At 40.8% G+C, this 564,307-nt stretch overlaps 1 protein-coding gene and 1 pseudogene across 1 annotated transcript; one reads left to right on the forward strand and one right to left on the reverse strand.

Annotated features, from left to right (window-relative positions):
* The first annotated feature begins 15,514 nt into the window (after positions 1 to 15,514).
* On the forward strand, positions 15,515 to 472,371 carry LTBP1 (latent transforming growth factor beta binding protein 1). Its single transcript, XM_052648703.1, has 34 exons — positions 15,515 to 15,981; positions 17,033 to 17,103; positions 69,773 to 70,070; positions 170,792 to 170,961; positions 201,041 to 201,208; positions 252,427 to 252,651; positions 254,045 to 254,313; positions 280,740 to 280,842; positions 284,856 to 284,927; positions 304,968 to 305,090; positions 317,591 to 317,758; positions 320,454 to 320,681; positions 322,812 to 322,834; positions 326,996 to 327,095; positions 327,917 to 328,015; positions 336,413 to 336,538; positions 338,181 to 338,306; positions 338,706 to 338,828; positions 342,641 to 342,760; positions 357,160 to 357,282; positions 363,101 to 363,223; positions 368,145 to 368,267; positions 376,123 to 376,245; positions 383,470 to 383,595; positions 413,555 to 413,680; positions 417,027 to 417,170; positions 431,812 to 431,988; positions 432,843 to 432,929; positions 433,552 to 433,680; positions 434,357 to 434,497; positions 435,472 to 435,642; positions 465,937 to 466,059; positions 470,097 to 470,246; positions 471,395 to 472,371. The coding sequence occupies exons 1-34, from the start codon at positions 15,515 to 15,517 to the stop codon at positions 471,574 to 471,576; spliced, it is 5,127 nt and encodes a 1,708-aa protein (XP_052504663.1). The 3' UTR covers positions 471,577 to 472,371.
* On the reverse strand, positions 24,313 to 24,411 carry LOC128057059 (uncharacterized; annotated as a pseudogene).
* Positions 472,372 to 564,307: the final 91,936 nt, after the last annotated feature.

Here is a 564,307-nt window from a genome sequence, read left to right on the forward strand (position 1 = left end):
TTTCTCAAGATTGCTTTGGCTATTTGAGGTTTTTTGTATTTCCATACAAATCTTGAAATTATTTGTTCTAGTTCTGTGAAAAATATGGCTGGTAGCTTGATAGGGATTGCATTGAATTTGTAAATTGCCTTGGGTAGTATACTCATTTTCACTATATTGATTCTTCTGATCCATGAACATGGTATATTTCTCCATCTATTAGTGTCCTCTTTGATTTCTTTCATCAGTGTTTTATAGTTTTCTATATATAGGTCTTTAGTTTCTTTAGGTAGATATATTCCTAAGTATTTTATTCTTTTCGTTGCAATGGTGAATGGAATTGTTTCCTTAATTTCTTTTTCTAATTTCTCATTCTTAGTGTATAGGAATGCAAGGGATTTCTGTGTGTTGATTTTATATCCTGCAACTTTACTATATTCATGGATTAGCTCTAGTAATTTTCTGGTGGAGTCTTTAGAGTTTTCTATGTAGAGGATCATGTCATCTGCAAACATTGAGAGTTTTACTTCTTCTTTTCCAATTTGGATTCCTTTTATTTCTTTTTCTGCTCTGATTGCTGTGGCCAAAACTTTAGAACTATGTTGAATAGTAGTGGTGAAAGTGGGCACCCTTGTCTTGTTCCTGACTTTAGGGGAAATGCTTTCAATTTTTCACCGTTGAGGATAATGTTTGCTGTGGGTTTGTCATATATAGCTTTTATTATGTTTTATTATGTTGTCTACTCCTGCTTTCTGGAGAGTTTTTTTTTTTTATCATAAATGGATGTTGAATTTTGTCAAAGGCCTTCTCTGCATCGATTGAGATAATCATCATATGGTTTTTATTTTTCAATTTGTTAATGTGGTGAATTACATTGATTGATTTGCGGATATTGAAGAATCATTGCATCGCAAGGGGTCTTTTAAAACTATTCAGTTAGTCTTGAATTTTCTGCAATTTCAAAATTATGTATTTTGGGGGGAATATTTTATAGGTCATAAATATTAAGATCCATGAAAATTCTTGAGTATTCTTTCTTCTCATTCCTTCTGGAAGTCTGACTAGATGAATGCTAGAACTTCTCAGTCAGATTTCATGCCTAGAGATCAAATTGCCAACATCTGCTGGATCATGGAAAAAGAAAGAGAGTTCCAGAAAAACATCGATTTCTGCTTTATTGACTATGCCAAAGCCTTTGACTGTGTGGATCACAAGAAACTGTGGAAAATTCTGAGAGAGATGGGAATACCAGACCACCTGACCTGCCTCTTGAGAAATCTGTATGCAGGTCAGGAAGCAACAGTTAGAACTGGACATGGAACAACAGACTGGTTCCAAATAGGAAAAGGAGTACATCAAGGCTGTATATTGTCACGCTGCTTATTTAACTTATACGCAGAGTACATCATGAGAAACTTTGGACTGGAAGAAACACAAGCTGGAATCAAGATTGCCAGGAGAAATATCAATAACCTTAGATATGCAGATGACACCACCCTTATGGCAGAAAGTGAGGAGCTAAAAAGCCTCTTGATGAAAGTGAAAGAGGACAGTGAAAAAGTTGGCTTAAAGCTCAACATTCAGAAAACGAAGATCATGGCATCCAGTCCCATAACTTCATGGGAAACAGATGGGCAAACAGTGGAAACAGTGTCAGACTTTATTTTTGGGGGCTTCAAAATCACTGCAGATGGTGACTGCAGCCATGAAATTAAAAGACGCTTACTCCTTGGAAGAAAAGTTATGACCAACCTAGATAGCATATTCAAAAGCAGAGATATTACTTTGCCGACTAAGGTCCAGCTAGTCAAGGCTATGGCTTTTCCTGTGGTCATGTATGGATGTGAGAGTTGGACTGTGAAGAAGGCTGAGCGCTGAAGAATTGATGCGTTTGAACTGTGGTGTTGGAGAAGAGTCTTGAGAGTCCCTTGGACTGCAAGGAGATCCAACCAGTCCATTCTGAAGGAGATCAGCCCTGAGATATCTTTGGAGGGAATGATGCTAAAGCTGAAGCTCCAGTACTTGTGCCACCTCATGCGACGAGTTGACTCATTGGAAAAGACTCTGATGCTGGGAGGGATTGGGGGCAGGAGGAGAAGGGGATGACAGAGGATGAGATGGCTGGATGGCATCATGGACTCGATGGACGTGAGTCTGAGTGAACTCCGGGAGATGGTGATAGATACGGAGGCCTGGCATGCTGTGATTCATGGGGTCGCAGAGTCAGACACGACTGAACAACTGAACTGAACTGAAGCTCTCTTTTGTATTTTCCTCTTCTGTCTCTCTGTACAAAATTCTTGGTAGTTTTGTCATATCCAAATTTCAAGTTGCTAATGATGTTTTTCAATTGTTCAAATCTGCTCATTAGCTCATATGTTGAATCCTAAGATTTCAACTAAACCTTTTACTTCCAGAAATTAAGAATCTGCCTGGATATTAATGATAGTGTTTTATTCCTTGCTCATATATTAAATTCTTTAAATATTGGAAGCATACATTAAAAACTAGAGCAAAATATGACATCCTCCTCATTTTTTAAAATAAAGGTTTATTGAAGCACAGATAAGCCTATACATATTGCTTATCTTCTTTCACTCTAGAATGGTAAAGTTGAATTTTTTTGATAGAGACTACATAGCTTGCAAAGCCTAGGATATACACTACCTGGGCCTTTATAGAAAAAGTTTGCCAAGCCCTGCTACATAGGTTGCTCTGACTCCTGAAGACCTTATGTGTCTGGTTCTGCTGCTTGATGCTTCTGCTGAATCTGTCCCATGATGTCTTGCTCTGTGAGTGGTTTTTTGATTTTTCATTGTGAGCTTATTTTGTTGTGGCCTTGTCTGGGAGAGTTTTAGGGGACTTGAGAGAATATTCACTTTATTTGTGTCAGCTTTGCTGTGTGCTTGGGAAGCTAATAATCTAGGACAATTTTAAATTAGTTTCCTTGGTTTAAAATAGTTTCAGAATGGGCAAGTAGAGTGAATTTGAACTCAGGTTTGAAGCCTGGGTTATAGTTGTTACTTCTGGTTGGTACATAGGGACTTTCTTTTTTTCTTCCAACCCAAATCAAAACCAGGACTCAATTTCTTTTCCTCTCTTCCTTTGCAGGGCAAATATTTTTTAGTCTACTCTTTCACTGAAAACTTGGGCCTTTGGGGACCTCATTCCAAAGTCTCCCTACTGACACACTTGTCATGTTCCCCCCAATACTGGCAAATGCCATAAGGGGCCCACTGCCTAAATGAGTGAGCATTTACCATGCCCATTCTGGATTTTGGCTTCTACTTCAGTTACAAACCCTGAAGGTTTACCTTAATTTCTTGCCAAGTCAGCTATTCATTTTTTATCCAGAATTTTCTAAGTGTTTTTCAGAGAGAGATTTTCATGATATGGAGTCTGTCAATGCTGGAAATAAATGTCATAAAAGTTTAAATTAAACAGTGTTAGATTAATGGAAATGGGAAAGTTTTGTAATGCCCCTACAGGCTCCAAACCTACCTAGTATTTACCTAAATCTGAATTATGAGCAGTGTCTCTGGAGTCAGACAATCTGGGTTTGGAACCAGGTACTGTGCAGAGTAGAGGGAGACAGGGAGAGTGGGCAAACTCTGAAAAAAGCTAGATGGTTAAGTATTTTCAGCTTTGCAGGCCAGGTGCAACTACTCAGCTCTTGCAACAATATCATGAATGCAGCCATGATTACATTACCATATAGAGAATGGGCATGGGGGTATTCCAATAAAACTTTACTTACAAAAACAGGCAGTGAGCTAGATTTGGTCTACAGGTTATAGTTTGCAGACCCCTGACCTTGTGCAAACTAATGAACCTCTATAACCATAAGTTTCCTAATCTCTAAAATGAGGGTAATAATACTCATATTACACATAGATTTTTATGAGCATTAAATTAGAAAATTCATGTAAATGCTGATATTAAAATGATGATGCTGGCAATGTTGATGGTGGTTTCAAACAAGTCCCGATTTTATAAGATTATCAGGTGTGTCTTTACTTCAAAACCTTCAGATACATCCAGTGCAGCAGCCGAGGACTCCTAACAGAAAGCTAACAATACTGCAGTTCATGGGGTCACAGAGTCGGGCATGACTTAGCGATTGAACAACAACAATATTTTGGCAACAAACAACCTTAAAATCCCAGTGGTTAAAGAACTCAGATATAAGTCTCGCTCACATTGGGTTCCAGTACAATTGACAGGAAACTCTCTTCACTGTGTCCCTCTGGGACCCAGGCTGATGGAGCAAACACCATCTTGAGATTGCTGGTCACCAGAGGCGAAAGGAGCCCTGAATGCTCTTGCAACAACAATTCAGTGCTTGGTTTGCAATTCCTATGCATAATTCAAGGTCAGAATAGGTCACATCTTCCCTTCCCTCCCCTCCACTGCCCCAGTTGCTGGGCATGCTGTCAGCTCCTCCAAGAGTGCCTGTGCTACAGAGCAGCCTCCCTTCCCAGGGCAGCCCACATCCAGTGACTGCTCCAGGTGAGGGTACCAAGGCCCAGCCACTCTGATCCACGTGGGACAATGCTAATGGCCATTTTAGCTTCAGAGATCCCTGTAGGTTCAGCTCAGCCTGCTGTTGGGCAGCTGGACTTCTCCCTCTGCCCAGTCCTCCTTCCTTCTCCTTCTTTCCAGAGGGTTACATCCAAGGTGGCAAGGTCTAGAAATATCCCCCAGGGAGCACCGAGGAGTACCTCACTCAATAAGGTAAGCAGAGGTAGCACACACAGGAGGGTCTAAAATCTGAGCAATGGTAATAGTTAATCTTTATTATAGAGTGTTGATCTGCTGCATGCTGTACAAAAATATGTAGCGGATTAGCTCATGTAATCCTCCTTACACCCTATGTATTAGACCAGGGGATGGGACTAGATGATTGCAAACTATGGCCTGTGGACCACATCTGCTCCTGCCCATTCCTTTCTGAACTGTCCAGGCTGCTCTCATGCTAGAATGGCAAAAGTGAGCAGTTGTAACATAGACAGTTGTTATTGTTCAGTTGCTAAATCATGTCTGACTCTCTGCGATCTCATGGACTGCAGCACTCCAGGCTTCCCCGTCCTTTACTATCTCCTGGAGTTTGCTCAAACTCATGTTCACTGAGTTGATGATGCCATCTGACTGTCTCATCCTCTGTCATCCCCTTCTTTTCCTGCCAGCATCAGGGTCTTTCCCAGTCTTTCCCAACATCAGGGTCTTTTCCAGTGAGTCAGCTCTTCACATTAATTGACCAAAGTATTGGAGCTTCAGCTTCAGCATCAGTCCTTCTAATGAATATTCAGTGTTGATTTCCTTTAGGATTGACTGTTTGATCTCCTTGCAGTCCATGAGACTCTCAAGAGTCTTCTCCAGCACCACAGTTCAAAAGCATCAATTCTTTGGCACTCAGCCTTCTTTATGGTCCAACTCTCACATCCGTACATGACTACTGGAAAAACCATAGCTTTGACTAGATGGACCTTTATCAGCAAAGTGATGTCTCTGGTTTTTAATACCCTGTCTAGATTTGTCATAGCTTTCTTTCAAGGAGCAAGTCTCTTTGGTTGCAGTCACTGTCTACAGTGGTTTTAGAGAGACAGAGACTGCATGGCATACAAAGTTGAAAGTATTTACTATCCATCCCTTCTCAAAAAAGCTTGCTAAACCTTGTGTATATTATTCCCACTTCATAGATAAGAAAATTCCCACTTTGATAGATAAGAAAATAGAAGCTTAGAGAGGTGGATGGTTTATTAAATGATGGAATGTCATTTTTTGGTTACAGAAGCACGTGTCTGTGGCATGTCCCACTTCAGTGATAGCAGGTGCAGAACCCTCCTGGGCCATTTATGGACCTTTGTAGGTGCTCAGAGAATGAATATGAATAGCTCTCTTCCCTTCCCTTCCTTCCACCATCTCCCTTTATAAAATTGAGATCTCCTCTCCTGTCTCTGCAGGCTTCCCAAGTGGCTCAGTGGTAAAGAATCCACCTGCCCAGCAGGAAACATGGGTTCGATCTCTGGGTTGGGAAAATCCCCTGGAGGAGGAACAGCAACCCAGCCCAATGTTCTTGCCTGAAAAATTCCAGGGACAGAGGAGCCTGGCAGGCCACAGTCCATGGGGTCATAAAAGAGTCAGACCTGACTGAGCACACACACACTGAAACCTTTCTCTACTGAGGGAAAAACACAAGAGACTCATTAGTTTTGTATATCTTTGACTCTGAAACTCCTGGAGGGAACTCCATTTTTCCAGAAATGACAACGGAAAGAATTAGGGCAGTAAGTGTGTAGAGACTGGGGAAACACTTCTTGATTACTAAGAAATTACTCTTATGCTGAGCCATAAAGTGATTAAAGAAAGAAAGCAAAGCAGCCTTCACACACCAAAGGCTGAGATTATCTATTTCCAACTGCCTCCAGCTGAGAAGCAGTTCCCAAGGTGGCACTGAGTAGCTCAAATACATCCCCTCATAAAAGTGATTGTTCAAGGGGGATTCAGGAGTCTAGTTCCTTAATTCCCAGTGGCTGCCTCCTAGATTCGTCAAGAACATAGCCTGAGGCATCCGAGTTTACTCCAAATTTAGAAGCAGAACATATATGTATATACACTACATATAAAATAGATATCTAATGAGAACTTAGAGTAGGCTTCTAACCTACTATACACCTATAGCATAGGGACCTCTACGTAGTTCTCTGCAGTGGTCTAAATGGGAAGGAAATGCAAAAAAGAGGGGATTTATGTATATACGTATAGCTGATTCACTTTGCTGTACGGCAGAAAATAACATTGTAAAACAACTATACACCAATAAAAAAAAAAAAAAGAACTGAGTCCAGGTTGTTTGATGCCAAAATTTGTGCTTTTAACCATGCATTCTATTCCTTCTTGGCAAGCAAATATCCAGGATTATGTACTTACATCCTACAGATGCTGTTCTAAGTGCTCATAGATTTTCTGCCAATGATTTTCTAGCAATCAGCTGCAAGAGGACTGTAGGAAAAGATTCCATCTATTTATCTGCTTATCCCATCCCTTCTAAAGAAAATGTACCCAGTTTTCAGAGAGAATCCTTACATATATTCAGGCATATTAGATCCCTTAGCAAAAATGTCTAAAATCCATTCCCCATTATTAGTTAATTAGAAAACAACTGGGGGAATTCCCTGGTGGTTCAGTGGTTAGGGCTTTGTGCTTTCACTGACAAGGGCCAGGGTTTGATCCTTGGTCAGGGAACTAAGATCCTGCAATTACATGGCATGCCCAAATCACACACACACAATTGGCTCTCAAAAATGGTTGCTGAATGAATAAATGAGTCAGCGAATCAGTCTCCAGACCCTTGACAACTTAAGGATCTTGAGCAAGGTTTTTTCTTAGGATGAATAAGAAAGATACTTGGAGATTTCTTACTGGGGACTGTTCACAGCATTTAAGTGTAGTCAGTCACTCAACTGTGCCTTCACTTACAATGAACATTTGCTATGATGTGCACACTGTGTTAGGTGCTGGGAATATGACAAACCAGGTGTGTACCCTCAGCATAGGCTTCCAGGGATGATGGAGGCAGGGAAGTCAGCATTGGTGCAGGTAGCTTCATGGGGCTGGGGAAGAAAAGCTTCATAGGGGTCGGCTGGCTACTTGTGTGTTGGGAAGAAAACATGGGGGAAAATATAAAGCCAGAAGGTGCTATTCTAAGTGAAATGAAAGTGTAACAAGCAGGTTGTGGATTGAAAGGGGTTAAGTGGAAAGTTCTGGGCTGGCAGATGTAACCTGATCCCTCTCAGCAGTAGCTTGGGCTTTAAAACCAGGAAACCTGGAGGAATCACAGACACTGGGCTGGTTTTACTGGTCTCCCCTCGCTGTACAGAAAGCCAGGCCTCTCCTTGCACAGCTGGTTTCCTTGGTGGTGTGAGTCACCTCTGTTATGTTGCTCCGTTCATCCATATTATGTAGATTTTTACTAGCTGCCTTCTCAGAGTATGTCCTGGCCTCCCGTAACAGAGTAAGTTGAGAGACCAACAAAACAGTGAGGTTATAAAAGCCTCGACTGTTTTACTGGTATTACTGGGAATGTAACAGTTCTCAAACAGAAATAAGACAAAATTCTTTCTACAGAACATTTCAAGCCATCAATTCAGAGGTAGAAAACTTTTTTTCCTACCATGGCTTGATTCAACTTAATTTAGGTTTGGGGGGAAATTTGGGCAGAACCCTGCCTTTAATGAGCTAAAGAAAAGTCACTTTGTCACTGGTCATTGTAACTAAACCTCAACTGTAATTAACCAGGACTTGCCTTAGTTCTGGTTTATCTTAATAAGACCAAGAAGAAAAAAAGGCTTTGGCTTTAAAAGGTGCTCTATGTCTCCCGCAGCGCATGTGTTCTGTGCTTAATGCCTGAGATGGATGATAAATGCTCTAAGAGGAAGTGAGAGTAAAGTTCTGTTGTTTAGTCGCTGTCATGTCCGAATCTTTGTGACCCCATAGCGCTTTAGGATGGTTCAATGACCTTCATGGGAGTAAAGGATCTTGAATTCTATTTTGAAGGAGGAGGAGGAGGATTAGCTGAAGAGATGCCAGGCTGTCAGGAGAATGATGCGAAGGGTGGTTAGAGGCAGGAATGTGGATATCCTTTCTTTGCAGACTAGGGGCTAGCTGCCTTTTTTTTTTTTTCTTTCAAAGAGAAAGAAGAAAAATGGGTAGACAAACGTAGTTGGACCAGAGGTTCATTTGGGGGAGTAACCAAGGTTAAAAGAAGGAGAAGGAGGCAATCTTTAAAGGGTCCTGGGTCTTAGAAGACCAGACAGGCTGGCTAGGAATTGATATGTAAAAACGGTACAATAACTTCCCTTGTTTTCTTCTTTTTTTCTAGGCTGCTTTATTCACTGTATGATATTTTAATCAATTTGTTGGGGGGCAGAGAGAATATTTTGTAAAAAAAATAATTAGGATCAAGTATAAACTCAGGCAGGGCTTCCCAGGTAGTACTAGTGGTAAAGAACCCACCTGCCAGTGCAGGAGACATAAGAGACACAGATTTGATCCCTGGATCAGGCAGATCCCCTGGAGAAGGGTGTGGCAACTCACTCCAGTATTCTTGCCTGGAGAATCGCATGGACAGAGGAGCCTGGCAGGCTGCAGTTCATAGGGTCGCAAAGAGTTGGACACAACTTAAGCAACTTAGAACATACACACACAGATTAAACTCAAGCAGCATTGTACACTTATGCCATTGTGTGAAAATCCTAATGTAGACAAGAGAACAACTAGTGTTCTGAAATTTACATAAAGAAGCAATTACAGCAACTCTACAACCTGGGAAGCATAGAAACTGACATGGAACATGAGGTTCCTCTTAAAATTGGATCATGATTTCTAACCAAGCTGTATTTGAGGGGAGAGAGTGTTATTCTGATCACCTACCTGGCACTAAACCAACCTTGCAGGTGTCTGGGCATCTTTGAAGTTAGATTTAAGCAGGGAATTTAAGTAACCTTCCATGGACTAATGGAAGGCCAAAGTGTTTATAATTGAGATATCAAAATGAAATGTAATTTCTTGGGGGCTATGTTGTGATCAAAAGGCAAGTGTTTCATAGAGTTGAGGTGCATGTCAGTTCAGTGTACATCCAATTATTTTCCAAGACGCAAACTCTTTGAGAGTAAGAACACATTTCCTATGTGCTCTCTTGAATGTTGTCCAGCTGATTGACCCAATGAAGTTTGGAAGTGAATGAAAAGTGTAAATAAAATTGCATTGATGACTACTTAATTATTACATGGTTTCATATTTAATGTCCAAAAATTTGAATAAATGGGTATGAAAAACCTCAATGAGAGTAAATTAACGAACAGATTTTGGTTCCCTGTAGACAGGCATTTCATTGCCTTTGGCAGCCGCCATTGTGTGATACTTACCCTTGATTATACTCAAGGTGAGCAAGAAAGGACCAAAATAATCAGAAAGGGAAATTCACCCAAAATTTACTTTTGGTGAATTTCCTTTTGGTGAATTTTCCTTTTGTGGATTGGCTCTTCAAAATTTGTGGAGTGGTAACCGATACCCTTTACCCTTTTCCTTTAATGGGTCTCATTTCCCGCACTCATTTATTCAATACTCACCACACACTTAATTATACCTCATTAGACTTCACGTGAAATCCCATGGACAGAGGAGCCTGGTAGGCTGCAGTCTGCGGGGTCGCTAAGAGTCGGACATGACTGAACGATTTCACTTTGACTTTTCACTTTCCTGCGTTGGAGAAGGAAATGGCAACCCACTCCAGTGTTCTTGCCTGGAGAATCCCAGGGACGGGGGAGCCTGGTGGGCTGCCATCTATGTGGTCGCACAGAGTTGGACACGACTGAAGCGAATGAGCAGCAGACTCCACGTGAACGGGATGTATCTTGCTATGGCTGTGCACTCAGGGTCAGCACAAAGACACTCACTGGCCCAGGGGCAACTTTGGGTTGCAGTCCAACCAGGCTTTATTTAAACTTCACCTGAAATGGAAGTTTGTTTTGATTTTGCTGTAAGAGTTATGTAGGCTATCTGAAGGCTGTAGGGTTTAGGGCCCTAAATGTTTGTTGAATGACAACTAAGGATGCTTAGATTTCAAACCTGAAGCATTAAAGGGAGGGAAAGCCTGGGGTAAACTTTGGTTCTACTTGTTGCCCAGTCCCAGGAGCACCTCATTCTTCTCTGAAAATGGGCCCTGTCTCCAACTTGCTGACACATCTCAGGAGAAACATGGATACCTTCAGTGGATGAGTCTCTGCTTTAATTCCTCACCGGAAAAGCTGTGTGACTTTTCATGGATGCTGAGTTAAATGCAGAGGAAGTCCCACATTTGTCGTCTCCTTCACCTCTGCTTTTTTTTTTGAGGCAATGGTTGGAAGAACAAGGGAGAGGACCACGAGAGTAGATGAAGCATCTTCTTGCAGGTGTCTGGAGCTGAAGCTGTGGTCTGTGGCCTCCTGCTCTCCCCCTTTGCATGTGGTGTGTGGCAGCCAGCCAGCCTCCATTCTAGCACCTCCTAAGGGCACAGGCTTAAATCTTGCCCAAACCTGGACAAGCTGATGTTCAGGTCAGAACCGGCCGAGGTTCAGAAATGGCAGGATCCTGTGAGCAACCTGAGAAGATTAGCTCACAGATGCTGGGTATAATGCTTCTCACCCGATAGTTCCTTTTTCCTTTCCCCTTCCTCCTGCCTGTTTGCCCCCACTTCTCATTCATTGATTTCTCCTTCATTTTGCACTCCAATCTGTCCTCTTCTTCCCTTCCTTCTACCCATCTCTTCTTTTCCCTCCTTCCACTGCATCCCCTCTCTTTTTGTCTTCACACTTCCTCTCTTGTTTTCCCTTTCTTTTCCATTCCTCAATCTCTCTCTCTTGCTTGCACTCTCCTTTTCTCTTTCTTTTACCTACAACTCACCGAATTCTTGTTTATCTCTTTCTCTTCTGCCTTCTCTTTCTCTTTCTAAGAATTTCTTGATGACATTAGAAGAGAACTAAGAGAGGTTCCATGAAATCCTTGGCTGGAAGAAAACCTGAGCGAAAGAAGTTCTGATCATAGGCAGCCGCTCAGTTGATTTGTAGCTGATCTTAAATATAGGAAAAGATTTCAATTACAAAACTCATAAAACAGAACATAAGGATGAGGGAAACTGGCTGCATTTTTAAATTTGACTAATGGTTTCAAAGTGCTTTAAAAGTTTGGCTTTTGCCAGCCTTCTTTTCTTCCCCTAATCTTCAAACCCATGAGTTTTTATGTGAAACATAATCCTCTTTTCTGATTCATTTACACTTAGCTCATCTGAGTATTGTTTTGTAAAAACCATCTGAAGTCCAAGAAGTTTTATGAGATCTTTAAAGACTTGTTTCTTGAACCAGGAAGTTGTGTGCTGCCAATATAAATGAACCTTGAAACCTAGGGGGCTTGGCATTAAACAGGGTCTAGACTTGGCAATGGCTGGTCCCCAAGCCTGACAGAAACTGGGCTTTCACTTTCAGAGTAACAGTGAGTTCAGTGTTTTAGATGAGTGACCATCTCATACGATAGTACATAGGCTGCACAACACATTTTTCAAGGATTATCTCGTTAGTTGTGTAGATAGCAAGAGACTGATGTGGAAAAACTGTGACTTTGCTAGAGTTTCTCGACTAGACTGCTTGCTTCTGTGTACGCATGTGTGTATGCTCAGTGGTGGCCAACTCTTTGTGACCCCATGGACTGTAGCCCACAAGGCTCCTCTGTCCATGGGATTTCCTAGGCAAGAATACTAGAGTGAGTTGCCATTTCCTTCTCCAAGGGACCTTCCTGACTCAGGGATCTAATCCGCATCTCTTGTGTACCCTGCATTGGCAGGCAGATTCTTTATCACTATGCCACCATATTATGACATTAATGGTTGTGTATAAATAAACACACATGTATACAAACGTATACGGATCATTTATGGATGAGATTAACATTTACATTAGAGATTCTTCCTGTGGATATGTTTCAGAGAAGATCTAATTGTGATGTATCCAAATATGTCATAAGGCAGGCTGTAATCAGACTGAAGATTGGGGTGAAATACTCACCTCTGTGGATCAAGAGAAAGGAAGATTGCTTTTTAAACATTTTTCTGCAGAATCACAGAGCATAGTCAATGCCATTGTTCTCCTCAAATGTGAGGACCTTGGGTGGACCCCCAGGCCCTCTGGAAATAGGCTTGTAGGTGAAATGGCTTGCTCAAGTTCCTGTGGAAAGTGAAACAGCCAGGCCGCTCCAGCCCAGCCCTTCGGTTCCATGTCCAGGCTCTGCCCTCTGCAGGCAGCTGCCTCTCATTGACCAAAATGGGCTTTGATGTCTGCTGTCCATCTGGGTCCTGGAGTGAGTCACAAGAACAGCTCACCCACCACCACAGACTAAAGTCTGGTCCTTTGGTGATGCTGTCCATCACTATTTCCTGAGCTTTCACCTGTCTGACATGCATTCTTTGCAGTCTAGACTCTTCAGAATGGAGCTGGTGCTTCTAGACATCCCCTTTCTCATCCATTTCAACTGCTGCCTACCTGAGAGATTAACTGGCTTGAACTGCAGGTAGGAAACGTTTTCCATACATGTTGCAGATTCTCCGTGAGATGATAACAAATTACAGGTTGTACTGTGACACTGGTGATGGTTTAGTTGCTAAGTCGTGTCTGACTCTTGAGACCCTGTGGACTGTAGCCCGCCAGGCTCCTCTGTCCATGGGATTCTCTAGGCAAGAATACTGGAGTGGGTTGCCATTTCCTTCTCCAGGGGATCTTCCTGACCCAGGAATCAAACCTGGGTCTCCTACATTGTAGGCAGATTCTTCACCATCTGAGCCACCAGGGAAACCCACAGTTGTATTGGCCTCTCACAAATCAAATCCTGCCTTGTGAGAGTTCTGTGACTGTTTCAAACTGTTGCTTCATTGAGTTATCTATCTTTTTAAAAAGCTTTTGTTTATTTACATTTTCTCTCTTGAATAGGATAGGAAGCTTTTCCAGAATAGAAAGGCTGTGCTTCTGATATGATGTATCTGCAAAGGGTCAGCCTCTGTTTGCCTCCAGAGTAGCACTTGGGAGATATTTATTAGCTTGCGCTGTGTCCTTTCTCCAGGATCCCAGGCTGGGAGACAGTTTCTTCACCCATCCTCCTTCCTCAATCTTCTCAGCTGGTTCCCTTTGGCCTGACTCAGAGACTGACCTCGAGTGACCTCACTTATCTTGTCCACAGGGACCCCCGATGTTCTTAGAGCCACAGACTCTTAGGGCTGGAAGGAAGTTTGAATCCAACTTCTCTGTGTTGTAGAGGAGCAAGCTGAGGTGCGGAGAGGAGAGGTGAGCTGCCTGTGGTCTTTCGGCTACTTAGCGCCAGTGTTAGGACTGAACTGAGGTCTCTCCCTCCAGCCAGATGCTGTTGATTCTGCAACTGTGGCTCTCAGAGGGTGTTCTCACATGAAACTGGGGCTCAGGCAGATGGACTGAAGCTCTCTCCTGCCAAATCAAATATCGGAGGTCTTTCCCCAATCTACAGAAAAAATAGATTAAGGGATTAAGTTTCAACTTTCTTTTCCCTTAATTCTTTTTAAACCATTGTCACCTGCTACCAACTGTCCATGAGCCAATTCAGGTTTTCTATTGCATTCATGTAATTAAAGCATGAATTCTGCTGGAGAAACTGTTTTAAATTCAAATGCTAGAAGTAAATATGATTATTTCATGGTTTCCCTGCAAAAGCACCCTGACCCCAGATCCTCTGTCCCCTGGGACGTTCTGCCTCTACCTTAATGTGATTTTGGTTTCAATAGGGGCCCAGGGAACTGATCTTTTTTTATATATATTATTTCTTTAAAAAATTATTTATTTTAATTGGAGGCTAATTACTTTACAATATTGTAGTGGTTTTTGCCATACATTGACATGAATCAGCCATGGGTGTACATGTGTTCCCCATCCTGAACCCCCCTCCCATCTCCCTCCCCCTTCCATTGATCTGACTTTAAAAAGATACTAATAACGGCTTGGCATTATTATGGATTCTAAGCCGTGTACTCCCATCCTAAAGGCCTTTTCACCGAGGGTAGAGCTATCTCCCGGATTGATTCCTGTTGCAGTTTTCCCCGTCTATATGGGCGCCCCCTGGTGCCCACCCTGGTACATGCCAAGCGAGGAGTAGGGTACCAGAAGCTACAGACCCGCGGAGTTTACAAACCTAAGGTGAACCATCTAAGCACTTTCCAATGGACATTCAGCGCACCCGGAGCAGTCCTTTCGGGGGCCGGATCTGGTATTTTAATCCAATACCCACAGCAAGTACCGGAGCAAACCACGTAAAAAAATGACTGGAGATGCCGTGCAAACAGTACGAAATGAATTTTTGGGGGCTTCTAGAAGGAAAAGACCAGTCAGTGACTTTGCCGTGTCCTTTGTCCTTTCCACGGGAGACTGGATCCTCTGCCTTTGCCGACCCACAGGAACAATCTCTGTGGATGTGGAGGGTGGCGGCGCGTATTCGGGCTCATCTCACGCTTTCCCCAATTAGGATTTACTGCCTGACGTCACGTCTGCCAGATTGGCTGTTCAGATCTGACACTCGGTTCCACGGCGAGAGAAACTTTTTAAAGACTTTGCAGCCGGGGCTGCCGCTGAGCGTCCCGCGCGCTCACACCGCCCTCGCCCACTCTCGCCGGGTCCCGGGCGGGCGCCCCTTGAGCCCGCCGCTGGGCGAGCGGACCCTCACCTTGCGCGGCCCGCGCCCCTCGCCCCTCCCCTCCGGACCCCGCGCTCCCCACCCCCACCCCGCCTCCTCCTCCCCGCCGCTTTCGGCTGGGGTCTGGGGCTGCTCAGCCGCCCGCGGAACTTCCTCTCTTGCAAACCGAGTTTTCCTCCTCCCCGCCTTTCCCGGGCTCCCGGCCGTCCTCCGGGGGATCCTGAGCGCGCGTGAGCGGCCGCACCGAGCAAGCGGCACGGCCGGGGGCGGGGGCCAGGGGCGCCGGCTGGGGCCCGCGATGGCGGGGGCCTGGCTCAGGTGGGGGCTCCTGCTGTGGGCAGGGCTGCTGGCCTCATCGGCGCACGGCCGGGTGCGGAGGATCACGTACGTGGTGCGCCCGGGCCCCGGCCTGGCGGCGGGCGCCTTGCCCCTGGGCGGGCCCCCGCGCCCGCGGACCTTCAACGTCGCGCTCAACGCCAGGTACAGCCGCAGCTCGGCCGGCGCCGGGGCCCCCTCGGAGCGGACTCGGCGCACCAGCCCGCCCGGCGGCGCGGCCCTGCAGGGGCTCCGGCCGCCACCGCCACCGCCGGAGCCGGCGCGTCCCGGGGGCCCCGGCGGGCCGCTCCACCCCAAGCCCGGCGGACACCCGGCGGCCGCCCCGTTCGCCCAACAGGGCAGGCAAGCGATGCGCTCCAAGGTGCCGCAGGAGACTCAGAGCGGCGGGGGCTCGAGGCTGCAGGTTCACCAGAAGCAGCAGCTGCAGGGGTAAGCCCATACGCCCTCTCCCTCCTTCCTCGCGCGCGCTGCCCGCGCGGGGACACGCGGGGTCCGGCCCCGCGGTGACCGCGGGTATCGTCTGCCGCGGGTCTGCTGTCTCCTCCCCGCCCGCCTCTGCCTTCCTTCCCGGGAGTGCGGCTGGAAGAGCGGAGTGCGGGGAAGCAGGGGAACTCGAAGCATAAAAACTCCGATCACATTGTTACTGAGCTGCGGGTAAACACAAAAGGCATTTCTGCCTGGGGCGTAACCTACTGTGCGCGAACCAAACTACTCCTAGAAGATGGGCGTAAACATGAAGTCACTACAGCTTAATCCCTCATCATCAGTTAAACTTCCCTTTGCAACTCAGTTTAAATTTTTCTTTTTTTTGAGCTAGTGGAAAAAAAGTTTGGAGGAGGGCTGCCTATAAAGATCCAGCCTCTGTTCTGTAACCTAGAATTTTCAGCATCCTAGTAATTGTGGGCTTGGCTTCCCTGCACCTGTGGGGTCTGCTTTCCCTGGATGGGGATGTTTTAGCATTGACAAGAATTTCAGTTCAGTGGTTTCTGTTATTGGGCTTTCCTAAACATCCTCCCTGCCCCCCTCCCCATTAATCATAGGTTGAGGGTGTGGAGGGAAACTTGTTTTGCCTTTTTTTTTTTTTTTCCCCTTCAGGGGTGGTTCCAGGCGTTGTGATCTCACCTCTGTTTGGACGCCTCTCTCTGAAACTCAGATTCAATTTAAAATGTGGGCACAGATAATATACAAAATACAATTGGGTTTACTTTACTTTTGTAAGAAAACCGTTAGTTTGGACCTTGTTCTCCTGTCTAGTTCCAGGTTGTGCAGGTTTTGATTTTCCCATCCTGCTCTGATCTCTTGTCCTTACCCTTCTACTTGCGCAGCTTTGTGTTGGGCTTCCTGAGTACCTGTTAGGACTCTCTGGAAGCTAGAGGAAGGTGGAAGCAGGAGGCTGGGCTTGCTGGAGTGCCCTGGAGGCTTGGGTTCTCTGGAAGAGAGTGTTGCTACTGCTGGACTCAGGGGTCTTGCTTTGTTTCAGGGTCAATGTCTGTGGTGGGCAGTGCTGTCATGGCTGGAGTAAGGCCCCTGGCTCCCAGAGGTGCACCAAACGTAAGTGTCCTGTTCCTAGCTACCCTGCACAGTAAGCCACGTGGGTCAGTCCACATGGGGGTGGGGATCACATAGAGGGCATCTGAAGAGGCTAATGCTGCCCTGAGGAAGTTGATATCTGCAGTGCAGTCCACCCAGTTATCTGCAGCCTCATCACCACCTAAGAACGGCTGGGCCAAAGTAATGACGGTATCCATACCAGTTCATTGGATACAACTGTGCCTTGCATCCAAGATTCCCCTGCACTCAACCTCTGTTACACCCATGGGGGGCTAGGAAGAAAATTCTCACTGGAGGTGTGCAGTATGGCAGAACCAGTACAATTAACTTAAACGTGGATATTGACCAATGAAAAACATTCTTTAAGTTGATGGCAGGAGGGAAATGGTAAGTAGGAGTTCCTGCTCTGGAATCAGTAGTGTTAAATGGCAATCAGCATCTGCCATCCTCGAGGTCGGTTCCCAGGAGGTAACCACTCTACTGTTCATCAGAACTGACAGGTGGGTTTTCCTGCAGGGCTTCTCAAACTAATACGCATGCTTAGCAGTGTTTTGAAATGTGTTACTGATGCATATAGATTTGAGAACATCAGAAACTATTTCCCCTCTGCGTTGTGAAAGTTTCAATATAGTTTGAGACTACTCTTGACAAGTTGATTCTGTCTGGTGCTAATTGGAAATAAAGAAATCTTATTTCCATTCAGAAAAAGTTAAGCATTCTTAGGTGTTTTCTGCACAGAGCTTGAACCATAAACATGTGGATTAGAATCATCCAAAATTTTAGTTGCTTACTAGTATTCAGTGTAATAAATCAAATTAAGCAATTTGTCTTGTATATGGTTTGGATTTCAAAATACTGGTGAATAAATTAAAAAATTTTTTCTATTACAGTTATTCTGGTGAACTTGTTGAAAGGTGCCTTCAGTCCCTGAAAGAAAGAGGATTTGGGCATAGTGACTTTAGTTTTGTAAAGAGTGATGTCCAGACGGGTTATGGTTTGGCTGTGATGGAGGAGTAGTGGCAGACATGAACTCACTAATCAGCCTGCTCATTATGGAACTCAGACCGCTAGATCAGAAATAGTCAGGGTTGTAGGCATTTTAGATTAACGCATAATCCTTCACTTCTTCTTATATTACACTTGACAATAGTGCACCAGTATTTTCCTGAGTTTACAATTGCTTGGGTCAAATTACACGTCCTCTCCTCCCTTCAGTAACTCTGGCTCAAAACCTGATATGATATGGTTTGCCTGTTACATGGAGACAGCCCATCCATGGCAGCACTGCTGCTGTGTAAAGTGGGGTATTGCTCGTAAGGAGTGAAAAGAGAGAGCATTCTTTTATAGGTCATGGGTGAGTGCTCCTTGACGCCTGTTAGAGAGAATATGTTAAGTCTTTCAAAGAAGTTTCCTTGGTAAGCTATTCAGCTGAGTGCCCTCTCTGAAAAGATAATAGTAACACCCCATTCTTAGGTTGTCTGGGGATTTGGTGATCCAAAGATGCTCTGGAAGGAGAGTATCCTCGTATTGAGGAATCACTTTATGCTTCCTGCTTCTCCAGATGAGGGGGCAAGGGCATGAGTTATGCCTAGGTTTAGCCAGAGGTGCCCTCTGATGACCCAGAAAAAGATAAGGCTGCAAAAGGCTACCAGTCAGAAGCTGCTGCTGCTGCTGCTAAGCCACTTCAGTCGTGTCTGACTCTGTGCAACCCCATAGATGGCAGCCCACCAGCCTTCCCCGTCCCTGGGATTCTCCAGCCGAGAACACTGGAGTGGGTTGCCATTTTCTTCTCCAATGCATGAAAGTGAAAAGTGAAAGTGAAGTCGCTCAGTCATGTCTGACTCTTAGTGACCTCATGGACTGCAGCCTACAAGGCCCCTCCATCCATGGGATTTTCCAGGCAAGAGTACTGGAGTGGGTTGCCATTACCTTCTCTGACCAGTCAGAAGAGTTAGGGTTGAATAGTTACCATCTGCAGCATTCCAGAGGATGTTACACCATTGGTTTAGTCTCATAATACCTATTACAAACGCTTCCGACTTTTGGTTCAAGTTATCCTTTCAGCTGCTAGAAGGTAGCCCTTGGACAGCACCGGGATTTAAGTAATCAGTGCAACATTAGCCTTCCAGTACTGCCCAATCTGACAAATTAATTCATGCCCCAAGGCTGGAAGCTTAAATCACAACTCCTTTCAAGAATAACTGTGTTTTTAAAAATGATGTTGTGTTAGGTCAGTGCTCACTCCAAGTACTATATCTGCTTGATGGTAAGTTTCAGTGGGGGACTTGTGTTTGTCTGGCAGAGCCAGAGATGAGGGAGCCTTTTGCCTTCACGTGGGAAAACCAGGGTTGCCACTGATGCAGTCAAACCTGTGTCCATGGCTGAACAGTGTGACACTGGGAAAGACCCCTGGCCTTGGGTTCAGGAAACTTGAGTTTAAATTCTCAAGCCTTCACTAGCTGTGTGGCCTTGGGGAATTCATTTGACCTCTGTGACCCTTATATTTTCCTGTCGTGAAAAGACTGTGCTAAAGACTTGACTATTGGGACTTCCCAGGTGGTCCAGTGGTTAAGACTCCATGTTTCCCCTGCCGAGGCTGGGGGTTTGATCCCTGGTCAGGAAACTAAAATCTCACAGGCAGTGAGGCCAAAGGAAAAAAAAAAGTTGACTATTTTGCAGGATTGTTGCTGGTATGAAGGTGAAAGAGAATTATAGGTTTGAAAGCCTTGATGAAACCAGAAGGATTGTTAGAGTTTATTATTGAATTCAAGCCAAGTAAACCTTGTCTCATTTATCTATTATTCAGTTTTCTTTTTTTCCATATGAATGTGTGTGCGTGTGTGGCAAGTTGCTTCAGTCGTATCTGAGTCTTTGTGACTCTTTGGACAGTAGCCTACCAGGCTCCTCAGTCCACGGGATTCTCTAGGCAAGAATATAGGAGTCGGGTTGCCATGCCCTCCTCCAGGGGATCTTCTTGACCCATGGCTCTTGTGTCTCCTGGATTGCAGGCGAATTCTTTATCCACTGAGCCATCAGGGAAGCCCCTTCCATATGTGTTTCCCCAGCTATTGTCGTCAACTTCTTTTCAAAGAATGTACATGTGGATCCCTTTTTATAGTGCATTTTTAAAGTAGTTTAGGGTTGGGGGAGGGGGAAATACAGAGATACTATGGTCAAGGAGTACAAAGTTTTAGTCCCTTAGATGAATAAATTCTGAAGATCTAATGTATAGCAGTGTGACTGTAGTTAACAATAGTGTATTATAAACTTGTAATTTCCTCAGAGTGTTCCCACCACACAAAAAATGTCAACTGTGAGGGTTATGTTCATTAGCTTGGTTGTGATCTTTATTTTATAGTGTGTGCATATATCAAAACATCGTCATATACCCTAAATATATACAATTTTAATTTATCAATTATACCTCAATGTAGATGAAATTAAAAAAAAGGAAGAGATGAAAAAGCCAATCACTTCCATACTGCCTGGCTTTGATTACTGATAAAAAAGAAATAAAGTAAACTGGATTGTTCTGTAGCGCAGAATGATTTATTTTATTTATTTATTTTTTCAACTTTTTGCTAGTAGTTTTATTTTGATTTTTTTAAAATTTAAATTTATTTATTTTAATTGGAGGCTAATTACTTTACAATATTGTATTGGTTTTGCCAAACATCAACATGAATCTGCCATGGGTGTACACATGTTCCCTGTCCTGAACCCCCCCTCCCACCTCCCTCCCATACCATCCCTCTGGGTCATCCCAGAGCACCAGCCCCGAGCATCCTGTCTCATGCATGGAACCTGGACTGGCGATTTGTTTCACATATGATAATTTACATGTTTCAATGCCATTCTCCCAAATCATCCCACCCTCTTCCTCTCCCACAGAGTCCGAAAGACTGTTCTATACATCTGTGTCTCTTTTGCTGTCTCTCATACTGGGTTATCGTTACTGTCTTTCTAAATTCCATGTATATGCATTAGTATACTGTATTGGTGTTGGTCTTTCTGGCTCGCTTCACTTTGTATAATAGGCTCCAGTTTCATCCACTGCATTAGAACTGATTCAAATGTATTCTTTTTAATGGCCGAGTAATATTCCACTGTGTATATGTACCACAGCTTTCTTATCCATTCGTCTGCTGATGGACATCTAGGTTGCTTCCATGTCCTGGCTTTAAAAGGAACTTTAAAAAGAACTTTAAAAGAAACTAAATATTTGATTATTTGTTATCTTGGTGTAAAGCTTGCTGTTTAGATGGGAAATACTCCCCTAGTTCAGTTCAGTTCAGTCTCTCAGTTGTATCTGACCCTTTGCGACCCCATGAATCGCAGCATGCCAGGCTTCCCTGTCCATCACCAACTCCCGGAGTTCACTCAGACTCACGTCCATCGAGTCAGTGATGCCATCCAGCCATCTCATCCTCTGTCGTCCCTTTCTCCTCCTGCCCCCAATCCCTCCCAGCATCAGAGTCTTTTCCAATGAGTCAACTCTTCGCATGAGGTGGCCAAAGTACTGGAGTTTCAGCTTTAGCATCATTTCCTCCAAAGAAGGCATTCATAAATTGAATGGAAAAAATTCTGATACCGGTTTTTGTGACTACAACTACTTTGGTAAATACTGGTGAAATTTAGGCTGCAAAAGAAATCGGTTTGTGGTCTCTTTCCCCTCTCACTTCCTTATTATGCTGAGACTGAACAAGTACACTTGGGTATGGTTTGTTACACTTACAAATACCAAAGGCAGTGGCACATCAACAGCAATTTTCCTGTTAAGATAGTAGTCATCATATAATTAACACACTGTTGTAAAATGACTATACTTCAAATAAAAAGGCGTCCTCATACAGTGTGTATACAATTTGAATGTGCACATTAACGCCGAGGATGCTAATTGTCAATTGTATTTTGAGTATAATTGAAAGGATTTAATTGAAGAATTTAAATTTGTAGAGGCTGTTTTCCAGTTGATACAAAAAAATGTTTCTGCGTACGAGATGGGATATGTTTATGTTGTTCAGTTTGCTTAATCTTGTGAGGAAAACGAGGTGCCCCTTCGAGGCAGACTGGATTGATTTTAGCTGATTGAGACTGAATTTAAACGGGCCACGGACAAATGCTTCTGCAGACTGAAGATTTAGCGAATCTGAAATTGCCAATCAGAGAGATGTGAAACAAGTAGCCGCAGACCCACACTGGCAGAGAATGGTTGTGGGTGTCCACAAGGGCGGCCCTGAGGGCTTTGCCACCCAGTCTCCATGTAGAGATGCCTTATTGCATATTAATGCTGCTCTTGCAAACACCCTTTGTGTATAGGTCTCTAGGACTTGAAATCCCAGCACGAGACATGGCATTTTAGTTATTAACATGGAGTGACTAGGGCTTCCCAGGTGGTGCTAGTGGTAAAGAACCCGCCTGCCAATGCAGGAGACATAAGACATGGCGGTCTGAGCCTTGGCTTGGGAGGATCCCCTGGAGGAGAACATGGCAACCCACTCCAGTATTCTTGCCTGGGGAATCCCCATGAAGAGAGAAGCCTGGTGGGCTACAGTCCATGGGGTCACAAAAGAGTCAGACAGGACTGAAGTGACTGAGCATGCACACGTGCATGGAGTGACTGCTAAGAGTGATGTCCATTTTGGGCAAAGAAGATGGCACTGCACCTTGTTCTTTCCAAGGGGTTCACATTTATTGGGAGGGTTTTAACAGGTTTTTTTTTTTTTTTCCTTTCCCCATTTTTGCATTTTTTTCCCCTCTGCCTAAATTGAACGCACCCCCTGCTGGTTGTTCCAATCTTTTTGTCCCCCTCTCAGTGTAGGTGCAGGCCAGAGAGAAACCCTGCCAGTGGGCTCGGCTTTAAAGAGGAGACCGGACTTGGGAACAGACAACACAAAAGAAGAAAGGCGAGATGAGAGTGAGGCCGGGTTGGCAGAAGGAGGTGGACTGAACAGGAAAGACAGCAGATCTGAATCCAAAGCTGGTGCCTGGCACAGGGCAGGCCCTGCCTAAATGCATGGATGGTTCTTTCATTTATTTAATGGGTATCTGTTGAGCTTTTACCGTGTGCCAGGGTCTATGAATAGAGGAGAAATGCAGCCAGCTGTAGGGCGCGCAGAGTCTGTTTTTACTCACTTAACTCATGGCACATCAAATGACTTGTTCTCTCCTTAGCAAGAAACAGAAAATCGATATTCCGTTGCTTTTCCACTGGCATTCAGCCCACAGTGCTTTGGAGGGAAAAAAAAAGCCAACTCTAGACATTTTCCTTAATTATATACAGAAGAGGCAGAGTCACGCATGCCCTGATGCCTGGAGCTGTGGGCATCGAGGGCATCGTCCATGAGTGTGTGGAACCACCCATGAGTGTGCAGTGTGGCTGGAGTACCAGGTGACGGAGAGGCTCCTGTGCCTCTTGGCTCGGCATTGTGCTGGCTAAGCGCGGGAGTCGGGCCTGGAGTGATCACACATTTTTCGTCAGCCTGCTATGGCCATTGACAGCTGCCTTGCCGGTAGATCTGCCGTGAGGTTTACTGTGGCAGCTGCTGGGAGGGCGGCCCCGGCCCCAGTGCAAGGAGCAGGGGCCCAAGGGTTGGCTGGAAAAATCTTGTCGTGCGGCACAGACAGCCCGGCGAAGGCAGAAGGACCCAGAGGTCAAGTTCACACTGGGTCAAATATGTGTTCTCAGCACTGGTTAAAACAAACATTTAGGAACCATAAATTCTGGGCTGCGATCATACTTAAACCTTCGTGGCGAAGCCCTGAAGCCCCCCGGGCCAGCCTGTGCACCCCGTCCCAGCCTGTGCACCCCGTCCCAGCCTGTGCACCCCGTCCCTGCCTGGCAGGCGTTAGGGAACTGTTTCTCTGTCCAGTGAACCCTGGGCCCTTCGGAAGCCTGACTTGTTGAAAGGACCTTTGGCCACCGCAGGAGTTTGCTGTTTCTGACCCTATTATTTGTTGTCTTGGATATTCCAAACAGACTCAAACATGTTTGGGAGCTCAAATTCAGTTTTCCTAAAATGCAGATTTTGCTTCCAAGTGCTTCCAAGTGATGAGCAGGGTGAAGTGCAAGGGCGGTGTTGCCACTCTGGCAACAGGGAGCAAAATCAGAGCAGAAACTGAAGATCTGCGGATGAGAGAGGGCGATTTGTGCACATTTGTGCGGTTCTTTGGAGCCTGCAGAGGGCATTCCGTTTCTTTTACTTAAAAAAAAGAAAGAAACGCTTCATGAATTTGCGTTTTATGCTTGTGCAGGGATCATCCTTATCTTTGTGTCTTTCTAGTGTTGGTATATGTGCTGCCAAGCACTGGAGAGCATTCCTTGACCTCCACACCCGTGGGGGTGTAGGCCAGGCAGGCATGATTTATTACCCCTGTTTAAGTGGGGGGCAGGGCCCAGCCCCCACCCAGCTCTATGGCTCTTGGTTTGTTGTTCTTTCTGCTGCTTCCTGGAGAGCCCGATGCTGAAACCTCTCTCCTGAGGTCTTGGTCTTGAGCTCCCGTGACAGCCCTCCCTGCCTTGGATGGACTTTCCCTGCCAGAGCTCACTGTGAATTCCCTAGCCCATAACAAAGTACCGCCAACAGGGTGGCTTAGAACAACAGGAATGAGAGCTCTGGAGGTCGGAGGTCCAAAATCAAGATGTCAGAAGGGCTGATTGCTTGTGAAGGTGTGAGGGAAGATCTGTTCCAGGCCTTTCTCCCTGGCTAGCAGAAGGCTGTCTTCTCATTGTGTTTCTTTACCTCATTTTCCTTTAGTCTATGCATGTCTATCTTGAGGTCCAAGTTGCCCCTTTTTATAAGGACACCAATCATATCAGATTAGAGCTCACCTCAATGACCTTGTTTGGATGTGATCACCTCTGTAAAGATCCTAGATCTAGATAAGGTCACAAGGAGTTGGACACTACTGAGTGATTGAGCACCACTAGATAAGGTTACATACTCAGGTACTAGGGATCAGGACTCTAGTTCTTTGTGGGGGGAATCATTCAACTCAGTTGAATCCACAGATGCTCTGCACCTGGGCTTGGGAAGTGGGCTACTTAGAGCCCTGGGCCATCCCCGAGGCACTTGGGGATTCCCTTGCAGTGACCCGAGGGTGGGTGGGTAGAGGCTCAGTTGGGACCCTCCCCCTCAGTCTGACTGTGGATCGAATGTGCCTTCTTCCCTAGTGCAGAAGCTTGGGCTGCTCCAGGGAGCAGGCAATGTAAGGAACTGGCCACTGGTGATTTTGGTTACACCTCTGGCCTTTTCCACTTGGTCTGCTTTAAAGAGATTCTGCATATAGGGTTATTACACCCAGTTTTTCTTTAGTTAGTTGAATGATAAATACATTAAAAAAATGATTTATTTTTGGCTGTGCTAGGTCTGCATTGCTGCATGCGAGGTTTCTCTAGTTGCAATGAGTGGAGGCTACTGTCTAGCTGCAGTGTGCTGGCTTCTCATCTCGGTCGCTTCTCTTGTGGCGGAGCCCAGGCTCTAGGTTCAAGAGCTTCAATAGTTGCGGTGCACGGGCTCAGCAGTTTTGGCTCATGGGCAGGCTCTAGAGCGCAGGCTCACTAGTTGTGGCACAAGGGTGTAGTTGCCATGAGCCGTGTGGGATCTTCCCGGGCCAGGAATGGAAGCCATGGCAGGCAGATTCTTAACCACTGGACCACCAGGGAAATCCCAATACATGTATTTTTATAAGAATTGGAAATTTGCAAAATTGTTAATGATAAAAAATTGTTAATGGTGGTTAAATAAAGTGGTTTTAAAAAAGATTTAAACACTTTGGAACATGTTGGGTGCTTTATTTCTACTAAGTGTTTTATTTTTAATTATAAAATATTTTAAATACACAAAAATGCAGACAATAATACATCCAGCCCTGCTCATTGGGCTCATGTTTTTAAAACCTCCCTGATGTGGTAATTAAGCACAATGATTTATGGATAAGGGAGAGACGAAGGTCTTATCTTGCCTTCACTGCATGTTTTACTAATGATGTTTCCTGTCTTCCTAGTGGAGAGAAAACAGTACATAATTTGTTGATGTGACACAAAGTGGTTGTTTTGGTACTTGTGGAAAAATACAGAGCTGTGTTTGTATACGCTTTTGTGCACCTATTTGCCTAGCTTATTATGAAGGGTGAACATTTCATGTAGGCACAGTCCATTGGGCAGTGAGCATGTGTGTGCACACTGTCATTTAGACCCAAGACAACATGAAGAAAATGCTGTGTTACTCCCCATCATACCCACCTTTTTGCCTTCCTCCTCTTTCTCTCCTTCCTAGGCCAGAGTTTTACTTGCCCTGAACTAGAGGTGGTGGAGTTCCTTGGTTACAAGTTCAGTCTTTGGAGCTAGAATATAAGGCACCTAACTTGATGTTAACACTTTGCCAACACATCCTCACTCTGATCTTGGACTTGACCTTGCCCCTCGTGGGCACCCCAGCCTTTTACACACCCCTCTTGGTGTTTCGCAGATGCCCTTTTCTTCTGGAGGCCCTGTTCTTCTGTTCTTCTTCTCTCTTCCCCTTTTCTGGAGCACTCTGATTGCACTCTTACTTCGCTCTGGGTATGGCTGGACCAGGTGGGAGAGGCATCTTCCCCCACCATCCGCGTGGACCTCCTGGGAAGCAGGATTTTTTATATCATTTTAAGTACCCAGGCTCCCTTCCTTGCTGTAGGACATATGCTAACTGAATTGAGTAGAATTGAATTGAACACGTATCTCTGATTTTGCTGTGTTGTAAATACTCTCCTCTAAATACTACATAAAGAATTCCACTGCCTTTTCCGTCTCCTCTCACCTTTGGGTGGTAATTCCCCTTTGGTTTTCTTTCCACTATATATTTCTGTGTGTTTATCCCTTGCCCGACAGACACTGCTTATTATGACAGCTTTTCAAGGGCACACCACCTTATTCCATTTCCTCCTGCTTCTCTGAAGGCTACCCTGGCATGGCCCAAACCGTAAGACAGCTTTTCCTTTCTCACTGCCAATTTTAGAATCTTTCTGCTCAACATCATCTGATAGAAATTTGGGACTAAGTATAATGAATGTTGTATGATTTTCCCTGTAATTTTAGATCCCCAAATACTGCTCTTGGCCAACTACACTAGTCCCTGTGGTTTTTTCACTCCACCACATTTGAGTAATATTGTTGGCACGGACCTAAGTAAACAGTTTGTGAAATGTTGTGTTTTGTAAATTAGGAGATGGATGGGCTGGTTTTTTAATACATGCTCTTGGTTCTGCTCAACCAGAGGAAGGATGAGTTTGGTCAGTGGATGGGAAGACAAATTGGAGGGAGGTGTTTTTAACTGAAGTTGATGTGGTTGATTTACTCATCAATTATTTAAAGGTGAGAACTAAATGGTTGAAGAGGAACCTTCAGAGGTATTTTGGTAATGAATCAAAGAAGCATCTTTACAGAGGATAGAAGATGTAACCAGCAAAAAACCGCTGGAGGAAAAGAAGATAATAAAATAAGGAAAATATAATAATAAGGACCCTTTATCTTTGTAGACTTAAAAATGTTTGTATTTCTTATAAGATTACAAAACAATTCCAATCTCCCTTTCAGTCTTGCAGGAACTTCAGTTTATTATTGTTACTGCTGCTGCTGCTGCTAAGTCGCTTCAGTCGTGTCCGACTCTGTGCAACCCGAGACGGCATCCCACCAGGCCTGCCGTCCCTGGGATTCTCCAGGCAAGAACACTGGAGTGGGTTGCCATTTTATTGTTACTATTATAAAGTAAAAGTAGAATTGCCATCCTTTCACTGATATGTGTTTTATCTTAACACCATCTCAAGTGGACAGTTAACAATTAGCATCTTCAAAATATTTCATTATAAAAGCTATTTAAATCAGCTCGGAGGTACCACCTCACCTTGATGAATCATTTGCTACAGTTGTTCAGGAGTAGGAGGGAATGATGCTGAAGCTGAAACTCCAGTACTTTGGCTACCGCATGCGAAGAGTTGACTCATTGGAAAAGACTCTGATGCTGGGAGGGATTGGGGGCAGGAGGAGAAGGGGACGACAGAGGATGAGATGGCTGGATGGCATCACGGACTCGATGGACGTGAGTCTGAGTGAACTCCGGGAGTTGGTGCTGGACAGGGAGGCATGGCATGCTGCGATTCATGGGGTCGCAAAGAGTCAGACACGACTGAGCGACGGAACTGAACTGAGGGGCACTTTTGACTCTGCCACTGACTGTGTAATTTAAAGTAGATCAGTGACCTAACTCTTCTGAGATTTTTTTCAACCTGGATGAATGAAACGAATGGGCAGAGGGATCATTCATCACCCAGCCTAATTCAGGTCATTCTTGTGAATATCAGGCATACAAATCCTGCATACAAATCCTCTTCTGTCTTACCCTTTTCCACATTGTATCACAGCTGCACGTGTGCATGTGTGGCTGTGTGCTTCTCAGCTGGAATGTGAGCTCCATCTGTGAGGGAAGGGATCATACCACAACTGTCTTTTTATCCTCAGGACCTAGTAAGTACATGGAGTTTCAGGGAAGGAAGGATGGGATGGAATGTTTGAATGAATGAATGAATGAATGAATGATTCATTTGTTATACTTTCACTCAGTCCCTGTGTGCTAGTTAATGCCTCACAGAAGGTATTAAGTACAAAGAAGGAAAAAAACTAGGGCAGTAGGTTCAAGAGTGGTGGGGGCTGGGAGAGAGGGGTGGAGTAAGGAAAGGTCTCTATAAGGAAATGACTTATGAGACCTGTGTGGTATGAAAGGGTGTGGAGGAAGGGCTTTTTCAGCCAAGAGAACAGCTAACACAAAGGCCTTGGGCTGGGAATAGGCCTGACCCTGTACAGGACTCCAGACGTGAGTTTTGCTGGGTTGTCAGTGAAAGCTAGAGTAATAGGTGGTGAGGGAGACAGGGCTGGAGCCCCAGTCAGGTCTTATGGAAAACCATAAATAGGGAAGTTACAGATAGAAGTGGATTTTATTACTAAGGAATAAACACAGTATAGGATTTGGTATTTTTCATCACTAGTTAGAAAGCATGGAAAAAGAATTTTGTTGACCTTTGTTAAAAAAAAATTGAAGTATAGTTGATTTACAATGTTGTATCAGTTCCTGGTATACAGCAAAGTGATTCAGAGATACACACATCCATTCTTTTTCATATTCATTTCCATAGTGGTTTATTCCAGGATGTCAAATATAATGCCTTGTGCTATACAATAGAACATTGTTGTTCATTTTCTCTATAGTAGTTTGTATCTGCTAATCCCAACTCCTAATTTACCCCTCCCCACCCCCTTTCCCTTTTGTTAATCATAAGTTTGTTTCCTATGTCTGTGAGTCTATTTCTGGCTTGTAAATAAGTTCATTTGTATTAACATATTTATTTCCACATATAAATAATATCATATGATACTTGTCTTTATCTGTCTGACTTTCTTCATTTAGTATGAAGTGCGGTTTCCAGGCCCATCATGCTGTTATCTACTGATGGACATTTAGGCTGTTTCTGTGTCTTGCCTATTGTAGATTGTGTTGCTTTGAACACTGGGGTTCATGTATCTTTTTGAATTATAGTTTTCTCTAGATATAGGCCCAGGAGTGGGATTGCTAGGTCATATGGCCACTCTATTTTTAGTTTTTAAAGAAACCTCCATACTGTTTTCCATGGCTGCACCAATTCACATTCCGACAACCGACAGTGGAGGATGTTTCCCTTTTCTCTTCACCCTCTCCAGCATTTGCTATTTATATACTTTTTAACGATGGACATTCTGACCAGTGTGAGGTGGTACTTCATTGTAGTTTTGATTTGCATGTCTCTAATAATTATTGATGTTGAGTATCTCTTCATGTGCCTATTGACTATCTGTATGTCTTTTTTGGAGAAATATCTACGTCTTCTGCCTATTTCTTGATTGGGTGGTGGTGGTTGTTCTGTTACTGAGTTTGTGTGAACTGTTTGTATATTTTGGAAATTAAGTCCTGGTTGGTCACATTGTTTGCAAATATTTTTTCCCATTCCATGATTGTCTTTTCATTTTGTTTACGCCGTGCAAAAGCTTGTCAGTTTAATTAGGTCCCATTTCTTTATTTTTGCTTTTATTTCTGTTGCCTTGGGAGACTGACCTAAGAAAACATTGCTAGGTCAGAGAATGTTTTACTTACGTTGTTTTCTAGGAGTTTTCATGTCGTGTCATATTTAAGCCATTTTGAATTATTTTTGTTTATGGTGTGAGGGAGTGTTCTAACTTCATTGATTAACACGTGGGTGTCCAGCTTTCCCACCACCACTTGCTGAGGAGACTGTTTTTTCTCCATTGTATATTTTTGCCTCCTTTGTTGAAGATTAATTGATGGGGTGACTGGGTGTGTGGGTTTATTTCTGGGCTGTCTTCAGTTCCATTGACTGATATGTCAGTTTGGGGCCAATATCACACAGTTTTGATTACTATAGTTTTGTAGCATTGTCTGAAGTCTGGAAGGGTTGTGCCTCCAGCTTTGTTCTCTTTCCTCAGGATTACTTTGGCAATTCTGGGTCTTTTATGGTTTCATATAAGCTGTAGGATTATTTGTTCTAGTTCTATAAAAAATGTCATGGGTATTTTATAGGAATTAATGCAATTGAATGTGTAGATTGCTTTGACATTGTGGCCATATTGATGATGTTAAATCTTCCAATCCAAGAGTATGGGATCTGTTTCCATTTCTTTAAATGATTTGAGTTTCCTTTATCAGAGTTTCATAGTTTTCAACATGCAAGTCTTTGACCTTCTTGATCACGTTTTTTTCTTAATGTGCTTTTAAAAGAGATCACTTTTTAGATTTTCCCTTTCTGATATTTTATTGTTAGTGTAAAGAAATACAGCAGATTCAATCATTAATTGAAAAATAGGGTTTTAAATAGAAATTTTAATCCCCTTTATTGCTAATCTGTATTGATGAGAAAAGCGGCGTCCGGAAGAGTGAAGTACCCAAGGTCACACCCAAATTATGGTCACAGTCCAACTGCCTGTGTTGTACCCAGATCTCCAGACCGGCCCCGTGCCGCCTGAACTTCCATGCCTCAGCCAAGCTCTGCCAGAAGATAACACGCTCACCAGAGCCATGAGGCTGAGACTTAGGATGAAAGTTTGAGTATCAAAAAAAAAAAAAAGTCTCTGGTATGTTAACTGCTGTGTTAACAATTAGGGAGATCTTCACGTGATACTAAATAAAAAATAAAATGTTAAATCCTTCAAAAAGTTTAAAGGTAAAAATCCCAATCTTGTATTGTAGGAAATTCACAGAGAGTGGTTAGGATGTATTAAAGTAAGAGTGTCAAATTTTAGCATTGCATTTGAATTCTGTTCTTCAGTGCCCCTTCTCCCCTCAATCTAACATACAGATTTTGGGGTGAAACTGAAGTAGGTACAAAGGCAACCTGGGTGATTTTGTTCCTCTTTGTAAATGAGGTTAATGGCACCCATTGGCTACATCTCCCATTTTGTAAGTGAAGATCAAATAAAATGAGGTTCATGAACATACTGCACAAAAGAGCCCTATTAGTATAAGGTGATGTTAAAATGATTTCTGTTTTGTGAACATTTTTCAATTGTTAGTGAAAATTGTTTCCTGTAATGTGTTGGTATAATTCTTGTCTTGAAAGTGAGAAGGCTTAATGTATTTCTTAAGTTTTGGGGGATCACAGAGCTTGTGTATCACGTCTTTACATTGATCATCTGTTTACCAATGATTTATAGTCTCCGGGGGCCAACTCCTAAAAGTTGGCTTGAAAACAGGCAAAAATACCTAAATCGCCACTTTACTACCCTTACCCACAACGCACAATTGATTTGCTTTATTCTCCTAAAGGTAGAGTGCAGGCAAAGACAACCCTTCTTTCACGAAAGCTCTGTTTCTTTCTTATTGTGATAATGAAAAGGTTGTGTTTTTAGTCCAAAGTTTCTCAGTAATCAGAGGTGAAATAATACAGATGATAAGTTAAATGACAGGCAGGGTCCCTATTTTTGTTTTACTTTTTATCGGTTGGGAAGTTGGCCTCCGCAGCATTTCTGCATATACAATAGACTGTCAGTTGCTTGATTAATAAGCGTTACAAGTCACATTTGTTTTGCGGCAAAGACCAGCTGAAATTCATTTAACTCAGTGGCAATTGAGATTATGTTAGTAAGCCATTCCTTTTGTTAGGAGAGAATGTATATTATAGCAAACCTCCTGGATGAGGGTTTTTAATGCCCACTGTTGAATGTTTGAGAGCCTTTCTCTGGTACAGTTGCCCCATACCTTCCTGTAATAGTCTGCCTGAATGGCACGTCACAGACCTAGTGGTTCTCAAAGCGTGGTCCCTGGATCAGGGGCAGCAGCATCACCCAGGAACTTGCTAGAAAGGCAGACTCTAACGCCCCATCCTGGACTCACTGAATTAGAAGCTCTGAGGTTGGGACCCAGCACTCTTGTTTTAATGCACACTCCAGGGGGTGCCGATATAGCTATGGTTTGAGAACCACTGCTCTGGCCAAACCCATTTCCACCTCCTCCCTTTCTGCGTCCCTGTCCCCTCCCTCCCGCACCACTCCATGGTCCTCCGTCATGCACCCTCTCCTTGATCACCTATGGTGGGGAGGAGTCCAGGGAGATTGGCTCCTGTGGGCTCCAGGCCTTGGGGACTGGAAGCTTGGGTTTTCTCCTCTGCCCAAGGGCCTGGAGACATTCCTTCATCCCAGATGGGAACCTCAGACCCGAGCAGGCGCTGCCATGCACATGGCCACACAGTCTGTTCTGCACAGTCACCGAGGAGACTTGGAAAAGCCATTTTTGCCCCTCCGTGAATATGAGTTTTGTATCTTTGGGCCTTCCTAGTTCTCTTCTTCACTGTGGATGGTATTAAAATCACACTTCATACTCTTCCTACATTTATCAGCTTTGTGGGTACACAGGCCCCCTTTGCCTCACACCCCGCTGTGGAATGTGTAAGAAATGTGGGTTGTGGGAATGACTTTTTGATGAAATAGAAACAGACTCACAGATGTAGAAAACAAGCTTATGATTACCAAAGGGAAAGGGGGTGGGGAGGGACAGATTAAGAGTTTGGGATTAGCAGATACAAACTACTGTATATAAAATAGATAAACTTTAAGGTTCCACTATATAGCATGGGGAATTATAGTCAATATCTAGTAATAAACCATAGTGGAAAAGAATATGAAAAAATATATGTTCTATATATGTTCTCTATATTATATTATACATAAGATAGATATACCTGAATCAGTTTGCTGTACACCAGAAAGGAACACCACATTGTAAATCAACTATACTCCAATAAAAAAAAAGAAATGCAGGTTGTAGGGCCCCATCCCGGACCTACCACAGTGGAGCCCCGGGGGGATCACCCGTGACTCTTGTTTTCACAGGTACCCAGCCAGCTGATCCACAGGAAGCTTGAGGACCCTGGGTTTAAAGTGGGTCTACTGAAGTAAAAGACGTCTCAGGCAAGGAATGATGTGAAAGGTTGTAAAAAATTAATAAAAGGAATAGGAGCAAATGTAACATCTTGTTTTGGAGGCAGGTACTGCTTCTCGAGTCCAAGATAATTTAAAAGTGAAATGAAGAGCAAGCTCTAGTCCAGAACATGCCCTCAGCGTTGGCAGGGACAAAGCCTTCTTGTGTGGAGATGAGGAAGTTCAGATGGAGAAGGGACAAGTCAGTGCTGCTCGGCCATTCCTTGGGGTCCTGCTGACTCATTCCTGGAAGTTGCTGGAGGAATGCATCAGATCTTTGGAATTAGCCCAGTTAAGAATTTCAGCAGTGACACACACTTTTATGAGATGTGTGTTTAGGAAAGGAATTGCCTATCATAAAACCAGGAGCTTTGGTAGAAAAAGAATGAATACGGAGTTGATTTGCTTGTCCTGTGAAATAGGGACGGTTTTCCCCATCACGTGTCTTTTTTTCCTACAAAATAGTGGATGCAAAAATACTTTATCTGTGTATGGAAGGAAAATTAGGTTTTTTAAAAAAAATATCTGTTTCTTCTCCAAGTAGAAATACTTTTTTTCTGGGGCAGGGGTGGGGTATCTTATTTAAATTATCAGTTACTATGATAATAGTTACACCTGGTTAAAAGTAAGTATTGTCTTTTCTTCCCAATGGAAACGTAGTTATTTCCAAAAACCCATATGTTGCTCTTGATTGAAGCATCCAGAAGTTTAAATGTTATGTAGACAAGGCTGCAGTACTGGAAAATGGTGCTCAAATTTTGAAAAGACCCAAATTTGAAGAATGGCTTAAAATATGGATTAAAAAAAATTAGTTCTCATTCCTTCAGTCTCAGTATGGGTAAACACTTTACAAAGAAAACAAACAAACAAAAAATAAATAAACTGCTAACATTTATGTAGCTGAGTTATCTCTTTAAATGTCCCTAAAGGCCTATACCTTACACTTGCTTAGCCTTTCATTTTAATTCACTAAACTTTTAATAAAGTACTATATAGAAGGCAATGTACAGATGGCTAAGACCCTGCTCTGTGGAGCCGACAGCCCAGTGGAGGAGGCCGAGATGATGATAACACCGGGAGTGTGGCTGCACACCGTAAGGTAGCCCCTGATGGGTGACTGCCTTGTATAATTCCCTGCTCTTGAGTGTGGGAAGAACCTGTGACTTGCTTCAGGTCAGTACAATATGTCAAAAGTGATAGAATGTCATTTCCTTGGTTACGTTATGTGTGACTCTGTCTTGGTGGGCTGGAGTGAGAGACTTCCTGCTGGCTTGGGAAAAGTGGGCTGCCCTATAGGGCTGGTGGCTTGCCTATGCAGAGGACCATGTGGCAGGAAGCTTGGGCTGTCCTTAGCTGGTAACCAGTATGAAGCTGGGGCGCTCAGTCTGACAGCCACAAGGAAATGAAGTCTGCCAACAACCTGAATGATCTTGGAAGTAGATTCTTTCCCTCTTGAACCTCAGATGAGACTGCAGCCCCACTGACACCTTGATTATAGCCTTGTGAAACCCTGAAGCAGAAGAGCTGGTTGATTTGTGCTCAGACTGCTCACTTACAGAAACTGTGAGATAATAAATGGATATGGTTCTTAGCTTTTGAAACGCTGATGCTATGTTAGGCACAATAAGGATGAATGTGCAGATGCCAGAAGAGCAGCCCAGCCCCAAGGCTCATTCATTCGTCAAAGGAGCACCAAGTGAACACGTTCTGTGTGCCATTCACTTTCCAGTACTAGAAATGCAAACATGAGTGAAGCATGGTTGTATCTTCGAGTAGCTCCCAGTCTGGAGTAGTGACGCTTTGAAGGAAGGACCTTGCTTTTCTTTGGCGAGATATTAGAATAGGAACTGTTTGAAATGGCTTTTGAGGATAGAATTTGGACTTGGGGAGTCTGGTGGGACAACTCTCATTCCATTAATGGGTGGTGCTGACTTTATAGTTTGGCTGGAAAAGGGGTTCTCCCGTTGGGAGGGTTTGGATTTGCTTTTACCGCAAGTCTTATTAAAGAGGAAGAATCTACCATTGCAGCAGATGGATAAGGCATCCTTGTAGATTAAAGGGGTAAGCTCTATGGCCAAAGTGGACAGCATTCAATGTTACTTTAAGAACAATAAAATTACAAATCATGAGGGCTCGGAAACATCCCCTGATAATCCTTTCATTCAAATCCTATGTGGATCGCAGAGTTATAAAGCTGGATTGTCAAAATAGTCCTGGGTAATTTTCTTCTAAGCCATTTGTCATATTGTGTGTTTTTTCTTATTGAGGGGGACTTGTGGGTAATGAAGACAACAGCTTACATTTGGTATGTTTTTAGCTTTTAACCGAGGACTCTCAGGTGAGGTCCTCCAAGGACCCTTTCCAGACGCTGTTTACAGAAGGTACTACCATGCTAGAAGGTGGTGTCAGTGACAGGGTGGCCTCACCCACGGCCCTGAGATCCTCAGTTCCTAGAGCACCAGTATGCATCTTTTGTCCAGTGTGTACCTGGACAAGCACAAGACTGTCAGCTTCTGCTTTTTTCCCATGATCATCTCATTCTGCTGCTGATACGATGAGTGCTTTTGGCCGTCTCTTTTCAGATCTGAATACATTTCAGGTTCCCCTTTCATCTCTCCTGATGCGTTCTCATCACTCAACTTGGTGGTAAAACACGTGGCTTTGAAGGGCTTCTCTGATCTTGTGTGACCTTGTGGAATCTTCATTCCTGATGGTTTTTTAAAACAGGGGAGCAGTTTCTCTGGCATACTTTAGCTCAGCAGCATCTGTGGAGTGGGCTTGGCAGGGGTCCTGCAGGCGGGTCTGGGGACATTGAGGGGTGAGAATCGGAATATTACGGATGGATTCGCCCTGTCTAAACCTCTAGGGGGCACATCTTTGTTTCTTCTGGAAACCACAAAGAAGATCCAAGTTATTTTTTCCACCCCTTCTTTATCTGGCTTCTGATCAGCTTTTTCCACTTCCCACACCTCTAAGCTTCTCTGTCTGTTCCTGAAGGAAGACCATGGGTCATGTGAAGCTTTCTAAGGGTGTTTCTTCTGTCAGTTGCAGGGGCTAGAAGGTTTCTTGTATCTTTCCTGTGCCTAGTACATGGTAGATACTCAAAAATATTTTTGAATGAATGAATGAATCTCTGACCCTGTTGACAGGATTAAGTTTTATAAGCATAGAAGATTGAATTTGATTCTTTCATGTTTCTTAGGGAAGTCTAGACTCTCAGCTGCCAGGGTAATGGATCATCTAGGACTTTTGGGAAGATGTTGGTGAGGATGTAAATTGACTGGAGGGTGATGCAGAGGAAGCTAGAGTCAAGTGGAGTGGGTGTCTGCAGGTACGGTGGGAGATGGGGGTGAACTTTGAGGCAGAGTTAAGCAGGACCCTGTGATTGTTAAGTGGAAGTTACATAGACTAGCTGAAGGAAGAGAGGCTGTTTTTTTTTTTTTTTTTTTTTTTTTTTAGCCAGGTAACTTGGAAGCCTAAGGTTGATGCTAATTTTAGGTCTCACTGGATCTGAGGAATTGAATGGGCATATCAAGACCAGATAAGCTACTTTATCTGCAGAGCTCAGGGCAAAATGAAAATGTGGGAACCCTTGTTAAAACACATTACCTAGGGGTAGGTTACGTGTTAGCTGTTGTTAATTTCCGAGCAAGAATAGTAATAACCAGGAGTAAGTTCTGCCCTTTACCATTTGGGGAGCTGCTTTCTGGATCCAGTGCTTACTGTGCACACTGATACTTTGTACCTCTGCAGTTTGCAAAGGTTTCAGGCCAATTAATTTATGGTCTCTTGTATCTGCTGGGAATTATCATGATCTCTGGGTGTTCTGCCAGCCTGGAGTGCTTCTAGAACTCACATTTAAATTTCAACCCAGTGATGACTATTTTTATCAGATCTATGGAGACAAAGTATAGAGGAGATTAAACATTTTTTTTTTTTTTTAGTGTAAGTTTAGTTTGAGTAACTTTTCCATAAAATTCTAATGGAGTTCCATTTAAAGAATTTCAATTAGAAACACATGGTGTGAGTTTCCCAACGCTTAACACTGTTGGTTTGGAGTCATATTATTCTTTACTATTTGCTTGTATTGTTTACATGAAGACTGGTGTCTGGGTCACTAACCACATTTTCGTGAATTTGGATGCTTTTCTTCTAGATTTCCTGAATACCTTCTTTGATGACTGTTTTATAATCTGCTAAATAAATGAATGTGTGTGGGGGAGCGATCTTCAGATTACCTCGTCTGATTCATAGCACAGTCCTGCAAAGCAGCTGTGTGGGGAGAAGTCCTACATTTCATTAGTCATTTTTATGACTCAGTTTGGTATTGGGATTCTACCTACCTGTCTGTGGAGCGTTTTCATCTGAGACAAATTAACTGAGCTTTTGGGTGCCACATAAAGGAAGGTGCGTGTCAGAGCTTTGCATGAAGAAATTAGTCACTTTAACTGTAAGGTGGTCAAGGAGCATCCTTGCTCCTGGGAAGCCCTGGCATTTGTTCGTTGCTCATGGTGGACAGTCCATCACTCACACATGAACAGTTTACTCTGAAGGATTATAATAGCTACTGCCTCTGGCTCCAAGTTGGATTGTGCAGTTAATAAAGATGGCTATAGCAGATTTCTGAGAGTGTGATGACAAAACTTTGACTTGAGAAGAAGAGAGTGCTTATTTTCTTTTGCTTGAATTTGTTCCTCATTTTGCTTTTTATCTCCCATCACAGAACTTGTTGCTTAAAGTTATAGAACAGAATATGATCTCATATTTGCTCATCTTTCTTTTTAAATATTTGCCCACATAAATACCTGTAGCTATAGAGAATTTATAGGTGGCGATAGTGGTAAAGAACCCGCCTGCCAGTGCAGGAGACGTAAGAGACTTGGGTTCGATCCCTGGGTCGGGAAGATCCCCTGGAGGAGGAAATGACAAACCACTCCAGTATTCTCACCTGGAGAATCCCACAGACAGAGGAGCAAGATAGGCTACAGTCCATAGAGTTGCAAAGAGTCAGACATGGCTGAAGTGACTTAGCACACACATAGAGAATTTAAGTCACCTTGAAGTATCTAAATATTAAGCTGGCTTTTGGTGGCTTTGGAAAGTATATAAAAGTCACACATAGATTTTCATGTTAAAAATAAGGGTTTGGGATCAGAGGATGAACTCACTGACTGCTTTGACTTGTTTTTAATTGTTGCACAACTTCAGTGACACATTGATGCTTGGCAGAATGACATGGGGTAGGGTTTCAGGAACTGTTTTAAGTTGTGGTACATAACAGAAAACGCCTGTCATCTTCAGTGGGTGTGCTGACAGCAGGAAGGGGGTGGCTGAAATCCTATTTGAAAACAATCTAGGAAATCATTTGAAAATCATCAGCCGTGTACGCTATCCCCACTCCAGTCCAGGAATCCTTCAGGCACCTCTGCCCCAGGACACTTAGCCGCTGCTTGAATCCTTCTAGAGACACGAAGCTCACTTCTTCATGACCAGCTTTTTATTTTTCTTTAACATTTATTTGTGAAAAATTAAATTGACTTTGTAGAGCTTAAATATGCTTAAATACTTTTCATTCATTTCCTAGTATCAGTAGTCTTAAATAATTTTCATTTAAATAATGAGATTTTCATTCATGTCCTAATACTGGTAGTCACTACTTGTAGGTGACAAAAGGAGTCCTCATGGGCATAAGGAGGAAGATGACGTGTGATTTCTGATTCTTGCGTTTTCTCAGCGTGCTTCTCCTTGATAGCATCTTACAACAGTTGGCCAATTCAGCAAGTATTTGTTGAGCATCAGTTATACGCGAGACCGTCTCAGTGCTAGGGTGGAAGTTGTGGGGACACAAAGATGAGTTGGTTCTTGCCACCCAAGAGTATGCTGCAGTGTAAAGTGGATCGGAAAAGCACATGGATTAGTTTAAGAGGGAAGCCAAGGGCCATGGGATCCAAAGGAGAGAGATCTGTATCAAACGCAGTGCATTCGAGAAATTGCAGAGCAGCACACGGAGGGAGGTGAGTTCGGTGGGTAGGATGCTTCTGCAGGCTGGGACTGGGAGAAGGGCATTCTTGGCAGAGAGAACAGGGGTGAGCCAAGCCTGGGGGTGGAGGCATGAGTTGTGTCCATAAGGTGGGGGTTTACTCAGTTTACAGAGTGCTTGTGGAGGAGGTTAAAAAGAAAGTGTTAGTCGCTCAGTTGTGTCTGACTCTTTGCGACCCCATGGACTGTAGCCCGCCAGGCTCCTCTGTCCATGGAATTCTCCAGGCAAGAATATTGGAGTGGGTTGTCATTTCCTTCTCCAGGGGATCTTCCCAACCCAGGGATCAAACCTGGGTCTCCTACATTGCAGGCAGATTCTTTACTGTCTGAGCCACCTGGGAAGCCCTGTGGAGGAAGGGCAGGTGGAAGGGCCACGTGGTAGGCTCTGAGAGGCGGATTCCACCCCCGCTCCCCAGTCATTTGTCCAGGAGAGCCACGGTTCCACGGGATTGGAATACAGGTGTTGTCACGGAGCCTCAGCTTCCTGGTCCGAAAGTATAGATCCATGCATATTGTAAGGATTGCAGAGTGAGTGAGTGAAAAACCCAGTGCCATCCATGACTGGCAGGAAGCAGAGGCTTGACAAACAACAGTTGTTATGTTCTTGTGTTTGATATGTTCAGAAAGCCTGGGAGGGGCAGGAGCCAATCCTGCTGTGGGGATGCAGGGCGATTTATGAAAGTGAAAGAAAGTGAAGTCGCTCAGTCGTGTCCGACTCTTTGCGATCCCATGGACTGTAGCCCACCAGGCTCTTCCGTCCATGGGATTCTCCAGGCAAGAGTACTGGAGTGGGTTGCCATTTCCTTCTCCAGGGGATCTTCCCAACCCAGGGACTGAACCCAGGTCTCCCAGATTGCAGGCAGATGCTTTAACCTCTGAGCCACCAGCTCAAATAATAGGGCGATTTATAGAGGAAAACAAACCACTTCAGAGGTGGAGCTCTAGGAAAGAAAGGAAGGTGTATATATGCCAGTGGTGGCAGTGGGAATGGAAAGAGGGCCAGGGACATTGATCAAGGAGATAGAGTTGGGTTTAATGTTTGGGGCAGGAGAGAGAGGGGAGAGAGGTCACCTTGCGTTTTGGAGGAAGGAGAGGAAATAAGGGGAGCCAGTATTGGGTGTGTGGGAGCGGGCACCCTCCAGGCAGGGCTGTGGAGGTGGGAGAGTGCTGCTAGGGGAGGTTCACTGTGGACAGGGGAGCGTGCTGGGCACGGGCAGGCGGGTGGGAGCCCAATTGCAGGGGCGCGCAAGCCAGCTTTGGATGTGCTGCAGGAGGAGCCAGAACTGAAAAGGGGCTCATTTAAAAGCAAAGAAAGGTTTGAGCTCAAGAGACACAGTGAAAGGAAGATTGACTGAGACAGCCTGACAAACGATTCCCAGTGTCTTAGTGTTCTCAGGGAAAAAAACCCAACACAATCACCAGATTGTTTTTATGTATACACTCTCACGTACACACACTCACTCACATTCATATATACAAGTACAAACCAAACACCCATCTATTATTTGGGTCTGTTTCCCCAGAAAAACCCTTCAGGAAATCCTCTGCTCACCCGGAGAATGTGTCTATATTTAGGAGACTTTCGGAGAAAGCCTATTGTTCAGTCTGAGTGTGCAGGGCAGTCGCTAAGAGTCTGCAGGAGCGTCCATCACACGTCTGTGCTGAGCGGGCAGTAGACTGCCTTTTTCGTAGTGTGGAAGACCGTGGTGAGGGAAAACCCAACCCAGGCCTTTGTGAGTGCCCCTTTCTGGCACCGTGAGCCCAGGAAACCCAAGGGGATGATGCTGGGGGCACATGGGACTGCCTGGCCTGACCCTTTGTGCAGGAGGTGAGGAAGCCAAGGCCTGGAGCGCTGTGGCCCGTCCAGAGTCACACAGCTCGGTGGAGGCAGAGCCTGCGGCTGGATGCTGGGTGTTCCTGCTGCCTGAAGGGGTGCATTCATCCCAGGCCAGGACGTCTGGGCTGCATTCACAGCGACGGCCCAGACAGAAGGGGTCTTCACCTAGGAGTACGCGTGTGTGTCATTCAGGGCGCAGCCAGCTACAGAGGTTAGAGCTGGATTGTGGGAAAGGCCAACCCGAGTGATTATTACAATGCTCTCATAGTTAGAACTTTCTAGTAAGCATCCCACAGAGGAAGGTGCTAAAGTGTGAAGCCTGAACTCCTTGTCACTGGAAGCCTTTACGGAGAAGCTAAATATCTGCCTGCTCAGGATAGCACTAGTCAGTGCTTGTTAACAAGGACAAACTCTGTGCCTGGCACAGTTTTGTGCATTTTCGGGAATAAGTCTCCTTTTGCCTTCTAAGTATCTTTATGAGATTGGGCACCATTATTATTAGGGCTTCCCTAGTGGCTCAGTGGTAGAGAATCCGCTTGCCCGACAGGAGACATGGGTTCGATTCCTGGGTCGGGAATCCCCCCTGGAGAAGGAAATGGCAACCCACTCCAGTATTCTAGCCTGGGAAATCCCATGAACAGAGAAGCTTGGTGGGCTACAAAGTCCATGGGTTGCAAAAGAGTTGAACACCGCTTAGTGCCTAAACAGCAGTGACAACAACAATCATTATTATGCTGATTTTATAGACAAGGAGACTGAAGTACCAAAGCGAGTAAGCAACCTGCCCCAGGTGTCACAGCCAGTGAGTGGTATAAGCAGGATTAAACTTATCCATTTGACTGCAGAGCCTGCACACTTATTTTTTAAAAATATACTTTGTACAATAGTTTTTTTTTATTAAGGTGTAATTTTAAAAAATAACTTAAAAATTAGAAAAAAATTAAAATTTTTTTTTTTTTTTTTGCCACGCCACATGGCATGTGGGATCCTAGTTCCCCAACCAGAGGATCAAACTCTCAGTCCCCGCATTGGAAGTGTGGAGTCTTAACCACTGGGCTGCCACAGAAGTTCCTCTGCACCCTTACTCTGTACTAGTGATTCTGAATCTCTGCTGCCTTAAGATTGAAAAAACCCTCAGTTCTCAGGATACTTCCCAAACCAGTTGAATCAGACTTTCTGGGGATTTGACTTTGCATGAGTAACTTTTTTTAAAGCCTCCAGATGATTACAACTTGGCAGGGTTCAGAACCACTGACATACTCCCTAGCTGGTGGGGTTATTGTTGGGCAGTGGTTCTCAAACTAATGTGCGTAGGAATGTTCTTGAGGTCATGTTAAAATGCAGATTCTGATCCAGAAGGTCGGGGTGGGCTTGGGATACTGCTGTCCTCCTGGTCTTTGGGTTTCCTTTATCGGCTGAAGACTAAACATCAAGGTCCCTTCCAGCTCCAAGATTTTATGGGTCTGCTGTCAGAATTGTCATATATTCATGATTTTACTGACAGTCCTGTGCTAAGTACCTTACATATATTATTTCCTTATTATGTCCTCTCAACAACCTCCAAGTGAGATATCATTTCCCCCATGTTAGAGCTTAACCAGAGTCCTAACGTGAGTCTACACCTATCTGATTAACCACCCTGCTATTTGCTTTCCTTTGTGCATGTAGGTATTGTTTAGAGCAAAGTTTCTGTGGCTTCGTCTTTCTCTTCTAACCTTGTAGGTTAGGTTTGGACCCCTGGAGACAAGGCTTCCAGGAAACCCAGCGGTAATCTGGAACTTGTCTAGTTCCACGTGGCATTCTCTTTTCCCTTAGGTTGGGCCTGGTTTATGAGAGTGTCTTACATGTGCAGGGTGGTGGCACTTTATAAAGGACATTTATGATGTTCAGCCTCTCTTTCCAGCTTGCGGTTAGTACCAGATATGTCATTGCTTTGGTAGGATGCAAATTCTAGACCTGAATGAGGTCCCTGGCCTAGAAGACCATGTGAGTCCCTTGAGAAGCTTTGTTGTTCAGTCACTAACTCGTGTCTAGCGACTGCAGTTTCTGCAGTAGAGTTAAAGACAGTTGATGTTGGAATGGCAGTTCCTCCCTTAAGCAAGCATTCGTTCCCAGCCTTCAGCATGCCACCGCATGGACTGCAGCATGCCAGGCTTCCCTGTCCTGCACTCTCTCCTGGAATTTGTGGAGCTGTAATTCTTGGGCTTCTCTCCAGGCATGGGAATCACCTGGACTAAGCCTGCTCACCTGTTTCAGAACACCCTCACGCTGTTCTAATGTACACTAATGTTTGAAAACCATGGCCTTCCTAATTCTTAGAGGGTGGTCGCTGGATCCTCAACTTGAGCTCCCCTGAGAACTTGTTAGAAATGCAAATTTTAGGGTCCCGCTCCAGGCATATTGAATTGGGAACTGTCGGGGTGGGCCCAGCCATCTGCTTTTTAACAGGCCCTCCAGATGATTCAGAAGTTTGAGAACCACGAGATCCTGGCTGCCCCAGATGTGATCCGAGCATCAGTACCCGGGAGGCTGTTGGAAACAGGCCTTGGGCCCCACCTCTACCCGCCAAATCAGAATCTTCACTGTAACAGCATCTGTGCACGTTCACATTTGCACACGTCTGCACTAGGGTGTGATAGTCTCCCCAGGCTGTGCATTTTTACCCAAGAGGTCTTTAAAAAATGTCAATGCCATGCCCCCACCCAAGGCAATTAAGGCAGAATCTGTAGGGAAGGTGGCACCTGGACGCTTTGGTTTTAACGTTCGTCATGTGATTCTAATCACGCAAACCACGTTGAGACCCGCTGCCCCAAGTGTTGGTGCTTGGATGTCAGCGATCCTGTTCTCCTGCGTTGAGACTGAAAGGAGTCCAGGCTCCAAGACATGCCCCCTTCCTGCTCCTCCAGCGTCTCAGAGAGTGGCTTGACACCTAGGCTCTAGGAGTGAAGGTTCAGGGACTAGCCAGGAGGGATGAATTCTCTTTATGTTTTCAGGTGAGAGGGTGAGAGATTGAGGGGGGTGGAGATGGACACATTGAAGGGGGTGGAGTCAGCACACCACAAGATTGTGTGTAGCCGATGCACGTGAGAACCACCTTCCATTGTAGATTCCGGGCTCTGCTCTGGAGATCCAGCCTCAATAGGTCTTGGGGAGGGCCCAGGAGTGTGCAGGGCTAACCGGCTCCTGCAGATGCTATACAAGGCTAGGCTCTATTCTGAGACAAGCATTGCTTAGTGGCTCTGAGCTGGCTGATCATCAGGGTTACCTGAAGAAAAAGATAGATCCCGAGGCCCCCCCACCCCCAGCTCTTCTAGTTCAGTAGGTCTGGTGGGGCTCCAGAAGCAGCACGTTTTGTGAGGAGCCCATGTTTTTCAACCTGTGCTCTCAGAAACCCTCAAGATTCCACTGAGGTGTATCAGGGGCTACAAAGAGGGAGAGGTGAGAGGAGAAGCAGGGGGGGAGGGAGCTTGTCAGTTTCGTATATTAAGCTTCAGTGTAAAACTGCATTTGAAGAGAAGATTTCATTGTTTGTTTTTCATAATTTTGATTTACTTATTTAGTTTTGGCTGTGCTGGGTCTTCGTTGCTTGGTGTAGGCTTTCTCTAGTTGTGGCAAGCGGGAACAAAGAATGGCTGTTTGTTGGGTCGTGCGGGCTTCTCATTGCAGTGGCTTCTCTCGCTGTGGAGCACGGACTCCAGGCATGCGGGCTTCAGTAGCAGTGGCACATGGGCGTAGCTGCCCTGAGACACATGTAATATTCTTGGACCAGGGATCGAGCTTGTGTCGCCTGTATTGGCAGTCAGCTTCCTATCCATTGTGCCACCAGGAAAGTCAGGATTTCATTTTTTATAAGATGTTGAAAACGAGTCATGGCTGTCCAGTGAGGTGTAGGATGTCCCTGAAGTTGGCAGTGTCTTACCTTTCAAGCCATACTTCAGGGCAGATCACCCATCCTTTCTGTTACTTGGACGGTTAGTCCCTGAGCTGCCCATGATGCTTATGGTCCTGAGTGACCCTGACTCCACTCATGTTATTGGACAGCCTGACTCTGCCTTTTGTCCCAAGTCCCAGACTGCTTTGCAGCTAATGAATGCTGGTCACCCCAGAAATCCCCTTTGCATAGATTCTTAGTACCTTAAGACAGTAACTCGCAAATCTGACTGTAGCTGGCAAAGTTCTTCATGCATCAGTTATCCAGAGTGCTTGTTAAAGCGCAGATTGCTGGACTCCATATGGCTGAGGCGAGACACCAGAACCTGCGTGTCTGGTAAGATCCCAGGTGATGCTGCTGATCCAGGGACCACACTTAGAACCTCTGCCTTGAGATTAAATAATGCTGATGCACCTGGGGCCTAGTTTTCCTACTAGAGAGATTTTTATCCTTCCTTGGGTGTTAGGAAGGATGGTGAGAGAAAATGTCTTGCTTGACAGGTAAATGGTACAGGGCATAACGAACTCTGAATATTCAGATTGTGGCCCAGTCCTTTGTGTTCTCAGTAGATTCTGCTGGGCTCACTTGCCAGGTTGACAACTGTTTACCACGTCGTTCTGCCGGAACCAGCTTTGTGGTATATTCCCCTTGTCACTCATCACACGGACCCTGGCGGAGGGTTGTGCCTGTGACAGGATCTGTCAGTGCTTCTTGTGGCCCAGGGCTTATCAGGCGAGAGAGTGGCAAGCCATCACCAAACACTGGTTATCAGAAAGGCAATAATTTCTCCTCCCTGAAATGTTATAGGGCAGAAGTACCCTGCATTAAATGATCTTGTAAGGGCTCCCCCCTTACTGCCCCACATTCTCGCATTAAACTGGGCATGGTGGTGAGGCAGAGAGAGATCCTCCCAGTAGCCCGGTAGACATGGGATCAAGGACCTTGCTGCCTGGCTTGGTGCTCATGACCAGTCTCTGGTCTGGTCTCTCCCTGCGATCGAACGTTTTGATCAGGCAGATGACTATCATTATTGTGACACTGAAAAATAACCCTTGAGCATTTTGACATCTAGTGGTTCACCTCTGTTGTGGAAAGTATTTCAGTTTTCAACAGTACACCTGGGTGAGTCCACCAGCTCCTTTGGAACAAGTGCAGAAGTTTAGTTGAGAAGGTAGTTGCATTTGTGCAGGGAATGGAGTGGACCTCTGTGGGGTGGTGAAAGGAAAATGTGTGTTTAATGTTCGGTGGGGTGCTGCTAAGTCGCTTCAGTCGTGTCCGACTCTGTGCAGCCCCATAGATGGCAGCCCACCAGGCTCCCCCGTCCCTGGGGTTCTCCAGGCAAGAACACTGGAGTGGGTTGCCATCTCCTTCTCCAATGCATGAAAGTGAAAAGTGAAAGTGAAGTTGCTCAGTCGTGTCCGACTCTTCGCGACCCCATGGACTGCAGCCCACCAGGCTCCTCCGTCCATGGGATTTTCCAGGCAAGAGTACCAGAGTTGGGTGCCATCGCCTTCTCCTCGGTGGGGTGGGGCCAGGCAAAAATCACTCTTCCCTTCTCTGCTTGTGAGGCTGGGTTGGGGCTGAGAATCAGCATGAGTGCTTGCAGGTGAGATGGGCAGCAGGTCCTGCAAGGGAGTCTCTTCTCCAGTGCTCTTGGAGGTGGATGTTCCAGACCTCTGTGTCCTGCCAACTGGAGGAAGTACAAATAATCAAAATCATAAAATGAGGTCCTGTCATGACATTAAAAAAAAAAAACATTCCCAGCACTGGCCCACTCTGCCTCACTCCACGCCAGCTGGGCTGACCACTTTGGAGACCTCACATTAGATTTTCTCCTTCCCTCTTGGAATTGCTGTTGTTGTTTAGTCACTAAGTTGTGACCAACTCTTTTGTGACCCCATGACTGTAGCCCGCCAGGCTTCTCTGTCCGTGGAATTTCCCAGGCAAGAATATTGGTACGTATTAGCCACTCAGTCGTGTCCAACTCTGCAACCTCATGGACTCTCTGTTCTGTTCATGGGATTCTCCAGGCAAGAATATGGGGAGTGGGTTTCCGTTTCCTTCTCCAGGGGATCTTCCTGACCCAGGGATCAAACTGGTCTCCTGCTTTGCAGGCAGACTTTTTACCATCTGAGCACCAGGCCATTTCCTTCTCCAGGGGATCTTCCCGCCCCAGGGATTGAATCCTTGTCTTCATTGGCAGGTGAATTCTTTACTGTGGAACCACCAGGGAAGCCCAGAATTGCAATATAATAATAAAAGCTAGTCGTTTTGGTGGGCTTCCTGGGTTCCAGATCCTGTTGCTGCTTGCTTAATGTTGAGGTTGGGTCTGTTCTATGAGGTTGCATCATTCATGGATTTAATGAGCTTGAATTAACTACACGTGCTTGGCAGAAGGGGCGAGAGAGTGTTTAAACAAAGAAATGGTGGCTTGTTAAATGCAGAAAGACATACTGAGAAACAGTGTATTGACCACTCTAAGTAAATTTGCAAGCGTCGTTTTTGAGTACAGGTGATTGTCATCTCAGGCCCTGACTTCAATCCCTGTCTCACTCCTTTCCAAAAATGAGACTTCTTTCCCCATTCGCATTTTACACCTGTTGAAATTGAAGCTTCTCATGGCTAGTAAGTGATGGAACGCAGATTTAAACACTAGGCGTTTTGACTCCAAAGTGCATGCTCTTTTGCGGTACCAGGAGCTGCTGTAATATACTCAGAGCTGTGCAGCTGATGATGGAGGGAGCACAGAGCTGACGTGAGGAGCTGCGGGGATGGGTAGCTTGATTCAGGAGAAGAGAAGTCACAGGCGGGATGGTGGAGCTTTCTTCAATACTGTGGAAAGGGGAGCTGATGAATGAAAGCTGTGCAGGGGCACATTTTAACACAGAAAAGCCTTTTTAAGACAGAGCTGGTCAAAGATGAGCTGGACTGTTTACCATGTGGACCGTATGGAAGCGCTGTATTGAGATTTAATTCACATACCATCTAATTCTCCCACCCACAGTATACAGTGGTTTTTTGTGTGTATGTGTTTGTATTACATTATTTTAAATATTGTGGTAAAGTATATATAACATAAAACTTGTAAAATAGTATTCAGTTGTGGCTACTGTTATCAAAGATGAGTGTTTTTCTGCACTGGTAACTTTGCCAGGAAATCATTGGAGAAAGCTGTCATTGTCTTTAATCATCTTCAGTACTTGGGAATGCACAGATGCAGAGGCCTGTGCTGGGTTTTCTCCCTTCCTCATAGGCTTCAGGAGGCTGTTAGTCACAACTATGCTCATTTTTATTTTGAAGACTTGATTACACAACCACAGATTTTAAGTGCTTAATGCAGGGTAATTTAGCATGATAGAATTAGCAGAAGCCCTGGAATGAGAGATAATGGCTCTTCTTCAGGAAGATTGTTTCTATTTCTATCTATGCCTCTGAGACAAATTATCCTAATACTCAGTGGCTTAAAACAAACACCATCATTTATTTACTCATGATTTTGCAATTTGGCAGGGCTCAGCAGGGACAGCCTGTCTCCATACCACATGGCATCAGCTGGAACACGCCCATGGCTGGCAAGATAATGCTGGCAGTTGGTTAACAACTTAGCAGGGGCTGTTGGTTGAGAGCCTCAATTCTCTTCCATGTGGGCCTCTTTGCTTGGTTGCTTGGGCTTCCCCATGACATGGCAGCTAGGTTTCAAGAGGGAGGAGGTATTGCTTGTGGGCCTTTTCAAGCCTGGGCTGGGAGGTTCTCAGTAGGGCACTTGTGCGTTTTTTGGTAGAATAGTTATAGACCCCGGCTTCCCAGGTGGCTCAGCTGCAAAGAATCCGCCTGCAATGCAGGAGACTCATGTTTGATCTCTGGCTCGGGAAGATTCCCTGGAGGAGGAAATAGCACCCCTTTCCATTATTCTTGCCTGGGAAACCCATGGACAGAGGAGCCTGGTGGGCTACAGTCCATGGGGTCACAAAGAGTCGGACTTGACTTAGTGACTGAAACAACAAGTCGTAGACCCAGCCTCATACTCAATAAGGAGAGACATAAGAGTCACCTTTTGATGGGAGAAGAAGCATGTGCTGATAGGAAGGGATTGATTTGGGACTATTTTTAGAAAGTATCTATCACCAAAAAACACTTGTAAATGTCACTGATGCCTGAGCATCACTGTGGAACACAAACATTTTCCCTTTCTCATTCTAACTCCACAGAAGCCAACCCATAATTGTGGTATGAACTGGTGGTGACAAATAATGGGAAGAAATCTAAGAAGAAAAATGGGTACTAGGAATACATGATCTTTAGGGGATTGTGGCTTGAGAATAGTGACTGTATAATCAGTCTGTTAAATGGGCAGTTGTGAGACATTCGTGATTGTGTTTTTTACACTTTGAGATTAAAATCTCTACTTCCAGAATTGTGTAAAGTTTCTTTATTTTATTTCTCTTAATATGTTTTTTCAGAATTGACTAGCAGGAAATTTAGTGATTCTATTTGTAAGAAAACAGAAACAAATACAATTACTACTAAAATAAGTAGGATATTCATGGCATATTTTGAAACATAAAAATAATTACTTGGATTAAGTCTTAGAAAACTTATTTTATTGTTTTTTAATTTATGGTTTATTTTCTTGGAAAATACAAAACATTAAGAAGTTGGGAAGAGTAACACCCTATGAACATCATCCATTATTTAACACTTTTTGCATTGTGTTTTAGATGGAAACGGTTTTTTTTTAAAGTTGACAGCTTTAACAGAAAGATCATTCTTGTTGATTTCTGTCCTAATAATTATGTAAATTTCTCTTTGTTTGCTGATTATACATTTCGGTTCTGCGATGATCAGCTGTTAAGGACGCTACTTAGAGCGATTCAGGTGAAGAAAAAACCAACAATTTAAATGCATGTGGAAGGTAGGCCCAGTATATCACTAAAAGGAGCATTTTCTATTCACATTTACTAAAATAATCGCTCTATTCTGAAGGATGTTGGAAATGAGAAATGCTATTTAAACAACTTTAATTTTGTGTATTCAAGTTTTGAGAACAGAGGTTTGCTTCTTCCTTTAAACTGCTTGCTGATGGGTCCTTGATGTCCATAGATCTATTTCAGCTTCAACTCTGAAAATGGTTGTATCACATTTCACAATAACAGAGCTAGTAGCCATAGGGCTAAGTGTTTGCAAATAGCCTCATCTGCTTTGCTGCTTCTTCCATTTAGAGGCATGGCCTGGTATTTCACAGTGAGGCGTCAACTGTTCCTCCCGTTTGGGGTTTTAGAGCCTAATTATTATGATCCCTGTAGCTGGGGCCGTGTCCACAGTCCACTGAATGTTTGTGTTCTACAGTGATGCTCAGGCATCACTGACATTTACAAGTGTTTTTATTTTAGTAAGGAGAGCCTTTGGCATGGCCTGGATTGTATCTCTTCCAGGGTGTTCCCATTCTTGGTCACATAATACTCTTAATTTACCTAAAGGAATGCTGTCAAAATAAATAGTAATTTTTAAAGGCTCTGTCTCACTCATGTAGCTATATTCTTTTTTTCAGTTAAGAAAATTTGTTTGGAAATATGAGTCTTGAGCATTGTCACAACCATGTAATATTTTATTTTAGATTGATGCTGTATCACTTTTTGCCTCCCACAGCTTTATTCTGGATGATTAAATGTGGGAAAGAAAGGGGAAAAAGGTAACTTATTATGTTTGATTCAGTGAGAAAGGCTGTCTTGAATAAATTTAAAATTCCAATGGTAGAAATAAAATTCTATCCCAGATATAGATGTGACCTGCTTTTCAAAAGCTTCCTTAAAGGCTATTTTGGGGCATGTGTGGGATGAATTTGATGCACAGAATAATAATAATAGCTGACACCTGTCAAATGCTACTCTGAAGCAGGCCCTGTCCCAGTGCTTTGTGTGTATGCGTTTAGTTGATCCATCAGAAACCCTCTTTAAAAAAAAAATCACTCCCATTTTACAGATGGGAAAACTGAGATGCAAAAAAAGGTAATGGGCGTATACTCAAGGGCACACAGCTAGCCAGTGTCTGAACTGGGCTTGGTATGGGCTGTCTGACTTTAGTGGGCTCTTTACTTCTAGCTCCCTAATCAGAGTAAAGTTCTGTTTTCTGTCTTAGTCTTTTTACCTTTATTTTAATCCAAATTTCAGATACATGATTCTCAAGTTGGCAGTCGTTTAAGCCTTATAAATCTTGGTTTTTTATTTCTCTGATTTTCAGAAAAAGCGTCTCAGCATTTTTGGTTGATGAAAATAAAAAGCTTTTCAAATAGGGTAACATGTAAATAAGAATGCGAGACGTATTAACCAATCATTACCAAGTTTGTTAAGAATAAGTTTCAAAGTAAAAATAATGTATGTTCCAGTATCGTGCAGTTAGCATAAAATCTAGTATATGGTACTCCATCTCATGTATTGTTTAGGTTGTAGGATTTATACCCCTTAAAAATTTAAGTGTGTTTAAATTAGCCATTAAGTGAATTAACATTTCTTCTTGTTAAAGTATTGATATTTGCCATGCTGTGAAGGCCATTGTAGCAAATAAGAAAGTATAATATGGTATAAGTAATCACTTATCATTTTACCACTCCAAGGATTGTAATTCATGTTAGCATTTAAATATATTTTTCTTCCAGCCTGCCTTCACGTGTTCATTCATTCTGCAGTTAGTTATTATCTTCTTTGAGTTAGACCAGGCATTAAGTTATTATCTTCTTTGAGTCAGACATTATTTTAGGTCCCAGGGAAAAAGCAGCTACCGAAATAGTCTTCTTCCTTATGGAGCTGATATTTTAGTGGGAAGCAGGGAATAGATAAATAATACAGGGTTAGGGATAAGTGCTTTGCAGAAAAATGAAGCAGACTAATCGAGGCCAATACATTGTTGTTCGGAGCAGATAGTCATAGAGAGGCTGAGTGATGTGAGAAAGGTTCAGTTCAGTTCAGTTCAGTCGCTCAGCCGTGTCCGACTCTGCGACCCCATGAATCGCAGCACGCCAGGCCTCCCTGTCCATCACCATCTCCCGGAGTTCACTCAGACTCACATCCATCGAGTGCATGATGCCATCCAGCCATCTCATCCTGGGTTGTCCCCTTCTCCTCCTGCCCCCAATCTCTCCCAGCATCAGAGTCTTTTCCAATGAGTCAACTCTTCGCATGAGGTGGCCAAAGTACTGGAGTTTCAGCTTTAGCATCATTCCTTCCAAAGAAATCCCAGGGTTGATCTCCTTCAGAATGGACTGGTTGGATCTCCTTGCAGTCCAAGGGACCCTCAAAAGTCTTCTCCAACACCACAGTTCAATCGCATCAATTCTTCGGCGCTCAGCCTTCTTCACAGTCCAACTCTCACATCCATACATGACCACAGGAAAAACCATAGCCTTGACTAGCTGGACCTTAGTCGGCAAAGTAATGTCTCTGCTTTTGAATATACTATCTAGGTTGGTCATAACTTTTCTTCCAAGGAGTAAGCGTCTTTTAATTGCAGGGCTGCAATCACCATCTGCAGTGATTTTGGAGCTCAAAAAAATAAAGTCTGACACTATTTCTACTGTTTCCCCATCTATTTGCCATGAAATGATGGGACCAGATGTCATGATCTTCATTTTCTGAATGTTAAGCTTTAAGCCAGCTTTTTCGCTCTCCTCTTTCACTTTCATCAAGAGGCTTTTTAGCTCCTCTTCACTTTCTGCCATAAGGGTGGTGTCATCTGCATATCTGAGGTTATTGATATTTCTCCCAGCCATCTTGATTCCAGCTTGTGTTTCTTCCAGTCCAGCATTTCTCATGATGTACTCTGCATAGAAGTTAAATAAGCAGGGTGACAATATACAGCCTTGATGGACTCCTTTTCCTATTTGGAACCAGTCTGTTGTTCCATGTCCAGTTCTAACTGTTGCTTCCTGGCCTGCATACAGATTTCTCAAGAGGCAGGTTAGGTGGTCTGGTATTCCCATCTCTTTCAGAATTTTCCACAGTTTCTTGTGATCCACACAGTCAAAGGCTTTGGCATAGTCAATAAAGCAGAAATAGATGTTTTTCTGGAACTCTCTTGCTTTTTCCATGATCCAGTGGATGTTGGCAATTTGATCTCTGGTTCCTCTGCCTTTTCTAAAACCAGCTTGAACATCAGGGAGTTCATGGTTCACGTATTGCTGAAGCCTGGCTTGGAGAATTTTGAGCATTACTTTCCTAGCATGTGAGATGAGTGCAATTGTGAGGTAGTTTGAGCATTCTTTGGCATTGCCTCTCTTTGGAATTGGAATGAAAACTGACCTTTTCCAGTCCTGTGGCCACTGCTGAGTTTTCCAAACTTGCTGGCATATTGTGTGCAGCACTTTCATAGCATTATCTTTCAGGATTTGAAACAGCTCAACTGGAATTCCATCACCTCCACTAGCTTTGTTCGTAGTGATGCTTTCTAAGGCCCGCTTGACTTCACGTTCCAAGATGTCTGCCTCTAGATGAGTGATCACATCATCATGATTATCTGGGTCATGAAGATCTTTTTTGTAGAGTTCTTCCGTGTATTCTTGCCCCCTCTTCTTAATATCTTCTGCTTCTGTTAGGTCCATACCATTTCTGTCCTTTATCGAGCCCATCTTTGCATGAAGTGTTCCCTTGGTATCTCTAATTTTCTTGAAGAGATCTCTAGTCTTTCCCATTCTGTTGTTTTCCTCTATTTCTTTGCATTGATCGCCGAAGAAGGCTTTCTTATCTCTTCTTGCTATTCTTTGGAATTCTGCATTCAGATGCTTATATCTTTCCTTTTCTCCTTGGCTTTTTGCCTCTCTTTATTTCATAGCTATTTGTAAGGCCTCCCCAGACAGCCATTTTGCTTTTTTGCATTTCTTTTCCATGGGGATGGTCTTGATCCCTGTCTCATGTACAATGTCACGAACCTCATTCCATAGTTCATCAGGCACTCTATCTATCAGATGTAGACCCTTAAATCTATTTCTCACTTCCACTGTATAATCATAAGGCATTTGATGTAGGTCATACCCGAATGGTCTAGTGGTTTTCCCTACTTTCTTCAATTTAAATCTGAATTTGGCAATAAGGAGTTCCTGATATGAGCCACAGTCAGCTCCTGGTCTTGTTTTTGTTGTCTGTATAGAGCTTCTCCATCTTTTGCTGCAAAGAATATAATCAATCTGATTTCAGTGTTGACCATCTGGTGATGTCCCTGTGTAGAGTCTTCTCTTGTGTTGTTGGAAGAGGGTGTTTGCTATGACCAGTGCATTTTCTTGGCAAAACTCTATTAGTCTTTGCCCTGCTTCATTCTGCATTCCAAGGCCAAATTTGCCTGTTACTCCAGGTGTTTCTTGACTTCCTACTTTTGCATTCCAGTCCCCTATAATGAAAAGGACACCTTTTTTGGGTGTTAGTTCTAAAAGGTCTTATAGGTCTTCATAAAACCGTTCAACTTCAGTTTCTTCAGCGTTACTGGTTGGGGCATAGACTTGGATAACTGTGAAAGGTAGCCCGTGAATATCTGGGGAAGCATGTTACAGGCAGATGTGAGGGCCCTGTGGTGGAAGCAGGCACTGTCTGCCCAGGGACGAGCAAGGAAGCCAGTGTGACAGGAGTATGGTGTGCAAGGTGAGGAAGTGACTGTGAAAATAAAAGCTCTGTGTTTCACTGAGTGAGATGGAAGCCTTCGGAGGGTTTGGAGCAGAGGAGGGATGTGATCTGACTTGATTCTATAGGATTCCTCTGGTTGCCCTGGTGAGAAGAGACTGCAGGGGACAAGGTGGCTGGGATAAGTGTTTGAGGGCAGGTGGTGAGAGATGCATAGAAGGAAGACTTTCGAAAACAGCTTCTAGGAGGCAGGGATGCCCAAGGCCACTAGAAGCTGGGAGAAGGCAACCAGACAGCCCTCGGAAAGGACCAGTGCCTCCAACATCTCGATTTCAGACTTCTAACAGTGACTCTCTGTTGTCTAAAACATGTAGTTTGTCGTGCTTCGTTGTAGCAGCCCTAGAAAACTAATGCACTTGGTGAGCAGCTTGGCAGATGGTGGTGCCCTTTTTTGGTTTTCTTTTGTTTTGGAGTAGTTGATTAACAATGTTGTGACAGTTTCAGGTGTACAGCAAGATGATTCAGTTGTACGTATGCATGTATCTATTCTCTTAAAAATTCTTTTCCCATTTAGATTGGTACATAATTTTTTTTTTTTTTTGATTTATTTTACGTTGGAGGAAAACAGTTTTACAGCGTTGTGTTGGTTTCTGCCATGCAACAACACAAATCAGTCATAACTATACATATATCACCTCCCTCTACGGTGGTTTCTTTGAATGAGATGAGTGCTGAGGAGGAGCTGGTTGTGCTGTATGCGTTCAGCAGAGGCGGGCAGGAATCAAGATGTGCTCAATTTGAGCATCTGTTAGACATCCACTCGGAGCTGGTGAGGTAGTTAGATGTGGAAAGCTGGAGTTCCGATGGAAGGACAGGGCCTGAGGTCTAAATTAGGGCCCAGTTTAAATGGAAATCAGAGCCACATGACTGAATGAGGTCATCAGCAGAAGGGCCCAAGGACCAAGGAAGCCCTGGGAAATGTCAACATGGAGAGATCAGAAAGGGAAAGAGGAGCTGGGGGGAGACTGTGAAGGTTGATAGTGAGGTTGGGAGAGGCTGGTGGGGTAACGTCTCAGCCAAGGGAAGAAGGTAGTGAGGGAGGAGGGATTGGTCCATCAATGCTCTTGGGAAGAAGGGAGAAGGCCATGGGACTGGCAGGCAGGAGGTTGCTAGTGACTGTGACTCAGTGGACAGGCAGAGGTGCAAGGCTGACTGGAGTATGTTCTAGAGAGAGTGGAGGGTTATTTATTTTTTTTTAATCTTGGCATACTTCATAAGCATTATCCCAAGTCATTAAGAAGTTTTTAGGACATTGTTTTTGATGACTTAGTCACATTTCATGATTTTTGTCTCTTCTTTGTTTTTACAGATAGGTTATTTCTTTTCTTTCTCTCTCTCTCTCTCTTTTTTAACCACTGTATTGATTGTAATACTGTGGTGGACACATTTGAATAGAAAATTTCCTGGATTAGTAATGATGAAATACAAATAGCATGAGTGTTCTCAGGATTTAATCTTAAATATGGTGGATTGCTTTATAGATAGTCTGTGCCGTGGACACCCTCTTGGCAGTGTAGGAGCTGGCTTGGTACAGCTATGCTAGTACTGAGTCGACCAGAGCATCCAGAACACTGTTAAGCTGCAGTGGTGACGATGGACATCAATGTTTCTGTTCCTGTTTTACAGGGTACTGTCTCTAATGTCTTTAATGCCGGTTACATTAAATCGTACTAGGTCAGCGTTCTGGACACATATATTAAAGAACATATATTAATTCCTTCCCCCTCCCCTGAACCCCATCTCTTATGCAGAGTCATTCTGGAATCAGCAGAGTCGAGTTGCATTTTGCTTCTTGATGGCTTGTGGCAGGTTTCACCACTAGCATTTGGCCCCATACTCTGCGGTTGGGCAAATGAGTTATTTATTTCTCTCACCTTTCAGATCTGTTAGTAAGTTCATGATCTCAGTGATGTCTTTCCTAGTACCCTGAATCCCCTAGGGATAGGGCCCCACTGCACAGTATTCTTCCCTTTCTGAAATGTTTGTTAGAATTATCATCACTGTTTCTGTTGGTCCGTTGGCTGACCTGTGAGTTCCTCTGGGCAGAGATAGTGTTTTCTTATCTATAGTTCTAGTCATGGGGCGTGTGATGGTGCCTGGTGCAACCTGGAGTGCAGAATTCTCACTCAGGACTTCATTGAGTGAGGGCCTGAAGCACTGGTCAGACTTGGAACTGACTCCAGGGCACCCAGCTGGGAGGCAGTTAGGGGTTCAGACTCAGGTCTGTGCAACGTTGAGTCCAGCTTCACGTCACCCCACTGGTGGCTTCCATCAGTAGGAGGATTTTACATCTCCTCAAGGGTACAAACCATTCTGAGAATTGTCTGTATCCTTTTTGATCCCTTGAATATAATTTTGAAACTATTGGTTGATTTTCCACTTGGCTTGCTTAGTTGCTTCAGTTGTGTCCAACTCTCTGCGACCCTGTGGACCATGGGCTGCCAGGCTCCTCTGTTCATGGGATTCTCCAGGCAAGAATATGGAGTGGGTTGCCATTTCCTTCTCCAGATTTCTCACTTAGGGCCCTTCATTTCTCACTTCTTCCATATCTTTATTATTCCAACATATAACTCTGGTGAAGTTTTATGTATACACACAAACACACACATATATATACTTGTCTGTCTTCCATACTGGACTCTGATCTCCATGGGAGCAGGAAATTTGTCTTCTCCATCTTTTAATCCACACTTCTTGGCACAGTGTTAGCGTGTAAGGGGGAAGGGCTCAATGTTTGAATAATGAATGGAGAAAGATATTATGGTATTAAAACAGATCAAAGATTTATTATTTAGAAATTTATGGCCTCCCTATAGTGAATTATGACACTGTCACTTATAATCACACTTCACATGTGCCTAATAGTTTAGTTTGTAAAACCCAAGATTTGTCAGGAACTTGTTTGTCATGTTCTGTGTTGTTACTCACTCAGTCGTGCCTGACTCTTTGAGACCCCATGGACTGTAGCCCGCCAGGCTCCTCTGTCCACGGGATTTCCCAGGCAAGAGGACTGGAGTGGGGTGCCATTGCCTTCTCCAGGGGGCCTTCCCAGCTCAGGGACTGAGCCCACGCCTCCTGTGTCTCTTGCATTTGCAGGTGGATTCCTTCCTGCCGAAGCCACCGGGGAAGGCCTGCGTCGGTTATGCATGTGTACTAGTATTAGTGCACAAAATAAAATGTACTGTTATCAGAGAAGATGCTTAACTAATGACTGGATAGCAAAATAACCTTGTGTTTTCAATACATTTTAATAATGACATTTAAAAACTTACAGTATCACTTTATAATTCTAATTTTGAAAGGCTATGTAATACCATCCTTTACCCAATCTATATGCTGCTTTTGCGTTTTTCATTGGTATAAATAACACTGCTGTGGACAGCTGGGTATAAGTGTGTATATAGTTATTTTCTTTTATAAACTATTTTCTTAGGGTAAATTTCTAGAAATGAAGCTACTGAAATAGCCTGAAACATATCGTTGAAGTGCTTTCGAAAGGCTTGTATCATTTTACTACCCTTTATTACATGTTGTATCAATAGTCTACATGTCTTTTTAAAAAAAAATACAAAGTAGCCATAATATTGTACCTCCTTGCTTTAGCTGGCATTTCTTTTGATGACTTCGTTAATTTAGACAGTATACCACAGGTTTACTACTAATTGTATTTTATTTTGTCTCAATTGTCTATTTCTGACCTTTTCAATTTTGGTCTTAATTTGTCAAAGACAGCTTTTGTTAATTCTTCCTATATAATACCATTTTCTGAAAATTTTCTGGTTTTACCTCATTTTTCTTTTGCTATTTTAAATTAAATATTTACATCATAAAAACTTGTAGATCTTTAACTTTGTTTTCTTTTTCACTGACTTAAAAACAACAACAACAACGAAACTTCATAAAACAGCAGTAATAAGACCAGAAACAGAACCCATAAAAATTGCTGGTGGTTCTTTCATTATGTAACTTATGACTTAATTATTATACTCTGTGAGAGATTTCACAGTTATTGATGGCATCAGGAGGAGTGTGCTTGGCCTCGGCTGACCATCTATTTTAAATTAAATCGCATGGTAACAAGCTTCCTCTGCTGAACTCAGGCTTCCAGAACCTGCACCCTCCAGAATACAGCTCTCAGGGAGTTAGGCAGACGAGGGCTCACTCCTGGACATAAAGGCAGTAAGTAAAGTCCTCGTAAAGCCCCGAGAGTCTTCACACAACCTTTGGGCCTTATATAGTCCACGTAATTTGTGCTGTGCTCAACCATCTGACTATCTGCTTGGTCAAGCTGTCACTTGAGAGTAGGTTAGAAAAGCAAACGGCGTAGAAAGGCTGGGGAGAGATCCCGACTGAAGAGCAGGGCGCTCTGAAAGCACACACACCCCTGAGGTTTTTCATAGAGCGGTTGCAAACCTGTAAGTTAGTAAACGTCTTGGCGCTTGATTCACCTATGTAGAGCATTTGATTTTGTGGAGCTCTTCATTATTCCGCAAGGCTGGATGGAAAAGGTGTTGGGGTTTATACTATTGTTTTCTGCTCCTTGGGGATTTTGGAGGAAGCTGACCCAGAGGTATTCACAAAGAAAGTGCAGCATTTTATTTAAGTTTGGCACAAGGGGCGTATGGAGTGAGAGCAGACGAAAATGTGTGACCTCATGCTGAGTCTTGTGATCTGATATCACTTAGTGTTATTGAATGACTTCAAAGGGCAGCTGGGAATTACTGTGAAGACGCACACACAGCAAAGCAGTTTCTCACCTGCTGTCTCTGATCACAGAAGACACAGTTAGACTTACATTTCTCCCTGGGACACATGCGGTCGACATGCTGTAACTTGCTTGGAGTTAGGCAAGGGGCAGAGATTCACTCTGTTTGCCCTGTGTGGGCTGGGACGGGTTTTAAATATAACTAAGAGTTACTTTTTTAGAATTAAGAGCAATAGAGCCTGAGCTTCAGGGCATGGGACACTTCCTAAAAATACAGTCGCTAAACTTTTAAAGAACATTAGGATCAGCTTGTTAAACTGGAGTAGGATTCAAATGTGGAAGAAATCTGAGAGGATTTACTGTTTGGAGCAAAAATTGAGCATTTGTTTCAAAAGATGAGTGTTTTCCTAAGACCATCTCTGTGGCCACAGTGGGGTAGGGTTTTATGTCCATTCTTCTCACCCAGGTCTTGATGTGGGTTTCCCGCAAGCCCACTGTGTGCATACTGAGTTCATTATCGTCACATTGGGCTTCCCAGGTGGCTCAGTGGTAAAGAATCCACCTGCCAAGCAGGAGATGCAAGAGACTCCGGTTTGATCCCTGGGTCAGGAAGATCCCCTGGAGTAGGAAATGGCAACCCACTCTAGTATTCTTGCCTGGAAAATTCCATGGACAGAGCAGCCTGGCGGGCTACAGTCCAGAAGGTCGCAAAGAGTCGGACACGACTGAGCATAGCTTTGTGATGTTGACAGTTTTTGCCACTTTGACCAATCTCATCCCCATGATCACCCTTTCACCCCATAATTAAGAATCAGGTTTTAACTGTCTTCAGTTCTCAATTGCCTTTTGTTGGCTTATTTTTTTAAAAAAAATTATTTTGATTTTGAAAAAATTTTGTATTCAGGAAAGTGAAAAGGATACAGTAGTTAGCACCTGTGTATCTACTACCCACAGCTAATACCTGTTGTCATATTTTCTATACATCTTTTTTTAGAAAATAATGTGGGCCAATTTTAAAGTCTTTATTGAATTTGTGACAGTATTGCTTCTATGTTATGTTTTGGTGTTTTGGCCATGAGACACGTGGGATCTTAGACCCCCGACCAGGAATTCAACCTGCATCCCCTGCACTGGAAAGCAAAGCCTTCACTGCTGGACCACCAGGGAAGTCCCCCATGTTTTTATTTTTTAAAGAAAAAAAATTCCAATAAAGCGACGTAGTTCCTTCTCTGGAATTGTTCTATATCCTTCCCTGAGGTGTCATGGTTATGAATTTAGTGGGAATCCAATACATATTTTAATGCTTTTGTTGATTTCATATGTATCCTTAAAAACAAGGAGTGGTGATTTATGTCTTTAAAAATTACATGGACAGTATTGCAGTATCATATAAAGAATAGTCCTACAAAGTAGCATTTTATAGTTACATTCTTCGGTCAACATATTTTCACAAGGTTCATCCATGTTGTTTGGCGTATAGATCTAGCTCATGATTTTAGCTGCTGTAGACAGTTCCATATATGAGTACACCACAGTCGGTCAGTGCATCTGTCAGTGTCACCATTTTCCTACTATAGTCGGTGTGTGTCTGCTGGAGCCCGTGACAGGGTAGAAGGGAAATTGCTAGGTGTTAGGGTGTGCACATCATAACCTTACTGAATGTTGCCATACTGCTTCTCACAGAGGTGAGTATCCCATACACCTCCGTGAACAGTACATGCGTTTCCATTTCCCCGTATCGTTGCTAACACTTGGTGGTAACAGACTTGCTGCCAGTCTCTTGAGTGTGGAATTGCATCTCAGTGTTGTTTTGATCTGCAGTGCTCTGATAATTGGAGAGGTTGTGTATCTTTTCAGATGTATTTTACATTTCACCATCTGTGAATAGCCAGCTCACATCCTTTGTCCATATTTTACTTTGTTTTTCTTATCTATTTTTAGGAATTCCTGCTATATCTGATTATTAGTCCTTTGTTAAATATACTGCGAGGGTCTTCTTTTTGTCACTTGTTTTGTATGGTGTCTTTTAAGTTTTAATACAGTCAAGCTCATCAATCCTTTTTGAGTTTTACTTACTGTTTCACGTTTGAGAAATTCCTCTTTACCCCAAATCATGACGATATTCTGGCACATTTTCTCTTTAAGTTTTATAGATCTAGAATGCGTGGGCTTCCCAGGTGGCGCTAGTGGTAAGGAACCCGCCTGCCAATGCAGGAGACAGAAGAACTTTGGGTTGATCCCTGGGTTGGGAAGATCTCCTGGAAGAGGGCCTGGCAATCCACTCCAGTATTCTTGCCTGGAGAATCCAATGGACAGAGGAGCCTAGCGGGCTATGGTCCATGGGGTCGCACAGAGTTGAACGCAGCTGAAGGCCTTGGAACACACCAGAATGCACACTCCTGTGCTGGGTAGGGATTTAGTTTTGGTTCTTTTAGATGGGCGGCTCTTTCTTTTTCAACACCGTTTATTTCGTCCATTTTTTTTACGGGGTTGTTATGTCTCCTCCATCATGTTTCAAGCCTCCATTTATATTTGAGTCTGTTTCTAAGCTTTCTGTTAAATTTCATTGGTCTGTTTTTCTCTCTTTGAACAAATACCACATTCTTATCTGCTATTATAGTTTGTAGAATTTCTTGATTATGTACATAACCACTTAGATAAATTGAAATAATGTCACATTGTTTCTTCATTTTAGACCTTTTATTCTTTTTCCTTGTTTTGCCATGGAACTTACAGTATAACATCAACTATAGAGGTTATTGTGGGCATTTAGACTTGTGTCCAGCTTTAATAGGGATGTTTCTACAGTTTCCACATAATATTTGCTATAGGTTTTGGTATCCTCTTTGGTATGCGGGATTTGCTGTAGGTACTGTTTACCAGAACAACGAAATCCTTTTGCATTCCTAGTTGTCTTAACAGTTTTTGTTTGTTATTATGAAAAAGTGATGAATTTCATTGGAAAATTTTTGCGTTCACTGAGACAAGTTCTCATTTAATTTTTTAATGTGGGAAATTCCATGGAAAGAGTGGCTGATATTAAAATCATCCTTATATTTCTTGAATTAATTTGGTTTGGAAATAGTGTTGTATTAGATTTACTAATTTTTTTTTTTTAGGAATTGTGCATCTATATATTCTTAACTGTGATTTGTGTGTGAATTTTCATTTTTGTATGATTCTTTGTGTCTGTGTACAATTCTTGTCTGATTTTGATATTGAGGTTTTACTTTTAAAGGGAGTTGAATTCTGGAGTCTGTACTGAATGTCCTGACTCTGGTAGGCCAGGACTGGGAATTTGCAGTGTACAGGTGCTGGCTAGCTTGTTGCACTCTATGTCTGTGCAGCTCAGTGTCAGGTGAAGACTCTAGGACTCTGCAGGTCTCTCCTGTCCAGGACTCTGCCTGGAGAGCCCAGCCACTCAGCCTTTATCACACTGTGCATGGTGATCCTTGCTGCACAGTGGTCGACTGAGTGCTTCCTGCAAGGCAGTTACAGTGATCCTAGGGCTCCCCTCTTGATGCCCTTCTCTTAGGATTCTGTCTTTTCTTGCCAGTTGTCTGGTATCTGACAACAGTTGTCTTATATCTTTCATCCAGTTTTCTAGCTGTCATAGCAAAAAGGCTTGTTTGGTAACAGTTATTCCATCATGCCCAGCTGTGGGAGTCTGTTTCTTTAATCTAAAAAAAAGTCTTTAAAAATGATTGTTCTGTGTTTGGAATGGGAGATGTGGTAGAGGTTAATTCACTGTGCTTATCTCGAGCAGAAGTCCTTTTATTGGATTATCTACTTAATAAATTGTGGGCTTCCCCCACTTCTAATTCCTTTCCAAAAAAAAGCTTTCAGAAGCTTTTTTCCTACTGCACCTGAATGTCTTAGGCTAATTCTCTTAATGCACCTTTGAACTGGAGGTTTAGTACCTTATCACAGCTCCTATCAGCCCTTTGTGATGTTCTTTTCTTGTGAGTTCATGACCAGTTTCAGAGGGTTCCTCCTGTTCATAGTTTTTCTAGAATGCATTGAATCTGAGCTTCTGTAATCGTTTAATGTACATACTGCTGAATGCCACTGCAGGCTATATATGTGAGCAAAGTATACTTAGATATTAATTTTGATTTAAAAACATCTTTGAAAGCTTGGACTTCCCTGGTGGCTCAGATGGTAAAGCATCTGTCTACAATGCAGGAGACCTGGGTTTGAGCCCTGGATTGGGAAGATCTCTTGGGGAAGGAAATGGCAATCCACTCCGCTACTATTGCCTGGAAAATCCCATGGACAGAGGAGCCTGGTAGGCTACAGTCTATGGGATTGCAAAGAGTCGGACACAACTGAACGACTTCACTTTCACTTTCACTTTGAAAGCTTGGAGACTGATTGAATAACTGATAAACCACATCCAAGGGTATAGATGTTATTATGAACCCACTTATTATCTTCCTTTTATAGATGTCCTGAAGTCCCAGCATTCTTGGAAAGAGATGGATCTACTTTGACATTGGTCAGTCAACTAAGATGAGGTTCAGGCTCCCATCCTTGGGTACAAAAAGTTCTGTCTTAGCCAATTATCTGACCTCATCGTTGACATTCTGGTTGGGAAATAAAAGAGCTTTGTTAAGAGATGATTAATATATGTGACTGTACAGGTGAGATGTGGAGTGAATGATGAAAATGGCTCAGGAGGTCAGGTTGAGTGGGCATTTGGAAAGGACTTCACAGAGAAGCAGGACGTTTCAGATGAATAAGTGCTTGAGGGGCTGGCCCATATTTCAGGACAGGGCACCCTATGTACAGAGGCAAGAAAAGGTCAGCTTTTGCAGGGATGGACCGGGGGTGGAGGGTGATGGGGTCCAGATGAGGGCCTTGAATGTATCTCCTGGGTAGCTAGAATATGTTGAAAATTTTTAAATGAAGAAGAAAAAATTCAAAGAGTGACATTTTGGGAAGATGATCAGCAAGTCTGGTAGGATTTTATTCCCTCACCGATGGTTCTTCAGTTTGGCTGTACATTGCCATCACCTAGGGAGTTAAAAAACTGAAAAACGAAAGTGACCAGTGAGCCCCTTTCCCCAGAGATTATGATTCAATCAGCCTGGAGTCACACCTGGGTTTTGAGCTCCCTGGGTGATTCTGCTGTGCTGCAAAGCCTGAGAACCACTGCCTCACCAGCTGATAAGATCTCCATAGTGTTCACTCATTGTGTGGAACCACAGCTGGGCTGGGCAAATGCAGGATGACTGATGGATAACATTTTTAAAGAATTTCTGTAAGATTTAAAATATTCCACATAGTTCAATACCTCAGTTAGAATAACAGTTTTCTCCGGAAATAGCGTCACAGAGAAGTAGTGACTACCAGAGGGGAGAGAGGAGGAGGGAGGGACAAATTAGGGGTGTGGGTTTCAGTTCAGTTCAGTCGCTCAGTCATGTCCAACTCTTTGCGACCCCATGAATCACAGCACACCTGTCCATCACCAACTCCCGGAGTTCACTCAGATTCACGTCCATCGAGTCAGTGATGCCATCCAGCCATCTCATCCTCTGTTGTCCCCTTCTCCTCCTGCCCTCAATCCCTCCCAGCATCAGAGTCTTTTCCAATGAGTCAATTCTTCGCATGAGGTGGCCAAAGTACTGGAGTTTCAGCTTTAGCATCATTCCTTCCAAAGAAATCCCAGGGCTGATCTTCAGAATGGACTGGTTGGATCTCCTTGCAGTCCAAGGGACTCTCAAGAGTCTTCTCCAACACCACAGTTCAAAAGCATCAATTCTTCAGCGCTTAGCCTTCTTCACAGTCCAACTCTCACATCCATACATGACCACAGGAAAAACCATAGCCTTGACTAGCTGGACCTTAGTCGGCAAAGTAATGTCTCTGCTTTTGAATATGCTATCTGGTTGGTCATAACTTTTCTTCCAAGGAGTAAGTGTCTTTTAATTTCATGGCTGCAGTCACCATCTGCAGTGATTTTGAAGCCCCCAAAATAAAGTCTGACACTGTTTCCACTGTTTCCGCATCTATTTGCCATGAAATGATGGGACCAGATGCCATGATCTTCGTTTTCTGAATGTTGAGCTTTAAGCCAACTTTTTCGCTCTCCTCTTTCACTTTCATCAAGAGGCTTTTTAGCTCCTCTTCACTTTCTGCCATAAGGGTGGTGTCATCTGCATATCTGAGGTTATTGATATTTCTCCCAGCCATCTTGATTCCAGCTTGTGTTTCTTCCAGTCCAGCATTTCTCATGATGTACTCTACATATTAGTTAAATAAGCAGGGTGACAATATACAGCCTTGATGTACTCCTTTTCCTATTTGGAACCAGTCTGTTGTTCCATGTCCAGTTCTAACTGTTGCTTCCTGACCTGCATACAGATTTCTCAAGAGGCAGGTCAGGTGGTCTGGTATTCCCATCTCTCTCAGAATTTTCCAGTTTATTGTGATCCACACAGTCAAAGGCTTTGGCATAGTCAATAAAGCAGAAATTGATGTTTTTCTGGAACTCTCTTGCTTTTTCCATGATCCAGCAGATTTTGGCAATTTGATCTCTGGTTCCTCTGCCTTTTCTAAAACTGGGTTAGCAGATACAAACTCGTGTGTATGAAATAGAGAAGCAACAAGGATACATTGGAGTGTAATCTGTAAACATACTATCTGTGCTGACACATTAGTTACAACTAATGTAACACTGTAAGTCAACTGTCCTTGAATTAAAAAAAATAAATGTTTTCTCATGCTGCTGCTGCTAAGTCACTTCAGTCGTGTCCGACTCTGTGACCTCTTAGACCGAAGCCCACCAGGCTCCCCAGTCCCTGGGATTCTCCAGGTGAGAACACTGGAGTGGGTTGCCATGTCCTTCTCCAATGCATGAAAGTGAAAAGTGAAAGTGAAGTCGCTCAGTCGTGTCCGACCCTCAGCGACCCCATGGACTGCAGCCTTGCAGGCTCCTCCGTCCATGGGATTTTCCAGGCGGGAGTACTGGAGTGGCGTGCCATTGCCTTCTCCGTGTTTTCTCATAAGTGCCTACAAATTTTCACACTGACCGTGAAGCAGTGACAAATGCATGAATTTTTGAAAGGGACTGATAATGAGAATTTAGTCACATGGAAAAATTTATAAATTTTTTGCATTAAAAACAGAAGGGCAACATAAAACAGACACAGCTATGAGGGTAAGAATTCAGTAAGCCACTGTAGTGTGAAAACACAAACTTGAAGTGACAAAAATGTAAATTCTCAAAAAAGGTGTTGGTGGAAGGCCGCTAGTTTGTGCATCACCTGGCAGGCAGTCAGATAGCTGGACTCTGGTTTGGGATTTAGCAGGCCAGCGGCCGGCCAAATATGCATTTCTAAAATGTTTCCAGGTGATGCTGCGGCTTGTCCAGGCATCACACATTGAGAAGTGACACGTGGGAACCACTACTGCACGAAGTCCAAATGTGGTGGGAAAAATAGCTTGCTCAAATGTGGTTGCAGGACGTTAGTTTTGCTTTTCATGTCAGGGGAGGTGCTTGTCTTGGCCACTGGGGAGTCTGTTCCCTTACCCGCTCTGCCTCCCCCACCCCCGACCCCCGCAGTGTAAGCCAGCCCTACCTATCTGCTCCAGGAGGCTACTGCTGAAGCCCAGATGTGGAAGGTAGAAGAGAAAATCGTCTAATCAGTCTCCTTATTGTCTCTTAAAACTTACTGTGAAAGGATAGTATTGTGTGTGTGTGTGTATATATATATATATATATATATATATATAAAACACTACTATTATATAAAGTGTCCTTTTTTGGTGTGAGTTTAAAGTTATCATTTTTTTTCTTTTATTACTTTTTCCCTGCTCCCCTCATCCTTCCATGTGCAAAATTTGAACAGTTAAAAAAAAAAAAGGCTACCCTTTATACTTCTAACTCCTCCTCCAGACGGCCCCTTGTTGGCTGTTCTAGGTGTTTTGGGGGAGATTTCTGTGCTTGGCCTCCACTTAGGTACCAGCTTTTGTCAGCCACTCTGTGCAGCCTTCCTGAGAGATTAGTAGACATTTGCAATACACCTTGGGAGGGAGAAGCGGAAATCATTCTCAGATGTTCAACCGAGACATGTTTCTAATTGAAAGCATGAAGAGAATGTGTACATGAAAGTGCCTGGGGGTGATCTCTGGCAGAGGCTCAGCTTTGAAAGCCCCGTCCTTTCCCACTTGAGACCACTTCTGCTGTCTCTGGGTGGAGCCCATTTCCATTCCTGTGACGGTCCATAAATAAGCGTGGCTGAGCAGGGACCTGATGACCATGTTGGCTAGGAAAGCGTGGATAAATTAGACTCCTGAACTCTCGAAGTGCATAGCGTTTTGACTTTGACTTCTAGAAGCCTAATATGGAAAGAGCCCTTGGGGACCATTTTAGAAAAGCAGCTACTGCCCTCCTCCTGCCCTGGGACTTGTGTAGGTACAGAGGCCAAGCTCAAGTAACTCACCCTAGGGTCACCTTGGGAGCTGGCTGCGTTTTTCTTTCCTTTTTTTTCCTTTTTTAAAGAATCCTTCTCAACTCTTAGGAAATTTGTTGGCCTGGTATTCTGACACTTGACAGTTATTTCTTATCATTATTTGCTATAACTAATAGGAATTATAGGAAAATAGGAAAAGTATCTTTTCTCTTTTATAGGAAATTAGGAGGTTTCAGGGTTTTTAGGTCTTGGTCATTGGTTGAGCCTCCTCTGGTATGTATTCTTCATCTACTTTGTAATTGCTTGTAGACTGAATCCTGGGTTGAATTATATGGGAGGTTTAGTATTGTGATCTGCCTCAGGACAGAGAGTTGAAGTCAAAGAGCACTGATACCAAAAGGCTGGTGTAAATAAACGGTACAAATAAAGAAGGGTCTGAAGGAATCATGTCTGTAAGCCTATGATGTTAATAAAATTTAAGTCATAAATTTTATGACATGTAACATCTAAACTCCCAGGGGACCTTGCCTGTGATAAAATCCACTCACCTTGCCCATGACCCCTAGCCCTGCTAACTTTAAAACTCTGCTTGGCCACAAGTCTGGAGACTCAAAGTACATGCATTCCTGGGACTTCCATGGCAGTCAGTGGTAAGACTTTGCCGTCCAGCGCAGGGGGTGTAGGTTTGATTCCTGATCAGGGAGCTATGATTGCACATGCTTTATGGCCCAAAATAAAAAACATAAAACAGCCACAATATTGTAACAAATTAAATAAGGACTTTAAAAATGGTCCATATTAAAAAAAAAAACAACCCAAAGTAAATGCATCCTAGCTAATAGGAGATAAACAGGTGGTTTCTTTTTGATTGCCTTTTTTTATAACATTAAGGGTGTACTGGCTTTTAAAATATATAATGCATGTATGAAAGTGTATATTAGATGACTTTCAATCTTTTTACCTTTGCTTTTTCTCTCAAAAAAAAAAAAAGTAGGTTGACTAAATTTCTGAACAGTCACTCCAAGCTTTGATAGCTTAATGCAAGCTGAAGGCCATTACCCTCTTGGGGGGTTTGGGTTTGGGACTGGGCTTCTGTTTTTTTTGCTAAGACTTACTTGGTTACCTAAAGTTTAAACTGAAGCCATGGAACACGACATCAAAAAGGACAGAGTACTTTCTTTTTCCGCCCCCTGTATTTCTGATCCATTTCTGAGCAGCAGCTATAGTTAAGTGGTCAAAAAAGATGACTTTGGAGCCAGTTCACTTGAATTCATGTCCAAGCTCTTTTATTTACTGATGATTGTGGCAAATTTTATAACCCCGTGCCTGATTTTTCATCAGTAAAATGGGGAAAATAAAACATCTCCTTAAATCAGTTGCTGGGGATGGGAGTTAAATTTGTCAGTATCTATTAGAACAGTGCCTGGCACATAGGAAACCATTAATAAATATTCGCTATCATCATCATCAACATCATCATCATCTTATTTCATTGAGGAACAGCCCAATGCTCGTGGTAAGTGTCTGGAAGAATTAGTGAAGTCTGTACTGCTCTCCTGCAAAGTGTGTCCTCTGTTGTCTTTCCACAGCAAGCTGTGTTCCACCATGTCAGAATGGAGGGATGTGTCTCCGACCTCAGCTCTGTGTGTGTAAACCAGGGACCAAGGGCAAAGCCTGTGAGACAACAGCTGCCCAGGACACCTCGTCCCCAGTCTTTGGAGGGCAGAGTACTGCGGCCGCTTCCTCCTGGGTCCCTCCTGAGCAAGCTGCAAAGCACACTTCATCTAAGAAGGCAGACATTCTACCAAGAGTCAGTCCTGTGGCCCAGATGACCTTGACCCTCAAGCCGAAGCCTTCAGTGGGACTCTCCCAGCAGATCCATTCTCAGTGAGTGTTTTGAACTTAGCTCCAGCTTGGGAGCATCTTAATGTTCTCTTGGATGCATTGCTTTAAATCACTCTTCTTTTCCAGCACAATTTGCAGAAATCACTTGGATAATAATGTCTTTCCTTCAGATTTTGCATTTTATGTTTACACATCAAGTCTCTTTAAAATAGTTGATATGTGTGTTTAGCCTCTGCAGGGAAGATTTACCATAAGCATTAAGCAAAGAAGTGGTGAGGATTAAGGGGATCAACGGTAGAAGGGAATAATATAGTTGTTTGATTATGGTGGAGTTAAAAAAATTCTTTATTTCTTTGAGGTGAGGGGTGCTTTAAAGCTTCTGAAGTCATAATGCAAAAAGAGAAGTGGTGAGTGTAATTTTATAGGTACATGGAAAAGGTAGGAACTCAGCTTTGCACAGAGAAGGGATTCAAATGAAAGTGCATCTTGGGAAAGAGAATTATTCTACCTCGGTAGCAAGTGAAGTGTATCTTCTAGTAAACACCCTGTTTACCTCCCAGTTGCTATGCAGGTCCATTTTTGGTGAATGAGCTTGTGTTTTATTTATAGGAAATTTTTTTTTTTTTAAGCATTAGAAAGTCAGTGCTATTCTGAACAAAATGAGAACTCTGTAAAGACAGGGTCCTTACACAAATCGTTTCCTTTTAATTAGCTACTCTATGTGGATAACAAGATGCAGAATTTACTATAGCTATCACTTGTCATTTGTCTAGGAATGTAAAATACAGGAAGTGCTCAACTTAAAAATGACCCAGCAGTTCATCTGTAAGTCACTTGCTTAGAATTTTGAATGCTTCCCTCCCCAGCCCCTGAGATAGCTTCCACCTGGTGATTAGTATCCCGTCAGCCCACAGTAGTGATTTAATCTGTTACTACAGATGAAATTATCCTAATTTCTACTTCCCCTGTGAATAGGCCACCTACTGTCCTTGCTGAGTGAGGTCCTGATAACTGTTTCCTTTCTCTTATTCCCTCCTCATTTCTCTTCTTTCTGGTTTTATTTTTCTCCCCTTTCATTCCTTCTTGCCTCCTACTTCAATTCTACCTTGATGAAGAGATTTGGGATGTTGCCCTGGAATCTAACCACTTTGCTACTATTTCATCTGAAAACGCATCCTGTCACCATCAGCAAGAAGGAATGGTAGTTGTAGCCCATGCTTAATAACTGCTTCCTGCTTGCCAGGTCCTGTTTCACATGCTTTGTATGTTTTATTCATTTAAAATTCACAGTGACACCCCAGCAGGTGGGTGCCTTCATTAACCCCATTTTATGTATGAGGAAACTGAGGTGCAGAGTGGTTAAACAGTGTGTTCAAGCATACACAGTTAATAAGTGAATATAAGTGTTAAGATAGAGGCTGAATAAAGAGAATATATGGACCTCCGTGGTGGCTCAGTGGTAAAGAATCTGGCTGCAGTGCAGGAGATATAGGAGACACGGGTTTGATCCCTGGGTCAGAAAGATCCCCTGGAGGAGGGTTGTGGCAGCCCAGTCCAGTATTCTTGTCTGTAGAACCCCATGCACGAGGAGCCTAGTGGGCTACAGTCCATAGGGTCGCAAAGAGTTGGACACAACAGAAGCAACTGAGCAGCAGCAAGGGGAATATGTATTAGGCTTAAATGGAGGCAGCCAGGCTCCAGCATCCACACCCGGAGGCAGAGGCAAACGTTCTCTGTAAAGGGCTGCATAGTAACTGTTTGGAGCTCCGTGGGACGTGTGGTTTCTGTGACAGTTTCTCAGTTCCTCACAAAAACAGCCAGAGACAATGTGTAAGTGGATGAGTGTGTGTGTTCCAATAAAGCTTTATTGATGGATGTTGAAATTTGAGTTTCATATAAATTTCATGGCATCCAATAATACTGTTTTATTTTTCTCAGTCATGAAAAAATGTAAAAATCATTCTTAGCTTTTTGGCCATATAGAAACAGACTGTGGGCCAGCTTTGACCCTTGAAGTGTAGTTTGCTGACCCCTTCTCCAAAGGATAGTAGCCTTTTTTGTGTGTGTCAGAACACAAATGCAACTATGCATCTTTGAAATGAAATAAAACTTTGATTATATCATAGCCAGACAGCCCTCTTCTAGCATTGTTCTGTATCTTAAAAACAAAGAACAATTCTGTGTTGAATTATGCCTTGGCGATCAGGAGTCAGATTCCTGTGCATTGCAATTATTTTTTTTTCTAGTATAAACTGTGAAGTCATTTACAAGCAACATCATTCATCTTGAATATCACCATCCCCTGTTAGAATGTGACCCTCTATGATGTGTATATGTGGATTATTACTGAGAATCATATGTCAGATGTCAGATAAAGAAGCAACCTTTCCCTCCTCCTCACTTTCTTTTTATGGTAGCAGCAGTGTAATTTAGACGAGAATGTTGTGAGTCAAAGAGGAGGCTAAGGTTTCAGCTCTAATTTGGCTTTGGGAAAATAGAAGTCATTAGATAATATGCTTTAGAGACTTCATCTGCTGAATGAAGATGCTTTTTTCATGATAATACTGTTATAGGCGTGTGTTTATGGGTGTGCCTACTACTGTGTCCTTTTGGGTGAGGAGAAGAGATGGCCCAAGATGCTAACAATTCTGATGCTTTCATAATAAACCTTTGTCAGTTGCCCTGTTATCTGGCAGGGAGTATTAAGATGTATAAGGCCCAGTTCTGTTCTTAAGGAGATTTTGAAATGCCAGATGTTATCACTTGAGAGGGGTGCCAAGGGATGGCATGGTTGACTCATGGATGAATTTAGGTAAGGACATGATCACCTGGAGTGTAAGCTGCCAAGAAGGCACATGTGGTAGGGTCACTTTGGCTACGTTTGAGAAGTGTAACCATTCTTAAGCAGCTTTTTGTTCAATTGCCTACTTTACGGTGTTTCAGGCTTTGGTTTTGTTCTTATCTAGTGAAGGGGGAAATTAAGCTCCATAAAATGCTTGTAGACAGGGATTTCCCAGGCAGCTCAGTAGTCAAGACTCTGTGCTTCTACTGCAGGGGGCACAGGTTCAATCCCTGGTCCAGGAGCTAAGATCCCTGAGAGGACCATACTGAGAGGTGTGGCCAAAAAAAAAAAAAAAAAAAAAATTCTTATAGACATAAAGACACTTAAAATATCAAAATGTGGTTAGTGTTACATCGCTAATGTGGCATGTGAGATGCTGCAGTCTTGATCATTTACTCAGGTTTTTATTGACCACATGGTATGTACTGTGCATTGTTCCAGGGGCTCAGGGTATAGCACTGAACAGCTAAATGCCATGTCTTCCTTCCTGGAGCCTATAGTCTGGACGCGGGGAGATAATGAGTGCTGCATTTAAAACATATCTTAGATTGTGGTTAGTGGTGTGGAGAAAATAAAAGTGCAAAGATGGGCAGGGAGTGTGGGGTGGGTGTGAGATGGGGAGGAGGGAGGGCTCTGGTGGCTTTAGATAGGCCGTCAGGGAAGGTTCTCTTGAGAAGGTGATATTTAAGTGAGGAGGAGGTGGGGGTGTGAATCATGGAGATGTGTGGGGCTGGGGCAGAAGCTCCAGAGGGGATATATGCCTGGCCTATTCGAGGAATGGGGACTTTAGTAAAACTGTAATGTTGAAACTACACGTTTTAGGCAGGTGAGGGTTAGATGAATTTGTTTAACCTTTGGCCACATTGGTTTTAGCTTGACTTAGAACCAGATACAAAGTTCTTTAGGAAATTGAAGGAAGGAATAATCATTTACAGATTTTGGAGCATGGAGGACGTGGAAGACATTGAAAAGATGGTTACATTTGGACACAAAGAACTGGAGAAGAGCATTTCTAGGAAAAACAATGATGTGCCACCAGAAAGACTGGTGTATTAGTTGTCTACTGATGTGTAGGCTGATGTCTACAAATGTGGCAGCCTTAAGCGATGAACATTTGTTGTCTGACGGTCTGTGGGTCAGGAATCCAGGAGGTGCTTGCTGGAAGCTCTAGCTCAGGTCTCTTATGAGTTTGCAATCAGCAGGGGTGGCTCGCCTGGGGTTGGAGAACCCACTGCCAAGGTGACCCATTGCCATGGTTGCTGGCAAGAGACTTCTTTTCCTTTCTACATGGACTCTCCACAGAGCTGCCTGAGCATCCTCACAGCATGGCCACCGGCTTCTCCCTGAGCAAGTGGACCCCGAGCCACGGGGCCGTTGCAGTCCTGTGTGACACATCCTCACTTCCACCTTATTCTACTCGTTAGAAATGAGTCACTTAGTTGAGTCCACTCTCAAAGGGACTGTAGTTAATAAGAGAGAAATAGCTTGCTTGAAGAGAGAAATAGCAAAGAATTCGTGAATGTATTTTAAAATGACCACATTTAGGATATCATTTGATTGAAACTTGATATAAATGAAGACTAGTGGTAATGAAAGTTGTTAAAGATTGGTTAAAAACCAAGTTAAAGACTACAATTTCAACAAAACAATTCTGAAAAGAGACAAAACAAATAGAAAAAGTAATGAGGGGGAACCTAAATAGCTTAAAAGAGGGTTAAGAAGCAGATTAACCAATCACAATATTTAGATTATGTCTCTCTTGATGCAAACAAGCTGCAAATGAAAGAAAAAGATAATGATGATGACTTACAGGACAATAATGAAAATGCTGACATTGACTGGAAATTTGATGCTATAAAAGAGTGTTGATTTGGAGGGCTGGGATGATGACCTTGTCATTACTTAAGGAAGGGAAATAATACTATTTACAGATGAAATTATATGATTTCTGAGCTTTGATTGAAATTACCCAGTGGGTTGAGGTATAGAGGTAACAAGTCTTGACGGGCTAATTATTGAAGCTAGATGACAGGCACACAATTATTATGCAATCCTTTTTTAAAATGTATTTTTGAAACTTTCTATAATAAAAAGTAACTAAAAAGAGAAAGATTCAAGTAGGAAGACTGCTAGGATTTTTCTTCTGCCTCAGGAGATTAATCTGGTTATAGCACATAAAATGGATGAGAACTAGTGGTAATTGGTAATTCGAGGGTGACTCTGTAACAGATGAAGAAGCACCGGTAATGTAGAGGAAGGATGTGAGCTCAGGAACTACTTAAAACTTTTTTTAAATTTATTTGACTGCGCTAGGTCTTAGTTGTGGTGTGTGGGATCTTCAGTCTTCACTGCGGCATGTAGGATCTTTAGCTGTGGCATGTGTGGTCTAGTTCCCCAACCGGGGACTGAACGTGGGCCCCCTGCTTTGGCGATGCGGAGTCTTAGCCACTGAACTACCAGGGAAGTCCCAGGAGTTATTGTTAAAGACCTCTTGTGTTAGTGTTAGTCACTCAGTCGTGTCTGACTCTTTGTGACCCCATGGACTGTAGCCTGCCAAGCTCCTCTTCTATGGGATTCTCCAGGCAAGAATACTGGAGTGGGTAGCCCTGTACTTCTTCAGGGGATCTTCCCGACCCAGGGATCAATCCCAGGTCTCCCAATTGCAGGAATTCTTTACTGTCTTTACTGTCTGAGCCACCAGGGCACCTAATTACTGGTGGGAGGCAAAGAAAACGAGAATCAGGTATTATCTGGGCTTGGGACTGTGGAAGAAAGGGAGGATGTGAAGTCTTTCTATTCTGCTGTTCTTAAAGATTTCTTGGTAATTTCATGAGTCTTCAAGATCTTTCATAGTTGATACTTGGTGAATGGATGATTTCTGACAGAGCTTTATGGCTGAATAGCCTTGGAGAAGGAAATGGCAACCCACTCCAGTATTCTTGCCTGGAGAATCCCAGGGACAGAGGAGCCTGGTGGGCTGCTGTCTATGGGGTTGCACAGAGTTGGACACGACTGAAGTGACTTAGCAGCAGCAGCAGCAGCAGCCAAGATCATCCTCTGTACCCCATCAGGGACTAAAAGCAAGTGGGTGTCAGTGGTACATACCTGGCCACTTGGTCAGGTATTGGTTTCGAAAGACCTTGGTCAGGGCATTCTGGCAGTGGTCATTGCAATAGCTGGTAATTCCGTTCATGCTTTTCATTGACGTTTACTATTACGGTGTTCTTTTTTCCAGTTTTCCAGGCCACATCTTGGACCTTCCATGAGCTAAAGAAAAGACCGAATGATGCCTCATTTTCCGGTGTATAAGTTTTGGGAGTAATTTTTCTCATTCTTTAAACTTTTGAGTCACTTTATAATCCTTCATTCCTTGGAAAGTCCATGTGAACTCTTCAGGGTACTTTCATAATTGCGTCCTATAGATGTTGTTCATATATAGCTATCCATTTACTATACATAGCTTCAGTATGTACTCAGGAATTGTCCTTGTTAGGTCACAGGTGCACCTGCAACGTCTGTCTTCAGTCCTCGATGTGGAAGGGCATTAATGCTTGTGTGTTGTGGCCAGGAACTTCACAGAGGAGGAAAAATCAAAACTGTTTCCCAGAGCTTTTTCATCACCTGTCAGTATCATTTTTTACACGTGTATTGAAGTTTCCCCCAAGAGTTTGCTTTCAGCCCTCAGTTCTGCTCAGTGAGGCTGTTTTGACTTGTGGGAAATATCTATCTGTCTTTTTCCTTGTTAATCATGATGGCTGTCACAGGCACCAACCTTGCACCTACGAGGTGAAGGTCATTAGGGGCATTCTTCAGCTGCTGATATCTTCTGGTTGTTTAGAGAACATAAGGACAAATGACCATTGCTTTGCCAAATGGGAAGCTGTTATCTGTACTGTGACAGGAGGAGGCGCTTGCACAGGACACAGAGTGCCCAGTTACCTCTCTTTGAGCTTGAGGAGGAAGTCTGGTTTTACTCAGGATACGGATGTCAAATCTATCTGAAGAGCTCACATAAATCTAGGCTTCTTTTCTTCCCTGTTGATAGCTATTTTCATCATTTTATGTCCTGATGTTTCAAAGGATGGTGGTTAGTTTCTATGGAAGAATTAGATTTGTCCTGTCTTAGACCAGGGCAGGGGGCTTGGACTTACCTAATGGCATCGATGATCCATTTTCTGTCATCTGTTTTGCAGGGTTGGGTTCTTTTAAGACAGCCATAATTCAACTGTGTTCTCTGTTTATCAAGTGAGCTTATACTACACCAGTTATTTTATAAATATAGGGAAGGCCCTTTAAAGTCCACCTTGAGATGATGGGTTCTACTTTCAAAGGTCTAAAGAAATAATACTTCACACATACAGACGGCTAATAAACACATAAAAAGATGGTCAACATCGCTCATTATTAGAGAAATGCAGATCAAAACCACAGTGAAGTATTATCTCACACCGGTCAGAGTAGCCATCATCAAAAAGTCTACAAACAATAAATGCTGGAAAGGGTGTGGAACAAAAGGAACCCTTTTACACTGTTGGTGGGAATGCCAACTGAGACAACCACTGTGGAGAACAGTGTGGAGAGTCCTTAAAAAAAAAAAAAAAAAGGACTAAAACTATGACCCAGCCAATCCCACTGCTGAGTGTACACCCTGAGGAAACCAAAACTGAAAAAGACGCACACACGCAGTGTTCATCGCAGCACTGTTTACAATAGCTCGGACATGGACGCAACCTAGATGTCCATCAGCAGACGAATAGATAAGGAAGTTGTGGTACATATACACAACGGAATATTACTCAGCTATAAAAAGGAATACATTTGAGTCAGTTCTAATGAGGTGGATGAACCTAGAGCCTATTATACTGTGTGAAGTAAATCTGAAAGAGAAAGACAAATATCGTATATCAATGCATATACATGGAATCTAGAAAGATGGTGCCAATGATCCCATGTGTAGGGCAGCAAAGGAGACACTGATGTAAAGAAAAGACTTTGGGATTCAGTGGGAGAAGGAGAGATTTGAGAGAATAGCATGGAAACATATACATTCCCATATGAAAGATAGAAAACCAGTGCAAATTTGATGTATGACCTGGGGCACCCAAAGCCAGTGCTCTGTGATAACCTGCAGGAGTAGGGTTGAGAGAGAGGCGGGAGGGGGCTCAGGATGGAGGGGACACATGTATACCTGTGGCCGATTCATACTGTTACGTGGCAAAAACCATGGCAATAGAGTAAAGTAATTATCCTCCAATTAAAATAAATAAATAACAATTTTTTAAATGGCACTTGGGAAAAGAAAAAAAAGAAATGATACTTCACATTTACCACCTGTAGGTTGATAGGAAGTAGCGTTGAGTGATGCCTGTGTCATGACGAGGGCTACACTGTCCTTTATCTCTGTCCTGTCCTTAGCTTTCTGTTGTTTGCGTCTTTAAAAAAAACAAACTACTGTATGCTATGATATCTACAAGGATGGGAGACTTTGTGGAATGCTCCTTGAAATATTCTGCTCTTCTAATTAATAGCAGCAACAGCAACGAAATATAAGGTCATTCCCTTTATTTGGACTTTCTCATACTACCCCTAAAAGAAAAAAGAAAACTCATTATAAAGCTACACTAATAGGTGAAACTTTAGGGAGAAGCTCCAAGCTTTTTGTAGCACTTAGTAGTTGAGATTGGAACCTGGTCTGAATTTATTAAAGAAGCCAAGGAAATGGTCAGTACTAGAATAGGTAGTTTCCTCAAATGATCTTGAAGACTTTGGGGGGGGCCCTTGCTTACTGTTTTCCTCCCAACTCTGCTGACCCTCCCCTTTGTACAGTCATCTGTGTATCTACATAGGTACATACAAAGGCTACAATAAACATTTAATACATTTTTGTTGAGTTTTTCTTGCAGAAAAAAATATTGATAATGTCTAAGTCCCTGTCCTAGGATTGTTGCCTAAATACTGATATTGCAGGAGTGATCTTATTCTCTTGGATACTCTGCCTTCTTTGTTATGTTTGCCCATGAAGTGTACAAGATGAAGGTTTTGAGCTTTATTTTATGATGTTGAAAAAAAGATGAAATGGTAGAAAGCTGAAGAAGAGGAACTTAGTCTGGTGATTTTAGGCATTCATGACACTTTAGGGATGCGATGGGAACTAAGACTATGAGCCAGGAACTTTTATCATTTTATGTGTGTGCTTCTAATGTTTTTAGTTTTTATTTTTTAAACATTTCTTTGGATGTGGGCCATTTTTTTGAGTCTTTATTGAATTTGTTACAATATTCCTTCTGTTTTTATATTTTGGTTTTTCGGCCACAAGGCATGTGGGATCTTAGCTCCCCAAGCAGAGATTGAAACTGTCCCCCCTCACTGGAAGGTGAAGTCTTAACCACTGAATCACCAGGGAAGTCCTATGTGTGTGTGTGTGTGTGTGTTGAAAAAGTAGAAATTAAATTGAAGCTATATACAGAAGAGTACCAGATCAAAAGTGCACATGCTTGCTGATTATCCCATACTCAATGGAAGTACCATAAACATCAGAGTAGAATGTTGCCAGAACCACAAATACCCTCTTTTTCCAGATCTGCCCTCTTTCTTCTCCCTAAAAGGAGCTGCTGTCTGGACTTCTCACACCAGAGATTGGTTCTGTCTGTTTTAACTCTATGTAAATGAATGTATGCAGGTCAGGAAGCAACAGTTAGAACTGGACATGGAACAATGGGCTGGTTCCAAATTGGAAAAGGAGTACATCAGGATGTATATTGTTACCCTGCTTATTTAGCTTATATTGCAGAGTACATCATGCAAAATGCTGGGCTGGATGAAGCACAAGCTGGAATCAAGATTTCTGGGAGAAATGTCAATAACCTCAGATATGCAGATGACACCACCCTTATGGCAGAAAGCTAAGAGGAACTAAAGAGACTCTTGATGAAGGTGGAAGAGGAGAGTGAAAAAGATGGTTTAAAATTCAACATTCAAAAAACCTAAGATCATGGCATCCAGTCGCATCACTTCATGGCAAATAGATGGGGAAACAATGGAAACAGTGACAGACTGTATTTTCTTAGACTTCAGAATCTCTGTAGATGGTGACTGCAGTCATGAAATTAACAGATGCCTGCTCCTTGGAAGAAAAGCTATGACCAACCTAGACAGCATATTAAAAAGCAGAGACATTGATTTGCCAACAAAAGTCTGTCTAGACAAAGCTATGGTTTTTCCTGTAGTCATGTATGGATGTGAGAGTTGGACTATAAAGAAAGCTGAGCGCCGAAGAATTGATGCTTTTGAACTGTGGTATTGGAGAAGACTCTTGAGAGTCCCTTGGACTGCGAGGAGGTCCAACCAGTCCATCCTAAAGGAGATCAGTCCTGGGTGTTCATTGGAACGACTGATGTTGAAGCTGAAACTCCAATACTTTGGCTACCTGAGGTGAAGAGCTGACTTATTAGAAAAGACTCTGATGCTGGGAAAGATTGAAGGCAGGAGGAGAAGGGGATGACAGAGGATGAGATGATTGGATGGTGTTACTGACTCAGTGGACTTGAGTTTGAGCAAGCTCTGGTAGATGGTGAAGGACAGGGAAGCCTGGCACGCTGTGGTCCATGGTGTTGCAAAGAGTCAAACACGACTGAGTGAACAACAACCACACACCAATAATTGAATCTCAGTGTGTATCTTTTCACTCAATGTGATGTATGAGATTCATCTACGTAATTGTGTGTGGCTGTAGTTCACACTACATTCCAAAGATGATTCCATCATATAAATATATTGCTACTTATTATTTGTTCCGCACTTGATGGATGTTTGGAACTTCTCCAGTTTTTGGCTCTTATGAAGAATGCTGTGGACATATGCAAATTCTGAGAAAAGACCTTTGTGAACTAAGTCATCAGAAAAACAAGCCCAACTCGATGTAGCAGTGTCAAGGAGAAGGAGGTCATGATCCATCACGTGAAGTTTTGATCCTGTTCGTTTCTGTTGGCCAGTGCTGTTTGGTTTTTTGAGAAAAACAGTCACATGAGGAAAGGGATGGGGTGAGAGAGTGTTTGAGGAACTGGAAGCAAAGAATCTTTTCCTCCTGAGCAGGGCTTGGCAGGAAGAGTAGACTGTGGAGTGGGGGTGGAGAGGCAGGGGAGAGTCAGGGTAGTCATTTTGTCCCACACGCTGTCTGCACACTGCGGGGCCCCATGAGGAAGCCTTGGCCAAGAATGGTTTTGAGATGGAACCAGTGAATGCCTGGGTTTATGTTTTGGTCAAAGTATATAAGAAATTTTGTGGAAACTCAAAGTTTGCAATTGAAAAGGGCAAGTGCTGGGATAGTTTGCTCTCCAGTTTAATTGCTGGAAATCAGGATAGTTTTTGGTGCAGTATAATAATAAGAGCTAATATTTATTGTTTGTCTATTCTGTGCTAGGTGGCTTTTAAAATTATTTTTTGAGTATTATCTCATTTAACCCTCTCAAAGGAATGTGAGATAGACATTATCATTATTATCTACACTTCATATGGTTGAGCAATTCAGATGCAGAAGGATGAAATAATTTGCCTAAATGTGCTCAGCTAGTAAGCATAGAGTCAGTATTCAAATTTAGGCAGTCTGTGAAGTTAGCCTCTTTATTCTGCCTCTTCCTTTAATGGCATTCTTACTAGTTTCCTAGAAGGAAATGGCAACCCACTCTGGTATTCTTGCCTGGGAAATCCCACGGACAGAGGAGCCTGGCAGGCTACAGTCCTTGGGGTTGCAAGAGTTGGATTCAGCGACTATCACCACCATCACTGCTATAACAAATGACCACAAGTTTAGGGACTTCAAATGGTGCAAATCTGTTCTCATAATTCTGAGGTTAGAAGTCTGGAATGGGTCTTACTGGACTAAAATCGCCGTGCTGGCAGGGCTACCTTCCTTCCAAAGGCCCTAGGGGAGAATCTGTTTCCTCGCCCTTTCCAGCTTCTAGAGCTTGCCTGCATTCTGTGTCTCGTGGCCCCTTCTCCATCATCAAAGCTGATAATCTTGGGCTGAGTCCATCTCACTGCCGCTCTCTGGTTCTTCCTTCTGCCTCCCTCTTCTACATTTAAGGACAATGGTAATGGCGTTGAGCCCATCAGAATAGTCCAGGACAGTTTCTCCGTCACAGGGTCAGCTGATTAGCCACCTTAATTTCATCTGCAACTTTAGTTCCCCTTTACCATGTAACCTAACATAGAGGTTCTTGGAATTGGGATGTGGACATCTACAGGGGGCTGTTATTCTGGCTGCCACAGACTTTTACCAGGGACCTGGTTTTGTTCTGGCAGTCTTCTCTGCTACTCTCGAGTGAGCCATCATCAGAGGGATAGTAGGTAATCATCACAGTATTCATTAGTGAAGAGCAGAGACAGCCCTTAGACTCGTATAATGTTCGATGGAAACATGCCACATAGATTGAAGGCCTGAATGTGGCCCCCAGTGTTCTCAGAAATCTTGGGCCCGGCACACTCAGGCATTTGTGGTAGATGAAAGGGAGAGGGGAATCAAGAGATCAAGAGCTTAGAGATGGCAGGGACCAGGAGGGGCTGTCTGTCCTCATGCTCTTAGCCTCCTGAAAGGAGAGGTTGAAAAGTCAACACCACTGTTGACATATAATGGTCCCACCCACTAGACAAAGTGGCCTGTGGACTCTGATTGCCACTTTCTTGGGGTGGGGGCAGTGAGGAAGGAGTGGGCAGATGTGGGGGAGGAGAGGGGCGAGGGGCCAGGAATACCCCTCCCTTCAGCCTTGAGCCCGAAAAAGTGTTTCCTGTGTGATTATTCTTCTGCATTGAAATAAATTTGTGCACTGAAAGTTGAATGAATTACTTGTCAGAGCACTTGCTGTGAATGGACAATGGAACTGGGATTGAAACACACACGCATCCACTGATAAGAAGTTGGAACAAAACACAGTTTGGCTCACATGTGGGATCCATGAGCGTTAGGCCTGGCCTGCGTGGTGGATGCCAAGCGTGAGAACGGTGCTCAGGGCCTGATTGTGGGTTGTGCAGATTAAAGATTCCTCTTTACATTTGGATATATTTGGCATTCCGTAGATGCTACCCGTGAATCCTTCCAAAGTGCCTCTGGGGTTGCTCTAAATCTTCTTTCCTTGTTTTTCTTGGCTTAAGTGTTTGTTTGTGTTTGAGAAAAGTGTAGACTAAATTATAAAGACTAAACTTTTGTAACATTCTCTGCCCTGGAGTTGCCTGGGATCAGGCTGAAGAACCTATAAGATGTGAGTCCTCTGTGAGGGAGGTGACAAGTACACCTCACATTATACAATGTGTGTGTGAGTTGGAAATAAAAATCTGAGTTAAATAACCTGTGTGGTAAATATGCCTCAAGTTAGTATATTTTCACTGAGGTTTTCAAAGTTGAGTATATTTTTTACCTATTTATCTGTAATCATACTAGAGGTGACCTGGCAGAAAGAGCTGATCCTAGGGTCCAAAGAAAAGAAGTTTTAAGTAGAAAGAAAGTCTACTCACACTCCATGGAGAAAAGAAAACCCTGGATTTGCTAGTCCAGAAAAAACGTCCCTCATTTTTTAGGACTGCAGTTTTTGGACAAGTTGTGTTTATCGGGGATAGCAGGAGGAACCAGAAGGACTGGGTGAAATTAAATCCCAGCCAGACTGGAGAATGTTCTTGTACCCATCAGAGTCAGGGGGCTTTTCCACAAGTGAGTGGAAAGGCTCTGACTGTCCCCTGTATGCCAGGTGCTGGGGTCTTTCCGAAGTATGAGGTCTAGTTCAGAATAGAGGGATCTTTTCAAAATGTGAGTCTTGTCTTGCCTTGCTCTGCATTCTCACTGGCTTCTCAGCGCTCTGTGGGTAAAGATTAGTTCTTTAGTGGATGGGGCTTCCCAGGTGGCTCAGTGGTAAAGAATCTGCCTTCCAATACCTGCCAATGCAGGAGATGTGGGGTTCAATCCCTGGTTTGGGAAGATCCCTTGGAGGAGGAAATGGCAACCTACTCCATTGTTCTTTCCTCGAAAACCCCATGGATAGAGGAGCCTGGTGGGCTACAGTCCACGGGGTCTCAAAAGAATCGGCCATGACTAAGTGACGGAACACACAACACGCCTAGGGGATGGGACGCCATGGTCTCGGCTTTCCCGGCCTGTCGCTGTGTTACAGGCAGCTCCCAGATTGGGCCCAGCTTCTTCCTGACGCGCTTTCTCTGGCTGCAGCCATGTGTGCACATGCATGCTCCTCCTCCTTGTTAACACCTGCTCGTTCCACTGATCTGTTTTCCCAGGGAAAGCATTCCCCGATACCTCCCTTACTCCCTGAAAGATGCTTTCCTAGCACCACGTCTTCCCATCTCCTCCCTTCGTAGCATTCATTTCTGTTTGTGTGACTTACTCTACCAGGCACAGTGCTTACTTGGCAAACAAATGAATGTAGGTGGTATTACAACTGCTCTGAATCGAAAAGTCTGATTATGCAGGAATGCAGACATTAACCCATCTTCTAAGCTGCCTCAGTTTCCTCAAAATAATCAGAAGAGATAAGTTCAATATGTCACTGATCAGAGTAGGCAGAAGTTCACTGAATCATCCCACTTACTGTTTCAGGACAGCAGTTCAGTCCTGGCGTCCTGGTCTTCTGGGCTACCTCTAGGTGATGATGGGACCCTCATCCTAACATCTCTGCATGTTACAGGAACTAGCATTGATCAGATTCCACTTAGTTATCTGGATGTTATCTTTTTGACGTTGCAATGCCAAGTCTTCTTGCTCCTTACACTTCCTGGAGTGCCTGTAATAGACATAAGGCACGTTAACAAAAGGAGAAAGTGACAGCAGAGCCCAGGCAGCCAGTCTCTTGGGGAAATTACTGAAACTGACACTATAAATCAGTCCAGTTTATGAGCTCGAAGTACTCATGAGTACTTAATTAAATATTAATTGATTTGAACCTGACTCAAGATTGGCTCAACTCTCGTAGAAAGCAAACAAGGGCATTTAGGCAGACTTCTATTTTTTTTTTTTTTTCAGGGTTCATATGGTTCCAGAGTGATGTTATTCATAGAGTTAGCTCTTAGTAAAACACAGGAGAAATACTTTATCAGTATGTTTGAATAGGATTATTCAACCTTGGGTGGAATAATTCAACTTGTCCCTTTTGAAAGTTATTTGAGCATAACAGAAAATAGAACAAGACTGTATTAGGTACAGATTTTTTTTCATCATCCACATTTTTCAACCAGCACAGACCATAAAGTTTTATTGCTTAAGGGGGCAAGAACCTTACCCAGAGTCACACAGGAAGGCGGCAGTGGCCTGTGATGTGAACCTGACCTCTTAGTCCGTGCTCTTCCTGCCCTCGTTTGTACGCCATGGTCTGACTCTGTGTGTGTGTGCTAAGTCACTTCAGTTGTGTCCAACTCTTTGTGACCCTGTGGACTGTAGCCCTAGAGGCTCCTCTGTCCGTGGGATTCTCCAGGCAGGAATACTGGAGTGGGTTGCCATTTGCTACTCCAGGGGATCTTCCTGACCCAGGGATCGAACCTGTGTCTCTTACATCTCCTGCCTTGGCAGGTGGGTTCTTGACCACTAGCGGCCACCTGGGAAGCCCATGACTCTTTTTTACCAAAATAATAAAAAACAGTAATTTTGAAGCCTGAATATAAATAGAAAGGATGGAAGAGTGGAAAATTTTAGCTGTTGCATGAAATCTCAAGCAAACTACTCTTATTGGACAAAAAGTTATTTTCAAAACAAGATTCATTTAATCAAAGTGTATTGTCTCATGAAGAAAATGTGATAGTTCCATATAGTAAGTTACCAATGTAGAAGCTGTTCCTAAATTTTAAAAAATTAGCTAGCCTGATACAGCTTCAGTGGTTATTTTTAAAAAAATTCTCATGTTAGGGCTTTCTAACTTTATTTAGGGCTTTATCACTGTTATTGCTTTAAAGCATTGCCTCTTTTTCTTTTTGCCCAATGTTGGTGTTTTGCCAAGTGCCGGTATTTGGAGATTTGATGGACAGAATCTAACGTGAGACATCATTCTTTCTTAATTTGTTCAAAGCCTCTTTATGCACCAGCTAATCCTTCCTAATTATATTTCTAGGAAGGATGTTCTTAACTCAAACAGGAAGATGACATGGGCATTTTGAGAAGATTAGGATGCACTTTACTCACAGAAAAGAAATTTGAAAGGAGGCATTCTCTCGTTCCCATTTCTCATTCCCTGGGCACAAATGACCATTTTCCTTCTTGGTCTTTTGTGGAACTTTTTTCCTCTCTGTTTCTGTTTCTCTTCCATTCCTGTGGTTCCCCTTTATCTCCCAGTTTACGTAAGCTATTTGAAGGAATAAAAAAAAGAGTCTAAGAAACTAATTTCCATAGATGAGGCAAGCATTTCACAACTTAATTGGCTTAATGTCTTGAAAGGGGAGTTGGGAATCTAAATAATTGTATAATTTAATGTGTGTATATTAGAAATATTTTGTGCAAGGTTGAGTCACTTTGCAATCTCCTTGATTAATTTCTTGCTGCCATATTTTTTTGTATTAATGTGATTTTTATGTGGAAGTGATATGTATATTTGTGATATGTATATTTGTTTCACATCCTTAATGCTTTGAACAGAGTAAGTGTGGTCATTGTCAAATAAGACTGGTAAATAAATTATAGTGTGTAAAGTCTTAGTGGTTTTGAATATTCCTATGAAGTAAATTATCACATGCTCATAGAATAATTTCAATTTTTCTTCTTAGTTTTTTAAACTGAGTTAGAACATTTCCCATATTTATTAGCCCTCTGTATTTTTATGTGAATAATCTATTTACATCCTTTACCACATTTTAAATTACATGTAATTTATATTGCATGTTCCTACAATTATATATTTTTTAATTTATAAGAGCTCTTTTCATATTAACAATCCCTTTGTTAAACATTTCAAGAACTCTCAAAGAGGGGTGGAAAGAATGCAAAGAATGTTATTAGTATTTATTGAATCTTTTTATGCCCCAATTTGGAATAAATTTCTTAAATTGGATTTTTGAAAATTCCCACTTGCACATGAGGACAAGAATATAGTCTGTGACTCATTGGGTAATTTATTTCAGAATTCTAATGTCCGATGAGAGGCTTGCCAATTAACAAAGACAGACATCTTTTGGTTCTCAAGAACCATCTATAACTTACCAAGCCTAAATAGTTCTCGAACATTTTGAACTGGTTGCCTTAAGCCAGGCTCATCTTCCTTAATGAATTTAGAAGCTTTATTCTCACTTCCACAATCCAGAACTTTAATTAACTATAGTTGATTCATTCATTCTGTAGACAAAGATTTATTGGTTGCTGACCATGTGCTCAGAGAAGGCAGTGGCACCACACTCCAGTACTCTTGCCTGGAAAATCCCATGGACGGAGGAATCTGGTGAGCTGCAGTCCATGGGGCCCTTAAGAGTCGGACATGACTGAGCAACTTCACTTTCATGCACTGGAGAAGGAAATGGCAATCCACTCCAGTGTTCTTGCCTGGAGAATCCCAGGGACGGTGGAGCCTGGTGGGCTGCAGTCCATGGGGTCGCTAAGAGTCGGACATGACTGACCGACTTCACTCTCACTTTTCACTTTCATGCATTGGAGAAGGAAATGGCAACCCACTCCAGTGTTCTTGCCTGGAGAATCCCAGGCACGGGGGAGCCTGGTGGGCTGCCGTCTATGGGGTCACACAGAGCCAGACACGACTGAAGCGACTTAGCAGCAGCAGACCATGTGCTAGGTACTATTCTAGGCACTCCAGTTGGAGGGATCACACTCAAATGCCGAACAAATGTTAATAATATAGTTAAGTAGTTACTCAGTTGACTGGTAAAGTATAAATTCAAATGAAGAATGAGGAGGTGGGCTATCAATGAGGACTGGAGTAAAGGAAAGCATACTAGAATCTGAGGGACTTAGAATAATAAAGCAGAAGCTGGCTTTTAAGTAAAGGAAAAGAACAAGATGGAAGATATGGTGGGAATGAGTCTCCTGTTTCCCAAGGAGAGGTAGAAGATTAATCTCATCAGGTGGCTGAAGAATAGCAGGCGGATTCTTGACCAACTGAGCTATCAGGGAAGCCCAGGAAATAGGATGGGATGGGCAGATCCAGATTATAGAAAGCCCTGAAAATTGGGGAGAGGATCTTTTTGTGTTGAGAAATAAGAGATATTAGTCACTAGAGAAATATAAGACCTACCTGTGGGACGTCAGATCAGGTGCGGTGCTGTGATTGTGGGAGGGGAGGCCTGTGGTTGATGGGTAGATGGTAGAAAACAGTGCCTGAAAAAGCTGAGCCTACCTACCCCTTATAGTAACTTCTTGAGAGCAAATTTGATTTTCTTTAAAACAGAAGGGATACAGACCAGAAGTCAAGAAAATAGTTCCTTTCGATCCAGGCTAAGGAATTACATGTCTGTCTCTCTCTTTCTCTCTCTCTAGATGTGTTAAATCAAATAATATATAGTTGTATCCACGTGAGCAATGGGAAAATGTGGGGCTGTCTTTGAAAAGTTCCTTCTTACTCCACTCTATCCCTGTATTCAAATTCATTCATCTGTAATCAGAACCAGATTCTATTTCCTTCTATATTGATCATGCTGACATTTCAGAACGTATTTGGTGACATTGCATCACTCTTTGTACAGAAATTGAGGTCCCTTTTTACTTTCTCAAGTGTTCATCAGACTCCTGTTCTTTTCCTTTACCTTTGTTGGCTCAGCAGCTTTGGCCATTCATGTGATCTCTGCCTCTTCCAGCATAAATCTCCGTGCAGCTTCTCTGTGGTTTTCATGCTATGCTAGGAATGATCAATTCAGCTATATGCCTCTTCTGCTGGGACTGAAATTCCACATCTTCCATGATGTCTTTGTGATGAGCTGGAAAGGAGTCTGATACATATGCACGTGTATGCACACACACGTGTGTACACACAAAGGTCTATTGATAGGCTTCAAATATCTTTCTAGGTGGGTCACATTATCTAGTTTCTAGTTGGATTGTATTATCATTAGTTATTATTTAAACTGATGTAGTAAAGGAGGGCTTCCCAGGTGATGCTAGTGGTAAAGAACCTGCCTGCCAGTGCAGGAGACATAAAAGACGTGGGTTTGATCCCTGGGTCGGGAAGATCCCCCAGAGAAAGAAATGGCAACACACTCCAGTATTTTTGCCTGGCAAATCCCATGGGCAGGAACCTGTTGAGCTATATAGTCCATGGTGACCCAAAGGGTTGGACATGACTTAGAGACTAAACGACAACTATAAAAAACTAAAGTCTGAAACAATTGTGCTATTTCTTATTCTACAGTGTTAAATAATAAATAATGCAGTTTTGTTTGACTTCACTTGTATATGCTATTTAGCTGTTGAGGCCTAGGGTTGCTAGGAAAGGTTTTATGATTTGCTTTGTAAAGTAATCAGTCCGGCAACATGCTACTGGAGAGTAGTATTTTCTTTCACAGAGTCAGAAATACTTTCCAAACCCACTGCTTCTTTCAAAAAACTTATGTATATCATCATTAGGGTTCAAATCAATTTAGGATGATCTTTTACAAAATAAAGATTTAATCAACCCATTAGGAATTCTTTAGCAAGAAACCAAAGGGAAGGATTTGTGACTTTGAATCACAAATATTTATTGAACACTTACTATTTGCCAGGTACCAGGCTAGTGGCTAAACAATTCTTAAATTTCAGTTATATCTGTTATGTTTTTCTCCTCTCTTTCTAGTATTTCTAGAATGAGAAGTTAAATTTTTATTTGTTTTTAGTGAAGAGTTATATTTTTATAGGTCAAAACATCTATAATGCCATTCCCTCTACTGATATTAAATCAAATATTTGACCTGTTCCATCAAAGTCCAGTTCTGGTGTTAAAAGCCCTGAAATTGGTTAATTAGCTGATTAGCTTGCTGTAACATCATGCCAGGCATGATTCTTACTTGTAGCCAGTACTGGGGGAAGATCTAACTAACCCCTAACTAGCCTTTCAATCTCAAACCACTGCAGGTGTGGGCAATTAAATGAGAATGAGAAAGGAGATTTTTGCCTGATTAGAAGCTTTGAGCAATGATAGTGCATGAGTTAATAGCTTCTGTAGAGTTTTTGAAGGGTAAGCCAATCACAGAAAAGAAGGGGGGCATTTTATGTGTGGGAGATTTCCCAGGAAGAGCAGAATCTGAATGCTAACTGGCTTCAGCCGGACTGGCTTCCTTTTGTATGGAGACACTGCCTCTAGTGTTTAGGAAAAAAATGCACACTGGAAAATTGTGTAACATTATGGTGCCATCTATCTTGAAAATGAATTATTTTTTATTGACTGCTTTAAAGCAGTTTCCAGATAACTAAAAAACTTTAATTATTTTGCATATGGACAAGTTCCCCAGGCAGAAGCCTGTAGAGTTATTTCAGAGGGGCCTCGAGTTATCCATGTGGTGTAATGAGACTGCTTCTTGTAGAGTTCCCAGGAGCCCCCGCGCCTGCCTGGCTTTCCGGGCACAAGGTGCGTATATGGAGGAGTCCTTGCCCTTTATCTCTCTTGGTCTGACTTGTGATGAATTTTCAGGACATCTCTTTTTCTCTCAGATGGTGTTTACCCTCTAAATTCAAAGGTTCACTTTTTTCCTAAAAGTGCTTTGTATCCGTCTTTTTTTTTTTGTCTTTATGGGATGAGAGGCCTGGATAGACAAATCTATGGAGTTTGAAGGATAAGGCAAAATTGGTAGGTTTGTCGTCTTTGTTTAAGGTGGAAAAAAGGCTAAATGGTTTTACTTCTCAGATTTTCTTAGAATAAATTCAAATGAAAAAATATTGGGAGTATTTTAACCTGTGAAATGCTTGTTGACATTAATATAATGAAGATACTTAAGAGTTTAAATGTTTAGCACTGACAAAGCAGGGGTGAAATCTTAGAGGTGGGTTTTTTCTTTTTGGTTAGTGGGGTTGCTACCTAAAACTTTATCATATAAATGTATATACACTGCAGTAAAACTGTTAATGTTTGGTTTTTAAAGTCTGTGTGGATCAGAAAATGGATTTAGTATTCCATATTCTCTAGAATGATGACAGGCCATGGAAGCCCAGGACAATGCTGGCATGTTTTCAAAGGAATTCTTCCCTGGTCTGGATACTATAATAAACACAACTGCAGTTTGGTCGACTTATTATATACACAACATGTATGATAGTTTGGAAGTTGTTTTTTTTTCTTTTGTTTTAGGTGCACCGGTTATAGCTGATTTTTGTAGAGGGTTTGAAATAGCATTTGGTTAAAAACTGGGGCTGACGTTCTTTAAAAAAAAAAAAAAGACTGGTATGAGTTAATGAATACAGACAATGCAAATATCCATACCAATCAATTCATAAAAGAGTTCAAGTCAAAACATATGAACATAAGTTGAACTTTTATGATTTTGCCATTGGGCAGCAGGTGGCAAGCTTTGCTTTTCAATGAACTTGGGTTTTATTTTTACACCAAAGGATGCCAAAATTTGAAGAGGGTGGTTTGAATCCACAGGAATACGTCATTTCTTGGCAGTGTGACCTTGAACCACCTCCTTCGCTCATCGTGCATAATTGCCTTTCTTTGGACGTTAAAGCCAGCTTTCTGAGTCCCATGTTGCAGATGGATAAGAATTAATTTATATGAGTGATACTTTATTCTTTCATAATTTTTAACAACACATTGCTAGTGGAGAAAATGAATTAGAAACAACTGAGTTTCTTAGGGCAGTCCCTGTATGATTTACGCATTTTGTTTGTATGGTTTTTTGTTTTACTTAATACTAAATCTTACATAGATAACCTTTTTTTTTTTTTTTTTAATTTTTGCTTTCACTTTAAAAAATCACTTCTTACTGGCTAGGTACCTCGATACCTAGGTGTGAAAAGTAATTAAACAGAACTGAACAGAGTTTCATGAAAGTGTTTTTGGAAAGCTGGAGAAAAATACATTTTGAAACCAGAATTGAAAACTCATATCTTCCCTTAGGCTATACTGTGTGTTTAGTTAAGATTTGAATTTTAAGTCTGGAAAAAAGATTAAGCTTCAAGATGGAAGTGATGGTGAAGTGGGGACCAAATTATAGACTGTTTGTTTATACTTTCTATAAAAATATTTCTTCTTGGATCATTTTTTTGCATTATGGAAAAATTGGAGAGAATAGAATGAAGCACATGAATCACTGTAAATATTTAATAGTCCATAAATATTCAACACCTGCTAGGTACTTAAATTGTTTTCTAGACCTTTTGTTAGAATTGAATTCATATAGACTGTATTGTATGTTCGTAATTGTTCTTAACCTTTTTCCTACTCCAGCCCTGCATTTTTACATGTTACTAATCATATTTACAAAATATAGTTCATTAACAGAGTTTATAAAAGATAATGAAAAAGCAAAATGCTCATACCCACTGTCTAACTGGGTAAAGCACTACCTTATCTTAGAGGCACTCCGTGTGGCCCTTCTCATCCCCTTACCCTCTCCTTCCAACAAAGTAATTTGTATGAATCAGTCTCTGCTTCTCCTTATAGTTTTACCTTGTACTTTGGTACTTCTGAACACTGTTACTTCAGTAGCAATTTTTTTTTTTCACTTTTAACATACGTATGTTGTTTGTCTTCTTCTGAGAGTAGCTTTTCTGCCCTTTGTAGCAGTGGCTCTCAAACTCGAGTCTACCAGATTTTACCGGGAGGCCTTTTAAAACCATGGCTTGCTGGGCCCCATTGCAGGGTGAGTAAGTCAGCAGATCTCGGGAGGAGAGTTTGCCTGGTTAACAACCTTGCAGGTGATGCTGATGCTGTTGGCCTCGGGACAGCGCTTTGAGAGCCCCTGATTTTCCTGATGCTTCGTAGTTGGGATTCATTTATTTTTCCTTCTTATATAATTCCATTATGTGAATATACCTCAGTTTTTATCTCCATTCTCCTGGTGATGGGCATTTGGGTTGCTTCCAACAGTTGAGTTAAGAGCACTTTTATATGAGTCTTGTGTCAAATATTAAGTTTTTATTGAATGAAACAAGAAAACATCCAAGTATTCCACTTGTATTTAACAGTAAGTTTTGTTTCACAAAGCTTTTTGTTTTAGGAAATTTTTTTCACATACTCTATTATATGAAATGACTTTTTCCTTTTTACAGACAAGCTCATCGCAAGAGTTTAAAACCACTCGTATGGAGTAAATTGATCAATGTCTTCTTTTATAAATTAACTTGTTTAAGAAATCCTCCCCTATCTCATTGCCCTCAGATTATTTTCTTTTCTAAAAGCTCTTCCATTCACATTTGTTTAGTGCACCTGGAATTGATATTTTGAGTATGGTGTGATTTTATATATGCTCCATATTGGTAACTTTCTGCCTTAGTGCTGTTTATTGACAAACTCCACTTCCGCCCCTATCCTTGAACTGTGATACTGTATTTGTCATATGCAGGTTTCTAAATATATGTCAGTCTGTTTCTGGATTTTCTATCCTGTTAATGATGGTTTCTATCCTGGAATCAGTACTTTAAGAATTGTAATTGTATTAATACAGTAGATCTTGGTAGGCAATTCCTCTTTGTTCAGCTGCAGTTCCATATAATTATAGAATCAACTTGTCACACCTTTAAAAAAAATCTGCCTGGAATTTTGATTATTGCATTGAATCAGTATATAATTTTGAGATGAATATGCATCTTTTTGATACTCTTCTTGTCCATAAGTATGTCCCTCTATTTATTTAGGTCTTTCATGTCTTAACACATTTTTATAACTGTCTTCATGAAGTTCTTGTGAATCTTTTGTGAGACCTATTGGCCTTATATTTCTGGTTGCTTTAGTAGTAGAATTGTCCCTAATATTTCATTTTCAAAGAGGCTTTCATAAAAAAATGAGGTTGCATGTTTTTTGTACACTGAAACTACTCAACTCACTTATTAATTCTGGTATGTTGTCTAATTCTTTTGGGTTTTCTATGGAAAATTATATTGTGGGGAGACATTATTTTTCTAACCTTCATACCTGTAAGTTTGCGCCCCTCTGCATTGCCTGGGGTCCCCAGCTCATTGTGAGACAGATTAATATTAGTAAGTTTGGTTCCTTATTTTGAGAAGAGTTTTGTCTTTATTCGCTGAGCACCACATTTGCTGTAGGTGTTTTGTAGTTAGCCTTTATCAAGTTGACTTCCCTGGTGGCTCAGACAGTAAAAAGTCTGCCTACAGTGCGGGAGACCTGGCTTCGATTCCTGGGTCTGGAAGATCCCCTGGAGAAGGCAATGGCACCCCACTCCAGTACTCTTGCCTGGAAAATCCCATGGATGGAGGAGCCTGGTAGGCTATAGTCCAAAGGGTCGCAAAGAGTCAGACACGACTGAGTGACTTCACTTTCACTTTATCAAGTTAAAGGAGATCTCCTATACTGCTTGAATGCCAAAAGTATCTTCTACATATATTGAATTGGACCATATGATTTGATCATATGGTTTCCTTTTATCTTTAATGTGGGGAGTTATAGTAAAAGATTTGCTAATGTTGGAACAAACTTGCATTCATATAATAAATGTCACTTGGCCATGATGTCTTTTTTAATCTTTCAGTTTGCATACGTATTCGTGACTGAGACTGATGCTTTCTCACACTGTTTTGTTGTGATCTTGGTATAAGGTGATGTTAGCATAATAGAATGAGATGCGAAGTGTTCCTTCTCTCCTTTCTTGAGAAAATTTTGTATAAGATTGGATGTTTGGTAGGACTCATTTATAAAATTATCTAGGTATTTTCCATGTAGGATGACTAATTTTTAATGACATTTTGTATTATTTGTACTTGATTTTTTGTTTTTGTTCTACTTTTTAGATTTAGTTTCTTTTCTGCTGTTCTTTCCTCCCTCATCACAAAGTGCTTTCGATGATATACTTCTTTGCTGTTCTTAGTGATTAGCCTAGATGTTTACCCCAAGTAAACAATATGTATTTAAATTAACAAAGGCAAAAGGTATTCAGTATTTTTACCTCCAACCAAAATAGCATAAGGCTGTAGGATGCTTACATTTGGATCACTCCCTCCAGAGGTCTGGGCTGTTATTTTTCAACATTTCAATGAAAAAAACTTTAATTCTATAAATTAAATATTATATAATTGCTTCATATAATTAATGCTTACTTAGATCTTCCCACGTATTTTTTGACCCTTTTTTGTTTTTGTTGTTCACCATTACTACTTGCATTTTAGACAATCTCTTTGGGATAATTTTTTCTTAAAGTGCCACTTCCAGAAAATCAGGTGGTGAGGGTCTCGATTTCATTGAATTTTTTTTTTTTTTTCCTGGATGTGCAGTTGTAGTTTGACAACTAATGTTTTGGCAAGCACTTGAAAGACTTTGTTCCATAGTCTTCTGACTTCCCTTGTTAATTGTTGATAAATCAGCTGATCATTGGCTTGGTTCCTGTTCCTTTATAGCTAATCTCTCTTTTCTTTTTGGATTTTAAAAATTTATCTTGCTTGGGATTTATTGGAATGGGAGGACTTACGTTCTTGCCTTTTGGAAGCTTCTTAGTCATTTTTTTTCTTGGACTGTTGCCTCTTTCCAGTGCTCATTTTATGTAAGTGTGGTTAGACGACTGTTAAACTTTCTCTCGACTTCTCTTTCATATGCTCCTCGTCTCTCTGTGTTGCACATGGGGGTAGTCTCTTCTAGTTTACTAATTCTCTATTGAGTTCTACCATACCTGCTGTCATTTTTGGGGTTACCCCTTTCAAATATTACATATTTTTATATCTAAAATTTCTGTTTTGATTTTTTTCACCTCTCCCTAGTCTTTAAGTCTTTTATCAAGTAGTCGTAATTTCAGTGTCATCATTATTTACACGCGTTCAATAGACTAGAATCGTTAAGATACAGAGTATAATGTGCAGTTGTTACTGGACTGAGACGGCAGTCTGCTTTTTGTTCTGATTGTGGCCGATGGCCTTGTACATTGTATGCTTTCAGGCTGTGAGTAAATGTTCACCAGAATTTTGCTTCTAGAATTCCTTCAGATCCAGTTTTGAAGATACGTCCCAACAGAGGCCTTTGTATTTGCTTTTAACTAGTTTCTGGGGGTACTAACAGTGCCGGCCCACCTTTAAATAGAGTTGCCATTGTTCCGGTCACTCAGGTTTTTTTCTTTCTTCCTTTTTTCAGGTATTTTTTAATTTGGCTGCTGAAACTGCCTAAAGGCGGATTTATAATTAGAAATACTCACCCCAGATTATTTTTGTTACTGTAGCTTCATGTTTACCCAGAGCCTAAGCTGACACAGCAGGCACATATCTGCATAGTCTGTCTGTCGGGTGATTTTCTGGGGCCACCTACTCACAGTGTTGCTGTTTGGTGTGACGTGGGCCCTCTTACCTCGTCTGGCTCCTGGGTTTGTCCCTGTGCCCCGTGCAGCATGTTACAACCTGTAATCTGGGCATCCAGAAATGGCAGATATCCCTTCAGGGCAAATACCCCTTGTGGTGCCAACTCATTTCCCTGGATTCACGCTCTCAGGTGTGTCTGGCTTCTCAGAATTTCCCTTAGTCCGCTGCCAGCTCACCCATAGTTGGGTATTTTGTCCAGCAGTTTTACTTGTCCGATACTGGCAGATTTTCTGTAGACATCTAACCCTCTATTCTGCCAGAAGTAGTGATCTGAGCTAATTTATTTTAAAGAGCTTTTGTTCTGAGAAATCAGAAACCTAATATTTGGAGGATAAACTTGAAGTTCCCTGTGCTACAAGCAGCTCATCTCAGTTGAATAATTAGACTCTATGTCTTCGGAGAGATCCATGCATTTTTGTCGTTGATGGCATGAAGAGTCTTATGAAAACCTCCCTCTTTTGTGTGTGGGTGGGGGGCCTCATCCAGCCAAGCAGCCGATGAGCCTGAGGGACCTGCAGGCTCCTCTGGGGCTGCTTTCCCCACGTCAGCCCCTTGGCACCCTGACAGGGACACCTGCACGCTGGGCTGTGCCTCCATTTCCTGCCCTTTGTCTTTTTGTCTCCTGCCTAGTAGTTAAGCCTTATCTCCTGTTGCTTCATTTCGCTCTGTAGTTTCATTTGGGCGTTCTTAAGCACTCACAGACGTGTACTTTTAGAGTCCTGATGAGTGTATTCCGAGGTTAAATTGGCCTTTGTGTGTTATAATCCCACTCCTCTCTTTCAGGGTTTGAAGAGAGAAAATGGAAGTGCTGTTTATTATTATACAAGGAGGAGGAGGAGAGGGCTCCTAATTTTGGAGCAGGAAAAGGGCAGGCACATAGTTGTTGCTTCTATCCCAGTGGCATCCGACAGGAGAAAAAACATCACTGCCCAATGAGAGAGTGGAAGGAGCCCCATGGATGTATACGTTACTGCCATTCCCTTCTCCAGACATACATTACTACTTCTGAATTAGCAGGGCTGTAGAGCTATAAATGAACATAATACTACATTAGTTTTGAATGTGCTGCTTCATGGGTCTAAATTCACTACTTCTTGAATCTAAATTCACAAGCTTTAGTGCTGTTTTACTCATCCCTTGCAAAGACCACCTATAGCTTGGCAGCCTGAAGGGCATGGCTGAATATACCAGGACACCAAGTAAAACATCTTTTCTAGCCAAAATTGAGATCCAGTATATTTTTGGCTGACCATTTCTAATCTCAGGCTTGTGTAAATCATTGAGAAATTGCATGTTACACTTGTGGGGGGCTATAATAATTATAATCATAGGCAATTAAATTGAGGAAGTGAATTAACTCCTCCCCCACTTTTTTTTTTTTGGTCCCAGATTATTTCTGTTTCAGGAATCTTAGTTGAAATTTGATAACCATCAGTTTAGTATGTTATTGTCAAATGTGGGGGTTATAACAGGTTTGAAAAGGCAGATCCTGGGTCGATGGAAGGCCAATAGTGGTGGCTTAAAGATGAGATTTTATGAATGAAAGCTTGGTTTTATGTGTGACTTACGTTGGGTCCGAACACAGGATGAGGAGGGAGGGTGTAGAATCTTGGAGTGTAGGCTAGGAATCAAGGCACTATCAGATCTGACGGGGCCAGTTTTGGAGACTGGGAGTGGCTGGCAAGAGCCACATGCAGCTGCAGGTAGTGCGGTGGGTAACGTGGGACCAACACTCAACAAGGCTTCATCTCCTCATACGGAAGAAAATGAGCAGGGTTACTTGCTAAGCTTTGGATTTGTGATTGTGAGGACTTATTAAAAGGAGGTAATAATCCGTGGTTAGTGAGGATCTGCAGGCAGGGGAAGGAAGCCTGTCAGAGGGAATTGACAGGGGACCTGAGGAGAGGTGTGCACCCAGGTGCTTGGAGCAGTAGGCACTGTGTGGACTTCGTCTCCAGAGAGAGCTTCCCCCAGCGTGGTGAGGACCAGAGTCCCTTCCTTGCAGTTAGGGAGCTCCGAGTTCAGTGGCAGGCGTGTGCATACAGAGAATAGTATAGCACTGTGATAAAGGTGATGGGAGAGGTTTCGCTGCAGGCGCTTTAGCAGTTGAAAGAGTGATCTACCATTTCCCACTCCATCAAACGTAAACCCATTTCAGAGTCTTCCCGTAATATGGTCCCATCTACTTTTGCTCAACCTTACTTTTCATTGCTTTCCAGCCCATGTCTCCCTCTCCTCCTGGCACAGTCTGCTCAGTTACCTCTTTCTCATCTCACCCCCATCCCTCATAATCTTTCTCTGCTTTGCTTTTGTGGTCTCTTCGTCTCTCTGTCAAAGCCCCTTGAATTGTCAGGTATGATTCAATTCCTAAGAGCCTCCCTTGCACTTTGACAATAGCCAGCATTTATTGAGAACAGTGTTTACAACTCATCTGGTGTTTTGCACGCATGATCTTCTAACAGGTGATCACATCATTGCTGTACAACGCAGGCATGGAGCAGTTAGAACATTCAGCTGTGGTGTGGGCAGACGGGGTCCCCAAGGTCACCTGCTGTCCTGAAGGTTATTCTTTTGGTGGTGAATTGTAGGGAGGTTTTGAGGAAGGTTCCTGGTGGGAAACAGCACTTTGGAGGCTCAAGACAACACCTATTTGCCATCTGCTATGGAAGAATTTCATCAGTTTTACTGTGGTAGCACTGTACTGATACCTACCAGCTGACTGTCAGACTGTCTTTCAACAACCCCATCGTTAACCTGCTCTTTTAATAGATTAGGGAAATTTGTTACAGAAGCCTCAAGTAACCTGCCAAAGTGACAGCTTGTAAGCCAGAATCAGACCTTGAACCCAAGCCTGTCTGACTGCAACCAGTGATGAAGAGCTGTTTATTACCATGCCACTGAACACAGCTGGTGGTCAGTCACCTACAGTGTGGCGTTCACCCTTCTCTCTGGCCAAGCCTGTTTCTCTAGCTGGATGGGTTTCTAAAGACAGAGACCACATCTCTTCCATGGTCTGTATTCCCAGTGCCTTGTCTGGAATGGAGCACATGGTAAATATTATTCACGCTTCTATTTATTCAGCAAACCCTTAGTGAACACTCAGGTGCCAAGCTTAGTGTTAAGACATAAGCAAAGGATAAAAAGATATATAGGACAGGATAGTTACCCTTGAAGGACTCACCATTTAATATAAGGCATGTATGTATACAGGTGTAGCTCCATCTCTGGGGTATTGGTTCCAAGACCCCCATGGATACCAAAATGGTGTAGTACAGTCAGCTCTCTGCTGATCCATCCATGGTTGGCTGAAACCATAGTTGTGGAACCCTCAGATATGGAGTGCCAACTACACACACACACACAAATGAAAGTATCTGGAAATAATTCTAGAGCACTGTGATAAATACAATGAAGGAAATATGTACCAGACACATCTATTTGAATAAGTGAAAGTGTTAGTTGCTCCAGCTCCTTGGGACTCCATGGATTTTAGCCCACTAGGCTCCTCTGTCTATGGAGTTAACTAACCAGACTCTTCTGTCCATGGGATTCTTAAGGCAAAACGACTACTGGAGTGAATTGCCTTTCCCTTCTCCAGGGGATCTTCCCAACCCAGGGATCGAACCCAGGTCTCCTGCATTTCAGGCAGATTCTTTACCATCTGAGCCTCCAGGGATAGGTGAATTGGATGAGGCCATTTGATAAGTGTATGTCTAGTTTTCCAAGAAGCTGACAGACTGTTTTCCAGTGACTCTGCTGTTTTGTTTTCCTAACAGCAGTGTGAGTTCCAGTAGATTCACATCTTCACCAGCACTTGCTAGTGTTGGTTTTTTCTTTGTGCCTTTCAAATAGACGTATAGTGGTTTCTCATTGTGGCTTTAATGTGAATTTTAATAAAGATGAAAAACGTTGAGTGTTTTTTCATATACTTACTTGCCATCCATGTATCTTCTTTGAAATGTTTGGCTCATTCACCCATGTTCTTAATTGGGCTGTTGTTTTCTTATTGTTGATATGACTGATCTCGAAGAGAACTTCCTTCTCAAGCATTCGTCAAGGTTTTCATTGCCTTTTGATGTAAACAGTTGATAAAGTACTTCAGAGAAGATGATCTAGGAGGGATTGCCAAGGAAAACTGAAAAGGACTTTGATCCTGAGTGGTGCACGAGTGGCGATGAGATTTGACGTGGCTCAGTGTGGTTTTGAAGCAGGAGGACAGAGGCAAGGAGGAGAGAGGGAAGCCAGAAAGCACAGGAGGGACTTTGATGTTCAGTCGAAAAAGGAGAACGGATTTGTTCAGTTGCCAGTGGAAACTGGGAGGATTGGAAATACCAAAGGATGGTTTACTCTGATGATAAAAGCAATTGCACAACAACAAGAAGAAATGCAGGGAGGCTGTGAAAAAAAAGCTCATTTTTTTCAGCCTGGAACGGGATAAGGCAAGACCAGTGGGAGGTCTGTATCACTGGGCAGTGACATCAAATTAGTTTTGTAACCCTCGAGTCATCTAAGCAGATATCAAATACTTCTAGGAAGGGTAAGAATGCCTTCATCTATGTCTCAATATTGACAAGATGTATGTAGTTTCAGCAGCTATGCTGGCAGTTGTTTTTCCTTTAAGAATATCAATTTATTATTTGACTTTTGTAAAAACTTCTGGGAAGGAGTCTGTACGATGATAAAAGTCTGCCTGTCAACTTCCAGGTCCTTTGATGCTGGGAAACCACCCCGGACTCCTTTTCTACTTTGGGATTCGAGGCCTCTGGGGCGTCTGATCCCCCTCTTCTTAGCACTGTCATACACTTCTGCATATGAGTATTCCTATGGGGGTCGTTACATTGCTTTCCTCAGCCTCAAAGAGCCCTCTAATCCCCAAATGGCCATGAAACACTGCCCGAGAGGGCGTGCTTGGCAAATTTCACTGTGGCGATGGCACAGCAAACGTTCCATGTCTCAGCTTGAAAACATTATGGCAGGAAGTCCTGCGTCAGATGAAATTAGGTGTACATTCAAGTAGTGGGACTGAGCCAGGAGTCTTTTCAGCTCTTGTAGAGGCAGCTTTGATTCTCTTCCCAACCCAATTAATAATTGGCCAAGAAAATGCTTTTTAACTTAATGAAAGAAGTACCCCAGATAATGTGTGTTCTTGATTATATCGCTATAATTACAGAAACTATATTTTTGTGTTTAATAAAGATTAACCCAACTTACAGGGTGAGCCTGGTTTATGTCCTGTACCATGATATATGGTATGGGCTTCCCTGGTGGCTCAGAGGTAGAGAATCCGCCTACAAATGCAGGAGACACAGGAGATGTGGGTTTGATCCCTGGTTTGGTAAGATCCCCAGAGGAGGAAATGGCAACCCTTTCCAGTCTCCATGGGATTGCAAAGAGTCGGACATGACTGAGCACGCACACACGCATGCACATGCTATTTATTGGAGGTAAAACAGTGTACAGCACAGTCTTTTTGAGAAGACATAGGGTCCACAAGCAGAACACGAAGCCTGACGGAGAGTGTTGGAAGGAAAGTGGTTTTGACTGGGTGGCAGGTTTTAGCTGTGGATGGATGGGTAGTAGCCAGGAGGTTGAAAGTGGAGGAAGTGGCATTTTAGTTGGAAGAAAATGTGTAAGCACTTGCTAAGGGGAGGGAATTTGAGGAGAAAATGGTCTGAGACTATTTCACATGGAGCATTTCTATTAAGGGAATTAGATACAAGTGAGGATTAGAATACAGCATCAGTGAGATGATATTTTGGGAAAACCTTGGTGGGGAGGGGGTGTGTGTATTGTAGAGACAGAAAGAGGGTTAGGGTCAGATGAGCTGACTCAGTATAGATTTATACCTGTTTTATGTAGAACATCTTTTTAAATGTTCAGAGGGAAAAGTGCTTTGGACGTCTTATTAAATAGCTGTTAAAGAAAAAACTTAAACCATGTGGGATAAACAAGGTAAGAGCCACAGTGGGGTTGCTGCTGCTGCTGCTAAGTCACTTCAGTCGTGTCCGACTCTGTGCGACCCCACAGACAGCAGCCCACCAGGCTCCTCCGTCCCTGGGATTCTCCAGGCAAGAACACTGGAGTGGGTTGCCATTTCCTTCTCCAAAGCATGAGAGTGAAAAGTGAAAGTGAAGTCGCTCAGTTTTGTCTGACTCTTAGCAGCCCCATGGACTGCAGCCTACCAGGCTCCTCCGTCCGTGGGGTTTTCCAGGCAAGAGTACTGGAGTGGGGTGTCATTGCCTTCTCCGATAGTGGAGTTACCTGGTGCCATTTTGGAGTGGTGTATTCTAGAGGTCGGCTGTGAAGAGAACAAAAAAGGCTATCAGGAGTTTGGAAGCTAAGGATCTCAGGTAACGAGTTGTCTTGGTGGCAGGAGACTAAGACCATTTATTCAGTACAAGGAGGTGTGACCATAATTGGTGGAAAGAGACCGAGTCCGTTTATTCAGTACAAGAAAGTGTATGACCGTAATGGAACCCATTCCTTCATGTGCGACCAAGGACTGGCAGGAAAGACAGAACTAGAACCATGATGGGATTCTGGGAGTGCAGTTCAGGAGCTCCAGATTTCTCCTGGAGGTGAGCAGTGTTGCTGGCTTCTAGGAGAGGAAAACTGGCTGGGTTAGAAGTGGTTGCAACAGTCAGGTGTTGGGCTGGCACATTGCTATCTACAGCAGCTCTTTCCAAAATGAGATGCTCATACTCTGGACCGGTGTAAGACTTTCCACTAGGATGCAGAAAAAGTGGGCATTTCAATTACACATACTTCTGTCTAAAAATAGGAATTAAACTTTACTAATGGTCAGTCAGTATATAGACTGACCTTGGTGCCTTCATGTGATATGAATTCAAGAAGGTAGGGTTTACAGCCTCAGTATTTTAAGGGAAGAGTGTACTCTGTCAACATGGGGGCTATCTTTGTTGATAAAAGTTTATCTCTGCCCAGCTGAAAAGATTTACAGGTTATACCATTTTAAATGGCCAAAAGATCTTACGTACTTCATAATGACATGGGGAGTGATCCTCATAATCTTTTGTACTATAGATAGTAACTGTAGCAAATTACTTAAAGGAGAGTGGTTGAATGTGGATTAATAATTTTTCTTGCAGAGACAGGCATTTCAAAATAGCTGGCCTTTTATGCAGTGTATGGCTATGGTATTATTGCTCTGTAAATACTTAATAGTGGAAAGAACATTTTTAAAATAAGTATGTAGAGGTATTTCCATTGTTACGTGATTTTCATTGGGAAACAGTAGTGTTTATATATAAAACTCATATCTGCGTACTTAAATCTTGGAAACAAACTCAAATCTTGCAAACAAAGATTTTCAAACTGAATTAAAACATCTTCCAATTAGTTTGCAAGATGAGTTGACTGACAGGGAAAAAGAAACTTCTTTTTTTTTTTCAAAATTTTGAGTAATTAGCATATGAGATTGAAACAGGAGAACCTTGTAAGCACATTTCTTTCTGTGTCTGTCTTTGTCAGGTATCTATTTTAGCTAAATAGATGAAGACCTTGAAGCTAAATATTGAAATACACTGAATTTAGACCTTTGAGCTACTTCATCAAAAAGTGTTAAACCAAGATTTTTAAAAAACAAATGAAACAGATGGCAGATGGTATGTATGTAAAGTGTTTTTAGAGAGAACAAAAAAAGATAAATGCAGTAAAATTATTTTTAAAATTCTTATTTCATCTTTATCTCAGCTTCCAAATTTCTGTTTGTGTAATATACATATTAATACATTAGAACATGTGTGTAATTTATAAATAACCACATATTGGGGGTTGGGCTAAGCTATTTCTAATGTGGTATATGATCATAAGAGTTGGGAGGCCATTGAAGTACAGAAGGAAATGTGCTGGGAACTTACAAAATCATCCTGGTCTGGAGAGACTGAAAATCCCTGAAACATCCCTTGGTCTTTTCCTGTGCTTGGAGAGGTGGCAGCAGTGACCAGAGAGGGGAAAGAAGAGACGGCAGCGCCCCTTTGATGGAGTGGGGCCCCTGCTTATCTGAGAGTCTGGCAGGTGTGGGCTGGGCCGTGGAGGAGCGGGGAGGGCTTTTACAGGAGTGCCTCCTTCAGGAGGCAAGACTGTGCCCTGCTGATGAGGCTCCGACAGGCAGCCGGGAGGGATGGAGGGAAAGCCTTGCAGAGGTTCTGCGTGGCTTGTTGCGCCATCTCTGGCAGCGACAGTTTTGATCGTGACTTCTGCCTTCACCACAGGACTGTCCAGTAGTAATATGATGCAAGCCATGTATGTAAGTTTGTTTCCTAGTAGTCATATTAAAAAGCAAAATGATGAAATTGTTCAGTTTACTTTGTGTAACCCCATATATCGAAAACCTTATTTCATGTCGTCAATAGAAAGTGAGATCTTATAGTGGTGGTTCTATGCTAAGTCTTGAAAACCAGTGTGTAGTTTTACACTTTCATATGGTTTGAGCTAACCTCATTTCAAGTACATGTTAGGCAGAGTTAGTGCAGCTTTAAAACAAACGCAGTCGGGAACCTTACCGTGAAGCTGAAAGTGGAAATCATCTAATCTCATGGTTTATATGTCTGACTGGCTTCAGGATCCTCTACTTCCTTCATTAAAAAAAAAATAGTTGGAGTCCTATATTTTAAAGAATATGTAATCGTTAACTGACATGTTTTGATAGCCAGCATATAGGTGAATTGTGTATTCTTTCTGGAATCAATTTTTTCCAGACAGAGAGAGACCAAGGTGCTACTACTTACTTTTTGGCAGCCACTCAGAGAATAGAAGTTATTCCATGTGTGAAAGTGACCCCATGGACTGCAGCCAGCCAGGCTCCTCTGTCCATGGATTTCTTCAGGCAGCAATGCTGGAGTGGGTAGCCATTCCCTTCTCCAGGGGATCTTTCCGACCCAGGGATCTAACCTAGGTCTCTTGTACTGCAAGCAGATTCTTTACCATCTGAGCCACCAGGGAAATTCATCTCTGTATCTGTATTGTCACCTGAATGTCCTAAAAGTGGAGTAGGAGTGTTGGTCTAGGGAAAGAGCCCTGGAACATTTGGGGTCAGGGTTCTTCTTTGCCTCATTCTAGCTTTATAATCTGGGGCTTCCCTGGTCGCTCAGATGGTAAAGAATCTGCCTACAATGTGGAAGACCCAGATTTGATCCCTGGGTTGGGAAGTTCCCCTGGAGAAGGGAATGGCAACCCACTCCAGTATTCTTGCCTGGAGAATTCCATGGACAGAGGAGGCTGGTGGGTTAAAGTCCATGGAACTGCAAAGAGTTGGACATGACTGAGTGACAAACACTGAGCAAGTTATGAGGTTTCTTCAAGTCAGAAGATGAGTGTGGTCCCTCTTACTGTGAAGTTCAGTGAGTTAAGGCAGAGAAAGTGCCATGAAAGCAGGTAGCCTTCATCCCAACTGAGGTGGTCCTGCCATTGCTGAAATGGAGACTTGTCTAGATGTACTTGTCGATATATCAGCGTTGCCTCAGAGGTAGGTTTTGTTTGTGATGGCTCACTTGCCTCTGGGGTTACTCTTGGGTTCCAGAACCCATGTTTTCAAGTTTCAGAATCTTTGTGAAGTTGCTGGGGATCTGCAGCCTTGGTGTTTCGTGGGCCTGAGGATGCTGGTGATTTCTTGTCAAAAGCTGGCTGATTTCTGCTCCCACACCTTGTTTATTCTACTAGGCTTACAGGCATCTCAGTCTGAGCAGGCCTGTCAGCTCTCCCCAGGAAATGTCGAACCATGGGCACATACGTTCATTTCCTCTTTAAATGAATACAGTCCCTTACAGTTTTATTGGAATACCAATCCATGGTTTGCACAAGCTGTTTGAATTCTAAACAGATGTGTGTGAAGCTGGGAGTCAGCTTTGCAAATGTCAGTCCAGTTTTACAGTCGTTGGCTTTTAAGGGCATAGCCTGGTTTCAGGCTGTTGCTTTGGGTGGACAGGCTCGTGTGTCATTGCATGTGATTCTCTCTCCAGAACCATGGCATTTCAGCCAGGACCTGGGCAGCGTTCTGGCTGTCTACTGGAAGGCCATGTCATTTGACTGTCACTGTGGGAAATAACCATGAGCTCTCATAATCCATATTTTGCTGATAGCTAAATATATGCACATGTGTTATTTGGAAAGCTTTAGGTGAAAACATTTTTAATGGTGGGCTGATTCTTTGAAAGAGATATCTGCTAATGTTCATTAAATTGTGAGCCACTCTTAATGTTCATATCTAGCTAAGATTGTTAGATTCTTTAGACATATTTAACCATTTTCTGTCCAAAAGTGAATGGGAAGATATTGACAAAACAAAGAAACTCCTTTATTGAAATCTAAGAGAAGTGTATTTTAAAAAATCCAAATTGTCACTGTCTAGTATCATATGTGAGTCTAGGGACCTGTTGTACTATTTTGCAACCATGCTTTTTGTTGACAATAAACTTACATTGTCTAAAAGAGAGATACCTGGAGCCAAGATTTAGCACAAGGCAGAGACTGAGATGCTAAGGGAAATAGACTTATTGAGGTGTCTTTAACAATAAATGGTTTTATTTTTCATAACTACTGTTTTAGAATTACACTTTGTCAAAATCCAACATTTTGGTTAAATTCCATGGTTTTGGGGTCTTTTTCAGTTTTAAACTCCAATCCCAATCTGAACTAAAAAAGTCCCCTTCTCTTTCAGTCTCTGTTGGGACTAGGGTTGATGGAAAGAGGAAGTGGTGCATGGACTTTTAGTCCTCTGAGGTTTGGGGTAGGATGGAGGGATGGGTAAGAAATGAGTGCCCACTGGAGATGTTTACCTTTAGTATGATACTAACCAAGAAAGCTTGAGCTATCTTTGCATTAATGAGAGTAGATCAGGTTTCACTATAATAACAAGTACAATCTCAATACCTTAACACATTCATGTAACAGTCTAGTGTGGCCCTTGTGACTCACCATGCTGACTCTTATCTAGTAGTGAATCAAGCCCAGTTGCTTCCATTATGCAACCCCTCATCCTGTAGTTCTTTGCTTCCAACTTTGAGTTCAGGAAAGAGAGCTTAAGATTCATACCCACTTTTCTTTTTTTTCCTGGTAAGATCTTTTAAAAGAGTATATTAACATGTCACACAATTCATCCATTTTAAGTGTCCAATTCATTGGGTTTAGTATATTGAATTGTCTTACCCTTGCCTATAATTGGGCTTCCCTGTAGCCTAACTGGTAAAGAATCCGCCTGCAATGCAGGAGACCCCAGTTCAATTCCTGGGTTGGGAAGATCTGCTGGAGAAGGGATAGGTTACCCATTCTAGTATTGTTGGGCCTCCCTTGTGGCTCAGCTGGTAAAGAATCCACCTGCAATGTGGGAGACCTGTATTTGATCCCTGGGTTGGGAAGATCCCCTGGAGAAGGGAATGGCTACCCACTTCAGTATTCTGGCCTGAAGAATTCCATGTATAGTCTATGGGGCCCCAAAGGGTTGGACATGACTGAACGACATTCACTTGCCTATAATTTAGAAGTAGAAAGTTCTGCTCACATGCCTATTGGGGAGGATTTACAAAGTCCTAATTTAACTTCAAGGAAGGCTGGGAAATGTAGCCCCTCTAGGGGCCCAAGGAGAAGAAAATACTGGGACAAACGCAGGATGTTGTCACTGCCCTGCTTATCTTTGGTGGTGTCTGCCCTACTCATGGGGTGCCCACTCTTCCTTGCCCTACAGTTGACGGAAGGGCAGGTCTTGAAGCTCGCGTCTCCAATCTCTGGCTTCTCCACTTTTCTCCCCTGTGCAGTCCGGCAGGGAAAGGGGCACCGATCACTCAGTGCATCGCCTAAGCCAGTGTCTGCCTAAGGCACAAACGCTAGATGCCTTGTGTTGTGGGAAATCTCATATTGCACAAGAGGTTGAATTGCCGTGTTCTCTCTTATTTGGCTTTCAGGAAGATGATTTCTGCATGAGGTCATTGACTTGACAATTTTCCGCATTCCTTTCTCAGTCCTGTCCTTTATGGTTCAGTCCTGGAGTTGAAGGTGAGGAAGTCCAAGTACCTAGTAGGTATTTCTGGCATTGAGGAGAGTTTTCCTTTATGGAAAATGGGAGGCTTTTCTTATTTTGTTATTCCACAAAATCATGAGTTACTGTGAAATAGTACTTTAAAATGGTGGGTGTATCTCTTAAAATTTTCTCTAGGGAATACCTTTGAGGTGTTAAAATGTTTATTTGCCATACTTCAAAATTCCCTGAATTATTGGCATATTTTAATGGAGTGGGTTGATATGGGATCTGAATCACCATGTAGTACATTTGACTCTAAATGTTTTTTTTAAAAACTCCATTTATTCATATTAATAACTTCAGTTTTACAGAAAAGTTGCAAGGATAATACTGGGAGTTCCCATGTAGTTTATCCTGATGTTACATTTTGTATAACGATGGTACATTTGTCAAGACTTAAAGTCACATTGGCATAGTGTTACAAGCTATAGATTTTATTCTGGTTGTGCTGGATTTTTCATGAATGTTCTCTCTCTGTTCCAGGCTCCATTCCAGGGCGACACTTCACACTCAGTTGTCGTGTCTCCTTGATCTCCTATAATGGACAGTTTTTCAGTCTTCCCAGGACACTTTTGAAACTGTTTTGTACAATGTCTCTCAATTTGGGCTTATCAGTGTTTTCTTATGATTAGACTAGGTTTATGGGTTTGGGAGAATACTACAAAGGTAAAGTGCCTTTTCCGTCGTATCATACAAGAGTGTGAAAGAAACTTGTGTTAACACTGGTGATACTTCTCTTGACCACTGGATTAAGGTATAGTCTGTCAGATTTGCCTACTGTAAAATTAATATTTCCACATTTCATACTCTGTGCTTTGGACTCAAATCACTGAAGACCATCCACACTCATGGGGAGGAGATTAAGTTCTCTCTCTGGAAGAAGGAAGCAGGGACATATCTTCATGGATCGTTTGCAATTCAAGGGTTTGTCCCTTCTTCCCCACTTACTCAATCATCTACTTAGCCTCATTTTATTCTTCTGGTTATATGATCATTATTTTGTTGAAATTATCCCACCTTTGGCCATTGGGAGCTTTTTCAGCTTGATTCCTAAGTAAAAAGTTAGAAGCCTAAAAATATTTCTGTCTTTGGATTCTAGTTACTTTGGCTTGGGTAAACTTGGACTTCTCTACTTCCTCAAGTGGTAACTGTTAAATGAGCAGTATTTTATGGTGTTTCTAAAGTTCTTGGAGACTTTGTAATAATGATTTACAAGGATGTATGTAGAAACTTGCCAGTATTTATGAAAGTAATAAGCATTTACTCATGGAGTTCTACTTAGCATTGAATGTTATTATTTCAAAGAGGTTAATGCCTGCGAAAGACCATTGATTATAGATCCTTACAGGAAATTGGAAATGAACTTAACCTACCTCAATGGATGGGAAACTAAAGCGTCCAAAGTCTCAATGACTTGCCTGAGAAAAGCCAGGACTAAAACAACTCGAATAACTTTTAAACCTAGTTCTTCCTATGCAATCGAGCATGTATTTTTTCTTTTTCAAAAGATGAATATTCTAGAATATTTTTCCAGATATAGAATTATACAAATAGCTGCTAAGTCACTTCAGTCGTGTCCGACTCTGTGCGACCCCGTAGATGGCAGCCCACCAGGCTCCCCCGTCCCTGGGATTCTCCAGGCAAGAACACTGGAGTGGGGTGCCATTTCCGTCTCCAATGCATGAAAGTGAAAAGTGAAAGGGAAGTCGCTCAGTCGTGTCTGACCCTTAGCATGGACTGTAGCCTACCAGGCTCCTCCATCCACGGGATTTTCCAGGCAAGAGTACTGGAGTGGGGTGCCATTGCCTTGCTGCTATATAGTGAATAATGCAAGAAGACCAGTTTTGAATATCTGCATTTCAAGGTGATAGCTTGCATTAATGGCACATTAAGAAGCAATTTTTACTGCATTTCATATTGTGATGTGGTTTTTAGCAAGGAAAAGTGGTGTCAAGTTTTTTGGTCATGCTTTTGTTTCAAGAAGTGGTCTAACGGGTCCTAATTCAGTTGTTCCTATTTTTGTTTTATCTTGAAAGTGTCAGTTTAGTATAAATGTCCGTGCATGCGTGTTCAGTTGCTTCAGTTCATTTGCTCAGTCATGTCCAACTCTTTGCAATCCCATAGACTGCAGCACGCCAGGCCTCCCAGTTCATCACCAACTCCTGGAGTTTACTCAAACTCACGTCCATTGAGTTGGTGATGCCATCCAACCATCTCATCCTCTGTTGTCCCCTTCTCCTCCTGCCTTCAATTTTTCCCAGCATCAGGGTTTTTTCAAATGAGTCATTTCTTCATATCAGGTGGCCAAAGTATTGGAGTTACAGCTTCAGCATCAGGCCTTCCAATAAATATTCAGGACTGATTTCCTTTAGGATGGGCTGGTTGGATTTCCTTGCTGTCCAAGGACTCTGAAGAGTCTTCTCCAACACCACAGTTCAAAAGCATCAATTATTTGGCTCTCAGCTTTCTTTATAGTCCAACTATCACATCCATACATGACTATTGGAAAAACTATACCTTTGACTACATGGACTTTGTTGGCAAAGTAATGTCTCTGCTTTTGAATATGCTATCTAGGTTGGTCATAACTTTTCTTTCAAGGAGTAAGCATCTTTTAATTACATGGCTGCAATCACCATTGCAATGATTTTGGAGCCCCCCAAAATGAAGTCTGTCACTGTTCCCATTGTTTCCCCATCTATTTGCTGTGAAGTGATGGGACCAGATGCCATGATCTTCGTTTTCTGAATGCTGAGTTTTAAGCCAGCTGTTTCACTCCTTTTTTACTTTCATCAAGAGGCTCTTTAGTTTTTCTTCACTTTCTGCCGCAAGGGTGGTGTCATCTGCATATCTGAGGTTATTGATATTTCTCCCAGGAATCTTGATTCCAGCTTGTGCTTCATCCAGCCCATCATTTCTCATGATGTACTCTGCATATAAGTTAAATAAGCAGGGTGATAATATATAGCCTTGACGTACTTCTTTCCCGATTTGGAACCAGTCTGTTGTTCCATGTCCACTTCTAACTATTGCTTCTTGACCTGCATACAGATTTCTCAGGAGGCAGGTCAGGTGGTCTGGTATTCCTATCTCTTTAAGAATTTTCCAGAGTTTGTTGTGATTCATACAGTCGAAGGCTTTGGCATAATCCACAAAGCAGAAGTAGATGTTTTTCTGGAACTCTCTTGCTTTTTTGATGATCCAGTGGATGTTGGCAATTTGATCTCTGGTTCCTCTGCCTTTTCTAAATCCAGCTTGCTGGAAATTCACAGTTCCTGTACTACTGAAGCCTTGCTTGGAGAATTTTGAGCATTACTTTGCTAGTGTGTGAGATGAGTGCAATTGTGTGATAATTTGAGCATTCTTTGGTATTGCCTTTCTTTGGGATTGGAATGAAAACTGCCCGTTTCCAGTCCTGTGGCCACTGCTGAGTTTTCCAAATGTGCTGGCATATTGAGTGCAGCACTTTCACAGCATCATCTTTTAGGATTTGAAATAGCTCAACTGGAATTCCATCACCTCCACTAGCTTTGTTCATCGTGATGCTTCCTAAGGCCCACTTGACTTCTCACTCCAGGATGTCTGGCTCTAGGTGAGTGATCATACCATTGTGATTATCTGGGTCATGAAGATCTTTTTTGTACAGTTCTTCTGTGTATTCTTGCCACCTCTTCTTAATATCTTCTGCTTCTGTTAGGTCCATACCATTTCTGTCCTTTATTGAGCCCATCTTTGCATGTAAAATTCCCTTGGTATCTCTAATTTTCTTGAAGAGATCTCTGGTCATTCCCATTCTATTGTTTTCCTCTATTTCTTTGCACTTATCACTGAAGACGGCTTTCTTATCTCTCCTTGCTATTATTTGGAACTCTGCATTCAAATGGATATATTTTTCCCTTTCGACTTTGCCTTTCACTTCTCTTCTTTTCTCAGCTATTTGTAAGACCTCCTCAGACAACCATTTTGCCTCTTTCCATTTCTTTTTCTTGGGGATGGTCTTGATCACTGCCTCCTGTACAATATCACGAACCTCTGTCCATAGTTCTTCAGGCACTCTGTCTATCAGATCTAATCCCTTGAATCTATTTGTCACTTCCACTATATAATTATAAGGGATTTGATTTAGGTCACACCTGAATGGTCTAGTGGTTTTCCATACTTTCTTCAATTTAAGTCTGAATTTGTCAATAAGAAGTTCATGATCTGAGCCACAGTCAGCTCCCGGTCTTGTTTTTGCTGACTGAATAGAGCTTCTCCAGTTTTGGCTGCAAAGAATAGAATCAAGCTGGTTTTGACCATCTGGTGATGTCCATGTGTAGAGTCTTCTGTTATGTTGTTGGAAGAGGGTGTTTGCTGTGACCAGTGCATTCTCTTGGCAAAACTCTGTTAGTTTTTGCCCTGCTTTATTCTGTACTCCAAGGCCAAATTTGCTTGTTACTCCAGGTATCTCTTGACTTCCTGCTTTTGCATTCCAGTCCCCTATAATGAAAAGGCCATCTTTTTTGGGTGTTAGCTCTAGAAGTTCTTGTAGGTCTTCATAGAACTGTTCAGCTTCTTCAGCATTACTGGTCGGGGCATAGACTCAGTTACACCAGTTGTGTCCAGCTCTTTGCAGCCCTATGGACTGTAGCAGGGGAAAAAATGCAGAAACTGACAATGATGTGTGTGCATTGAAGTGACAATGCTTTAAGGATAAATGGAAAATTGTGCCAACTTGTTACTTTTACTTGTGGTTTACATAAATGTAAGCATTTATCCTTTCACAGACGTACACATTCATGGTCAGTTGGAGTTATCCTTGTAAGTAATCATCGTTAAGTTTGCCTTTCAGCTGAAGGATGACATTGATTTCATCTTTCAAAGGCAGCATTAGGTAGCACAGTGTTTAAGAAATGTCTTGCTTGTGTCCATAACAAGCTATACCATTATGCTGATGGGTTTGCTACCTTGTGTCCTATTCAGTATAAAATGTGACCATATACTTGGATTCCAGAGTCTTTTCTGGTTTGTTGAGCACACTGGTGCTTAAGATGATTTAAATTAGTTTTAATGTATTTGGGTAACCAAGCATACAGTGCTTTGAAGCCACTAGTGGAGAGAAAGAAGAGAGCTATTTCAGCCTTCCCCAATAATGAGACCCATAAATCAAAAGAATGAACATGGGAACATCAAGCAAGTCTTGGGATCTAACTTCAAACATCTTAGAGGGACTCCTTTTTTGGTTTAGACTTGCTAGGACCATGGTGCCCAGAGTAACGGCTGAACTGAAAAATCTAGATGTAAGACAGAGAACCTCTATAGGACTAAAACAGCTGAGCCAAACACTCTCCCCCTGAGCCTTCAAATCTGAGAGATTTGTGGTTAGGAAGTCTGGGTCTAAAGAAGAGGAAAATGGACAGGGATGTATTCAGCTAGGGGTACTCACATGTTCCTGTACCAGATAGGTAAGGAAAGCATGAGATGATTTTGCAGGAGGGGAGAATGTTTTTCCTTCAGTATATAATTATAGTGGGGTTTTGAAACTGACTTTGGGGCAAGAAAATAATAGCGTAAAAGCTTTTTGACCAAGACTGAGGAAAACGTTGTGAATTTCTATAAATGAATCAATATATCCCTGAAAAACAGAATGCCTTCAGGACTTCAGATATGTCTATGGCAAATATGAAGACAGTCTATTCCTAGACTTTTGGCAGACAGACTGGCCTTTCATTCAGTTCTTTCAAAAAGAAAATAGGCAAGAGAAGCTTTTGGAAAAAAAGATTGAAGTTCTTCTAGATGTTGTTGGTTCAAGCAGTGTTAGAAATTCTTCATGGTTCCTCTCTTGCAAGCTGACTTTGGACTGTGCACATAGGCCTATTTTTAAACTGCAGGCTTTGTCTCACTCCCACATGCTTTACGCTTCTACTGTTCAAGTGCTAAAACCAGGGATTATTTAAGTTAGTTTATGGGCTGGTGCATGATGAGTTGAGAATCTGAGTTTCTGAAGTTATGAGAAGCAGGTTGAGAGGGAAGAAACGTGGAGAGAATACATGGCAATGGCCATATGGATCTCTTTTCTTTCAATTTCCCCCTTTTAAAAACCTCTAGTCGTATAACACACAGAGGTATTTAGTTCTAAAATCTGTATGAATAAATGCATTTAGAGTAGATAGACTTTAGGTAATGTGTTGCTTTTGCTTCTTATCAGGAATAATTTAAATTCAATGCATAATGGCATTTTGAATTATTTAAAAAAACTCTCCTGCAAAATCATCTTATGATTTCCTTGCCTATCTGGTGCAGGAACATGTGAGTACCCCTAGGCAAATACATCCCTGTCCTTTTTCCTCCTCTTTAGACCCCGACTGCCTATCCACAGCCCTTTCAAATCTGAAGGCTCAGGGTGAGAGTGTTCAGTTCAGCTGTTTCAGCCCTGTAGAGGGTCTCTGTCTCACATTATTTTGCCATTAAAGGTTTATATTTTAACTTGGGCTTGTGTGTAGTGATCTTGGGTGTGTGTGTGTGTGTCTATGATGTGTGTGGGGTGGGGGAGGAAGGGGAGGGAACTTAAATGCCATTGGTAACATCTGAAGTTTAGATTCACTTTTATTTGAGGGGGAGGGCAGAAACGCATTTCTGATGGATAAGACTGAAGTCTTTGTGGTCTTCAATAGCAAAGTGATCAGTGGGAAGAGTATTCTCATTTTCAACAGACAGGTCAGAAAGGCTTCTGGTTTTCAAGTTAGAGTATGATGTTTACATTTTGAAAAACTCCTGTTTTATAGCAGCTGGAATTTTATTGTGTGTGGCAGCTTTTTGGAAAAAAAAAAAAGATATTTTCATAGTTTTTTCCCTGTAATGGCTCTTGGAGACAGTTGAACAAATGAAAACTGAAAACTAACTGTAGCCATGTACTTGGTTATGTCAGACCTTATAACAATAACAGGGAGCTTTTACCTGGTACTGAGATGGAGGAACTACTAGTTTTGGTGGGTATGTTCCTTTCACTTTGATTGCTTTGCCCATAATTATTCCCCAAAGTAGCTACGAAGTATAACTTAGTCTGTTTATCTCATGGTGGGTTTTCTGCCTCGGAAGCACAGTGTTCACCCATCAATGCCTTCTGATTTTCTGATGCTTTTCATACTAAGCAGCTACATTAGCAGTGTGTTTTTACCTGTAAATGCTTTAGCACACACATCACCAAGTACAGGTCAATATTTGCTGATCATGTAAATACAAATTTTACAGGCACTGAAAAGCACAGTTCTTATGCACACCCTTTAAATTTTGAGAGATGTATATATGTTGCCCAGGAGGTCTCTTTGTGATTTTCCCACTCAATCCTACCTTTTACCCCAGAGAGAACTGTTCTTCTTTGTTTCCATGATGAGTTTTTCCTATTCTAAGACTTTGTATAAATGGAATCATGTAGTGTGTGTACCCTTCTCTTTTACTCTCTGTACTGTTTTTGAAATTCATCCATACTGTCATCTGAATAAGTAGTTTTGTTCCTTTTCACTGTTGTGTAGTATTCCTTTGTGTTAATACAGCCGTTGTTTATCCATTCATTTGTTGAACATCTGGGTTGTTTCTAGTCTTTATGTTGGTGTATGCTTTCACTTCTGTTGGGTAAAAAACTTAGGAGTGGAATTGCTGTGTTGTAAAGGTAAATGTTTGGTTAACTTGATAAGAAACCGTCAGGCCTTTTTCTAATGTGGTTTTACTATTAACCAAGAATGGATGATAGTTCCTGATTGTTCTGTATCTGTGCCAACATATGATATTGTCAGTCTTTTGAATATTTGTCTTAGGAGTGTATAATGGTATTTCACTGTGTTTGGCACTTGCATTTCCTTGATGACTAATGATTGTGAATGGTTATTAGCACACACATTGACCATCTATATATTTTCCTTAGTGGAATGTCTATTCAGGATTTTGTCCATTTGTTTATTGAGTTTTTCCTTATTGAGTTGGGTGTTTTTACATATTTTCAATATCCATCTTTTGTCACACATACATTGCATTTTTTCCTTCCCATCTGTGGCCAGTCTGTTAATTTTCAAAGTGTCTTTGAGCAGCAGTTCTTAATTTTGAAGTCTAATTAATTATTCATTTATTTTAAGAAATCTTTCCCTATCCTCAAATTAGAAAGCTACTCTGCTGTGATTTCTTCTAGGCTTCATAGTTTTAACTTCTGCATTTAGGTTTGTGATTAACTTTGAGTTGTTGTGTAATGTGAGGTAAGGATCCAGGTGTTTTTTTTTTTTCTCATACTGATGTCTAGGTTCCAACATCATTTTTAAAGAAGGCTTTTTTTCCCTTTTGGAGTACTTTTGCACCTTTTACATAAAAAATCAGTCGGCTGTATCTGTGGTGTTTTGTGGTAATTTTAGCCTGTTCTCTTCATGCGTTTGATCTTCTTATGCTAGAACCACATTCCAAATTTGTTCATTTTCAGAACTGGTTTTTGAAATTTGTAGGCCTTTTGCAGTGCCATATAAGTTATAGCATCAGCTTGCCATGTTTATTTTTTAAAAGCTCGGTGGGACTACAATTTGTATTGTCTTGAATCTCCAAACTCTGGCATTTACCAAGTTAAGACTGTGTTTGTAATACTAAAACACCATTTGCTTTCTTGCTTTCATTCTATCAGGAGCGTACTACGAGTTTCCTAGAGGCTGTGTAATATGGGATATTGTAATAATTCGATTGGGCTTCCTGGGTGGCTCAGTGCTAAAGAATCTGCCTGCAATACAGGAGACACTGGTTTGATCCCTGGGTTGGGAAGATCCCCTAGAGGAGGGCATGGCAACCCACTCCAGTATTCTTACCTGGAGGATCCTCATGGACAGAGGAGCCTGCTGGGCTCCAGGCCACAGGGTTGCAAAGAGTTGGACTCAGCAGAAGTGACTGAGCACGCATGCAGTAGACCAGATACAGGGTCAGATAGGAAAATCCAGCTGTCGTATATTCTCAATATTAAAAATATTTGCAGAAATGGAAGTTATTTTTCCATTAAAATAATAGGAAGAACCAATTTTCATAATATGGTAGCTTTTCACTTCAGTTCAGTCGCTCAGTCGTGTCTGACCCTTTGCGACCCCATGAATTGCAACACGCCAGGCCTCCCTGTCCATCACCAACTCCTGGAGTTCACTCAGACTCACATCCATCGAGTCGGTGATGCCATCCAGCCATCTCATCCTCTGTCGTCCCCTCTTCCTCCTGCCCCTAATCCCTCCCAGCATCAGAGTCTTTTCCAATGAGTCAACTCTTCGCATGAGGTGGCCAAAGTACTGGAGTTTCAGCTTTAGCATCATTCCTTCCAAAGAAATCCCAGGGCCGATCTCCTCCAGAATGGACTGGTTGGATCTCCTTGCAGTCCAAGGGACTCTCAAGACTCTTCTCCAACACCACAGTTCAAAAGCATCAATTCTTCGGTGCTCAGCCTTCTTCACAGTCCAACTGTCACATCCATACATGACCACTGGAAAAACCATAGCCTTGACTAGCTGGACCTTAGTCGGCAAAGTAATGTCTCTGCTTTTGAATATGCTATCTAAGTTGGTCATAACTTTTCTTCCAAGGAGTAAGCGTCTTTTAATTTCATGGCTGCAGTCACCATCTGCAGTGATTTTGAAGCCCCTAAAATAAAGTCTGACACTGTTTCCACTGTTTCCCCATCTATTTGCCATGAAGTGATGGGACCGGATGCCATAATCTTCGTTTTCTGAATGTTGAGCTTTAAGCCAACTTTTTCACTCTCCTCTTTCACTTTTATCAAGAGGCTTTTTAGTTCATCTTCATTTCTGCCATAAGGGTGGTGTCATCTGAGTATCTGAGGTTATTGGTATTTCTCCCGGCAATCTTGATTCCAGCTTGTGTGTCTTCCAGCCCAGCGTTTCTCATGACGTACTCCACATAGAAGTTAAATAAGCAGGGTGTCAATATACAGCCTTAACGTACTCCTTTTCCTATTTGGAACCAGTCTGTTGTTCCATGTCCAGTTCTAACTGTTGCTTCCTGACCTGCATATAGGTTTCTCAAGAGGCAGGTCAGGTGGTCTGGTATTCCCATCTCTTTCAGAATTTTCCATAGTTTATTGTGATCCACACAGTCAAAGGCTTTGGCATAGTCAATAGAGCAGAAGTAGATGTTTTTCTGGAACTCTCTTTCTTTTTCCATGATCCAGCAGATGTTGGCAATTTGATCTCTGGTTCCTCTGCCTTTTCTAAAACCAGCTTGAACATCTGGAAGTTCATAGTTCACGTATTGCTGAAGCCTGGCTTGGAGAATTTTGAGCATTACTTTACTAGCATGTGAGATAAGTGCAGTTGTGTCGTAGTTAGAGCATTCTTTGGCATTGCCTTTCTTTGGGATTGGAATGAAAACTAAAATATTATTTTCAAGTTTTTCACATGGTAAAATTTATTATATATAACCCACATAAATTGAAACTTTTGGGGGTGTTCAGTTATTTTAAAAGTGTCAAAGGAGCCCTGAGAATAGAGATAGAAAACTGTTGCTATAGATCAGTATGAATAATTGACACTTTAATAATAGTTATTCTTCCAATTCATAAGTATAGTGTATCTCTACATTATGTTTTATAAATTTCAGATAGGCATTTAAAAATATCTTTCGTTAAATGTTTTCCTAAGTGTTGTATGCTTTTGACTCTCTGAATGGAATAAACCACCCATGGTTTTCTCATTGAGGAATAATATCACCTGTGTCATAATTGTTTAGAAAGGATTTAAATATAGAACTCCAAGATCATTGCCTGGGGCATTAGTCCATAGATGGTTACCATAATAACAACCAAACTTGTTAATCAGGTGTCTGGGAATTTGTGATCTGAAACTTTGGCCGAGGCCTAGGCCATTTGCCTTCAGAAAACTATGAAACGGGCAAGGTTTCTCTATGGCATCTCTAACCAGTTTTCTGTCCATTCCCTATTGGCATCATGTCTACTCCCTCATGGGCGCAGTGGCACCCTGCTTTCTGGTCGCCTTCCTGAAATGGAAAGGGTGAGAGTCTGGTGATGACATGACCTTGCTGATGGATACGAATCCATCAGTGTAGATCAATGGCTAGTTGCCTGCTTTTGTCCTGCCTGTGAGTAGGAATGCTTTTTTCATTTAAAAGTGACTGAAACAAATCAATAATGTTTAATGAGACATGTAATGTGAAAATTAGATGCTTTTGAACTGTGGTGTTGGAGAAGACTTTTGAGAGTCCCTTGGACAGCAAGGAGATCCAACCAGTCCATCCTAAAGGAGATCAGTCCCGAGTGTTCATTGGAAGGACTGATGTTGAAGCTGGAACTCCAATACTTTGGCCACCTGATGCGAAGAGCTGACTCATTGGAAAAGACTCTGATGCTGGGAGGGATTGGAGGCAGGAGGAGAAGGGGACGACAGAGGATGAGATGGTTGGATGGCATCACCGACTCAATGGACGTGAGTTTGAGTGAACTTCGGGAGATGGTGATAGACAGGGAGGCCTGGTGTGCTGCAGTCCATGGGGTTGCAAAGAGTCGGACACGACTGAGCCACTGAACTGACTGAATGTGAAAATTTATGAAAGTCAAGTTTCACGAGTGTTGCCAGAAGTAAAGTGTTCTGGAGCTCAGCCACGCTCATTTGTTTATAGATCGTCTATAGTGGCTTTCTCGTGGCAACCGCAGTGTTGAGGAGTTGTGACAGAGGCTGGTGGAACTTCTTGTAACTTAGCACTGCCTCTCTGTGCGTTGTGAATCAGTGACTCAGGTCTCACTCAGCAGTGTTGACTGCCATGTGTATTGCTTTGCAGGGACACAGTTTTCATTTATCAGTGCATATCCTTGATATCCAAACAAGGAGAGAGGAGAAAAGTGGGCTGTGAGTGGTGTGCTTAAAGGCACGGTGTACACGTGAGGGTTACTTTGTTACTGATGAGATAGCAAAGCATCATGTTTATTTCATGATGACAGGGTAACTGCCTTGAAAGAATACACATCTCCATTGGCAGATTAAGCCCTCATTACAATATACCCAATTCACAGAAATGCAACAGTAGAAAATGGGAAAAGTTAAAACCAAGTATCTCATTACAGCAGTGTTTCTTCCCAAAAATAAAAACTGAAAATGAGGTGTAGCCAGTGAATGTTTCCAAGTGGCTTGTTTCTTAGCCAAGCCAGAAAAGCCATTTGATGGTGGGTTAATGAAACCATGTTTGATTGCAACAGCTGAAGAAATGTGCTCAGAGCGAACAAAATTGTTTAAACTATTAGCCTTGAGGAGGGAACAGTTGCTGAATGGGTTGAGGACTTTGGGCTCAATGTCAATAGTTAATTAACACAGCAGATGGTTTTGGATGGTTTTCCTGGGCTCTCGGATGAGCTCACAAGTAGTACCAGTCCAACTCACTTGCTGTTTTCTTGAGGGATCAATGTAGAGTTTGAAGTGGAAGAAAAGTTAGTCTCTTTGGATAGTCTCTATAGAACAGAAGACTGTCAAAAACAAAACAAACCAGAACTTGAATTCAGTACAGTCTGAAGTGGGATCTAAGATGGTTTAGGACTGATGGTGATACATGTAAAGCAGAAAAAGGCTTGGTTGGATAGATCTATAAAGCTTGTGGAAATGTAAGGTATTTAGAGCCTTTGGCCACTGTTATCCCCAGAACTTTGCAGACGTTTGATTTTGTCTTGTGCTGCTGAACAAGCCAATGCCCCTGAACTTCATTTGTTCCTCAGGTTAATGTTGACCCGCTCTTTGAATTTTTATCAAAAATGAAAGCTGAATGTCCTCACTTGCCTGACCACACAAATAGATGGGTGGCCTAACAGTGTGGCAAAAGTGTGTGTGTTCTTTGCAAAAAACTAGGTTCAGGACTGAAATGAAAAGTCTTAAAATGAAGAATTTTGAGCCATCATCACTGAGTAGTGAATGGCTTTTTATGTAAATTTTCACGGCAGACTTGAGAAATAACACAGGTGAAGAAACGATACTGAAGTAGTCATTTAGCCAGACAGTATTGACTGTCATCTCACTAGTAATGCCAAGCTGCTTTAGTGTTTCCTGTGCTGTCAAAAATTAAGAGATCTGTTTCTAAACAAAGTTGTGGCAAATACATTTTCTTAAACTCATATCAGTACTGCATTTCAGACCTCAGTGCAAATACAAAGGAGATTTCCAGATATCAAAATACATTTAACTGAGCAGATGAAGAACTTCCTCCTAATTTCAGTTGGAAGGGGAGAATCTGTGATTTAATGACATGCCGAAAGGAAAATATCAAGAGAAACATGTAACAGTATTTATTAAATGCTATCCCAATGATGATGAATATATTTAACTAAAACACTGTGTTCATGGATATAAGTATTTGGTATTGTCTATTACGTGTGATAAGACATTTTGAAGGTGAAATACGTAAAATTGCGTTACAGATCAGCACTGACAGATTGACATTTACACTTGATTTTGACAAGGGGCACTGGCTTTGAACCCCAATTAAGCAAATTGTTCTCCCCAGGTATCGTTCTTCACGTTAGGAGGTTTCAATAACAAACAATTACACTATATTTTTTCAAGTTTTGTTTGTGGCAGATTTTCTTCTGCTGTTTAAGTATAATATCCTTTATTATATCCTTAATCCTTCTTGGTCCAGAAGCCACAAATATTTACTTCGTGACCTTCATTTGAAAATGTTTGCTAACCTCCGATTTATATTCGTGTTCACTATTCTAACTATCTATATTCAGGGAATGAATGCTCTTGTGTTTGGTTCAAGATCTGTTTCAGAAACCAATGTGAAGGAAATTTCATTGGAGGCTGAGGTGGCTTTGCTCTAGAAGTTACTCTCACCCAAGTTTTACTCTTGTTCTTCAGTTGTGTTGAGGGCACAGCACCAAACAAGATGGTTGAGGATGGACCCGCCTCCCTGAGCTTGTTACGTGTTCCTGCTGCGCTGAGATGCTGGCCCCAGTCATGGCTGGTTTCCTGTGAGTCTGGGCTGAGGAAGGGGAGGATGCTGTGGGCCCTGTGCACGCTGCCCTCCTTCCACTCCACTGAGTGGTCTTCTTCCTGCTGTTATGGGCTCCCATCACTAGCCCCTCAGGTACCAACCTCCATGGGTCAGCAGCCATTCCTTCCGGATAACCTGTTTTGGTCTGGAGGATGACATTACCTTCTAGAAAGTCAGAGCTGCTTGCCTCAGAGTCAGGCTTCCTTGGGAATAAGAGGGATGAGGAAGCAGGTAGCAGTGACCCTGCTACCCTGGAAACCCACAGTGAAGGGCACACGCCCACATACAGACATGCAGCAGCCTGGAAATCCTGGATTGGAATTCTTCTCAAGCACTGATGTCTGCTTATGAACCAGTCTTCTCACAGAAGTTAGAGAAGGAATACAGTGCAGTTTCAGTGTTCACCTCTTAATTCTCTTTCTCGATCGCAAATTTTCATTGCCGTGACGTTTTTGGGCCGTCTGGATTTCTTTGGGTTACTGGTGGGGAGTGAGCGAGCATGGTGCTTCAGAATGTCAGATACTACCCTTCAAAGTGCTGGAAACAGCTCCCGGCCCCAAGGAACATCTTGGGGAACTTGGTGTATTGATTGTATTGAAAGGTGAGCCTAGCTCTTTGGGAAAATGACTCATCCATGTGACTTCACCCCTGCCCTCTTTTGAAACTTCTTACAGTGAAAGTGTAACCCAGTTCTGACAAAGATTTGCAGCCGGGGCCGGACCTGCCTTTGACTCGGTGACGTGTCACATTCTCTGTGCCGGAAACTTGCATTCTTGACGCCAGTCATCATGGTCCTGGCAGGAACACTTTTGGAGAGGTGTTGGTATTTGGTAGATTTATTTATTTATTTTTACAGCTGTCCACAAAAAAACAAACTCAGATATTTTTTTTCCTCTCCTCTCTGAAAAGTTTTTTTGGCATAGCTTGTCATTTCTCCGTCTGGTGTTGGTTATCGCCCTGCCAAGGATGGTTTGCTTAGGGCCATGGCAAGGTGACTGTGGCCCTAAGTGAAGGATAAAATAAACTGGGGCGGCGTGCCTTTCTGGGAAGACGGAACCTCTTAACCAGTGTTAGACGGTGGGTGACTGGCCATGGCTGGTGGCCACAGGCGTTTGCTTCAAGTGTGGCTGGGATTTGCTTAAAGAGGCCCTTTAATTGCCTGCCTGGTTCCTCACCTAAGTGGATACCTCTTCACCGTCGAGTGGGTTTATGCCAAGAGAATGCCTAGACTTGCTCGGCTGCGTTAGGAACTTCCCAGTGCCTGAGGACCACACCTAATTTACAGGAAACAGAATGTCTATTCCAGTCTACAGTTTATTCTTACACCTCATGGAAGAAACATGTTCTGACGGGCTCCTTCCTTACTAATTTACAGATTTTTTGCAAGCAGATCCTTGAAGGCGGAGTTGTGTCTTCCAGCTGTGTCTGCCTCTGCTGGTAGAGCAGACCCTGGTAGGGACGGCAGTATGGTATGGGGAGTTACACCTGCGTAGTGGTTGGGGAACCAGACCCGATCTCTGGGTTGGCCTGTAGCTGTAAGATCTTTATCTCAGTATTAGATTATTATAATTATCTGATTATTATCTGACAGTTCATTATCTGATTATTAGATTGAATGAGAGATGCTATAAAGCCATGGGTCATATTCTTGCTATGCATCGGAAACACTTGTGGACTCTTATTTAAATATATGTGATTGGACTATACATCAATGGTGGGTTCAGCAGGTCTGGGTGGAGCCTGAGGAGTGGATAATTTGCCAAAGTTCCTTATGGCAAGAATTGAGGGCCTCTGCCTAGAGTCCTACCTGCCTGTTACGAATTAATTTCAGAACTAGCTAAATAATAGGAGCAAAGACTAAGTAGTTAACATACCTTATTTTAGGTTTCCTTAACTTATCTTAAGTAGGACCTTGTGTTCAGGTTTTAAAAATACTGAAAAAGGAGAAATAAAAAAAAAAATCTTTTTTCCTTAACAGAAACATCTGAATTGGTGTCTGGACTCTGGCAGGTGGAGCATGGTGTTGAATGAAATGGAAAGACTGAGGCCAGAGGACAGGATGGGACTGCTCAGGGATAATAGCAGGAGAGGTGGCATAGGGGTGCCTGAGCTCTGGGTTGAGAGTTCTTGTCTCTTTTTTAAAGATTGAAGCCTTTTTTTTTTTTGGATTACATGGCATGTGGGATCTTAGTTCCCTGAGCAGGGATAGAACCCATGTCTCTCTTCATCGAAAGCACAGAGTATTCACCACTGGACCACCAGGGAAGTCTTGAAGGTAGTTCTTGTATTTTTGATCCTTTTGATTCTCAAAACTCCCCAGTGTTGAACACCTAGGGGAGTGTTCCTAGGCTATCTAATAAAATTCAGATACACTGTTACATCCTATTGTGGGCTGAGGTCTGTGGTAGGTTCCTGAGATTCTCAGATGAGAGACTCAAAAGAGGAAGACAGGCATATGGAAACAGTAACTATAGGCCACAACCTGCTAAGCACAGTGATAGATGAGTAGGGGAATAACTTACTCTTGGGAGTGGGAGGTTATCAGGGAAGGCTTTAGGCAAGTAAAGCCTGAGTAGTTTTTTTTTTTTTTTTAATCTTAATTGGAGCATAGTTGCTTTATTCTACCGTGTTAGTTTCCACTGTTCAGGAAAGTGGATCCACTTTACATATGTATGTCTCCCCTCTTTGCTGGATTTCCTTCCCATTTAGGTCACCACAGAGAGCTGAGTTCCCTGCGCGGTAAGTTCTTACTATTTTATACATAGTATCAATAGTGTGTGTATGTCAGTCCTAATTTCCCGAGTCATCCCATCCTCCTCTTTGTCTGTTCTGTGTCTCTGTTTGTGCTTTGTAAATAAGATCGTCTATGCAGTTTTTTTTCAGATTCCACATTTACGTTGATACACAGGATCTGTTCTCTTTCTGAGTTCCTTCTCTTTGTATGATAGTCTCTAGGTCCGTCTACATCTCCACAAACGACCCAACTTCGTTCCTTTTCATAAAGCCGGAGTAGTTTTGAAGGCAGGGTAGGAGTTCACTCAGGAGCCTGAGGCAGGTGAGTGTGTGAGGTGAGAGGAAGGCAGGGTGCAGAGATGTACAAGACCCGAAGCGTGACAGACTGAGCTGAGAGGACTACCGGTGTTCCTCATAGCTGAGTGTGAAGTTGGTGGGATGTTAGAAGACCAGGTGGCTAATCATCACAGGCTTTGGGTTCCAGACTTTGAGATGGGGTTTCATATCCCTGACCTTTGAAATATTGGTAGCAGGAGAGGGATGTAGTCAGAGCTGCTGTTCAGAGAGGTTGCAGTAACTAGTAAGACTATAAATGTGAGAGGTCAGGGTGTGGGTGCAACAGAGACATCTGGGAAAGAGGTATTGTGGTTCTGAACTAAGTTGGTAATTAGCTTGGTAATTGGATGTACAAAGTAAGGGTGAAGACAAGTTCTGGCTGATTATTAGGTTTCTGGCTGGGTGCCAAGAGAAAGGCTTGGACATCATTTGACATGTGGATTACAAGCATTAGAAAGCCGGTGAGTAGAGGAGATACCCATTGGGGAGATCAAAGAGATGTGTGGACCTTCAGGCAAAAATACCTAGTAGGCGTTTGAGTAACGAGAGAGGCATTTGGAGAAGGAGTCAGTGCTCAAAATACAGATTCAGGGGTGACCAATGTGAATTTAACAACCACAGAAAAGAATAAAATTGCTGTACTTTTAGAGAGTAGGGGAAGAAGAAATGCCTAAATCTGTGGTAGTTTTCTACCGCTCAGTTCAGTCGCTCAGTTGTGTCTCACCCTTTGTAACCCCATGGACCGCAGCATGCCAGGCCTCCCTGTCCATCTCCAACTCCCAGAGTTCACTCAAACTCATGTCCATTGAGTTGGTGATGCCATCCAGCCATCTCATCCTCTGTCGTCCCCTTCTCCTCCTGCCCCCAATCCCTCCCAGCATCAGAGTCTTTTCAAATGAGTCAGTTCCTCACATCGAGTGGCCAAAGTATTGGAGTTTCAGCTTCAGCATCAGTCCTTCCAATAAATATTCAGGACTGATTTCCTTTAAGATGGGCTGGTTGGATTTCCTTGCCGTCCAAGGGACTCTCAAGAGTCTTCTCCAACACCACAGTTGAAAAGCATCAATTGTTCAGTGCTCAGCTTTCTTTATAGTCCAACTCTCACATCCATACACGACTACTGGAAAAACCATAGCTTTGACTACACGGACCTTTATTGGTAAAGTAATGCCTCTGCTTTTTAATGTGCTGTCTAGGTTGGTCATAACTTTTCTTCCAAGGAGTAAACATCTTTTTATTTCGTGGCTGCAGTCACCATCTGCAGTGATTTTGGAGCCCCCCAAAATAAAGTCTGTCACTGATTTCATTGTTTTCCCATCTATTTGCCATGAAGTGATGGGACCAGATGCCATGATCTTCGTTTTCTGAATGTTGAGATTTAAGCCAGCTTTTTCACTCTCCTCTTTCACTTTCATCAAGAGGCTCTTTAGTTCTTCTTCACTTTCTGCCATAAGGGTAGTGTCATCTGCATACCTGAGGTTACTGATATTTCTCTCAGCAATCTTCATTCCAGCTTGTGCTTCATCCAGCTTAGCATTTCTCATGATGTATTCTGCATAAAAGTTAAATAAGCAGGGTGACAACATAAAGCATTGCTGTACTCCTTTCCCAATTTGGAAGCAATCAGTTCCATGTCCAGTTCTAACTGTTGCTTCTTGACCTGCATACAGATTTCTCAGGAGGCAGGTCAGGTGGTCTGGTATTCCCATCTCTTTCAGAATTTTCCACAGTTTATTGTGATCCACACAGTCGAACACTTTGGCATAGTCAATAAAGCAGAAATAGATGTTTTTTGGAACTCTCTTGCTTTTTTGATGATCCAACAGATGTCGGAAATTTGAACTCTGGTTCCTGTGCCTTTTCTAAATCCAGCTTAAACATATGGAAGTTCACAGTTCACATATTGTTGAAGCTTGGCTTGGAGAATTTTGGGCATTACTTTACTAGCGTGTGAGATGAGTGCGATTGTGCAGTAGTTTGAGCACTCTTTGGCATTGCCTTGCTTTGGGATTGGAATGAACACTGACCTTTTCCAGTCCTGTGGCCACTGCTGAGTTTTCCAAATGTGCTGGCATATTGAGTGCAGCACTTTCATAGCATCATCTTTCAGGATTTGAAATAGCTCAACTGGAATTCCATCACCTCCACTAGCTTTGTTCGTAGTGATGCTTCCTAAGGCCCACTTGAATTCCCATTCCAGGATGTCTGGCTCTAGGTGAGTGATCACACCATTGTGATTATCTGGGTCATGAAGATCTTTTTTGTATAGTTCTGTGTATTCTTGCTACCTCTTCTTAATATCTTCTGCTTCTGTTAGGTCCATACCATTTCTGTCCTTTATTGAGCCCATCTTTGAATGTAAAATTCCCTTGGTACCTCTAATTTTCTTGAAGAGATCTCTAGTCTTTCCTATTCTGTTGCTTCCCTCTAATTCTTTGCACTGATCACTGAGGAAGGCTTTCTTATCTCTTCTGGCTATTCTTTGGAACTCTGCATTCAAATGGGTATATCTTTCCTTTTCTCCTTTGCCTTTCACTTCTCTTCTTTTCTCAACTATTTGTAAGGGCTCCTCAGACAGCCATTTTGCCTCTTTGCATTTCTTTTTCTTGGGCATAGTCTTGATCACTGCCTCCTGTACAGTAACACAAACCTCTGTCCATAATTCTTCAGGCACTCAGTCTATCAGATCTAATCCCTTGAATCTATTTCTCACTTTCTGTAATTGTAAGGGATTTGATTCAGGTCATATCTGAATGGTCTAGTGGTTTTCCCTGCTTTCTTAAATTTAAGCCTAAATTTGGCAATAACGAATTCATGATCTGAGCCAGTCAGCTCCCAGCCTTGTTTTTGCTGACTGTATAGTTTCTCCATCTTTGGCTGCAAAGAATATAATGAATCTGGTTTTGGTATTGACCGTCTGGTGATGTCCATGTGTAGAGTCTTCTCCTGTGTTGTTGGAATAGGGTGTTTGCTATGACCAGTGCATTCTCTTGGCAAAACTGTGTTAGCCTTTACCCTGCTTCATTCTGTACTCCAAGGCCAACTTTGCCTGTTACTCCAGGTATCTCTTGACTTCCTACTTTTGCATTCCAGTCCCCTATAATGAAAAGGACATCTTTTTTGGGGTGTTAGTTCTAGAAGGTCTTGTAGGTCTTCATAGAACTGTTCAACTCCAGCTTCATCAAGGCATAGACTTGGATTACTGTGATATTGAATGGTTTGCCTTGGAAACAAACAGATCATTTCGTTGTTTTTGAGATTGCATCCAAGTACTGCATTTCAGGCTCTTTTGTTGACTGTGATGGCTACTCCATTTCTTCTAAGGGATTCTTGCCCACAATAGTAGATATAATGGTGATCTGAGTTAAATTCACCCATTCTGGTCCATTTTAGTTCATTGATTCCTAAAATGTCGATGTTCACTCCTGCCATCTCCTGTTTGACCACTACCAATCTGCCTTGATTCGTGGGCCTAACATTCCAGGTCCCTATGCAATATTGCTCTTTATAGCATTGGACCTTATTTCTATCACCAGTGACTTCCACAACTAGGTGTTGTTTTTGCTTTGGCTCCATCTCTTCATTCTTTCTGAAGTTATTTCTCCACTGATCTTCAGTAGCATATTAGGTACCTACTGACCTGGGGAGTTCATCTTTCAGTGTTTTATCTTTTTGCCTTTTCATACTGTTCATGGGGTTCTCAAGGCAAGAATATTGAAGTGGGTTGCCATTCCCCTCTCCAGTGGACCATATTTTGTCAGAACTCTCAACCATGATCCATCCGTCTTGGGTGGCCGTACGTGGCATGGCTTATAGTATAATTGAGTTAGACAAGGCTGTGGTCCTTGTGATTAGATTGGTTAGTTTCTGTGATTGTGGTTTTCATTCTGTCTGCCCTCTGATGGAGAAGGATAAGAGGCTTATGGAAGCTTCCTGATGGGAGAGACTGACTGAGGGGGAAACTAGGTCTTGATCTGATGGGCAGGGCCATGCTTGGTAAATCTTTAATCCAGCTTTCTATCGATGGGTGGGGCTGTGTTCCCTCCCTGTTCTTTGACTTGAGGCCAAACTGTGGGGGAGGTAATGAGGATAATGGTGACCTTCTTCAAAATGTTCCATGCACACACTGCTACACTCAGTGCCCCCAACCCTGCAGCAGGCTACAGCCAGCCCACACCTCTGCTGGAGACTTCTGAACACTCATGGGCAGGACTGGGTCAGTCTTTTGTGGGGTTACTGCTCCTTTCTCCTGGGTCCTGGTGCACACAAAGTTCTGTTTGTGCCTTCCAAGAGTCTGTTTTCCCAGTCCTGTGTAAGTTCTGGCAGCTCTCTGGTGGGGTTAATGGCGACCTCCTCCAAGAGGGCTTATGCCAAACCCAGGTCTGCTGCACCCAGAGCCTCTGTCCCTGCAGCAGTCCGCTGCTGACTCGTATCTCCTCAGGAGATGCTCAAACATAGTTCTGTCTCAGTCTCTGTGGGGTCCCTGGGTCCTGGTGCACACAAGGTATGTTTGAGCCCTCTGAGGGTCTCTGGCAGGTATGGGGTTTGATTCTAAATGTTATTTCACCTCTGCTACCATCTTGCTGGGGCTTCTCCTTTGCCCTTGGTTGTGGGGTATCCTTAGGTCGCTGGTTTGTTTCCAGCTCGAAGGAGGAGGCAAACATTGGGGCTTTCCTGATAGCTCAGTTGGTGAAGAATCTGCCTGCAATGCAAGAGACCGTGGTTCAATTCCTGAGTGGAGAAGATCTGCTGGAGAAGGGATAGGCTACCCACTCCAGTATTCTTGGGCTTCCCTTTTGGCTAAGCTGGTAAAGAATCTGCCTGCCATGTGGGAGACCTGGGTTTGATCCCTGGGTTAGGAAGATCCCTGGAGAAGGAAATGGCTACCCATTCCAGTATTCTGGCCTGGAGAATTCCATGGACTGTATAATCCATGGGGTCACAAAGAGTTGGATATGATTTTCACATTCTATTGCTAGGTAACAAAATTGTCCCAGATGTTCAGTTCAGTCACTCAGTCGTGTCCGACTCTTTGCAACTCCATGGACTGTAGCACACCAGGCCCGCATGTCCCAGATGATGCAGTCATTATTTAGTGACTTAAAACAATGAACATGTTATCTCTCTTTTTGTAGGTCAAGTTTCCAGGTGCAGCCTAACTGGGAACCTCTGTTTCAATCCCTTGTAAGATTATAGTCAAGCTGTTGGTTGAAACTATGGTCTCATTTGAAGGATCGACTGGAGAAGGACCAACATTTAAGGTCACTCGTGGTTTTAGATAGGTCTTGGTTCCTTGCTGACTGTTGGCTTCAGGTCTTCCTAGTTCACCACCTGAGCCTCTGGCAACAGCATCTTCCCAATTTGGTTGCTAGCTGGCTTCCCTCAGAGTGAGTAAGATAAGAGGCCTAGTCAGTATCAAAAGTGACATCATATCACTTTTGCTGTATGGCCTAGAAATGAGTCACTTAGTCTTCCCCGCTCCTAAGGGGAAAAAGCCTGAATACAGGAGGTGGGGGTCTTTGGGAGCCCCTTGGAGACTGACTAGCATAGCATTTAAGAGATGGGCTGACCAGTGGGTTTTAGAGCAGACGCAGTAACTGAAGGCAAGAGAAGAAGAGTGTGGTCCCGCAAGCTAATGGAAAAGAGGAAAGAATTCAGACATAGACTAGGTTATGATGTCACATAACTCATCTGAGGTGCTTAAAAATGAGATTTGTTTCTGGTTCATGCGAGTATTCATCTTAGGTTACTTTGGGCTCTGTGTCACATAATCATCCCTGGACCACACCCATGAAGGTAATTTAGGGACCTAAGCTGACAGTTTGGGAAACCATCACTATCTGAAACATTGCTGGTTGCCTTGGCAGAGGGGAAAGGTTAGGGAGATCCAGGCATTAGCTCTCAGAATTTCAGCCCATGTTCTTTCCTTTCACATTTCGTTGACATAAATGATGTCATGGGACCGGCCTCCCCTCAAAGGGAGTGAGGAAATGTACTCTTACTATGTGTCCGAGAGGGGCGATTCAGAGATTAGTGATCGGCACTGGGGTCAGCCCCCGAGGGAGTAGTCAGGAGTGCCCCCCCACCAGAGGGACAATGTGCCGACTAAACACGGTGTTGGAATTGGCAGTGATGTGGTCCTTGTTGTGTCAGCCAGGGCGGTGGTTGTGAACAGATGAGGTATTCCCCAATTGCAGTGGGTAAAGGAGAGAGTGGCAGACGGGAACATGCAGAGAGGCAGGAGGAAGAAGCTGGAGAGAGAGCTTCACCAGGCAGAAAAGCAGCTTGGATCGCTAGTCTTTCCTCCTCCTCCTTGATTGAATCATTGGCTGGTGTTATGGTGGTTTCCTTTTGGGTATCAGACACATCTCAACAGGTAATTCCTTAACCGTGAAGCACTGCTGTGCATTTATGCTTCCATAATCTCAGAAATAACCAGTGGGAGTTGAATCAACTTTGTGTTCCTTTGCAGTATTGCATTCAAACAAGAAATCGTTATTAGAGAAATGCAAATCAAAACCACAATGAGGTACCACTTCACACCAGTCAGAATGGCTGCGATCCAAAAATCTGCAAGCAGTAAATGCTGGAGAGGGTGTGGAGAAAAGGGAACCCTCCTACACTGTTGGTGGGAATGCAAACTAGTACAGCCACTATGGAGAACAGTGTGGAGATTCCTTAAAAAATTGCAAATAGAATTACCTTATGACCCAGCAATCCCACTGCTGGGCATACACACCGAGGAAACCAGAATTGAAAGAGACACATGTACCCCAATGTTCATCGCAGCACTGTTTATAATAGCCAGGACATGGAAACAACCTAGATGTCCATGAGCAGATGAATGGATAAGAAAGCAGTGGTACATATACACAATGGAGTATTACTCAGCCGTTAAAAAGAATTCATTTGATTCAGTTCTGATGAGATGGATGAACCTGGAGCCGATTATACAGAGTGAAGTAAGCCAGAAAGAAAAACACCAATACAGTATACTAACACGTATATATGGAATTTAGAAAGATGGCAATGACGACCCTGTATGCAAGACAGGAAAAAAGACACAGCTGTGTATAACGGACTTTTGGACTCAGAGGGAGAGGGAGAGGGTGGGATGATTTGGGAGAATGGCATTCTATCATGTATACTATCATGTAAGAATTGAATCGCCAGTCTATGTCCAATGCAGGATACAGCATGCTTGGGGCTGGTGCATGGGGATGACCCAGAGAGATGTTATGGGGAGGGAGGTGGGAGGGGGGTTCATGTTTGGGAACACATGTAAGAATTAAAGATTTTAAAATTAAAAAAAATAAAATAAAAAATAAAATAAAAGCCAAAAAAAAAATAAATTAAAAAAAAAAAGAAAAAAGAAATCGCCCATTTTTCTAAATGTTCCTGTTGTGCCAAAGTCAGGGTATTAGGAGAACTGCCAAGCTTTTTGAGGAAATGGACTTTTCATTTCTTTTTCTTTATGTTGCCTTTTTTATTAAGGACTTTTTGGAAGTTTAGAAATAATTAGATCTTATTCATTTTTCCAAATTTGCTCTGAAACATCAGTTGTCCATTTCTGCTGAGTTCAGTACTGAAGCCAGGATATGTTAAAGTACTGGGTAAGTTGTAAAGTAATAAGTTGTTGCCTCTGTTTCCATGATTTTTTGGTGCTCAGAAAGTAATGGAGTGCACATTTTGTTCCTGTAGTGAGCTAATGATCTGAAGTCAGTGCGGATGATCTGAAACTGGTGATGGGCATCAGCTGTACTTCACAGAACTTCACGAAGTCGATTTAATATGCAGTATGTTGTCCTGAACTAAACATTTAAATAAGTTGGCACTTTTCATTAACATAGAAGAATTGAACAAGAATAGTTGTGGCTTACAAATCAAGTCTATGAGTTTTTTTTTTTTTTTTTGGCTACCAATTTCTTCTCATTCATCTCCCATTTCTTTTTAGGCAGTAGAATTTCAAGTAAGTAACAGATAAGGGCTGGAGGGAGCTGACTTCTGAAATAGAAGTAAATATGAGGTATATATTTTGATTGCTTACTCATTTGCCTTGCAGTTTTTCAACTTTAAAATTTGAAATGCAGTAAAAGTTATACTAATAATGTGAGATTATCTTGAGATAACTACAAAAAACATTTGGGCCCATCAAAAAGTTGACATTATTCAGCTGTGAATGTCATACTGGAATGATGTTTATGAAAAATTCCTTCCCACCTTCTTGGCAAGATGCAAGCATGATAGACTGTAAAACTGCACCATTAAAATGGCCTGATGCGTGCTTGAACCCACATCTGACTTTGAAGTTAACCAGCTGCCTGTTACCAATTTACTGATTTTACTAGGTGTTCTGTTTTATTCAAAGGCAGTTATTAAACTTAATACTCTAAGCAAGTGATATAATCCATACTTCTTAGGATAGAATGGTATTCTGATAAAAGTCATTTCCAGGTGCTTTAAAGTGATTTGCTTTAGGAAGCAAATCCTTCTGAAGGTCTTTTTTTTTTTCTAATATACACGTGCTTATTTTGCTAGACACTGGGGCTTTTTTCACTGCCCCCCCCCCCCAATTTATTATGTAAGTTCAGTGATTAAATTATTAGTATAGTTAAGCAACCACAGCCTCTGATTTCTTGGTAATGTATTAAACCTCTTTTGAGTTGTTGAAATGATTACCAAGCAGTACCAAGGGCATGATGGAGGTTGTGTATAGTTTGACTATGAGTAGTTGGGAGAGATTTGTGTCTCTGCTCTTCCAGTGGAGATAAACTGATAGCAGTAGGGAGGTGTATTGCTACCTCTTACACAGGGAGGGCAAGCTGTCAGTCTTAAAATTGGGCAGAGTCAGCCATCACTAATTTCAGAAGATCATGAGGCTCAAGTGGATATCCCCAGTTAAGCTTCTCAAACCAACGGCCAGGTCACAGTTCTTTTTACCGCTTGGAATGGTTTCGCATGCTTTGCTTATATTCCAAAGAATTATGAAGGATGATTCAAAGTTTCTCGCATTTGCTTATCTGCTTTTAGGAAAGCATTATTATTGCTGAATTTTACTCAGAGATGATGTTTAAAAACTCTTGTTGAAACTGTAATATAGGTAATATCGATAAATTGTATCCTCTTTTCAAACCTAACTTTTGGTAGATGTGGGCAGTGAGGTGTGGTGGTGGGGCAGTTAGGGACCAGTTCACTCATAGAGAACCCAGCTGGAGGTGAAGCTGATGAATTCATTGTTGGATGTTTTGCATTTCAACTTGCCTGCAAGAGGATGTTCAAATGATGGAGATGCCTAGTATGCAGTTGCTGATACAGGGAGCTGGGAAGGTCCTGTTTAGATGTACGCATTTTGGAGACATTTATGTGTAACCAGATACTTGAGATGATTCAGTCTGCTCATTCACCATGAAATGCAATAACCCTTATTGTAACACCATGGACTTGAAATTGGTCACTTAACTGATGTTAAGTGGTGGGAACACACCCAACATTTTCTCTCAAGGAAGTTAAAAGGCTGCATTTTTAACCTCACATGTATTCTGGAGGGCAGGGTCAACAGAATTTTAGTGAAGCTGACGTTCAGTTAGCACAGGTCTACTGACCTGAATTTTGAAGCAGGTAGGTCACACTCATTTTGAATATGTGTATCTTTACTGCAAGGTAAATAATTGTGGGAATATATTTGGAGAAAAACTGTCAGAGCAGTGAATCTTTATGTAGATAATTATTTTTAATTCAAAGGAAAGCAAAATTTTTATAATATAACGAGATTTTATAGTCACAACTTAACTGAAGGTGAGTTTGAGCTAATTTTAATAAATATCTTGAATACTTACATATATATATCATCCTGTGATGCAGGAGACCTGGGTTCAATCCCTAGGTTCAAAAAGATCCTTTGGAAATAAATGGCAACCCACTCCAGTATTCTTGCCTGGGAAATTCCATGGACTGAAAAGCCTGGCGCACTTACAGTCCATGGGGTCGCAAAGAGTTGGATGCAACTGAGCAACTTAACAACAACACACACTCATATATGTAAAATTATTTGGCTGCATCGAGTCTTAGTTACAGTATGTGGGATCTTCGTTGGATCAAGCAGACTCGGTAGCCACGTGGCTGTCAGGTCTTAGTTCCCTGACCAGGTGTGGAACCCACATCTCCTGCATTGAAAGGCAGATTCTTAACCACTGGACCACCGGGGAAGTCCCTTGAATACTTTTAAAAGTAGAAATCTTCAAGTAGTTAATCATTAAGTTGGACTACGTATAGTCTGTTGAGCAAGGTTATGTTTTTAACCTTCCTGTGGTGTTGAGATAAGAAAATTACATTTTCATTTTACCTATTAATTTTGTCTTTATAGTCTAATTGTTTTAACTCTATTTATTCACTGTTAATCGAGCACTTTGTATTGGGTGCAGGAGGTATAAAGAAATAAATGAGACTGTCTTGTCCTCAGGGATGGAATATTCTAGTGGAGGAAACTAAACCTTCATAGGACACAGGATAAAAATGATCATAGTCAGTGAAATGGGAGTCCAGATATAGGATGAAGGAAGCTTTCTAGATGTTTCCAGTTACTGCACTAAAACAGTAAAACCAGCTGGTGGGAATGTGGTAATTCACTTAATTGGACTGATTATATATCTTAATCTCAGCAAATCAGGGAATTTGGAGAATTAATATAGAACAAATATTAGGAAACAGTATGTTAATAGGATGTATGAGATGAGTTATCCAGAAGCATTTCCATTGTTTCTAGGTGATAAAATCTGAACCTTTGGAGTAAAACTTGTGATAGATAAATGTACCATGTGGCATACTTCTATTACCGACTTAAAAAGGATCCGTATCTTAAAGGAACCAATTGTACTGTGCACTCCCAATTGTATAGCTATGCTGCTGTTGCTGCTGCTAAGTCGCTTCAGTCGTGTCTGACTCTGTGCGACCCCATAGACGGCAGCCCACCAGGCTCCCCGGTCCCTGGGATTCTCCAGGCAAGAACACTGGAGTGGGTTGCCATTTCCTGTAGAGCTATAATGCCTGCTAAAAGGCAACCAAGCTATCCTAGACCAATGGCGCCACCTAAGGTCTATTAGAGGGATTGCATCATCCTCAACCACCCTGTCAACCTCTCTTCTTGATCTTTAGAAACCTTGTTTTGTAATTCCTTAACTACATGCATAGCAAGTAATTCCCTGATAGACGCCTTTTAGAAAATGCTCTTCTTAATCCACACCTGATATCCTTCCTTTCTGTGTTGCAAACGTAGACCAGAAAAAACCCTAGTTATGACTAGAGATAATGAAAAGAACATAAATGTTACTGCTCTGTTAAGGCAGACCACATTTTGAACTACAAGCAATGTCCCCATTAGTTTAAGCCCTTGAAAAATTCCAGAAGTTCTATTTCAGATCTTCATGGCTTAATCTGTTTGTCCATCATCTACTTAACTCTAAGCTCTTCTTTTGATATCTGGGTTCAAAATAGACTCAAATGCATTTCTATTTTAAATATAAAATCATTTAAAAATTATACATTTATATCATATTAGTAATTATATATAAAACATATTTTCTATGAAAGTGTTCTGTTTCAAATAACTGACATAGGAATTAACTCTTGAAAGCAGTTTTATTTATCCATTTTTCTGTGTGTGTTTCTGTCTCTGTGTATGTATGTCTCTGTGTCTCTCTGTTTCTGTGTGTGTTTGTGGGGATGTGTCTGTCTCTGTGTGTGTGTATGTCAGGGGGATGTGTCTGTCTCTGTGGGTGTGTCTCTCTGTATGTCTTTCTCTGTCTCTCTGTGTACGTCTGTCTGTTTCTGTGTGTTTCTCTCTGTTTCTATGTGTGTCTCTCTGTGTGTCTTTCTCTGTCTCTCTGTGTACGTCTGTCTGTTTCTGTGTGTTTCTCTCTGTTTCTATGTGTGTCTCTCTGTGTGTCTGTATGTGTGTGTGTCTATGTGTCTCTGTCTCTGTGTGTGTCTGTCTCTGTACGTGGGTGTGTCTCTCTGTTTCTGTGTGTGTGTCCTTGTCTCTGTGTGTGTGTCTTTGCCTCTGTCTGTGTCTCTTTGTGTGTGTCTTTGTGTCTCTGTGTGTGTGTGTGTCTCCATATGTGTCTCTGTCTCTGTATGTGTGTCTCTCTCTCTGTGGGTGTGTCTGTTTCTGTGTGTGTCCTTGTCTCTGTGTGTGTGTCTGTCTCTCTGTGTGTTTCCTTGCCTTTCTCTGTGTCTGTCTCTCTGTGTGTGTCTCTGTGTCTCTGTGTGTCTGTGTGTGTGTCTCTCTCTCTGTGGGTGTGTCTGTTTCTGTGTGTGTCCTTGTTTCTGTGTGTGTGTGTCTCTGCGTGTGTGTGTCTTTGCCTTTCTCTGTATCTGTCTCTATGTGTGTGTGTCTCTCTGTGTCTCTGTGTGTGTCTGTGTGTCTGGACTCCACTTGAGAGGCAACAAGCAGGAAGCCTGAGTGACACAGGATCAGGGTTGTGCTTTGGGGCAGTGGCAAGTCTGGAAGCTGGGTTGAGTTGTGGTCCCTGCAGGCATGCGCGGTGGTCATTTCCTGTGCCTTGGTGAATTTCCCTAACAGTGCAGCACTGAGGTCTCACAGGCCTCACTCAAGGGTTTAGTTCCTGGAAATCTAAAAGAAAAGTTGTATCAGCTCTTTTCTGGATGTACCCTTAAGGCAGGGCTGTTCAGATTGCAGAATGTCACTATTTGAATGGGTAACTTCAGAGGTCAAGAACCAATCAGTTACTGAAAAAGGAAGTTCCAGAAGATCACTAAAATGAGATGTTCTTTCTCTGTGGTGACCTCTTGATGCACTGTAAAATGGAGAAAGCTTAAATTCCTAGTGGTTTTTTGACCTGTAGGACATTTGACACTCTAACAGAGGAAGTTCCTCTAAGAAGATCAGGGCCTTCCCTAAATTTGCTGACTTGAGGAGGCAGAGCCGAGTATTAATTAAATTTGTATTACAGGTGGAGGATTCTGAGGTCTAGAAATGCTTTCTCCTTTCATTCAAAGGGTGAGCTGAGCTGTGGATCTTCAAGGCAGTCTTTGTGACTCTTCAGAAAACAGCAGACAAAGAAGGCTTTTATAGGATGTAATTTAAAAACTTCTTGGTGAAACTTGATGATCCCATATTTGTGGCACATGCATGTATCAGATTTATGTGTGTGTGCCCAGATAGGTATTTATGCTTTAAAATTTGAGGCTGGGTTCAGTTACCGAGATCGTTCAGATAAGCATCTTCAGGGCAAGACAGGAGGAGGGAGGCTTTCAGAATGTGAAGGGAACTGGAGCAGGTGAGCCTGGGCGCTGGGAGGGTGCTGTGAGTGAGGGTGTCCCCAGGCTTCTGTGTGTCTCCTCATTGTTTCTCTACTGATTGGTGCAGGGTTGCTGGTAGATCCTGGGCAGTAGTAAGAACCTGCACTTAGGGAACTCGCTTGGATCTTCTGTCAGCAAGCAGGTAACTCAGGCTATTCCAAAGGATGTAATATAACAAGTAAGGGTCACAACAGTCCCACTCCTAGGCATATACCCTGAGGAAGCCAAAACTGAAGAAGACACATGTAGCCCAGTGTTCATTGCAGCACTATTTACAATAGCTAGGACAGGGAAGCAACCTAGATGTCCACTGATAGATGAGTGGCTAAAGAAGCTGTGGGACATATACACAGTGGAATATTACTCAGCCATAAAAAGGAACTCATTTGAGTCAGTTCTAATAAGGTGGACGAACCTAAGGCCTGTTATACAGAGTGAAGTAAGTTAGAAAGAGAAAGATAAATAGCGTATTCAGTTCAGTTCAGTCACTCAGTCGTGTCCGACTCTTTGTGACCCCATGAATCACAGCACGCCAGGCCTCCCTGTCCATCACCAACTCCTGGAGTTCACTCAGACTCGCATCCATCAAGTCAGTGATGCCATCCAGCCACCTCATCCTCGGTCGTCCCCTTCTCCTGCCCCCAATCCCTCCCAGCATCAGAGTCTTTTCCAATGAGTCAACTCTTCGCATGAGGTGGCCAAAGTACTGGAGTTTCAGCTTTAGCATCATTCCTTCCGAAGAAATCCCAGGGTTGATCTCCTTCAGAATGGACTGGTTGGATCTCCTTGCAGTCCAAGGGGCTCTCAAGAGTCTCCTCCAACACCACAGTTCAAAAGCATCAGTTCTTCGGCGCTCAGCCTTCTTCACAGTCCAACTCTCACATCCATACATGACTACTGGAAAAACCATAGCCTTGTCTAGATGGACCTTAGTCAGCAAAGTAATGTCTCTGCTTTTGAATATGCTATCTAGGTTGGTCCTAACTTTTCTTCCAAGGAGTAAGCATCTTTTAATTTCATGGCTGCAGTTACCATCTGCAGTGATTTTGGAGCCCCCCAAAATAAAGTTTGACACTGTTTCCACTGTTTCCCCATTTATTTCCCATGAAGCGATGGGACCGGATGCCATGATCTTCGTTTTCTGAATGTTGAGCTTTAAGCCAACTTTTTCACTCTCCTCTTTCACTTTCATCAAGAGGCTTTTTAGTTCCTCTTTGCTTTCTACCGTAAGGGTGGTGTCATCTGCATATCTGAGATTATTGATATTTTTCCCGGCAATCTTGATTCTAGCTTGTGTGTCTTCCAGTCCAGCATTTCTGATGACGTACTCTGCATATAAGTTAAATAAACAGGGTGACAATATATAGCCTTGACATACTCCAGATCAGTCCCGCTCAACATCTCCCATGACTGGAAGTATTCTACCATGTTCCATAGTTTGACCAGGGTCTCCAATCGACACTTCAGCTGTCCGTGGTTTCCAGCCTTCAGTGGGTTGAATGGTGGCTTCTGAAAGCTTAATCCATATTCTCACCTCTGGAACCAGGGAAGGTGCCCTTATTTGGCAGAAGTCTTTGCAGATGTCTTTCATGGAAGGATTTTAAGATGAGATCATTCTGGATTAACCAGGTGGCCCTAAATCCAATCACAGCTATCCTCACAAGACAGGGAGAGGAGGAGAAGGCCACCTAAAGACAGAGGCAGACTTGGGAAGGATGAAGCCAAAGACCAAGAGTTGCCTGGAGCCCCCAGAAGCTGGAGGAGGCAGGGACGAGTCCCCCTACAGTCGTTGGAGGTGGTTGTGCAGTCCTGCCAACACCTTGGATTTTTTTGGAGGGGGGGTTCTTGTGGTGTCTGTAATTGTGAGATTAGTTTCTGTTTTAAGGCCTCAGCTTGTAGTAATTCTATGGCAGTCCTAGAAAACTAGCATGCTTGTGCTCAGTCACTTCAGTTGCGTCTGACTCTGTGACCCCATGGCCTCCAGTGCGCCAGGGATTTTCAGCCCGTGGGGCTTTCCAGGTAAGAATATTGGAGTGGATTGCCATTTCCTCCTCCAGGGGATGTTCCTGACCCAGGGATTGAACCTGCATCTCCTGTGTCTCGTGCACTGCAGGCAGATTCTTTTACTCCTGAAGACCTCTCTCCGTGCTCTGAAAGATGCCACACACTCTCTCCCAAGGCACATCCATGCACACCCTCTGCTGCTGCTGCTAAGTCGCTTCGGTTGTGTCCGACTCTGTGCGACCCCAGAGACACCAGCCCACCAGGCTCCCCTCTAGAGTTCATCAATGGGGCAGGTTTCCACAAGTGGAATTCTCATTCTGAGTCCCCCTCAAATGTATCATGTGCATCGTTGTCTTAGGAATCATGTGAAAAGCAATTACTGCATTGAACACTCATCATGTGTTAAGCATTGTGTCTACACGGATAGCAACTCTTTCACGTCCTTACTGGCATCTCATTTTAAAAATGGAAAACTGCGGATTAGAGAACTAAAGTCTCTTGTGTAAGATCATAAGTAAGTAGGGGACAGGGCCTAGGTGGAAAAATAAAGCATGTTTTAAATTTGGGGTGCCATGTTGTGTGGACAAGGGCTGGCCGCTGGGTGTGGGTGGTGACTGGTTTGGTTGTAATTTCAGGAAGAAGTCTGGTCTGACAGGATGTGGGCTCCATAGGGTATGTGGTGTTGGTAAAACGACCCCATGCATGGCCCTTGATAAGGTGGTGGGGTGCCAGCAGGTGAACTGAAAATCCAGGAGTTTGAACACCAGTAATAACTTTATTATGAGCCTTTTTTTTAATATGCCAGGTGGTGTTCTAAGTGTTTAGCACGTATTAGCCCATTGTGAAGCAAGTAACAATAGCACAGAAAGGGACCGTCTGTAAGTTGTGAGGTGTAACTTCTTGGAGTTCAGGTACAGAGAAGTTCTTGAGTGAGGGGAGGGCAAGAAGCAGCTAAAGTCTGTTCAGGAGGAACTGGTGTACCAGGTAGATTACCAAGAAAGAGATGTTGGCTCAGGCTGTCAACTCAGGGTAACTGGGGTCTGCAGCCAGTGGTGAGTGTGCAACAAGAATGACTTACGCCAAGTCCAGAAGTCACTGGGGAACCCCAGGAAGAGTGGAGCAGCTGCAGGCTGATGGGAAAGAGGTAGAGCTTGGTGTTGAAACCCCCGGGTTGTGACCTGATGGTGCAGGTGACATACGTTCAGTCCAGAAGTTTTTCGAGTAAGCCCTGGGCGTTCCTAGTGGCTCAGCTGGTAAAGAATCCACCTGCAACGCAGGAGACTCTGGTTTGATTCCTAGGTTGGGAAGATCCTCTGGAGAAAGGGATAGGTTACCCACTCCAGTATTCTTGGGCTTCCCTGATGGCTCAGCTGGTAAAGAAGTGAAATGAGGTGAAAGTCATTCGGTTGTGTCCAACTCTTTGTGACCTCATGGACTATACAGTCCATGGAATTCTCCAGGCCAGTATACTGGAGTGGGTAGCCTTTCGCTTTTCCAGGGGATCTTTTGAAACCAGGTCTTCCACATTTCAGGCAGATTTTTTAACAGCTGAGCCACAAGGGAAGCCCAAGAATACTGGCGTGGGTAGCCTATTCTTTCTCCAGGGGATCTTCCTGACCCAGGAGTCGAACCAGGGTCTCCGGCATTACAGGGGGATTCTTTACCTATCAGGGGAGCCCCCAGCTGGTAAAGAATCCACCTGCAATGTGGGAGACCTGGGTTCGATCCCTGGGTTGGGAAGATCCCCTGGAGAAGGGAACAGGCTACCCTCTCCAGTATTCTGGCCTGGAGAATTCCATGGACTCTATAGTCCATTGGGTTGCAAAGAACCAGAAACGACTGAGTGACTTTCACTTGGTGTCAGTATGGTTTCTTATTTATCTTTTTATTATAACTAGGGAACATGAGGGTTCAGCCACACAACTTCTGAGCAGTACAATGTAGGCTTTCTGTGAACCTAATGATTAAGTTTGCTTAATTTTTATCTTCAGTAAAATTATCTTTATAGCATTTACTGTTGTCTTTTAATTGATTAGGAACATTTAGAAGAGTTTCTGTTGATTCAGCAGCCAGATTATTTTTACTTCCTTGTCTCACTGGGCCTTGTTCCATCTTTTGTTAACTTTTGGCAAAGAAAAATAGAAGAACATTTTTTTTTTTTGGTGGGAGAATATCCCCATCCTGTGTTGTGTTTTAGCTTCTACAGGTGTAAATGGAAACTGGCTGGGGAGTTCCTAAGGCATGTGAGAGCTTAGCTTCCCAGCCAGGGATGGAACCCATACCCCTATCATTGGAAGGTGAAGTCTTAACCACTGGATCACGAGTAAAGTCCTGCCTTAATTATTTAAGTACATTTCTGTTTGCAGGAATAGAAATGCATTTACTTGATAAGCCATACCAGTGATTAGGATTTTGGGCTCTCACTGCTATCGCCTAGGTTCAATCCCTGGTTGGAGAGCTAAGATCTTATAAGCTGTGCAGTGAGGTCAGAAAAACAAATCAAACTTGACTGGCTTGTGCACTTTCTCACAGATGTACTTCTTGAAGACTTTGGTCTCCAGCGTTGCTGTCACATTGGGTTCTGGACAGATGGGTTGCGGGATAATCTCATGTGATAACGACTTATGTTTACCCTAATATTTCACTTTTAATGCTTTCAAAGTCTTCTAAAATGATTTCATTTGATCCTTCATATCATCTTAAGGAATAGGTTATGCATTCTATTAGTATGAGCTTCCGTGGTGGCTCAGATGGTAAAGAGTTTGGTTATGCAGGAGATAATGGGTTCTATCCCTGGGTTGAGAAGCTCTCCTGGGGAGAAGGAAATATCAACCTGCTCCAGTATTCTTGCCTGGAGAATCCCATGGACAGAAGAGTCTGGCAAGCCCCAGTCCATGGGGTAGCAAAGAGTTGAACACGACTGAGTGACTAACACTTCACTTCTATTAGTATAAAGGTATGGAGGTAACATATAGTACATCAATATTAGACCCAAGGTCCGCTGCTGCTGCTAAGTCACCTCTAATTTTTTCCTGCAGATCACTTACCACCCTTCCTTCCACCCAGCCCCCAACTTCCAGCAAGGGAGGAAGCAGAATGTAAATGGTAGCATTGTCTCAAATCATCTTTAGGAAAGTTGGACACAAATCTGTCATTTTGTTTAAAATATGCCAGTGGAGTTTATCCAAACAGAATTTGGTTTGCCTTAATTGAAAAAAACAAAAAGTCCTTATTGAGTTTGTTACATTACTACTTCTGTTTTATGGTTTGGTTTTTTGGCTGCAAGACATGTGGGGTCTTAGCTCCCCAGCCAGGGATGAACCCACACCCCCTGCAACTGAAAGGTGAAGTCTTAACCATTGGATTGCCAGGGAAGTCCTGCCTTAATTATTCAAGCACATTTCAATTTGCAGAAATTGAAATGAGTTTACTTGATAAGCCATACCATCAAGTTCTGGCTGCTGTCTTAGACAATTCCAAAAATTGGATATGACTTGTGGGTAGAAGTACGGTGTAGGGGTGCAAAGTGTTTTTTGTCTGACGCATCAAAATTTACATACAGTTTCAAAGAACTAGACTTTTTGGTACTAAAATAGGAAACTTCAGTCTTCAGGCATTCACTTTGATAAAATTCCCGGATAGGACCAGGCACATAAAGGATAAACGCTTTCATAGAAAGCGGTTGAAGTAGTTGTCTTCACTGTTCAGAGTAATGAAATAGAAGCCTTTGGTTAAGTAGACAATGACTTCTTGGACTCAAGATTTTGAAGCAGAAAATACAAAAGCAAATTGTTGATTTGCCCATGCTGGTGCCTTCAATGTGTTTTGTTCAGAAACGTCTCATGGGATTGAGCTTCATGAGGGCAAGGCTGTTAGTTTTGTTCATTGGTGAATCCCTTGGCCCAGAACAGTAAAAAGTAGGGACTTAATATTATTTGTTGAGTGAGTTAATGAATGCGTGTATAAAGGCTGCAAGAAATGAAGGTACACCTTTATTAATGGACTAGTAAGTGAAACCATACGTTTAATAACAGAGGGCTTGATTATATAGAGTGAAGTAAGCCAGAAAGAAAAACACCAATACAGTATACTAACACATATATATGGAATTTAGAAAGATGGCAATGACAACCCTGTATGCAAGACAGCAAAAAAGACACAGATGTGTATAACGGACTTTTGGACTCAGAGGGAGAGGGAGAGGGTGGGATGATTTGGGAGAATGGCATTGTAACATGTATACTATCATGTAAGAATCGAATCGCCAGTCTATGTCTGATGCAGGATACAGCATGCTTGGGGCTGGTGCACGGTGATGACCCGGAGGGAGGTGGGAGGGGCGTTCATGTTTGGGAATGCATGTACACCCGTGGTGGATTCATGTCAATGTATGGCAAAACCAATACAGTATTGTAAAGTAAAATAAAGTAAAAATAAAAATTAAAAAAAAATAACAGAGGGCTTGTATGCTTCTTGAGCATGATCATAGTGATATGAATTTATTATTTAAATTTATCATTTAAGTATGTACACTGTAACTGCATGACAACATGCAAAGCTTGGGCTACAGGGCTAGAAAGTGACTTGGGGGTAGAAGTACGTGTAGGGGTGCTCTGGCCGTGTTTTTCTTTAATGGGAAAAAATATAGCTGTGAGATTGGACATATGTGTATAGAATACTTAGCATAGAACAATTTCTTCCTGTTCTCATTAGTGCTTTTTCGGACAAAACTGAGAAGGAAACTGTCATGTGTTAAGCCAGTAGTTCTCATTGAGAGTACTTTTGGGTGTTTGGCGCCGCAGGACATTTGGTAATGTCTGGAAATGTGGTGGTTTGTCAGGACCTGGGAGACTACAGCTGGCATCTCTGGTCATAAGCCAGGGCTGTGCTAAATTATCCCACAATACCCAAGACAAGCCGCTACAATAAAGAATTCTCTGATACAAAGCATCAGCAGTGCTGAGCTTGAAAAACTGTCTTAGTCAGTCATGAAAGTATGGTATTAAAGTATTGAGCAAATTAAAAAATATCACTGTGCATATCTTAAGTTGGATAAGATATTATTCTGTTGATATGTAGCCAATGAATTTTTTCAATTCTTGATACTTTGGCTCCTGACCTAAGTTAGTTTTCCTAGTTTCTGTCAATATCAGGGATTCTTTTCACCGATGTATTTATGTATGTTAAGAAATTGTTTGCTTTCTAAACAGTAGAATAAATAAATGCCTAGTGAATCGCTGAGCTCATCAAACAGTATTATTTGATACAGTTACAACTGCCTCAGAGGACTGAAAGCATTAACTTGCTAGTTTGATCAAAATACATTTGATCGGTTTACTAATGTTGATTAGCTAATGATGACATGAAATTGATGACATTATCTGCTTCATAGGCACTTAGCCTGCATTCTAAATCTGGTAAGTTCTTGATTTTTTTTAAACATTAAAATAAAATTTCTACTTCCCTGGAAGAATATTGTGGATTCCTGAGGCAGTAGAGGAGAGTTGGAAAATTTGGGTAATTCCACTGTTTCCTTTCTCATTAGACATTGGGCGGCGTATCATGTTTGAGTTAATTGTACAGAATGGAAGAGACTTTGGAGATATATTTTGTGTTTATTATTGTTGGCTTAAAAGTTGACTCTTTTCCCTGGATGTTTCATGACACATCAGTTACTCACTTGGTAGGGTAGCAGTTGTTGACTTTGGTGGTCTGATGTTTCTCCGAAGGGGCTCTGATGTCGCTCAATCCTTCACTCTTGCGATTTTGCGCTCAACTCCTGGGTGCAGTCTCAAAAATAGTTTCTTGTAGTGGACACTGATGATACTTAGTACTTGAGTTTGTTTTAGGTACACTCTAAAGGCTTTTCATGAATTACCTATTTTATCCTCATCACGATGCTGTGGGGTGTAACTATTCTTATGATTCTCCTGTTAGACAGGTCAAGTGACTTGTCTGTGGTTGTAATATGACCTAGAGGGTGGTAGGGCCAGGCCAGCTTAGTGACCTTCACTCTCTTCTGAGGAGGGAGTCTAGGTGATGGTGGTGTACCTTGAGTGGGATAATACAGAGAGAGATCTAACATGAGCCCTAAAATGCAACAGAAATAATACGTGAACTGTAGAGCACCACCATTTCTTATAGCTCTGCCGGGATAGGGAAGGCACTTACTGGTGGAAGAATTTTTTTTTTTTCCAAATGTATTTTTTTCTTTAATTTCTTTTTTTTTTTTTAAATAATTTTATTTATTTATTTTTTGGCTGTGCTCGGTCTTCATTGCTGCCCCGGCTTTTCTCTAGTTGCAGAGAACAGGGGCTACTCTCTAGCTGCTTTATGCGGGCCTCTCAGTGGCTTCTCTTATTGTGAAACACGGGCTCTAGGCAAGCGGGCTTCAGTGCCTGTGGTCCACAGGCTCAGTAGTTGCAGCACACGGGTTTAGTTGCACCGCGCATGTGAAATCTTCCTGGACCGGGAGTCAAACCTGTGTCCCCTCCATTGCCAGGTAGATTCTCATCCACTGCGCCACCAGGGAAGTCCTTTTTCTTTATTTTTAATTGGAGGATAATTGCTTTGCAGTGTTGTGTTGGCATCTTCCATACACCAACACGAATAGCCAGAAGTATATATATATATCCCCTCCCTCTGTGACTCCCTCCCACCTGCACCCCATTCCACCCCTCTAGGTTGTGGAAATAGGGTTTTAAAAGGATCACTTTGTGAAGTCAGTGTCCCTCCCTTTTGCTAAGCAGTGGGGGCAAAATGGGGAGGTACTGACTTGCAATAACTTCCACAACCTGAGAAGAAGCTGCCTGGCCTGGCTGCTTCCATTTTGACAGAGCTCTGCAGGCCACATGACCCTCCAGTTGTGCCTGATGGCTCTCTAGGATATGGCAGTATCTCTGGTTTGGAAGCACTTCTAAAGGGTTTTCATGTCTAGGAAGCATTGACTAAAATGCACGGTGTGAGAGTTGTGAGTTTTATTTGGGGCAAAATGAGGACTGCAGCGCGGGAGACAGCACCTCAGAGAACTCTGAGAAACTGCTCCAGAGAGGTAGTTGGGGGAAGGTCAATATATATTTTGGTGAAGGAGGAGTTCAATGCAATCATATGCTTACTTTACAAAAGGTTCTATGCTAGTCATGAGGAGTTGATGTCACCATGAAGGGATTTAGTGCTTTTCTAGAAAGGGAGAGATGCAAGGACTGGGATCATGAAGTCAGTTCCTGAAAATATTGAACCATCTAAAGACCTGTTCCACCCGTTTCTCTGGAGCACAGAATGCCTCGCTGTCCACCCTGAATTCCCCTCAGAGGGTGCTGAAGGTCAGCAGCTGCAAGAGCCCGGGGTTCAATCTTCCCAGAGGCAGATGGCAAATGCCCTTGTTGCTGTTCAGTAGCTGGCAGATGCTCTTGACAAGTGCCAGTTTGTAGTTGACAGAAACTGAATGAATTGAGGTTTGCACTCTGCTTCGTGTGTGTGTGTGTGTGTCTGTGTAGGACTCAAGACTCCCACTGGCCGGGATGAGGGAGGTCTGGTCTTTCCTGTGGGTGCTGGGTGCTCGGCTGCTAGAACTCGGTCTCCTGGGAGTGTAACCAGTTAATTCTGCCTAGTCCTTTTGGGTCTGTGAACTCCTTTAGGTTGGTTAATACTAGTCATAATAGAGACCCGAGGTGTTCTAGGTCCTCCGTTTGATGAGGAAATAGAGCTGTGGAGGATCAGCAGCTGCCTGGTTATGAGCCAGTAAAGGGAGGAGCTGCGATTCCTGCACAGGATGGTCTGATGTCAGCACCTGTGCCCCTTTCACCCCCTTTTCATCTTTCCTCCACTTTCTTCTCCATCTCTGGCATATGGTGGTTAATGAATGTTCGTTGGAGGAATGCATGATGCCTGAGCCCCTTCAGGTGGAGGCTAAGCATTGCTTTTACCGGAACACAGTGCAGAACTGCAGAATAAAGCAAGAGTGGGGCCCTGTGTTCTCAGGGTTTCCGCCCTCCCACGTCTCTCAGGTCTGGATTTCCCAGTCTCCAGTGCAGCTTCCGAGTCGGCTTCTGGAGCCCTTCCAGGGAAAACTTGCCAAATGTTCCTTGATGCCGTCTGGACTTTGACTTTCAGTCTGATTCTTCATTCTGACACTCCCTGGTGGTGGCGCTCCTGCCTCCCTGAAGGGAAGGCCTGCCCACCCCCAGGTCCAGGTGTGGGACCCCTCGAGCTGCGGGACTGTGGAAGAGAGGCTGCCCTTTTTACCTCTCAAGTCTCTGTAAGTGAGGGACTTGTAGGTAGTCTATTTCTAAGTCCGACCCGCTCCCTGCCACCTTTGGCCTCTTTAAGAATCTGTTAAAAACACATAATTCTGTGGGACTCAGGTTCCCCCTCACACAAAACCCATCCGTCTACCACTTATGCCATGTGAAGGATCTCTTTACTAGGTTGTCTCTATCTGTGACAGTGTACGGCATGCCACAATAACATTGCATTCTTTTTAATTAGCAGATTTATTGTGAAGATGGTTTGTATTGAGACTAGTCAAATTCATAAGCCTTTCAACCTGGGCTCTGACACAGAAGAAGATTGAGGATTTTGGTGTAGGCTCCTATCAAAGAGGTGCTGACAACTCCAGACTTTAAGACTTCTGGATTATTCCTTCTGACTTTTAACCCCATGTTCTCATCTATTATGTTATATACAAACAAAGGATGAATGTGTTTTTCTTGGAGGAGTAAATAGTGGAGCAATGTTTTGTGGATGGAGTTTTAGCCTTACGGGGAACATCAGTAATTCATCTCCAGTTTACACACTTAATGGGTGAAGCGTTGAAGAGCTCTTGGATCCCACAGAAAAAGTTGAAATCTCTCTTGGTTCCTCTTGATCTCTGCACCTAGCTGCTACCCACCAAGGGTCCCCATTCCCACGACCCTCAACACTTTGAACCTCCTCACATCCCACCTCCTTTCTTAGCCTTGTTTTTTTATGCCAGTAAATTCTGGTCTCTGTACAAATCCCACCCACCTTTCTGGGGCTGCTTCAGAGAACGGGGCTCCTTCCAATCACAGGGAAATTTTCAGTCACTTAGAATTTTATATATGTTCTTTCATGCCTGTCTTAGATGGAAGGTAAGAAACCAAAGGCATCGGAGGGAGAGACCACCTCACGGGCCTCTTCCAGCATGAGAGGCTGTGTGGTACCCACAGCGCGTACTCCTGCAGACTTTCTCTAAAGTGGAACACACCTTTCAACAGACGAGCATTTTATTCATAACGTTCTAACCAATCCCTCGTACATTTGAATCAAACCTTTGTTTCACTTGCATGTATTTTTGAAGGGAAATAAGTGAGCAAAATCAAATATTTGGTTTACAGCAGTTAAGATGGTTAAATGCAAACGTTCTTGGCTTGCCCCTTTGTCCCCCTCCTTGCTCTTGTGCCCCTGTGCTCCCCCCGAGTCGGTCAGATAGCCTGTTGCCCTCGGACTCTGATGGGGTTTTATTTACTGCCTGGTGGAAACACTTGGAAGGTGGGGTAGGGGAAGCAGTTAGAACAATAGAGGCATTTTGAAACAGTTTCTTGGATTTTTTTTTTTTTTAAATTTTTGGCAGCTGAGATAGGCCTGCTCAGAATATTTTTTTTAAAAAATGTTTTACCTTAGTGAGTTCTGTGTTTGCCAGCGTAAATGTTTCCAAATTCTTCTCTTGATTTCATTCTTTAGAACCTAGGCAACTGGTATAATGTATATACACACAAAAGTTACATCTTTTTTTTTTTTTGGTTTAAAAATGCGGTTATTGTTGAAAAATGGTAACTGAAGTTAACTATCAGAAATCAGCTAATTGAATTCCTTGCAGAGTGTTTCTATGCAGTATAATATTATCAGGTACAAGTAATGATAATGATGAACTCATGGGCTTGCCTTGGTGTTTATGAAATATTTCACAGAAACGAGAAAGTTATTAATTCTATCTTCAACACTTCAACAAATTAGAACTCAGTATCTTCTGGGTCCCCTATGGGAACTGAATCACCTGAAAAGAGATTTTAACAGGACATATGTTAGTCGCTCAGTCGTATCCGACTCTTTGCAACCCCATGGACCGTCAGGCTCCTCTGTCCATGGGATTCTCCAGGCAAGGATACGGGAGTGGGTAGCCATTTTCTTTTCTAGGGGATCTTCACAACCCAGAGGTCAAACCCAGGTTTCCTGCATTGCAGGCATATTTTTTACATCTGAGCCACCAGGGAAGCAACAGGGAACAACAAATGGTTTCTGTCAGTAAAAGGTAGCAGGTTAGTAAAGTAAGTTCATGATAAGCAACTTTCAGTGAAGCTCTTATAGTTGTTCATATTTGTGAACTGTTTGCAATATCTTTTGTTATTTTGTAAGACTTCTCTTTTGGAATAATTTTATTTTGCTGTCTTTAGTCTTTAAAGACAAAAGAAGGTTAAATGCCCAATCTTGTGAAACAGTGAGGGGGAAAAATATAGTGTTTTTGTTTCCTTAATATTTTTGTCTATTTTTTAGCTTTTATATTTAATTTTCTCCCCTCTGCATCTAGGAGAAATAGTGTGAAATACAGGAGCAAGAAGTTGGCTCCAGTCTTATTTCTGCCATTGTGGACAGTTCCTTAATTTTTTGGTCTTGAATAAGTTGCTGAATTCCTCTGGCGCTCAGTTTCCCCATCTGAGAGTGGATGTGATTGGACTAAATGATGTCCAAATCTCTTAGTTGTCTGAACCCTGCTTTTCATCAATGGAGGTGTAACTGGTCTCTCTGCAGAATGTAGATTACAAGATCTTTATCCTGTGAATTACAGAGTGTACGTGAAAGTCGCTCAGTCGTGTCCAACTCTTTGTGACCCCATGGACTATACAGTCCATAGAATTCTCCAGGCTAGAATACTGGAGTGGGTGGCCTTTCCCTTCTCCAGGGGATCTTCCCAACCCAGGGATCTAAGCCAGGTCTCCCGCAGTGCAGGCGGATTCTTTACCAGCTGAGCCACAAGGGAAGCCCGAATTACAGAGTTCGTCTGGGGAATTCTATAAAGCCTCTATTCTAATTGATTTGCCATGCTCAGTGTGTATCACCTAATGATGCTGTTTCATTGCTCAGTGAGTTAGCTCTTACAAATTCCCTAGTTGCCAAAACTGTGATGAATCTTCTGGCCTTGGCAGTTACGTGTCATGAGTTGCATAGCACATGATGATAAACCTCATGGTTTTCCGAGCTAACGTACAATGTAATGCTATCTTCCGAATGTGGGGTGGACCCTGTTTCTCTAAAGAGAACATATTTTCCCTACTTAAAAAATTTTCATTACCAAATGTAAACATGTGAATTAAGATGTGATCACTTCCAAATTTATACTATTTTTTGCTTAGTGTAACCAAATTTTGCTGTCTCATCTTTAAGGATATAAGAATATTAAATGAAATGAAAGAAGAATACATTTCTAAAATATCGCTGTGGGAACGTTCTTATTTTGGCGATGCCAATAGCACCATGCTTTTATTGGATGAACCTTGATGCAGATAACAGTTATAAACTGGGGACCAAATATAAAATCCATTATTTGAAGCCAGTGAAGAGCAACTGGTAGCTGACAGAAATCAGAGGGAAGTTGATTCTTGAGAGATGTGAATTGCACTGGGTAAAGTGAATGCTCATATGCTGTTTTGCCTGTTGGCATTCTCTGGTTTGTGCACAGTGGGATGGCTAGACATGGAGCAAAAAATGACAGTTACTGGCAGGAGAAATTAGGAGATAAATGATACTTGTGGCTGCCAGAGTGACTGGAAAGAGTGTGTGAGGAGACACATCCAGGAAGGGAGAAAGTCACAGAAGAGGAAACCCCAACTTCTGTCCATAAATTCTCTCTAAATTCTTGACTGACTCATGGAAAGACTAAAGTTCCCAGTGAAAAAAAACAGCTGGAAAGCTGAAAGAATCAAGTAGTTCCAGTCACCGTACACCATAGGGAGACAGAATTTAGAGTTTGATTCTAGCCACATAACTGTCTGATCATTATTCTTTAGAAAAAGATAGTCCCTGCAATATAATATTCATAATGCTCTCGCCATAATACCAATCACGTGAACGAAAGGGAAATGACTCACAGTCAAGAGAAGAGACAGTCACTATAAAACAACCCCAAGATGACTAAGATACTGGAATTTAATGCACAAGAACTTTAGAAGCAGCTATTATAAATACTGCAGACTTAAAATATGGTCACAATGCAACCATAGATGGGGAACTTTATTTTTTATTTTTTACTTTACAATATTATATTGGTTTTGCCATACATCAACATGAATCCACCACAGGTGCACACGTGTTTCCCATCCTGAACCCCCTCCCACCTCCCTCCCCATCCCATCCCTCTGGGTCATCCCAGTGCACCAGCCCCGAGCATCCAGTATCATGCATTGAACCTGGACTGGTGATTCATTTCACATATAATATTATACATGTTTCAATGCCATTCTCCCAAATCATCCCACCCTTGCCCTCTCCCACAGAGTCCATAAGACTATTCTATACATCTGTGTCTCTTTTGTTGTCTCTCATGCTGGGTTATTGTTACCATCTTTCTAAATTCCATATATATGCATTAGTATACTGTATTGGTGAATTTTAATAGAAAAATGGAAAACAGAAAACTCAAGAAGAAATAAGATACCTGTGTGTAACTTGCTCAGGCATGACCAACTCTTTGCTACCCTATGGACTGTAGCCCACCAGGCTCCTCTGTCCATGGAATTTCCCAGGCAAGTATACCGGAGTGAGCTTCCATTCCCTTCTCCAGGGGATCTTCCCAACATAGAGATGGAACCCAGGTCTCCTGCATGGCAGGCTCATTCTTTACCATCTGAGCCACCAAGGAAGCTTGGAAGTAAGATAATTTCAATCAACTCTCTTCAAGTTTAGTCATTCTATCTTGAACAAAGAGAAATGATTCAAGAAAAATGGAAAAGTGTCTTGGTGCTGCTCTCCTAACAGATATTATCCTAATATCAGCTGTTGGGATAATATCAAGTAGTACATATGTAATTGTAACCTCAGAAGATAAGAGAATGTGATGAGAAAGTATTTGAAAAGATAATGGCTGACCGTTTCCCAGATTAGGTGAGAAACAAAGATGAAAGCTGCTCAGCAAACCTCAAGAGGAATACACGGAAAATCACACCTAGACACTTGCTAGAAAACAGCTGAAAATCAAAGAATGTTGAAAGCAGCCAGTGTGAGAAGAAGAGTTACATACGGTAGAACGGTGATACAAATGATGGCTCACGTCTCATCGGGAAAAGGAAGGCGGTTGCAAGGTGGTGGGACATTTTTGAAATGCTAAAGAAACAAGAATCTATTTGACATTTTATGTCCAAAGAGAAATCCTTCAAAAACAAAGGTGAAATAAAAAATATTTTCAGAGAAATGAAAATGGAGACAATTTGTTGTTGATCTGTCCAACAGGAAATTCTGAAGGAAGTTCTTCAGGCTCAAGGGAAATGACACCAGATGGAGCTGAGCATAGTAGTGTGGGTTTTATAACATAAGTAGATATAAAATTCTTACATTGTAATATATATTACGAGTGCTGTAGGAATCTTAAGCATAGTGAGATCTGTGAAACCCTCTTGCAAGAAAAACAAGAATTTTATGGTGTTTTGTAGCTTTTAGTTTTTAAAAAAATATGTAGGTCATTTGTTAAATTATTGTCACAGGATTGTTTGGGAGGAAGAACCTAGATAATGGGAGAATCAGATTGTGAGAGAAAAGGAAGTAATGGTGGTAGGGGTGTAGATCAACCACATGTTGACAGGACCAGAAGTATTGACAGTTGCAGGGACAAATAAAATTTTTACAAAATTATTTTCTGTATGTTCTGAGAGATCCTTCTCTTACAGTAACTCTGATAAGGTAGATGGGTTAGGGATGGAGGAAAGAAGTGGGGAGGAAGGGGAAGAGGAAGCCGCTGATAACTCACTCTTAGTAGAAACAGTGGCCAGAATCTGGATGATCTAGAATTAGACCCCCGACAGAATCCATAGGTGACTAGGTGATTAAACCTTTCCTGAAGGAGTTTTGGTGTGAAAAAGTATCTTGCTTAAATGTATCCAACATAGTCTCCAAACTTTTGGATTGCACAACTGGTCTCAACAAAAATGTCTTAGTATATACCCTACATATGTAGCCCATGAAGTATTGAGCTAATACATTATGATGTTATAAAACAGTTTAAACAGGAGATAAAAAGGAAGAAAAGTACAAAGAAACAAAAGTATAAAAAGTTCTAATACTATTGGATCACAGTGTTATGTTTTGTATCTTTTGAGATGGTATCTAGTTTGAAGACCTCTGCAATGAGAATACAGTACTGGGCTATACTTGGAATTACTTGTTTTTGCTTATCTGTCTATATTTCTATTTATGGAATATACACAGAATTTTATACAACTGGAGTATCATGTCTTTAAAAATTATGTACAGCTGTAAAATTCAATCTTGTTTTTCAGCTTTACTATTATTCCTCCTGACTTGAAGCATGCTACATCCCTTCATGGATAACCTAATAATCTAGTGAATAAGCTACGCTATGTTTCCCATATCCATATATAGTCATTTATGAAGCTCTTTATTGCTTCATAAATAAGGACATAGTATATGAATGTTTCTGCATCTTGATTTTATAACTTAAAATAGGTTGTATAAATTCCTCCAACATAGGTAAAACTCATTTTTAGTGGTTACATAATGTTCCATGTTGTAAATGTGGTGACTTATTGAACTATTCTTCTACTGGCCATTGAGCTTATTTTCAGTATGCTTACTTTTTTTTTTGCTGTTGTAAACAATGATTCAGTAAATGTGTTAAGTATATGTACCCTTATGTGTTGGGATTTTTTTTAAAGTATAAAGGATGCGATTATTAGGTCATTGGATATCTTGAACTTGTTTTTCTAGATTGACCTCCAAAGTCCTAGAACTCATATTTCCACCAGTGATGCCAGAGAGGAGTCGTCTTCTCCCATTTTGTGTCCATGTCAGCCATAGTTCCATTTTTCCCTCTCACATTTTGGTGATTTGAAAAAGTCTTTGCAGAGTGGGTGCAAAATGCAGTTTTAAGTTTGCATTACTGGTGAGGCCGGGCATCTAATCGGTCTTCCGAATTTCCTCTTCAGGGAATTCCATGTTCATGTCCTTTGTCCATTTTCTTACTGGCTTTTGTTCCCGTTGATTTACCATTTGCTGTGCTGTTAATTTATAAGAGACCTTGCATCTCATTCCCTTATTTCTCTGTGCATTGCAGGTACCTTTTCTGATCTCTTATATAATTATTAATGTTATTTATGATGTCTCTTTATACACAGGCCAATTTCTGTTTTCTAAGGTCAACATCATTTTTCCCAAAGTTAAATCTGAATTATCTGCTTAGAAATTCCAATGCAATATATGGCAGCTGCTGTGAGAGCAGAGTTCTCCTAATGTATACAGGAGCCGAGGTGACATGGCTTTTACCGTGTTTTCTGGATCAGCCTGCCGTGCAGGGGCTTAACTTGGGCACATACCCAACCAAGGCTTGCTATGAGCCCATTGCCCTACTATGGGAACGTCCAACAGGGCAATATTTACTTGATGGCATTTTGCTGCCTCTCCTATAGTTTTGTCCTCCTTTTGCTTCAGACTTCTTGAAATAGGCTGTGTTTTTTCACTAGGTGATATTGGCTGTAGGAAAACATCATTTCCAGCAGTGTGGATCTTGCAGGTCCTGTAGGGCAGTGGATATTTTATTTCAGCTGGATCAGACTCCGAAAGAGCAATGGAACAGATGTTTGAATTTGGTTAAATGCTTTCAATATTTATTACTTAGGTGACCTAGTTTAGCAGCAATTGTAATAGAAAAAAAAGCAAGGCCATTTGGGAAAAACAGAGTTTATTGCATTCACCTTAAAAATAAAAGAAACTTTCCCCTTTTTATTTTATTTAGCTTGAATGTGGGAATAAAGCCCTGAGACTGTCTTCCCCCTTTGAAGAGATATTTATATGTATACTGCATTAAAAGTGGTTTCCCATATGAAATGTTTGTTGATATAAGCAGAGAACAGTCTTGCAGTTACAGTTCTTGCTGTGCTTATAAGCGAGTTTCAGAGCTGAGGAACTCTGAGGTCGTCTCAGAGCTTTACACCTTGTAAATGAGGGAACAGACTTAGAGGAGTTTAATCCATGGCTCTCGGAGATTCAGTGGCACAGGCAGAAGAATAATTTGAATTTCCAAAATCCGATCCAGTGTTTCTCCTTTCTCCATCTTGAGTGCTGTGGATGCCATGTCCTGGAGGAACGAGCGCTTGTATCTTTGTTCCATTATATCCATCTTTGACTCTCTAGATGCCAGTCTCAGAGCTCAGTATAAGGAAGGTTCTGGCTAGGAAGTGGAAAGATTGTGGAAGAACAGCTTGTTTGACGTGTTCCCACGACTGTTTTCATTCTTCCAGGTTTACAGGTAACGTGAAGGGAGTGTGTAGTGTTAACACCCCAACCCTTAAGCCATGAATGTCTTGTAGCTGCCACTGGGGTCCATGATGGAGAGCCAACTCAAAATTCATGTAGATACAAGAGCTCTAACAATGCTGTGGGAGAAGAATTTGGAGAATGAGCAAAGTTAGGTCTGAAAGGCTTTCCAGACAAGTGGATATTTATTTCCCACATCTGGCCTACCAGACTTTAATTCCTTGCAGTGTTGTAAGACGTGGGTCACTGGAGAATGTAACATTATGGCAGCTGAGGCTGAAATCTCATCATGTGGTATATGGAGCAGCTACCAAAGTGTAGCTACCAAAGTAAAGCAGGAGGGGAAAAAAAATTGAAGTGATAACGTGGGGGATTAGATGCATATACCTGATTATTACTGTGAATTACATCTTAAGCAGCAGGCTGAAAGGAGATGAAAACGTTTGGAATTGACCGAGATGAACAAGACTTACATTTTTATTGTCTAGAAATACTGAAGGATGGGGAATAGGGAGCATAAGAAACCTGCCTTTTTCTTACCTCTTGAACTGTTTTTTAATTTTTAAAATTTATTTTTTATTTTTGGGTTTGTCTGTAAGAAATCTGGGGTCTTTTTTTACATAGTTTTTAAAAAAATCGTGGTAAATATAACTTAATTGGCCATTTTTAACCTTTCTAAGTATACAAGTCATTGGCCTTAATTACATTCATGTTGTTGTGCAGCCAGCACCTCTGTTCTTCTAAAACTTTCATCACTGCAAACAGAAGCTCTCTACCTATTAAATTATACAGCTCCACCTTCCTCCCACTGTTTTTCGGTGACCTCTGTTCTACCATTGTCTCTCTACGTTTGCCTATTCCATGAACCTCATTTAAGTGGAATCATACAGAATTTGTCCTTTTGTATCTGACTTATTTCACTTCACATTATGTTTTCCAGGTTCTTCTAGGCTATAGCATGTATCAGAACTTCATACTTTTTTATGGTTGAGTAATATTTCATTGTGTGTATCTCACATTTTGTTTATTCTTCTGTCAAGGGACATTCTTTGGGTTGTTTCTGCCTTTTGCCTATTATGAACGGTGCTGCAGTGAACATTGGTGTGTAAGTATGTGTTTGAGTCTCTGGTTTCAGTTTGTTTTGGGCATGTACCCGGGAGTGGAATTGCTGGACCGTCTGATGAGTCTGGCTGTAGCTTTTTGAGGAACTGCCAAACTATATCCCGGAGTGGCTGTGGTGCTGGGTTCCTTCACTGTATTGGAAACTGGTGGAGGTCTCTTAGTTGTAGGTGTAACTGTACAGATAACTGACCTCAGGGGTGCTGAATGGGACTGTAAATTCCAAACTCAATATTTACATATAACCAGAGTTTTATTTATTTATTTTAATTGGAGGCTAATTACTTTACAATATTGTATTGGTTTTGCCATACATCAACATGAGTCTGCCATGGGTGTACACGTGTTCCCCATCCTGAACCCCCCTCCCTCTTCCCTCCCCATACCATCCCTCTGGGTCATCCCAGTGCACCAGCTCCAAGCATCCTGTATCCTGCATCAAACCTGGACTGGCAATTCGTTTCACATATGATATTATACATGCTTCAGTGCCATTCTCCCAAATCATCCCACCCTCTCCCTCTCCTGCAGAGTCCAAAAGACTGTTCTATATATCTGTCTCTTTTGCTGTCTCGCATACAGGGTTATCGTTACCATCTTTCTAAATTCCATATATATGTGTTAGTATACTGTATTGGTGTTTTTCTTTCTGGCTTACTTCACTCTGTATAATCGGCTCCAGTTTCATCCACCTCATTAGAACTGATTCAAATGTATTCTTTTTAATGGCTGAGTAACACTCCATTGTGTATATGTACCACAGCTTTCTTGTCCATACATCTGCTGATGGACATCTATTTTTTTAATAAACTTTTTTTTTTGAAATAAATACTGCTTTTAACTATTCATTTGAGCAGTCTCTGAATATGAATTTTACCAGAGTGGTGAAATCCAGTAGTATTTTGTTGTCCTTGCTGGTGTAGGGGAGTGAAAGAAATCTGACACCCTTGGGTGTGCATCAGGTATTGTGCTGGGTATTTTCCTACATTTATAAAGAATTCCATTTCATGTTGTCTTTCACTTCGTGAGTTAGGTATCATCCTCCTTATATTGCAGTGAGAAAATTGAGATAATTCTTCCCTTCCTTCCCTTGGCAGGTGGTAGAGTTAGAATTTGGTTCCTAGAATTTGATGAAAAAGCTGTGCAGTTGACACTTCCTCAGTAGCATAGAAGTCCTTAATTATTGTTTACATTTTGCATTTTTCTTGGATTATATTTAGTTAGATTTACTCTGGCCTCTCTTAGTTTAGATAAATAGGACATGGCTGTAATTGCTTTTAAATTTGTGTTCAGGGGGTGCTCAGTCCCAAGTAACCAAATGTAGCAGCTTATTTTTGACAAAACTAAGGATTTTGGTTATTAACAATATTTCCTTCCATGGCGACTTGCTAAATAAATCATCAAAACCTTGAACTGAATAAGTATAGTCATCTGTGCTTTTCGGAGGGTTTGAACAGTTACCTCATCCATTGTGGATAGGATATCTGCCTTATTAGTGTGTAGCTTTGATACTTAGAAGAAAAGTGGGGATGAACATTGTTGGAACTCTTTGTCTTTTTTTTTTTTTCTCTCTCTTGCTGTTTGTTTCTTTTTGTAAATACTAGGTTACATTGCTACCTAACACATAAGTAATGTTTTCAACTTTTCAACTTTTTTCTTCCAGTTTTATTGACCCCCCCCCCCTTTTCAAAGTACTTGTAAATAGATGATCTCATTTGATACAGGTTTAAAAAATTAGAGAAGATAATTTCATAGACTTGTATTTTGTAAACTCTTTGAGAATGGTTTAAACACACAGAAACAAGAGAAAACAGAATGAAACCTCAAAGGGCTATTTTATCAGTTCAGAGCTGGTTGTGTTCTTCTGTACTCTGCCTGCTTTTCTTCTTCTCCCTGATTACTTGAAGTCAATCTGTAAATATTTTTAGCATATATTTGTAAAAGATAGGGCTCTTAACGCATCCCCCCTAAGACCTTTATCCCACCAAAAGATAATCAATAAAAATTATCATTAAGAATCCAGGTAGATGTCCCTCAGTGTTTCATAAGTTTTTTTTTTTTATGGCTTATTAGTTTAGATTGGAATTTAAAAAATGTTCATTGCGATGACAGGCTATGTGTCACATATTTTGATCTGTGAGTCCCTCTTCCTCCTCTGTGTCCTTGAAATCTCTTCATTGAACTGTGATTTTGCTGACTGTGATGCTGGGAAATTAACATGTATCCTGCCCCTTGAATTTGCCGTAAGTGGTGTGTAGGTCTAGGGGCTTGATAACATTCAGGTTTGATTTTTGGTAGGGCTACTTCCTAAGTGGCAATGTGCTCGTCCATCAAGGGCCATGTTATCTCTTTTTGTGATGTCACATATTTCCGTAGGGGTAGCAAATATGGTGTTTTAATTCTGTCCTTTTTCTGCTAGAAAAACTTTGCAAACCAGCTTTCTTTTCCTCAAGTCGTTTGCTTGACGTTCAGTTTGTATAGTAAAGGTAGCAAGGTAAAAGTAAAAAAAAAAAGTAGCAACTAAAAGTATTGAGTTTCTTCAGAGGAACAAAACCAGTTGCATATGTGCATATATGAGGGTGTGTGTGTGCATGTGTGTATATACTATATATAATGAGGTTATTTTAAGAAATTGGTTCATGTTGTTTTGGAGGCTGGCAAGTCCAGATTTGAAGTGACGGCTGACAGAGACCCAGGAGAACAACGGTGCAGGTAAAGTTAGAATGTAATCTGCTTCAGAATTCCTTCTTAGTTGGAAAGGCTGGTCTTTTTGTTCTGTTCAGACATTCAGCTCATCATATGAGGTTCACCCACATGATGGAGGGCAATCTGCTTACTCAGAGTCCACCAAGATAAACGTTAGTTTCATCCGAAAATACCCTCCAAGTTGAAACATAAAATTAACCATCACGTGAAGGTATAATGCTAGTTGTTGACCAGTTTTCAAATGAGTTGATTGACATCTTACAGTGGTGACTCAGTTTTTTTTTAAATGCATGGATACATTTAAACATATTTCAAATAATTCAATCCATTCCAGTTGTTCTTTGGCTAATGGAGGCTTCTTCAGATTGCTTCATTAGATCTTTTGACCTTCTCTCTCATTTCTAATATTGGTAACTTGTCTTCTTCTCTTTTTGTTTATCAATCTAGTCAGCGGTTTGTCAGTTTTACTGATCTTCTCAAACGGCTTTTATTGACTCCTCGCACCCAATTTCATTGATTTATGCTCTGATTTTTATTTCATTTCTTTTTGTTTTGGGTTTTACTTTCATTTTTGCTGATTTCTTTATTTGGAAGTTAAGGTCATTGATTTGAGACCTCTCTTGTACTGTAGATATTTAGTACAAATTTACTCCTTAGTATAGTGGTTTAGCAGCATCCCATAAATTTGGATAGGTTGTGTTTTTGTTTTCATTCAGTTCAAAATAGTTTTTATTTCCTTTTTGATTTTGTCTTTGATCCATTGGTTATTTTGAAGTTTGGTTTGTGAAAGTCAGTTGGGTTAAGCTAGTTGGTAGAGCTGCTGTTCTGTCAATTGAAAGGTGGTGAATCCACAATTGTAACTAAAAGTTTTATCTGTTTCTCATGACCTTTTTAAAGTTTTTGCTTTGCATATTTTGAAGCTGTGTTATCAGGTTCACAACTGTTTAGGATTCTTGTGTCCTCTTGATGAATTGACCCTTATCTTTATGAAATGCTTTGTATCCTTAAAAATATTCTTTGCTCTGAAATCTACTTTGCCTGTTACTAACATTGCCACTGCACCTTTTTTTTTTTTTTCTGATTCATGTTAACGTGTTGCCTCTCTTTTTCATCCTTTTGTTTTTAATCCATTTGTGTCTTTATATTTAAAATGGAATTGTTGTAAGCAGTATGTCCAAGAACTGGGTCCTTTTATCCAGTCTGACAACCTCTGATGTATCATTGAATCTAGACCATTTCTATTTTTTAAGCACTTAACTGCAGTTCATTTCATTAAATTTTTTTAAACTGGAGAATAATTGATTTACCATTTCATTTTTAAAAAAGTCTCCCAAGTGTTATGATTATTAAACATCCTCAGAGGAGACCTTGCTCACTCTGCTTCTTGGAGTCTCTTCATTACAGCTCTTTGTTATTATGTCTCCTCTCCTCTAGGAACTTGGGATTAGAGGGTTGGAGAATTCCTTGAATGTTCTCATGTAGCAGTCAGGTCCCGAAGACTCTCCTAACCAGGGCTGTTCCAGGACACGGAACAGGCCAGCGTGCGGCATGTGCGGTCAGACGAACGGCTGCAGTGGAGAGTGTGAGGGCTGTGAGGGGAAGGGTAGCCTGGAGAGGTGGCGCTCCAGCACTGAGGCTTTATTCATCATTATCCCAGGTGATTCGTGTCTGGCCCTAGATGTGTCTGACCTTCTTGGCCTAACCAAAGCCATACAGTCGATGGGACTCACCTCCCTCAGAAAGCACTTTAGACTGTCCAGCTGTTACATGTCTTCATGGCACACCCTCATCCCAATGCCAGGCAGTTTATGAAATGGTTTTCTCCAGCCACACTCTATACTGTTCCTTTGAGGTGTTCTAATAAAACCGACTTTTTTCTTGGCCACCCCAGTGATGTTCTAGCATTCCTAACACCCAAGCCACCCCAGCAACTTGAGTATAGGGCCACCTTCCTGTCTTAATGGGGCTTTCAAAAGGCACAGGAGGAGGCTGTATATTTTTTATACATTTCTTTACTGTCAAATCTAATGTCATAGGAGAAGGCAATGGCACCCCATTCCAGTACTCTTGCCTGGAAAATCCCGTGGATGGAGGAGCCTGGTAGGCTGCAGTCCATGGGTTCGCTAAGAGTTGGACACGACTGAGCGACTTCACTTTCACTTTTCACTTTCATGCATTGGAGAAGGAAATGGCAACCCACTCCAGTGTTCTTGCCTGGAGAATCCCAGGGATGGGGGAGCCTGGTGGGCTGCCATCTCTGGGGTCGCACAGAGTTGGACACGACTAAGGCGACTTAGCAGCAGAGGCAGCTAATGTCATTAGATCGTTATGTGCCTGACGGCATCATTTCTGTGGACAGCTTCATCGCTGCCCCCAGAGGCTCTTTTTTCAGGTGTCCATTATACCTGTTTTGTCACAATAGCTCATGGTTACAGAAGTGTTTCTCAGCTTCAGACCTGTTAATATTTCTAGCCAGATAATTCTTTCTTGTGAAGGACTGTCCTGTGCACATGGTTGGATATTTAGTAGTATCCCAGGCTTCTACCCATAAGATGTAAGCAGCTTACCTCCCAGTCCTGATAATTACAGATGCCTCCTCTTGGTTGAGAGGCAGAATCACCCCCAGTTAAGAACCACCAATAAAAAGAAAATTGGTTCCACTTGGTTGCATTTACTGTGTTTATTCATGACCCCCAAAGTTCCCTTAATTTCCCTGTCTTTTCCACCCCACCTCCAATATCTACCTTCTTTCATTGTGTTTTTTCAATCTCTTTGTCTTTTTCATCTCATCTGAAATCTAAGGCTTTTCCCCAGTCTCTTCCCTGCATAGATATTTTCAGTGTAATCTTCACTCTCCTCCTGTTCTCACCACTGTGTTTGCTTGTTTCATTTTCCTTTCGCCCTGTTTGTTCTGGCATGCTCCGGCCCTCACTTACTGTTACTGGAAGTCTGTGCTGTCTGTGCAGTCTTTTAGTCTCATCAGCAGCCTTTTACCTCCTCTTTTTTTTTTTTTTTGGTTTGGATGGATAATTTCCTATGAATGGGGCTGCTGACAACAAACACTTGTCTCCTCTTAGCAATGTGTGTGTGTGAGAGAGAGAGAAGCTGCCTTGCGACCTCTTCCTAAAGGTTTATTTGTCTTTGTCCATCTCTACGTGCATATTGTCCTTGAACATTGCCAGAAAGAGCCTTTCTCCATCAAATCATAGCTCACATTTCTCATTTACTTTGTTGCTTTCCGTTCTTTGAAGAGCATTCACCCATGCTTTTGAGCAGCTTGGAACACACCCAGGGCACACATGATAGCATGAATTTTGTGACGAGAAGCAGGCGCTGAAAGACTGGAGATGACTTCTCTGTGGCAGCAGTTTCCTCTCCCAATTTTTTTTTTTCCTCTTTCATCCTGATGATAAACCTGAGTGCCTTAACCATAGGGGAAAGAGTTCACTTCTGTCAGAACCCGCCTTCTGGGAGAAACATTTTATGGCCTGTTGGAGGCTCCCTTCTGTGAGGTCCACAGCTCTTAAGTGGAAAGGGGCTTGGGCCTTGCCAGATCCTCCCACCCGCTCCACAGGTCAAATAATGGATTTAGTGGAAATATGGAAAAATTTAGTCCATTCTTAGGCCAAAAATTGCCACTATGAAGGCAGAAGTGTAAACAGTGTGTGACTAATCCTTTCTTTTAAGGAAATAAGTTTTATGTAATTGTTTCCCTGCTGTTCACAAAGATACAGAGGTTTCCACAGATTCAGGTCTTCAGATGCCCGGCTGTACCCCTAACTTCTGGCCTACTTTTTCTCCTTTTTCGAGGGTCACTAGTACAGCACCTACCAAGTAGGACCCAATGCAGTCTCACTCCTGTCACTACTGTTGATAAAATAACACTGCCGCGGGGGCTGGCGACCTGCAACCCAACGCCGGGGCCTTTTACTAATTGATTATTTCCCTGCTTTTTTTGCAGCAGTTTTCAGGTGGTTCTCTTTACTTTCCACCTAGAAACTTTCTTTCGCTTGTCATTCCTGCATCTGTGTTACTCTTGTTTTTATCTCCTGATTTTTTTCTTCCCATTTTCTCTTTATGTCCCTACCACTAAGTGTGACTATCCTCCAAGAGGGTAGTTCCATAGTTTTTCTTTCTGCCTTTGAATAAATTGGCCCCTCTTAGAACATCACTGTTCCTAAACCCATAGGCTTTTTGTATCTTCTCCCCAGAGAGCCACTCCACATTTCTATCTCCCAAACAAACATAATTCTCTTCCTTGTACATGGGCCTTTTTCCTGATCACATTGACTCTGCAGACCGCTTTGCCTTTGCGTTTCACTTGGACTTGAGCCAAAAATACCTGTCCAGTCAACCAGGCTGGAAACCTTCGTCTTCACTTGGCTGCATTTCCTTTTGTTTCTTTTCCCCACCTTAATTTAATCCTCAAGTCCTATTACTCCTTCTGGAAGTGACCTCTGGCCAGTTGGAGATTTATTCCCTTTCGATGTTGTCTAAAAACTTCTTGCCATAGGAGATAAAGAGTCAGCTTACTCATTTCACCTCTTGCCCCCCACCCTTCCTCTCAAAGGAGTTGTTTACTTTTCAGAGTTTCACTGTCTCTTGCAGCCTCTGCTTCCTCTTCTGTCATCCTTATCGCTTAAGGTTGTGAATGTTCTCTTATGACCCTACATTCGGTAAGATGAGGGCAGCGACTCTCCTAATCTTCCCTTCCCTTCTCCTCTTCTGCTTCCAGAATCTGCCAACCTCCTCCAGCTAAACATGTGCATTAATATCACCTAAGTTGGATACGTGAGTTGTTTTTTGCAATATTGTCTGTGGGTGTTCCACTCAAGGTGAAGCAGAGTATAATAGGGTGCTTAGGTTTCTCCCTCTGTATGTGTCCATTGCCAACACCTCTGTGCTTTTTGAAGGAGTGTGTTCCTGGCATCAAGTGGGCATGGATTCTGTTTCCATTCCACCAATTGCATATATATAGGATTAGGTTTCTCCAACATCTCAGTCATGTTTTCCATTCTCATAACTCCCCCTCTCCCTCCTAGGATTATTCTCCTAAAGTTCCCTGTCCTCCTGGTTGCCTGGCAACCTTCCTTTTATGGAGAAACATGGGAAACTAGTCTTGAAGCTAGGGGATCTCCAAACACCGAAATGAGAAGGCCTTACTCTGGGGGAGTAAATTTTGTGGTTTATACCACACAGTTCCACTCTTTCAGAGAAGACTCATCTTTTTCACTGATGGGGGTAGAAGCCCGACTTTGGCCGTTTCTTTGCTTGAGCTGAGGAGAACGGCTGCTTTCATATGTAGCCTTTTTAGTGAAGACACCAGTGTTCAGCCTACTTCTCCTTGTCACCCTGTGCTTTACTTGGTTTGAGTATCCAGAACCTGCCCATGGTCTCCCGGGAAGGTGGCTTCCTCTGAGCCTGTACTCATGGTGTGATTTTTAGACCAGCATCTTTAAGCTGCCCTGTGACCTGTTAGGAGTCAGGAAGTCTTGACATCAATGTAGTGGTTCAAGACGGGCATTTAAAAGAATTAGAGGATATTTGTGTCATTTGCATCATAAGGATAGATACTGTTTTATAATACTTCAGTCGCTCAGTCGTGTCTGACTTAGCTGTATTAAAAAACATATGTATGAATGTGCACTGGATCTCCATGTAAAATGTTCTTCTTACTGTCAGTTGAGATAAAAGAAGTTAAAATACTTAGGCATGGCTTCCTTCCTGCTATAACAGTCAACGTTTCTCAGTCTGCCTTGATCTCTTACAGGTTTGTGGAAATGTTTCCTGTGTGTTGAATGAATGATGTGAAACATTTTAAATATCTTTGGTCAGCACCTGTGCCACACATTAGAGAGGATGCTGGAGCCGAGACCCCAAGCTCTCTAGCTGTGTCAAATGTGAATTTCTTACTTGTGAGACTAAGTTGATATCTTGGGAAAGCCAGTGTCTTGAGGAAGGAGGAACACTGAGGGCTTGGGACAGTAGGTATTTCTTAGAACAGTATTTCAATGTTTCAGTGATGAATGTGGCTGTCCTATTGATTAATAGCCAAATGTCAACTCTGGATTTCTTGTTTTATTCCTTATCTATAACTTTCAGGGCTTTTTTTGCAGGAAGGGAAAATATATGGGTGCCCCAAATACATTTTGAACCAGAGGTCCTTTAGTTTTCATTTTAACCTAATTTCTTTAAACATTTTTGCCTTTCCCTTGAATTTTGTATAATGCTATGAGAAATCTGATTTTCATTAGTGATTGTTGAGTTTTTTTTTTTTTTTCCAATGTAAAGGGATGAGGGAAGAGAGGAGAAAACTCCCAATTGAAAGGAAATTTTTTCTTCCCAAAGCAATGGTCATACTTTGCCAACAAATGTCCGTCTAGTCAAAGCTATGTTTTTTCCAGTAGTCAAGTATGGATGTGAGAGTTGAACTATAAAGAAAGCTGAGAGCCAAAGAATTGATGCTTTTGAACTGTGGTGTTGGAGAAGACTCTTGAGAGTCCCTTGGACTGCAAGGAGATCAAACCAGTCCATCCCAAAGGAAATCAATCCTGAGTATTCATCAGAAGGACTGATGCTGAAGCTTCAGCTTCAATACTTTGGCCATCTGATGTGAAGAACTGACTCATTTGAAAACACACTGATGCTAGGAAAGATCAAAGGTGGGAAGAGAAGGGGACAGCAGAGGATGAGATGGTTGGATGGCATCACCAACTAGATGGACATGAGTTTGAGCAAGCTCTGTGAGTTGGTGATGGACAGGGAAGCCTGGCATGCTGTAGTCCATGGGGTAGCAAAAAGTTGGACATGACTGAGCAACTGAACTGAATGTGTCTGTGTGTGTATATATATATTTGGAAGGCTAAGAGATGGTCCAAAGAGGCAATAACTATGAAGGGTGAAATTAGAGGAAAAGATAGATGCCAGCTATGAAGGAGGAAATGAGGATGAGAGAGTAAAATGGTGATTTCACTTACTATCTGTTAGTGGAATGACTGAGTGGACAGTGGCCTTGACTTGCCCCCTTGTGATGTCATTTCTTGTGGCTTGGGTTCTTCATGAGGCTATGAGATGAAATGGCCTGTCTGTTCATATGTCTGTGTGTCTTTGTGAGCACAAGTATTTATTTACGTCCTCACATGGGAGGAAAGTGAAGGAGATGGAAGGTGAGGAAGCACAGGTCTATATAGTTTCATATTTGCAATGTGTTTGCCACTCACAGGATTGCTATAATGTAGTAAGATCTAATACTGTTACCAGAATATTATCCATTTCCTTTGATTAGTGGTGGCTGAGATTTGTGTTTCAAGTTCTAGACCTGGTGTAGCTGTCTTATTTGTTCATTGCCTTTCTGTTATGTTAGGGAAAAGCAGCCTCTACACACATGTGCTTTCAGCTCATTTATTGCTGCCTCTCACTTCCATGATTCAGAGGGGAGAGAAAGGGAAGACCTCACCTTAGAAGGCAGAGCCCATGGTCTCCTTGGCAGTGGTCAGAGCAGGAGTTAGTTATTCCAGCTCTAAGGTCCCTTGGAATGCTGGGCTCTCCTCCTCTGAATGGGAGTCAGGCCTAGACATCTCTCAGCAGGTCCCAGCAGTATAGTGATGAGGTTGACAGCACGGCTGGGGAGCGAGTTGCCTCTGAGATGCGAAAGAGGACTTTTCCTTTTGACAAGACCAACGGAGTTGCCTTGTGGTTCTTATCAGTCACTACCAGATGTGTCCAGCTGTTCCACTTTCTACTTCATCCCAGTCAAACATACTTAAAGTTCAAATCAACACTTACATCATCAAAACAAAAGTGTTTACAATGTTAAGCCTTAGGCTTTTAGTAACTTAAGTCATTTGTCTGGTGACAAAGGGAATGTCCTTCCATGACATTAAGTCTGGGAAAATCTAGGCACAAGATGTATTTTGCTAGGCTTTCCTGGGACTATAGGGTTGAAAGTAAGACTTAGATCACTGACTGGCTAAGAGGGAAGCACCCTTAATCCCAGCCTCTTTTGTTCCTTTGTCTCATGGATGCCTTGTCTCACAGAATAGCTCATCCATCCAAACTGCAATGAATCCAGAAGGCTGGATTTATTCAAGACTCTGCTACTGCTTTTGATGAGACACTGTGTGGGTGCTTTTGGTGGCTTGATGATTTATCATGCATACTCACTGATTGTGTCATTTCTTTGCCTTGTTCATATAATCTCTCATTAGGGCCAGTCTTTGGGCTTTTCCTGGCACTTTACTAGTTTGAGTATAACCCAGTCAACCATTTTCCCAACTTAAGGTAGTTTGGAAATATTCAGTTCAGATGGCTTTAACGTGTCACAATTGATAAAATTCAAGACCACACTAGAGAGAAGATTTCTTTCCAAAGTCTCAGTTTGCTGTTAAAATGCTCTGTCCCAACAATTTTAATAGCAAGTTTGCGTTTTCTGGAATTAACTGGTATATCTTTATATTTTCCATTGTTTGTCTTAGTGAATGATTTCAGTCCCTCATGGAATGATTAAATCTGGATGAAGGCTTAAAGTACACAGTACATGAAGCAGTAGAGAATTGTCATAGAAGACAAAAAGGTTCACCCGGGGGGGGGGGGGGGGGATGAAAATACAGTAATTGTGTTCAGGAGTCCTCAGAGGGTTGTTTTTTTTTTTATTGGAGTATAACTGCTTTACAGTGTTGTTAGTTTCTGCTTTGCTTATGCTTAGTCACTCAGTTGTGTCTGACTCTTCGTGACCCATGGATTGTGGCCCACCAGGCTCCTCTGTCCATGACATTTTCCAGGCAAGAATACTGGAGTGGCTTGCCATTTCCTTCTCTAGGGGATCTTCCCAACTCAGGGATTGAACATATGTCTGCTGCACTGACAGATGGATTCTTCCCCACTGAGCCACCTGGGAAGCCAGTTTATGCTGTTCAATGAAGTAAATCAGTTATGTGTGTGTGTGTGTGTGTGTGTGTGTGTGTGTGTATCTCCCCTTGGGGTGAGGTGTGGGAGGGAGATTCTCAGATCTTGACTTGTCATTGATAAAATTATAAGATTTTCATATATTGTTATTGGAGAAGGAAATGACAACCCCCTCCAATATTCTTCCCTGGGAAATCCCAGGGACAGCCCTAACAGGCTATAGTCCATGGGGTCGCTAAAGAGTCAGACACATTTTAGGGACTAAATGGTAGCATAAGTTGTTATTCTTACTGTTCTTAAGGACTAGTAATTATGGTGTATATTATATATTGTATTATAGTAAATATTATGTTTAACATATATGTTTAATATAGAATATACTTAACATAAATTATATTAATTTACTATGTTATATTAAATATTATATTTATAAATATATACTTACTTATTTGGCTGCACTAGGTCTTAGTTGAGGCATGTGGGATCTTTGGTTGAAGCACACAGAATCTAGTTTCCTGACTAGGGATCTAACCCAGGCACCTGCATTGGGAATTCGGAGTCTTAGCCACTGGACCACCAAGGAAGTCCTGGTAGCTGTACTTTTTAAATACTTTGATAAGCTCCGTCAGTGATGGCCTGCATGTCCTTATCCTTCTTGACTAGACAGACAGACAGGATCCCCTTTCTGCTGGAGGTCAGCGATTAGTTCTTTATGTGCCATGACTACAGTTTTGAAGAAAAAATTTAGCCTGGCATGGCATTTTTATGCCCCTTTCCAAGTTTAACTGGTTTCTTATTCCTTTGTTCTTAGTTGACTTTTAAAAGTCTCATTATTAATTTCCTTATCCTTTGGTTCTTTGCAGGATGACACCCCTTTCTTCACAGAACGTGATGATACATCATGGCCAGACCCAGGAATACATGCTCAAGCCCACGTACTTCACAGCCCAGAAGGTGATTTCCGGAGAGCAGTCCACTGAAGGTTCGTTCCCTTTAAGATTCGGGCAGGATCACGTGGCAGCACCTTTTCAGTGTGAGTATGTCCTGTGAGTCATCTCTCTAAGTTACAGTGTCACGGTTTGGAAACACTTTGCTCTGTGTAGATGGCTTTAATATGTCACAGAAGATAAAATTCGAGAATTTTTTTTGAAAAACCCATGCTGGTTCCTAAAACAATCAGACAGCAAGATAGTTGCTTTCTTCAGAGGAAAGGCAGAAAAATCTGGAGTGACCCACCTGTAAATCTGTTTCTGCAAGGTGGTTCCATTTCCATAAGATACTTACTCTAATTTTCTGTACAGTTGTATGGCTGACATGTTTACATTGATAAAATATTTTCCTTGGTGAGTTAGCCAGGATTTGTTCCTTGTGAGATGTCTGCAGTGTCCTGAGTTACTCCGAGGTTCACCTACAGTGGGTGTGTTTATGTTAGGAGGGCCACGTTTTCATTATATCAGTTAGACGGTGTGGCAGGTTTTATCGAGTCTGTAAAGAGCTAGTGTATCAGTGGCCAGCGTGGTTAATATCTCACTGTGGGGGAAGTTCAGGGACGAGCCCTGGCGCAAAGGGTGGGGAATGGATGATTTGTGGTTTAGGTATTACAGAGTGTCTGCTGGCAGCATCTGCAGAAAATGTTCAGTGAGGCGGCAGACCGTTCAAAGGGGCGAGTTGGATGCTCGCGCCTTCCAGCAGCTTCCTGCTCTGTCTCACATTGACGGATGGCCTGAGCCATAAGCAATGAAAGAGAATGCCAGTGGTGAGGTTGAAAAGGACGGTCTTTCACCACCTAGGGTAGTGTGGAGAGCTGAGAGAATTCTTGCTACTGTTTGGCACTTCAGAAGACTGTGTTTCTACAGACTTGACTCCCAAGGCCTACCCCCACCTCCCAGAACTGGTCAGTTAACAAAAAGAGTAGCTACTGTAAGGTGTGTACATTACACTTTTCATCTTTTGAGAAAATTGTGCTCTTGAGTTGAGGCTGGACCCCAGAGCAGTGGTTTGAGGTGATTTATTGGGATGATGAGGGAAGAATGGAGAAATTGTATAGTTCATCTCCTTGCCCTTTAGGCAAGATAACTTCCAAGTTATATTTGCAAAATAATAGATGCATCCATCTTGTTTTTAAAGATTCGTTGATATCAGTGCTTGATAGCTTGTTCTGTAGAGGTCTTCCTGAGTATATAATACTTTTCTAATCTCAATCTAAAAAATCAAAAAGAGATACAACTTAATTTCTTGGAGCTTTAGGTAGATTGTATTTTGTAGAGGCTCTCCAAATTAGAATGTAATGGGAAGAGGTTTTGAAAACTTACTATCAAACTGATTAAAGAATTCTGAATTTCATGAAGCTGTCAAGAAAATATGCTTTGAGAATCTCTGATATTAAGACTGGAGACCAGACTGTGGTTTGGGTTGGTTATCGATTATTACTGAAATGAAAATTCACACTGTGTGTGTGTGCGTGTGTGTTTGTGTATATTTTAAACTCTCAAACCTTTGTTGAACTATGTTTTGGGAGATGAAATTACGTGTTAGGAGAATGTTGGAGATGAAATTACATTTTAGGAGAATGTGAACTATCCATAAATGTCCCACTGATCATGTTTTTAAATGTAGTTTCTCCATAGTGGGGAGCTACTTAAGTAATCTCAAACCCATCAAAAGTTGGTGTTTAAAAAGAGGCCAAGGAACTAAATCAAACAGACAGGTATATAGGAGGGACCATGTGAGAGATGTGGCTATTTTCAGTGGAGACCAGAGCTCTACTGAGAGCTGGAGGGCTAATCAGTTTTAAAACCAGATAACTTGGCAAGACTATTAAGGACACTAAAATACCAAGATGGAGTGAGAACAACAGTAGGAAGATTAAAACTAGAATCCAGGGGGTAAAAGTTGTGTCAGGAGAAGGACCTAAAGGTATTGTTGCCCTATATCCAGCTGTTCAGTAGGCATATGGTTTGCCCCCCAGGCAAAAGGCAGAAATGTTTAATCACTGCTGAGAGAAATATCAATAACCTCAAATATGCAGATAACACCATCCTTATGGCAGAAAGTGAAGAGGAACTAAAAAGCCTCTTGATGAAAGTGAAAGTGGAGAGTGAAAAAGTTGGCTTAAAGCTCAACATTCAGAAAATGAAGATCATGGCGTCTGGTCCCATCACTTCATGGGAAATAGATGGGGAAACAGTGTCAGGCTTTATTTTTTTGGGCTCCAAAATCACTGCAGATGGTGACTGCAGCCATGAAATTAAAAGACGCTTACTCCTTGGAAGAAAAGTTATGACCAACCTAGATAGCATATTCAAAAGCAGAGACATTACTTTGCTGACTAAGGTCCATCTAGACAAGGCTATGGTTTTTCCAGTAGTCATCTATGGATGTGAGAGTTGGACTGTGAAGAAGGCTGAGCGCCGAAGAAGTGATGCTTTTGAACTGTGGTGTTGGAGAAGACTCTTGAGAGTCCCTTGGACTGCAAGGAGATCCAACCAGTCCATTCTGAAGGAGATCAGCCCTGGGATATCTTTGGAGGGAATGATGCTAAAGCTGAAACTCCAGTACTTTGGCCACCTCATGTGAAGAGTTGACTCATTGGAAAAGCCTCTGATGCTGGGAGGGATTGGGGGCAGGAGGAGAAGGGGACGACAGAGGATGAGATGGCTGGATGGCATCACTGACTCGATGGACGTGAGTCTGAGTGAACTCTGGGAGTTGATGATGGACAGGGAGGCCTGGCGTGCTGTGATTCATGGGGTAGCAAAGAGTCAGACACGACTGAGCGACTGAAGTGAACTGAACTTAATCTTTATAAAAGGGATCAAATGCAAACAGATTAGCTTATTATACTGAAGAATTTGAAGGTCCAACAGAGAGTAGATAATTCTCTAGGAAAACAGAAGGTGATACAATCTGGTGGGCATGCTGTATCTTGGGATGAAAATGAGGGGTTAGTGTGTTATAACAGTCCACTGCTAGTGCTTTTGAGAAGCAGAGAGGACTAGAGGAAACACTAAGAACAAGAACAAATGTTGTTTCCCCCTTTAAATGGGATATATATATATATTTAAAAGGTAGCCTACAGTAGCTGTTTACCACTTGGTATAACATTGATAATTTATATACAGATGTTCATAGCAGCATTCTTCATAATAGCCAAAGAGTGTGAACATTACCAAAATGTTCCTCAGCTGATAGTGGACAAACAAATGTACTACATCCTACAATTGGTTGTTCAGCCATTAAAAGGAATGTGGCCCAAGCCGCAGCAGTTGGTCAGTAAGGATGTGAACCTGGAGCTCTGAGCACTGAGTAACTTAATCAGCTTATCATACGAGGAGGCAGCAACGCTGCAAGAGCAAGTGAGTAAAGATTTGCTGTTGCCATTTGATGAGGGAGAAGGGAGTTGGTCAGAATAGCAGGGAAATGTTGAGGAGGTATGTGATCAGTTTAGTAAAGCAAGATGTGTTTTAAGTGTTAAGTGTAGCACTCACCAGGTAGAATAGCCTAGGCTGGGAAACACAGACTGTCAAGTTGCTAGGAGGAATCAATACTTTACTGGAATCTTTTAAAGTTTTGGTGATATAACTCACCATCCCTCTCCAGTGTCTGCATGTTGCTTTTTCCTATTTTGATCAAATTCATTTACCAGTTTTTCTGGGTCACTTCCTAGTAACTTTCCTTCCTGGGCTGAATGTTCTCTGGTTACTGGATATCTCTAGTGATAAATTAAAAATAGTGCTTCTCTTTATTCATTGGTCTTAATAGAGCTTAATTTGCATGAGTGTCATGTAGAGCAGAAGTCTGCAGGCTTTTTCTTAAAGGACCTGATAATATTTTAGGCATTGGGAGCTAATATGCAAATTGAGGTTGTTGTATATAAGTTCCTGGGCTTCCTTGGTGGTTCAGTGGTAAAGAATCCACCTGCCAAAGTAGGAGATGTGGGTTCCATCCCTGGATTGGGAAGATCCCCTAAGGAAGGAAATGGGAACCCACCCCAGTAGTCTTGCCTGGGAAATCCCATGGACAGAGGAACCTGGCGGGCTACATTCCATGGAGTCACAAAAAAGTCAGACACAACCTAGAGCGACTAAACAATAATATAGGTACTTATGTAGCTGTTTAAAATGTAGACATTTAAAATGTAAAAATTCTTAGCTGGTAGGTTTTCTTTTTTTTTTTTAAGTCAGGTAGCTGGCTGGATTTGGCCCATGGACTGTAGTTTGCCAAATACCATGGGGAGTGACCTTTTATGGGTAGAGTTTCTTTTGGGCTGATGGAAGTGTTCTAGAATTAAATGATTATGATGGTTGCACAAACTGTGAATTTGGTAAACCCATGGTATGTTAAAAATAACATGAAAATTCTTAGTTATTTGCAAGTAAGTAATTACAAAAGCTTCAAGAAGTGGAGGCCACTGGTTCTCTGAAAAGTGCTAAGAATGGTGTTGGGTAGAGGAGGTCTGCTTTTCCCCATACTTTCTTTGGTAATTTGTAGGACAGATTTGACTGTGTAAACCAAATTCTGTCATGGTTGATTTAGTAGAATTCATATTTTTAGTCTAGAGGGAGGAAAGTTGAAATGACATGATGATAACATTTAAAGATGATTTTATAAAAGCAGTTCAGTTTATCTCAATATCTACTGAAGTGCAACCCCAAATATCTCACACTTAAAGAGATTAGTTTGATAGAAAGCACTAGAAAAAGACCTTGAGGGTAAGGGTATTAAGTATTCACCCCAGACTATCTGCTTTTATGCTTAAAACACACACACACACACACACACACACACACACACACGCCATGGGATGCTTAATATCGAAACCAGAAAATAATATTTATATTATGGTCAATGGTGGAAGGACATTTTTTTATCTCAGGGTTAATAATGGAGAGCTTTCTAGGGTAGAATGTGGAGTTACTTATAAAAGAGTGCTTTAGGATGAGCAGAAACATCCTTTTAGCTGGAATAATTCCCTAGACTATTAATTTGTGAATTATACAAAGAGTCCTTGAACTGGGAAATTGGGGACTCTCTGATTTAAATATTTACCTGCGCAACCTTTTTCCCTTCTTACCTCAGTTTAATATTTGGAAATTTTTAGAAATGTAGACTTTTCTAATCAGGTTTCTCATTGTTTATTCCAATTGTTTTCCTATCAAGATGCTCTTAGCTTTTAAAAAGTTTACTTATATTTTAAAGTTGTCTATTGAAATTAGACCTGGTTGTTCTTTGGAAGGACTGATGCTAAAGCTGAAACTCCAATACTCTGGCCACCTCATGTGAAGAGTTGACCCATTGGAAAAGACTCTGATGCTGGGAGGGATTGAGGGCAGGAGGAGAAGGGGACGACAGAGGATGAGATGGCTGGATGGCATCACCGACTCGATAAACATGAGTCTGAGTGCACTCCAGGAGTTGGTGATGGACAGGGAGGCCTGGCGTGCTGTGATTCATGGGGTCGCAAAGAGTCAGAGACGACTGAGCTGAACTGAACTGATTGAAATTTTACTTCAGATTCAACGAAGTCAAAATCTTAAATTTCTGGAAAGGCAAGCATCATCTTTTTATATACTGCCTAAAGTTTTTAAAATTGATACAAATCAGACTCTTAAAAGAGCTATAAATACCAGGTTATCTCCTAATGTGTTGAGGGACACGTGCAAGTGCTTACTGGGATTGCAAATGTGATACTGTTCAATTATAAAAAGTTCAGGGAAGCCCACTTTTAATTTTTACTTAAATCATTAAACATAACCTTTCTGCTTAGGTAAGCAGTGTTAATGAGCAGGAAGTATGCATCAGCCCCATTAGGCTGCCTTTGACAGAAGAAAACCTTATCCTGCCTGCACTGGGACCCCCAGGAAACACCTTAGCTCTGGATCCTGTGGTCTGTGCTGACCCCTCCTAGTCTTTGCAACAAACCAGTCAGCCCAGCTTCTGTCCCCGTCAGTCATGGGCTGACTGGGATTCCTGGCTACCTGTTTTGAAGATAGGGCAGCCCCCCTCAGCAGGTCTGAGAGGGAGGCAGAGTCCAGTGGGCCACTTTGCTGCCCAGGTCCCTGCAGCCCAGTTCTTGCCAGACTGCCATCCGTGTTCCCATACTGTGAATAGCACAGTCCCTTTGGGCACATGGGCTTCCTCTTTTAGCAAAACTATGGTTGAATGTGCTAGCATTAGCTGTCAGGCTATGTTCGCACTACCACCAAGAAGCATAAGACTTGAAAGTATCTCAGGATTTGGTGACAAGTGTTGTATCTCCCCCGGAGAAAAAATTCCTGTGTCTGCAGTGAAGATTTTCTGTGGTTGCAGACTGATAGAGCAAAGATGTTACCATTAAAATTGCATCTTCCCGGTTGTCCTGAGAGAAGAGAGTAGTTCTGCAGAAGGTTAGAGGAGAACATCCAAGAATTTTGCTTTAGCAAAACAAATCTGAAGTTTAAAGGATAGGCAGGCAGTATTTGGCCTGGACGGTTGTGCCTGTGCCAGCCATTTCAAGACGGTGGCAGGAATATTCATTAAAGGCTCTAGATGCCCGGTGCCAGTTGCAGAATCTTCACGGGGTAGTCAGTGGTGAAGTTCAGAGCACCCACTGTAGATGGGAGTTGGCTTTAGAGTAAAGAAGACCCAGTTCATCCTCCATGCATTGGGCCTTTGCAAAAAAAACGGGAGAAGCTGTGGAGTGGCAGCTAGATGAAGGCAAATGTAGACATAATAAGTACAGATGAGAAGCATTGGAAGCAGATTCTTAAGGGCAGGATGAACTTGCAGTGTGGGAGACTTCTGGAGGAGGAACAGTTTGAAAATGTGAGTGAAGAAGAGTCCAGTCCTGAGAACCACCCTCACCTCATCTGGGTGTTGAAGTTTAGGATACAAACAATAGGAAGATCATCCTATCGGATGGATGGGATGATCTCCCTGGTGAAGGGAGAAAAGGGAAGGAGAAATCAAGTGTGCTGGCAGTCCCAGGTCTCTGAGATGCCCTCTCTGATAGATCCTGATTGGATGGGAGCCCCACCAGGGCAAAGCTTTGCAGATGGACAAAGTGGGCACTTTGGAGAGAGAATTCTGTAGACGTACTTTCCTCAGTGCTCGAAAGTCCTGGTCTCCTGGAAACCAGCTTTAGCTTGTCATGTGCCGCTTAGTGTGTCTCGAGGGAATAGCCCATACCAGGCCAGCCAGCGCTAAGTGACAGTGGAAGTTGTTTCAGCCGGAAATGACCTCACATGACACTGACTAGCTTACATGAAGCAAAACTAACAAGCAATTTAGCACTTAAAAGGGATATTAAGATACCTACTGCCTTGAAGAAGAAGGAATGATGGTGAAACTCTGTGCTTTTTCCCTTGTAAAATCAACAAGTTCCTGAAGCTACTTGGTCACTCACATAGTCTGTGTGGAAATCGAGAACCTTGAGTCAGTTTCCCAGCCATGTGGCAGTGTGGATCTTAGCACCGAGATGGCCAGAAGAAAAGCACCCAGTCTTCAATAATCCTGGCAATACATCCTTGTTGGCCTAAAAGCCTAGACAGCAAAGCATAAGCACACTGGGTGCAAAAAGTGCTTGAGGAAGCAGGCAGGTGCATGTGAGTGAGCACCAGGGTTTGCTGAGGTGATGTCCTTAAGAATTCAGATTCCATTAAAGGGCGGAGTATGACCTGTTGTAGAAGCAGTTTCTTGTGTGGTCTTGCTGTGTCTCAGTTGAGGGGCGAGGGTACGTGGTTTGTTTCATCCAGGAGTTGTTTGGTCACATCTCAGTCCGGGAAGGTATGTGAGCATGAACTTCTTGCCGCCTGATTACTCACGCACAGTTTAAGAGAGCGGGCGGTGGTAGACACAGATTGATTATAAACACTGCCAAGAGGCTTATCCAGCAATATGAAAACAGTGGAGGAAAACCTAGAGTGAGAGGATTATGTAACCTAAATTCCCCAGTGGGTAGCCTTCGGTGCCAGAGAAAGAGGCTCTTTAATCCCAAAGGGCCCAAGATTTCATAACAAATAAACCAATCCAAGGATATTTCTGGGTGTTGAGACTGAGTTCAAGATATTGAGAAACACTGTGTGGCTCCAGAATATTCTGTGACCAAAACTGTGATATTTCTAAGGAAAAATAAGACACAGGAATTTACGGTTTGCCTGAGGCAAACTACAAAGCAGCGTTTTGGGAGGAGAAAAGTTGCATTTGAAAAAAGCTGGTGCCTAGTCAGACTTAGGATTTATTTACCAGAAACCCAGGGCTTGCCTTGATTTTTCTTCTAAATGGGAAAATAATCTGCTATAAAATTAATCATCATTAGAGCTGAATGATACTTTTGATGCAAGAATACTGTTCATGAGATGTTATATTAATAAAAGGAATTAAAGTAGAATGCTTTGTCTTCTTGTGGGTCAGTCTCGTTATAGAAAGGTCCTCTTAGCGTTGGAATGATGGCCTTGTGGTGAATCTGTACCCACTTTGTGGAGGTAAAGAACTCAGGGCCTTTTTGCGTGTGCTTTTATATGACATTTGTTAAAGCAGTTTTTGTGTTGTAATTTTCTGTGATTTTAGTTGCGCATTAACTTTCAGTCTTGACTTAGTATTAGCCTCTTGTGAAATTGAAATGTACCTAAGCTAAAAGCCAGCTGCCCTCATTCTCCCTTGCTCCCCTCATGCAAAGGTAGTAGAACTTAATACATGGCTGAAGTAGGAGGAAAACCCTTTTCTCTAAGAGGTAACTGCAACATGGTTGTATGAGTAATTCTTCTGGCAGGCAAGCTTTCAATGATGAAATGTGTATGTGTGTGTGTGTATGTGGGTGTGTATACACAAACAGACAAATATGTTTGATCAAATATATAAATGTATATTATTTAAACATTTACTTTTTGGAGCTTCTTACATTATCTATATAGCAAGTATCCATTTAAAAAATGTTTCTTGTAGTCCTAACTGTTCTTCACATGTTTCTCCCAGGGTCCTTGGTGGCTCATTCAGTAAAGAATCTGCCTGCAATGCAGGAGACCCAGCTTCAATCTCTGGGTCAGGATGATCCCCTGGAGAAGGGAATGGCTGCCAGCTTTAGTATTCTTACCTGGAGAATCCCATGGACAGAGGAGCCTGGCGGGCAACAGTCCATGGGTCACAAACAGTTGGACACAACTGCGTGACTGTCACTTTTCAAGTGTCCATTAAAAAAAAAAAATCTTGTAGCCCTATCTGTGTTTCACAAGTTTCTCTCAAGGTACCAGCTTAACTAAATGAAAACATCTTAAGTAGGCAGTGGTTGGTCTTGGGGAAAACATCATAGTTACTTAAAAAAAAATCCCTGTATCCTAGAAACAGATTGGAAAGCTTTGCTGAAAGCAAGCAAGCAAGCTATCATCCACAGGTCTGGTGAGAGGGTGTTGGTCGTGGTTCTGGTCAATGGCCGCTGGGCTTCTTGTGTGGGATTGAGCCATGTCCCTTAATGACGTCCAGAACCACATGCAGTAGATAGCTGCCGCTGCTTGTTTTAACGATCACCATTTAACAGCTACAGGTGCATCTCATGATTGCAGCCGCCGGCCTCAGAGCCAGCAAAAACCGGAGTGCTTCCTCCCACGTGTTCAGCTGACATTCCACAGCAGGCTGCTGAAGGGGCCTCTGCTTTGGTTTTCAGCATTACAGAGTAGTCTTCCCCTAAACAAAATCTTTTCATTTTATCTTCTCCCTTTGTGATTCAGTTAGGTAGTTATTTTCTTGCCCTGAGACTTTTTTTCCCTTTGTTTTTGTTTGACGGTAAATATTTAATGAAAATGGAGAACTGTTTAAGTGTGCTTTGGTTTGTTTTTATAGTGTGAGAAGGAAGTGCATATATTTCTGTTAATGCTCTCCTGACCTTTTAAACTTTTTTCCATGACATTTTATTCATCCTGGAATGAATAAAAATATACATCTTATTTATTTCTTATATTCTTGAGTCCTCCCTCTTGCTGTAGCTTCCCAGTGGGTCTAGTGGGCCTTCCCACCCCTTGACTTTAGTCTTGGCCTTGTGACTTGCTTTGACTGATGGCGTGTGGGTAAAATGGTAAGGAGCCAGAAGAAAGACATATATCTGGTTTTCTGATGCACTCTCTCCTTTAATGTCTACCTCTTAACTTAGGTGACTTTATCAGCAGGACAGAAGACTTAATTTTTGGAATAATCTGGATAAGTCAGTTAGTCCAGTGGAGTAGACAATACTGTTTTAATCATATAGAATATATATAGATGAACAAAAGTTATTTTGGGTGACTTCATTTTCTTGCCAGAGTGGATTAGAAAAGTGAAAGGTGTTTAAGTCACGAAAAGTGATCTGAGCTGATGAGCTGCCTTAGAAGGTATCTTGGCAGAAGAGCTTCCCCCGGCAGGGATGATATTGATGAAATGAATCAGAATCTCTCTTAAGGTATATGTGAGTTACAGCTAAGCAGTACACAATTGTAACAAAAGTGTAACACCACATAGAAGCAGAAGCAGCCAGAGAGAAACTTTCTATTACATTAATGTTGGGTAGAAGAAGTTCATCAGCCTTTTCTGAAAGGAGGCAACATATAATGGGGTGCTAAAAGTGCTGTGGATTCTCACCGTCTGTACAGTTACTGAAATATGCCTAGTCTCCATGAGCGCTGGCTGTTCCTGGATCTTCTTGGGGCTTATCCCCCTTACTGCTGCACACAGCTTTACTGTACCATTCCATCACTTGACATAATGCGTACCTCCCGCAGTGTTGTGTACTTCCCTGGTGGCTCAGATGGTAAAGAATCCGCCTGCAATGCAGGAGACCTAGGTTCAGTCCCTGGGTCAGGAAGATCTCTTGGAGAAGGGAATGGCAACCCACTCCAGTATGCTTGCCTGGAGAATTCCATGGACAGAGAAGCCTGGTGTGCTACAGTCCACGGGGTTGCAAAGAGTTGGACAAGACTGAATGGCTAACACACACGCACACATTGCATTGTGGGCAGAGACTGTAGCTAACACGTGTCCTGTCTATACTCTTCCCTCTAACACTGCATGTCTTGACATTTCAGAGCATCAGATGTTGCTGTTTACAGAGGAAACACCAGCCGATTTATATTTCTTCACTCTATTTTTTAGCTCTTTTTCCTGTCCACCCCCTTACTTCTAAGAAAACTTGGGGTGGGCTGGCAGTGGACAGAAGTGTGGACGGGTCAGTTCCATTATTTCCTCAAGACTATTGAAACATGTAAAGAATTGTTTTGCCTGGCCTGGTTTCAGTAAGACCTGCTGTTTTACCACATTTATGTCTGAGCAGCCATTAGGATTTTTGTTTTCAGAATTCTTGCTCACATGGAATGGAGAATGTCCAGGTTAGAGTTCGTTAGTGAGTGTGGATAGGAACACTTTCAGTAAGACTTCTGAAACGCCATTATACCTTTCATTCATTCATCACTGTGTTTGGTATGGGTTTTCAGGCAACCACGGTGCTTGGTGGAGAGTGTGTATAAATTCACATCAGATGCACTCTGCCATGTCTTGAACCTGGAAATACGGCAAAAGTAGATACTTTTTTAAGAAGGAGTTTTAAAAATACTCTTAGTGGAGAAAGTGATTCATAATGTTTCTTGTCAGGGATCCCACTTTCCAAACCACACCTTAATATACCTCAGGAACATAAAAAATATATTTAAAAAACCTGCTCTTGACGTTGTAAGTTATATTCATGTCTCCGAAGGTCAGCTAATTAGGAAATTTGGATGTAGGCTCATTTGTCTTCCCAAAAGACAGTATGTGGATTACATCCTTGTCTTTCTCCTTACCTATTTAGCGCTTACTATTTGCATCCACTGTACTAAGTGCTTCATATGCATTCATTCAGTGTGTTACATTGTATCAGTAGTAGTCATACATTATTTGACTATGTAAGCCATCACCTTACACATTACACATGTATTTGGTAGAAACCAAAAATACAGTAAGTTGGAAACTGTCAGAACAAGTAGTGTTTATTGAAAAGATTGCCACTTTAGCTCTTTGTGTGAGTCACTTCTGTTCTTATTCAGTCGCCCAGTCACGCCTGACTCTTTGCGACCCCATGGACTGCAGCACCCCAGGCCTCCCTGTCCATCACCATCTCCCAGAGTTTGCCCAAGTTCATGTCCATTGCATTGTGATGCCATCCAGCCGTCTCATCTTCTGACACCCTCTTCTCCTTCTGCCCTCAGTGTTTCCCAGAATCAGGGACTTTTCCAATGAGTCAGCTATTCAAATCAGATGACCAGAATACTGGAGCTTTAGCTTCAGCATCAGTCCTTCCAATGAGTATTCAGTATTTCCTTTTCAGATTGACTGGTTTTATCTGCTTGCTGTCCGAGGGATTCTCAGGTGTCTTCTGCAGCACCACAGTTTGAAGGCATCAATTCTTTGGTGCTCTGCCTTCTTTATGGTTCAGCTCTCAAAACCGTACGTGACCACTGGGAAGACCACAGCCTTGACTATACGGACTTTTGTTGGCACAGTGATGTCTGTGCTTTCAACACACTGTCTGGGTTTTCATACTTTCCTACCAAGAAGCAATCATCTTCTGATTTCATGACTTCAGTCACCATCCGTAGTGATTTTAGAGCCAAAGAAGAAAAAATCTGTCATTGCTTCCACCTTTTCCCCTTCTGTTTGCTATGAACAAATGGGCTGGATGCTATGATCTTAGTTTTTTAATTTTTTAATGTTTAGTTTTAAACTGGCTTTTCCACTCTCCTACTTCACCCACTTCAACAGGTTCTTTTAGTTTCTCTTTGCTTTCTGCCATTAGAGTGGTATCATCTGCATATCTGAAGTAGTTGATGTTTCTCGCATCTATCTTAATTCCAGCTTGTAACTGATCCAGCCCAGCATGTCTCATGATGTGCTCTGCATATGTTAAATAAACAGGGTGGCCGCAGACAGCCCTGTCATACTCCTTTCTCAATCCTGAACCAATCCTCAATCCTGAACCAGTTGTGCTATACAGGGTTCTAACTGTTGCTTCTTGGCCTGCATACAGGATTCTCGGGAGACAAGTAAAATGGTCTGGTATTCCCATCTCTTTAAGAACTTTCCATAGTTTGTTATGATCCACACAGTCAAAAGCTTTAGCATAGTCAATGAAACAGAGGTAGATGTTTTTTTCTGGAATCCCTTTGCTTTCTCTATGATCCCAGCAAATTTTGGCAATTTGATCTTTGGTTCCTCTGTCTTTTCTAAACCCAACTTGGACATCTGGAAGTTCTTGGTTCACATAATGCTGAAGCCTAGCATGGAAGACTTTAAGCATGGCCTTACTAGCATAGGAGATGAGGTCAATTGTCCGATGGTTTGAACATTCTTTAACACTGCCCTTCTTGGGAATTGGGTTGCGGATTGACCTTTCCAGTCCTGTGGGGCCTGGGGTCTTCCAGATTTGTTGACATATCGAGTGCAAGACTTTGATGGCATCATTTTTCAGAGTTTTCAGTAGCTCTACTGGAATTCCATCACATCTACTAGCTTTATTGACAACAGTGCTTCCTAAGCCCCACTTAACTTCACATTCCAGAATGTCTGACTCTGGGTGACTGACCACATGATTGTGGTTATCTAGTTCATTAAGAGGAGAAGGCAATGGCACCCCACTCCAGTACTCTTGCCTGGAAAGTCCCATGGGTGGAGGAGCCTGGTAGGCTGCAGTCCATGGGGTCGCTAAGAGTCAGACACGACTGAGCGACTTCACTTTCACTTTTCACTTTCATGCATTGGAGAAGGAAATGGCAACCCACTCCAGTGTTCTTGCCTGGAGAATCCCAGGGATGGGGGAGCCTGGTGGGTTGCCGTCTCTGGGGTCACACAGAGTCGGACACAACTGAAGTGACTTAGCAGCAGCAGTTCATTAAGATCTATTTTGTACAATTCTTCCATGTATTCTTTCCATCTCTTCTTGATGTCTTCTGCTGCTTCTAGGTCTTTATGATTTCTGTCCTTTATTGTACCCATCTTTGGGTGAAATGTTCCCTTGATGTTTCCAATTTTCCTGAAGAGATCTCTAGTCTTTCCCTCTCTGTTTTTTTCCTCTGTTTTTATGTATGGTTCATTGAAGAAGGCCTTCTTGTCTCTCCTTGCTATTCTTTGGAACTCTGCATTTAGTTTGGTGTACCTTTCCCTTTCTCCCTTGCTTTTGGCCTCTCTTCTTTCCTCAGCTATTTGTAAAGCCTCCTCAGATAACTACTTTGCCTTCCTGCTTTTCGTTTTCTCTGGGATGGTTTTGTTCGCTGCCTCCTGTACAGTTTTACAGACCTCCATCCATAGTTCTTCAGGCATACTGTTTTCTAGATCTAATCCCTTGAATCTATTTGTCACCCCACTGCATATTCATAGGGGATTTGATTTAAGTCATACCTGGCTGGTATGTATGTATGTGAGAGTTGAACTATAAAAAAAAGCTGAGTGCCAAAAAACTGATGCTTTTGAACTGTGGTGCTGGAGAAGACTCTTGAGAGTCCCTTGGACTGCAAGGAGATCAAACCAGTCCATCCTAAAGGAGATCAGTCCTGGGTGTTCATTGGAAGGACTGATGCTGAAGCTGAGACTCCAATATTCTGGCCACCTCATGTGAAGAACTGACTCATTTGAAAAGACCCTGATGCTGGGAAGGATTGAGGGCAGGAGGAGAAGGGGACAACAGAGGATGAGATGGTTGGATGGCATCACTGACTCAATGGACATGGGTTTGGGTGGACTCTGGGAGTTGGTGATGGACAGCGAAGCCTGGCGTGCTGCGGTTCATGGGATTGCAAAGAGTTGGACACGACTGAGCCATGAAATTAAAAGACGCTTACTCCTTGGAAGAAAAGTTATGACCAACCTAGATAGCATATTCAAAAGCAGAGACATTACTTAGCCAACAAAGGTCCGTCTAGTCAAGGCTATGGTTTTTCCTGTGGTCATGTATGGATGTGAGGGTTGGACTGTGAAGAAGGCTGAGCGCCGAAGAAGTGATGCTTTTGAACTATGGTGTTGGAGAAGACTCTTGAGGGTCCCTTGGACTGCAAGGAGATCCAACCAGTCCATTCTGAAGGAGATCAGCCCTGGGATATCTTTGGAAGGACTGATGCTAAAGCTGAAACTCCAGTACTTTGGCCACCTCATGTGAAGAGTTGGAAATGACTCATTGGAAAAGCCTCTGATGCTGGGAGGGATTGGGGGCAGGAGGAGAAGGGGACGACCGAGGATGAGATGGCTGGATGGTATCACTGACTTGATGGACATGAGTCTGAGTGAACTCTGGGAGTTGGTGATGGACAGGGAGGCCTGGCGTGCTTCGATTCATGGGGTTACAAAGAGTCGGACACGACTGAGCGACTGAACTGGACTGAATTGAACTGAACTGGCTGGCCTAGTGGTTTCCCCTGCTTTCTTTAGTTTAAGCCTGAGTATTGCTATGAGAAGCTGATGATCTGAGCCACTGTTAGCTGCAGGTCTTGTTTTTGCTGACTGTATACAGTTTCTCCATCTTCGACTACAAAGAATATAATCAGTTTCATTTTGGTATTGACCATTTGGTGATGTCCATGTATAAAGTCATCTCTTGTGTTGTTGAAAAAGGGTGTTTGCTATGAGCAGTGTATTCTCTTGGCAGAATTCAGTTAGCCTACATTACTTTTAGGTGAGTCCAAAGTCAAAATTTGACTATATTAAAAAATTTTCAACTTTATTATATGTAGGACTTTAATGATGATGACACTTTTAAGAAATTACCTGGGAACTTGGCTGGTGGGCACCATCCAATGCACAGGGTGGGGGTTGGATCCCTGTTCAGGGACCTACGATCCCATATGCTTCTTGGTGAAAAAACCAAAAACCACAACAGAAACCAGAAACAATATTGTAACAAATTTAGTAAAGACTTTACAAAAATTATTTAAATATAGAGTTCCTGTCTATTTTTTAAAATTGATTTTTGGCTGTGCCGTGTCTTTGTTGCTGAGCATGGCTTTTCTCTGGTTGTGGTGAGTGGAGCCTGCTCTCTAGTTGAGATGCGTGGGGTTCTCATTGCAGAGGCTTCTCGTTGTGGAGAGCCCATGCTGCAGGCGTGTGGGCGCTAGTAGCTGAGGTGTGCAGGCTCAGTAGCTGTGGTGCTAGGGCTTAGTTGCCTGTGGCGTGTGGAATCTTCCCAGGCCAGGGATCGAACCTGTGGTCCCTGCATTGGCAGCCGGATTCTTAACCACCAGACCACCAGGGAAGTCCTGGCAGGATTTTTTTTAACTAAAATAATCCATACGCAAAATAAACCTTTCTAATAATCAGTGAGTTCCTACTGCTGTTTTGATCCATTTTGAGATCCGTTTTGATACCTCTCAGACAAAGTAAAGCAATCAGATCTTACCTGAAAATTGTGTACAGAGCAAAGTTGATAGTAGAATTTTACTTTATTATAGAGTTTTTAGTAATCATTATGATCATGAAAGCAAACATTTTGGGATGAAAATTTCCCATGTTTACAAGCTCTTTGGTGTTTTGCTCCATAATATATAACATCATGGGGAAAGTGTTGCTGGTCATTTGAGTTTTCCCCCTAAGAGCTGACCGCATGTAATGATAACCTCTTGAATTTGCATATTTAACAGCGTATGAATCATATCCATACAAATTATTTCATATGGCCTCTGCCACAATCTTGTGTGGTAGATGAGCTGAATCGCATTATTGTGCATGTCTTTTTTCTACTCTTGTTTGAAAGATTTGGAGGGTGGAGCTAGTGAGGGGTTTCACTGTGTCCTATCTTGCTGAACTTCTGTTAGTTTCTTGGTGTGGGAGAGGGAGAGGGTGGTATGATTTGGGAGAATGGCATTGAAACATGTATAATATCATATATGAAATGAATCACCAGTCCAGGTTCGATGCATGATACTGAATGCTTGGGGCTGGTGCACTCAGACGAACCAGAGGGATGGTGCAGGGAAGGAAGAGGGAGGGGATTCAGGATGGGTAACACATGTATACCTGTGGCGGATTCAGGTTGATGTATGGCAAAACCAATACAGTATTGTAAAGTAATTAACCTCCAATTAAAATAAATAAATTTATATTTAAAAAAAAATTTAACACTTATTCCATAAGACTGTTGTAAGAATGAGCTGAGAGGAAGGACACAACACTGAACGTTCTGCCAAATACACTGTTTGTGCTCCATTCTATGTTAATTTCCCTCCTTCATCCTGTCCTTCCCTTATGTGCTCCATCTTGATTTTTCTCCTTCATTCCAACCTTTCCAAGCACTTAGTGTCATGTAATTTTCATAGTACTGCTCATTAAAAGTGTAGGAGAAGCATTGGGATTTTGAGGAAAGAATGGGGCTTGCACTGAACCCAGTTTCTATCATTTCCTAACAAAATGAATTTAGTCAAATTTCTGATGAATGTCTTTGTAGTTTCCTAGTCTGTGAAATGGCTACGAGTTTGTTACTTTCATGGTTGTGGTGTGTATATGAACTTTGTAGCTTAGTAAGTGCTCAGTACGTTTCATGCTGACAAAGGTCCGTATAGTCAAAACTGTGGTTTTTCCAGTGTCAGTTTGGATATGAGAGTAGGGCCATAAAGAGGGCTGAGTGCCGAAGAATGAATGCTTTTGAACTGTGGTGTTGGACAAGACTCTTGAGAGTCCCTTGGACTGCAAGGAGATCCAACCAGTCAATCCTAAAAGAAATGAACCCTGAATATTCATTGGAAGGACTGATGCTGAAGCTCCAGCACTTTGGCCAACTGATGTGAAGAGCCAACTCATTAGAAAAGACCCTGATGCTGGGAAAGATTGAAGGCAGGAGGAGAAGGGGGTGGCAGAGGATAAGATGGTTGGATGGCATCACCAATTCAATGCACAAAGGTTTGAGCAAGCTCTGGGAGATGGTGAAGGATAGTGAAGCCTGGTGTGCTGCAATCCATCGGGTCGCAAAAAGTCAGACATGACTGAGCAACTGAACAACATGTTTCTTGAGTTCATCAATCATGCAGACAGTCCTCTGTACATTTAGAAAGGTCCATACATATTGTTTCTATGTTCTCAGAACTATGCAAAAGGAAAAGAGAAGAAGAAGGGGTGTGTGTGTGTGTTTATATTATCTATTGTTGGGTAACAGATCATTCCAAATCTTAGTGGTTTAAAGCTACAAACATTATCTTATGGTTTCTGTGGGTTAGGAATCGGGAATCAACTTAGCTGATTGGTTCTGGCTCAGGTCCTTCTCTAGGGGAAATGTAGCAGTCATCTGAAGGCTTGTCTGAGGCCGGAAGATGTGCTTTCAGGATTGCTCAATCACATGGGGGTTGGCAGGAGGCTTATTTTTTGTCACATGGGCCTCTCTGTAGAATCCTCGAGTATTCTCACAGCCTGGGAGTTGGCTTCCCTCAGAATGAGCGATCCAAGAAAGAGAGCAAGACAGAAGCTGCAGTGCGGTGCCTTTTATGATCTGGTCTCTGAAGTCACGTACTATCTTTTCTGCTTTATTCTGTTCTTTAGACATGAGTTGCTCAGACCAGTCCAGGCTCAAGGGGAGAGGAGTTGGACATCATCTCTTGAAGAAAGACATAAAAGAATTTGCAGACACATTTTAAAACTATCCATGTTCAATGGGAGAGGCATTATCTTGAAGAGAGTCAAAAGGAAAAAGTTGAAAATGAGTAACCTAAAAAGAATTAGCTGACAGCTGAAAAACTTACGATGTGTAGTTACACATCAGTAATTCATTTTTTATTGGCAACTAATCAGTTTTCAATTTTATTTATCACATGATACTAGAGCATAGTTAGATATAATATGACGACTTTGAGAAAAGGGATGTTTAGGCTGAAATCTTGCCTAATGATGAGCTATATTGAATTTGGCAGTAATCCCTTGGGGAGAGTAGCTGGGGCCATTTGATGGAGTCATTTAAAAACTGAGCCAGAGGGAAATTTGTGCTGGGGAAAGAAGAAATGACAGAATTGGTGTTCTGCAAGCTTGAATATCCGTGATTCAATAGTTCAGAATTACTTGAGAGATTTAAAAAATGCTAGTTTTCTTCCATATAACTAATGTCTTCAATAGTTTTTTTCTTTCAGTTGAATCCATCAAACTTTGGAGGAGTTTTGATAGTTAACAAAAGTATTCATATGTTCAACTTCCTTAGTACTTCTCAAATGGTGTTCTAATATATAATATTTATTTCCAGTGGGTTCTCATTACCTACATAAAAGCATTGCGATCTATCAGAGGCACATCAAGGTGTCTACTCCTGGCCTGGCAACTCCAGTGATTCAGAATGCCTGTCCAGGGTACAATAGGTTTTGACTTCCTTCTTTGCCATATCTTTTGACTTTTTCTTTCAAGCAAAGTTAGCTTTTGTAAAGTGTAGCGGGTCGTTACCTTCTGTGTGTCTGCCTTTAATATAAGAGGGAAATGTCCAAGTGCCCTTGTGGAAATAATAGAACCTTGATGGCATTCAACTCCATTAATGTCTTGGGAATTCCAGCTATTAGTTACTTGAGTAAAAGTCACTTCTCTGCCCTTTCCATTGTCTTTCTTCCCCTGTCTTCTCAGCCTGAGTTCATTTCCTTCCCCTGCATTCTTTCCCCTGTCGCTCCCCTCTCGCCACATACTCTTTCCCATCCCCAAAAAGGGAGAATCACCAGGTGGGACGTATGTTAAAAATAGCAGGGGAGGATGAGAATACAAACTGTTTTCTTTGGCTTGATTGTGGCCAAGGGAAGGCTGGAGGAGAGAAACATACATAAATAGAAGTATGTGCAAAGAGCCAAGAAAAAGTCGAAGGTTGGAATGTTTGGTCGTGCCTAGTTTGGTGAGAATCATGAACGGGGGTGAAAGAATGAAGGGTGGACAGAAAGGAGGAAAGGTTTTCTGGGGGCGGGGAGGGAAGAGGAAGCCAAATGAGAAGGAAGCAGGTGTGTGAGTGAGGATGGTGGGACGGTCCTGCCTGCCTGATGTCTTGGCTATACGTGGTTGCTGAAGCTGAGGGAGATCGAATGTGGATGGGAAGGAGTCTTCATTTCCTTTGAAGGAGTTTGATTTTGTTGGGAATATATATATTTTTAACAATTGCTCAGACTATGTGGAATCCTAATTCTCCAAGTAGATAGTAGAGACCATTGGAGATTCTCATGAGGAATGTCCCCCACTTGATCAGGCTTGTGAACAAGCCATGAGATTTGTTCCTTGGTAAACATGCAGCCCAGTAGATATGTATCCTTTTAGTCAGACTTGATTCTCATGTGCAAAACAAGCAGATGCTATTTATGGAAATGGTGAGTGATAGACCGATAACAAATGCCCTCATTGACTTCTCTTTGGAAAAACAACAAATGTGGGGATAAATAAAACCTAATTCTGTTCTAAAATTAAGGGACAGAAAATTTGAATCATGTAAAGCGTGTCTAGCCCCCTGCTTCTGTAAGGAGCCCACACGAACTAGCCAGATCGAATGAGAGCTAGGGGTAGAAGACAGGTAAGCGTTTACTGCCCTGCAGCTTGTTCTTTTGATTCGGGGACAGTGGAGAAGTCCTCTTAAGCCTCTTTCACTGCCTTCGTCAGTGTGGAATCTAGAGAGTCGTGCTGCTGTGAAGGCTGATGTAGGCTGTTTGAGAGAAGTGGAGACTTTTCACATGAAAAAGTACGTCTCTTCAATCGTATTTATCCCTCAGGAGATAACTCTTGAACATCTTGAACCACGATGCCAAAGAACTAAAAATCCCTAGGCAGACGCACGTGACCCTCACTAAGGGTGGTTGCCCTGATTGTCAGGATTCTAGCTAGATCCAGGCAGAGAGAGGCACCCTCAATTCAGGATTGAGAAAGTGGGTCTACTGTGCTCCTCCCAGTATTCTTTATCACTTTGAAAGTTATGAACTTAAGTCTTGTGTTTCTTCAACTCTGCAGTCACCGCATCTCAAATACCGCAGTTCATTCTGGAGGGGCTGGTTCTCTGGTATTAAGGATTAGGAGCAGAGGAGAGATTCCCACATGTTCTAGACAGGGTTTTTCAAGCCATGTTGAAGAAGGCACCATGGAATGATGGCCTGCTGCAGCTGTAGGACCCCAGAAATGAGGAGGGCACCCCATGACGGATGGCTGGTCAGTTGCTTGAATCCTCTCAGGGCCTATGATGTTAAACATATTTTACAGAAAAGATCAGAAAATGAAAATATCAGAGAGCCTTTGTTTTGCTAGTTCTCTACTTTAATTGCCAACTATATTTTCTTTTCCCAAATATGCTTGATAAGATTCTGCTGGGTGAGTAAACTACTTGTTGGGTAAAACTGAGTCTTTTTGACTATAAAATATATTGTGCCTTCAAACATTCTGGATTTTGTTTCAGGGATGAAAATAGACCTTTTATTGTATTTCTAGAGAAGAGAACTTAGGTTTGTTATTTATTTATTTATTTTTTTAAAATGAATTTATTTTTTTATTGTGATAACTCTATTTATTTGTGTCTCTTTTTTTTTTAAATTTATTTATTTATATATATTTTTTTAATTTTAAAATCTTTAATTCTTACATGTGTTCCCAAACATGAACCCCCCTCCCACCTCCCTCCCCATAACATCTCTCTGGGTCATCCCCATGCACCAGCCCCAAGCATGCTGTATCCTGCGTCAGAATTGAATCGCCAGTCTAGGTTTGTTATTTAAGAAGGGAGAACTCCAAGGAGAAAAAGGAAAGATTATTAAAACAATCCTGAAGATTCAAGGTGTGCCTTTTAAATTCTTGCTGGGGATAGTGGAGTCTGGCTGGCAAAGCAAGATTGAAGTTGAGAAAATGTATGATTCTAGGTGAAAGTCTTGGTCCTTAAATCTCAAGTCAAGCTAAAACAAAGCTTAAATGAGTGAAATGGTGAATGAGACCCAACTCCTAAAATAAGTGGAAATTTGGGATGAAATCTACCATGTTTATTGCTGGATCTCTGCTTAGTTCCTCTGCCAGTCTCCCTGAACTGTGAACCAAAGTGTATTTCTCTTTCTGGGTGGATTTTATGGCTTAATGAAAATTCACATCTGTCTTGAAGAATCTGAGTAGAAGTGTTTCTAATTTCCTAGTTGTTCTTAGTCTAACAAAGAGAATGAATGCTAAGTAAATCAGAAATATATTCAAAAACGAAACTCCTTAGACATCGTCTTAAATTTTATTTATAAAATTAGTGGAAATTTCCATTATGTGTCATGTTGATTTTTGCATAATATGTTGTGAAATTTTGGGAGCAAGTAATTGTCTGTTTTTCCTTTGAAAAGGTTCTTGAGAAATTTCTATTTCCTGTTTGTTCAGTTATTTGGTCATTGGCATGTTTAATTGAAATTTTTTACTTTATGTCATTGACCATTTTGGGGTAATGTTTTAATGATTTTGGGAAAAGTTTTTTTGTAATTATTGCAGGGTTTCCTGAATAACAACTGTGATTTCCCTTAATCTGAAACTTTTATGACTAAAATATTTTTCTCTGACAAATACAGCATTAAATAAATATTTTGAGGCCAAAGGTTTCATAGAAGTTTCTTTATTTTTTTAAATAAAATTACTGACAATTATCCCTTAGATAAATATTATTTCCTTCCTTCTCTGTCAGTGAAGTTTATTCATTTTGATAATTCTTGAGCATTTGCTATGAGACACATGTTCAGTATTTAGTAGTGACCAGACACATTCCCGCCCTCATGGAGTCTGTGTTTAATGACAGTAGTGAAATACCAAATCTATAAAGTGTCTTTAGAATAAATAGGAAATGTACAACAAGGCACAGAAAGAATCAGTAGTGTGGGGTGGGGGTGGTGTTGCAGTTTTATGCCAGGTAGTTGGGGAAAATCTTCTGGTCATGTGATGTTCTGGAGCAGTCCTGAAGGGGAGGAAGACACTGTGTATCTCTGGGGAAGCGTAATCTAAACCGGGGGAATAAGAAGTTCCCTGAGACAGGAATGTGCACAGTATTTGAAGAATAGCACAGAGGCTAGAGTGAGTGGATTGGGAACAGGGGTAAGAGACATGGTCGGGTGTAGGGTGCTCACAGCTTGTGGAGAGCCCAGCAGGCCCTTGTGAGGTCTTTTGACTTATATCCTGAATGAGATAGGAGGTCACTAAAGTGAGGAGTGCCATGATTTGACTGCCAAACATTTAAAGATGCTCCGAATGCTGTGTGGGTAAAAGCTGTAGGAAGGCAGAGTCTCCCAGAGTCAAGCTGGGAGACGTGAAATAATCCAGACAGAAGGTGATAGTGAATTGCACCAAAGTGTTTGCCATGAAGGTGGTGAGAACTTACTCCCCTGGACATAGAGCTAACAGGACTTGCATGTCGTACTGTATCTCACATAACCGAAAAAGGATCAAGAATAGATTTGCCATTTTCAGAGATAGGGGAAGACTTGAAGAGGAACAGATTAGATTGTGGGTACAGGAAAGAACCAGAGCTTAATTTTGAACGTTTGCTTGAGATGACCACTAAACTTTAGACACCTGCCTGGCAGAATCCTGGAAGCAGCTGTACAGTTGGGTACTTGGATATATACATAAACACACACATCTCCAGTTCCTATATGCACATATACAAGATTGAGGGGTCCAGGCCAGAGTTAAACATTCTCTATCCAGAAATCTGTATAAGGCATCTAAATCCATGAGGTAGGATGATGGCATCTGGCAAGTCAATATAGGAGGGAAAGGGCTATAGAGATTGAGCTCTGGAGCCTTCCCCTGAACAGAATCAGGAAGAGCAGGAGCCAGCGAGGTAGGAGAGAACCATAAGAGGACAGGGTAACCTAGAAGCCAAGTAAAGAAAGTGTATCATGAACCAGAGTGGTTCTTCTGTGTCAGACAGGCTGAAGGTTTGACTCATAAGGAGCTAGAGGATTTACTGTTGGATTTGAAGGCCAGTGGTGACCTTCACTGGAGCAGCTTTGAAGTGTTGACAGCAGGAGCTTGGCTCTGGCATGTTCAAGAGAGAATGGGAGGGGAGGTGGTGGAGGCAACCAGCAGAGCCTCTCTTCAGAGGGGTTTGGCTGTAAGGAGAGTGGGGAGACAGAGTGGTACCTGCCAGGGAATGGAATGGGGACGATGAGAGGAGACGTGTTCTTGACAGATGGTACGTGGTACAGCAGGTTTGCCTGCTAATGGGAACAAACAGGGAGGAAGTCTTTGGGCAAGAGGGGAAGGGGATCCATTGCTTTAATGGACAGTTGGTCTTAGGAAGGTCCACCTCCTTTATTGGGAGAAAGGCAGGATTCCTGTCGATTCAGGAAAGTTGGTAGCCTAGCTTTGTAGCTTCTCTTTTCTCCATGAAATAATAAGTGAAGTCACACTTGAGCACAACTAGTTAATTAGCTGCAGCATTTCTGCCAAATGAATATTTTGGGAACTGTATTTACATTTTTAAACATGGCATGTTTAGTACCTGCTTTATGAGAAATAAGCCATTCTTCAAGAAACTCAGAATATATCCAGAAATGTATTCTTAAATGATTTAATATACTTGCTTCCTTTGCCTCTTTATATATCTGTCTTCTTACATGTTTAAAAATGTAAGGAAATCATAGAGGCCTCTGTAAGAGGTGAGGAACTGATACAGTTTCCTTTAGTGAATATTAAGGGAGCGTTGAAAGGAGGGGGCAGATGTTTTAGTTTATATTACCTGTGTAGCAACTATATCTCCCTTCATTCAGTTAGTTCTCTGTGGAAGAACTCCAAGAGATGGTGCTGGACTGTAACCCTAGATTCTCATCTGAGAAAGTGCCCACAGCAGAACTGCTGCTACTGCTGCTAAGTCGCTTCAGTCATGTCCGACTCTTGCGACCCCATAGACGGCAGCCCACCAGGCTCCCTCGTCCCTGGGATTCTCTAGGCAAGAACACTGGAGTGGGGTGCCATTTCCTTCTCCAATGCATGAAGGTGAAAAGTCAAAGTGAAGTCGCTCAGTCATGTCCGACTCTTCGCGACCTCATGGACTGCAGCCCACCAGGCTCCTCCGTCCATGGGATTTTCCAGGCAAGAATACTGGAGTGGGGTGCCATTGCCTTCTCTGCACAGCAGAACTAGTTACCTCTATTTCCCTCTTGAAGAATTTTCCAAGACTGGGGCAACCTGATGAAGTAATAGATTTGATACATATCTGTTTACATAGCACCCCTTTCTTGAGAACGGCTTACTCTATTGGCATTATTTTAGTAGTCCAGGAGGAGTTAAGCAAGGCGGAAGAGCTGAACAATCAAGTCCTGTTATTCTAAGCATTATTTAATGTGTTTATGATTTGTCCTTCAAAGAATCCTTGGCCTGGGGGCAGGCAGTGGGTTGCAAAGCTGGAGAATGAGCTTTTCACTTCATTTCTTTCCCACATGACCTGGGTATTGAATCAGCTCCTCAGTCTCTTTAAATAGGCCCCCGACCCCCAGGCAGGATGGTGCCTTGTCCCCATGGAGACAATGCTTCTCCTTCCGAGGATGTTGCTGGTGCTGTTTGGCCCCTCTTGTTGACGTTGGGTGAGGGCTGAGTCACAGCATTCTGGTTGGATGCGAGGAGACACACTTGTTCATGACCTCTGATGTGAGTCTTGAACTTGTTATATTTATTTCTTTGGCTGCCTTTGCTTTTGGTCACATCCTAGTTTAATGACTGAAAGATGGCAGCTGTGCTTTTTTCTAGACTGAAGTCCATTTGTCAAGGACAGTGTTCGCATTTTTAAGTTTTGCTCTGTTGCTAGGATTGGGAAGCAGAAATGAAAGGTTTTTGTACTGGGGAGGGTATCGGCCTTGCTTCCACCCTATTTGTCTTTCAGTCTGAATGTCTGTGGTTTGTTTTAACCCATGTGCCAGCACCTCTTCTTGGTGGTGTGAATGCACACAGGGTCTGGCAGGATCTGTGAATGGGATGTTGACTCTCGAGTGTCTTGATTAACTGACTCGGAGGCTCAGTGGAGGTGCTATGTTGCTTTGGGCAATCTGTTTCTAGCCAAGGACTCTAAAACCCAAAGCGCCTGGTCAAGATTTCTGGGGCTGATTTACCTACGAGGATCTACAGATTACATGTTTTTGCCAGAGGGACTAGGCATGAAAGCTGTGCCAGCAGTTGCCCTATTAACTTTCTGACTGGGCTGACTTTGGCTTCAGAGATTTGAAATACTTCAGTCAGCCAATGGGTGCAGCTAGGGATGGTCGTCTTCCACTGATCTGAACCGTGGGCTTCACTTTTCATCACTCGTAAACCCAGTGGTGGACCAGAGAGACCTGTGAGCCCCTGGTCTCTGTGGGGTGGTTTAGTCATCCTTTGAGTCACTTTGTTTGCTCCACATTTAGTGGGTTACCTACTTTATTCCCTTGTGGCTCAGCTGGTAAAGAATCTTCCTGCAGTGTGGGAGACCTGGGTTCTATCCCCGGGCTGGGAAGATCCCCTGGAGAAGGGAAAGGCTACCCACTCCAGTATTCTGGCCTGCAGAATCCCATGGACTTATAGTCCTTGGGGTCGCAAAGAGTCGGACACAACTGAGCGACTTTCACTTTGTCTTTCACAGGACCCTTGGTTATTAAGTTATTCAAGGCATTTGAGGGAGATGCCTCTTAAAGACCAAATGAATTCCCACTGAACTCTTGAGAGATGAGTAAATTCAGCTCATCACATGCCAAGAATTTCAAACTCAGTACTGTATCATAGTTGTGTGTACTGTGAAACTTACTCTTCACATGATACCCTAGATATGATGAAATAATTTTAAAGAAGTGGAAATGATTTGAAAGGAGTGAACATAGGTAAGACTATTTTCTAATGCATTTAGTGTCTACAGAGATCCTCAGAGAGCTCTGGATGACAAAATGTCAAACAGTTGAGTTTTTCAGTATTGATTTTGAGATTGATGTGGAAAACTAAAACTAATTATAGTGAAGAAATATTATAAATGTTTTCTGTAGACACAGGATCCACTGAGAATACAAATGTCTGTTTTAGAATTAGATTACTTATAGCAGAATAGTTATGAAACACAAGGGGGGAAATATATATCTTCTGCTTCCAAGAAGTTGTGAGTGTTAAAAACTCAGAATTAAGTCATGTGAAACTGTCTCTGTCTTTTGAAAATACAGATAATTCTAGGCCAAAAAGATTTTTTTTGGCAAAGAAACATACTAAAAACAATAGGCCTAGAGAATCTCAAGTGCCTATAAAGTGACTACTGTAGCTGGAAGGTAAAATGGGAATAATGATGAAGGGCTTGCTTTCTTTGGATGTCTGAGTTCACCTAAGTGAGCATAATTTAGGTAATGCTATGGGCATCTGCATGGCAGCTGCTGGTACTACGAGTTAATGCCAGAGAAGACAAAATATTTGGCACACCATTTTCATCTTCATTATTGTACTAGGCGCCAGAAAAAATAGAAGTTTATATTCTTTTGAAGTGGGACGATGTTGTCTCTTTTTTTCCCCCTGGGCTTCACACACTTAGACACACAAAGTATTCTCAAGATATTTGTAAGCGTGGTCTGACAACTTAAGCTGATTTTTTTTTTTCCTTCTACTGTAAAAAAAAAAAAAAAAAATCAAACTAGGTGAGTTTTGTCTGTTTTAGAATCAGCATTCCATTGTAGTTTTGAAAATGTATGAGGTGGCTCAGATGGTAAAGAATCCTGCAATGCAGGAGACCAGGGTTAGATCCCTGAGTTGGGACAATCCCCTGAAGAAGGGCATGGCAACACACATTCTTGCCTGGAGAATTGAATGGACAGAGGAGCCTGGTGGGCTATAGTCCATAGGGTTGCAAAGAGTCGACATGACTGAGCGACTAACACACTTTCACTTTCACTTTCAATGCCCAAATTTTAAATATCCTGAAAGCATGTAATGCACTGGTTTGAATACTGTTTCTTTAAATAAAGTTTTATTGGAACATAGCCACACTCATTCATTGACAAACAGTTTTTCGCAGTCTGCTTTCCTGCTATCGCAGCAGAGTTGAATGGTTGCAGCAGAGTCCTGTAGGCCTACGACTCTAAAATATTCACTGTGTAGCTATTTGTAGAAAAAGTTTCTGGGTGCCTTCTTGGAAGGGGCTGGAAGACCTGGTAGGCCACTAAGATACCTCCCCACCCCAGAGTATGTATCCTGATCTTCTGTGTTAGAACCACTGGTGAATGAGAAACAGTCTTAGAAAAACATTTGAAAAGAATTGACGGTATTTCTGCTCCAGAAGAATCGTTTTCGTTTCAGTGAGAGGGCCAACCCAAGCAGATCTTCTCAGATCCCTTGTAACGTCAGCCTTCTTGGCTTCTGATGTAATATCTTTGACGAGTTGAAGGGCTGCCATGTGGAAGAGGCATTAGATCGTGAGGGGAGGTGAACTAGAATTAATGAGTATAGCCGACTCTGAGGATATAACTTCAACTTAAGAATAGCATTTGTGAGAAACAGCTCATGACTAGAATGTGCCATCTTATGGGTAATGAGCTCCCTGTTCCTACAGATGTTCAAATAAAAGAAGTCAGAATATATCTGAAGCCCCATTCTAACCTTGAAATTCTGATGGCTCCTTTGGTTTAATGTTTTTGTTTCCAAGCTCAGATTTGACCACGTTTTGTTGAGGGCCTATGGAGGCTTCTTGGGTGATTGTCTGAAAATACAATCCTTGTCAAACCAAAGCAGTGTAAAGGGGGAAGAATCTCTTCTGTTGGGCAGGGGATAGCAGGAGATAGGCTGACCCAAAGGCAGGCTTTTCCTATGGCAACAGCAGTAACACAGTGACACCAGGAAGAGCACTGCTTCCAACCAGCCTTAAAGCTTCAGAGAAGAATAACCTCTCTTCCACTTTCTTGAGCTGCTGCTACCATCTTTGTTTTCTGCCTAGGCCCCTGGGAAGTGAAAGAACCTGGCTGGGGACATTTCACAAATGTGGATATCCAAATAGGGTTTCTGTATTGTGCTTTGCCAGAGTTTAAACTGGGGCTTGGCTGCAAGTGGCAGTTCTGGATGAAGTCATCTCTTCTCTGTGCAGCTCTGTTACCACACATAAGCAGCTGTAAATACAGAAATGCATGAGTGGCTGTGTTCCAATAAAACTTTATTTACAAAAACAGACAGTGGGCCAGATTTGATCCCAGGGCCATAGCTTGCTGACCCCTGATAAACAGGGCAAGTTAAAACTGGCTGGAAAATATCAGTTCTAGTTCTCTCAAATTTTGGAGAAAGGGTGAGATGACAGGTCCAAGATCACAGGACGGTAGAGCCAGGATTACCACGCAGAATCTGACTTGAAGATGAGTGCCAATTCTATGATGTTGTGCTGCCCCTGCCTTATAACAGGTGATAGCACCTGGTGTGTTTTTTTTTTTTTTAAAGGGCTGTATGAGTGAAAGAAATACCTGCTTTAGGTGGCATGTGAAGAGCCATAGTGAGAGCCCTGGGATGGCATTTTAACAGAGGCCAACCTTTTAGCCCCAGGGACTTGGCCTCCCTTTTTTTTTAGATGGGCCTTGTTCACAGTAAAACAAAATATAAGTTGAAAAATTTTCTATGGAGAAAGAGTGCCCCAGAGTTGTGAAAAAGCACTGGGCTCCTGCAGCTGCGTCACAGGATTTGATCACTTCAGCTGGGAGTGCCAGGAGATTTGAGACAGATGTTTTCAGACATGCCGCATGCCTAAAACATTTCCAGGGGTCGGGCTGCAAATAGTGACTTAATAAGTGGAGGAACAGGGAAAGTATGCAAGTCGAGGACACAGGAGTTTATTCAGCACTAGGTGCACGGCCAACCTCTGTGCGTTACATCTGCCTGTCAGGGCTGGCTCTTTCATCTGTCGTGCCCTCCGTACTGCTCTTTGTCTGCCCGTGAATAAAGTGCAGCATTGTGGTTAGTAATCCCACTCCAGTGACTCGACTTCAAATGTGGTTTTGGAGTGCATCCCAGAGTTCTGTTTGCTAAGCTTCCTACTCCTGTTTCAGAGACACCACTGGATACAGAGCAGCGAGCACTGAAGGCTTCCCTCTTTCCTTAAACCTGTCGGGTTGTGGGCTCTCTCTTTCCCCTTCTCCCTCCTTTCCTTTCTCTTTTTCCTTTTTTTTTTTAAACCTTCCAAGGCAAGTTCATGGATACTAAGCTGATGTGTTTGTTGTTCTTTTTCTCTCTGCCTCCACTCCTAGTGAGTAACCACACTGGCCGCATCAAGGTGGTCTTTACTCCGAGCATCTGTAAAGTGACCTGCACCAAGGGCAGCTGTCAGAACAGCTGTGAGAAGGGGAACACCACCACTCTCATTAGTGAGAATGGTCACGCTGCCGACACCCTGACAGCCACGAACTTCCGAGTGGGTGAGTTCCTCCACGGTCCCTAACTGTCCTGACCGACTAGAGTTTTATGAGATCGTAGCATTTAGACACCCCCTCCATTCACACTGCTCTCTGCTTGAATGGGTTTCTGTCTACCAGTACGAATATGCTGCCTTCACAAGATCTTTTAAATTACTTTCGGAATCATTTTTAACTTGGTTTTTGGTTTCTGAGAGAGATGGCAAGGAGAGTATTACCCTTGGTTACTTATCATGGACACAGCCTGTGGTGATGGGGAGGTATCGGGGGACAGGAGGAAAGAGACTTTAAGTTAAGACCTCAATGTACAGCTTGCATTGATCCATTTCAAATTTTATCTGCTCGGTGATAAGTCGAATTTATGTTAGATTTGACTCGTGAGGAAATTTGGATGGTGGTGATGAAACTTTTATAAATAGCCAGGTTCTAAAAAATTTCTTAAAATTGTCAAATATGTGTGTTTCAGTTGTAGAAAGGGACACAGACTTGCATCTTTTGCCACGTTTCTGCTGTGTATCAAAAGGCAAAATTATAAGTTTGATGTATGACATGGATTTGGGGGAAGATATGCTCCTGGATTGCTTTCAGCACTTAAAATCTTTTAATCTTTCATAATCTAAATATGAACTATGGTAGTTACTGCAAAAAGGCTTTTCCTTTTACATTCTTGTTTCTTTTTACTACTTTGTAAATGGAGAAAGTATTGCGGTCCACTGAATGCTGTCACACTGCCATGTTGTCATTCAATACGGTATTTTTGTCACGGAAAAATGTCTTTTATTATTTTTTGACCAATTATGGTTTGCCATGTGTACTCAAATAATCACAGACACCCACGTTACTTTATGAGTTACTCACAAGAATAACCCAAATGTCAGACAGATAATAACACTGGCTAGATCTGGTCTTTTTATGGAATATTGCTGTTTAGTCTTGGGAGCATGTGTCTAGGGGGTGGGGGGGGGAATGTCTATTTCAAACTGATTTCCATCAAGACAAAATACTAGGAGGCAGTTTAAGTCCTCATTAGCTCTTTGATTATCCTGCTGCTTTATTGTGACTCGGGTTTCTTTGGAGGTTGAAGCACTGTTCTTGATAGTCTATACTTGGAAAAAACATGTGCCCATAGATACTATTTAAAGGGGTACTGTTAATTTCCTGGTGATGATAGGGCTACTTCGGACATATTTTTAAGAAGAATTTAGCTGCTGGGTGCCAAATGGCATATTATGCTTTAGCAGGGCAGAGAGCTGAGTCTAATGGGAAGTGTGTTTAAACTGATGATCGGGAAAATTGGATTTTAATCCTGGTGCTGCTGCTAACTAGCTAATCCATGGGATGTGACAGTTAATATTTCTGGACCTTAGTTTCTCTCGCCCATAAAATAAATGGTTTATATTTAGTGGCGTCTAAAATTCAGTCCATCTTTAAAACCTTAGGACTTCTTCTTTATCAGTAATAAGCAAAGCTGTTTTTTTGGCTTTTTTGGAGGGCTATAGACAAGGGTGGGGAAAAGAAATTCCCAATTAGGTTATTATGAGCTGAATGGCTTTTTTCCATTTTTACTTTCCTTGAGTGCCTTGCTTATTCTCATTGCTTTTCTTCCTTTTCCATCATCGATAACGTCTGCTTCCCTTCCTTTTGTCTCTTTTCATAAACCTTTACAGTAGAAATGACAGAGTAATTGTGTGGGTGGTCATTTTTCGGCTTATGGTGCATTCAGTTCGAAACTAAGTATTTGAAGGCTTTGAGAAGCAGAGGAAGTCTGCTTGTTAAAACACGCTGCACGCTTTCCTCTCTGGCATTTAAGCAGATGTGTAGGAACAGGATACACACAGGCTGTTCAAAATACAAAACGGAGCACAGCTATTTACTGAAAAATCTCAGAACCAAAACTCAACTCTGCCACAAAAGGATTGACAAAGTAGTTTGATTTTTAAGAAGGAATAATAAAAGGGAGAGGGCAGAGTAATGAATAGTTTCATGTCAGAAATCATGGGAAATGTTTCATTTATACCCTGAGCTGTTTCTCTTCTCTACTTTAATTCCAGGACAGGGTGATTTGACGGACAAGTTTTTTAAAATTATTTTGTTCAAGATGGTAATTTTGTAGAATTTGGAGATTATGATTTGCTAGAAGTAGAGAATTTCAGACATTCATTTTTAGGCATCTAAGATATCTTCTTGAGATTTACTTGTTCAAGATGATTTTATTGTAGAAAGTGGTTTTCTAATTGGTTTTCCTCACTCTATATATGAACTATATATATCTATATCTATATATATATACACACAGTGTGTGAAATCTTTTGACAAATAAGATGTGTTACATGGAAAATAGTGGTTTGAGGAAAATTCAAAATGTAATTTGTCAGCTACTTTTTGGCCTCTGATGTTTAAGGCTACTGCAGTGTGGGGCCAGAGAATAAATATTTTAGACTTTGCAGCCCACACAGTGTGTGTCACACTCTGTCCTATGTGGTCTGGTGACAACAGCCGTAGATGGTAGGTATGGGAATGGGCGTGGCTGCCTTGTACAAGCCTTCGATGGGCTGAATTTGACTCTAGTGCCAGCATTTGCTGACTCCTGCCCCCAAAGAGTAAAAAAAAAAAAAAAATATATATATATATGGGGAAAACAATATAGATTTTGTAATTAAGGTACCTTAATTAAATAATCCATTTTGATGGTCAGAATAGCAGAAACAAGTTTTAACATTTCCATGGTGACGTCCAGGTAGAACAGACATTGGTGTCACCATATTTTTGGACAAGGAAGCTGAGGCACATTGGCTTCAGTGAGTCTCCCTTCAGTACGCAAGTCAGCCAGCTGGGGCTAGAGCCCAGGCCTCCTCGTGTCTGCTTTACTTCCCTGGCGTCTGACTGTAGGAGGGATAAAGTAAAGGAAGAACCGAGGGAGTTAGGTTTTCTGAGAAGGCTGGATGCTACAACAGAGAATAAGCAACCGGTATTTAAGAGCCCTGGATTTGAACACTGGCTTCTTCGTGTCCTTTGGTCGTGCTCATCTGGCTCTCGGTCCTTTCCTGGTCCAGGTCACTCGTCCACACAATGCAGGCGACAGTGGGTAGGTTGAGGGTTATAGCAGGCACAGGGGTGACATTGGTTCCTTCTTTTTGTTGAGAGGGGAATGCACCCTATGACATGTGGAATCTTAGTTCCCCACCAGGGATCAAACCCACACCCCCTGCAACAGAAGCGCAGAGTCTTAACCATTTGACCGCCAGGGCAGTCCCCTCCTTCTTTCGTTTTTGGTGCTGCTTCTGCGTTGTCTTTCTGGTCTGTGGTGACCGGCAGTCTGGGCTGCTCAGATATGAGAGGCAGGTGCTTTTCTCGTGACCATTAAGTATATAGTCTCTTTTCCTGGTAATTCAGTGGGAGAGATAACTATAACTTCTACTTAATTTGACTCTAAAAGTGAAGCCTGAATGAAGATGATGTCCACAAGAAATACTCTGAGATTCTAGGATAAACTCTATTTTGTGAATGTGATGTTGACATGATATAACAGAATACTTGCATTAAGTGGAATCCCCTGTGAAGCAAACTCTAAATATGACTCTTTTTTGGAGGCACACTTCCTTGCACTTTCCTGCCTTTACCTTGCTCTCTCTCTCTCTCTCTCTCTCTTTTTTTTTTTTTGATAAAAACAATCCCACAGCATTTTTTGTCATCTGGTAATAACATGTTGTTGCTGCTGAGTCGCAGAGAGTCCTGTTTGACTCTTTGTGACCCTATGGACTATAGCCCACCAGGCTCCTCTCTCCATGGGGATTCTCCAGGCAAGAATACTGCAGTGGGTTGCCATGCCCTCCTCCAGAGGGTAATAACACGAGAGTGAGCTAAACAATATGAATACATGTTTTAGAACATGTCTAACGAAGGATCCCTGAAAAACACACCATATTGCCAAGTGATCTGTCACTCCACTGATCATTCCTAGTTGGAGACACTGCGGTGCAGAGTAATGTTTCTCTCCTTTTAGCATGATCTGACCCAGTTTTCTTGAGTTTTAGAATGAATCTCTTCTTTATCATCTAATGTGAGTTCATATGCTCATCAAAACCAATGATACAGCCCTCTATATGCTTGTTCACTTGCTCGCAAAGCTACACCTGAATCTGGGATCTATTTGCAAGAGTCTGAAGATGACATCGATGGACTGCGCCGTCATCTTTTTCACCATCTGGCCCTGGGCCTGGTGTGCCATGGCGGAAGCTCTCAGAAACCACACAGCCCTGCACACTATCTCAAAAAGCAGCTTTGGAATAGAAAGTGCCTTTGCCTTTTTTCCAACATGAAAGCATATCCCAAATTGGGTGGGCCAGCAGGTTAACTGTTGTTTGTTTTAATGGATTCTTTGCATTTCATGGGGATGTAATGAAGATGACCTCCAGGGACTTTTAAGTTGTTGTTTATAGTTAAAAGTTCTTCTAATAAGAAGAATATAGAAACTCTATGTTGTCACAACCAGAATATTTCAAATAAAATAATACTGTTGTCTGGCATAACTTACTTGCAGAGAGAGAGAGTGAAAGGCAATCATGATTGCTAAACTAGCACATGTGGTTTCTGTGATGCTGTTTTCTCTAAGGAGAACATGAGGGACTCATGTTCTGTTAGCATCAATTGAATACTGACAAAAAGTATTTGATAATGTATGGGTTGGCCAAAAAGTTTGTTCGGGTTAATGGACAAACCCAAATGAACTTTTTGGCTAACCTAATAAGAACTATGATCCCATGTTATTTCGTTTGGTTCCTGTTTCCCCTGAGAGAGATAAACATCCATATTTTGTAGATATGAGTTCCAAGGCTTTAGTGGTTTGGTAAAAGATGTCTTTAAGTCAGGTTTTCTTATTCCAGAGTCTAAAAGCCTCTTATCCTCCTGTGGTGCCTCCTATGTTAAGGAATCAGGTAGACAACACTGTGCTAGAATTTCCAGAACAAAAAAAAATCATAAAGCTGCCCTCTAAAAGCTTATGCTTTGAGGCAGTGATGAGGAATGTGTGTAAATAACCCCCGTTTAAGGTAGAAAATGCATAGCAGGACCCCAAAGGAGGAGATACCACTTCTAGCTGAGGAAGAATACTTTGAGAGAGAAGGGATGGCATGCGACTTTTCTGTTTAGTTTTTCATGGTCTCCTTAGCTGCTAAACCTGTTGGCTTCTAGGAGGAGCTGGGTAAATGCTTGTTGTCTGATGCTAGACTGATGGGGATGATGCAGCTTGACATGGTGATACATCCCCAAATAAGGATGGATGGGAAGGAAGAATGAACCCTTTAGACTGAGACCTGGAAACAAGAGGTCACAGGTGGTATATGGAAATTGAGAGGAGTTACATATAAACTCAAAAGTTGGTAATATACTAGATGACAGGGCTGGCAAGGTAGACTGGAGCAAGGCCATGGAGCACCTTGAATTTCAAGCTTAAGCATTTGGATTTTAGTCTTTCAGAACTAAGAGAGTTCTCTGAAAAGGTTATCATTTTGAAGAAGAGAGAGGGAAAGTTTCTCACTTTTTTATGCAGGAAACTAGTGGTCTAATTATCTAAGCTCTGAACAGCCCATAATAATGACAACAGCCTCTAGCCACTTTCACCTGTTTTGAGGTTGGTTTGCTGCCCTACACTGGGGATCTCCCCATGTATGGCACAAAGCCATCTCAACACTATAGTGTTGTGGGGTGGAAAGGAAGCCTCCATGATGATACACTCATGTAGGTTCTCCTCATAAGGATGGAAGGAAATTCACTCTTAATGAGGCATTAAATAAACCAGCATCACTGCTTAGGATGGAGAAGCATTGAGACTTTTGGGGGAGCAGCTTAGTTCAGACCCTCAGTCCTTCACCTTCTTGTCGTTGTTCAGATCCCTTGACAGTCATCCAGCACAGAAACCAGGGGAAAGCAACATGTCGCTCTTTGAACTGGCACATATATTTGCTCCTTAATGCATTATACAGACTTTATGTTTTTGAAAGATGAGCCAATATAATACTAAGAAAATGGCTGCTTTCATTTGGACAATTTAGAGTGGTTATGAACTTGTCCAACTACTCTGAAATATATTTGGCATATTATCTTCTAATACTGAGCAAATATCATAATACAGAGCATTTCCTTTATTTAAACTGTGAAGCATCCATAAAAGGCTTTGCACTGGGGACATTAATTTATCTCATATATACTTATTGAACACCCACTGTGTGCCAGGGACTGGTTTAGGCCTTAGGAATATAGCAATGAACAAGATAGGCGAAGTCCTTGCTCTCCTGCTACAGTAAAAATATGTTGCAATACAACGTATGAACCTTAGGACATTATGCTGAGTGAAATGAGCTAGTCATGAGAAGACAAATATCATGATTCCACTTATGAAATGCTTAGAATAATCAGATTCTTAGAGTAGTAGTAGTTGTTGCTGGCGTTGGTGAAAACGGGGAAATAAGGAATTATTTCATGAGTACCAACTTTCTGTTTGAAGGTAACAATCAAGAGGTTATATGAATATACTTACCACTACTGAACTGTACACTTAGAAATGGTGAAGATAGTAAATTTTATGTCACATATATTCAAGCTAAATTTAAAAAACTACAAACTAGTGAGTGTACTCTCCAAGAGGGTATTGCAAATCCTAAAAGATGATGCAGTTAAAATGCTGCATTTAATATGCCAGCAAATTTGGAAAACTCAGCAGTGGCCACAGGACTGGAAAAGGTGAGTTTTCATTCTAATCCCAAAGAAAGGCAATGCCAAAAAATATTCAAACTACCACACAATTGCACTCATTTCACACTCCAGCAAAGTAATGCTCAAAATTCTCCAAGCCAGGTTTCAACAGTATGTGAACCAAGAACTTCCACATTTTCCAGAACTTCCAGTTCAAGCTGGATTTAGGAAAGGCAGAGGAACCAGATATCAAATTGCCGACATCCGCTGGATCATCAAAAAAGCAAGAGAATTCCCGAAAACCATCTACTTCTGCTTTATTGACTATGTCAAAGCCTTTGACTGTGTGGATCACAACAAACTGGAAAATTCTTCAAGAGATGGGAATACCAGATGGGAATATACCTTACCTGCCTCCTGAGAAATCTGTGTGCAGGTCAAGAAGCAACAGTTAGAACTGGACATGGAATAACAGACTGGTTCCAAATTGGGAAAGGAGTAAATTAAGGCTGTATATTGTCACCCTGTTTATTTAACTTATATGCAAAGTACATCATGAGAAATGCAGGGCTGGATGAAGCACAGGCTGGAATCAAGATTGCTGGGAGAAATATCAATAACCTCAGATATGCAGGTGACCCCACCTTCATGGCAGAAAGTGAAGAAGAACTAAAGAGCCTCTTGATGAAAGTGAAAGAGGAGAGTGAAAAAGCTGGCTTAAAACTCAACATTCAGAAAACTAAGATCATGGCATCCAGTCCAATCACTTCATGGCAAATTGGTGGGGAAACAATGGAAACAGTGAGAGACTTTATTTTCAGGGGGCTCCAAAATCACTGCAGATGGTGACTGCAGCCATGAAATTAAGAGACACTTGCTCCTTGCAAGAAAAGCCATGAAAAATGTAGATAGCATACTAAAAAGCAGAAACATCACTTTGCCAACAAAGGTCTATCTAGTCAAAGCTATGGTTTTTCTAAGTCGTCATGTATGGATATGAGAATTGGACCATAAAGAAAGCTGACTACAGAATTGATGCTTTTGAATTGTGGTGTTGGAGAAGACTCTGAAGTGTCCCTTGGATTGCAAAGAGATCCAACCAGTCAACCTCAAAGGAAATCAGTCCTGAATATTCATTGGAAGGACTGATGCTGAAGCTGAAGCTCCAATACTTTGACCACCTGATGCGAAGAACTGATTCATTGGAATGGGCCAGATTGAAAGCAAGAGGAGAAGGGAAAGACAGAGGATAAGATGGTTGGATGGCTTCACTGACTTGATGGACATGACTCTGAGCAAACTCTGGGTGTTGGTGATGGACAGGGAAGCCTGGCATGCTACAGTCCGTGGGGTCACAAAGAGTTGGACACGACTGAGCAGTTGAACTGAACTGAGTGAGTGCATACTACTATCAAATGTATACTACTAAAAGTATTCTGCCAGAAACATTATTTATGATTTAATGTCATGTAGTGATAGACACTGTGATGAAACATTGAGAGGGGGAGAGGCTTGGGAGTGTTGGTGGAAGGCCTGGATCACTACTTCAAGTATGTCAGGAAGGATTCTCTGAGACGCTATTGAAGCAAAGACTTCAGTGAAGCTAGTGATGAGCTCTTGGAGGGAACATCACAAACTTATTAATCTAACTCTGTGACTGTGTTTGTTGCTTTATTTAAGCTGTAGCGCCTCTCCAAAGGCTGGTGTGAGAAGCATTTATTCAGACTTTTCCAAATGTCATTTTGGGTTAGGTTTTAGCAATGTGTATTATATCAGGAAGTCATTTAATAGTACCTGTAGATAAAGAGCCTTATCTACAGAGGATAGAGGCAAGTAAGTCTTGTCCTCTGGGTGAAAAAATGGTCCTGGAATTTTTGCAAAAGGAGTCTTATTTATCGCAACAAGGATAGGGTCTTAGATGTAGAATCAAGTTACCAGAAAAGCTGTCACTTCTTCAACATTATTTTGTATTAGACAGGTGACATGATTTTTGGCATGGCGCTTTTAAGTAAGGGAAATAAAATTAGTTCTCTTTATCAGGGCAGGTGTGTGTGTGTGTTGGGGGAGGGTAGTAGATGGAAGGGGGCTTCATGGAAAGGTGGATCAGGGCAGGGGTGTGTGTGTGTGTGTGTGTGTGTGTGTGTGTGTGTGTGTGTGTGTGTGTGTGTGTGTGTGTGTTGGGGGAGGGTAATGAATGGAAGGGGGCTTCATGGAATGGTGGTTCAACCAAAGAGGGCCAATAGGTTAACACTAAAAGCCAAAATTGGGAGAAAATGAGATGCTGTTTGACTGAAGGTGAAGATTCCTGAAGCTGGGAAAGTGCGGGACATCAGAGTGGGTAGTATAGAATGTATGTCTGTAGTTGGGACAGTTTGAAAAAAAGCCTTAGGTAAAAGAGGGTTCAGCAGTCTGTGAGGCTGTGAGAAAGGCATGTGTGATCGATTGTTCCTTTTAAGCCATGTCTGGCCTATATCATGGGGGTGGATGGAACTTCTTAAAGGAGTCTAGGCTAGCCTAGGATAAATGACCTTTCAAAATTCCTTGGAGTCTGCAACACAGTGTCGCAAAGTGTGTGTTCTTTCCTCATCTGTCAGCTTGAGCGTGTGGAATGATCTTTGGAAAACTCTAAACCGCTCAGCTCATGAAACTCTCTTTGCTGCTAAACTGAGCCTCTGGAGGTACTGAGGTCCCACAGTGCTCCACGTCCTCAGTGCCTCTGTTCACACTGCTGCCTCTGCTGGGATTGGGGGTGGTGCATTCCCCTACCTGCTCTGCCCAGGCATCACCCACTGCCTTTGCAGGAGTCAGCCAAGCGCCACTCTGGCTCCAGGGCCCCACTTTCCTTATCGGTAGCCATGCCCGTTTCTTCCACTGAGCCCTGAACCGCCTGCGAACAGGGCCCTGTTTCTTGTTGGCATCCGCAGTGCTGGGGCGGTACTGCAGTTGGGAGATGCTTCACGCATGCTGGTGGACAGAGTACATCGTCTCTGCAGGAGCCCATTGAGGGTGGTATGCACACACCTACCCAGCACAGCCTCCTTGTGACTTCTTGGGCAACTGAAATCACAGGAGTGGAATAATCATCTGAGAAGTCTCTATAGGGTTTGGGGTCCTAGGGAAGAATGCAGTCCAGTGTCTGGAAGATGCATGAAAAAGGGTACGTTTGTAACACTTTGCCTGAAGTTTGGATTTTACATTAAAAATTTTATTCACTTATTTTTTACTGTATTGGCTCTTTGTTGCTGCAAGGATTTTTCTCTAGTCGAGTTGAACAGGGGTTGCTCTCCAGTGTGGTGCGCAGGCTTCTCATTGTGCTGCTTTCTGTTGTTGGGGAGCACAGGCTGTAGTGCATGCAGGCTTCAGTAGCTGCAGTTCCCAGGCTTTAGAATGCAGGCTCAGTAATTGTGGCACACAGGCTTAGTTGCCCCTTGGCATGTGGGATCTTCCTGGACCAGGGATCGAACCTGTGTCTCCTGCATTTCCAGGCAGATTCTTTACCACTGAGCCACCAGAGAAGTCCTGGATTTTACACTTTTAATACTGACTGCAGTGTACTGGCTACGCAGGGTGAAATGCAGTTAAATTTCTAGACCTTTAGTATAACTTCCCACTACGTGGAATTCCTGCTCCCTATTTCTGCATTTGTCTAAATCCTGACACTTTTTTTAAGGAACAACCTCAAGTTCCATTTCAGATATTTCCACCTGTGATGCCTTTTTGCCTTTTTCTTTTCCTATTTCACCTCTAGTCATTACCATGTTAGTGGACACTCAGTGATCTAAGTCAGGTGGACTGCTGACCAAGGCCCCTGGGCTGGTGATTTGAACCTCTTTGATTCCACACTAGTCGAATGAATCCCATATTGCCTTGACCCTTCTTGTAGAGCTGTTCTGAGGCTCATGAGAAGAAACAGGCTGGAGGTTTATGTGGGTTCCTTGAAGATCTTTCTCTACTTCCAAATATAACAAATCCTATTGTTTAGCAAACCCTACCTCCTGTGTACTGAGGGAGAGTACTGCCTTCTCTTGGAGCTTGGGGAGGATTTGCTGCCGTGTCCCATGGAGAGGGACATACTGATAGCACAGTAGCATTAAGACCCAAGAGTATGTATCCAGTACTCCTTCATGTTAGTACTCTGTTAGAACCAACTCTCCTAGTGCACGGAAGGCTCTTTTCCTTACATTTAGGCTTGCTCTGGGTGAGTTAGACTACCCTCAAAGAATTGTCAGTTAGCATCGTCATATGGCAGAGACAGCCTGCTAGTACTGTGCCCCTCTCTGCCTTGGATCATGCACCACCTCTCTGAGAGGGGTCTATCCCAGAAGCTCTTGCATTTTATGAGCTGGCAAGGGCTGAGAGCGTTTGAATCATGTAGTATACTTTAGAACCCAAAGCTATGGTCAGGAGGATAAGTAATCATCCTGAATAGATGGGACATCACCAGTGGTGTGTGATTCTAACATTTGATCCTTCTTTGGTTTCTTCACTTGGCGGTCGTCTGTGTCCTTTACCTCTGGGCTCCTAGGTTGGAGTCAATTTAAAAACACAGCCGGACTTAAAATAGACACTGAAGTCATATTTATGTGATACAGTATATACCTGCAGCATTTATTGGCTTATGAATTGGGAACAATTTTGTGTCTATTGTCTAAAAGTTGAACATTTGTATCAGCTTTTGATATTCAGGTATATACACTTCTTCCAAGTGGAGGAGGAATAATGAATTTGTGTATTGTTGGAAAAACCTCTTGGAACTAACATTACAGATGATGTGAAAATGTTTCTGAGGGCAGCCACACAGTCCTCTTTGGCCTGTGCAGTCCAGGAAAATAAAATAACTACCAAATGGAGAAGGAGTAAGTGAGTGAGTAAGTTTGTTTGCGATTTATTTCCCAAAGTTATATCAGAAAGAAAATGAGACGAACCAGATGCCCTTCCATTGCCAATTTAATGTAATGCTGTCACTGATGCACTTATTAAAACTCGATTTTCTCTTTTGTTGAAGGGCATGGTTTGAGGAATGGCTTACTGCTTGACTCCATTATCTTGAATTTAGACTCATGCAATAATTACTAAGAAACTGGCATGACTGCAGTCTTGGCTTTTTGTAAGATTTGGTGGAAAAAAGAAAGAACTTTATGTAGTAATGAGAGATTTCTTTGCTCTGAGACCAAACTTCAGATGCCCATCAGAGTCAATAAAAATTTCTTCTGGATTATGGAGACTTTCTAAGCTTTCCTAGTACAAAAACTCAGCCTAATTTTCATCAGATTTTCCCTAGAAGAGGTAAAAGGGCAACTTGGCATTAAAATTCTTCGCTGTGAGAAAAGCACACCACTGCTCTGTCCCTGGCAAATCAGGTAAGTGCACTAGAACATTCTTAAGACTATTTAGCAAGATTAAAATATGTCACTTTTTGCCACTGCATTGTCCCTTTCTAAAGAAAGGGTGATTTATGAGTCTTTTGGATCTTCTCATGGTATTAATAATATCTCGAGCCAGCTGTTTTATTGGGTGTATACAGAGGGTAATTAGAAACATCTGAGAGTCCTGTAATGTGCCTAGAAAACCATCATGTGGTATGGAAAAGAAAAAAAAGGTAATGTGCATGCCAAAGTTGTGTACTTGATAAATAGATACTTAGCATTAAACAAAATTTACTCCGTTATACCATTTTTTGAAAAAGAGGCTAGGCTCTTCAGGCTGAAAATATCCTTTTATTGAAATACACTCACTGCAGAAATCATAACCTTATTTGGTAAGACTCCTGACTGTGCTGTTCATACAGTAATTATCATTTCCCTTCTGTCAGACTTCATCGTATTATAGACCATTTTCTGCCAGAAGAAGTATTTCTTCCTTTTACCTGGCAGTTGCTTAAAAACCTTAGAATTCTGAGGGATCTCATTTAAGGAAATTAACTCTTAGAAACAAACTGCCAATTTGCCTAGTAGTCTATCCTAGAAATTGGGTTGGGATTCATGAGTTCTGGGCTCTATTTTAGCTGATGATTTGAAATTTGATCTGCCCCAATGGTGGCGGAGTTTGACCATTTGGGTCTGCAGCAGTCACAGTGGCTGTCAGGGTCTGATTTAAATCAGGTCCTGTTCACTCTTCTCTCAGGACAAAATCTAGACAAGAAAACCTAACATTTGGTGTTGACTGGTGAATGGTTCTTTTCATTTTCATTCACAAATAACAAGCCTTTTATGAGAAGTTGGTACTGAGTCAAACTGACATATCCCAGGCAGCTGTGGATGGGGCTCAAGTTGGAGGCCTCTGGTGTCTTTACAACCTGTCTTGCTCTGCATGTCCCCACTGGGTGTGTCATTTTTGTTCCTTTTGATCATTTTGAATGGGAGCCCTGATCGCTCTCAAAAGCAGAATTGTAGCCAATTGGATGATTTGTTAGAGGTTGCTGCTGCTGCTAAGTCGCTTCAGTCGTGTCCGACTCTGTGTGACCCCATAGACAGCAGCCCACCAGGCTCCCCTGTCCCTGGGATTCTCCAGGCAAGAACACTGGACTGGGTTGCCATTTCCTTCTCCAGTGCATGAAAGTGAAAAGTGAAAGGGAAGTCGCTTAGTCGTGTCCGACTCTTAGCGACCCCATGGACTACAGCCCGCCAGGCTCCTCCACCCATGGGATTTTCCAGGCAAGAGTACTGGAGTGGGTTGCCATTGCCTTCTCCATTGTAAGAGGTTGGTGGTGACTTAATGAAGCCTTTGGAAGGAGAAGAGGGGTTCACCTGTGTGAAAATGCTTGCTATGGGGAGATGGGACAGTCATTAAGAACTCTTGGTGAACTCTGGCTTCAAATGCCTGCCTTCTCCAACCATTAAATCAGTGGTCTTGGTCCTCAGGATACAACAGAATGTCCTGTAGGACTTGGAAGATACGGATGGCCAGTCCATGCTCTGGCTTCCTAAATCAGAATTTCTGGGTATGTTTTGGGGGTGTGTGTAGTTTGACAGCAAACGATGCAGGTGATTGTTGTGGTCGAAGCTAGTGCTCATCACCCTTTCCTATTCATAGGAATCACTTTGATTCTTGATAAGATACAGATTCTGTTTCAGTAGATCTGGAGTGGGACGTGATATTCTGTATATTTAATAAGTTTCCAGGGGGATGAGGTACTGCTTGGCCCCAGGATCACCCTTTTCATAGCAAAGGTTTTAAGGTGTCATTAGTTTATAATAAATAGTGGTTTTCAGAAAGATAAAGTATCAGGAATGAATGATACCTATTTATTTTGTTCCTGTATGAGTCTCAGACTATATTAGGAAACAACTTACACATGCCAGAGAAGATGCAACCATGTAATCAAGATATGTTAACCTTCTGCAGATCTCCTGTCTCAGTTTCCCGCTTAAAGCTGAGATTTCCTCACCCTTCCAGGAATCCTCTTGGCAGGGTTCCACTAAGATTGCATCCTTGCTGTGTGAAATCTGAGGCACAAACTACCTTCTCTCTTTACCCTACGTTTCTGTCTCCTCTAGTCTGCCTCCTACCTACAGAATTTTCCAGGAGACAGTGATAAAGTCTCTCTGTTCATTGCTGCTGCTGCTGCTGCTGCTGCTGAGTTGCTTCAGTTGTGTCCGACTCTGTGCGACCCCATAGATGGCAGCCCACCAGGCTCCCCCGTCCCTGGGATTCTCCAGGCAAGAACACTGGAGTGGGTTGCCATTTCCTTCTCCAATGCATGAAAGTGAAAAGTGAAAGTGAAGTCACTCAGCCGTGTCCGACTCTCAGCGACCCCATGGACTGCAGCCTACCAGGCTCCTCTGTCCATGGGATTTTCCAGGCAAGAGTACTGGAGTGGGGTGCCATTGCCTTCTCCGTATCTGCCTTGAATTCCAAAGGAAATGTGGTCAGGCTCTCTAAAGACTTTTTACCTTCTTTTCTCCAGTGCAACAAGCTGGTTTCTGCAGTGTAGACAGCATTCCAGGAAGTGAGATGATGGTTACTGGCCTTTGTCCTCAGCTTTGGGATGTAGCCCAAATCCATTATCAGAAGTTCCATTCCATGATCTGTACAACTATATGCAAGGATGATAGTCTTGGCTTCCTATTACTAGGGCATAGATTTATTTTCTCAGGAGCAGTGGACAGGAAGATATATTTGCACAGATCTATTCTTATTCTAGGTAAGTCTTACTTGCAATTAATGTTAAGTATTTTGAAAGCATTTGAGGGTAGTCTTTAAGAGAAGATACACTTGAATGATACCATGTTTTCTGAACCTGTCATACAGTCATCATCCTGACTTTCTGGTAACATACAGTCTTCACCCTAAACTTTCCTACTGATGGTGCCTGGATTTTAACTTAGGATCATGGTGCTTGAGAGCACTTTCTTCCATGCAGAGAAGTTAAATTAATAGACAGCTGCTGCTGCTGCTGCTGCTGCTGCTAAGTCGCTTCAGTTGTGTCTGACTCTGTGCGACCCCATAGACGGCAGCCCACCAGGCTTCCCTGTGGAAGCATTCTCCAGGCAAGAGTACGGGAGGGGGTTGCCATTTCCTTTTCAAATTAATGGACAGCAGTCAACATGAATTTATTAAATGGGGTAGCAGAGTTGAAACTCCCCTCTGTGCCTTCAAAAGTCCACCATATTTCCTTCACCTCAGTCTGGCCTCCTCTTCCTCCAGTGTCATCTACTGATACCTGGGTTCCACGTCTTAATCTTTGTCTCTGAGGTACTCTTATTTTACCCATATCCAGTGGGCATATCCTTACCTGGATGCTCACCCAGCTTCCTCTCTTCCTCTGAAATATCTGGTTCATACCGTTAATGTAGGTGGAAAGGGAAAATATTGAATTTGTCTAATGGTTCTCAACCAGGAGAGGTTTGGCTTCCCAGGAGAGAGATTTGGTGGTGCCAGGATAAGTTTTTGGTTGTGCATGCTGGGGGAGATGGGAGAGAGGTGTCCTGGCATGTAATGTGTAGAGGCCAAGAATGCTACTTCCTAGCCTGTAGCACACACGACAGTCCCCACAATGAAGAATTATTGGTCCAAAATGTCAATAGTGCAACCTTTTCCTCCCATTGGCCAACCTCTTGAACATGCACTGGTATTTTGTTCGGGTCCCTGGAGAATCTTCCCTCTTAAATCTCCAGCTTGTTCTCTAGGTAAAATTTCCAACATTTTGTCACAAGTGTGTTCGTGATGGTGCTGTGGCTCTGACAGCCCTTGTCACATGTGTGTTCCCTAAAAAACTGGAGAGTGGCTCCTGTAGGCTCGATTTGCATTTGATTGCTTTTATGAGATCTCATTGGCTTTCAGAGGGTGTGAGGATTGAGGTGATTTGGGATGACTCAGGATGACTCAACAAGTAGGATTGATGTGCCTTTATTATGAGGATTCTTTAGACACTAAAGAAATAACAAATGGAAAAGCAGCACAGGAGGCGTGTTGTTTTGTTTTTTTTTTAAAGCACACATCTCAGAAATGATTGTACAATAGAAACCACTTTTCAACACTAACCATTGCTACTGTGGATACTCATTTGAAAAGTGTCTGTGCTGTGGCTGTCGGGAAAGGAAAGAAGGCCAAGTGTGTTTGTTTGAATGATAGCATCATCACATGTTCAAATAAACATAGCATCTTGGGAGGGGACAGGTTTGTTATTTCCAACCCAAATGTCTTTACACATGCCTTTTGAAGGGTTTTATTGCCAAGTTTGGAGGAAGAAACGATCCAAGCATTAAAAGTCTGATATGTCATTTAACTTCTTAAAAAAAGAAACATTTCTGTGGCCAAAACACTCTGGGTTAGCTGGACAGTGATGTATATATCATGGTTTTTGGATGAGAAAGAGCCCAAGAGAGCAAGTAAAGACATTGCCTTCACCTGTCTATAACCTCTTATGGCAGTTTTCCGTTATGTTTTGGTCATCTTGCCCAGGAAACTTGGAATTTGCACAGTTGATACTTTGGTGCTTTTTTACTTGAATGGAATGCCTGTTCTTAATTCCACCAATATAGCAGTGATTTATTTCTTAAGAACCCAAACATAATTTGAGCGGCTGATTTCTTTTTTCTGTTGTGTCTTTTCTTTAGTTGTAGTAAAATATAACATTTACCATTATCATCATTTTTAAATGTCTACTCCAGAAACATTGAGTACATTGGCAGTGATGTATAGCTATGACCACTATCCATTTCCAGAACTTTTCATTGTCCCAAACTCAATACCCATTCAACAGTAACTCCCTATCCCTCTCCCTCCCTGGTCTCTGATAACCTCCCTTCTACTTTCTGTCTGTGTAAATTTGCCTAGTCTAGGTATTTCATGTCAGTGGAATCCTACAGCATTTGTCTTTTTGTGTCTGGCTTATTTCACTTCGCATAATGTTTTCAAGATTCTTCTGTGTTGGAGCATGTGTCAAAATTTCTTTTTTGAGTGCTGGATAATTCTTCATTTATGTACATGCTACCTTTTGTTTATTCATTCATCTCTTGATGGACATTAGAGTTGTTCCCATCTACTGTGAAAAAGACAGCCATGAACTTGTGTGTACCAGTGGCTGCAGGAAGCTCAGCTTTCATTTCTTTGAGGTTTATATCTGGAAATGGAGTTGCTGGATCATATGGTAGTTCTGTTTAACTTTCAGAGGAATTGTCACACTTTTCATCAGTGGTAACAACAGTGCTGCTGCTGCTGCTGCTGAGTCGCTTCAGTCATGTCTGACTCTGTGCGACCCCATAGACGGCAGCCCACCGTGCTCCCCTGTCCCTGGGATTCTCCAGGCAAGAACGCTGGAGTGGGTTGCCATTTCCTTCTCCAACAGTACACTAGGGTTCTAATTTCTCCATGCCCTCGCCAATGCTTGTTACTTTCCTTTCCTTTTTTCTTTCTTTTTTTTTTTTTTTGTCCCTCGGGTAATAGTGATCCTAGTGGGCGTGAAGTAGTATCTATGTCCTTGTGGTTTTGATGTATGGTTCTGTAACTACTAATGATGTTGAATCTCTTTTCATTGACTTATCACCCTTTTGTATATCTTCTTTGCAGAAACGCTTATTCTAATCCTTTGCCCAGTTTTGAGTTAGCTTGCTGTGGTGGATTTTTTAAAAGCTGGGATTCCACTTACCAAGTTAGGCATTTAATTACAGTGTTATCTATAGCTGATACTAATTGTGAATCTTCTGGAAGGCCCAGGTTCTAGTCCTGGTCTTGTCATTTGGATGAGAGTGATTTTGAAGTCCTAGTATTTTAATTTGGCAACAGAGGAGCTTAAAGAGTAGATGTTCAAGATCTCTTGCAGGCCTGAAATGCTATTATTCTGTCTGATACAACGCCTGTTTTAGGAGAATGATTTTAGGAGTGTCAGTGGAATGAGGCTATCTTTAGTACGTTTTATTCTGAAAATACTTACTATGACTTCCAAATATGTACAGTGTGTTCCCTTCTGTACTTTTTTGGCTCCACTTTCCACTTTAAATAAAAGGATGATTTTATACAAGTTTAGTAATATATTTTGTGGTGATGTGTCATCAGCCTGACAAGCTTGATCAGAGTACTAGAGGCCTGAAACATTTGACAAACTTACAAATAACTGTATTTTTCTTGCCTAGTCATTGAGATCAAAGTGCTCAGAAGAGTTTGGCCAGAAACAGAATGACTCCATGGTGGCCTGAAGGAAGCACAGCTTGTATGGAGTGAGATGAAAGGATGAAGTTGAGTTGGGCTGAACCAGTTTGTAGCGAGCTTTTTTTTTTTTGGTGGAGAACACTGAAATGAAGGCTTGCATGCTTTAGAATGAGCCTGGGCCCCTACTACACACTGTAACAAATGTGTGGTTTAGGATTAAAAATCAGAGTTCTAAGGGTTTAAATCACCTCACAGAGAGGATAAAGTCAAAACCAATTTTAAACTTGAGGAACGTAGTTTTTATTGTAATTGAAGAGGTACCTTTTCCATCTGATACATGTTTGAGCTCATTTATCTCTTGCCAGTTCCCTGGGTTATCTTAATTTACTTGGATTAACAGTGCCTTGAATTTTTTTCTTCTTGTGAAATTAAAGAAAAGGCCAGATGCATGAGCATTCTGCAGCAGTCACAGTACAGAGTTCAACAGTGCCTGTGCTGGAAATCCAGCGTGCTCTGCTTCCCTCTGGGGGCAACAGGGAGCTCCCTTTTCCTTCAGAAGATTGGGGGTAGATGGAAAGAGAGGTGGGGATATCAGTTCAAAGCCAGGTCCTTACTTCTGCACTGGCTGGATACTTTTCTCACTGTGGTTTGTTCCAGAACTCAGCAAAGTTCCTGGATACCTATGTCAAGAGTCTTTTTATTAGACTGACTTCCATTTTCCCCATTTTAATGTGCCTCTTTGTCCTGATTATCTTTTGACTCATACTAAAATTACTTAAAAGACCTGATGGCAGATTTTTTTAGATGGTAAATTTGTATGGCGCCTACTTAAGAAAATGTATAATTAGCTTTTTTTGATTATGTGACACATGGTACAAAATTTTAAAAGACACAAGAAAGCCTACTCTAGAGTGAAAACAAAGCCTTTGTTCCTTCTTTGACTTCTTTATGTCCAGTTCTCTTTTATAGGGGCAAATATTCTTACCCACTTCTTGAGTATTTTTCTTTCATTTGAATGGAGCCTTGAAGCTGCTAGAATATTTTATTTACTGTATTTCACTACGCTTTGTTCATCTAGCAATTCATATTAGTACCAACAAATCTGTCTTGTTATTTTTGATGGCTGTATAATATTCCATCCTGGCATATACTATAATATATTTAACTAGACCATATTATTCAACATTTGCCGTTGCAACTTTTGCTGTTATCATCCAAACTGCAGTGAATAATGAATTTTTAGTACACATGTGTGATTATCTGAGGATAAATTCTTAGAAACAAAAATTACTACATCAGAGGGTATGTTCTGATTTAATTTTAACAGATATTTACCTGCTATAAAAGCTGGTTTAAAAAAAAAGCTATAAAATCATCTGCTATAAAAGCTGAATCATTTATACTCACAATACTGAGAAACTCAATTAGGATTTAGAATCCTAATTTCCATCTCCCAATAGAGAGATACTTTGCTTCATCATACTGTTTGCAAAATAGACGATTAAGCATTTTGAACTCTGCAACTCTGATAAGAACTCTCATTTGTACTTTACTTGTGCATAAGAATAAGTCTCCTCATGTGTCTAAAATATGGCTTCTCAGCCTCAGCATTTTCCCACTGAGGCTGGGTAATTCTTTGTTTCAGGGGCTGTCTTGTACCCTGTAGACTGTTTAGCAGCATCTTGATCACTACTCACTAGATTCAAGTAGCACTCCCCACTCCTACCGTGTATTGAGTTGTGACAACTAAAAATGTGTCCAGCTGTTGGCAAACGCTTCTGGGGGCAATGTCACCACTGTTTGAGAACCCACTTGTCTAAATGTTTTTCTTGTTTTCCAGTTTGTCTTTTCCATTGGATTGTTGGTGTTTTAACTTGGCTTCTGGTAGGTTTTTTTTTTTTTTTTTTTTGGTCCATGCAGAAATTTTGAATTTTTATATAATCAGACTCACAAGTCTGCTGTTTACCACTTAGAATTGATAAATCTGTTTTTGTAAAATTAAGTCAAATTGAGGTACCTAATTCATCTTCTTTTGATCTGCAGAGACACCTCTGAGAGGGACACCTAGGTAAGCCTTGAATTTTGTTGAGTGGCATATAAATATGTTGAATGGATTAGAAAGCTTCACCTAACACTTATTTGAGTGCTTTCTGCATGCGCAGCCCTGTGTTGGTCACTTTCCATGTTTTAGTACATTTTAATCTGAAAGAGATGGGAATATCAGATCACCTGACCTGCCTCTTGAGAAATCTGTATGCAGGTCAGGAAGCAACAGTTAGGACTGGACATGGAACAACAGACTGGTTCCAAATAGGAAAAGGAGTACGTCAAGGCTGTATATTGTCACCCTGCTTATTTAACTTCTATGCAGAGTATATCATGAGAAACGCTGGACTGGAAGAAACACAAGCTGGAATCAAGATTGCCAGGAGAAATATCAATAACCTCAGATATGGAGATGACACCACCCTTATGGCAGAAAATGAAGAGGAACTAAAAAGCCTCTTGATGAAAGTGAAAGAGGAGAGTGAAAAAGTTGGTTTAAAGCTCAACATTCAGAAAACGAAGATCATGGCATCCGGTCCCATCACTTCATGGCAAATAGATGGGGAAACAGTGTCAGACTTTATTTTGGGGGGCTCCAAAATCACTGCAGATGGTGATTGCAGACATGAAATTAAAAGACGCTTACTCCTTGGAAGAAAAGTTATGACCAACCTAGATAGCATATTCAAAAGCAGAGACATTACTTAGCCAACAAAGGTCCGTCTAGTCAAGGCTATGGTTTTTCCTGTGGTCATGTATGGATATGAGAGACGGACTGTGAAGAAGGCTGAGCACCGAAGAATTGATGCTTTTAAACTGTGGTGTTGGAGAAGACTCTTGAGAGTCCCTTGGACTGCAAGGAGATCCAACCAGTCCATTCTAAAGGAGATCAGCCCTGGGATTTCTTTGGAAGGAATGATGCTAAAGCTGAAACTCCAGTACTTTGGCCGCCTCATGCAAAGAGTTGACTCATTGGAAAAGCCTCTGATGCTGGGAGGGATTGGGGGCAGGAGGAGAGGGGGACGACAGAGGATGAGATGGCTGGATGGCATCACGGACTCAATGGACGTGAGTCTGAGTGAACTCCGGGAGTTGGTGATGGACAGGGAGGCCTGGCATGCTGTGATTCATGGGGTCGCAAAGAGTCAGACACGACTGAGCGACTGAACTGAACTGAACCTTAAAGCAGCTTGAGTCAGCAGGTTTTTATTATGAGTTTGTAGTTGAGGAAACTCTGAAACAAAGAGGTTAAGTCACTTGCCCACGGTCTAAGAGCAAGCAAGTAGCAGAGCTAGACTGGAGGCCCAGGCCTCTGCTCCACCCTGCATGGAGATGTCTCATGGTCACCTCTCTGTGCCAGGGTTGCCATGAAACCTCAAGGGAGTTTGGGGCAGCAGGGGAAGAGTTCATCTGATGTGTTTGTGAGATCCATTGTCTTTCTCCTGGGCTTGGATAGGTCCACAGTGTACTTTGATCCATTGCATCTGACTCAAGTCATACATTGAATCTTCACTTATGGCCCAAGCTCTGTCACATCCGTATGTACACCCAACTTTCCTCATCTGTAGAATGGGAGGGATTAATACCCACCTCATGGAGCTGTTGTCATGGTTAAATATGAAGCATGGCTTATGTAAAAAAAAATTTTTTTATGATCAGAATAGTGTCCATATTATCATGTTATGTTTCTTATTAATTGCTTGATTATGACAATCATAATTTGATTACATCAAAATGCAATTCATTAAATCACAGCACTGAACATATTTAAACATACTATCAAATGTAAGAGAATGGCATTAACTGACGTTACCAATATACATTGAGTTGCTTGTGTACATTAAAATTTACCAAATATCACAAATTGATAGCCCAGTACTTTGGTCTTACATCATTTAGCTACAGTTTCAAGTCTGACACCAAGAAATTATCTTCTCCTATTCATAGCTTTAATTTTAGGAGAATCTAAAGAATTTTGTTTCATTAATTTACTATTTGCAGTTTTCATAAAAAATTTAAACACTTCACAGTTCTGCAAATGACAGATTTTTACACAGATCACTCCATAGGTGACTAAAGAGCAGAATTTTAAAAATTTAGAGTTAGGGAGTGCATGGGAAACACATGCTGATTTCCCTCCTTTTTGAAGTACTTGAGTTTTGAGACACATACGGTAATGTTAAAATTATAGATGCTGAAAAATAAGTCAAAGAGACTTGTCATTGTTTGGGATTGTTTAAGATGTTGTTAGTGCAAATAGAATTATTATGTGACTAATACATGTGTGGAAATGAGCTGTGAGGATGGTAAACAATCAAGGAAAGTGACATTTCACAGGTGTTATTTACTGCTATAAATATCAGTGTGTTTCTGATAAGTCAAAAGCTATGATCATAGTGAGTAAAAGTTGCTCAGTTGTGTCTGAATATATAGTCCATGGAATTCTCCAGGCCAGAGAACTGGAGTGGGTAGCCTTTCCCTTCTCCAGGGGATCTTCCTAACCCAAGGATCGAACCCAGGTCTCCCGCATTGCAGGCAGATTCTTTACCAGTTGAACCACAAGGGAAGCCCACAAATACTGAAGTGGGTAGCCTATCCCTTCTCCAGCGGATCCTGACCCATGAATTGCATTGCAGGTGGATTCTTTACCAACGGAACTATCAGGGAAACCCTATGATCCTATGATTATACCAAATAATCTTGTACGTATGAGGAGACATCATTTCTTGAACATATGTGTGGATTTGTTTCATGAAGTGAATGCAAGACTCTTCACACTGAGAGTGGCTAAGAGAACTTGTATCATTAGCTCACCCTTTTCATTTTACACACCAAAAAATTGAGGCCCAGAGAGGAAAGGGATGACCTTAAGGTCACAGCTAGTTGCAAGACTCAGATTCAGACTCTGCTTTGTGATTCTCATTGCATTGCCAATTAGATTGTTTTCGTAAGATTATTATATCTGGAGATTTTGTACAGTGGCCTTCTGGTGGACAATGCTACTGTGTGGTGATCTCTAATGCAGTTTACATATATTAATACAGGAATGAAGAATCTTTGAGAGATTCTGCTCCAACCATTCCCTACTGCCCCCATTCCCATGCAAATAAGGCGAGGATGAGTCCCTGGGTAACTGAACAAGAATAGACCGACCGTACTCCAACATAAGTATCCTATTCCCCAATCACTTTGAACCTCAACTAAAGAATAAGTGGATTATGCTGTGTAAACTTTAGATAGAGAGTGATGTGTAGAATGCCTAACCCAGATATCCAGGGATTAAGAACTAAAAAGACAATTAATCATGCCAAAAGAGTATGCTGGGGCATTGGCGGATGGGTCCTTCTGTCCCAGCCACAGAGGGTCTCTCCCTGCCCACTGCACCTTCCGCAGGGCTGCATCAAGACTGGATGTCCCAGTTGTACACCATTTTTCTGAAATTAACCCAAAGAAGAAATTGAGAGAAGACATTTCAGATGAACTCAGGTCAGGGAGACTCACTCTTCCCTAGCTAATTCCTAGAAGGGTCCTGAGTAACATTTTAGCTCATTTAGAGGAAGTCGAGTAATAAAGCAGCTATGATTCATGGACATTGTGGTTGTCAAAGGAGTCACCTTCTAGCCAAGAAATGGAATATTTCTTTCCAATGATTCACATGTATTACCCAGAACACTTTGGCTTCCTGGAATTTAAAATATAAACTGAGGTATCCTGGCAACAACTCTTGAACACCAGAAATCAATGAATATTCCCTTCCTGTCTCCTTCTCTTCCCTCCCCGCTACCCTATAACCCTACTCTTCAAATGCATCATAAGGTACCTAAGTTGGAGACAAAGAACGATTGATTTTCAAAATGGCAGAAACATAGCATGCACCTCTTCTCTTTTCTGCAGACCTGATGACACATTCTTAGTCTAGCACATCATATACTGAGACAGGAATTACGTTTCTGTGGAGAGCTCATTGAAGGTGAGATGAAAATGTCTATTGTGCTGCTTTGTCTCATGGCCAGACAGAATGCAATAAGATGGGAATGTAGGGGGCTTAGGGTCTGCTTAATCCTGGCCCTGAGAGTGCCTTTGTGAGTGAGGGAACAAAAGCTGCAGCCTGGTGAGCTGTGGTTGTAGCAGCAACAGCTGCACTTCACTTGGTTCCTTCCCCTTAGCCCTGACGGAACCCTGCTAGTCACAGAAAGGAGCAGCCGGCTGCCTCTGTGGCCTTGTGACTCGAGGGCTTCCCATCACAAATAATGAAAAATATGGGTCCCTCCAGGCTGCAGCTAAATTAATGACAATAGTCCCTCCAAACCTTGAGTGCTTGCTAAAGAGTCAAATCTCAGCCAGTTCAGCAGCCGCTTAACCAAGTCATTCGAGTTATCAAAACCCCACCACAGCCATCCCTTCCTATCTAGCACCTTGTAAATGTAACCTCACTACTGCTACCACTAGAGAAAGAATTTCTGTTCCTTATCTGTTTCTTATTCTTTATGTACGATGATTCAACTCTTTGAATGATACTTTACATTATAGGAACACCAGTGGTTCTGCTTGTTTGAAGACACCTACTGATGCTCTTGGAGAAGGAAATGGCAACCCACTCCAGTATTCTTGCCTGGAGAATCCCATGGACAGAGGAGCCTGGCGGGCTACAGTCCATAGGATCGCAAGAGTCGGACATGACTTAGCAACTGAACCACCACCACCACTGATGCTCCTTACCGACTCTGCCTCTTGGGTCTATGGGTTGGTCTGGTTTAGGTAGTTTTAGCTTCCTGTGTGATAACTGGATGGATTATTAAAGAAAAGTTCCCAGAGTAAAACAGTTAGGAAAGATCTTGTCCAGAGCTGGAAGGAAAGGAAAGCTAATGTTCATTGAGTACCTTCTCTGTATCCATCATAGTCATTGTTTAGTCACTAAGTCATGTCCAACTCTTTGAGACCCTATGGATTGCAGCACGCCAGACTTCCCTGTCCTTTGCTATCTCCTGATGTTTGCTCAAACTCATGTCTATTGACCACACAATTTCCCTGGTGGCTCAGACAGTAAAGTGTCTGCTTATAATGCGGGAGACCTGGGTTCCCTGGGTTAGGAAGATCCCCCGGAGAAGGAAATGGCAACCCACTCCAGTACTCTTGCCTGGAAAATCCCATGGACAGAGGAGCCTGGTAGGTTACAGTCCATGGGGTCGCAAAGAGTCTGACACAACTGAGTGACTTCACTTTCTTTCTTTTCTTTCATATCTATTGAGTCAGTGATGCTATTCAACCATCTCATTCTCTGTTGCCCCCTTCTCCTCCTGCCCTCAATCCTTCCCAGCATCAGGGTCTTTTTCAATGAGTCAGCTCTTCACATCAGGTGGCCAAATTATTGGAACTTCAGCATCAGTCCTCCTAATGAATATTCAGGGTTGATTTCCTTTAGGATTGACTGATTTGATCTCCTTGCAATCCAAGGAACTCTCAAGAGTCTTTTCCAACACCACAGTCTGAAAGCATCAATTCTTAGGTGCTCAACTTCCTGGTGGTTCAGATGGTAAAGCATCTGCCTACAATGGGGAGACCCAGGTTCAATCCCTGGGTCGGGAAGATCTCCTGGAGAAGGAAATGGCAACCCACTCCAGTATTCTTGCCTGGAAAATCCCGTGGATGGAGAAGCCTGGTAGGCTACAGTCCATGGGGTTGCAAAGAGCTGGACACGACTGAGCAACTTCACTTTCACTTTCAGCTTTCTTTATGGTCCAACACTGACATCCATACATGACTACTGGAAAAACCATAGCTTTGACCTTTGTGGGCAAAGTGTATAAGACCTTTGTGGGCAAAGTGATGTCTAGGTTTGTCATAGGAGCAAGCATTTTTTAATTTTATGGCTGCAGTCACTGTCCGAAGTGATTTGGGAGCCCAAGAAAGTGAAATCTGTCACCCTTTCTGTTGTTTCCCCATCTATTTGCCATGAAGTGATGGAACTTGATGCTATGAGTTTAGTTTTTTGAATGAGTTTTAAGCCAGCCTTTTCACTCTCTTCTTTCACCTTCATCAAGAGGCTCCTTAGTTTCTCTTCATTTTCTGCCATTAGGGTGGTATTGTCCGCATATTTGAGTTGTTGCTATTTCTTCTGACAATCTTGGTTCCAGCTGGTGAGTCATCCAGCAGGCATTTCTCATGATGTTCTCTGCATATTAGTTAAATAAGCAGGGTGACAATATGCAGCCTTGGTGTACTCTTTTCCCAGTTTTGAGCCAGTCCATTGTTCGTGTCCAGTTCTAACTGTTGCTTCTTGAGCTGCATACAAGTTTCTCAGCAGGCAGCTAAGGTGGTTCGGTATTCCCATATGTTTAAGAATTCCACAGTTTGTTGTGATCCAGACAGTAGCATCATAGTTTTAGGTATTTTCACATAGAATTTCTCTTCATCCTGAGAATGATGGGTATCATTTCCATTTACTGATTAGAATATAGAGGCCTAATAGATTTGGGTAAAGCCCTCAATCGAGAAAACTGTTAACATAGCCACATAGGGAAAATTTATTAGGGTCTTGAGGAGATTGGTCCTTTTTAATTGTTGGTAGATGAATAGCAAAGTTGAAGTTAATGGAATCCAAGTGCTTTGGAATTGTGTTTGAGCGGGTCATTCATGTGGTTAGGGCAGTGCTGCTTCCAAGGGAATATTTTGATTGATTGTGTCAGCGTCCTTGTGTGGCCCGCCCAAGAGCCTGAATGCCTATAGCAGTTTGGTTTCCTCTAGCTAGCTTTTAAGCTTTTACAGATGAGGCACCAATCTTCTCTTTATGTTGTTTCAATAATAATGATTAGTAAAATAAATGGAAAAGTATGGGAATTCAGTGCAGTGAGTTGACCTACTGTAGAAATAGGCTTTTTTCAGTGCTGTTGAGAATAACTCTGTATTGTAAACAGGCATACTATCAACTAGCTGTTTGGCTCTTGTGACTAGTAGCAACTATTCTGTTTCATGATTGATGATTGCAGTTCTTCAGGATGAAAAGTAGATTTTACCCACCAAGTCTGCCTGTGACTGACCAGTGTAGTGTGTTGAGAAGGATTCAGTATCTCTAGGCCCAGCAAGAGCTGTGATAGACAAGTATTTTTTGTTAAAGATAGAGGAGGAGAGGGGAGTTTGGGGGAGAATGGATATGTGCATATGTATATGGCTGACTCCTTTTACTGTCCTCCTGAAGCTGCCACAACATTGTTTAATTGACTTTCAGTTCAGTTTAGTCGCTCAGTTGTGACCCCATGAATCACAGCATGCCAGGCCTCTCTGTCCATCACCAACTTCCAGAGTTTACTCAAACACATGTCCATTGAGTCAGTGATGCCATCCAGCCATCTCATCCTCTGTCGTCCCCTTCTCCTCCTCCCCTCCAATCCCTCCCAGCATCAGGGTCTTTTCCAGTGAGTCAGTTCTTCTCATGAGGTGGCCGAAGTATTGAAGTTTCAGCTTCAGCATCAGTCCTTCCAATGAACACCCAGGACTGATCTCCTTTAGGATGGACTGGTTGGATCTATTGACTTTAGCCTAATATAAAATAAAAAATTAATTAAAAAAAAGAGAGTATAGCATCTATCTTGTGGCTGCTGCTTCCATGGGTGTTTGCACCAGCCACTTGTCATAGTGATAATGACTGGGCTTTCTATCCCCTCCTGGCCTCTCTAAACTCTGCTAGCACATTTTGGGGACAGTGTGGTAGACTTTGAATATTGATTCTGCCATTTATTAATGAGGAACTTTGGGAAGAAAGCTAAATGTCTCAGTCTGTTAATTCTATAAGTTGGTATAAAATTATGTCATTCACAGAGTTCTTTGAAGAAGTAGCTGGGATAGTAACTCTAATAAAAGAGTAAGAGTCCAGCAATTGGTAGTACCTTTCCTTTGTGTAGAGGCCATATAACCATTTCCTTATGGAAATTTTATTGTCCTTGCCTTCTGAAAACAATTTTTTTTATACGGGTAAATAATGTCAGGAGTAATATGAAAGCATTTTCAGATAGCTATGTCATTTCCATCCCTTTTATATACTAAATATATTAGCTGAAAAGGGGTAATATATTTTAATTATTAACAAAGCAAGAGGAAACTTTTCAACAGGTTTATGGTGGGTGTATTAAAGAAATTTCATCTTGGAATAAACATTCAGTTGATAACTTTACTGATCAGTTTTATAAATTTTTGATCATTTGGTTGGTAAATAATCTCTTCTGTCCTTTCAGACAGTTCTTATTGAACTTTGCTGTTGCTGTTATTCTGTATCTTTCATGGCTTTTTGATCGCTTCTGTCAGATGGGAATGGAGTGACTTGGCAAAAGTCAGAGCGTGCTTGCTGGCATTCCTTGATAGTCTTATAGGAGCCTGAAAGACACATGGTGAGCAACTTACTTGTTAGACTCAGTCATTTTTTGTACAGTGTGACAGTCATTTATAAATAACTTGTTTGACTCAGAAGTGCAGATTTGGAGGGAGACAGTGTCTTTCTGACCTACCTTTTGTGGCTATAGTGTTCAATGTAAGGTACTAGAAATAGAGGGTGACATTTATCAATTGTGAATGTTTAGTAGACTTGTGTTTGTGTGTCAGTAGATTTGTACATAATAAGTGAGCATATATAAAGGCAGTGGCCAGATAACCTCTTAAAAATCAAAATGAGTTGTTCTTCTTGGCTTTAGGAATTCTGACTGGATATCATGATCATATATCTAATACTTACTTGGAAAACTCTATCAGTCTCTGGTTTTTCCTTTTTCCCTGGGGTACTGGGCTATGAAAACCTGAATTTTCCATTTTAATAGTAAGAACTCTATGGTTTTATGCTAATGGTGAAAGCAGAAATTCTTTTCTTGCCTTTGAATCAAGTTTAAGCTTTCTTAATCTAGACCACATTGATTGCATATTGTTTTGACAAGTAGGATTCAGTATTTTCCTCTGCTTGGCTGTTGATCAGCTTGCTAACAGCTGGAAGATCTAATCATAAATCACTTATGCAGATAATGAATAAGCTGTAAGTTAATCCACATGTATAGCCTTTCTCTTCTAGTGATAGATGCTTTGTATTTGAAAATGAAATATTAATGAAATTGTGTTGTAGTTTTCTTTTTTTTTTAAAAAAAAGAACAGCAAAGCAAGCTAAAATTAATTGAGTTTTATAAAAAGAGAGGCCCGCCAGATATAGACAAAGGAAAAGGGCTTTGGTAAAGAGAGTGAGAGAATGTTCATTTTAGACCTAAGAAATAGGAAACTCTAAGAGCCTTTTGATCATCACTTGATGTTGGAAATATGCCAGTATGTTAAAGATGATGGAAAGAATACAAAATATGGCTTTTAAAGTATTTTTTGGATATAATATTAAAAGTTTTAAGACTGTTTGAGGGCTGTGTCTAAAGTAGCAGAAGTTAAATCTTTCCTGGATTGATGCTACCTCTTGGGTTGGCCAAGAAGTTCAGTCGGGTTTTTCCCTAAGTTGTTACAGAAAAATTCAAATGAACTTTTTGGCCAACCCAATATTTAGTGGAAAAAACATTGGAAGCAATCTGAAACATTATGGAATACTAGCCAAAAACTATCATTTCACTTCAAACATTACATATTTTGGAGTTATTTGGAATAAAAAGGGACATGCAAAGATGTCCTAGAAAAAGCCATTCTTAATTGGTCCACGTATAAACCCAGAGCAATTAACTTGGGGTCTTCTGGCTTTGGTCAGAAGGCTGAAGAGTTGGCTCCGCTGAGGTTCATTCAAATCACTGATGTTTATTGGGTACCTACTGAGGGCGCACCAGGTGCAGAGAACGCAAAAGCACCTGGGCCTCAGGGAGGGTCACTGGGGGCCAGGGGAGGGCAGGGAGAGGCTGGGGCTCAGGAAGTGAAGAAGGGGGAGTGGAATTCTTCCAGAATGTAGCCTGAGGCATGACATGTGGCTTGGATGTGGGGGCGGGGGGTGGGGAGAGTGGTATGTTTCAGGAATCGCAGGTAGATCGGTTCTGTGGTCTAGAATGCCTGAGGTGTTGAAGGTTTAGAATTACCTCTGTGGCAGCATCTGGCATTTAGTGCACAGCCAGGCCTTTAATGCTCACCACAGACCCCATGAGGCAGCCCATGGACTTGTTACATTCCATTGAGAAAACAGGTTTGTTTGTTTGCTTTTTTTTCCTTTAGGTGACAACTATAGATAAATCATGTAGGGAAATGGGCTGATTTAGCATACATGTCAAAAAGTACTTTCTAGCTAGGATATGCAGAGGACATACTGGAGAAAAGTAAGAAGGCAGGTGGGGAGGCTATCAGAACAGCTTTGTCATACTGTGTGCAGGATACTGGAGCCTGAACTGGGACAAAGGCATTGGGGTGGAAAGGAAGAAATAAATACTGAAGAGAGAAATGGTAGAATTTGGTTATAGTTGATGTGTGTGTGATGGGCTGGTGAAGAAACCAGGTGCCAATGTTTGTGGCTTCTAAGCAGTGTTCTTTCGTATTTAATAGAGTATAGGACCAAAAAAAATTTATGTATCAGTTAAATCTATTGTTTTACCTACTAGAAAAACACTGAACTGCTGAGGGTTGTTTAGCTGTGTAATGTAGACCTACAAAGTGGAACTCAGGTCACTGGTCTCCCAGTACATGGACCTTCTGACACGCTAGACTTGAAACTTGGATCACATCCAGGAAGAAGTATTATTATTATTTATTGCTTGGGTCTCTTTCCTGATAAAAATAATGGACTGGAAAATGTGAATCATGTGGTAAAGTTGATGAAATACATTGGTTCCACAAAGAGAGTTAATAGAATTTTAGAAGTGAAGTAGAGAACATGCTGTGCTCCAAATGGCTTGTGAAAATAGATGTTTGAAGTTGCTGGGGTTCAAGCTCCCATGGAATTGAATGTATTAGTAGGTGTAAAAGGTGTAAAATGCTTCCTTCTTTCCTCTTCTGTAGCTTTTTCAAGTTGCCAGTTCAGTTGTGGCAGTTGCCTTTTCCAGAACAGCATTAACTCAGAAAGTAGATGCATATCTCTCTAAGTAATGTATAGACTTTTCTAATTGTTTAGGTCAAATCTGTGATAAATTCTACCACTTCATGTTGAAATCAATTTAGTAAAATGTTTTAGTTTGTGAAAATGACAGAGAAGTGATTGTTGTTTATTAAAGTACCTTGTTTTTTTTTTATCAGTAGCAATCATTGTATGGCGCATTATAATTCTGAATTAAAATATCCTTATATAGTTTCCTTAACTTCAGTGTCTGACTGGCCATAAAAGGAAAGGAGAATGAAACAGGAGGAATACTAGGGAAGAGTTTCTGAAATTCTTTGTATGCCCAAGTAGTTTCCCTGATGATACTTGGTTTATTTAGGAACATTGCCAGGAGAATTTGGAAATTTTTCTAGTCCTGATTAATGATGGTGGTTTTAATTTACTTTGTCTTCCATGTCTCTGATTCTTATCCTGTGCAAAATCTAGACCTCTGATTGTTTTATTGTGGTAACTGAGTAGTAGAATATAGACTAGGATGTTTCAAAAGTCAACTTAGTCTGAGTCTGAGCTACATCTCAAGAGAATTAATTAGAAACATATTCACGGGCCAATACTGGGGATTAAAAGGAATTATCTTCAGGAAGTCAGTTTTGATACACATTGTCTTGATTTAATGGAATGTTCCAGATTCAGGAAGTATATATGGAGCCCCGAGGAATGAATAGGCATATTTTAATAACCTGAACTTGACATATCAAGTTATTTAAGTTAAATGGAAGAAGACATCTTGGCTCATCTCACAGTCAGTAATGAATCACGTGGCTTTGAATAGCTTTAGCATTTGACTCTGGAAAGTTCTGCTGTGTGTGATTTTAAGCTGTCGGCAGTAGACGCTTTCTAAAACGATATCCACGTAGCTGAATTTGCAAATTAACCAATTCCCTCCATTCCTCTTTAAAAATACACTGACTGATGCCCACGGCGTGCTGAATATTCCTAGCTCTTAGTTCTTCCCACACATTATACCTCCCGTGTCTGAATTATATGGCTTCCAAGGGTCAGTTCTTTTTTTTTTTTCTAACTGGAAATAACATCATTCAATTAAATGGTTTGTAAACTGATCAAAAAAGGGTTCTTTTTGTGAAAATTCAGTGAATAATTCAGAAATCAAAGCACTAATTTAGCCTGTCAGTTTAGGGTCAGGTAAGAAAACATTAAGAAATTGGAAAGGAAACTATAAGCTGGAATTCGGCATTCAGCTGCCTCCACAATTGTTTTGTAAGAAGCCTCATTTGTTCGTTGAAAAAGCACTTACTAGGTACCCACCCACAGGGAGGCCTGGCGTGATGCAGTCCATGGGGTCGCAAAGAGTTGGACACAACTTAGTGGCTGAACAACAACAAGTTACCCACCTTGTAACTAGCATCTTGTTAAGCTCTAGGGCTGGACAGCTAAAACAGTCAAGATCCCAGAGACAAGGTTTCTTCCCTCCCAGGCGCTCATGACCTTTTGGAGAAGTCAGACATGCACTCAGTTATAGTGGAATGCTGTCTGCGCTGGGCTGGCTGTGCACATGAATACATTGCTTTGAGAGTATGTGGCAGAAGTGGGAGCTATCAGTTTTTCTCCAGGGTCATCAGGAAAGGCCTTAGTGATGAGGTAAAGCTTAGGCAAATGCTTGGGTTGACATGGTAGGATTGGGGTGGTGAGTTGGGAGGAGGAAAGAGCCTGTATAGAACCACATGTGTGTGAGGAAGCATGGCCTGCTTAGAACAGACCAAGGGTTGGGTATGACTGGAATTGAAGGGAACATGACCTCAGTGGAGGGGACACCACTAGACACACATGGACGCGTGTGGTGGGGACACCACAGAGGCTGGGCAGCTAATGGGAACTAGATCAAGAAAAAGCCTCCTGTCATGACTTGGTTTCGATGTCTTCCATCTCTGAGATTGTGAAGCAGGAGATTCATGCATTTGGCTTTTAGCCCAAATGAACCCAAATATCAGATGGAATAATCTAGTAAAAACTGTTGGGGAACCTCTTCACTACCACCCTACTGTGTGATGATATCTATAAATCACCTTCTCATGCTTGTTAGGCATTTCATTCTTCTCTGCCCCGAGGTAAGAGAACCAAAACTGGGCTGCCGTGTCAGGAGAAATCTGAGGTAGAATTTTCTTTTATTCTAACAGGTTGTAGGATTGCAACTTGTGATACAGCTTTATAAATTTTTAGTACTGAGTGCTTGTAAAAGGCTCCTCTTTTCCCTCTAACTTCAGTTCTTTCACTAAGGCCTTATAAGTCTAAAAGGCAAAGAAGTGAAAAATCAGTTCTCACTAACTGAAGCAGAACCTGTTACCTCATCAGGACAGCAGTTGGCAGGTGGTTGTTAAACTGGTTTTGATGGTTGAGTTTATGCAGTCTCTTCCTATACCTGTGTGTGTATTCTGTCACCTACATGTAAAATTTTGAAATTCATCCGTGTTTGGGATAGTTTACCCACCAGCATAGAGGGGCTTCTCAACTGCTTTTCCCTGTGTGTTTTTGTGTTACACAGAGGTTAAAGGTCACAATCTGTCTGTACTCTTAAGTATGTAAAAAAGGCATTAGGAGTCTGTTTCTCTAAGAATTTTCTAGTTTGGGTATCTAGAAACATACGTGGCTGCCTTTTTCAACTGCGCGTTCCTTTGGTGGCCACACGGGATATTCTGTAGCCTTTGTGTTGGGCACTCCCAGTCATGGCGTTTGAGATGCCTTGCATTGCACCCCAGTGTCCTCTGTGCTCCTTGGTGATAGCTTACTATCGGGAAGAAAACACTGTGAGGGATCCCCTCTCTTTAAAAGAAAGTAAAAGACCAGGATAAAGAAATACGCTCTCCTGGGGTGGCGTAGTTAGGTGGGAGCCACGGGAAAGTAATGATCCATGGAGGGAGGGAATAAAAGGAAGCTTAGACGGACCATGCAGATTTTTGGTTATAGCTGTGGTTCCCAAACATTGTCTACTCAGAATTGATCCCTTTTGGCATCCAGCTGAATTTTACAGACCCCCATTTCGTTTTATTACCCAGTGAGTTTCTTCTTTCACGTCTCTCAGGGAGTGTCTCTCTGCTTTTGTGTTAGTCCTGGGCCTCCACTCTGTTATCCTGCATTCTCCTCCCACCCTCCCATCCTTGACTCCACCCTAAACTGCCCTTCCTCCCTTTCCTTTTTTTCTACCACATTATGTCTTACCCCCTTTGAAGACTTCCATTCAAAATAACTTAGCTTTAAAAAAAATAGGGAAAAGAAGTTGTATTAATAACTAATGGTAAGCTATTTAGATTGCAGTTTGAAGCAAAGTGAGTGATAACCCATATTTATACCGTGGGTAAAAGCTCCAGATGGAACAAGTTAAATAAGCCAGAAAGAGATGAAAATCATCTGAAGAGCTGGTATGAAATAGATTATGGCACACAGTTAGAGGGGTAGCAGCTTTTAAAGGAATGAAACAGAACATTATAGAGAAAAGAAGCTATAAACTTAATTACATGGAATTAGTAAAATATCTGTATCCAAAGAAACTAAAATGAATAGGAAATACATTTACAAAGATATCTTCATCATTAAGACAAAATCTTAAATCTATTATCTATAGAAACCATCATTAAAGTAATTTTAAAAATCATTAAGATTTTATGGGATAGGTAAAATATAAAGATAGTTAAAACAGTAAAAAAAAAAAACTACAGGAAGTGTTAGAAATCTTTAGTAAATAGTTGTGTGCAGAATCAACATTGTGATAATGTAACCTGATGGCATGTAGAATATTATGGCTTAGGATTTATTCTGAAACTGTTAAACTGGTGCTACTATTAAAGAACAAAATCCAGTTTTGACAAGATGTGAATTTGGATATATGTTCATATATTGCTATTGATGTTAATAATTGATAAACTCTTATTTAGAGGATTCATTTATTGATGCACTCAGCAGTTCTGTGTCTCCTCATTGAATACTAGGAGTAGAGTAGTGAATGAAATAACATGCAGTATATTGCATGATCTGACTGGTTATAAGGATATGCACACCCCTTCCTCGCTTGTTGTATGGGTTTGGTTTCTCCTTTTATTAAAAAAATTTTTTTTGGCTTTGCTGCATGCAGGCTTTCTTTAGTTGCAGCAAGTGGGGGCCACTCTTGATTGAGATTCAAGGACTTCTCATTGCAGTGGCTTCTCTTGCAGAGTGTGGGCTCTAGGTGTGCAGTCTTCAGTAGTTCCTGTGTGTGGGCTCAGTAGTTGTGGCACATGGGTTCAGTTGCTCCGAAGCATGTGAGATCCTCCAAGCCCAGGGATTGAACCAGTGTCTCTTGGATTGCAAGGTGGATTCTTATTTACTGGACCACTAGGGAAGCCCCTGCTTTCCCCTTTTATGTTCCCATTATATCCTAATCAGGGAGTTAATGCTGATGGCTAATCTTTGCTGTGTACTTACTCTGTGCTGAGTACTTTGAATATATGACTTCATTCAAGACACACAACAACCATATGAACTGGGTTCAGTTTTTATGCTGATTTTATAGGTGAAGAAAGGAGGGGCAGAGAAATGCTAAATAACTTGCCTATGGTCATATCACTAAGAAATGGTGAAACTGGCATCCACACCCCCTTGAGATCTAATTCCAGGCCCTTGTTCTTACTGCTTGTGTTCCTTGTCCTCCCTGTGATAAGATGGTTCAGTTCAGTTCAGTTCAGTCGCTCAGTCGTGTCCGACTCTTTGCGACCCCATGAATCGCAGCACGCCAGACCTCCCTGTCCATCACCATCTCCCGGAGTTCACTCAGACTCATGTCCATCGAGTCAGTGATGCATCCAGCCATCTCATCCTCCGTCGTCCCCTTCTCCTCCTGCCCCCAATCCTTCCCAGCATCAGAGTCTTTTCCAATGAGTCAACTCTTCGCATGAGGTGGCCAAAGTACTGGAGTTTCAGCTTCAGCATCATTCCTTCCAAAGAAATCCCAGGGGTTATCTCCTTCAGAATGGACTGGTTGGATCTCCTTGCAGTCCAAGGGACTCTCAAGAGTCTTCTCCAACACCACAGTTCAAAAGCATCAATTCTTGGGCATTCAGCCTTCTTCACAGTCCAACTCTCACATCCATATATAAGATGGTTACATTGGTTTAATTGGTTCATATGTTTTTCTTGTTGATGATATCACCTAGCACATTACTTTTTACCTACTAAGTGGTTGCTCAATATTAGTTGAATGCATAAGGAAAGAATTACTAAGAAAGGAAACTATGTGCTTGAGGATGTCCCTTGCCGCTTTATCTGTAATAGTTAAAAAGAAATTCAGACAATCTAAACAAATAAAAAAGGAATGGGTATGTAATTTACCATCTGTCAGATTAAGGAGCTATTTTGTAGCTCTTTAGGCTCTATATCAGTTTATAACTTGGGACAGTATCTTGGCTATATAGGGACAAAAGAATATAAATGCGAGATGTGGTGATCCACACCATAACCTGGATGTCCCTCTAGGCATCAGCTTATGGTATATAGATAATATAATGATGATAATAAACACGTTATGCTAGCTCTAGACCCTTGCCTGCTTACACAGACACTTCATCCCAACGGCAACTCTTGGGAAAATACCTAAGGATCACCAAGGGTTCTCCCTCCTCCCCACCCAGTGCTGGTGAGCTGCACATCACAAACCATATGCCCAGATCTTTCTTTCCAGACCCTTCAAGGCCCACTGCAGATGAAGCCCCAAGAGAGAGAGTCCTCACCCCACACTGTGGAAGGTCGCTCCCCAGAACACCCAGTGCAGTGCCCTGCCTGACCTCACTTCACGCTCAGAGAGAGGTGGTTGATAACCTGTAGAACTGGGAGAATAACCCTTCCTCTAACCCTGTCCTGCTCCTGGGCCCTGAACCAAGATTCTCCTATGCCCATAGTCTCGCAAAGATGATGATACGACAGAAGGGACGAGCCTGTGAGGGCAGAGATTTTGGTTTGCTTGGTTTGTTGACATTTGCCATGGGCTTAGAACAGTACTTGCTATGGCAGACGTAGAGTAAAACTTCACTGAATGAGCCGACACCACTTTTTGAGCTTCAGGCCTGCCTTTTCTCACCTCACGGGAACGGAGGGGGACAGTGATGGGTCAGCAGAGTGCAGGAGCACTTTCTGCACTCGTGGAAGGGTTCTTTGTGCTGTCCACAAGCACTGTTCGATTCTTTATTCATTCCATTGTTTTTGACTTTGTTCTGATTCTTCCTCTGATGTCTGTACATCCTTCTTTCTTTAAAAAAAGAAGCCCTGATATGTTTCAGCTCATGTATTTCGACCCCTGGAGGATTTCCTGAGTGTGCCTCATCTATAGCTGGCCAGATCGCCATCTAAGTTAGGTTTTGCCCCAGTTGCACATCTGGTGACCAGTTATGAAAACTGTTTCTGTGGAAGAAGGAAGGGAAGACTTGGGACAAGACCATGTGGTGAGACTCGAAGGATACCTCTTAGTCTTTCCATCATAAGATCTATGTGGAAAAGAGCACTGGATCAGGGTTTAGGGAACATGGGCTCAATCTCATGTCTGTCACAATCTGGTCCTGGAACCTAAGCACACAATCTCTGTAGCTCACTTTTTGGTGAATAAGTTGATTGAATTAGGTTAGTTAACAGGTCCTTTTTAGCACCTTTAGCACTGTAACGCTTTATGGAACATAGTTTGAAAACTACTGCTTTAGTATAAAAGGCCCCCAATTTACAGGGGTTCAGCTTACCTGATGATGGTTCAGAAGCCATGTGGATTTGGTTGAAACAGTACTTTGAATTTTGATCTTTTTCCTGGGCTAATGGTAAGTGCTGGGATCCTCTCTCATGAGGCTGGGCAGTGGCAGCCACTGCATTCCCAGGAGTCTCACCATCATGAGTGTAAAACACCAACATACAATAACCCTCTTCTGTACACATGCAACCATTCTGTTTTTCACTTTCAGTACAGTATTTAATCAGTATATGAGATAGTCAACACTTTATTGTAAAATAGGCTTGTTAGATGATGTTGCCCAACTATAAGTGTTCTGAGAGCGTTTAAGGTAGACAAAGCTCAGTTAGGATGGTTGCTAGGTTAGATGTATTAAATGCATTGTTGACTTTTGATATTATAGATGGGTTTATTGGGACATAACCACATTGTAAGCTGAAGAAGTCCTTTGTATGCTTAAGTTAAACAGCATCAGAAAGAAATGAGGAGTGTTACAAGAGATAAATGCTGCATTTTTTTCCTGTCTTGAATTTTTAGGGAATTAATGGCAACATTTTTTCATGTTGAGTTTTTGTCTGCAAAATGCTGTGCTATGAAATATGGGAGCAGTACAAAGAAGAAAAAGCATTATGGCCTCTTTCCTTCTATATTTAAAATCCAGTAGGAGGAAGAGAAAAATAATTATAATACAAGGCAGATTGATAAATGACATAGAAATTATTAAATATTAGATGCCCCCTCTGTGTTTGCAAGTGCTTCTAGGCTTCTTTCTATTCAGTATCTCCCTTTCTTTGGAGGAAAGTTTCTTTATTGGAGGCCATATTTAGACCAGACTTGAAAGGGCTGCAAGAATTAGGATGTGCTGTGAAGTCAGGAGGTTGAGTGCCATTAGATATGTGCTCTCAAATTAGATATGTTTGTCGAGCTTTTTTTTTTTTTAATTACTCTTTTAAAAAATACTTATTTATTTGGCTGTACCAGGTCTTATTTGCAGTATGCGGGCTCTTTAGTTGCAGCATGTGAACTTATTGTGGCATGTAGGATCTAGTTCCCTGACCAGGGATGGAATCCCGGGCCCCTTGCATTGGAGTGTGGCAGAGTCTTAGCCACTGGACCACCAGGGAAGTCTCTATGTCAAGGTTTTGACTCAAATATTTTAAAATTATAAATTTAGATTAATCTCTAATCCTATCCTGTGAAGAAAGCTGAGCACCGAAGAATTTATGCTCTTGAACTGTGGTGTTGGAGAAGACTCTTGAGAGTCCTTGGACTGCAAGGAGATCCAACCAGTCCATTCTAAAGGAGGTCAGCCCTGGGATTTCTTTGGAAGGATTGATGCTAAAGCTGAAACTCCAGTACTTTGGCCACCACATGCGAAGAGTTAACTCATTGGAAAAGACTCTGATACTGGTAGGGACTGGGGGCAGGAGGAGAAGGGGACGACAGAGGATGAGATGGCTGGATGGCATCACTGACTCGATGGATGTGAGTCTGAGTGAACTCCGGGAGTTGGTGATGGACAGGGAGGCCTAGCATGCTGTGATTCATGGGGTCGCAAAGAGTCGGACATGACTGAGCGACTGAACTGAACTAATCCTATCCTGATGGCTCAAGAATAAATAAATAACAAGCAGATAATAATTAATGAGAGTATGAACTTGGTTCTCCAGACCAAGTTTGCAAATTATAGTGGTGCAGTACATTTTTTTAAACTTATTTTTAATATCATATATAACTTAAGTGGTATTTTTTTTGAGAAAGCATTTTGCAATGATATTAAAGAAAATGCCCTGCTACAATAGCTAAAATGACTTTGTTTCTCTGAAGATAGTTACAGTGATACCACTGTAAAAGGTATAGTCTTTAGGGATGAAGCATGGCATCGTTTTTATAGAACCTATCTCCCTGTCCATTAGTCTAAAGCTCTATCACTTCCCCCATTATGTTTACATAATGCTTTCAAGTGAGGTCAGCTTTTCCTAAACATTTGGGCATTTTATAAACTGCTTTGTCGCTAAGTAGGCAACTATGTTTGAATCAGTGTCTGACTATACATTAAAATAAAAAGAAAGCACATCATGTGGCAAATTAACCCCAGCCTCTTCTACATAAATTACAAGTGACTGAATATGTATTTGTTCCTTTTAAAAAATTTATATTGTGTCAGTCACATTAGGTGAGATGAGGAAATCTGAATTTCACTCTACTACCTTGGGTTTTGAGAACCATAATTACAGAAATGGGAAAGAACCTGTGGATTATGTCATTGGACCACCCCCCCTTTTGCAGAGGCAGGCACAGTCATCCACCAAAGTGAAATGACTTGCCTCAGTCCCCCAAGGTGTATGGGATTGATTACTCTGCAACCTGAAGATGTTGTTGTGTTATTCCTAAAGGCCAAAGAGCCCTAGGTTTGGGAGTTACTGAGAGCAAGCCTCTATGGATGAAGGGTATAAAGTGGAATTTTATGATTTGCTTGATACGGAAAGCTCCCTGAAAGAAAGGATTAGTTGCTCAGTTGTGTCTGATTCTTCGTGACCCCGTGGACTCTAGCCAGCCAGGCTACTCTGTCCATGGGATTTCCTAGGCAAGAATACTGGAGTGGGTAGCCATTTCCTTCTCCAGATCTTTCCAACCTGGGGATTGAACCCAGGTCTACCCACATTGCAAGCAGATTCTTTACTGTCTGGATCCACCTGGGAACCCCAGAAAGCTCCCTAGGTTATGCAAAATATAAAACTGGATCAAATGAGAGAGCCCACAGCTATGGTGAGGTTGATGATCCGTGAACAGAAAGCCATAAACAAAGTGGAGATGATGAATGACTTCATCCCAAATTGGAAGCTCTGGTGAGCGTGTGGGTGGCAGGGCTTCCTATCGCCCCTATTATAAACAGAACGTACTATCCAAGCATTTGCTAATGCACACCAGCAGTAAAAATTAGAATCGTGGGGTTTTTGTTTGTATTAAGGTTTGCATTTGTTGAAATGTGCATTTCCTTTCATTCTAGTCCAGTGTAGTATTTGATAGATGGGGATGGGATGAAAATGGTCATCTTAATTTACAGAGCAAGTAAAACATAGATTGTGGTGGGTGCGTTTTTAGCTTTTAGGAAAGCATTCTTCCCTTGCCCCAAGACTTCTCTGGACTCTTTTTTCCCCTTTTACGTGTACTATGAAAAACATTAGTCTCATGTCTCACAAATTAAGGAAACAATCCTCTTACTGAAAACAGTTGAGATGTATTCTCCCATAGCTCTGGGGACCAGAAAGTCAAAATCAAGGTGTAGAGGGCCACCCTCCACCTGGAGGCTTAGGAGGAGAGTCCCTTTCTTGACTCTTCCCAATCCTCACGGCTGTCAGTGCTCCCTGACTTCTGGCTGGATCATTTCCATCTCTGCCTCTGTCATATTGCTTCTTCCTCTTTGGCCAAATGGCACTGGACCTCATTCTTCAAAGGACCTTTTCATTGAAATGAGAGGTCACTTGGATAAGTCAGGTTAAGTGCCTCCTCTCAGAAATTCATTAGATTTGTTTTACTCATCTGCCACCTGAAGTAATATTCACAGATTCTGGGTGTTCACAGGACATGGGCATATCTTTTGGGAGACCACCATACAGCCCACTGTGATTATCACGTGCATAGATAATCAATAAAAATAATTTTTTAAGTCATCTTACTATATAGAGTCTTAAATTAAGACGATTTGAGTCTTAAATTAAGAATTTAACTTCAGTCTGGCTAAATAGTTATTCAGAAATTTAAAATGAGGTCCAGGAACTCAAAGCCTAGTTTACAGTGCACATTTCACGTACATACAATAGGTGATTCTGTTTAACCTTACTTATCTTTGTCCTCTCTCTTCCTCTGGTTCTGTCTTTTGTATGTCTTAATCTATCCTGGTCCTGAGTTTTAACTTATGATTTTCCTGTTTTAATGGTGCCTGCTATTATGTGTGTTAAGTCGCTTCAGTGATGTCCGACTCTCTACAACCCTATGGACTGTTGCCTGTGAGGCTCTTCTGTCTATGAGGATTCTCCAGGTGAGAATACTAGAATGGGTTGCCATGCCTTCCTCCAGGGATCTTCCCGACTCAGGGATTGAACCCATGTCTCCTGCGGCTCCTGCATTGCAGGTGGACTTTTACTGCTGGGAAAGCTTTAGAGGCGGCCCTATATTTTCCTGGGCTCCAAAATCACTGCAGATGGTGACTGCAGCCATGAAATTAAAAGACGTTTGCTCCTTGGAAGAAAGCTATGACAAACCTAGACACTAGATTAAAAAGCAGAGATGTTACTTTACCAACAAAGGTCTATATCATCAAAACTATGGTTTTTCTGGTCACATACGGATATGAGAGTTGACTATAAAGAGAGTTGAGCACCGAAGAATTGATGCTTTTGAACTGTGGTGTTAGACAAGACTCTTGAGAGTCCCTTGGACTGCAAGGAGATCAAACCAGTCAATTGTAAAGGAAATCTATCCTGAATATTCATTGGCAGGACTGATGCTGAAGCTGAAGCTCCAATACTTTGGCCACCTGATGCGAAGTGCTGACTAATTAGAAAAGACCCTGATGCTGGGAAAGATTAAAGGCAGAGGAGAAGGAGATGACAGAGGTTGAGATGGTTGGATGGCATCACTGACTCAATGAACATGAGTTTGAGCAAAACCTGGGAGATGGTGAAGGACAGGGAATCCTGGCATGCTGCAGTCCATGGGGTCGCTAAGAGTCAGACACAACTGAGCAACAACAGCAAATATCCTTGTGGAAAGAAAGAGGAGTCTACCCCTGCTCTGTCTCTCCAGCCAGCTTTCCTCACTTTCTCTTTTCCCTTGACATTCCCACCACATCTGCCTCCTTCAGTTTCTGGGCCCTTCTAAACCTTGTCTCACCTTAAGATCTTACCTCCTATTATTTCTTCTTCTGCAAACACCCTCCTGCCAGTGTTCACATCACTAGATTCTTCTCCTTTCAGGTTTAGGCACAATGTCACCTCCTTGGACAGGTTGTTCCAGACAGCCTGGATCACAGATGTTTTGTTGGTTCCGTCTGGGACTCTGCTTAAGTTATCAGACAGATAATCAAGAATAGACTCTAAGCAATTTTGGAGCACAGCAATGGTAAATCTCTGTATTCAAAACAACAACAACAACAACAAAATCAAACTTAGATTTTAGTAAATGCCTACTAATCTCTGTACTTCCTTTCTTGGCTCATGTGTAGGACAGCTCCTCTGTCTTCGCTCCAAAGAGATGTGACCTCTCCATCTTGGCTTTCAGCTTTATTTATTTATTTATTTTATTTTTTGATGCAGTGGGGGTAGGAGGTGGGGTGATGCATACTGAATTAAATGGGAAGCATGCAGGTTTTTAAGAAGAGGGATAGGTTCTTAAAATAAGCAATGGTTTTATTTGCAGGGCAGGGATAGTGACACAGACATAGAGAACAGTCTATGCCCTGTGGATACAGTGGGACAGTTGAGAGAGTAGCACAGAAACATATACATTCACTTTAGTTTAGTTGCTCAGTCGTGTCTGACTCTTTGCTACCCCATGAGTTGCAGCACGCCAGGCCTCCCTGTCCGTCACCAACTCCCGGAGTTCACTCAAACTCACATCCATCGAGTCGGTGATGCCATCCAGCCATCTCATCCTCTGTCGTCCCCTTCTCCTCCTGCCCCCAATCCCTCCCAGCATCAGAGTCTTTTCCAATGTGTCAACTGTTCGCATGAGGTGGCCAAAGTATTGGAGTTTCAGCTTTAGCATCAGTTCTTCCAGTGAACACCAAGGACTGATCTCCTTTAGGATGGACTGGTTGGATCTCCCTGCAGTCCAAGGGACTCTCAAGAGTCTTCTCCAACACCATAGTTCAAAGGCATCAATTCTTCAATGCTCAGGTTTCTTCACAGTCCAACTCTCACATCCATACATGACCACAGGAAAAACCATAGCCTTGACTAGACGGACCTTTGTTGACAAAGTAATATCTCTGCTTTTCAATATGCTATGTAGGTTGGTCATAACTTTCCTTCCAAGGAGTAAACGTCTTTTAATTTCATGCCTGCAGTCACCATCTGCAGTGATTTTGGAGCCCCAAAAAATAAAGTCTGACACTGTTTCCACTGTCTCCCCATCTAATTCCCATGAAATGATGGGACCAGATGCCATGATGTTCGTTTTCTGAATGTTGAGCTTTAAGCCAACTTTTTCGCTCTCTCTTTTTTCACTTTCATCAAGAGGCTTTTTAGTTCCTCTTCACTTTCTGCCATAAGGGTGGTGTCATCTGCATATCTGAGGTTACTGATATTTCTCCCGGCAATCCTGATTCCAGCTTGTGCTTCTTCCAGCCCAGCATTTCTCATGATGGCTTCCCTGGTGGCTCAGACGGTAAAGCGTCTGCCTACAATGCAGGAGACCCGGGTTCAATCCCTGGATCGGGAAGATTCCCTGGAGAAGGAAATGGCAATCCTCTCTAGTATTCTTGCCTGGAAAATCCCACGGACAGAGGAGTCTTGTAGGCTATAGTCCCTGGAGTCACAAAGAGTCGGACACGACTGAGTGACTTCACTTCACTTCACTCTGCATATAAGTTAAATAAGCAGGGTGACAATATGCAGCCTTGACGTACTCCTTTTCCTATTTGGAACCAGTCTGTTGTTCCATGTCCACTTCTAACTGTTGCTTCCTGAGAGAGTGGCACAGAAACATATACATTACCATATGTTAAACAGACAGATAGTGGAAAGGGAGGTCAACCTGGTGCTCTGTGACAACCTAGAAGGGTGGGAGGTTCAAGAAGGGGGGTACTGATTCACATTGTTGTATGGCAGAAACCAACACGACATTGTAAAGCAATTATCCTCCAATTAAAAATAAATTTTAAAAAATGAGCAATGGTTTGCTGCAATGTTTATTATCTGACATATTTGTTATCTGAAAGCTTTAAATGGCTACATTATTAACCTACTTTCTGGCTGAATAGAATCTATGAGTATCCTTTAAAAGAGAGCAAGATAGGTATATTTAGGGGAGAGATAAAGTGATAACTTGCACTTTCTAAAAATATTATTACTTTTCTTTTCACCTTGCAAGGGACGGCAACCAAAACGTTGAACGCCTTTAAGGGAACATTATTCTCCTAATAAGAGACAAGTGGGAAAGTGGAAGTAGCTCTTCAAATCAAAATCATGTGTGTGTCTCTTCTACAAAACGACAGATGTCGGTTTTCCTTCAGATGGGAGTTTGTTTGCTCTGCTCTGCCTTAACCACAATAACTTGAAGCAGTCTGCTGGCAAACAAAGCCAGGGGGTGGGTAGAGGGGCCAGGGTGTTGCTGGGAGTTGCCTTAGGAAAGTCAAGTACATTCTTAGAGCGCCTTTTGGGGACAAGCAGCTGAAATATTTTTATAGTCAGCTAAGATAACAGGGAAGAATGAGAGTCTAGCTTTTTATAGCCCCAGTGTGTAGAAAATTCAGTTTGCCCATATTTGTATACAGATCAGTACCTATTCATTTAAACTAAGTTCCAGTTGTGGTGTAGACTGTGAATATTATCCTCTGAGCCTCATTTGTTGAGGCCTGCTAGTTGTTTTATAGACCACCGTGAATGGTGGAATGTACTGAAACGCTGGGCATATTTAAATCCTCCAAGTTTTTCTTCCAGCCTGGATCCTTTTGCTCATTGCGACCTTTTATAGTCGTACCATGAGATGCTTGGAGTGGTTGTCATGAAATTACACTCTTTGGAATAACAGGCTAAAGGCACACATACCTCTTGTTATTTGTGGTAGGTCCCAGGTGACTGTAAGATGCAATGAAGTGAAGTATGGTGATGGCCAACAAGATGTCGAGCTCGCAAGGTTATGAAATTTCTCAGCCAGCATTCTATATTACACCTTCCAGTTATGTGTTCTAAAATATATGTGCCATAGGTAGACTTACAACTAGCATACCACAGGCTTCTCAAGGCAGCCTTAAAGATAACTTACTCTTTTTCCTCTTCATGTGTTGAGAAAGTTTTATAGAACAGTGGCACCCCAGACTATATATCACCAGGCAATGTTTTGAGAGTGGCATGAACTTTTGAAACAGAAAGAAACTATTCATAGTCAAATCCTTAACTTTTGTAGGGTGATTTTAAATTTGTTTTCTTTGACATAAAAGACTATTTAGCTTTAAAAAGATCAACCTGCTACAAAGGACTCAATGCACAGTGAGTGAATTGAGGCAAAGAATTTTAGATTATAATTTAGATTTTTGTGAAAATGCTGGAACAGGAAAATACGTATTTTATTTCTCATTCATAAATGGTTATAAACAGTGGCCAGTTACTGGTTGAAATAAGTCAGCAGAAGTGGTTTCCTTTATGACCAGAGAGACACAGGGTTGCTGGAGTTCTATTCTGGGATTATTGCTGTATCCACTTAGACTGGTACTGTTTTTGAAATGTTTGTGTGGAAGCTATCTCCAAGGTTTAAAAACAGATTTAAACAAAGCTAATTAAATTTTAGATTTCAAAATCTACTATTGATACTAGAAATAAATATCAGCTTTGTTAAAAAAAAAAATAAAGATGGTATTTTAGTAAAGGTGATAGGTAGACCTCTTTGCACCAGCACCATAAAAATGACCATGGAAGCTGTAAGTGTGCAAAACAATCTTAATAATCAATGGGGAAATTACTAGTTCCATCGCGTTAAATTTTTTTTTTTTTGGTCAAAACATTAAAATTCTTTTACTGTAGGTGATGTATGTATAGGGAAAGGGGAAAAAATAGTAGAGGCAATATTTATGAAGTGCCCTATGATTTAAAGTGTTAGAAACACTGAGAATTAAAGTGTTTTATTTCTTTGAGTAGAACTTGAGAGTCTCCTGAGTATTTTCACTTTCTTCTCATATACTGTATGATGTGGAGTGAGTATCTTTTCTTTGCCTTAGTGAACCTGTTAGTGAACCTTTCTAAGTTTGAATCAGGTTTCAACAACTCACCTTTGTGCTTTCGAAGTTGTGGGATATCTGAGTTCCTTTAATGTCATTTCCTTGGGACCATCTTTATCCTACATCACAACCACTTTCCAGTTTCATTTCCAGTGTTACCATTTTCTGTTTCTTCGCTGTGCCTATTTTTTTTTTTTTTTTGGCCATTTTGAATATACACTTCTGTAAAATGTCATGTGAGTTTGTCCTTGTGAAGTGATGAGGCAACTCAACTACCTGCTTTCCTGTCTGTGTATGAGGGAGGTTCAAGAGAGAGGGGATATATGAACTGAATAACAGATATGCCAGGATCAGTTGCCAACAGACTCTGAAGGGAGTGATATGATTGGTTATTGGCTGTGATACACATCTGTTATTTATGTAGTGATCTGTGGACCAAGGAGAGAGCAGTGAAGTTACCTAGTTAATACTGTGGCAAATGAAGTTCAGACCATGGTTTTGGGAGATTGGTATTATTTAATTAAACTGTATTAACTGAAATTCATGCATATTGTGCCAAGTCACTTCAGTCATGTCCCACTGTTTGTGACCCCATGGACTGTAGTCTGCCAGGCTTCTCTGTCCATGGGATTCTCCAGGTGAGAATATTGGAATGGGTTGCCATGCTCTCCTCCAGGGGATCTTCCTGACCCAGGGATTGACCATACAAAATAAAGTGTGCTTCTGTTCCAGTGATAAACCGTTTGAGATGCTTGCTCCTTGGAAGAAAAGCTATGACTAACCTAGACAGCATATTAAAAAGCAGAGACATTACCAACCAAGGTCTGCTATTCAAAGCTATGGTTTTTCCAATAGTCATGTATGGAGGAGAGAGTTGGATTATAAAGAAAGCTGAGTGCCAAAAAATTGGTGCTTTTGAACTGTGGTGTTGGAGAACACCCTTGAGAGTCCCTTGGACTGCAAGGAGATCCAACCAGTCCATTCTAAAGGAGATCAGTCCTGAATATTCACTGGGAGAACTGATGCTGAAGCTGAAACTCCAGTACTTTGGCCACCTGATGCAAAGAACTGACTAATTGGAAAAGACCTTGATGCTGGGAAAGATTGAAGGCGGGAGGAGAAGGGGGCAACAGAGGGTGAGATGGTTGGGTGACATCACCAACGTGATGGGCATGGGTTTGAGTAGGCTCCAGTGGACAGGGAAGGACAAGGAAGCCTGGCGTGCTGCAGTTCATGATGTTGTGAAGAGTTGAATACAACTGAGCAACTGAACTGAACTGACTGAAACTCTTGGCTACGCATAAACATTAAACTCATCCAGCAACAAGCTGTTGTTTAGTAGAAGTTCAATTTAGAATTGAACTGGGAATTATGAAGTCTTTGAGTCAACCTCAGAGTCAGCTTTGACTCTTCTTACTCAGCACCTCAGTGTAGATTAGACACTTGAGGAAGCATATTCCAGACCCTAGATTGCATGAGCAGTTTTGACTTTATCTGCCCCATAGTCAGACCCTGGACATAGTTCTTGGCAGTCACCTTGGTCATTTTTTTCCAGTTCTTTTCTTTCTCCTTCAGTGTCTTAACTCTTCCTTCGCCTTCTGTTTACTTCCTGTGTCCCATCTGCACGTTTTACTGATTGCCTGTCTATCATAATATTATATTACTTCATGTTTCTATCAGTTCTTTTTGCCATAATCCTAATCCATGGGTTTTTCAAGTTGTCTTTCAGTTATTTTAATATTCTCTTATCTGACTTCTCTACTTGGTCACTCTCCTTTCCAGCTAATGCTGCATGCCATCACAAGAGTAATCTTCCTGGAAAATTCTCTCCTTGAAGTCTCCAAAATGATTTATTAATTACAGAATAAAAGCCAAACTCTTTATCAGACCTGTAGCCATTCTCTGAGTTAAGTCTATATCTCCTAGTTTATCACCTGACCCCTTTCCCCAAGGAATCTGGGGTTTCAACAACACAGGCTTTCTCATTATCTTCCAAATTTGCCTGCCTCTGGCCTTTTCACATACCATCCTTCTGGGATGCAGTCCTTTCTGTTTTTCTGAATCCCCAGCTTCAAAGACTTATTTCAAGTGAGCTCTTCTGAAAAGTCTATTTTGACTTCCCAGAAGTGACTTTTCTCTGAATTTCTATAGAATTTGCATTTTATATTTTCCAGTGTTACTTATTTGTTGATGCATATTTTTAGTTATCATGTATTACCTAACAGCTCCAGTTAGCTTTTACTTTCTTCTATAGTACCTAGAATGGTATTTGACAAAATAGTAGCCATAAATCTGTTCATTCTTTCATCTAGTAAATTTTTTTGAGCTGCAGCATTTTTTTCTAAAAGCTGAGCTACATGTTAGGGGTAAAGCACTGAAGTCCCTGACCTCACAGAGCTCTAGTTGAATGGGACATACAGAAACGAAGTCAGAGGATTATAATGCAGTAAGCCAAGGGGCATGATGAACAATGAATGAGAGCCCATGGAAGCACAGAGGAGAGGCCCAGACCTAGATGAGGGGCAACTGGAAATGCTTCCAGGAAGTGAGGTTTAAGCAGAGTCTAAAAGGTGAGTAGGAGTTAGGTGGACAAGCGGGGAGGATGTTGGGAAGCAAATGGAAAGAGTGTTCCAGGCCAAGGATGCAGGGTAGATAAAACATGAGGAGGGGTGAGAGAACCCTGTCCACTCAGGAATCAAATTCAAAGTAGCTGAATTGTAGGAAATGAGGTTTCAGAGAAAACAGGATCTCTATGATGAGAAAGGTGTGGGCATATTTGATGAATGTTTAGAAGGCAGGACCTGGCGAACTGGATATTTGAGTGGTTTGAGAGGACCCTCAGATTTCTGTTAAGCATGCCTCAGTGAATGGGAGATGTTAGGGGGAAGATGATCCTGTTCCAAGTGGGACATCTGAGATGTCTATAGAAGGTCTACAGGATGTAGGCAGTGTGGAGTGCAGCAGAAAGCTTTGGCTCAGAAATGTGGTTTTGAGTGACATCATCATATGATAGGATGAAATCAGAATGTGTAGGGCTAGTGGAGCAGATTTTAAGATCAAATCTTGAAGCACATCTGTGTTTAAAGGATAAGGAAAGAATGGAGTCTGCAAAGAATAGCAAGAGAGAGGACAAAGAGGAAAGAGCAAACTAGGCGGGTGAGATGTCACAGAAGCTAAGGGAAGACTGAAATCCAACCAATGGAGTTAGCAATGCGGAGACCATTAGTGACCTGAGTAAGAGGAGTTTCAGTGTAGGAGAGGGATGGGAAAGGGAACAGACACAAAGAAGGGAATACAACTTGGTGCTGGCTAGCTAGTAGTGGGCAGATAATTCTTTTGGAAAGTTTGGTCATGGAGGAGAGGATTGAAGCAGAGTAGAAGCTGAAAGAGGATGGAGTTGAGAGACTTATTTTTTAAGCTGCGGAAATACAATCAGTTTAAAGGCTGATGGGAAGAATTCATTAGTTGTAAAGAGGTTGGCCATAAGCTGAATTTAGCCAGAATTTAAAACTCTTCATAAAATTCTTCACCCAAACACATCCTTTTACCTTTTGGTATTCTCAATAAATTCCCAACTATTAATCACTCTGCTACGTCTAGGTTTCACTGTGGTCTTGTTATCCTAGTGGGATATCAAATTCCTGTAAAGCAGGATTCAAACTATTCTACTCCCTTATTCTGGGTAGCACTTAGTTCAGTTCCTTATGTAGAGAAGATTCTCAACAGATATTATTTTTAGCACTCTCATTTGTTTATTCTTGGAAGAAATATTTAATGTCCACTATGAACTGGACATTATTTTAGTTGCTGAGGATATAAAGTTCATTAAACCAAGCATTCCTTTCCCCAAGGAGTTTATAATCTAGAAAGACAGTAAATAAACTAGTAATAGGAAAACAAAGTAAGTACAGAATGTAAGAGATATCCTGAGTAATATGTATATTTACATATATGTATTTTTTTTTCCCCATGAATTCTTTCCAGCATTGTGGATGAACAACCACAGGCAATTGGAGAACTAAATGACTTACTTAAGGTGGAAAGAAAAAGATAGTTAAAAAAAAAAGGAAATATTTTTGTCCCAGTGTAGGTTCTCCTCTGTTTTCCATTTCTAAAGTCATTGGTAATATGATGGCTGTGCTTTGGGGGTGTTACATTGGTTGATTGTTACTTAGATTTTGAGAAACTAACCAACTCTTCACACTTTCTCTTTCCCGTTACAGTAATTTGCCATCTTCCATGTATGAATGGAGGCCAGTGCAGTTCGAGGGACAAATGCCAGTGCCCTCCAAACTTCACAGGGAAGCTCTGTCAGATCCCAGTCCACGGGGCCAGCCTGCCTAAAGTGTATCAGCATTCCCAGCAGTCAGGCAAGGCGTTGGGAACACATGTCGTCCACTCAACACATACTTTGCCTCTGACCATGACCAGCCAGCAAGGAGTAAAAGGTAGGCTGACTGTTTTGATTTTGCCTATTCGTCAGAACTCTGTTAACACGCCGAACCTATATATACAGAAGCCAAATGCCTGCGGGGTTGGCACTGGAACAGAATATGGGCCCAGTTATATGGTGACAGTGCTTTCTCGGCTACAGAGAATGGTACCTAGGAAATGAGAAAATGGAGCCCATCTTTCTCGGGTGACACAGGACCAAGAGCTGATAAACGTACACGGTGCTCTTCTGGCAGGACCTGGGAAAGGGAAAGATGAACAAGATGGTGTTCTGACTCTTATGATCATTAATCATCTAGTAGATCACACGGTACCTGCTGTTGAATACCAAATCTATTTTGTAGTCAAACAGCACTTGGTTTTAGTTCTAGACAATCTGTAACCTGCCTGGGCTTCAGTTTAGTCATCTGTAGAGGAAGATAAACTAGGTCACTTGGAGCTCAAATTCTATGACTAATTCATTCTTTTCAACCTGGCACCTCTCACACATGCACAATTTTTAAAAAAGGGATCAGAGAAGTGTTACTGGCCCTTGTTCTTTAAAACCTGAATCTTAGCATCAGAAGATAAAATTCTGTGTGAAACCTGCAGAGAAAGAAAATACTGATATAAAATGTCACACTTAAATATTTTGTGTGTGTGAAAAGAAGCACAAAAGTATGTACACACCAGGTTTAAGGGTAAGAGAACTATGTTTTTTGAAATTGTGTTATAAATCCTACAGTCTCTCTGATGGAAACTTTGTGAGAAATTAGAAAATAATCTAACTTTTGAGTCTTAATTACTTTTGTTTGATAAAATGTATGACCACAAGTAGCACAAATTTCATAGTTTTTTGGCTCTTCTGAAAAAAATGTTTCATGAATCCATTATTCTGAGAGGTTTAAATTTTGCTTTGTAGAAGTAGTTTTATTCTTTAAAGGATATAAATTCAGATTAATTTTTGAGTGTCCCCTTTTACTCTCAAGAGTTTTAATGGCTGTGCAGCAAAACTAGATCTATACTATAAATCTTTTATTTATCCTATGTATAATATATATGTGGGCTTTCCTGGTGGCTTAGCAGTAAAGAGAATCTGCCTGCAATGCAGGAGACATGGGTTTGATTCTTGGGATGGGAAGATCCCCTGGAGAAGGGAATGGCTACTCACTCCAGTATTCTTGCCTGGGAAATCCCATGGACAGACAACCTGGTGGGCTACAGTCCATGGGGTCACAAAAGAGTTTGGCATGACTTAAACAACAAAACAACAGCATAATATATATGTACTTAAGTATATTTGTATGTATAGAATTTATTTTCATGCTGATGGGCATGAAAATTTACTTTCATCGTGACGTGCATGTTAATTATTTACAGCTGATAAGTTTTCCTCCCGATCTGTTTTAGTGAAATTTCCTCCTAACATAGTCAATATCCATGTGAAGCACCCTCCTGAGGCCTCGGTCCAGATACATCAGGTTTCAAGAGTTGATGGCCCAACAGGTCAGAAGGTTAAAGAAGCTCAACCGGGCCAGTCCCAAGTCCCTTACCAAGGCCTTCCTGTCCAGAAGACCCAGACGGTCCATTCCTCATACCAGCAAGTCATTCCTCACGTGTATCCGGTGGCTGCTAAGACCCAGCTGGGCCGGTGCTTCCAGGAAACCATTGGGTCACAGGTGAGCAACACTGCCCAGCCCATTTTAGTGATGTGTTCTAGATAGTCTCTTTTAATAGGAAAGACAGCCTTGATGAAATGAGGTTTTCGTAGAAGGAATTGGCAACCTGTGGGCCTGTTACTATAAATAAAGATTTATTGGATACGGCCTGATTCATCATTTACATACTGTCTATGTCTGCTTTCATAGACATATAATCCTACTGACAGAAGGATTATATACTTTCAATGAGGTCATATGATCTGAAATGCCTAAAATATGCTCTGCAAAGACCTGTACAGAAAGAGTTGCCAACCTTTGATATATAAGATACTATAAGCATTGTAAGATGTTTGGAAGTATCCATAAGATAATAGTATGTATTGAACTTCCAGAAATGCTGCAAGATGTCCATGATTGCCTGTTGGTAGTTTTTCAGTTACAGTGATCTATATTTAAAGCATGTGTCAAGCATGAGATACGGTACATGAGATATATTCTACAGAGATGTTTGAAAATTTTCATGCCTTTTTGCAATAGTTTGCTGGTTAGTGGATATAGTCAAGTTTTGGATCCATCAGACAATAATAATTTGTCATCTTTTATTTTCTTATAAAACTATATAACTAGAATAGCAGTGTATAAGTTATTTGAAGTGTATTTTAAATATTGTATTTATGTGTAACTGTAGGTCTGTATATCATTAAGTGAGAGAGAAGTTGAATTTTCTTTAAAACTCATCATTGAATGTGCATAGTAAAAGCAACAGAAAATTACTGGTTCCTCTACCACAGTCACTTGGTGCTTCCTGGAATTATGTGATAATGACATAGCTTTGTTCTGTAGTTCTTCTCCTGTCACTTGATTATGGTTTTAACCGCTTGTGAGAAAATCTGTTTATCTACTGTTACCTGAACATTCAAAAAATTATGTGTGTCTGTGTGTGTGATATATGTTGATAGTAAAATCAATCATTCTTGCTTTTGAACCTGGAGAACACTTTCAGGTGCTGGGCAAGTCTATGGTTAGGTCATCTCCTTTCTGCTAGTTGTTTGGTTGCTATTGCGTCCAACTCTTTTGCGACCCCATGGACTGTAGCCTACTAAGCTCCTCTGTCCATGGGATTTCTCAAGCAAGAATATTGAGGTAGGCTGTCATTTTCTTCTCCAAGGGATCTTCCTGACCCAGGGATTGAACCTGTGTCTCCTGCATTGGCAGGGTTTCTTTACCACTGAGCCACTAGGGAAACCCTTTCTCCTAGAGGAAGAAGCAAAATTGGTTTGTAGACCAGAATGGAAAGAAGAGCCATGTAGAGTTATAAAACATTGGTTTGAGCCATGGGCTCAGCACTTGGTGGCAAGGAACCAGCTTCCTTATTTGTAAAGTGGAGACAGGAGTATGGAGCTTGGTCAAGATTAGACTAGGCAAAATGACATGCTCTGCAAGTGTTACAGAACTATAAAAATACTAGCTTAGAAAATGCTTACCTATTGAGAGAGTCAAGCGTAAAAATAGAGCAGGTGATTGCTTTTGTCATGTAACTTCACTAAGGCAGGGAAGGTTTAATCTCCCACTCAACACTGGTCTGCCTGTAGAGCCTGAAATGCCTACTGAAAGGGGGGCCTTTTCTTCCTCAGTTGAAGACCAGGTTTAAACATGCCTTTTGCAGAAGGAATATCATCAAGTTACATTTAGCTTAGAAGTAAAGACTGGATTACTGTGTTAAAGGCAAGTTTTTACAGGGGCAGTGGGTCTGAAGTAAGCCTCATGCACTGCACAATTTGCCCCAGAAAAGCCTTGGAGGAGGAGGATGAATTTGGTGTCACTTGCATTGTGTAGTCATTTCAGCTTAGGTTGATCACGGGAAAAAGCAGGTCCTTTTAAAATTCTGACTCTGTGGGAGAGGGAGAGGGTGGGATGATTTGGGAGAATGGCATTGAAACATGTATACTATCATGTAAGAAATGAATCTCTAGTCTAGGTTTGATACAGGATACAGGATGCTTGGGGCTGGTACACTGGGATGACCCAGAGAGATGAAAGGTGGAGGCTGATGGGAGGTGGCTTCAGGGTTGGGAACTCATGTACACCTGTGGTGGATTCATGTCAATGTGTGGCAAAACCAATACAGTATTGTAGAGTAAAAAAAATAAGATTTAAAAGATAAAAATAAAATTCTGTGCCCAGTATCTTTCTCCTTAGTTTCCAAATTGGAACACAGATGGTAAAAAGCAAGAAAATGAGATGTCAACAGACTTTATTATTCTTGTACATGTAATTGTAGGCAGATACTTGCTCACTGGAAAGAATATAAACAAATTATTTACTTTTAGGCCTAAGGTGGATTATACAATTCACATGAATTGAATACTTGGTGGAATTATCCAAATAATTCAGACTCATTGGAATACATTTTTGCCTTATCTGGATATTTCCCTGACTTCTGATCTAAATGATCCCAACAGGGATCTCAATGCTTAATTCATTTTGCATGTGTAGTCAGTAATACACAGCTTCAAAATATTCTCAGAACACATTTTTTTCCTATTGGTGAGACATGTTGAATGCCTATGATTGTCCAGTTTGTGCAATTAGGATGATCCAGGCATTAAAAAATTACTGACAAAATAGTCAATAGTATATAAGATGTATCCTACAAAGGTGTTTGGAAATATTTGTGCTTTCTTGCTATGGCTGTTTTGCAAATACAGCTATAGAGGGAGGTATAAGTGGATTTTAAATGAATGGCAGAAAACCCTAACGAGTACTTAAAATTTTATTTATTATTTATTTTAAATAAATACTAATGTTTTGCTCAGTAGCAAGATTCTTATTCACTGTAGGTTACACCTACTGAGAACTTAATGTCATAATCAGTAAGCACCTATGTTTATGTATTGCCATTAGAGTTCATATGCAAAATTTAGTAAAAATACTCTTGTTTCTGTAGCACATTCTAAAAATGAAGCAGTAAACTTGAGGTTGAAAATACAACATGAATTGTGATCAGTGTATTCAAATGCATGGGACTTTCACAGAATAGAATTTCAGGGCCTGCTTGGATGGTGGAGGAAAATGGATAATTGGTTAGGAAACTAAGCTCACAGAGAAGAGGGGAGAAATTAAATAGAGGAGAGAGAACACTGTAAGAAACAGGTAAGGAAGAAGCATCAGAAGAGACCAGAGAAGTAAACCAGAGTAGAGTTCCTGGCAGATGTTGGCACAGATATGAAGTCTTTTAAACCTTAGGTATAAGGCAAAATAAATGACTTGGTGTCAAATTAAAACTAGCATGATGCCCCTTTGATCAAGTGATCAAATTCAGAATCATTAAAAGCAGGACAAGCAACATTATGTGCCTCCTAATGGGCTACAGTATGAAATGTACAGCAACACCTTAAAAGGATTCTTGCCAGAAATATATAGCAGAATCTAGTTGAGCCTTTACACCTAACCTCCAGCTTATAGGGAATACTGAAGGTGAAAAAACAAGCCGAAACTATCACATCAGAAAGATTGATAAATTGTTGCTTGGTTTATTTGAAACATTCATATCATTAAACATACACACATATTCATATCGTTAAACACACTCACACACTTTGAAACATTCATATCATTAAACACACACACACCCACCCACCCACCCTCCCACCTTCATAGGGAATACTGAAGGTGAAGAAACAAGCCAAAGCTATCACATCAGGAAGACTGATTAATTGTTGCTTGGTTTCTTTAAAACATTCATATCATTAAAACCACACACAAACATTTCCCCAGAAAGACACACACATACACACACACACACTGACTTCCCCAGAAAGAGACTAGAGAGATAACAGCACATCTAATGTATAAACCTTAATCATATCTTCGTTTAAAAAAAAAATCAACACTCAGCTCTGAAAGACATTTAAAGAACAATTGAAGGTGTTTAAATATGGACTGGATATTAGATGGTATTTTGGAACTATTCTTTTCTTAGCTGTGATAATGGTATTAGAGGTATGTAGGGCAGTGTCCTTATTCTAGAGTGAGGAATGCCATAATGTCTGTAATTTACCTTCAAATGCCTTTTATACACAAATATAGCAAAATTATAACAGCTATTGACTCAAAGGTAGAAATACAAGTGATTACTGTTTTTATTCTTTGAATTATCTCTGCATATTTGAAAATTCCTTATAAGAAAAAGAAAGAAAATGTGAACATTTTCTTGACTTATAGATAGAATAATATAATTTTAAGATGACTTTAAAAGCCCTATGTTTAGTACATTTAATGAATATCTAGAAAATTTTAAAAGTTACAACTTTTGAATGAGATGGAAGTGGATATGGACATGGTAGACATGAGGAATTCAGGGAGGAGAAGTTGGCCTTGGTTCAGTTGTGAAATGATCAGGGTCTAATCTAAGAAGTCAACTTGAAAATGAAGAGTTGAATGCAGAGGCTTTTGTGAAGGATCCAGCATCAGGATTTGATTATGGGCTGTTGTAAAGAAAAACATGGTGATGAGCTGGACTATTCTGAACTTCCTGGCTTCAGAAATCAGATAAATGTGCTGTCTGATTAATTAATTGACCCTTGCAGGGGAGGACTATGAGGTAAAGATGAGTAGCTACATCTTTGTTTTAACCAGTTCCGTCTTTGATTGATGTCAAGAATCAGGTATTCTTGAATATCAGTCAGGGAATCCAATGCTGTTTTATTTTTTATTTACTTGTTTATTTTTAATAGAAAGTTTTTTAAAATATAAATTTATTTATTTTAATTGGAGGTTACTTTATAATATTGTATAATATAATATTGTATTGTACTGTATGAATCCACCACGGATGTACATGTGTTCCCCATCCTGAACCCTTCTCCCACCTCCCTCCCCATACCATCCCTCTGGGTCATCCCAGTGCACCAGCCCCAACATCCTGTATCCTGCATCAAACCTGGACTGGTGATTTGTTTCATATACATGTTTCAATGCCATTCTCCCAAATCATCCCACCCTCTTCCTCTCCCACAGAGTCCAAAAGACTGTTCTATACATCTGTGTCTCTTTCGCTGTCTCACATACAGGGTTATTGTTACCATCTTTCTAAATCCCATATATATGCATTAGTGTACTGTACTTCACTGTGTATAATCGGCTCCAGTTTCATCTACCTCATTAGAACTGATTCAAATGCATTCTTTTTAATGGCTGAGTAATACTCTATTTTATATATGTACCACAAGAGATGAAGAGAGAGAGGATTAATGGAGAAAATTCAGTGGTTAACGAATAGATCTAGTGATGACAGATAAATAATACAGATTTTTTTGGACTTGTCTTAATATCATAAAGTGGAAAGAATAGGAATAATGTGATTAGAAGTATCTAAAATGTTTTTTACCTTGATGGAAAGTATCAAGATAAAGGGGAAAATACCTTTCGATTGTGATGTTTCTTCTTTCAGAGTCCTAAAAAATAATTTATTCTTAAAGATTATATAGACTGTTGATTTCTATGTGAATCACGCTGGGTACAGGAATCACTAAATTCACCTTAAAGTATTAAGAGAACAGAAATTAATAGAATATATAGGGTGATCAGGGCTTCCCCAGTAGCTCAGCTGGTAAAGAATCCACCTGCAATGCAGGAAACCCTGTTCAATTCTTGGGTTGGGAAGATCCCCGGGGGAAGGGATAGGCTACCCATTCCAGTATTCTTGGGCTTCCCTGGTGGCTCAGACAGTAAAGAATCTGTCTGCAATGTGGGAGACCTGGGTTTGATCCCTGGGTTGGGAAGATCCCCTGAAGAAGTGCATGGCAACCCACTCCAGTATTCTTGCCTGGAGAATCCCCATGGACAGAGGTGCCTGGCAGGCTGCAGTTAGTGGGGTTGCGAAGAGTCGGATACGACTGAGCAACTAAGCACAGGATGGCCAAGAGGAATTGGTTTCTTGAATGTAAATCAAGTTTGAACTATACTACAAGAAATAAAAGATAACTAATGATAACCTACTGTATTGCACAGGGAGCTTTATTCAGTGTTCTATAATGAACCTATATGGGAATGGAGTCTGGAAGAGAGTGGATGTATGTATATGTATGGATGATTTCCTTTTCTGTACAGCAGAAACTAACACAGTATTGAAAATCAGTTATACTCCAATAAAAAATTAAATCAAGTTTGAAATAGTTGAAAAGTCATAATTTTGGCAAAGATAGGTATCTGTGTTACCTACAGTAAGCACTGGTATTCCATAAATGTTTGAAAATATTTCTAATATTTTGCTCAATGTATAGATCAAATTAGAATTACATTTCTAGTGGTGATAGTTATTTCAACATTTCCATCAAGTTTTCATCTCTAATGTGTGCTTACACTCAGTTGTGTCCGACTCTTTGCGACCCCATGGACTGTAGCCTGCTAGGCTCTTCTGTTCATGGAGATTCTCCAGGCAAGAATACTGGAGAAGCCAAATTTCACAAAATACCCCTCAAATCTATTTTTGCACCATAAGGTCATTGAATGGGCACACTTTTTCCATTATTCAAGGGTGTCCTTTAGTCTAAACGGATTTTCTGAACAGTGACCCAAGTTGGAGACTTATTTGGCATCCAGAGTCTTTGGTTGTTTCAAACACGTTTTATGTATTGCCCAATTACTGGAAATAAACATTTACAGCAACCTAATGATGCCAGATGGTATGACAAGACCTTGTGAGAGATGGAGGGTTGGGAGTCCAGCTTCCATGTTGGGTGTGCCACTGCCACTTTGTGAAACCATGTGTTTTCTGTTCATTGTGGGAACATGCCCCTTAATTAGACAGTCGTACAAGATGAGACAAAAATTCAAGTGCCTCAAGACTTTCCTATTGCAGGTGCCAAAAGAGCAGCACATTGCACATATGAATGCTTGCGTTAATGAGAACAGAAATACTAGAAAACCTGAAGTAGATGTAAACAGAAGAGAGAGGATATTTTTAGTACAGCACTCTAGCACAGATAATCAAATAATGCTCAAACTCACTTTCATAGTTGGCAACCATAAAATCTCCATATTTTGGGGGAAAAAAGCTTCATAGGTACAAGATGTACAAACTATAAGGTATAAAATAAGTTATAAGGATATGTTGTACAGCATGGTGAATGTAGCCAATATTTTACAATAATTATAAACGGAGCATAAACTTGAAAAATTGTGAATCACTATATGATATACTTGTAACTTACATAATATTGTATAGCAACTGTACTTCAATTAAAAAAAGTAAGGAAAGTTTAATTTTAAAAACCGTAAGAAACACTCTAAATTCTGTAATATATATTCTATTGAAGAAAGTAAGCTTTTATGTTTGTTGGGAAGAGAAGGACCACTTCTTGATGTGAAATCCTGGTATCACTGAAAAAAATCTTTCTTTCCTTTAATTACTGGTCATATAAATAATAAGCCCTTGGGCAAAAATTAAACAGTTTGTGATCCCCTTAGAGGTTCTAGAAGTTGGACAGGAAAATAGAAACAATGGGCCTTTGGAGAAAGAGATTCTTTAACTGAAGATTGGTCTTTTTGGCAGATAAATTCAATAACATCCTCATGCTCGAAACCACAACACTGGGACACACACACACTTCTGAAGGACCAAACAGATTCACTTTCTTTTGTTAGAAGAGAAAGCTCTTTTTTTAAAAAAAGAAAAGCATCATAGTGAAACTAGCATGATGTGAGCTCACTGAAGTATATTAACTTCATGGCTGAAAGTACTTTTTTAAAGTCTCAGGACTTTGAAGAAAAATATTTCCTGGTTTCTACCACATAAAAGTCAGTGAAAAAATAGAGCTGTCTGTTGACTCTACACAGCAGAAAAAGCAGAGATGGGTAAGTAGTGATGTATTGGGTTGGCCAAAAAGCTTGTTTGGGTTTTTCCATAAGCCTCTTAGGTGGCATGAGTGGTAAAGAACCTGCCTGTCAATGCAAGAGATATAAAAGACACGGGTTCAATCCCTGGGTTGGAAAGATCCCCTGGAGGAAGGCATAGCAACCCACTCCAGTATTTTTGCCTGCAGAATCCCATGGACAGAGGAGCCCAGTGGGATACAGGCTATAGGGTCACAAAGAGTCAGACATGACTGAAGCAACTTAGCACAGCACATATAAGATGTTAAGGAAAAAACTCGAACAAATTTTTGGCCAGCCCAGCAGATGTAGTGATGGGCTTCAGACTTCTCATCATTGATGAGAAAGGAATTTAGTGCTCAATTAAGGGATCTAGGACACGAAATTCTGCTTAGAAACCTCTTTGATTTCTTCAGACTCTCCTCTGCACTAATGATGAGCATTACTGGGGTGAGGCCTGAAGTGAGGATGAAATACTAATTTTCTCCTGATGGGAGGATAATGCCAGAATGGTTGTAATGCTTTCACACTGGTTAATTCCATAATTGGGTCCATAACTTACATAAATAGATGAGAAGTTTCAAGAAGGAACAACTATGAATATAAAGCATCTTACTGTAGACTCTCGGCCTCTCGCTTCTGTGTTATCCCTTATGTGGTGAGGTGGACTGACTTAGGCAGGCTGGGTCAACAGTAGGGGCAGGCGTGTATGTGGTGCTCTTCCCCACTTCCCTAGGCAACGTGCTTTTGGGGTCAGGGGTCTCCTGGGTGAACTTGACCTTCTTGCAGAGGTGCTGCTGGGCAATGATGAGGGAAGGTAGGGCCAGAGTTACCAAATATCTCTGCCTTCTCCGGAAGCAGAGAGCCCCATGAGGGTGTGTTGATTGCATTTACTGCAGTTTGGCCTCCTTCAGATGGAATAAAGCATAGCCACCAGACACTTTCTATGCCATCTGAGATTTGCTTCAGTGTCCGACTCAAATAGCCTTTTGGCATAATCTAAGCAATGCTTAACTGACTGGTAGAGAGTCTGGTTGTCCCCAGTGGCTCTGAAATGCTCATCTTTGCCAAACCTCACCTGTGTCAACAGCAGAGTGTCACCAAAGGTGTCATACACACGACACCTTGCTTGAGAGGTCCTGGACTTTGCAGGGTCACCTGCTCTTGCTCTAGCCAGCTCTGCCAGATGGACTTCAGGCAGGGGCCCTCTGCTTGGAGTCAAAAAGATCAATAGAGCCAGGGATACGATGCAAAGGGGAAACACACACTACATGTGAAAGAGAACATGTCTGCATGTCACTGGGCTTCTGCCAGCGGCAGGAGGAACTGCTGGTTTTACTTGGATTGAGAATGTAGGACTGAGACATTAGGATAATCAAAATATAGATTCTTGGAACTGAAGTAGAGTGATTCAGAGAATGGGTGATGACCCAGACGTTACCTTTCTTACTGCCTAACGTCCTGTCTTTACCCTGGCCAATGCCTTCTCGGCACCGAAAGGGCTGTCAGTTTTGAATGTTCACTCACCCTGACCTGTTTAATAGACAAGCATGTTTATGCTTCTTCAGTCCACTCAGGTGTTTTTCATTTTATTGGCAGTGAAAATGCCTTTATCATGACATGGAATATCAGATTTCCATATTTTATATCTCTAGGGCTCACTGAAATAATATACCTATTTTAATTAGACTCTTGTTTTTGCAGAGGAGTAGGCATTGAAAATAATCATGGGGCAGTTCCGAGTAGATGCGTGTTATTTCACTTCTGATATCAGCAAAGTGGCAAGGTTCTGTGGTCATTTGAAGACGACAATTCTGAGCATATTGGAAGTGGTTTTAAGAGATCATGGCTTGAACTGATGGCTGGTTTAGGCTCTTGTACCTTACAAAAATGTTTGAAGAGTCACAGCTGGCACGTCTAGGGTCTGATGCTGTTTCTTCGCTTTGTCTGCATTGACCCCTTGGAATGGAGATATGCTGAAATGAAGTGGAATCATCTGACTTACTGCAAGCACAAACATAAGCAACAACCCAGTCCTTCAGAACCTGATTCATAAATTTTAGTGAAAAAAAACAAAACAAAAACAGCATTACCCTTTGTTGAAAGATATCAAAAGGATTCCCTGACTTCGCTCTGCACCTTCCCCCACAATAATGGTAACATTGTTTTCTTATCCTTCTAGTTTTTCTCTTTTCATATATAAAAGAATTTATGTATGAAATTGGATGTTGTTTCAATGAGCTCATTCTTTGAGACTGTGCAATTTACTGTAGTAACACTGCTGTTTGCAGTTAGGAAATTGGTTTTGAAGGAAGTGTTTCAGAACGCGTTAATGAGCTGCACATGAAAATATGTCTGTTTTTCTGTCCACCCATTTACTGTATTCTCAGTGAATTCAAAAGTGTCCAGTGCTCTCAGGTCAGCCCCTTGGTGAACAGGGATTTGCCACCATTGAGGGTATTTCAAATAATGTAACACCAGCCCTGCATTTTGAAATCCAGACAGAGGGTTCTAAGTATTTTGAACAAACAGCACTGCTTTCAAGATGGTACTTTGAAGAGAACTGCTTTAGAGTGTGCAAGCTTTGACGGAGTTAAGAAAATGGTCTAATGGTCTGTGGCTTTGGGGCAGGCATTTTAATGAGGCAGTGTAGTTTTATAAAATATTTGATAGAGAGCATTCACATTTATGGCCTTAGTTGACCTTCAAAACAACTTCAAAACAAGGAGAAGTAGGTATTCTTGTCTCCCATTTACTTAAATGAACCTTGAGGCTCAGAGAGGTGAGGGGACTAGCTTATATTTGTATTTCCAAGACAATCCTCTTTTTCCATTTTGGCAAATTCACCATGTCCCTGGCCCTCGGTTTCTTTATTTTTCAAATAACTGGTTTGGCTGAGAAGACTACCAAGGCTCTTTTTAGCCATGCAGTGCTCTTACTGTGATGATTTTGACGTCTTTCTTCTTTTCCATAACTTTAGATGCCACTTATACTTACTCATAGTATCAGTGGACAAAGCAAACTGTACAAACATCAAACATAGTACCTAGAATGATCTTTCTTTTTTAACCTTTTTTTAAAGTTATTATTTTTTAAATTTTACTTTATTTTACTTTACAGTACTGTATTCGTTTTGCCATATATCAACATGAATCTGCCATGGGTATACATGTGTTCCCAATCCTGAACCCCCCTCCCACCTCCCTCCCCATACCATCCCTCTGGGTCATCCCAGTGCACCAGCCCCAAGCATCCTGTATCCTGCATCAAGCCTAGACTGGCGATTTGTTTCTTATATGACATTATACATGTTTCAATGCCATTCTCCCAAATCATCCCACCCTCGCCCTCTCCCACAGAGTCCAAAAGACTGTTCTATACATCTGTGTCTCTTTTGCTGTCTCACATACAGGGTTATCATTACCATCTCTCTAAATTCCATATATATGTGTTAGTGTACTGTATTTGTGTTTTTCTCTCTGGCTTACTTCACTCTGTATAATCGGCTCCAGTTTCATCCACCTCATTAGAACTGATTCAAATGTATTCTTTTTAATGGCTGAGTAATACTCCATTGTGTATATGTACCACAGCTTTCTTATCCATTCATCTGCTGATGGACATCTAGGTTGTTTCCATGTCCTGGCTATTATAAACAGTGCTGCGATGAACAGTGGGGTACACGTGTCTCTTTCAATTCTGGTTTCCTCGGTGTGTATGCCCAACAGTGGGATTGCTGGGTCATAAGGCAGTCCTATTTCCAGTTTTTCAAGGAATCTCCACACTGTTCTCCATAGTGGCTGAACTAGTTTGCATTCCCACCAGCAATGTAAGAGGGTTCCCTTTTCTCCACACCCTCTCCAGCATTTATTGCTTGTAGACTTTTGGATCACAGCCATTCTGACTGGCATGAAATGGTACCTCACTCATTGTGGTTTTGATTTGCATTTCTCTGATAATGAGTGATGTTGAGCATCTTTTCATGTGTTTGTTAGCCATCCGTATGTCTTCTTTGGAGAAATGTCTGTTTAGTTCTTTGGCCCGTTTTTTGATTGGGTCGTTTATTTTTCTGGTATTGAGCTGCATAAGTTGCTTGTACATTTTTGAGATTAGTTGTTTGTCAGTTGCTTCATTTGCTATTATTTTCTCCCATTCTGAAGGCTGTCTTTCACCTTGCTTATAATTTCCTTTGTTGTGCAGAAGCTTTTAATTTTAATTAGATCCCATTTGTTTATTTTTGCTTTTATTTCCAGTATTCTGGGAGGTGAGTCATAGAGTATCCTGCTGTGATGTATGTCGGAGAGTGTTTTGCCTATGTTCTCCTTTAGGAGTTTTATAGTTTCTGGTCTTACGTTTAGATCTTTAATCCATTTTGAGTTTATTTTTGCATATGATGTTAGGAAGTGTTCTAGTTTCATTCTTTTACAAGTGGTTGACCAGTTTTCCCAGCACCACTTGTTAAAGAGATTGTCTTTAATCCATTGTATATTCTTGCCTCCTTTGTCGAAGATACAGTGTCCATAGGTGTGTGGATTTATCTCTGGGCTTTCTATTTTGTTCCATTGATCTATATTTCTGTCTTTGTGCCAGTACCATATTGTCTTGATGACTCTGGCTTTGTATCAGAGCCTGAAGTCAGGCAGAATGATCTTTCAAATCTACCCTCACTTGAGAGACTCAAGTGTTGGCTCCTCCAAAAAGCCTTTCAGTCCTCCTTCAATGCACATTGATCCCTCCTCCCTAACCTTTTACTGCATGTAAAATCCAGACCATTTCAAAGTTAATTGTCCTAAAGTTGATTTTTGTGCCTTCCTCTCTCCCCCACAGGCTTGTGCTTTTCATGAGGACAGGGCCACTTAGGAACTGAGCTCATTACTAGGCACACGTGAGTCATCAGCAGATATATTAGTATTAGAGTAGGCAAGGTTTACTGTAGTCATAAATCCTGCGAAAGCTTACACTTTACACACTCGATGTCTCACAGGTGAGCCGGGGACTCCGGCCGATGGTGCTCTCCACGGCTCTGCTGCTGTGCTGTGTGGAATATGCGGCCTCTCACTTCCTGCGACAAGGAAGACTCGTAGGTTGGAGTCTTAACCCCCCAGTGTGCCTGTAATTGGAGATAGCCTGTAAGGAAGTAATTAAGAGTAAATGAGGTCATAATGGTGAGGCCCTGATACAACAGGATTAGTGTTTTTGTAACCAGAGAGCTCCGTCTCTTTGCCAGGTGAGGGCATGGCAGGATGGCAGCCTCCTGCAAGCCAGAGAGAGAGTTCTCACCAGAACTAGCCATGTTGGCACCTTGATCTTGACCCTCTGGAACTCAGAGGGAAAATGAATGTCTGTTGTTGAAGCCACCCAGTCTCTGGAATTTCGTTATGGCAGTCCACACTGACTAATAAGGGTTAGGAACCGGAACATGTGGGGAGGCAAGTGGTTCTTTGGTGAGCAGCAAATGTTCCCACCACAAGTGGCAGAGCAGTGGTCAAGACAGACATGGTTCCCTGCTCACAGGGAATTAAACCTATTACTATGACTTGTGGCATTCACTTTTTCTATACTACTTGCAACCAAACCACAGGTAGTTACTAGTTTTGAGTTCTGTGTACTTGGATGAGATACAGAAAAACTGAAAGCTTAACCAAGTGAGGCACGTGTTACAGTTTACATAGTGTTATAAGGCCTCAAACAGTTTTATGTTCCTTTCAGTATCTTTCCTTGTAAACAAAAAGGAAACTGACAGGCAATGAAGCTTCATGGAAAGAATTTCTCTCAATACAGTTCTGGAAATAAGCTTTGGGCAGAATAGGCCTTTATGTTCATCATTTGGGAGAGATCTGATTACTGTAGTAATAACCATGCCATGCATATCTGCCTGTCTTAATTTCCATCCTCATCTTGGGTCTGTCTTTATAAAGGAAGTATCCTTGGTAGTGGAGTTAGGATAAATTTCATCTTTGTATCATCTAGTACTAGGATTTATGATGTTGTTTATGTTTTGCTGCAAGGGGAGGTTAAGGGAATTATGATATTGGAATATAATCGTGACAAAGCATTATTATTCTTTTTGCAATTTAAGAATAGCAAGACATACATATCATAGCCTGCTAGACTTGACTATTGAAATCCTCAAATCATTGTAGAGGTGGAGAAAATAGGCAGCCCAAATTTGATCGTTTATTTAGAAAAGATGTCAAGTAGAATCATAAGTTTCGTGCTTAAGAATTTTTTCCCCTTTTATGTTACTTTAAAGCCATTTTTTGCCTTAGTATAACTTTAAAAATACCGTTTCATAAAACTAAAGTAGTTGTCTGGAATTCCTTGAAGCCCATGGTTTGGCTTCAGCAGGCTTTAAACAAATACACTGTCAGAAATCAATGTGGATACATTTACAACAGTTAATGCCCTAGTCACAGTAGATACTTTGTAAAATCAATACCCTGAAATATCAGAGGATTATGGTTGTATCAGATACCCCAAATACCTAACATTGTTTTAATTACTCTAATAAAAGAAAGCTGGGTGAACTTTAAAAAAAAAAAAACAACAACCTTTCCTATAAAGAATGTTCTACTCAAGCCAAAGCAAATTTTTTACAAGTTCTTTTAGAAAATCTGGAAGTATTTAAGCGTTTTCCTCTTCTTCTTATGAGACAATGCCTGTTACCCTGCCAGTGCTCCATCGAACAATATTCCCCTTTATGACAACAGGCCTTTAGAACAAGTTGATCAAATATGTTGCGTTAGTGATAGGGTTCAGAGATTTGGACGCATTTTCTTATTGGCACATAGACATAAACATATTTAATGTTCTGGTACATGGATGCTGAAGAGCTCTCATGAGGTTTTCTAGTTTGATTTGGAGCCATAGTTGGTCCACAGGCTCAAGGAGGATTGTTTTGCTCAGAAGATGGGCAGAAGTCATTTTGCCAGAGTGGAGATGTGTTTATATCATAGTGAAAAGATTAATAGAAACAAAGAAGAGCTGTGACAGGAGTTTGGATTAATGGTTACATTACTTGCAGGGAGAGCTCTTCCCATGAGGGTCCTCATTCTGGTTTTTATGAGACATCCCAGAGTTTTTTTTTTTTTTTTTTTTAATAAGTGGGTTTAATAAGTGGTATTCATGTTCCTCAACCAGATTCATAGAACTGAGGGTGTAGTTTCTTCTTGCCAGAATACCTTGAGGCTTTTTGCCAGAACATTGGAATAAGGTACTTCTGGGTGTGGTAGAGGTGAGTGTGGCAGTTTCACACATGGAATAATTCATGGGACACCTGTGCAGTGTGGGTTGATCAACCATAATGGGACTTTGTAATGAGTCATACCTCAAGGCCTGGAGAGTCTGCATCTCCATGCCTATCTTGAATAATTTATTTCACTTATTGGTAATTATCTATTTATTATAATTCTTATAGTTTAGAAAGGAGCCATTGAAAAGCCACAACTGTTTTTAGAAAGAACTGTGTTTTGTTTTTTGTTTTTTTTTTGGTGGGGGGGAGTAGTGCCGACTAGCAAGAAAAGGGGAGGACATGAAACAGGGTCCAGAAGAGGAAGCCCATTCTGGTTATCACTGATCGAGTTGGTCTAGGTCAGGATATGATGTTAGGATGTGGAAACACATGGCAGCAGAGGATCTAGTGTATTAGCCTGACAGGCAGGGGACATTCAATGAACATGGACCTTCACAGGTTACCCTCACCCCTGTATTAGAGTCTTCATAAAATCATAGACTCTAGGTGCATCAATGAATATTCACTGTTAGTCTGTCCTTAACATTTGATTGGTGAGGAAGCTGAAGTCCAGAGAGAAATAAACTTGCTTCATGTCTTGTTTTGAGTTGTAAGGACTAAAACTGAGGCTTTCTGGGTCTTACTCCAGTATAGTTTCTGCTATTCCATGCAGGCTCTTAGGTAATTTCTTTTGGAGGATTTACAAGAACCATTGCTCTCTGTATAAGTTGGCTTGGGCTGCCATCACAAATATTGGGTTGGCCAAAAAAGTTTGTTCAGGTTTCTGTAAGATCATATGGAAGAACCCAAATGAACTTCCGGCCAACCCAATGCTATAGACTGGGTAGCAGAAATGACCAAAATTTATTTTCTCCCAGTTCTGGAGATTGGAAGTGTAAGATCAAGATGTTGAGAGATTTAATTCCTGGTAGGGCTCCCTTCAGGCTTCCCTGATAGCTCAGTTGGTAAAGAATCCGCCTGCAATGCAGGAGACCCCAGTTCGATTCCTGGGTCAGGAAGATCCTCTGGAGAAGGGATAGGCTACCCACTCCAGTGTTCTTGGGCTTCCCCTGTGGCTCAGCTGGTAAAGAATCCGTGTGCAGTGCAGGAGACCTGGGTTTGATCCCTGGGTTGGGAAGATTCCCTGGAGAAGGGAAAGGCTACCCACTCCAGTATTCTGGCCTGGAGAGTTCCATGGACTGTGTAGTCCATGGGGTCACAGAGTTGGACGTGACTGAGCGACTTTCACTTCACTTCAGGGCTGTCTTCCTGGTTTGTTGATGGCCACCTTCTCACTGTCTTCATAGGGCAGAAAAAGAGCTCTAGTCTGTCTCTCTTCATAAGGACCCTAATCCTATCACAAGGGCCCACCCTCATGACCTCATCTAAATCTAATTATGTCCCAAAGGCCACACCTCCTAATGTCATGCTGTTAGGGGTCAGATGTGAATATGCACAGAGAGGCACAACAATATTCAGTCCATGATACTAGCTGAACCGGAAATAACAGACACATTCTCTGGGACCTGTCTCAGGGAGTCCATGTTCTGCAGTGTCTTTGTGCTAGGGCCATGATGCTTGGGAGTGGATGCAGAGTAGTAGGCTCCATTATTGTGGTTTCATGGTATTGGTCCTCTTTCACCAAGACATGGCGTATGACAAGAAGAATCTTGATGTCTCCAAAGTGAAGTCATCTGTTGCTTAAACACTGATATTAACTGGTTAACTCACTGTGATTCAGTGATACCATGTTGTCCTTATTGAGTAGAATTAAAATGAAATCACAAACTCTCCACAGCATTAACCCCCTGACCTTTATTTTTAAAAAAATTGGTCAGAGAACTTTAGCGAAAACCTAAACGTTTTTAGCAAAATCTTAAGAATACCTTGTTTGGGGACTTAACCTGTGGTCCAGTGGTTAAGATGCCACACTTTCACTGCAGGGGACATTGGTTCGATTCCTGGCGAGGGAACAAAGATCTCCTTGCTGTGCAGTACAGCTTAAAAAATATATATATATATATATATATCTTTTTCTTTCTAAATTTCTCTGTTTTAGTCACTCGGTCATTTCTGACCCTTTGCAGTCCCATGGCCTGTAGCCCACCAGGCTCCTCTGTCCATGGAATACAGTCCATGCAATTCTCTAGGCCAGAATACTGGAGTGAGTAGCTTTTCCCTTCTTCAGGGAATCTTCCCAACCCAGGGATCGAACCCAGGTCTCCTGCACCGCACATGGATTATTTACCAGCTGAGCCACAAGGGAAGCCCAAGAGTAATGGAGTGGGTGGCCTATCCTTTCTCTAGCGGATCTTTCCAACCCAGAAATTGAATCGGGGTTTCCTGCATTGCAGGCGGATTCTTTACCAACTGAGCTATCAGGGAAGCCCTTTAAATTTCTAGATCTAACTTATTTTAATGCAGCTCTTCTCTGTAAGTTGGGACACTGCATTATATTGAGTAACTATTAGATTACTTGGTCATTTGTTAAATAAGCCCAGGTTTTTAAACAAGTGACCCAGAGGAAGGGGTCTAATATTGATTCTGAGCCAAGCATGTCTGGACACATGGCTGTCTCATGTAGAATCTGCCTCCATGGATTGTTTAAGTTTTGAGAGCTCGGTGGAAATGGACATTTTTAGTTCCATTTTAAAGAAGAAATAGGCAGAGAGAGTTTGAGAGTTTTGCCTGTGACCATGTAGGTGGTGATGGGTAAAGTGAGGATTTTGACACATTGATCCAACTTCAAAAGCTATACTTTTGTCCTTCATTGAGTTCTGGGTTATCTTTACACAACTTTTCACTGGTCCCACATCCAGGAATAGGATTGTGTGGGTAGGGTCAGTTTCACAATCATAATGCATTAATTCTGCCAAACATGGAGATGCCTGGGGGTTTGTATTGGGATGTCTCTTGCTGGGGACAGCATTTGTTGGGAAAGAGATCTTTTGTAGTGAACTTAAAAGCTCCCTTCTGTTAGTTCTTTGAGAAGTACAGCCAACACTTCTTTAATAATTTAATAATTACCCAGTTTTGTTATGGGCCTCTGATTACTGATCATATTGATCAATAATTTCTTCCATTTTTCCCCATGAATGATGTACTCTATCCTAATAATTCATACTCACTTTTGAGGGGAAGTATCAGATGTAGACTGGAGGAGGGCATGGCCACCCACTCCAATATTCTTGCCCGGAGAATCCCATGGACAGAGGAGCCTGGTGGGCCACAGTCCATGGGGTTGCAAGGAGTCTGACACAACTGAAGTGACTTAGCATGCTTACACAAACCAGATGTACAGCACTATACTTTTATAAAACACTTAATCTTTTCTTTTTCTACCTCCTCCTCTTGATCAGTATTTCTGTTTGCCATGCTGCTTCACAGATGCCAGATATTTCACTGCAAGCAATCCAGAACTCTTTTGCTTTGACCTTTCCTTTTTCCTGCCTCCTGATTAATTTTTATATCCAGCTACAATCTGATTGGGACAATGCTCCATGCCTTAGCTCCATTTCATTCTCTGACTTGCCCCATCGGCTCGCGGTTCCTTTGCATTTGGCCTGCCTTCCTCTGTCCTTCGCCTACTCCTGCCCTGGGGTCCCTTCCAGTTGGTGTTAGGTATTGGGCGTAGCTAAAGCTGCTCCATCCCTTTGGAATCTTTTTCCCCAGTCCAGCCGTTGAGTCACTGCCTTGTTTCAGTTCTTGCCTAAACACTGCTCTGCATACTCTTACAAGAAAGAGAGTTGCAGTGAACCAGCCTGTCTCTTCTTTCATGTTTTACTTTGGTACAATCTCTAGGAGCATTTTATAAATCTATATTACTTTATTATTATTTTTTAATAGTTTTTTATTTTTATTTTTTAATTTAAATTTATTTAATTGGAGGCTAATTACTTTACAATATTGTATTAGTTTTGCCATACATCAACATGAATCTGCCACGGGTGTACACGTACGTGTTCCCAATCCTGAACCCCCCTCCCACCTCCCTTCCCATACCATCCCTCTGGGTCATCCCAGTGCACCAGCCCCAAGCATCCTGTATCCTGCATCAAACCTGGACTGGTGATTCATTTCTTACATGACATTATACATGTTTCAATGCCATTCTCCCAAATCATCCCACCCTCGCCCTCTCCCACAGAGTCCAAAAGACTGTTCTATACATCTGTGTCTCTTTTGCTGTCTTGCATACAGGGTTATCATTACCATCTTTCTAAATTCCATATATATATGTTAGAATACTGTATTTGTGTTTTTCTTTCTGGCTTACTTCACTCTGTATAATTGGCTCCAGTTTCATCCACCTCATTAGAACTGATTCAAATATATTCTTTTTAATGGCTGAGTAATACTCCATTTAGATCTTTAATCAATTTTGAGTTTATTTTTGTGTATGGTGTTAGAAAGTGTTCTAGTTTCCTTCTTTTACAAGTGATTGACCAGTTTTCCCAGCACCACTTGTTAAAGAGATTGTTTTACTCCATTGTATATTCTTGCTTCCTTTATCAAAGATAAGTTGTCCATAGGTGTGTGGATTTATCTCTGGACTTTCTATTTTGTTCCATTGATCTATATTTCTGTCTTTGTGCCAGTACCATACTGTCTAGATGACTGTGGCTTTGTAGTAGAGCCTGAAGTCAGGCAGGTTGATTCCTCCAGTTCCACTCTTCTTTCTCAAGATCGCTTTGGCTATTTGAGGTTTTTTGTATTTCCATACAAATCTTGAAATTATTTGTTCTAGCTCTGTGAAAAATACCATCAGTAGCTTGATAGGGATTGCATTGAATCTATAGATTGCTTTGGGTAGTATACTCATTTTCACTATATTGATTCTTCTGATCGATGAACATGGTGCATTTCTCCATCTATTAGTGTCCTCTTTGATTTCTTTCATCAGTGTTTTATAGTTTTCTATATATAGGTCTTTAGTTTCTTTAGGTAGATATATTCCTAAATATTTTACTCTTTTCATTGCAATGGTAAATGGGATTGTTTCCTTACTTTCTCTATTTTCTCATTATTAGTGTATAGGAATGCAAGGGATTTCTGTGTGTTTATTTTATATCCTGCAACTTTAGTATATTCATTGATTAGCTCTAATAATTTTCTGGTGGAGTCTTTAGGGTTTCCTATGTAGAGGATCATGTCATCTGCAAACAGTGAGAGTTTTACTTCTTCTTTTCCAATTTGGATTCCTTTTATTTCTTTTTCTGCTCTGATTGCTGTGGCCAAAACTTTCAAAACTATGTTGAATAGTAGTGGTGAAAGTGGGTACCCTTGTCTTGTTCCTGACTCTAGGGGAAATGCTTTCAATTTTTCACCATTGAGGATAATGTTTGCTGTGGGTTTGTCATTTATAGCTTTTATTATGTTGAGGTATGTTCCTTCTATTCCTGCTTTCTGGAGGATTTTTATCATAAAGGGATGTTGAATTTTGTCAAAGGCTTTCTCTGCATCTATTGAGATAATCATATGGCTTTTATTTTTCAATTTGTTAATGTGGTGTATTACACTGATTGATATGCGGATATTGAAGAATCCATGCATCCCTGGGATAAAGCCCACTTGGTCATGGTGTATGATCTTTTTAATGTGTTGTTGGATTCTGATTGCTGGAATTTTGCTAAGGATTTTTGCATCCGTGGTCATCGGTGATATTGGCCTGTACTTTTCTTTTTTTGTGGCATCTTTGTCAGGTTTTGGTATTAGGGTGATGGTGGCCTCATAGAATGGGTTTGGAAGTTTACCTTCCTCTGCAATTTTCTGGAAGAGTTTGAGTAGGATGGGTGTTAGCTCTTCTCTGCATTTTTGGTAGAATTCAGCTGTGAAGCCATCTGGACCTGGGCTTTTGTTTGCTGGAGGATTTCTCATTATAGTTTCAATTTCCAAGCTTGTGATGGGTCTGTTAAGATTTTCTATTTCTTCCTGGTTCAGTTTTGGAAAGTTGTACTTTTCTAAGAATTTGTCCATAAAAATCTATATTACTTTAATATTTTAGTTTTTCTGTGTTGCTTTGGTTCCAGTGTCTTAATCTCATTGAGAAAAATGTTCTTTATTCAAACTCAGAGTCTTTAATACTTCAGTATATAATAGTTCCTGATAGCAAAATAAAGTGAGTTACATACACATGATAAGATAATTTGTAAGAGTATTTCAGTATTAACATTTTCAAATGTCTTCAGTTGTGGGTCCTTGTCATGGTGGCCATCTTCATAGAGCAGCTCTTTTACTCATAAAATACCTGAACTCTTTTAAGAAATGTATCCCGAGAGCCTAACAAATTGGCCAGCACTATAACACTCGGTAGGTTGTACCCACACAAGATATAAGCTGAGGAGGATGATGCAGATCCAGCCAGCCCATGCTCTGCTTACCAAGCACTATGTTCTGGTGCAGAACACATCCCAGAAGATCACTGTCTACCAGTCCCTGCACAGGGGCTGGCGGGATATGGTCAGCCATGCTTGGACATGCATTGTTGAATCTCACCACTGTCCTTTGTAGTTGGGATTACCATCCCTTTGTCTGAGAACTAGTCTGGAGATGCTGAATGGTCTGAATGGTCCCTAATAAGATCTTATTAGGGAGACTTGGGGTTTAGGTCCAGGTGTAATGATTCCACACCAGTGTTCCTTTCTTTTCCCCACAGCTGAATCTTTCCTGGGGAAGATCCACTGGCCTGGTGCAGCAAACGTTCTTGAAATGAGGATATTATAGGTACTAGTCATTTTAAGGTGTGAATACTGAATCTCTTGAAACCATACTCCAATATTTATCACACTCTCTTCAAGTGATTGTTCATCTGTGAAGCAATTCCATTGGCAAGTTTTTAATAGGCAAAAGTTATAAGCCATTAAATTTAAATCTTAATGCTCATATATTTATCAGTTCAGTTCAGTCGCTCAGTTGTACCCGACTCTTTGCAACCCCATGAATTGCAGCACGCCAGGCCTCCCTGTGCATCACCAACTCCTGGAGTTCACTCAAACTCACGTCCATCGAGTTGATGCCATCCAGCCATCTCATCCTCTGTCGTCCCCTTTTCGTCCAGGAATTTCTAAAACCAGCTGTCATCACAGCTTTATTTTGAGTGGCAGGAAAGTGTTATGATATTTTAAAAGTGAGGGTTTGCAGGTAAGTGCTGCAGATAAGTCTACAGATAAGTGTTCTCAAATCAGGTCAACATTTAGAAGAGTTCATGATTTTGCAAGCTCAATTCTTAACAATGGTTAACAAAGGCTTTTACATCATTGCTTGTAATAACTTTTTTGCTGTAAAAGTAGTACCATGAACATTCATGGAGTAATTGTGATGCTTTCTAAATAGTCTTACCTTCTGATGTATGGTGCTAGTCCAGATATGCAGATAGTAATGGTTGATGAGTTATTTTCATGCAGCCAGTCTTCCAAGAATCATGGTGATTAGGGCTGGGAGGGATCCTATTTGTTTTCCTCTTTTTCTGTCTAGTTTGCATAGGTCCTTTAGGAGTAAGGTCAGACTGGTGTGAGCATCCCTGGCGGTGTTGATTTGAGTGATGAGGTAAAGCACAGAAGCTGGGTAGGAGTATATCTGCCCAAACACTGTCCTGTTAGAGACAGGAGAGCAACATAAGTACTTGGGGTTGGCTCTAGTATTTCCCTTGTCAGTAATGTGACCTGTCAGTGTATATTGAACGTGGAGCCCTAGATCTGACAGACGCCCTAAGAGCCATCTGCTTCTTACCCTGGGCATTCCTGCGAGATGATCCTTCAGCCTTCAGCATCAGGGAAGATGTTGACCTCTTCCATTGTTGAGAATCATTCACTGTTGAAAAGGTCTCCTGCTTAATGAGTAGAATCCTCTTTTCTTGTGATCTGGAGTCTGTAGTCCTGCTGATACCTTCACCATGCAGATAACTTCAAGCAACAAGTTTGTTGAACATGTCTGAACTCTGCTGTCTCTTATTATCTCTACTTTTTTCAGCTGATAGTCACTGAACCTGGTAGCCTGAACCTTTACTGTTCTGTTTGGACCACTCTAGGTGGGCCATGCATTTGATGAATCCTGGCATGGACGTGTGGAGTCCAAGAGTCCCCTAATGGGCAGCCCGGAGTTGTGTGAACTTTTTGATCTTTATCGCATTGCTCAATGGACAGTATAGGTTTTCCTTTCTGGCTTGAACTAACTAAATATTGTGTTATACAGTTAGCACATTTCTCCTGGATTTCTAATAAGATATGCCTTGAAATGAGAGACAGGCTTTCTCTGAAAATGTGGTGAGTGATTCACACAAGAGAAATTCCATTTGTGTTTTTAACTTGTAAAAAATCACTTTAGTCTGGGAATAAAAAATGTAGCTCAGTAGCATCAGCCTATGTCCATGTGATTATGTCTTATTGAGAAGTAGACTCCTCCAGGCTGACAGAAGGGCATTCGAGATTCTAATGTCTTTTTCAATGTCATTGTCTCCTGTGTGGACTTTTGGTATGGAGCGGAGATCCTTCCTTTACCTTCTTTTGTTCTAGATGCTTCCAGCATCCAGATCATACCAGGTGCTGAGGAACTTCTTGTATGAGAGAAAGTCCTGCATCTGGCTGCAAAGATCTCAGGTGGAGTTTCTTGCTGCACTTTGCAATTTCTGCATAGGTAATTAACTGAAGGGGCGCCCATGAAACCTCATGCCTTGCTGCAAACCTGACTTTATCTCTGGCAGTCTGTCCTCATACTGTGCAGACCCAGTTTTGAGAGGAACACACAGCGTTGTGGTACCACCTACCCTGCCATTTATTTAATCGACTTGGATGGCTTATGCTGCTCTTGGCTGTGGACCCGCAAAAACAAAGCCGTAGGATAAAGCAGCCTGAATCCTGTAATGAAAACCTTGTACCTTTTTTTTTAGGCCCAGTCGGGAGAAATGATTTATTTTTGCCCTCCCAAATCAAACATTCTAGGAATCCAAGGTGAAAATTGGATTTTAACTGCTACCAGCATTTGGAGCATATAAAATCGGCAAGTGTTGAGAGTTTTGCTTGATGAAGAGAAGAACCTAGAGGGGCTGGGATGAGAATGGTCTACATGTGATGTGCACTGGTGTCTGACATAAATCTGACTGATCATACTGGAAGTAAACCACAAGCACGCTTTGGCAGCTGATTGCAACCGTGGAGACCTCTGTGTTCTTCACATATCATTATGTTTCCAGTCTTAACGCCTGGAGCGTTGTTCCGTCTTCCTTCTTCCTTGCTTCATATTTCAGGTTTAAGCCTTCTGTTATTAAGCTGAAGGAGTCTGGGAACTACCTGAATGCAGCCAGTATGTGTTGTTCCTCCCCGAGGTTCTCCATTTGTACATGTGTTCACTCTCTTCCCCCATTGCCCCCCTCCGCTCCTCGTGCTCATCATACACTATTTTTGGAGAGAATACGACATCCTGTTGAAATCTTGAAAACCCACAAAAACCTGAGGACTTCAAAGCTATGATGTAACTCCAACTTCATTAGCTGAGCTCTGCCTTCTCTGGTTTTGTTTTACAAGTCGGACATGTAGTCATAGCCTTGTTGGGAATGCATGGGTGGACCTGGAGGGAAGGCAGTGCAGTCCCTGGAGGCCTGCCAGACAACTGGTATCCACTATCTGCTGCCCTTCTACAAGTCACCACCTGTCCCAACTTTCTGCCCCTGAGTTCTGCTCACCAGCCTGGGCTAGTTTGCTAATTCCCATTGTTTTCCTCAGGACCATTGCTTGCTTGAATGGACTGAAACTAGTTTGTTCTTTAGTTTCTTCTGAGTGTTTGCTCCTTCCTTCCCTTAACATTTACTGAGTGTTTATTTGCAACTTGTACTATACATTGGGATTTAAAGATGAATAAAATACATCTGTGTTTGATTAAAGTATATGGTGGAGGCAGCAGAACTGTATAGAAAGTGTCATGGAGTAAAGGGGATGGTTGGAGGAACTCGCTGAAATTGAGGAGACAGGAGGTTTCATGGTGAGGGTTCTTTGGGCCTGTTAAGGATCAGGAGTCCTTGAGTGTGCCTGAAGGATGGATGTAGAGTCGTGGGAGGGGACAGAGAGAGATTGTCCGAGGTGAGAACTAGAAGGTCACACTTATCGTGTCAGTGAGGTTGCAGTCTTCATACAGGGGAGAGTCGCTGAAGGTTTTCATTCCGAGTAATGTGATCAGATTTGTCTTGTGAAAGTGAAAGTCGCTCAGTCGTGTCTGACTCTTTGCGGCCCCATGGACGACCCCATGGACTATACAGTCCTTGGAATTCTTCAGGCCAGAATACTGGGGTGGGTAGCTTTTCCATTCTCCAGAGGATCTTCCCAACCCAGGGATCGAACCCAGGTCTCCCACCTTGCAGGTGGATTCTTTACCAGCTGAGCCACAAGGAAAGCCAAGGTGACTCTGAAGGCCATTTGGAGAATCTTGTAGAGGCGAGGCAGAGGAAGGCAGAGAGTAGCCCCTTAGATCTGGGCTTTGCCTGCATATTAGGAATAAGGAGCCAGGGGGCCCTTCCTGCACCACTGGCCTCAAAATCGGTACGCAGAGCAGAGTCTGACATGCTAAAGTCTTGTCAGTGCTGCTAAGCAGGTCTAACTTCAGGATTCTGCTGCTTGGCCTCTTCTGACCTTGGCTGACTGGAACATGAGATGGATCCTTGCATTTGTCATCTCCGTGGTGCTCAGGTGACCCCAAACTTGGGCTCCTCTGCCTGCTGGCCTGATTCAAACCTGCCAGAACCTTCCCAGCGTGGCTGACTTCCCTGGGTCAGGCTGCATGGATGTGTGGAGTGTTTGTCTCACCCAGGGCTGGTCTGGCTCAGCCGGTGGTCATACCTTGTCCCTGCCCAGGCCTTGATGTTACAGGAGGACCCATGGCCTCTTGTAGGTGGGATCTGTGCTGTATGCCCAAGGTCTTCGTGCATGCCTCACCCTTACAGCCCTTTCTCTGAGTGTCCACTGCAGACATCTCAGTAGACAGTTAAAATTCAAATGTAAAATGTTCGAAGTATCTTTTAAGTTCCTTCTTACTAAGCGAAAAAAAAAATGCAAAAAAAGGCATTGGAAGGTTAAGTTTTATAAAGTGCTCTGAACAGTGACAGGGTGTATGAAGACTCTAAAAATCCCAAGAAGCTCTTGGAAATATGCTTGTTTGCTTGAGTGTCCTACCGATTGTGTACTGATGTTTCATTCTGAGGTTTTAGAGCCCCCACTCCCAACATCCCCCTACCCAGGATCTGTGTCAACAACAAGGGAACTGTTTTATAATGTGGCTGTGAAGCACACCAGTGCTCTGGAGCTGGGCATCCTGCATTCAATTAACCTTGCTATTTCACACCTCATCATTGCAGTGTGGCAAAGCTCTCCCTGGCCTTTCAAAGCAGGAGGACTGCTGTGGAACTGTGGGCACCTCCTGGGGCTTTCACAAATGCCAGAAATGCCCCAAGAAGCCATGTAAGTGACATTTCATCATTCTTTTACAGGTTAATGTAGCATGTCTGTTTTCTTATGATGACTGTTTTAATGATGAGACATTAGACTTCAAAGAAATCGCATTGAATTGTAGAACATAGTACAATAATTTACATTCCAGAAACCTTGCAAGTCTGAGAAAGCTTTCATATTGATTTCTGTTTTTTAATAAACATAGTTATCGGTTGCCTTTTGTTCAGCTGGATTACTTTAAAGAAAAAATCTTTTAAAAGGGGATGTGCTATATGTAGGCTCTATTTTCTAACATGAAAGAAAAATAAGATCTCTTTTAAAATGATAATGAAATGATAATTAAATGCTGCTATAAAAAATCAGCAGTTGTTGTTACATTCCTTTAATGTTTATTAATATCCACAGCTTCTCTTGTAGTTTTTATTACGCTATAGGTTTTCAAATTTCACAGAAAAGAAAAGCTAAAATAGAGAAATGAATGACTGCTGATTTGTGAAAGAGAGGCTTAGTCAGAAGGACACAGTGCTTTCTCCCTTTTCCTCTTAGTCTCTGCTGTTAAACTATCACATTTTTCAAGACATAAATCTCTACTGACATCTACATGCATTGATTAGTCTATAAAATTTGTTTTCCAGAACCTGTTGATGTGAATAAATCCAGATTTACATCTTTCTGTTACTTTCTCCCCATTTTTGAATATAGTGTCCACTCTGGATAATTGATTGCTAGTACTTTTTAGAAAGACAGAGGTAGCTGGGTTTAAGTGGAGCTTTCCCTCTTCTTATTTGTCATGTTTTTGCCAAGAAAGCAAGTGATATTTTTCTATGTTGTCATCTTTTTTTTAATAGTTATTTTTAATAGTTTATGCTGCAAGGAGTTTCTCATTTGCTTCCATTGGATAATTTTTATTTATCCTTTGTTAAACATCTGTTGATTTGAATGGTATTCTCAACTGCCTTTTAAAACCTATTCAGTCTAGAAACTGCCCCTAAGAATCTCCTTTGGTCTGTCTTATATGCTATCCTTCCATCATCATAAATGATTCTTATCTCTCAAATTTGTTCTCTAAATCTTTTGATATATAAGGTTAATTTACTTTTACTTTTTTTCCTTGATAATTGCTCCTATCTTCCTTTAGAAGAATAATTTTTGGAAACACCTACTGAAGTTTCTGATAATTAATAAATTATTCATATAGAGGGGAAAAAAATGGAGAAGGAAATGGCAACCCACTCCAGTATTCTTGCCTGGAGAATCCCAGGGATGGAGGAGCCTGGTGGGCTGCTGTCTGTGGGGTCGCACAGTCGGACACGACTGATGCGACTTAGCAGCAGCAGCAGCAGCAGCTGGGGAAAAAAACTCCACATAAATAAGGACATTCAGTACTGAGACATTGTCCCCAGGAAATTTTCTCTGGGTTTCAATAATGATTAGCAATGTTATTTCTAGGAGTGGGTTGAGTGTGATGGTCCCACCTCACTAAAAGATCTAGCTACATAAAATTACCCTGACAAGCTGACCAAAGGGACATCTAGGGGATGTTTTGTATGATTTGAAACCATGGAGTTTAGGGTTAGGTAGACTTGAGTTTGACTCCCAGCTCTGTCATTTGCTGTGAAGTCTTACGGACCATGAAACAAATCTGTATCTAAAATGTTGAAGAAGCATTGCCTTTCAGAAAATGTCTCCCCATCATTTGAGGGGTAAGTTTAGAATACTGTGACGGTGAGTATGTTTTCCACTGCTGAGTCTAAGGACTGAGAAAAGAGAAGTCCAATTCTTATAGCTTGGTTTTGAGGCTAAGTTTATGTTCTCTAGTATTTTTTTCATTTTATCTCTTATTTTTCTTTTCCGTTTTTTCCCTTCTCTGTGTATCGTTTGCTTATTTAGCTTCTCTTTCCTCTTATTTCCAAAGTCCGAAGTTGCAAGACAGGGACAGAAGTGAAGAGTCAAGGCAATCACAGTGTTATGTCATTTTCTATCTAGAATTGTATCATCTGGGGATAAATTCAATACTTTATATGGTTTTGTTAGCTCTATATTTTAATGTTGATAATTTAAGTAGAAAATAAAAGTACAAAGTTGCTATCACTTTTAACTAATGCAAATAAGGTCTGTATGGGTTGATCTAATGTATAAATTGAAGAGCAACATGGATTATGAATGAAGTAAGCTATTGACATCTTGACTTTTACTCCATTTGTGCCATCCTACCGTGTAGCCCACTCCCAAGAAATACGACACTCAGAGTCATATTCTTCCTGTGTCATTTAAAAAACTTTCTTTGTTTATTTTAAAATCACACTCATTTTGGAAGAGAGCAGACTTTTCTTGGCTTTAGAGGCTAGGGTTTTGTGCGCCATGCTTTTTTTTTTTCCCACTCAGAGTAGTTTTCAAGTGGCTCTTATTTAATGTTTTGAAGTTTTTGTTTAGCCACATACAGAAAGACCTTTCATTGTTGATCAGTTCTTACTGTGAAAACTTAATTTTAAATCTGCAAATGATTTCATTAAAGAGTATGTAATCTATTAAAAATGTACTTGGTATGTACAAATTGCTTGTCCTTTAAACATTTTTCGAAGAAAATTAGCATCAAATTCTAAGCAGAGGAAGACTTTAAGATCATCTGGTCTGGCTTTCTGCCTTGAAGTAGATGACTTAATTTTTAAATGAGATATTAATCTCTTTTGCTTTTGAACAATTCACTGACAGAGATCTCACAGTCTCTGTAAGTAATGTGTTACAGGGTGGCCTCGTTACATGGGACAAAACTAGACATGTGGCCAACGGGCTGAATGGGTGACTCCCCACATACCAGTTTTTTCCTTTTAACCCACTATTTCCAGATTCCTCACCTTAACCATTTCTAGCAGAGGAAATAAGGCAAAGAAAGGCAGTAACCGAGGAGAGGAATGTGAGTAGTAAATACTTACATGCTATTCCTTAGTGGTGAGAATAAAGACCATGTGTTAGGGGCAAAATAATTTCATTTTTCAAAGGAAAATTTCCATTTTACTTGGAACTTTTTTGTTTCACTGCTTGTTTAGGTCTTCTAAGTGGCTTACCCATTCAGCCTATTTTCACGACAGTCCATTATTATAATAAAAGAATACCTTATTGCAGGAAACGGTGATACCTGTGCATACTTTTGTCAGGCCTGACAGTGGGCATTTTGTATAAAGTATCTCTATACTCCGCAACAGCCCTGACTTACTCAGCAGTTGGGAATACTCCCATTGTACAGAATTCCATTTGGAACCCAGAAAGCTTGTTTTCCAAGGCAGCAGAGCTGTCAATAGGCAGAGCCAAGATTTGAACCTAGGTCAAACTGGTTCTGGCACTTATGCCAAGAACTCTCTCAGGTATCACAGTAGGATGTCAAAATTTCAGTGGCTAGGGTTTTGTTGGTAAATTGGTGGCTTCAACATTTGACTGGTTGAGTTTTCTGAGTGCTGAATCAGACAGTGTATCAGAGCAGCTCTTTACATCTCCTAGCTTCCTTTAACACCTGTTGTTCTCAGCTTCATGGTAGAGAGAATCAGCTTAAACTAGAATATGTGAGCCTATAATTAAAGTGAGCATATAGTTTATTATCTAAACTGAGGAACTTTTCAGAGTGAAGTGGAATGCTGTTAATGAACCTTGATGGAGCCACAGGTATCATCAAGGACTGTCCTAGGCAGACCAGGATGTTTAACCACCTTCTCTGAATGTATAAGAAAATTCAACTGCCAGTAGTTAATCATTGGCGAGGAATTGAATTTTTTGGTAAGAGTCACTAATTAGAAGAAAATGTAGAACAGTTTTATGGTTTTTGAATGAACATAAAGATTGATAACTAATTGAGATTTATGTCTGTTGCAAAACATGAGATATACTGAAAAACAAAAGAAAATGGATATACATTGGATTGATATCTTAGAAGTAAGATCACTGATGCTTTATATCACTTTGCTTATCACATACAGTAGTTTAGGGTTGTAAGAATTTAAGCATGTAACAGATTTGTTTCTTTTTTACAGCTTATCATGGATATAATCAAATGATGGAATGTCTACAAGGTTATAAACGGGTTAACAACACCTTTTGTCAAGGTAAGATCAACTGTGAATTCACTGGTGTATGAGCTCAACAGTTGTTTTGCTTTTAAAAACTTGAGTTGTTTTGCCATGATTTGCTCTTTAACCCAGCTTGTGAAGGTCACACAGAGAACCACCTCTTGCTCACTCCATTTAGAAAAAAGAAGTTTAGTGTATGGTTACTAGAATTACATCACTACCGTTTAAACTTTATGGAACTTCCCCCCGCCCCCTATCTATTTGTGTTGAAATCCATGGCAGATTGGATTACATTATGGAGTGCACTATCCACATGTGAGTGTGTGCACACGTGAGCACATGCATGTTCCTAGAAATATTACTTCTTTACTGACATGATTGGGCCACAGAGTTCCCTTTCTTCTCTCATCAGACTGTTTTCTGGCTACTCAAACTATTAAGGTATCAAATATCAGAGCAAACACATTTCTTTTTTAAAAATTTTTTAGTTGAAGGATAATTGCTTTTGTTCAATCTATATAGAAACATACAAGCAGTGGGACCTTCAAAAATCCTTTAGTTCAGTGTCTATGCTTTACGAGTGGGGACATTCAAGTCCAGACTGGTTAAGTGACTTTTCTGTGGCCAAATAGATCTGAGGTTATAATTCAGGTTTACCAGTGCCTAGCTTATAGTACCCGTATATGATAGTAAATTTCACTTCATTTACTTTGGGAGATGTGCAATCAGTGCTCCTAATTTCCCGGTACATGTCTAGGATGAAGGTGGTGGTAGTAACTTGGAAATATGTGTGCTTTGCAGTAAACAGAGAAAGAGCTTTCAAGAGTCTTATTGAACCAAAATCCATATCAAAACACAGCACATGCCCTCTGACTTGTGGTCTGAGACTCTCTATCCTTGACCAGTATGTGTTTATAGGGACAGAGCAGATTAATGTAGTGTTAACAAGATATAGGTTAATCCCTATCAAAATGGTTCAAGTCAAAGGAATATCTTAATTATCTGAGAATTTTCTCAAGTGAATTGTCTCTTCAATATTGCATCTGTATAACTTTTGTGATTTAAAGAGCTTTTGCTGACTTCAAAAGAATCTTCTTTTGAAATGCACATAGGTATACCATGTCTTTAAAACGTTTTCCTTCAAATATTTTAAGCCCTCATTGTAGGTCAAAGAATGTTGGCAAAGGAGAGAGTGCTCAAGATGCTTTTTGAGAAACATCTGCAAACTTGTAATACTGCTAGGGATGTAGGAGTAGTGGATTAATCAACATTATGTAAGAATCAGTAGAATGTCAGATATCATTAAAAGTTCATACTCTATGGATAGAAGGTTGAATTAAATGGGTGGAAGAATGAATAGATGGCTAAATGTATATTCTACCATATAAACCAAGTTGTTTGACTGAAGAGAAATATAGTGGCTACCTTAGAAATATGCCTTTAAATGTTTAATCAACTGTCCTACATGACTTATAAATTACTTCAAAAGCTAAAGTCAATAGCCTGGAGTTATGAGGAGGCATATTTGTAACAACTACATGCAAACCTTTTCTGTGGATTAGAATTCCCCATCATTGTAATGAAATGCTTGTGGAAGAACTGAGTTTCCGGCACTTAGGAGTGATCCAACAGATCCCTCATAGCTGATGGCCCAGGATGCTACAGCGGGGCCTTTCCTGTGCAGTACGTAGTGTTAAATGACTTTATTCTAGTGCTCTGAGAGAAGTGTTATTCTGTCACCTGGGATAGAGGTTGTGCATGAGAAGAAAGAAATGACTGGTCTGTCACACAAATTTTAGACCCTAGACATGTAGTTTCCTGAAGTGTTCCTTTGATGAGGTATATCTGGTCACTCCATTAAGCTGTAGAAAGAGGAGGATCCATATTTATACCTCAGCATTCTAAGTCTGCATGACTACTTGTTAGAAACTCGCCAGAAATGTCAGATGCTCCTAATTTCTCTGAATGTCAAATGATGAGTATACTCATTTTCTTGGGGTGGGATAGGATTTGGACATTATTAATCCCAATTACGGAGAAGGAAATGGCATCCCACTCCAGTACTCTTGCCTGGAAAATCCAATGGAGAGAGGAGCCTGGTGGGCTGCAGTCCATGGGGTTGCAAAGAGTCAGATACGACTGAGCGACTTCACTTTCACTTTTCTGCATTGGAGAAGGAAATGGCAACCCACTCCAATGTTCTTGCCTGGAGAATCCCAGGGATGGGGTTGCACAGAGTTGGACATGACTGAAGCGACTTGGCAGCAGCAATCCCAATTAGGAACTAAAAGAGAGTACCCAAGATCACAGAGATGATGAGGAGGCCCAGCCAGGATTAAATTCCCAAGCCGTCTCTGTTTCTGTGTGCAGCATGGCCTCTTTTACCAATTTTGTATGTATCTGTCGTCGTCGTGAAGTGGCTCAGTTGCTCAGTTGTGTCCGACTCTTTGCGACCCCGTGGACTGTAGCCTGCCAGCTTCCTCCCTCCACGGGATTCTCCAGGCAAGAGTACTCGAGTGCATTGCCATAGATCTGTAAAGTATTACTAATGTAAATATGATATACTACCTGTTTTGAGAACTAATAGAAGTCAACAAAATTAATATTTGATTTAAAAAGAAAGGATAGTTATCTAATATATTCCTTCTACTGGCTAGTTCAAGGTTCTAACAGTTCATATTCATAAAAATGCCGCTATAGAAGTGGAAGTGAAAACTTGCAAGTAATCATTTGTCATCTCATTTAGCAAAATAAAGTGGAGAAGCTTTCAAGTAATTCTCTGAGGATTTTAATCTTTTCCTTTTCTGGTTTGGCTGGTATGGAGTGACCTTCAACAAGTTTTGTTCATACTGAGGATATCAAATGGTTCCACCTCAGTCACACTGATGTTCAGTAATGCCAAATCCTGGCTTATGTTTGTCTTAGGAGAATATTTGCAAAACAGTGTTTTACTTTTTGGCATGAATTCTGGAGTGAAATATCACAGAAAATTCTATTTCACGGTGCCTCAAGAAGGCACTGCTAAATTACACTACAGAGTAGATTGACTCATAACATCATATGATTTCATTCATCATAATCTATTACATTACTTTTGAGCAAAGGGCTTAATTTCATTCCCTTTGTGGTATTATTGGCCACTAAACTTAGTTAGAACTTTCTCACATTACATATGTACACTTGGATTTTCCTAGAGCCTTGAAGCTCTTTATTCTGAAGTTTTTCAAAAGAAGCCTGTTAACCATCTAATTACTTGTGCGTTCCACATTGTTCTTAGAGTTTAATGTCTTCTCAGTTTACAAAGCACATTTAAAATTAAAGTGATTAATAACTAAAATTGCATTATTTCCTTTACCTAAGTGAATTAATGCCTGAAACAACTTTTCATAAAGTGTACTCTGTAACAAAGAGCCAACTGTGCACAAGTTAATTTGAGGAGCTTTCAAATAATTGCCCTAAAAGTTGGGTTTTCCCCTCCTTTCTAGTGGTGCTGCAATTATGTTTTCAAAGGAATGATTTATTGCATATACACACATGGAGCTCTAAAACCTGCCCTCACTACCCTCAACATTTATGGAATTGTTATAATTTGCTTCATTTATAAAAACAAATAATTCACTTACATTTTCTGGTGGATATCTAGAGCAGCATTTGTCATTTCATTATTATGCTGAAGGTTTGATGTAGAATTAGAATTAAATGAAGAAATACCTCATGGCAGCGATCATAGGAACTCCTGTTTCATGGTCTTCCTTGGTGGCTCGGATGGTAAAGAATCTGCCTGCAATACAGTAGACCCAGGTTCAGTCCCTGGGTCGGGAAGATCCCCTGGAGAAGGAAATGGCTACCCACTCCAGTATGCTTGCCTGGAGAATTCCATGGACAGAGGAGCCTGGTGGGCTACAGTCCATGGGGTCACAAAGAGTTGGGCATGACTGAACACTTGACTATCACTTTGCCATGAAATAAATGTGTTCTTGAAAATTAGGTGTAAATCTCACTTCTAGAATTGGGTTCTGAAATTACTTGGGGACCAGTCTATTCAATGAAATCTTTTATTTAAAGCAAATATTTCTTTTAATATGCTAAAATCACCTGCCTCTTTCATTAGTTTATAGTTCTGAAATCAGTCTAGTGTTTTCTACCTTTTTAGCATGTGCTGAGGTGCTATGGGCAATGCCAAAATACATAGCTAGACAGTGCCTGTGCTTTTAGAATCCAGTGTATGTATATTTCTTTTTCATGAATCTTGAAATCTTTAAAAAATATCCCATAGCCCGTAAACATGAGTTGGCGGGACACTCCTGAACTACAGACTGAGGATATGTGGTGAATGATGAATAAGATATCAGTCTTGGCCTTTGGATTTAGTGTAATTAAATCAGCAGGATGTAATTTGCTTTGTTCAGTCATCCAACGAGCTGAATTTCAGCTCACTCAAGATGAGCCCATTAAAGCAAATATAAAAGAGCTGTCCACATAACTTTCTTATGGCTTGATTTTATTACACTGGTTGTTCTGCTCTAATAAAATAAAATTACAAAACAGATACACTAAGACACAATAGTACCCTACTAAAACTTTCACTGCAGGACTTCTTTTTGCTAGAAAGTGCCCCAAGGTACATCTGAAATTGAATTGTATTCGGACCATAGAAAAGATAATGCACCCCCACCCTCACCCCCGCCAAGGGGCATACCTCTGTCATTAAATGAAACTGACCAATCTTGATTAATAATCCATATAAGGAAGGTGTACATGGAACTTCTTGGTTATAAAGAGGTAGTCTGGACTGTAGCTGACATTTCAGACCTCTTAAGTGAACATAAAAAAATTGCTGTAACTGCACTATGGTGAATATGTAGAGGAAGACTGGTCTTTGAGTACTTTGAGGAGGCTAGAAAGTACAGGAAAGACCCTCAGGTAAACTGACTTGGCTGGAGAAAAGAATTGGCCTGTGGTATACTGCTGGGTTAAAACAGACAGGTAGGGTGAGATACAGTGATACTTAATTTTAAGACCAGTTTCTTATTTTTCTTATGATTAATTGCATGCATCATTTGTAATATAATGGACTTGTGGTACTGGATTTACACTTCTTTTAATGTAGAGATGTCCAAAGGCCATTATGTCAACAGCTTGCATATTTAAAAGAAAATGGATTTGTGATAACTTTCTTTTTTTTTTTTGAGTTGGAAAATTATTCTTTTAAAATTATGGTTTTCATGTAATTTTTATTTATTTATTTATTTATTTAATTTTTTTTACTTTACAATACTGTATTGGTTTTGCCATACATTGACATGAATCCACCACGAGTGTACATGCGTTCCCAAACATGAACCCCCCTGCCACCACCCTCCCCATATCATCTCTCTGGGTCATCCCAGTGCACCAGCCCCAAGCATCCTGTATCCTGTATCGAACCTAGACTAGTGATTCATTTCTTACATGATAGTATACATGCTTCAATGCCATTCTCCCAAATCATCCCACCCTCTCCCTCTCCCACAGAGTCTAAAAGTCTGTTTTATACATCTGTCTCTTTTGCTGTCTCGCATACAGGGTTATCATTACCATCTTTCTAAATTCCATATATATGCGTTAGTATACTGTATTGGTGTTTTTCTTTCTGGCTTACTTCACTCTGTATAATCGGCTCCAGTTTCATCCACCTCATTAGAACTGATTCAAATGTATTCTTTTTAATGGCTGAGTAATACTCCATTGTGTATATGTACCACAGCTTTCTTATCCATTCATCTGCTGATGGACATCTAGGTTGCTTCCATGTCCTGGCTATTATAAACAATGCTGCGATGAACATTGGGGTACACGTGTCTCTTTCAATTCTGGTTTCCTCGGTGTGTATGCCCAACAGTGGGATTGCTGGGTCATATGGCAGTTCTATTTCCAGTTTTTTAAGGAATCTCCACACTGTTCTCTATAGTGGCTGAACTAGTTTGCATTCCCACCAATAGTGTAAGAGGGTGTGATAACTTTCTTAGAAAAGAGATGATCATTTTAGAACTATTTTCAAAGGTATAGTTAATGGAAACAACTTTTTTCATATGGTTAATAGTTAAATGAGTTTACTGAGATGGTATCGGTTTTTTTCACTCAGCGTTGTTTCTTGTATCCTTGCTTTCTGGGTTCATGCTTTCTTTTGTGATCAGATTGTCAGATAAAATGTAGGCTGCCCAGTTAAATTTGAATGCCAGGTAAGTAGCAAATAATTTGGGACATAAATTTTTAAAGTATTAGCTTACATGAAATTCAAGCTTAACTGGGTATCCTATATTTTTATTTGCTAATTTATATTTTGAGATCACAGCCTTTAACAGTTCTTTAAGTGAAGATCACTAAGAAGTATATACTTTACGTGTCTGAGAATATCTTTATTTTGAACTCATTCTGTAATGAGAGTAATCAGGTATCCAATTTTAGGAGAACAGTTATTTTCCAGCAGTACTTTGGACCTACAGAATACCACTGTATTTCTGACTTCTCTTTGATACTGTTTTCCTTAGTAGAGAATGGTTCTGTCTTTGGAGATCATCTCTTAATTCTTTATGTTCTGTAGTTTTACCATGATGTGTCTATATGTGGATTTATCTTGATTTTACTCAGTAGGCAGAGTTTGTTGTCCATCTGAAGACTCCAGTCTTTCCTCCTATTTGAAAAATGATCAGATGTTATCTCTTCAGATATTGCTTCTCCACTGTGCTCTCCAGCTGTAACTCCTTTTAGACAAGTGTTGGAGACTCTATTTTCAATGTCTCTCATAACACGTCCTTTGTCCTTTTATCCTCTTGTCTCTTTTGCTGCTTTATGCATGAATACCTTAGTTCTGTCTTCCAGTTTTCTAATTGCTGCTGTATTAAGCCTATCTAGATTCTTACTCTATCTGTTACACTTTTCATTATAAGATTATTTTTCATTTTTGAAATCTCATTGTTTGTCATAGCTTATCTATTCTTATTTCATTTTTAAAAATGTATTTATTCAACATTTTAAGCATGCTGAGAAGTTTAGCTGGATTTCAGCTGCTGAGGAAGGAGTGTTTTCATAGATACATTTAATTTGTTACCCTCAGTTGATAATATCCTGGCTTCCCTTGCTGCATTCTAGACAGTAGACCCAGAGTTTCAGTGGCTGCCCTGTATCATGTATTAATATTTCAGTTATTGTTATATATTTAGAAATAGGGGTGAGTGCCAAAGCATGAACTTACTGTGCTACTTAAAAAAAAAAAAAAAAGTGTCCATATCAGGATTGAGGTTTTCAATTTTTTTATTTAAAGAAATCAATATCAGAATTGGTATCTAACATATATATAATAAATTGTTTTTCTTTGTGAGTATAGAAAAGCTTTTCAGAGGACTTCAAATTATATAATTAACAGTTATCCTCAGTCTTTTTTTATCTGTTGTAATTATGCAGCCGATCAACACAAGTTTGTTCACCATCTGGCATTCATGCATTCCTTTGTTTCATGGATATTTAATGACAATTTAAGTGGGAGCACTCTGAGAAATATATTAACACTCAGTTCATACCCTTAAAAAAAAATCACTGTTCTCACAAATAATTAAAAGGCATCACGTCAGTCTGTAACATCAAGGCAGCATGTAGTAAGGACTGTAAGAAATGAACCAAATACTACGCAATGTCAGAGGAAATTTCCCATTGAGTTGGAAAATCAAAGATGGCATTTACACCCGTGGGGATGGGTGAGACTTGTCAAGGTATTTGGGGGTGGAGGCAGGCTAAATTCAAAATTGGTCTGGTACAGTGCCTCAGGCTAGTGAGTGTCAGCTTCTTTCAAGGTTTTTATTTTAAATGCATGGGAAGCTGATATATTTTGTGAATTTACTTTTAACTTTTTTGATTCCCCCATTGATGCTTTTGGTTTCCTTCAAAGAGTTTGGATTGTGACCAAATTTTCATGGATGTCTTCAGAAACATAAATGTTTCTGAAAAGTTAAATGTCTTCAGATTAGTACAGTTGCCCTTCGGATCTGTGGGTTCTGCATGGAGATAAGGGAGGCTGACTGTTTTATGTCCTTTGATGTCAGGGACTTGGGCATCTGCAGATTTGGGGATCTGCACGAAGAGAAGGGGTCCTGCAGCCAATCCCCCAGGGATACTGGGGGACGACTGTGATGAGTGCTCTGGATTCTTCCTCCCCTTTCCCCACTTACCCATCTTCCTCAATCTTCCTTCCCTCTCTCTTCCCTACTCCCTCTTTCAAGGCCCACTCAACTTGTTCTGGACCTTATTGCAGTGATGGTGTCAAGGAACAAAGTAGACAGTGAAGAACTGTAGACGTAATTATGCTCTTAGTGACAGTGATCCTGAAACATCTAGTACTAAAAGTGTGCTAAGTTCACTAGCACTCCAACCCAGCTTAACCTTTTTATTAAAAATAAATAAACCTTTATATTGGAGTGTAACTGATTAACAGTGTTGTGATGGTTTGAGGTGGATAACAACGCAATTCAGCCATACATATACATGTAACCATTCTCCCCAAAACTCCCCTCCCATCCAGGCTACCACATGACACTGAGCAGAGATCCCTGTGCTGCACAGTACATCCTTGTTGCCAGCTTAACCCTTAACCCAAGTTCTTCCTCTGGTAATCCCAGGTCCTCACCCAGCTTTTCCCCAGACTTTTACCAGAGGTGAACTAGCTGGGCCACTTGCTGCCGTAATAACTGTTGATTTTATTTATGTGATGTTTTTCTGCTTATGCTAACTCTTGCATAAAAAAAATTTGATAACTTTCTGTTTACTGAAAGTGAAGTCTCTCAGTTGTGTCCGACTCTGTGTGGCTCCATGGACTGTAGCCCATCAGGCTCATAATAATCAATTTCCTTTTTGGTTATTATTGCCTACACATTTTTTCTCTCTATGTATTTTGCTAGTGTTTATTGAATGCCTGTTTAGTGGAGTTGTTGGGCTGGGTGCTCAGCTGTCACCATTCTCACAGTAACCCGGTAAGATAGTGCTGTTTTTCTTTAAACTTGCAGTGAAACTGAGCCCTGAGTCTCAAAGAAACTAGTAACGGAAGATGGCATACCTGAAGAGTACTAGGATCTACCTTGGATGCCTGGGCTCCCCACTTTGGGCGACTAACATTTATATAGTAGTTTGTAGTAATTCTTAATTCCTGACAACAACTGCATTTGCTTGTCACAGTTAGAAAACCACGGCTTAAAGCCTTGATCAATAAACAGCAGTGCTGGGAGGGATAGTAATGCTCTCTGATTCTTTTAGTCTTTAGGTTGTACTAGCCTGTTACATGCTTTCAGTAGTTTGGCTTAGAAATCAGAGTTCTCCACACTTCATTGTTTATTTTCATAGCAAATTTTCTGGTTTTCAGTGTGTCTGCTTTGTAGGTAAAGTATTTTTCTCTTGCCTTATTAGCACTGTACCTTAGTTTTATCCTGAAGTCCTTAACTAGCAGAATATTGATGATCTAGAGGCTATTTGTTTAACCTCAAATTCCGCTCTAGCACTCCTCCTGAGTCTCTCCCCTTCCCTGCAAGTTAACAGTTACTTTGCTAAAACAGTCGTGTGTTTCTCACACTGCTGGGGACAGCTGGACCGTTCTGCTGACCCAGGCAGGCTGTGGATGATCTCAGCCAGGCTCCATCTAGGGTCTGTGATCCGCTGATGGTTGCCTTATCCTGGATGGCCCAGGATGGCTTCAGTGGGGATGGCTCAGCTTTCTTCTCATCTAAAACTTCTCAGGCCTAGATTTGGAATTTGCACAGTGCCACTTCAGCTGTTTTCTAGTGGCTGAAGGAAGTCATAAGGCCAACGTGCATTCAGGGAGTGGGGGAAAGACTCTACTTCTTTCTGGGAGAAACTACAAAGTCATGTAGACAAGGTCATGGATACGAAGGGAGGTAGAGAATTGGGCCTATTTTAGAAATCATTCTGTAACACGTTGATGGTTTATGTCTTGCTTGAGAAAAAAGGAAATGAAGATCTTTGTTTGTATTACTGGGAGGTTGTGCGTGCATGCTCAATCGCTTCAGTTGTGTCTGACTCTGTGCGACCCTTTGGAGTATAGCCTGTCAGGCTCCTCTGTCCATGCGACTTTGCAGGCAAGAATACAGGAGTCGGTTGCTATGTCCTGCTCCAGGGGATCTTCCCGACCCAGGGATCGAATCCCAGTCTCTTACATCTACCTGCTTTGGCAGGCATGTTCTTTACCACTAGTGCCACCTGGGAGGTCATTTTATGTTTAAACTTAAGAGGCCATGTTATTGGTGAAAAAAGTCTGATATTAGAAATTATGTAGTTTATTATATATTTAATTTTTGTTAGTAGCGTAACCAATGTATAGAACAGTAAAAATCCCCATCAGTGAATATCACAAAATGAACATAACTGTGTACTCATTACTCAAATCAAGAAATAGAAGATCCCCTGCACCCTAAAATCTTCCCTCTGTTTCTTCTCAATATTTACCCTATCCCCTTTTTTCAGAAGTGGTCACTGTGCCAACTCTTATAAGCATAGATGTGTTATCTTTTTTATGAATTTTCAAATTATCCAGTATGTTTCGTGACTTCGTTCACTTAACAGGTATGGCCAATACTACGTTTTTCTTAATATTCAGAATGCTGACTAGTGAAGTGATAATATCCATCAATGTTCTCATGTAAAAGCTTTTCAGTGCCGTTTCCTCTCATTCTTCTGTGATTTTGCAGTTGATGCAACATTCGCTACAGTTAGTGTTTTCCCTATAGTTCTCTTTAGTTCCTTTATCATAAGGGAATTGATTGTTGTGATGTTTCTTTCTTTCTCGGAGGAAATAAGCAATATGTAGAGGAGAGTAGTGTGGGTGAAAAAATGAAACTTAGAATCCATTGTTGTTGCTATGTATTCGGGAAATTATAGTAGAAAATAATAGGTATGAACTAAAAAGGCTGGAGTCAACCTGATAATTAAATTACTGAGTACTTAAAATGTTTAAAATTCTTTTAACTTACCTATCAGATTCATCACAGAGCTGTGCTGTATTTAGTGATTTAATGCTAGAAATTGTGGGGGTACTTAATGTGATGTTGAATCATGTTTTGCAGTAGTGATGACCAAAGCAATTGATATGTTTTACTGATTTGAAGGTGCTATTTTACTGTCCTAGACATTCTCTTGGAACTCCTGCTGCTCTTTGTAGTCTAAATAGGTACAGTATTTTGGGTAAGAATTTAAACAGTTTTGATCCAGGCCTGAGTATCATTTTAGCATTTAAAATCAATTCGGGACCCATTCCCATCCATTGTAGAATCATTTTCCATTGTGTCCTCTTACTATGCCTCTATCACTGGGATAGGATTCAAAAAGGAAATGTCTGTTTATTTTATTCACTTTTCTTCAGGAAAGACAGTGGTGAAGTGAGTCATTAGCACATTGTATTTTCCAATAGCTCTCTTTGACCTTAATCTCTGGAGCTATAAACTCAATGGGAAGATGCCTGTTGAATCACGAGTGATGAGGAAAGCCCATGATAGATACGTTACTATGAATGTTTCAAGGAGAAATTAATGTAGTGTCTATAGATTATAGTCAGAAATCCAAGACCAGCAGAGATGCGCATCTTCCATGTGTAGCACACATGTATTGAGAAATAAATGCAAACTGTTTTCTGGGCTCTAACAGTTCTTTTTATCATGTTACTCTGCAGACAGAAGGACTGGGAGGCAGGGAATTGTTCCACAGTAGTTTGCTTCCTTTGGATGAGTCCAGTGACTGAATCCATCCCATGATAGATGATTTCAGTTTTTTTAATGTAATTAATTATTTTTTGGCCGTGCTGGGTCTTCGTTGCTGCATGGGCTTTTCTCTTTTGTGGCAAGCAGGAGCTACTCTGCAGTTGCGGTGCACGGACTTCTCGTTGTGGTAGATTCTCTTGTGGGGTACAGGCTCTAGGGTGTGTGGGTTTCAGTAGTTTTGGTTCATGAACTCTAGAGGACAGGTTCAGTAGCTGTGATGCACGGGCTTAGTTACTCCACTGCATGTGGGATCTTCGTGGATCAGGAATTGAACCTGTGTCTCCTGCACTGGCAGGTGGGTTCTTTACCACTGAGCCACTAGGGAAGCCTGGTGATTGTTTTAGAAACAGCTGCATCAGGGCCCAGGTTGAAACAAAGACAGCCACAAGGAGACCCATATAATAGTTTGTGGGGCTGACCCAAGAGAGCAGCATTTTACACAATTTGCTCCACAAACCACCAGTTCAGCTGGATGTTAATAGATGGTGTGTGAAAAAAGAGCCCACAGCCAAATGTGTGGAGAACCCCAGATTAAACAGAGAAAGCCAAGAGTCCTCGCCAGAGAACATCTCAAGGTCTTTAATGTGCTAATTATACAGAATATGTCACGTTTCTCAATCATATTCGACCACAAAACCCTTCTTTGGGCAGAAGTCTCATAGAACTTGTGTTTTATATATATAAAACACCTTGGGTAAAATTGCTCTAGAATGTTGATCTTCAAATATTTTTTTGTTGCCTTGTCTCCTCAATTTTGAAAAATTTAGATGTTCACACATTTTTAACCTGATATCTACATTTTTTAAATCAAAAATTAAATGGGCAGAGTAGATTCATTTTTGACATTGATATTAGATATGGACTTTAAACACTTTCACCAAAACTTTGGAGCAGCGGAATTGGCTTACTTAATTTATAAATAATGTCTGTCATCTAACATAATTGGTAAAACCAGATCTTCTTATGAAAGAGAGCAGGCTTATCCCTTGTCCTGGGACTCTCCTTCAGGAGAGAGATTTGTGAATTGTTCATTTGTTTGATGTCTGATCATTTTACATTGTAGGACAGTGTATCTAGAGAGAGTCCAGATGAGTAAGAAGTGTGCCTTGGAGGGAAAGTAAACACTGAGTAAAGGAGAGAAAGGAAACGAGATTGGCCTATGTGGTTTTAGAGCACTTCTAGACAAGGAAATGGCAACCCACTCCAGTATTCTTGCCTGGAAAATTCCGTAGACAGAGGAGCCTGGCAGGGTACAGTCCATGGGGGTGGCAAAGAGACATGCCTGAGTGACTGAGCACAAAGAAGGAAACGTGTGAAGGCTTAAGATCTAGAAATTGATTCATTAAATAAAAGTATTCAAGCACATGTGTCCCCTGTCACTTGCCTTCAGGGGTATGTGAAGCTGCTTCTGAGAAGGAAGAGGGGCAAGGAAGGATTAAAAATTACATATGTGCTCTTAAGAGAATGAACTCCTCCTTTCTCTAAAGTAAGTGATCCCTCTTGAATAGCCAGATGGTCTGTCTGGCTAAGAAAAGTATTTACCTCAAGAGGTGGTTTTTTTTTTTTTTTTTCTTTCTGCTTTCAACGGGAAGTCAGATTGCTAAATTGTGATGGAATTTCTGCTCATCAGCAAAAATTGAGTAGACACAGCAGAATCTCCGCAGTGCTTTGTGTTTTCACACAGTGCAAAGATCTGCATGTACTCTTCTCACCTGTGCCTAATTCCTGTTGGTTACTGGACATGCCTCATTTCCTGGATAAACATGCGTCACTAAAAAGGCAGTAAATTAGTACTCGGTTAAAGATACATACTTTCCTGTAGGAGCATGGATACATAAAAATGTGTTTATTTCCCACAGGGTACTTATACTAGTCATGATATATATTCTGCAGTAAATGTCATACTTTATTCCTTGGCATTTTTAACTTCAGCAACTGGCAGATTGTTGTGAAGTCAGGATATTTAAGCTGGAAGCAACCGTGGGGATTATCTGTGTTGTGAGAGAGGAAAGTGAGCTCGAGAGAAAATAAATGACTTGCTCTCAGTGACATAGTTTAAGATCCTAGTTACCAGACTAGGTCACACTGAGATACTTCTCCTGTTAGATTTCCCCATTCTCCCTTAACCCTTTAAAAAAAAATAAATAAATAAGAGCTTGGACCGAGTTGTCTCTATAAGCTGGAAATAACTGTTATGTTGCTCTTGGTCCAAAATGGTTCCAAAGTTCCACTGAGAGAAGGTGTGCTGTACAGATACAAAGATGATGATGGTGATCCTTGCTTCATTGTACTGGGTTATTGTATCATTCTCGGGTGCTGAAATGCTGAGGCTGTGTTATATTTGGTTGTTTAAACAGTCTCTTGTCATGCATACCACCCAATAGGCAATGCTGCCAATGTTCAACTCTTTTAGATTTATAAGAAGAGCAGTTTTGTATTAGTGAACTTGATAAGTGGCCAGAGGTTCCTAGTAGGCTGTACTGGGCAGAGAACGCTATAAATGTTCTAAGTGAATGGAGAAGTATGTAAATCATACGAGCTGTACCCCCTCCCTTGGTTTTGCCTTCTCTGAAGGTGCACACTGGGCTGGAAGAGTTTCTACCTTCCTTTTTGCATCTGTAAGCATCTAGACTGCCCACCACTGCAGCTCAGATGGAGATATGGGGGTGGGTGATGGCTCTGAGTGCCAGCTCCTTCAGCCATTCATTTTGACCTTCATTCTTGAACTCAGTAAACTGTGTTTTTTTTTGCAAGCGGTTACACCATTCTTTCAAAGAATGGAAGCCCACAGTTGTCCAGAGAAATTTGGTGGTCCACAGAGGAAAACAATGACCAAATTCATTTGTTTACCATTGTTTTGTTTTTTTAAACTAAGCACTACAGTACTTTCAATTAGAACACATTAAAGGAAATTGGCTATTCCTATAGAATATGACACTTCTGAAGCTGTTATATTTGTCAGAACACCTTAAAGGAAATTGGCTATTCCTATAGAATATGACACTTCTGAAGCAGTTATATTTGTCAAATGTAAGTAATTTATAGATGTTATAATCCAGTTAGAAGTTTTTATTTAATTTTAAATAAGAAAATAGCCCAAGGAATTGTAGTCTAAATAGAATTATAATTCATAATGGGTCAGTTACATTCCATATAATGGTTAAACTTTGACCTGGTAATGCCTTCTCTCAGTATAATCCTTAAACCACTCACATACAGATAGTTCACTTTCAATTTTATTCTTAATGCATTTGTGAATCTTTACTTTCCTTCAGCTTATTTAGAACTGGGAGGCCTGGCCTTCTGCAGTCCACAGGGTTGCAAAGAGTTGGACACTACTGAGTGACTGAACTAAAGAGCTTGAGTACCTCAGAAAGTCATTTAGATAATTGCCCATGTTTCATATTAATCCTGGAGTTCTAAATTAAAAACAATGGGGTATAAGTTTTTTGTCCTTTTTTTCCTTTTAGACACAAAGGGTATACCCTATCTAGCTACCCACAGTCCTCTCGAGAACAAAGCAGGGGATAGGAGAATCAAGTGGCAAAGATAAGAGAATTTCTATCCAATTTTTAGATGTGAAATTTGGCATATTAGGAATGAACAATATATGAATGGAGTACTTTTTAAACTTTTATTTGTGAGTTGTTGAAACCAGAATGTGATTTTTCACAGAAATAATGTCAGTGACGTTCAAATTTTCTTGACAAATACCAACTTAGAAGTTCAGTTTTTGAAGCAGATGTAAAGGAACTGTCTTGCTTAAAAGAGGTAGGCAGGATGCCCAGGCTCCTGGGATGGGTCTGCAGATCGCAGTTAAATCTGATGAACTTACCTTAGAGCCCTAGTCAGACATGGTGATGCTAGGACTCTGGTCTTGCAGATCACAAAGCACACAGCCCCCGACTGAGCAATCTGGGGAACCTAGTCTGTTTCGCTTCTTGCTCAGGCTGGAGAACCTCCGCAGAGATAGTAGGAAACCATCCAGATGTAGACAGTATAGATGCTGAGTTGAGCGAATGAAACCCTCCAAATCGTGTCATGGAACCACCACTTGCCTCCAGCCCATCATTCCTCAAACAACCTCACTTCAAAATGGTCCTTTCTGTGCTTATAAGCTCATATTTTCATCCCCTCTTTGTGTGTTTTTCAGTGAAGGCATTATTGACAATTTTGGCAGAACAGTTGTTTGTCAAGGGGGACTAACCACAGTTTGTTTAGCTTAGTGTCCACCCAGTGAGTGCTTCCCAGCCCTTGGAACAAGCATCTCCTCCTCTGAGAATCAACTGATTCTCCCTGAGCACTAAGAGGGAAGCTGTCTTAACTGACCTACAACATTCCTATAGGTATTTACATTCTAGAAGAGATTGTTTTTAGATCTAAATGGCTAATTAATATATGAAAAGGAAATGCAGGTCTAAGCCACAGTGAGATAACACTACACACTCTCTCGATGACTAAAATGAGAAAACCAACAATAACTTGAGGATGTGGAGCAGTTAGTACTGGAAATGGAACTTGGCATAATTGCTTTGGGCAACTGTTTGACAGTATTTACTAAAGTAAACATGAGCCTTGTTTAGTGACTCAGAAATTATACTCCTAGATATGTTCCCAAGAGAAATGAGTACCTGAGCCTATCAAAAGATATATATATATATATATGTATGTATGTGTGTGTATGTATATATATATGTTCACAGGTGCATGGTTAGAAATAACCCTCCAAATGTCTGTCAACAGTAGAATGGTAAATTAACTTTGTGCTCAGATAATAAAATATAACAGCAATTAAAAATGAACGGCATGCAGCAACATTAATGAATCTCATAAGCATAATAATTAAAAGTCAGACAAAAGAATATTAGTGATATTTACTCTGTATGAAGTTTAAGAACAGGCAAGAGTAATAAATAACAATGGAAATCAGAATAGTAGTTACCTGTTGGGGCAAACAGAAGGGCCATGAGGGAGCCTCTGAGGAGTGAAATGTGCTAAGTAATGATGTTGATGGTGGTTACACAGTATTTGCACACACACATATACACATATCCAGTTGTATGTATACATGCAAAGAACTCATGTAGCTGTATACTTAAGATTGATATACTTAGCTTTATATTACTTTAGAAAGAAAAAATCTTGGAAATTTAATTTCATTTATGGTATTTTAGAGAATATGATAAAAATAAATTGGAACAGCTTAGGGAAACAGGATTTTTTCTGGGAGCTATTAGCATGTGTCCATGTTTTTGAGTTTCTGGAGCCAAAATTAGGGGAAGTGGTGTTGCTAGTGCTGGTGGCACAAGCTGATTAGAATAGAGATGGTAAGAAAAGGAAAAGTTTTACATGGTTCCTCTTCTTCATTCTATTTCTTCCTGTCTGTAGCCATAGCGTTTTTGATTATGTCCTAACTTGTGTCCTCCATTCCTCTGGCATCATGGTCGAAGTGGTGGAAAGCGTTGAGAGTCAAATAGGGGACATTGGAAGAGGGTACAAGGCAGTGGTTGTGTATCAGGTATCTATGTCTTGGGGTGGGGAGGGCGGGAAACACTACTTTAACCTGCAGGGAGGTTGGCCAGCAGGGAGGCCTGACGGGACTGTCATAGAAACTTCCAGGTAAGGGGAGATCCTGGGTCCTAAGAGGTAAACACGGATGGTGTAATGGTGCAACCAATGATTAGGAGTCAAGTCCACTCTGAGAAAGAGGAAGGCTGATGATCACACCATAGTGTGAGGGGAAACAGAGATTTTTGTCCAGGCTTTTTGACCCAATTGACTGGTTACCCAGATTTGAGCTTTAAGTGGGGATGTACGATACAGGCTTTGCTTGTACCAGGCACACCTCAACTTGACACTCTTCCTGCTTCTTTATGATGTTTCTCTTAAGGAGAATGAGTTACAGGGGAATGTTTTCAATTACGTGGTGTGCGTAAATGTGCTTTATAGTAAAACACAGACTCTGATCAAGAAAAAGATGGGCAGGTGCTCGACCATATGCTGGGCAAGGTGTCATCTAGCTGTACCAGCTTCCAGCTGGATGCAAACCTGGAATGCTGTAGAATTTATACAACAAATATGGGTTGTCATTTGAATGTTGTTGAAAATGTCATATTGTCACTGAAGTTAAAAATTGCATATGTTGGGTACAATACATCCATATACATGTTTTTGGCTACTTTGAATTTGAAATATAAGCAAATAATGATTTATTTCAGGTTGTATCTGCCTTTTATGTGATGATTCTATTAGTAACTGTTTACTACCATGGTGTTCAGTTTTAATGTAGAAAATTAGCATTTTAAGATCCTTAGTAGAACTTTTATTAGAATTAGTTATTGCAAGAAGTAAGTATCATTTGAAATGGAGACACTAAGAGTCAAGTTTGTTAGGTATTAAGCTTCATAAGTCACACTGAATAAAATAGATGACTTCTAATTTTTTAAAAAATTTTTAACTTGTCACATTGTTTATTTTTAATTATCTTTGTAAATGACTCCATAATCTTTTTTTTTTTTTAAATCTGCCACATTTTTGTCTGTCCTCTTCTAAATCATTTTGATGTCCCCTTGGGTCACTGTCTTAGTCCATTTGGGCTGCTATAATAAAATACCACCGACTGGCTAGCTTAAAAACAGCAGGTATTTATTGCTCACACTTCTGGAGGCAGGGAAGTCCAAGATCAAGACACCAGCATGGTTGCCTTCTGGTGAGGGTCCTCTTTTGATTATAGGTGTCTGTGTTGCATCCTCAAAATAGTGGAAGGGACTAGGGGTCTCCCTGAAGCCCCTTTTATAAGGCAATGATCTTGCCAATGGGCTTAGTTGCTCTGCGACATGTGGGATCTTCCTGGACCAGGGATCAAACCTGTGTCTCTTGCATTGACAGGCGGATTCGTCACTGCTGAGCCACCAGGGAAGCTCGAGCACTGTCACCTTTGGGGAGGGTTAGGATTCCAACAGATTCGGTGGGTGGGGCACAAAACATTGAGACCATAGCAGTCAGCCTATGTAGACGATCTTAAGTCTCTATTTGCAGCCGTGATTCCTTTCACCTTATTGTTAAATCTGCGGCTGCAGCTGGATAATTATACTTGAGTATCCCCGTGTGACCTTGTAGTGTCAAACTTATCTCTTCATCTGCCTCTTTCCTTCACAGAACTTTGCACAAAACCAACAATGTCTTTTCCTCTTTGCTCAGATTAGAAGCCTTGCAGGCATCTTTGACCCTCTTCCTGTCCAATGCTGTGTTGGCTAGTCAAGTACCGAACGCCATGCATTGTCAGTTGTTCCTTCCAAAGATACAAAAAATACTTCATTCCTTCTCTTCCTGATTATTCTCACTGTCACCAACCTGGCTTGTCACCAGTCTCATACTTGGATTATTCCTTCAGCGATCGAACTTTAAATCTCATCTCACCAAGCCATGTGCTGGCCAGATGCATTCCCTACAGCCTGCCGTTGATTACATCTTCCTCCTGCTCACAAGCCTGTAGTATATTTCTCTGTTTTCAGTAAAAATTGAATCCAAACCTAGCCTGGCTTTAACTAGCTCTTTTTCCAGCTATTCACCTTCCTAAAACTTGTTTTCCAGCTGATGATTTGACTCACGATTTCCTGATCCCCCTTCTTTCTCCAGTCTCTTTGCTCATGTTTGTGTCCACCCATGCAGATCATTCACCCTTTCCTACCCATCCATGTGGCTTCTCCCCAGGTTCACTATCTGATGAAGTCTTACCTCCTTTGCCATGCTGCCGTCTCCCTTACCTGCACCTTCCCCTCATAGCTCTTACTTGTCTAGATAGGCAGTCTCATGGTATAACTTCTTCAGGGTTATGGCCTTTCTTCTGATGGTGATAGCTTGACTGATTTTCAGTTCTTTAATTTTTACATAGTTATATATACAGCTAGACTGTAAAAATCTCCAGGGCAAGGGTCTTTGCCTTACCTGTATGCTCTATAGTACTTAACAACACACACTAAAATAGAAGATTTGTGAAGGCTGGGATCTTTTGTCACTTTTATTCAGTGGTAAGGCTCTCGTATCTAGGATAGAACCAGGTACCTGATAGGCTTATAGTAAATATTTGCTAAATTGTAGATGCTCAGTAAATGTTTGATTTAATTAAACTGCGAATGCATTAAAAGTTGCTAGCGTCTCATACTTACTGTGACTGAGAGATATTATAGTGGGGAAAAAAAAAAGAGAGAGGGTATGCATTTTACAGCCAGAATCTGTTCAACAGTGCTTGACATCTCCTTCTAAAAGAGTTGTTTTCCTGCAGATATTAATGAATGCCAACTACAGGGTGTGTGCCCTAATGGTGAGTGTTTGAATACCATGGGCAGCTACAGATGTACCTGCAAAATGGGATTTGGGCCGGATCCTACCTTTTCAAGTTGTGTTCGTAAGTAATGATCACTTTTTATTCCTATTTTGGATCAGGTTTTTTGTTTTGTTTTGTTTTGCTTTGAGAGATTGTGGGAGGAGAATCTAAAAGAAGGTAACAGCTTGGTGGTTCAACCGAATATTGAAAATATGCAGGAAGATGTCATTAAAATAATAAAGGGGATGAGGTGGCCTGATACACTGGAGTAAATCTATGTTATGAAGCCTTTTCATTTTTATTGTGTTCAGAAGGAAATGAAAGCTAAAACTCAAGAAAAAGAGCAGGCATACAGAGGAAAGATACTTTAATGCAAAGAAAGCAGTTGATTAAAATTAGCATACCTAAGAGATGAAAACAGATTTTTCTTTCATGAGTATTTTAAGCATTATTTAGGAGTTAAACTTTGTTCCAGCTTCTGTCTTTAATTAGTCCAAATTCTGAGTCACTTGTGCTTGATTTAATGAGGTTTCACTGTACTTTCTTGGTTGGAAGAGTCTGGGAAATAGTTACCAAGGCCCTGTGTTTCAAACGTTTTATTTGGTTCTAATTTCAAATATTCTATTCTGTTGTCCTTAAAAACCACCAAAATGTGTCCCTAAACTATTTTGCTTTATGAATCTATCTCTACGATTTTTCTTCTGGGTAAGGATAAAGATCCTCCATCAAACCTTCTGTACGTTCTAATACTGGTATAGAAAATGTAGTTTCTCCAAAAAGACACTCTTGCCAGAAAACCAGTGTAATCATTACAGATCACCTGACGATTAGAGATGCATGCATTTTAGATGTAAAGTGCTCAAACACAGAGTTTTTTTTAAGACTACCTTATTTATTAAGGTGAAAAGTGAAAGTGAATGTCACTCAGTCGTGTCCGACTCTGTGACGCCATGGACTATAGCCGACCAGTCTCCTCTATCCATGGAAGTGCTAGGCAAGAATACTTGAGTGGGTTGCCATTTCCTTCTCCAGGGGATCATCGCCACCCAGGTATCAAATCCTGGTCTCCTGCATTGCAGGCAATTCTTTACCATCTGAGCCACCAGGGAAGCCAAATTTTTAAGGTATTTGTGCCCATTATTACAAAGTAGGTAAACACAACAGATTTTTCAAAGTCATATACAATTAAATATTAAACATTTTAAACTGATGCATGGCAGAAAGTTGTCAAGATAATATTATGAGCAACTCATTAATTTTTGTCTTGCTGGATTTCTATTTTTATTTAACTTTTTTTTTTTTTAATGTGGCTCCAGTATTTGTTATTTGGTATCTTTCTGATCCCCAGTTTTAAATTTGCTGTGTCTTCAAGACATGTTTTTTTCATGAAGGTACTATCATTTGTTTTTAACTGTGCATCTCTTAACTCTGTGCCCTAAGCTGATGGATAGACATGGTGAAGTAAAGACAGATATAGTAAAATAAAATGACAACTTCATTCATTACTTTTAGATGAGTTTATTGAGGGTTTTGGAACATTGTTACTAATTACTATTATTTTCCTTTAAAACCTGTCAAATGCAGATTAGGAAATTTTGCACATAAATTCTTTCCTCCATGTCCTTTCACGGACAGTTCTGATCACACAGCAGACAGACACCTGCTAATTATAGGGCTTTTTTGATGGGTGGAGAAATCAGACTGTAAAATTACACTTGCATACACGGTACATTTGCAAATTGATGCAAGGATTTGGAAATTTCATGCCAAAAAACATCGTTGAAAATATCCAGATAATTTAGGGATAATTTCTGGCTGACTGGAATTACATGAGTAAGTATTATAAATATATTTTTATAATTTAAGCATAAAAGATTTTTAGAGTTTGGGTATAGAGTTGTGAATATTGTTTTCCCGTTAAATTGATTTGTAGTCTGGTTAAAATGGCTATGTTGAACGTTGTAGATTAGGTAAACTTGGAGGACTGGTCACAAAGTGTTTTATTTGACTAGATCTGATGTCTAGAGCTAAGGGCAGACATCCAGGTTTTAATGAGATTGCAGGAACCTGCCAATGAGATTTTGAAACACTTACACATTTCCTTAGCATTTATTTTCCTTGTCATTGGCCAGATAATACTGAACATATTAAACAGCCATCCGCTCATATTTGAAAAATAAATAATTCAATTTTATGGTTCAGCTACAACAGCTGAAATGATAAGTATTAGGAGATGTATGTTGCTAGTTAAGTGTTCCAGTTTAGAGTTTGAAGTTAAAACTTGGGCTCTTACCAGCGTTGAGTGGGCAGATTTATTTCTTTTTCCTCTGAATTTACCACATGTAATATCACAGAAATATGTAGAGTCCTTTAGAATTTGTGACTTGGTTCAATCTAGTCCGATTTGTGGGTGAACTATACTTTGAACAAGTTGATGGGGGAAGTCCGAAGAGAAAGAATGTCTTGAGAAAGAAGGAGGGGAGAAGGTGATACTTAACAACGTGTATGTGTATTAGTTGCTCAGCCGTGTCCAACTCTTTGTGACCCCATGGACTGTAGCCCACCAGGCTCCTCTGACCATGGGATTCTCCAGGCAAGAATACTGGAGTGAGATATTTCAAATACAGGGGTGAAAAATACTGGCAGGATGGTGGTACCTTTGAGAGTCATGGAGGAAATAGTAGGAGGAGGCTGGGGGCCACACATGCACACTGATGCACAAGGGCACTGGGCAGAGCTATTTATCCTTTGAAATAAATGCTCTTGCAAGACAGAAAAACAGCCTTGGATAGATGGTGGAAGCAGATGGAGGTGACTGGCCGCTTTTGCTCAGGCAGCATGAATTTAGGGCATATCCAGGCCATAAAAGGTGTGGCTGACTCTGTGAACTCAAAGAAACGGACTTGGCAGTGGCTGAAGAGCAGTGGGAAGCTCTCCCTGTTCTCGAATACACTGAGGTGAACACCCTCAGAATTCCTTGACTTCAGCCAAAGGTTGCAACCACTTCACTTTCTCTCCTTGCCCGCTCCCTGTGCTTGACATAGCCAAGCTGGAAGAGGAAGGTAGGAGGGGTCTGGCCTTGGCCGCCTCCGACCTCTGCATCTGTGGATCAGGGCTCTGCTGCAATAGCATTCTCTAGACCTGCTTCACCTATCTGTGGGGAAGGCTGAAACCCAAGATCTCTCAGAGCACATCCAAGAAAAGTGTAATAACCTGTGAAGAGTGAGTAGGGAAGCTTTATGACTTTTTAAATGGCAATTAATTTTCTTCAGACACTTGAGACCTCTTAGGATGAATGCTGGGAAGGGTGTACCCACAGGTTCAAAGTGAATGAAAATCACCCAGTTGTGTCTGACTGTTTGCGACCCCATGGACTGTATCCTGCCAGACTCCTCTGTCCATAGAATTCTCCAGGCAAGAATACTGGAGTGGGTTGCCATTTCTTTCTCCAGGGGATCTTCCTGACCCAAGGATCGAACCCTGGTCTCCTGCATCACAGGTAGACTCTTTAGCATCTGAATTCTGAGCCTGCATGTTTGCTGTTCCGTTATATCCTTGGCCAGTATAAAGGGTTAGAGAGAAGATGGGCTCCTACCCTAACTCCAGAAATCACGAGATGTCGAACATATACCTTCAAAAAGCCAGTTATATTCATGAACACTGTTTCTTTTTAGTTTCTTCAGCTTCCTTGAAGAGATAAGAATTATTTCACACAATAGGAAACTGAAGCCAGGAGAGTTTAAGTAACTTTTCAAGATCATGTAGCTCATCCTTGACATTTGAGATTATAGAATTGGGTTTTGTGCCTTTAATTTAGGGTTCTAGATCAGGAATTGGCAAATAACAGCCCATGAGCCAAATATGCCCCATTGTCTGTAATTGTAAATAGTTTTATTGAAACACATCCTGTCCATTCATTTACATACTATCCACGGCTGTGAAATAGCCGTTGGCAGAGCTGAGAAGTTGCAATAGAGACCATATGGACCACAGAGCCTAAAAAGTTTGTCTTGTCTTTCACAGGGAAAGATTTCTGACTTTTGGGCTAAATCAGTGCTATCCAATAGAACTTTCTGTGATGATGGAAATGTTCCATATCTGCCTTGTCTGAGGTGACAGATGCTAGTCATAGGTGGCTGGTATGCCAAAGAGATTGAATTTTTAATTGTATCTGTCTTCAGTTTTTTTAACTTTTTATTTTATATCGGAGTATAGCTAATTAACAATGTTGTGATAGTTTCAGGTCAACAGCGAAGGGACTCAGCCATACATATATACATGTATCCATTCTCATCTAAACTCTTCTCCCATTCACAGGCTGCCACATAACACTGAGCAGTATCTCATTTAAATTTTATCAAAGGAGCAGTATGTGGGCAGGGGCTAATGAATTGGATCTCATAGTTCTAGATGCGTTTTTGTAAAACTGATTGGGTAAATGACCAACAAGATCTCTCTGGCAGAGAGAGCAAAATGGGCTTTCTTTCCTGACCTGGTGGTTTTGTCCATGGTAAGATTATTCTTCCCTAGAAGTGAGACTGGGAGCCTCTTTGTCACCCCTGACTCTCTCATCTCCTTTGGTCTTCAAGAAAGTCATTAAATCTTCATAATCTGTTTTATGCTTTTTCCTTTCCTCCAGCTTCTGCTGTGGCTATCTCAGCTTAGACCCCTAGTTTTCCTCACTTAGTGACCACATAGCATCACGGCCTTAAGATTACACAGATCTGTGCCCGTGTTTGCTCCCAGATAAAAGCAGTAACAACTCAAACTGTGACACTAGTGTAGGAATCTTCACTGTGTACTTACCAAGTGCCAGGCACTGTGATGAGTACTTTGTATGGATTACCAAATATCATAGTTACAGGATCTCTGGGAGGCTTGTATTGTTGTTCTTCCTATTTGGGAAATGAAAAGATTGAGGCACAGAGAGGGTAAGGATCTTTCCAAAAGTAACACAGCCTATAAGTGGTAGAGCCCAAATTTGAAACTCTGTCTCACACCACTAGCTGAGCCTTTAATCAGGAAGAGGAAACTAGTCTAAATTGATAGGAGCAAATCATATATTCAAGTGGAGCCACTATTTAGTCTCACTGTGTAATAGCTAGTCTGATTCTGCAGTGGCCTCAGGGTCATTTTTAAAAATTTTATTCTCCCAGAATTGATTTTTAATAGCCCATTTCCTGAAAAGGCTCTTACCCAGTGGCTCTTACTTCCTTAGTAAGTCATCTGTTGGGCTCCTCCTAACAGTGTTACCTGATTCCCACACCTGCATCCCAACACTCATTCCACTGGGACCCTAAGCTTTAAAGACATGAAAGTCTGATGTGGAATTTCCTCCAAGAAGTGAGTAAGGATACTGGGTGGTTGGGATGGGGGAGGAGTAAAAACGAACTAGGAGAGACTAGCTATCTTCTCAGTCTGTTCTAGTTTTCAGCTTCTTCCAAGTACCAGATGCATTTATGTCTGTTAAATAATGTTTGAATTGATCAGAGCAGCATGCCTTTGAGAGTGTCACAGAGTTGGTTGTACAACCCTATAATTAACTCATAAGTTGTTTAATGTATAATTGGGGAGCTTAGCTGTGAGAACCATAGTGTCATACCTTCTTACTGTGGTTTGTAATGGAATCACCATCAGCATTGAATATATGGTGATGATTCAATACTACACTTGGGTTTAGAGCTGTATGTTTATTACTTTGGAAGATTTTTCCCATGTCTGTTGCCAAGAGCAAAAGACTTGTTTTCTTGACTTGACTGATTGTGGTATTTGCGGTAGGATTTATGCTTCTGAAATGTTTTCCCCTCTATACAGAGTACCTGAATCTGTGTACCCTAGTCTTAGCAACATGCCCTGCAAAAAAATAGAATCTGCAAAACCCATATTTAAGATTTCCTACATATATGAACTGTGTTTAGTGTTTCCTGTGGAAGTATGGGTTGGCAGCAGTCTGCTGCAGGGACAAGGGCTCTGCGTGTGGGTATGGCATAAGTCCTCTTGGAGGAGGTCGCCATTAACCCCACCATAGAGCTGCCAGAACTTACATAGGACTGGGAAATAGACTCTTGGAGGGCACAACAGAACCTTATGCACCAGGACCCAGGGGAAAGGAAGAGTGACCCCACAGGAGACTTGCCTGTGGGTGTCTGGGAGTCTCTGGTGAAGTCATGGGTCAGTGGTGGCCTGCTGCAGGGTTGGGAGCATAGACTGTAACAGTACATGCATTTCATCTTTTGAGGGAGGTCACCATTATCTTCATTACCTCCACCATAGTTTGGCCCCAGGTAAATAGCAGGGAGGAAACAGAGTTCCACCCAGCAACAGAAAAATGGATTAAGGATTTACTGAGCCTGGCCCCACCCATCAGAACAAGACCCAGTATCCCCCTCAGTCTATCTCCTCAGGAAGCTTTCATAAGCCTCTTATCCTTCTCCATCAGAGGGCAGACAACTGAAAACCACAATCACAGAATACTAACCAAAAAAAGCAAGAGAGTTTCAGAAAAAGATCTATTTCTGCTTGATTGACTATGCCAAAGCCTTTGACTGTGTGGATCACAATAAACTGTGGAAAATTCTGAAAGAGATGGGAATACCAGACCACCTGACTTGCCTCTTGAGAAACCTGTATGCAGGTCAGGAAGCAATAGTTAGAACTGGACGTGGAACAACAGACTGGTTCCAAATAGGAAAAGGAGTACATCAAGGCTGTATATTGTCACCCTGCTTATTTAACTTCTATGCAGAGTACATCATGAGAAACACTGGGCTGGAAGAAGCACAAGCTGGAATCAAGATTGGCAGGAGAATTATCAATAACCTCAGATATGCAGATGACACCACCCTTATGGCAGAAAGTGAAGAGGAACTAAAAAGCCTCTTGATGAAAGTGAAGGAGAAGAGTGAAAAAGTTGGCTTAAAACTCAGCATTTAGAAAATGAAGATCATGGCATGTGGTCCCATCACTTCATGGCAAATAGATGGGGAAACAGTGGAAACAGTGACAGACTTTATTTTGGGGGGCTCCAATCACTGCAGATGGTGATTGCAGCCATGAAATAAAAAGATGTTTGCTCCTTGGAAGAAAGTAAAGACTAACCTAGACAGCATATTCAAAAGCAGAGACATTACTTTGCCAACAAAGATCCGTCTAGTCAAGGCTATGGTTTTTCCAGTAGTCACGTATGGATGTGAGAGTTGGACTATAAAGAAAGCTGAGTGCAGAAGAATTGATGCTTTTGAATTGTAGTGTTGGAGAAGACTCTTGAGAGTCCCTTGGACTGCAGAGAGATCCAACCAGTCCATCCTAAAGGAAATCAGTCCTGAATGTTCACTGGAAAGACTGATGCTGAAGCTGAAATTCCTGTTTCAATACTTTGGCCACCTGACGCGAAGAACTGACTTATTTGGAAAGACCCTGATGCTGGGAAAGAGTGAAGACGAGATGAGAAGGGGATGACAGAGGATGAGATGGTTGGATGGCGTCACTGACTCAATGGATGTGAGTTTGAGTTTACTCTAGGAGATGGTGATGGACAGAGAGGCCTGGTGTGCTGCAATCTGTGGGGTCGCAAAGAGTGGGACACGACTGAGCGACTGAACTGACTGACTGACATATATGAACCCATCAGCATGCTTTGTAATCCCTCCTCAGTGTTCTTTCCCATTTCCACCAGTCCTTTAGCAATCTTTGGGAAATACGCATTTTATTTTATTTTTTTTTGAGTATAGTGTAAATCCTTATGATGCAATAGAATGTTTAATCCTGTTTATCATATTTTAAATAATAAATGTAGTATACTAACATTAATGAATTATCCTTTACAACCAGGCTTCCCATCTATGATTAAAGAGAGTACTCAGACAATAGAAACACCAGTGTTGCATCATTCTAGGTAGTGTATTGTTCCTGGGTTTATAGAAGTGTTTAATGTAATAAGTGAAATTGCCACTAAGTCATTTAAAATGATAAAAGACTAACAGATGACTTAGGTATTACAATAGAGGCCATTTTAAATATCACATCCTATTAGAAATCTGAGGGAGGCATATATTAATACTTTTGAAAATTTGAATCATAGGAACATCAGTAAAATTTAGGTATGTAACCCAAGGCTTTTCACTGGCTTCCTCCTGGGTTTTCTTCCATCTTCAAAGGAGCAGATTTTTTATTAGTCAGTAGCTTGTGTGCACTTGGGATGAGGCAAAATGTTTGGTTGCAACATGGTCTGATGTTCCAACACACCAACAGTTGAGTTTTAAGTGTAAATAGAATTTTTTAATAAAAAATGAAGTACATTTAGAACACCTCAAAATGATTAGTTAAAAAAAATCTTTATAAAAATAAGTACAGCAGTTGAGTTTTGATGACTTTGGAAGCCAATGATTCGTATTCCCTTAAAGACCGCCCCCTAACTTGAAGTGCTTTGGAAGCTGTTGTGGAAAAAGAACGCCAGTACCCCAGCACTTATAGAAAATCTTGGTGCTAGGAAATGAGGGAAGAACAAAAACCTATAAAAGAGACCTTTCAGGAGAAGATACCTAGGAATTAGCTATTCTTCATAGGATAAAATGCCTGAAAGTTTACTTACTTGTGTATGCCGTGCCTGGGAGTCTCAGCTAGAGGCTCGCTTGAATGAACCAGCCATCTCTTATCATTCACTTACACACCAGTATACATACTAATCCCTTGGAAACTGAATTGCTGGTTGGGAGTTTGGGCAGCAGGCCCAATGTGCTACTTCAAAGTAGAGGCCTTGGCTAGGAGACCAGGGTGAGCATAAGGGGAATGGTACCTGAGATAGTGTCACCGCCCTGGATATGCCGTTGAGTGGACACAGGGAGTGAACATGGATAAGTCAGTGCAAGCGGCCAGTGTCACCATTTCCCAGTGTCCAGGGTTTGGAGAAACTCTGCTCTGCTTTAAATGGCCCTTGTTCTTGGGATCTAGAACTTAATGCTATCAGTGTTATCATTAAGCCCTGCCACATGTGAAATGGCTTCTCTGTTGGCTCAGAGGGTAAAAAAGAATCCAGCTGCAATGCAGGAGACCCAGGGTTCAATCCCTGGGTCGGGAAGATCCCCTGGGAAAGGGAAAGGCTATCCACTCCGGTATTCTTGCCTGGAGAATCCCATGGACAGAGGAGCCTGGCGGGCTATAGTCCATCGGGTTGCAAAAAGTCAAACATGACTGGGTGACTAAGCACATAGCACGTGTGTAAAATAGGCTCTTGTGAGTCGACCTGACACTGTTTCTATGGAAATATGTGTTGTGAATTCCAAACACTTTGGAGGAGAAATTTTGGAGCAAAATCCTCAGTGAGCTGACTATATTAGAACTATGTATATGTTTTTAAGATTATACAACCTACTTATAGAAACAGACAGACACACACACATATATGTGCTGTATAAGTGATGGTCATTCATTTCAGAAATTTACTATCCATTTGGAGGTAATCATTATTCTCTTACATTTTGTTTTACTTCTGTGACCTTTGATTTTTCACAGCTGACTGGCACAGACTCCAGAAAGTGAGTAGGAAAAGGAAGAGAAAAGACTTAAACGTCTCCCTTTTACCACATTTTGAGTAGTTTTGGGCAAACTTGGCTTTACTAGAGGAGCTAAGTTTTGAAGGCTTAGGAAGGTGTCCTCGGCTCCCCTCAGTCCACTGCTCCCATCTTCCTGTTCACTCATATCTTTCTTTCCAAATATTTTTGGTTGGTTGAAATTCTGTGACTAAATAGTGATCAAGATGTGTTCAAATGCCCTTAAGAGGATGGAGATACCTGGTTTTATTAATAAGGGAGGCTGACATGTGTTTTGAGTCTACTCTGAACCAAATGTTTAGCATATGATAAAGCTAGTCTATACATTGAACTTGTTACTTATAAGTCAGGGGGTTGTTGAAGCTCAGCTGCTGTATTAACATTCTCTCCAGAGGTATGGAGCCAGCAGGGTGGGTGGATGGGAAGGGATTTTGAAGGAATTGGCTCACATGATTGTGGAAGTTCAGTCGCTCAGCCATGTCTGACTCTCTGCGACCCCATGAACCACAGCACGCCAGGCCTCCCTGTCCATCACCAACTCCCAGAGTCTACCCAAACTCATGTCCATTGAGTTGGTGATGCCATCCAACCATCTCATCCTCTGTCATCCCCTTATCCTCCTGCTCTCAATCTTTCCCAGCATCAGGGCCTTTTCAAATGAGTCACCTCTTTGCATCAGGTGGCCAAAGTATTGGAGTCTCAGCTTCAACGTCAGTCCTTCCAATTAACACCCAGGACTGATCTCCTTTAGGATGGACTGATTGGATCTCCTTGCAGTCCAGGGGACTCGCAAGAGTCTTCTCCAACACCACAGTTCAAAAGCATCAATTCTTCAGCACTCAGCTTTCTTTATAGTCCAACTCTCACATCCATACATGACCACTGGAAAAACCATAGCCTTGACTTGACAGACCTTTGTTGACAAAGTTTTGTCTCTGCTTTTTAATATGCTGTCTAGGTTGGTCATAACTTTCCTTCCAAGGAGTAAGTTCAGTTCAGTCAGTGTAGGCTGGCAGGGAAGTGGAGTCCCAGGGAAGGATGAATGTTGCAGCCAGAGTTTGAAGGTCATCTGCTGGCAAAATGTCTTCTAACTCTGAGGAGATCAGTCTTTTCTCCTAAGGACTTCAACTGCTTGGATAAGGACACCCCACATTCTAGAGTCATCCGCTTGATTCAAAATCTATTGACTTAAATGTTAATCTCATATGCAGAATACTTTCACATCAACATTGAGACCTGTCTTTGACCCGATATCTGGGTTACCATGGCCCAGTCAATTTGGCACACACAAACCATTGCAGTTAGTCAAAGTCACTTTCCTGGGTTATGCTGCTGGCAAGTGGTAGACCTACTATGTGAACCCAGGTCTGTCTGGCTCTCAAAACCCTTGCTCTCTTCACTGTGCTGTAGTACCTTCATAGAGTGAGGTTGTTTCTTGTAGCAGAGATGTCAGTCCTTTTGTGAGAATGAATATACAACTTTGAGGGAAAAGGGAAGTTGATTTGGAAGCTCCAAGTGCTAGAGCAATTGGGTAAGGGAAAGGCAAATTGGGAAAACCTCATTTGGCCAATAGTGCAATAGAGAAGAGCTCATCTTTATGTAGCAGAAAGAACTGAGAGGTGACCATCAAGCTTGGTGTATACAACAGTGTTGACTTGGCCTGGAATTGGCCCTGTAAAAACATTCTCCATTCACATTTACTTTAGAAAGTGATCTTTGTGAAGACAGGGATGTGTCTTTCTCTCTCATATTCACCTCATTTGCCCCATAGCTGTTACATTTAATGAAGTCTCATCTACATTTATAGAAGAATCCAAATTAGGACTTAGATGTTGGATGGATATGGGCTGATGTGCTTTTTAAGATGTTTTCTGAGGTGTGAGGATGTCATTTGTTCCTTCTCTGGCGTGCTTTCTGGCTGGACAGGGGGCCTTGTGTGGCAGTGCCAGTCAGAAGCTGCTCTCGGCCTCTGATTTCTGGTCGCTGGTCTAGAATGAGACTGGATGAGGCCCTGTAGGCTCTCACTGTCCTGCAAGTGAGAAGAGTAACAGTTGACTTGTATCAATTATGTTCAACTCCTTATTTTCCATGGTACTTGGCTATTCAATAGATGCTATCCTAAAATAACCTCTGTGTGTGTATAAAAGTCGCTTAGTCGTGTCTGACTCTTTGCAACCCCATGGACTATACAGTCCTTGGAATTCCACAGGCCAGAATACTGGAATGGGTAGCTGTTCCCTTCTCCAGGGGATCTTCCCAACCCAGGGATTGAACCCAGGCCTCCTGCACTACAGGTGGATTCTTTACCAGCTGAGCTACCAGGGAAGCCCAAAATAAACTCTGTTATGGCTAATTACAAAACAGCAAATGAAATCGTAATTTTGACAGTTAGATTTATTTAGTCAGGTTTATTTTGGTTGCAATGATTTATTTTCATTCATGCACACATAACTGATATTTTTAAATTTTAAGTTCTAATTAAAGGATCATATACCTGATTTTTAACACTAGCTAAAATGGAAGAAGGAGCCAGACAACGACAGGGACGTTTGATATCCTGACTCCTAAGACTCAATAGGTCAGCTGACCCTAAATCAGGTAGGGTAATGCCCTACATCTAGATAGATTTATCTTGAAGTATGGCTTCTAATCGGAGAAGGCAATGGCACCCCACTCCAGTACTCTTGCCTGGAAAATCCCATGGATGGAGGAGCCTGGTAGGCTGCAGTCCATGGGGTCGCTAAGAGTCGGACACGACTGAGCGACTTCACTTTCACTTTTCACTTTCAGGCATTGGAGAAGGACATGGCAACCCACTCCAGTACTCTTGCCTGGAGAATCCCAGGGATGCGGGAGCCTGGCGGGCTGCTGTCTATGGGGTCGCACAGAGTCAGACACGATTGAAGCGACTTAGCAGCAGCAGCAGCATGGCTTCTAATACAAACTTTAAGGGTCCTTTTAGTATTTATGTGAAATGTCGAACTGGTTTTTGTCATTTCTTGGGTGACATCAGGCCTTATCTCTCTGCTTCAGCGGACACCCCTGTGATCTCGGAAGAGAAAGGGCCGTGTTACCGACTTGTCAGTTCCGGAAGGCAGTGTATGCACCCTCTGTCTGTGCACCTCACCAAGCAGCTCTGCTGTTGTAGTGTGGGCAAGGCCTGGGGCCCACACTGTGAGAAATGTCCCCTTCCAGGCACAGGTAAGACGTGCCCCGGGATGTGCTTATTCATTCCCGGCCACACAGGATGATTTGGACAGCATGGGTTCTTTGTGGTTTCTGACTTTAAATCACTTATTAGTAATACAATGTGTTTTTATCCTTTTGAACAGACCATGAATGTACGAGGTTGAATCAGTGGAAAAAATTACATGCAAAGAGCTTTTCCCATTTGTGTGTAACATTAGACTTCCTTTTGGATGTTAAGAAAAGCCATTGCTTTTTATCCCTAGTTGCTGTCCCTAGTTTCTGCTGTTTAAAAGTGCGGAGACACCGGAAGGCCGTGTGGGGCTTGCACTTTTCTGATGAGTGGCTGTTCACTGCCTGCATGGTCACTAGACCTGATGTAGGTTAACTCTTTTAACTCATGTATTGAATGGGTGCCTGTCAGGTTCTATCAAGAACATCATGCTTGATTTCTCCAGGTGGAAATGGAGAAAATGATATTCACAATTGAATTTATGCTATGAAAATTCATAACTCAAGGGCAGGTCCTCCTATGAACTTCTGGATGGGAACTGAATATAAGAAGTGATGATTCTTTATCCTTCAGCTGAGTACATAATTGCCTAATGCTCTGAAAGCATAAATTTATCTAAGTGCCTTACGTATCTCAAGGCATCACCAACTTCTCGTGCAGGATCAAGTAGAGTTAAATGGAAGAGAAAGAAACATACCTGCAAATACTGGGCATAATATTATATATATATATAGAGTGGTGTACCTATTTCACTGACATGAGGTGGGCATAAGACGTCTACTTGATTTCTTGTTTGATAAGGTGGTTTCCATCTATGGAAGTGCGTTCACTCTCACAGAGACATTTAATGTCTTATGCTTATAACTTGCACTGTTGCAGACAAGTGTTAAATATAAATGTAATTATCATAAGCCACTTTGGTTGTTGCCTAGGATCAGAAAGAACTGGTGAGGCAGAGATAGTATAATGTTGATGATGTTTTGGTATACTGTGTGACTTGAGAGATTTCCAGAAGGCCCTAGTAGCCTCCTGAGGAGTCTGATCTGCTCAGTATTAAAAAGTAATAATCAGTGAAATTAATGATCTTGATAATTCATAGACCCATTTCTCTTTAAGTTCCATTTTGATAGCTTTTGTAGCCCTTACGTGAAGCATAAATCAAGAAAGGGAATGTAACACAGGAAGATTTTCCCATAAAGTAGAGTCACTAAGTTTGAAAATAATATTAAAAATAAAATTTGGATACTTAACCAGTTTTTTATTATAAGATGATTTTCACGAAAGTAATGTTTAGTTATTTCATATACCTCAAGTATTTGATAGAAAAACTTTTTCTAGAAACTTCTGTTCTTTCACATGAAAATTGTGTTTCATAGTTGAACGTAAAAATGAGCTTCTACCATTTAATGTGTGATCCTTAGAAAAACAGTATTTTAGCATGCTTTAAGGAGTATTTTAGAGTTTTATTTTTACTGAGAACTAATTTTAGGTCCAGAACATTCATAGGAGATCTCTTGTTCAGTGGAAGTGAAAAGTGACTTATTTTACTTTCAGTTTTAAAGGTAGAAATGAAGGAGTTGACTGTAAGCCCCTTGCTGTCTGCATTTGGTAACTTGCCTCCAATACCAACACCAAAGAGATGAGGTGGATTTTTCCTCCTCAGGCCACACATGGCCTTGCCTCCCTTGTCTTCCCCCTTGACTTATTCCTGGTGATTATGCAATGAAGGTTAGGAAATCACATGTGCCCGGCTGATATTTTTTAAGTGTACAAAACCACTTTCCTGGCAGGAATAGCAGTTAAGGATGCAGAATATCTCCTTGTCCTCACAATAATTTGACCAGTTGGTTGTGGTCTGGCTTTTGCTCACTTGTCACCCCTCCCCTTGAAAATAACTACATTCTAACTTGATGTTTTTCCCTTCATTTCTACCTGTCATCCTTTTAATATGTGTCTTTGACTGGCTTCGTTTTCACCATCCTGAGAATATTTCTTCAAAACCACTTGCCCTTTTCAATTCTTCTTAACCAACCTCTGCATATCAGCTGATACTCCCCACCCTGGTTTCCTCATCTTTGGTTTCTTCAATGGGAATCAAATTAGGATGATTTCAACACCTCATTTCACTCAATAGTGACTGCTTTTTCTTTTTTAACCTTCTTGCTAGTCATTTAATTTAGATGTTACTGAGTTCCCGGTTAACAGTTAATGAAATTAGACCAAAGCAAGAGTGAAAAGTCTGATTTCTACTGATGTTATACCCTCCTCTGAGATATATATATATAATCTATATAGTATGTTCTGTACCTAAAAATCGCATGTATTACATATATTTTATGTGTAATACATAGTGTGATAAAGAATATTAAATATAAAATATATGTATACTATCTCTTAATTTGTTGCTAATATATATAATTTGATATATAGAATATGTGCTCTCTCTATATATAAGATTCTGATTGTGTAAGATAAGGAATTAACAGATGGAGAAATGTTAACTAGAAGAATTGAGTTTTTTCCTGTAAATATGCAAGTTTGAGAGAAATTCGAGCATTTTGCATCTGTTCTTTAAGTTTTTAAATGTAGCTATAAATTAGTGATGATTTATTAAGCAATATTCATCATGCTGTTTTCCTCTGTATAAGTTTGCACTTTTAGATTTTTAAAAGGAATATTTTCCCATCCCAAATCTAGCTGCTTTTAAGGAAATCTGTCCTGGTGGAATGGGTTATACGGTTTCTGGCGTTCATAGACGCAGGCCAATCCATCACCATGTAGGTAAAGGACCTGTATTTGTCAAGCCAAAGAACACTCAACCTGTTGCTAAAAGTACTCATCCTCCACCTCTCCCAGCCAAGGAAGAAGCAGTGGAGGCCCTGACCTTCTCCCGGGAACAGGGGCCAGGAGCGGTGGAGCCAGAAGGTGAGAGTGGAAGTGGATCGTGGAGCTAGTTGTCTATCTTGTGTGTCTTTGATTTCCCCGTATGTAACTTCTACAGTAGGGCCTTCAGCCTCGGCACTACTGACACTTTGGGGTGGATAATTCTTTGATATGAGGGGCTCTTCTGGGCATTACAGGATGTTTAGCAACATCCCTGACTTCTAACCTCTACCGCCAGTAGCACCCTCCCCCTCCTGGTTGTTACAACCAAAAAGATGTCCAAGTATCACTAAATGTCCCCTGGGGGAACAATTACCCCTGATTGAGACCCACTGCTCCAGAACAATTGTGACAGTATGCCATGATAATCTAATGACATTGTCTTTTGTTTGGGGGCTACTTTTTCTTGCTGTTTACTCCTCGATAGTGCTTTAGATTTTTCAGGGAATAGCCAGAACTCGCTTCTGTATCTAGAGAGCTGTTTAATAAATATATGTTTACTTTAAAAAGTGGAATCCACAGGCTTGAAGCATCAACTGAGCTTCCATGAAATAGAAGGGAAGTCAGGGATAATGGGCAGCAAAATGAAGGAAGATAGGGTCCTTGAAAGGGATTTTGGAGAGAGTTCACCTAGTGAAGTCCTTTGATTTGCATTTTGAGAACTGGAGACATAGAGCAACTGACTTGCAAATGTCATACAAAGAGTATGTGATAGAACCGAGAACACATCTTTCCCAGGAGGTGGTTAAGGCCTTCTTCTCCAGAAGGAGACTAGAGACAATTGGTTCCGTTTCAGAAAGGACTGTTTATCTTTGTCTCTTCATAGAAGCCAGCATGTCCAATACTTTGAATATCTTTTTCACCACACAAGTGCTCACCCCAGATAGGATGAACAAAAATCTTAAGTTTGTGTGGGATAGGTATTGGCTTTAATAAAGCTTCTGTTGGTCTTTCACACTTGGATCCTGGATGGGAACTCAGGGTGTGCATTTATGGATTTTGTGAGGAGAGAAGGGACTCAAGTTAGATGAGGCATTGGGAGCGTGGCAAGGAAGAGAGGTCTCTCTTCAGGGCTCTGAACCTTCATGTGTTGTAGCCCAGTTAAGCCCACTCTTTGACTTGCTGCACTTCTCCTTGGTTAGGCAGATAAGGTAGGACCTCGCCTAAGATAGACAGTGCTGGCCAGCTGATTCCTGGACGGTTGGCCAGGTGTTTGCACTTCCTCCTCCTCTTCATAAGCGGGAGAAAATGGGCTGTGGTCCAGATTCTGCCTCAAGAGTTTCTTGGTGGTGGATTAGACAGGACAGAAGGTTTATTGACTTTTTCTAACCACAAGAATGTTGCAGCAGCGGTAGCAATCTGGTACCCTGATTGCGTTTAGGAGTAATGCATCTACCATATCTTATACTCATGTTTATGGAGATGTTGACTCATGAGCAGAATCCCTGTGATTATTGACCTAAGATTTGAGGACTAATTCTACAACTGATTTTTGAAGTGTTTCAAAATGGAAAGGCATAATCACTACCACCACCACCCTATAATAATGTTGGTGATTGTGTAATCTGTGATTTGTTCAACATAGTGATGTTAATTGCTCATTGAATCTTGCTCGCTTGTGATTTGATTTTTTTTTTTTTTGTAATCTTGTTAGAATATCTTTCTGAAAACACTCATAGGGCTTCATTACAGATCAGTGTTCACCAAGAATGTAGCACCCTTTCTTAGGTCTCTTATTGAAACAGGGGCATTTTTTTTTTAACATTGATATCAGAAAGCATTTCAAACATTGTTTATTATGTTAAGGATAACTGTAATGAAAATGTTCCTTTTCTAAGGCACGGGAAGTGCTCCAAAATTGTGAGTAGGCATGAGACAATGTATCAGGAAGTGGTGCCTCCTGTAACTTTAATAGTTAGTGAGTTGGAAAGAACTCCACCCCATCTACTGCCTGATTTCCTGCAATTGAGGAATGACATACAGTGTTCCCCTGTCAGCCATGTGTAAAATGCTCCAAAGTGGTAGTTGACTATAATTCTGCACTTGATTTAGTTTGATTCTTAATCCTTTTGGAGACTGAACTTTTGTTACTTTTTAAAAATTGAACTATTATATAGTAGACTATCTTGAGTTGTACTAATGTCCTTCTTTTTTTTTTTTTTTTGGTTTTAGTGGCAACTGTACCTCCTGAGAAGGTAATTTATTCATTGTTTGCAAGTCTTCTTTTGTACCTTCATAGTGATTCTCTTCTAGATTATGTGTGATTTTTTAAGACTTAAATAGAGTAACATGTCTATTATACATCATTTCACTTAAGGAAATACATTGAATAACAGCCATTCATTCAGTAAACATTTATTAAGTGCCTGCTATATGACTGGCACTATGCTGAATATTAGGGAAATAGTAGAGACCAAATCAGATGAATCTGCTTGTTGTCATGGAACTTAAATCTGGGGAGATGAAAATGATGGGCCTGATGGGAATCAGGGAGTTAAGTGAAATTCAGAGAGTTGGTTTAGGGCCTGGAACATCGATGGAAAGAAAGGTTCTGACATGTTTATGTAATTGTGTTATTCTCAGAGTTCATTTATATACTGAATGATGTACTTCTCACTTCAACTAAAATTTGATATGCATGTTTGACTTAAACTGGAGTATGAGCAGAACTTATCCTTGAAATTGATAATCAAGTACTGGGATATTGCTTCCTTAAAATTTTAGAGAAATTTTAATCTTTCATTTTGGGGGGCCATGAAATGGGACACCGAATTGTGAGATTTGTTAGTAGAAAATGTTGGCATTTGCTGAAGCTCTGTCCTGTTTATATAATATTGTTCCTTGTCTGAAGATTTATTGGTAACATGAAAATTAGGTAATTATTGTATGTTTACACATTTGTGTAGTGTTCATTCTCTCATAAGAATGCAGTATTAGGCTTTAGGTGGGGACATAGACCTCTGTAAAATATTATAAATGGTTTTAAAAATCTTTGGTTTATAAGTATGGGGATAGAATAACACAAACATTAAAAGTGCTGACAGAATCCAGAAAAGAAGGAATGATTTTAGAGTGATAGCAGCCAGTAAGGAAAAATGTTTTTATACTGACCCCCAAAAGAAGTACAAGAGATTTGCATATTTTACATGGGTAATTTGCTGCTCTTGGAGAGCATCTCTAAAGATCAGTGACGTACGGTAGTTTGCAATTTTGTTGATTTTGAATTTAGTTCTGGTTTATAAGTGAGAGGAATCCTTTAGCACATGAGTGGTCCAGCCAGCTCCCTGACAACCTCATCTTATCTGATTTTCTTCCCCTCTGTTTATGGTTGAGCTTGTGAAACTTTCATAAAGACTCTGAAAGAGGGCCTGAAATTTTTCTTGTGTATGTTCAGAGAGGAGGCAGTGGGGAAAATGCAGCCGTGGACTTCGTGGTCTTGACTTTCTGTGGAGATCTCATGTTCTTAAAGATCAGTGAAGAAAAAGCAGGGTGATCCACTGATGAGAAATTATGTGCACAAAGGTGCAGTGGAGGGGGGGGACAGCACAAGGTCATTGAGGGGAGCAGGAAAGACTCAGAGAACTTGGGAGGTGCTTTGGAAGGCTTGGAATACCAAACTGCAGTTATAATCAGTGGGGAAATACTGGCCTCCTCTGCTGGACCCACTTGTCAAGTGGAGAAGTGGCATGGACCAGGAAGAAGGAAGTCCACTGCCCCACGCTCCTGGGTAATGCGGGAGGGAGGGCACAAGTCTGGGATCCTGTCTGTAAGCTGCAGGAGTTGATTGACACCTGGTTATGGTCCACTCCTTGGTAGCATTGACCTTGGGCTGCAGGGGATGGGGTGTAGTTGAGCCTGATTGGGATCACCTTTCAATGGGTAATAGGAAAGCTAGTCTATATTCTTAAGAAGAAGGGGAAATGTGAGGGGGAAAGTAGTAAGTGCTCTGTGTTTCTAGAAGATGCAACACACTAGGATTAACTGAGGTGGGGAAGAGGAAGCTTGAGAGGCCGATTAGACGACTACAGTGAACTGAGAATGAGAGCGAGTGCAGATGAAGGTAGTAGGGGGCTGTGGATGTGGAAAAAGATGAACCAATATAAGGAATAGTGGAAATAGTCAGGGCTTGGAATGAGGAATGAAAAGTGACTTTAAACCTGGAGAGATCAATGACTGTGGCATTCACAGAGATGAAGAAGTTGGAATCAGAGCCTGGATATTTTCAGGAAGGGATGGGTTTGAGGGATTTGTAGAATATCTAAATGGAGTTACCCTGTAAGCACTCATGCTTTCAAAATTGGGTCTTTGAGATACTCAGGCAGGATATCTATTTTATTAAGAGCAGAAAAGGTGATAAGTAAAGAAAGCTAGGAGAGAAGGTTTTTCTTTAACATCTTACAGAAAAATTTGAACGAACTTTTTGGCCAACCCAGTAAAAGTTAGAACTGGACATGGAACAACAGACTGGTTCCAAATAGGAAAAGGAGTACGTCAAAGCTGTATATTGTCACCCTGCTTATTTAATTTATATGCAGAGTACATCATGAGAAACGCTGGGTTGGAAGAAGCACAAGCCGGAATCAAGATTGTCAGGAGAACTATCAATAACCTCAGATATGCAGATGACCCCACGCTTATGGTAGAAAGTGAAGAAGAACTAAAGAGCCTCTTGATAAAAGTGAAAGAGGAGAGTGAAAAAGTTGGCTTAAAGCTCAACATTCAGAAAGCAAAGATCATGGCATGTGGTCCCATCACTTCATGGCAGATAGATGGGGAAACAGTGGAAACAGTGGCAGACTAATTTTGGGGCTCCAAAATCACTGCAGATGGTGACTGCAGCCATGAAATTAAAAGACGCTTATTCCTTGGAAGGAGAGTTATGACCAACCTAGACGGCATATTCAAAAGCAGAGACATTACTTTGCCAACAGAGGTCCATCTAGTCAAGGCTTTGGTTTTTCCAGTGGTCATGTATGGATGTGAGAGTTGGACTATAAAGCAAGCTGAGCACCGAAGAATTGATGCTTTTGAACTATGGTGTTGGAGAAGACTCTTGAGAGTCCCTTGGACTGCAAGGAGATCCAACCAGTCCATCCTAAAGAACTGAGTGTTCATTGGAAGGACTGATGTTGAAGCTGAAACTCCAATACTTTGGCCACCTGATGTGAAGAGCTGACTCATTGGAAAAGACCCTGATGCTGGGAAAGATTGAAGGCGGGAGGAGAAGGGGACAACAGAGGATGAGATGGTTAGATGGAATCACCGACTCATTGGACAGGAGTTTGTGTAGACTCTGGAATTTGGTGATAGACAGGGAGTCCTGGCATGCTGCAGTCCATGGGGTCACAAAGAGTCAGACATGACTGAGCAACTGAACTGAACTGAATTAAAGGGAGAGGCCAGGGGAGTGAGTTTTCTGGAAGATGACAGTGATTAAAGTGAGGGAAGGAGTGTGTAGGATAACCTGATGAATGCTTTTATAGGAGTGGTAGCGTGAGTGCTCTGGCCCCACACCGCTGTGGGCAAGGTCATAGACCTTTACCTAGCCTGATATTCAGTCTGCAGGAATGCTGACAGGAGCTGTAACTGGAAACTGAGTCCTAGGTGCAAGTCTGTGGTTCAGGAGATAAGAGTGGGTAAAAGGATATGTGGGGAAATCCCTGCTAAGCTGCTAAGTCACTTCAGTCGTGCCCGACTCTTAGTGACCCCATGGACTGCAGCCTACCAGGCTCCTCCATCCATGGGATTTTCCAGACAAGAGTGCTGGAGTGAGGTGCCATTGCCTTCTCCGGGGAAATCCCTGGTCTCCTCCAAATCCCTATTTTTCTGTTGCTGTTCAACTACCAGCATTCTGAGAGGTGGAGATGGAAAGTAATTGGCAGACTTAACATACTTCAGTGTCTCGTGTGTTCTTTCTTGTGACATACCTGTATCCATTTTTAATCTGCAGGATGTGGCGGGTCATTTTATTTGGGCAGAAGCCACATGTGAATGCAGTGACGGCTTATTTTAGTTCTTCTCTGGGATTAGTTTTGCCTTGTTCCAGACCAAACATGGGCCTCTGAGCCAAGGCATTTGTTTAAAATGTCTAAGAAACCCTTTGCTTTGAGCCTCTGGGAAATGGGTTGAGGGTGTGAGCGTGGATCAGCACTGCTAGGAAAACTCAAGGGCTCAGTATAGTAGCGCAGCAATAGTATGTTTAAAAAAGTTTTTTTACACAGTTGCACAAGTTGTGTAATATCCTATGATATTTGTTGCCTAAGAGAAGAACTAATGAAATAAAAATAGTAATATGTAGAAACTAAAAATTCCTACTCTCAGTTTTCTTTTTCCCCCCTTTTAATACAACCATCCAGGAAATACCTTCATTGGATCAAGAGAAAACCAAACTTGAGCCTGGTCAACCCCAGCTCTCTCCAGGCATTTCAACCATTCATCTGCATCCACAGTTTCCAGGTAGCTGTGTTGATTTGTGCTGTTTGTAAGAGTACTCTGAATAAGAGAGTAAGATGAAGATTATTGTGTGTCTCTGGTTTTAAAGTTTTAGTCATGAGAATTCCTAAGTGAGTGAAATATGAAATACACTTGTGTGTATTAATATCCTCATATAATGTTAGTGTAAGTATGGTACAGTCGATCCTTCTTTATCCGTGGTTTTACTTTCTGCGGTCAGCTACAGCCCAAAAATATTAAATGGAAAATTCCAGGAGTAAACAATTCATACGTTTTAAATTGTGCATTGTTCTGAGTAGCATGATGAAATCTTGCGCCGTCCTGTTCCATCCTGCCCAGGACGTGAATCATCCTTTTGTCCAGTATCCCATGTTCTATATGCCTCCTGCCCATTAGTGTAGGAAAAACACAGTATATTTAGGATTTGATACTCTCTGCAGTTTGAGACATCCACTGGGGGTCTTAGAACATATGCTCCATGGATAAAGGGAGACTGCTGTATTATAAGTGTTATAATGATAAATTTCTTTCACTATTTTCTGTGGTCAGGAGTAGTATATATTATTAGAACATTATTGAGGGTTCATCATTTGATGAAGGGTCATTTTTATTGACTTCCAAATTGCTCTTAGATATTGTCACTAAATGTGGAAAGCAGGGCTATAGGTTAATATTATGACCTTTAGGGAACTATAGTTGTTCTTAATATCCAAGAATTAACCATGGTATGTTGTTAGACTAAATTTTGCTTACATTTTGAAATGGGATCTCAATGCATATAACAGCCTTTGATTTTCATTTTTATTCTCTCCCTCCTCATATAGTAGTGATTGAAAAAACATCACCTCCTATGCCTGTGGAAGTAGCTCCTGAAGCTTCAACATCAAGCGCCAGCCAAGTCATTGCACCTACTCAAGTAACAGGTAGGCGCAGTATTGATATTGCAGAGTCTGTGGAGGAGACAGGGATGTGAACGTTTTAAATGTAAAGTCAAAATTGTATCACATGTATAAGATCGCTCATGGCAGAGTTAGTCATAAGAGCAAATATTTGGAAATAATCTAAATATTTTTTGAAGGAGGAATATGTTTAAATAAATTATGGCACATATGCAGTGGAATATCACACAGCTGTTAATGTTTTAAAAGTAATGTCATGAGCGACGTTGTTCCGAGAAGGCAATGGCACCCCACTCCAGTACTCTTGCCTGAAAAATCCCATGGACGGAGGAGTCTGGTAGGCTGCAGTCCATGGGGTCGCTAACAGTCGGATATGACTGAAAAAAAAAAAAAGTAATGTCATGAGGAGATGCTTATAGGATGATATTAAATACAGAACACAGTGATTTCAATTTTATCTTTTAAATGTTTATAAACACAGAAAAAGAAAGTTCATCGAAGCGTTTAATCATCCTCAGTTAATAGGATCATGGATAAGCTTTCTGCTCAATATATTTTTATATATTTTCAAAATTCTGTTTAATAAACATGTTATTTCAGCCATTAGTGAGAAATTATAAAGATTTATCATAATTTATAACCAACAGCTTAAAAGTTAATATCCTTAATGTATAGTGAGGGCTTATAAATCAGCAATAAGAATACTAATAGAAAAATGAAATTAATATCGTCAGATAATTCATAGGTAACATACCAAGAAACATGTATGTAATAGGAAATTTCAACTTTACTAGTACTCAAAGTAATGCAGATTAAAGTAAGAATTCTTTATTCTTATCAATGTAATATTTCATTTTTACTAGAGTGAAGTCAAGGCTCTCACACAATTATGGAAAGGAATGTAAAGTAGTTCAACTTTTCTGGAAAGCACAAACTGGCCATATGTATCAAGAACTTTAAAAATGTTCAGGACTTTTAACTCAGTAATCCTACATCAAGATAACTAGTATAAGGAAATAATGTCTCCCCAACACTGTTGTAATGGTTTGTATAAACGGGCACTTACCACAGCACTGTGTATAATAGAGAAAAAAATAGAAAAACCTAAATATTTAACTATAGGGAAATAGATAATTATATCTACATTGAAACATTATGCTACCACCAATTACTACAGTATTTTTGAGAATTTGTAAAAATATACCAGAAAATGGTCACAAGATATTGCTAAATACAAGACAAAGTATGTAAAAATGAAGGATATAGAGTATTAAACCACTTATATAAAAAAAGACATACATTGAGAAAATGCTAGAAGAAAATACACGAGATCAGCAGTGGTTATTTTGGAAGTAGGGTCTGAGGGGTTTGAATGTTGTTTCATTGTGAAATTGTTTGTGTATTCCACATATTCTGATGTGGAAAAATATTTTTGTAATCAGACAAAGTATCACTAAGGTGCATCATAACAGCATAAGTTCATGACATCATTGCAGGATGAGGTTGGCAGTGTATACAGGAGAAGCTAATAGAGGACTGTGCAGCCTCTCTCAGAGTTTTGCCTCTTAAGAAACATGACATTGCATCATTTCACACAGAAACATGCTTGGTTAGATGTATTAATTAGTTGGATCGTGGTGATCATTTCACAGTGTATAGATATTAAAACGTCAAGTTGTATGCCGTTAAGTACATAACAGTTTTTATATGTTTTAAAAACCAAAGCTTTGACCTATTTTCTCAAAATTGTGGATGCACTTTCTCTTAGACACTTGTTTTGATGCAGCAGACAGAAAGCGTTTTTAAACCACTCCCCTGTCCTGAGCTGAAGTGCAGTTAAGTAGGGCAGAGTCACGTCATGCACCCAGCAGTGTGTTCTCACCTGCTTCAGCGATGCCTCAAGGCGCAGCTGCACCCAGAGTTGTGGCCTTCCCATATGAATGCAAAGCAACTGCTCTTTGGTTTTACTGTAAACAGTGAGCAGAGTGATATAGAAATGTTAACTATTCTAAGTAGTGGGTTGACTCACATGAATTTTCTGGCCAAACCCTGTGTTTCTAGTGATAGAGTGAAATGCTAGTGATTTTTGTTTGTTTTTAATGGCTGTAGCTAAAATTGTTTTTCTCTGTTCTGAAGTCACAGCAGTATCTACTTATTTCATTAAACCCATTTATGAAAGACTGGGCTTCTCTGGTGGCTCAGATGGTAAAAAATCCACCAGCAATGAGAGAGACCTGGGTTTGATCCCTGGGTTGGGAAAGATTCCCTGGAGGAGGGCATGGCGACCCACTCCAGTATTCTTGCCTGGAGAAAGCCCATGGACAGAGGAGCCTGGCGGACTGCAGTCCGTGGGGTCGCAGAGTCAGACATGATTGAGCGACAAAGCACGGCACATGAAAGGCTACTGTGCAAGGCATACAAACATATAATGCACCATCTTGGTCAGCAAGTCTTCTCATTGTTTACATCTGCGTTAAAAAAGAAAATTGCAGTCTGTCAATGTGCTAGCTCTTTAAAGTACTCTATTTCCATTTTCCAGTGTGAAGGCTCTGTCGTTTTGTGCCTTTTAAACAATGGCTGACTTAACAGACTTCTTGCAGTTTAGCTTTGTAGAAGTTTGGCTAGATAAACGCAGTTTGATCATTTAAATGCAGCCCTGTGAGGAATAACAAATTGCAGTTACTCAGCTTCAACTGAACTGTGGAACTGATTGAAAAAATGAAAGTAGTTGTGCTATATGAAGTTGTTAGAAGACAGCTTAATTTGAGTTTGGCAGAGATACAGGGCTAACATCTGCTATCACATGTTTGAAGCACAAATATTTCCTTCCAGGAAACAAGTGACATTGAAATTTCATTTTCACACAGCATTTATAGGTGCTCTGACTTCCTATAGTAGAAGAATCTTTCTGAACCAATCCATGGGGAGAACATTTTAGATAGTTTTTGAATTTAAATAATTTGCAGTTTTGGAGCCATACTATGATCTGTAATCTACCCTAGAACAAGAGGAATGTTTTGTATCAAATTTAATTGAAATAAAAATATAAATGTTCTCATTGATTTTGATGAGAGAGCCAGATATGTAGATTGAAAGAGCAATCTGATCGAGTCTCTCTGGAACATTAGGCAGAGTTTTTTGTTTTTTGTTTGTTTTTTTCTTGGAACACAAAGGAGGTAGATGGTTGTTAGTTTCTTACATGAATTGAAGAAAGGAATAGAATAATAAGTAGGCGTCTAAAATAACCAAAATCAGCCTCACATTGCTCAGCAATGATATCTTTATGATGGTGAAATTGGAAGTAGCCTTTGTAGATTTCGTCAGACTCACTTTGACTTGCAATAATTATAAAGGGAGCCACATATTTGGAGGGAATAAGGGTGATATTTTCCACTCTGAGCAGCTGAGTTGGTGGCTTGCAATATTATTGGCACACTGTTTCCAAAGAAATGATACATTTCAGCATATAAATTCTTGATTTAGCATAGTGTCTTAGTAGCTCAAGGATAGGTTGGAAAATCAAACCTTTATTTCTCTGGCGAGTATTTACAAAGTGGAAACATCTGCTTCAATTGTTGTGGGACAATTTATGCTCTTTGTGGGGCAGTTAGGAAGCCAGGGCATTTTTGTAAACCTTTCCATGAGTTGACATTTGATACCTTCCTCTGCCAGCTCTTCCTAAACTTTCTCCATGGCCCTTGCAGACCAGCCAGAAATTATTCTGACTTTCATGACTGCTTTATGTAAACCTTTGTAATCATCATGGCCCAAACGTTGTAAAAACTATTTTGCTCATCAGATCTTTTCCAGAACTCATCAGTGACCCCTTTATAAAAACCTTTGTCCCTGAAGCATATTACCAGTGTCATGACAGCCTCAATAAACTATGTAGGCTCATGGAAGATGAACTTTGTTGCATGTAAAATCATCATGCTTTAATATTTCCAGCTCTGTTTATTTATTTATTTTGAGTAATCACATGAGCAGGAAAAAAGCAAAAGGTCAGCGTATTCATTTTCATATCTTGCCAAAAGCTTTCTTTTTCATTTAATTCTTAAAGACACCAGACTCTTAAATCTATCTCTGGCCGTCTTTCTGGGACAAATAGACCATTTGGTTTTCCATTGGCTTTTGGTCATGACTCTTTTTTCCAAATTCTAAATGGACTCCCGGGAAAGATACAATGAAGTCCTTGGCCTGATGTAGGTGAAGCTGTTTCAGGGGCCGCATGTGTAAGGGCGGTCCTGCACCCTAGGGGAAATATGATGGGCATTATGAAGGGGGACGCTTCCAAGAGTCCAGTGGGAACAGTCTCTTGTCTCTGGGAAGCCAAACATGCTTCAGAAGAGAAGATGTGATCATTAACCTGAGTGCCCCAGAGACCAATCATTACTGCTTTCTGTGCAAGGCTTTACCGTATTCCCAGAGCCTGTGTCGGTGCCATCAGCACATATGGAGAAATGTATATTTTGACCTGAACTGATCCTTTCTGTGGGAACAGGCTAGCGTGGCTCTGTGTGAGTGACGTCTTAGAAAAATGTAAAGCATAAGGTCTTTGCCCCCCAGAATGCAGAGAAAGCCAGAAGCTTTTTTCTAAGCCTGAAGTTTAATTTTTTCAGTTTTAAGACAATACTATCAGGACTGCCTTTCTGTGTAACTTATAATCAAGAATGAAAGTGTAACAGTCAAAGAAGGGAAGTGTAGGAAGAGATGGTGTGAAACACCTTCTGAAAGTTTTAAGAGTATCAATAATTTTTTTTAAACTTTAAAATGGTGTTGATCAATTTTGTTGTTTTTTGTTTGTTTGTTTTTTGAGATGTGGTTGACATATAACATTGCATAAGTTTAAGGTATACAATGTGCTGCTTTGATACATTCGTGTATTGCACTATGATTACTACAAAAGAATTCGCTAACACCTCTATCAAGTCACAAGCTTTCTTGTGTGTTAAGGAAAGTTAAGATTTAGTGTTGTTGATTATAATCTGGTAAATTTTTTGATGAATGGTAAAGAGGAAGCAGAGGTATTTTGAAGTTGTTAATTTTTCTTTTTGAACTTAGAAGGGTGGGATAGCAAGTAAATAAATGGGATCTCTGAGGATAAATGATACAATTTATCATGTGTATAAAAAATGGGATAAACTATAGAAATCTACAATGTTAGTAAATATCCCCTCACACTGATGTATCTCTTAGTACCCTCTAGTGGTGTTGGAGTAGCATTTTCTTACATACCTTAGCGCCAGTTGGGATCAAGGTTTTCAAACTGCAGTTTTATATACATAATCTATGAGGTAATCAGCTAAGAATTCTCAAGCTTTCCTCATAAATATTTCAACCTCATAGCTTCTATTTAAGATACTAAATTGGAAGGAAAGGCCGTTATTGTTCATTTCTTAAGACAAAAGATACTGGATGCTTGGGGCTGGTGCACTGAGACAACCCAGAGGGATGGTACAGGGAGGGAAGAGGGAGGGGGGTTCAGGATGGGGAACACGTGCATACCTGTGGTGGATTCATGTTGATGTATGGCAAAACCAATACAATACTGTACATAATTAAGCTCCAATTAAAATAAATAAATTTATATTTTTAAAAAATGAAAAAAGACAAAAGAGTTAAAATTCTTAATCATTTCTTCTATCTTAGAGTTGACTTAAGAAGAAATTATCTAAATATTGGCACACTGGCATAGGAAAGTATCTCATCTGAATTAAGCATCACATATTTTTGAAGACTTTATTTACATGTGTAAACATTCCATTCTAAAGCTGTGCCTGAAAAAGAACAGATAAATATTTGGTAATCAATAAATTGGTGTGTGTGGGAGTGGGGGCAATGAGTACCCATCAAGCATTTCCTGAAAACCCCAGATGTACAATCTTTTAATTAATTCTGACTACTTCTTCCTAGTATATTGTCATCTTCTAATTTTTCTTTTTGCAAATTTGATCAATATGTCTTCTCTGATTTAAGCAAATGGCAGAGAAGAACATAAAATAATTTCAAAGAAAATCAAGAAATCTAAATGCCATTAATTTTTAAAGGAGGCATCTGCTTACATTAAGAATAGATGGTTAAGAACTGCTTCTCACACTGTTCTACTAAAGAATTCTTATAAACAGAGAAGAGAATTCTTACCTGAGGGTCTAGAAGTAGAACCTGGAGAAGATTACGTTTTTTACCTTCAGATTTTTGCAGCACATGGAAATGATAATTTTTTAAGAAAGACTTTTCTGATTATAGAAGTAATAACACTTGTTCATTGTAGAAATTTTGGAAGATGCAGAAAAATATAGACAGTACTAATCTCCATAATTGTAACACTTAGATTTATTTTCTTCCAATCTGCTTTTCTGTGTAAAAATAATTTAAATCATATCCTATATTATAATTTGTACCTGACTATATTTTCTTAAAAAATAAGCATTTTCCTATCCTGCTAAAGATTATTATATAATCTATATTGTGTATGTCCCATAATTCATTATTTTATATGGTTATAATCAGTCATTTAAGCAGTCATGGTAATTACCTATGTCTTTAGTCTTTTGAATTTTTTTTCCTGTAACTTGACATTATACTGACTATAAACTATTTTTCTGATAGTGAATTAGCATAAATAGGTTCACTAAAGATATAAATAATTTTAAATGTGCGCTTTTATCATAATCCAAGTGATTTTATGCAAAATACTGCAGCTCTGTAGTCATATGCTTTCTTTTAAAGCCTAACAACTTTTCAAATAACTTGCACCAGTTGTCTTAAAATCACAGCACAGTGAATAACACTTGATGAAAAATGAATGTGGTTTGGGTTTTGGAGAGTAACCTCAACCCCAATTTAGGTCATTTCCATAGTGAATTTTTGTTAAAGCACTGTTTTCCACATTTTTCTTCAGAATTCACAGTGGGTTATTGATGACAGTAGCATGCCTGTTTTTCTTTTCATTCAAACCATAGACCCCATTAACAAAGGTGTGTTTTAGCTTGTCACACTTGAGCCCCTGGTCTTCCTCCACTGGGCCATTTGGGCGTATCCATGATGTCATCTGTTTTAAGTGTTGTTTACTGCATGATGGCAGTGAGATAATAGATAGTAGTATCATTTGTGTGCTATTTCTTTGTTGTATATTCTTTTCTCCAAATTATGTATTTATTATTGTGCTGGATCTTTATTGCTGTGCCTGAGCTTTCTCCAGCTACGTCACGCAGGGGCTGCTCTCTAGTTGTGCTGTTCAGGCCTCTCATTTCTGCGGCTCCTCTTGTTGCAGAGCTCAGGTTTTAGGGACATGAGCTTCAGTAGTTGCAGCTCATGGACTCTAGATCTAAGGCTCTGTAGCTGTGGTGTGTGGGTTTAGTTGCCCTGTGGTGTATGGAGTCTTCCTGGACCAGGGAATGAACTCGTGTCCCCTGCCTCGCAGAGCAGATTCTTAACTACTGGACCACTGGGAAAGTGAGGCTTAGATTGTTTAAGTAATTTGTGCTCTGTTACAGAGCAAAGAAGGGGCAGCAAGGTTGGTACCTGTACTCTCGTCTCAAGCCTGGGCTCTGACCGCCAGCTGTACTGCCCACTCCCTACTATACTATTATACATACTTACAAAGATCGTTGAAATCAACAGACTACCTTGGAGTAATTCATCTCAGAAAATCACCTTTGAGTTTTCAGGTCATTTTGGTGATAAAGCATGTTGTGATGGCCTTCACCCACTGGCAACTCCCCTCCCCTTGCCTTGACCACAGCCTGTGTCTATGTGTGGAACAAGGACTTCATAGAAGAAGCCAGTCTTGTGCAGGAATCAGGAGGAAAGGAAGGGAGGAACTAAGCAGAGAAGATCTGGAATAAGATTCTATATTCTACTAGTATAAATAAAATATGCTCCTGTTGAAATTGGCAAATTAAGAATAAGTTGCATCCAGAAGTTCTGCTTTGATTAGAAGTGGTAAATCTTTCTGGAGAATTAATGAGAAATTTTGGAGGAGGTTGAGTATGTTTTTTGGAACTTGAATTTGGCCTGCTAACAAATAGTAGAAAGTTGCCACCTATTTCTTATCAGAAGGAATCATGTGATTCAGTCCATCATCCAAAATGAACTGGAGAGGATAGAAACTCACTGATGGGCTATCTTGAAAGTTCAGAATTGATGATAACGTCCAGGATGGCCTCTTTCTAAATTTCCACCTACTCCAGTTCATCTTAGAAGTTGTCTCTTTCAGAATTTTTGGTGGCTTTGGCTGTGACTAACTGATCAATTATAATGTAATCAGATGAGTTTACACTTGATTTTAGAGTGTGAAATTTTGTTTTCTGAATGCATAACTGGCGATAAGGTATTCAGGAGAAACAAAGTTATTGTTTGCAAGGTGCAATGAAATCTTTGTTTATATCCGTTTTGTCCCACGTTTTCTTATTTTTAAAGAAATCAATGAATGTTCTGTGAACCCTGACATCTGTGGAGCGGGACACTGCATTAACCTGCCAGTGAGGTATACCTGTATATGCTACGATGGCTACAAGTTCAATGAGCAACAGAGGAAATGTGTTGGTAAGAAGACACTTGTGGTTGATGAGATTATTAAATATTGAATGTTTGCACATTAAGAACATAATCACGGGGAAAATACTGTTTAATTAAAAAAAATTTTTCTCCCTAAGCTAAAGGTGCTTAAAAAAGAGGCTTGCTTAACTCCTAGAAGGCTCTTACCTCTTGGTTCAATGCTGCCTGCTTTGCCAAGAGGAATACAGTTACATCAAGGTAGAATAATTTCCCAAAGTTTTTCAGGTAAAGAGTATAGACAATAATTAAGAGCTCTAGACATAGCTATCTATGAACATATTTAGCAAAAATTAATATATCCTGCAATAAAAATGTTTATATAAATTTATAAAATTTGATTTTTAACAGGAATTTCTATTCAGTTCAGTTCAGTCACTCATTCAGGTCTGATTCTTTGGGACCCCATGGATTGCAGCATGCCAGGTTTCCCTGTCCATCACCAACTCCTGGAGCTTGCTCAAACTCATGTCAATTGAATTGATGATGCCATCCAACCATCTCATCCTCTGTCATTCCCTTCTCTTCCTGCCTTCAATCTTTCCCAGCATCAGGGTCTTTTCCAATGAGTCAGTTCTTCCCCTCAGGTGGCTGAAGAATTGGAGCGTCAGCCTCAGCATCAGTCTTTCCAGTGATATTCAGGGCTGATTTCCTTTAGGATAGGCTGGCTGGATCTCCTTGCAGTTAAAGGGACTCTCAAGAGTCTTTTTCAACACCACAGTTCAAAAGCATCAATTCTTCAGTGCTCAGTTTTCTTTATGGTCCAACTCTCACATCCATACATGACTGGTGGAAAAACCATAGCTTTGACTCTATGTACCTTTGTTGGAATTACTATACTGAAAATCAGTATATGCTGGCGAGAGACTATTAATGGATTTATAATGTAGGGAGCTCATATATGCTTCTTTGGGGAAAAAATGTATCTCACAAAGGGGTGTAAATGTGTTAAGTCATTTTAATGTGTTAACACTAAATTTAATATCCTTTTTAGAAAAAGGAAGTTCAATAAGAGTTATAAGGCAAATATGGAGCTGCAAAGGGATATACCTAATTAAACCCACTTTATGCTGAATTCCATTGAGCAAATATGATTTTTGCTGTTCGGTTCTGCATGTATATATGGAGTGAGGTGTGAGGGGGACATCCACTTGCTCTGTAGTATGACTGTTTCTCATGAATTTGCGTACATGAGATGTATTATGTTTAGAATCGCAAGCGTAAAGTTGCAAAGGGCAGTCAGTCGAGATGATTCAGTCTCGCTTTACCCACGTGCACTGTGAAAGAGAGTGCCTGTCATGACATTGCTCACTGCCTCTGCTGAGCTGGCCTGGGATTTGCACGGTGAATTCCAGCACTTACATGACTCCAGTTATCAGGCAGGTCGTTTTGTGTTGACCTGAAATCTTTCTTTCGAAACACCAATATCATAGCTGTAGCTTGAACTTTCAAAGCAGTATGCCATACGTGTATTCCCTCTTTGCAATAGCAGCTCTTCAGGTATTCAGGGAAACTGAGTGTATTCCTTTTACTGTTTTCCTCACTTATAAGGTGGGACAGAGGAGACAGAATGCTAGTATTTCATGAGAATTTCATGCCACGCTAATCCTTTTGTATGTCTTTTTGTTAACAGATATTGATGAATGCACTCAGGATCTACACCTTTGCTCCCAGGGACGCTGTGAAAACACTGAGGGAAGTTTCTTGTGTATTTGCCCAGCAGGATTCATGGCCAGTGAGGAGGGTACTAACTGCATAGGTAATAGTAGTGTTCTTTCTGATGCATAAATTCCCTCATGTGGGTTTCTAGCTCCCCCGATTCCATCAGTCCAGGGCCCATTCAGACAACCCAGAATTTATTATTAAACCCGTTACAACACAGTAATCTGCTAGATTCTGGAAGATTAACAAATGAAATTTCTTCCCTCAACACTTTTGAATGAAGAATATCAAATGTGTGCAAAGACCAGTGGTGTTAAATATTTCTTTTGGATTCAAGTAAATCCAAGCCACTCAATTTTTGGGAACAAATCAAAGAGATAATAGATAGTAGGGATCAGTTACTTCATTCTTAAATTTGAACTAACCTGGGAGATGGGAGAGGTTTGAAATTAGGTTTTGGGAAATAACACTCGACAATGTTTTCTGCTTTGCTTAGATGTCGATGAGTGTCTGAGGCCAGACGTCTGTGGGGAAGGCCACTGTGTCAATACCATGGGGGCCTTCCGATGTGAATACTGCGATAGCGGGTACCACATGACCCCAGGAGGCCACTGCGAGGGTGAGTCAGCTGAGAGGATGGGGAGACCACAGCCCTTTGGAGTGTGGAGCACACATGTCCATGAAATGCAGGGCTAGCTCCAGAACTTGAGGCTTGTAGGCACCTGGCCTGGTACGAGTTTTCCTCCACTGCCAATCCATGCAGGACAGCAGCTCGCCCAGGCTCTGGCTACCTCCCAGAATCAAAGCCTCTTTGCCTCCCTTCAGTAACTCTGTCCGGGTCTTTTCCTGTCTTCTTCCTCTCGCTATTACTCTTTCAATATCTGCCTTCCCTGGTAGGTGGAGTGACATCACTTTGTAACAGTGAACTGCAGAGGATGTTAGTAGAAACCCAGACTTAATCACAGTGTCTGTCTGCATCATTCACCTGGGGACATGGTCCAGGTGTCACCTGTGTGAACTTTTTGTTTTCAACCTTTCATCTTGGTCCATTCCTGTGTCTCAGCTTCTTACTTTCGCCTGTGTTCCGGGACTTGCTTGCAGACTTTCTACAAAAATGTTGTCTGACCAACTACAGGTCAGACTCCAGCTGTGTCAGATAAAATTTCTTTAATGCTGACCCCAGCAACGGATTTGCTCTCATTGCAAAAATGTCTTGAAGAGTTTTGAACATTTCAAAGTTAAGATGATTAACCATTGAATATTTCTATTTGTGTACGTGTCCCAAGTCACATGGGTTCTTTTTGAAAGCACCATGGTACACTTTGAATAATTATTTTTGTGAAGAAATACACTGAACCTCTGCTTCAGTCTTCATGGAAACGTGAACAAGACGAAAGAACAGGGGCCTTTGGACATGTTCTAAGGAGCCTGGGTGTGGGGTTGGTGCTGGCTCCGCATGTTCACTGCCTGGCTACCTGACATTTAGCCTGTTTTTGGACATGGCTGGGCCTCCAGAGCTTGGGAGGGATAGGCTGGTTGGGGAAGGCTGCTCTCTGCTGTTTCTTGGCTCCAATATGTTGGGTTTTTTTCACAGTTCTAATGACCAGGCCTGGAGGGAGAGCTCATTAGACATTTTTTTGGCAGCCTGCACCTGCCTTACTTGCTGGCCTCTTGCCTCAGCCCCTGAGTTATCTGGAGAGAAGTGGGGAGCATTTTATGTTACTGCATCAGCTCCCATCAGAACAGAGATATGAACTCTTCCCCTGATGGCTGAGGGCCTTGGGAAAGTGCAGGTGTGAAGTGTTCCGCTCTTCTCTTACGGGGGACTGTCTCTCTGCTCTGGAGGCCACTTGAGGACAGGTAGGATGGAGACAATGGCTTTTCAGCTCATAATCCCCACACTCAGTAACTGTCTAGCTTGGGGCCAGTTATGTAGGCCCTTCAAAACTTAGTTCTTCATCTGTGAAATGGGAACCATGCAGTTAACTTTCAGGCTCATGCAGGTAAATGGGTGTTGCAGTATGTCACATGGTGCCTGTCACCTTGTTCGCTCTCAAGAAGTACTAGTTTCCCTAAACTTCCCCTTTCCCTGACTCCTTTTGTTTTTCCATAGATATTTTCAGAATATCTATAATTGTGGGAGTTTTTTAGATGAAATGGGCCTTGGATTTATATGACAAGCACTTATATGAAATATAGATCCTCAGGTTCTACACACAGATGCAGGACGAGAAGATAAAATATTTAAGGAATTACTACAGGTTAAGGATGCACAATAGAGAGGAGTAGAAAAGAAAGTTGAGGATTAGTAAGTAAATGGAAAGACGGAGACTCTTCAGTAATATTCAGTGCATGGAAATTATTTAACAGAAATCTCACCAGCATCCCCTGAGTTAATAATTATATAATTCTATTCCCATGAAAAAGCTTGAAATGAAGGAGCCAAATAACGTGGCTGTTTTCTAATTTCACCATGGACCAGAACCAAAGGTCCCTGGGCTTCTGGCTCACTGAAGATTTTCTCAGCTGTCACTGACAAAGTTGCTTTCAAACAGCGCCAGTCTCCAAGGAGTCTACTGTAGCTTACAGACATTATCTCATGCACCCTTAGTTTATTCTCTGAAGGTATTACCAGGCAGGTAGTCCCTCATTTATAGATGAGGGAACAAGCAAACATGTGAGAGCAGCAGGAAATCCAGGGATGTTACTGTCTTATGCTGCTCAGCATTATACCTTATTTATCAGACCAGCCTATCTCAATGACCTTTTCTGACTTAGCAGTTGTAGTTCCATTTTTTTTTTTTTAAATCCCATCCAGAGAAGAATGTAATGCTGTTTGGAAAATTAAACTGGCAAGCATCATCTTTTTGTAGAACAAGAAGTCCCAGAACATCTGACCTAACAAAAAAAACCACTGTGTGTCATTGTCTATTGGCAAGGATTTTTTGCTGATAGGAAAAAAAAGTTGCAACACTGACCTGGTGCTGATTCTATTAATAACATCTTTTACTTTAAGCATCTTTTCATACATCCCTAAGATACATAATGGGAGGTGATTTTTGATGATGACATCAAATACCCATGCATGTTCAGTGTATTCATTATATATTTCTTTCACTTTTTTTTTCCCTGAAAAATCTTGTTTAAATTTTAAGTGTGATTAGAGGTCCTATATACATCTTATATCATGATGCTTAGACACTGAATCCACTCACTTGGAGAATACCTGTTTCAGTTGGGACTGGTACCCAGGTGATAGTGCTCATTTTAAATGGTTGAAAAGTTACGTTTTCATTTCATTAAATGGTTGAAAGGTACCTCTGTCACTTTTCCCCCCATTTTATTGTTTTACCATTCTTTTTTTTTAATTGGAGGTTAATTGCTTTATAATGTTGTGTTTGTTTCTGCTGTACAACAACTCAAATCGATCAGAACTGTGTGTGTGTGTGTGTGTGTGTGTGTGTGTATGTGTATGTGTATCCCCTTCCTCTTGAGCCTCCCTCCCATCTCCTGCCCCCATCCCAACCCTCTATGTTGTCAGTAGGACGCAAGGTTGGGCTCCCTGAGTTATATGGCAGCCTCCTTCTAGCTATCACTTTTACACATTGTAGTGTATGTATGTCAATGATGCTTTCTCAATTTGTTCCATCCTCTCCTTCCCTAGCTGTGTCTACAAGTCTTTTTTCTATATCCACATCTCCAATTGTTTGACCATTTGAAGCTATTGTATCTCTGCCACAGTTCTGTCCATATTTAAGGTGATTTTATTTTCTTCTCACATTGAAAAGAACAATGATGAATAACTTTAGTTAGCCATGAATGTGAAAAGCAAGGTGTATTTTAAACCAGAATATATTACCCTATGACTATTCACCATAGTTTCTGGAAAATCTTGGAAGTATTTGATGAGTTCATTCTCTCCTAATGTTCTTTTTTGACCTCCAGGGAATTCCTATCACGTGAAAAGTTTTAAATTATTCAAATGTCGGATGTTTTGGGGACCATGAAGCCAAAGCAAGGGTTTCCTTAGAGTACCCCATTGTCTGCAGAGAGAACCTCTAGCCAGGTGGATAAATGGCTTCCTCGCTGTTGTGTTCATTTCTTTCATTTCTTTCTGGCAAACCAGACTATTACTTGAAAGATGTTCATGTCCAAAAAGTGGTCCTAGAGAACTGCCAACTCACAGAGTGGAGAGACGTGGGCCTGCCAGTTGGAGAACTGGGGCCAAGTTCTTCCTTGAAACATATGTACATATTTCAATCAAGTTATACCTGGCCATGCATTCTCACTGAGTGTTTAAGTGCATACCCAGTGCTTTACTTTTCCAGTTATTGTTTTCCCCACCAATCTTTTCCCCCTTTATCACACAAGTCAGTTCGTGCTTTAGTGTTCTGATAAAATGTCTGTGACTTAGATTTTTGATTTTTTCAGATGTTGATGAATGTTTGACTCCAAGTACTTGTCCAGATGAGCAGTGTGTGAATTCTCCTGGATCTTACCAGTGTGTTCCCTGCACAGAAGGGTTTCGAGGCTGGAACGGGCAGTGTCTTGGTAAGTACTAGAGTATACTTATCGTAGTTGTGTGTCTTCTGTCTGGCTGGTTTGTCTTTCAAAACAGAAAAAGGTGAGAGAAAAAAAGGAATGTAACAAACTCATGTCGTTCAGAGAAAAGTTCTAAGTAACTTTTAACCATGAAGAAAATAAGAAATTTAGTGGACGTGAAGATTTTACATGAAACATAATTCTGATTGAAACAAATTGTTATCCCTGATGTGATTAATGCTCAAAACCAAATAAAATATTGATAATAAGTGCCACAAAGAGGAGAGAGGTGGAGAGAAAAATGCTTAAAAAGAGAAGGTATGAGACGGAGCTACCACAGGCTTATAGAATCAAGAAATATACACAAACTTGCAGCCGAAGTAGCAAATATAGAAAGAGAAATCTGAGCTGATTGCCCATTGATGCTTTTGAACTGTGGTACTGGAGAAGACTCTGGAGAGTTCCTTTGATTGCAAGGAGGTCAAACCAGTCCACCCTAAAGGAAATCAACCCTGAATATTCATTGGAGGAATTGATGGTGAAGCTGAAGCTCCAATACTTTGGCCACCTGATGCGAAGAGCTGACTCACTGGACAAGACTCTGATACTGCGAAGGATTGAGGGCAGGAGGAGAAGGAGATGACAGAGAATGACATGGTTGGATGGCATCACCGACTCAATGGACAAGAATCTGAGCAAACTCCAGGATATGGTGGAGGACAGAGGAGCCTGGTATGCTGCAGTCCATGGGGTGGCAAAGAGTCGGGCATGACTGAACAACAGCAACCCCTATATTTGTTCATTCATTCATTCATTCACTCAAGTATTTAATGAATACTGAGTACCTCCTCCTCGAGGCACTGAGGAAGATAATGACTCTGCTTTGCTCCTGATTATTTGTGCTCTAGTCAGCTTTCCCCCTTAATGGTTTGCCTTTGTGTTTCTGTTTACTGTGTGATCTTTTTCGCAAAAGCTGAACTCTTTCCCACCCCATGCCACATTCTGACAGTGTGAGTTAAACTTTTCCATCCTTCCTCTCGTCTTTCTTTTCTTCTCAAATACAGTATAATTTACTGTCTATACACGGAGTGGTGAGATTCCCCTGATAGCTCAGTTGGTGAAGAATCTGCCTGCAGTACAGGAGACCCGGGTTCGATCCCTGGGTTGGAAAGATTCCCTGGAGAAGGGAAAGGCTACCCACTCCAGTGTTCTGGCCTGGAGAATTCCATGGACTATAAAGTCCATGGGGTTGCAAAGAGTTGGGCATGACTGAGCGACTTTCACTTTACTTACATACAGAGTGGTACTCAGTGCTGGGATACACTGAGGGACCAACCAAAGTACCTTCTTCTTTTGTTTGTTAACAGTCTTTTGGACTCTGTGGAGAGGGAGAGGGTGGGATGATTTGGGAGAATGGCATTGAAACATGTATAATATCATATATGAAATGAATTGCCAGTCCAGGTTCAATGCATGATACTTTGGGGCGCTGAGATGACCCAGAGGGGTGGTATGGGGAGGGAGGAGGGAGAGGGAAAAAAAAAAAGAAAACATATCAAGTGCTGTGTAAATGTTATTCTATAAAAAAAAAAAATTAATTTATTTTAATTGGAGGATAATTGCTTTACAATAATGTGATGGTTTTTGCCATATATCAACATGAATCAGCCAGAGGTACACACGTATCCCCCTCTGCTTCCTGAATCCTCCTCCTGCCTCCCTCCTCATGCTGTCCCTTTATGTTGTCCCAGAGCAGCAGCTTTGCATGTCCTGCTTCATGTGTCGAACTTGCACTGGTCATCTGTTTTACATATGGTAAAGTATATGTTTCAGTGCTATTCTCTCAAATCATCCCATTGTCTCCTTCTCCCACTGGGTGCAAAAGTCTGTTCTTTATGTCTGTGTCTCCTCTGCTTCCTTGCATTTAGGATTGTCAGTACCATCTTTCTAAATTCTATATATATGAATTAATATACAGTATTTGTCTTTCTCTTTCTTACTTACTCTACTCTGTAAAATAGGCTCCAGGTTCACCACCTCGTTAGAACTGACTCAAAAGCATTCCTTTTTATGTGTTTGGTCATTCCGTTGTGTCCAACTCTTTGTGACCACGTGGACTGTAGCCCACCAGGCTCCTCTCTCCATGGGGTTTCTTTCTCCAGGCAAGATTCCTTTTTATAGCTGAGTAATATTCCACGGGGTGTATGTACCACAACTTCCTTCTCCATTCATCTGCTGATGGACATCTAGGTTGCTTCTGTGTCCTAGCTTTGTAAATAGTGCTGCAATGAACATGGGGTACATGTGTCTTTTTCAGTTCTGGTTTCCTCAGAGTGTATGCCCAGCAGTGAGATTGCTGGGTTGTATGGCAGTTGTATTTCCAGTCTTTCAAGGGGTCTCCACACTGTTCTCCATAGTGGCTGTACTAGTTTGTATCCCTAACAGTGTAAAAGGGTTCCCTTTTCTCCATACCCTCTCCAACATTTATTGTTTGTAGACTTTCTGATGATGGCCATTCCAACCAGTGTGAGATGATACCTCATTGTGGTTTTGATTTGCTTTTCTGTAATAATGAGTGATATTGAGCATCTTTTCATGTGTTTATTGGCCATCTGTATGTTTTCTTTGGAGAAATGTCCATTTAGGTCTTTTGCCCACTGTTTGATTGGGTTGTTTGTTTTACTGATATTGAGCTGTATGTTTTGGAGACTAATTCTCTGTTAGTTGTTTCATTTGCTGTTGTTTTCTCCCATTCTGAGGGTTGTCTTTTCACCTTGTTTATAGTTTCTTTCGTTGTGCAAAAGAGACATGTGTTAGGAAAGAGGGTGCTTTGATGTTACAAGAGCATATGATAGAATGAGTTGCCTCAAGGAGAATTCTTGAGTTGAGGTTTAACCAGGGCTTTGTCTGGGGAAGGGGATGGAAGGAAGATCATTTTGGACATTTGGTATGTGCAAGGGGCTCATGGAAGGAGGAAACAGATCATGTTCTAGAGGCTGAAGAGCTAGTGTGGTTGTAAGACAGAGTACAAGGGAAGATTTGCTGCAGGGTGAAGACCATGAGGGGAAAGACCATGCCAGACCCTCTTGGTCCTATTAAAAATGTTGGTCTTTATTCATACATCTCTGAGGAGATGTGTGGTGTGTTAGAGGAGATGGGATAGGTAGATTTGGCAGAAGCACTTGCAGTTTCAACGGTTTGGACTCCTCACAAGGCAGCATGAGCTGAGCCCCTGTACCAGATGCAGGAGGCCCTCTGCCTTGAATCTTATGCCCATTCCCAAGGGTCTCTATCAGTAGAGTTGTGAGGTGTTGATCTTTGGGAAGAAGTTTTTTTTTTGTTTGTTTATTAGTTGCCTATTCGATAAGCTTTTGTTTATATAATCAATGCTGGTCAGAAAGTGCATGTGGTTTTAATTTTTCCCATTTGGCATAAATTTCACAGTTGCCTATCAAGGTTCCATTCTTATACTCATTTTCACATACCAATGCATATTATAATCCAAAAGTAGAGCCTGAACTTTACCTTGACTAACTAAAATTCACAACCATGGCATAAACACAGCCCTGATTCATGAATTTACTAATGGAACATGACTGACCAAATTGGCAAGTGATTGCTCTTCAGTGTAAATGCATGGATCCAGGTTGGGGAATAATAATATATGAGTTCTTACACCTAGATGTGTGCAATCAATCTGATCGTGACCACGCTGCTCCAGTTGAGTGACAGAAACAAAGCACCTCATTTAACAGCAATTTCACTTTGCCAACCAGATTAGCAGAATCATAAGCAAAAGCTATTAGGTCACCGTGTTACTCACCCCAAGTTACACACTTGGCCACTTGGCCAAGCATTTTTGCATTGCTAACTAAAGTCACACATTTCCCATTACAAATAGGTCATGTCCTTTTTTTCCTTCTGCTTTGGGTAGAGTTTTAGGTTCTGTGTCATCTATTGATCAAGCTTCTTGTCTGTGACGTAATTGCAGTGCCATCCATTGCTGATTTTGAACTTGCAGTTTTGGTAAATTTCTCCTATGGGCTTTTGCAGATTATACCAAAATGGATTTTTCCATCTTATTATTTTACGGCAGTTGAGCTTTCAAACGTGAAAGTTGAATGTGACAAAAGCATATATTGCAGAATACCTTTCTGTTCAGATTGAGCCAATGAATGCATTGGATTTTTCCACAGCGCTTTGACAATGCTCATGAATACCCCATCATATCTTTTTGGCTTTTTTCCTTTATTCATTTTATTTCTCATCTTTGTAATTCTGGTACTCTAAACTTTTCAGGGGGTGTAGTCCTACCTAAGTTTGTCTTTGAGTTGAGCTCATCCATAACACAACCTGACCTATATTTATTTCTCTATTTGCCACTTTCATCATTGAATTCTGTATTCCTACTATGAGTCAGGTATTTTGTTTTAGACCCTGGGGATTGAGAGTGGACAGAATAAATTTCTTCCCTTCATTGCACTTAGACTCTAGAGCTCACAAGGAAAAAAGTAGAGTATAGGGTATGTCAGGGGTGATGAGTCCCATTAAGGAAAAAAGCAGCCTAAGGGATTAGAGAGTGTTAGAGCTTTAATGGAGGTCAGGGAAAGCATCAGATGATAAATGATTTACCAAGTGTTCCTTGCTGTTCAACTGTTCTTATGTCTAACTGTTAAATGTGACCAGTTTGAGGCTTCCTCTGTCCTTTTAGTACAGACACCTTAGAGTACATTGTGAGACTTTTTCCTTAATTTTTAATATATGAGAACATGAAAGACTTAAAAAAAAAATTCCTAAATCTCATTGTTTGGAGAAAAGTCCTACACAGGGCATTTGTTAGTTTTCATCTGGAGAGATGACAGTCTCTACCTTGCAGGGTTGTTGTGTAGATCTTAGTAACCTTCTTTTTCTACCACTCTCCTCTCTCAGCATATTTTTAAGTTATTATAATTAAACCTAGACATTGTTGTACAGAGTAATATGTTCTTTGGCATTATGCTTTTATATATATATATATATATATTTAAAACTCATTGATCTTGATGTCCATTTGGCTCTTTTTTCTGTTAAACAGTTTCATTAAGAATTAAGAATGACCATTTTGACCCTTCTATTCTACGGGGATTTAATGCCAGTTAGACTTTCTTTTGCTTTTGCTAACTAAATGGTGAACTTACTTAATGGCCTTTTTGTATTCATGCCATGTATACTGTATCTTACTATTTGATGCTGCTCCTTGATTTATGAATTAGAGCAGGAGTTTGGTGCAGAAACAGGTAAAATGTTAGCAAGTGTTGTCTGAGGGTTCATCCTTTTTCCCAGCATGAACCCCCAGGCAACACCTGCTATGTTTAGTTCAGGGCATGTGATCCTTCATTCTCAATAGTTCATTGTGCACTTTCAAAATATCTGTCCCTCAGTGCTTTTTTGGCAACCTTTGTTGGCTCCTCTGTTAATGAAGCTGCTTCTTTCAAGTTGTGGATTTTGGTGCTCTCTTGAGAGCCACTTTCATCATTTAGCACTGTGTTCATTGGACCTCACATTCAGCCCGGAGCTATTGCCCATGCGATCCCCACCTCTTAGAATTATTTCATCACCTTGAGTTCTGGCCAGTTCTCTCTGGCTGCCTTCAATCAGACTCTTTCTTGAAAGAAGCCAATGTGTCAAGTCCTCAATTTACATGTTTTGCTGTCTCAGGAAAGTTAAACTAGCCTGATTCAAACCTGCCTAGAGCCATCTCCCGAAGGAAATTTCTCTAACATTTGTTTAAAGGTATATTCAGTAACTCTGATATGTAGATCATGTTTTCCTGAATTTGAGCAGATTTGGCCTATATGACCTTTCTGAAGCTTAGTTTTAGTATCTGTAAAATGGGAATTGAAGTACTTTCTTCATAGGGTTTATTATCATAATTAAATGTAATATGGGGCTTCCCTGGTGCCTCAGATAGTAAAGAATCTGCCTGCAATGTGGGAGACCTGGGTTCAGTCCTTGGGTTGGGAAGATCCCCTGGACAAGGGAATGACTATCCACTCCAGCTGTATTCTTACCTGGAGAATTCTATGGACAGAGGAGCCCAGCGGGCTACACTCGCTGGAGTCACAAAAAACTGGACATGACTGAACGACTAACATGAGAAATGTTATCATTCTTCTTCCCCAACCCTGTTACCTCTGTTTTATTTCCATTGCCCTGAAAGAGAGGGAATGGAATAATAACTGATATCTGTTAAAGTAAATTGTATGTCAGAGTTCTGTGGATAATTGTCTTTTCTTTGGATTTCTTTAAGCTCATCTCATAGAATTTCTAACTCTCTGTTGTAGAAGCTTTCTCTTATACATTTAATTCATCTTAGTTTTCTTTCAACTTCTGAACATTTTTGTTTTGCTGAAATATACTTCTTGAGAATCACAAGATTTCTCTGCAGAGAGATTGATCATTCCTAACAAATGTTTCCACTTCTGCAGTACTGACATCTTTCTTTGGCTTCATTTTCTTTGCTCACCTTCACAAAATACAATATCTATCACCTAGTAGATGTGTCAGCTAGCCTTTTGTGAGTTTATTACCTTGCTTTATAGTTGAGCTTGTGACAAACCATGTGTGACCCAGGAACACAAAGTTCTGAGATTTTAATCAAAGTAATCCTTCTTAGTCGGCCATAATTAAGTTGATGATGACTTTATGACTCCCATTTGAGTTTTGTAAATGTAGCAGGTCTTCAGCATTTGAAGAACTTCATAGCATTCAAACCACTTGACAACTGGCTAGCCTCAATCTTAACCAAAACCAGGTATAGAAAACTTGCAGGATAGATAGGGAGAGCTCCTTGTTCTAGGAGTTCTTTTCATCCTAGGATTTCTTTTCAGATTTTAGGAGTCACTGTTAACCTTTATGGAATATATGAATAGTCATAGACCTAAATGAAATTGAAGACTTTAGTCCTACATTTATTCTTATATCAGATGGCAGCTGAGCTCAAGGTCTACCTTTTGTAGATAATGTGCAAGGATTAGTCTTATCCCTGAATCATTATGTGCTAAAGGAATCTTCTAATCATTCAATAAATAGTTGAGTAGAGCACCTACCTTCATATGGGCTTCCCAAGTGGCTCAGTGATAAGGAGCCTGCCTGCCAATGCATGTGATGTGGGTTCGATTCCTGTCAGGAAGATCCCCTGGAGAAGGAAATGGCAGCCCACTTCCCTTGCCTGGAAAATCCCATGGATAGAGGAGCCTAGCAGGCTATAGTCCATAGGGTCACAAAGAGTTGGGACATGACTGACCACAGAGCACACACTGCCTACAAGATCTGTTCGATGCCAGAGAAGATGTGAAGTTGTAGAGAAGCAAAACACAGCAAGATAAGATGGTGGTTATAAGGACATGAGGGTAGAGGAGTTGTGTTATTAAAGGGTACGGACTTACAACTAGTAGGTAAGCCCTGGAAATGGAATGCATAGCTTAGTGATTATAATCAACAGTACTGAATTAGAAATCTCAAAGTTGCTGAGAGACTAGAACTTAATTGTCTTCATCAGGAAAGAAATGATAATTGTGTGACATGATAGAAGTGTTAGTAATACTCCAATAGATGTTAATAATTTTGAGATAGGATGTCAAATCATCCCTTAAGGTTGCACAGTATTGTCTTTTATTGAAGTATAGTTGATTCACGGCTTCCCTTGTGGCTCAGCTGGTAAAGAATCTGCCTGCAGTGCAGGAGACCTGGGTTCCATCCCTGGGTTGGGAAGATCCCCTGGAGAAGGGAAAGGCTACCCACTTCAGTATTCTGGCCTGGAGAATTCCACAGACTCTATAGTCCATAGGGTCACAAAGAGTTGGACACGACTAAGTGACTTTCACTTCACTTTGACTTCACTTCATAGTTGATTCACAGTATTATATTAGTTTCATATGACAACATAATGATTTAGTATTTTTAAAGATTATCCTCCATTTAAAGGTTTTATGAAATAATGGCTGTATTTCCCTATGTTTCCCATTATATCCTTGGTGCTTAACTTACATATTGTTTTAATGTCAGTTATATCTCAATAGAAAACCCCCAAAACTACTTTTGAAGGCAGCAAATATGCCTGTGTGGGAATCTTAGTTATTGTAATAATTTCTGTATATGTTATTATAATTTATGTATATTGTAATAACTGTGTATGTTAATAGTTTACAGTTACCTGTGGTACAGAAATTGATTCTCAAATAGGTTAATGGGATAGTTCCCCATCATAGGTAATAAATGGCAGAGCTAGGACATGATCCCCCATCTTTTAGCATCAAAGCTAATATTGTTTTGTTTTATGTAGTAGCTCATACACCTCTCATGTACACCTAAGAAAATCAGAGGACAATGCAATACGATTAAGATAGTAAGGAAAATTAAAGTCCATAGGAAAGATCCATGTGAACTGGAATTGTCACTTGCAGGCAGCAGTAGTTTTGGCTCGAGAGTCTGAGATGGCAGACTTGGCCAAGGTAGTCCATATGAGTTTTTCTGGAAAACAAAATGATCTTTTGTAAAGCTGAGGTAGGAAGCCAGTGATTTGCTGAGATTAGTGGATTGATTTTCTGAGATCTTTGGGTCTTCATCTGGCATGTACACAGCATTGGCTGTTTTCCAGTTCCAAAAAAGCAGTGATGAGTCTTTGAGGAACAGACAGTATATTTTCATTGACAGCTTTGTTACTGCACATTTTAAAATTTGGTCAGAATTGACAGAGGGTGAGATCCTAAGGACTTACAATATACCTAAAGTGCAAGGGAGGGGAGGATGTGATTGTACTGGCCTAACCAGAGTCTGTCTTTCATTTTTACCATGCTTGCTTTTCTGTCAAATGTTCCCTCATCATCTTTAGTATAAAGATGATGTGTGAAGAATAGTTGAGGGATAATTGAAGTAATGTTTGCCTTGGGAATAATCCTGTATTTTCATATAGTTGTGGTGATGGAATAAGACTTTTCATCCCATATCAAATGGTGCTCACTCATGGAAGTCTCTTGGTCATTAAGGAATTAAATGAGGCTGAATGGTCTCAGAAAAATGACTGGTTCACCTTGTCAATCTTTGAAGTAAATCTTTCCTTTACTCATTGAAAGTAAATGAAGCAATGCAGGTAAACTCTTGCCCTGGACCCAGTTCTGACCAACCTCAAGGAACTGATAGGTGGAGTGAAAGGGGGCAGCATGGCCATGGGCTGACTCATGGGAAGGTGGCCCCTGGATGTTCTCAGCACCTTACAGGTCCTGCCCGCCAGGGAGGGGCTTCAGGCAGACTGGCATGTTCCCAGGATACTAGAAAGGGAAATTTCAAAAGGCTTCCTGACCCAGATGAACTACCTCTCAAGGCAATGAGAGAATTTGCAGGTGGGATTGCCGGCCAGCTGGGAATCATCTTTGTGAAACTGTGGAGGATGGAAAGTTGCCAGGAAGCTAGAGAGAGATTAATGTCCTCATTTCCCCCAAAGAAGAAAGAAGGTGGAGTTCAGGAACTAATGACCACTGAACTTCATGTTGATCTTGACAAAGAAATGTAGACTGCAGGATTTCAATGATGAAGTGAAACATTTTTTAAAGGATGTGATGATCATAAGAATTAGCCAGGGTTCCCTAAGGACGCAAATTATGCCAGACTGTCCTGACTGCCTCTTCTAATAGGGTTATTAGGAAAGGAGATCAGAAAATCCTGTACTCATGGAATATCTAGTTTTCAGCAGGCATATTTGAGAGACATATGAAGGTATTGTAGACAAGAAGGATCAATTCAGAGTGGATGATAGTATAGTGAGGTGGATTCATAGCTCCTGGGAACTTCCTTGCTGTGGGAAGTTTAATTAATTTATTGAATGGCAAGAGCCAGATTATGTCCCCAAGTCCCATTGGAAAATTGGTTTTTTGAATTTGTAACCCAGTTTTCTATGGACAGTTTCCTTTTTGAACTCATCATGTATTTGTGTAAGAAGTTGGGTGATATGACTCTTCTATAGGACTGTAATGCTAGAATGAGTTTTGAGCTCCAATATAGAAAACAAAGATACAACCATCTTCCTCTGATGTGGGGTAAGAGGTGGATGATCAGTGACGGACTGTAGGGTGGATATGACCACCTTGTTTCCCATGGCGTTGTTTCCCCCAAGGATTAGAGGTAGGAACTATGGGAACCTGACCTTCTCTTGGTACCACTCAGAGCCCCACAAGTTTGTATCCTTGACTAAATTGAGGAACACTGGAAACTATTGAAAGTTTTTAAAGTAGAGGAACAACATCATTGGCCAGATTTGTGTTTTAGAAAGATTGCTCTGGCTGCAGGCTGGATAATGGCTTTGATAGGGCAAGACTTTAAATAGGGAGATAAAAGATGATGCCAGTAACCCATATGAGAGAATGGGAGTGGCAAAAAATGAAGTAAAGTTGGGTGTACTGGGGAGAGATTTGGGTAGTAGAATTTATGTGACTTTGTAGTAAATTGAATGTGGGGAAAGAAAGAGAGGAAGGAATCTAGAAAAGATGACTCCCAAGTTTCTGATTTGTGTGTTTAAATGGATAGGGGTAAATTAAAAGACGGTTACTCCTTGGAAGAAAAGTTATGACCAACCTAGATAGCATATTCAAAAGCAGAGACATTACTTTGCTGACTAAGGTCCGTCTAGTCAAGGCTGTGATTTTTCCAGTGATCATGTATGGATGTGAGAGTTGGACTGTGAAGAAGGCTGAGTGCCGAAGAATTGATGCTTTTGAACTGTGGTGTTGGAGAAGACTCTTGAGAGTCCCTTGGACTGCAAGGACATCCAACCAATCCATTCTGAAGGAGATCAGCCCTGGGATTTCTTTGGAAGGAATGATGCTAAAGCTGAAATTTTAGTACTTTGGCCACCTCATGCGAAGAGTTGACTCATTGGAAAAGACCTTAATGCTGGGAGGGATTGGGGGCAGGAGGAGAAGGGGCCGACAGAGGATGAGATGGCTGGATGGCATCACCGACTCGATGGATGTGAGTCTGAGTGAACTCCAGGAGTTGGTGATGGACAGGGAGGCCTGGCGTGCTGCGATTCATGGGGTCGCAAAGAGTCGGACACGACTGAGTGACTGAACTGAACTAAACCTATATTGACCCAGGAGACAGCATAGAGAGAAGGCAAGAGAAAGATGTTTCGGCTATGAGGACTCAGAGGTGCCTGAGTGACATCAAATAGAGATGTCCCAGTGGACTAACCAACAAAGTGTGGGGATGAGCAGTTAAGGAGAGAGGTCTGGCTAAAGATACAAAACTGAGTTTATTCATTTCTTTTGCATCCACCAAATGAGGCTCCATTTTAGATACCTTCCTTCTATATATTCTTTTTTTAAGATTGAGGTATAATTGAGAGAAAGTGTTATATGTCAGGTGTACAAAATGAGTCAATATTTGTATACATTGCAAAGTGATCACCATAATGTGTAGTTAATATCCATCGCCATACATAGTTTCTTTTTTTAATTTTTTGTGATGAGGACTTTTAAGACCCACAGTTGACCCTTGAACAATGTGGGCATTAGGGGCACCAACCCTCTGTGCAGCTGAAAATCTGCACGTAACTTATAGTTCACCTTTTGCATCCATGGTTGCTCCCAACTTGTATAGTAATGTAGTATTTTCTGCTGAAAAAAAAAAAAAAGGCCGTGTGCAAGTGGACTCATGTAATTCAAACCCATGTTCTTCGAGGGCCAACTGTATTCTTTTGGCAGCTTTCAAGTGTGCAGTTCAGTGTTGTTAACTATGGCCACCATGCTGAACGTTACATCCCCATGACTGACTTATTTTATAGCTGGAGATATCTGCCTTTTGATTCTAAATCAAAGAATTTTTAATGATATTTTACTATATAACATTTGTTTCCTTAAGAGCCTAAGTGCCAGTAAGCTTATGCTATGCTATGCTAAGTCACTTCAGTCGTGTCCAACTCTGTGCGACCCCATAGACAGCTCGCCCGTCCCTGGGATTCTCCAGGCAAGAACACTGGAGTGGGTTGCCATTTCCTTCTCCAATGCATGGAAGTGAAAAGTGAAAGTGAAGTCGCTCAGTTGTATCCGACCCTCAGCGACCCCATGGACTGCAGCCTACCAGGGTCCTCTGTCCATGGGATTTTCCAGGCAAGAGTACTGGAGTGGGGTGCCATTGCCTTCTCCACAGTAAGCTTATATACTTATTCAATTCAAACTATTCAAACTATTCTATCTACAGGATTCTGGTTCCATGCAGTTATGACTGTGGTAAGTAAAGAAGGAAATAAACATATCAAGCTCTCCTAGATATTTCAAAGCATTCTGGTTCATCGTTAATCGTGGTAGTAGCCTGGAAAAATAGAATTTATTCAAGTATCTCATGAATGGTAATCTGCAGTGCCTGTTAATTTGCTTCAAGAGAAAATATGGCCTTAGAAATTAATTTCACTCTTATATTCTGCAGTCTTTGGTGCATGTATGATTAAAGAGAGCAGTTCATACAATTTTCAACTTAACATATTTGAAACCAAGCCAGAACCTAGACATGACATTTTCACATTGCTGTTGGAATTTCCATGCCTACTATCTAAGTTCATTCTGTCCCTTTATTTATTTTGGCCCCCAATCTTTGGCTTCTTCTTTCAAGTAGTTTGCTTTCAGTGTTTGCGAGAGTGGACTCCCACAGCCAGAGAAAGGGTGGATAATTGATCAGTTTGAAAGTGATATTTCCGTTTGTTGTGGAGTTAGGCTCACTTTACCATGACTAGTGATGTTGTGGAAGTGCAGTAGAATACCTAGGCAGTGTCAGCCACTTGGCTGTTTTCAGTGTGCATATGGTGCACACATACAAGACGTCCCTGTGCATTCATTCATGATAATTATTGATAATACTCTATTTCTGAATTCCATAATAAGAAAGATTTCATTTTAATGAATTACAATGCAAATGAATGGTTGCTGACCTAAAACTAGGTCTCTGTTAATGTGTTCATGATTCTCTGTTAATACTGAAGTGGAAAGCTGTTATTGCTTTTGTGGTGAGCATTGTGAAATGAAATGGATATAATCAGGAGCCTTTCCCTCTCTACTGTTTTCTGCCTTGATTAAGTTATAGACCATTGTGAAGTGTTGGTCACTCAGTTGTGTCTGACTCTCTGTGACCCCATGGATTGTAGCCCACCAGGCTCTTCTATTGATGGAATTCTCTGGGCGAGAATACTGGAGTGAGTTGCCGTTCCTTTCTCCAGGCCATTGTAAAATTAAGCATAAATTTTGATGCTTTGTGTATTTTGGGTACTTTTTGTAGTTAAAAATTTTCTTTAAATTTTTGGTTATTTATGCTCATTATATGCCTTTTTACTGCAATATACAGTGGACTTACCCTGGGGCATTCAGATGGGGCATAGAACTCAGATTTTCCTCTTGAATTAACAGTATTCTAGTTCGGAGCTTAACGAATGTTTGTTGAATGAGATCAGTAAATGATTAGATAATGATTATTGATATAATGCTGTGTTAGCGAATAATAAAAACAAAGTCATACTTTCTCTCTTCCACTGGTTCCATCTCTAGATTTAACTTTGCCTATGCCAGAACCTTATAGTCAGGTTTAAAAGATGGTCTTTGGGGTTAGGCTGACTGGGTTCAAATCTGAGCCATCAATTTCTAACTATGTGACCTTGGACAAGCTTTGAACTTCTCTAAATCTCAGGTCCTTCCTCTGTGAATGGTTAGCCCATGTGGATTTTGTTAGCATTAAGTGAGAGAATATATGTAAAGCCTGCACTGACTTTAGACAGTCAGTGCTTGATAAACATTAGCTACTATTGCTTTATCTGCCTCTTCTGCCTGTACTCCACCTTCAGGCTACCTAGTAGTCTTATTTTGTTTGTCTCCTAGATTTTTTTTTAAATCAGATTCAATGCCATCTTAGAATTTTTGAAAGTTTTTTTTTAACATGTTACAGATTTTCCCACAGTTTCCCAGAGTCATAAGTCATGTATCTTGCTTCAGTGATGCCTCACATTCTACTGAAATTCATCAGTTCCCTAACTAGACCTCCACACATCTGTGATTCTTCGGAATATTTTATGTTGTGGGGGATGCTGCTCTACAGCTATCCTCTCCTCCTCCCTCTCTTCCACAATAAGTCTTCAACTGAATTTATTCATAGAGCATGTTTGCTTCCTTTTTAGAGTTATTTTGCAGAAAGTAAATAAAGCCACAAAACCATTATACGTGCACCTCATACCAGAGCTTCTTTTCCTCATAAAGAGCTAATTTGAAAGCTTATCTTAAAGAATCTGCCCCTCTTTTGAAGACCCACTGTTTCCATTTCTAACCACATTCAAATTTATTCATGTTTTATTTCTTTTTTCTCCCCCTCTTTTCCATTATGCCACGTTCTTTAAGATGTGGATGAATGCCTGGAACCAAAGATCTGCACAAACGGTACTTGCTCCAACCTTGAAGGATCCTACATGTGTTCATGCCATAAGGGCTACAGCCCAGCTCCAGACCACAAGCACTGTAAAGGTAAATACTGTGATCAGATTTCTCGTTTTATTTGAACTACACTTAAAAACATGTTAGCGTAACTAGCCTTAAGAAAGGAAACCATACTACTTGTCATTTATTTAACTGAGCTTCCTAGAGCACATGTTGGTTGGCCTCTGAAAGTGAATCCTCATGGTGGTTAAATTCCTATTTATTTACATAGAGAAACAGTGAATTTTTTGAGAACATCTATAAACCACAGATCTATTTAGTTTTTTCTAGTTGTAAGAACAGTTCTACAACTCTGTGAATATACTGAAAACTATTGTACACTTTAAATAGATAAATTATGTGATATATAATTTTTTATTTCAATAACATTGCTATTAAAAATGCATTTCCTATAGAAAATGTAGCAAATGCAGAAAGGTAAAACAGATAATCTCTCAGCCTCATTTGTGGATATTCATATCTCAAGGATGTTTTGTGTCATTAAGATTATGTACTGTGTCCTGTTTTCAGTCTTGCTTTTTGTTATTTAATAGTATATCATGAGCATCTTTCATTAATAACTCATTTCAGACATTAGTTTTAAAAGCAGTGTAATATTCCAGTGTATTGCTGTTTTTGCATTTTCATTCTGTTCTTCAGATTTTGTAAAGGTGGAATAATTGGGCAAAGTGCTCTGTTTATTTAATAGAACAAACACTACTTTCTAACTTTAAAATGTGTGAACACTTACTATTACATACTTAATCATGTGTTTGTTAAGCATTTGTATTTCCTCTTTTGTATATTTGTTAATATGTTTTACCATTAGTCAAGTTTTTAAGTCAGTGTAAATGAACACTTTATATATAAGATAGATACGTGTGTGTGTGTGTGTGTGTGTGTGTGTGTATTTTACATACACACTTTCCTCTAGAATATTAGTGTAATTTGTCCATGGTTTCTCTAATTTTTTCAGTAATTTTAAAGAAGTTTTCATCTTCTCTGTGGTTAATTTGTTTGCTTTCTGCTGTCTTCCATCACTTTTATACTTAAAAGGATGCTCTTTCAAAGGAAGAAAGAGGAAATAAGTAAACCTTTTTCTTTTCTTTGCTGTCTCTATGAAAGTGAAGGGTCTAGGGTGGTAATTAATTTATCACTGGTAGGGAAGCAGTAAACAGATACCCTACTATAGACCTGTAAGAACTGAAGCATCTTCCACTGGCAATAGGGAGTTCATAGACATTTGAATTTTTGGTGCCTTGTTCCTTTCAGACAGCAGAGTACTAGCCACTCCCAGGACAGCATAGACAGCGAGCGCAGCTCCTTTTTCTCCTGGTCCTTTCCCACATCCACAGCTTGCCTTCTGACTACTTAAGCCAAGCATCTCCTCAAAAAAAGTTAAACTTGAGAATCCCTTGAAAGGTACTCTGGGTGTTTGATGGAAGAAAAACTTCCTCATATACAGGGCTAATGGTGACTAAAGGTCTCAGTGTTAGAAGCCATTATTTGCCATTATTAATCTTTATTTGATTAACAGTATCTGGTTTATTGCCATATCCTGTCATGTTACTTTCTCTTCGTGATCTACCGGTTCCTTTTCATCTTACTCATAGAAATGCTTCTAATCTGTGCCCACTTCATATTCTACATTTGTTACCACTACTTTCTTCAATTTGCATTCTCTGACCCATGGCCCATCCAAATTGATGTCACAACTGCCTTAAGAGTGTTCTGTGCTTATTTTGACCCATGATTATCCTGCCCAGCACACCCATCTTTTTACGCACTACTGACCTAAATCCTGGCTCTTCCAGTGATCCACTGTACAACCTTGGAAAAACAATCTCAGGTTTCCCAAAATCATGCCATCTCTAAAATTCAGGAATTAGATGCTGTAGAGGGAAAATGCAGAGTTAATACATGTTGAATGAATAACTCATGACCACCTTCTTCCTCCTGGCATTGCCATACCAAATGAGCCTGCTCCTCTCTCATTTGTCACCCTACCACCCCAGAATTCACACCGTCAATTGATATCAGCCCCTAGGAAAACTTGTATTTTCCAGTCTCTGGGATACCATGCTGGGCTGCTGCTTCTATTCATCCTTTCTGTCAAGTGTATCAAGGAACCAGTGCCTTCCAGGCACTGCATATATTACCAAGAGACTGTAATCTCTCAAAAGATGTATTATTCATTGAAAGAGATGCATAGCTGCAACAGCTAATTAGAGTTCATAAAGTACTAAGTGATGAAAGTGAAGTCATCAGTGATGTCATGTATTCCTGACATTATGTGAGGACCAGGACAGTTTACCTTCTTGCTGTTCTTCCAAAAAACTCTTAATGCAGTCTTAATCATGAGAAACACATGAGGCAAGTCCAAATTGGGGATGTACTATGGATTTCTGGCCCATATCCTCAAGGCAATTAAGATTGTTAAAACGAAGAAGGACTGGGAGATGAGACACCTGAATATGATGTGGTCCCCAGGATAGGATCCTGGAATAGAAAGAGGACCTGAATGGAAAAACTGGTGAAATCCAAATAAGTTTGGAGTTTAGTTTTTGGATTTTTTTAAAGGCAGTATATCATATTCTAGTTTGGATAGTCTGGATCTGTGTGAGCATGGATAAGTAATCTCATTTCACCAAGCCTTACTTGCTGATCTGCAGGAAGGTAGCAGTAATGGCACCTAGGAGGGTTGATGTGAAGATTGTATGAGATAATAGGGTAACAAGATATTGGAGAAATATGGAGATAATACATGGAGGATGAGGGAAAGCAGAGGCAGAGCATGACATTCTGTGGCGGATGTTGTTATTCACCAAATAATAGGCATGTGCAAAGTTCTGTTGCAGCCAGGAACTGTGTGACTAATTCTACTTGCATGCTTCTGAGAAGGCTTGGCAGAGGTATTGCTATTTGAACTTGGTTTTAAAATATTGAGTGCAGAGGGGAGAACCTTAGTAGACAGAGGAAGCAGCGCGTATCAAAGCTTGGAGGTGGGAAAGAACTGTTTTCTCCACTTGCCACTTAAGCGTGCCCTCTACTCTCATTTGCCTGGTGTCTTTCCATTACAACCTGGGATAAGATCAGGCAAGGTCCCCATCACCTGCTTGAGAAACCTGCATATTCACTAGCTGTGTTTCTTACTCCCCAAAGTCCTTCCTTTTCACAATAATACATTGTATGACATCCTTTCTCTTTATTTTCTAATCTTTCCTAAACGACATCAATGTACAGATGCCAGATTCTACTCAGAACATAAATCTGTTTTCCAGCACTGCAGGAAATGCCAGTTTCACTCTGTTGATAGTCCTAACTATTATCAGTGTCTTCACCTCCCTAACTCTTTTCAGGTTGTAAATATTAGTACATTATCTAATGTACTGGATTGGCCGACATATTCATTTGGATTTTCCGGAGATGTTACAGAAAAATCTGAACAAACTTTTTAGCCAAGCCAGTATTAATCCATTACTTGTTTGAATCTTTTTGTATCTCTGCATCTCTTTGTGCACTTTACTGGTATATGTCCTAAATGTATAAATAACTAGAGATAGCCTCTATTTTAACTCCTATCAGGATTTATCATAGTAATATGTGCAAAAAGTCCTTCAAAGAAAAAATACCTTTTATGAAATATAATATTCTCTATTCATCCCTTGGCACAAGAGAGAGAAGACATTTGTCCCACATGCCTATCTTATTGGAAAGTGTTCTTTTGTATAGAAATTTTATATCTCAATCAATAAAGAAAAAGATGCTTATTTTGTTTGTTTCTTAAATGCATAGAATTATGCTGCCTTTGTTCCCCTTGGTCCTTTTAAAGACCCAGAGATCACCTTATTCACGATAACAGAGTTGCCTGGAGTTATTCCAAATGTGTATATCATTACTTATAATGAATTACTTCTGACAGTCTTCCCAACATAAATGAGTAACTTATGTAGGATGTCTGGTGTATCCTGACAGTTCTTGGAATGGAGGGTATGTTCTTGCGGCAGACATCTTCACATGGGAATGCTTAGTTTGTCATCCTCTTTGAGAAAATCAGAAAGAGGCCAAAGCACTAAAAATGTTGTCAGACATTACATGAGATCCAACCAGCTACATGAGCTTTTGTTGGTCTTAAATTCTTGAACTGATGTCTCAAGTATTTTATAAAATGTGCTGAAAGAAAATATGATGTGGGCTCCTCTTCGCTGACGACCACTGGAAAAGCTAGTATACTGAGAGTTTTGGAAAGGTGTTGAATCATTCACAAGACAAAATTCTTACTTAATTTTTCTGTTGGTAGTCAATGGTTGACAGCTAGGAATTATATACAAAAGAAGGGACTGATTGCACAAGAAGTGACACAGAAGTTTCTAGTAAACTAATTGCTAGAAGAAATTAAATCAGAAACAAATTCCTGAACTCTGAATACATTAATAGTCAATGTGAGCTTTTTCAGGTTATGTGGGATAACCTGACTTACCTTGCTTGTATCAGGGTAAAATTCAAAAGGTTAGTAATGCCTCACTGGTGGTTAAATGCAACTTTGCTTAGGAAGCAGATAATTGTCAGTGATATTTAAGGGAACAGACTGTGCAGTTGGTTGAGTTCTCCTGGCAAAAACTTGTAGATGCATTTTGTTAAATAATAGGATATTTTCAGAAGGAAGCAATAGTTAGACATTAATCTTTGGGACCTGGTTTCCTTAAAACAGTGCTCTTTTTAGACTAGGACTTCTTTCTCCCACTCTGAGTATAGGGCTGGTGTGTTTTCATCCGTTCTCTCCAGTAATTCTCACAACAAACCTGCAGTGCAGGTGGTGAAGTTCAATACTACCACATTTTAATCATCATAAACTCTCACAAACTGAGTAACTACTCAGCAGGACATTCTGAGGCTTTATCTGCATAGAGAAGACAAGAGAGAGTTACCTGGTTAAGTTGGATCAACCTCATGTCCAAACAAAAACATTTAGGAAATAAGTGCTGCTTCAGCCTCAAGTGTTCAAGTTACTGATGAGCCCAGTCTTTTCTTCATTTATGTAAATTCATTTCCATGATTAGAACACTTACAAATAATTACATTTTTTCTCAGTCAATAGCTTTTTGTTTACGCAAGGTATTTTGAAAACTCCTCACTCATCACTTTCTCTTTGACTTTCCAACATCTGTCATCAAAACAGGATCATTTCTCTTGGCTTTCCTTGTTACTTTGAAAATGAGCTCAGTGTCCTTTAACACAACTGTTTGATCTTACACTTTTCCAACTTCTAATATAGTAGAAGTATCTATTTCCCTCCACAACTGCCTCCATTCTGGTTTTATTTCTAAAGTTCTTGGGAGAGCTTTAATTCTGCTTTCTTTCTTAAAACTTCATAGGTCAGCAAGCTGCTTCATAGTCATTATTTTGTGCTTGAGATTCTTTATCAACTGTAAAATATTTCATATTATATTTGTGTTATATCCAGAGTGTGGGAGAGAGACATGGCAAAGAGCTTGATGTTGTATTGAACACACTTTTATTTCATCATAAATTTATCATCTATTTGTAATTATTTGTTTTCTACAGTCCAGCACACTGAAGTTGATATGAAGAACATAGGTGGGCTGATTCAAATTAAAATGTATAGTACCTCACATAGCAGAAGTACTATTATTTTTGCAGTAATAACCCCAGAATGCATTATAGGGGGCAGAATTTTTTTTTAAATGTTTACTGAAAATTTTCTGTTGTTTTGGGTCATGCCATAAAAGTCCACCCTGGAAATGGAAGGCGTAGAGGGCAGCAGCTTGGATTAGGGTCTCAAACTTGAGCTAATGGGTGTCTAGATGTAAGACTTAATGTAAAGCAATTGTCACTGTGTTTACAGATATTGATGAATGTCAGCAAGGGACCATGTGCATGAATGGGCAGTGCAAAAACACCGACGGCTCCTTCAGGTGTACCTGTGGGCAAGGCTACCAGCTATCAGCAGCCAAAGACCAATGTGAAGGTAGGTGTGTGGCAACATGAACTCCTGTGATTTCAGTTTAAGGCACCTGCCTTAAAAAAATGTGCACTCAGTAAAGCAGGTGTGTGAATGTGTTCTGAGAAACTACCCAGATGATTGTTTGTGCCAGAAAGCAAGGGACTTATACTTAAGTCAGGAAAATAAATGAAACAGGATTTAAAAAGGCTGAATTTGAAAAATATGGTATTAGTGATCAGTGGCTGGCATTACTATTGAAAAGAAAAATGGTTGCTCCCTGTGTAATTCCTTATTTGCAGAAAATCAATTCTATTTAAATTACATGAAAGTTTCACACAATAGGATTAACATTTACTTAAGGGAATTATGTCTGCCTGGTATTACGTTGTGGAATATTAATGATTTAGTTCTTGTGTGCATTGAGCTTTTAAAATCCTTCTTTAAAAAAAAATCACTAAAGACTTTAGGCAGACTGAAATAGTGTCTGCCTTGTACTCAGGGATAAAGTCTGTGCAGTGTGCTCTGTTCCTACAGGTGACAGTGAGGATTCTGGACCTTGCTGGGGTTGACCTTAGACTTTAAAAAGTTAGTTTGTTTCATTGAACTTCATACAGAATTACAAGTTGACCCTTCAACAACACATGTTTGAACTTCATGAGTCCATTTATATGGAGATTTTTTGGTAAATACTTGGAGTATTACACCATCTGCGATTGGTTGAGTCCTCAGATATAGAAATGTGGATACAGAAGACAAGCTGTCAGGTTAAATGTAGACATTTGACTGTGTGGTGGTCAGTATCTGCATTATTCAAGGGTTAACTGTACTTTACTTCTCAGTAAGAGGATATGTTTCCTGAGTTTAAAGATGCTGTGGTATTGCCTGTGACAAGCACAGATATCCAGAATTCTTGAAAAGAAATGTCATTTAAGAACAGAATACACACTGTACATAATCAGTTGTTTTATTATAAGGAAACAATTTCTATCCGTGTCTGTATGTAAACTTAGATATTTAATGAGTAGAAAGGTTTCTTGAGGTGGATTATAAAAGAGACAAGGTATAATGATACTATAAAGGGATCTACCAATAGTATCATAACCTTCTTCTATTATCCCTTTCTAGAATATAGAGAATCATTACAGTACCTAACCTAACGGTGAAGACTGATCAGACGCGTACAAGCACACTCATGTACACAGATTAATTAGGTGATTTGGTCTTAATTCTAGTCCCTCTCAAAGTTCTTTATTTTATGAATACTGAACTGTACAGATGAATGTGTGGTAAGAGTAGAGGCCCATACATAATATAATAAGGCTATTGTGCTCAAAGGCCTTTCTTTTGAAGAGCCTGTGATGTCACTCCAAGAGATAAATCAGACATGGGAGAATCACTCACCAGGTTAGCAATAGGGTCACACCAAAATTTGAAAGAAAACAAAAAACATGTACTCCACTGTTCATTGCAGCACTGTTTACAATAGCTAGGACATGGAAGCAACCTAGATATCCATTGACAGGTGACTGGATAAAGAAACTGTGGTACCCACTTCACACCAGTCAGAATGTCTGCGATCCAAAAGTCTGCAAGCAATAAATGCTGGAGAGGGTGTGGAGAAAAGGGAACCCTCCTACACTGTTGGTGGGAATGCAAACTAGTACAGCCACTATGGAGAACAGTGTGGAGATTCCTTAAAAAACCAGCAATGGAACTGCCTTATGACCCAGCAATCCCACTGCTGGGCATACACACCGAGGAGACCAGAATTGAAAGAGACACATGTACCCCAATGTTCATCGCAGCACTGTTTATAATAGCCAGGACATGGAAACAACCTAGATGTCCATGAGCAGATGAATGGATAAGAAAGCAGTGGTACATATACACAATGGAGTATTACTAAGCCATTAAAAAGAATACATTTGAATCAGTTCTAATGAGATAGATGAAACTGGAGCCGATTATACAGAGTGAAGTAAGCCAGAAAGAAAAACACCAATACAGTATACTAACACATATATATGGAATTTAGAAAGATGGCAATGATGACCCTGTATGCGAGACAGCAAAAGAGACACAGATGTGTAGAGTGGACTTTTGGACTCTGAGGGAGAGGGAGAGGGTGGGATTATTTGGGAGAATGGCATTGAAACATGTATACTATCATGTAAGAAACGAATCGCCAGTCTATGTCTGATGCAGGATACAGGATGCTTGGGGCTGGTGCACGGGGATGACCCAGAGAGATGTTATGGGGAGGGAGGTGGGAGGGGGGTTCATGTTTGGGAACGCAAGTACACTCGTGGTGGATTCATGTCCATGTATGGCAAAACCAATACAGTACTGTAAAGTAAAATAAAGTAAAAATAAAAATTTAAAATCTTAAAAAAAAAAAACCTGTGGTACATATATACAATGGAATATTACTTAGCTATAAAAGGAACACATTTTAGTCAGTTCTAATGACGTGGATAAACCTAGAATCTATTATGCAGAGTGAAGTAAGTCATAAAGAGAAAAACAAATATCGTATATTAACGCATATTTGAAATTTAGAAAGATGGTACTGATGAACCTATTTGTGGGGCAGCAGTGGAGGTGCAGACATAGAGCACAGACTTACGGACATGGGAGGATGGGGGGAAGGAGAGAGTGGGATGAATGGAGAGAGTAGCATGGAAACATACACTACCATATGTAAAATAGATAGCCAATGGGAATTTGCTGTATGACTTGGGGAACTCAAACTGGGGCTCTGTAACAACCTAGAGGGGTGGGAAGAGGTGGGAGGGGTGTTCAAGATGGAGGGGCATATGTATACCATGACTGACTCATGTTGATGTATGGCAGAAACCAATGCAATATTGTAAAGCAATTATTCTTCAGTTAAAAATAAATAAAGAATCACATTGCCAGATGTAGGCCCATATATGTAAATATAATCAACAAAGTTTATCAGCAACCTACATGAATTAAGTGCCTGCTGATTGGTAAAATACTAGGTCATCTGAAGAGCAGTGAAGAGTGTGGTAGACATGGGCTCTGCCTCAAGAAACTTAAAATCTAATGGTTAAAGTAAGTGATGAAATATATGAAATACATTTATTTGCCTTTTGTATGTGGATATGATGCAGGCATGTGTGTGAGTCTGAGCTCAGGGTGTGGTTACAGAACAAATAATGTCTAGCAGAAGATGTGAGCATCGAGGAAGAAAGATTCATAGGAAACACAGGTATCAGATAGGCTAAGAGCAGGGAAGGACCATTGTGTGGTGCTGTTTTCCAATAAAACTTTATTAACAGTAATAGGCAATGGTAGGCTATAGCTTACTGATCCCTGCTTTAGGCTATCATAGGCCATAGTGCTTTTAAACTCAGAGTTGAATCTATACTTGAATCTATAGAAGGAATTCTAAGAAGCTTTATTGTGATTCCCAGATTACAGCCAAGTATTTGCCCCTCATCAGTGCCCAGTGGATACATGTGTACAGGTTCTTAGCTCATTTCTCATCGGGTTTTCCCTACTGAAATATTAATGAGTGACCTTTTTACTAGAGCTCAGTCTGAGTCACATGATAAAAATTCTAAATTAATTAGAAATCAGAAGGTTTTCTGAATGGGAGAAAATAATAGCAAATGAAGCAACTGACAAACAACTAATCTCAAAAATATACAAGCAACTTATGCAGCTCAACTCCAGAAAAATAAACGACCCAATCAAAAAATGGGCCAAAGAACTAAATAGACATTTCTCCAAAGAAGACATACGGATGGCTAACAAACACATGAAAAGATGCTCAACATCACTCATTATTAGAGAAACGCAAATCAAAACCACGATGAGGTACCACTTCACACCAGTCAGAATGGCTGCGATCCAAAAATCTGCAAGCAATAAATGCTGGAGAGGGTGTGGAGAAAAGGGAACCCTCCTACACTGTTGGTGGGAATGCAAACTAGTACAGCCACTATGGAGAACAGTGTGGAGATTCCTTAAAAAATTGCAAATAGAACTACCGTATGACCCAGCAATCCCACTGCTGGGCATACACACCGAGGAAACCAGAATTGAAAGAGACACATGTACCCCAATGTTCATCGCAGCACTGTTTATAATAGCCAGGACATGGAAACAACCTAGATGTCCATGAGCAGATGAATGGATAAGAAAGCAGTGGTACATATACACAATGGAGTATTACTCAGCTGTTAAAAAGAATTCATTTGAATCAGTTCTGATGAGATGGATGAAACTGGAGCCGATTATACAGAGTGAAGTAAGCCAGAAAGAAAAACACCAATACAGTATACTAACACATATATTTGGAATTTAGAAAGATGGCAATGACGACCCTGTATGCAAGACAGGAAAAAAGACACAGATGTGTAGAGTGGACTTTTGGACTCTGAGGGAGAGGGAGAGGGTGGGATGATTTGGGAGAATGGCATTGAAACATGTATACTATCATGTAAGAATTGAATCGCCAGTCTATGTCTGACGCGGGATACAGCATGCTTGGGGCTGGTGCACGGGGATGACCCACAGAGATGTTATGGGGAGGGAGGTGGGAGGGGGGTTCATGTTTGGGAACGCATGTTAAGAATTAAAGATTTTAAAATTAAAAAAATAAACTAAAAAAAAAAAAAAAGAAATCAGAAGGTTTACAGATCTTTACATGAATGATTAAAAACTCACTTTTAGGGATTTCCATGTGGTCCAATGGTTAGGAATCTGCCTTCTAATACAGGGAATGTAGGTTTGATCCCCGGTTGGGGAACTAAGATCCCACATGCTGCAGGGCAACTGGACCTGTACACCATAGCGACAGAGAAGCCTGCATGCGGCAACAAAGATCCCATCTGACACAGGCAAATAAATATTTTTTAAAAACCTCCCTTTTAAAGCACCGCTTTTAAGTTTCCTTTTACTCTCTTGCTCACAGATATTGATGAATGCCAGCACCATCATCTCTGCAGTAATGGGCAGTGCAGGAACACGGAGGGCTCCTTCCTCTGTGTTTGTGACCACGGTTACAGAGCATCCGCCCTTGGAGACCACTGTGAAGGTGAGAGTTACTCTTGGTTACAGAATCATAAAATGCCAGAATCAGGATCAGGGAAATCTGAACATCATCCTGGCTTCTGTCCTCAACCCCATACTTTTGACTTCAGGGTTGAGGATTTTTAATCCCTGCGAGATATTTTCCCCAAGGTCACACAAATAGTGCAAAGAAATGTGAGGATCCAAGTTTTCTTTGCCCTGCTGGGAGCAGTTTTTTAGAAAAGTTATGCCAGCTAAGTGCATAAAGAAGCAGTGTAACTTTTCTCAGCTACGGATAGTTTATCCTGAGTATCTCATTCTGTATAGCATCCCTGGGGTGCAGGACCAATGGTCCCAATGGTCCAAGTAAGCTAAGATGAGTTAATTTTCCAGATAACCGTAAAATTTTAAAAGCCAGACTTTAATTTCAAGCTTTTCATATGAAATATTTCTAAAAGATATCCCACTGTGAGTCTTTAGCCACTTTCAGTATCTGCCTCGGCTCAGAGCCCCTCTTAGGTGGTCGGGGTTGTAGCCACCTGTCACCAGCCTGGTGCTTGTGAATTCTCTGGGTTCACTGTCCACCCAAGTAATGGCATTTTTTCCAGTTTATCTACTGATTTGCTATTGTTAGATCCTATCAGTTGTGAAACAAGGAGTGTGAACACAACAGAGTTTGCTTCACACGGTAAGGTAGAGTATGCGTGAGGTTCTGAACCCCACATTTTATAGACAAGAATGAGCTTGTTTTGTGACACATACTTCAGTGGCTCCAAATACTTCCCAGTTCCTTGGGTTGGGAAAGATCAACTGTTTTATATAGCATCCTTCTCCTCTGGCCAGAGAACTTGACACACACAGTCAGAACTTGTCTGGAGGGCAAGTGGGGGCAGTTTCCGAGGTGTTAAAATGTACGTTATTGTTGAATCAGTGAATCATCTTCTAGGATTTTATCCTAAGGTGGTAATGTTCTTTGAAGAGTTAATATAACCAGTGAAAAGTGGTAATCAACGTACCTACTAAAAAAGTAGGCAGATGATCAAGGGATAAGTCGAAAGAGTAAGAATTGATTTTCTGAATTCTGTGAATGGGGAAACTACAATATCTGGGTAAATGTTGATGATTCGACGTAATGGCATTCCAGGATGGAAGAGGCAGTCGTATTCCCAGGAAACAGTCATGGAGGGTCTATTTTGGAAGTGGGTAGGTGGCAGGGCACATGCCAAGGCCCTGAAAACCAGCACTGATCCCAGTAAGTGTTCTTACCTCTTTCCTGGCCTAGCCGAGAGGATAACCAGCTCATTCACTAAATCTTGGGCAATACGTCCTTGTTATAGGATATATTCCTCTTATTTTGGCTGTTTTAATGTGTAACCATTTCACCAGGAGGCTAATATTTTTTATTCTAAAACCATTATATGAAGAGCCAAATAAAACCTTTTACTCGGCTTGCTTGTCATTATTAGTATATATGTTCCATAAGAAAGCTTCTTTTCAGAAAAAGAAAAATTTGAGAGGTACAAAAGAGAAAAGTAGAAATTGATTAAAGAAAAAACTACATAATAAAACAGACCAATTTCGTGTAAATCTCAGAAGAAAGAAAAAAAATTAGAAATCCAAAAGGATTTGAACAGTATAGAGCAAATTAAAACATGAAAAGACAGTAGTACATTTGTATCTGAAATAGATTGGATCAAATCATTGAAATGGGTACTTTTTAAAAGAAAATTTAAATCATCAAATTCAACCCAAGAAGAAAAACATCCGAAATAACCCATATCCCTACAAGAAATTGGAAAATATATTGAAAGATTATCTTCAAAAGATAGAAAGAAACCTTCTTTTTAAGCATATCATCAGACCCTTTTCAAGTCAGGGCTAATTTCTCTACTGTTCTGGATTATAAATAGGACTGAAGTCCATTCAACATTTCAGAGCTCCCTTTGAAACGATAATAGGACTTCAGCCCGCTAATGCCCAACAAGCACTGTTTCCAGCCCTTCCTAATCGTACTCAGCTGTAATTAACTGAGCTGTGACTGTTCACATGCCTCTCGCAGCTGTAAGAGGAAGAGCCATCTTGTTGGCGTTTATATTTACATGTGTAATATTCTTCTAATAACTCTGGCAGGGACTGTGTTTTCTTATACTGTCATCCTGCAGTCCTGCTGGACTGCTCATGGAGTCAGAATCCTGAGTATTGCGCTAATCTCCGCATGCTGTTTACTCCAGCACACTCAGTAGCCACTCAGTTTGTGATGCTGTGTGGCCTCAGTTGTCCTGGTTATTAGAGGTGTTTGGCATCTCAGTCCTCAAAGGCTCTGCCTCTGACTTGTCTTCCTCCAGGCACAGTCTCAGCTCCTGTGCACCTTGGCACCTTCTTCAGTAACTTGTGGTTGCTGTATGCTAGTCCCTTGCAAAGCCTGAGAAAAAGATTCATACTGTGTCTTCCTTGTAGCCCTTCTCTCTGTTGGTCATTTCTTTGCAGACCAAGTCAAAACGGGGAAGTGCTGGTATTTCTTACCTTCTGACATTTCTTTCCAAGTCAAAGTCATCCATTTATTCTTTTATGCATTTATTCAGCAAATATTTGGGACTTCCCTGGTGGTTGAGTGGCTAACACTCCACGCACCCAGTGCTAGGGGCTTCGGTTCGATCCCTGATCAAGAAACTAGATCTTGCCTGCCACAGCTAAAGATCCCACATACTGCAACTAAGACCTGGCACAGAGAAATAAATAAACTAAGTAAGTTTTTAAAAACAACAGCAACAACAAAAACAAACAAAAACCCAAATATTTGAGTGACAAGGATGTGCCAGGCACTCTTCTAGGTGCAGGATATACAGCAGTAAACTAGACAAGAATAAAAGTCTTGCTCTTGTGTAGCTTACATTTCATTTGTGACACATGATAAATAAGTAAACTATATAGTTTGTTAAATAGCAATAAATGTTAAGGGGAAAATTAAAGTAGGGTACATGAGGAGTGGTGAGGGAAGGAGGGAAAGTTTTAAATAAGTAGGCAAGCAGCAGCTAGTCTGAGATGATGACATTTGATTATGGGGTGAGTGTTCCGTGAAAAGCCTTTGTGGAGGGAATTAGGAACTTGGTCGTTTTAAGTTTGCAATGCCTATGATGAATATGCAAATGAAGATATCTGAAAGGCAATTGGATTTACGTGTTTGGAATTCAGTAGTAAGTTCCGAGCTGGGATTCATCAGCATGTAGACAGTGTTTAAAGCCATGAAGTTGGATGGGATCACCATGGGAGTGCATGTAGCTAAGAGAGAAGTGGTCCAAAGACTGTCATGGTCCCTCATTTAGAAGTGAAGAGGTGATAGGAACCAGCAAAGAGGATTGAGAAGTGGCAAGTAAAGGAGGAAGACCAGAATTCAAGAGATGAAAGTATTTCAAAGAGGGAGTAATGAACCTGTGTCAAACATTGCTGCTAGGCAAGATGAGGACCAAAAGTTGATGGAATTTAGCAAAGTGGAGGTCATTGGCGACTGCCAGCATTCTCAGTGGAGAGGTGACCACAACTGACTGGTGCTTTCTTTAAAGCCTGATGGCCAGCTCCTACAGGAAATCTTTTCTTTCCTAGAAGAAGTCTCTCTTTCATATTACCCTTGGCAGTGGTGCTGGACAATCCCACATTGGGCTCTCTTAATATTCCAGCTACTCTTTTTTTTTTTTCTGCTTTCTAAGATAGAGGTCTTGCAAAAATATGTAAACTAAACCAGATTCTAATGTAATGAACTGTTTTAAAATCTGTCCAATTGTTTTTGAACTTTTTAAAATGCTTTCATTTCTTCACATACATTATTTCTCCTAGACTTTGGAAAGTGAAAGAAAATTATTTTAGGGAGAGGTGAACAAAAGTGATAGATTTCCATGATGCTAGGGCATACTAGGTAATGGAGTGTTGTTCCTTAAATTCATATCCTTGGTATTCTACTTGCTGTATTTTGATTTGAAATTTTTCACATAATGCTAATGGTCAGAGATGCTGTTTCTTATTTTGTCTCAGTTTCCTAAAGAGCAAAGAAAGAAAGGTAAATCTAAATGTGGATCTCTTACTCAACACCCAATTAGGGTGGCTGGGAAGCTAGTAGAATAAATATGGAACAGTTGGAACTCTCCTACCTTGCTGGTGGGATTGTAAAATGATGCAACCGCATTAGAAAACTTCAGAAGTTAATTCTACTGTGTGGCCCAGCCATTCTACCCCTCAGAATCTACTCAAGGAAAAGCATATGTTAACACAAAGATTTGCATATGAATAAAAATGTCAGTCACAATAGTAAAACTGTAAGCAATCCAAGTACTCAGCGCAGGTGAAGGGTAAACAAATCAGGAGACATTCACACAATAGAACACTACTCAGCAATGATGAGGGGAGAGCTATTGATACAGGTGACAAACCTGGATGACTCAAAAACACTACGCTGACCAGAAGCAGCCATACAGAAAAGGGGTACAAGGAAACCTTTGGGGGCATTGGAAATGCCTGTACATTTTTTGGTAATGGTTGGTCCAAATTTTCCTTTAATACATGTTTTATGGTGAAGATCCACCAACAGTAGACTAGAATATTCCCATTTGTCTCAACTATTTCAAAAATCATGAAATTAGCAGAAAGTTTGATCTTAAGAATTATTTTCACAGAATTTATATCTAAGAGCATTTTCTCAGTTAAATTTGGTTTTAGGAATCTTGATATTCCCAAGGTCAGTTAACCAGTGAATAGACCAGTTGTTGGTGCATTCAGGCTTTGTAAGAGACACTTAGTCCTCCCTGCTATTATCTTTCTTAATTGTGCATATTTCCTTTACTGACTCTTTGATGGCAATTAAAACACCCAAGGCACAAGGTTAACAGGAATGGCGATTAGACAAAAAGACAAAGGAAAATGTCTCTAGACTTTATGTTTGTCACTACAGAATGACATTCTTAGAAAGGTGTTTCATTCATTCCTTTAAAAAATGTTGCATTTGCAATGGTGAAAAGACTCTGATGCTGGGAGGGATTGAGGGCAGGAGGAAAAGGGGATGACAGAGGATGAGATGGCTGGATGGCATCGCCGACTCGATGGATGTGAGTCTGAGTGAACTCCGGGAGATGGTGATGGACAGGGAGGCCTGGCATGCTGCAATTCATGGGGTCACAAAGAGTCGGACATGACTGAGCGACTGAACTGAACTGAAGAATCCAACCTAAGAGATATAAATTGATACAGAAATGCCTGTGCCTTGGTTGTGATGGTGGTTACAAGAATGTGTTTACATTTGTCAGAGCTCATTGAATTGGACTCTCAGATGCATTTGTAATATGTAAATTACACTTAAATGAAGTTGGAGAAACACTAAAAATGTGGTAAACTATTTTAGTTGTGACAGTCACATCAGCTGTGGTTTACATTTTAGGATCAGTATTCAGAAACACTGAAAATGGGTGAGCTTCATAATAATTTCTTTCGATAGAGTGAAATTATAAGGTGCTTCTCTTTTAGCTACCCCATGAATGGTACAGAGGGCAGTTAATTACTTGTTTGGATTCTATGAGAAATACTGAATTCCACATTTTCAACCAGACAGCAAGGAGAATAGACTGCAATAGTCTTCACATTCAGTTCTGGACACTTTCATGTATTTTAGTTGTTGTTCAGTCGCTAAGTCATGTCCGATTCTTTGCGACCCCGTGGACTGTAGCACACCAGGTTTCCCTGTCCTTCAGCATCTCCCGGAATTTGTTCAAACTCATGTCCATGGAGTCAGTGATGCCATCCAACCATCTCGTCCTCTGTCGTCCCCTTCTCCTCCTGCCTTCAGTCTTTCCCAACATCAGGTTCTTTTCCAATGAGTCTGTTCTTCATATCAGGTACCAAAGTACTGAAGCTTCAGTATCGGTCCTTCCAATGAATATTCAAGGTTGATCTCCTTTAGGATTGACTGGTTTGATCTCCTTGCAGTCCAAGGGACTCTCAAGAGTCTCCTCCAGCACTTAAAGTCCAGCACCGTTTGAAAGCATCAATTCTTGGGTTCTCAGCCTTCTTTATGATCCCACTCTCATATCCATAGTTGACTATGGAAAAGCAATAGCTTTGACCTTTGTCAGCAAAGTGATGTCTCTGCTTTTTAATATACTGTCTAGGTTTGTCATATCTTTTCCTCCAAAGAGCAAGAGTCATTTAATTTCATGGTTGCAGTCACCATCCACAGTGATTTTGGAGCCCAAGAAAATAAAGTCTGTTACTGTTTCCATTTTTTCCCCTTCTGTTTGCCATGAAGTGATGGAACCAGATGCTATGATCTTAGTTTTTTGAATGTTGAGTTTTAAACCAGTTTCATCAGTCTGCCCTTTTACCTTCATAAAAAGGAGCTTTAATTCCTCTTCACTTTCTCCCATTAGGGTGGTACCATCTGCATATCTGAGGTTATTGATATTTCTCCTGGAAATTTTGATTCCAGCTTGTGATTCATCTAGCCTGGCATTTCACATGATGTATTCTGCATAGACGTTAAATAAGCACGGTGACAGTATACAGCCTTGATGTACTCCTTCCCCAGTTTTGAACCAGTCGGTTGTTCCTTGTTCCGTGTCTGGTTCTTACTGTTGCTTCTTAATCTGTATACAGGTTTCACAGGAGGCAGTTAAGGTGGTCTGGTATTCCCATCTCTTGAAGAGTTTTCCAAAGTTTGTTGTGATCCACACAGTCAAAGGCTTTAGTGTAGTCAATGAAAGCAGAAGTAGATGTTTTTCCAGAATTCTCTTGCTTTTTGTATGATCCAATGGATGTTGGCAATTTGATGTCTGGTTCCTTTGCCTTTTCTAAATTTAGCTAATTCATTGGAAGTTCTTGGTTCACAAACTGTTGAAGCCTAGTTTGAAGGATTTTGAGCATTACCTTGCTAGCATGTAAAATGAGTGCAGTTGTATTTTAGTAGCAATCTTATTTGCAAGAAATACCATAACATACCAAATTCTGAGCAAACAAGGAAGGTTTTGTCCTTTAGGTTTCTTCAGTGCTAATAGTTTGAATCGTATACATACAACAGAATCAAGATTCATGGCGTGTGTTAGGAATAATGAACTTTGATAGGAGTAATTGAGGTTATAAACAACCCTTGTGAAAGATCTGCCTCAAGTTCATGCAGTGAGCAGGGTCATTAATTGTCTTACATGCTCACAAGTCAAGACCCATTAGTGCTTACATAAACCATTTTTAGTTGGACATATGTTACAAGTATATACATTTTTTAAGAAGTCTGGACAGCATTATACCTGTTTGTGATAACTTCTGAGTAAGTGACTTCTGATTTTGCTCAATCCTTTGCCTTCCCAAAACTCCTCTTATTACCCCTCTGCTACTGTTCACCCTGTTGTCAAGGCTTTAAGTAAGTTCCTTCTGTTACACAAGCTACCTTTAATCTTTACAGTATCTCTCCTCTAAATTCATGTGACTCTGGAAGTTGGTACTATTCTTGTGACATATATCTTTGACAATTCTTAAATTATTTTGAACTTATAAATCAACTCAATATTTTTGTGTTTACTTTTATAATACAATTTGGGGATTCTTTTTTTGTACAATCATTTTTCTTTGGAGGTAGGGAGCATGCCAGATATGTTAAAATCTTTTCTATGATGTGTAATACAGGATCTTGTATAGCATCTATTTATACTGTACAAATTTTAAAAGCTAAAGTCCTTTCAAAATGTCTCATTTTTAATAACTCTAAAAGGTAAACAGTCATTCATTTAAAATCATGCATTACTAGAGATGTAAAATAATGTTCATTTATACGAGTCTAGTGTGTAAAGATAAGGGATATGTTTTTCTTAATACAGTTTGTCTTATACATCTTGTAAATTGACTTGTAGATATCAATGAATGCTTGGAGGACAAGAGTGTTTGCCAGGGAGGAGATTGCATTAATACTAAAGGGTCCTATGAATGTACTTGTCCAGACGGATTCCAGCTAAATGACAATAAAGGATGTCAAGGTAAACTTCTTTCTCTGCTTTTTAAATTATAATTTACATAATTACTCAGTTCTGTGTTGCTTCTTGATAATAGTTTACAGTTTTACCACTGTATATATAAATGAGCTATGCAAATTTTTAATGGTTTTATTTATAAGTATTATTATATTTATTTATAAGTATTATTATATTTATTTATAAGTATTATTATATTTATTTATAAGTATTATTATATTTATTTATAAGTATTATTATAATTTTTTGACTCTACATCAAATACAGGAAGTTCCTGCTTTGCACTGCACCAAACTGACTAAAGCTCATGCATTTTGGAACTGTGTCCTAGCTTTACGTGGTTCTGTGGTTAAGTATGATCACCTGTACTTTGCTGTACTTTCCTTCCATTGCCCAACCTTGGTATTTGATTCTAAGTTACCTTTTCATTTTTACATATCCTTCATGCGCCTGTTTCATTTTGTCCCATAACATGTTTCTGCTTTTTTGTTTTTCCTGATCCCTGTTTTTACTCAGTATCTAGCTTTTCCTCTCCCCCAAAAAGCCTGATTAATAATTTGGGCATAATTACAGAGGACAGAATTTTCTGTTTTTTCGAAGTGCTATCACATTTGATCTCCCGAACAGCTGTCCTCCTCCCCTTATCTGCTGTTTCACTTTTTGCAGTTTGTTACCTGCGGTCAGCTGTGGTCTGAAAATATATGGAAAATTCCAGAAACAATTCACTAATTTTAAATTGCTTGCTGTTCTAACTAGTATATGAAATCTCATGCTATCCCATTTCATCCTGCTCTGGATGTGAATCATCCTTTTGTCCAGCACATCTCATCTGTTAGTCACTTAGTAGCCATCTCTACCGTCATCAGATCCGCTGTTGATGTACATAGTGCCTGTGTACCAGCAACTCTTATCTTACCTGATAATGGTTCCAGGAAACAAGGGTAGTGATGCAAACCATTTGGATATACCAAAAAGAAGCCATAAGAGTATTTTTTTTTTTTTAAATGAAGAAGGGAAAGTTCTTGACTTACTAAGGAAAGAAAAAAAAATCCTATTTTAAGGTTGCTAAGATCAATGGCAACAAAAGAACAAATCTTTTATCTGTGATACTGTGAAGAGAGAAGAAGAAATTCATTCTGTTTTTGTTGTTGACCCTCAAACTGCAAAAGTCATGGCCACAGTGCATGCTAAGTCCTTATAAGATGAAAAAGGCATTAAACTTGCACAGTAAGATAATTGGAAAGAGAGAGATATTGTGTTTACATAACTTTTATTTTGGTATACTGTTCTCATCCTATTTTATTATTAGTTGTTAATCTCTTGCTGTGCCTTATTTATCCATTAAAATTTATTATATGTATATATAAGAAAAAAGTAGTGTATACATGGTTTGGTACTATCCATAATTTCAAGTATCCAACCGGGGGTCTTATAATGTCTTCTCTGAGGATAAAGGAGGACTGACTGTACAGTGGACACAAGTACTATTAAGAACATAGCACCGATCACAACACAGTTTTAACTAAATGCCTGTTGTGTGCCAGTTACTGTATTACCTCACTTAATTTGTAGAGAATTGAGGAGGAAACTTTTATCCATTTTGTGATTGAGTAATGGAAGCTCAGAGATGTTAATTAGCATGCTCCTCACTAAGAAGTAGTTGAACTGAGATTTGAACCCAAGATCTTTCCCCTTTATTTTCTCTACATTGCCATGCCAGTTATTGTTACATGTATAGCCAAAGGAAAGAAGACAGATTCAGTGATCTTTCCCCCCAAGTATAATGCATAGAGTTATTTTTTATGTTGTGATTAAAAAGTCACATTTGTTCCAAAATTTTTAGCTACACCTAATTACCCCACAAATTTTCCTGTAATTATTAGCCTTAATAAACCCATGCCTTTTTCCATTGAAAACTCACACTTACTGTTCTCTTATTTATTTCTAATACTGGATAAATTTTCTTATTGTTCCTCCATCATTATGGAACTCTGTCAGTCAGTTAGTTCAGTCAGTTCAGTCACTCAGTCGTGTCCGACTCTTTGCGACCCCATGAATTGCAGCACACCAGGCCTCCCTGTCCACCACCAACTCCTGGAGTTCACCCAAACCCACGTCCATCGAGTCCGTGATGCCATCCAGCCATCTCATCCTCTGTCGGCCCCTTCTCCTCCTGCCCCCAATCCCTCCCAGCATCAGAGTCTTTTCTAGTGAGTCAACTCTTCACATGAGGTGGCCAAAGTACTGGAGTTTCACGTTTAGCATCATTCCTTCCAAAGAACATCCAGGGCTGATCTCCATATAGCCCAAATTACATATAAATAAAAGTTTGTTAGAGTCATTTTTATCTGTTGTTCCTGGACACGTGTGACTTTTAAAATCCTGGTTTGTCATAGTTTATATTCCTCTCACATGTCCCAAATCACAGTACTCTTAAAAAAGGGAATATGGTGTCTACTGTCTTAGTTGTGGTTCTAGAATATTTACCCGATGTATCTTATCTGCATTCAGCTCTGTGTCCCTGAGATATAAAATACATGGACCTTTGCCTCAAGATCTTTTAAAATTAATGCCCTTACTGATCCCAGGGTGTAAATATTCTGCAGCATGTGCCTTAGAGAGTGTATATTTATTTATCTTCAAGGTAAACTTAAAGTTTTCAGTGTTCCCAATACAGAAACTAAATGGGTTTGGACTTAATACAATTGAGAAGAAAGATTTGAATTGTAAATTTATGACAGTATTTCATTTGGGAGACTTTTAAATCTTATTAGAATCTTGATTTATATAAAAATGCCAAGAGATACCCCTAAACCCCTGAATCCTGTTTTTATTACAGACATTTGGGCTTAGGAATAGTTTTTTTTTGTTCGTTTGTTTCTTCTTGTCATAGAGTTTTGACCAAATAGAAGTAAAACCAAGTCTTGTATAAATGGACTATGAGTTCATATTGTAAAGTTTATGTACTTCTAGAGTTAAATTATAAGAAACCAATTTAGTCATCTGATTAATTAATTATACTGTCTTCTCTCAGTATATTAAATTTGTGTTTGAGATTTTTTAGGAGCCCAAATGTGGCTGCTTCAAACATATGATGTTTTATTGACTGTAAATCATTATTAAATTGACTTTATTCTCAGTTACATTGGTGACTCCCAATTTCCAGAATAAACTAATATGTCTACTTGAAAAACGTATATCCAAATTAATGACAAATATTCCTGCAGTGGGATATAGTACCATTTAAAAAATAGTGTCTATGAATTTGCTCCATCACCCACCTACCCTGATTAGAGGCTGTTTATAATGTCTTGTGCACTGACCTTGTTTTGAGTCATCTCTCTTTGCCATATCACTGGAGGCAGGTTTATGATCCTTCACTCTGCCTGAAGTTAGTAGCCTACTTCTATTTAATCCCATGATCATGTCAGCATTCTGTATGTGGGTATAGATTTCAGTTTGTTTTAATGCTGAAAACATAATTTATGACAGTGTGAATAACCATGGAACGTATTTGAAAAATAATGTGTGATAGGTATAAAGTTTAAATCTTACCTAATAATCTGAAGATAGGTCCATATTCAGGAAGGCATTTTCAATTGAAAGTGTAAGAATCTCTTCCCTCAGGACAATTAATTATGATACACAGACAGCAGGGAAATTCTATGTTAACAGTCTCTAGGAATGTGGCAGCATACATTTGAGCTTCAGAATATACTCAGTTTCACATTTTGACTTACACATGCCAAATTGTGAATTTCTGTGGAATCTCGGACCCATGAAAGAAACCCAACTTAAATATAGTCTGACTTTCAGCTGAGTTACTAGCAGCATAGTTTAGAAATGCCTCAATAAGTACAACCCAAATTGAATGCATATGTTTCTCTGGTTCCAGATATTCATGTTGTTCTTTCTTGGTGGTTTCCTGGAAAAAAGTCTGGGAATTCGTCTACAGTTCCTGTCATCAGACTTTTTAGACAATTATTTGTTAATCAGTGACTTCTCTTGAAGCAAAAATATTTATGCGCACGATTCCCTTTGCACAGTTGCAAAGTCTGACAGTTTTTAAAAGGTCACATTGAGTCATAGATAAAATAAGAAGGTGGTCTTAGATAACCTCTAAGGCTCTACAAGATGGACAGCGACCCTGGACTTGATCCCCAGGCCAGTGGAACTTTATGGCACCTTGTTGCCCATGTGGGAGGCAGCAGGTTCCAGGCAGCAGGTTGGAAAGAATAGTGCTAACGGGTAAAAGAAGGTCAGAGTTCAGGAATGATTACAATCTGAGGTATTTTCAGTAGATAGCAAACAGAGGATACCAGAGAATTTACAAAAGAAGGGAAGGATTTCACAGAGTGGAATCATATTAAGAAATAGTAAAGTAGAAAATGATTCATTGTTCTTTCTTGAAATATTTTAAAATTAGTGACAATAACCAGAATGGGAGAGTTGTTAAGAAAATGAGTAATTCCTGCTTGATTTCTTAGTTAGGTTCAGCAGAAGATAAAGCCAACTGGCCTGAAATGTATGGCAGATGGAAGGGTAAAGAGTTCAAGCTTAATATTCAGATAGCTAAATCGGTAATATTGCCAGAATTCCCGTTACACGGTGAGAGGAACAGACATGAAGAGCCTTGGGAGACCCTGGATACAGGGAAAGGAGTGACCCTCTGGAGGAGGGGAGCTGCCAGCTTGGGGGCTAAGCGTGTTCTCTAGGTCACTGTAAAGGCCCCTCATCTGTATGTTTTCCATGCTCCCATTCAACTTTAGAGTATTTGTCTTGGTTTCTGCCTCCCCTATAATACTGTGAGCTTCAATAGTGTGAGTAGGCCCCTGCCTACTCAACCATCTTTTAGGAAACCATCAGTAAAAGTTTTTAATTGAATTGAAGATGGACTTCGGAGGAGGCAATGGCAACCCACTCCAGTCCTCTTGCCTGGAAAATCCCATGGACAGAGGAGCCTGGTAGGCTGCAGTCCATAGGGTCGCTAGGAGTCAGACACGACTGAGTGACTTCACTTTCACTTTTCACTTTCATGCATTGGAGAAGGAAATGGCAACCCACTCCAGTGTTCTTGCCTGGAGAATCCCAGGCACGGGGGAGCCTGGTGGGCTGCGTCTCTGCGGTTGCAGAGTTGGACACAACTGAAGCGACTTAGCAGCAGCAGCAAGATGGACCTGAAATTTTTTTTTTTTAAATTTTACATAGGGGTATAGCTGATTAACAAATAATATTGTGATGGTTTCAGATGAATTCTGAAGGGACTCAGCCATACATATACCTGTATTCATTCTCCTCCAAACTCCCCTCCCATCCAGGCTGCCATATAACATTGAGCAGAGTTCCATGTGCTATACAGTAGGTCCTTGTTGATTATCCATTTTAAATATTTTAAATATAACAGTGTGTACACGTCCATCCCCGACTCCCTAACTATCCCTTCCCCGCATCCTTCCCCTGGCCACCATAAGAACATTCTTGAAGTCTGTGAGTCTGTTTCTGTTTGGTAAGTAAGTTCATTTGTATCCTTTCTTTTTAGATTTCACATAAAAGAGATGGCATATGATATTTCTCCTCTTCTGCCTGACTTTCTTCACTCTGCGTGACATTCTCTAGGTCCACTCACGTTGCTGCAAATGGCATTATTCAGTCTATTTTAATGGCTGAGTACTATTCCATTGTATGTATGTACCGCATTAAAGATGGACTTTTAAGATGATGTGTTGAGGGTCTATTTGTTGTTTAGTTGCTAAGTCATATCTGACTCTTCTGCAACCCCATGGACTGTAGCTGCCAGGCTTCTTTATCCATGGGATTTCCCAGGCAAGAATACTGGAGTGGGTTGCCATTGCCTTCTCCAGGGGATCTTCCTGACCCAAGGATCAAACCCACGTCTCCTGCCATAGCAAGTGGATTCTTTACCACTGAGCCACCAGGGAAGCCCGAGGACCTCGTTAGTAAGAAATGACTTCAGAAAGACAGGAAAATGACCTTAGTAGGGCTGCTTCTTGGGTGGTGCCTAGGACATGTGATACCTTTATGACTCCAGTTGATTAAGAGAAACTTAATCACTGTTCAGTTAGAACAGGATGAACAAAACTGAGAGTTTTTGGTGAACACGTATTTATAATACACTTCGCTTGCTATACTGGGAGATGGACTCAGAGTTAAAGTATGAAGTTCCCTTGAAGAAGCAGTCAGTGTAAGAGGGACACAGAGGAGACAAACAGTAGTTAAAATGCAGTGCACGCAGGCAGTCTTGTGTGTCAGCAGCATCGTGACTAGGTGAGCCATTCTCCATGATTCCTTACATTGTCCCCTTCAGGTGCTCTTAGCCAGCATCATTAGGACTGCCTTTAAAGATCATTGCATGGATACCAAACAATTTCTGCATTATTAGCATTTAGAAGTACATCGTCACCCTGGCTGCAGGGAGCATAATCTTTCTTCATTGAGGACAAGCAGAGTATGAGATGGTCAATACACACTAGTCAACACAACTACAGCATGATTTGTACATGAGTCTTAGTAATAATCATTACCACTTTTCTGACTCTTGATGGTATTGAGTACTGCACTAAGCACTGGATGCTCATCCACTAAATTCATCATCACAAAGCTGTGCAAATATTACAGGCCACATTTTTCTTGTACTTTATTTCTTGTATCCATTTTCAGTGAAACAGATTGGAGTCAATTTCCTTTGTATATTCAGACATTGGAGAAGTGACATTTTTGAGTTAAACACCGTTAGACATGTCCAACCTTGCCCTTAAGTTCACTTCCCAGGGATGGATAGGCATGGACTTGAGAAGACATACAGGCCGCAGGAGAGCTGTTTTCATGGTGGTGAAAGAAGACAAAGGAGAACACAGTATTCCCACTGAAGAATATTTCACAAAAGACTTAATTTATTAGATACCCTCAAGGCTCATATATATATATATATATATATATATATTAAAGGGTACCCTTGATTTGAACCTATGAACTTGCTTTTTTTAGGATAAAAATGGTGAACATTGGTTATTTCCTATGATTCAACCCAAGTAATTTCTCTCTCCTGACAGTCCAGCTTGTCTTGTGGTCTGGTGTGTATACAAATGGTATAGTGTGCCACCAAATACACGTCTGGCCATTTTGTAATAGATTTTGCTTCCTGTCTTATCTGATATCATCAGAAAGCAAAACAGGTTTTTTTCAAGTATGTGGAACTCTTCTTGATTCCAGATATTAATGAATGTGAACAACCCGGACTCTGTGGTCCTCATGGAGAATGTCTAAACACAGACAGTTCTTTTCACTGCATCTGCGAACAGGGTTTCTCAATCTCTGCAGATGGACGTACATGTGAAGGTAAGATGAACAATAAGACCTCATGTAATTATTGCATGATAAAGCAGAAAGGAGATGCATTTCTATTTTAATTGGCACAGGCTCTGAGACACTGACAAGCACTCATGATTTAAGGCCTTGGAGCACATATACACCGAGGGAACCCCTCCCTGAAATGCAGCTCAAGGTGGCTAGGATTTACAGACAGGATAAACTATTATAACGGTGAAAATACTCACAGGTGATTCCATGACTGGTACTGAATTAATGAGTCAAAATGTACGGGAGGTGATTTCAGGTGCATGTGGGAGACAGAAAGGGAAATGGAGCAACATCCCTGATGTAACCCAAGACTCTGTTGATTTTGATTATGTTTCATATAGATCATCTGTATCATTCTGTATATAAACATGCCTTGCTTGATTTTTCTCTGTACCATTGTCAGCAGAGATTTTCCAGAGTTATTCCTTTAAGATCCTTTGCTCTGAACCAGTATATTTTCCTACCTTTCAGTATTTATTATATCCTAGGAGCAAATTAAGTTGTAAGACATTACGATAACATATTGGCTTCCTATTGGCAACCTCTTCATGTTTGCAGGGCTGCAGCACTAGTTATATACATAAGATTTATATTCTTGATGACTTATGATAGTTTGATAAATTGAAGAATAATTCATCTGAACCTTTATAAAAGTAAACTGAGAAGAGTCCTATAATCATAATTTTTCATCCATCCCTTTGAGAATCTAGGTTATCAAAACCCAGCTCTGTTTTAAAGAAGTATGAAAGTTCTGTTCTGGGCCTGTGATAGGACTTAGGGTCTTTGCTTTTAAAAAGGAGTGGAGCAGGAAGTGTGTTCTCTCCTTACTCACACCACAGTGGAATCAGGCCGAGGACCGGCAACCAGGTTCATCTGAAATGAATTATTTTATTGAGAAGAATAAACTGATCTTATAAAAAGCAGGAGATTATTGAAATTGCTTTCCTGCTGAGTAGACAAAACATGAATGCCAGATTTGGCTTCAAGTGAAAGAGAGATAGTGCAGGGTAGGGTTTAAAGATTATGGGGGGTTTGGAAGTGATCAAATGTGGGGAAATGGAGAAAAACATCATAAAGAAGATGCCCATGAGAGGTTTACTCCATGTTTCAGTGGTTTGAGTTTTAATTAATTTTATATTTAGAGCTCTGAGACTGATAAGAAAGAGCATGCATGCAGGCCTTCTGGGGGGATCACAGAATTCCCTGGTAGAGAGGATGGGGTGCTAGCCGACTTGAGTGACTGAAGACATGAAATTTGCAGAATGTTCATTTCCCTGCCTTCTAGAAGGGTGCAGATTTGCTTCTTCAGCTAGCTGTAAATCATGGCTAGTAAGGTCTTCCTTAACTGAGAAATGGTCCAAGTTATAGATACCAGTAGCTGTGCCATGCAAAAACTGTATTTTAAAAAAAATGTATAAGTCATTTCAAGTGCTCACCAGTCAAAGCCGTATACCAGTATAAACATACTCAGGTCTGTTTTTTCTTTCGTACTTTTTCTTTAAATCTGTGTCTTTTAAAATCTTTATTTCTGCAGCTCAAGAGTTATATAATCACTGTAACTTAGTTGCAGTTCTAATTTGTTTAGGCATTTACTTGGCGGGGATTTGAATTTTAAACTGTGTTTTAAGAAAACTTCTAGGGCTTTGTAAATTCCTGTACTTTAGTATACGGTCTTTGACCCTTGTTCCATATTTTTTACTCCAGAATCTGGACAATTTTTACAAAAGTATCAAAGCAGATACTTTAGAACATTGTGCTGATACCTGGCAGTATAACTAGAAAGCCCCCTCATTATTAGGCATGTTAATCTCTTTCTTGAATAAGCTTTGCAAGATTTTCATTTTTTATGGTCTTAATCCAGTAGACTAAACTGGCTCAAATTTTCTTTCATTGGACTTAGTTTGAAACTTGTGCCAGTAGCAATATGTCTTGATTCTACCCCTGGCAGTGGTGTAGGACGAAGCCAGTCCATGTGATTGGGATTTAGCTATGGAGCTGATGTGTATGGGATTTGAATTAACACCGAGAAGTGGCTGGCACTCTTGCTTCATGCCCATCCATCAGCTTATCTCCTAACTTCTAATTAAAGCAGCTGAAGCCACATGGACACGAGGGCTGGCATACCTTGCTTCAAGCAGGGCTGAAGGAATCCCGCCCAGCTGAAGGGAGGAGGGCCCTTCCCTAATCCCCCATGACTTGGAGAGTTGTCCGCATCTGTTCACAGATATTGAACCACAATGAAGAGGCAGTCTGTCAATACCAACTGTCTCAGGTATCAAGGAGCAGGATCGAATCTTTGAAAATAAAAACACCACCACTGGCTCCATCCTTTCTCTTATGCTGCTTTGGGAGCATGTATGCAGGAGAGGATGGAGAAGTATCTTGTTTTTCCCACATGAGGTAAAGAACAAGTGTCAGTTGAACCTGGAATAGGAAGTAAGTGGTGGGTGTGCAGCTATTTGTTTATTAATTTGCTCAGTGACAGAGCGCCTATCTCGTCCCAGGCACTGTTGGTGTTCTGAGGGCAAAATACACCCTGTTCTTGTCCACGTGGAACCTACATTCCAGGAAGAGATTTGGGGATAAATAAGTAAATAGTGCATGTTGAAATTTATGTTTTTGTGTTTAAATAATATAGCATGGTTCTATTTTAAGGATATAAAAAAGTACAGGGTACGGCATGTCATATACAATCTATAACTCGCAGAGTCGTTTTTTTCCCCAAGTCCTACATGTGAATGTCAGGAAAGTACAGGGAATCAAGGCCTTTTTGATTTACTTCCACTTCCGTAATTCTTTCTTTTATTCTCATAACTGTGGTTCTCCTCCTCCTGCCACCCCCCTTTACACCCTCTAGCCAGAGATTGTGTAGGAGAGCAAAGGAGACTTTTGACTTCTTTCATTCAGCTCACTGTTTTATATCTTAAATTGGCTTATCCATTTGTTTTAAAAGGTCCCAATTCTTTGGTTCCTTTATTTTCCCCTACTTTTTAAATTACAGAATTCAAATTTGCTTGAAAATGATATATCAGTGTAGGTTCATAGGAAAAATATGTATCCTCCCATTTGTAACCTGACTCAGAGTTTCATTTCTTCATCAGCAACAGGATGTGAGTGAGTGGGAAGACAACTGGGGAAACTTGTGACAGTCAGAATCCTCAGTGTCACCATGTCCGTGCCCTGGCTCCCCTGGAGAAATGCCTCCTGGCCTCTGACTTGGCATCACTCTGTTCACGTGCCTCTGGGAGGGCTACTCTTGGCTAGGAATGGCTGTGCTCTCCCAGTTGGATGTCCGTGTCAATTGAGGCCTTGTATGACAACAGGTGAAACTGGGGACATCAGGCATCTCTAGACTCCACTGTGGTTTCTGTTCGCATAATACACTGGCCACACTGGTCTAGCAGGGACCTCAGAGGAGCCTAGAGGCACAGAGGGAATATCAGTGACTTATGGAACCTGGTTAATCATGACGAATTAGGCCTCTAAACTATGACCGAAATCACTTCCTAAAATCATATCCTTTAGAAAGCATCCTCGTTCATTCATCCATTTGACAAATATTTATTGCATGTCTACTATATACTGGCCACTTCTAGGAACCAGGGTGATGTCTCTGAACAAAGAATAGCTCCACTTTCTTGGAGACAGTAAACTAATGTCAGCTATGTAATATGCTATAAAGTGGTAAACCCCCTGAAAGAGAGCAGAGTAATGGGGGTCTGAGGGCTAGAGCAAAGAACAGAAGTTACCAACTAGGGTAGTCACAACTGGCCATTCTGCTTCTATAATGTAGATTAATGAAAGTAATGCCAAAATTGTGTCTGAGTAACAGATGGAGCCATGTTAAGTGCTTTTCTTTTTCAAAGTGGTCATCGACTGGCTAAGTGATAATAGCCTGTCAATAAACAGTCAGGAGGACATAAGACACTCTGCTAAAGGCCTCTTTCCAGTTGCCAACATGTAAGTTCTGTTGTCCAGATGGGAATAAAAGATCAGAGTATAATACCAAGAACAAGCCTGAGGTGAGTTGTGGGCTTTGCTTGATACTGATGCATCAGTATAGGTTCATCAGTCATAGCAAATGTACCACTCTTGTGGGGGTGGTTGACAGTGGGAGAAGCTAGGGGAGGGGACGGTTTTGGGAAAACAAGGGGAATAAGGAAACTTCCTGTTAAATTTTACTGTGACCCTAAAACTGCTCTTTAAAGTCTGCTTTTAAAAATCAGACATTCCTGAAATTAACCTGAAAAAAATTAATTATTTTTATCAAAAAAAATGTTTAAGTTCAATTCTGTATTTGACTGCTATCTTTTTCTCCTCTGAATGTTGTTGCTTGTTTCTTACTTTTCAAAAAAAGCACCCCAGATGGAGTATGTGATCAGGAACTTCTGCTCTCACATTCAAAGCATCTCTGATATTGATTTAAAAATTGAAAACTGTAGGATTGGAAGGGGACTTTTGGAACATTGAACTTAACTCTGAAACCCAAAGCACTCAAAGAATCAAATCTTACTGTTGAACGGCTATAGTCTCTAATCCTGTAATCTGTTCAGATACTTACCATAAACCGCTTCTTACTAACTCATTCATTTGGGTGGAAAAACACAACAAATGCAAGTGATAAGGATGGCTGGCTTCATGAAGTTCACTGAGAACAGTGGTATCAGAAAGATTAAAAGAAGTTGGGTCCAAAATCTTAGATCAATTTTGTGTGCGTTGGGAACCAGAAAATACACTAAGGACAACCTTTGCCAAATCAAAGAAAGAAAAATGAACTGGGAGTGAGTGTGGTTTTGTTTTCAGACTTTGAGGTACATTTTCCACGAGGCAGTGTAGAAAGAAAGTATAAAACCATGTTGACAGCACTCCAGGGCAGTTGGTGGTTTTGTGGCATGGAGATAGAACTTTATGTCTATCACCAAAGAGAAAATATTTTTGAAAATGACTTAGCCAAGTAGGACATTGAAGTACCCTGACACAATAATATATTACATCTGGCTACTTGGCCCAAAGATTCTCAGGTATTTTAGTACTTTAAGGCTTGGAAAGTGAAAAAAAAAAAAAAAAAATCCAGTAAGAGAATACAACCAGAGTATTTCTTTTCTAAAGATGGGGAATTTAACGTAACAACAGGATCCTTTCCCTCCCTTGTGTGAAAAGGGATCAGACAGCATTCCAGGTAAGGAAAGGAAGTGGCCTCTTGCTATAAAGGCTACTGTTCTTCACACTCACTCCTCCTGTGAATGTACTTCTGCAGAAGTGAATGAAATGGATGTTTAAATCATTAGGGAGAGAGCTGAGGAAATCTTGCTGGAATAAACTGCTTTTGGACCTGGAATACATATTTTCCATGCGTTGCTTGATTGTCCTCCATATATCAACATTTTTATAAAGAAATTCACAATGGTGGCACAAAATTTGAGAGCTCTTCCTAAGCCTTTTTATCACTACTGACCTTTTCATACCCCAGAGCTATGGAAAATCATTTGTTCATAGAAGAAGTAAACACTTTTTCTTTCAGCCAAAAAACAGACATGAAGCTTCCAGAAAGGGCAGTCTGTGAACAGGCAGGCTGCCCCTCACACCTTATGCTGTGTTCCCCAGCTCATGTGTGGGCGCCGAGAGCTTCTTGCATCTATTTTGATGAATCTTTGGATGTCATCAGTAACCCAAGTTCTCATGGAAAAACTGTACCATGGAACATTGTTGTCAATCATACTTCTGTACTTTAGACCTAAATTTTAATGCTTAATATATTGAGTCCAGAATCAGTTACTTTGTAGGCATCTAACAGAAAGTATGATGTGATTGTCTTGGACACCCTGTATGAGTGTACTGGAGAAACTTCACATATCTGATTTCATGACTTAATATTAAAACAAAAGTAGTAATGGTAATAACCAGCATTCACTGGGTTCTTGTTAGGAGCCAGGCACATATGCTAACTGTATTGTACCTATTTTCTCTTTTAATTTTCACAACAAACATATAGGTAGGTAGGTTAAATATTAATTTGTTTGCTTTGGTTATAATGAGCAGATTAAACTAAGGAAATTTATTATACTAACAAGAAGTACATTGATTGTTACCTCTCATCCACTATAGGTCTTTATTTAATGTCACTTTCTCAGGTCATTTTTTTTTTCATTTTTTTGAAGTATGGTTGATATACACAATAATGTGTTAATTATTGCTGTACAGCTGTATAGCAATAATTAACACATGTAATATTCGGTATCAATGTTGAATATTATTCATATTCAATATCTTGTGATAAACTATAATGGGAAAGAATATGAAAGATCTTTTTCATAGTTCCATGTGCTGTACATAGGACCTGGTTGTTTATTCGTTCTATATATACCAGTTTGTGTCTGCTAATCCCAAACTCCCAGTCCATCCCCTCTCACTCTCTCCCTTCAGTTCAGTTCAGTCGCGTCTGACTCTCTGCGACCCCTTGAATCGCAGCACGCCAGGCCTCCCTATCCATCACCATCTCCCGGAGTTCACTCAGACTCATCACTCAGACTCACTGATGCCATCCAGCCATCTCATCCTCTGTCGTCCCCTTCTCCTCCTGCCCCCAATCCCTCCCAGCATCAGAGTCTTTTCCAATGAGTCAACTCTTCGCATGAGGTGGCCAAAGTACTGGAGTTTCAGCTTTAGCATCATTCCCTCCAAAGATATCCCAGGGCTGATCTCCTTCAGAATGGACTGGTTGGATCTCCTTGCAGTCCAAGGGACTCTCAAGAGTCTTCTCCAACACCACAGTTCAAAAGCATCACTTCTTCGGCGCTCAGCCTTCTTCACAGTCCAACTCTCACATCCATACATGACTACTGGAAAAACCATAGCCTTGTCTAGACGGACCTTAGTCGGCAAAGTAATGTCTCTGCTTTTGAATATGCTATCTAGGTTGGTCATAACTTTGCTTCCAAGGAGTAAGCGTCTTTTAATTTCATAGCTGCAGTCACCATCTGCAGTGATTTTGGAGCCCAAAAAATAAAGTCTGACACTGTTTCCACTGTTTCCCCATCTATTTCCCATGGAGTGATGGGACCGGATGCCATGATCTTCATTTTCTGAATGTTGAGCTTTAAGCCAACTTTTTCACTCTCCTCTTTTACTTTCATCAAGAGGCTTTTGAGTTCCTCTTCACTTTCTGCCATAAGGGTGATGTCATCTGCATATCTGAGGTTATTGATATTTCTCCCGGAAATCTTGATTCCAGCTTGTATTTCTTCCAGTCCAGCGTTTCTCATGACGTACTCTGCATATAAGTTAAATAAGCAGGGTGACAATATACAGCCTCAACGTACTCCTTTTCCTATTTGGAACCAGTCTGTTGTTCCATGTCCAGTTCTAACTGTTGCTTCCTGGCCTGCATACACATTTCTCAAGAGGCAGGTTAGGTGGTCTGGTATTCCCATCTCCTTCAGAATTTTCCACAGCTTATTGATATCCACACAGTCAAAGGCTTTGGCATAGTCAGTAAAGCAGAAATAGATATTTTTCTGGAACTCTTGCTTTTTCCATGATCCAGCGGATGTTGGCAGTTTGATCTCTGGTTCCTCTGCCTTTTCTAAAACCAGCTTGAACATCAGGAATTTCATGGTTCACGTATTGCTGAAGCTTGGCTTGGAGAATTTTGAGCATTACTTTACTAGCGTGTGAGATGAGTGCAATTGTGCGGTAGTTTGAGCATTCTTTGGCATTGCCTTTCTTTGGGATTGGAATGAAAACTGACCTTTTCCAGTCCTGTGGCCACTGCTGAGTTTTCCAAATGTGCTGTGCTGTACATAGGGCCTGGTTGTTTATTCGTTCTATATATACCAGTTTGTGTCTGCTAATCCCAAACTCCCAGTCCATCCCCTCTCACTCTCTCCCTTGCCAACCAGCAATCTATCCTCTATGTCCCTGGTTCTTTCATAGATAGGTTCACTTGTGTAATGTATTTGATTCCACATGTGAGTGATATCATATGGTATTTGCCTTTCTCTTTGACTTACACTTAGTGTGATGATCTCTTGTGTCCATGTTGCTGCAGATGGCATTATTTCATTCTTTTTTATGGTCAAGTAGTATTCTATTGTATATATGTATCACATCCTCTTTATTCATCTGTCAGTGAACCTTTCTCTAATTGTCCTTTTCTCACCTTTACCCACTCCCCACATTTCTGTTTTCTCTCTCTTTTTTAAACTACCTTGTTCTACTTCTTTGTCTTATTTATTGTCCAATCTTTCTGCTAGACACTAAGGCTCATAAGACGTGAATCTTTGTCTGTTTTGTTCATAATTTTGTGCTTTTGAGAATGTTAGGTAGGGCCAGTAAAAAATCGGAATGGCCTAAAGAGTCATTTGGTTAGTGAATGTGTTCAATAAAGTTCTTAGTGCAAATGAAAAATATGTCTTATTTTTACTTAAAATCAAAGAAACTTTTTGGCCAACCCAGGACTTCATGAGTGAATGAAGGGACTTAGTGAAAAGCCTTCCCTATTTTTTGAAAATCTGACTCCTAAAAGCACACTCCCTAAAGCACACTCTACTTGGTAACTGGGTGCAGCAGTGGCTAAAAAGCTGGGCTGTGGAATTTGAATACACGGGCTTGAAGTCTTGCTCCAGCACTTTCAAGTTGTGTGGACTTGACTCACATGAGTCATATATCTCAGTTCTGCATTGCATAATAAGCATAAAATACAGCACCTACATTTTTTTGTAGGAGTTTTTGGAAGAATTAAGTATGTCGATGGGTGTTGGCAAGTATTAACACACACTTGGAATGGAGTTTGGTCCCTAGAATATGCTCGATGGATCTGAATTATTGTTAGTATTTTAGCACTTCTTTTCGTGACACCCTAGTTATTGCCATGTGTTTCCCTTCATATGTGGGTACCTAAAAGGAAGGGAGCATTTAAAACCTGTTTATTTTTATTTGATCTGTGCTCAGAAAATATGCAACAAACAATTGTGTATTTGTGAATTAAATAGTCTGGCAATTCAAAGTCCAAGTCTAGACATAAATTAATTACTACTATATTTTTTCTACATTAAAATCCCAATTTACTAAAGTCATGTAGAATATGGTACAGTAACTCATTTATACATAATTTGCTTTAATTCCTCACCTTTTGTTTTCCCTAAGCACTCCATATGACTGACTTTCTCTGTTTACTCCCCAAGTATTTCAAGTTTTTAAGTGTGTGATATGTCAGTTGCCAATAAACTGATCGTTCATGCTAACACTTGTTTGTATTTAAGTGTCAGCATTGTTATTTCTAGAGGTACTCTTTTCTGTGGTTTCAAAACTCATCTTTCTTGGCATCTTGTATGAATATAGAAAGAAAAATTATAATAGTAAAAAAATGGGAATTTTTTTGGCTGCTCTTATATTGCCTCTGGGGCCTAAGTGTCAGAAAGATGAATCTGGGGTTTGATGTGTTTGGCCGGTGGTTAGGGTTTTCTCCCAGTCTCACTGGCAGCACCTCTTAGTGTAAGAAATACTATATGAAAAGAGAAAATGCACAGCCATGGTTCTGAAGTTAGAATAAGATATTATAAATATTTTTAGAACAGCTCAGGTGTAAAAATGTAAAACCATTAAATGAATGCAAAGATAATCCAAATGGTTGTAAATAATATGTTAAAACAAAATTGTTGTCATTTAAAAAACTGAAACCATGTGAAAATGCACGATGTGTATTTCACACATAGTATCTTTTTCATGTAATTGTGGTAGAAGAAATAAGCAATTAAAATTTGGGGAACTTTTTCTGAATGGCCTTGGATTTATTTGGAGAATTTATTAAAATACCCCACTTATGTGATATTCTGTTCAGTTCAGTTCAGTCATTCAGTTGTGTCCGACTCTTTGTGACCCCATGAATCGCAGCATGCCAGGCCTCCCTGTCCATCACCAACTCCTGGAGTTCACTCAGACTCACATCCATCGAGTCGGTGATGCCATCCAGCCATCTCATCCTCTGTCGGCCCCTTCTCCTCCTGCCCCCGATCCCTCCCAGCATCAGAGTCTTTTCCATTGAGTCAACTCTTCGCATGAGGTGGCCAAAGTACTGTTCAGCTTTAGCATCATTCCTTCCAGAGAAATCCCAGGACTGATCTCCTTCAGAATGGACTGGTTGGATCTCCTTGCAGTCCAAGGGACTCTCAAGAGTCTTCTCCAACACCGCAGTTCAAAAGCATCAATTCTTCAGCGCTCAGCCTTCTTCACAGTCCAACTCTCACCTCCATACATGACCACAGGAAAAATCATAGCCTTGACTAGACGGACCTTAGTCGGCAAAGTAATGTCTCTGCTATGCTATGAATATGCTATCTAGGTTGGTCATAACTTTTCTTCCAAGGAGTAAGTGTCTTTTAATTTCATGGCTGCAGTCACCATCTGCAGTGATTTTGGAACCCCCCAAAATAAAGTCTGACACTGTTTCCACATCTATTTCCCATGAAGTGATGGGACCAGAAGCCATGATCTTCGTTTTCTGAATGTTGAGCTTACATGACAGTAAATTAGAGTTATTGTTTACCTTTGGGAGTAGGAAATTTTTTTTTTTAAAGCTTTCTTCTCATTTCTTCTCTATAAATTTTTAGAAATTGTGTGTGTGTGTCAAATTCAAATACTTCTTAAATTTCTGCTTTTATGTAACATTCTGTCAGCCTATCATAGGAAGAAATAAGAAGAAAATGGCTTTTTAAGTTCAGAAATCACTTTGCTTCTTTTTCTCTGAAAAGAAACACGGGTGATTTATTGCATTTTTAGCTTTTGCTTTTCTAAAAGGAAAAAGTGCTCGGTGTCTGATTAAAAATATACTACTCTTCAACTTGGAATTTTTCCTTAAATGTCACAGATACTCAGTTTGGGATTTGCACCTATAGTACTGAGGTTTTATCACAATTGAACAAACATCTGGCCTTTGTAATGGTTTCCTCAGGCAGCACCTCTCTGCTCCACTCATGTCCTGTTCTCTGAGGGGGAGGATCTGAACCCAGTGCAAACTGGAGGCTTTCAGGATGTTTAACGACACAGATGCCCTTTCCAGCTGCAGAACCTGAGCTTTGTGGGCTCCCTCGATGAGGAGAAGTGGCCACAGATCCCTGTCCCCGTTTCCTTAGTCTTTCACCGCAGGAGCTTGATAATATGGTTCAAACTGTAAAAGCCAAACTACGCTTCTTCAGTTTTGTTTTGTTTTTTAAGCAGTTGATTTAAAATGATTTCATTCATGAGGATTTCATCCTTGGCCTTAGTCTGAATGATAGAGATAATCATCTTCTGAACATTTATTCCACTTCCTTGTTTTCAAAAGCCATATGGAAATGAGAACAAGGGACATAATGTAAATATTTGAAAAGTTCTTAAGACATTTTTAGATCTTCAGAAAAAACCCACAAATTTTAAAAGCTCATTAATTTTGTATTTTATCCTCATGCAGAAAGACATTTACTAACTGTAGTAATTTTAAACTTATGAAAGGCCATGCAAGCTGCAGAAAGAGAAGAGAACTAGGAACCTACACTCAGCAGTTCAGATGAGCTTGCGAGAGAGTGTTGCCAGTGAGGGCCTAGGGAGCTGGGCTGACCTAGTGTCTCGTCATTAATGCTTAGTAGTTAAATATGGCCTCCCTTTCACACATCACATGTATCGGTCTTCCATTTTCTGTTGCCTGTTTAAATATTCATAATTTCTAAAACTATATGTCCTAGAACATTAGGATTTCAGTCCGTTCTGAACATATATCAATGCTGTTGTAATTCTAAAGAAGTGATTAAAAAATTTGTTCCATAGTAACGCTCAAACACCTTCTACAAGACAAAAAATAGTAGCATAGTGTGGACAGTATTCAATTGATTCCCTTGACTTATAGTGAATCACATAGAAATGGTAAAATTTTAAGAAAATATGTATTGTTACATTGGTTCTTATTTTCACCTGTATGAAAAACAATTGACTTCATTTGCATATGGAGGAAATTGAAGTTTCAGAGAATTTCAATGGCTTACAATGGACAGACAGGAAGTGGCGACCAGGATTACTACTCAGTCCCTTAATATTTTAGTCTAGTAAGTCTTACCAAGGGGAAAGAAATAGAACAAGCTTTTGAATGGTTAAGATTGTCTTTAACCAGGAAATATAGCAGTGTGGGGAGAAGGCAGTGGCACCCCACTCCAGTACTCTTGCCTGGAAAATCCCATGGACAGAGGACCCTGGTAGGCTGTAGTCCATGGGGTTGCGAAGAGTCGGACACGACTGAGCGACTTCACTTTGACTTTTCTTTTCTTTATTTTATTTTATTATTATTATTATTATTATTATTTTTTAATCACTGTGACTTTTCACTTTCATGCATTGAAGAAGGAAATGGCAACCCACTCCAGTGTTCTTGCCTGGACAATCCCAGGGACAGGGGAGCCTGGTGGGCTGCCGTCTATGGGGTCGCACAGGGTCGAACATGACTGAAATGACGTAGCAGCTTAGCATAGCGGTGTGGACTGGCTTTTTTTCTTTCCAGTAGCATTTTAAATTGCTTAAAATATATAAAGAAAAATGAATCAGTCATAGGGCACTTTTGGTAAACTTTCAGAGTGAGCACACTTGGTAGCAAGCCTCCTGAACCCTCTCTCAAGCTTCTTTCCAATTATTACCCATCCCCTCCTCAATACCCGCACACAGCAGTACCCACAGTTTTGTCTGCATTACCAGGGCTTTGTTGTGCTTGTTTTTGAACATTATATTCATAGAGTCATGTAGTAGTTACTCATTTGTCTCTGGCTTATTTTGTGCAACAGTATGCTTGTAAACTTCACCTGTGTTACATGTAGCAGTACTTCATCGTCACATATTTCTTTGTATGAATATACTACAATTATGTAGCCATTCTATTGTTGATGGGCATTTGGATTACTTTGGGACTGTTGTAAATAGAGCTTTAGTGACTAATCTTGAGCATGCCTTTCGATTGACATAATCACTCATTTCTGTTGGATGTTACCTGGTTGTGTACTCCAGTATTCTTGCCTGGAGAATCCCATGGACAGAGGGGCCTGGAGGGCTACAGTCTGTAAGGTCACAGAGAGCTGGACATGGCTGAAATGACCTAGTATGCACACATGTAATTTATAGGTCATAGATCATATGTATGTCTCATTTTCATAGCCAGTTTTTCAGAGTATTAATTTACACTGCTAGCAGCTGAGTGTGAGACTTCCAGTGCCACATCTTTATCAAAAGTTGGAATGGTTAGTCCTTTTAACGATTAGTCACGCTAAGTAATGGGCTCTCGTCATGGTGTCCATGTGCATTTCTCTTGTGAGGATTGCTGTAGAACAAGTTTTCATACCTTTATATTGGCTCTTTCAGTATTGTTTCATTTGTCTGCTTCTGTATAACACATCCCTTCCAAAGAACATGCTAAATACAACAAGCTTGTCAATGGTAACTTCAGATGAACTTAATTTTAATGAAGTTTCTATTATTTTGATTATTTTGAGATCAGTACTTTTTGTGTTTGTAATCTTTGATATTCTTTTGTATTTTCTTCTGAAAGCTGTATTTTATATTCTACATTTGGAACTGTCCTTGCCCTGAAATTGATCTTTGCATATGTTATGAAATAGAGGTCAGGATTTACTTCTTTTCTTAAATGGATTCCCATTTGGGCCATCACTGTTTGAGAAGTATATCCCTTTCCCGCTGATCTACAGTGGTAACTCTGTCATGAAACGTGTGTTCAAATGTAGACTGGCCTATTTCCTCCTTCTTCATTATCCATAGGTTTATTTATCTACCCTTGCACCAGTAGCATACTGTCTTAATTATAGTAAATGTATATATAAATTTATAGTATAGCTTTATATATATAGCTTTATAATAAATTTAAATATATGGTGCTGTAAATTCTAAATTATAGTATTTTGTTCTTCACTGAGATTGTCAGGCCTATTCTTGGCCCTTTGCATTTCTGTGTAAGTTTTATAATTAGCTTATTGATTTTCACCAAAAAACAGACAAACAAAAAACCAAAACTCTAGGGATTTGGATTGGCATTGCATTGACTCAACAGGTTAATCTGGGAAGTTTCATATTTTACAATACTGAGTCTTCCAGTCCACAAAAAAGACATATCCTTCAGTTTGTTTAGATTTTCTTTCATTTACTGTGGTGTTTTGTTGCAGCTTTTGTGTGTATAGTCTTGCACAATGTATTTAGACTTATGCTGAGGTTTTTAATATTTTTTATTCTGTTGTAAATGGTATTTAAAGTGGTTTTTAACCCTTATAATTGTTTACCAGTGTATAGAGCTACATTTGATTTTTGTACATTGACCTTGTATCCATGACATTACTGAATTTACTTATTTGTAGTAGCTTACCTTCAGATTCTTTGGGATTTTGTACGTAAATCACTATATTTTAGCTGAAAAAGTGTTATTTCAGCTATTTTAAAGTTAGTCTTATTTTTTTTTCAATAATTACACCTTTTCTTCCCTGATATTTTCTAGTACCTCTACTAAGGTACTAGTAGAAGTGGTAATAAATTGTAAATGTTGTTGCTCATATCATCTATAACTCCATTGTTTTTTGTCTGCCTATTACATAATTTACTGAGGGATTATTTTATAATCTCCATTGTTATGGAGATGTATCTGTTTCTGATTTTAGTTTGCTGGATTTTGTTTTATATATTTTCTGGCAGTCTAATTAGATATAGAATTTTTGTATTTTCCTGGTGGATCGAACCTTTCATCTCTTTGAAGTATCACTTTTTCTATCAATGCATCTTACCTTTAAATCTATTGACCTTTAAATCTACTGTATCTTTCATGTGCTTTCTTTCAATTAGATTTTACACAATGTATCTTTTCCTGTATTTCTGTATTCTTATAGTTAAAGGTTCTTTCTCATATAAAAAGGATATACCAGTTCTTTTCTAATTCATGTATACAATTCAGTTTGTATACATTTAACTAGTGGTATTTGGAGGATTCAGATCTGTCTCAACCTCTGTATTCCATTTGTCTCATCTCTTTGTTCCTTTTCCTTTCTTTCCTACCTCTACATTTTAGAGTATTTTTTATTATATCATTCCCAACCCTGTTTTTTAAATATGTTTTTGAAAGAATGCTTTCCTATGATTTTTTAACTGAATAATGAATGAAAGGAAAATACAATGCACCAAAAGTTGTTTGGGATCTAAAACATATTGGCCTAAGTTCTACTTTCACATAATGAAAAGTGAAATTCTATACAGTACTTATCTGTATACAGTAGAAAAGTAAAATCTCCAGAGAGAAAATATTTATAGCTGGCAGTTTACCATTTATATTTGAGGAAGGGATTGGCTCCAAAGTGTTTATTTTTCATTCAACAGAATCTCTGAATTCATGTACAGAAGACTGTACTTATGGCAGGGTCTCCAGAGATTTTGAAAGGAAACAAATATAGCTTTGTATGCCAAAAAAAAAAAAAAAAGAAAAACAAACTTTTTTAGATTAAAAAGTACCTAAAGATTTTTTTGTTTGCTGCATTGTTTTCAATTGCAGCTGCAGTTGTTGAAAACTGCTATGGTTTTCTAACTTAAAATATTTCCTAACTTAATAATGATCAGCAGCATTTTCTCTTAAGTAATTTTTTTTTAATCATTTCAAGCAAAACAGTTTATTTTAAAATTCAACAGTTTATTTTAAAATTCAACATTCAGTTTCTTAATTGTCAACTGGAAGAATTATTTAAACATTACAAGTTTTTCAATATTTTAGAATATTTATGAATGTCTATTCTACTTTTGCACAGTTTTACTTCGCTCATTGCTGTTAGAATGTAGAATATACTAAGATACATATTCAAGTAGAATATTTTTTGCTTTCATATCTTCAGATAGTTGATTGCAAACAAATAAGAGTAATATGTGTTTATTCTGAAAAACTTAGAAAATGATAAAAAGTGAAAAAGAAAAACATTTGTCAACCAACCAGTTACTATTTGGTCTATTTCTTTTTTATAGTTTTCAGTATTTAAATGTTATAGTAAGATCATATGCTTTTTATCTTTATTTTTCTGATATTCATATCTTCTTAATTTTTGCATAGTTCCATCGTATGAGTACACTCTATATTTTTAAATATATGCTCCGAATTATGGAGATATAAACTCTGTCCTTTGTTGTTGTTGCTGCTGTTTAATGCTTTATGAAGAAACTTAAATATTTCTTTTCATCAATTATCCTGTCCCTGGAGTAGATTCTAAGACATTTAATTACAAGATTAAAGAATATTAGCAGCTTTATGGGTCTTAACAACATATGTGAGCTCCTTGCTTTCCAGAAGTGTACCAGTTTCTGCTTCCACTAGAACCCAGTGAGATCTCCTATCTTCTAACACTCTCTCCAAAAAGAAACTCACATTCGTATTTTCCTCTGTTAATTTGATAAGAAAATAATATCTCATTTAATTTGCTTCCCTGGTGGCTCAGAGGTTAAAGCATCTGCCTCCAATGCGGGAGACCTGGATTCAATCCCTGGGTTGGGAAGATGCCCTGGAGAAGGAAATGGCAACCCACTCCAGTATTTTTGCCTGGAGAATCTCATGGTTGGAGGAGCCTGGTAGGCTACCGTCCACGGGGCCGCCAAGAATTGGACACAACTGAGTGACTTCACTTTCACTTTCTTTTCACTTTAACTTCTTTTATATTTATCTCCTTTTTTTCTGTGAGGTTTTTTTTTTTTTTACCTACCTGAGGTGTTTTTCTGATTTATATGTACTAAGGATAATAATCATTTATCTGTTTTACAAATGTTTTTCTCATTCGTTAACTTGCCTTTTAATTTTACAATGCTGTTATTTCTTTCGTTGCTTTCTACTTGGTCATTTTCCCTGTCCTGTTGTGAACAACTGTATATTTATATTTCTTATAGTATTTTAATCTTTGTGGGCTTTTTTTAAAAATTTAAATCTTTCATATATCTGAGATATGAAAATGAATGTTTTCTTGCCCATCAGTTTGTCCTTTTATCTTCATTCTAGAAGAGCATTTTAAGTTGGCATTTGAAAATATAACATACAAATTCTTACATTATAAATTCTGCTTTTTAAACTGTCTTCAGGGCAGCTTTAATTTGACTGTTGTTCTCCGATGGCATGGGAAATGGCTAGGTCATTAGTGGTTTTTCTAGCTCAGCCCTGTTGTGTCTGTGGTTTTTTCTCCTATGCTGTGGCCTTGAGTGCTCAGCCTTGCGTTTTGTTACTAATGTCATCACTTAAGATCTTCCTAAGTGTTTAGTGAGGGGCAGGAAGAGCCTGTGTGTAGATACATTTTTTGACTTAAGGTTGGGTCAAAATGCCCCCAAGAAGGTCCAGCTGAGTCTAGAAGAGCTTGGAGGGCAAAGGAAGATTATCTGGATGAAAAATAGGGCCTGAGAGCTGCAGGGGGAAAGGGAGAGGAGTGTGTCTTGGCAGAAAAATGCCATGAGCAAAGACTTGGAAGACATGAAATACCGTATGGGTTTTGGGACCTAGTAAGTCCTCTCAGTTGCATGTGTGAGATGGGGGATAAAGTGATGCATAAGATATAGCTGAAGAGGTCAGCAAAGGCTAGATTGTGAAAGGCTTGCTTGCTTTTGTATTCAATGGTATTATGTTTAATGTTGCCATTACACACCTACTATGTGCCAGACTTTGTTCAAGGATATGGACACACAGTAATTAGCAAAACAGACACGGTCTCTGCCCTCTAGGAAATGCATGCGCAGGACGCAAGCAGTAAATACTCAAATAAGTGTTTCAAAAAACATATGACCACATATCATTAAGCTGCTGCAAGGGAAAGAATAGTCTAGACAATGAGAGGAGAGAGGAGGGAAAGCTCATTCATTTCACCTGAAGGTCTCTTAAGACAGGGCATTTGAGCTGAGCCCTGAGGATTGAGTTACCTGTGGAAGAGTGAGGTTGGTTGGAGTTGTAGGAAGGGCAAAGGCTCCGAGGCAGGAAAGTACTAGGAGCTTTCAGGGAAATGAGAATGACCAAAGCCTGGTGCTTGGAGGGAGGCATAGTGAGGGATAGACTGAAGGGTCAGGGACGGAATGTATAAAGCCTCACAGGAAACATTATGAGTTTGAATATCATTCTAAGAATAACTGAAACATACTAGCAGATTTTAAGCGGGACTGTGATAATATTCCATAATTTCTAAGATGTGTATTTTTTTCACATTTTAATATAGGAATGTTTCTTTCAGTTGATGTGATTTGTTTAAAAATAAACACTAGGAAATAATTGAATTTGCAGAGCTCTTTTCTTTTTTGGTGATATATAAAATAAACTCTTAGGTTTGATGTTATTCAATACTCTATATTTTTAAACTGTATGTTGCCCGGGGTACTGTTTGGAAATGGGATTAAAAGGGCAAGAGAAAAGTAAGGGCATATTCTTAGATGTTGTTCAGACCAGACATATTGGTAGATCAGACTGGAGCAGTAACAGTGATATGGAAAGAAATGAATGTATCAAATGTTTTGGAGATAGACCCTGGTACTGGATTAGAACACAGTGTTGGCTTGGATGGAGGGGAAGGAGGAAATGGAATATTGAGAATAGATCCCTGGTTCTAGAAGTAACAAGTAGATATTTGGTGGCACTATTTCTTTACATGGTGAAAGATGAAGGAAAAATTTTAAGATCGACAGTATCATTTGGGTGTACTGAATTAGAGTTGCCCTTGAGATATCCATATGGGTGTGACAGTCAGGCAACTGGATCAAGTTAGATCTGATGTTTAGAAAAGAAGGTCTTTGCTGGAGATTCAAATTGAAATCCTCAGATATAGATGGTGTTTGAAGCTAGTAGAATGGATGAGGCCATCAAGAGAGACCATGGAATGAGAAGAAAAGAACGAAGGCATAGGACTAAGTCCTGAGAAACATATTTAGGGTCAAGTAAAAGAGAAAGACTGTGGAAATGTGGCCAGAGAAAACCCAGGAGCATATAGGACCGTGGAATCTAATGGAAGAGAGTACTTTAAGAAGAGGAGAGTTGTCAAGTGCATTAAATACCACTGAGTGTGATGTTTTTTGCCATACATCAACATGAATCAGCCACAGGTATACATGTGTCCCTCCATTCTGAACCCCTCCTCCCACATCCGTCTCCCCCCATACTCCTCTGGGTTGTCCCAGAGTACGGACTTTGAGTGCCCTGCTTCATGCATCAAACTTGCACTGGTCATCTGGTTATGTATGGTAATGTATATGTTTCAATGCTGTTCTCTCAAATCATCCCACCCTTGCCTTCTCCCACTGAGTCCAAAAGTCTGTGTTTTACATCTGTGTCTCCTTTGCTGCCCTGCATGTAGGATCGTCATTACCATCTTTCGCAAGTCCATCAGTTCAGTTCAGTTCAGTTCAGTTCAGTCACTGGGTCATATCCGACTCTTTGCAACCCCATGAATTGCACATGCCAGGCCTCCCTGTCCATCACCAACTCCTGGAATTCACTCAAACTCATGTCCATTGAGTTGGTGATGCCATCCAGCCATCTCATCCTCTGTCATCCCCTTCTCCTCCTTCCCCCAATCCCTCACATCATCAGAGTCTTTTCCAATGAGTCAACTCTTTGCATGAGGTGGCCAAAGTATTGGAGTTTCAGCCTCAGCATCAGTCTTTCCAAAGAACACCCAGGACTGATCTCCTTTAGAATGGACTGATTAGATCTCCTTGCATATATATGTGTTAATATATAATATTTGTCTTTCTCTTTCTGACTTATTTCACTCTATATAATGGGCTCTAGTTTCATCCACCTCATAGAACTGATTCAAATGCATTCCTTTTTATAGCTAAGTAATACACCCTTGTGTATATGTACCACAACTTCCTTATCCATTCATTTGCCAAAGGACATCTAGGTTGCTTCCATGTCCTAGCTTTGTAAACATTGCTGCAGTGAACATTGGGGTACACATGTCTCTTTCAGTTCTGATTTACTTGGGGTTTATGCCCAGCAGTGTGATTGCCGGCTCATAATGGCAGTTCTATTCCTAGTTTTTAAAGGAATCTCCACACTTCTCCATAGTGGCTGTACCAGTTTGCATTCCCACCAACAGTATAAGAAGGTTACCTTTTCTCCATACCCTCTCCAGCGTTTATTGTTTGTAGACTTTTTGATGATGACCATTCTGACCTGTGTGAGATGATACTTTGTTGTGGTTTTGATTGGCATATCTCTAATAATGAGTGACACTGAGCATCTTTTCATGTGTTTATTAGCCATCTGTATGTTTTCTTTGGAGAAATGTCTGTTTGGGTCACTTGCCCACTTTTTGATTGGGTTGCTTGTTTTTCTAGTATTGAGCTGCATGAGCTACTTGCATATTTTGGAGACTAATTCTCTGTTAGTTGTTTCATTTGCTATTATTTTCTCCCATTCTGAGGGTTGTCTTTTTACCTTACTTATAGTTTCCTTCATTGTGCAAAAGCTTTAAGTTTAATTAGGCCTCATTTGTTTATTTTTGTTTTTATTTCCATTACTCTGGGAGGTGGATCATAGAGGATCTTGCTGTGATTTATGTCACAGACTGTTCTGCCTATGTTTTCCTCTCTGAGTTTATAGTTTCTGGTCTTATATTTAGATCTTTAATTCATTTTGAGTTTATTTTTGTGTATGGTGTTAGAAAGTGTTGTAGTTTATTCTTTTACATGTAATTGACCAGTTTTCCCAGCACCACTTGTTGAAGAAGCTGTCTTTTCTCTATTGTGTATTTTTGCCTCTTTTGTCAAAGATAAGGTATCCATAGGTGTGTGGATTTATCTCTGGACACTCTATTTTGTTCCATTGATCTATAAAGACCTGTATATAGAAAACTATAAAACACTGATTAAATAAATCAAAGATGACACAAATAGATGGAGAAATATACCATGTTCTTGGATTGGAAGAATCAATATAGGGAAAATGAGTATACTACCCAAAGCAATCTATAGATTCAGTGCAATCCCTATCAAACTACCAATGGTATTTTTCACAGAACTGGAACAAATAATTTCACAACGTGTATGGAAACACAAAGACCTCATATAGCCAAAATAATCTTTAGAAAAAGAATGGAACTGGAAGAATCAACCTTCTGACTTCAGACTCTACTACAAAGCTACAGTCATCAAGACATTATGGTACTGGCACAAATTCCTTTGGATTTTGCAAAATGATGACCTTATCAAGGGCCATTTTGGTGGAGTCCTAAATACTGGAGGCACCCAAGAGCAAATGAGAACTAGCAGAGTAGTCCAGAATCTTGGCTGTTTAAAAGGAGTGAGAAATGTGGCTCTAGCTGAAGGGATTGTGTGTGACCTGAGGCCATGTTTAGGATAATAGCATGAAATTTTATTAATAGACCCTGAGGGAATGATCCAGTAGACAGGGAGAGAGGGCAGTAAAAGATACAGGAGCAGAGGGGTCAGCTAGAAAAGCAAATAAACTGAGAGTTGAATACGGATGAGTTCCAGAGGCCATATGGCAAGGGCCTTTGTACTGTTATCCCTGGAGAAAACCTGAAGGGGCTTTAAAAGTGAAAGTGAAAGTCACTCAGTTGTGTCTGACTCTTCATGACCTCATAGACTATACAGGCTCCAAAATCACTGCAGATGGTGATTACAGCCATGAAATAAAAAAGACGCTTACTCCTTGGAAGAAAAGTTATGACCAACCTAGACAGCATATTAAAAAGCAGAGACAATACTTTGCCAACAAAGGTCCATCTAGTCAAGGCTATGGTTTTTCTAGTAGTCACGTGTAGATGTGAGAGTTGGACTATAAAGAAAGCTGAATGCTAAAGAATTGATGCTTTTCAACTGTGGTGTTGGAGAAGACTCTTGAGAGTCCCTTGAACTGCAAGGAGATCCAACCAGTCCATCCTAAAGGAGATCAGTCCTGAATGTTCATTGGAAGGACTGATGTTGAAGCTGAAACTCCGATAGTTTGGCCACCTGATGTGAAGAGCTGATTCATTTGAAAAGACCCTGATGCTGGGAAAGATTGAGGGCAGAAGGAGAAGGGGACGACAGAGGATGAGATGGCAGATGAGAAGGGGATGACAGAGGATGAGGTTGGATGGCATCACTGACTCAATGGACATGAGTTTGAGTAAACTCCGGGAGTTGGTGATGAACAGGAGGCCTGGTGTGCTGCAGTCTTTGCTGTTGCAAAGAGTCGGACACAACAGTGACTGAACTGAACTGGGACTATACCGTCCATGGAATTATCCAGGCCCAAATACTGGAGTGGGTAACCTTTCCCTCTCCAGGGGATCTTCCCAACCCAGGGATTGAACCCAGGTCTCCTGCATTGTAGGCAGATTCTTTACCAGCTGAGCCACAAAGGCTGCTGGAGTGGCTAGCCTATCCCTTCTCCAGCAGATCTTCCCAACCCAGGAATTGAACTGGTATCTCCTGCATTGCGGGTGGATTCTTTACCAACTGGGCCATTTCAATAGGTTAATCATTCTCTCATTTTGGAGGATAGGTTTGGAGTTGTAGTGAGTGGCTGAGGGCACAAACCCCATTGGAATGCCTTTGCAAGATTTCAAATGATAGTGAGGAGGCCCTGAGTAAGATTGGAGAAGAGGGGAGAGCTTGGAGATGAACAGAAGAGAAAATCAGAGGAGCTCAATGCTTGTACGTTGGGAGGTGATCGAGGATGAATCTTATGTCATTGGATATGTTGACTGGGATGGTGATGATTGTGATTTTTAAGGTGGTTTTCCATTAGTCTATCTTTAACTCTGACTGGTTAATCTGTTATCCATGTATTGATTGATTAAAATCAGAGCAAATTTTTGGTTTTGTTTCTTGGGAATTTCTAGCTATTCTCAGAAATCAGTTGGGAGGCTGCTCTGGGTAATTTTAAAAGAATGACTTAAGTGAATCTGTTTTAAAGTAATGCATTTGAAGGCTGGGAAAAAAAAAATTGACCTCTCATTGGCCAGCCTTGTTTTCCAGAATTTGGGGGCTAGAAAGTTGGATTTGAAATAACTTTCTCTACTTCTGTCATTTCTCATTGCTGACCTTTAGGCTGCTGGCTTTCAAAACATGCTTGTGACCATCACAGTCCTCTGGTTTTCTCCCCCACTCATCTGTCCTGCAGCAGCATGGCAGGCACACTCTGCACAAAGATGCCGTCTGCTGTTTTCTGGCTCATCCCCATTTCCCAGAACAAAGTAATTTTCCATAACACATAAGGCCCATATTCTTCAGCCTTGTTGATGCTGCCAGACCTCAGTGGACCTTTTTTTAAAAAGGCGCTTTCCATATCCTATTGTGTTGTCTGGATCATCTCCAAATCCAGTTTTTAATTTCCTATTGGCTAAATTGTATTTTTTTTCTTTCAGCCTGCGCTCATCTTCCGTTTAATCCTGGCTTCTCTCCTCTGCTGTGAGGGAGACCTTAATCTCTTTTGGGCCATCAGCCATGCCATTTAAAAATTCCTTTGGGCATCTGTTCAGCTGGTTTAACATTGTTCAGTCCCACTTCTTGGCTGGGGTTTACTGTCTCCTTGCCTGCTTCTGTTCCTTTCAGTAAAGAGTATGATGGCTCCTCATGGGGGGATCCATGCACTCCCTTCCAGTGTAAGCCCCCTTTCTGTGGCTCTGTTCTAATATTCTAGTGCCAAATATTTAACCCATTCAGTTGGTCAGGAATCCTTGGGCTGAAACACTGGGTCATTCCATCTTACAGAGAGATCCAGAGAGCACCAGTGCTAGACATGGCCCTGGGACATTCTGTGGCTTGCACACCCTTGGTGCTTGACAGGTCTTTCTTTGCAAGGGTAGCCTAGAAAAATAGCATCTTCAGCACCTACAGTACCTCAGATCTTTAGATTTCAGGTATGATGATACTGGACGTTAAGGCCTTGTTAAAGAACAAGAGGAGGGTACTTGATTAAACTGCAAGTCAGTAAGTGGTAAGTCAAGGAGTGTGTTTTCTGACTTGCATCTTTGAAGTGCATATGTCCCAGGGTACTTGATGGGCTCACATTTGAGTTAATTCTGTTCATTCTCTCAGATGACCTTCAATAACCATCACCATGGTGGGAGATAAGATGTGGCAGGTACAGGCACAAACTTAGATTCAGAAGATTGTTCCTGCACTAGGCATTGCTTCTTTGTCAGCTCTAACACTGATTGACTGGGTAACTTTGAGGCAAGTTACTTCTCCTTTGTAGGTTTCAGCTTTCTGGTTCTTAAAATGAAGAAATTGAACCAGGTAATCATCAAAGCCTCTTCAAATTGAGATGAACCTTTTCATTAATCTAAAAATACTCTGATGACAGGAAGGCTTCTTCTTTCCAACCATACAAAGGCTGTGGAGATTTTCCTGTGAGTCGTCCTTTACCAAAAATGACACCCCATTCCCGTCATCCCCCTCTCTCAAGAGCCCTGGCAGCAGAAAGAAGGCTTGTCAGAGAGCTCCTTCCTTGAATAGGTGGATATGTCCTACTTGGAATAAGAAAAAGGAAAATCAACAAAGCAAAGGTAGGAGATGTTAAGAAAATGAGAAAAAGACTTGCTTTAATTCAAAACAAAAAATGGAAGAGTATATCTGAAACAAAGAAAGCCACATCATTTTATTGACCGAATATACACAAATACCCCTTATCCCCATGTACTTAGACTGTTGTGCCTATAATACAAAATATTTGATGGATCATTGATGTCTTATGTATTTTATTGTTCAGGTCTTTAAACACAGTTGTAATTTCTTTATTAGTAAATAAGAGTTACCTGACTTCAGCCCCTTTTAGAAAATCATGTCTCCTCTCTGTACTTTTACCTTATTTCATAGCTCATTTTACCTAAGTGAGAGTTGAGGGACAGTAAAAGGTTGGAGTTCTCCTCTGCTGTGTAGAATCCCTAGTAACAATCAGTAGGTTTTGAAAAGCCTTTGGTCCATTGAGAAAATGGACTAAGTAGAGACGGATGGGATGCAGTGGGAGAGAGTGGGTGGGAGGCTCATGAGGAGGGGGCAGGTGTATGTATACATATAGCTGATTCACTTTGATATAAAGCAGAAATTAACACAACATTGTAAAGCAATTATACACCAAAAAAAAAAAAAAAAAAAAAAGCATACAGACAAGGATCACTGGTCTACCAAGTAGTGCAATGGTTAAGATCCTCAAAGTGTATGATTGTGTGGGTCACTGGCAACACTGCTCCTTTAAAAATAAGCCCCTGGCAGTTGCACTTGCCCAGGATTATGCTCTGTTTCACTTTCTGACCTTTGTGTAATCTTGTTATTGGAGAATTCACATCAATGATCTGCTTTCTTTGGTCTGCACAATTCTTTTCTTGAATTCATTTTTCATTGAAATGGTAATGTTTATATCTGCCTTGCTTAGTAAAATATAAATAGCAAAAATGTGCATGAGAAATCAGTGCTTACACTGATGTATCAGCTTCATCTGGGTTGTCAGCTGAGAGATCACTGAACAGTTACTCCTGTATCGCTTGCTGGGTAGACAGTGTAGCTGGTGATAGACAATATCATATATGACTTTTACAGACGCCTAAGCAGAATTCTTTTAGTAACTTACTAGAGTCATCCTTCATTAAGCAAAAAGAAAACCTGTGATATTTGAATCATTCAAAATTTAGTTTCATATTCAAAGTTCAGTTTCAGCAGAAGCAGACTAAAGTATGCATCTTGGTCAGGCTTTTATTCTAGTATAATACATTTTCTTAACCTTTAGCCTTAGAGTTAATCTTCAATGTGGCGGTTCTTATGAATCTGTTTATAGATAGGACTAACAGTGGAAAAATATCTTGTCATCAAAGAAAATTCTAATGAAATAATGGGGCTTTTAAATATAGATCATTAGTCGGAGACATGAAACAAACATCCTCTTATTAAGCTATTAGCTCACCTCATAGTTGAAAGCATGGAACTGCAGAGAGCTAGAGTATATCATTTTCATGAAACAGTTGTTGAAGAGCTGGCCTCCAAGCATTTTAGGTCATTTTTTTCCTATTCATTGAAGTCCAAAATATTGCTCATCTGTTAGTCACTATTACAGTAAATCTGAGACTGCAAGACGCCCAGTAATTCATCACCAATGCAGAACTTGTTCACCTTAAGGTCAGTTATTCAGTCCTTGAGCTGACTGTCATTAACAAGAAATCATCATCTTGAATGAATAAAAGAAATCATAAAAAGGAAAGCAAGAGAGTTTACTTCAAGAATCTGGACTGAAAAGCCACCAGGTTTCTAGACACCATTTCCCCTTCCTCCTCCTTTACTGTCCACTGTCCCATTTTAGAAGGGAATAAGCTGCTGGCGAGGTTGAGTTGAAGGTTCCCTACCCCCAGAAGTAGCCCTGTTAAGCACTATAGTGTCCCCACATACTCTGGGAGCACAAAGGATGGGCCCTGAAATCTACCACAGAAGAGGGCCAGGGAGAGTTTCTGAACAAAGTGGGCAGAGGGGAGAATTTCTAGTGGAGAAACGTGTGAGCACAAAGTCAGTGAGAAATTGAAGACTATAGCGTTTCCAAAGAACTCTAGTACTTATGCTCATAGGGCTGAAGCATGAATTAGGAAAGAGGTTAGCTAAGAACTGTGGCCAAATGTGTAGCCAGACGCCCGATGATGAACGGTACTCTGTTATAGATAGTGGTCCGTATTCTCTAGCCTCAAAATGATATAGAACTTTCTGAGTGAGGGAATATCCCTGGCAGGTTTGCAGTTTGGTGGAGAATGGATTTTTTCAAGTTAATTTAATTAATTAATTTGGTTGTGTTAATTAAATTAATTAATTTTGGTCTTAGCTGTGGCAGGCAGGATCTTTAGTTGTGGCATGTGAGCTCTTAGTTACTGCATGTGGGATATAGTTCCCTGATCAGGGATCAAACCCAGGCTCCCTGCATTGGAAGAGCAGAGTCTTAGCCACTGGACTACCAGGGAAATCCCTGGAGAATGGATTTGAGGGAGGCAGACAAAACTGGAGATAAAGAAACCAATTAGGGGGATGAGAAATACCAGGAAACATAAGAGGGTAGGATTCGGAAGGGAAAAGGAATAGGAGAGAAGGAAGAATTGACACTAAGGTTCCTGGCTGGGGTGACAGCTTGGGCTCTCAGGAGACAGGAATACAGGAGAAATGGAGGTGAGCTGAGGGGAGAGCAGTAGGGAGTTCATTTACTATGACTGTGTCCAATAGATATTAGATAAAGGGTTCTGAAGGACAGACCCTTGAGAGAGATTGGGAAACCATCAGCATGCAAATGGTAATTAAAGCACTTCTGAGTTTCTTTCCAGCCCTTAAATCCTGTGGTTCAATGAATAACGGAATCTCTTCAACAAATGCCCACTTCAGGAAGTCTAAAATGAGCAGTGGCCGGTGTGAAGTGACTTGATGACACACTGCAGTTCCGTCTCTCGTGGTTATGACTAGTAAATCAATTGTGATCCCAGCCTGATGCTGGCATTGAAAATCCATCAGGACAGATTTAATAAGTGTCTTCTTTGTGTTAGATGCTGCAAGGAAGATTCACTTTTTTTTTTTTTTTTTTTAAGATGTGAAATCATTTCGTTGAGTTTTTCCATTCAAGTTGGGGTAAGATGTAGAGGTTTAAAAAAAAGGGTAGAGGTCAGAGAGATTGCTCAGGAAAGTCCGGAAGTGGGGTTTAGAAGGAAGACAGTGAATAGTGAATTTGAGATGATAACAGAAGATGAAATGGGAATGATCAAGAATAAGAAGGATCTTGGCCAGAGACCAGGACTGAATTCATGCCACGTGACGTCTGTGGAGAGGGTGGAGAGCAGAGGAGAAGGGAGTTTTGGGGAATAAAGCAGGTCACAGGGAGGGCCGGCCTGAGCCCTGGCAGGCACCTCCTTCAGGCTGAGAAAGGGTGAGGCTCAGTGAGCCTGGGAGGCTAAAGGTAGAACGAGAATAATCTTCTATCAGGGGTCCTGAAAAGGGAGTTTAAGGAGAAAGGTGACCAGATGTGATGATGCCTGACTAGAAAATGATCACTGAATTTCATGATAGGTTGCCTGCTGGTGGTTTTTCTCAAAGGATAGAGTTAGAAAGACAGAGTGTAGGTCAGTAAGGGAAGAGTAAGAAAAGGAGTGATAATTATAAGGGTAATAGTAACGTGTACACTTCCTAAGTTATATGGTAGGCAGTGTTTTATGCACCTTGTGCATTTTAATTTTGTAAATCATCATAGTAATTCTAGAAACATACTAGTGTTATTAATGTTACTAGTATTGTGACTGCTTCCTTTTTACTGATGAGGTATACTAGGAGATAAAAGCAGTGAGCATAGTAGTTCTTTTGATACATTTTGCAAGGATAGAAGAGATGGAAAAAGCACAGTAGGGGACATTGTGGTTAAATGAAAGCTTTTCTAAGAGATTGTGACATTTTTGAAAGCAGTGAGGGAAGGAGCCTGGGAGGAATCATTGAAGATGGAGGAGAAGGATGAGCAGGTGGGACCAGAGGAAGAGGTGACAGGTAGGCATGGAGAGAGGGCCCAACCTTAAGAAGGGACACCATTTTGAGAAAATTAAGAAAGTTTTATAGTCACTCGTATTTCACAGTTCAAAAGTGAGACTGTTTCTGAAGTTACGCTTGATAGTGTTGGACAGTTAGGAAGAGACGTGAGGGAGCTGCTGAATATCATTGTGTGCGTCTTCTTTTCTTGAAAAATTTCTGACTCGGTGTTTGAACTTTTAGAAAAACTTAACTTTATCTGTATGAACTTGCCCAAACTGAATTCTGTCGAGTGTGATTTCACTTGTCATGTTCTTTATCATTTGTTACCTCGTTTTGTTATTTGGACATAAACATGAAATCTTGTTCACATGTATTTGGATGCAATAATTGCATATTCTCTTGATTGTTTCTCAAACAAACAAACAAACTGTATTTGGTACCTATTTGGTCAAGAGGCAGAGAGGACAGAGAGCCTGGCAGTTACAATGTGCAGTGTGGCCGTAAACAAGGAGAACGAAAGTGCTGGGGATGGGAGACTGGAGAGGGCAGTGAGCAGCGCAGCTGAGGATAAAGAACTGTATTGAAAAGTCCATTTGTGACTTTAAAACTGAGACTTCACTTTTACGAGAACACTTTTATTAACGGGAGATAGAAAGCACAGGACCACTATCATCAAGTTTATAGAGGACGAAGTGAACTTACAAGTTGGCCACTGGTTAATCAGTTGGAGCAGCAGTGACATTTAGGATATCTGAGTGGCTATAAATTGGTGACAGGAAATGGTTCCCTGTGAATAAAGTCTTTCCTCTAGAGTAACGGGGACTGGCTGGCTACACTGCTGAACTGATCAGATTCTCCCTGTCTCCCTCCCTCTACCCCTGCCCCCTTCCCTTCATGGGAATGCTGTTTAAACTTCACCAAGTGTTTGTGCTCAGTTGCTGAGTCGTATCCAACTCTTTGTGGCCCGCTAGGTTCCTCTGCCCATTCATTATCTCTAGAACCGAATAAATCATCGCTCAAGCAGTAAATAAATCATCGCTCAATTATTTCAGCTGCCAATTTACCAGATAGAACTATTAGTATTTACAGCAATCAAAAAAAAGTGACAATACTTGCACATGTTTCCACTGCGGAATATCCTCTCCTTGGAAATGAAGAAATCGAAAATATTTAGAAAACACGGACTGTGGCAAGTGTAGCAGTCCTTTCAGTTTCAAAACATTTCCTGAGGAAAAGTAAATGTTTTCTTTCTCATAGAACCCAATATTTTGTCTGTTGAGATATGTTCATCAAAACATTTTATTTATATATAAAATGTTTTAGAAGTTCATCCTGTGTAAACATGATCATCTCATACTAATTGGGGTGTGTTGAGCACCTCTGTCTCTCCATTAATAGCTAGTGTTTGTCTGTGTTTTGTGTCTCACGGTCAATGTCTTTTTTGCAGATATTGATGAATGTGTAAACAACACTATTTGTGACAGTCACGGGTTTTGTGACAATACGGCTGGCTCCTTCCGCTGCCTCTGTTATCAGGGCTTTCAGGCCCCACAGGATGGGCAAGGGTGTGTGGGTGAGTTCTTAGATTTTTTTTTCTCCCGACATCTCTCTATCAAGAGGAAATCAAAATCATCAACCACAAGAGAGATGGAAGCAAGGTAACTGGGCAGAATGACATCATAATCTGATCTCGTCGATGGTTTGGAGAGGTGCACAGTGACCCCGCGGCTTCTGAAATGGTTAGGGATGTTAAGAAATAGAGAAGCATAACTTTGGATTTAAATGTATATTGAAAAGAGCATCTGTTTAAACTCTTAGCTGGGTATGCGGAACACTCCAGTCCCTCCTGAATAGGAAATAGAGTCTGGTGTGTGGTAGAGCTTGTCTGTCTTCAAAATGTACCTCCCTTAGGCAGTGCGTTTAAGGAAACGTGTTGGCAGGAGTTTCTGTTTCCAGGAATGACACCCGTAAAAGGATGCTTTGGCTTGTGCAAGCATAGTTCTTCCATCTGTTCTGAGATTGTCAGAGCTGGAAGGAATCTTGAGTATCATCAGATGTCCTAGAATATGGTCCATCACATGCTCACATGAAAGGAGCCACTTCCTAGGTCATGTTCTGACCAGCCATGATTTTTTTAAGTCAAATTCATCATGAGGCATACTTGCTATTAGAGCAAGTAAATGGGAAAGAAGTTATTTAATTCAGCACTTCAAAGAGAACAAGGCTTTTTCTTTACTCTTAATTAAGAAAAATTGCCTCTGGTCGTTACATGGCAGATGACACTTGAGGATGAGTCAGCAATGTTTTAGTTTGGAAATTTGCACTGAAAGCAGCAGTTCATTTCCCATCCAGATTGAACTGGGAAAACAAAGTCGGTTTGGAAATTTAACAATAAAATCACTTGAATAGTAACCACCTTTAAGGTAACACTGTTGTAATCACTTGTTCCAATTCCTGCTGTAGTTTCCTATGCACTAAATTACAGTGGTAAAAACCATCTGCCATTCACTAAATATGTCGACTTAATAGGTCCTGTGGTCTGGCCCTCACATTCTCAGGCTCACCGCCTGCTTCCTCACCAGTTATGTTCCTGCAGCATAAAACTGCTTATGATTGTTCATGTAGCTGGGAAGTGATTAGGCTGTTGTTTGCTCCGTTTGCTGAGAATAACCTCCTGGCCTCCCCTTCCCTGAGCCTCAATCCATCCCATTCATTCCTGAAGCCAGAAGTTCAGTGTCATCTCCTCCCAGGTAACATTCCTGTTCCACTTCTCACCCTCCAGCTGAGCTATGATCCTTCCTTCCGCTTCCCAAATACCTTGAGCAAATTCTATTGTAATACTTAAATCCTTTTGTGCAATAAATCAATCATGTATGTGCTGCCTGCAGCTGCTTTTTCCAAGCTCCATGTGATTGGGAACATTGTCTGTCTGTCTCTCCTGATGGGGCCTAATGTTTGGCCCACTGTAGGTGCTCAGTAAATGTTAACTGTTACCTATTGTGGTATCAGATGTCAAACCACTGACTCCACTTAGCTTCTGAGCCCTTGGTTAAGGTTCATTTCTAACCAGGCAGATGAGCGCACCAAATCCATGTATATGTTTCATTTCGACCCACAACATACCACCCTTAGAGAAGGAATATCTGTTGTCTTGTTAATAGACTTACATGTGTTGTTATATTTGTCTGTTTGTTCTCTTTGAAAAATATTAACCGAGCACCTCTTACATGTACCTCACCACATTGGGTATTCTTCGGGGTTTAAGAGATGAATCAGCCCTCTGGGACCATACTTTGGCCACTCTGTTCCCACTGCTTGGACCCTGGCTGCTTACCCTTCTTATCTACTCATCCTTCAGATGGAGCTTGGTTCCAGTATTACTTCCTTAACCCACCACTGCACTTAAGGTCCACTGTTCATGCTGTCGTAGTGCTCTGCGCTTTCATTCCTAGCACTTATCCTGGCCTGTATGACTTGACATTAAGCTCTATGAAGGCAGGAGTTGGCAGGAGCTCCCTGAAGGCTTCCTATGTCATCATTGTCTCTCCAGTCTGAACCATAGAAGTAAACTAGAAAATATTTTTTGACTGAATGAATACCATCTGGTAGGAAAGATTTAAATAGCTATGGAAATAATACAAGTTAGAAAGTAGAAAATTCCACTTGACAGTTACCTAAAATTGATAAATGCAAACTGGCAAATTTCTGAAGTCAATTTTTCTGGTCTAAATTATGACTGTCCAGGTTGATTAAACATACCTACTCTCTGCTTTACTTTGTCATAATATCTTTTCATAGCAAAACTCAGCTTATTGGATTTATATCTGTTTATATACAAAGTGAAATGGAAAACTGAGGTAATTATCCAAATAAGTCAAGAGAGATAAACTTTTTGTCCAATTAACCGGGTATCTCAGGTGAAAGTAGTATTTTTCCCCTGAATGATTTGGATAATTGCTCAAATTTTTAACTTTCTATAAACCATCTTAGAATGTGCTCATGAAAGCTGATGTTTGTACACATCTAATCATGTTTAATACATAAAATACATGAATGTTTCAGATGTCAAGTCAGGTACATTGTTTACTGGGCACTCATTAATAATATTTCTTAGATAAAAAGTAGTATTTGACAAGGGCAAACATAAAAATAGCCTTTTTTTATATCTATGTACTTGCCTACTGTTGAATAAAATGGACTCATCTGTGAATTTGTAGTGTTTTAGGTAAGTATATTTAAGTAAAAATAAAAATATCTAGCAGAAATAGAAATTACACTGTGGAACACCAACAGAAATTTTAAAGGGATGGTAATATCAGTGAGAAGTTACTGGACCAATTTGCTTCCTGCCAATGATTAATGTAACCCAATAACTACTTACAGGGGATTTTCCTTCATTTCCCAAAGAGATACCCAACCTGAATTCTGGTTGTCAAGTTATGAACATTTTGGCTGCTAGGGAACTTTTTAGACATGTGAGTGGATTGTAAACAATTTTAAAAATGCATTTCAAGAAGTCGGCAGTTTCTGAAGTGCCAGTGCTGCTAATTTTTCTTGAATTAAAAACTGAGACAGAAGTACCCGGTTATTTAAGACCTCATTATGTCAAAAAGTCAGGGAAGTGAAAATTAAACAAAGTGTACATACAGTGCTTGCTGTACAGTTTTGAATTGTTCCTTAAAACCGGAATAGGAGTTTGCAAGCCTTGCTTTGTGTTTTCATTGTTCTGTCACACAAACCAAAGCTTGCAGCCCTGCCTCTGGGAGCCCCTTCCCCCCAAAGCTGCAGGGTTTGATTGTTCCTGGGGTGGGGGGAGTCACCTTGCTCCAGCAGACACCACTAGTCATGGCACAGCTGGTAAAACAAGCGTGGTCAGGAGTGAGGAACACGTCTGACTTGATCTGTGCTCCCTTTTCCAGATGTGAACGAATGTGAGCTGCTCAGTGGCGTGTGTGGTGAAGCCTTCTGTGAAAATGTAGAAGGGTCCTTCCTGTGTGTGTGCGCTGACGAAAGCCAGGAGTACAGCCCCATGACCGGGCAGTGCCGCTCCCGGCTCTCCATGGGTAAGTGACGCTGTCTGGACGGAGGCCTTCTCTCCAGGGACCTGTACCTACACAGGTCTGGGCCAAAGACTCTGGGAGTGAGGAAGAAATGACCAAATATTTTGTCACCCTGCTGGAAGCGTTCATGCTGTTTCCAGGCCTGCCTTATCAGTGGACTTTAGACGTGGGTGATGACTGTTGGAGCTAGATGACCTCTAATGTGCTTTCCAACCCAGAGACGCCGTGGGGAGGGTGAAGGATCCAAAATGATGAGAACATTGGCTGGGAATTGCCTAAAACTGAGAGCCATCAGCTCAGAGCTTAATATGGCAACATCTCATTCAGTTGCATAATTCTTCTCTCTTGGCCCTTGGAGAAACGTATTTTGACACTACTCTAAATTAAAAGCAACATATAGGTCCCTCAGGATCTACAAAGACTTCCTTACACTTGGAATTTTTAAGGTTCCCCCCCGCACCCCCTAGAATTTGGCCAAGAGAATGGCTGTGATTATGTTTGTTTAAAATTTGATTTAGACTGTGTCATCATGGCATACACTGAAATGGAGAGCTGATGCTTTTCCAGATAAATCAGTCAATTTCCAGATCACCCTTTTAGTTTGTGCCATGTGGCTATAATATGATTGTGTTCTGAGGCAAGTAGGAGCCTAAATGGTCCTTTGAGACCCAAATAAAATGAAACATAGACTGTGTTACTATCTTGCTCAATCCCAGTTGATTTTATCCATGCTTCTAAGAAAGCTTTGGCTCTTCCTCAATAGGGTACACTTGTCCTGTGTGAGACAATTATCTTTGCAAGCAGTAGGGAACAAAATGTAAAAATATTTTCATTCACACATGTTTTCTTTTTAATGATTAAATACAGAAAGGTTATGGGTGCAGAATTAAATGTAGAGACAGTAATTCTAAAACACTGTGACAGGGAAAAAAATATTTCTGGAGGAAGGGGTTGCTCTTCCTTCAATGACCATCCCTGCAACTTATGAGCCATAAAGAAGAGACTTTTTGTCTTAACTATACTTGTAATGGGGAAAAAAAAAAAAGGTATCAAAAACCTGGCTGGCCAATAATAGGATTGGTGAAGTAACTACCTTTTTATTTGTCTTTGGTTCTATAGAGTAGCACCATCCCCCATAGTTTTATTGTGACTGGAATAATTCATACAGTATTGTGCAGTCAATAAGTCATCTGTATGAAGGTTAGTAGTCATGTTAAGTGCCTGTGATACAATGTCAAGTGAAAAAATGAAAAGATAGTCCAGTGATCGCAGTCTGTGGAGAAGGGGGATGGAAAGAAGACATAAAAAGATAATTATTGGAATTAATGGAAATTTTAATTCTTTCCTTTATTTTCCACACTTTTTTTGAATACTTAAATTGGAATGACCAGGTTCTGATCTGAGAACTGTTTTCTGGCTATGCAAGCTTGGGCATAGTATTCAACATCTATGATTTTCTCACCTGTAAAATAAAGGCTATATTTGCCTCATAGAGCTTTATGGGTTTTTGAAAAAATTATATACATAAAAGTTATTTGTTAATAATGAAGTGCTATGTGAAGTATTAAAATCCAAACACATAAGGGTTATGTACTTCTCTTCCTTTCATGATCTCTTTGGAGATGGTAGATTTTTTTAACTGCAAATATTTTTTTGCTAGAGTGCTTTAGTAATGTCAAGAAGGGGTTTGTTTAGTTCACCTAGCTTCAGTTAAGGTAGATGTCTGCGATCCTAAAGTTTGCTCACTTCATTTTTAGAGATTAATAGTGCCTTAAGAAGATCATGAGACCATCTGAGCCATTTTCCATGAACTGGATTAGCTCACTGTACAGTGTGAAAGTGGAAGTGTCATTACTCTGTTGTGTCCAACTGTGTGCGACCCAATGGACTGTAGCCTGCTAGGCTCCTCTGTTTGTGGAATTCTCAAGACAGGAATACTGGAGTGGGTCACCATTCCCTTCTCCAGGGATCTCTCCAGGGATCAAACCCAGAGTGTTACAGGCAGATTCTTTACCGTCTGAGCCACCAGGGAACCCAAGCTCACTGTAAACTACTTAAAACTTCATAGTAACTCTTCTTGTAAGCCTTATTCCTCATCTTCTACTTTTTAAGTTTTTCTGTAATCAAGTCCCTATCACCTGCCTTGCCTCTTTGCTCCCTTTATCTCCTTGTTCTCTCACTGACTGACTCTTTCTGGAAAATTCTTCCAGAGTTCCCTAAGTACTTTCCTGCTTCTGCAAAGAACAGCATTTTGAGTACTCAGCTTCATAAAGCTTGTCTGCCAATGCACGCATAGTTTCTCTTTCCTCTTAACATTATATCTGATCCTTTAATTTCTGAGTTTCTTGCCTACTTTCCCCACAGTTCTCTGGCTTCTGCCAAATATTGTACAGACTCGGTTGTTTTATTGGTCCATGTCAGTATAATCTGCCTTAGTAACTGGTGAAGCTTATTAATTTGTATCGTCCCTGGCAACTCTGACTTCTGCCATATCTCAATTTGTATGGTTCTTGGCAAACTTGAACTGATTTTATGTTTATTCCTGGATCTCTGAAGAAGAGCTGAGATCTGTCTTTGAGTAGAAATCCATTTGTATTCTGTATGGCTTGTCTTGCATAAACCACATCTATTATGTGTTATCTACACTACCCACTTCAGAGGGAGTGAGAATTTAAAGGCCTTTTGCTAAGTAAATAAGTGCAAAGTCACTTTAGGTTTTCACAGTTTTTCTCAATTTTCTATGGTTGTCTTACCCACTTCTAATTTGATAACTTTTTTTTACCTTAATCTTTCTAAAAGCTTTAAACTTGTTCTAGAAACAACTCTTCTACTCACTCATATTTGAATAGTTTATATGCAATTTACTTATGTAATTACAATAATCATTACATTGGCACAGAGTGTTTGAGAATAAGCATAGCTGAGTCACAGTTGGCGTCCTGCTAACACATTAGAACAGAAGTGTGTGGACCCACCTGAGAACAGCCAACTGGCTATGAGCCCTCCACTTGCTTGTGGACATTAGCCAGGATGTTTTTCAGAGGACAGGAGAACATTTGGTCATCTAACAAGTTGGTTGAGTTAAAAGAGTGTGTATCATTTTCCAGTCAAAGAACCTGCTGTTACCTAGAACAAAACATGCTGTACCATATTTAAGTTAAAGTTTTTATCAAGGATTCAAACTAATTTCATTCTTTACATGATAGACTAAAAGCTTAGATCTCATCCTTCCTGGGAAATAATTAGGAAAAAAAAGATACATTTGCTTTGTAGGCCATAATATTTTTACTTGGCTCTAAATGTCCCCAGGGCAACAGACATTCCAATAAGGTGCAGGAGCATCTTTATCTGAAGTGATACATTACTGAGGACAGAACTGGGGCTGAAGAGTGGATGCCAGAAAGACAGATTTCAGATCAGTATGCAGGAGAACTTCCCAATAGCTAGAGCTGGTCACAATTTCTTGTGAATTTGTGGGTCCAAGAACAGGTGGGACACCTACTGGCTGGCAGAAGGACTCTTACCTTCAGTAGGGCATCGTCCCAGGTGGCTTTTGACCTTTAATGTCCCAGGATTTTTGTTTCTAAACTACTAGGCTCCCACCTAATTTGGGGAGTCTGGGTTGAATGTTTTCACTGCTTGGGCCTTTGGCCACTAATTTACATTGCTGTACATTGCCTAAAAGCACCTGAAACAGAAATACCTTAAAAAGGCCCATAGCAGACCACTCACCACCTGTAAGGATATGGCTATGAAATATAGCCTGATGTTTTTATTTCCTCAGTGCCTGTGATAATTGCTCAGTAAGAACTTTATGTCCTTGGGCACTCTAAAGGAAGCAATAAATATTTTGTGTGGGCAAATGAAGCCATACCCACAAAATGCTTGATTGGTGCACGGAGGATACTCTGGGGGGAAACTGAATTTTATTTTTAGAAAGGAAAGTATAATGAAAAGAACACAAAGATATATGTTATAATTAATACAGGTGTTCTTTGCTTTAAGAAAAGAAAATGAACAAGATCAGACATTCTAAAACATAAATTGGGCTTGTTATTTGCATAAGGTAATAATTGTTCCTCATTTAAGAAAAGCACATAGGCAAGGTCAGAAATTATAAGATCTATAAATTGGAGTTATAATTGGGATTATAAAACAAGTGTTCTAATACAATTCATGATAGGGTTTCCTTAAACAGTAGAGCTTATTCTCATGTAACAAGCTGACAGTCCTAGACGTCTACATCTAGAAAAACCTTAATGTTTTTCCAGCCCAGCAGCTTTATTTACAGATAAAGAAGCTTAAATTGAAGAAAGTAGGGAAAATCACTAGACCATTCAGGTATGACCTAAATCAAATCCCTTATGATTATACAGTGGAAGTGACAAATAGATTCAAGGGATTAGATCTGATAGACAGGGTGCCTGAAGAACTATGGATGGAGGTTTGTGACATTGTACAGGAGGCAGGGATCAAGACTATGCCCAAGAAAAAGAAATGCAAAAAGGCAAAATGGTTGTCTGAGGAGGCATTACAAATAGCTGAGAAAAGAAGAGAAACTAAAGGCAAAGGAGGAAAGGAAAGATATACCCATTTGAATGTAGAGTTCCAAGGAACAGCAAGGAGAGATAAGAAAGCCTTCCTCAGTGATCAATGCAAAGATATAGGGGGAAACAGTAGAATGGAAAAGATTAGAGATCTCTTCAAGGGAACATTTCATGCAAAGATGGGCTCAGTAAAGGACAGAAATGGTATGGACCTAACAGAAGCAGAAGATATTAAGAAGAGGTGGCAAGAATACACGGAAGAACTGTACAAAAAAGATCTTCATGACCCAGATAATCACAGTGGTGTGATCACTCACCTAGAGCCAGACATCCTGGAATGAGAAGTCAAGTGGGCCTTAGGAAGCATCACTACAAACAAAGCTAGTGGAGGTGATGGAATTCCAGTTGAGCTATTTCAAATCCTGAAAGATGATGCTGTGAAAGTGCTGCACTCAATATACCAGCAAATTTGGAAAACTCAGCAGTGGCCGCAGGACTGGAAGAGGTCAGTTTTCATTCCAGTCCCAAAGAAAGGCAATGCCAAAGAATGCTCAAACTACTGCACAATTGCACTCATCTCACACGCTAGTAAAGTAATGCTCAAAATTCTCCAAGCCAGGCTTCAACAGTACGTGAACCAAGAACTTCCAGATGTTCAAGCTGGATTCAGAAAAGGCAGAGGAACCAGAGATCAAATTGCCAACATCCGTTGGATCATCAAAAAAGCAAGAGAATTCCAGAAAAACATCTACTTCTGCTTTATTGACTATGCCCAAGCCTTTGACTGTGTGCATCACAATAAACTGTGGAAAATCCTGAAAGAGATGGGAATACCAGACCACCTGACCTGCCTCTTGAGAAATCTATATGAAGGTCAAGAAGCAACAGTTAGAACTGGACATGGAAAAACAGACTGGTTCCAAATAGGAAAAGGAGTACGTCAAGGCTATATATTGTCACCCTGCTTATTTAACTTCTATGCAGAGTACATCATGAGAAACACTGGGCTGGATGAAGCACAAGCTGGAATCAAGATTGCCGGGAGAAATATCAATAACCTCAGATATGCAGAGGACACCACCCTTATGGCAGAAAGTGAAGAGGAACTAAAAAGCCCCTTGATGAAAGTGAAAGAGGAGAGTGAAAAAGCTGGCTTAAAGCTCAACATTCAGAAAACTAAGATCATGGCATTGGGTCCAATCACTTCATGGCAAATAGATGGCAAACAGTGGAAACAGTGGCTGACTTTATTTTTTGGTCTCCAAAATCACTGCAGATGGTGACTGCAGCCACAGAATTAAAAGACACTTGCTCCTTGGAAGAAAAGTTATGACCAACCTAGATAGCATGTTAAAAAGCAGAGACATTACTTTGCCAACAAAGGTCCATCTAGTCAAAGCTATGGTTTTCCAATAATCATGTATGGATGTGAGAGTTGGACTATAAAGAAAGATGAGTGCTGAAGAATTGATGCTTTTGAACTGTGGTGTTCGAGAAGACTCTTGAGAGTCCCTTGGACTGCAAGGAGATCCAACCAGTCCATCCTAAAGGAGATCAGTCCTGGGTGTTCATTGGAAGAACTGATGTTGAAGCTGAAACTTCAATCCTTTGGCCATCTAATGTGAAGAACTGACTCATTTGAAAAGACCCTGATGCTGGGAAAGATTGAAGGCAGGAGGAGAAGGGGATTACAGAGGATGAAATGGTTGGATGGCATCACTGACTCAATGGACATGAGTTTGAGTAAACTCTGGGAGTTGGTAATGGACAGGGAGGCTTGGCGTGCTGCAGTCCATGGGGTCACAAAGAATTGGACACGACTGAGTTACTGAACTGAACTGAAGGAAGGCAAGGCCTATAGAGAATTTCTAAATCTTATCTTTAGGGTCATATAGCTAATATTTGGCAGAATGGCCCAGGAACCCAATTCCAGGATCTTTCCACTTAATTCTGCTTCTCCAGGCCAAAGACCCCATGATACCTCATTCTTCTAAAAATCTGCTTCCTTTTTACTTTATTTCTTTGTTTTGTTCTCATTTTAAAACAATGCATATTCTCAGAAAATTTGCAAATATAAAAATACATCAATAAAGAAAATGCCCCTGCTGTGTTACCATCCAGGAATAATTTCTGGCACCATGTTGACCTCCAAATCCTTGTCTTCCAGTTCATCCTCAGTGCACTGAGATCAGGCACTCAGACCCTTCATCTGGGTGAAACTCCTTCTTCTATGAGTTTCTCATCTTCCCTCCTGCTTTTCCCTTTGATTGATTTCAGGACATTCCTCTTCCCCGTATCCTCCTACCATTTACATTGGTCTTTTTCTGTCTCCTTCTGGACTCTTTCTATTGCCATTCCTTAAATAATAATGTCCCAGAGAGCTCTGCGTATTTTCCCCTCTTTTTACTCTCTGTTCTTCTCCTGGGATGTTGTACCTGTTCTCCGAGTCAACTATTGCCACTTGGTGTGGACAGCCAAAATTAATATGTTTGCCTCCACCCCTCTCCCGTGTGCCACACTCCTCTGTTTCCAGCCACTTGTTATTGGACCTTCTTCCTGGCGTGTCTTATAAGCATTTCTCTCTAAAACTATCCAAAACCAAACTAATTATGCTTCCCTCTCCAACTTGTTACTTTTCCTGTGTATACTCATTAATTGCCAAACATCTATACTGGAAATCCTGAGGTCGTACCCCCATTCATCCAAGCCATTGTAACATCCTGCCAACTCTTCCTCAACAGTATCCTTCAAATCTCTCTGCTACTCTGTTACCCCTGCCCCAGGCCAGTCCTTCAGCATCTCTCACCTGGACTGCGGCACTTGCCTTCTCCTCATTTCTCTCACCGTTTCTCCCATCGGTTCCTGTTCCACACTGCTGCCAATTCTTATTTTCAAAACACAAATCTGGTTTTAAACCCTTAAAACTTTCAGCTGCTTATTCCTGCCTGCAGCAGGAACCTCACATCCACCAGCAGGGTAACAAGACCTTTTTATGCTGTGTCCTTCTTCTCTGCATAGGCTGCCACCCAGCTCACTGCTTACATAGTGCCTGCCCTATGGCAGACACTCAGTACCTGCTGAATAATAGGTTTCTCCACATTCAAGAATGTTCTTTCTCTCCCCCATCATCTCATTCCTAGTTCTGTAGAATAAAAATTATTCATTTCATCAAAGATATAATGGACCACACTTAACTGAGGAATAGTCTGTCCGCACTTCTAGGTAGCAGGGACAGTACCCGTATGTGCTTTTGTTAAATTACAAGTAGAACAAAAGAAAAAGCGAGCAGGTCCCTGCTTCGTGCAGATCATCCTGTGGTTCTGACAAGTGAACCCAAACAGCGTTCTTGTTCTCTCTTCTGGAGAGGTCTACTGCAGGCTTTGTGTATGTACGTATTTTTTTTTAAAGGCAGGAGACCACGTATAATATCACTCAACTGTTATAGTTGGCAGAGTGAGTTTTTTAAAATGTATTTAGCTAACCTGTAAAATAAATTAACTTTGGAAGAATTTTTTTTAAATAATTTCTGATTGGAAAAAAAGACCTTTGGTAGGAAAAAAAAATTAAAGACTGAAACCACAGTATTTAGAATGCAAACATTGTAAAATGCCATAAAACTCCTGAGGTCTTATTGTGTATTTGTAGTGGATCTATACCATAAATGTAGGTAAGACTGAGGAAAATATGCTCACTTGTTATTAAAAAAAAGATTGGGTCAAGTTTCTTTCCACCTCCAAAAACCAGAGCAAGAGGAGTTTACTACCAAATTGTGCTTTTATTTTCATGAAGATTTCTGCTTGCTGTATATAGTATCTCAAATGAATTTTTAATAAGGAGGTGTTGATATTTGAATGAACTGACATACCAGTTGAGTAAACCATATATATATATATATATATATATATATATATATATATATATAAACCATTTTATCTTAATACAAGTGACACCCACACTGTTGCATTAGAAATACATTTTAGATCCTAGTGTTCGTTGCTCAGTTGTGTCTGACTCTTTGCTACCCCATGGACTGTAGCCCTCCAGGCTCTTCTATCTATGGATTCTCCAGGCAAGAATACTGGAGTAGGTTGCCAATTTCTTCTCCAGGGGATCTTCCCCACCCAGGGATCGAACCCAGTCTGCATTGCAAGCAGATTCTTTACCACTGAGCCACCAAGGAAGCCCTTGGTTCTTAGAACTTGCTACAAACGGGACCTGGAGAGGAATGGTTTCTACGATTCCTTTTAAACATTTCCAGACACCTTGCATGTCACTGCAGATGTGGTTTTATTCTTGAGGTCACCCTTGCTAGGCCCCACCGTGCACGTGTTCCGGTGTTGTGCTGGGGCTGCGCTGCGGTGACGTCGTCTGCTTGCCTTCTGTGTTGCTGGCTGCACGTTGCCCCTATGTGTGTCTCTTGGTTCTTTCTCCACGGCTCTTTATTCTGCTTTCAGGAGTCTCTTCTTTCACCCAGATCTGCCTGCTTTTCTTCTCCTGACTTCTCCAGTTTCTAGTAATAGCTCCATCAATGAGCCTTTGTAAGAAATAATATTTATTTATTTGGCTGTGCCACGGCTCAGTTGTGGCATGTGGATGTTAGATTTTTACTGGAGCACGTGAGACTTCCAGTTGTGGCATGTGGGATCTAGTTCCCCGACCAGGGGTCTAACCCAGGCCCCCTGCATCAGAAGCACAAAGTCTTAGCTACTGGGCCACCAGGGAAGCCCCTCCATCCATGAGACTTTCTCTTCTCACCCTCTCCCCAGCCTGTTTCTCTCCCAGGCTTGCTCCTCTCAGTATCTTCTAACTTCTTCATCACTAAGAAAGCAAAATTAAAAAACCTCTGTTCCAGGAGAGGTTGGTATTGTCCTCTGCCTTAGCACCTGAGTGACAAAGGCACCTGTTCTTATTCACGTGTTAGTGTGTCCCTGCCTGGTTCTCAGGCTCCTCTGCCTCCTTCCGCAGCCCACCACTCCCTGCCTGCTCTACCCACACAGACCTAAGTACAGTTGTACTTTTTTATTCCTCCTCACCTGTCACACCTTAGTTTCTGGCCAAATTTTTTAAAGTTTATTTTTCAAGGACTTGATTTGAAAATATCAGCTGCTCTAGGCAGCCTTCTAGGATAGCCTTGCCCCGAGTCCTCTACGGTGTGGCTTACGTGCCCAGCACTTGCTATCCTTGCATTGTTGTGGCCTGACTCCCCACCTGATTGACCTCTTTAAGGATGGCAACTGTGTGGAAGAGTCTGCTTTGAAAGTATTTTTGCTCTTGTACTTCATTTCTTAACCTTTACTTTTTATTTCCTCCATGTCTTTTACTATCTGAAGTTACCCCCTTTCTACATTCTTCCTTTTTATTTGCATCCCTTTGTGTTTGGCCCATTCGTATTGTCAGTGCCTGTTTTCTGAAACGTACCAATGGCTTTCTTCTAAATTCCACTTGAAACATACACACACACTTCTTATTTTCCAAGTCTTTGAATGAAAAAACTAGGGGGGAGGGGCGGGGAATGAATTTCCAAGTTCTCTTTTACTCTTGGAATATTACATTAAAATTCTTCTTCTCATAGAAGTATGAGTTGGTATAAAACATTAGTGCCTGTGATGATTTTAATATAAAGAGAATAAAAGCTTTCTGAATAATTTCATTGAAAAGCAGTTTGCTGAGCATTATCACTGTCACAGTTTTATAAATGGATGTCTTTTCAGGATTAGGGGGCATTGTTTACTCACACATACTTATAATGTGACTCTGGTTGCTGTCATCATCCTGTCTCAGAGGGGCATGGAGGGGATTGGCATCTAAAGGCCTTCCGAACATATTGCAAATGAAATGTCTGCTGTAACCAAGGAAATGTTCCAGATCTCCTCACCCCAGCAGCAAACCTAAGATTAGGCCTACTTGGGGAAAGACTAAAGCAGGAAACAGTCACATAAGTGAACAGACACGTTCTCTTTCTGATGAAACAGGAGAGGAGAGCTTCTAGAAAGGGCAATTCACCAGTGGTACCTACTGCTCAAACTCGCTCCTTCCTATTCAGAGTAACAGAAGACCATCACACTGTACGTGGGCTTAACACTGAACTCCAGGCCAGCAGGAATTAGCTCCTGCCCCCTGGGCAAAGGCAAAGCTAAATAAACTCATGTTGATTGAGATCCTAGGAAGCTGAGCCCCATAGAAGAGGTTTGGGGAAGCATTAGGCACAGGACGTTGGATCCAAGCTAAATGCTCTCCTCCAGAAAATGAAGATGCTGTTTAATCTGTACTGTTTATCTCATGGAGAGTTAAATACTTTGCTCATTGCATGAAAAGACATTTGTGATAATTTCTTCAAAAAAAGCACCCAAGTAGGAAAGTCCAAAACCTCATTTTTATCACCAGCCACACCCCCAGGATTAAAACACATACATTGCTTTTTATACACAGATGTTAAGCCAGCCTCTTAATACATATTGAAAAATCAAATATGAAAATACTGGAGGTGAAGTAATATATTTCCTAGAAGTCTATGCATTGAAATATGAAGTACGGCTAACATTATTAGTAAAATCTTTAAGAAAAATAGAATCAATTCTTTTTCGAGCTTGGCACCTTCTACATCATTTGATTTGATCTTTCAAAATTATTTTGTGATAGAAAAATTCCTCCCCTGGCAGCAGTGATGTAAACTCGTAGAGTTTTTTGTTTTTTGTTTTTTTTTAAGAAATAACATTACATGTATTTATTGAGCAGATTGTTGCCCCAGTGGAAAAATGCTCTAGAAAGTTAATTATTTAAAGGTTAAGAAGATAGGGAAAGTGTAGCTTTTCACAGAATGACCTTTATGGACCAGTTTTTTTTTTTTTTTCTTTAAAGGAATTTGCATCTCTTTCCAAACACGGATGAGGGCCTGACTAATCCTCAATTTCAGCTGTGTAAACACTGAACTTTCAAACTGCTTGGAAAGAAAATAAGAGCAGAACTTGTAATAACCAATGTAAAACCTGAATAATACAGTGATATTGATTATTTCTCTTATGCAATCACCTTAGAGTTTCCTTCCAAAGAAAAAAGAAATTTTATTTCTGTGAGTGTAAAGAACATGGTAGAAATAGTGTTTAAGTGCATATGAAGTTTTTGACTCAGAAGCCTGTGGTCTCTAATTACCTATGAATGCAGCAGGCTTCATTGAGGTGTTACTGTACAATATTCCATCTTGTCATAGAAACCACCACTTCGTACAAAGAGAAAAACAATTATTCAATTGAGCATTCTTTTAACAGACTGTTAATTTGATTGGCAAAGCTCTAGTTCTGTTGCTGAGTTATTTATATTTCTAAAGGCATTCATTCATTAATAAGTAGTTGCATTTTTAGCAAATTGAATATAATGAGTGAAATTGTTCATAGTAATAGGCTGCCAACTTATTTGCACATCTTGGGAGAAAGTTTATAAAATTTTTATAGGGCTCATGATTGATTTAATATTAATTAAAAATGCCCTTAATTTTCCCCAGTGATACTCAATGGGAGAGCCTGGGGCCCATCTTGAAGAGGATGGAATGGTGGTGGTGATCCATTCCCTGAGATCCAGCAAAGCACTCTGTCCTCAGCCCTCTAGAACAGCTAGTTGACACACACAGGGGATGTGACAGGTTTTATCCAATTTCACATACAAGGAAATGATTTAAAACCACTTCATAAACTGCATAGGAATCAGCATTTCAGTTTTTTGCTAGATACTTATTCTAGGTTTGAATATGATATCAGCTGTTAAGACTTAAAGTAGAGTCCAAGCTGAATTCTGTCAAACATAGAATAACCTGAGAATTAGCCAGAGTCACGGGTGAGAGGGATCCTTTACATTCTCACTGATACTCTGCATTCTGGAAATAATATACACGTCAAAGCTTTGTTTGCTATTTTGCTTGTTTTTACTGCCATAAGGGAAAAGGAAGGGTAGTAACTCTGCTGATAGAATTTTATGAAGTTACTCATCAAGGACATCTTTGTTATGTGATATATTCATCAGGTTTCTGCAATCAATTTGACCCTGCCAAAATAAATATATAGGAAACTGTTATGAAAATAACTCATTAAACTTTCCTAATAGTATAATGATCTATCAACTTTTTAAAAAATGTAGGTATTGAGATTAAAGTCTTACCCTCACTGGCAAGTGTTATGCCTTTGTTCCTATAGTTTCTTCCGGTTAAGAATCTGTAGATAGCAATTCTAATGAAAATATTTCATTAGTATTAACCTAAGTAATTGTGATGGCAATTGTTATTGTTGAGTTGCTCAGTCGTGTCTGACTCTTTGTGACCCAAGGGATTGCAGCACACCAGGTTTCCCTGTCCTTCACTATCTCTCGGAGTTGGTCAAACTCATGTCCTTTGAGTCGGTGATGCCATCCAACCATCTCATCCTCTGTTGCCCACTTCTCCTCCTGCCCTCAATCTTTCCCAACATCAGGGTCTTTTCCAATGAGTCGGCTCTTCGCATCAGGTGGGCAAAATATTGGAGCTTCAGCATCAGTCCTTCCAATGAATATTCAGCGTTGATTTCCTTTAGGATTGACTGGTTTGATCTTGCTGCCTGAGGGACTCTCAAGAGTCTTCTTCAGCATCACAGTTCAAAAGCATCAATTCTTCAGGGCTCAGCCTTCTCTATGGCCCAACTCTCACATCCGCACTTGACTACTGGAAAAACCATAGCTTTGACTAGACGGACCTTTGTCAACAAAATGATGTCTCCGCTTTTTAATACGCTGTCTAGGTTTGTCACAGCTTTTCTTCTAAGGAGCAAGTGTGTTTTAATTTCATGTCTTCAGTCATCATCTGCAGTGAATTTGGAGCCCCCCAAAATAAAATCTGTCACTGTTTCCATTTTTTCCCCATCAATTTGCCATGAAATGATGGGATTGGGTACCATGATCTCAAGTGTTTTGAATGTTGAGTTTTAAGCCAGCTTTTTCACTGTCTTCCTTCACCTTCATCAAAAGGCTCTTTAGTTCTCCTTTACTTTCTACCATTAGGGTGGTGTCATCTGCATATCTGAGGTTATTGATATTTCTCCCAGCAGTGTTGATTACAGCAACTTTTTATTTGACATAGCATAAAACTAAAACTTAATAAATTCTAACTGGATGAGGCAGTAATTTGAACTCTATAGCACTTCCTGATAATAGATTTTTAAATCGTTTTTTAAAAGTACAAACTTACTCATAGATTTCAAGTCTGATGGGATTAAGTCATTAGTATTGTCTGAAACTAGGTGGAGTTGTTTGTTTGTTTGCCAAACTGTGCAGCTTGTGGAATCTTACCTTAGTTCCCCAATCAGGTGTTGAACCTGTGCCCTCATCAATGAAAGTACAGAGTCCTCACCACTAGACCACAAGGGAATTCACTGGAGGTCTTCATCATTTGTGTTCTATCATATCACCTTGTCTTTTAGACAGAAAGTTAAATGGACTCTGTTGGAATAGATACTCTTTAGGACACACTTGCGCTGGGACTAGAACCTGGGCTTGAAATGCTATCCTGAAGCTTAGCCGGCTCTCACTGTTTCATTCAAAGTCATACAGTTGCAGCAGTTTGAGTAGTTAGATTATTTTATAGACTCAGGTTACTGCAGTGTTTTTCTGGTTGCCTTCCTCTGCTTTGCACTGTTCAGGAAAGATTGGGGGAGCACGGTTAACTCAATAACTATCTAAGGGTTAAATATTATGAGTGGCCTCACATCTCTGGTTCAGTGTCAGGGAAAATGTTCATTGATTTAATTAGGTGTTATAGCTCAGTAAAGAATGGCCCTATGTTTGGCAAGAAAGCAGATATAGAAACTGTACTCACAGCCAAATTCACATGAATATAGTAATTGGTTAACGTCAAAGGAAATGATTTTGACAGATTTACACGTTGGGGTGGGTTAGAAATCCATGAAAATTCAGGATTCAAGTGCATTTTTATCTTGAAGTGGAAGAATCTGATACAGAATAGAAAGCAGCCTTCTGTAAATGAAGTGCCATTGGCATATCCATCCATTGTGTTTTGACTCCATTGCAATACAGATAGATTTGATGTATCCTGTCAACACTCTTTTTTGCTTTCTCTTTAGACTCAGAAGTAGATCAACCCAGAGAAGAAAAGAAAGAATGCTACTATAATCTGAACGACGCCAGTCTGTGTGACAACGTGCTGGCTCCCAATGTCACCAAGCAGGAGTGCTGCTGCACCTCCGGTGCTGGGTGGGGAGACAACTGTGAGATCTTCCCCTGCCCGGTCCTGGGGACTGGTAAGAATCAGCTGAGTGCCGTGTTTACACTGGTATTTGCTGTTCATGGGTCTTGGAATGTTCTCATTTGGGTTATTGAAGCCTCAAAGTGCTAACAGCTACTGGTACCTGCTGTAGTCAAATTGAGGTAAGATACCTTCTAGTGGGTTTCTAGAAGGCTAGAAACCAAACCCTGTCCTGCCTCAATATAAATTCTTGAACTTCTGTTTATCACAGAATATGCTGTTATGGTGACATTCCATATGATATTTTGTCAGAAAGATAATTCAGTTTTATTCCATTTTTAATATAAAAGCAATGACTTTTTCTAACACCGACACAGCGTTGTTCCTAATTAGAGCTTGTATATTTAAGCCAAGGTTTTCCTTGATGGATTCTTATTAGAAATTTAAAATACTAGTGCTCAGGTCGCTTCATTCGTGTCTGACTCTTTGCGACCCTATGGACTGTCACCCACCAGGCTCCTCTGTTCATGGGATTCTCCAGGCAAGAATATTGGAGTGGGTTGCCATGCCCTCCTCCAGATAAAATACTGGAAACCATAGTAATGGTAAAATAAGCCATAAAACTCCATAGCACTTATAAGTAAAACATGGATAAAAAAGTGAACTATCAAGTATTTTTTTAATTATAAGTAAACTTATGAAGTCATTAGGTTTATTTGCACCTACTTTATAATTTAGAGATTGTACTGAATTTATTTGTCTGAATTAGATGGCAAGGTTTGCCTTTAAGTTACTGAATTTGAGAAAGCAAAACTGAATGTAAAACATACTCGTGGGGGAAAAAAATCATGGAAGTTTTTTTTTCTTTTTTTCAACTTTTTTTTTTTTCCTTGTCTCTTCTGAAATCAGCTGAATTCACTGAAATGTGTCCTAGAGGGAAAGGTTTTGTCCCCTCGGAAGAATCTTCTTATGGTGTTGATGGTGAAAACTACAAAGGTCAGTTTCAAGCAGAAACTAATTTGCAATGAGTGTTCATATCTGACATTCAAGTAGAAGCATGGCTTCCGTTCGAATTCTGCCCAGTAGTCTCTGGGTAGAAGTGTGGCTTGGGAAGGAGAACATGTAAGACTGTATGACGGTGGGACTTTGCTTAAGATTCTGAGTTTCCATCTCTGAAATGATGTTTCAAAGACTGTCATGAGGGTAAAATAAGGTAACATATGTAAAAGTACTTAATGCAAAATTCTGTACTTTAATAGATTTATTCTTTTATTCCAGGACAATATTAAAAATTGTACATTAGGACCAATATAGATTTGATCATTATGTTGGCCTTTAATGGTTATCAACAAAGCAAAGATTTTTGCTTTTTTAGAAAGCATCCTACTTTGCTAGGACCTTTTTTACTAATGGCCATAGATTAGTGATAAAGAATGGAAAAGAAGAAAACAAAAGTCGATATGCTTTATACATTTCATATTATTAGCCTGTAATTCTAAAATAAATTCCAGATTTTTCACTTTGGTGAAATTTAAATTACACATATGAGTATTTCCTTATTAACCACTCTCTTTAACATCTCAATGATAGAGATATTATGACCACTTTTTCCCCATAGATGCAGATGAATGCCTACTTTTTGGACAGGAGATCTGCAAAAATGGCTTCTGTATGAACACTCAGCCTGGTTATGAATGCTACTGTAAGCAAGGAACATACTATGATCCTGTCAAATTGCAGTGCTTTGGTAAGTTTTAAGAGGATATTTTGTGATGTCCTGTGAAAACAGATGGGAAAAAAATAGTAATGTTTTGTATAAAAAGTTTATTAGAATCTAAATCTCATGTTGAAAAGATCTGTAAATGTTTTATGAATCCTTTTCTTGAGCAATATTTAAGAAAATAAAAATTTTTCAAACTACTGTTTGAATAGATTTTGAAGAGTTAATATTCAGTGTGGAATTATAATTCAGGTCACTGGTATAACTGAAGTGTTCTTTTGGTCTGGGGAGCCTCCTGTTTCATCACTCATACCATACACTGAAAGTCATTTTTAAATACGGACCCAAACTTTAATGCCTAAGCAGAAAACCATATATACTATGCAGAAAAACATAGCAGAAGGAAATAATTTTAAAACTGTCATAAAGAGGCATTTTATCTTAAATTTCTAAGTATATCCTGTTCTTAAATGTTTTCTTTCCTTATTTAATGTCAGCAGCTGTAGGGAAATGTTATTTTTCCAATCAATACAGCTTAACATTTTTATAGTCAGAGCTGTTCTCTTTTGGATGATGATGTGTAGCTAATTAAAATGTGGCAGACCTTGAAATCTGGACTAAATTTAGTGGTGTATTAAGTTTGGTTAAGTGTATGAGGTGCAACTGATTGCTGATTTTCTTTCACTTATTTTTTTCTCTGAAGATATAGACGAGTGTCAAGACCCCAGCAGTTGCATTGATGGCCAGTGCATTAATACAGAAGGCTCTTATAACTGCTTCTGTACCCACCCAATGGTCCTGGATGCTTCGGAAAAAAGATGTGTCCGACCAACTGAATCACATGGTATGTTTGGATGTGAGAAGCAAGTCTGTGTCCAAATAAATGTCATAAGGTTTTCCTTTTGACTGAAATGTGAGCTGTCGGAAAATAGAAAAACGGATTCCTTGGGTATTTTGAAAAAATTAAAATGAGATGCTAAGAGAAAGAATAAGCGTCGTATCATCAATATGCAGATTTAACACCCTGTACATACTGACTTAATGGACACCAGGACAAGGAGTGACTGAGCAGATGGCAGAGCCCTTCCATACTTGAGGAAGAGCTTAACCCTCAAAGGCAACTGAGGAAGATGTAAGTTGAAGGGAAAATAATTAGGTTTGCTTGACTGAATAGAGGACACAGATGAGACTGGGCAGAACAGAGGGTGGAATTCATCGGCGGTGGAGGGCTCTGGAGTCCATTGGTAGGAGCCCCCGTTCATGCCTGAAGGTGATGTGCTCCTAATAATTGACTTAATTGATCAATGCATCAGCACATTCAGGAGACTGCTTTGGTTGAAAGCTATTGAAAAGTAGAAAGGTTAGAATTAAGAACCCTAGGATGAAATGTCACTCGTTCAGGGCTTTGGCAGATGAAATGGATGAAAAAGGCTGAATCCCCAAAATTTTGTGTAGAAGGAAAAGGTAGGATTTGACAGAGGAGTAAATGTGAAAAATCAGCTATTGGAAGAAGAAGAAGCCCATCAGGATTATGAAGTATAGGCAAGATCATGGAGGGTTTTACATAATGTGGAAGCTACAGAGAGAAGGATTTAATTGGAACATGATGGGCAGGTTGAATTTCAGCTGATGGAATGACACCCAGTTGGAGATGACAGAGGTCTGATCCATGGAAAGACCAGGCTGGCTTCAGACTTGCACTTGGAAGTCACGCTTAGAAATCAGGATGGAAACTTTGAGACTCGCTGGCTTCTACCACAGTGTCTCTGAAATCAGAATAGCAGTGTAATTGTCATGGAACCGTGTCTTCCCTTTCAGAACAAATTGAAGAAACCGATGTCTACCAAGATCTGTGCTGGGAACATCTGAGTGACGAGTATGTGTGTAGCCGGCCTCTTGTCGGCAAGCAGACGACGTACACGGAGTGCTGCTGTTTGTACGGAGAGGCCTGGGGCATGCAGTGCGCCCTCTGTCCCATGAAGGATTCAGGTGAGCCCTTACCAAGTCCTTCTGCTGGAGGTGTTTGGAAACCAGTTCTTCTTACCTCCTTTGGAAACTGATAATTCTCTTTTACTTAAATACCTTCACTCCTGATGTCTTACTTTCATCAGAGGGGTATGTGTGTGCACACACATTACGGGAGCAGATTACATAACATCTGACTCATGGTTTGCCTCCAATCCAGACGTTGTCATTAATTTTTGAAACCCTCACTTTATTTCCCTCCAAAGAATGATAAATGACCCAAAGAAATGTAATGCATCTTAGCAGTTGGTGGCATAGGTCTTGAGAATTTATATTTCCTGATATTTCTTTTTTTCCTACAGTCCTTCTCACTTCTGACAGTTTCTGCTTAGAGCAAAAAGTGTCAGGGCCTAGACACTCTTCATAGGTCAAAGCTCAAGTTTTTATGTCAACCTTTTTGTGGGAGAGAAGGGTTCCCCGTCTCCACAGAAGGGTTAGAACCATGAAGGAAAACAGTATAAAGTAAGTGAAATGTATTTGAACAAATCTTCCTGACTTTCAAGGTGTAGTATGTGCATGCCAAGTCACTCCAGTTTTGTCTGACTCTTTGCAACTATGGACTGTAGCCTGCCAGGCTCCTCTGTCTTGCTCCAGGCAAGAATACTGGAGTGGGTTGCTGTGCCCTCTTCCAGGGCATCTTCCAGCTCCAAGGGTCAAACCCATGTCTCCTGTGGCTCCTGCATTGCAGGCGCATTCTTTGCTGCTGAGCCACTGGCGAAGGCCTTCAAGTTTTCAACCTGGGGTCAAACGGAAAAAATGGGATCAGCGAAGCTCTCAGTTTCCTCCCTTCTCTTCATCTGGGAGGAGGGCTTGAAGGTACCAACTCAGGGCTCCAGGCTGGACTGCTTGGTGACTGTTGGGGTCTGTGCTGATCACCTATATCTCTTCTTACCACTACAGCTTCTTATTGCCTGTTAAAGGAAAGCACTTGAAAGTCTTTGGTATAGCATTTTTGTCTTTGACTATAGAATTGGTTGTTAAAGCCAGAAAAATACTGTGTGGGTATAAATTAAAGTGCAGGAGTTCATAATGAACAAGTTATCAGAATGGCAAAGAGGGAAAGAATTGCTTGGAAAGAGGAAATGCTCTAATTTTTAGTTAGAATGTAATTTTCCAATCATTTAATAAATTAGCTTTTTAGCTTGGAAATAACTTAAAACCAAGGTAGCATAAAAAGCAAGTAATTTGAAATGCTGTAAAAGGAAAAGGAATAGCAGAGCGGGAAGAACAAACACATAAAGATATAGATGGTAATGCTAGCAGCCCAGAAACGGAAAGAGGGTGGGTTCTGGGGCCAGAAAACCTGGGTCTGGAATTCAGAGCTGCCCATGGCAGCGGCATAAACGGGGCTAAAAGAACCTCACCCAGTGCAGCTCATTTATAAAGTGAAGGCATCACTCTTGTGTTGTTGTGAGAACTAGGAGGATTTAGGTGGGGCAGAATAACCAGGAGTGTGGCACATTATTAGCATCACTGTTGCCTCTGTTCCTGGCAGATGCCACAAAGAGAGGAAGATGAAATCTGAGGAAGTGAATATAATATACATGACTTTAGTCATCTTCTCATGATGCTTGGATAGCTCAGCTCTTTCTACTTAGAAAGTGTTTTTATTGTTTACTTTAAAAAAAAAATATATATATATATATATACTTCAAAAAAATTAAGAGGCTACGTCCCCTTCTACCTACCCCATCACAACTGACTCCTCCTTGAAAATGTTCACTCTTTTTCTTAAATTGAAGTATAGTGTTGATGTAGCATAGAAGTTACAGGTGTACAATATAATGATGTGCAATTTTTAAAAGTTATACTCCGTTTATAGTTATTGTGAAAAATTGGCGATATTCCCCATGTTGTACAGTATATGCTTATCACTTATTTTATACCTAATAGCTTGTACCTCTGAAGGTGTTCACTCTTAACAGTTGGTGTTTTCATCATCCAAGTCTTTAATTCTATGTATCGATTATTTCTCAAGTTTTGTATTAGTTATTATACATTTATATTTAAGAGAATATTTAAAACTGAATTCTGTGTCATTGATTTTAGGCCCATGTTGTTTTTTGGTTTACTCTTCAGCATCCCTGAAATTGGGGGTATTGTATAACTGGCATCTATTAATGGCTACAAGCTATTTTTTCACATCTTAATGTCTATTATATCAGGATGTATTTTACAATCTAGGGTGTCATAGAACTGGTGAAAGATGGTAACTTTTAAATGGATATGCAGGCTTTGTTTTATGTATGTACAGGCATCTGTTCAGTCGCTCAATCATGTCCGACTCTGTGACCCCACAGACTGCAACATGCCAGGCTTCCCTGTCCATCACCAACTCCCAGAGCTTGCTCAAACGCATATCCATCAAGTTGGTGATGCCATCCAACCATCTCATTCTCTGTCGTCCCCTTCTTATTCTGCCTTCAATCTTTTCCAGCACCAGGGTCTTTTCCAATGAGTCAATTCTTTGCATCACATGGCCAAAGTATTGGAATTCCAGCTTCAGCATCAGTCCTTCCAATGAATAGTCAGGACTGATTTCCTTTAGGATTGACTGGTTGGATCTCCTTGCAGTCCAAGGGACTCTCAAGAGTCTTCTCCAGCACCACAGTTCAGAAGCATCAATTCCTTGGTGGTCAACTTTCCTTATAGTCCAACTCTCACATCTACACATGACTACTGGAAAAACCACAGTTTTGACTAGATGGGCCTTTATTGGCAAAGTAATGTCTCTGCTTTTTAATACACTGTTTAGGTTGGTCATAGCTTTTCTTGCAAGGAGCAAGCGTCTTTTATTTCATGGCTGCAGTCACCGTTTGCAGTGATTTTGGAGCCTAGGAAAATAAAGTCTGTCACTGTTCCCACTATTTTCCCAGCTATTTGCCATGAAGTGATGGGACCGGATGCCATGATCTTAGTTTTTTGAATGTTAAGTTTTAAGCCAACTTTTTTTCACTCTTATCTTTCAGTTTCATCAAGAGGCTCTTCGGTTCCTCTTCACTTTCTGCCATAAGGGTGGTGTCATCTGTGTATCTGAGGTTATTGATACTTCTCCCGGCAATCTGGATTCCAGCTTGTGCTTCATTCAGCCTAGCGTTTCTTATGATGTTCTCTGCATATAAGTTAAATAAGCAGGGTGACAAATGAGCAAGGTGACAGCCCTGACATACTCCTTTCCCAGTTTGGAACCAGTCTGTTGTTCCATGTCCAGTTCTAACTGTTGCTTCTTGACCTGCATACAAATTTCTTAGGAGGCAGGTCAAGTGGTCTGGTATTCCTATCTCTTGAAGAATTTTCCACAGTTTGTTGTGATCTACACAGTCAAAGGCTTTGGTGTTGTCAATAAATCAGAAGTAGATGTTTTTCTGGATTTCTCTTGCTTTTTCTATGATCCAGTGGATGTTGGCAGTCTGTATAGGCATATCTTGGAGATATTATGGATTCAGTTCCAGACCACCACAATAAAGCGAACATTGCAATAAAGCAAGTCACCTGAACTTTCTGGTTTCCCAGAGCACATAAAACTTAAATTTACATTGTAAAGTATTTATGTCTATTAAGTGTACTTTAAAAAAAGTGCATGCCTTAATTAAGAACACTGTATTGCTAGAACATGTTAACCATCATCTAAGCCTTCAGCAAGTTATCTTTTTGCTGGTTGAGGGTCTTGCCTTGATATTGATGATCACTGACTGATGAGGGGATGGTTGCTGGAGACGGGGGTGACTGTGGCAATTTCTTAAAAAAATACAACAGTGAAGTTTCCCATCTCAACTGATTCTCTCTTTACAAATGATTTCTTTGAGTATGCAATGCTGTTTAATGGCATTTTACCTAATGTTGAAATTACTTCAAAATTGAAGTCAATCCTGTCAAGCCCCCTGCTGTTTTCTCAACTAGTTTTATGTGATATTCCAAGCCCTTTGTCTCAACATTCAGTTAAGTTTGCTGTCTCAGATGGGTGGGGTTTGTGGCAGCCTACAGCAATTACAACGGTAACACTGAAGATCTCCCTAATAAATATAGTAAATAATAATGTTCTTATAAAGTACACAACTACCTAATAGCATCTGGACATGAATTAAGGATAGACAAATGCAGAAATAATATCCTCATATAAAACTTTCTCTTCCAGACTACTGCTTCATCCACATTAATGGGCATGCCAACTACATGACAGTCTTATTTTTAAAAAAGACAGATTCTAGTTTCTAGCTGGAGGGGAGGTGGCCAGGATTCTACATTCTTAAGTCCCAAGGCAATGCAGCTGCTACTGGTCCTTGGACCACACTAGCAAGGTTCTTGAGACACCTGCAGCATTCAACTTGATTTTGTTAAAACTGCCTTTAATGCTGTTATCAATTTTTCAGAGAGGAAGCAGAGAGTGTGTGAATTTTAAAACTGATTTGCTTGTTCTGCTGCTGAACCTTTTAAATGATGCTGTTGAGGGATATATGATAGTTGAGAAAGGACCACGTTGTCTATCCGTTAATAAAAGCCCTGGGTGAATCCCAGCCTGTCACTGAGCCTTCCAGTTTCCCAAGGAGTGCAGCACTGCTTTAGGGAACAATTAGTTACTGATGGAAACAGTGCTGGAGGAATTCAAGGAATAAATCGCAGTGCTTGTCATCAACTTTGAGCATTAAAGTGCAGTGCAAAGTAAAGCCTTGGCTCCAGAACAGGCTTTCACACTTCTGGTCCAATAGGTCATGGGCACTAATTCTTGCTAAGGCAGCAACTGCATCTGAGGATTCTGGTAGTTAGGGGAGATGGGAGTGGCTCCCTAAATAGTGTTCTCTGAAGTTCGATGGCAATGTGTGGATTGGTACCATATGCAGACTGGTACCACCTGCAGAGGGAGGGAGTGGAGGTTGATGGGTTGTGTCAGGGTACCTTTACATGAGATTTGCCTTGTTGTACCATTCAGTGCATTTCTGGGGCTGCTTGGGGTCCCCTTTTATGTCTCAGCTCCAGTCTGGGAGGCCAAACACCAGGCCTGAGGAAAAGGTTTCAGAGGGCTGAGAGCGGCACCACGGTGAGTTTGCTGAAGTGGTTGTGTACGGACAGCCTCCCCTTCCTCAGTTCTGGAATTTCTCTTATTCTTGCCCTGGGGTCCTCTTTGTCTCCTTCCCCTCTCAGTAACCTCTAATCCTGACTGTTCTTAAAATGTTTTTTGGGTTTTTTTGTCTTGACTGGGGAGGGAAGTGCTGCACTGCTTTGGGAGGACCATCACATCTGGACTCCTTATCATGCTATCACAGCCAGCCTCCAAGAGAAAGAGCTATTTGGAAAACCGAGTCAGGAAAGATGAACCGTTGTATCCATGTTATGAACGACAGAGGGTGCCCATTGTTCGATCTTTCTGTAAACTTTCAGTGTCATGCTAGAAGGAAGTCATGAACTCTGACATCTGGAGTTTGTTGGCATATGAGTTTTATATAGCTTGGTTTTTCTGGGTCTCCATCTCAATAAAAAACGATGGTAGCTTACATGTATTGCTCAATGCCAGGCACGTTCAGGATGCTTATCATCAATTAAGATACTTAATTATCCCAGCCATCCTGTGAGATAGGTATATAATTACTTCCTTTTGAGGAGAGAGGAACTGAGGCACAGATTATATTAACTGCCGTGGTCAGATACCAGGAGATGGCAGATTCAAATCCAGGCATTGGCATCCGTGCTTTCAACCACAATCTGTGCTCCTAGCGTTACTCCAGTTCCTGCTGCCCGAAGGTCTCACAGCTCATCACAGATAAACCGTATCACTTAGAATATAAAAGTGATAATGAAAAATAAAAAGCTGGGATTTTTTTCCATCTCCTCACCCTGCTGTGTGCTAAGAGAGAAAATCTATGAGCTTTAGAGCCAGACAGTGAGCTTAGCCAAGTTAGACTCTGTATCAGAGTTAAGCACATAGATATGATGAATTAATGGATTAAAATGAGTCAGTAATTCTCAGTGAATTAAACTATTGATGCCTAGCACTTATCTAAATAAACCTTTAATGTTTTTATTTACTGCTACTCTTAAAAATATAAACTGAAATTTTCTGAGAAAATGTGCATTATATATAGGTTGCTGTTATCCTATGGAAATAAAAACCAATTGACCTGCAAATGAAAGAAAATGAGACACACATTGGAACACTGGAATCTCAAGTGGTCAGAGATCCCAGTGCCTGTGGTTATCTTGTTAAAATAATTAGACTTCTGTTAAGGAAATTGTTAAAATAATTAGACTTACTGTGAGAAAACTGAACATAAAGAGTTGATAAAGTCTTGATAGAAGTCCAATCTAAAATTTAGAAGTTAAGAAATTTTGAGGGGAGACTTAGTGTGTTGAGAGAGCGCCACCTATTGGTTGATACAGTGTACTGCGCCACCGGTGTTTTAACTGTTTACTCAGTCGTTTTGGACTCTGCGACCTCATGGCCTGCAGCACTCCAGGCTTCCCTGTCCTTTACCATCTCCCAGAGTTTGCTCAAACTCATGTCAATTGAGTACATGATGCCATCCAACCATCTCATTCTCTGTTGTCCCCTTCTTCCACCTTCAATCTTGCCCAGCATCAGACTCTTTTCCAGTGAGTCAGTTCTTCGCATCAGATGTGTAGCTTCAGCTTCTGTCCTTCCAGTGAATATTCAGGACTGATTTCCTTTAGGATTGACTGGTTTGATCTCCTTGCTGTCCAAGGGACACTCAAGAATCTTCTCCAGCACCACAGTTTAAAGGCATCAATTCTTTAGTGCTCAGCCTTCTTTATTGTCCAGCTCTTACTTCCTTATATGACTACTGGAAAAACCATAGCTTTGACTACACGGATCTTTGTAGGCAAAATAATGTCTCTGCTTTTTAATACACTGTCTAGGTTTGTCATTGCTTTTCTTCCAAGGAGCAAGCATCTCTTAATTTCATATCTGCAGTCACTGTCCACAATGATTTGGGAACCCAAGCCAAGCCCTCTTTCACCTTCATCAAAAGGCTCTTTAATTCCTCCTCATTTTCTGCTATAAGGGTGGTGTCATCTCTGAAGTAATAACTTAATGCATGTCAGGCATAGAAAGGTGACAGTGGGGTTTAAAAAAAATCTCCAAGGAAACTGAAGTACCACAAAAGAAATTGACAAAGGCTTTGAAAAATAACTGCTATTAATAGAAATGCAGAGGCATGGATCCTCTGTTTTGCTTGGAGAGCTGTTTAAAGATACAGATATATAGGTTAGATTTGATTTGAAAATTCTCGTTGCAGGAATACAGATTATTACATTGCCCACCATGGTCAGATACCTGGGAGTGATGGAGTCACATCCAGGCATCAGCGTCCATGCTCTCAACCACTTCAGGGCCAGGAAGAAAAATATAATCATTACAGCATAAGAAAGATTTGAAATCAGTTCTGTCAATAGAGAATTCTGTAGATTTTAATATGGATTTGTGTCTAATTCTTTCTTTTTAAAAACTCAACATGTTTAGGGAACTATTATATGCAGAGTGCAGTTACTAAGAACCATGTCTGAAATGCAGTCTAAATTATTTATAGTTATCTGTTTTCAGCTTCAGTTAAATTATTTACATATTCCCTCATTTCATTATTTGCTTGAACACCCTAGGCCATAAATTTTAGAACAGATATACAGTTGTATTTACAGGAAGTGTAAAATTCTATAGAACTGACAAAGTTATGTTGTATTGCTAAATTAGAAGTTCATTCCTTAGTATTGCTCATTTAAATGCACAGGTGACATCCCTTTTTAATAAATCCATCATTTCCTATGCCACACTATTTTTCATACTTCCTAATAACTTCTCTACCCCCAATTTTTTTTATATGGTTTTGCAGGAGTGAAGTTAGCTGGAATCTCTCTTTGAACAATCGAGCTAGTGATTTCTTCCATATCCGTGCCTGGCTCTTACATGTTCCCAAAGATCTTAGTGTAACAAGTTTCATAATACCCTTGGAGGTGTGAAGGAAGACAAGGATTTGACTCACGGACTAAACTTGAAAAAATATTGTAATTGGGCAGTGGTTGCAAAAGGCCTTTCAGCAGTCACGGTTTAAAGGCTTTTCCAAGAACTATGTTTCCAAAGAATGTTAATAATAACTTTGGAACATCCTACAAGTGAGGCACAGTGCGTAGTCACCGCCTTTGGTTTGGGCAGTCCAGGGATCTCGTTCTGCTTTTGGCACTGCTTCTGTCAATTGCACTGGACGAGTTACTTCGGTTTCCTTTATCCCAAGTTGAGAACTCTTTTGAGGTTACAGTAATTAATACTCTGTAAGTATGAGAGCATTTATCATTGTGATCATAGATCCTGCTTATGATGATTAAAGAAAGTTTAGCTGTTAATAAACTATAGTGGAGAATTTAAATCAAACTGGAAACAGACAAAAGATCTCCTCAATCGAGTGGCTGCCGTATGTATACACTCTATGTGTATAGAGTATACATACTCTCAGCAGTAAGTGGTCCACTTTTTTTGAGACAAAATTCTTGGTATCTATGGAACTAGATTAAATTGAATACGGTATGGAATGGCAGATAAGCAATTTATATTGCTTCTTCTTGAAGATGCTTTACATTTATTTAGAAGGCTTTTCCTTACTTTCCTGAAAAGAGCGAAAATACTTTTCTTACTAGAAAGGCTTAATACAAAATAAAATTTAGTAGTGAATTATGCACATAGAACCCTGGTGCTTAATGTGATCCTTACATTAGTTTCCTTGTTTTTGTAAAATAACAGTCCAACATCTGCCTCAGGATTGAATGAGGGATAAAAATGTGATCATGCATTGTGAGATGTTTGACATGGAAGAAATGCTTTGCAGGTGTTAGCAATGATTATAAATCAAATCTTGTTCCAGGAAGTGAGTTGAGCTAAAGATTATTCCCCATTGTCACCTTGCTATACAGTGCTAGAAATCTCTTTGAAAGTAGGCAAGAGTCAAAGACGATGCGGGGGCAGGAGTGCGTTTGGGGACTGACACAGAGCCAGACACCTCAGCAGCCTCCGAAAGAAGCTGCTGCTGCTTCTATGTCCCTTGAGGCTCCTGAGCTGCCAGTGTGGTTAGGATGTCTGAGAGAGGCCTGGAAAAGACTGGTCAAGGTTGAGGTTTTTGTTGGGCCTCATCTTTTAGTTGTGGCACGTGGGATCTTTTTTTTTTTTTTTTTAACTTGGCGACATGTGCACCCTTCAGTTGCAGCATTGGAACTCTTGGTTGCAGCATGCAGGATCTAGTTCCCTGAGCAGGGATCAAACCCCACACCCACCTCCCCCACCCCCACCCCCCACCCCGGCCTTGGGAACACAGAGTCCTAGCCACTGGGCCACCAGGGAAGTCTGCAAAGTGGAATTCAGTATATTCAATTGATCAGCGTTAAAATCTAGACTTACCTAAGACTTTAAGTTCGACTTAAATATTTTGTCCTTCTGTTTATAAATCTAGTATTTTTATATAAAGTAAGATCCATTTTTATTTTGTGATGTTTATATATCTCAAGGAACAGATTAAACTTTCCTTGAGAGTTATTTCTATATCAAAATTCTTGTTAATTAAATCTCTTAACACTTTGGCCTCTAATGTATAAACTTTATGTATTTGATTTTCTCTCAAGCACTTTATAGAGCTGAAAGGGCAGCCTATAATCCTAACAAGCATTTTCTTCTTAAGTATTTAAGCAGCTCTTATAAAGCTAATAAACCAAACTTAAAATGCAACAAATTGAATTCCCTAATGAATTTAGATAGTGTTTACTGACCTAATAGAGTTCTGTTAATTCTCAAGCAACATAAAAATCCTGCATATTTCAAATTGAGGTCATAGGCCTGTCAGATTATCTAGTATATGGTTTTCTTAAACATTCTAGACATATTAAATAGCAACAACAACAAAAAAACCCTTACTCTCAAACCTTAACGGTAAAGTATTAATATTCTAGACTTAATGTATGTCATTATCTTCGTGGCAGCGTTACCATCTTAGGGCAACTGAGGACGCTGGGAAGGAAAATTCATGACAGTGATTGTCAGTTATTAGAGAATTAAGACCAGGACATGAGATGTGTGTATTCGCAGTTTGAGTCTAAGTAGCCGTGTACGTGATACACAAGGCACGTTCTGGGTTTCCAGGTTAACAGGGGATCCCGAGTATTCCTAATGTGCATTGTTTTTATAAGCAATATCTTCCACTGCAGTGACTTTCGAGGGAATAATAGAGAAGATAGCATTAATAAAAGCTTTTCTATACCTACACGTGGAAGTGAAAGTTGCTCAGTCATGTCTGACTATTTGCGACCCCATGGACTGTAGTATATGGAATTCTCCAGGCCAGAATACTGGAGTGAGTAGCCTTTCCCTTCTCCAAGGGATCAGTCCAACCCAGGGATTAAAACTCCTGTTAAGAATTAGGTACCTTCTGCTGAAGGTATGTGCTCACCTTATTGAGACTGCCTACCGCAAAGATGACAAACTTCCCCTATCCCAATAAGGACAGCTTGGTGGTGTAGTCTGGGTTCTCCAGAAAAGCAGAACCAATGGGAGAGAGTGAGATTGAGATTGACTGACTGACTGCTAAATTCATTCCTTTTAAGGAATTGGCTCACATGATTGTCAGTCAATTCAGTCACTCAGTCATGTCTGACTCTTTGCGACCCCATGAACTGCAGCACGCCAGGCTTCCATCACCAACTCCTGGGGCTTGATCAAACTCATGTCCTTTGAGTCAGTGATGCCATCCAACCGTCTCAACCTCTGTTGTCCCCTTCTCCTCCTGCCCTCAATCTTTCCCAGCATCAAGGGTCTTTTCCAATGAGTCAGTTCTTCACATCAGGTGGCCAAACTATTGGAGCTCCAGCATCAGTCCTTCCAATGAATATTCAGGACTGATTTCTTTTAGGACTGACTGATTTGATCTCCTTGCAGACCAAGGGACTCTCAAGAGTCTTCTCCAACACCACAGTTCAAAACCATCAGTTATTCAGTGCTCAGCTTTCTTTATGGTCCAACTCTCACATCCATACATGACTACTGGAAAAACTATAGCTTTGACTCTGTGGACCTTTGTCTGCAAAGTAATGTCTCTACTTTTTAATACGCTGTCTAGGTTGGTCATAGCTTTTCTTCCAAGGAGCAAGCGTCTTTTAATTTCATGGCTGCAGTCACCATCAGCCACTGATGTCACTGTTTCTGTTGTTTCCCCATCTGTTTACCATGAAGTGATGGGACCAGATGTCATGATCTTAGTTTTCTGAATGTTGAGCTTTAAGCCAACTTTTTCACTCTCCTCTTGCACTTTCATCAAAAGGCTCTTTAGTTCCTCACTCTCTGCCATAAGGGTGGTGTCATCTGCATATCTGAGGTTATTGATCTTTCTCCTGGCAATCTTGATTACTGCTTGTGCTTCATCCTGCCCAGCATTTTGCATGATATACTCTGTATATAAGTTAAATAAGCAGGGTGACTATATGTATCCTTGATGTACTCCTTTCCCAATTTGGAACCAGTCCATTGTACTATGTCTGGTTCCAACTGTTGCTTCTTGACCTGCATACAGATTTCTCAGGAGGCAGGTCAGGTGGTCTGGTATTCCCATCTCTTGAAGAATTTCCCACAGTTTGTTGTGATCCACACAGTCAAAGACTTTAGCATAGTCAATGAAGCAGATGTTTTTCTGGAATTCTCTTGCTTTTTCTATGATGCAGCAGATGTTGCCAATTTGATCTCTGGTTCCTCTACCTTTTCTAAATCCAGCTTCAACATCTGGAAGTTCATGGTTCATGTATTGCTGAAGCCTAGCTTAGAGAATTTTGAGCATTACTTTGCTAGCATGTGAAATGAGTGCAACTGTGTAGTAGTTTGAACATTCTTTGGCGTGATTATAGAAGCTGGTAAATCCAAAATCTATAGAGTGGCCTGATGCTGTGGAGGCCCAAGGGGAGCTGAAGTTCCAGGTCAGAAGCCATCAGGAAGAGCTGGTTTTGTAGAAGGAGCCCAAAGTGCAGAGGTGGTTGGGCAGTGGAATTCTTCTCAGAGGAGGGCCAGTCTTTCTGTTTTAATTAAGCCATCAACTCATTGAAAGAGGCCTACCCACTTTATGGAGGGTAATTTGCTTTACTCAAACACACCAATGTCAGTGTTGATCCCATTCCAGCAACACCCCAAAACATGATTTTTAAAAAATATTTATTTTTATCTTATTGCTGCATGGCCTTTTCTCTAGTTGTGGCACGTGGGGGTTACTCTCTAGCTAGGCTGTGCGGGCTTCTCATTGTGGTGGCTCCTCTTGTTGTGGAGCATGGGCTTAGCTGCCCCACAGCATGTGGGATCTTCCCCGACCAGGGATTGAACCTTCATCCTCCTGCATTAGCAGGTGGGTTCCTTACGACTGAGCCACCAGGGACACCTCAAAATAATGTTTGAACAGTGACATCCAGGCACTCCATGGCCTGGCTGATTTAACACGTAATATTAGCCTCAGACAGTAAAAGCATCTGCCTACAATGTGGGAGACCCGGCTTCGATCCCTGGGTCGGCAAGATCCCCTGGAGAAGGAAATGGCACCCCACTCCAGGACTCTTGCCTGGAAAATCCCATGGACGGAGGAGCCTGGTCGGCTGCAGTCCATGGGGTCACAAAGAGTTGGACAGGACTGAGCGACTTCACTTTCTTTCTTTCATTAGCCATCACAACTGGGATTGAAGAAAAGATTGAGAACCAGCTAAAGAAAATATCTGCCTTTTGTAGACCTTCTGCAGTTCCCATTACCATCCTGTACAAACACATCCTTAAGCAAGGGCCTCTATTTTCAGTTTGGAGCGAAGCGTGGTTCCTCCTTCTTCCCTAGATGTATGCTGGAGAAGCGCAGGGAGGAGGTGGGACAGTAAACACTCCACCAGGAAAGAGACACTGGACTTGTGAAAGGGAGAGAATAAACAGGATGAATGACACAAAGGCCAGGCACAAAAATAGGGACTGTGCATGAGAAGAACACTAGAAATGAAGCCAAAATATGGGTTTTTTGAAACAACTTTGTCTTAGGCAGGTGCATTAGAGAACGCCATGAGCAAGTAAGTCACATTCAGGTTATGATCGCATCGCAGTCGTTGATACTAGCAAAGGAAACAGGGTTTGTCTCAGAGCAAGGAAAGTTAAAAGGTGGAGGTGGGGTGGACCCCTTATAAAGGGGGAAAAATTACTCCATTTCCTGCTACACTGTTGGCGAATGAACTTGGGAGGAGTGTCCTGGAAGTGGACTGCAAGCCCAGTTCCCTGGAGCGGGAGTGAGTCAGCAGGGGTTCCGGACGCCAGCTGAGGAGGACCAGCAGGCTGAAGCTGTGGTCTCAGTGGCCTCAACAATATAGGACAGTTAAATGCGGGGGGCATTTGATGGACAGATGGAAAGTTGATAATAAGAACACGTCTGAAATTTTAGTTTGTGTATGATTTGAACTTTGAAGTATCCATTTTATTCAAAGCTTATTTTCTTAAGAGCTATATACTACATTGTAGTGGTAAGAAGGTATTTGGCCATGCTTTGTTACTGAAAATATTCTGACTGGAGGATAGCTTGCATTATGAATATAATTGCACTGATCTATTAGGATCTTCATAATGTAGAGCTAAAGTAGAGAAAATAAGACATGCACATAAAAGGAACAGTGAAAGTGAGTCGCTCAGTTGTGTCTGACTCTTTGCAACCCCATGGACTGCAGCCTGCTAGGCTCCTCTGTCCATGGAATTCTCCAGGCCAGAATACTGGAGTGGGTAGCCATTCTGTTCTCCAGGGGATCTTCCTGACCCAGGGATCAAACCAAATCTGATTACAAAAAGCAACACTTTTATTTTTCATTAACAAGCAGTCTAACTGATCTCAAATCAAATTTTTAGCCAGTTAAAATGAATAGGCATTCAATTTTCTAGAAATACCTTTTTGGTGTTACCCTGAATGAGTTGATTTGCTCTTTAGTGAAAGCTTTACTTTCATTTATTTTAAATAAACTTTGCAGATAGCATTTCTCTCTCTTCACTAGTAGTTGAAAGGTATTGTAAGAAAATGAACTGTGCTGAGTGGGACTATGAGAACAATCACTGTATGTAACTGCTTAAAGCCCGATTCTTTGTTTGAGGTTTTGAAGTCAAATAATGATGTGTTTACTTTGACCCTTTCCTAATTGACCTTGTAAGACAACTATGGCTGGAATAAAGCCACGGGCTGCCCATGCCTTTTATGTGCTCAGCTCATGACCAGAGCAGGCATGCCTGGCAGAGGAAGGATAAGGGAAAGCCTGTCTCCTCCCCCTTCATGCAGACAGACTGTACCTCTTACTGACTGGGAGGAAAGCATCAGGAAGTGCTTAGGAAGTGAGTTGGCATAAATCTGCAAGGAGCAGAAACTAGGATGATCATAGTTTTGCTCAGCATCAGTAACCCAGTGTCTTAAGCAAGAAATTACAAAACATGAGCTCATGGGGAGGCTTGAGGGCACAAGAAGGCTTTCCTTTATGCTTCTGTCTGAGCTTTGGGTCTCAGTGGCTGTTGTGGACAGTTACGCTGGTTGTACACTGTTCAACCCTAGAAGTTACCATTCACAACATAATTACAGTGCCCACCATAGTAGCCAAATAAGTCACGGACAGAAGGAAGAGCTACTGGGACTGTATCTGGTTCTGAATCAGAGGGGTAGGTAAGAAGAGTCGCTTCAGATGAAGATAAATGCAATATAAGAGCAAGTTATAAGCCAAGAGTTACAGCGCTTAAAATAGTTCAGTTTTGATTTGCAGGTTTATTGCGTTTCCTGTAAGTAAGTGAAATACATATCTATTCCACTTACTATGTTTGTGTGTGTGCTCAGTGTCCGATTCTTCTCAACCCAGTGGAGTGTAACCCGCCAGGCTCCTCTAGGGGTACTTTCACATTACATTAGTTACCTAGACAGTGTTCTTCAGATGATGATTCAGCAGTATATATATATTTCATAACCTTGAGATCTATACTTCTGGATATTAATCAAGAGACTTTCGAACGGTTCCAAAACGTAAAGCTCAATTATTTTTACCCTTAGAATTTAATAATTTAGTTTTATTTTTAAAAAAGCTTAATATTTTGAAATTTTATCCTGATTTGACTTTTGGAATATTGTTACATTTCTCTGGACCTCAGTTTCCTCAGCAGGAAAATGAATGAGGTTAGACTGTCCATGTTTACCGACAGTGCAATCAATTTCATGATTGTCAGTCGTCATCTGGAAACACCCATGTGAGCACCACATGCAGGCAGCAGTGCCCTCTGGTGGTGATTACCTCATATTACAGCCACAAGTTTCAAAGACAGATTTCAACTCAGTTCAGTTGCTTGTATCTGACTCTTTGTGACTCCGTGGACTGCAGGACGCCAGGCTTCCTTGTCCATAACCAGCTCCCAGAGCGTGCTCAAACTCCTGTCCATTGAGTCAGTGATGCCATCCAACCATGTCATCCCGTCTTCCCCTTCTCTTCCTGCCTTCAGTCTTGTTCATTCCAGTGAGTCAGTTCTTCACATCAGATGGCCAAAGTATTGGAATTTCAGCTTCAGCATCAGTCCTTCCAGTGAATATTCAGGACTGATTTCCTTTAGGATGGACTGGTTGGATCTAATTGCAGTCCAAGGGACTCTCAAGAGTTTTCTCCAATACCACAATTCAAACGCATCAATTTTTCAGTGCTCAGCTTTCTTTATGGTCCACCTCTCACATCCATACATGACTACTGGAAAACCCATAGCTTTGACTAGGTTCGCTTTGTCAGCAAAGTAATGTCTCTGCTTTTCAGTGCGCTGTCTGGGTTGGTCATAGCTTTTCTTCCAAGGAGCAAGTGTCTTTTAATTTCATGGCTGCAATCACCATCTGCAGTGATTTTTGGAGCCCCCCAAAATAAAGTCTGTCATTATTTCTATTGTTTCCCCATCTGTTTACCATGAAGTAATGGGTCTGGATGCCATGATCTTAGTTTTCTGAATGTTGAGTTTTAAGCCAGCTTTTTCACTCTCCTCTTTCACTTTCAAGAGGCTCTTTAGTTATTCATCGCTTTCTGCTATAAGGGTGGTGTCATCTGCATATCTGAGGTTATTGATCTTTCTCCTGGCAATCTTGATTCCTGCTTATGCTTCATCCAGCCCAGCATTTTACATGATATACTCTGCATATAAGTTAAATAAGCAGGGTGACAATACACAGCCTTGAGGTACTCCTTTCCTGATTTGGTACCAGTCCATTGTTTCATTACTGGTTCTAATTGTCGCTTCTTGACCTGCATACAGATTTCTCAGGAGGTAGGTCAGGTGGTCTGGTATTCCCATCTCTTTCAGAATTTTCCACAGTTTGTTGTGATCCACACAGTCAAAGGTTTTGGCTTCAATAAAGCAGAAATAGATGTTTATAGATATTTTTCTCTGGAATTCTCTTGCTTTTTCTATGATCCAACGGATTTTGGCAATTTGATCTCTGGCTCCTCTACCTTTTCTAAAACCAGCTTGAACATCAGGAAGTTCATGGTTCATGTATTGTTGAAGCCTGGCTTGGAGAATTTTGAGCATTACTTTACTAGCGTGTGAGATGAGTGCAATTGTGCGGTAGTTTGAGCACTCTTCGGCATTGCGTTTCTTTGGAATTGGAATGAAAACTGACCTTTTCCAGTCCTGTGGCCACTGCTGAGTGTTCCAAATTTGCTGGCATACTGAGCGCAACACTTTCACAGCATCATCTTTTACAATTTGAAATAGTGCAACTGGAATTCCATCACCTCCACTAGCTTTGTTTTTAGTGATATGATGCTTCCTAAGGCCCACTTGACTTCACATTCCAGGATGTCTGGCTTTAGGTGAGTGATCACACCATCATGGTTATCTGGGTCATGATGATCTTTTTTGTATAGTTTTTCTGTGTACTCGTGCCACCTCTTCTTAATATCTTCTGCTAGGTCCAGACCATTTCTGTCCTTTATCGAGCCCGTCTTTGCATGAAATGTTCCCTTGGCATCTCTAATTTTCTTGAAGAGATCTCTAGTCTTTCCCATTCTGTTGTCTTCCTCTATTTCTTTGCATTGATCACTGAGGAAGGCTTTCTTATTTCTCCTTGCTATTCTTTGGAACTCTGTATTCAAATGGGTATGCAGAGTTTTCTTCTTTGCCTTCTTCTTTTCTTCTTTGCCTTTAGCTTCTCTTCTTTTTGTAGCTATTTGTAAGGTCTCCTCAGACAACCATTTTGCCTTTCTTTTTCTTGGAGATGGTCTTGGGGATGGCCTCCTATATAATTGTCTTCCCATTATTTTGCAGTCTAATAGAAAAAATTTTCTGCTTAGAATTGTAGAATACGTAAGCTGAAAAGGACCTTAGAGATTAACTAATCTTCTTTTCTCATTTTACCAATTAAAGTAGAAAAGTTAGATGAATACTGAACTTTAAAGAAAAAAATTTTTTTCTTATTTTTTTAGTTGGGGTTAAATGCACATGATGTGTTTTATAGTGAATAATTCAGTGGCATTTAGTATATTCCCTATGCTGTGTAACCTCCCCTTTTTTAAAAAATATGTTATTTATTTTGGCTGCACTGGGTCTTAGTTGGGACACAAGGGATCTGCAGTCTTCGTTGAGGCATTCTAAGTCCTAGAGCAGCACATGCGATGTAGTTCCCTGACCAGGCATTGAACCTGGGCCGCCTGCATTGGGAGTGCGGAGACTTAGCTACTGGATCACCAGGGAAGTTTCTACCCTTTATTCTTAAGCAGACACATAGCTCAAATTTTAAAAATAATTCTTACTTGGTTAATGTGAAAAAAAATAGAAAAAATGTATTCCTTCCATATAATGTTTGTTTTTCCTAATTGTTGACTTCTCAGATTGTCACTTCAGAGTGGTACTTAATAAGGAAGGAGGAGATGAAACGGTTCATATGTCCTTCCAGTTGGAAAAATATGAAATAGATCAGCTTAGAAAAATTAGCATGTTGAACTTGTCTCCCGTTTGCCTGTTGATTGTATTGTCCAGGCTTATCTCTTATCAAATTTTAGAAGTTATGTCATTGCTCATATTTCTTGAGATTTCTTGAGATTGTCTCAATGCAAGATTTAGTGTTTTATTTCCAAAGTCCTATTTACTTAGAAATGGGGGAAACCTTTCATGCAGGCCTTCATAAGAAATTCATAAGTTATCAATCATTATTTTAAGGTATTTATGTGTGGCATAATTTAATGCTATTACAAGTCTATAAATGTTGGATCCAGGTTTTAGAAATTATTTCTAAACGGAACCTCCATTTTTTTCACATTCATACCCAACAAATCTCTGTCTCCAGTTAGAGTCTGGCTACATAAACAGCAATGTGATGGAAAACGCTGAGAGTGACTCCACTTGGAAGGCGCAGCACTAGGTGAAGGTTGGGGGTGGAAGAACTTGATTGGTCTAAGGCCTGTGAGTTTCCTTAGAGCCTTAACATTCACAGGAGTCCCGCAGAATACAAACCCTGCCAAGACTTTAGACTTCATTACTTCCCTGTCCTCGACAAGTACAGTTTAATTGAACATTAAGCAATTTGATCTCTTTCACCTAATAAATCGAGCAAATTCAATAAACATAAATCCTGCTAATGATAAAGTTGACTCTGGTGGGGCTGAGCTCATCAGCATTCATGGTTATTACTCTCCCTGGAATTATAGTCACAGATGCTTATTACCAAACTGAGTACTCACCTGATGCTTACAGTCTTAGGAATGTATTTAATAATTTTCTTCTCAGGGTTTCAGAAGGGCAGCTGTGGAACAGAAAGATCATGGTTTTGCAGACAGACTAAGAGTCAAATCCTTCAACTAAGCTAGGACAGTTTTGCTGTAAACCTTAGCTTTTTTATTGGAAACAAAGGAGCTAATTACAGTTATTGCATAAGATTCTGAGATTTAAAGGGAAAAGTGTGTGATTCTGCTTCTCTGGCAGTCCAATGGTTAGGATTCCATGCTTCCGCTGCAAGTGGTATGGGTTCAATCTCTGGTCATGGAACTGAGATCCTATATGCTATGCAGTGTGACAAAAAAAATAAAAATAAAAATAAAGGCTAAAGTGTGTGCAAAAGTATATAGCACCTGGCACACCAGTGCTAAAATAATAGTGCACATTAACTCCCCCCCACCCTTTTTTTTTTTGACTGTCCTTTAGCAGAGGTCTGTAGCAGGCAGTGTTTACATAGTCTTTTCATTTTCCCGAGGCTTTCTTATCCACTTTATATGCCTGGGACTCTGAGGTACCATCCCTCCTCTTCTTCACCTGGCTGACCCAGTTCCTGTAGATACTCACCTCCAAGGTAAAACCTTCCCCAGCTCTTCCTGACTGAGTCTAGGCACTGCCCCTTCTTCATGCATTATTGCATACGTCAGAGTCCTGTCATATTATCCTTCCTGTTCCTCCCAAACCCCATTCCGCCTGATAATATTCTCAGCCTCTGGTTGGATGAGTGAGTGAGTCAGTCACTGAATGGAACAATAAGTTTCCTTTAATGCTGCTAAGGCAGAGGACCATAGTCTATGCTCAGCAGATAAAGCTCAGAGAAAGGTTTCCAGTCCCAACAACAGGAAGCAGTAGGACTAGAACTCAGGGCTTTTGACTCCGGGTCCTTCCTCTTTTTAGGTTACCCAGTGTTCTCTCCCAGCTCAGCAGGCTTTGACATCAGAAGAGCAGGGTTGCTGCCTGTTCCACAGGCACTGTTGGTAAGCGTTTACTCTCTGAGAATGAGCATGAGCAGGCAGATGTCTTAACTCCACAAGGTGTGGCACTGCCAGGATAATCCTCTTTGATGTTCCTTCCTCTGTCCTCAGTATTGGACAGTATGTTCTGTAAATGGTCAACATTTATCTAATTCCATAGCTCTTACTAATTTCAAAGAAAAATGCCTGCTGTACAGCTGGCTCAGCAGCCATTAGGATAAATCTTCATTCTCCCCATCTCCTTCCTCCACATCCTGGTGTGTGTGTTCCAAACACCATCAATTAATAACATGTGGAGGCATGTAGGAAAAACACCTGGTCTAGAAATATACGACCCATTTTCCTTTATGAATATGGGTTGGCCCTTCAGTTCACTTCCGTCACTCAGTCGTGTCCGACTCTTTGCGACCCCATGAATTGCAGGACGCCAGGCCTCCCTGTCCATCGCCAACTCCCGGAGTTTACCCAAACTCATGTCCATCGAGTTGGTGATGCCATCCAACCATCTCATCCTCTGTTGTCCCCTTCTTCTCCTGCCTTCAATCTTTCCCAGCATCAAGGTCTTTTCAAAAGTCAGCTCTTCGCATCAGGTGGCCAAAGTATTGGAGTTTCACCTTCAACATCAGTCTTTCCAATAAACACCCAGGACTGATCTCCTTTAGGATGGACTGGTTGGATCTCCTTGCAGTCCAAAGGACTCTCAAGAGTCTTCTCCAGCACCACAGTTCAAAAGCATCAATTCTTAAGCGCTCAGCTTTTTTCATAGTCCAACACTCACATCCACTGGAAAAACCATAGCCTTGACTAGATGTACCTTTGTTGACCAAGTAATGTCTCTGCTTTTTAATATGCTGTCTAGGTGGGTCATAACTTTCCTTCCAAGGAGTAAGCATCTTTTAATTTCATGGCTGCAGTTACCATCTGCACTGATTTTGGAGCCCCAAAAAATAAAGGCAGCCACTGTTTCCACTGTTTCCCCATCTATTTCCCATGAAGTGATGGGACCAGATGCCATGATCTTTGTTTTCTGAATGTTGAGCTTTAAGCCAACTTTTTCACTCTCCTCTTTCACTTTCATCAAGAGGCTCTTTAGTTCCTCTTCACTTTCTGCCATACGGGTGGTGTCATCTGCATATCTGAGGTTATTGATATTTCTCCTGGCAATCTTGATTCCAGCTTGTGCTTGATCCAGCCCAGCGTTTCTTATGATGTACTCTGCATATAAGTTAAATAAGCAGGGTGACAATATACAGCCTTGACGCACTCCTTTTCCTATTTGGAACCAGTCTGTTGTTCCATGTCCAGTTCTAACTGTTGCTTCCTGACTTGCATACAGATTTCTCAAGAGGCAGGTCAGGTTCTCTGGTATTCCCATCTCTTGAAGAATTTTCCACAGTTTATTGTGATCCACACAGTCAAAGGCTTTGGCATAGTCAATAAAGCAGAAATAGATGTTTTCTGGAACTCTCTTGCTTTTTCCATGATCCAGCAGATGTTGGCAATTTGATCTCTGGTTCCTCTGCCTTTTCTAAAACCAGCTTGAACATCAGGGAGTTCACGGTTCACGTACTGCTGAAGCCTGGCTTGGAGAATTTTGAGCATTACTTTACTAGTTTGTGAGATGAGTGCAATTGTGCAGTAGTTTGAGCATTCTTTGGCATTGCCTTGCTTTGGGATTGGAATGAAAACTGACCTTTTCCAGTCCTGTGGCCACTGCTGAGTTTTCCAAATGTGCTGGCATATTGAGTGCAGCACTTTCACAGCATCATCTTTCAGGATTTGAAATAGCTCAACTGGAATTCCATCACCTCCACTAGCTTTGTTCGTAGTGATTCTTCCTAAGGCCCACTTGACTTCACATTCCAGGATGTCTGGCTCTAGGTGAGTGATCACACCATTGTGATTATTTGGGTCGTGAAGATCTTTTTTGTACAGTTCTTCCGTGTATTCTTGCCACGTCTTCTTAATATCTTCTGCTTCTGTTGGTTCCATACCATTTCTGTCCTTTATTGAGTCCATCTTTGCATGAAATGTTCCCTTGGTATCTCTAATTTTCTTGAAGAGATATCTAGTCTTTCCCATTCTGTTGTTTTCCTCTGTTTCTCTGCATTGATCGCTAAGGAAGGCTTTCTTATTTCTCCTTGCTATTCTGTGGAACTCTGCATTCAAATGGGTATATCTTTCCTTTTCTCCTTTGCTTTTCGCTTCTCTTCTTTTCACAGCTATTTGTAAGGCCTCCCCAGACAGCCATTTTGCCTTTTTGCATTCTTTTTCTTGGGGATGGTCTTGCTCCCTGTCTCTTGTACAATGTCACAAACCTCCATCCATAGTTCATCAGGCACTCTGTCTATCAGATCTAGTCCCTTAAATCTATTTCTCACTTCCACTGTATAATCATAAGGGATTTTATTTAGGTGATACCTGAATGGTCTAGTGGTTTTCCCTACATTCTTCAATTTAAGTATGAATTTGGCAATAAGGAGTTCATGATCTGAGCCACAGTCAGCTCCTGGTCTTGTTTTTGCTGACCATATAGAACTTCTCCATCTTTGGCTGCAAAGAATATAATCAATCTGATTTTGGTGTTGACCATCTGGGGATGTCCGTGTGTAGAGTCTTCTCTTGTGTTGTTGGAAGAGGGTGTTTGCTATGACCAGTATGTTCTCTTGCCAAAACTCTATTAGCCTTTGCCCTACTTCATTCTGTACTCCAAGGCCAAATTTGCCTGTTACTCCAGGTGTTTCTTGACTTCCTACTTTTGCGTTCTAGTCCCCTATAATGAAAAGGACTTCTTTTGGGGTGTTAGTTCTAAAAGGTCTTGTAGATCTTCATAGAACCTTTCAACTTCAGCTTCTTCAGCGTTGCTGGTCAGGGCATAGACTTGGAACCATGATATTGAATGGTTTGCCTTGGAAATGAACAGAGATCATTCTGTCGTTTTTGAGATTGCATCCAAGTACTGCATTTCAGACTCTTTGTTGACTATGATGGCTACTCCATTTCTTCTAAGGGCTTCCTGCCCGCAGTAGTAGAAATAATGGTCATCTGAGTTAAATTCACCCATTCCAGTCCATCTTAGTTCGCTGATTCCCAGAATGTCAAGATTCACTCTTGCCATCTTCTGTGTGACCACTTCCAATTTGCCTTGATTCATGGACCTAACATTCCAGGTTCCTATGCAATATTGCTCTTTACAGCATCGGACCTTGCTTCTATCACCAGTCACATCCACAACTGGGTGGTGGTTTTGTTTTGGTGCTGTCTCTGTACTCTTTCTGGAGTTATTTCTCCACTGATCTCCAGTAGCATATTGGGCATCTACCGACCTGGGGAGTTTCTCATTCAGTGTCCCATCTTTTTGCCTTTTCATACTGTTCATGGTGTTCTCAAGGCAAGAATACTGAAGTGGTTTGCCATTCCCTTCTCCAGTGGACCACATTCTGTCAGACCTCTTCCACCATAACCCATCTGTCTTGGGTGGCCCCACACTGCTTAGTTTCATTGAGTTAGACAAGCTATGGCCCATGTGATCCATTGGCTTGTTGTCTGTGATTGTGGTTTCAGTCTGTCTGCCCTCTGATGCCCTCTCAGCGCCTACCATCTTCCTTGGGTTTCTCTTACCTTGGACATGGGTTATCTCTTCACACCCTCCAGCAAAGCGCAGCCGCTGCTCCTTACCTTGGACGCAGGGTATCTCCTCTTGACTGCCACCCCTGAGCTTAGGCATGGGGTAGCTCCTCTCGGCTGCGCTCCTAACCTTGCATGTGGGGTAGCTCCTCTTGGCTGCTGCTGCACCGCACAGCCATTGTGCCTTCAGTTCAGCCGCTCAGTCGTGTCCGACTCTTTGTGACCCCATGAATCGCAGCATGCCAGGCTTCCCTGTCCATCACCAACTCCTGGAGTTCACTCAGACTCGCATCCATCAAGTCAGTGATGCCATCCAGCCATCTCATCCTCTGTCGTCCCCTTCTCCTGCCCTCAATCCCTCCCAGCATCAGAGTCTTTTCCAGTGAGTCAAATCTTCGCATGAGGTGGCCAAAGTACTGGAGTGTCAGCTTCAGCATCATTCCTTCCAAAGAAATCCCAGGGCTGATCTCCTTCAGAATGGACTGGTTGGATCTCCTTGCAGTCCAAGGGACTCTCAAGAGTCTTCTCCAACACCACAGTTCAAAAGCATCACTTCTTCAGCACTCAGCTTTCTTCACAGTCCAACTCTCACATCCATACATGACCACTGGAAAAACCATAGCCTTGACTAGACAGACCTTTGTTGGCAAAGTAATGTCTCTGCTTTTGAATATGCTGTCTAGGTTGGTCATAACTTTTCTTCCAAGGACTTCACCTTTATTTGAAAATGATGCACTTGAAACTTCAGAGCACTCGGTTTTCGGCCTTGATGTGTGAAGAACAAAATACAGCTTCTTCATCATTTTTAATAGCAGCTGAATTTAATCTGCCTCAGTCAAGAGACTTCACCTCCCAGTGTCCTCACATGCCAGAGTGGCATTGTGACATGTGACTGTCCAGACCAGCCCTGCAGATGTGTCTGTCAAAAGTAACGGAGATTTCCTGCCAGGATATGTGCTTGCTATTGCTGCAGACAGTGGGGGCTTCAGATCTCCTGGCTCTAGGGGGCAATTTTTTAAGTTTTCTTTTTCCAATTTAAAATTAAAGCGGCACCATGTGTCATATGAATCTGCCATGCCAGGGAAATGAGTGTGAGCCATGGCCTGGATCTTGTTTAGGCCATGTAGGGGGTGGTGGCCCACACCATCCCATGTGTGTCACTCAAAGCTCTGATCAAGAGCTTAACAGCTGTGCCTACTGAGGTGAGGAGTGCAATGAGTGGGGCTTTGCTGCTGCTGCTGCTGCTTAGTCACTTCAGTCGTGTCCGACTCTGTGCGACCCCATAGACGGCAGCCCACCAGGCTCCCCTGTCCCTGGAATTCTCCAGGCAAGAACACTGGAGTGGGTTGCCATTTCCTTCTCCAATGCATGAAAGTGAAAAGTGAAAGTGAAGTTGCTCAGTCATGTCCGACTCTGTGCAACCCCATGGACTGCAGCCTACCGGGCTCCTCCACCCATGGGATTTTCCAGGTAAGAGTACTGGAGTGGGGTGTCATTGCCTTCTCCGGAGTGAGGCTTTGAGGTGTGACTATTTCCACTTCTCCTCCTTTTCACATTCATGTGCGGCTAGATCCTGGACGGACAGGTATAGTGTCCCCAAAACGGCATTTGCAAAAAAAAAAAAGAAATCCTTACCATCACAGTTAGGGAATTCAAGGTTAAGGTTTATTTTGTTAAATCTTTACAAATAATTGTCTATTTGTCTAAAAATGATTTTCAAAAAACAGCCTGCTTTCTTTACTTTGGAGGTCTTATTTCAATGAGACCTCCATAGGTACAGATTGATTTTTTTTCTCTTTTTAATCTGTCTTGTATCAATTTAATTATTAGACCAGTCAAAAGAATTCAAGAGGGGCAGTAGGAAAATTTTCCCTTCCCCAGCAATGGCTTTTTACCATAAATTTTTTAATTGAAATGTATAAAATGAACAAGGTTATTCTTTAAAAGTAGAGAGTAAACAAAGCAATCCAGATCATAATGTGACTCTCTAGAGATGGTACATTGACTTTTCATAAAGTAGTGGAATAAAATTTTGCTTGTGTTCATCATAATAAAAAAGAAATGAGTTTTCCCTTAGAAAGTACACGCTCGCCCTTTGCATTTAGCCCCAGACAACTAGATGGTGCTTAACTAGGTGCTTAATTTGTTGTTGTTTTTCAAATCTGCATTTATGTGGCTGTGCTGGGTCTTAGTTGCATCATGCAATATCTTCAATCTTTGTTGCACCATATGAACTCTTAAGTAAGGCGTACTCTTAAGTACCCTGCTTAAGTAAGGAATATCTTGCAGACGGAAAAAGACTTTAGGGATGAAAAAAATCTGTTCATTTTTACATGTTGAACTGGATGAAATGGCAGCCAAGAGATTCTCATGGGTTCCCATCAGGAGTTGTGGAAATCAGAGATCTGCTGTTCCTGGGCTCCATGCCCTCAGCCAACCACAACTCACTGCCTCCCCAAACTGGACTGTAGCCATGACCCAACCCTAGGGATGAACAAGGCGAAGTACCTCCAAGCTCGATGGGTTCTGGTTGTGGCTTGGGATGCTCAGGGACCCAGCATATGTTAGAAAGGTGCATGTGCCCAGATCTTGAAGGCGATGCCTTACCCAGGACTTGCTGATATTCCAGTTGGTCCCTTAGAAGATAATGAGAAACCTGCTGGCTACTCGAGGCATTCCTGAAAGGTTCAGGCATATACTAACAACTGCTGAACATCAGTTTGCCTCCTGTATTATGTGTTCTATTGGTCTGGTGTTAAAATGTGCTGTTGTTCATACCTTATCACTGTCTGACCAAGTGATTAAAATTTCCCAAGCAGTCATTAGTTTTTGAGATGAAATGCATGAGGACGTCTTTCTCTGTTTACTGAGTTGGAGTTTCCCTGCATCTATTTAAGAATTCTTGATCTTGAAACAATATCTAAAAACAGCTAGAGGCGGTGCTTTCATTGCTCTTAATTTCTTGTGCAATTCTTAGACCATTGACAACTACCTTTAAAGTTTTGCTGACACTAAAATTTCTATCAATCATTCTGTCATTGAAAATCCTCATTTACTTCCAGATGTTCAGCAGGGCCTCGAGTGATTTTTACCTAAAGAGAAAAACCCGTAACCTCCATTTTCTTGGTTCTTCAGAATTCAAGAACAATTATGTAACATCTCACTTTTTAAAATACCTGTTTTTTGTTTGGCTGCACTGGGTCTTAGCTGTGGCCCGTGAGGTCTTTGACCTTCCTTGTGGCATACGGGCCCTTTTAGTTCTGGTAGGCAGGATCTTTAGTTGTGCCATGTGAACTCTCAGTTTCAGCGTGTGGGATGTAGTTCCCTGGCCAGGGATGTAATCCACACCTCCTGCATTGGGAGTGTGGAGTCTTAGCCACCAGACTACCAGGGAAGTCCCTCATCTCATTTTTAACACAGAAGCAAATAGGAATTATCCCCATGTGACAGATGTGGAAACTGAGACTCACTGCGTTGCTTTCCAACTGCTAAGCTGGAAAGTGAAGTAGCATAATCAGAACTTGAGCTCCTGCTTCTGCCTTGGAAGCCCATGTTCTTTCCATTACCCCCTGTTCATGTCAACCTTGACCCTGGCCAAGAATGTGTGCAATGGGAGGGGCAGCATGGATGGATTAGAACAGACCCATTCATGCTCCCAGAAAAATAACTCAAAGTGCATGCCCCAGTGTTGATGGGACTGCAGCTCATCTTCAAATACAAAAGAGTACGTCTAACACAGAAGTGATGTTTTGAAAACTGACCAGAACTACCTTGACATCTGGCTTGTTAACGTGTTAGAGAAAGTAAAGCAGCAAAGGACAGTAAGTTCTAGAAAGCTGAGAGAAAAACACGTGTCCAGCAATGGAGGGAAGGAGGATGCAGCAAACACCAAAGGTCGCCCCACCCACATTACCATCCTCTGCTTCCCTTTGCAGCCTGGGTCACATTCAGAACCCTTCTTATGGACCACTTGGTGGTCCCCAAACACAGCTCACAGGTTGCTTTTGTGATGCCTTTGGGTTTTTGTTGTTGTTCATTTGCTAAGTTGGGTCTGACTCTCTGCAGCCCCATGGACTGCAGCACACCAGGCTTCACTGTCCTTTACCATCTTCCGAGTTTGCTCAGATTCATGTCCCTTGTGTTGGTGGTACTATCTAACCATCTCATCCTCTGCCACCCCCTTCTCCTTTGGCCTTTAGTCTTTCCAGCATCAAGGTCTCTTCCACTGAGTTGGCTCTTCTCAGGTTGCCAAAGTATTTAGAGCTTCAGCATCAGTCCTTCCAATGAATATTCAGGATTGATTTCCTTTAGGATTGACTGGTTGGATCTCCTTGCAGTCCAAAGGACTCTCAAGAGTCTTCTCCAGCACCACAATTCCAAAGCATTAATTCTTCAGCACTCACCCTTCTTTATGTCCAACTCTCACATCCATACATGACTACTGGAAAAAATAGTGTCGACTATATGGACCTTTGTTGGCAAAATGAAGTCTTTTGAATACGCTGTCTAGGTTTGTCATAGCTTTTCTTCCAAGGAGCAAGCATCTTTTAATCTTGTGCCTGTAGCTACCATCTGGAGTGATTTTGGAGCCCAAGAAAATACAATCTGCCACTCTTTTCATTTTTCCCCATCTATTTGCCATGAAGTGATGGGACCAGATGCCATGACCTTAGTTCTCTGAATGTTGAGTGTCAAGCCAGCTTTTTCACTCTCCTATTTTACCTTCATCAAGAGACTCTTTAGTTCCTCTTCCCTGCCTTTGGGTAAGTGCTTTTTAAAATCCCAGATAGCTTCTATGAAGTAAATCCTGCTCATAAAGTACTACCTTTCCCAGGATGCTGTTCCTAAACATCCCATAGGAACAGAAGTCTGTTCCCCCTCCACTCCTCCCCCCATTTGATCCCTTCCTTTCGTGATGTTAGATGGTGAGAGCTTGGAGGGTGGAGGCTGCATGGTCCAGGGGAAAAGCCACAGGCTCCAGACCTGACCGCCAGGTGCTGGAGAGGAGTGTGCTGCTCAGCCATCTCTGGACTAGGTTTACAAAATATGAACGTGAATTAATTTTAATATCTACTCTTGATCACAGCTATTGCCTGCATATAAAATCTTGAGTCTCCCTTTCAGATGTACAACAAATGTATATAAAAAGACATGAGAGAACAGGAATGACCTCAGCGTGTCAAACTTGTAAACATTTCTGCGATCTTGCCCTCACAGGGAAATCCTTTATTCTTCCCTTTCAGACTTTAAGCAGAACTGACAACCATTTGTGTTCTCTTTGTTTGAAGCTTTATTTTTGCGAGTCAAGGGTCTTTTTCCAGGTTTAGCTTTCTCCTTAATAAAATTAACACTTCTCATGAAATGATTTCATGGAAGAGCGCATGGAAAGTCATGGTGGGGCTGCGGGGAGGGGGCGTTGTTCCCGGAATGCTTCCCACCAGGAGAGTTTGTAAGAAGGGACAACCATAATCCTGCCATCTCTGATGGTTCAGGGTCTTTTCTGGCTTTACACTCCCTTCTTTCACTTTAGGAGAGAATGTGTAGGTGTGTACACGTATGCATGCATGTGCACACACACCCACACACCTCTGACCCCTTTAAGGAGGGGTGATGGAAGAAAGCCTTGAGAATTCACCCTCTTGCCTCAGTGCTTTTCTTTAGTTTTGTTACAGAAGGAAGCAAAATAGAGGAAAACTCCTTCAATCTGTGATCTAGGCAAGTGTGGCGGCTGCCTTATGTGGCTGCCTTAAGAGTGTCCAGCCAGTGCTGGGGCTGGCTGAGGTGCAGCTCTCAGTTCTGGTAGAGCTGTTGATGTCTGGGGAGCCTCGGAATTCTCACCAACTGCTAGATGAGTCCTCAGGCAGTATAGTTTTTGTAAAAAGTGCATTCAGAAGATGAGGCTGTCTCTTCCAAAGCCTTCCTTTCTAGATCTTCTGAATAATTCTGCTCCAACATACAGGAAAGAGCCTGGGACCACAAAATGCAGTGAAAACGTGATCACCTCATGACAAATGGAGGACCGAGATCCCATGTGCTGGGTGGGCCATGGAGGAGGGAAAATGGCCTCAAGGAGTGGTGACTGCAGATGAATTTAGCTAAGGTGCAGAAAAGGCAAGGTCAGGGGTTACAGAGGAAGAAATGTTACGCTATTGGTTAACTCACTGCTGGACTGAGCTCAAGTATGGTTCTGCCTCATACCAGCTGTCATTTGACCACTCCGTGCTTCTATTTCCTATCGGTAAAATGTGGATAATAGTTTTTCATAGGGTGGTGTAAATACTTTAATGAATTAATGTTTTAAGTGCTTAAAACAGTAGCTGGCACAGAGCCAACATTATACAACTATTAGCTGTTACTACTAGAGCCATTACTTCATTATCACTGTTATAATGCTCACTATTATGATTAAGGACCAGGTCTTGAGAAGAGAAGTATAATCATAGCCACTAAATTCAAATGGTACTTAGTAGCATCCTTGCTTGGTTGTGTCTCATTTTTAGATCACCAGAAATGCATTTTTTTTCCTGTTTCCAGTGAGTGGGAAAATGTGTATTTGTAAGAATGACTGCTTTATACATTTAAAATGTTTTGATGAAAACACCTGATGGGTTCAGATAAAGCCATTCTTCCAAAGGCTTGCTGCACTCTCTGATGGTTCGATTTTTCAGTTCTTTCTCTCCTGGGATGCATTCTACGGACTGTTCAGCGACTAATGGCATCTACTGTTCAGAATCTTAATTGTGCTGAAGAGTATGAGTCGTATGTGGGTGTGCAGAGCACCCATGAAGGATACTGAGATGGCCCAGGGTCGGGGGTGTGCATGGGAGGCAGGGGCACACGGCGGGTGAACGCACCCTCGTGTGAGCAAACAGTGATGGTGTGCCACGGTTGTTGTCGTGTCCTTCGCAGACGACTATGCCCAGCTGTGTAACATCCCCGTCACGGGACGCCGGCGGCCGTATGGACGGGATGCCTTGGTTGACTTCAGTGCACAGTATGCTCCCGAAGCTGATCCCTACTTCGTCCAGGACCGTAAGCAACAATTTTTTTAGTTACTCTGAAACTAAACTGTGCTTTTGAAGTTTGGTCAGTGGTTCTCAAAATGCAGTGCCTGGGAACTTGTAAGAAATGCAGGTCCGTGGGTGATGCTGTAGGACCTGAATCAGGAACTAGGGTGAGACCCACCCTCTGAGTCATCCTTATGGACGCCCAAGTTTGAGAACCACCGGATCATATTGAGAGTCTCACTGCTAGGAACACTGTATGTTTATTTTCTTTACAGAAAATCATCTTATAATTTCCACGACAAAGTCATTTCTTTACCCATGACGTGGTGGCCTAGCTTAAGGGGCACAGTTTACAAGCATTTAAATGGGAAATAAAACAGTTGCTCTCTCCTGGTCAGAGATGAATTTTTAGAATTCATTTGTGAGGGGGTTTACTAAGCAAGAAATGATGATGTGTGATGGCTTTTCCTGGATTTGTGAGCAGAGTTTAAATGTGAGGTGGGATGTGTATGTGTGAACCCTGTTCCCATTTAGAAAGTAAATGCCTGAAGGTACCACCAGAGTGTCCTGGAGAGGGGAACCACACAAGCTAAACGTGTCTGTGGGAGAGACTAGAGCTTGCAAATAACAGATGAGTTATGTGAAGTCTGACAAATGGGATGGTAAAAACTGCAGTATCAGTAGACAGGAGGTGGTCTGCCTTCCCGAAGGGGACGATGGCAGTACACTCCAGGTGCCTGGCCCACACCCTGCAGCCCAGAGTGCTGACACTATAAAATACGATGAGGCCGCTCTTTCTTATCACCTGTGCGCATGGCAGACTAGCCAGGATCTGTGTCCTGAGCAGCAGTACAAGCTTCATGGCTGCCTATGGAGCTGCTTCTGTTCCTAGTCCAAAAGTGTTTCCCTCCCTCCTTTCTTTCCTTTTGTTTTTTGAAAGGTGCAGTATGTTGATCCCTCAGCTGACCTAAAACTGCTTTAAAATTTCCATTCAAACAGCATGCTATTAAACCAGTGCGGTTGGGTCTTCTAGATCTGAGTGAGTCTAGAGCATTGGCAGCATGCAGAGGGCCTCTGGTGCCCTTGCCCAGCTCTCCTCTCCGGGTAACCACTATCCTGCCTTCTAACACCTTAGATTATTTCTTTTAATCAACCACGTCCTCCTTCAAGAAATATGCTTAAATACATTGACGGCTCTAAGACTGGGCACTTATGACTTCTACATTTCTGTGTATATGTTATAGGTCAGTAAACATTTACTTTAAAAAAGAAAGGGAGAATAAATATTAAAATTGAAAGAAAGTACAGTTTTGCCTGCCTGATAAATCCAAAATAACAGGGTAAATCTGTATGTAACTGACACAATCTCATGCTTCTGTGTGTAGCCTCTAATACCTTACAGTTCAGATGCCACGAATTTTAATGTTGAAATGTTCTGCCTTAGGTATTGGCTTATGTACCTTTTTTTAAAAATAAATGCTGTCATTGCTTTAAAACATAAAAACAAAATCCATTACAAATGTTAGAAAATAAACATAGTGGTATCAGATCAATTTTCTGTTTAGCAACATAGGAAACTACGATGCAGTTCCAGGACCCCAGCTTTAACTATGTAATGGCCTTTAAAGTTCTTATGAATTACAGAGAAACAGCTCCTCTTTCTCAGCCCAGGATCACAGGTTGTTTGCCCCTGCTGAAGACAGGGTAGGTAGTAAAAGAGAGGCTGAGATTTCTACCAACCTTGTGATCCACCCTGTCCTGTCTTTCTGTTTAAAGTTGAGCGAATGACTGGTGTTAAGTTAGAGACCAGCTTTCCTTCTAGCTGACCAGACAGTAAAGTGGTGGGCTTTGCATACTATCTAGTCTCTTTTGCGGCTGATGAATATATTCAACTCTGCTCTATTAGGAAAGCAGCCACAGACAGGTATTAGTGAACAGCTGAGGCTGTCTGTGTTCCGGTAAAATTTTGTTTATAAAAATAGGTAGCAAGCACGATCTAGAGCAGGGGCTGTGTGCTTTGCTGGTGTTTCGGAGTCCTGTACAAGTATTTTGGGGAGTCTGTTTAATGTGTGTGTAGGAGTTTCAAATTTTAATTTCATGTTTTAATTTCTGGAATAAAAATATTTTTTACTAAAGTTAAAATGATTTTGCTCTGATACCTGCACTTTGAAGTATTTCCATAGGTTGACTTTCCTGTCAGTATTTCTCAAATTGGCTTTCAGGATCTGCTGACAGTCTTGATGGCTAGCTGTATTTCTTCTCACTTTAATTTTTAAAATGCAATGTCATAGATGTATTACTCAGTTTTTTTCATAATCTTTCTTAAAAGTTAACTTGTGCATTATAGGAAACCAAAAAACAAAGTCATCCTTAGTCACAAGCAGTTTACTGTTTGTGTCCTTTCAAGTCTCATTTGTGTGTTTATACAACTAAGCATCCATTTTTAAGTAATTAAAATCATAGTTATGTATCATGCTTTTATACACGCATGAATATTTATCAATGTCCCAAAGCTATGAGTAGTTTGATACACTATACCAACTCAATCTGGAAAGAAATATATATATATAAAATCTTGGTACTCTTGGTAAAAATTTCAGAAAAGACAAAAATGGCAATAAGTTTCTAACTAATGATATTGGCAGAGGTATGAATAAAATCCTGCTTTCCCTTAATGTTCAATTAAAGACAAGATAAAACAACAAGGTACACAAAGTATTAATATTAATGCTTCTAAAATGATTCATTATCCAATCTAAACTAAACTATTAAAGTATTAGCAAGGGGATATACTTCCATTGAATTAATGACAATGTAGTCTTACAGTATAGCCAAGACATGCACACACATACATCCCTCCCTTTATACTTCCTTCTGCCCCTATGCTGCCACTCCAGTGAACAAGTCCTGATGTACATTTCTGAGACAGTTTAATAATTCCATGTCCAAGATGCTGCTTTTTTGAAATCAATTACAATGAAATTATATACTGGCTAACTCACTAGCTCTACTTTTTATCCCACATTGTTATCTCAGGACACATAAAAGGGCATGTCAATGTATGGCAAAAAACCACCACAATATTGTAATTAGCCGTCAATTAAATTAATTAAAAGCCTATACTGTAAAATGTTAGACCTTACAGCTGCATAAGCAATGATGTTTTGCTGCCCCCTGCAGTTCCACTGGAGAATTACTTCAAAGGCCAATTAGTTCCGGCTTTAGGGAGATTTTTTTTCTTCCCCCTGAAAGTTAATCCACGGCAGTAGCTTCAGGAGCAGGGGAGAGGATGAAAGGCCACACACGTTTCGGGGTCATCATAAATTTATATTTACAACTTTCCTCTCTATAAAGAGAACTAAAATATTCTTAACGCCTGGTTACATTGCTTTTGTATTGCTAAACTGGCTCCTTCTCTCTTTAAACTGATTCAGAACTAAACAAGAGCGTCTTTGTTTTCTTAAAGTTTTTGGGTTTTCTAAATAGAAGTATGATGTATTTTTCTATCAGGATGTTTGGAGTCCCTTTAACTCACTTTAGCCTTTGATCCCCCAAGGGCCCTTTTGTAAGGCTCCTTCTAAAGCCAGGGCAAACAAACAGACCTTATTAGGGCAAGGCCAGCCTGGCTTTTCTCTGCTCTTGGAACACGGAATCAAACAGCACTGCCTCCAATGCTCGTGCCTCTTAGCAAATACCTACGCTGATCATGAATTCCATTGGTTCCATCCTGAAAGATGTTTTGACGTTTGCCCTACTGAGAACTTGGGAGACTTGAAATCTTAGACAAGATGTTAACTAAAGGCAAAAAAAAAAAAAAACCCTACTTGCTGTATTATGTGATTTTGATTCAGAACATCAGAATTCAAAATGTGGGGCTAATCTGTACAACATACAAAGTTTGTAACACTTTAAATGCTTAATATCATGTACAAATATTTCAATGCTATCTTTAAGGTACTGGAAATATGTATGATGAACCATAACCTTAAAATCACGTTGTTTTTAAAAATGGTGTTAAGAGGATGAAGATTTGTTCCTTGCCTCCTGTTTGTTCCCTTCCAGGTTTTTTAAATAGCTTTGAGGAGTTGCAGGCTGAAGAATGTGGCATCCTCAATGGATGTGAAAATGGCCGCTGTGTCAGGGTGCAGGAAGGTTATACCTGCGATTGCTTTGATGGGTATCACTTGGATATGGCCAAGATGACCTGTGTTGGTAAGAACCATATGTATCTGACGGGAAATTATCCTTTTCCTGAGATGCCCTGTGGCTGGACATCATATAGTCTAGTACATTAAAGATTTGCAGCATTTCAGTTTGGGAAGATGAGAAAAATTCTGGAGGTGGATGGTGGTTACAATTGTATAACAGTGTGAAGGTACATACCACCACTGGACTATCCACTCAAAAATGGTTAAAATGGTCAATTTTATGTTCTGTATATTTTACTATGATTTTTAAAGAAGTACTTAAGAATTCATATAAATGGTACCTATGGAGGAAACACCAGAACATTTGGGGTAATTAGACTCTTTTAAATTGAGCTTTTGACTCAGAGGCAAATAGTGTTTTCCCTGAACAGCTTATGCCAGCATGAGGGACATACAGATGAAAAAGAAAATACTTCCATTTTGGAGAAAGTTGTTTTTTGTTTTTTTTTTTTTTTTTAATAAAACTCTCATGTAGCCTTCTCTTTTACCTTTAAAAAAACAGTAAATGGTTTTTTTTTCCTTCCTGTGTAACTGACGCTGTGTTCCTGAGCCTGCTGGCCTCCACGCTGAAAGACCTTTGACTTGCAGGGTTGTTTTTTGTTTTTCCTATTTTTGTGGCTGTTTTTCTCCTTCCTACAGTTTTCCCACTTCAATTTTGTTAGTCTCAGTCTGTGGTGGTCCAGAAACAGGTAACCCAGGTTGTTACACGTATTTCAGGGGCATAAAAGACTTTCTTTCCTGTGGAAAGAAATCTAAGAAAGTAACTTAAGCCTTGAGACCAGCTTCTTGGAGGCTCTGTATTTCTCTTGACAACCTAACTGCTCTTCCACATCTGCAGAAAGGGATTTAGAAGTAAGATAGTTCTTCTAGTTTTCTTGACTATAAAAACTCAGGCTGACAAAATGGTCCCTGTTATGTCAAATAACAGGGAAAGAAATTCTAGAATCCCTTGGATACTCACCTTTTTGCGATCTAGAAAGTCATATTTACCTTGCATAAACAGACAGTAAGAGGAAAGACTACGCAGCTTACCGTGGAGAGAGCATGGAATAGCCAGCTGTGTTTAGGCAGGGCCTCAGGTAAGCTGTTGAGTGTTTCTCCTCCCAGAGTGATGGGAAAGCTTGCTTACCTCCGTGGTTTGGCTTATTGCAGATGTCAACGAGTGTGATGAGTTGAACAACCGGATGTCTCTCTGCAAGAATGCCAAGTGTATCAACACCGAAGGGTCCTATAAGTGTGTGTGTCTGCCGGGCTTTGTACCTTCTGACAAGCCAAACTACTGCACTCCATTGAATACTGCCTTGAATTTAGAAAAAGACAGTGACCTGGAGTAAAAGAGAAGCTAACATAACCTAAGCCTGTATACTCTGCACTGTGTAAAGGAGAAAGAGAAATGTATTATACTTCAGACATTGCACCTAACCCCAAATGCTGGAAATACGGAGACATCATGGAGTTGTATATCCTCAGAAGAGAAAGGATTCAGTGTGAGCCTGAGTGGTGTGACTGACAGACCAAATGGACATTTCTCTGAAAAACAAAACAGTATATATAGTCTGTTCATATGTAAAATTTAGTGGAAAAGAGGCAGAACAGTGCTGTTATTTTAAACAGAAGGTTGTATTATTATGTTTTTGTTTTGATATTTTTTACTATTGCTTGATTAAATCTGGCATTTAAATAGTGGTGGAAATATTTTATAAGATTTTCATTTTGTGGTTATGCAGTTCCTTGGCTATTGTTTCTTTATCAAATGTCAAGTGCAAAAGTCTTCGATAAAATATTGTTTAAACTATTATAAGTAATGTTACACAGGGTTATGCTAGTCCAGGTCTGGAAGATTTTTAAAATCCAAATTGTCCTGTGGCGCAGGCAGTGATTGATTGTTTCAAAACTTTTATACACATTTGGAGAAAAGGACTTTATATTTACAATGTGTTGTCTGATTTTAATGTCCATTCTTAGCCAAGCTGCTAGTAGGTGTTAATTGGATCCCTTTCCTACATTGAAATTGAAGAGCTAATGAATGAGCTTATGTTAGTATTGTAATGTATAAAGTAGGACCAGCAAATTTTTTTAAAAACTTGATGATCCCAAAATATTTACCACTGTATGTTAAAAGCAAAATAAATCACCATTTTTTTTTAGAAAATTTCTACCTCAGAGTTATGTCAATGAACATATGCATACCAGTTATCCACCCCACCACCAATGGTCTTTTTATGAATGTGGAGTCTTTTCCAGGTTAATTATTAAATTTGTTATATACTGTTACGGGTAGAATTGTGTCCCCAGAATTCATGTTAAGTCATGTCCCCTCAGTACTGTAACTGTATTTTTAAATGAGCTAAAGCCCATTAAAGAAGGTCACTGGGGTGGGCCCTGATCCAATAGGGCTGGTGGTCTTTATATGAAATTAAAACACACACAGGAAAATCATGGGAAGACACAGGGAGCCAACAGCCATTGGCAAGCCAAGGAGGGCGCCTAAGAAGAAAATTCTTCAATACCTTGAACTTTATCGACTGGGGGATTTTTACAGAAACTAACACCAGTGGCAAGCAACTTGGTATGTAAGTGAATACTGAAATGTCTCTGGTCAGTAATGGGTTAAGAAAATAAATTTAAACCACCCAGTCTATGGCATTAATACTTTTGACAGCCCTAGCAAATAACTAACTGGTGGATATCATAGGAAGAACAGTTTTTGATGTTCCAAGCCTTGCTTAACACATATCCAGTCATGCAGTTGTCTTATTTAACCTGAATTTCAGAGTCATTTTTAATAAAGAACATCTGAGTTTTCAAAAAACAAACTATGTATAGGCACACTCAGCAAAAAATATCTCCATCTAACATTTTCTTCTAAGACAGGCTTTTGGATTTTAGTTTCTGCCATAGAAGAATGGTACACCTAAAACTTCCATGTCCCCTGCTGCCAAGAGTTCCATGACCAGGTGCCAACCACTGTCCCTGCCTTCCCAGGAGCTTGTGCAGGCTGTGCACACCCGCAATCAAGGGGATAATGTTCCAGCATCTGCTGAGAGAAGAGACAGCCAAACTAAAAGCATTCCTCATGCCAAAACTGTATTAAACCCACACAGGCTACACAGGGACACTCCCACATACAAAGAGTCCTCCAAGATTACAGTAGATAATTGTTTCTCAACTCACAGAGTAACAGAAATATAGTATAAGCAAAATAAAGAAGCAGAGGAACCACTCCCAGTTAAAAGACCAAGAGAATTCCCCTGAAGGAACAGACAGACTACTTGAATCTAATATATACCAAGTTTTAAAAGGAGGTGATGAAAATACTGAAGGAATTAAGAAATCTTGACTATTCACAGAAATGCAGATTGCTGTAAAAAGGAACTAGAAACTATGAGAGGAGCCAAGAAAAATTAGAAAATTCATTTGCTGAGATGAAAGCTGAGCTCAAGGCAATGAATAGCAGAATGAATACAGTAAGTCCCCTACATATGAACTGTCGAGTTGTAAACTTTCAAAGATGTGAATATGTGTTCCCTCAGTGTTAGGCGTGAATGCAAATACAGTTTGTTGAAGACCCTTCAGCTTTCTCATCTCCTATTTCCTCTCCCTCCTCCAGTCAGTAACTCTTGCTTGTTCACTTGATGCCAGCCCCTGTATGCCAGCGGTTGTACTTTACTATTGTACTTTAAGGTACTATACTGTAAGATTTAAAACTGCAGAAGAGAGAATTTGTGATCTGGAAGATAGAATACAGTAATGGAAATTACCCAATCAGAACAGCAGACAGAAAGCCAAATGAAAAAAAGAAAAACGACATAAGAGACCTATGGGATAATATAAAGTGCCAATCTGTGCATAACAGATTCCAAAAGGAGAATAGAAAAGAATAGAAAAGTGTATTTGAAGAAATTATGGAACCTCCATAGTGTTCTCCATAGTGGCTGTATCAATTTTAAAAAACTAAAAAGAGAACTACCATATGACCCAGCAATCCCACTCCTGGGCATATACCCAGAGAAAACCATTACTTTCAAAGGATATTTGCACCTCAGTGTTTATTGCAGCACTGTTTACAATAGCCAGGACATGGGAAGCAATTTAAATGTTCATCAACAGAGAAATGGTAAAGATGTAGCACATATATACAATAGAATATTACTCAGCCATAAGAAGGAATGAAACTGTGCCATTTGTGGAGATGTGGACAGACCTAGAGACTGTCGTACAGAGTGAAGTAAGTCAGAAAGAGAAGAATATTTATTAACTCACGTGGAAATAGAAAAATGGTACAGGTGAACCTCTGCACAGCAGAAAAAAAGTGAAAGTGAAGTTGCTCATTCCTGTCCAACCCTTTGCAACCCACAGACTGCAGCCTGCCAGGCTCCTCTGTCCATAGGATTCTCCAGGCAAGAGGACTGGAGTGGGGTGCCATTGCCTTCTCCAGGGGATCTTCCTGACCCAGGGATCGAACCCAGGTCTCCTGCATTGTAGGCAGACACTTTACCATCTGACCCAGCAGAGAAATAAAGATAAAGACATACAGGACAAATGTATGGACACCAAGCAGGGAAAGGGGGTGGGGTGGGATGAATTGGGAGCTTGAAATTGACATATATACACTACTATATATAAAATGGATAACTAATGGGAACTTACTGTATAGCACAGGCAGCTGTACTCAATGCTCTATAGTGACCTAAATGGGAAGGACATCCAAAAAAGATTATAAATGAATGAATCTTATAGCTGACTCATTTTGCTGTATGGCAGAAAATAACATTCTACAGCAACTTCAATAAAATTGTTTTTAAAAGAGGAAATTATGGCTGAAAATTTCTCAAAGCTAAAGAAGGAAAGAGATATCCAGATATAGAAAGCACAGAGGTTCCCAAACTAAATGAACCCAAACAGATCTATACCAAGATGCTATATAATAAAAATGGAAGAAGTTAAAGAAAGGATTCTAAAGACCGCAGGAGAAAAGGTTAATTACAAGGGAACCCCTATAAGTTTATCAGCTGATTTCTCTACAGAAATGCTGCAGGCCAGAAGGGACTGGAAAAATATATTCAAAGTCTTGAAAGGGAAAAATCTGCCACCTAGAATACTGTGCCCAGCAAGATTATCATTTAGAAAAGCAAAAACTAAAAAAATACAGCAATACTAAACCTATCCTAAAAGAAATATTAAAAGTTATTCTTGAAACAGAAAAGAAGATATGGGAAAGAGGAAATCACAGTTGGAAAGTAAAATCATATCATCATTATACAGATCACAAAGGGGGACAAAAAAAAACTGTAAAAGTAGTGATAAACACGAAGAACAGCAAAACGACAAACATGAAGATGGAAAAAAGGACAAAGTCATAAAGTGTGGGGAGGGAAAGTAAGAAAATTTAGAATCTATTATTTTTAGAATGTGTGAGCAAATATGACTATCAATCATAAAGCAAGTTGATATAGGAAGAAGTCAACATTCCTGAAAAACAGGGTAACCCCAAATAAAAAAACATAAAATAGATTCACAAAAACCAAAAATACACACATAAAAGGAAATCTTCAAACCACAAAAAGAAAAAGGAACAAAGAAGAAACATAGAACTAACTGGAAAACAAGGTTTAAAATGGCAATAAATACAGATGTATCAAATAATTATCTTAAATGTCAATGGACTGAATGCTCCAATCAAAATACAGCATGGTAGACTGGATTTTAAAAAAGTAACACACACAAAAACCCAAGAACCTACAATATGCTGCCTACAAGAGACTCATTTTAGAGGAAAGGACACATATAGATTGAAAGTGAGAGGATGGAAAAAGACATTTCATACAAATAAAAAGGACAAGAAAGTGAGTCATAATACTCATATCAGACAAAATAGACTTTAAAACAAAGGCCCTAAAGAAAGATAAAGAAGAACCCTATATAATGATAAAAGGGTCAATACAAGAAGAGGATTTTTACACTCATCAGCAACACCCAAATATGTAAATACCAACAGAAAAGGAGAAATTGATGAGAATACAATAATAGCAGATTATAACACCCTACTCCTTATCAATGGATGGATCGTCTAGACAGAAGATCAATAACAACAGAGATCCTGAAATGTACAATAGAACTGTTAATTGTTATTTTCAAGACATTACTTCCAAAATAACACAGACTTCTCAAGTGCACACGTAACATTCTCTAGTATTGATCACTTACTAGCACACAAAATTAATCTCCACCAACAGTATAGAAATTGTTTCCAGCACCATATCTGATCACAATGACATGAAACTAACAACTAACCACACAAAAAGAGAGGAGAAAAAATGATTACATAAAGACTAAACAACACGCTACTGAAAAACCACTAGGTCAATGAGGAAATCAGAAAGGAAATGAAAAAAATACCCTGAGACAAATGACAAAACACAACCATACTAAATCGATGGGATGAAGCAAAAGTGGTTCTTGGAGGAAGTTCCTAGCAATGAACTTGTTCAAATCAGGTTTGTTCAAAAACAGGCCTTCCTCAAAAGAACAGAAAAACCTCCAACAACCTAAACTATCACCTAAAAGAATTAGAAAAGAACAAAACAAAGATCAGAGAGAAAATAAATAAAATAGAAAAAACAAATAAAAAAACAATAAAACCAAGAACTGATTCTCTGAAAGGGTAAACAAAATTGAAAATGCTCTGGCCAGGCTCACTGAGAAGGAGAGAGAGAGAACCTAAATAAACAAAATAAGACATGAAAAAGGAAAAATTCTCAACTGATACCACAGAAATATAAAAAAACCATGAGAGAATATTGTGAACAATTGTATGGCAACAAATTTAACAACATAGAAGAAATGGACAAATTTGTAGAAACACATAGCCCAACAAAACTGAGTTGAGAACAATAGTTCATTGAACAGACCAATCACTAGAAGTGAAATAGAATCTGTAACGATAGCAACAACAAAAAAATCTGAAGAAAAAGCCCAGAACCAGATGGTGTAACAGGCAAACTCTATCAAACATACAAAGAACTTATACTGATCCTCTTCAAAATGTTTCAAAAGATTAAGAAGAGGGAACGCTCCCAAAGACATTCTAAGAAGCCACCATCCCCTGATACCAAAATCAGACAAGTAGACCACCAAAAAAGAAAATTATAAGCCAATATCTTTGATGAATATAGATGCAAAAATTCAACAAAATATTAGCAAACCAAATCAAACAATACATTCAAAAGGTCATACACCACAACCAAGAAGGATCATTCCAAGTTCATAAGGATGGTTCAACATATGAAAATCAATGTAATATATACCACAGTAACAAAATAAAAGTAAAAAATCACATTATCATCTCGATATAAAAAATTGACAAAATTCAACATCCATTTATAATACTAAAGTAGGTAAGGAGAGAAGATATCTCAACATCATAAAAGCTATTTATGACAAACCCACAGCCAACACAGTACTCAATGATGAAAGCTAGAAGTCTTGCTGAAATCTAGAATAAAACAAGGATGCCCCCACTCTCACCACTTCTCTTCAACATAGTATTGAAAGCTGTAGCCCCAGCAAACAAACAAGAAAAAGAAGTAAAAGGCATCTAAATTGGAAGAGAAGAGGTAAAGCTGTCACTATATGCAGATGACATGATACCATATTTAGAAAATCCTATGGACTCCACCCAGAATCTACTAGAACTGATAAATGAATTCAGCAAAGTATGGGATACAAGATTAACATTCAGAAATCAGTTGCACTTCTTTATACTAACAATGAAATATCAGAGAATTTTTTTAAAAAATCTTTTGAAATCACCAAGGAATAAATGTGAAAAAGGAGGTGAAACACTTATATGCTGAGAACTATAAAACATTCATAAAGGAAATTAAAGAGGATTCAAAGAAATGGAAAGATATCCCATGCTCTTCAATTGGAAGAATTAATATTGTTAAAATGGCCTTACTATTCAAAGTCCTGGGTGTTCTTTGGAAGGACTGATGCTAAAGCCAAAACTCCAGTACTTTGGCCACCTCATGCGAAGAGTTGACTCATTGGAAAAGACTCTGATGCTGGGAGGGATTGGGGGCAGGAGGAGAAGGGGACGACAGAGGATGAGATGGCTGGATGGCATCACTGACTTGATGGACAAGAGTTTGGGTGAACTCCGGGAGTTGGTGATGGACAGGGAGGCCTGGCGTGCTGCCACACATGGGGTCGCAAAGGGTCAGACACGACTGAGCGACTGAACTGAACTGAGTTCAAAGCAATCTACAGATTTAATGCAATCTGTATCAAATTCTCCCTTCTGGAGAAGGGAATGGCAATCCACTCCAATATTCTTGCCTGGAGAATCCCATGGAGAGAAGAGCCTGGCAGGCTACAGTCCACAGGGCTGCAGAGTTGGACACAATTGAGCGACTAACACTAATACTACTACTACTATCAAATTAACTGACATTTTTCACAGAACTAGAATAAATAATCCAAAATTTATATGGAACCATAAAAGACTCAGCATTGCCAAAGCAATCCTAAGGGGAAAAAGGCAAAGCAGGAGGCATAACCCTCCCACACTTCAGGCAATATTACAAAACGACAGTAATCAAAACAGTGTGCTACTGGTACAAAAACAGACACACAGATCAATGGAACAGAACAGAGGGCCCAGGAATAAGCCCACACTCCTATGGTCAATTAATCTTTAACACAGGAGGCAATAATATAAAATCGGAAAAGTGAAAATGAAGTCGCTCAGTCGTGTCCGACTCTTTGTGACCCCATGGACTGCAGCCCATGTCCAGATGCAGACACTCCAGGAGATCTTCCTGACCCAGAGACTGAACCTGGGTCTCCCGCATTGCAGGCAGACACTTTTACCGTCTGAGCCACCAGGGAAGCTGGGCAAGTCTTCAGCAAATAGTGCTGGGAAAGTTGGGGAGCTGGATCTAAATCAGTGAAGTTAGAACACACCCTCACACCATGCACAAAAATAAATTCAAAATGGCTTAAAGACTTAAACATAAGACATGACTCCATAAAACTCCTAGAAAAAAGCATAATCAAAACATTCTCTGACATAAATCATACCAGTGTTGTCTTAGGTCAGTCTCCCAAGGTAACAGAAGTGAAAACAAAACCAAGCAAATGGGACCTAATCATACTTACAAGCTTTTGCACATCAGAGGAAACCATTAACAAAATGAAAAGACAGACTATGAAATGGGAGAAAATATTTGCAAGTGAAAGTCTCTCACATCCGACTCTTTGCAACCGCATGGGTTATAGCATCCATGGAATTCTCTAGGCCAGAATACTGGAGTGGGTAGCCTTTCCTTTCTTCAGGGGATCTTCCCAACCTAGGGATCGAACCCAGGTCTCCCACATTGCAGGGGATTCTTTACCAGCTGAGCCACAAGGGAAGCCCCAAAATACTGGAGTGGGTAGCCTATCCCTTTGCCAGAGGATCTTCCCAACCCAGGAATTGAACTGGGGTCTCCTGCACTGCAGGCAGATTCTTTACCATCTGCGCTATCAGGGAAGCCCAATTTGCAAGTGAGGATACCAACAAAGATTTAATCTTCAAAATATACAAACAGCTCATATAATTCAACAGAAAAACCAAATAATCCAATTGGAAAATGAACAGATCTGAACAGACATTTCTTCAAAGAAGACATATAGATGGCCAGTAGGCACCTGAAAAGATGCTCAACATTAATAATTATTAGAGAAATGCAAATCAAAACTACAATGAGGTACTACCTCATACCAGTCAGAATGCCATCATTAAAAAGTCTACAAATAATAAATGCATGGAAAAAAGGGAACCATCCTACATTGTTGGTGGGAATGTAAATTGTTGCAGCCACTATGGAAAACAGTATGGAGGCTCCTCAGAAAACTAAAATTACCATATGATCCAGAAGTGTCACTCCTGGGCATATATCTGGACAAAACTGTAATTCAAAAAGACACATGCACCCCTATATTCACAGCAGCACTGTTCACAATAGTCAAGACAGGGAAACCACCTAAATGTCCATTGACAGATGAATAGCTAAGATGTGGTACATAGATACAGTACGGTACTACTCAGCCATAAAAAAGAATGAAAGAATGCCATTTGCTGCAACATGAATACAACTCGAGATTATCATACTAAGAAAGAGAAAGACAAATATGACATGATAAAACTTATATTTGGACTCTAAAATATGGCACAAATGAACCTATCTACAAAACAGAAATTGATTCATAGACATAGAATTGTGGCTGCCAAGGGGGAAGGAAAAAGGGAGGGGGTAGACTGGGAGGTTCAGGTTAGTAGATGCAAACTATTACATTTAGAGTGAACAAACAACGAGGTCCTACTGTACATCACAGGGAACCATGTCTAATCTCCTGAGATAAACCGTAATGGGAAAAGAATGTATATGTATACAACTGAGTCACTTTGTACAGCAGAAATTAGCACATTGTAAATCAACTATACTTCAATTAAATAAATAAATGAAATGTCCATGTCCTAACCCCTAGAACCTGTGACTGTTACCATATATGTCAAAAGGGAATTAAGGTTAGTAATCAGCTGGCCTTAAAGTAGAGATTATTTAGATGGGCCCCCTGTAACTACAAGAATGGAAGGAAAAGGTGGCAGAAGAGGAGCGTCAAGGGGATGAGTGACTATAGAAGAAGTCAAATGGGACGTGAGACTGCCTGCCACTGGTAGCTTTGAAGATGGGGTAAAGCGGGGAGACACCAGGAGCCAAAGAATGTGGATAGCCTCAAGCAGCTGGAAAAGGCAAGGTGCAGTTATTGTCATCTGGAGCCTCCAGAATGCTATGCTGCAGATACCTTGATTTTAGTCTAGTGAAGCTTGTGTCAACCTCTAACCTGTATCACTGTAAGATAACAAAATGTGTATTGTTTGAAGCCACTTAAGTTTGTGGTTATTTGTTGCAGCAGCACTGGAAAGCTAAAACAATACCCCAGCATCATAGAATGTACCTATCAACAGTTTTCAACTAACATTTATATAGGAAAAATGTATACCCCCCACAATTCAATATAGCATTTTAAATGATGTTGGCACAGTCTTAAATTATATTCCAAATACAATAGTTGGAATCACAGATGTTTGGAGAGCCCAAACAGTACCAGGTGGATGTGCCCTGGGACATCACCAACACTGAAAGGCCTAGCACGCTGTACTCAGTGTGACCAGCCACGGCTCCTGTACTGCTCTTGAATGCATTTCCACAGTGTTTCCCATGGCCATCGAGCTCTTGTTTTCTCCTAGTGATACGGAGTCACAAGACTGAGCACATGTCCAGTTGTGAAAAAGGAACCCACATGAGTGGGTCACAACAGAACTCATTGGAAAAAGACCCCGATGCTGGGAGGGATTGTGGGCAGGAGGAGAAGGGGACGATAGAGGATGAGATGGCTGGATGGCATCACTGACTCGATGGACATAAGTTTGAGTGAACTCCGGGAGTTGGTGATGGACAGGGAGGCCTGGCGTGCTGTGATTCACGGGGTCACAAAGAGTCGGACACGACTGAGCGACTGAACTGAACTAAAGGAAACTTCATTGATGATCAAGGTGTTTTAAGCATAATACATTCTAGCATCACTACATTGTGTTTTATTTCTAGCAAAGCAGGGGATTTTGGCTGCGTGCATTCATAAGTCACTTTAGTTGTGTCCAACTCTTTGTGGCACTATGGACTGTAGCCCCCCAGGTTCCTCTGTCCATGGGATTCTTCAGGCAAGAAGAATGCAGTGGGTGGCCATGCCCTTCTCTAGGGCATCTTCCCAACCCAGGGATCAAATTGTCTCTCTTAAATCTCCTGCATTGGCAAGCAGGTTCTTTACCACCAGCGTCACCCGAGAAACCTATTTTAGCTGCAGTGTATCAAATTCTTTTAGCATTTTCATACAGAAACTTTAATTTTTCACAGATAACTGACAGTAAGCAGGAGATGCCTATATATGTGATTAAGATGCATAGACAAAATAGAAGTTAGAGTTCAAGCTAAGTTTTGTTTTACAGTCCTAGAAGGAAAGTTTCTATAATATATGATTCTTTTAGCTCTTTTCAGTAGTTATCACAGTTTTACTTTTAGAGCCCAGTTGTCCTCCAAGTCTCAAGTTTGGGATTCTGTGGCTGTCCTTCTATTTCATCAGCCGTGAAGAGACAGGCATGCAGCAAGTACCTTCCAGTCCAACTTTCTATAGCCCATTATGCTAATATATGTATTTTCCAACTGCCTGAATAAGAGGTCTCTTCCTCTGTTCATCCACAGGACTGTTTCTGTAGCATAAAATAGTAGCAATCAGTAACGTTCTATAATTTCAGCATAAAAATCAAATACTGCTCCAAAACTAGACCTGGCTGTCTAATTTAAGCCTATGCAGTTTGAATTTACATTCTTGAACTCTGCCATATTAGTTGAAATTTGCACTAAGTACAAATCCAGCAAAGCAAATCCTTAAATATATCTTTTTTTGCACAACCTCATCATGTCTCTAAAAAAAATATTTATAGATTCAAAAGAATGCCATAATTAATTTAGATGTAGTGTTTTCACATACAAGAGACTATTTCCTACTCTAACATGTATTTGAATCCTCCTGGTATATCTTAATGTTCTCATGTTGGCAGAAACAACTCTAAATGTAAAAAAAAAAAAAAATGAGGTTCATGAACATTTCAGTTAGGTCAACAGTGCAAGAAGACAGTTAATGCCACATGACTGTTAATGCCATGTGCCCCCCTTCGTGGGGAGAAACCATAACCATGGGTTTAGGAATTGCTCTAATAAGTGCAGCACTAAAGCACTTTCTAATCATCTCAACTCTCAAATAAGAATGATGTAAATCCCCGGTCGCTCAGAGGGTAAAGCGTCTACCTCCAATGCGGGAAACCCAGGTTCGATCCCTGTGTCGGGAAGATCCCCTGGAGAAGGAAGTGGCAACCCACGCCAGTATTCTTGCCTGGAGAATCCCATGGACAGAGGAGCTTGGTAGGCTACAGTCCATGGGAATCACAAAGAGTCAGACACGACTGAGTGACTTCACTTTCACTAAACATATATTAGAGCACCTAGGATTTACTACTCAAACCTCTGGCAAGAAGAGAGGAAAGATTCTAGTCAATCTTGGGACAAGATGGTGGAATAGAAAGACCTGAGCTCACCTCCTCTCATGAAAACACCAAAATCACAACTGCTGAACAACAATGCATTGACAATAAAGGACTGCACCTACCAAAAAAAAGATATTCTTCCAAAGACAAAGGAGAAGTCACAGTGAGATGGTAGGAGGGGCGATAGAATATTAACTAGCATATTATATTTATGATATAATCTTATACCCACCTCTTGGGCAACCCAGAAACTGGAAATAATTATATTGCAGAAATTCTCACAGAAGTGAGAGTTCTGAACCCCACATCAGGCTCTGCAGTCTAGGGGTCTGATGTCGGGAGGAGGAGCCCCAAGAACATTTGGCTTTGAAGGCCAGCAGGGTTTGATAACAGGAGCTCCACAGGAGGAGGAGAAAGAGAAATGTTATTCTTGGAGGGCACACACAAGCCTTTCTGTGCGCCAGGACCCAAGGGAAAGAGCAGTGACTTCACAGGGGCCTGGGCCAGACCTACCTGCTGGTCTTTGGTGGTCTCCTGGGGTGCTAAGGACAGCTGTGGCTCATTGCAGGAACAAGGGCACTAGTGGTAGAGTTACTGGGTAATCACTGGAATGATCCCTCCATGGATCACATCCTAGGTGGAGTGAAGGGGCTTGTATAACTCAGTGAAGCTATGAGTCATGCCGTTCAAGGCCACTCAATGTGGACGGGTCGTAGTGAAGAGTTCTGACAAAATGTGGTCCACTGGAGAAGGAAATGGCAAACCGCTTCAGTATTCTTGCCATAAGAATCCATGAATAGTATGAAAAGGCAAAAATGACACCAGAAGATAAACCCCTCAGGTCAGAAGGTCTCTGATATGCTACTGGGGAAGAGTTGAGGGCAATTACTAATAGCTCCAGAAAGAATGAAGCCCCTAGGCCAAGGCAGAAATGACGTTCAGTTGTGAATGTGTCTGGTAGTGACAGTAATGTCCAATACTGTAAAGAACAATAATATTGCATAGGGTCCTGGAATATTAGGTCCATATATCAAAGTAAATTGGATATGGTCAAGCCACGGGCTTTCCCAGGTGGTACTAGTGGTAAAGAACTCACCTGACAGTGCAGGTAGACATAAGAGATGCAGGTTCGATCCCTGGGTGAGCTTGTTTTGTTCCATCTCCCAGAAACCCAATTTTCATCCTACCTCTTTTGTAGACTGATGTTTTACATTGCAGTGCCTGACTCATTAGACTATAAAGAAAGTTGGACTGTAAAGAAAGCTGAGCACCGAAAAACTGATGCTGTTGAACTGCAGTGTTAGAGAAGACTCTTGAGAGTCCCTTGGACTGCAAGGAGATCCAACAAGTCCATCTTGAAGGAAATCAGTCCGAATGTTCATCAGAAGGAATGATGCTGAAGCTGAAACTCCAATACTTTGGCCACCTGATGAGAAGAACTGACTCATTGGAAAAGACCCTGATGCTGGGAAAGATTGAAGGCAGGGGGAGAAGGGGACAACAGAGGATGAAATGGTTGGATGGCATCACTGACTCTATGGACATGAGTTTGGGTAAGCTCTGGGAGTCGGTGAAGGATGGGGAGGCCTGGTGTGCTGCAGTCCAAAGGCCGCAAAGAGTTGGACACGACTGAGCAACTGAACTGAACTGAGTCTCCAAGATGGCAGACAAGTCAACTTCAACTGGACCTTGATTCTCAATCAGCAAGCTAAATGACGTACCCAGAGGTGCCATGACAGTTCCAAAGCAGGGTCAAAAGACCAGAAAGTGGGTAGTGGCCCAATTCCTGGAAACCTCCACCTCTTTCCCAAAATAGTTGGAATAATCCTTCCACTCATTAGCCTATGAAATTACCCAACTCGTAAAAGCTAACCACATCACACTTCCCAGCTGCAGCACTCGCCCTCTGCAGTGACCCACATTCTTGTCTGTGGAGTGTGTTTCTCTCTAAATAAATCTATTTTTTAGATATCACTCTGTCTCGCACTGAATTCTTTCTGGGATGAGACATCAAGAACCTGAGCTTCATTAGGTTCTGAAACTAGGTATTGTGGGTTTTGGCTGGGTTCAAGTCCCAGCACATGGGTTCAGGTCCCAGTCTGAGGTAAACAGTTTCATACCCCTGACACAGGAGTTTCTGCGAGAAGTACAAAACCATTTGTTCTTATAACCTCTAGAATGCCACTCGTTAAAACCTAGGGAAGATCTTCAAAAGTGTTTGTAGATAGATTGACAAAATGGGAAGCCATGGGTCTAAGCATAGCTAATATTCAGAACCTGATAGGAATTTCAGAAGTGTTCTCCCCTAAACTAAATGAGGAAAACTAAAACTTTGCAACATAAGTAAATGGGTCCTTGAGTATCACTGAGGTAGCCTCCCAATTCTTTGGGAAAAAACAAAACCAAACCTATCCTTTGTTTACAAATGTAGTTATTTACATGACCAGAAGTGTATCCCCAAAACTAATCCAAAGCCCACCAATCTTTCTACCACTCCCAAAACCTTCTCAATTAATCTCAAGAGGCATGTAAGTATTAAACAAAGGAAAAACAAAGTCATCCTAGAAAAAGCTTACATGTATCTTTGAGATACAAACATCCTGTCTGGTCTTCAAAAGAACCCTCACCTCTGCTGTCCTAAAATGCAAATTTTAAAAAGAAAGTAAAATAAATCTTAACTTGTTTCCCATAAATATTAGTTTAAAAAGGTTTGGCCATCTCAGTCCATAAGTATGGTTATAATTTTTTGGGTTTCAAGCTAAAAAAATATTACTGGCTTAAATCTGTGTTTTCCGGGTGTTAAAAAAAAAACCTTCTCCTTAAACCAATTATGACTTAGAGTAATTTGGTAAATTATACCTCTGTTAGCAGAATTTAAACATTTATTTTTTTCTCTACCTATCTGATCCTGCCAGTGGCATATGTTTATCTCAAAGCCACACATGTCCAGGTATGCACAGCTGGTACAGTGAAACTACAGACAGGTCATTAAATCAGTTATGGCTCCTTTGATCACTCAATTATTGCAACTGGATTACAACCAGTTATACTAATCATGGTTTTAATTTGTTCTTTGTTTCCAAACTTTGTGTTGTTATCTCCCTGCTACACTGTGTTTTTGTCAGTGTTGTAAGCTGTATTACTTATATCCTGTCTAATTTATGAGTGTTGTTTCTTACAGTACCCAGTATGTAACCAAGCCTCCAATAAAACCTCTATGGCTAAACATCTTGAGGAAACAGATCACATGTACAACATAAGATAATTGTAATAGTTTGATTTTAGGTATGGGAAAAGGCAACAAGGGGAAATGTCTCCTGGATCATAGACAAGATCCAAAGAATCCCTATCAATAGGAGGCTAATCCAAAACTTAGCACCTGGAGTGGCATATCAAAATTTTTCTCCTGATATGGGATGAACCTCCCAGTGCCATGGGACAAAATATGATCATGAAACGTCTCCCAAATCTTGGTTAAATTTCTTACCAAGAGGACAGGATCTGAGGTAGCCCTCTAAAATGAGCCAGTGAGCCCTGAGGAAACTCAGAAAGGAGAAAAGTACCTGGTATCCAGCAGCCTTCAGACTACTGCTACTCCCTATGGTGAGCCCTGAGGAAACTTGGGATACAGGCCCCAGATAGCAGAGGTGCATATCAAGGAAATGATTTCAGTAATCCCAGATTCTTAGATCTTCCCATACATAGAAAAGCACTGAATTCCTTAACTTGAGGTATTGCCTCCTGGGGTTGAAGTCCTCAAAATTCCCACCAAATAAAACCTTCACTTTTAGGTTTTAAATATTTTTAAAGTCTACAGGTATAAAATAGAAACTTCCCATATAGGATCAGAAGAAGTAACATTGGGAACACTAGCACCAATGGCAGACATTGCCAGGGAGATTCATCTGATAAGACACAACCAGAGACAATTAGAATGGTCATTGGCCCTTTTTTCCCCCACAAGATTATGGGATGGACAGTGACAGTGGGGAATTGTTATAAGGAAGAATTGAGTCCATGTTGTACCTGTTTCTTTCGTTAACTTTTGCTTCTCATTGCTTTTGTTCACTAAAAGGATGCTGTCCATACACAATGGCTTGCGTTGGGGAACCCTATGCACTCTGCCTGAGTGTTACACCGAAATGCCTTTGTTTAGAGCCCTGTCCACCTGTGGATGGCTACAGGAAGTAAGAAATTAACACCTCCCTGTCCCAAGGCTAGCTATTCCAGGAGATGTTTTTAAGATTCATGGCCATTTAAACTTTACCTCCTCACCTCTCCCCAGCTCCCACCACACACACACATCACGCTATAAAAGATTCTGGCATCCAGACCCAGATAAGATGGTTATTTTAGACATGAGTCTGCCATCTTGGGAATTGGCTTTCCAAATAAAGGTGTCTTCCTTGCCTCAACATCTCATCTCCGATTAATTGGGCTGTCGTGCAGTGAACAGAATGAGCTTGGACTTAGTAACAGATTTACAGAAGTCAGTTGTATTTCTTTACACTAACAATATCAGAAAAGGAATGTGAAAAAACAATACCATTCAAAATCACACCAACAAATGCTTAGGTATAAAGCTGACCAAGAAGATTGAAGACTTATGCTGAGAACTATAAAATATTAACAAAGGAAACTGATGATTCAAAGAAATGAAAGGATACCCCATGCTCTTCTATTGGAAGAATTAATATAATTAATATGGCATACTACCCAAAGTAATCTACAGATTTAATGCTATCCCTATTGAATTGCCCATGACATTTTTTGCTGAGCTAGAATAATCCTAAAGTGCCACAGCAATCCTGTAGAAAAAACAAAGCAGCAGGTATAACCCTCCAGACTTCAAATACTTCTACAGAGGTACAGTAATCAACACAGCATGGTACTGGCACAAAAACAGACATATAGTTCAATGGAACAGATACAAAGCCCAGAAATAACCCCAAGAACATACAATGGAAAGATTCTATATTCAGTATCCTATGATAACCATGGAAAATAATATTAAACAATAATGTGTATATATGTAAAACTGAATCACTTTGCTGTACAGCAGAAATTAACAAAGCACCGTAAATCAATGATACTCCAATTTTGAAAAATAGGAGCACCTAAATATATAAAAATAGTAACAGACATAAAAGAAGAAATTAATAGGAATACAATAATAAGAGAATTTAACACCTCACTGACAATAATCTTCCAGAGAGAAAAATCAGTAAGGCAGAGATCCTAAATGACAAAACACTTAGACTTAATTGGTATCTATAGGATACTAGGTCCCAAAAAAGCAAGAACACATTCTTTTTAAATGCACGTGGAACGTTCTCTAGGATAGACCACAAACTAGGACACAAAACGCTCACCAATTAAAGCGGGTGGAAATTATTTAAAGACTCTTTTCTGGCCACAATGGCATAAAACTGGAAATCAACCACAGAAAGAGAAACAAAAAAAACAGCAACGTGAAGATTAAACATTCTACTAAAAAACCAATGGCTCAAGGAGGAAATTAAAAATTTCAAACTAAACAAAACCCAACAAACCTCTAATCAACCTTACCAAGAAGAAAAGTGACAGGACTCAGATACTGAAATAAGAAATGAAAAAGGAGAAATAACTGATACTGCAGTAATACAAAAAAAACACTATGAATACTATGAACAGTTATATGCCAACACAATGGACAACCTGGAAGAAATGGACAAGTTTCTAGAAACATACAGCCTGCCATAACTGAATCAAGAAGAAAGATTATTTGAGCAGACTGATCACTAGATCTGAAATAGAATTGGTAATTTTTTTTAAAATTCCCTGCAAACAAAAGTCTGGAACCAGATGGCTTCTTTGGAGAATTCTACCAAACATACAAAGAAGAACTTATACCTATCCTTTTTGAATTCTTTCAGAGGATTGAAGAGGCATCACCATCACCCTGATACCAAAACCAGACAAAAGCACTCCCCCAAGATTATTACAGGACCATATCTTCATGAATATAGATGCAGAAATCCTCAATAAAACACCAGCAAACCAAATCCAACAGTACATGTAAAGGACTATACACCATGATCAAATTGGATTCAACAAGATTGCAAGGATGGTTCAATACATGCAAAATCATTGAGATACACAACATCAATGAGACAGAAACCACATGTTCATCAACAGATGCAGAAAAACCATTTCATAAAATTCAACATCCATTCATGATAAAAACTCTCACCAAAGTGGGTATAGAAAAAATATGTCAATAAAAACTGTTTATGACAAACCCTAGCCAACATACTACTCAATGATGAAAGCTGAAACACTCCTGCTAAAATCTGAAATAAGACTAGGATGCCCATACTGCCACCACTTCTATTCAACATAGTAATGGAATTTCTAGACTTAGCAATCAAATGAGAAAAAGAAAAGATATCCAAATCAAAAGGGAAAAAGTAAAATTGTCAATACAGGCAGGTGACAAGATAATCTATATAGAAAACCCTAAAGACTCCACACAAAAAGTATTAGAACTGATAAATGAATTCAGTAAGGTGGCAGAACATAAGATTAGCATACAGAAACATGCTTCATTTCTTTACACTAATAAAACATCTGAGAAAGTTTTTTTTAAAAACTCCACTTAAAATCACATCACACAGACACACACACACACAAACACACAAAATGCTTAGGAATAAACTGACCAAATAGGTGAAAAACTTATATGCTGAGAACTATAAAACATTGATAAGGGAAACTGAAGATGATTCAAAAGAAATAGAAAGATATAGCATGTTCTTTTGAAAGAATTAATATTATTGAAATGGCTTTACTACCCAAAGCAATCTAAAGATTTAATATGATCCCTATCAAATTACACATGACATTTTTCACAGAAATAGAATCCTAAAATTTATATGGAATCACAAAAGCCCCAGAATTTCCAAAGCAATCTAAAGAATAAAGAACAAAACTGGAGGCATAACCTTTCCAGACTTCAGAGAACACTACACAGCTATAGTAATCAAAATAGGATGGTACTGCATTAAAAACAAATAGATTAATGAAACAGAAGAGAGAGCCCCCAAATTAAAGCCTCGCCTACACAGGCAACAAAGGAGGCAAGAATAGACAGTAGGGAAAGTCTCTTCATCAAGTGGTGTTGGGAAAGCTGGACAGCCACATTTAAATCAATGAAGTTGAACATTTCTGCACAGCATACACAAAAATAAAATCAAAATGGCTTAAAGACTTCAAGACATAACACCATACAACTAGAAGAGAAAAGCAGTAAAACATTCTCTGACATAAATCATAGCAGTATTTTCTTAGCTCAGTCTCCCAAGACAAAAGAAATAAAAGCAAAAATAAATAAATGAAACCTAATCTAACATATAAGCTTTGCATAGCAAAGATTGGGAGAAATATTTACAAACAGTGTGACCAACAACAGTTTAATCTCTAAAACACAAAAACAGTTCATACAACTCAGTATCAAAAAAACCCCAAACAACCCAATCAAAAAATGGGCAGAAATCCTAAACAGATATTTTTCCAAGGAAATATACAGATGGTCAATAGGCACATATTTACTAGAGAAAGGCATGGAGAAGGCAATGGCACCCCACTCCAGTGCTCTTGCCTGGAAAATCCCATGGATGCAGGAGCCTGGTAGGCAGTCCATGGGGTCACTGAGGGTCGGACATGACTGAGCGACTTCACTTTCACTTTTCACTTTCATGCATTGGAGAAGGAAATGGCAACCCACTCCAGTGTTCTTGCCTGGAGAATCCCAGGGACGGGGAGCCTGGTGGGCTGCCACCTATGGGGTCGCATAGAGTCGGACACGATTGAAGCGACTTAGCAGCAGCAGGGAAAGGCAAATTAAAACTATAATGATGTGTTGTCTCACGCTGGTCCGAATGGCCATAACCCAAAAATGTACAAATGATTTATACTGGATTGGGTGTAGAGAAAAGGGAATGTTCCTACACTTTTGTTTGGGATGTAAATCAGTACAACCATTATGGAATAATGGAATATTCCTCATAAAAATAGCGAAATACTGCCATTTGCAGCAATATAGATGGACCTAGAGATTATGATACTAAGTCAGCTGTACAGAGAAAGACAAATATGATATTGTTTATAAGTAGAATCTTAAAAACATGATACAAATGAATTTATATACAAAACAAATAGACTTACAGACATGGAAAACAAAATGATGATTACCAAAGGGAAAAGATGAAGGAGGGCTAAATTAGGGGTTTGGGATTAACATATACACTACTATGTATAAAACAGATAACCAACAAAGACCTACTGTATAGCATAGGGAATCATACTCAACATTTTGCAATAACCTATAAGAGAAAATGATCATGGCATCTGGTCCCATCACTTCATGGGAAATAGATGGGAAAAGAGTGTCACAATTTATTTTGAGGGGGCTCCAAAATCACTGTAGATGGTGACTGGAGCCATGAAATTAAAAGACGCTTACTCCTTGGAAGAAAAGTTATGACCAACCTAAACAGCATATTGAAAAGCAGAGATGTTACTTTGCCAACAAAGGACTGTCTAGTCAAGGCTATGGTCTTTCCAGTGGTCATGTATGGATGTGAGAGTTGGACTGTGAAGAAGGCTGAGTGCCAAAGAATTGATGCTTTTGAACTGTGGTGTTGGAGAAGACTCTTGAGAGTCCCTTGGACTGCAAGGAGATCCAACCAGTCCATTCTGAAGGAGATCAGCCCTGGGATTTCTTTGGAAGAAATGATGCTAAAGCTGAAACTCCAGTACTTTGGCCACCTCATGCAAAGAGTTGACTCACTGGAAAAGACTCTGATGCTGGGAGGGATCGGGGGCAGGAGGAGAAGGGGATAACCGAGGATGAGATGGCTGGATGGCATCACGGACTCAATGGACGCGAGTCTGAGTGAACTCTGAGAGTTGGTGATGGACAGGGAGGCCTGGCGTGCTGCGATTCATGGTGTCGCAAAGAGTCGGACATAACTGAGTGACTGAACTGAACTGATAAAAGAATCTAAGAATAGATATATATGTATAACTGAATCACTTTGCTGTACACCTGAAACTAACACAACATTGTAAATCAACTATATTTTGGTTTTAAGAAAAGGACACTGTGGAACACTACACTAGAATATGATTGCACGGGATGAACTGTAGACTCGAGGCTGGCAAAGTAGTCTGAAGAAACTTAAGTTACAGTGTTCTGTGTTGCTCTGCTTTGTGGAAGATCAAAAACAGAGAAAACATGAACTGGAAAAGATTTTAGATGAAAGATGAGAATTAGTTGAACATATGAATTTAAAATTACTATGGAATGTGTAAGTGAAGATATTAATATTAAATAGGCAGTTAGGAAATGGCAACCCACTCCAGTATTCTTGCCTGGAGACCCCATGGACAGAGAAGCCTGGTAGTCTACAGTCCATGGGGTCGCAAAGAGTCGGACACGACTGAGCAACTTCACTCACTCAAGCAGTTAGAAAGGTTTGGAGAGCAGGAGAGAAGCTAAAAGATTCAAGTTGCAGGTTTTTGGAGTCCACCTAACGTTCTACGTGGTAGAAGCACAGTTATAACATAAGAGTACAGTTGACCACTGAACAATGAGGGATTGGGGTTGTAACCCTTCTGGAAGTCAAAAATCTAAATATAACTTGTAATTGGTCCTCCAAACTTGTGATTCCTCCATATTTGCAGATGCAACCAACCCTGATGGTGTAGTACTGTAGTATTTACTACTCAAAATATGTATGAGCAGACCCATGTGGTAACTGAGTTTTTTAAGGAACTTCCACACTATTCTCCATAATGGATGCACCAACTTACATTTCCACCAACAGTGTAGGAGAGTTCCCATTTCTCCACACCCACTCCAGCATTTATCGTTTGTACACTTTTGAATAATACTCCTTAGGCTACGTTTTGACCAACATTCCGATAGGGAGAGATTTTTCCTTGACCCACAAAGCCTTATCTCTGCCTTTGTCTCCTCGATTATCCTTAAACACCTAAAATTTTTATTTAACTTAGCTTTTAATGAGTTTTACTATGAAAATGCCTTTGTGCTTTTCTAATTATAAATATTTAAATCACAAACTGCCCATCCTCACCCTACCCTTTTTGGATCACTGCAATCTATCGCAAATATTACAGTTTCTTCCTCAACATGCTACGTCTTTTTTTTTCTTCCCAATATCCTTTATAGTGAAGTGAAGTCGCTCAGTCATGTCCGACCCTTTGTGACCCCATGGAGAGTAGCCTGCCCCAGGCTCCTCTGTCCATGGGATTTTCCAGGCAAGAGTAGTGGAGTGGGTTGCCATTTCCTTCTCCCAGGAATCTTCCCGACCCAGGGGTCGAACCCAGGTCTCCCGCATTGTAGACAGACGCTTTACCATCTGAGCCACCAGGAAAGTCCTAGTATCCTTTATAGACCTTGTTATTTCTGTCCAGATGCTCTGCCCTTCTCTGTGGCCAAGTGAATGCCTACTTTAGGACTCAGCTCCAGTGATATTTTATCCATAAGGCTTTTCCAATTCTTTTCAGTCAAAGCTACCATATATGTTCCCTTGCCTCTGCTCCCTTAGCTGTCCCCTCCCATGTTACCACACTGCTTTATAATCATTTTTCTTATGAGTTGGCAAACTCCTTGTTTTAAAATTTTATTTTTATACGTTCAATTCAGTTGCTCATTTGTTTCTGACTCTTTGCGACCCCATGGACCACAGCACGTCAGGCACCCCTGTCCATGACCAACTCCCCGAGTTTACTCAGACTCATCTCCATTGAGTCAGTGATGCCATCCAACCATCTCATCCTCTGTCATCCCCTTCTTCTCCTGCCTTCAATCTTTCCCAGCATCAGGGTCTTTTCAAATGAGTCAGCTCTTCACATCAAGGGCCAAAGTATTGGAGTTTTCAGCTTCAACATCAGTCCTTCCAATGAACACCCAGGCCTGATCTCCTTTAGGATGGACTGGTGGGATCTCCCTGCAGTCCAAGGGACTCTCAAGAGTCTTCTCCAATACCACAGTTCAAAAGCATCAATTTTTTGGCACTCAGCTTTCTTTATAGTCCAACTCTCACATTCATACATGACCATTGGAAAAACCATAGCCTTGACGAGATAGACCTTTGTTGGTAAAGTAACATCTCTGCTTTTCAATATGCTGTTTAGGTTGGTCATAACTTTCCTTCCAAGGAGTAAGCATCTTTTAATTTCATAGCTGCAGTCACCATGTGCAGTGATTTTGGAGCCCCCAAAAATAAAAAGTCAGCCACTATCTCCACTGTTTCTCCTTCTGTTTGCCATGAAGTGATGGGATCGGATACCATGATCTTCGTTTTCTGAATGTTGAGCTTTAAGCCAGCTTTTTCACTCTCCTCTTTCATCAAAAGGCTCTTTAGTTCTTTACTTTCTGCCATAATGGTGGTGTCATCTGCATATCTGAGCTTATTGATATTTCTCCTGGCAATCTTGATTCCAGCTTGTGCTTGATCCAGCCCAGCGTTTCTCATGATGTACTCTGCATGGAAGTTAAATAAGCAGGGTGACAATATACGGCCTTGACGTACTCCTTTTCCTATTTGGAACCAGTCTGTTGTTTTATACATTAGGCTTAATGAAGACTGCTTGTGCTCAGTCACTATGTCATGTAGCCCTCTGGACTCCTGCTTGTCTGTGGGATTTTTCAGGCAAGAATACTGGAGTGGGTTGCCATTTCCTCCTCCAGGGGATCTTTCAAACCCAGGGATCAAACCCATGTCTCCTACATTGGCAGGAGGATTCTTTACCACTGAGCCACCCAGGAAGCCCCTTTTAGTGAATGACAGGCCCTTAGTAATGTTTTTTGAATTAATAAGAGACATTCTTAAGGGGTGAACTCTGGACAAAAGGATTACTACTATTGGATTCCAAACTGCTGTGCCCTCTATACCAATGGTTGACAAGGTAAGAGGGAATTGCTCCTGAGGAGTAAACTATTTAGATTTAGAACTTGAGAAAACAAGAGCATTCTCTCTTCAGATGTTGGGAAATCTATTCTAACTTCACAACCTTTGTGAACCACTTGGGACACTGATGAGGGTACTGTTGGGTGCTTTTGGTTGGGTGCTGTTGGGTAAACTTTTTCACCCCCCTACACAATTGGAGAATAATTTGTTGACCATAACAGTTACAATGCTTTTAACCCTGAAGGATTAAAAATTTAAAAAAAGAACAATCACCAAAAAACCTAGAGTTAGGATCCAGCAATCCTACTCCTGGGCATTTATGAGAAAATATAAAAACTAAGATACATGCATCCCAGTGTTCACAGCAGCAGCATTATTTGCAATAGCCAAGACATAAAAATAAACTGAGTGTCCATCAACCAATGAGTGAATAAAGAAGATATGATATGTTATATACATATACAAAGTAGACTATTACTCAGCCATAAAAATGAAATATTGCCATTTGAAGCTAGGTGGATGGACCTAGAGGTTCACACTAACACTTCTTACTAAGTGAAGTCAGAGAAAGACAAATATAATAGGATATTACTTATACGTAGAATCTAAAACATACAAATACACTTGCAGTACTTAAAGAACAGAAACAGACTCATAGAAAATGTTATGGTTACCTAAGGGGAGGGGGAAGGAATAAACTAGGAGTATAGGATTAAAAGAAATACCTTATATATACGGGAGATGAACAACAAGGATTTATTGTATAGTTTAAGGAACTATATTCAATACCTTGTAATAACCTATAATGGAATCTATAAAATACATATATAAGTATAACTGAATCACTTCACTGTACACCTGAAACAGTACTGTATACCAACCATACTTCCAAACCATACAGCCAAAGATGGAGAAGTTCTATACAGTCAACAAAAACAAGACCAGGAGCTGACTGTGGCTCAGATCATGAACTCCTTATTACCAAATTCAGACTCAAATTGAAGAAAGTAGGGAAAACCGCTAGACCATTCAGGTATGACCTCAATCAAATCCCTTATGATTATACAGTGGAAGTGAGAAGTAGATTTAAAGGACTAGATCTGATAGAGTGCCTGATGAATTATGGAATGAGGTTCGTGACATTGTACAGGAGACAGGGATCAAGACCATTCCCAAGGAAAAGAAATGCAAAAAAGCAAAATGGCTGTCTGGGGAGGCCTTACAAATAGCTGTGAAAAGAAGAGAGGTGAAAAGCCAAGGAGAAAAGGAAAGATAAGCATCTGAATGCAGAGTTCCAAAGAATAGCAAGAAGAGATAAGAAAGCCTTTTTCAGTGATCAATGCAAAGAAATAGAGGAAAACAACAGAATGGGAAAGACTAGAGATCTCTTCAAGAAAATTAGAGATGCCAAGGGAACATTTTATGCAAAGATGGGCTCGATAAAGGACAGAAATGGTATGGACCTAACAGAAGCAGAAGATATTAGGAAGAGGTGGCAAGAATACACAGAAGAACTATACAAAAAAGATCTTCACGACCCAGATAATCATGATGACATGATCACTAATCTAGAGCCAGACATCTTGGAATGTGAAGTCAAGTGGGCCTTAGAAAGCATCACTATGAACAAAGCTAGTGGAGGTGATGGCATTCCAGTTGAGCTATTTCAAATCCTGAAAGATGCTGCTGTGAAAGTGCTGCACTCAAGATGCCAGCAAATTTGGAAAACTCAGCAGTGGCCACAGGACTGGAAAAGGTCCGTTTTCATTCCAATCCCAAAGAAAGGCAATGGCAAAGAATGCTCAAACTACCGCACAATTGCACTCATCTCACACGCTAGTAAAGCAATGCTCAAAATTCTCCAAGCCAGGCTTCAGCAATACGTGAACCATGAACTCCCTGATGTTCAAGCTGGTTTTAGAAAAGGCAGAGGAACCAGAGATCAAATAGCCAACAACTGCTGGATCATGGAAAAAGCAAGAGAGTTCCAGAAAAACATTATTTCTGCTTTATTGACTATGCCAAAGCCTTTGACTATGTGGATCACAATAAACTGTGGAAAATTCTTCAAGAGATGGGCATACCAGACCACCTAACCTGCCTCTTGAGAAATCTGTATGCAGGTCAGGAAGCAACAGTTAGAACTGGACATGGAACAACAGACTGGTTCCAAATAGGAAAAGCAGTACGTCAAGGCTGTATATTTTCACCCTGCTTATTTAACTTCCATGCAGAGTACATCATGAGAAACGCTGGACTGGAAGAAACACAAGCTGGAATCAAGATTGCCAGGAGAAATATCAATAAGCTCAGATATGCAGATGACACCACCCTTATGGCAGAAAGTGAAGAGGAGCTAAAAAGCCTCTTGATGAAAGTAAAAGAGGAGAGTGAAAAAGTTGGCTTAAAGCTCAACATTCAGAAAACTAAGATCATGGCATCTGGTCCCATCACTTCATGGGAAATAGATGGAGAAACAGCAGAAACAGTGTCAGACTTTATTTTGGGGGGTCCAAAATCACTGCAGATGGTGACTGCAGCCATGAAATTAAAAGACACTTACTCCTTGGAAGAAAAGTTATGACCAACCTAGATAGCATATTCAAAAGCAGAGACATTACTTTGCCGACTAAGGTCCGTCTAGTCAAGGCTATGGTTTTTCCAGTGGTCATGTCTGGATGTGAGAGTTGGACTGTGAAGAAGGCTGAGCGCCGAAGAATTGATGCTTTTAAACTGTGGTGTTGGAGAAGACTCTTGAGAGTCCCTTGGACTGCAAGGAGATCCAACCAATCCATTCTGAAGGAGATCAACCCTGGGATTTCTTTGGAAGGACTGATGCTAAAGCTGAAGCTCCAGTACTTTGGCCACCTCATGCAAAGAGTTGACTCATTGGAAAAGACTCTGATGCTGGGAGGGATTGGGGGCAGGAGGAGAAGGGGATGACAGAGGATGAGATGGCTGGATGGCATCACTGACTCAATGGACGTGAGTCTGAGTGAACTCCGGGAGATGGTGATGGACAGGGAGGCCTGGTGTGCCGCGATTCATGGGGTCACAAAGAGTCGGACACGACTGAGCGACTGAACTGAATTGAATTAGCATAGGGCTTTTCTCATTGTTGAGTCAACGATTGCCGCCAGGCCTCCATATCCTTAGGCACCTGGGAATATATTAATCAATGTATTTGGAATATAGAAAAGGAAATATAGTAGTTTTTAAGATTAGCAATACTAGACTTTTTGAGTTGATGAATTTTCTCTTTTGTAATAGATCACTGTACTTGTGATAAATCACTGTGTCCTTGCTATGTAAAAATGTAACTTTATCACCATCTTAAGACTAAATAGATCTTAAGGGGAACATTGGGGAAAGGATTTTCATTTGTTGGGCTGATGTTTGCTGCTAAATCTCCATATTCCCTGTCCTTATAATGAATATAACTAACATATAGGAGAAATAAGTATTAACCTTTAAGCATATAGGAGAAATAAGGATTAACCTTTAAGATTAATCATGTTAACCTTGGGTTAAATAAATTCCTTTCTTGATTGTAACTCGCTACACCCTCACCCTATAGGAATGCAACTTTATTTGGAGGGTGGTGCCTGGTTTAAGAAAAAAACACCTTTGGAAAAAATAAGTTTTTTGGTTATCAGAAAGAAAGGGTCGTAAAATGTCAGCAGGTCTCATGGCCAGAAGATGATGTAAAACCCCTAAGACTTTTTTTTTATACATTTATGTGAAGCACCTGATTTTGATAAAGGTCAGGACTGCTGACCCCCGCGTGACTCTGTATTCATCCCTATGTGTAACAAAAGGTACATAAGCAAACCCAAAAATAAAGAAATCGGATCAGTTTTCAGAAAGACTGATTCCCTCATGTCACTTCTTTCTTGCTCCCTGTTTTTCTGGCTGAATTCCCATCTGGTGCATGGGTACCCACCAAGCCTGCTAATTTTGCCTGGGCTTCAATGCCTCCTCTCCTTCGGGAGAACAGAAGACGCCTGCGGCCTATGTAGGTGGTGATTGGTATTCCATGTAAACCAAGTTATTCAGCCTCTTTTTCTCTGCTAATTTTCTAATCCCTCTCTATCTGTAATTAAATAAGTTATTTCCAAGGATGCCGACTCTGTCCCCACCTTCAAATCACCCTGGATCCACCAGGACTGGACCCTGGCAGTATGTATATGTGTGTGTATATATATATATATATGACACAATGGAATATCACTTAGCTGTAAAATAGAAATTATGGTATTTGCAACAATGTGGATGAACTTGGAGGTATCATGCTAAGTGAAATAAGTCAGACAGAGACTATATGATATCACTTTGATGTGAAATCTAAAAATACAACAAACATGAATATAACAGAAAACCAGCCAACTCACAGGCACAGAGAACAAACCAGTGGTTACCAGTGAGGAGAGGGTTAAGAGGTACCAACTATTGTTTCTAAAATAATCTACAAGGATACATTGTTCAACACAGGGAAGAAAGCCAATATAACTTAAAAAACTTAACTTAAAAAAATTGTGAATTAAGTATAACTTAAAAAATTGTGAATCACTGTACTGTGAACCTAAAACTTAAATATTGTAAAACTATAACTCTAAAAAAGTTAAAATTTAAATAAAAATAAGAAACGCAGATGTACAACGTATGTTTGCTAGGACACAAACAGACTGTTTTACTTAATATAAAATTCAAGTTAAATCATGTGTAAACTGGAATGACTTTCCCATACCTCAATATGTCAAAATGTCTTCCATCAGTTCAAAACTTAAATATTATAAAACTAAACTTTAAAAAATAGTTAAAATTTAAATAAAAATAAGAAATGCAGATGTATAACGTATGTTTGCTAAGACACAGACTGTTTCACTTAGCATAAAATTCAAGTTAAATCATGTGTAAACCAGAATGACTTTCCAATACCTCAGTACATCAAAATTTCTTCCATCAGTTCAAAACCCAAATACTTCAGAGGGCTGAGACATCTGTACCTTTTTCTTTAGCACCTTATGGCCTCATTAAACCAAAAAGCTCGAAGTCAAAACTGTATTTTGGGAAAAGATAGGATAAATTGAGAGAGTAGCATTGACATATATACACTTTGTTGTTGTTGTTCAGGCGCTCAGTCGACTCTGAATCGCGTCTGACTCTCTGCAACCCCGTGGATTGCAGCACGCCAGGCCCTCCTGTCCCTCATCATCTCCCGAAGTTTGCCCAAGTAGTGGTCAGTCAGTTCAGTTCAGTCAGTCGTGTCTGACTCTTTGCGACCCCATAAATCACAGCACACCAGGCCTCCCTGTCCATCACCAACTCCCAGAGTTTACCCAAACTCACGTCCATCGAGTCGGTGATGCCATCCAGCCATCTCATCCTCTGTCATCCCCTTCTCCTCCTGCCCCCAATCCCTTCCAGCATCAAGGTCTTTTCCAATAAGTCAACTAAAATAGCTAGTGGGAAGCTGCTCGGTGCTCTGTGATGAACTAGAGGGGTAGGATGGGGGGTCAGGGAGGAAGGGGATATATGTATACATACATCGGATTCATCTGTATATCTGTATACATACATCTGTGGTATGCAGCAGAAACTAACACAACACTGTGGAACAATCATATGCCAATTAAACAAACATGCAAAAAAACTAAAAAAAAAAAAGAAGAAAACACTCTGTGTTTTGGTCTGAGGTGTCCTTGTCTTACCAGCAATCAGAGTATCATCCACAAACTGGAGCAGGGCTCCCTCATTAAGTGTCCCTGAAATCTCTTGCCAGGAATTCTCCAAATACTGTTGAGGAACTCGTACAGCGTTAAAGTGAAAGTCGCTCAGTCGTGTCTGACTCTTTGCAAACCCATGAACTATACAGTCCATGGAATTCTCTAGGCCAGAATACTGGAGTGGGTAGCCTTTCCCTTTTCCAGGGGTTTTTCCCAACCCAGGGTTCGAACCCAGGTCTCCCACATTGCAGGTGGATTCTTTACCAGCTGAGCCACCAGGGAAGTTCAAGAATACTGGAGTGGGTAGCTATCCCTTCTCCTGACCCAGGAATCAAACCAGAATTCCTAAGTCCCCACAGTACTGTTTACCTTTTGTATCTAGACCTTTCCATTCAAAAGCAAACAACTCCTGGGATTCAAAACTGAAGGGTATACCCAAAAAAGGGAATGGGGGATTTCCTTCAAATTCAATATGAAAAACCAACAAAAATCTCTGAAGCGGGTAGTGAGCAGAGTGCATGGTTTAGCGACTACTGGATGAAATCTTCTAGAATTTGATTATTTGGTCTCGAGTCCTGCAGAAACTAATATTCATTTGTGCCTGGTTTCTGGACTGGAGTACAGTATTGCAAGGTGACCAGCAGGGACATATTAAAACATATTCAAGAAAGTTGGTTAGCAGGGGTTAAACTCCAAGCTTTGCCTGCTCCTTTAAGTTTGGAATTTTTGCCCCAGAGTTAAGTGTAACTTGCACAGACAGAGTCTCATTGATCTCCCTGGACTTATCTTTATTTATTTTTTATTTTACTTTACAATACTAGACTTATCTTCTGTAGTATCTCTTTGAGAGTGGTTGCTAACTGTTTTCTTTGTGGCTGGAGCAAGAGTCCATGATGCATAAGCCTGCTCTGGTGGTACTTCAATGTCCATTCATCCAGGTGCAAATGTTAACTTGGCATTTAGTTAGTAAATCTCATCCCAGAAAGGGAATGGGGCATTCAGGCATGTATAGAAAGCAAGGTTTCAGATGGGTCTCCCCCTTTGATGGTCTAGCAGCTGGAAAAAGGGCTTTTGCAAGATTTATCTGGATACTCTAGTTACTAACAGTCACAGAAATATAGAAACCTGGGTATTTACTGATAAAACCAAATAAGTGGTCCCCCAATGGATTGGAAAGTGCAAAAATTGATTTTCTACTATCATAGTCACCTAGAGGGCCGCATGAGAGGTACTGATATACTCTATGGGATTTAAAGGAACCCCTGGACCCTGCTGTCATTCCTGGTCACTTTCGTTTTCATTTATGTGGGTGTCTGATGGCTTCCCCAGTGACTCAGTGGTAAAAGAATCTGCCTTCCATGCAGGAGACAAGGGTACAATCCCTGGGTTAGGAAGATCCCCTGGAGGAGGGCATGGCAGTCCACTCTCTAGTATCATTGCCTGAAGAATCCCATGGACAGAGGGGCTTCGAGGGCTACAGTCCCCAGGGTCACAAGGAGTCAGACATGACTGAGTGACTAAACAACTGATGTGCTACCTGTTGTTTACCTTCAAGAATCTTATTTAGGATGGGACAGTCTCTTTCCCAGGGTTCCTTCAGTTTGGAATATGCACTGCCCCTATGGGCATCCCATTCCAGTGGAATTAAGGGGCTTGGGGCCTCCTACTTTTACTGAATCCCTTGTGGGGGTCCCTAATGGGATCTGGCTCTACCCTGTGTTAAGACAGCTGCAAACAGAGTAGCCTATTTTTTTCTTTTGCTCCTGAAACTGATGGCTGCCATTAAAAACTTTGAAGGCAGTTTCAACAAACTGAGATGAGACAGGCTGAAACCTGGGACCCTTTGCTGCTGTACTGACATCTGGACAAATGCCTCCTCCAGCAAAAAAAAATACAGAGAAACTATAAGGGACTAAAAATAATTTCAATTGGAGCAAATTATAGGCAACACAACATAAAAAGACCAAAAGAACCCAAATGCCTCTTCTGAAGAACCAGGAACAAGAGCAGGGTACAGTGAATGCCCCTTGCACACACTACCACCAAAGGCATGGGCAAACCACCCAAGCCACCCCTCCAACCCGACCCGTGGGCACACCCCTACCCTCATCCCATATAAAGAACCAGCTCGCCTCTTCTTGCTGCTGCTGCTAAGTTGCTTCAGTTGTGTCCGATTCTGTGTAACCCCTTGGACGGCAGCCCATCAGGCTCCCTGGTCCCTGGGATTCTCCAGGCAAGAACACCGGAGTGGGTTGCCATTTCCTTCTCCAATGCATGAAAGTGAAAAGTGAAAGTGAAGTCGCTCACTCGTGTCCGACTCTTAGCAACCTCATGGACTGCAGCCTACCAGGCTCCTCCGTCCATGGGATTCTCCAGGCAAGAATACTGGAGTGGGGTGCCATTGCCTTCTCTGTGCCTCTTCTTGAGGAGCAAGTAAAGGAACCTGTTACTTGTTTTTACTCCTTGGAGCTGCAGCAGGAGTCTTAAAAAGCCTTGTCTCAATTTCTTATCTGGCCTCTTATCAATTTATACTGATTAAGGAGGCCAAGAACCTGGTCGGTAAAAGAGACACAGGCAGTCCTAAAACCCCTCCACCTTGTGCAGTTTCTTCTGTGTATGGGGTCCTCTCTGGTGAACAAAAGTCATTAACCATATTGAAACTCTCTAGTTGCCAAGGAGAAGAGGATGGGAGGGTTGGATTGGGAGTTTGGGACCAGAAGGTGCAAAAACTATTACATATAGAATGGATATACAACATGGTCCTACTATATAGCATAAGGAACTATATTAAGTATCTTGTAATAAACCATAATGTAAAAGACAAATATAAATTCTCTGGGCTTCAGGATCTAGATCTGTATATTGCCTATAGGATTTAAAGACTTTTCTAGAAATTCTGAAAGATCCTAATTTGGTTTCTGTTTTAGCTACTGTACTTTATTAGGATCTGTTAACACAGCTACTCTTGCAGCAACCAATATGGGTTGCCAGGAGTTTCTTTATGAAGCCGTCTTGCCTTTGTCCTGGCTTTATCTAGCACCATTATACAATCTTCTGAATGGAGGAGGAGGTTATTTAATACAGTTTGAACATTTGCCTAGGTTGGGTTGTGGTTTGCAAAAAAAAAAAAAATCGATGAAAAAAATGTTTTCCATTCTCTTTGGGTCATCTCTTGACATGTTCTTCCAATGAAATAAATCTAAAGCTGAAAAAGGGGAGTGGACCCAGGTCAATACCGTCAGCTGCTCAGTGTTAGCGTTCATGCTGACTTAATGGATACCTCCCCACCTGAGTTTGGGGAGCTCCCTAACAGGTATGAGGGGACAAGACCACTCTTTCTGCCCCTTCAGAGACTAGGGTGGGAGTACGGGATACTGAGCCTGAGGTTCAGGCCCTGGCAGCAAAGTAGCATCATGTAAGGTGGGAGGAGGAGCCTTCTGAGTGTTCGGCTGAACTAACAAGCAAGTCATCTTTCTTTTCATTAGAATCAAGAAAAATAGATTTGCCTTTCCTTCCTGTTGGATCATAACCTTACGTTCTTTGCACACATTTATTTTGATACAACATACAAGACTGTACATAAGTATTTCATCCCATTTTTCTCCCCATTTACAAAATACGTGTAGTTGTAAAATTGTAATGTAATTTAAGGGCCCACTTTCAGACGGTTTTGCTCTGGAGGTCAAAAGTTATTGTGGCCATGCAGTGTTATCAGAAATACCATCTTTCTCTTTGCCCCAGATTTATAATTGAACATTCCAGTTTTGGAGAATGCTGCAGAGAGGGCTGCAAGAGGAAACTGAATGGACATTTCCCTCCTTGAAGGAGCTCTGCTTCCAGATATCTCGGCAATGAAAGCTTTCTAGTGGGCCCAGCCAAGGCTATTTATTCCCCAATAGCCGGTTCTTAACAATTCAAGCAGACACAAACTGACACATTAAAAACAAGCTGAAAACCAAAAAGCAGAGCCCCAGACCTTTAACCCAGGTAATAAGTAGCTCAGCAGCTGTAATCTTTTATGCTGTCTGCCAAAATCCAGACAGAAACAAACTTTTTGCCCAGTTGGGCCACCAACCTACTATCTAGTCAGAGTTGCAGACATTTTAGAAACAGGTGCGATTCTTTAACGAAGTTACTCACACGAAGGACGCTTCCAAACGCGCACCCAGAAACCCGTTTCTCTGCCCCAGGACGAAACCAAGCTCTGAAGTTCATAGGAAGTCACCGGAGAAAGCCAGGGATGGCTCCAGAACTCATGGACGAGGCAGCTCCTCCAACTCATTCGCAGACTCTTGGTACCAGCAAGGAGAGAGGAACCATGGGTGAAAGGTCCCTATGAACTTCCCTCCTAGACTTGCCCTCACTAGACCTATCACCAACCCAGGTTTGTTTTGCACAGCAAGCCAAAACGTGGAGACACAGAGCTCTGCAGCAAAGGGGGCTTGATGGCAAGGCAGCCAAGCAAGGAAACTGGAGAGAAAATCTCAAATCTCCCCCCGAGAAGACAGAGGCTTGGCATATCTGACATAATGAACCAAGAATCAGAGAGCATAGGCAACATCACCAGCGTGGGGAGCAGCGATTGGGGAAGGGTGCGGCAATCATGGTCATCTTTCTGCGCAGGCCTAACTAAGCAAAACCCTCCGCACTTTCAGCGCATCAAGTGAACGCTTGCGCATGCCTAGTTGAAGGATCAGTAGTCCCATCCTGTCTTAATCAGTTCAGCTGACGACAAGTTTCTGGAAAACACCTCGGGCAAGCAGCTTACTATCAGGCTACTTGCCAGTTGCAGGGCATGCCGAGTATTCTGTGGCAACAATTAAAATGGCCTTGATTGATCAAGGCAGGTTACAGGTGGAATAGGTAGCACTAATGCTTACCCTCATTTCATCACCAGCTTTTCACCTGTCTTTGAGAGAGGAGGCCAGCCATCATTAGAGGTGTACCAGTTATCTTCCAAGGCATTTACGAAGAGGATTTTTCTTTTTTATACGAGATTCTAGCAGAGTCGGGCATGACTGGGTGACTGAAACAACAAAAGCATAACTAGAACATGCTGTGCTTTCTTGTTGTGGACAACACAGAATCTTTAAAAGGACCCTGTGATTATCCTGATGCTTCCTCCCCGCAGACTATCCGCTCCACACACATATTTACGTACGAATTCACTGAAGACTGCCCAAGAATTTAGATTTATCCCCCCAAAATGACTCTGAAGCCAGGCACACTCCCAATGTGGGCCTCAGACCAGATATGTTTCCTGAAAGAGCTTTAGAAATGCAGAGTCTCAGGCCTGCAAACAAGATTCCCCAGATGATTCCTCTGCATATTACATATTCAGAAGCACTGTTTTAAAGAAGTGGGTTGTTTTGTTTGGCTATGTATTGGAATCACTTGGGAAGCTTGAAAAACTGATGGCCCTATCACCAGAAATTCTTAATTAATTGGCCTGGGGTGCAAGTGGGATTCTTACTCTTAGAACTGTTATTCTTTGAGTGATGTTCCTTTGCTATGAAATAGGGATAACTTGCTGGAGAAGGTGATGGCACCCCACTCCAGTACTCTTGCCTGGAAAATCTCATGGACGGAGGAGCCTGGTAGGCTGCAATCCATGGGGTCGTGGAGAGTTGGACACGACTGAGCGACTTCACTTTTCACTGTCATGCATTGGAGAAGGAAATGGCAACCCACTCCAGTGTTCTTGCCTGGAGAATCCCAGGGACGGTGGAGCCTGGTGGGCTGCTGTCTGTGGGGTCGCACAGAGTGGGACACGACTGAAGCGACTTAGCAGCAGCAGCAGGGATAACTTGCACTTACTACTGCACAGGAGTGTAGAAGGGATCAAAATAAGATCATATAGGAAAAGCTTTAGAAAGAAAGATTCATTGTGTGCAGATAAGGAATGATTGCTCTTTGCCCCATGTCACTAAACACTTTAAAACCTCAACTCTTCTACATGATCCTTTTACTTCAGCAAAGAATTAGTCTGGGTTTCTTCTTCTCTCTTCCCTTCTTCAGCTGCTTTCTTCCAAATCTGAGGGCTCCTTTGGATACACTTTCATTTAAACTCCGCATATCTCTAGAATCTGGAAACCCTATTCCTAACCCAGAGACTGAAATGATTTTTTTGGAGGAAATTGCTGCAATGGAGCATCAGAAACAGTAGATCTTGGAGGGTCAAATGAGAAAAGTTATATGTCAATTTAGAATTCATCTAAACCTCCAGAGAAAAAGACATGGTGTAGCACAGGGAACTCTGATCAAAATTCTGTAATAGATGGGGAAATTTTCTTAAATGGGAAAATAATTTTTTAAATAATACATGTATATGTATAACTGAATCACTTTGCTCACACCTGAAACTAATACAACATTGTTAATTTCAAAAAAGGCACGGGATTTTGGAGGCAGAATCAGTGTTAGAAGGTGTGGGAGAAAAGTAAATTGACTGCATGAGTTGGCTGTGTCATTTGAGAGTTTAAAGTATTTAAAAGTATTAAATGTTCAAGGTTTTCTTGGATTCGCTCTTTCCTGGAGAAAAATGGCCACGCTAACTCGTATAATCTCAAGTGTACCCAAGGCTTTATTCTCCCACCCCGAATGAGATCCTGAGGCTCAGCTAGGGCCCCTAGGAGGTTGGCCTTCCCATCAGCGTAGCAGAGTCCTGGTGACTCAGTGGGAATAGACCAGAAGCCCTGCTCCACCATGCAGCCACACTGAGCTAATGGGCAGGCAATTCCTGGATAGGTGATAGCCTCCGTCTAAGGGCACCCACCTACTTTTCCTGGGACACCCTTCTTCCCAGAAAGGCCATGACATTGAGTTCAAGGACTAAGAAACTGTATGAGAAACAACATGTTGACTAGAAAAGCAGTCAAATCATTCAGTCCAAGAGCCAGTTATGCTTTTCAAGCCCTAATTGCAAAACGACTTAGCTGGACAAGGGCTGGGACACCTGCAGACTACTTTCACTTTTGGACATTGAATTGAAAACACTGCAGTTTATACAAATTGACTACAGAGTAGTTAAATCTCCTCCAAAGTCTTCCCAGCCTGGTTGATGGGGCAGAAACTCACTTCTTGAGGTATATCACTGCTTCCCTCTTTCTCAATGCCTTCTCCATGCCTTCTCCACCTCCTCATTAGTTCTCTGGACCAGCACTATCTCATAGAACTTCCTGCCGTGATGGGAAGGTTCTACATCTGAGCTGTCCTGTGTGATATCCATTAGCCACATGTGGATACTGAGGATTTAAAAAGTAGTACAACTGAGGAATTGAGTTTTGGATTTTAACTGCTTTTAGTTAAATTTAAATAGCCACATGTGGCTGGTTGTGGGTAATACAGACCTAGAGTCTGATCATTCACTGGCCCTCACACTCTGAGATGATCCATTCTCTCCCAATTCTATTCCTCAACCTGTGGTTTCCCAGTGAAACATGGGAAGAAAGTTGTTTATGGCAAAGAAAACAATGTCATTGTGGCTACAACTGCCCTCCGCAGCAGATTTACAATCAATGTTCAAGAAAAATAATAAATGAGCACACACAAATCATCTTGCCTTACCTTCAGAGATCACTGCATACATTCACTTCCTGCCATATGTAATCAATCATCTTTGGCCCAGCAGCAAAGAATGGCAAGAAGAGGATTAGATTCCTGAACCCTGTAGAATGAGAGCCAGAGATACCTGCCGAGACAGAGAAAACTCCATCTCTAGCTCTTCCGGCCGCCATTGCCATAACTCAGGTGTTCTCCAAGTGTGAGCCCCAAACAGGGGCATTGGCATCACCTGGGAACTTGTTAGATATGCACATTCCTAGTTCTACCCCATACCTACTAGATCAGAAACCCTGGGCTTGGAGCCAGCAATCTGTTTTAACAAGCCCTCCAGAAAATTCTGATGCATGATAGTTTGAGAAACACTGCCATAGATAACCCATCTGTTGGGTGCCCACCAGGCTCCAGAAATCGTGGGACTTCTTTCAGGAAGATGCCCTCCTATGCACACATATTGAGATAGGAGCTCAGTTTCATTCTCTTTTTCCTATTTTTCTTCCCCACTCCACCATCTTTTTGTCAGTTAACTGGCCTAAACTTCACCCCCCACCAACTGGGCCTAAAATAAATACCTTTTTTGGCACCTCGTCCAATAGGTGTTTTATTTACTGATGCTCTACTAGAGCACACCACTAATTATTTTTCATACATTTCACATTTAATCATCATAACAACCCTGTAACCTGAGTATCAAGAGGTGTTGCTGGAGCCAGCTATTACCAGCTCATGAGAACTAATTGTGTATGTCTATTCCCAACCCACTGGTGGCTGGAAATTGGCCATGCTGAGAGTATTTACACCACAGAAATTGGCAAATGGAGAGTGAATTGTTAAGCATTTACCAGTGTACCACTGAATGAGCCTTTCTTATGAAAGAGGGAAATAGGATCAAGGAGGCTGAGTTGGCCAAGATTGCATATATAGGAATTTTAACCCAGGTCCTGTAACTCTCAAACCACCCTGTTTTTGGTACAAGGCTCTCCTGGGGATACTTGAGTTTGCTTCAGTCAAATGGGAGTCGGGGGCATCCAGAAGGCACCAGGCTCAAAGTACCCTTGTGTTGGGCAGAAAGGGCTCTAAAGGCTCAAACTGATACAATTTGGTGGGGGTAGAAGGGGAAATCTATTAGTTAGAAAGAGGACAGCCTTTGAGGACAGCCTTAACTGTTTTTCCAATCAGTCCACTTTAAGAAGGTCTTTTATGCTGAAGTTTTTCTTGGCTTCTCTCTTAGAAAAACTGGCCACACTGACCTGCAGTGATCTCAAGTTTAACAGGGATGTGCTCTCCCATCCTCAACAGGATCTGGAGACTTAGACAGGGATTTTGATAGGAATTGCACTGAAGGTGTAGATTAATTTGGAGAGCAAATTAAGTCTTCCAAACCATAACTATGAGACATCTTTCCATTTATTTAAATCTTTAATTTGTTTCAACAATTTTATGTAGCTTTCACAATGTAAACGGTACACTAGTTTGTTAAATTATTCTTAAATATTTTATTATTTTTGATGATACTTGAATTGTTTTATTAAGTTCAATTTCAGTTTACTTGCTACTGCATAGAAAACAGTGTGTTTTACCTATTGACCTTATTGATCCTACTCCCAGCAAAACACTTTCAGTCCCAGCACATCTGCATTAACTCTCCCTTTCTATGCTATCCATTTCTGATCTCCTTTTCCAAACAATAAACTTGCTATCTATTGATTCTTTGTTCTGTGTCAAGCCTGACATCCAATTTTCATGAGACTGTTACTCCATATCTCCACGTTACAGATGAGGAACTGTGGTTTGGAGAGGTTAAAGAAAGGCCCAGGTATCCACAAGAATATTACCCAGAATATCACCTGTATTCCCAGGCCATAGTCCCTTCCACCATGCCTGAATTGCCCACAGTCTTGCGTACTCTTGCTTAGAAGGAAAACATACACTTCTCAGTTTACAGCAGGAAATTTAAGTGAGTGTAGAGGAGATTCTCCTGCAGAATCCCTTGTTGTTTAATCACTCAGCTGTGTCCAACTGTTTGCTACCCCATGGACTTTAGCCCACCAGGCTCCTCTGTCCATGGGATTTCCCAGCAAGGATACTGGAGTAAATTGCCACTTCCTTTTCCAGGGGATTTTCCCAATCTAGGGATCAAACCTGCATCTCCTGCATTGACAGATGGATTCTTTACCACTGAGCCACCAGGGAAGACCTTCAGAATCCCATAGGACAAGTCTTCTATCAGACTCATGGTTACTTAGCATTAATGAGTCCCAGGTCACAAAGGCTGAAGCAGAAAGTCAGGCTCAAGTGTATATATCTTACTCATTCATTCCTTCAATAAATATTTACTGAGTACTGGTATGTGCTGGGCAGTATATGAGGTGCTAGGATCCAGCAGCAATCTTATAAACAACATTCCTTATTTTCTTGGAACTTCCATTCTAGTGAGGAGACAGTAATATCAAGTATAATGTCATGTTAGTGAAACTCTCTAAGGTTAGGTGGAGAGTGATGGAGAGAGGCTATTTCCCATAACATTAAGGAAGGCATATCCTGGAATTATATTTGAGCAAAGGCCTCAGAGAAGTAAGGGCGTGAAAAGCCTGCAAATATCTTGGGGAAGGAACTCCTCTGTCTTAGAGGAAGTACAAAGAACGTCTGTTGTGGGAGTCTGGGGAACTTTGGGGCCAGCAAGGCCAGTGTGGCTACAGTGGAAGGAGCACTGGGCGGGGCAGTAGGTGATGGATGGCTTCAGAGAGGCAAAGGGAACTCTTATCCTGTAGGATTTCAGGCCTGGGTAAGAAAGTGTTCCTAAGGAAGCACCTAAGATTTTTAAAAAATTCTCCTTCAACCTGTAGGCATCTCAACTTTCCATCCCATTCCCAGACTCAAATGCCCTTAAATGATGAATCATTTTTCTGCTATTTGTTATCAAACTCCTCTTCCTCTCTGAAGGGGTGATCCCGCTGGTTCCTTCCCCTGTGGCTTTAATAGTTCCCTACAGATTATTCTGAGCTATAAAAACCCTGGGGCCTCCTGCGGCACACACACAACAGGATGTCACGTTGCTCCTGAGCCCCAGGTGGAATGTCCCGCTCTTAGAAGAGAAAACAGCCCTTTCCTCCCACCCTTTGGAAACCCAGAGAGAAATTGCAAGGGGTGGGTCTTGGGAAACACACCCAGCAGGGTCCATTTTAGCCCCTTTCCTTTGAGAACCAGAAGTTCCTACCAGGTGGTATCCTTGAGGTGTTTTGTCCGTCTCCTCCACAGGTGGGCAAGGAACAGAGGGAAAGCAGTTGAAAGTGAGAAATGATTTGTATAGATTTTATCCACATAGAATTGGAATGACACTAATTAGCTTCAGCTAAGATTTTAAAGGCCAAAGAAAATTGTCATTATTTCATCTTTCCAATAAACATGCGCTCAATGCTTATTTTACCAGGCACTGTGCTTGACCCTGGGAAGACAGACATGAATAACTTGTAGTGCTTGACTCCATAGCTAGCTCAGAAGATGTGAGCCAAATTAGCCGTGTTACAACAAGGTAAGTAATTCAGTAGAATCTAGGCCACAGTGCTGTGGAAACAAAGAGGACCCAATTGATTCGGCCTGCTATGCGGGTGGGGTGGGATGGTGTAGAAACTCTAGGCAGAAGATGAGCTGATTGGTATTGTGGCCTTAAATTTCGCTAGGGACAAGAAAGCAACATCACAGCCACTTCACCTGCCCTTCCTTAGAGCTCTGAACTTGGAATCTTAGACTACCTTCCTGATCCTGATATCTGGCTCTTCCACAACCAACTACGAGACCTTGAACAAGGCTCTGTACCTCTTGTAGCTTTGTTTATTTCATCAGTAAAATGAGCTCTGAGGTCCCTACCATGTCAGAACTTGTCTAATTCTTTGATTTCGAGAACAAGATGGCAGAGGAGTAGGTGGACATGCAGTACATCTTTCTTCATGGATTCATAAGGAATATATCTTTAAAAACAGAAGTGCATGCAGAACACCAGCTGAGAATGGACAGGAGTACCTGCTCAGAGAAAAATAATAATATAGACCCAAGCAAAACTCAAAGGACGAAGGAACTGGGTTGGGGAGCAGGAGTGTTAGCAGGACTGGACCTGCCCTCAGCAGGTGGGGGAAGTGAAGTAGGGGTCTGATCCCCACATTGGGGCAATTATCTGAGTCAGAGGAGAAACATTTAAGGGGGGGGAATAAAACAGCTGATCTGTGGCAGCCTAAATGGAATGAGAATCAGAAGTCCTTGCCACAGCCATACATACCCTAGACAGGGATGTAGGTCTCCTGGAAGGCACAGCAGCTAGGAGCTGGAATTTAGGGATCGTGCAGCAATCCCACGGAGAAGGCGATGGCACCCCACTCCAGCACTCTTGCCTGAAAAATCCCATGGATGGAGGAGCCTGGTAGGCTGCAGTCCATGGGGTCGCTAAGAGTGGGACACGACTGAGCGACTTCACTTTCACCTTTCGCTTTCATGCATTGGAGAAGGAAATGGCAACCCACTCCAGTGTTCTTTCCTGGAGAATCCCAGGGATGGGGGAGCCTGGTCGGCTGCCGTCTATGGGGTCGCACACGACTGAAGCGACTTAGCAGCAGCAGCAGCAGCAGCAATCCCAGGGCGAGAGCTGCTGTTGACTGCTGAGAGATGGATCAAGGGGATATGAGGGAGGAGATTGTTGTGCAAAATGCCTGTGGAGGAAAGCCAGGCAGCCATGGAAGCAAGGCGATACTGCTGAGTCATGTAGAGGGGGTGGAGCCATCACCTTAGCCTCTCTCTCCCTACATGCCAGCACTGGCAGCTGAACAATAGAGGCTGGCCTGCCAAATGCCTGACTCTCTGAACTACAGAGTAGGACCCCACCCAGGGTGCTTCTTTAAGTGACCGATGTGCCAAACTATAGAGTAGGACCCTATCTTTGATTTCCTTTTATCAAAATGCCTTCTGTTTCCCAGTCTGAGTTTTTGCTCATGTAAGGTGTGAGCACATCCAAGATTCCCTATTGGTTTAGAACACCTTAACCAATCTCAAGTAAAGTCGCTAGAAAGCTGGGTGTTTGTATGCTCCATAGATGCATAAGAACAGGTGATGAGTGTTCTAACAATACACGGGCATCCTGAAGATTAGACCTTCAACATTTAGAAGACTTAATCTGAAAAATATTGGTTAGATTCTAAACCCACAACTTTATGACGAGAAGTTTCAACTTTGCATTTGTCAATGTGAGAAAGGAAGAGCTTCTTTAAGTACAACTTAAAGGGTCAAGTTTTTGAATTTTTAGAAGATTTAAACATTTTTGGCTATCTGTGCAAATTTTTCACTGAAGGTGACCGTTACAAGTCTGAGAGATCAAAGTAAAAGTCTTGATAAGAATTGCAGGCAGTAATTTAAAAGATAAAACATGAAAGTTTGCAGCTGCAAGCTCAAGTTCCTCAGTGAAACTTTGAACAACATTTTATTAGGAATGGTTAGGAAAATTGTTCTATATACTTAATATCATACCTGCCACTTCATATTTTATCTTTCTTAAAATGAATACATGTATAATATAGAAAAATCCTAATGAGTGTTTTTTTTTCATCATGCTCCACTTAGAGGCCTCAAATTTCCTCCCTCTTATACCAGAGTGCCAAATAAATATCTGTGAAATAGGCTTTTTTGCCATCATGTGAAAAACATTAGGAGGCATGATTGCAGGGTGTATTCTTGTGGATGGAAATGATCGTTTTATTTAATGGTCACCCTTCACCCCACTGATTTGCTGTGACAGCTCCGACACAGGTCAAGTTCCCACGATGCGTGGCTCTATTTCTGACCTCTCCATTCAATTCTACCACTTTCAGTTTATCTTTGTGTCTGTGCCATAGTGTTTTCATTACTATAGCTTTTTCTTAAAGCCTTCATTTTTGGTAAAGTCAATTCTTCCACCTTTTTTTTTAGGAGTACGTTCACCTTGGCTTTTTTATTATTATTATTATTATTATTAATAGACTTTAGGAGCAGTTTTATGTTTATTGAAAAATCGAGAGAAGGACATAGGCTTCTTGTCCAGCGAATTAGTTAAGACCTCCAGTACAATATTGAACTGTAGAATGGTGGGAGCAGGCATCCTGATTTGAAAGAAAATCCTTTTTACTGTCATCCTATTTAATATGATGTGTGCTTAACTGTTTTTATGTATGTCTTTTATCTGGTTAATGTTCCTTCCTATTCCTATTTGCTAGGGGCTTAATATGAATATACATGTTGAATTTTATTAGATTATTTTGCCACTGAAGAAAATATCCCTTTTGGTTTTGTTACCAACAGAAACCTCATGCAACTTAGGAACAAATCTCTAAGTCTGAAACATGTCTGAACTGGCCTCTGTTTGGAAGGAATATTCAGTAGGTCATCCAAGAAATCCAGGTCCCATAGGATTCTAAAAGTGTTCATTGATTGATTGAGATAATAAAATCTTTTATTATTCTTCCTTTAAGCAGGTAACTAAGTTAGCCAATTACTGGATGTTATAACTTGTCTTCTCAAACTGTATACAGCTCCAAGTATGTACCTTGGTGCAAAATTAAAAGCATGATTACATTGCATTTCCAGAGGGGCTTGTCTAGGAAATCTTCAGTTCAGAGGCATAGAACAGCCAAATGTAGTGTCCTAGCACCCAGGAGGCACAGAGTTACTTTATTTCCTCTGGCAGCATGTATCCTCCCCACACCATCCCCCAATGTACCCATATTAAAAATGAAACAGCCAACAATATAGAGAAGAAAGAAGGAAGGACAGAGTAAAAAGCAGAAAGAGAATAGCAGTAACGAGATCTCTTAGGAGAAGAACACAGAGATGCTAGCTCAGAGCAAAGTGGATACTGTCCATCTAACAGCCAATGGAGGCCTTGCTGTAATGTTAGTGTCAAGTGTTTGCACTAGAATCCATTAATTTTTCTTCTGTTGTTTATAGCATACAGTCAGCCCTTCATATCCACAGGTCCTGTATCCTAACATTCAAAAGTTTAATCCTCTGGGATATGGGACCCACAGATATGGAGGGCCAATGGTCCTATGTCATTTTATATAAAGTGTCTGAACATCTGCCAGAGTCCTGGAACCAGTCCACTACGGATACAGAGGGACAACTGTACCAATATTCAGTGAAATATTTTCTTTTACTGTAGGTATGAGTGTAAAGTGGGCATTCTTTCACATTTATTTTCTTGTTTTATGTTTTGCACCAAATTCTTACTGACTCCTTTGGCTACTGTAAAGGAAATTATTCTTAAGTACTCTGTTTTGCTAGTTGATTTGTATTCGTTTGTGTAAAAATTTATTCAAATTTATTTCATGTTGTTGTTAACATTTGGTTTCCAGTATTTGTTGGAAGAGTGTATTGATATCCTTCTATACAGTATTCCATTTGAGATATGGGATTTCATTTACCAGTAAGTTTGTTGTTTTATAGCCTACTCAGTACCAAATGTCACTGATATATTTCTTTTTAATTGTGTGAATGTATACTTTTTCAGTTTTAGTAGAATATTCATGCATAATCAAAGTCAATAATTTTCATCTATTTCTGTATATAGACTACTGTGGCTACAGAACCCCTTTACAAATCTTTTTAAAACAAGTGAGATGAAAACAGTTTCAACTTTTTCTCCCACAGTCCCCTCCACCAAATTTCGTTGTAAAATTGGCATATGTCATCTTTCAGTAAATAAAGGCATACTGACCTTTTGTTGTATGCCAACTTCTTGCTTAGGTCTTTACACCATTATGAATGATATAAGTAGAGCTTACACAGCATTCTCTGGAGGTGGTTTGGGATTTTTTTTTTTTTTTTTTGGTCTGTTTGTTTTTTGTTTTTCATTTTTTAATTTTCATCTGGGCTGGTTCCTGGAAGCCAGCTGCTCAAGCCTGTGGATATAAGCAAAGCCGGCTGTCTCCTCCAGCCCTTACCCACTGGCATCTCTACAATGGACTACAAACCTGCAGGAGAAAGGACACAGATCTGGGTGGTGCTTGTTTTTAGAGTCAAGGAATGACATCACTGCCAGTGATTATGACTTTGGACAAGCCAGTGTGTGGGCTTGGATTTACAGCACAGAAAGGTCAAACTTTGGTTAACAGGCCACATCATTAGCACACAGAGAGCACTATATGTAAGGTTTAAAAGTAGCAACATTAACACTTTTATGAGCTTCGTGTAAACTGGATGGTGTTCGTCAAGGCCAAAAAGTTTGCTTTATATAAAACTTACATGATATGCTTAGGCCAATTTTTGTTCTTTTATTCTAAATCTTGTGATAGCATTTCTCTTTTTTTTTTTTCCCTCCAGTGGGCAAAGGCTCTTGCTAGGTTAAAATCAATGAGCTGGGCTTTGGCCAATTCCCTATTTTTTTTCCCATGGGCTCAAAATAGTCGGTCAGGGTCTTCCCTGGTGGTGCAGTGGTTAAGAATCTGCCTTGCAATGGAGGGGATGTGGGTCTGATCCCTGGTCAGGGAAAAAAGATCCCACATGCTGCGGAACAACTAAGCCTGTGCATGCCAACCACTAAGCCTGCATGCCTCAGCTAGAGAGTCTGTGCATCACAACAAAAGATCCCACGTGCTGCAACTAAGACTCAACGCAACCAAACAAGGAAACATTTTTAAAAAACAGTCAATGTAGGCGGTCACAATTAAAAGAACACAGATAAAAGGATGACTTGGAAATGTCCAGTGGGACTGAAAAGTGAATCAGTGACGTTCACTCTCTGTAATGGTGTGTAAATGGAGTGAGCTAGGGAGAACAGAGCAGGTGATTGGGGTGTTACCAAGGCAAGGTCTCTAATGGGCCAGATTCTCTCCACATTGAGCACACTCTCCGAGTAAACTGGTTGTCATGGAAGCTTATGAATTCTTGAGGACCACAAGAAGACAAAATGAACTTATTACTTTAAAATCAGGAAAACATAATACAAATTTCATGGCAGGTTAGCATTGCAGTTTAGTCGCTAAGCTTGAATGAATGGTATTCGGGTCTTTGCGATGGAAAACAGGGATTAACGATGGGCTTTGAACAATCTTTGTCTGAGAACATCACCACTGGATGGCAGTAACAATTCTTGGATGCCCCCTGCCCCCCACTGCCACCCTTTTTCCTTCTTTCCCTTCTACTCATTAGCTGGTCATTCTTGTCCACTTAAAAATGCCTTGCTTTTAGAGTTAACTTTTTCCACAACACCTTAATGTGATATGCTTGTGACTTACTAGGCTAAAGTTCAAACATTTTTAAATAGAAAAAGGAAAGATAATTATGTGTATTATGGTCAAAACAGGATAAAGAAATCTGGATGCCAACAAAAGTCAGGCAATTTCTCCATCATTTAAAGTCAATATCCAGTCTCATTTAAAATATCAAATTATTTCAAAAGTGATGAGATATTGTTTATACAAGGTATCATAGGGACTTCAAACTTCTAAATGCTATGGAGAAAAAAATGGCCTCAAAAAAGGACACAGGAGTTATCTTTTTACTGGTTACCTTCAGAATTGAGCAAAAGGTTATACTGTCCCTAGAGCAGACTTTCAAAATTGGACTCGTGGGCACTCAAAATTCTCCATATCCAAAATTGAATTCATTATCTTAATTTACAATGTCACCTATTGACTCATTCATTTACTAAAATATTTGTTGAATACCTACAGACTGGGGCTGAGTACTGGAAATATAATAGTACCCAAGGGATTCTGAATCTCTTGGAATGGTATTAGGTCTGGTCATTTTACTTTGGTATATTTAAATTTCGATATAAATTCAAACTTTCAGAAAAATCGCAAGAAGTCTATAATTAAACTCCATAGTTTTTACCCAGGTTTTCCAAATATTTCCATTTTGTCCTGTTTTCTTCTTTTTCTCTGATCCTCCACCTCTCCGTGCACAATTTTTTAAAATCATTTGAGATTGAGTCACATATATCATGTGCCTTCATTCCTGTTTTTGCCAGTGTATTTCCTAAGAACAAAAACATTCTCTTATATAAACACAATATATTATGATCAAACTCTTGAGAGTCCCTTGGACAGCAAGGAGATCAAACCAGTCAATCCTAAAGGAAATGGAAAGACTGATGCTGAAGCTCTAAAACTTTGGACACCTGATGCGAAGAGCCAACTTAACGGAAAAGACACTGATGCTGGGAAAGACTGAGGACAAAGGGGATGACAGAGGATGAAATGGTTGGATGGCATCACTGACTCAATGGACATGAATTTGAGCAAACTGCAGGATACAGTGAAGGACCAGGAAGCCTGGCTTGCTGCAGTCCATGGGGTCGTGAAGAATTGGACACGATTTAGGTATTGAAGAACAATCATTGAAAAAACAATTAAAACCATTTTTAAAAATCAGGAAATTTAACACTGGTACAATCCCATTATCTAATCAAGAGTCCATATTCAAATTCTATGAGCTGCCCCGATGATGTTTTTGTAGTAGGTGGGTTTCTTAGGAAGCAAACTCTGGGTTGGATATTAGTGTGGAGAAATTTTTATAGGGAGCACTCTCAGGATTGGGCTTCCCTTGTGGCTTAGCTAGTAAAGAATCTGCCTGCAAAGTGGGAGACCTGGGTTCAACCCCTAGATTGGGAAGATCCCCTGGAGAAAGGAATGGCTACCCACTCCAATATTCTGGCCTGGAGAATTCCGCGGACTGTATAGTCCACGGGGTCGCAAAGAGTCAGACACGACTGAGTGAATTTCAGTCTCAGGATCAACATCATGGAAAGGAAGAGAAGGAAGCAGAATTGGACCCGGGAAAAACTTGCATGTGATGTAATCTCAGCAAAGGCTAGGCTAACCCTTTAGGGACCCTGAAGCTATGATGCCCTTTAATGTTGTCCTGGAATAAGGTGAGGGATTTGGGTCTTTATATTATACATTGATCAGTTATCAGATTTGAGCTGCCCTGACAAAAGAAGCATGGGAAATTTGTGTAAGCAGAACTCTCCAGCTTATGATAATTTCTGATGACCCTCAACCAATGGTGCCATCAGTAGCTGGAGGAATGTACTTCAGTCTTCTAGTGGACAGAGTGGCAGATCATATCTTTCCCTATGGCTCACCATTTGCACTACTCAGATCCACTTCATATAAATTCTGAGAAGAGTTCTTCCAAGATTCTGTTGTATCTCTTTTCCTCGGGGAAATAGACAGACAGTCAGGGATAAATTATAGCCCTGGCTATAAGCAGTCAGAGCCCAGGCACTTGGGACCACAACTAATATTCATCATATACTACCCATTCGAGAGTGCCTCATTCTCAGCCACTGCCTTGCTGAGTAGATGGTTTCCCTGTTGGCATGACTCAGATCTTGTTTTGAGGCCTCTGTGCTCCTGATCTCCACACCTTTCTGATGTACGACTGCTGTGCTTATCCATTTATCATCAAGATGAGCAAAGGAATGTCAAGAGGCACTGCTTATGGATCGACCATAAGTACCATCACCTTCTTCTCTGTTGCATTATGTAGAGCAGCCCTCCTCCTTCTGATGATCAGGGTCCTCCCTTTGAGATGGCTGGCAACTTCAGAATCCCTCATGAGCATCTGTTTTCTTGGACCACCCCTGCCACTACTGCAGGTTAAGTTTCCCAGGAAGCAGACCCATCACACGGGAATTGAATGGGGCCATGTTCTTGGGAAACATGCCTGTAGAAGGGAAGAGAAGGAAATGTTATCAGGCAGGAGAAGAAAATGGATTTTCAATCTCAATAGACTCCCTATCTCCTTACAATCTTGTAAAGTTCTACTGTTTAAAGGTTTTCAATCAAATTAATCACATCAGTGGCATCAAGTAGTATCATGGGCACCTCTAGCCTCAATTTCTTCACTACCTTAGCTACCCAAGGGATGAACACCGCAGAGATGAACATCCTTGTCAAGGTTTCCTAAAATCCTTATTTTACTCCTCGGCAGGAATACCTTCATTCTTCTGAATTCAGTGGCTCCACTTCAATGGGTTTCCCATAAAATCTTTTTTTTTTAATTTATGAAATCATTTATCACTAGGATAGCGATAGGATTTTTCAGTACTATATTTTAAGTGCCTCACCAAAAAAAGTTCTTTGGGAATGTAACTATTGAAATAGAATCTAACAAGCACCATAAATGGAGACATGTTACAAACATTTGTACCATCACCCAAATGCATGGCCAATCCGTTCTAATGTTCGTTTCTTCGTATGTTCAGCAATGTTTCTATGTGACTTCCCTAAAAATGTGATGACAAAGAAATGCTTTTGAATTTGTTGGTCCTTTGTTTTATAATTATTTCAAACAGTTTTTACTGTGGCAAGAACTAGAGACCCTGATGGTTCGTGACTTTTGTTCCTTAATTGTAAATTGAAAGGCCTCAAGAAAGGCTTCTAAGCAATTATTAGTAGGTTTCATGAGATTTGTCAAGAACTAGGTTTGTTCCATATAACTTTAAGTATCTCTGAAAAACTGCTGAAGTTTGTCTTCCTGTTCTGAATGCTTAGCTTTTAAATGTCACCAGAATTCATAGTATTACTATTTAATATCTCAGGACATAATATGCTAACCAACTACCATTAATGGAGAAGTCCATTAATATAAGTGGGCGTAAACCATATTTCAAATGGTTTTCTTGAAAACTTTAGATTTGGAGGGATTCCTTCTTATATGTGCTCAGTCACTCAGTTTTGTCCAACTCTTTGCTACCCTTTGAACTGTAGCCCACCAGGCTCCTCTGTCCATGGGATTTTCCAGGCAAGAATACTGGAGTGGGTTGCTATACCCTCCTCTAGCAGAACTTCCTGACCCAGGGATCAAACCCATGTCTCCTGCACTGATTCTTTACCCCTGAGCCATAGGACTATTCTAATTACAAATGTTACTTTTTTTTTTTAACCATAATGCAGCTGATTTGTACTCAAAGTAGAAAGGTTTGCTCTGCCATTTTCTTTAAGTTCATTTAGCTGTTAACCTTCTATTACCTGTTTCTTTTTTAAAGAAATATTTTAAAGCCATTTTTCCAATATGAGTGTTAATTTAGTTAAAAAGGAGTTATTAGCTGAAACTCCCCTTACTGGGCAGACATTATTGGAATGTCTGGAAACCTGCTAGAAGCAATCAATTGACTGAGCCAGGACTATCATCCCTTTGGCACTTTTTCCTCCCTAGGATATCTTAGAACCACTGAGTCCCGGGAATTAAAATTATAGTCATTAGCATACCCTGACTAACCTAACATCAACAGCAAGTTTGAAACTATGGGGTCCTGTTAAGCCATGTCTCCCCATTCTGAACATGTGCAACTGGGTTTTTTAACATCAATGTAGAATTTTACTTTTGTGCCTACTCATTTCACTTTCTGTCATTTGTCCTTTTACTTTAGCCTATCAAGACCTTTTGAAATTCTGATTCTATCATCCAGGATGGTTGCCATCTCTTGTAAGCTTGCATACTTTCTACATCTTTATTCAAGATTTTCATATGTGTATTAAGAAGGATATTTCTTTAAGACAAAAATAAAACAATACCAAAAAAAGCAACTTCCTTCTGCTCCAGTTGCTCAGCCCCTGGGGCTGACAATGGCAGGATGGTGTAGTCTGTATTCTCTACACAGGGTTTCCTGTCAGAGGACTTCTGCATTTCAAAATCAGGCAACCGGAGTCAAACAACTCTTCGAATTTTTGTTCTCAAACTCCTGGAGTTCCGAGCTAGAGTTCTTCAGAATTCTCTCTCCATGTTCCTAATCACCAGCTCCACCCTCCGTTTGTTCACAATTCCCTTCTAAGAGAGACATTTGAATATTATAAAAGTCTTTCCCAGATTTGCCTTTTAATGATTTTTTTTTCCAATTAGGCAACAAAGCTTCTTTAATTCACTTATATTCCACATAGATTCTCTAAGCGGTTTGAAGCCAGTAAGACAAAGGAAAAGGGAAAATTCTAGGATGACACCAGATTTCTGGCTTCAGGGGCTGCTTTGAAGGGAGCTAGTGCTTCTCACCTACTTCCTATGAAAAAAAATGAATGGAAAAGAAATGGAATCCAATCTTAACATGATGAATTTGAGATGCCCAGGAATACCCATGTGGAGATGTTGAGCCTCCATGAGATGGACCAGTCTGGAGCCAAGATAGCCACCAGGATTAGTACTCTGCCATGTGCAGATAGCAATTCTGAAGACACGTTGAGTATGTGCTCTCACAGCTTTGGTCTCAGGGCAGTTCTGGTCCTTGCAGTAGACATGGTGGGCCAGAAAGGGACACAAGCAAAAACTGCCCTCTTTTTCAGGTATATCTCACTCTGTGACCACAGACAACATACATCAGGAATCGTTTTGCAAGCTGCCTTTGGAATTCATCAACCCCAAGTGTAGACAAATGGGGATTGCTACCAGAAGAGTTAGTTTCCGTGTTCAGCCTACACAGCTCCAGCGGCCAACTGTGAGCTACAATAGCTGGTTGTGGTCACTGCTCTCTGCTGCCACCTTCTGGTGGGCACATTGTTGTTCAGTCTGTAAGTCCTGTCTGACTGCGACCCCAGGGACTGCAGTATGCCAGGTTTCCCTGTCCTTCACTATCTCCCTGAGTTTGCTCAAATTCATGTCCATCGAGTCAGTGATGCCATCCAACTATCTCATCCTCTGTCACCCCCTTCTCCTCTTGCTGTCAATCTTTCCCAGCATCAGGGTCTCTTCCAGTGAGTCAGCTCTTTGCATCAGGTGGCCAAAGTATTGGAGCTTCAGCATCAATCCTTTCAATGAATATTCAGGTGGTCACAGAGCTGTTCGTGTATTGTACAGGGGCATGTCACATTACATACGGGTACTGGTCTGAGCAGCGCACATCTGCTACTGGGAAAATGAGACTGGCCAGCCAACACCCACACAGATCAGTGCCCACCTCCAGGTTTAAGCCATAGTAAAATCAGAGACGCCTAATAGCATCAAATTTTTCATATATGATTTGGGAGTAGCAATTGAGTTGGGAGGGGGAGCTAGGGAGTCTCTCATTTAACTGCTTTTATATACCAAGAATTCTATTTTTACTTAGATGGTATGCTTATTTGGAATGACTTTGGGTGTGGAGGCTAATAAACGTCCTGGGAGCTTAATGGCCCTCTTAAGACACCCTTTGTTTCCATGACGTGGACCACCACTCTGCTATGAAGGCCAGGCCATGGCTTAGGGAGCCCAATAACCTTTAGCCAAAGTTACAGACCTCTCAGGCTTCCATATACTTCCCAGACTTTCTTTTTCCTTCTCAGCCTTAAGATCCTTACCACACCCAATTTTTCACAGGAGGCTTTGGTGGCTTAGATGGTAAAGCATCTGTCTACAATGCGGGAGACCTGGGTTTGATCCCTGGGTCGGGAAGATCCCCTGGAGAAGGAAACGGCAATCCACTCCAGTACTATTGCTTGGAAAATCCCATGGACAAAGGAGCCTGGTAGGGTACAGTCCATGGGGTCACAAAGAGTCGGACACGACTGAGTGACTTCACTTTACTTTACTTTTTTCATCACTGAGAGGAGAGAAATGCGCCTCTGCACCAGAAGAGCATCTTCATGTTATATGGCATTTGACTCATGTTCTTGCCCAGTAGCAAGTTATTGTTAGAATTTGAGTATAGATAGGGAAATTGATATTTGGTTTAAAGGTCCTCCAGATGGTAAGCAGAAGTAGAATTTGAGGCCAGGTGGCTCTGGCTTCAAAGTATAGGATCTTTCTGCTTTTTCCATGCTTCCTTTCCTGCAGCAGGGCTCAGATGAGCTTCAGAGCCACCCCAGCATATACAGTAGAAGATGTGTCTAGTCCTCCAGATTGATTAGTTTAATGCCTTGGAGGACACCTGCATATACCTTCTTGACTTCCCTCAGGGCATCTCCCAACCCTCTTGGATGCATGCATGCTAAGTTGCTTCAGCCATGTCCAACTCTTTGTGATCCCATGGACTGTAGCCCACCAGGCTCCTCTATCCATGGAATTTCCCAGGCAAGAATACTGGAGTGGGTTGCTGTCTCCTTCTCCAGGGGATCTGCTCACCCCAGGGACTGAACCAGCATTTCTTACATCTCCTGCATCAGCAGGTGTTTTTTTTTACCACTAGCTCCACCTGGGAAGCCCCACCCTGTTGGATAATCATGGTCTGCTCAATCCATTAACCATGGCCCTTTATAACTGCTAATGGCTCTGTATTTAGACTACTGCCTTTAACATTTGGGCTTCCCTGGTGGCTCAGAGGTTAAAGCGTCTGCCTCCAATGCGGGAAACCTGGGTTCGATCCCTGGCTCAGGAAGATCCCCTGGAGAAGGAAATGGCAACCCACTCCAGTACTCTTGCCTGGAGAATCCCATGGGTGGAGGAGCCCGGTGGGCTACAGTCCACGGGGTCGCAAAGAGTCGGACACGACTGAGCGACTTCACCTCACCTCAACTTTGACATTTAATTCTACTGACACCTGTGCCGAGAAAGCAGAGACCCTCCCTCTCTCAAGTCTGCCGCAAATTTTGGAAGTGGCAAATATCCCTTAGTCTTCATCCCTAGTCTTCATCCTCTTCTCAGCTACTTCAACCTTCTTCTCAGCTACTTTCGTCATAACCATCCCCAGAGATGTAGGAGGATCATCTGGTATCTGATAGTGACTTCCAGGTGGTATCTGGCTTCGGAGAGCACATGTCTCTGGCACCCAGCACCCATAGCCAGAAGGCCAAACTGTATCAACTCACTTCTGGAAAATGCCTCTGCTTTTGCATCCATCTGTCTTTGCTTTGCTCCTTCCGTCTGCTTTATGATCTCATTTGAAAAATCTCATTCCTGGTTTTGGTGTTTGGATTCAACTCTACTTGCTGTCTTTTCCTTAAACCCAGCACCGTCATGGGATCATGTTTCAAGAACGGCGACTTCATTTTAGAAAGCAGCATGGTGGTTGCCAGGGCCTGAAGGGAAGCAGAAAGGGAGAGTTGTTGTTTTAAGGGTGTAGGGTTTCAGTTTTACAAGATAAAAATTTTCTGGAGATCTGTTTCATGACAATGTGAATATATTTAACACTTCTGAACTTTACACTTAAAAATTGTGAAGTCTGTAAATTTTATATTACGTGTTTTTCACTGCAATAAAAAAATGCAGAAAAAAAATTTTTTTTAATGCCCAGAAAAAACAAATGGTCTCTCCATCCTTACTTTTTCTGAGAAATACAAATTCAATTTGCTACCATTAGGCATACACTGGGCTTCCCTGGTGGCTCAGATGGTAAAGAACCTGCCTGCAATGCAGGAGACCAGGGTTCTATCCCTGGATCGGGAAGATCCCCCAGAGAAGGAAACAGCAACCCACTCTAGTATGTTGCCTGGAGAATTCAGTGTACAGAGGAGCCTGGTAGGCTGCAGTCCATAGCGTGGTAAAGAGTCAGACACGACTGAGTGACTAACACTTTCACCTTCAGGCACAAATTAGAACTGGTTTTAAGGGAATTTTATGCTGTAGCATGTATTCCGTATGGAACCTTGATGTTGGCTACAACTGTAATCAGAATTCACACAGTAATTACATAACCTGACCGTTTGGGTCACTCTCTTGTTTTAGTTAAAAATATATGTTTTGACCCCTGGATCATGGGTTCTGAAATTTACAGGCTTATTATATATGTGTATTCCATGGCTTACTCTAGACCTATAGAATTAGAAATCCTCTGAGTCTGAGGCCCAGAAATCTGCATGTTAAATAAACTCTATGTTACATTGAAATAGGCTGTTACTGTATCACAGTTTGAGAAATTCTGCTTTAGAAGGTATGCTGCTTTTAAGGCAAAGACCAAATGTTTAATTTTTTTCTTCTGTAGGCTCAAGCTCAGAGCTTTGTACTCAGTAGGGACTTACATGTGGTTGAAAAAATACAGTTAAAAGAAAAGAAGCATTTTGCTGGACTTGTCCAAATAAAATACAATCTGGAGCATGTGGATTATTTCAGAATTAATTATGCATTAATATGTATTTGAGCAAGCCATATATAATAATAAGGAGCTATAATGTGAAGCTATCTCCAAAAATGTGGTTTTAGTGTTTTGAAATCCAGACTCTCAGAGCCTCTGATCTCATAGAGCTCTAAAAAGTCATTTCCTTTTTTGAAATTTTTATCCCTCTTCAGCCTGTAGATGGAAATGAAGCATTCCTAGTTTCAACCTGACTTGCAACTTTCAGTGTGTTCTCAGTGAAGTATTAGAGAACATTTATAATGTTCATTTCATTGTGTAGTTTGTCCACACAAGAATAACTGTGAAGATACCTTTTAATTCCATATGTTTTAGAATTTAATGTTTTGCTGAAGGAAAAGTTTCATTTATCTAGTCAGCAAAGCAATTCGGAGTTGCCTCATTCAGATTAAATTCATAATTTTATTTTTAATAGCCATTTACATTTTGATATCACAAGTAGATACAATGGCAGTCTTTTCACTTAGAAATTAATAAGACAATTTCTTCTTCATATTCTGGAGAATTTTTGCCCATTAGATGGGTGGTTAGATAAACGTCTGTAAAGGATCTCTCTAACCCCTACTAAAGTCTGTGAATTTATATTGCCAAAGTAATTTTTTGATACACTCAGTATTACTTGGATGTAATTTGAAATGTAGTTTGTTCCCCAGAGAGAACATACTTTTAGCCCCAAATTTTCCTGTACAAAAAGAATTGCCGATAGTTTTATCTTCATGTGTTTTTAGAATGACATCATGCTTTAGAAATATAAACATCCAAATAGAAAATCAAAAATTAGATCAGATAGTGACACCCCAACTGATCTATCTTTTAACTTTTCTAATGGACTAATCTATTATGCATGCTCTCTTCCCCCATAAGTCAACAGTAGTAACACAATGGTCACCAAACACCTTGCATGCATGCAACCAGGACTTGTGGCATTCCAAAATGTCTTGAGAGGCTTGAAAGGGCAGGTCCAAAGTCACAGAAGCTTAGAACTGAAAGGACCTCAGAGATGGAGCACGGCTTCTGTGCTGGCTCAGATGGTAAAGAATATGCCTGCAATGCAGGAGACCCGGGTTTGATCCCTGGGTTGGGAAGCTTCCCCAGAGAAAGGAATGGCAACCCACTCCAGTATTCTTGCCTGGAGAATTCCATGGACAGAGGATACAACTCATGGTGTCGCAAAAAGTCAGAGACAGCTGAGCAACTAACACGGCCAACTGCAGAGATGGAGCAGGAAATTAATTAGGTTACTGAATTGCTGAATAGCGTATAATAGTGGAGAGATAACATGTTTCTCTCTTGAGGTAATGTATTTCTCACTGCTTTGAAGGTAGAAAAATTAAGAAATTGTTTTGTCAGGACTTCCCTGCTGGTCTGCTGCTGCTGCTGCTAAGTCGCTTCAGTCATGTCCGACTCTGTGCGACCCCATAGACGGCTGCCCACCAGACAAGAGTACTGGAGCAGGTTGCCATTGCCTTCTCCATCCCTGCTGGTCTAGTGGTTAAGAATCTACCTTCCAATGCAGGGGAAGCAGGTTTGATCCCTGGCTGAAGAACTAAGATCCCGCATGCCCTGCGGCAACTATGCCCATGAACCGCAACTACTGAGCCCACCACTAGGGCAGCCCATGCTCCACAATGAACAGCTTGTGCACTAAATAAAGTGAAAAAAAGAGAAAAAGAAATTGTTTTGTCCATTCTGCCTGTGAATGATACTGTGCTCACTCTCCTTTGGAAATCCACCTGGTATTGTGTCTACTTACTTCATCTTTCTTGGTTGGGTATCCACTGTGGCAGACAGACTAGGGCAGCCCCCATGATCCTCGGCCTCTTGGGATTCACGCCCTTTTATCCCCTTCCCCTGAGTAAAGGCAGAACTAATAGAATGCAGCAAAGACGACACGATATACTGGTTGTGTGTATGTGATGACCTCACACGTGACCGTAAAACATCTTGATAATAGACCTCCTATAGCTTGCCTGGTCAGATATGGGGTAGCCCGGTCCACTGATTCAGTCTTACAAGGATCCAATCAAGTAATCAGTGGAAGCTTTGGTCTCATCTGAGACTTGATTCTGGGGGAAGGGGCTGTTGACAGCTGCTCTGGTTGTTGGCAGCCTCCAGTCCTTTGCATGCTCTTGGACTGAAGGCCTCTGTAGCTGGTTGTTGGCAGGAGACTACCTTGCCATGTGGTGCCCTCTAGAGGCACTCACAATGTGGCAGCTTGCTTCTTCAGAGCCAGCGAGGGAGAGTCTTTGGGTCGTACTGTATACAACCAGAAGACTCAGTTATTTTAAGTTGCTTCATCTAACTGGGGTGAATTTGCTCCTGCAATTTATGTTAGGATTCTAAAACTTGTGACTGCGTTTACCTAGACAACATCAATATAAATACAGTTTTTTCATTAATTGCATAATCATACGGTTCAGGGGATTATGGAGTACACTGACTCTTTTATGAATTCAAACTAACCTATTGTATAAGCAAGGAACCTGTATAAACTATTAAATCAGCCACCAACCTACCACTTGACCTTCCTTAGACCAGAGTGTCTGCCAAAGCAATAAATTTTACCTTGGAGGGGTAAATCAATTTCACTGCCATGTTCTAGCTCCTACTTCCTTCCCTTCTTCTTTCCAAATGTTGCACAAAAATGGTATTTGGGCACCAAATCTCTTGGGTCCCATGATAACCTCTTTCTGTCTTCAGAAGTGTGCTGTGCACGGTGCCTACACTGATCTGTATTCTTGTCTACATATGTTCCTCCCAGGGATGGCTTTGTTCATCCTGATTCCATCAGTGATTAGCTTCACAAACACAACTGACAGAAACAATAAAATGAAAGTGTCCGTATTTTTAAACTAACAGAAAAAACTTTACCACAACACCAATGAGAATTTCCTTTAGCTATTATGATATCAGATCTTAGCCTTGACAAAACTGTAAACTCCAAGCATTCATTGCTGGAAAGGTTCAAGATCCTTTATTTTAAATCATCTTTCTGTGGAAACTAGTGGTGCATGGTGAACTGACAGAAGAGCAATCAAGTCCAAAGTCAAATTCAGTGAGGGAAGTCTGGTTTAGATTTCCCCACTGAATTTTTAACCAAAGCTGCACTTCTGCTTGGAAATATTGTGAATGGTTTGATTTGTGCCAGGATTACTGTAATTTTGCAAGGTAAATTTAACATTGTTAGATTAAGTAAAAATAAACAGCTGATGAACAGAATTTACAGAGGTTAATGGAAAAGGTTCACGTTTATCCCCCTAAATCTTATAATTCCTTCAAAGAGTTGTTGACTTTTATATTTTATTTTTATAATGTAGAAATCCTTCCTGACTTTCCACCATCTTTTCAATATTCCTGCTAAAATGTATAAACCCATCCTTTACTTATGTTCTTTGGACTATTCATTCCAGCAGCTCTGATATATTTTTTATTAGTTTAATACAATTCAAGTCAAAGGAACACAGTTCCCCGCAATTTGATAGCACCTAGAACTTCACTTTGTGAACAAAGATAGAATCCTTTAAAAAATACCTACAAGGCATCGAGACTCAGATCCATGCAATGCATTGGGTCATTTGAGAAATAATATGCAGGCTTTTTTCACATCTTCCCTGAGGACTTTTGTTTGGGTTTCCTTTACATGGTATACATTGAAATTCTTTGTAGATGACTGCAATTAAAAAAAAAAATGTATTTTCCTCCACTTGCAAAACCAGAAGAAATTGGCACATTACTTTTCCTCATGAGGTCTTTGACTTTCTCCCCTAATGCCTGTTAAGAGAGTCTACTGCTAATTTTAGATTAAGAGTACAGAGCTTTTCTGTTTCCATAAATGTTTTAATGCTTCATTCCCATAGACAGGCTATTTGGGGAGCTCTGTGAAGCTGTTCTTCTTGAGAAGTAAAATATTTCCCCACAAAAAGAGAAGGGAGGTTTCCAGTGAACAATGAAAGCCTGGTGAGTGTACTTGGAGCTCCTTAGAAGAGTTCATTCTCACATGGAGAATGGTTTGCTCCCAGATACTTATTCCCCGCTTGCCAGTCCTTTTCCTGCCAATGTCAACGTGTACACCTTTCAGCCACTTCAATACACTGCAGCTGTTATATCCTGACCACCATGGACTTCCTTCTTCCTTTCTGCTACCTCAACGAGGTCATTCACTCCTTTCTCTCTCTCTTTTTAAAAGAAACCTTTTCCTCTCCATCTGTGCCTGGGATGCAGACACTCTTGCTTTTCCCTCATCACTTCTGGCTGAGCTCATTGTTCAATCTATTGTTTCTTACGGATAGGGCTTTGCATTAGAAAACCATAATCAAATCACTAAACAAAAACAGGGAGTGGAATGTTTTGTTTGCATTTAAGAGGCTTTTCCTTTACTTTTGTCATATTTTCTTTATTTTGTTAACATTCGTATTTTCAAACATCCATATTAGTAAAGTCTGCTTTGAATTCGTCCATTTTAACTATGGGTGCCCACAATGAGACAGAGATTTTGTCTCTCCCTTAAATACCATCAGTTTGCTCTTTCCACTGCTTTTGGCCTGCTTCAGGTAGCTCCTCAAAATTAATTGGGAAATCAATTCGACTTTTTAACCTTTATGTGTAAAAACTCTTGTGGTATTATTAATCAGAGTCACTGGTATGGTGTTTAAAGTTACCCTTATTTTTCCATAAAACAAAATCATTTGCCTCAAATCTTTTTATTTGTATTCATGTCTTATTTTAATTGAGGTATAATTGATATTTAACATTATACTAGTTTCAGGTATACTACATGGTTCCAAATAGGAAAAGGAGTATGTCAAGGCTGTATATTGTCACCCTGCTTATTTAACTTATATGCAGAGTACATCATGAGAATCGCTGGGCTGGAAGAAGCACAAGCTGGAATCAAGATTGCCAGGAGAAATATCAGTAATCTCAGATATGCAGATGACACCACCCTTATGGCAGAAAGTGAAGAGGAACTAAAAGGCCTCTTGATGAAAGTGCAAGAGGAGAGTGAAAAAGTTGGCTTCAAGCTCAACATTCAGAAAACGAAGATCATGGCATCCGGTCCCATCACTTCATGGGAAATAGATGGGGAAACAGTGGAAACAGTGTCAGACTTTATTTCTGGGGGCTCCAAAATCACTGCAGATGGTGATTGCAGCCATGAAATTAAAAGACGCTAACTCCTTGGAAGAAAAGTTATGACCAACCTAGACAGCATATTCAAAAGCAGAGACATTACTTTGCCAACAAAGGTCCATCTAGTCAAGGCTACGGTTTTTCCAGTGGTCATGTATGGATGTGAGAGTTGGACTGTGAAGAAGGCTGAGCACCGAAGAATTGATGCTTTTGGACTGTGGTGTTGGAGAAGACTCTTGAGAGTCCGTTGGACTGCAAGAAGATCCAACCAGTCCATTCTGAAGGAGATCAGCCCTGGGATTTCTTTGGAAGAAATGATGCTGAAGCTGAAACTCCAGTACTTTGGCCACCTCATGCGAAGAGCTGACTCATTGAAAAAGACTCTGATGCTGGGAGGGATTGGGGGCAGGAGGAGAAGGGGACGACAGAGAATGAGATGGCTGGATGGCATCACTGACTCGATCGACGTGAGTCTGAGTGAACTCTGGGAGATGGTGATGGACAGGGAGGCCTGGCGTGCTGCGATTCACGGGGTCGCAAAGAGTCAGACACAGCTGAGCGACTGAACTGAACTGAACATACTGGTTTGATATTTGTGTGTATTAGGAAATAATTGCCACAATCAGTCTAGTTAACAACCTGCCAACACTCATAGTTACAGAAAATTTTCCTTCTTGTGATGAGGACTTTAAAGATCTACTCTTGGCAACTTTCAAATATGCAATATGGTATTAACTCTGGGCTTCCCTGGTACCTAAAGAAACTGCCTGCAATGCAGGAGACCCCAGTTTGATTCCTGGGATGAGAAGTTCCTCTGGAGAAGGAACAGGCTACCCACTCCAGTATTCTTGGGCTTCCCTGGTGGCTCAGAAGGTAAAGAATCTGCCTGCAGTGCGGAAGACCTGGATTCTATCCTTGGGTTGGGAAGATCCCCTGGCGGAGGGCATGGCAACCCACTCCAGTATTCTTGCCTGAAAATCTCCATGAACAGAGGAGCCTGGTAGGCTACAGTCCATGAGGCCACAAAGAGTCAGGCATGGCTGAGTGACTAAGCACAGCACATTATTAACTCTAGTCACAAAGCTGTAATCTCAAATTCTTTTTAGAGGGTGGGATATTAATTAACAAAATAATTCTGTAGACTGATGCTTCTTATCCTTTAGTGAGCATGAGAATTGTCTGGAGTTAAAGCACAGATTGCTGGGCCCAGCCACGGAGACTTTAATCACAAAGTGCCACTGCTTCTCGAAGTGTTACCAGTGGAAACCAATGTAAAGAGAAGCTTGTTGAGGTGTTAAGCGTATAATCATTAACAGATGATAGATAATCGAATCCTATGTTACTACTTATTATTTAAATAATAGCAGTTTTAAAAACTTAATCCCTTAATAAGTTTTTAAAGCATGGCATACACAATATAAACGTTAAAAAAAAAGGCACAAAATATGTATATCAGAAATGAAACTGTTCCTTCTTTCCAGATCTCCACACCCACTTTGAAGAATCAAGCATGTTTAATATCTTGTTAGAGCATGTGCACTTAACATTTTGCAAGGAGCTGGGAACTGCCCTCTATCAAATAGTTTATGCCAGTTTATACTTCCATCTATTATATGGATGCTTATTTCTCCACACTTCAATAGTATCGAACAATATCCAAAATTTTGATCTGCCAATGTGACATGTAAAAAATGACATCTAATCTTTATTTTACTTTGTGTTGCATTAAATTATGGCAGAAGTTAAACAACTTGGAGTAGCAAGACTGTGGGCAATCTATTAATTTTGTGCAAAAGCTGATTGGTTTTTAAATTCAACTTCATGCTTTCATCCAAGCAAAAGTATCTGCTTTTCTTGTTCACCTCTGGTTGAATCTTGCTTCAAAAAGTGCTGCTTCCCCTCCTTTTGAACATAAAGAACAACTATGGTAACCCTCCTTGTCTGCCCTTTTCCTCCTTTCCCCCAGGAAATTTGATTTTTTTTTTTCGGACAATCTTTTGAAAAATGAAGGCTTAGATGTAATTTTTTTATGGTCTGTATAGAAAATAATACATCTCCAAACCCAAGCCCTGCTTATGGAAAATGACAGCTGACAGCTAAACGGAGGTTACGGGAAATCAAAGAAAATGTTCACTATGGTGCAATGTACCAAAGCTGAATTTTCCTTAAATTGTTTATTGGTGCTCACTTGAAAGAAACACACGCACACACACCCCTAAGACTGCTTTTTGAAATCAAATGTATTTCCTGCCTTCTTCTTTCCTCTGGACTCTTACCACCAGCCTATTTATAGCCCAGAAAAGGAAAAAGCACCGCTGGAGGCAGGAAAACTAAGTCCAGAAAGAATAGGAGGAAGTGTGCCTGCCATTTAGCCAAACAACCTTTAATTCATTGAGCTCAAAGCTTAGAGGCTTCGCTGTTGTCGTGAGGCGTAAACAGCTCGCAAATTAGAATTTTTTTCCTCTCCCCACGTTTGAATTGGATTTGGGCAATGGAGATGAAGGCAGCATTTTAGAAGAGAGAACAGAAATCTCTAGGTGTTTAGACACGTGAAAGAGGAACTGGTGAGGGGTTGGTGAAGCAGACAGGAGAGGATGAGCTGGAAATGATTCCATGCCTGCGAGTTAAGGTAAGTGTTCTTTTCAAGGCAGTCTGCTGTTGGTTCTACGCGCATATCAGGTGCTATGGAGATTAGCCGCAGATGGTGTGTGTAATTTGAGGGCAGAGTCCCTTGAAGAGCTCATGAGCTTTGCTTTTATCGCTGAAGAAATGGGGAAATTTCTTTCAGCCTTAGTTGTGACATCTTCGGTTTTTAACAATAATGTTTTTAAGTAGTTGTTTCTTTAAAATAGTTTTGTCTCCACTAAGTTTTCTTTGGTTTCTTTGTCACCAGAGGATTAAATAGTATAAATAATTTCATTGAAGGTCATTTTTGAAAAATCATTTCTTGATATTTGTCTGTTTTTCTATCCTTTTCAAAGTACCGATTAATATTCCACATACCAATTTTTTAATCAATACTGGTTTTAGAATACATTGAACAGAGAAGCCTTCAATCAAAAGTGGTCTATTTTAGAAAAGTTATTTTAACTAAAATTTAAATTTTGTATAACATTCAGTGAAGATTGAATTTTTTAATGCAAAGCTTTTCCTAAACATGCATTTTCAGACTAAGGAAAACCCTCTAGAAGTATTAAAATAAAAAACCCAACACTTAATAGCTCCAGTGATAGAAAGTGTTCACAATAATTACTTACATTTAAATTATTATTTCAAAATATTCATTCAACATATATTTTCTGAGTGACCTGAAAAATTGTTCCTGGGTTTGGAAGTGGAAAGGTCAAAAGGGAATGGATTATATCCAAGAGCAGCTGATGCCGCCCACAAAAACTTGGAAAGCTCCTAGGGACATTCCAACTCCTTTAACATTTTTTTTGCCATCACACAAGTACGTTTATTTAGATGATCCACCGTATTTGCATCCCCCACTGATTATATTCACAAATGTCCTGGAAAAACTTGATTAATGTTTCTGTGATGTCAAACAAAGGAATAAGGTTCTGGTGGTTTATTGAAAAGAAAAAGCAGAAGGAAATGTGTTGCTGTTATTTTGGTTTATCCCTGTTTGAGATTGGTATGTTTAGAATCTGTCCTAAGAAGATAGCAAAACTGGAAGCCAGAAAAGCTGAGCCAGCCAGATTGAGACTAACGCAGGAGGCCAAGGCTGAGTTCTGTCTCGATGTGGATTTTATTGCCTGTTCTCCTTCCTGGAAGAATTTAAGGGTTATTTTCTTCTGATTAGAAAATTATAATTCATTCCATGGAAATAGCAAAGTATAATATCCTTGAGTAGAAAGAGCAATATTTCTTAGTTAAAGCTAGGTAGTAAAAAATAGAAGGAAATAAAATTAATCTGGACAAATATGATGAGTCTGAAGAAACAGAACAAACTCTTAGCCCTTGTTTCCGGGATACTCTAATTCTGCAAAGTCCTGAATTCAGTGCTGAATCCATTTTATTATTTCCGCAACATAAAGTCTAAGGTAACCTAATTAATTGCCATTCCATGCGGGTCTAGTGATAGAAACACTGCTTACAGTGATTCTGATTTCTCTGTGTATGTTGAACTTTTTCTTCTTGCAATTTCAAAACAACATTCTCATTTGACATATTTGTATGTTTACATTATGAGAATAAAATTGTTATAAACACTGTTGAAGGCTTAAATAATAAAACTATGAGCTATGTATTTTATTCTAAGAATATGTATCTTTTCCAATTTTAAAAGTTCTGTTTTTAGTCATTAGTTTCTGGATGCCCATAGATGCTTATAAATGTATCCATGAAGTGCCAGCTATTTAAAATAGTTATCTTGAGAACTGCTTAATAGTTTCACAGTTTTCTTGATGTATTCTCAAGTTCCTGAGACTATAGTATATTATTGTTGTTTACTCACGAAGTCATGTCCCACTGGGACCACATGGACTGTAGCCTACAAAACTCTATTCCTGGGATTTCCCGGACAAGAATACTGGAGTGGGTTGCCATTTCCTTCTCCAGGGGATCTTCCCTACCCAGGGATTGAACTCGCATCTCCTGCACTGCAGGCAGATTCTTTACTGCTGAGCCACCAGGGAAGCCCATAGTACATTACTAGAGTTAGCTAATTTTGAAAACAAACAAACAAAAAGCCAACTCTTTTAGTTTCTCTATTAATTAAACAGTCATTTATTTCTTGGCTTTCAGCATAACTCCTACAACCACTATGTGTTTACAGGTTACATAGTATAGCCACCACTTGACACTCATTGAAATGTAAATGAGATCAGATTGCTGAAGAGATAGAGTGGAGTTTTAAGAAAGGTAGATTTCGCAAAGTCCACAACTTGTAATCCACAACTTGTAGGATGTATTGAAGGAGGACGTGGGGAGAAGCGTCCCACGGCCAGGCAGCCATACCCACCTGGCCTGATGCTGTGGGAGCATCATGGGTCTGTGAGCACCTTAAATCCAGATTAGTGACCTCTGGAGTTTCTCTTTCTCCTATACTCTTATCCCTTCACATCCTATATTACAGATCAGCAGTAGCACCACCAAAGCATATTTATTAAGTTCTTCTACTTATAATCTCTACCTTTGATAAACTCAACGTTAACTTGGAGAGTTGGAATTATACAGAACACAAGGCATCCTATATATGGAATCAAATGAATGATGTGGGTAATGGTTACAGGTAAGGAAGTTCTGATCCTGGCAGGCTTCTTGGAGGGAAGAAGAGGTTGAGCTGAGACTTGAAGGGCAGATCTGATGGGTATGGCTAGAGATAAAAGCCTCCAAGATAAGAATGGAACCTTGTGCATGGGAAGAGATAGTGTACTTGGGTTGCCAAATGAAATATAGGATTCCCACTGACATGTGAATTTCAGATAAACAACATATACTTTTCCTAGTAAGAATATGTACATGAGATCTGTTGCATGATATATACTAAGTATATTTGTTGTAGGTCTGGTTCACATTTAACTGGGAGTCCTGTGTGTTTTATTTCCTAAATCTGGTCACCCTACCAGGGAACTCTGTGTCAACCAGCTTGATAGGAGCAGAAGCAATGCACATATGGAAAAAGTGAAAAGTGTCTGGAGGAGATTGAGGTCAGACTGTGGTGGGACAATAACGCTAGACTAAGGAATTTAGAATCTAATTTGAGGACACTGAGGAGACACTGAGGGTTTTGAAATGGGAAATGACATCAATAAGATCTGGTCATTCAAGGCAGGACCTGCTGGGGCAAAGAGAGCAGCTCACCAAGGTCTGGGTGCTGGTGACGAGAGAGAGAAAGAAACCAGTCACATGAAGACACGTTAGAGAACAAATCCACGTGTCTTGTAAACTAATTGGGCATGGATCTGGGAGGAGAGGAAGTGTTAGAAAGGATATTATGTTTAATTTAGAGTCCATTCAGAGAGACAGTCAGAGGTAGCAGCAGGTCAGGGAATTGGTGAGGGAGGCAAGGATTTTGGTCTCAGACATTAAATTTGAAGCAATGGTGGGATAATCAGTAAGTGAACACTGGAAATGGGAAGTAGCTTAGGAGAAAGGTAAAGGCTGGAAAGAATGACAATGACAACACTGATGGAGATTTTCTTTATGACAGCCTTTTTTTTAAAATATCCATTCTCTATTTAATGCTCACAACTACCTATGAGCAGACTCCATTGCCAGCCACATTGTACAGATGAGAACACTGAGGCTCAGAGAGGTTAAGTGACTTGTCCACAATTGCCTGGTTAGAGACAGACAATAGAACCCAGGTGTCCATGTGCTCAAAGCCATGTTCCTGCTCATTCCCATGGAGAATGTTGAGTATCTTCTGTGGATTCACTTCCTCTATCTACAAAGATCTAAAGGCACAATTGTTCATGCTGTAACGCAAATCTTCCTCTTTTTTAAAAATTTATTTATTTAATTGGAGGACAGTCACTTCACAACACTGTGGTGGCCCCTGCTGCACATCAACGCGGATCAACCAGATGCCTGGTCTTTGTGGCTCACTGCGGTAGCCCTCATAATTCTGCACCTTTTGGTTAATCTCTCTGAGGAAAAGGGGATCGCTGATACACAGAAAATTTCTCATTTATTTATTTGTATCTTTATTACCCAAATTGTTTTTCCCTTCAGTGCCTTGTTTTTAGATGTTTCCTCGGTTATTTGGTGAAATAAAAATTACCCTGAAGAGAAAACAGGACGAAGGGTGTTAAACTCCTCTCCCTGTCTCTGGCTGCCCTCTAGTGGCAGAATCAGGTAACAACGCTTCGCTCAGGTCTGGGAACCTTAGCTCCTTAGGAAACCAAGTCAGAGTTAACAGAAACATCTGTGGGCTCCTGAAAGGTTTGGAGGCTAGTTGTGCTAAGGGATTCTGGAAATGGGCTTCATAGAGTTACTTACACCCTTCCAGATGGCTGGCTTGAAGGGTATCCCGTTCTGGATTTATTAAACTTGGTAATCATTAAAGGTATTTCACTTGTTTATCCTGTTAGGAAAGAAAAAGCTGAAAGTCTCTCAGCCGTGACTGACTCTTTGAGACTCCATTGACCGTAGCCTGCGAGGCTCCTCTGTCCATGGCATTCTCCAGGCCAGGATACTGGAGTGGGTTGCCATCCCCTTTTCCAGAGGATCTTCCCAACCCAGGGATCCAACCAGGGTCTCCTGCACTGCAGGCAGATTCTTTACCATCTGAGCCACCATCAAGTTTGGTTATGAAATTTTTAATACACAATTGTGCCTTGATTGTTAAGAAAATTTCCTAGACCTTCTATTCTAAATGTTTATTTAAAAATACATCATATGTTTTCTATTAAAATATAGTCTATCTTTTAGGAATGTATCCTAAGGAAATATTCATATATTGAGACAAAAATGTATGTAAAAGAAAGTTTGTCTACTTGAAACAGAAAAGTTTTGGAAAATATACAAAGTTGGGGAATTGACAAATAATAGTCCATAATATGGAATTACAAATAGCCATTAAATTACATTAAAATATTTAATGGCAACTGTAACTGTTTGTAGTAAATGTATATATGAAAAAGAAAAGACAAAAATGTTATATTCGTGGCATGATCCCATTTTCTTACAAATTATAAATGTATATATGACAAAGAATTAAGAACTAAAAATCTATATACTAAAATGTTAGCAATAAGAATCTCTGGTCAATGGGGGTAATGGTGATTTTTATTTTCTGCTTTCTCTCTGGGATAAGCATGTACTACTTTTATAATCAGGTATGAAAACCAATATGTTTTGAAACAGTGGAGAACTAAGTCCCGATGCTCTAATTTCTTGCTTTCATGACTGACAACCAGGTTTGTGCTAATTCAGTCCCATTTAGGCTTCTCTGCCCAGCAAGGAGCTGTATCCTGTTTGTGACAGCATAATTCATTGTAATGGAAAAGATTATGATGCACTAGTCTGGTCTATGACTTCACCGTATTCACTGGCAACGGAAACAAAGACAGACACTTGTTTTTTTTCATAATTGTTTTAGCAATAATTGACAATTGGAGGAAATGAATGGCAGAAAACAATTATGGGCAGACAAGATGGTCAGCAAATCAGACTGGGAAATGCAACGGGGCCCGTCTTAGTTCTATTTGTGCAACAATTTCAGAACATTACAAAGATATTATTGTTTTGTTTTCAGCCTACTTCTGAAATCACTATTGTTTTTAGTAGCAGTTACACAACTCTTTGCTGGCAGCAATGACCCCCAATGTGTTTTAAATTCAGCAAACTGGTAATCGCACGTCAGGGATTTGGGACTGAATTTTTTATCTATGTTAATATTCAGGATCAGTGTGAACTTCTTCAATGTGCACCATGTGTCAGTACTCCTGTAATAATAACTAGCCCCCTGTTGCCCATACACAGGCTCTGAAAAGCTTTATTTTCCAGTAAATTTAAAAAAATCAAATTCGTGTTTCTATTTTCTGTGAAAAGATCGCCTGTCTTTGTTTTAGCAGCAACAGTGAGGGAAACAACAAAAAGTCAAAACGAATGAATTCTTGATTCACTGTCTTGTTTCCGTGCTGTGAAATGAGTACGATTAACAGCGACTGAGATGAAAATGGATGTGTTATCAACCGGGAAGGGGCTTCAGTAAGGCAGGTATTACATACACTGCAGTGACGTTTATCTCAACCAGTGGCTTGTGTAGCTAGACATGACTTAACTGTCCTGTTGGGTATTATTAAATGTTCGGATGAAAACACTAAACATGAAGGAGCTGCTTTAACCTTTGCTCCTTTACTATTCTCCTCTGAGTCGTCTGATTTGGAGTAAAATTCTGCAGCAGCTCTGACTTCTAGTCTGAAAGACCAATTATTGGTCACGTGACTTAATGAGGACGCCTCTAGACCAGACAGTGTCCACTAGAAATGTAAAGTGAGCTACAATGTGGGCTGCATGTGCCGGTTTATGTTTTCTGGTGGCCACGTTAGGAATTTAAATAGAGTCAGGTAAAAATTAATTTTAAGAATCTCGTTTGTTGAACCCATTATATCCAAAACATTATCATTTTAACTTGCAAACAATATAAAAGGTTAGCAATGAGACATCTTACCTTCTTCTTCTTTGGTAGTCTTTGAAATCCAGGGTGTATTTTATGCTTGCTACAACTCTCGGTTCAGATGGGCCTGTTTCATGTGCTCAGTGGCTTCAGGTGCCCTTGTGGCTACTGTCTGTAGTGGGCAGTGCGGATTTCAACAGCAGAGCTTCCACGGCTTCATAAATGGCGTGTGAATTTTGGAGTGTGAGATTCCGCTATCTGTTCAGGACTCATAGTCTTCTCCGTTCTGCTGCACTCATTAGGCCAATCTTACATGGATCAGCTGAAACTGAATAACTGAAAAGCAAGCAAAGGATTGACACTTGCTGACTTTTGTCCTCTTAAAACAATCCAGCTGTTTGTTGCATCAGCTGGAATGTTGCCTAACTATAGATCCCTCAATTGAGAATAAGGGTGAGAGGTTTTAAAAAACTCTCAGACTTTGAAATCTGGATTATGTGATTATAAGAAACTTTATTTTATCATGATGTTTCCAAGTGAATTTAGGCATGTGAACAGATGACATTACACAGCTTAAAATAAACTTCTAGAAAGCATTATAGATACTCTCTTAATAATGTGTACAGCAGGACAAAGAAAGAAATCTTTAGCAGTTCTCATACGCACACATACACAGACTTCTACCATTGTGACCATTTCTGATGTCTTCTCTGCATTCTGCATTGTCTTATTTGAAGGGGAGGAAGTGTGCTTAAATAATCTTGTATAGCTGCTATGCCCTGGGGACTCTCATGCCAGTCAGCTGGAGTGATAAAGATAGCCCTGTGTGCTAAGTATGGAGATGCAAAAATAGAACTGATGGAAGTGGATAAAACTAAAAGACACTGTAGTTTCTTAAGGCCCCGCCAACGGCAGAGACCTGGAAACAAGGGCTTCTGAAGTCCTGGCAAGGAGTCACAGTCAACTGAAACCATCATATTTTAGGTTCATTGCTTATCCCATGAAGGTTTGGTTATGGAGCTAGACTTAAAACAATCAGAAAATTCTAAAATCACGATAAAAGTTAAAGACATTTAAAATATAAATAGTAACCATCCATTGCATGATATATAAATCAGAAGTGTTTCAAAGGCGTATTTTTTAAGAATGTTCTCGGTTCCCTGAATTGACTTTCCATTTTTCCCAAAGAAACAAAGTTATAAAGAGTGACTGGTATGTGCACCTAAAATATCATATGGTTACCGTGAAATCATTACAATGTATTTAGGATGTACTACATTAAATTATTGTGCTTTATTACTCCAATGCATTTACAATGAAATATAATTATTAACGTTTTGTTTCTACATTAATACATTATACCATACAGCACTATGTTGATAATTATCTTAATACAGTAATAATATATTAATAATTAACCCAAACAGGGCTTTCCAGGTGGCACTAGTGGTAAAGATCCCGCCTCTCAATGCAGGAGACATAAGAGATGTAGGTTTGATCCCTGGGTCAGGAAGACCCCTGGAGAAGGACATGGCAGCCCACTCCAGTGTTCTTGCCTGGAAAATCCCATGGACAGAGGAGCCTGGTGAGCTACGGTCAGTAGGGCTGCAAACAGTCGGGCACGACTAAAGCAGCTTAGCATGCAAACAGCAAAATGGTATATCAAATCAATTTACAGTCTCCATCTACCCAAAGCAAAAGCACTGATGGAGAATCTAGGAAGTGTCGGGTGCTCTATCAGGTACCAGGACAAGCATAAGAGATAAATTGTATTTATTTTGTTTGTCATTGTCAGTAGGACAGCAGCTTCACTAGAGAAGAATGAGGAAATAGATGGAATTCTTTCCTACGGAGACAGCCTTGTTATCTGCGTTAGTCCTAGGTGGAGAAGACCATTTCATTTCTGTGTCTAATTTTAACTTCTTAACTTTGGATTTGCCTTTTTTTTTTTTTTCCATCCTTAGGACCAAGTACCTCTCTTCAGGGTGTAGCCACAATTAGGAGCTTTTTTGGTTCCCATATAGGGCGTGATTTTCCTAAGTCACATTTGGCAGAGAGGTAGAAGAGACGAAGGTGAGAGGAAGGTTGTGGTGAAAGAGAGCATGGGGCCACATGAGGAACAGCGTTCGCCAAACTGGCTCGGTTCTCCTTGCGGGGTGGGGGCGGGGGGAAGGCAGAGGGGAACCAGGATTTGGATCATTCTGTGAATTTTCCTCTGCAGCTTCCAGAAGGGGAAAAGCAGGGGTGGAGGCCTGTGCAACTGACCTTTGCGTGTAGAGCGTGCTTTCCAAGTCAGGGTTTTGTATCTTGGTGAGCGCCATAAACTGCTGGATTCTGAGTACTGCCGTTGCTTTTGGTCATCACTAGCAAATGAGAAGCAGGTGCAAGGTCAGGGATTAACTGGCCTTTAGGTGAAGTCAAGGAGTCTGGGACGAGTGGGGCCACTGATTGTGCCCACAAACCAGCAAGAGAATTCAGGGAAGTACAGGTGAGTTGAGATTATCCCGTTCCTCCCTTCCCATCAGCACTGCTTCTGTGTTTGCTCCTTTTCACAAGGACTCACTCCAGGGAACTTCCCTGGCAGTCCAGCGGTTAAGACTTCGCCTTCCAATGGGGGGTGCAGGCTTGATCCCTAGTCGGGGAGCTAAGATCTCATATGCCTAGGGGCCAAGAAACCGAAACAGAAGCAACAGAGCAATATTATAATTCAATAAAGACTTAAAAAATGGTCCACATTAAGAAAAAAAGTCCTTAAAAAAAGGTGGGGGGACTCACTTGAGCTGATTTCCTTTCCTCAGAGTCTTCTATCCACAGGGGATTGGTTGCAAGACCCCTCTGAGGTACCTCAAGTCCTTTATGTAAAATGGCATAGAGTTTGCATTTAATGTAAACATCCTCTACTTTAAATCAACACCTCTAGATCTTGTAATACCTAATACAGTGGAAGCGCTGTGGAAGTAGTTGTTGGTTTGTGGCAAATTCAAGTTTTGCATTTTGGAACCTTCTGAAAAAGTTTTTTTGAACCCACAGATACAGCATAACTGACCGACTGTAATCTGTCTTGGGGGTTGTTGTGACTTTATCGAATTAACATTTGTTAAGTAGAATCCCAGGTGTAGGATGGTAAGCAAAACACAAGACCATAAGAGAAACTGAAATAGGTTTATCGTGAAGATGTACATGGCAGGCCTGAAGGGAGAAGTCAAGGAAGGGGGCAGGCTCACGACCTGGGGCACAAGCTTTTATTAGGGTGGAGTCTGTGGGTAGACTGCTTTGAGGTTCCTGAGCTAGTCTCAATCCAAACCCCAAAGGCAGGATTTTGGTAAGTTCCACGGGGTGTCTTAACTTATTGACACGGGGGAGGGCTCTTGGAGGCTGGGGAGACTGCTGATCACAGGGGTAATTGGGGAAGTCATATGGGCTCCCTTCACAGCTCAGTTGGTAAAGAATCTGCCTGCAATGCAGGAGACCCTGGCTCAATTCCTGGGTTGGGAAATCTGCTGCAGAAGGGATAGGCAATCCACTCCAGTATTCATGGGCTTCCCTTGTGGTTCAGCTGGTAAAGAATCTACCTGCAATGCGGGAGACCTGGGTTCGATCCTTGGGTTGGGAAGATCCCCTGGAGAAGGGAAAGGCTACCCACTCCAGTACTCTGGCTTGGAGAATTCCATGGACTGTATACCCCACGGGGTCAAAAAGAGTCGGACACGACTGAGCGACTTTCACACTTACCAGGAAGTTACATTTGCCTGTGGCTCTTTTGGCTGTTTTCTAGGGCACACCCTTGCATGGGGGGCTAATGTGAATTTAAGGCACCCTGCAGGCCTCTTTAGCCAAGCAAAATGGATGGAAGGCAGCAATACCATGGAATAGCTTAGGTGAACACTTGCCAGAGGACAACACACTGCCTGGGGTCTTAGCCAAGTTACGATGAATAGAAATACATTCAAAATAAGCTATATTGGTTATAAGAAAAAAGTGTACCTCACAGAAGCACAGGAAATGAAGCTGAGGCTTCCGGGGCCTCCACCCAGAAACCAGCTGACCAGGGGCCTGGGACCTGACAGGAGAGCCTGATGGTTCCGAACCTCCAGTCCTCCTGGGAGGTTCTGCTTCTCTCTCCCTCTGTCTCTCTCTCTCTCTGACTCCCTCTCTTTCTTTCCAGCTTTCCCTGTCTCACCAAGCACAGGGAGGAAGAGGATGTCCATCTGTGTGAATGTCCTCTGAATGTTCAAGTGCTGGTCGTTCTAAATTCCAGACTCGCTTGTAAAAAAAAAATCTGATTATCCGACTGGCCTACACTTGCCTCAGGTTTCAATATCTTGTCTAGTCATTTATGGCTTTGGGAGTGGAGGTCGCAAGACTAATCCTGCGGATGGGGGCAGTTTTCAGCAAAAAGGGTCTTGAGCTGGGATGCCCCAAAGCTGTTACACACCTGGCATTGAGGTGTAACAGGGCTCTTGATTTTTTTCTGACCTCTCTCTCTCTCAGGCCCTAACCAATGTGTCTCCTAATTTTCCATGAAATTGCCATGTATTTTCCCTCTCTGTAGACTTTTCCTGTGCTGACCTGGCCAGTTAGGGTTATGCCACCCCTGTCCTTTCTCTCAATCCAAAGCCTCTGTCTGTTTCCAGACGCTGCACAGAATTGCTCTCTTTGATAAAACTATTACCAGTCTTATGTGACCTCACCCACTTTCAAAATACTGTATCACACGGTCTATTGTCTAATATATTTAATAACATGATGTTTACTGGTATTTCTTTCACTTCTTCAGCTATTATTTGACTTTATAGTTAACTTTCCAGGAATTTCTTCTCTCTTCAACCTAATTATGAATTCCTTTAGGTATGAGCCATGTTTTGTTTTTGCTCTTCTAAAACTCCCTCTGGAGTAGGTCAGTGTTCAGAGAAGCATAATTCACAATAGCCAAAGAGTGGAAACAACTCAAGAGTCCACCAACAGATGAATGGATAAACATATAATGGTATAAATGTTTGATGGAATATTCTTCAGCCATAGGAAAGAATCAAGTTCTGCTATATACTACAACATAGGTGTATGTTGAAAAAAACATGCTAAGTGAAATAATCCAGACACAAAAGGAGAAATATCATATAATTTCACTTAGGTTAAAGATCTTGAATAGGCAAATCATAGAGACAGAAAGAAGTTGTTGGAGGCTGGGAACAGGAATGAGTGGAGAATTATTCCTTAATGATTGTAGAGTTTCTAATACGGGTGCTAAAATGTTGGTGGGAATAATGGTGGTGGTTGCACAACATTGTGAGTGTGACAAATCCTACTGAACTGTAAACTTAAAAATGGTTAGGGTCAGAGTAGCCATTTTTTGTTCCATTTATCTTACCACTATTTTTAAAAAATAACAATGCAACATACTGAAGTCAATGAGTTGTATGGTATGTAAATGATGTCTCAATAAAGCTATTTTTAATAATAACTTCTGGGAACCAGATACTATGTAGAATAAGTGAGTGCTTAAGTAATACTTGTATCATTTGTTGTGAGTTAACATTATTATTTGCAATGTGAGATTCATTAAGACACAAATTTACATGTGATGGAGAGCAGGTGTATTTCCTCAGTTATATATACACCAGATATAACACAATTGCTCTGCACTTGGTGCTAAGGTAGGTGTTGAGACACATGTCAAGTGCTGTCCAGGTATGATTTGAGATCCTAAATTCTTCCAGTCATTTTTACCTTTTGTGGAGTACCTGCTATAAGGGATTACACACCAATATATGAATTTTATGTTTGGTGAAAGAATAAAAATATTAACAAAGTATAAAGTAATAGAATTTCCACTCATACAAATATATTTTTCTGCCACCAACCAAATATATATATTTTACCATCTCTAGGGATTCATTCTTTAGGGCTGAGACATTGTTTTCCAAATATCTGCTTTTATGACATAATATATTATAGAAGAAGTTGATTTGTGAACTAGGTTCCTGCTTCTCCATTCTCTGGTCATTTAATAAAGCTTGTGTGGTTTCAGTCTCAAAAAGGAAAAAAAGACATATTGTTGGTAAGTGGAACATTGTGCAGCCATGGGAAAAGTCATGTTTTAGAGGAATATTTGATGACATTGGAATCTTTAAGAATATTGAATGATGTTGAAAATATTTATAATACTTAGAGAGGAAGAATGAAAAGCTATCAGTTCAGTTCAATTGCTTAGTTGTGTCTGACTCTTTACGACCCCAGGCACTGCAGCACGCCAGGCTTCCCTGTCCATCACCAACTCCCGGAACTTACTCAAACTCATGTCTATTGAGTCAGTGATGTCATCCAATCATCTCATCCTCTGTCGTCCCCTTCTCCTCCCACCTTCAATCTTTCCCATCTTCAGGGTCTTTTCAAATGGGTCAGTTCTTTGCATCAGGTGGCCAGAGTATTGGAGTTTCAGTTTCAGCATCAGTCCTTCCAATGAATATCCAGGACTGATTTCCTTTAGGATGGACTGGTTGGATCTCCTTGCTGTCCAAGGGACTCTCAAGAATCTTCTCCAACACCACAGTTCAAAAACATCAATTCTTCGGTGCTCAGCTTTCTTTATGGTCCAACTCTCACATCCATACGTGACTACTGGAAAAACCATAGCTTTGACTAGATGGACTTTTGTTGGCAAATAATGTCTCTGCTTTTTAATATGCTGTCTAGGTTGGTCATAACTTTTCTTCCAAGGAGTAAGTGTCTTTTAATTTCATGGCTGCAGTCACCACCTGCAGTGACTTTGAAACCCCCCAAATAAAGTTTCACTGTTTCCACTGTTTCCTCATCCATTTCCCATGAAGTGATGGGACCAGATGCCATGATCTTAGTTTTCTGAATGTTGAGTTTTAACCCAGCTTTTTCACTCCTCTTTCACTTTCATCAAGAGGCTGTTTGGTTCCTCTTCACTTTCTGCCATAAATGTTGTGTCATCTGCATATCTGAGTTTATTGATATTTCTCCCGGCAATCTTGATTCCAGCTTGTGCTTCATCCAGCCCACCATTTCTCATGATGTACTACTCTGCATATAAGTTAAATAAGCAGGGTGACAATATAGAGCCTTGATGTACTCCTTTCCTGATTTGGAACCAGTCTGTTGTTCCATGTCCAGTTCTAACTGTTGCTTCCTGACCTGCATACAGATTTCTCAGGAGGCAGGTCAGATGGTCTGGTATTCCCATCTTTTGAAGAACTTTCCACAGTTTGTTGTGATCCACACAGTCAAAGGCTTTGGCATAGTCAATAAAGCAGAAGTAGATATTTTTCTGGAACTCTCTTGCTTTTTCCATGATCCAGCGGATGTAGGCAATTTGAGCTCTGGTTCCTCTACATTTTCTAAATTCAGCTTGCACATCTGGAAGTTCACGGTTCATGTACTGTTGAAGCTTGGCTTGAAGAATTTTGAGCATTACTCTGCCTATTATAAATTTTATAAAACACAGGAAAGGTATTTATTATTTTCCTGTCTCTATGTAATAAGTCACTCCCTAACCAAGTGCCTAAAGGGTGGGTTGCAATCAGGCATCAGGTGAGGCTACAGTCATCCAAAGACTTGATGGGAACTTGAAGACCTACTTTTGAGGCCGGTCATGCCCATGGCTGAAAAGTTGGTATTTACTGTTGGCTGGGACCCCCAGGTCCTCTCCTGTGGGATTTCTCTGTGGACTGCTTGAATATCTTCATGACCTGGGATGTGACTTCTGAGTGAGAAATCCTTGACTAAGATGAAAGCTGAAATGCTTTTTATGACCTTGCCTTGGGGATAACACTCCGCTATAGCCCTTGTATTCTAGTAGTCATGCGGGGCCAGCCCTGAGACAGCGTCAACAAGGACTACAGAGGGCATGTGAGGATCACTGGGACCATTGGCAGGGGACTGCAAATACACACTGAAATAAAAGTTTTAAGAATGGTTAGAATTGATCTTATTTTTGGGGGGAGCTTTACTTTAAAAAAAATTTTATGGTGAAGATACACAAGTTTTGGAATCACACACATCCAAATCAATGCAAGTTATTTTTTCAAGACCATAACTATTCCAGTGAAGACAAGATCATCCCTGATACCTTGGTATAAAGTTGGGTTATCTATGCTTTTCTTTCTCTGATATAATCCTGTAATTAAGTAAAGGAAAATCTATATCGAAAGAGGAGTAGTTTTGAAATATAGGGCACACGACTGGGAAGATGTGGCCAAAGTAGAGAGCCTGGGGTAAACATAGCAGTGCAGGGGTCCCAGAGCCAGAGAGACATCACAGAGGGTTAAGAATATTATAAAGAGTGACAAGTGCATTGAAGAGACCTTGAGCTTTCAGGTAAAGGAGGGTTTAGCATACACTTACTTACCTCTGCTTCCTTCTGAGAGCCTGTTAAGGCAAGATCAAAGGATTTGGGTTTCTTAAAGTCACAAATACACTATGACAATATTTTGGAAGCTGGGAAAGTAGATGGTGACTAATTCAATAGTGGAAACCAGATAATCAACCCAATTTGCCCTGGTTGTGGTGGTGGTTTTAGTTGCTAAGTTATGTCCAACTCTTGCAGCCCTGTGGACTGTAACCCACCAGGCTCCTCTGTACATGGGATTTCCCAGGCAAGAATACTGGGGTGGGTTGCCATTTCCTTCTCCAAGGAATTTGTACTGGAGAACTCTTCAAAAAGACTTGAGAATTAGTGGCACCAAGTACTGTTAACATTGTAGGTGAAGGTGAGACTAAAGGGAGGGAAACTGGTTGAGAATCTTCCTAGGAAACAGTTAGATTCCCAGGTCCTCTCCCCTGCTTTACACAGTACCATGATACTGGAGGTTTACTCTCTCCAGAAGATAAAACATAGGTGTTTATATTACGGGACCCTGGTCTTGGGATGAGGCCCAGCTGCAGGTAGACACATTCTAGGTAAAACCAGAGAATTATTTAAAAGTTGAAACCCAGCCCTCTTCTCCCACTTGACTCCCAGAACACAGTAGGCAAAGCAGAAAATATGATTGCTAATAGGTTCTGGGTTTTATATCTTAAGACTTGGCGAAAGAAAAAGAATGTTCTGGCTCCATGTCTGAAAAATATGGGGAAGGGATCCATTAGGTTGGGGAATCAATCGGCCTGAATCAGGTGCCTACCCCTGAAACACTCCAATTTGGCCAAAGTGAGAGAGGTACTATGACTAGCCCAGTTAGGATCACATGCCCATCCCTGGGCCAGTGAACCTTGCTCAAAAGATCAAGGAAGTTCCAAAGATCATAGGGCCAGATGGGCTTGTTGTTGAAGAGGGTGATAGAGAATAGGCATATTAGAGAGACAGTGTCCTAGATAACAACTAAAACTTCTCAGCCTCCTCTGTAGGAGGTGATGTCATGTAAGGAATGGACCACAGCTTAAAATTCTTAAGTAGAGCGAAATGAGTACACTTTACGTTTCTACAATACATTATGGGTTTGCAAAGTACTTTTTCCCTATATTTATTTCCTTTGTTTTCTTTGTTTTCCAGAAAAATCTGTGAGACAGATATTGCTATTCCCACTTTCTTGATAATTAAGGGGGACTCATGGTAAATGTGGTGGACTCACTCACTATACCTTAACTAGATGAAGGCAGAGCTGATATGAGAAATCCTGTCTTTTGATTCTTAGTCTTGGGCAATTTATTTTTTAGCATCGCAGCGATCAGCCCAACATCACAAACTCCTAGATGACTGAGCAGGGAAGGACATTTGGAGATGCTATGTACGGGCAATAAACTGCAAGACTGTCCACAGTCTCCTATCATCTGACCCACAATTGCCCTGCACATCAACCCCAACAAGTATAAGATCAACAGAGGCTGGGAGAGTATAGCCAAATGCACACAGCTTGAAGGAGCCACATGACCTCCTTTTGGAACAAGACTAAATAATTAACTTCTGGGGAGAATTTTCCATCTGTTTTCCAGATAAGACTGATTAAAACCCAGTTTCAAAGATTCCATGAAAGGATGGATGAGCTGTCCCTTCTGGCCTGGTTAAGTTTGGTTCACACTCCTCTGCAGAGTTCCAGCTCTACCACACGAGGAAGGCCGCTTCTTTACCTTCAGACCTCCTAAGGAGAAAAGGAGTGGAGGTCCCAGATGTGAGCCCTACCCTGCACTGAGCACTGCTTTAAGTAGGAAGGGTGGCACTTTTGCTGCAGACCAGCTGGGTAACAACCTCATATGCATTTTATTTACCATTTTGATGAGGTAAGAGCAGGGAAGTGTATTTCTCTTTGCCAGTTCTTGTCTCCCACTTCACTCATGCTCTTTCCTCCTGATCTAGTTTTTTCAGTTCCCTTTGTTATTTTTAGTATAAAGAACTTTCATTCAATCACTTTTAAGGCTTCAGAAAAATAGTTAAAAGAAGTTGAGTTGGGGAGCATTGTCTGATCCTCTTATCTGTGTGTGTAAACTCAGTCCTGAATATTCATTGGAAGGACTGATGCTGAAGCTGAAACTCTAATACTTTGGCCACCTGATGCGAAGAGTTGACATTGGAAAAGACCCTGATGCTGAGAAAGATTGAAGGCAGGAGGAGAAGGGGACGACAGAGGATGAGATGGTTGGATGGCATCACTGACTCGATGGACATGAATTTGAGCAAGCTTCTGGAGTTGGTGATGGACAGGGAGGCCTGGCGTGCTGCAGTCCATGGGGTCGCAAAGAGTTGGACACAAATGACTGAGTGACTGAACTGAACTGAACTGAAACACACACACACACTGTTACACACACATATCCGACACCTGGGGAACTGAATGGATTAAAAATGGATCCATCTCTTGTTTGTTATTTAATGATAGTCTGCATTTTCATGGTGAATTCAGACAATTAACACTGTGGTTCTTTAGGTATTTCTTATTTTCTATTTACCATTTTTTTCCTTTCCTGCTTTCTTTTGGATTTTTCAAGTTTTCTGTATTCCAGTTTCTCCCCTCTAGTGTTTTGACCATAATGTTGTCTATTTCTTTTCTTTTAGTAGTTATACTTAAAATTTTAAGACACATATTTGATTGAGCAAAGCCTAATGTGAATATCTTCATATTAACATCCTAACATCTTCTAAATAACATAAAGATATCTTCTGAATATCATAAAAGTCTTAGAAGCTTGTAATTATGCTCTCATGCTCCCATTTCTCATGTTATTACAGTTGAAAATTTTAGCCCAATATAAAAAACCAATTTTGTTGAGGTATAATGGATATATAATAAATGGCACATAATAAAAATATACAATTTGATGTCTTGATGTGTATATATCCATGATATGTATCACCACAATAAAGACAGTAGTCATTTACTTGAAAATAAAATGCTGATCGAGTTCACACACGAACTTACCTGGTTGCATGTAAACTTGTTTTACTTGAGGAGTTCTGTCACTTCTGAACAGAAGGAACTGAGATAATCACTATTCATCCAAGCCCACTAGGCATTCTGCTAAATTCTTTACGTCAATTATTTCTCATTTTTTCTTTCTTTTTCATTAAAAAACTTCTTAAAATTATGAAATATTATAACACACTTACAGAAGACTTGGAATATATGGAACGAAGTTACATATAGTTCCACTATATCATTTCTTTATTGTCATTACTTTTTAATTATAAAAAAATGCAGGTTTAGTATAAGTGAATGTACTCAATATCAAATGAATAGTATAAAAGAGGGAAGACTTGCAATCCTCTTTTTTTGTTCAGAATAGTTACATGTTTATTGCTGGTTGTTACTGTAGATATTTTCTATGCAGTTGAAAACACAAATACATTCTGGAGATTTTTTTGGCTTAAAAAATAATTTATGCATGCTGTTTTTATACAGCTTGCTTTTGTCATTCGTTACATCAAAGCCATCTTCCCATCCATCCTTCTCTTGGCTGCATGATTTATTCAGCGTTGAATTAATGTATTGTGATTATTTTGATCAATCATCACCGACTCAATGGACATGAGTTTGAGCAAGCTCCAGGAGATGGTGAAGGACAGGAAAGCCTGGTGTGCTACTGTCCATGGGGTCACAAAGAGTCAGACTGAGTGACTAAACAGCAACAACCCCTTGTTTTTGGTTGTTTCCCTTTTATTGTTGTTATTACAGGTGTTGTATTAAACTTGTCTTATGTCTAGAGACAACAGGAGACTTCTCTGTAGCTCAAACAGTAAAGAATCTGCCTGCGAGGGAGGAGACTAGGGTTCGATCCCTGGGTTGGGAAGCTCCTCTGGAGGAGGGAATGGCAATCCACTCCAGTATTCTTGCCTGGAGAATTCTATGGACAGAGAAGCCTGGCAGGCTGTAGTCCATGGGGTCGCAAAGAGTCGGACATGACAGAGTGACTAACACAGTATGTCTATCCTTGTGCATTTATTGAATATTTTTATAGGATAAAACTCTGAAGTGCAATGCATTATTCCAACCCACATAGCCACCCTTTGAGCTGGGTATTATCATTTCCTTTTTACAATTGAGGAATCTTACACAGGTCTTCCTGTGCTTACAATGGGGTTATGTCCCAATTAGCCCAATATAAACTGAGAATATCACAAGTGGAAAATGGATTTAATACACTGCCCTTCCTGAACATCATAGTTTAGCCTAGCCTAACTTGAACGTGCTGAGACCACTTACATTAACCTACAGTCAGGCACAATCATTTAACACACAGCCTAGTTTATACCCAAGTGTTGAGTGCTTCATGTAGTTGATTGAATAGTGTATGGAAAGAGGAAAATGAATGGTTGCAGAAGTTCAGAATGGTGTTAAGTGTATGGGTTATTTCCTCTTGATCACTCAGCTGGCTGGGAGTTGCAGCTTGCCACAGCAGCTCAGCATCGCTAGAGAGTGTCAGAGTGCATACTGCTAGCCTGTTGCTGTTCAGTCACTAAGTCGTATCCAACTCTTTGCGACCTCATGAACTGCAGCACACCAGGCTTCCCTACCCTTCATTATCTCCCAGAGTTGGCTCAAACTCATGTCCATCGAGTCGACGATGCCATCCAACCATCTCGTCCTTTGTCACCCCCTTCTCCTGCCCTCAATCTTTCCCAGCATCAGGGTCCTTTCCAATGAGTTGGCTCTTTGCATCAGGTGGCCAAAGGATTGTAGCTTTAGATTAAGCATCAGTCCTTCCAATGAATATTCAGGGTTGCTTTCCTTTAGGACTGAGTGGTTTGATCTCCTTGCAGTCCAAGAAACTCTCAAGAGTCTTCTCCAATACCATAGTTCAAAAGCATTAATTCTTCAGCACTCAGCTTTATTTATGGTCCAACTCTCACATCCATACATGACTACTGGAAAAACCATAGCTTTGACTATGTGGACCTTTGTCAGCAAAGTAATGTCTCTGCTTTTTAATATGCTGTCTAGGTTGGTCATAGCTTTTCTTCCAAGGAGCAAGCATCTTTTAATTTCATGGCTGCAGTCACCATCCACAGTAATTTTGGAGCTCAAGAAAATGAAATCTGACAGTTTCCACTTTTTCCCCATCTACTTGCCAAGAAGTGATGGAACTGGATGCCATGATGTTAGTTTTTTTGAATATTGAGTTTTAAGCCAGCTTTTTCACTCTCCTTTTTCACCTTCATCAAGAGGCTCTTTAGTTCCTCTTTACTTTCTGCCATAAGGTCAAAACTTAGAATTCAAAGCATGATTTCTACTGAATGTATATAGCTTTCACAACACCATAAAGTCAAAAATTTGCAAGTCAAGCTATCATAAATCAGGGGGCGCCTGTACTTGAAGGGTTAAGTGACTTATTCAGCTAGTGAGTGACTGATTAGGGAATGAGAATCCTGATTTTCCAGTTCTCCAATGTGCCAAAATCCTCACCACTCACTGTACTGCCTCTCCTCCTAGTTTGGAAAATGGCTAAAAAAGAAAAAAACTTATTAATGTTGGAATTGTCAGGAGGAAAACTGGGAATTTTCAGCTAATAGTAGTCCTATGGAATTAGATTGCAGGGGACATATTTCAGGCAACTTAGAGTTTCACTTGGCCTCTCTGCTGAGGACACTAATGTCAGAGTTGCGGGGCTATTTTTAGCAGGTTACTTTTAAGCACCCCTGGAGGGGTTGTGAAATAACCTGTCTTTCACAGGCAGCTAGGAATTGCTTGCCTACATTTTTGTTCTCAAGAAAAGGACACAGACCATCTAGGCCAGTAAGTTGGGTCAAAAATTGGACTCATGTTTATTTTACTTAACAAATGTGTTCTTGAATAATATGAGTTGAATTTTGGTTGGTCAAATGCCATTTTTAATGAACCAGGGCACACACATTTCTTGTAATCCTGCAATGAGTGGCTTTCTAAAACAAAGAATGCTTTGGTAATGTGAACAATTTTCCTTTAATTCATGTTGAATAGAACTTTTTTTTTTTTTTTCTTTCCTTTGGGCAAGGAACTCTAGCTCAGTTGCTGGTATCTTAAATTGTGTTGGCTGGTATAGCCATATTAGTTAATGGTCATGTGGAATATATATGCTGTTAAAATACAGACTAACATAGTCCGAACTTTCACTCCAAAATCCCGAACCAAATGACATGGTGAAACTATATAATTTAGAAGAGATGGTTTGTGATAAACATCTAATGCCAGAAAGAGTATAGTTGTAGACCTGGGGTGCTCCTACTGTTCTATTTGGATTGTGGGCCCCATCCCTCCCTCACTGAGATGGCATGTGGAAGAGCTGGCCCTTCAGTTACTAAGGCCACAGTCCAGAAAACAAGATAGAAAAAAGTGAGGGCGCTCCTGACCCTTTTCCACCTAGCACTAATTTCTAGTCCAACATTAACATTTCTGTTCTTCCTAACGTATCAGTTCATTTTTGCTCATACATGTTTAAAAAAATCAATCAGCAAGAGATTCTGCAACTGGAATGGGCTCTAGAGTTCATGGAATTTTTGGTGTATGCAGATAATAAGGGTTGAAGTGAAGTGAAAGTCATTCAGTCGTGTCTGACTCTGTGACCCCCTTGGATTGTAGCCTGCCAGGCTCCTCTGTCCATGGAATTCTCTAGGTAAGAACACTGAAGTGGGTAGCCATTCCCTTCTCTAGGGGATCTTCCCAACCCAGGGATTGAACCCAGGTCTCCCACATTGTAGGCAGATTCTTTACCAACTGATCCACCAGGGAAGCCCAAGAATACAGGAATGGGTAACCTTTTCCTCCTCCAAGGGATCCTTCCAACCCAGGGATCAAACTGGGGTCTTCTGCATTGCACTCCAATACTTTGACTACCTGATGCAAAGGACTGACTCACTGGAAAAGATCCTGATGCTGGGAAAGATTGAAGGCGGGAGGAGAAGGGGATGACAGAAGATGAGATGGTTGGATGGCATCACCTACACAATGGACGTGAGTTTGAGCAAGCTCCGAGAGTTGGTGATGGACAAGGAAGCGTGGCGTGCTGCAGTCCATGGGGTCTCAAAGAGTTGAACAAGACTGAATGACTGAACTGAACTCAACTGCATTGCAGGCGGATTGTTTACCAGCTAAGCTATCCAGGGAAGCGAGAGAAATAGATTCTAACTCTTAACTTTGGCCAGTTTTAGTGATTTGGCTTAATATGCTTTGGTTTAAAAAAAAAAAAAAGTTATTACTCTACATGAAAATCAAGCAAAATATTCAACACAAATGATTTAATTAATATGCCTGGTAGGACAGGATTCTGCAAATGAATAATCTTGATCCTCTAAGTTTACAATTACCAGTCTTTTAAAGGCCTTGACCCTTGCATTGCTTTCAGTTTAGTCTTGGGAAAATAAATGAGAGTTCAGAGTAAAATGAATAACTTGGAAATCCCAATAATTCCAGTTCTGGAGATCTATACTTTGGAAATAAGAGCACCAGAAAGTAAGATGTATGTGCTAGAATGTTTAGTGCAGCACTATTTATAGAGACAAAACACTAGGAGCATCTTTAGTGTTCAGCAATAAGGTGAATCGGAGAAGGCAATGGCGCCCCACTCCAGGACTCTTGCCTGGAAAATCCCATGGACAGAGGAGCCTGGTAGGCTGTAGTCCATGGGGTCACTAAGTCGGACATGACTGAGCGACTTCACTTTCACCTTTCGCTTTCATGCATTGGAGAAGGAAATGGCAACCCACTCCAGTGTTCTTGCCTAGAGAATCCCAGGGTTGGGGAGCCTGGTGGGCTGCCATCTATGGGGTCGCACAGAGTCAGATACAACTGAAGTGACTAAGCAATAGCAATAAGGTGAATAAACTACATAACTACAGTATGAAGGAGTACAAAACTGTTAAGAAAATAAATCTATGTTACTGATATTGAAGCCAGTATATGTAACCATGATACACTGTGATGGGGGGAAATCAAATTACAGATTATTTTTTAATGGACAAATAGAGCCCTATGTGTGTATGTATGCATGAGATGCATTTCTCATAGGTGTGTGTCATCTCAGTGAGAGAGAGGAGTTCTACAATAACATATTTTATTTATTTTTTTGTAGTATTTCCCTTACATATATCTGTATTTATCTGTGATGGGCATTATTGCTTTGTTAAGTTTAAATATTTTGTAAGTTAAAAAATTCACACAGGCATCTGTTTCTCTTATAGTGTAAAAGGAAACAAGAGCATTCTTCCAAGTGATAAGGTAGTTCTCCTGACCATTAGAATACATATTTTAAAAAAAGTGTTCATAAGCATTCAAATACCTATTGAAGCCTCACCACTTAGGTTGCTATTTTCAGCTATATTAACCTATGCTCTCCTGCATTGATTGCTCACTACCATGTGTTTATTTCCACAAGCCAAGACGCTGTGGCTGACTTTCTTACTTCCTATGGTTCTATTAAGGAAACAGCACCCGCCTCTCAGCTCTGACCCTTCCCCTGTACTTGCTTCTCAGTTTGAGAGTTTACCACAACATAAATGGATCTATTGCCTTTCACTAATAAGAATGGCAATCACCAAGAAAAGCCCTGAGAACAAACACTCCTTATTTAATTAAAATATGAAGGAAAACTGGAACCATTGCTACCACTTTTTAATGTGCTTCTAAAAGGTCTTTCTTAGTTGACCCCCTGTGATCTGCAAATAAGAAAATCCTATAGCAAGAATGTTAGATCCTCATTTCGCAGCAGGTTCCCACTCTTGTGGTTGCCTTTTTGTTTTTCCAGGAAGTCCTAGAAAGGAATATCTTATCCAAAGGCATTCTACACACAAAGGGTATAAGTAAGCCTGAGATGCAGTCAAAAGTTTCAGCAAAGAGAGTGCAAGTAAATCATGGCAATATTTGATCAAGCGTATGATAAATGGAAATGAGGTTAGAAGCTCAGGCCTCACAGATTTAGAGCCTACAGGTGGTGGTGGTTGGATTAAAGCTTGAGCAAGTAGCTTGGCACTAAAGACTGGAAAATAGGACTTGTAGTCAGCCAGCTGGGTTTGGGTAACATGGTAAAGTAAAGAGCAGAAGTGATTTAAGTAAAACATTGACACTGGTTAGAATTATGTATAATTCTGAGCAAATGGATTTGGTATCAAAATAGTATGGCTAATGTATAGTATAACCATGGTGTAAAAATAAATTCATTCATTCATTCCGAAAGTGTCCACTGACCATCATCTTCCAGCCCAGGCCAGCGGGCTGTGATGTGAACTCAGGACAGCTTAGCAGATTTACAGGAGTCCAGCAAGGGCAAAACAACGAGAGAATAGAGAGAAGTGGGTCCGAGGGGTCCTATAGTTTGCATATAAGAATAAAAGGATTTGGAGTTTCTAACTATGCTTTTCCTGTGATTCCTAGGAAGATCAAATTGTGCCCCACTTCGTGCATTTGGCTATCACATAACAAGAAAAACAAATCAATTTGAATATTTTCTTGGCCTCATTCATCCCTGAATCAGCTTTGTGTTTTATACTTTGATATAACAATGATGCTGACACAAATAGGAAGGAAACCATAAATGTGAAAACTGCCCTTTTATTATTTTCTACATACCAAATTGTTCTCAGGAAAATGCATTGTGACAGCCTTGGGGATTTTATCTATTTATATTTATTTATCTGCTTATTTTTTACTCTAAACAACTTTTTTCAAGAACTAAAAGAATTCTGGAAACTGCAGTGGCATTTTAGAAGATTTAAAGTTAATATTATCATTAATCTGTGGTATATAGTGATGAGAGCTTCAAAGACTGATGAAATTTGCTGTCAAGTCAGGGTTTTGAAAGAAGACTCTTAGTGGGGGAAGTTATTGTATAAGCAGTTATGCTAAGTAAGGTGTTTTGTGCCACGAATACTTAATTTTCCTTCCTGTTTTTTTTTTTTTTTTTAACTGAATATAGCTTTAGCTAGCATGGTCTAAGAAGCTACACTAAGAGATCTGAGAAGCTTAGATGGAGGGGAAAATGTTGCCATTAAGATAAATTTAAACAGATTGAGTAAATGCAACTCTACCAATATGTAATGTGTTTTTAAAAAGTAAATGAAATTTTATTAAAAAAGAGGGAAAAGAGAGAAGAGATTGGTAGGAAAAAGAGATACTGAAAGGGGAAGGCTATTTTTAATCTGGATTGATTTGTACAGAAATTCCTCCTGGGATGGTGCGTAAAATGGGGGCACAGGGGATGAGGTTTGAGGGCACCTTCTGCTGAGGCCTCCTCTGCTAGAGACTGTCCTTATTCATTTTCCTCTTTGTTTTTCTACAGCCCTATCTCCAGTTTATGAATGGCTGGCTTCCAAAGGCTCACTTGTAAATCAGTTATTGGGAACTCAAGATATTTTCAACCCAGAGAAGTATTATGCACAGAAACAATGGTTTTAAAAAATATTTCTTTTACTTATTTGGCTGTGCCAGGTCTTAGCTGTGGCACTCTGGGTCTTCACTGCTGCATGTGGGATCTAGTTCCCTGACCAGGGGTTGAACTCGGGCCCCCTGTGCTGGCAGCGTGGAATCTTAGCCACTGGGAAGTCCTAGAAGCAATGTTATAAATGCCACTCAGTCTAGCAGACCACCTCACGACCACTGAACCACTATCACTGGCTGAAATAGCACACGTTTGCAATGGACAAGGGTAGCAGGCTACTGTTGTGATGCCAATGATTAGATCTTAAAGTGCCATGCAGTTTACTTGGCTGTTATGCTTGAGGATAAGCAGGGTAAGCTAGAAAAGGACAAGCAAGTCTCTGAAAAGTTCTCTGACTGCCAAATCATTTTGTGGGGTAAATGTGCAGGGTTTGGAGTCAGACGGTCACATTCAAAATGTCTTTCTTTGCTGCTTCCAGAGAAGGCAATGGCACCCCACTCCAGTACTCTTGCCTGGGAAATCCCATGGACAGAGGAGCCTTGTAGGCTACAGTCCATGGGGTTGCTAAAAGTCAGACACAACTGAGCAACTTCACTTTCACTTTTCACTTTCATGCATTGGAGAAGGCAATCGCAACCCACTCCAGTGTTCTTGCCTGGAAAATCCCAGGGACAGAGGAGCCTGGTGGGCTTCCATCTATGGCGTCGCGCAGAGTTGGACACGACTGACGCGACTTAGCAGCAGCAGCAGCATCTGTGGGCAGGCTAGTTAATCTTGTTAAAGGTCCTCTGGGGATAATAGTATCGCCATAGAGCATTGCTGTGAGAATTAAAGGAGCATTTTAAGCAGGTGATAATTTGTTATAAACTATTAACAATATTAAGAGATGCTGATTGTTGTGATAAATATTTGTTGTTATTCCTTACATATATGGCTTTCTACATGTTCCACTCTTCTCCTGGAGGTATTATAAACCTTGAAGGTAAGAGATTTTTGTCACACACTTTGATGAATCCCTAAATGCAATGCACATTGAACACAAGACATTTTATTTTCTCATTTATTGACAATGGTTTACTTAGTTCAAGGGCTTTGGCAGTTAAAAACTCTACTCTGATTCTTCACAATTTCTTTCTACTCTGATTTTGCACAAGTTCTCTCTCTAACTGGCTTGTAGTGTGCGTGGTTCTTACAGCTGATTGTGATTATGCCTTTATTTTTACTCACACATGGTGAGAAAAGGGGGAAAAAAAGGGAAGAACAAGGTGAAAGAAGATCCCCTATAATTCTTAGACAAATGGTGGAAGGGAAAAAAAGGAGATAAAGGGCCCCCAAAGTAAATGTATCTGAGGAAGCAATGACCAGGTAGAATTTACTGAACCCAAGAAATACAAGAGTAACATTGCATATGAGGTTCCCTGAAAATAAGGTAGGGTGAGGATGCAGCATGGCGGTGGGGCTTCAAGTTGACCCGCAGGTGGTGTGTCACCAGCTTGGAGCAGCTTGTATGGAGCCTGGCACCTAGCAGATGGATGGGGGGCAGCTGGCAGGGCTGAGGGGAGTAAGGGGCGGTGGTGGTGATGGTTCATGCTCTCTGATCTGGGCATGGGATGGATACCATCTGGGAATTTCTGCTTGTGGGAATGCCTCTAATAGGCACAAAGGCCCATCAGGATGTCTCTGAGAAACTGAATCCAAGGTGCTTAAGCCAGGCCATGTTTCCCTCCTCTTCCTTCATCCTTTGAACCTCCTTTGAAGTAGTTCCACCACTTCCGGTGACTTGCTGTCAGTTATTACATCCAGGAGCACCAGTTTAGAGAATCAAGACTTAGTTGGGAGGAAGTGGCTGGCTTTGTTAATGGATGGGGAGGCTTTCCTGCTCTGGGTCCTTTCTTCTTAATCATGTTTCTTATCAAAGGCTTTCTCTTGTTCATGTAGATGATTAAAATACTTCAGTATGTTTATAAGCCTAGTATACTTTTTCTTATATAAAAAAGATCTCATTTGAAAATGAACAACTGCTACATATTTATCATGGAAACACTAGAAAAGAGCTGATAAGCAAAAAAAGGGGGGGAAACTGAATGTGACCTCAACTCCCAAAGATAACTGCTGTTAAAAATTGGGTGTCAAAAGTTTCAGTTTTCTACATGCTCACATATTTTCTTAGAAAAGTGACATCACACTGAATAAATTGTTTTGTAATTTGTGGTTTTCACTTAATCTATACCAAATAGTTTCCCACATTAACATATTTTGACACTATCTTATAATGACTCCATAGTGCTGCATGTTATGAATGTGTTATAATTTATTCTACTGCTTTTGGCACATAGATTGTTTCAAAATTTTCACTAGTAGAAACAATGTTGTTAAAAACACGCTTATATATGAATATCTATATTTTGGGGCTATATCTCTAAACACAAACTGAAGAATTTTAGAGTATACATATTTTAAAAAGCTTTGGCTACATATCACAAAATTATCTTCCTCAAATGTTGTAGCAATTTATATTCTTGCCAGTAGAGTATGAAGGTGCCATTTTCCAAACTTCCTGCCAACATTGGAAAGTATCAATAATCCATCTTTGTCAAGTTTTTAGAAAATAAATGGTATCCTATTATCGTTTAGCTTATATTCATTTTTAGGAAACAGTATTTTTCAGATGTGTATCGGCCATTTATATTTCTTCCCTTGTGGACCATTTATAATATCCTTTGTCTTGTGGTTAACTATAAGTGCTATTCATACGTTAAGGCTCTTAACCCTTTAACATACAGGTTTCATTTTTTAATCTCATTTTGACATTTCTGATTTAATTTTGGTTATGGTGGGGTTATTTCTGACGTATACAAATTTTATTCATTTAAATAGTAAAATTTTTTTCTTTATGATTTCTGCTTTTCTGACCATAGAATAATTTTCTCAATAAACATATTTAACCATGATTTACATGATTTTTAAGATTATAAAAACAATTACATCATTTTCTCCAAGTGTGTGGTTTTATTCTCATGTTTCACTCTTTGGTCCACTAGGCATTTACTTTGTGTATGATGTGAGGTAATAATTACATCTTTATTTTTCCTAATAATTAACTATTCAACCATAATAATTTCTCCCCACTGAGTTTAAACACCATATTTAACAGATAGACATTTTATTATAGTGCTTGTATTTATAGTTCTGGGCTTTCTGCTCTGTTCCATTGCTCTGCCTCCCTTGGCATCAGTATCAAACTATTAAATTCCTGATTTTTTCTTGTTAGCCTATTTAATATCCAGGACACACCCCTTCACTGTTTTCTAAAAATTTCTTTACCATTCTGTATTTCATTCTTTCAAATAAACTTGAGGAGTTCTTTTTTAAGCTGTTTGAAAAATCTCTTTTGAAATTTTAACCAAAAATTAATTATATTTATAAATTAAATAGGGAAAAATTAACATTTTGACAATGTTGAATCTTCTGTTCCAAGAAAATCATATAACTTTACTCACTGAAATATTTTCTCAATATAGTTTTATAAATTTTAAAATATAAGTTATTCACTTTTTTGGTCATTTCTAGAAACTTTGCTGCTATTAAGCTTTTTTCCTCCATTATGTTTCCCAACAGTTTTTGTCTGTTTTATGGGAAGTTCTTTTATTTTGTGAATTTGTTTTTTAACTGTTCACCTCACTGACATTTCCAGTTATTTAAAAACTTTTTAAAAAGCTGACTCTTTTGAGTAAATGATGATAACATGTACAGTTTAGATAATTCTGTCTCCTGCTCTTTCATGATTCTTTTTTTAGTTTCTTTTTCTTATCTGGTCCAGAATAGTATGCTAAAATAAATGATGGTAGTGATAACGAGCATTCTTTTCTTGTTTGTTTCTGGTTTTAATGTTTATACTCCTAGTATTACACCTTGAGGTATGATGCCTGTGTTTGGTTTGGGATACACAATCTTTATTGTGCTAAGAAAAATTCTCCTATTCTATTAATTTAAAAAATTTATATTTAGTTTTATCAAAAGACTTGTTATGATTATCTATTGTGCTAAATCAAAAGTTTTTTTCTGTTGACTTATTTATGTTACTATGCTAATACATTCCTTAATTTTGAGATATTTTTTTCATCTCAAAGGTTAACTATGTTTACACAGGAATTTAGCTGTGGTTTCCTTTATTATGTTCTATCAGTTTGTTTGTTTGTTTTTAAATCAAGAGTATTATGTTAGCTTTCTGTTATTTTTGTCCGCTTGAACATTTTGTAAAGCCTGGGAATTATCTGTGGCTTCAAGCCACAAGAGAACTTGATTGTATGAGTAATTTGGACCAAAAAGTTTTCTTGGAACAATTTCTTAATACCTTTTGCATTTTCCCATGATTATTGATCTATTGTTTTTTAACTTCTTCTTAAGTCAACTTGTCTCTGATTAACTCTTTCGCTTTGTGCATACTGTTTGATATGTGGTGTTCTCATTACTGAAATTTCTAAGCGTTCTGTAATTGTTTTTTCTTCTTTTCCAATCAATGATTTTTTTTAAGACAAATTATAAATCTTTCCAAGAGCTTGGCTCTTTTCTGGCTTTTGTAATTGTTTTACAGTTTTACTACAGTGTTGTCAAAGAATGTGGAGAAAATAATTTCTTTTGGGAGGGAATTGCTTAGGATG

This window comes from Budorcas taxicolor, chromosome 11 (assembly GCF_023091745.1).
Source record: "Budorcas taxicolor isolate Tak-1 chromosome 11, Takin1.1, whole genome shotgun sequence".
NCBI classification, from domain to species: Eukaryota; Metazoa; Chordata; class Mammalia; order Artiodactyla; family Bovidae; genus Budorcas; species Budorcas taxicolor.

Bases quoted from the DNA above. Each gene is read 5' to 3' on its own strand.
- LTBP1 (XM_052648703.1), top strand. From the start codon at position 15,515: ATGGCGGGGGCCTGGCTCAGGTGGGGGCTCCTGCTGTGGGCAGGGCTG. The intron at 70,071-170,791 runs GTGAGTGTTTTG...GGTTCTTTGCAG, and splicing joins TCCCAGCAGATCCATTCTCA to GATGACACCCCTTTCTTCAC. The intron at 363,224-368,144 runs GTAGGTGTGTGG...TCTTGCTCACAG, and splicing joins AGCCAAAGACCAATGTGAAG to ATATTGATGAATGCCAGCAC.